We start from the raw sequence: 561461 nt of genomic DNA, 5'->3' as shown, positions 1-561461 counted from the left end.
AACATTGACACTCTGAGCAACCAGCCCAAGACCAAACCAACACAAGGCCCTTTACAATTCCTCCCTGTTTGCTAACACCTTCCATACTCTGCAAAAAAGACACTGCAAGTTGATTCTAATTGCAGAAGAATATTGCTGGGAGGCAGTAATCCACAAATTCTTCATGCTAGTTTCTTGAGGAAAATGTATACCCCAGTCCCACCTTACCAACACTATCATGTTTAAATAATTTAATGTTACTACATTATGCTATGCACAAACTTTGTGGAAGTTTAAATTGTAGTCATCATTATGACCACATTGTTTTTTTCTTTTAACATGTAAAAGACTTCTATAATTCATCTTTTTAATCTTTTAGCTTGCGTTGGACCTGATGGAATGCCCAAACAGGTGACTAACATTTTATTCTTTAGACAAAGCAGATAGACATAAAAAGAAAGCATATATGTTATTGATTATATATTCTGCCTACTTAATATACAAATGTGGATCCCCACAGTATAACTTAAAGGGACAAGTACAAAATAATTACTGTTTAATAGATATACCCTTCATGAAAACAATTAATTTCATTATGCATTTTTTAATTGGGGTTAATAAAAAAACAATGAAATCTACAAACCACAATGACCTCACATCTCTTGTCTAAAGCCTTTGCAAGTCCTCCTCTTCTAACCCAGCCCAGATATTTTGTGACCATCCAATCAAAGACTTCTCTGGGCAATTGCCTGCCTTTTAAGTTTAGCTCTACTGAGCTAAACAACCTGGAAGCAATAGGACTGGTTGTGTGATTGACAGTTAAAGAGGAGTACCAAAGTTAATTTTTAAATGTGCCAATTTCTATTGAAATCTGCACTTTTTGTAAAATGAAGAAAACGTAAGACACACTCTTCCCACATAAAGCACTTCAGCAAGATAAAGTGCCCTAGTGGTCTGGAGTGTCCCTTTACATGCAGCTTGTGAATACCGCAATATGTCGAGATTCTCTGTGACATGTTCATATTCTGTTTACAGCCTACAGAAACCTGGACAAGCAACTGCCAAAACTGTACCTGTGAGGAGACCTCACTTACCGTACAGTGCAAACCGGTACAATGTGAAAAATACGCAAACATCTCTTGTAATAAAGAAGGATTCATTCTTGTACAGACACCAGACCCAAGTCAGCCATGTTGCAGTCAAAATGAATGCAGTACGTGAAAATCAAATGCCAAAACTGTTGACATCCCAATTGTGTTCAATGTTTCATGATAACACAATTTGCACAATGCAATACATTTTAATTGTACACATTCTTCACCCACAGGCTGTGATAGAAGTCTTTGTACAAACCAAGTGATAAACTGCCCTCTTGGATTTACAAGTGTCCCAGTACTTTTGGATGGGAATTGCTGCTTTACATATGAGTGCAGTAAGTGTTATACTCCATTCAACAAGGGGTCCATTTTTCACAAGAAATGGAAGACAATGAAAGGCATGGAACGTGAAACTACAAATTGTTTCATGTCAGTTTTGCCATGCAAAATCTCTGTGTCCCACACTCACAAAGAACAACAAATGGAGTTTCCGCCTTAGCGCTAGAGCCTGCAAAATGGAAACTCATGTGTATTTTGAGAATATCTATATCTGATGTCATGCAAGAAGTTTGTTTTAACTAAAATCAGAACGATTATGGATCCACTATTGTGTATTTCCACAAAGTTTTTAAACATTGTATTTTATGTGCCATTCACTACAGTAAATTGTGGTTGCATTGTAAAGTGTATGCTAGAATAGTAATATATTTTTAAATGTATCAATAGTCAGTGTTCATTGAGGAAAAAAATAATGTTGGGGTTATTCACAACAAAATTAACTAATGTCAGGCCAAAGCAGTGGAACTGAGACAGATCTCTAAGTCAGCCACATTTTCAATTCAGCTACTTTGGCCTTCTGTTTGAAATTCACTTTCAATTCACTCCTATTTCCTGACAATTCCCATGTTATTTAAGAATACTGACTAGTAATTCCAGGCCTAATGTAATCCCAAGTATACCTCCTTAACTATAAGAAATGAAAACAAGATTTCTAACATGAACGTTTTTCTTCATTTTGAGATAGTTACCATTTGTTATCATGAAAAAGTAACAAAAGTAAAATTATATAGGTCACAGTTTTAATAGTTTGTCTTTAATGTTACTTACTCTATTCCTGTATTAATTATTATTTTATAAAAAATTACAAAAGGTTTTAATTGTTTATAAAAAAAAAAACCAAAAGATATAAAGTAAATTAAAAGATCATGCAGTTTAATTATCTTCTGTGTTTTTCTGTTATTTTTCTACAGAGCCTATGAATGTCTGTGTAAGTGAGGGAGCCGTACACCAGGTGAGATATATGTATAAACACTAAAACAAAGGCGCACCAAGTAAAATATATATATTTCATTTTATGGCTTACCAAATGACCAGCCACGTTAGCTTGCTTGGTGTAAATGTTAATAAACAAACAAAAAAAAAATATTAGCTAAATAATTCATGAACATGAGAACATTTTAAAAATAAACATAAAACAAATAAAAGGCTATTGTTTATATATTTAGATCACAGCTGTTCAAACAATTTATTGTCAAAAATGTAAAAATGGAAATAACTATGAGAGAAACTGGAATGATTATGCTATATAATTCACAAACTAATTCTATCCATTATTTGTTTGACTTTTAGCCTGGGAATCCAGTTGCTCAAAAGAGTGGTTCATGTAAAGAATGTATGTGCACAAATGAAAAAGACACCAATACCATGTTAAATTTGATCACATGTAAATCAATCTTTTGCAATAAAGACTGCTCAAAGGTAAGGTTTATTGATTAGATTATTGACGTTACAAATTAGCACATCTTGGGCCATAATTTCCTGTAGCTATAATACTTTTTTTTTTTTAGGGTTCTAAATATGAAGAGGTAGAAGGCCAGTGCTGTGGAAAATGTGTAGAAGTGGCATGTACAATATTCATGGATGCGGTTACCACTATTGTTATTGAGGTACCTTATAACAATACGTATTCAATAAACGTATCCAGAACTTCTATGATCTCTCTCTCTCTCTAGTTATAGTGCATATATATATATAACTATTGTAAGTGCAATATTCATATATTTTTTGTTTGTTTCACAGCCTAATAAAACCTTTTCCATCAACAACTGCTCTTATTATGAATGCAATAAAACCAATGAGCAGTTTGTCTCCACTAGAATAAGCAAGAAATGTTCTGTAAGGAGTCAGGATGATTGTAGACAGGTAATTATTGCAGACCATGAATGCATAAAGCAATGACACACATGTAAATGTGAAAGTGACCTTTTTTCTAAAATAGCATTTCCTCTGGATATTTGTCTCCAACAGGGATATAGATTTAAAGAACTTGACGATCAGTGTTGTGGCACATGTGTACAGGTGGATTGTATAACTAAACTGGAAGACAACTCATTTAAAATCTTGAAGGTAACATATCTATAATATGTAATATGTTAATACATGTTTCCAAAAAATGCTTTATTTTAGACAGTTTTTATAATATTATACTTAATATTAATTGTAGTTAAAAGAAATACTCGTTTGTACATCATCGCCCATCTTTGTTGCTGTAGAAGAGAAGAAAAAAAAATGAACTAAAGTGTTTTCCAATCTTGCCTCAAAAAGGGGAACCTAAAACGCTTTCTCTCTCACTTTCTTTCTCTATGTTTATATATATAATGTAAAAAAAAAATACAAGTTGAAAATATTAATACATTGCTCTTCCCAATATTTATAGCCTGAAGAAATATGGATCCCACCTAATGAGGATTATGTCTCGTATATGTGCTACAAAGTTGAGGATTATTTTGTCACTGTGACAGTGAAGAAAAACTGTTCTATTTTGTAAATTGAAGAGAAAAAAATAGGACACATTATTCCCCCATAAAGCAAAATAATGTGTTTTAGGGGTATTGAGTGTCCCTTTAACATGCAGCTTGTGCAAACCGTGGTATGATAAGATTCTCTGTTACATTTTCATATTCTGTTTACAGCCTGCAGAAACCTGGACAAGCAACTGCCAACAGTGTATCTGTGAGGAGACCTCACTTACCGTACAGTGCAAACCGGTGCATTGTCAAAAACAAGCAAACATCTCTTGTAATAAAGAAGGATTCACTCTCGTACAGACACCAGAACCAAATCAGCCATGTTGCAGTCAAAATGAATGCAGTACGTGAAAATCAAATGCCAAAACTGTTGACATCCTAATTGTGTTCAATGTTTCATAACACAATTTGCACAATGCAATACATTTTAATTGTACACATTCTTCACCCACAGGCTGTAATAGAAGTCTTTGTACAAACCAAGTGAAACACTGTCCTCTTGGATTTACAAGTGTCCCAGTACTTTTGGAAGGAGATTGCTGCTTTACATATGAGTGCAGTAAGTATTATACTCTATTTCAACAAGGGGGTCTTTTGTCTCAATAGATACAAAACAGTGAAAGGCCTCACACCACAAACGGTTCAAGTTAAAAAATTAGTAATGTCAGATTTGCCACTGTCCCACACACAATAAATGGAGTTCCCATGTTAGTACTAGAGTCTGCAACCTGGGAACTCGTGTAGTTGGAGAATATATATATCTTGCACCATCACCAACACTTGGATCTCCAAGGGAATGCCTACCACACATTACTAACCTAACTGGAGAATATCTATGGCATACTGACAGCTTTGACAGTAAACTATTTCATTATATTCACATTTATTTCCTGACAATTCCAATGTTAGTAAATAACCTTGACTTGTAATTCCAGATCTAAACGTAGTCCCAAGTATAGTTCCTCAACTATAAGAAATGAAAACATGATTTCAACCATGAAAATCTTTCAATTTTAGATAGATTCAATTTGTTATCATGGAAAAGTAACAAAATAAATAAAGTAAGAAAATAATATAGGTCATAGTTATTAATACTTCATTGTAAAACTTACTTAAATACCATATTCCTGTATTATTATTTTTGTTTTGCTTTTTGACAAACTGTTTTAATTGTTTATACAAAGATACTAAAGATTAAAAGTAAATTCAAAGCACATGCACTTTAATTATCTTTGGGTTTTTCTGTTATTTTTTCTACAGAGCCTCTGAATGTCTGTGTAAGTGAGGAAGCCATATACCAGGTGAGATATATCTAGAAAAACTAAAACAAAGGTGCATCAAGTAAAATATATTTTTTTTTTTGTATTATGGATTAAATATGGTCTGCCTCTTTAGCTTGCTTGCTATAAATGTTAATAAAGAAAAGAAAAATTAGCTAAATAATTCATGAACATGAGAACATTTTAAAAATAAAAGTCTATTGTTTATATATTTAGATCACAGCTGTTCAAATAATTTATTATCAAAAAGGTATAAATGGAAAGAACTATGAGGGAGACTAGAATGATTATGCTATACCAATTTCACTAATTCTATATGCTATTCCCCCCCCCCCCCCCTTTAGCCTGGGAGTCCAGTTGCTCAAAAGAGTGGTTCATGTAAAGAATGTATGTGCACAACGGAAAAGGACACCGATACCATGTTAAATCTGATCACATGTAAATCCATCTCATGCAATAAAGATTGTTTAAAGGTGAGCTTTATTGATGACATTATTGACATTATAAATTAGCACATCACGGGTCATAATTTCCTATAGCTATAATAATTGTATTTATTTTTTTTTCTATCAGGGTTATAAATATGAAGAGGTAGAAGATCAGTGTTGTGGAAAATGTGTACAAGTGGCATGTACAATAATCATGGATGCAGCTACCACTATTGTTATTGAGGTACCTCATTAATAATGTACATATTATTCAATAAAAGTATCCAGAATTTCTATGATCTCACTTTAGATATAGTGTGTATATATATATATATATATATATATATATATATATATATGTGTGTGTGTGTGTGTTTAACTACTGTAAGTGCAATATTAATATAGTTTTCTGTTTGTTTCACAGCCTAATAAAACCTATTCAATTAACAACTGCTCTTATTATGAATGCAACAAAACCAATGAGCAGTTTGTCTCCACAAGAATAAACAAGGAATGTTCTGTAAGGAGTCAGGATGACTGTAGACAGGTAATCATTGCGGATCATTAATGTATAAAATGTTGACACAGAAGTGGAACTGACCTGTTTTTCTCCAACAGGGATATAGATTTAAAGAACTTGACGATCAGTGTTGTGGCACCTGTATACAGGTGGATTGTATAACTAAACTGAAAGACAACTCATTTAAAGTCTTGAAGGTAACACATCTATAATGCCAAATATGTTAGTACATGATTTCTAAAAATAGTGCATTTTTTACTATAATATATATAAAATGAGAATTAGAATTAATAATTTTCATTGAATCATATAATTAGAATTAATCATAATTATATTAGAATTATTATTATTAATCATAGTTAAAATAAATACTCGGTAGTACATCATCACACATCTTTGTAGCTGTAGAAGAGAAGCAAAATAAGCATATTAAAGTGTTTTCCATCCTTGCCTCAAAAAGGGAAACCTAAATCTCTCTCTCTCTCACTTTCTTTCTTTATATTAAAAAATATAAATATATAGTAAAAAAGTTACCAGTTGAAAATATATTTATAACCTGAAGAAATGTGGATCCCACCTTATGTGGAATTGATAATTATTTTGTCACTGTGCAATTGTGCAAGATATTATGTTCTATTTTATTAAATTAGAAAAAAAAAAATAGGACACACTCTTCACGCATAAAGCTCTTCAGCAATATAAAGTTTTTGGGGGGTCTGGAGTGTCCCTTTAACATATAACTTGTGCAAACCGCAATATGATATGATTCACTGTGACATTTTAATATTCTGTTTACAGCCTGCAGAAACCTGGACAAACAACTGCCAACAGTGTATTTGTGAGGAGACCTCACTTACCGTACAGTGCAAACCGGTACAATGTGAAAACCCCTCAAAAATGTCTTGTGATAAAGAAGGATTCATTCTCGTACAGACACCAGACCCAAATCAGCCATGTTGCAGTCAAAATCAATGCAGTAAGTGAATTCAAAACACAAATAAAAAAAAAACTGTCTACATCCCATTTGTGTTAAATGTTTCATAACACAATTTGCACAATGCAATGCATTTTAATTGTACATCATTCTTCACCCACAGGCTGTAATAAAAGGCTTTGTACAAACCAAGTGAAAAACTGTCCTCTTGGATTTACAAGTGACCCGGTACTTTTGGAAGGAGATTGCTGCTTTACATATGAGTGCAGTAAGTATTATACTCTGTTGTAACAAGGCCTCACACTACAAACTGTTTCAAGTTAAAAATTAGTAATGACAGATTTGCCACTGTCCCACACACTCAAGGAAATGGGGTTTCCTTGTTAGTACTAGAGTCTGCACCATGGGAACTCATGTGTAGTTGGAGAATATCTATATCTTGCACCATCACCAAAACTTGGGTCTCCAAAGGAATGCCTACCACACATTACTTACCTAACTGGAGAATATCTATGGAATACTGACAGCTTTGACAATAAACTATTTATTTTTATTCACATTTATTTCCAGACAATTCCAATGTTATTGAATAACCCTGACTATGAATTCCAGATCTAAATGTAGACCTAAGTATAGCTCTTTAACAACAAGTAATTAAAATCTTTAAATTTGAGATAGATTCCATTTGCTATCACATAAAAGGAACAACAAGTAAAATCATATAGGTCACAGTTATTAATAATTTGTTTTCAAAGTTACATAAAGACTCTATTTATGTATTATTATTATTGTTTATTTATTTATTTTACAAAAAGGTTTTAATTGTTTATACAAAAACACTAAAAATTAAAAGTAAATTCAAAGAGCATGCACTTTAATTATCTTTGGGTTTTTCTGTTATTTTTCTGCAGAGCCTCTGAATGTCTGTGTAAGTGAGGAAGCCATGTACCAGGTGAGATATATGTATAAAAACTAAAACAAAGGTGAATCAAGTAACATATATGTATATATTATTGTATTATGGATTAAATATGGTCTGCTTCGTTAGCTCGCTTGCTATAAATGTTTATAAAGAAAAATAATTTTAGCTAAACAATTAATGGAAATTAAAACATTTAAAAAAAACAACTAAAGGCCCATTGTTTAAATATTTAGATCACAGCTGTTCAAATAATTTACTGTAAAAAATGTATAAATGGAAAGAACTACGAGTGAGACTAGAATGAATATGCTATACCAATTCCACTAATTGGAAAAAAAAGCAGAAAAGACCTAAGGGGCAAGACAAGCCTGGCCCTAGAGTAAAAAATAGGACTGAGTGGAATGCTCTTGAGAAATGCGCCATAAAGTGCCAAAACGCACGTTGTGCTTAGACGCTGAATTTGTTTTAACTTGGTTAGCTTCTCTATGTAGCCGAACATTTCTACTTTAGATTCTCTTTATGCAGTTATCTGGAAGGCAGGAGTAAGATAGACAGTGAGAATTGGGTCTGATATATTTTTTCAGATAGATGATCGAGGGGGGGATTTTAATTTACAGATAGAGTGTAACATAACAATTGTTATACAATAAGGGTGACGTGTGATACTTATACATAGGATTGAAATATCTAACTGGGGAAACGGCATGTTTTGGTCCTAGTGGGGCGTTTATATTTATGCAATACCCATTTAGGCTTCTTTTTGCTGCACAGATCCCAGATATTTGTCTCCCATTCGGAACCACTCTTAATTAGAGACTCATAGATAGTTGTGTGTTTTTTATCTTCAAACTTCTATCCCTCAACTTCTGAGCACTGAGCTCCTAACTTATAATATAGGGAAGCTAAGCACATATTTTTTCAATCTCGAAGTTACTACACGTTAGGAATTTACCTAAAAAGACCACACCGATCTATCCCCATGTAATTCCACCTCCACACCTGATTCAACTGCATTATTGGAGATTTCAAAATGTGTGGATACAACAACCTGTTATTGTGTTGCATATTGGTAACTATTCTCCTATTTAATTTTCTAAAGATACTTTATTAGGTGCATTTGAATGGCTATATGACCTGCTTTGTATTTGAAAATTATATTAGTAGCCATTTCTAAATACACCATATAGGCTACATAGATCCTTTCCTTTTTAAGTCACCAGCACGTTTGTGTTTTTTTCACATTTCACTTTTATGTTCACTTTTTCTGTTTACGTTTGCGGAGTTCACATGTTTTGTGCAGTACAACACAGTATTGAATAAAGATAGAAAATACCTTAATTTCTTAAGCCTTTGAGTTTTCACTCTTGATGTGGGTAAATCACTGTTGGACTAGAAAATTAATATCTGTGTGCTGTCAGCACTCGTTTTTTCCATCCTCTATATAGCCCCCTGAGGTATCTTTTTCTCTAATTTCACTAATTCTATACATTATTTTTTCCCCACCTTTAGCCTGGAAGTCCAGTTGCTCAAAAGAGTGGTTCATGTAAAGAATGTATGTGCACAACGGAAAAGGACACCGATACCATGTTAAATCTGATCACATGTAAATCCATCTCATGCAATAAAGATTGTTTAAAGGTGAGGTTTATTGATGACATTATTGACATTATAAATTAGCACAGCACGGGTCATAATTTCCTATAGCTATAATAATTGTATTTATTTTTTTCTATCAGGGTTATAAATATGAAGAGGTAGAAGATCAATGTTGTGGGAAATGTGTACAAGTGGCATGTACAATAATCATGGATTCAGCTACCACTATTGTTATTGAGGTACCTCATTAATAATGTACATATTATTCAATATACGTAACCAGAATTTTTATGATCTCTCTCTCTAACTATTATAAGTGTAATATGAACATAGTTTTTTGTTTGTTTCACAGCCAAATAAAGCCTATTCAATTAACAACTGCTCTTATTATGAATGCAACAAAACCAATGAGCAGTTTGTCTCCACAAGAATAAACAAGGAATGTTCTGTAAGGAGTCAGGATGACTGTAGACAGGTAATCATTGCGGATCATTAATGTATAAAGTGTTGACACAAAAGTGGAACTGACCTGTTTTCTAAAATAACATTTCCTCTGGATATATGTCTCCAACAGGGATATAGATTTAAAGAAATTGATGATCAGTGTTGTGGCACCTGTATACAGGTGGATTGTATAACTAAACTGGAAGACAACTCATTTAAAGTCTTGAAGGTAACACATCAATAATATCTATATTTTAGAGAGCTATTATATTAAAATTCATTTTATTACTAATTATAGTTTAAATAAATACTTGGTTGTATATCATACCACATCTTTGTTGCTGTAGAAGAGAACAAAAAGGAAATAAATAGATTTCTCTTAGCAATATTTATAGACTGAAGAAACATCGATCCCACCTAATGAGGATTATATCTCTAAGAAATGCCACAATTTGAGGACCTGCTTGTTACTGCAACAGTGAAGAAAAACTGTTCTATTTTGTAAAATGAAAAAAAAAAAGAGGACACACTTCACACATAAAGCACTTCAGCAAGATAAAGTGTTTTAGGGGTCTGGAGTGTCCCTTTAACATACAACTTGTGCGTACCGCAGTATGATAAGATTCACTGTGACATTTTCATATTGTTTACAGCCTGCAGAAACCTGGACAAACAACTGCCAACAGTGTATCTGTGAGGAGACCTCACTTACCGTACAGTGCAAACCGGTACAATGTGAAAACCCCACAAACATCTCTTGTGATAAGGAAGGATACATTCTCATACAGACATCAGACCCAAATCAGCCATGTTGCAGTCAAAATCAATGCAGTAAGTGAATGCAAAACATAAATACCAAAAACTGTCTACATCCCATTTGTGTTTCAAAACACAATTTGCACAATGCAATGCATTTTAATTGTATGTCATTCTTTGCCCACAGTCTGTAATAGAAGTCTTTGTACAAACCAAGTGATAAACTGTCCTCTTGGATTTACAAGTGACCCAGTACTTTTGGAAGGAGATTGCTGCTTTAAATATGACTGCAGTAAGTATTATACTCCATTGCAACAAGGGGTATTTTTCACAATATATACAAAACAAGGCCTCACACTGCAAACTGTTTCAAGTTCAAAATTAGTAATGACAGATTTGCCACTGTTCCACGCACTCAAAGAACAGGAAATGGGGTTTCCCTGTTAATACTAGAGCCTGCAACATGGGAACTCGTGTAGTTGGAGAATATCTATATCTTGCACCATCACCAAAACTTGGGTCTCCAAAGGAATTCCTACCACACATTACTTACCTAACTGGAGAATATCTATGGAATACTGACAGGTTTGACAATAAACTATTTCTGTGTCATGCAAAAAAAGCATATTAACTAAAATCAGAAAGATTATGCTTCCACTATTGTATGTTTTCCACAGAGCTATATGAAATGGTATTTTATGTTTTATTCACTGACGTAAATTGTAGTTGAATTGCAAAATGTATGCCAAAATTGTAATCTCTTTTAAATTTATATATATATATATATATATATATATATATATATATATATATACAGTGTTTAGTGGGGAAAAAATAATGTTGGGGTTAATCACAACACAATGACATTGTGGTAGTTCAAAATTAATTTCTAGTGTTAGTCCAAAGCAGCTGAACTAAAAAGAAACTCTAAGTCAGCCACATTTTCTGTTCAGCTACTTTGGCCTTTGGTTCGAAATCACTTTCAATTCACTTTTATTTTCTGACAATTCCCATGTTAGTAAATAACAGCTAATACAGCTAATCAATTATAAGTAATGAACACAAGATTTCTAACATGAAAATTGTTCTTCATTTTGGGATAGATCCCATTTGTTATCGTGGAAAAGTAACAAAAGTAAAATTGATATATGTCATAGTCATTAATACTTTGTTTTTAAAGTTACGTTAAGACTCTATTCCTGTATTATTATTTTAAATTCATGATTTATTTTTATTTTTGCCAACTGATTTCAATTGTTTTTTTAAAAAAGACACGAACGATATAAAGGAAATTCAAATGCATGCAGTTTAATTATCTTTGGGTTTTTCTGTTATTTTTCCACAGAGCCTATGAATGTCTGTGTAAGTGAGGAATCCATATACCAGGTGAGACATAGGTCAATTCAGATAAGCAATTATATAAACAATAAAACAAAGGCACATCAAGTGAAATATGGATTTTGTTGACTACGGCCAGCCTTTTTACTTTGTTTGGTATAAATGTTAATAAAGAAGAAACAAATATTAGCTAAATATTTCATGGACATTAAAACGTTTTAAAAATAAAACTAATATAAGCTTATTGTTTAATTATGTAAATTACATATGTTCAAATAATTTATTGTCAAAATGTATAAATGGAAATAATTACAAGAGAGACTAAAATGATTATGTTATACCAATTTCACAAACTAATTACATACATTATTTCCCTCCCACCTTTAGCCTGGGAATCCAGTTTTTCAAAAGAGTGGTTCATGTAAAGAATGTATGTGCACAACGGAAAAGGACACCGATACCATGTTAAATCTGATCACATGTAAATCCATCTCTTGCGATAAAGCGTGCTCAAAGGTGAGGTCTATTGATGACTTGATTGAAGCTATAAATTAACACATTTCGGGCCATAATTTCTTGTAGCTATAATATTTTATGTTTATTTTTTTTTATATCAGGGTTATATATATGAAGAGGTAGAAGGACAGTGCTGTGGAAAATGTGTACAGGTGGCATGTACAATAATCATGGATGCAGCTACCACTATTGTTATTGAGGTACCTCTTAAATAATGTACACAGTATTCAATAAGCTTATCCAGAATGTTTACAGAATGATTACTCTGTCTCTAGATTGTGGGTAATATTTATATACTTTTTTGTGCTTCACAGCCTAGTGAAACCTATTCAGTGAACAATTGCTCTTATTATGAATGCAAGAAAACCAATGAGCAATTTGTTGCCACAAGAATAAACAAGGAATGTTCTGTAATGAGTCAGGATGACTGTGGGCAGGTAAATATAGTAGATACTAGATCATAAATTCATAAAGCAATGACACACATGTGGAAGTGACATGTTTTGTAAAATAACATTTCCTATGGATATTTGTCTCCAACAGGGATATAGATTTAAAAAACTTACTAATCAGTGTTGTGGCACATGTGAACAGGTGGATTGTATAATTAAACTGGAAAACAATTCCATTAACGTCATGAAGGTAACATGTCTATAATACCCAATATGTTAATCCATGTTTTCTAAAACTGCTTTATTTTAGACAATTATGATATTTTTTTAAAATTATTATTACTAAGTATAGTTGAAAGAAATAATCAGTTGTACCTCATCACACATCTTGCTGTAGAAGAGAAGAAAAATAGCATTAAAATGTTTTCTAATATTATCTCAAAAGGGAGACCTATATCTCTTTCGATCTCACTTTCTTTCTTTCGATATATAATGTAAAAAATTGTAAGTAGTCAATATTAATACATTTTTCTTCCCAATATGTATAGCCTGATGAAATATGGATCCCACCTAATGAAGATTGTATCTCTTATGAGTGCCACAAAGTTGAGGACCAGTTTGTCACCGTGACAGTAAAGAAAAACTGTTCTATTCTGGAGTGTGATACTGTATGTTTATTTTATTTTTTTTATATATATTGATATATTTTGATATATTTGATATATTAAATTTTTTTTATATATTCCAGTGTGTTGAATAATTGTTAAATGCACCAACTGAATTTGGGAAATTGATCAAATAAATGCTTTGTTATTGTTTTATAGGGGTTTGAATACAAAGTTAAACCTGGAGAATGTTGTGGAGAGTGTACCAAGATTGCTTGCACAATGAAAATGAATGATAACACAACTATAACGTTACAGGTACTGGTCTTGGTTGATTTATTTATTTAGAACATCTAGAACAATTTTAGAACTAGTTTATAGGATAAGGGAGATTTTAACTCATCCGGTAAAACAAATACATGAATATTTATTTATTATTATAATATGATTTTCTACCTCTTTAACTTTAGTATTACTCTTCTAGTCTTCGATTGGTAAATGTATAATAGGTCTTAGCCCAGTTGAGAATCAGGATAGTTTGCAACAGATACATAAAAGATGTCTTGCAGTTCCTGGTGCAAAGTAATATATAAAAAATGTTGCATGGCTTTTGACACTATTCTTTCTACCACTTTTTAGAGTGGAGAGAAATATATTCCACAGGATGATACATGCACAACCCACACCTGCACTGACACTTATGATGTGATAACTTTGAAAGAAATATGCCCAGACTTCGACCCAACACAGTGTTTGGAGGTATGTTTTTTACATTTACATTTGACATAAAAAGAAATAACGTTGAACACGCCTGATGGCTGTCTGTTGCAAGTCTCAGTTCCCAGCTAATTAAGTCTCCTGGATCTAGTTGGGACTATACAACTGCCAAGGAATCAGCTGAATAAGTATGGTGACTTTTTCGCATCAAGCCGCCTTATGTTACAGCTGCACGGGCTAGTTGGTTTTTGATGCTTCCTGTGCAAAATTACATTTCTGCCTGACTCCTGCATATAATAAACTCTCCACCGGGGGCCTCTCTGGTGGGATACATTTCTGGGGTCCTATGATTTATAATTAATCCCTGTGGTTATATTACCTGGTGGTTCTTTCATCGTGTTTTGCGCCATGTGTGGTCAGTTAGCCTAGCTTGCATTTTATGCTATCCTCTTTAGCGCTTTTTTGACATACACTTGTCTGATTTACTTTATTTTAAATACTTTATACAATATATATATATATAGTGTATTCGAAATTATTATGCTAATAACTTTAGTGTAGCAGCAAAAATAGTTACGTTAGAAATAAACCTACCGGTTGTATCATGTATTGTCAATAAAGATATTAAAACCGATATTTTATAAAATGAAAGGTTGTTATTTGACTGTATTTCTGATAAATAACCCATGCTCCCTACCACCAGTTTTAAAACATTTTTGTTTTTAACACAGGGAACAATTAAGGTTTCAGAAAATGGCTGCTGCAAGACGTGCGACAGTAAGAGCATTATTTAATTAATATTAGTCTCTGAGCTAGCATTTGATTGTTAAAACCAATACATTCTATTGGACTAAATTATGTGTCTAATATAATTAATAATATTTGATTGTACTCTTGGAATATAGCTTTTAATGTTTACAGATATTCACTAGTATGTATACCTTTATGTATAAAACAGTACGTATAAATAGCCTTCAAAATAATGTTTTGTTTTGTTTTACTTATATTCAAGCTGTAGGATGCCAAGTCCGTAAGCAGTCCACCCATATCCAAACCAAGAACTGCAGCTCAAATCAGATTGTGGAACTCACTTACTGTGAGGGGAGATGCAACACGACATCAATGTAAGTTAACATACTAATAAGATTGATATCAATTAAATAATGCTATATTTTCTAAACAAATTATATCCTCTAACATTCTTATATTTTAATAGAGATTTTAATATAAGACATTTGCTAGACATGTGATAGTTTGGATTGTCATTTCAAGACACTGAGAGCATAATTAGGTATTTCATTGTCTTGGAAACTCAAACTTATCTTTATTATGCTATTGGGATCAACACTTCATATACTACACATATACTTATCCCTGCAAGTTTGGCTCACTAACCTGCTCGACAGGGCTGGATTTCCACTCGTCTATACTCATTGAAGATTGGAAATCATGAGACCTGCGCTTAAATAAATACACATAACAGTGCAAACCTGGGAACTTAAATAACAAAATTGCTCAAATATAACACTTAACACATAATATACACTTCCTCCAGTAACTTGTAGACTTCTGGAAATCTAAAATGTAGTTGTAAAGATGTTTATAAATCTCTATGTCTAATATGATCTTTTTGCAGTTACTCGGCTGATGCAAATGCAATGGAGCACAAATGTAGCTGTTGCCAGGAGACAAAGACCAGTGAACGACATGTAAGCCTGACATGTTCTGATGGAACCAGCTCACTTTACTCCTACCTGTATGTGGAAAAGTGTGGCTGCACCAGTACTCAATGTGGAGATGGTTCAAATACTTTGAAGACCAGCATTGTAAATTAGATGACCAGGTCACCAGTGCGACTTAATAGAACCAATAACAGCAGAAAAAGTCAGTATAATAGCGATTCAAGACCAGTAAAATAACAATTAATGGGAAATATAAGTAACACATCTAAATAAGAATTAATACAACATTTTTCATGCTTTTATGGTTCAAAAATATATGGTTCTCAGATGTTGACCTAGCCATGTACTAATTTTCAATATGCCCTGTTTTATTTTAATTTGTCGTTTGCAAATTACATTTTATGAATTCACCTGTCAATGTAGTGTTGGTAATTACCCAGTCAAAAAGGAACTTTGGAACTATTGACATCTTCTAGTTACTCCTTCAGTCAATACATGAAGGATTCATAATTTTTCATCTTTATTTTAATCATATTCCAAAAAACAAATGCACATATTGACTTTTTTTCTTCCGCAAGATTACAGTTTAACTATTTGACTGTTGGAAAGTTATGATTACTTTCTTGTGCTTTATATATATGAATAATATGCATTTAAATCTATAGAGTTTGTGTTCTTTATGTCTCCAGAACATCGAATGTGTTATGAATAAAACATATTTTAAACATTTAACTTGTTGTTTTTATTTATTCATTTAGTAAATATATTGATGATGTAACATTTATTGACATGAAAGTTATTTAGAAATGATTTAGTGGGTATTAAAGACTGATGTTCCTTTGGCTGTTACCTATGTATATATATAGTGTTTAATATATATATTTTTTCAAATATTTCTCTTTATACATCAATACATACATTTCTTCTTAAGTTGTGACACATGTAATCAAAACAGTTAGCTTAATTCCATACAGAAAAAATATCTATACATTTACATGTATTACAGAATTAAAATACATACAAAAACAAAATCACTCTATTGCACATTCACTTGCACAGGGGGATAACAATTACTATTTCTCTTGTACATATCTATATCTACAATCTTATTTTCCTTATTTAACCTACATCCGTTTTAACTTATTTCCCTTAGGACCCAATCATACCTCTGGGGCATTATACATTATATTTAACTACCGTATATACTTGAGTATAAGCCGACCCGAATATAAGCCGAGGCCCCTAATTTTACCCCAAAAAACTGGGAAAACTTATTGACTCGAGTATAAGACTAGGGTGGGAAATGCAGCAGCTACTGGTAAATTTCTAAATAAAATTAGATCCTAAAAAAATTATATTAATTGAATATTTATTTACAGTGTGTGTATATAATGAATGCAGTGTGTGTATATAATGAATGCAGTGTGTGTGTGTATGAATGCAGTGTGTGTATGAATGCAGTGTGTGTATGAATGCAGTGTGTGTATAAATGCAGTGTGTGTGTGTGTATGCGTGCAGTGTGTGTGTATGAGTGCAGTGTGTGTATGAATGCAGTGTGTGTGTATGAATGCAGTGTGTGTGTATGAGTGCAGTGTGTGTGTATGAGTGCAGTGTGTGTATGCAGTGTGTGTGTATGAGTGCAGTGTGTGTGTATGAGTGCAGTGTGTGTATATGAGTGCAGTGTGTGTATGTATGAATGCCGTGTGTGTGTGTGTGTGTATGTGTATGAGGTCAGTGTGTGTGTATGAGGGCAGTGTGTGTGTGTGATGGAGAGCATTGGTGGGGGTGGGCATTTTTTTATTATTATTTAATTATTATTTTAATATTATTATTATTTATTTTTTGTTATTACTATTTTTTTTTTATTAATATGGTAAGATTGTTTATTTAACAACCTTCCAGTATATTTGCACCATTGTTTTCAGAAATTCAATACAAACAAATAATGGTATAATAAAATTCTTCCAATCTGACTCTTAGTGTTTCTAAAATCACCCCGCTGTAAACATGGCTAATTACTTGGTTAACTATGCCTAATTATACACCCATACAGATAAAAAAAAAAGTTTTTAATAATAGAAAATTATTTCTAAGTTAAACATTTTCTACTATCCTGCATCGCACATTTTTTTTTTATTATTAATATATTAATTTTTTTCCGTCCCCCCTCCCTGCTTGTTAGCTGGCCAGGGAGGGGGACTCTCACTCCCTGGTGGTCCAGTGGATGGGCTGTAGGAGGGGGGATGGCAGGGAGCTGTTACTTACCTTCACAGCAGCTCCTGTCAGCTCCCTTCTCTCTCCTCCGGTCCGTGCAGCTCCCAGGTCAGCTCCCTCTGCAAGTCTCGCGGCCGCGCAGAGCGTTGCCACGGTAAGCCGAGCTCTCGCGAGATTTGCAGAGGGAGCTGACCTGGGAGCTGCACGGACCGGAGGAGAGAGAAGGGAGCTGACAGGAGCTGCTGTGAAGGTAAGTAACAGCTCCCTGCCAGCCCCCGGTCCTTGTCTGTATTATGGCAATGTAAATTGCCATAATACAGACAATTGACTCGAGTATAAGACGAGTGGGGGTTTTTCAGCACAAAAAATGTGCTGAAAAACTCGTCTTATACTCGAGTATATACAGTATATACATTAATTACTGATTAGGAGCTTTTTGACAATTTCCATCCATTTATTAATTTTCATCAATCCATATGAATTCCTTTGAATTATTCCGATTTCCATTTTACATTGATATATCATTTGATTTTTTTATTTCATTCCACTCTAATACGTTTTTACTTTTCCAGTACCTTGCCAACACCACCTTTGCTGCCATCAAAATGTGTAACATCAACATACTTTTTTCTTTTTCAGTGGGCATAATGGGCCATACCTGATGCAATAAACTCTGTGGTGTGAAGGGTATATTTACATGACAATTTACATATATCTGATCATAAATGCTCTTCCATACCTTTCTTAACGGTTTGCATTGCCACCATATATGGAGATAATCTCCTTTCCCTGTTTCACATCTCCAACATTTATTTTGCTGATCTTTATATATTTTAGACAGTTTTTCTGAGACCATATACCATCTATTTACCAGCTTATAAAAATCCTCTGCAATATTCAAGCAATGTACCGTTTTATTCACATTGACTATAGCCCTTATATCTAAATCTGTAATTTCTATATTAAGATCCTTTTACCACTTAGTCTTAGATTTCCACTCATAGTTCCTCTGAAGCTCTTTTAGAAATTCATAACATCTAGTTATATGTCCTTTCGATCTATGATTATCCAGAATATTTCTTATATTATTAGTACTTTTATCTTCCTTAAAATCCACAAATTTTCTCAAATATGTAAAGATCTCCTTACTATTAAGTCCAAACTCTGTTTGTAACTGGCTAAAAGTCTTAATTTATTTTTTATCTGTACAATCTTGAATTATTATTATTATTTTATTATTTATATAGCGCCATCACATTCCGTAGCAATGTACAATGGGTGTTAGTCTGAATTCGCACCTGTAGCCATTTACTGATATTAATATCTTCAATATTCCCCGGGATCACCTCCATAAGTAAAAAAGGAAACAGTCTATATTCTATTTTAAAACAAAGAAAGGATCCCCAAGGTCAAAAAGCCCTGAGGGTCCTGGTATAGGTCGTCCCTGGAGACCCTTATAATCATATGCTAAAATGTAACCTTTATTAATCTATATAAATTAAAAAAGTGACTTGTAAAGACACATGTGCAACCAAAAGAAAAATTATAAATGAATTGAGAAAAGAAAAAGAGATAGGCTGGAGAGGCACATGCCGCCAGTCCTATGAACAAGGGGTGCCCTTTGGCTTATATAACCATGCCAAATGTTGCAAGGGCATCTCCTGTGCAGGTGTCTGTTGCTCAGAATGTAAGAGTTAAAGTCTAATAAAATACCCAGCGAGGCATAGAATGGCCATCCTTCATAGGTAGAGGTTTGAGACCATCTGTACAATTGTACACATTTATTATACATACTTTCTTTATTTCTTTTTTATTTCATCCAAATTCAACCTGTCACCCAAGAGGCAGATCACAATGCTCCACTCTATTTGAACTTGTGACTGAGGATTCTTTACACAACCAGGTACAAGAAGGCAGAAGCCAGATTTATCGCTGGTTAAGTGAATAATAGGGGGTCTCCTCTGACCAATCTAAGCTGTTTCACAGATATGCAGTGCCCCCTGAATAGCGATCTCTGAGCCACAGGGGACACCACAACCTTGGCAAATTATACAAGGATGCTCCCCTACATTGAGTTGCCTATAGTCAGACACACCTCCTTTAATTACCGGCTCTTTCAGTGTGGAGGGTAATATATGATTCCCCTTCTCCTTGTCCACTTCAAAAGGACGTGAGACATAGGCAGGGGAAGCCCAATGCACATACGCAGAGACACAGTTCTCCGTTTGTAAATTCGAGGCATCAAGTTGCCGTTCAAGAATCCCAGCACTCACAGGGTTAACCACCCTTTAGGTTCTAATTTACATTCTCTGTGTATTGGCCAATGACTAGGGTATACGTATGAAGGGGGCATGACTTAACCCTTCCGTTCGAATTTGGCGCGAGCTGGGTGTACATGCCCCTCGTTTTTTCCATTGGCCGGTGGAACATTTAAATCTGTCCTCTTTGGGGCACATTCAACCATTTCTGCCTCTGACGAAGGCGCTGTAGGAAGCACCGAAACACGCGTCAGGCTAGGCTTAGGACAATATGTAGATAGGCTTTTACCTTTTAATGCTCTGTAGCCAGATATACCTACCAATTTCTGGATAGTGCTTGGGTTGTAGGGTGGGGGGCAGCCAGGGCCGGACTGGGAAAAAAATTAGGCCCAGGAATTTTTTAATCAGAGCAGCCCACTAAGAAGGGGGCGGGGCCAGAGAGGGTGTGTTTTGTCATCACTAATGACAAGCACGCCCCCTCTCAAAGTTAGCATGTTGGTTCAATGCGCAGAGCCCCGCTGAAGAGCTCTGGCATTAGAAAAAGGCCCTGAATTTGTTCTGCAAAGCGCAAGCAAATTTAATAACATGCTTGCGCTGTGTTTGCTTTTAAATTATCTCTGGTGTCTCCACAAGTGGGATACCAGAAGACAAAAGGGCCAGGAAAGTGTATGGTGCATGTGTTTGGAACCTGCTTGTGGGATTGCGTTGGTGTAGAGTGTGGTGTGGTATTGTGTACATAGTTCAATTTCATTTGTGTTTGTATTGTAATATGTGTGGCTAGGGGCTGTAGAGAGTGTGTGTATAGGGGGCATAGTGTTATAGGGGATGTAGCGAGTGTGTGCATACGGGCTGTTGTGTGTGTGTATAGGTGACGTAGTGTGTGTAGGGGTTGTAGAGAGGGTGTGTTTAGAGAATGTTGTATTTGTTTGCTGACAAGGAATGTAGTGTGTGTGTAGGTGGTGCAGTGTGTGTGTGTAGGAGATCTAGTGTGTAAAGGACCCATAGTGTGTATAGGAGATTGTGTGTGTGTGTGTGGAGGATTAAGAGTGCATATAGGGTAAGGGATCTAGCGTGTATCTGGAGCGTAATGTGTGTAGTGGTGCAGTGTGAGGGGTGCTGTAGTGTGTCTGTGTATATATATATATATATATATAAATATATATATATATATATATATATATATATATATATATATATTTGGACGTATTGTATGTGTGAGGGGCGCAGTGTGTGTGTATGTAAGAGGGGCTCTGTGTTTGAGGGTGTTTTTATCTGCCGTCACATTCTAGGTTTCTACTCTGTTTTTAAGCCAATGTTCTACCCAAGAACAAGCATTTTCATCTAGACCGATTTCCTTGAGTTTGAACACTAATCTTTTGTGTGGAACTGTATCAAATGCCTTGGCAAAATCCAAATAGATCACATCCACTGCAAGTATTTAATATTAAGAGAAAATTTGAACAACATCGGGCTTCATTACATTTTAAGGATTACCATAATAGTGACCCTTCACTTTTAAGTTTTAAAGGCATTCAGAAGATACAACACGACTGGAGAGGGGGTGATTTTAATTAAAAAATAGAGAAAGCGGAGATGAAAAAAATCTATTACTTCCAAACACTTATTTCACATGGCTTAAATAAGGATTTTAAGTTATGCAATTTTTTAACCTAAATCGGCAGTTATGCGAATAAAGACTTTTACTATTCAACCAGTAAGAGACTATCAGAGATGGACTTGATTGCCCTTAAATTAACCCATTAGCAACATGGTGGACAAGTACTGAACGTCCTGATGAAGCTGACGGGCAAAACGGGTAGACGTGACATGTATTGAAGTCATCAGTGGGCGGCACTGTGAATCCCGTGACATTCAATCAGCCTTACGATTGCATACTAGAGTGCATACTCAGCGTGTATCCAGTGAAACAGCTCTACCTAAGAGGAATCGGATTTATCCACCTTCAGCATGAGCTTCATGTACTTGATACATACAAACGCTTGTGAGTAGCGGGGCACTTCGCCCGCATACACTCACCTTCAGCTATCCCGTAAGCAGCTGCACATTCTAACTTTTTATTTCTTATTTTGGATATTTATGTGTTTCATGTGTTCAATAAATTTTATGGTATATGTCCATTATACAATTTTTTTTGTTGATATACTGCACAATCATTTGTTCTTTATATGTTTATTGTTTTCCATGAGTGTCCTGGATTTACCCAGAGCTACCTAAGTATTCCTCTCTATATTGACAAATTTTCCACTTATTGGTGTACACAGGGGCTCTTTGATATGATTGGTTTGCGCTCCACTTATATATCTGTTTTCCACTTATATTATATAAATATATATATATATATATATATATATATATATATATATATATATATATATATATATATATATATATATATATATTTGCAGTACACTGAATGGCAGATTTTTGCACCCTTTTGGTTTGTCATTTCCCTGAATATTTTGCATTCTGACTATCCAAGCTACATTTTTTTTTTTCAGGTAAAGTGATTGGACCGAAATTAATGTTTCCGCCTGGCACAAGTCTACCTACTACCATGTTCAGCTTGCAGGAGATTATAACTGATTAAGGGTCTACTTAATAAATTTAGACTGCAAACTTAAATTTCAAAAACAAAATAGTAGTATTTAACAACAAGGCACATATCCTTGTTTATGTTGTTCATCCTGTACAAAAGTAGCACTCATTTCTATACCATAAGAACTGATACAAATGGTATTTGCATTTTTTTCAAGTTTTTATTTTTATTTTTTGAAAAGTGGCAATAGTAAGAAGAATGTTAATATTGAGAGGAACTGAACAAAAAAATGTCAGGGAACTCCTTTAAAAACATCTCTCTACAAGAAGGTCTAAGAAAATGAACCCACATTTCTCCCCAAATTAGTCCATAAAGATCAAGTGGGCTTTATTCCACACAGAGAAGCACTGGACAACACTATGAAAACTTAATCCTGCACACACCATGCCGATTGACGTCGAAGAGCCTTCTTATCCTATCTACTGATGTGGAGAAGGATTTTATTTAGTTGAGATTGACTTTCTTTCTGCCACATTACAGGAGCAATCCCTGTGTAGGGGGTTTAAAAATGGGACATATAACCAAGCAGGCAGATCAGGGGCAGAGCCGGCAGCAGCAGACTGGAATGAATGTAAGAATTAAGGGGCGGGGCAAGAGCATCATGGCTTTTGGAAGCAATTCACAAGGGCTGAAAATCTCCAACTGAGCCAATCAATTGCCTCTTCCTAATATCTATGAGAGACCCCATCTTGTCCCTCTTAAGCAACCGATGTTGTTATACTTATATATCATACTTTTTCCCCCCTCTGTTTTCTGATATGTGTTTGCATTAATGATTTGTGCAGTGTGATGTCAAACCTCAGTGGAATTCTCAATATTCTTCAACATTTTGTAGCCTTTTAACCCAACTTGTCCAGTAGCCTGTTAAATAACATCCATGCCTGGACTGATAGCCTTCATAAGTGCATTCTCAGCCTTCCATATAGACGTGTGCCCTGTCTGTGTTTGTTTATTTCTTAAAAATATGTGCAATTGTCTTTGATGCCATGTCAATGTATACTATACTATGCCTCATACTGCAGCTTGTTGTAGTAACATCACAAGCTTGTTTTGTTCATATATGCACAGCAAAAATAAAGATTATTAAACGTGGGACATACCCATCATAAAGTAGCTGTTTATGTGGATGATTTATTGTTTTCTGTTAAAACCCCAGTGATGTCCCTTTTTAACAACTTGTCTGCTTCAAAGAGTATGGGATCCTTTTTCCAACTTAAAAGTATTCACCAGGGCCTGCTTTAGAGTCTGGAAGGCCAATTTGCCTTGATCTCTGCTGGTGTGGCCGTTGCTTCCTACATCCTAACTGGTGTCCCAGAAACTGTACCTCAGCCATACCAATATGACACTTGTCTGGCGTCAAGGTTAAGCTGGCTTCCCTAATTCTGTCCATGGCCATCCCTACATGCTCCAAGTGAGTCTCTCAGGTAAAGACTACTTTGTCATCTAGGTATGCACAGACATAGTCCTGGAGACCATTGAGGAGTCTATCCACCATGCACTGGAAGGTAGTAGGGGACTTCTTCATCCAGAACAGCATGACTCAAAATTGGTACAGGCTGAATGGGGTGATGAAGGCTAACTTGAGGATAGCATCCTTTACCAGAGAAATTTGCTTTGTATTCCTTGCACAGGTTCATAGTAGTCAGAGAACGTCCCCTGGTAATGTGGTTGATGTAGAATTATTAAAAAATCTTATTGTACTTATATTGAATTGCTGCTCTAACTCTGTATTAACCTGATACTGTGACAAATCCTCCATTTTGTCCTCATAACCTGACTTCTCCATATGAAAACTACATTACATGACAGTATTTCTCAGCACATCTAATACAATAGACAAAGACTGTATTCTCCATAAGGATATGACTAACCCAGGAACTGTTGAGTTTCCCCTAACTCGCAACATAGTATAATTTAAAGGCCATGAGAACACAGTAGTAATGAAATGTTCTATTCATAAGAGACCTTGCACCTAACCATGAGATCTGACATCACCGACCGAGTAAAATGACGCTCAAGACCCCCTTGTCCCCACCCGTGTCTAGAATAATACCACCTCCTGGTGGGTGGACACGGAACTAACCACTTAGTTTTTGATCCAATTAATTATATTGATAGGTGGACACTAATCCAGACACTTAACAATTAATCCAATTAATGATGTTTATTCACTGATATCTTGATAATCAATGATGACGAAAATGTCTCTTAAAAGGGCCTGCGCGCCCTCTGATTCTTCACTTGCCAATAAATTTCCTCGAAGTTATTTTAACCTGAACTCCGTGTGTCAGACTGAATTACTTCAGCGTATATACGCAATTCAATTCTCTTTAATTTGGACAGGAACAGATAGACACTTAAACATTTTGGTTTACTGAAAAAGTACCATAACAACTTTGGCGCCCAAACAGGGACTCCGGGCTATGTCTGGCCGGTGAGCCGTCCTAAGGAAGACAAGGGTGGACGGAGGAATCCAGGGGGAAGGAAAGGAGATTGATCACCTCCAGGTACACGGTAGAGACTTCTGCAGAGCCACCGGTATGTTCCGGCCCCTTTGATTGACCCGTCCACGTGTCTGTGACTGCTTCCCAGGAGGACATCAAAGACAGGTAATATCTTGCCCGGAGTCTTATTACCCATTTGTTACCTGCATTTAGTCTATCTGTTGCCTGGGTGTGTCTAGTTTGGTTGCCCGGGCTGAATGTTTATTTGTTTCCCCTTTTTGGGATAAAAGGGGGGTGGACCTGCGGGGGTTTTGCCTGGGGTTCTCTGTTTTGACTGTTTGTCTGTTTCCCCTTTTGGGATAAAGGGGGGTGGACCCGGGGGATTTGCCTGGAGTCCTGTTGCCTGTTTTACTCCTTTTAGGAGCCACGTGTCTGTGGCTGTAGGGAAAAAGGGGGGTTGACCTGTGGAAGTTTCCTGGGGGTCTTCTTTGCCTGTTTACTTCTTTTAGGAGCCTCGTGGCTGTGGCTGTATGGAAAAAGAAGTTTGTGGAACTGTGGGATCTGTGTAGAATCATAGTTTTCTGTGATCCAATTTTGTGTCACTCTGATAGCCTAGCTAGCTTCACTGTGCGCTTTCGGACCCTCCAGCTCTAGTTGAGTTGGGGGCATCCTGACCCGGACCCTCCAGCTCTAGTTGAGTTGGGGACGTCCTGACCCGGACCCTTCGGCTCTAGTTGAGTTGAAGGTCCACTGATTATTTAATTGTGGTAGGAGACTTAGCCTTGTGGCAGGGGACTCAGTTTCCTGGGGGGGATTCAGGCAGGCATTGCTTGTTTTCCGCATCACGTGGTAGTGAGACTTATAAAGTGGGTTTTATAGGGGCACTACGAGGGTGAGGGTAGCGCGGTCACTTTTATGTGGACTGCTGTAACGAGGGAGGCCAGACAGGATTCAGGTATGGTTGCTGTTTCCTGTGGCCGCTGGTAGTGAGACTTGAGGAAGTCATTCTCCGAGCGGGGACACTACGAGGTTGAGAAAGGTGACTTTGGAGTAAGCACATGTAGAAGGAAAGGGATTACTGTTGATTTCATTTGAACTGTGATGCATGCACTGTATTTCATTTGTATTGTTGTCTTGTTTGCTTAATTAGGAGTCTTCCAAACTCCTGTGTCTGTCTCTATGGATTTTCCCTTACCTTTTACCTTTTCTACACTTCCTGTACTATTATACTATCCACTCCCATTCCTCTTATAAGAGAAGTGATTGGTCACACACTTCTCACCTCGCTCCAATCCGTGTCTACCACCCCGGGTAGGCGGATTCAGTGACTAGCCTACGTTTTGGGAAGACGCACCTGAGAAGGGCCCACGATTTTCGGGTGGCAGTCGAGCATTGTAGACGTTCCTGTTCAATTTTCCTTGTCTTTCCCTATATCTGGGACGCTGGTGTAGGGGAAAAGGGATTATGGGGCAGGATTTAAGTAAGCCCAGTAAGGGCTGGTTAGCATGTGATTTAGTTGATGACAGAGAGGGTGAGGAGATGGTTAAAGGTGTTGAAAAGATTGCAAAAGTTTGTAAAATTGCTGTGCCGACATGTGGTAGATTACAACCAGAAAGTTGGCGTAGATTGTTGATGGAGAAGAAAGGCAAGCTTGCAAATTATGATTTATTAAAAACAGCTGAAGCATGGTACAGAGTAGCGAAGGCTATTCAGCAAGAAGGTTGGGTTGAGGAAGAAATAATTCACAAGGGTGTGAAAATGTTTGTGTACCATAATAATTATGTTACTGGGGCTCTTCCTCAGCCAGCGCCCCAAAATGGCGCCCGGGGGATGTCTATCCCAAAGATCCAGTCAGTAATGGGAGATTGCCAGCTGACTATGTATCCCACTCCCAATCCTCCCAATCCCCATCCCGTCACCTCTCCCGTTTGCCCGGTCCTAAATTCTGATGGATCCTACTTTTCCCCTTCTCCCTCCCTAACATTCCCATCATCCTCATCCATCCCCAAGCCACCTTCTGAGACTAATGCTAACATCTCATCTGCCATTCCTTCCTCACACTTTGTCTCCGTAGATAATCCTACCCTCCCATCTGCATCTGCCCAGTTCACTAACCCCTCCTCTCCTGCCACTGTCAATCTTGCTGATCGCACTCCGGCTCCTCCTTCTTCACCCGCCTCTACTGACTCTTCTCCACCCTCTCCCTCGCCCGCCCCGACCACAGCCCAGGTTCCCACCCCCACCCCCTCCCAACCTTCCTGCCCACTCCAGGTTCCGCCCCAACCCCCACCCAAATGGCCTGGCCATACCCCTTCCCATACCCCTATCCTCACTGGCCATACCCCTTTCCCCAAGTCACTCCCCAGGTTCCGGTCATGCCCAGTCCGGTTCAGTCTGCCCCGGATGTGCCCACATCCAACATGGGCGCCACATCTTCCCTTAACCCCAATGCAACTTCCTTCCCCGCCTCCAATATGGCGGCCCCCAGCCATTCAGCACCCCTGATGCCGGTGCTTCCCGGTGATTACCGGCCCCAAGGTTATGACCCAATGGCAACTCCCGCCTCCGGAGCTCCCTCCTATCCCCCGGCCCTGTCTCCTCAGGTGTTCCCCTCACGCAGAAGGTCCCAGATCATAGAGCTAGATGAGGAAGAGGATGACAGGCTGTCCCAGGGTTCAATGGAGGCTGCGAGAGCCCACCGTTCTATTGAAGATCCCTTCGGCCATCAGGGTCGGGGAGAACAGGCCCCTCCTAAATATGTCGCTTTTAACCCCACACAAGCTAGTGCTTTAATGAAATCTCTCCCTGACCCAGAGAAGCAGCCTATGCCTTTTTACCGAGGGATAGTTCAGATACAAAAGACTTATTCCGCCGCCTGGCGTGACCTACTGAGCATTTGTGCTATTAAAGCAGGGGATGCATATTGGCCCAGCATGGCCCGCCACCTCAGTACAGATCTGCTTACAAGTGATGTTGATTACCCCTCCGGAGTAACCTTTTGCAATCAATTAAGAGATTGGGCTAAGGATAAACTTGCAGATCAAGCTGCTGGCCTTACTGATGTTGTGCAAGACAAAGGAGAATCAGTGGAAAGGTTTCATGCAAGACTATATCAAATGTTTACAGATTTGGGATTTGATCTCACTGACAAAATTCATTCACAAATGCTATCAGGTGCGTTTGTCCAAGGTGTTAAAGATTCTATACGCAAGGGAATCATTGCTGCACGCCCTGAATACAAGGTTGTTCCCCTAGATACGTTACTCCTAGTTGCTAGAGGTTTGGAATCTGCCCAAACCCCCAGAAGACCCAATCCAGCTCCTCTCATGGTGGCCCGTGCCACCCCCATCACCCCTGGCACCAAGGGTGTCAAGTTAGAGGACGTAACATGTTTTAATTGTGGGGCTAAGGGACACTACAGAAGTGACTGTCCAGAACCCAAAAGGGAACCGGGGGAGCCCAAAAAGTTTCCCACAGGGGAGCCCAAAAAGTTTCCCAAGCCTGCCCCGGCCCCTAAGGCCGAGAAAACGATTCCAATTGTTGAGGAACCCGATGATGATTGGGAAATTGGCAAACCTGTGTCATTAACCCCTGTCATGGCAGTGTCTACAGGGGATAAAGGGGGGGGGGGCACTTGCCACAGTGACTTTACCCATTGAAGGCCAACCTACCACATTTCTTATTGACACAGGCGCAGCCCGAAGTGTTATCAGAGAACAAGACCTGCCAGACCCATCTTTCTTGTCAAGTATTGATGTCTCCTGTGTTGGAGTGGATGGCCAACCGAGACACAGTCCTCTAACAACCCCTCTGCGGGTTGGCACAAGCTTACTTGCTCGTTTTGTAGTTTCCTCCACATGCCCAATTAACCTGTTAGGCGCTGATGTCCTCTCACGCCTGCAGGCATCTATAACCTTCACTCCAGATGGACAGGTAGAAATGTTTACACCTCTATCTGTTTCTGACACTTCAGCCCTGTGCTCCTTACCTTTAATGCTGCAATTAGAAAAACCCAATGAGGAAGCAGCAGAACCTAGGTCCAATTTCCCAGATAAGTTAAAAACTCAGGTGCCTGCTAAATTATGGTCCTCAGGCCCAGAGGATATAGGTCATCTAAATGTCCCACCTGTGGTGGTTAAGCTTATTCCAGGAGCTAAGTTACCAAGGAAACCACAATATCCTCTAAAACCAGCACAGGCTGCAGCCATTTCTATTCACATCAAAGCGCTCCTGGAAAAGGGTGCTTTAGTGGAGTGTAAATCAGAATGTAATACTCCATTATTTCCTGTGAAGAAGAAGACTCTAAAAGGTGAGCCAGTAAAGTACAGGATGGTTCAGGATCTCCGTGCGGTCAATGAAGCCACTGTCCTGGACACCCCTCTTGTACCAAACCCCCATACCCTGCTCTCTGGCGTCCCACCTTCTGCAAAGTATTTCACAGTCATTGACCTAGCTAATGCTTTTTTCAGTGTTCCACTAGATCCATCCTGTCAATACCTGTTCGCTTTCACCCATGAAATGCAACAATATACATGGACTGTCATGCCCCAAGGGGCACAAAATTCTCCAAGTCAATTTGCCAAAGCCATGTGTACTATTCTTGACCCATGGCAAGTTGAACACCCAGAAGTTGATTTACTCCAGTATGTGGATGATTTGCTGCTCTGTGGAGATGATATACCCACTACTGAAGAGTGTTCAATTAGTCTGCTTTGCTATTTGGCAGAACAAGGATGTAAAGCTTCACTTCTCAAGCTGCAGTTCTGTCAACCTTCTGTGATTTTCCTTGGACATTGCCTATCTCAAGGTACCAGACATCTCACTCGGGACCGAGTCAGAGCAATTCTGGACATTCAACCCCCAAGGACTTCAAAATCTCTTCATGCCTTCTTAGGCCTCATTTCTTACTGCAGAGCATGGATCCCAGAGGCCTCTCTGCTTATGCAACCTCTCTACGATGCACTCAAGTCAGATCCATTCGGCCTGACCAACGAAGCTCTGGACAATTTCAAATCTCTTAAACGTGCCATTGTCTCTGCTCCTGCCTTGGGCCTACCAGACTATACCAAGCCTTTCAAATTATTTGTCTCTGAAAGACTAGGCCATGCTACAGGAGTTCTTACCCAAACTAATGACTTAAAAGGCCGCCAGAGGCCTATTGGATACTTTTCATGCCAACTGGACATTGTGGCTAGAGGGACCCCTTCCTGCCTTAGGGCTGTTTTTGCTGCAAGAGAACTCATTGAAAGAACCTCAGACCTGGTCCTTGGCCACCCGTTGGTTGTTTTGGCCCCTCATGACATCTCTGCCATTATCAACCAAGTCCAGCTCAAGCACGTGTCTCCCGCTAGACACCTACGTCTGCAATGTCATCTTCTTCTGCCTGACAACATTTCTATACAAAGGTGTCAAGTTCTTAACCCATCCACTCTTCTTCCACTCCCTGAGGGGGGTATCTACTATGGGTTTGTCACAGATGAAACCTACATCTACCTTCTCTGTGGATGTATCAAGAAAATGCATCCACATTTAACTTTTCACGAAGACAAGACACCTCTCTGTGAAGGTCCAGATTATGCCTTCTGTACCATGTGGTACAAGCCAGACATTACTCCTGAACCTTGCTATGAAGATGAGCTCTACCACTGGTTTGAAGTAAAGCTCACTGCCCAAGATTTCTATTGTGACTCGGAAGGCAACAGCATGGTCCTGATCCAACTGCCCCCAGAACTCAATTACCTATACCGTCATTGGGATACTGCTATTCCACATATTCCTGTTACCAAGTTGAAGACAAGATCATGGAATGACCTTGGGCCCATGGCAAAATTATGGGCCACCATGGATGAATCACAACTACAGGAAAATGGCATTGCCAAATACCCAGCAACTGACCTTCTTGAAGCATGGCCACGCCATTTCCTGGAAAAGGAATTTAAAGACCTAGTTATAACAAATGACTATGACCCAGAAACTCCTCATGACTGTTTCGAACAGATGAAAATGGAAACAGTGCACTTACCAACTGTGCATGAGAATCCATTACCGGATCCGGATTTTACTCTGTTTGTGGATGGTTCAAGGTATGCTGATGAAGAAGGAAAATACCACACAGGATATGCCGTAACCACAACAGAGGAAGTTCTCAAGTCATCACCTCTACCGCCAGCAATGTCTGCGCAAGAAGCTGAATTGCAAGCCCTGACTTCAGCATGCAAGATTTCCAAAGGAAAGCGTGCCAACATCTATACAGATTCAAGATATGCTCTGGGTGTGGCACATGACTTCGGCCTCATTTGGAAGACAAGAGGATTTCTTACCACTGCCGGTACACCAGTCAAACACAGCTCTGCAATCAAGGAACTAATGGATGCCGTCCTACTCCCTGAAGAAGTGGCCGTTTTGAAAGTAAAGGCACATGGGAAATTGGATTCAGATGAAGCAAAGGGCAACCATTTAGCTGATCAGGCTGCTAAGCAAGCGGCCAGAGATTTGCAGGAAGTGGATGAAGAAGTGTCCGGTCAAGAAGAAGAAGTTCCTATCTTTACCTTACAAACTCTTCCTACTGACCTAAGAATTCTACGAGAACAACAAGCTATAATTACCCCTGAAGAAATCCAGAAATGGAAGAAGAAAGGAGCTGTCCTAAAGGACGGAATTTACTACAACAATTCTAAATTTTGCCTTCCAAGAAACTTATACCCAGCAGTTGTCCAATGGGCCCATGGGCCTGCACATCTGTCAAAAGACCTAATGGCCGCCTTCATTCAAAAATATTATGAAGCACCTGGAATCACAACCCTGATCAACAGCTTCTGCAAGGCCTGTGTCATTTGTGCAAAATGTAATCCAGGAAGACCAATCAAGGTGCCTGCAAAGCACCTAGCAAAACCCATGTACCCATTCCAGAGAATTCAAATTGATCACATCCAAATGCCCAAGAGTGGGTCTCATGAATATGCACTAGTAATGGTAGATATGTTCTCAGGCTGGCCAGAAGCCTACCCTGTGGCCAATATCACTGCAAAAACAACCGCAAGACGCCTACTTACAGACATTGTATGTAGATTTGGACTTCCAGAAGTCATTGAAAGTGATCAAGGCCCAGCCTTTACAGCAACAGTGACTAAAGAAATTTGGACTGCTCTGGGAGTGACCCTAGCCTTCCACACCCCTTACCACCCACAAAGTAGTGGTAAAGTAGAGCGCATGAATGGCACTCTAAAAGCCAGAATGTTAAAAATGTCACAAGAAACAAAAATGCCCTGGCCAGAAAGCCTGTCAATAGCTTTGTTCAGCGTTAGGCACACACCTAGAGGGAAACACTCGTTATCCCCATATGAAATTCTATTTGGGACAGCACCCAGGCTAGGTTGTTATTATCCACAGCAGTTACAGCTTCAATCAGATGTTTTAGTAGACTATGTAACTGAACTTGCAAGTGCCTTGAACAAAATACATGCCCAAGTTTTCTCTTCAATTCCAGATCCTGATTTGAACACAGGTACCCATAACCTGCTTCCCGGAGATTGGGTTCTGGTTAAGAAGTTCGTGCGGAAAAGCACCCTGGAACCAAGATTTGACGGGCCATTCCAAGTTCTCCTGATCACCGCAACTTCCGTCAAATTGGCAGGCCACATTGGATCCACGCTTCCCACTGCAAGAAGTCTCCTGCCCCAGAGGAAGCAGATACCGCACAACCATGTACCTCTGGTACATTGTCTCCTTAATTAGTTTAATTAAGGCCCAGCAAGTAGCCATCACTAAAGATGCTAGTGGGTACACCTTCTGGTATAATTCATCATGTACCCGTGTGGCTACCTATACCTTTGATTATTGTGACATCGTAGAATGCCCATTCTCTACAACACAAATCCAGAATATCTATAGAGATATCCCTCATGTAAAAGATCCATATGTTTGTGTAGTTGACAAACAATGGGGGCACAATTGTGGCCATTGGGGGGCGGCGGGATGGAATGCCGGGCCTTCCTGGGGTTACAAGCCAAAAAGTGCCTTATCTAAAGTAGATGATCATGGTAGGTCCCTCCTTCAAAGAATGACTCTGAGAAAGCCTGGAGGAGGCACACCAATGAAATTAATTCTTAATGTTGAGCATCCAAGCCCAACAGATGCAGACCAGTATGTATTGGGAATGTACTGGAAAAAGGGTTCCTATACTAAATTAGGGCATTTCTACCTTAAAGATATGTGTAATTCCCCTGAGTGGCAAGGAGCTACTCACATGGTCACAAACCCATTAAAACCACACATCCAGTCCTTTAAGGACATGATGGCCATTGCTAACCCCACCTTTGAAGATACCATGGCCGCTGAAACAGGTTTTAATGATGTTAACCTATGGTTAGAATGGATGAAATATAATGCCAACAAACATAACCGAACCGCATGCTATGTGTGTGGTGGTGCCCGGCCTCATCTGGGCACTGTACCTTTAACCCTGCCAGTAGATGAAGAAAATTGTATTTTAAGTCTTTTTGCCTACCAATATAATTTCAACAGGTCTCTATGTCAAGCATGGACAGCGGAGTATCCTCTTATAGCCAAAAATGTAAGACCTCCTCATGGTGTTACCGTATATAAAGGTAATTACACTTGCTATGTCAAACATGATGGGATTGGTAAATTTGTGGGTAACTTTCCCGCAGGTTATTGTACTACATATAGAACTGTTCCTGTACGTTTGCTGCAGCAGCACATTAGGTCACTGGGAGATATTTACTGGTTGTGTGGGGATTTACAGCTAAGATCCAGAATGGACACAGAGTGGTGGGGGGAGTGTACATTGGCCAAGGCCATTATGCCTATACACATTATTTCTGACACACACACCAACACCCATGAGTCCAGCCACACTAAGGCTAAGCGTGAAGCCCCAGTAAAAGGAAGTTTTGACCCTCACATTTACATTGATGCCTTTGGGGTGCCTAGGGGGGTACCCAATGAATTTAAGGCGAGAGATGAAGTTGCTGCAGGATTTGAATCAATTTTTACCATAGTTACCGCAAACAAGAACTTAAACTGGATAAACTACATTTATTACAATCAACAGCGTTTCGTTAATTACACCAGAGATGCCCTCCAGGGATTAGCCGAACAGTTGCAGGCAACATCCCAAATGGCCTTCCAAAATAGAATAGCCCTGGATATGATCCTAGCCGAAAAAGGAGGGGTATGTAAAATTTTGCCCGACACCATGACATGTTGTACCTACATCCCAGAAAACACAGGTCCTAATGGAAAAGTTACATTAGCCATAGCAAAATTAAATGACCTCTCAGAGGAATTAAAAAGGAATTCTGGGATAAAAGATCCCTGGGACAGATGGTTTGGTTGGATGACGGGTTGGAAAAAGGCTTTAATGCATATTGGTATGGCAATACTAATTTCTCTTTTTATCTTTGCTCTTCTCTTTTGCTGTGTCTTCCCCTGTCTGAGGAAAGCTCTCACGAAGACTGTTGACCAAGCGGCACCCACTTTCACACTTCTTGATGTTGATGACCAAGATTTACAGGATCTCAACTCACCCTGTTTGCCGCTGCAATCTATCCCTTTTGATGATAAAGTGCGAGAGTTCTAGGAAGGGACCACCTTAGGGACAGCATCTGTCAGTGAATGGTAAAGGCCCCGTGTGGAGAAGTGGTGGGTTAGCTGCCGTGGGACACCCATGGGTGTGAAGTGTTCGAGAGCCATACTGACAGATGAGTTAGCCTAGTAGGGTCAGAAAATAGGGACAGACTTGCACTTTGCATTAACACCTAGCTAGCGGCCACGGGGTTTCTGTGCCTTTGGGCTAACACGTCTTCTGGTATTAACAAATAAAGTTTTTATCTCTTAGAATTTAACATTTCATAGGGGGGACTGATGTAGAATTATTAAAAAATCTTATTGTACTTATATTGAATTGCTGCTCTAACTCTGTATTAACCTGATACTGTGACAAATCCTCCATTTTGTCCTCATAACCTGACTTCTCCATATGAAAACTACATTACATGACAGTATTTCTCAGCACATCTAATACAATAGACAAAGACTGTATTCTCCATAAGGATATGACTAACCCAGGAACTGTTGAGTTTCCCCTAACTCGCAACATAGTATAATTTAAAGGCCATGAGAACACAGTAGTAATGAAATGTTCTATTCATAAGAGACCTTGCACCTAACCATGAGATCTGACATCACCGACCGAGTAAAATGGCGCTCAAGACCCCCTTGTCCCCACCCGTGTCTAGAATAATACCACCTCCTGGTGGGTGGACACGGAACTAACCACTTAGTTTTTGATCCAATTAATTATATTGATAGGTGGACACTAATCCAGACACTTAACAATTAATCCAATTAATGATGTTTATTCACTGATATCTTGATAATCAATGATGACGAAAATGTCTCTTAAAAGGGCCTGCGCGCCCTCTGATTCTTCACTTGCCAATAAATTTCCTCGAAGTTATTTTAACCTGAACTCCGTGTGTCAGACTGAATTACTTCAGCGTATATACGCAATTCAATTCTCTTTCATTTGGACAGGAACAGATAGACACTTAAACATTTTGGTTTACTGAAAAAGTACCATAACATGGTCAAGTAGCTTGTCTACCCAGGGCATCAAGTAGGCATCGTTATTATTATTTGGCAGTATTCCAGCAATAATTGCAGTATTATACACAAGCCTAGTTTTAACTCATTATAATAGTTTTTCTTTCAAATATTGCCAAATAATCACCGGACAATGCCAATCTTGCATTAACTACTGCCAACCAATTTGCTTTACTGATTTATCTTCACATTCTTATTTCGCATTAACGTGTATTATTTTTTTTTATCACAAAAGCAGTGTTTCTCTTGACACATTATGCTACACATGTTCTGTACAATTTTACAGCATGTTCATAATTCTTGTTAAACAAAACAAAAAAACTCTAGGCAAATCTATTATTTATTTATTTATTTATTTATTTTTGGTAGTGTAGGGAATAAGAAAGGCAAACAACATGTCAGAAAATGCTGCACTTTTTATAATAGTAAAGTAACTTGATAGGCAGTTATAATAAAAAATGTAAGTGAATGGCGCTTTCACAGTATAATCACAATGTGGTCACAGTCGTGGGGTGTAGAAGGTGTTCCCCAACACCAAGAGATAGAATAATCAATCAGGATTTAAAATGACAACAAAATGCCAAGTGTACACACCACTAACTGTATGTGGATAGTCTTAATATTATATCACAAAAAAAGGATAAAAAAATGAAAATACTTATACACATGCAGAAATATGTGGATGGTAATCGGTATATATATCCTAAAATAACATAATAAGGAAACAATACATAGTGTTTATTGCCATAATAAAATCAGCAAGTACACAATATATGGATACACTCCACAAATACAAATTCCAGAGCAGTGCCAGGCTCATAGGCGTGTGCACGGGGTGTGCCGGGTGTGCCTGGGCACACCCTAATCCCCGTGGCACGCCTATGTATTGAGTCCTGCAGGAACAGCGTTCCTGCACTTTTATTTGAGCAGGAACGCTGTTCCTGCAGGCACTCAGCTCCCCCTTCCTCACCCTATGTTCCCCCTGTCATTGGGGTCGGTCAAGCGCTAGTCTCCACTCAGCCGCGGCGAGGGAGCTGTGTGCTCTCTGCTTCCTCTCGCCGCGCGCTGTTTGCTGATGCTGGGAGCCGGAATATGACGTCAGGAGATGTTCCCCACACAACACACACAACCCATAAGGACTACACAGGCACAGGATCAGGAGAAAAATGTAGCTTTTAAAGTGGACTCAACATTTTATTGGAAACCACTAATACTTGCAATATACTTGTTCTTATTTGTTTTTTATTTTCTAGAAAGTATTTTATATTTATTTTATATAAATTGTAATAAATTCATCTATTTTATACAACCAACTGCATCCAGCACCAGTGATTCCAGGGAAGGGGCAGTGTCACCCCACAAATTGACACTAGGCCTACATACTTAGAGCCAGTTACCAAAAGGCTCTAAACAAGGTGAGCATTTTAAACTCATTACTTAAACACACAAAAATACTGCAAAGGATGCTACACTTAGCTCGATAATTCTGTGTCTTTTATATACCCTGTAGAGAGGAAAATACACAATCCACCTTGGAGAGAGGGGTCGTGTGATCTACCTTTAAAGACACAGACGTGCACAAATTTAGAGCCTAATTCACTTGAAAAGGCTCTAAAAAATGTGAGTGTAGACATATCTGTGACTCACTAAAATTTTCGATTACAGTGTTTAACATACTGCACAATTATTTGTATATATTTTTGTTTTCTTTTGTATATTCATTACATTGGAGAATATAAAGGATACCTGTCTCTGAACTACAGGTAATTTACTGTGATCCTACACAAAACATAGCACTGCACTCTTAAAGGTAGAAGACCCAAGGGGTGGTAACACCCATTGGGCCTGAAGCCTTTTTTGTATCTTGGTGATTATCTTTGTGTGGTGGGTTTTGAGGAGTACCCATAGAGTGTATACAGCAGCTACAACCTATTGTCCACATTTACTATTCAGCGCCATATATTCCACACCTATTGTAAAAATATCCAATTTCCTTTACTGATTTATCTTCACATTCTTATTTCGCATTAACGTGTATTATTTTTTTTATCACAAAAGCAGTGTTTCTCTTGACACATTATGCTACACATGTTCTGTACAATTTTACAGCATGTTCATAATTATTGTTAAACAAAACAAAAAAACTCTAGGCAAATCTATTATTTATTTATTTATTTATTTATTTATTTTTGGTAGTGTAGGGAATAAGAAAGGCAAACAACATGTCAGAAAATGCTGCACTTTTTTATAATAGTAAAGTAACTTGATAGGCAGTTATAATAAAAAATGTAAGTGAATGGCGCTTTCACAGTATAATCACAATGTGGTCACAGTCGTGGGGTGTAGAAGGTGTTCCCCAACACCAAGAGATAGAATAATCAATCAGGATTTAAAATGACAACAAAATGCCAAGTGTACACACCACTAACTGTATGTGGATAGTCTTAATATTATATCACAAAAAAGGATAAAAAAATTAAAATACTTATACACATGCAGAACTATGTGGATGGTATTCGGTATATATATCCTAAAATAACATAATAAGGAAACAATACATAGTGTGTATTGCCATAATAAAATCAGCAAGTACACAATATATGGATACACTCCACAAATACATATTCCAGAGCAGTGCCAGGCTCTGTGTGTAGCGCCCAAGGGTGCCTCAAAAGGCTGTATGAAGAATCCTGGATGGTGAATTCCCCCAAGGATCAGGAAATGCAGCAGCAAAGTGATGATATAAAATAACAAATTTATTATAAAATAATACAATAATAAAAACAACCCGTGTAAATTCCTATATGGTGACATACAAGCTTGAAAAAGAATGCAGACGCATTAGCAAAATGGTAATAACCAGACCAAACTATTTCCCTTTTGGTATGGTTATTACCATTTTGCTACCTGTATATACCTGTTAGTATGTAATATGTATGATGCATTATGCATTGATTAGTTTATATAAAGGTGTGTATAATATTACTATATGTGCCCACAAATAATATGGAACTTTCTGCTTCAATTGGGCAAACTGACTTCAATATGGGAGTCAGGCTGAATGGGCGCCGAAAAAAATGGAAGTGACATCAGACGCCGACAGCCGAACTTCCGCCCACGTTACCAGGAAACCACAGGACTGGCGGATTCAAAAGGAACAGCAACATAACCTTCTTTTATGCACTGATGAAAACTCTACCGAGTTGAAATGCGTCTGCATTCTTTTTCAAGCTTGTGTGTCACCATATAGGAATTTACATGGCTTGTTTTTATTATGATATTATTTTATAATAAATTTGTTATTTTATACCATCACTTTGCTGCTGCATTTCCTGATCCTTGGGGGAATTCACCATCCAGGATTCTTCATACGGCCTTTTGAGGCACACTTGGGCGCTACACACAGAGCCTGGCACTGCTTGTGAGTGTATCCATATATTGTGTACTTGCTGATTTTATTATGGCAGTAAACACTATGTATTGTTTCCTTCTTATGTTATTTTATGGTATATTTCCGGAATACCATCCACATATTTCTGCATGTGTATAAGTTTTTTTCATATTTGTATCCTTTTTTTGTGATATAATATTAAGACTATCCACATACAGTTAGTCGTGTGTACACTTAGCATTTTGTTGTCATTTTAAATCTTGATAGGCAGTTATGTTTGAGTATAGGACTATATATAGGCGTCATAGCAAAAAGCATTGGTCAGACAAGAAGATTACTGAGTATGTTATATGAAAAATAGGTGTTGAATGATAATGGCTCCCTTCCCCTACTGTCAGGTAAACTGTATGGGTCTTGAGCTTGCTTAAAGAAACTTTAAGCACTTACCTGATATGCTGATTAAAACAAGAGAAATTAAAATAAGAGAAATTGGACCAGAACTGAATTAGGCTGCCCTGAAAGCATGGCGGTGGGAATATTTGGCAGTCCACAGTCTCTAACCGCTGCCCACTCTGGAGGCAAGAATAGGGATGAGGAGTTGCAGGATGGGTAGAATTCTAAGGGGTTGCAGTCCAGAGGGCCAACAGGAACACTCTCTCTTCATGTGCCCGGCAGGGCAGCAATCCTGGTTTCTCCACCAGTCACTCCAAATGTGCCTACCTCCAGTGCTTGCTGCTGATTATATCTGATGTCTACAGTACCTTTGATTAACATGGATACATTGTGGGTGATAAGCCCTAGCTGTGCACCATTGGGCATAAAAGGGTCTCTGCCTCCAGTTTCTTCTGTGGAATTGATAAGGATCTTGTTCTTTGCTCTTCCCTACTTCTTGTGAGTCACTTCTGGTTGCTTACTCTGAAGTTGCTTCCAGCACTCAACACATAGCTGATCAAAAGCAGTCAGAATACTGTGATTCTGCTAGGAATGTTTGTGAGGCCCAGCACATGGTGCTTTGCAGTGTGCAGCTGCCAACTTAGGTACAGTCATCGATGACAGACACTTCATGTCCTAGCAGACACCCTTAAGTTGGGAGCTTAGATTAGATCAATGTTGTGGTGGACCGGGATAACCTCCTCCAGTCCAGGGAGGGATGAGATTTAGTCGATACTGTGATCTCCACGAGGAATGGTGATCGCCGCTTTAACTGCCTGGCAGTAACTTCTAAGCCACAGGGCTCAGAACTAATAAAGGGTGATCAAAAGCCTTCCAGCAGTCACCCCAACTTCCAAGAGACTCTCATGATCTTAGGTGGTGTTAGCAGTTGCCACAATCAAGTGTTAATAGCTCTCTATGCAGGTAAAATCACCTGCTTGGCCCAGCCCCCCCATAGCAAATCTTTTTAAACCTATAAGTTGTTGTTAGTTTTTTTTGTCACTTTTCTTATGTCAGTAGTTCAACATGTATCTGACACTGCACTCCAAAAATAAAGAATGTAAAAAAAAAAAAATTTAAGTAAGTAGTGGTTATAGTGCCAGGAGTGCATTGGCATCCTTCTGGAGTAAGCAGTTAAACTGTTTGCAAATGGTTTGATAACTAACGTGGGACACGTTGGGCACCTGCTGCCATCTCATCTGGAGTTGAATGCTCCTGCAAGGGTCTTCTGTTAGCTCCACTGAGCTGAACCCTGCCATGAAGGGCAGGCTCATTGACTGAGAGCAACATCTGCAAATGCTCTAGTAAATTATTGTTAAAGGGACACTATAGTCACCAGAACAACTACAGCTTATTGAATTTGTTCTGGTGAGTAGAATCGTTACCTTCAGGCTTTTTGCTATAAGCACTGTCTTTTCAGAGAAAATGCAGTGTTTACATTACAGCCTAGTGATAACTTCACTGGCCACTCCTCAGATAGCTGTCAGAGATCCTTCCTGGGTCATCGCTGCCTAAAATGCATCCAAACATTAAGTATCTCCACCCTCTGCATGCAAACACTGAACTTTCCTCATAGAGATTAATTTATTCAATTCATCTCTATGAGGAGATGCTGATTGGCCAGGGCTGTGTTTGAATCATGCTGGCTCTGCCCCTGATCTGCCTCCTTGTCAGTCTCAGCCAATACTATGGGGAAGCATTGTGATTGGATCAAGCCACCACTTCTGCTGATGTCAGCAGGCAGTGGCCAGGTCAAAATGAAACAGGGACAAAGCCTGCAGCTTCAGGCTTGAATACAAGTAAGATTTTACTATTTTTAGGGAGGCATGAGGAGGACAGTGGGGCTACATCATGGTTTTAACGCTATAGGGTCAGGAATACATGTTTGTGTTCCTGACCCTATAGTGCTCCTTTAAAGATTATGGCTTAAGTTTGTGACGTAATCTGTTGTGCCAACATTTCATTCTTCACGTTCTGTCAACTCTACCAGTAGTGTTTTCACTGTGCTGATGAAAGCATATCAATATGACACAAGCATCAATAACCCTTGTTGGACTAAATGATCTTACAACTTGTGACATAAGCAAAAGTTTACATATCTAATTGTATCTTAATAATAATCTGAGAAGATTTTATAACAACCATAGGCGAGCGCAGCCTATTGCATTAGGGTGTGCACCCTAAAGCACAAGCACACGCGGCGTGTGTATATATATATATATATATATATATATATATATATATATATATACACACACACACAGGCACAAAGCTGTGTGTTGTGTGAGGGTGCTGTAAATGTACTGTGTGTGAGGGTGATGGTAGTGTACTATGTGGGTGTTTGTGTGTGCGTGCTTGTAAGGGTGCTGTGAATGCACTGTGTGTCAGGGTGCTGTTTGTTTGTGTGTGTGCACTTGTGAGGGTGCTGTAAATGTACTGTGTGTGAGGGTGATGTTTGTGTGTGAGGGTACTGGTAGTGTACTGTGTGCGTTTGTTAGGGTCCTGTTTGTGTTTGTGAGGATACTGTTAGTGTGCTGTGTGAGAGTGCTGTTTGTGTAATGTGTGTGAGAGTGCTGTGTGTTTGTGAGGGTGCTGTATGTGTGTGTGGGTGCTGTATGTGTGTGTGGGTGCTGTATATGTGTTGGTGCTGTGTGGGTGCTGTGTATGTGTGTGGGTGCTGTGTATGTGTGTGGGTGCTGTGTGTGTGTATGTCTGTGGGTGCTGTATGTCTGTGGGTGCTGTATGTCTGTGGGTGCTGTATGTCTGTGGGTGCTGTGTGTGTGGGGGTGCTGTGTGTGTGGGGGTGCTGTATGTGTGTAGGTGCTGTATGTGTGTAGGTGCTGTATGTGTGTAGGTGCTGTATGTGTGTAGGTGCTGTATGTGTGTAGGTGCTGTATGTGTGTAGGTGCTGTATGTGTGTAGGTGCTGTATGTGTGTAGGTGCTGTATGTGTGTAGGTGCGTATGTGCTGTGTATGTCTGTGGGTGCTGTATGTCTGTGGGTGCTGTATGTGTGTAGGTGCTGTATGTGTGTAGGTGCTGTATGTGTGTAGGTGCTGTATGTGTGTGGGTGTTGTGTATGTGTGTAGGTGCTGTATGTGTGTGGGTGCTGTGTATGTGTGGGTGCTGTGTATGTGTGGGTGCTGTGTATGTGTATAGGTGCTGTGTATGTGTGTGGGTGCTGTGTATGTGTGTGGGTGCTGTGTATGTGTGTGGGTGCTGTGTATGTGTGTGGGTGCTGTATGTGTGTGGGTGCTGTATGTGTGTGGGTGCTGTATGTGTGTGGGTGCTGTATGTCTGTGGGTGCTGTGTATGTCTGTGGGTGCTGTGTATTTTTGTGGGTGCTGTGTATATGTGTGTGGGTGATTGTGGGGGGTGGAGGTACATTACTTAATATCCCCCCTCCCTTCTTACTTTATGTAGGAAGGGGGGATCTTTCCTTGCTGCTTTCCCTGGTGGTCCAGTGGAGGTGGGGGCAGATCAGTTATCCCCCCTCCCTTCTTACCTTATGCCTGGGAGGGGGGATCCTGCTGCTGCTGCCGCCATCCATCCCTGGTGGTCCAGTGGAGAGTGACCTCTAGCCCCGCAGGGCTAGAGTTCACTCACGCGAGATCTGAGCGTTGCCGCGTTGAGCTGCTGGCAAAAGCTCCCCGGGTCCTCTCCTGCCTCCCTCCATGCCTGTGAGCCGGTGAGGGGAGGCTGAGAGCAGAGCCGGCGCTCGAATAGCGCCGGCTCTGCATGAGCCGGCAGGGGAGATCCTGAGATCTCCCCAATACATAGCGCTTCCCGCGGGGATTAGGGTGTGCCCAGGCACACCCGGCACACCCCGTGCGCACGCCTATGATAACAACTATTTATCTTGTCTTCCCATACAAAATGTGTATTAACCCTTACAGGACGGAGTCAATAGTGCACGTTCTGATCAAAACAAAAGGTCTGTTCAACCTTAATTCACCGCTGTCACATGAAGTGCACCCACACTTATTATATATCATTTTGTTCAGTAGAAACAGGGCTTTAATGTATCATTAACTATTCATATATGGAACATAATTTATTATGAATAAAATTTTAAAAAATGTGAGAAAATATTTTTTTAAAATTTGTATTTCCGTCTGACATTTTAGCTGTGAATGTCATAATACTGTTATATTGTTATGCAAAAAAATGCACATATTTGTAATCAGCGATGTGTCACGAGTACAACAGTACCCCCCATTAACAGGTTTAATGGTGTTTTGGCCAGTGTTTGTGACTAAGTGGCTACTAAGAAAGACTGGACATACCCGACTTGCAATACCTTGGGTTGTCTACTTTTGCAAATGGTATGCCATCATGGGGGTAATTCTCATTCCTAGGCTGCCATATGCTCTCAAAGGCAAAATAACCAGTCTGGCAAATTTCAATGTCAAAAAAATGAAATGCAAGCCTTATATGTGACTCTCTAACTTTCCAAAACACCATAAAACCTGTACATGGGGGGTACTGTTATTCTCGGGAGACTTCACTAAACACAAATATTAGTGTTTTAAAACAGTAAAACATATTACAACAATAATATAGTCCATAAAAGTGCCGTGCATTCACTTTTACTTAAAATATCATCGTTGTAATACAATTTACCAGTTTGAAACACTAATATTTGAGTTCAGCGAAGTCTCCTGAGTAAAACCGTAACCCCTATGTACAGGTTTTATGGTGTCTTGGAGAGTTACAAGGTCAAATATAGTGCTTGCAAATTGAATTCTCTGCACTTTCTCCCTGTGTTGTCAGGCATGTCAATCAAATTTTAATTAATCAAATCACACAATTATGTTAAAAGATTACTTAAATATACATGTAGAATTTTAATATATATGCATTTATAGGTATTTAAATTCTACGTGTATACTAATGTAATCTTTTATGTAATTATATGTATTTATCTATATACTTATATATTTGCGGTTACTGTATTTGTATTATTTATAGATAGATATATATATAGAATGTCATTCTAAGTTTATTTTGTTACCAATATATATATATATATATATATATATATATATATATATATATATATATATATATATAGTAATAACAAAATACAGTTAGAATTAAATTACATATGAATATATAATTTATATAAAATTTTGTTTCAATATTTTATTTATTTATTTTATTATTTTATTTATTTATTATTGCAATTATACGTATATATATATAATATATGTGTATATATCTATGATATATATAATATATATACATATTATATATCTGTAATGTCATTCTAAGTGTATTTTAATACTAATATATGTTCTTATATTAATATTAAAATACACTTTGTATGATGTTACATATATATAATATGTATCTATATATGAGAAGGCGGAGCCTGGAGTTGTGGGAGGGGTTGCAGCCGGCCTATTTAAATCCACTACTTCCCTTCATACCTTGCTGACAACGCTTGGTCACTTCCGGTTCCGGTCCAGACGGCGAGTCCCACTCACACTAAACGGCGGTAGCAGGTACTCGGCGGGAGTAACTTTTCGGCGGGTAAACAGAGCGGTGTCGGCATCACGACTGCCGGAAAGACGGGTCACACTTCCGGGGTTAACTACACTTCCGGGGTTAACTGGCCGGTAAATCGTGAGTACGGGCACGGGCATAATTACATTACTAAAAAATTCATACAATACGGCGGGTACAATTACTGTCTGACCCAGGCAACAGTACGGTACCAAATCATACGGATTATAAATCAGGCTACCGCACGAATTCATTCAGCAATTTCAATACGGTTCAATACTGCCATCTAGCGGCAGTCAGCGATATAACATTGGAAAAAAAAAAAAAAAAAAACTTTAAATGAAATTTGTATTTTAAACTGGGTTAAGTTTAAGGAAGTTTAAAGTATGTCATATAAATGGATATATATTTTATTAGGTCACCATGCATAATCCTTTTATGTCACACCAGTCACCACGTAAATAATAAAAATGAAATGTCGGTATTTTAAACTAGGTTAAGTTTAAATGAAGTCAAATGGGTCTGGTATGCCTAATGCAACACACAGGGACGAGGGAGTCTGACTTGAAGTGAAGGGCTCAAAAACTGGATATAGACAGAAATTTCACCTAAAACTGTCTGAAATGCGAAGTATTGTAATTAACACTGTAAGTCCCGTGTAATGGATCCAGGAGCTGGTTCACTTAAAAAAGGCTTTGTTAAAATTCAGGATGAAAACATGGAATTTGTATATATGGTGTGTATACCTTTAAATCTGTCTCAAACGAGATAAAATTAGGTGCACGCCAAATACTATACTTTTAGCAAACAGGAAATTAAAATCACCTTCCAGTATAGGAAACTGTTTCCTGTGATATAATAAATCAGTGTAACACTGATACGTAATGACACAATAATATATGGTGTGTGTGTCTTTAAATTTATGATCTTTAAGTGGACAGAATATATACCAAGTGGTGTATTTAGAAGTACGGAGATATATTATTGGTGGAAATATGATGAAGATGACTGTATTTCATAGAAATGGTTAAAAATCAATAAAATCCAATGAATTCCAAATGAAGTTTAAAAATGATTCAAAATTTATTAGAAAAAAGGCGCCTATATCAGGGCTTTCAAAGTGGTAGAATATAAAAATATAAAACTGCATAAAAATGAATAAATATAAGTCAGGGACGTTATGCAAGATTGTTACCAGCACATCTGTGTAGGTTGTTCCGTTTTTGTAGTGAGGACCAGTTAGGATGGATGTGGATAGTTTGTTGCTCTTTCTGCCGGCTGTTTGTGAGGTTGGCGTGCGTCCCAGACCTCACTCTGGATGATGCACGCTGTTAGCCGGCGGGTCCCCAGATCTCGGAACACTCTACGTTTGATGGAAAAATACTGCAGCTGGATCCCTGGTCTGCGTCCGTACCCTGCTTGCTTCTTTGTGGTTTAAATGAAGTTTTAATATGTCATATAAATAGATATATATTTTTATTATGTCACCATGCATAATCCTTTCATGTCACACCAGTCACCACGTAAATAATAAAAAAAAAAAAAAAAAAAAAAAAAGAACTTAAGTATTATCTATTAGACAAGTAAGGCATATTGTTATTATTAAAATATATTAAAATATAATACGGGACATATGGTAATAATTGTTATAAATGCACGGATACATCAACATACGATTACAGCGGGAATTAAAATTTAAACTAGATAATATCATGTCCTTTCAGGCGGGTTGCTAACAGTTACTACACGGGAGCGACTCAGTATTAAGGAAATCTGATAAATACGGTACGTTCATGGAATATAACTCTGGTGACATTAATAGTGGATTACTGTCCTAAAGTTTACACACCAGATATTCAAGATAATTATGCCAAACCTATAAGGGACGCTGCGTTACAAATTACCCTCATATGTTACAGAATCTTCAAGACCAACGCTGGTTATTACGAGTCGGCAGAATCGTAGTACATATTACATCTTGGCCAGAATAGGTGTAATAAATAGGACCAAACGCTTAGGTGCGAGACAGGTAATAAGCGTGTATTTACAGGTTATTTCAATAAGGGGAAAGGGTATGCTTAAATGGGTGTTTTACGTTGAATATTTTCATCGTAGGCCAAGCAAACTAGGCATATACAAGTACAGCCGTAACCTAAACATCAACGCATCAGGTACGTATTAGTCAAGTATTATACCTACTACACGATATAGAATCTAACACGATAGTTGGGTATAGATAATGTACTGATAAATTTATAAACCTCACGACTATTAACGTCTAAATTACACTCAATACGGTGGTAATTTCTTTAGCCATAGCACTTAGATAGATTCCACGGTACTCAACCCAAAGTACAGAGAGGGCCCCACAAGTCACTCACAGATCACGTAATACGACGTACGAGGCCCACCTTCCTGCCACAACGCTTCGGTGGCACATACATACGACAAACGCTAAATAACAGGCCAATCGTCCCATCGGCAAGTAACATTACGTTAACAGCTTCAGTAGCTACTACTAGTTACTGACAAGTCGCTTCAAACACTTGTGTCATTTATATAGGATGTCTCACGCATCTGACATAGCAGAAGACGTCTCCCCTCCCAGCACGCCTGTTAGGCCACCCACCCCTTTGATGGCCCCAGCAGCAGCCGAGAACTCAGATAGTCCATGTTCATTGAGGTCATGGACTATTCCGAAAATTGCGGCAGAATTAAGACGTAGGGGTGTACCATACCCGGCCACGGCAAGGAAAGCTGAACTGTATAGGATCATGATGACAACCCCAGAGGCCCCTCAACCAGGATCCAGCTCACAGGATAATATGAATTAAACCTTAGCTGGACTACAAGTCACCATGACTTCGATCCTAGCGTCAATTAGTAATATCAGCCAGAGAATGGACAGGCTGGAAGCACCCGAACCAATTATCTTGGCACCAGACATCAATCTCACGCCAGAGGTTGAACACATAGCAGCACAGGGTAATGTGGCAGGGGCACAAGTTGCACAAAATCCTACCACTCATGTCATCACTCCAGCACACTTGGTACCTCCTAACATTAGGAAAGACATTTTAGAAGGGAAAGATGTCAACCTTATTTCCCTTCTCATAGCATCACAAGACGTGATAGAGAATAAGACCTTTAATTATGGCGATCTGTCAGTGGTAATGAAAGCAAGAGACCCCAGACTAAGTAAAAAATTAACCATACCGGAGTTTGTCCTAGCTTTCGGGATATATAGAGATGTTGTATGCACCAGTTTTCCACATCGTAGGGAAGAACTGGACTTGTATCTACACAAATTGGTGGATCTGGGACACAAGTACGGTGGCCATACCTTTTTTGAGTACCACAAGTCCTTTTCGGCTAAAGCAGCAGCAGCTTTGGTACAGTTCAACATAAGGACAGACTGGAGGCATTTAGATACGGAACTTTTTTGCCGTCATTTTGCCGGGCTCGTTCCACCGTCTTGTGCAATTTGTGCATCCAGTTCCCATTCCACCAATTTGTGCCCGAACGAACCAAGTCTTCCTACTACCAGCTACGCAGCTCCAGGTACCAATAATACGGACCAAAGGACATTTAAGGATAAATTAGGTAGGCCAATAGTTTTCCTAGGAAAGGCGCAGATATGTAATAACTTTAATGCAGGTGTATGCAGCTTCAGCGCTTGCAGGTTATTACATGTCTGCACCATCTGCCACAGAGCTCACGCCAAAACGATGTGCCCCAACCGTTTGTTCCCTAAGAAATGACTGACGGAGGTCAACGTAGATACACTGGCGTTTTACCTTAGTTCACATCCATCCAGGGACTTGGTACAATTTCTAATCACGGGTTTCACAGAAGGGTTTCACACAGGGTTGGTAGCACTGCCTTCAGGCACTGTCGAATGCCGGAACTTACAATCTGCCACTACTGATCCAACAACAGTAGACGTCAAAATGAAAACAAAAGAGTATACTGACTAATTACAGATAAAAATCTATATAATAGAAGGGGTCCTAGGTGAACCTCACTGATCACCCAAATAGTGAGACAAAAAACAACAAAGTGGAACCCACATCCAATGAGCATACAATATATGTATACAACCTGGGAATTAGACCAGAGTGAAATATTCTATATACAATGATCGTTGAATCTAGAAAAACAAAAATTGTAGATCATAGCATAACACTGTTATGTGTAATAAGTGAATAAGTGATAGTGATATCTAACTCACAAACGAAGGTAGAAATCAGGCCTCTCACCCCCTTGGGGTATATGGAGTATGAACCTTGATAGCCGCTTCAAATGCACAATTCAAGGAGGTATGTATCTTTAAGGAGTGGATAAAAGAAAGCCATACATGGTGAAGTATGTTATAAAAATTACAAAAAGGATTTATTAGATACACTTACAAACAGAAGGAAATTCTGAGCATATCTCCACTCTCTGTGGAACTCCAGAGCAGCATGGAACAAACAGCACGATTCCAAAGAGGAGTAGCACGACCAAGAGAGATCAAAATACAATATAATATAAAATAAAAATTAAAAATTAAGAACAACTTGAGTCCATATATCCAACGCGTTTCGTCCAGATAAAATATAAGGGACTTCTTCAGGGATATGTAGAGGATCATATGAAGGAGGATCTTCTTATACCTGTTGAAATTCTTCATAATGCCGATCACCGGCGGCGTGCGTTTCAGTGTGGAACGCGCAAACATTTCCTGTGACGTACATCCGTTTGCTGAGCGCATGCGCGCTAGGAATCTAAGAGCAAAACGCTCGAGACTCGAGCATATGTAAACACAAAAGGGGAGATCAAAACACCAGAGATCTAAATAGCACATAAATATGTCGTTGGTAACGATAACTGTATAGAACCCCAAAATATATGGTATATAACCGGTAGACGAACTGTTGGAAGCAACAGTAGACAAACTGTTGGAAGCCGAAGTAGGGAATGGTTTCATGTTAGGGCCATTCACGAGGCCACCATTCACTTGTTGGAGAACCAGCCCAATAGGCGTGGCACGGGGCAAATACAACAATAAAGCACGTTTGATTATTGATTTGTCAGCCCCTCATTCAAGCACCACACCAAGCCTAAACTCACTCATACCTTCATCCGAGTTTTCATTACAGTACGCCACAGTCGATAATGCAATACAGGCCATTCTGGAAGCAGGAAGGGCAGCGTGGCTAGGAAAAACGGATATTTCTAATGCATTTAAACTGCTCCCTCTGCACCCCTCTCTATGGCATTTGCATGGAGTTTGGTGGAAGGGATTATACTACTTCGCTAACCGACTGACATTTGGGGCTAAAAGTAGCCCCAAATGATTTGACATTTTTGCAGAGACACTGTGTTGGCTACTGCTGAATATCTGCTGTTGTCCAGTGGTTATACACTATCTGGACGACTTCCTAACAGTAGAGAAACAAGACTCGATACCACACAGTATCAACAAGACGGTGGCATTATTCAAGACATTAGGCGTACCCGTGGCCGAGAACAAGACTGTGGGCCCCACCACCAAGTTAACCTTCCTAGGTATTGATTTAGATTCAGCAGCCATGCAAGCCAGCCTGCCAGCAGACAAGGTTCAGAGAATCCGGGTAGAGATCGGGTCATTTCTCGATAACGGCACAACGTCGAGGAAGGATCTTCAGTCACTCCTGGGTTCTCTGAACTTCGCCATGAGAATAATACCACAGGGACGAGCCTTCATATCACGTCTCCTCAGGTTGTTACCCGATTTACCCAACGATGACAGCAGGGTTACCCACCACTAACATTAGAGTCCCCAGTGTTATGGACAGATGCCGCAGGTCAAACAGGGTTCGCAGCCATCTTCGGGAATAGATGGTTAAGGGATGCTTGGCCTAGCGAAGCAGTAGGCTTACCCGCATTTACTAAAACTTCGGCACTTTTTGAAATCTACCCCATAGTGGCAGCAGCAAAAGTCTGGGGCCACTTATGGGGTGGTAAAGCTGTCAAATGCTACTCCGACAATACAGCGGCTTGCGAGATTCTGAACAAAGGCAGGTCTTCATCACTAATCATCATGAGCCTGGTCAGGAGACTTACATGGTTGGCAGCCACACACAATTTTTTCCTGACTTGCATACACATACCAGGTCACCAAAATACAGCAGCTGACGCACTATCCCGTTCAAAATTGCAGGTCTTCAGACAGCTACACCCAACAGCGGAGGATTGGCCAAGCAAGGCACCGCAGTTCAGAGACCTCATCCTGGACTAAAAACAATCATGGAACATGGGAAAACACTAATACAAGCCTCACTATCCCCAAACACCAGACGCACATACAACCGTGCCTTAATCTTACTGCATAAGTTCATTTCCGAATACGGTATCACGAATCATTACTGTTTAAGTACCTTAGTGGCATTCACCTCTTTTTGCCATCTTAATTTGAAACTGGCACACAACACCATAAAACTTTATTTAACCGGAATACAGCATTATGTAAGTAACACATATCCTGGTATAAAAAACTTCCTGTCCGCACATCCCATAAAAAACATGCTAAAAGGCATACAACGCCTAGACAGCCCTAAACCTACTACACGGTTACCAATTGACGCAGAAAAATTCAGGGCCTTATCAGACATGTTAGACACCAAACCCTTCGACAGTCAAACCAACAACACACTCAAAACAGCCATATACTTGGCCTTTTATGGGTTTATGCGTCCTAACGAACTCACACTTAATAACATCAATAACAAGGAAAAGATGCTGCGTATATCACACTTAAACAAAATAGGTGATCACTACACCTTATCGTTAAAACAGTCAAAAACCAATCAAGTAGGACCACCTCTTGACATTCAGTTCTACCCAACCGGCAATCAGTGGTGCCCCGTACACTTGTTCAATATATACATGGCAGGTAGGGCAGACCAGCCTAAACAAGCACCTCTCCTCACCATACACGGTCAACCATTGACTACCTCAAAGTTCGTCAAATACGTAAGATTACTGTTCACAAGAATCGGGTTCGATCCCGCAGCCTATACAGGCCACTCATTTCGTATCGGAGCAGCCACATCCGCCTCCAGCCAAAACATACCAGTTCACATTATTAAAAGGCTTGGACGGTGGAAATCTTCGGCATACCATCGTTACATACCACAACCAGAGAAAGAATTGAGGCTTGCGTTCACACAGTTGGCTAAATGATGAATCAATTGTTAATGATATATGTGCATACGTAATAAAGTGTGGAATATAAATTATCTTTTTGCCCTCTTTATTTACAGGCCAAGCCGTACGTCGGTTTCGGCACACCTCAACCGACTTAGTATATTCTAATAATGTTTATAGATATAAGTTGCAGTATACGGCCTTCTTCCCTGACCACAAATGAGAAGGCGGAGCCTGGAGTTGTGGGAGGGGTTGCAGCCGGCCTATTTAAATCCACTACTTCCCTTCATACCTTGCTGACAACGCTTGGTCACTTCCGGTTGCCCCACCCACCTCTCCACAAAGGAAAGCTATTATATGGTTAGCCCTCTTTATTTACAGGCCAACCCGTACGTCGGTTTCGGCACACCTCAACCGACTTAGTATATTCTAATAATGTTTATAGATATAAGTTGCAGTATACGGCCTTCTTCCCTGACCACAAATATATTATATATAATAGATATACACATATTATATATATATATATATATATATATATATATAAATACATTCATTTTATTTTTACACATGTCTAATTTTTTTTTTTACACCTCCTACCAGCAGGGGGACTGTCTGACATTTCAGACAGTCCCCCTGCTGGCAGATCCACAGCCAGCTATAGGGGGCCATGTGATCGCTCTTTGAGAGCGATCACATGGCCCCCGGGGGCCTCATTTGCAAGGGAGGGCTGCCTGGGCTGTCAGGCAGCCCTCCAGAAGAGGATCGCGGCGGAGGTAAGTCCACCGGACCTCCAGGGATAGAAAGCCGTTATGGCGTTCTATGCCGCCGCAACGGCTTTAAAGCCCTTTTAATGCGGGACGGCATAGAACGCTGTAACGGTGTTAAGGGGTTAACCAAGTGGCAATGTGTTCCATACTTAACGAATGACCAAACTTAACAATGGTTCACAATGGTTCAATTTGTAACAAATTAAAATATATTATTAATTTTATAACATGACAGGAGGCTTCATATTTGCTTAAGTCTCTCTGTACTAGAACTCCACAGCAGCACATTAACATAGAGAGAAAAAAACAATCACAAAGGAGAAGGAAACTATATAAGGCTCCTCCCAAACAACTATTTCCTCTTTCTTTGCTGCTTCACATCAGTACAGGTCAGAGTATCACTGCCTTCTTTTATTTGGATGGCTGTGGATTATATGGTGTATTTATTCTGCATTTATTTTGTATTGATTTCTGAATTTTATTAGATTGATTTCTTTATTTGTTTTGTGGACTGGTGTTTGATTTTCATTCTGTTTCCCTTCATTGGGATTTCTGTCTGGGGATTCCTGCCACTGGTTTGGGGGGCTGGGGTGTTGTTCTCTGCTCCCCCCCCCCCCACACTCTCTATCTTCTGCCCCCTTTGGCCGGTAATTTTTTCCCTTCTGCTTTTCTTCATGCTTTCTTCATGCTTACCCGTCCGCAGTCGCTAAGAAGCGGTTCTCTGACCGCTTCCCATTGCTTACCGCCGGGACCGCGGAGTAAGACTCCGGCGTTCCCACGTGTTGGTTCCCGCCCGCCGGCTTCTTCCGCCGAGCGGGAATCCACTTCTCCTCCCCCTCGCCTGACCCTCGCTCCAGCTCACGGGCGGGGTTGAGACGGCTTTCCTCACCACATGTGAACGGCTGCTCCCATCCTCCGGACACTTGCCCTCCCGCGGCTGCATTATCACATGGGTGGGGTGCCGACTCAGTGCCTGGCTGGCTACTGTTGTGCCACTAGTTTTTTAAAGGCACAGGTTTATGTTTTATGTAGACTTGCTCTCCAATCTGGGGGACTGGGTTTTAGCCTAGTGGGATTATACTTTAGGTAGCTCTGTCCCCCCCTTGTGGGTTGTGTGTGTCATAGCTATTTCTGGGTACATTATACCCTGTTACAGCTCCAGTCATTACTTTTGCCTTGCAGTTGCTTTGTATCATTTGCATTATAGTCCATGTAGAGCTGAATGGCTCAGGTCTAGGGTCTGCCCTGCTAGACTTGGTATCTTTTATATTATAATCAATGGAGAGCTGAATGGCTCAGGTCTAGGGTCTGTCCTGCTAGACTTGGTATATTTTATATTATAATCCATGGAGAGCTGAATGGCTCAGATCTAGGGTCTGCCCTGCTAGACTTGGTATCTTTTATATTATAATCCATGGAGAGCTGAATGGCTCAGGTCTAGGGCTACATTGGTAGGCCTGGTATCCTATACGTTATAATCCATGGAGTGCTGAATGGCTCTGGTCTAGGAGATGCTTGGTATCCTTTACATTATAATCCATGGAGAGTGGACTGACTCAGGTATAGGGGCTGCCCAGCTGGGTTTGGCATAATTGACATTATTATCCGCTCTATGACTGGCCTATTGCATTTTCTATGACCCTACTACTACTCACTCCTGCATGGTTCTCCTCATACATTCAGCATGGGATCTGCTTGCGCTGTTTGGCCGTTCTTGGCTATTCTACATAATTTGGCCTGCGCTGTCTGTGCCCACCTAACTGGCCTGCTTTGTCTGTGCCCCTTTGATTGGCCTGCTTTGTCTGTGCCCCACTGATTGGCCTGCACTGTCTGTGCCATTTCCAGACCTGCTTGGCCTTGGGCCCTGCATGCACTACCTAACTTGCCTCTGCCACTGTTAGGGGGTGCTGCCCCGTTTACCTGCTGGTGACATCTGTCCTCTATGTCCTTAGGTGTTACGTTACACACAGCTCCTGGATATGGACACGTCTAGCCAGGAGCAGAATTTGCAGGCCATAATAATGTGGCAGTGGCTGCCTCCATGGAAAAGGCCCTGGCTCGAGCCCTCCCTCACAATCAACTGGAGCGGGGCGCCAGAGGGACCCCCCAAATGGCAGACGACTCCGCGGAGTCAGACTCTACCGAGCGAGAGCAGGCAAGTGCACAGATGCGCTATTGGAAGGGTGAAGGCCCTGAACCACACTCCCAGAAGGGTAAGGCCCCGGCAAAGTGTCACTGTTCGAGGCTGTCGGCCTCTCTGGCAAGGCGCCACTGACTATCAGGCGCAGGGGAGGAGGTCTCCTTACTCCCCCCTCCTATGGCTGTGCTGGATGACTGGCAGGTGGACCAGTCCCCCTCGGAGGAGGAAGACGCATGGGGCGACGACCGTGAGGATGACCCTGATTGGCACTGGGAGACTGAGGACGCTTCCGCGCCAGTTTTTTTTATCTCTGCTGGAAGACGACACCATTCTGGATGAACCTCAATCCATTCAGCACCCCAGGTCCTCTGAATGGTCTCTGACAGTCCTCTTGGCACAATTCGTGCATTACTAGATCCGCAGACCTCTTGAATGGGAGGTGAGCAAGAAACTTAGGGCGGAATGCCCCAGGCCCATGCTGCCTGATAAAGTTGCCACGACACCAGAATTTTAATCCCTGGTTGCCACATACATGACCCGTATGGGCCGGGACCCCAAGAAAGGGGTTGAGTGCAGTCTCCACCTGGCACGGGATAAACTGATGGATATGCTTGCCCCCCCGTGCAGGATTCTGAGGCTGGCGGATGAAGCCTACTCGGAGGGAGCGACCCTAGACACAGTCACCATGCGGGACTGGGCTTCGCGCTCTATTTACCTGCTGGGCAATGCTACTGGGGCTCTCTCCATGGAACGCAGGAAGGCGGTCCTTCTACGGATGAACAAAAAACTATCAGAACTGGGGTCAAAGGAATTGGGCTCCTGGCTACTGGCCTTCTGTTTGGGGAATCATTCATCAAGGAACTACATAAGCACGCAAACTTGTTCACCTCCCTGGACAAGGCCCAGACCTCCATAAAGAGGGTATTTCAACCGCACTCTTCACAAGTTTTGGCAGGGTTCAGCTGACTGGTCCCGAGAAGACACCTTTCAACAATTCTATTTTAGACCGTCGAATCATGCTTCATTTGCTTTGCTGTCTGAGAGTTAAAACAGCAAATATGAAGCCTCCTGTCATGTTATAAAATTGTAGATTGTACTAGCTTTAGTGTAACTATAATCTTAATTTTATTAATGGCAGGAGGCGAATATTTCCCTCCAAGTTTTTACCCTCCCCTTGTTCTTTGTTTGTCTTTTGGGTGACCTACTTTTAGTTTTGCCTGTTTTCATGGGCTAGGGTAGATAGGTCTGGTATTGTGTTTTAGGGGAATAGGGTATTTATCGGGGATGTTGTACTGTCAGTATTTCATGAGGGGTATTCATGTTTTCTCAGAACATTTCATTCACTAATCGGAGTTTTCGACTCTGTTTCTCTCGTTTCAGTTTAATGGTTCAACTACGTTTCCTCGATCCAGATTTTCTTCAGGATAAAGGTCAAGATTCCATCCGCTGGTTCCACGTTACTATTGCAAATGGCGGACAACATCTTATTTAGTTTGATTTCTCGTGTAATTATTTAAGCTGTGTATTGTTTATGTACTCTATTTTGTCGCAGCTTGAAAGAGAGCCTTATATAGTTTCCTTATTTTTTTTCTCTCTCTATGTTAATGTGCTGCTGTGGAGTTCTAGTAAAGAGAGATTTAAGCAAATATTCGCCTCCTGTCATTAATAAAATGAAGATTATAGTTAGACTAAAGCTAGTATAATCTACAATTTAAGACTAAAATAAAGTCACAATCGGGGCTCAGGTAGCTCTCCAAGTATTATATTTCAGTCAGTAGTCTCTCATAATTTTTTACAATGCAAGTGCATCAATTTGCACTGCCCACTTCTGGACATTAGAAGAAAAAAAACCATATTAAATTATGAGGGAATCTTCCTTGTAACACTCTTTCTGTTCAGATTTAACAGAATTCAAAATATGTATAGTGTACACTGCATGTTCATTTCTGTTTGTTTTGTATGAATGTAAAAAGCAAACAATGTTTATTCCAGGAGACAGTCATAGGTGAGTTGTTTTAAAAATGAGTGCCAGGTGCCTGATTTCAATTTTGATATACTTTTTGTTTGAGCTGTTTTTTTAATTTACTTTTTTCTTTCAAACCCAAGGTCACAATTGTTAGATTGTCTTCCTCCTTTAGACCCTTTAATTAAACTTCTTCCCTCATCATCATTTCCACAGAAGGTTGACCTGCAAATGTAGATAACACTGGGCATGTAGCTCTAACTTTAGATCCATCGTATCAGCATAAAAGCCATTGTGAGGAATGCTTTTCTTTTCTTGTGTCAACTAGAGATGTTGCGAACTGTCTGAATTTCCGGTCCGCCCCCTATTCGTCATCATTGAGTGAACTTTGGCCCGGAACCTCACAGTCAGCAGACACATCCTGGGAGGGAGGGTCTGCTGCTGATTGGCTGGAATGTGTCTGCTGACTGTGAGGTTCCGGGCCAAAGTTCACTCAGTGATGACGAATAGGGGGCGGACTGGAAATCGCGTATGTATATGTGCCTCCCACTTTTTGTATATGTGCCTCCCACTTTTTGTATATGTGCCTCCCACTTTTTGTTTGTATATGTGCCTCCCACTTTTTAAGGGACCAAAAGTAATGGGACAGATTAACAGTCAGAAATCAAACTTTCAATTTTTAATACATGGTTGCAAATCCTTTGCAGTCAATTACAGCCTGAAGTCTGGAATGCATAGACATCACCAGACACTGGGTTTTATCCCTGGTGATGCTCTGCCAGGCCTCTACTGCAACTGTCTTCAGTTCTTGCTTGTTCTTGGGGCATTTTCCCTTCAATTTTGTCTTCATCAAGTGAAATGCATGCTCAATCGGATTCAGGTCAGGTGATTGGCTTGGCCATTGCATAACATTCCACTTATTTCCCTTAAAAAACTCTTTGGTTGCTTTTGCAATATGCTTCGGGTCATTGTACATCTGCACTGTGAAGCGCCGTCCAATGAGTTCTGAAGCATTTGGCTGAAAATGAGCAGATAATATTGCCCGAAACACTTCAGAATTCATCCTGCTGCTTTTGTCAGCAGTCACATTATCAATAAATACAAGAGAACCAGCTCCATTGGCAGCCATACATGCCCACGCCATGACACTACCTCCACCATGATTCACTGATGAGGTGGTATGCAGTTTCTTTCCATCTTCATACTCTTCTCTTCCCATCACTCTGGTACAAGTTGATCTTGGTCTCATTTGTCCATAGGATGTTGTTCCAGAACTGTGAAGGCTTTTTTAGATGTTGTTTGGTAAACTCTAATCTGGCCTTCCTGTTTTTGAGGCCAATGGTTTACATCTTGTGGTGAACCTTCTGTATTCACTTTGTTGAAGTCTTCGCTTGATTGTTGACTTTGACACACATACACCTACCTCCTGGAGAGTGTTCTTAATCTGGCCAACTGTTGTGAAGGGTGTTTTCTTTACCAGGGAAAGAATTCTTCGGTCATCCACCACAGTTGTTTTCCGGGGTCTTCCGGGTCTTTTGGTGTTGCTGAGCTCACCAGAAAATATACTAAGTATCCATGACTCCTCTCCTGCAACTGTCAAAAATTACCTTCTAAGCCCTCCGTGAATACTTTTCTAACAACCTACTTTGTACCCCTACTTTTACCCTTTGTGTCACTATACCCCACTCCCTCTAGCATACCTCCACCCCTCTGCTCCTGTACGTCCAGTTGTCTGGTTACAATTATGTATCTGTTAGTCCACCCATTGTACAACGCTACGGAATGTGATGCTGGCTCCTTTTTTGAGAGCATTATTATTGTGATTGTTTTTATTGAATATTGGTCTCTGAGAAAGTCCCATTAACCCCTTAAGGACACATGACATGTGTGACATGTCATGATTCCCTTTTATTCCAGAAGTTTGGTCCTTAAGGGGTTAAAGGACGAAAGACCAAAATTATTTTTTAATCACTACTTTTAAATTGTGATCAATAAATCTTTTTTTCTACTGATCCACCTGTTGGAGTCCTGTATGGTTCCTGAAACTGGGTGACACCTGATCCTGAGAGGGAGATACCAACCAGCCAAATATCAGGGGAGGCACCATTAGAGCGCATTTAACCTCAAATCCCGTGAGTGCAATCTTTAGCAGGGGTTATTATATATTTATCAACTGTATTACACTCTGTTCTATTTTATTATATTTTAGGTTCAACAGCTGTATCCCACGTATATTATACTAATCAGCATATATATATATATATTTGTGTACGGCACATTTCGAGGACGTATGGAACTATAATAAAAGAATCAGAAGTAGTAAGAGCAAAGTCAGTTGAGGTGTGCCGAAACTGACGTGAGGTTAGACCTGTAAAAGAGAGCAAAAATATAAGAAGTGATTCTTAAAAATCAGATACATTTATTAAGCAATACATTATTTAGACATTTCATGGAAAGCCAATCTTATTACTTTCTCAGGATTGGGGATGTATCTGTTGTATGTGCATGATTTCCTCTGACCCATAGTTTTTTAATGATGTGAGTTGGTACGTGATTTCCAGAGACAGCTGTGGAATCAGGGATGGAAGTGAGTTGAGATTCCTATAGACTATCCAAAACGTGGATAGGACATGATTTGGTAGAGGTAGGATAATATTTAATCTCTACTGGTGGACCAGTTTGGATCGTTTTGTTATGAGTAATCGATAAAAGAGTATGCCTGTCAAGTAAGGTTTGATAGTATTGTAAACTAATTTCAGAGAAAAGTGGCAAAAGTTGTAAATGCGACCATAGTTTCAAATGGAAAACATTATTACACAATAATCACGAACAAATCTTTAAACAACTCATACACTCTGGAATAGGCTTTCTTAAATTAAGGAATAACCAGCCTGTGAGCGCGACCTACTATGGAGCAACAGAGTATTTTTAACGCATAATTAGGACTGTGAAGCTTGGAGGCTCCCTGGGTTGCAAGTTTGCTAACGGACGAACTCTGAAAATACCTGCAAATTATAGCATGAGAGAGCGTCAGCTGCGTTATTCTGAATACCTGGAATGTGAACACAAGTATGCAGAATTGAAGATTTGTCACTAGCCAGGTAAGACTCCTTACCAAGTTCATAATCGAGAGGGACTGAGAACGGCCTTTGTAAATGAAATTAGATGACGCCAAGATATTAGAAAAGCATCTGGCCGACTGCCCTCTCCACTCATTGCCCCCTATGTGTGTCGCTGCTATGATTGGGTAGATTTCAAATAGTGCTGAGGAGGTATTATTATTATTTTATTATTTTTATAGCGCCAACAAATTCCGTAACGCTGTACAATGGGTGGACTAACAGACACAGAATTGAGATCAGACCACTGGACGTACAGGAACAGAGGGGGTTGAGGGCCCTGCTCGATGAGCTCACATGCTAGAGGGAGTGGGGTATAGTGACACAAAGGGTTAAAGTAGTGGAATTAAGTAGTTTGTTAGAGAAGGGTTTCTTGAGTGCTTGGTAGGTAATTTTTGACAGTTGCAGGAAGGTAGTCATGGGGTGGGGGATGAGAAACCTGGTGACAGTTTAATTGATACGCTTTAATGAAGAAGTGAGTTTTCAAAGATTTCTTGACAAAACAGAACTGCAATAAAAGCTATGGAATGGAGATGCACAGAGGAGGTGAGGGTTGGTCAAGCAAGACATTCGGGTGGGTATCAATAAAATAAGGGGGGGGGAGCAGAAATAACAGAGAAAGTCTTTAGAGATAAGCAGAATGTTGAATAACATTTAAGTTAACAAACCAATGATGAGCAGGGCAGGGAGCAACTAGCTTTAGCATGCAGGACAAGACAAACTGCAGAATATATGTATGTATGAACAAACACTCATACATCACAGATATATATACACATACACACATACATACACACACACACACACACACACACACACATATATATATATTAAAGAACAAGCACACCCAGTTAAGATACAATGACAAAGAAATGGTGGTTAGAGATACATAGTTAAAAAATATGCAAGTGGTTAATATTCAATACAATTATAGTGTCCAGTATTAAGGGTAGATAGTTTCCTTGCAGAAACTCAGACATGCATAAGGCCTTTTCCTTCCAGCTGTAGGTGATCAGAGCACTGTTCAGGTTTGCTAGAAGTGGTCTTTTAAAACTCAGATTTGCAGAAACTCAGACATGTATTGAAATTTAGTAGCGAGGTAGACTCTATTGCCCAAGAGACGTGTACCCATTTGTTACCAAAACCGCTGCATAATCTACGGCACCTCATGCGTCAGTCCGAACCACAGGGGAATCCTCAGAAATGGGGAGAACAAATATCGACCTGCCATTCCAAGAGGTCTGGAACAGATGCCACATGTTTCAGATCAGCTCTAGCTGGTTCGTCTAAGAGAGCTGTGGAGTCGTCGTCAGGAAGACCATGCAAGTGAGAGAGGATTCTGGAAATTAAAGACCTGCCCTGTGGAATTATTCTCATCGCAAAATTGAGTGAACCTGGTAGTGACTGTAGCTGATTCCTGGTGCAAGTGCGTTGGAACGTGCAGATGTTGATGTAAGAAAGAATTCTATCTACTATCTCTTGTGGCAGGCTGGCCTGCATAGAAATAGAACTAAGTGTAGTCCCCAGGAATGTAATCTCTGTGTTGGGACCTCCTGTTTTGTCTGGGCTACGGGGACTCCCAAAACGTTGAACAGAGTGAACATGTGATTAAGGCTGTGTGGCGTCTTGTGGTGTGGTTCGATGGTGAGGAAGTTGTCTAAGTAGAGTATGACTACTGGACATCTGCATATGTTCAGTAGGAGCCAGGTTTAAAGTTTCGGCAAAGATATCTAATAACTTGGGGCTACTTGTGGAGCCGAAGGTTAGTCTGATAGCGAAATAGTAGCTGTGAGTGCTGACTGTAGTAAGGGGCATTTCAAAATACCTGTGTGGAGTGACGCAAAGCCTGTGTGAAACCCATTATTAGAGGTGAGTTCTACCAGATGTAAATAAGGATGAGTAGACAGGTAGCGTTGTAACTTAGGAACGTTTAATGGGGTGGAAGATTTTTTGGGTACAGCCTGTTGGGGCACAGTGGTTTGGCATGCGCACTGAAACAAAGTGAGCACACATGAAGAAGCCTACAAGCACTATAACTACCACCACCGGCATTTGAAATTATTGCAGACTTGTACTGTACCCAGAAAACAATCGGCCTGCCTACTTGTCTCTCAAAACCCTCTGGGTTGTGTTGGACTGATAATTAGCGTTGGCGTTACTGGTAGAGGGAATTGCTAAGTTTCAGGATGAAATTTGATCGTATGGGCTGCTGCTGAGCATATGGCGCAGGAAGGCATTTTGAGGTCCGAAATATGAACATCTCCTTGTATAGAAGCATAAGACATGCTAAGTAAGTGAGGCAGATGGCTTGGTTAGTATGGTACCGTATGGAACTGTAGTGACCCAGCTTACTAGAGTAGTGCCTACAGGCGAAATTGTATTAACTAACTTATGTTGGTGACAGGTGATGCCCTGACTACTTGCCAAGTGGCTCTGAGAGGCTCTACCTATGATTTGGCTCTTGGGGCCTTCATGCCACTGAGGTGGGTGGCGGGGTGTTGGCCTCTTGATGACATGTAAAAGAATGTTATGTCGATTGGCCGTGACGGGTGAGGCCCCAACTATGACTTTATGCAAGGCTATAACTATGTGTTGGGTCGATTGGGCACGAATCTCTGAACAGAAGGGCTGATTGTATGCCTTTTGGGACCACTTTGACTTATAGGCGATGAGGTCTATGGGACCATACCTAATTTAGCGAGAGCGTAAACTTACTTCTGACCCCACCTGGTTTTATCAGTTATCGTACCTGCTGCTTGTCCTGTACCACGTATACAGTAGTGGAAATAATGATCCTTGCTTGAACGGTATATGTAGACTAATGTCAAGAAGATTTGACTTGTCCTGGTGGGGCGATAACTAGAACTCTATTAATGCTGCAGTTGCATTTTCAACCAAGAAGGCCCAATTGAAAGCAGTGTCGGTGAATGTATTATCTTAAATCAGGAGGAAATGAAACATGCTTAATTGTCATCTTAATTATATAGCGTGATGTAGTCAGGAATAAGTAGTGCACCCGACAGAAGATGAGGATGACATTAACCATAGTTTAACATGCTTATATACTCATAAAACACATAACTGCTTTAAGGAGAAATACTTTAGTAAATAATTACCCTAATTGACATTGGACATACTGTTAAATTCGTGTAATTATTTAGACAATAGAAATACAGGAAAATAACATAATAATGAGAGATTTATGGAAATGCTAAAATGGGAATTTGGCAAGCTTAATTGGCCCCCAAATTACTACGGCGTATAGCACAAGCCATCAATAACTGAGCGCATAATGCAGTATGATTAAGAAACTGAGACCCCTTTAAATGAAGTGGCGTATTTTTTTTTTTATAACCAAGAAGGCACCGTTGCTATCAGTGACAGTAACTGTATGAACTTTAACAGGAGGGAAGATAACCAAACTTAATTGACATCTTATTTAAATACAGCCTAGTGTAACTAGGGACATGAGATGCAGGAGACAAAAGAAGTGGAGCATGAATAAAATCTTATTAAACATACTTAAATACACCAATAAAACACTTTAACCATGGTTTTATGCGAACGGATAATGCAGACTAATGTTGTTATATACTAGACGAAATTATCAAAAGCAAACAGCTGCTGCTATATAATGTGTATGTAATAGCCTGGTGAGTATGTGTCCACGCTTTCAAAACAGCATCTCAATTTGTCAGGAGGAAACAATAAAGACAACTGCTATACAATATAGGATACTTTGTGACACTCTCCTGAAATAAGTTTAACAATAACCGTATTTTAAATACAATGAAGATGTTATAATCATGCTGATAACGAGCTTAACTATCACTGTATACAGAGCGAGACGAAAGTGCATATGGAATACCCGGATCTTTACACCAAATAACGAAAGAAGGCATGAACGTGTTAACTCACTAACAGCTGTTATGTATGGGAGTAGTAAACATAGAAATTTAGGTGAACGAACATCTAAACATACATAAATGGTACTGTGCCGACGACAGTTAACTGAAAGCCGTACCACATGAAATGCAGTGGTAAATAAACCAACGAGTAACGTGAGTGTTATAGATTAATTAAAGTTTAGACGAAGATGTGAATTAAGACAATAGTACAAAACCCCATTGACAGACAAATGAATTATTTTGACACTAATATATAATGATATATTAGAAAATATTATCAATAGCAACCGGCTGCTGCTGTATGAGGAGCACGTAAGACTATGGAGATTATGTGTCCATGTTTTTCATCACAGCATCTTATTTGTCAGGAGAATTCTGAAAAACAATTGCTATACAATATATATTGGATGAAAGACTTAGTAAACCTCCTGAATTTAAAGGGACACTCCAGGCACCCAGACCACTTCTGCTCATTGGAGTGGTCTGGGTGCCAACTCCCACTACCCTTAACCCTGCAACTGTAATTATTGCAGTTTTTCATAAACTGCAATAATTACCTTGCAGGGTTAACTCCACCTCTAGTGGCTGTCTATTAGACAGCCACTAGAGGTCACTTCCTAGTTTCTAGCACAGGTTTCCTGTACTAAAGCGTCGCCGGACGTCCTCACGCTGTGTGAGGACCTCCAGCGTCGCTCAAAACCCCATAGGAAAGCATTGAAATGCTTTTTCAATGCTTTCCTACGGGGAGACGTAATGCGCATGCGCGGCATTTCCGCGCATGAGCATTAGGTCTCCTCGGCCGGTGGGCGAGATTAGTCTCGCCCACCGGCCGACGTAATCACAAGGAGGAGCGTCGCGGAGGCGGAGACTGCGGCGAGGGACATCGCCGCTGTCCCAGGTAAGTCACTGAAGGGGTTTTCACCCCTTCAGTAACCGGGGATTGGGGGGTGGGAGGGAGAGGGACCCTCCAGTGCCAGAAAAACGGATCGTTTTTCTGGCACTGGAGTTTCCTTTTAACAAGAACCATTGTTTAAATACAATGAAGATGTTATAATCATGCGGTTTTTTATTTAGTTTTTTTTTATGACAATACATTATGGGAAAGAATTGCTCCAACATCATTAAGCCAGGAAACATGTAGCACATATGGCAAGAAGGGATCTCAAGAAATACACTCACATCAAAGGTTAGGTTTCATTCTCAATTACAATCTTATACTGATATTAAGCAATACATCAACATCTATACCACTGTGGCACAAGTGAAAAATAGTTTAACCGAAAGCCAGACCACACGAATTGCAGTGGTAAATAAACCAATGATTAACGTGAGTGTTATAGACGAAATGAAAAGTATTAGACAGAGCATACGATAGTTCAACAAACATTCAGCAGTTTCTACACATGCACGACAGGTTGTAAGAAAAGTGGGTTTTCATGCGAGGCTGTAATTAGTATATGAACGAGAAACATAATAGGTTATGCGAATGATCGAATGCCCAAGTGTTAAAGGAATTGTGCAAATTCAAGTTTAACCAAAAACAGAACCAGTATGCATAAAATTGTAGCCGTAAGTGAACAAATGATTACTATGAGCAATGTGCGTATGAAAAGTTTTAACGAACGCTGGGTTAAAACAAGTATGGGGTACGTACAAACGCTAGAGTATGACTTACTGTTTAGCTGATCGTATTCTGGCTTCTTATGGTTATACTCACGAACTAAGACAGGAAAACACAGTTTGCAAAATGGACTGCTGGTGGGGCGAAAATGACGTCAGGCCCTGTGAACCGGAAGTAAACCGATTCACTTCCGGGATCGTCGACAACAGGTAAGCAGGGGCTCACTGGGTTTAAATAGGGTTCATAGTGCCTCCTACAATTACAGGCCAAGCCTTCTCTCTCTCTCTCTCTCTCTATATATATATATATATATATATATACCTCTTCATATGAAAGCATGTAAATTACACATTAAGTAAATGGCATTGTGGTTTAGGAAGGGCCCGATTTCACATTAGGTAGAGTATGCGCCTGTATACAGATGCGCGCTTGATGGGGGTCCTGCAGGTGCTTACTCTGCTTGATAAAAGCCTATTCCCTACCGGCTGCTCAGTGTGTTTGCTGACCTGAGAGTGATTGTACCATCCAGGCACACATTTCTGGAGCTGATTCTAAAGTACAGAAAATTACAAGTGCATTTACTCTTATTTATAATCTAAATAACTTAAATACTACACTATATTGTGTTTTTTTGTCCTCTTATTCTCCATACGTCTCCACTTCTATTTGGATTTGAGGATATTATTGGAAGTGCTGCTTCCCTATTTTTCCTTTCCCACAATGTAATGTTTATTATTCTTATTGAGCTTAAATCGAAGGAGTTTTGGAAGTAAAATATCAATTGTTTAACTAAACAATCTTCTTTTTATACAACTTCAGGCAATCCTTTTGACATAAAAAACATTCATTAGTTTTCAAACAAGTTTGGCTGCATTTTTAATGCGTGTTAAAATGTTTATCTAACAGCAATCTTGTGATTCTTAGATATGCGGAAAGTTTCCTGAAACAGTATCACTATGAACACATGCATGAGTAGGTAATGACTGGTTACATTTGGCCTGAGAAATACCTGCAAATAGCCCAAATTTACCAATCTAGCAAAAATTCCCTTTGTTATTTCAACATTAAAACATTTATATTCATATTGTAAGAACTAGAAAACAATAATAAAAACGCAGTCACATAATTTAGTAAAGTATTGTGGTATAAGATAGCAGTATTCAATTCTCCCTGTACTAGTGCCTGCAGGACAATTGCCACCCTTGCTGCTTACCCAGCTGATGAATGTTTATAGCAATAAACATAGGGCTTGTTTTCCATATTTGTCACTAAAAACAGCCATTAATGCCAACAGCCAGTAAGTACATGTAGCCAAAGAAGCATGCATCTATGATCCTCAACTGTTGTTATGATCCTCAAAGTGTTAAACCCACCATTTAGGTGGCTTGCCCCCCCTCTCCCCCACCTTACTCCATATTAAAAGCATGAAATACTCACCTTATTCCAGAGCCATGCGGATCCGCCGGCATTGGCCCAGCACCCTTGGTGACATCATCAGAATTGCAGATTTTTCGCAAATCCAATGTTTTCCCATGGGGAAAGCTTTGGATTGGCTAAAATCAGAAAGGGGGCGAGGCCAAATGCCATTTTGGCCAATCAGCACCTCCTCATAGGGATGCATTGAATGAATGCATATCTATGAGGAAAATTCAGCTTCCCCATGCAGAGCGTGGAGACACTGAATGGCAGTGCTGCCTACTGTGCAGCACTGAGCCAGAAAGCACATCCAGTGGCCATCTGAGGAGTGGCCACTTGGAGGTGTTCCTAGGGGCATTGTAAACACTGCCTTTTTCCTGAAAAGGCAGTGTTTGCATGAAAATGCCTGAAGGCATTAATTAAGCTGTAGTTGTTCTGGCGACTATAGTGTCCCTTTAACATTTGTACACTACTGACATCTACCTCAATTAACCCCTTAACCCCTTAAGGACACATGATATGTGTGACATGTCATGATTCCCTTTTATTCTAGAAGTTTGGTCCTTAAGGGGTTAAGGACACAGCTTCAGAAGCTTGTCTTTCACTTAATGACACAAGCATTTTTTGCATTTTTTGCTGTTTGGGTTCAACTGCAATTTGCATTTTACTAATTTATTGCACCGACGCATATTATATACCGTTTTTTAAAGGACAGAAAGGGCTTTAATTTGATGTAACATATATTTACATAAATGCTTATTTATTATTAAAAAATACAGAAAAATGCAAAAATAAATGAAAAAACGTGATTTTTTTTTACAGTTTTTGCAAAAATAATGTGTGCACAATTATTGCAGGTTAAGGAAAGTAATTAAAAATAAATTAATTTAGTTGTTCTGATTTACAGAATATATAATGTGTCTGGGATTTTAAGTTTTTTTTGGTAGTTACAGGTCACAAAGCACAAGGAGTAAAATAAACTTTTAATGTGGAGCGATTTTAGAGTTTGGTATGTTTGTCTTGTAAGCTTAATAGCCATAAAAGAAAACAAAATTGCCACACAAAAGTATATATTTATATAAAGTAGACACCACAGGCTGTTTACATAAGGTTGTTTTGACACTTTCTACATAGCCATTTTACCGCCAACCTCTGCTAAACATTGGAGTAAAATTGTGTCTTTTGGGGGTTTTCGCACACAAACTTATAACAAAGAACTTCTCATGTGTATTTTGTAGTTGGTGTGTGCTATTCCTGTACAAAGTTTTATTATGTGTTCAGTTACTTCTGCTGAGTACAACGGTACCCCCATTGTATGTCTTTGGCACTATTTTGTGAAGCTACAGTGCCATATAGGAGACCTGTCCTTTTCAGTATTCACAGTTTGAGAGACGGATTTAATGAGCCTATGCTTCCATTTGGGGTATTATAACAGTTTGACTGTTCAAAAAAAAACCCACAAAGGCCTACCATTTGTAAAAGTAGACACTCCAGGGTATCTCATAAGGTGCATATTGTGCCTTAACATGCCCCCATTTTTTTACCATTACATGCCAAAGTATGTGGTAAAAAATAATTTTGTGCATTTTTTACATACGGATTGCATTTTTGCTGGGCATTTTGTATATTTCATATGTGCCACTAAGGTCAAACCCCCCCAAATTATGCTCAGCTAAGTCTTCTGAGTAAAAGGACAGCCCCATTGTATGTCTATGGCACTATTTCGTGAAGCTACAGTGCCATACAGGAGACCTGTCCTTTTCAGTATTCACAGTAGAATTTTGAGAGACGGATTTAATGAGCCTATGCTTCCATTTGGGGTATTATAACAGTTTGACTGTTCAAAAAAAACCCACAAAGGCCTACCATTTGTAAAAGTAGACACTCCAGGGTATATCATAAGGTGCATATTGTGCCTTAGCATGCCCCCATTTTTTCACCAATATATGCCAAAGTATGTGTTAAAAAATAATTTGGGGCATTTTTTTACATACGGATTGCATTTTTGCTGGGCATTTTGTATATTTCATATGTTCCACTAAGTTCAAAACCTCCAAATTATGCTCAGCTAAGTCTTCTGAGTAAAAATACATCCCCAATGAATGTCTTTGGCACTATTTTGTGAAGCTACAGTGCCATATTGGAGACCAAGCCATGTCAGTTTTTACAGAACTTAGAATTTTGACGCTGGGCCTATGTGCAATTTCCAAGCATCTTCGCAGGTTTTAAATTCAAACTATCCCACAAAGGCCTACCATTTCTTAAAGTAGACACCCCAGGGTATTTCAAAAGGCATATTTTGAACCTTAGCGTGGGATAATTTTTCCGCTAGCTTGTACCAGGTGTAGTGGTAATAAGCGTTTTTTCTGCCTTTTTGACACACAAAGTGAGTTTGCACAGTATATTTTGCAAACCTTATGTGTGCTACGACTGTATAATACTTCATATGTTGCTCAGCTATGTCAGCTGAGTACAAAAATACCCCCATATGTACCTTTGCCAGGTATATGTGGACATCAGAGGGGCACATTTGGGACATAGGCATTCCATTTTTTTTCAAACTTTAAATTTTTACGCTGTGCCCATGTCCCATTTTAGAGTATTTTACCAGGCTATATAATTCAAACTACCCCACAAAGGCATATCATTTCTTAAAGAAGACATCCCAGGGTATTTTAAAAGGCATATTTTGAACCTTAGCATGGGATAATTTTTCCGCTAGCTTGTACCAGGTGTAGTGGTAATAAGCGTTTTTTCTGCCTTTTTGACACACAAAGTGAGTTTGCACAGTATATTTTGCAAACCTTATGTGTACCACCACTCTATAATACTTTAAATGTTGCTCAGCTATGTCGGCTGAGTACAAAAATACCCCCGTATGTACCTTTTCCAGGTATATGTGGACATCGGAGGGGCACCTTTGGGACACAGCCATGCCATTTTTTTTCAAACTTTAAATTTTTACGCTGTGCCCATGTCCCATTTTAGAGTATTTTACCAGCCTATATAATCCAAATACCCCATAAAGCCATACCATTTCTTAAAGAAGAAATCTCAGGGTATTTCAAAAGGCATATTTTGAACCTTAGTGTGGGATCATTTTTCCGCTAGCTTGTACCAGGTGTAGTGGTAATAAGCGTTTTTTCTGCCTTTTTGACACACAAAGTGAGTTTGCACAGTATATTTTGCAAACCTTATGTGTACCACCACTCTATAATACTTTATATGTTGCTCAGCTATGTCGGCTGAGTACAAAAATAGCCCCGTATGTACCTTTGCCAGGTATATGTGGACATCGGAGGGGCACATTTGGGACACAGCCATCCCATTTTTTTTCAAACTTTAAATTTTTACGCTGTGCCCATGTCCCATTTTAGAGTATTTTACCAGGCTATATAATCCAAATACCCCATAAAGCCATACCATTTCTTAAAGAAGACATCCCAGGGTATTTCAAAAGGCATATTTTGAACCTTAGCGTGGGATCATTTTTCCGCTAGCTTGTACCAGGTGTAGTGGTAATGAGCGTTATTAAATGTATTTTTTAACTTTTTAAAACTTTTTTTACTTTTTAAAACTATTTTTTAAACTTTTGTTTTGCTTATTAATTTATTCAAAGTTTCCTAAACTTTCGTAAAACTTGTTTTTACAGATTTAACATTTTTCTAAGCTTTTTCTTTTACCGTTAACCCCTAACTAGCAGTAAGCAGCACTAACAGTAAATTCCCCATTTTCCCATAACTCCCACCCACCCCAGCTAGCAAAATATTTAATTATACAATATTTAAATTAGTTAATTAAATAAATTTAACCCTTGAGGGTTAAAAAATAAATAAAAGTTAATCGTCAGGGGTTAAAAAAATTTAAATCACAGTTTAATACTGTGATCTGTATTTTGATCACTCTAGGCAGTGATAGATTGGCAGGGAAGGGGTTAATTTTTATTTGGACTGGGTAAAGGGTTATTTTTTTTATTTTTTACTTAAACGTTATTAAAACTTTTTTTAACTTAATTTTTTAACTTTTTAAAGCTTATTTTAAAACTTTTATTAACGTTAACCCCTAGTTAGCCTAACACTAAATCCCCTAATTCCCAACTAACTTCCACCCTCCCCAGCTAGCTAAATTTATCATTTTAAAATATTTAAATTAATGAATAAAATTAATTTAACCCCTGAGGGTTTAAAAAAAAAAAAAGAATTAACCCTCAGGGGTTAATAATAAAATCAGATCATATTAAAATGTAATCCCTGCCAATTGATCACTGTAGTCAGTGATCAATTGGCAGGGAAGGGGTTAATTTTTTATTAAAATGGGTAAAGGGGGGTGGGATTTTAATTTTATTTATTTTTTTCTCCAGGGGGCAGGATCAGTGAAGATCCGTCTCCCTGCACTTCACACTGAACCCGGAAGTGCAGGGAGGCGGAGGTAAGTATACAGAGCACATGTGCTCGCTCTGACATGCTGTCAGAGTGGTCACATGTACTGGGGCAGCCCGATCCGGTGCTCCCGGTCTGCCTCTAACACAGAGGCAGACCGGGAGCACCATTAACCCCGCGATCTGGGGTTAATTTTACTGCGTGACGGACGAGGTCCGTCACCCGTCGTTAAGGGTATCCCCTGGATGACGGACCTCGTCCGTCACCCGTCCTGAAGGGGTTAAGGACACAACTTCTGGAATATTAGGGAATCATGACGGAAAATTTCCGTCATGTGTCCTTAAAGGGTTAATACTGTCACACACTTAGCTTATACTGTTTTGCAAACTGGATCTACATTAAGAAAAGTGTATCCCAACCCAATTGCATAATACCTGCATCAGGCCACTAAAAACATTTGCTTACAGTGCACACTTCATTATTGAAAACTATCTATAACTGTTCTGATAGATTGGCATAAGTGTTTAAATGTACATAGTACTAAGAATAAAATGTATTTTTTTTCTCACAATTTATTGATATTGCAGTCATTAACCATTCTTCAGAACCAAGGAACTTTAGAAACCAGATGCTACTTAGTATTTAGCAATTCCTAAATGTTACTGGAGGCACTAAAAACGTTGCCAACTATTAATTACTTGTTAAATATTCAGTTGTATAGCCCAGTAATGGCTGATAATCTATAACAATATCGATAGCCATTTGGTAAATAATTGTGACACCTATGGAAACAATGCCAAATTTGGCAGTCTAAAGGGGCAATGAAACAAGAGCAAAATATTTATCCAAGACCTTACAGCAAGGTCTACTCACCAGTAGACTTAATATCCTTTTTCAGATTTTTTTTTTTTTTTTTTAAAACCGTAGAATTAAATGATTTATACAAATAGGAAATAGGACAGTCAAACAGCAACAAATCTCACTGTGACTGTAGTCACCATTCCTGGATAGGGAAGACAGACACTTTATATAGGTACCCAGATTACTCTTATGTTTTAGTCACTCTGTGCACATTAAAGGTGCGGGGTGTGTATGATGTATTTGTTTGTTAGCTATTTTCTTCCCCTGTCTCTTGTATTTTTGTTTTCCCAGCAGGGTGTTGTTCCATTGTTCCAGGAACACTTCCATACCAGTTCAAACTGCCTACCCTGTGTGATGGATTATGTCATCAACCCAGGGTTGCGGGGTAGGGCTTCCTCTTGCTTAAGAGGACATTTTACAAAGAGACTTCATTGTTTCAGCTTGTTAAAATTATATGAACAAAATTATGCTGAGCCTTTGTTTGTTTTGGTGGCAGGTGGGGCTGAGCATTGTTTTCAGCAAGAAAAACACTGAATTATGGGAAGAACACTTGGTGGGGAAATGTATGTGCTGTTAATTACCCATTGTATGTAAATGACCCTCTGTCGGTATAAATACCTCTACACAGCTGCAATAAAGGCAGTTCTTGTCCCAAACACTATGTGTCGTTTAGTATCTGTGGGGAGCTATAATCACTGAAGTGCAAGTTTCTCCTGGAATAATAAAGCTACAATGGAGGTACTCAGCCTGGCTACTAAGCTCCGCTACACTCACTTGAGGAGACTTAGTCATATGCATAGACGCACATCAATATAATGAGCAAAATATGTAGTTAAAATGTAAGAGAAAACTGATTTTATTGCTAGAGGAATAGGGAGGAAATGGGGTTTGAGGTGTTTGTAGTGAGGTGTTTGTAGTGTGAATAAGGTGAGTGAAATAGATCTCTCTCAGGGCCACCTTTGGGGAGGGTGGGGGGGGAGGAAGGTGGTTCAACCAATACATATATAAGAGTCCACCAAAGGGGCCTGTAACCTACTCAATGAATTGTTAATGCATTCATCTTTTTCTTTTACTTTTTTTGTGTAATGCTAATTGATTTGACCAGCACCATGTGAATCAGCTTGTCCCTATGCTATATTTATCCCCATGGTACAAGGGGAAGGGTTGCTGTTGTAGCAGCAGTGATGTCAGCCTACTGCTCACCAGTGTGGTCAGTCTCGGTCATTCTCCCTGTTTGGGGAGGAGGGAAAGGATGAGAAGATACATAATTACCAAAGGTTCCAAAATAGATGCAGTTCTCACTATTTGAACCACATTACCGTTACACCAGAGCATTTTTTTCCTCCCACAGGACAGATGGCAATACCCAGTTGTAGATCATTCAGTTACAGTAGCCACTTAAAATAAACAGGCCATGCCAGTTTACGATTACAGCATCACTACTCACTACAGGATTATCTATTCAATCTCAAAAATGTATCTTTACTTTCTCAGCATATCTTTGTTTCAAGGACCATCATCTTCAAGCAAAGCCTAAACTCACTTAAAGGGTCCTTTTCTCATATAAGAGACTAGTTCTGCTTCTTCTTGCCCTTCTTGTATCTTCAGTCCAGAATAACTTTGCCTGTTTAGTGAAACCTTACCTTTGCTTTGTCCATAGATATATGTAAATACCATTAATGAAGGAAAATTTCCAGAACCTGCAAGACCCATTTGAACGACTGACTCAATGGAATGTATTGAGGTTTTCTGGTAACGTACATAATAAATGATGTGTCAAAATGTGATTGTTCTTTACGGGGGAACCTACTGGAATATTCCAGTTTCTAATACTCACACGTACTGATAAACAAACACAGTAGACTGCTAACAGTAGTCATGGAGGAAGGTATAGTGGGAGTAGTATGAACTTGTTGCTGAATTTAGGAAAAAGTGGGTAATAGTAGTGGTCGAAGGTGTCAGATGGTTGAAAGATTTTAACAAAAGTTAAAAACATTTTAAAACCCCTGTTGGATCCAATTCATTGTATTTGCAAGTGACTATCTGCTAAATTACTATTTAATTTAATCCTAAGGATATGCAGATGAGGTTTTTAAGCAATGTTATCTGTAGAATTTGCAGTTGAGCATTAAAGGAACTCTATAGTGCCAGGAAAACAAAGCACTATAGGCTCCTGCAGTGCCCCCCACCCTTCAGTCATGTACCTGAATTCAGCGTCAATGTCCTTCATCGCTGGGTCAGGTTTCACCCACTCTTTTCCCCTGCAGACGTCAGTTGGTGGGGGAGACTTAATGCGCATGTGGCCGTGCTCGCATTAGGATTTCCCCATAGGAAAGCATTATTTAATGCTTTCCTATAGGGAAAAATCTTACGCTGGAGGTTCTCATGCAGAGCGTGAGGACGTCCAGTGTCAGATAATGGACTGTTTTCATTTTGGACATACCTCTATTGGCTGTCTACCAGACAGCCACTAGAGGAGGAGTTAACCCTCAGAGGTAATTATTGCAGTTTCTCAGAGACTGCAATAATTACCACTGCAGGGTTAAGTGACATGGGACATTGCACCCAGACCACTTTAATTAGCTGAAGTGGTCTGGGTGTCTACAGTGTCCCTTTAAAAAATATTGTGAGCCTTCTGGAATTTCCATAACATAAGACTGTATTTCTACTTCAGATGCAATTACGTAGCATTTAATACATTGGTAGAGGATTTATGTAGTTTGAATTTATAGGGATATAGGCTTATGCTTTACCTCTGATATTGCAATGTGAGATTCAGTATACACACTATATTGCAACGATTTGAACTACAAGGTAGGTTTTCCAGTGACATTTTTTTATTCCATCTTCAATGGGACCTGGCAATGAAATAATGGTCTTTGTCAGGTCTTGTCAGAGAGCCTTATTGGATTTAAATGCTGCCACATCCAAGTAAACTAAAAAGCATCACTGGAAAATGTACTTTTTTTGCTGTAACTCAGTTATTTACTCTGTACTGATATCAGGGTCCTAGAATGGGGACATGTACCCCACACAGTCCACGTGAAGTATATGTTGCCAGCCTCCTTATTATTTTATCAGTACATACAGCGATATACCAGCATTACATTAAAACATAAATGAGGTATTGTAGATCTTTGTCCCCAGTATCAGATTTCTCCCTGAGCATTTATAAGATACTAGAAAACTAATAGAAAATGTTAACGCAATTTGTGTATTGCAACGGTTCAGGAGATTAACATAAAATTATATTTCTGTTGATAATCATCACATTAAAAAGTCTGTGAATATCCAGTCACATATACCTCTTAATTGTACATTTATTTCTTCATAAAAGGCAGTTTTTTTTTTTGCTGAGAATCAACAGAAATATAAACATTGAGTAAGGGGGGTAGGTAGATAGATAGATAGATAGAGAAACAGACAAATAGACAGATAAAGAAGCGTAAATTCCCATTAAAATTTATTAAAGTAATGAGGCATGTGCTAAAGGAATTAGGTAAGAACAGGTAAACAATTTGATAAAACATTTTGTGACAGTGAATAGTTTAATAAGACAATAAAAAGTTCAAGTCCTCCGATGTAATGATGCAATAATCAGCTTCACTTTTAATCTCTCTGACTCATTCCTAAATCATTGCACAAATCAATATTATCACATGGGAATTTATTTTTGCAGTGACTAACAGGGCCAGTGCGTCCATAAGGCGGCACAAGCGGCCGCCTTAGGGCACACCGGCCCGGGGGGTGCCAGGATGGAGGATGGAGTGTGGGTGCACAGCGCTACCTCCTACCTGTCACTCTGTGCAGTGCGCGTTGCGGTACAGGAGCTGTACCCGGCCGGACTGACAGGAAGTGCTCACTGAGAGAGCACTTCCTGTCAGTCCAGTTGGGCACAGGAGACTGAAGCTCCTGTACCACAACGCGCACTGGTCGGCCACGCCACAAGGTAGAAGACCTACCGGGGACAAAGGGGGAGATAGATTGGCCCTAAGGGGGAGAGGAGGAAAAATATGTGAGGGGGGAGGGGAGTAGGAACACCATGATGGGGGGGAGTAGGAACACCATGGGGGGGAGAAGGGACACTATGGGGGGAGAGAAGGAGCACTATGGGGGAAAGAAGGAGCACTATGGGGGGGGGGGGAAGAAGGAACACTATGGTGGGGCGAGAAGGAACACTATGGGAGGGGGAGAAGGAACACTATGTGAAGGGGAGAAGGAAAACTATGGTGGGATGTATAAGGAAAACTATGGATGGGGAGAAGGAAAACTATGGGAGGGGGTGAAGGGAGGGGGAAGAACACTAAAGAGGGAGGGTAGAGGAACAGTAGGGGGAGAGAGGAACATTAAAGTGGGGCACTAAGGAACAGGGGAGGGAAGGGAAAATGAACACTGAGGTAATGGGGGGACCACTAAAAGAGAAGGGAGAGGAACACTAAGATGGGGGGTGGGAGGAACATTATAGGGATTGGGGGGCACTAAGAGACAGGTAAGGGGGAGGGAAGAGGAACACTAAGGGAGAGGGAAGGGAGGAGAGAGAAACACTAGGGGACATGAGGGGAGAGGACCATTAAGGGACAGGGAGGGGATTGGACCACTAATGGACATGGAAGGAAGGAGAGAGGAACACTAAGGGACATGGAGGGGAGAGTGGCACACAGGGGGGCCTGAGTGGGGAGAAAGACACAGAGGGATATGAGGGGGAGAAAGACACACAGATGGGCCTTGGAGTGAGAAAGTCCACAGAGGGGCTGGGAATGAAAGCACCACACAAAAGGGCCTGTGAGTGGAAATACAAAGGGGCTGGGATGAAAGAGACATAGAGGGGTTGAAGAAGAGGAAAAAGAGACACAGAGGGGCTCGGGGGAGATAGACGGGCTGATGGTGAAATAAATACACAAAGGAGCTAGTAAGAGTAAAGGACACAAAGGGACTGAGAGAGAAGGAGACACACAAAGAGGCTGAGGAGAGTAAGAAACACAAAGGGGGTTAGTAATGATGTAGAATTATTAAAAATCTTTATTGAACCTGTATTGAATTATTGCACTAACTCCATTTTAACCCCATACTGACACAAATCCTCCATTTTGTCCTCATAACCTGACTTCTCCATTTTAAAACTACATTACATGACAGAATTTCCCAGCACATCTAACACAATGGACAAAGACTGTATTTTCTATAAAGACATGACTAACTCAGGAACTGCTGAATTTCCCCTAACTCGCAACATAGTATAATTTGAAGGCCATGAGAACACTGTAGTAATGAAATGTTCTATTCATAAGAGACCTTGCACCTGACCACAAGACCTGACATCACTGACCGTGTAAAATGACGCTCAAGCCCCCCTTTCCACCGAGTAAACCTCATGCTAAGGGAAATGGCGCTTGAGCCCCTTGTCCCCACCCGTGTCCAAACAATACCACCTCTCGGTGGGTGGACACTTAGCTAACCACTTAGTTTTTGAGCCAATTAATTATATTGATAGGTGGACACTAACCCAGACACTTAACCATTAATCCAATTAATGATGTTTATTTACTGATATCTTGATAATCAATGATGACGCAAAATGCCTCTTAAAAGGGCCTGCGAGCCCGCTCTTGACTGACTTGCCAATAAATTTCCTCGAAGTTATTTTAACCTGAACTCCGTGTGTCAGACTGAATTACTTCAGCGTATATACGCAATTCAATTTTCTTTAATTTGGACAGGAACAGATAGACATTTAAACATTTTGGTTTACTGCTAAAAAGTACCATAACAGTAAGAGATACACAATGGAGGTATATAGTATACACTAAACAGGGTAAGACAGTTAAAAAAGGGGGTTAAGAAACAAAAGGTGGGTTAAATGGCACACAGGTGAAGATGTTTTGGGTAGTGCTCCAAAATCATCTTCGCCTGTGTACCAAAAAATCCTTGCACCGGCCCTGGTGACTAATATTTACACACTTAGCAAATATGTTCTGTCCCTTTACTACAATCGGGGCCATAAAATCAATTGGCTATCTTGGTGACAGTAGAAAATATCACTAGTTAGAAACTTACAGGTACGTCAGTATTTTTTAAAAAGAACACGACTGCATTTTTATTTATTAATCATTTTAAAATAATTTATCCCCCAAATATTATTTTCTTCATTCCTGTGCGTGTCTGAGCAAGTTGACCATATCTTTTCCAAGCACTAGACTTGCCAAAGGTAGAACGTATTTATTGAAGAACATATGCATCATGCTTCCAGATAGACTTTAGTGCCACCACATGTGGTGGACCTAGTACAATTTTCTGGGGTTGCCCAAACTAATATTGGATTTTACCGAACAGAGTTGTGTCCCCAAATTCGGGAACCGAACGGAGCATGTGTGGTTACCCCTTTATTGACTCAGAACACAACACCGACCACCCCTTGTTGTTAACTGCAATTAAAGGATTTACTTGAGTGCTTTCCCTGGGTGGCCACCATTTTGTCTCTGGAAACACAGGCAGCAGTTCTTGGTTGTTGAACGCCTGGAACTGTTTTCGGCTTCGCATCTCCGCGAACCCAGACAAAGATGGTACTGCTGCCCATCCCACTTCCCTACAACTAGACAAACAGCATTCAGGAGATAGGATCTACCGAACAGGGGAAGCATTCACTCCATAGCATCTAGGAGGAGCATTCAACGGTGTTCATACACAACCCCTGAAAGCCGACTGCCCATCCTGCCCAATCCTCTGGAACTGTAGGCCTACTCGGAATCTGCATATAAAGGTAGGATTTACTTGATACTACTGGTAATCAGTGCTTTGATTTTGTTTCCTAGTGTGTAACTAATCATCTCAAAGAGTTCAACAGGCTTTTGATTTCATAATAACTGGTTTTGCACCTGTCAACAGAGGCTTTAAAAATTGAGATAAAAATATACCAACTGTAATAGAAAAATACAAATGTGATGGTTTAATGGGATCCACAGAATCTGCCAAAGTGGCTTCTACATACATGTTAAAAACACCTTCAGTAATAAGAAAATGTGGTTTGCTGTGTATAGTTCCACAATACAAGATAAAGGGAAATATTGTGTGAACGTTACTGAATATACACTATGTCCAATGGAGGCAAAGATTAGCTAGAAATCTTTTTTATTATTTCTTTTAAAAACAAAACAAGGTTAATCAGATTTATAAGTGATCAACACAAGATATAGACATCAACCTAAATACTACATGATAATGCATTGACATTCTTTTGATGACATAGGTTCTTACGATTTTGGTTTTTGAAGTATGAGTGAGAGGACAGAATATTCACGTTACATAACATGAAAAAGTTCCTTTTTTTGAATAGCAAAGGAATCTGTCAAGCTTAAATCATCAGATAAGCTGTACATCTAATCAGCCATACAGCGATTCAAAAAGGGAACTATCACTTCTTTGAAATGTATACTAGTGAATAAAGTATTGGAAATCACCTAGAACTTGTGCTTACTTTTTTATATGATGTATGTTTCCTTTTAAAATGATATTAATGGCATAGCCAATCACACTGTGATCTGGTTCACAAAGCAAAGTAATAGCAGGCATTCTAATTAAAGACAAGAACTAAAAACATTGTTTAATTTTTACTTTTCTCTTTTACTTTCTTTCTGCATACTGCCTCGTGCAAAGTGCATAGATTATAACAATCATTGACATAGAGTTAAGATGGAGGCACCAAATAGCAGGATAAAGATACCTGGATTTCTACATTTGATTTTATTTTTCATGTCTTATAAACAGATATCTGTATATATTGGGGTTGAAAATCCAGAGAAATAACAGTTCCCCTTTAATGTTCTGAGCACAGATTACATTTACATATTTCCTAATATTTATTTACTGTGCAGCAACCTGGCGTCACTTGTGGACAACTTTCAACCAATCTCGTTTTTGAAGATTCTAATCATTATGATTATCTGTAAAATCTTAAATTAATTCCAATAAGTGCAATACTACCATAAGATTATGTTGGTTTTTGCAATCTTTGTAATAAGACATGTAATCAGAGTGTCCTGTAAAATCTTATGCTTAATTAACATTTTCTTTTTCCTCATAGCAATTGATTTGCACACAGGAACATTCATCCACATGAAGGTATGTTTGTTCTATTATTTCACCATCAGGGCACTGCAATAAAACCTGCCGTTTGATTTTTTGTGTCTCTAGACAGCATGAACATTTTCGAGACATTGTTTGGGATCCAAAAGAATACCTGAAAAAGATGAATTAATTGTGTTAGCACTAGAGTGATGTTCTACCATAATGTCACTTTTAACATTTACCTGTGTACTTAATTTAATTTTGTATTTATTAGTGGTCATAATAATAACGCATATTAAATAATTGCCCAATGCTTAATGCTGATTTAAACTGCATTTTTTTTTTATATTTATTTTATTTATTTAAAATATATAACAATAATCAAAAGCTTTGACAGACATAGTTTGCATAGAAACAGGGTTAACATCATATTATATTTGGTCACATTGAAGCAAGAAAGTTTCCATACAGAGAAAAACATCACCCTATATACATCCGTTTATACATAGGTTCTCTTATTATGGTATAGTCTCTATAATGGCTTCTATATGTAACCCCGTTTCAGGTCCATTTAATATCTAAATATTGTCTGGAAGTTCAAATTATTTTAATAACGACAACATTAAAGGGTAAAAAAAGAGGTCCCTGAGACTGGACATATGGCCAAATCAGGCCAAATGAATCATTACGCTTTGTTATCTTGTAGGATATTTGTTTGTCCAGGATAACCATAATTTTTCCAAAGTCATTCTGGTGCCAGTATAGGATTAGATTCCATCTTATGTTGATATTCTATTTGATCCATAATCTCCTGCCATGGTAAAGGAATTGAGGATTTCCAAGCCCTAGCTATACATATTTTAATAGCAAAGAATATATGGGTCAGGAGATATTTTTGATTTTTGTCTTGAAAAGGGAAGCCAATATTAAAAAGAAACAATTGAGGACTAATTTCTTTTACTTCCGGAAAAAGGGAATTTACAAGTCTAAGCATTTTAACTTTAATATTCCTTAATCCCATCCATTCCCACCAAACATGATATATAGAACCTACCTCCACCCCACATCTCCAGCATTCCCTAGGGTAATCAAGTGAGATTTTGTGAAGTCTTGCCAGGACCATATACCACCTATATATTATCTTTAGATATATTTCAGAAAGAGCTAAACTATGGATACATTCTGGGAGAGAGAAAGATCCCCCAATGTCTTGTTCCCATTTAAGAAATTAGGCTATATGGGATTCCTGGTTCATTGACTCTAACAGTTTAATAGATCTAGAGATCACTCCCTTCTTTTTATGTAGATTTGTAAAGGAATCTATAGTATGATTATTAAGTATTGTTTTCAACATTAAGACATTTTTAATCCTTAAGTACTGGAAGAGATCTCTAGAGGGAAGATTATATTTTACTTGTAACTTTGCAAATGGAACAGGTTTAGTCCCATCGCACAAGTCTGAAATCTTCATTATACCAAAGTGAATCCACGATTGGACATTTATGTCTTCTATTGCATGTTGCAAAAAAGAACACATAGTTTATGTCTGGTGCTATCTACTTGCTCTAGTATATACCATGATTGGTTTTTCATATCCGAATTTAACCACAATAAGAGATATGATAGCATGCAAGCTTCATGGGCTTTATATACATCCGGGAAGGATATTCCCCCCTTTAAATAGCCCTTTCGAAGGATATCATAAGCTATCCTAGGCTGTTTATCTGACCAAAAATACTTAGAGATTAGATTTTGAAACTGACTAAGGGTTCCTTTTCCCAATCTATAGGGGATTGCTCTGAAATTATACAAACGTTTTGGTATTAAAAATGCTTTGATCATATTTAATCTGCCTATCCATGAAGCCTCTAACATCCTCCAGTTTTCCACCTGTTGTTGCAGTTTCTTTAATAGGGTATCATCATTTGTTTGTATCAGCTTTTCAATATCGAAGGATATTTTAATTCCTAAGTAATGAATGTTGTTTCTTTCCCATGAGAAGTGGAATCAAAGAAAAGTTCTTCCTGGGCCCTAGGTAAAATATTCATATTAATCTTGAAAAGCAACTAAAGGAAGATTTAGTTTCTAAAACCAATGGGATTGAAACTAACGGAACCGTCAAGGTGAGAAGCACATAATCTGCAAAAAGGGAGATTTTAAATTTCTCCATTATATGACTTAACCTCCTTTATATTGACATTCTGTCTAATCATACTAGCTAAGGGTTCAATTGCAAGGATATATAGCAAGGGAGCCAAAGGGCAACCCTGTCTAGTACTATTTTTTAACCTCAAAAGGATCAGATTCAAAGTAAGGATTCATTATTTGAGCTGTAGAATTCCTATATAGCAGCATGGTTTTATTCCTAAATTGTCTCTTGAGGCCGAACTGGCTCATGACAGAGTCGAGGAATCTCCAATTGACTCTGTCAAAGGTCTTCTCGGCATCAAGAGCCATAATAACAGATCCCCATTTATGCATGTTTATTCTATGGATTAGATTAAATATCCTACGTGTATTATCTGTAGTACTTCTCCCCCTGACAAGTGCATTTTATTTTTACAATTATTCAGTTGAGGAGAAAAAAAATATTCGTTCTCATATATTTGAAGTATTGTGGTTGTGCTCTAAAACACAATTAAACTATAAGTGGTAGTATTATAGCAGTTTGAGCAGAGAAAAATAGATTTTCATCAGAGCAAAGATTGCGTACTAGATTATGTACTGGTTTTCCAGACACTAAAAAGCCAGTTTGCAGGCAGAGATTCAACTAATAGTAGGACTATATATATATATATCTCATTACTATATACTTAAATATAATTTATAGTGAAAACATAAATATAAGTATACCAGGGCTTAAAATTTATATTCCTATGTTATTAACCTGGTCTAAAAAGTGACTCGCCACTGCAAGCCATAGTGTAGCCTTCAGGGGTGAATTTACCATTTGCTAGTGATGAGTGGACATTTTGAGCTCTAGGTATGCTATAATATAAGTATACTATGATAGGTCCCATTAAGTTAAAAAAAATCAATGGGCAAATAATGATCCACTTCAACCATGAGAAGAGCACACATTCAGTCAATTGCGCCAGTGGCACTGAAGGACGGTCAATCACGCTACAGACTGGATGTGTGTGAAAACTTTGTCAGGGAGGCAGGGGTGAATGGGCACTGTCAATTGCCATGTCAACTCACTTTTATCTGAGACCATCTGAGTGGTCCTTCACTGTGGAAGAAAACAGTGCAACAGTACATCTATCCTTCCAAAAATTGATGAAAGGATTATTATATAAAAAAATAGTGAGACTGGCATGGATTGTATTGCTATAAAATTTTAATTAATGGCTCAATTAATTTAACATATCAATGAATAGTCATAGAAACATAGAATGTGACGGCAGATAAGAACCATTCGGCCCATCTAGTCTACCCAGTTTTCTAAATTCTTTCATTAGTCCCTGGCCTTATCTTATAGTTAGGATAGCCTTATGCCTATCCCACGCATGCTTAAACTCCTTTACTGTGTTAACCTCTACCACTTCAGGTGGAAGGTTATTCCATGCATCCACTACCCTCTCAGTAAAGTAATACTTCCTGATATTATTTTTAAACCTGTGTCCCTCTAATTTAAGACTATTTGTTGTGGTAGTTATTCTTCTTTTAAATAAAAGTAGAAAGCTAAAGGAAAATGTGATTGACTTGGAAAGAGTGTGGGAGTCTAAGAGGCTCCAGTGAGATTTGAACTCACGACCCCTGGTTTACAAGACCAGTGCTCTAACCCCTTTTCATTGTATACTGTCCTTGTCCATATATTTTACTTTTATTATCAATTGGGTTTTGGATTCAGTTGGAAAATGTGGAAGACTCCACTTTGTCAGTAACTTGAGTCTCTTTTTTACAACATATAATTAAATATTGCACAAGATGTCTCTACAAACTATCATATTTGATACAGTGCTAAGTGTGCTTTTTTAGATAAATAACCAATTCGACATATTGTAACATACCAAGAAGAGGTAGCACAATGTCCTTCACAATAATTAACCAATATCTTTTCCTGTGAGGTACAATTTCCAACTGATATATATTCATCTCTACTCATCACGAGGCAGCTATCTGAGGATGGGCACAAATACAAAATTAGATCAAAATCAAGGTTTATTACTGTCTAACTTTATAACTGTCTAAAACACCACTAAATTTAATCATTTTTAAGCCAACCAATTACATTACAATGAACAATCTTGGCCATCTTAGACATATAATGGTTGTAATGAGAGTCTGGAGTGTCACTTTAGCATGAGTTGAAAAATGAAAGAATTTCCCAGGGCAAAAAGAGAGCATAGATAGTTGTCATGTAAACTGCAACATTTCAGAGTTATAGCTGATAAAATGGTGTTGCAATTGTTAATAAAGTATGGTTTACTATTTAAGCAAGATGTAAAAACAACATATTTAAATGGGTTGTTATCTTCTCTGTATAACTTTAAGAGCATATTTTAATGCAGCCCTGTCCTTTTTATTTCATTTTTTTTTTGTAACTTTTAAAGTGTATTTTAATCTTGTAACTTTATAGGTTGGGCTATTTTTCCAAGGGCCATTTGAGAAGAGGTTGACTAAACTTCCTCTCTGGTTGCCATAAAAATTAACCTTAATCTGTTTGACAAATTATTTCTTCTATCCTTGCAATGATCTGTTTTGCCAGTCCTCTGTATCATTTCTATGGAATTGCTACTTTTTGTTGTACAATTATCTCTTGCAATCAAGCATGTTTCATGTTACCAATAGCAAATGAGTGATACGCTGATTAGTTTGTTGGTCTTCAATATGTTTAAGCAACACATCAAATGGTCATGTCTAAGAACAAGCATTTCCTGTCCCTTGATGATCCTGGATGAATATTGTTGTTTACCTTCTTCATTATAGTGTTTCTAATAATCATGATAGTTGTGGACCTTTTTACCAAAATGGCATACATGCCCTTTTGGGAAAGGGACCTTTCATGAACATTTCTATTTGTAATGAGAAATACCCTAACAGGGTTATTCACTAAAGTGAGAATTATAAGTGAATTAGAAGTGAATTTCCAATTTAAGGTCAAAATAATCAAACTAGCAAAATTTGTTAAGACAGCTATGCTTCCAATTCTTCTACTCTGGCCTTAAATTTTAAATTAACTTTGAATTCTCTCTTTAGTAAATAACCCTGTAAATAATTAAAAAGAGTGATTGTCATGACACTATAAAAAAAATCAACAAAAACTTTAATTGTTTTATGTTTAAAACTATTAAGAAAAGAATACAGTACAGATCTGCTAAAAAAATAAAAACAAAATCAATGTTTTTTTCAGTCTTAAACATCTCATATGATCGGCCATTTTAAAGGAAGCGAGATTTTGGGGTTATACTCACCCTTTTGTAATGTTAGCAGACGTGAAGTTCCTTCAGTAAATGGCACTTCTGTAGATTTTGTTGTAGCATTTTTCTTTTTTTCCACTGTAGTCTTTGCCAACACTTGAGTATAAGGTGGAAAGCTATGAGTGGCTGCACTTGACAAGGTGATGTTTGTTTCCTGAATATTTGTAGGTGTAAAATCTAGAGCGGTTGAGGCCTGTGCTGTCTTATTTGTCACTGAAATCTTGGAAGTTACCATTACACCAGTGTAAGGGGGTGACATTTTTGATGTAGGGTTAAATTGCGTTTCCTTCGTTATTAGAGCAGTGGGTTGTGCTGTAGATGGTGGGCGCTTGCTACTTGGCATCCTAGCACTGGACATTTTAGCTGCTGTAGATGTTGGGAATAGATTAGTGTATGATACATTCTTGGAAGTGGGTAAATGTGATATTATGCTGTAGGTGCTTCCTTTAGGACTTGAAAATTCAGATATGGACTTTGTTACATTAGCTGGAATTGTCTTGGGAATACTTTCATTAGATGTAATCCCACCTTTAGTGGAGGTCAGACCTGCAGGGGGTATACAACCATGTATGAAGTGTGAAAGCATTAGTACAATACAATGCATGTACAGGTTAGCTGTTAAATGTAAATGCATTTGCAAATTCACCAACTTAGCGATTATTTTTCAAATCAAGTGTGCATAGGAAAAATGCCACCCAAGAATATGCAACATTTATTAGGAGTAGTAAGAGTTATATAAGGTACTGAAGATGTTGCATGCATATTAAAGGGACTGTGTTACGATACGTTTGTCAGAGTCCAGATGTATAGTGCTGCAACATAATTTGAGCTTGCATCTCCTAGACTCCACACAGTCTTTCTGTATGCAATGTGACACATTTTTGGGCAGAGTAGATGGGACAAACAGTTGTTATCTGCCGTCAGAACCAGGTATTGGTTTTGTTATATTAGCTTGAGCTGTCATGGGAAAGTTTTGCTTTGTTGCAACCACACCTTTAGTAGTCTTTTCAAGTTTTGAATACACATGATAAACATTACACTTTCCAGCTTTGTAGTTCTGCAAATTATTTTAACAATTTGGCAAGCATTGTTATTTAATACTAAATATTTGATAACACAGAACTTTAAGTATGGCTGCTGCTACTTGTTCATGCAGCTGTCTATGGCAATGATGTCCACGGGAGCACTTATCAGTAAAACAAACATTAACAGACTGAATACGCTAAGATTTTACAGCTCTTTTTTATTTGAGACCTTGGATCAATGAAATTAAATATTTTATGAATAGTTTAAGAGTGAATTTAAACTGTGTTCTTAATAACTTTTAGGAACATGCAACAAAGGCAGAGGGCTGTTGGGACTCATACAAAAGTAGGACTATTCACTAAAGTGAGAATTAAAAGTGAGTTTAAAATTTAAAATCAGAGTAGCTGAACTGGAAAAATTGTCTAAGTCAGCTATGCTTTTGGTTCGTCTACTTTGGCCTGAAATTTGATATTCTCTTTGAATTTACTTTGAATTATCATGTTAATAAAAAAAAAACCTCTGATAATGTCTTTACCTGAACTGGCAGACACAGTGGGGATTACTCCACATCCATTTTGTGACACAATGATTTCTCCATTAGCTCCACAGTATCCTATTATGCATGGCTGCCAATCAATTATAGTAGATATTTCTTGCATGAATTGGTAGGTGGTTCTGTTGTAGCAGCATAGGCATTCTATTTAAAGGCAAAATAAGAGAGACATCATGGGTTATTTATTCAAAGTTTCTAGATGTTGAAAAAGATGCAACATTAGCTCTATTATGTTGAATATAAAAAGAGGGATTTAACCTAAATTAAGTTATCTAAACACAACCATAAAACAATGAACAATATGTTTATATGTGTGTATACACACACACACACACACATATATATATATATATATATATATATATATATATATATATATATATGTAAAAAACAGATAACATTCATATCTTGTAATACCTTTTTTATTGGACTAACAGAATTTTTTAATGACAAGCTTTCGGGATAACCTCCCTTTCTAAAGTCTGAAGCATTTTTGAGCAAGACAACACATCAAATTGTGTCTTCTTGCTAAGAAATGCTTCAGACTTGAGACAGGGAGGTTATCCTGAAAGCTTGTCATTAAAAAATTCTGTTAGTCCAATAAAAAAGGTATTACAAGATACAAATTGTATCTGTTTTTTACATCTACATCACTGGACTAATACGGCTACAATCTCTACGTGAACAATATATATATATATATCATAAAGGAGCACTCCGGGATTTGAAAATTATAAATTATAATTTTTAAATCCTAGAGTGCACCTTTATGATTTTTCTATATATACATCATGGGTCTGCACCCGGGCAGTAGCTGACGATTTCAACTATTGGGGAAAGTGCCAAACTTACGTTTTGGAATATATATATATTTATATATACACACAAACACACACTCGTACACATACACTTATATCAATCTTTTGATTGGCTGAGGCAATAATTACATGCAAATTGCACACTTCAAAAGTGATTGATAGCACAGGTAAGATAGTTTCAGATTAAGGAAGCCTTGATTTGTCGAAACCAGTCTCGGATCCAGAGGAATTTATATTGCTTTTTATTGTTTTTCTGTTTCAATTGCTTTTAGCTTGCTTCTAAAGCATTTTTTATTTTATGGTTCAATAAATTGTACTTGACACATCTACCAGCAATATCCTCTTTATCTGTCTGGTCTATTCTTTTTCAAGGTACCATATTCTATAGCCGGTCCGAAATGGCTCTATACCAGGTGAGTGTTTCAATATATACATGCTTAAAAGTTCTTTCTCTCTGTGTAGGGTGAGTGCGTATTACATTTTGTATACACACAATTTCTTAGCACTCAACTTACATACTCATGTACCATTACCATTCTGGTTGCAAAGTGTTAAATGTTGAGAGACATCCTATTGGTTTAAATCAGGGGTAGTCTACCTGGTCCTTACCGCCCACTAGTGGGTGGTTTTGGGATATCAGGTGAGTGGTGGTGGGTTCTGAAGAAAACATCCAGTGGCCATAGACCAAGGCTGCAGCGGAGATCCTTTCATCTCCCCTGCCAGCCCATGCAGAGCCAGCCTTGATGTAAGCCCTCTCGGGCTGGTGAGGAGATCAAATATCTCCTTCACTGACCCGCTGCCACTTAGTTCCATCAGAGGAAGGGCCTGGGAGGCTCTATATTCCTCCCGAGAGCAGGCTTGTCATGGTTACCATGGCAACGCTCCGATACAGTGCTGTGCTTGCAGAAGGACAAGAGAGTCAGCCTGCAGCCGGAGGAGCATTATGTCCCACCTTTCTGGTAAAAGGTAAGAGGGAGGGAGGGATAGACATTAAGATATATTTTCACATCTTTCTTCAGGAAGTATTGAATAAGTTTAAATTTGGTAACTTAATAGTGGACGCAATAATGGCTACTTACTCTACCCTATCTGCTATAATTTCAGGTCAGAGATTTTTAACAAACAGTTTTCATGTAAATAACGGAACAAGGCAAGGATGCCCATTAGCACCAATGCTATATGTTTTAATCCTAGAGCCTTTACTTCAAAGAATAAGGCAGGAAGGCAATATAAAAGGAGTGAAAATAAATAACCAGCATATGCAGACGATATCATTCTAATAATTACATATCCTGAAACTTCTTTGAAAGTTTTACTAGATACACTATATATATATATATATATGGCGGAGTGTCAAATTACAAATTAAATATTGAAAAAACACAGGCCATTACATATAGCATGGCGTCCGATCAGATAGCTATATTAAAACAAACATACGGCTTCCATTGGCCACAAGAAGGGTTAAAATATCTAGACATAACGATTCTTAAACAATTACAAAACTTGGCAGAATCTAATTTTGGGGGTTTAATAAGGGAGCTAACTTTAAAATTGAAATCATGCAAGGATGTCTTTTCTTCATGGATGGGAAAAGTGAACGTAATTAAATCTTGCATATTACCTATTTGGATTTACAATTTTAGGATGATTCCAGTTAAAGCACCATATAATTTTTTTAAACAATTTCAAACACTGGTGGAAAAGTTTCTTTGGCGTAATAAAATACCTCGTATCCCTAGATATCACTTGCACCAAAGAAAAAACCTCAGGGTGGAGTCAACTTCCCAGACATCTTTAGATACCAACTGGCAAATAGTTTGACCCATGCCACTCAAATATAAATAACATCCCAAAAAGACCAAGACTGGTATAAAATAGAACAATCCTTATTGAAAGTTGATCATCTAGAAACCTTATTATGGTGCAAACAATCTGAATTAAATAAGATCCTGATTAAAGCTGATTGTATTGTTTTGACTAATATCTTAGATGATTGGTTTCATTTCAAGAAAAAAATCCATATAGTTAATAAATGCGCAATGACCTCCCCATTAGAAGCGCTGGAATACAACATGATTGACTTTAAACTTCCCTTAACTCTTCAAAAAACTAATTTAAGAATTCAGGACCTATATTTATCAAGGAAATTTAAAACACTCTGCCAACTCCAAAGAGAGTTTGGCATTACAGTTAAAGAACATGTTTCTTTAATTAGAATTAAATATTACTTCGGCTCAAAAATGATCGAACTACAAAATAAAAAACAAAAAGATCATCTTGACAGACTCTTGTGCAATAATTCCAATAAAAAAACTGTGAGAGCATGGTATGATTTACTTGAGTTCCTGAACCCTATGAAAAAGGTTAAAGCTTTAGAAACATGGGGAAAGGAATTATCAAGTCAAATAGATAAAGATTTATGGTGGGAAAGCTGGTCCCAATTGGGTAAGATAACTTACTGCTTGTCCCTTCAAGAACTGCACTTTAAAGTTGTATATAGATGGCACTAATATCCTGAAAAATTATTTAAATTTAATGCAAAAGACAACCCTCTATGCCGGAGGTATAAAAAATTTAACGGTAGTTTGCTTCATATGTGGTGGGCTTGTGACAAAATTATTTTTTTTTTAAACCTTAATCCCTGATCTACATATAAATTAACTAACTAGGTCTCCCTGCCAACCCATCTTTAAATTGTTTCTTACTTTTTTTGTCTTGTTTGTTAAATTATTTTATTCTTAGTTTTATAAGAATTTTTGATTGTACTTTATAGTAAACATGGTTAAGGCTAAATTTACTACTACTATTTCTTGAATCATATGTAACCATGTAAATTTATATATAAAAAAAAATAAATAAATATATATATATATATATATATATATTCACATCTCACCCACCGACATACAGCATAGGCCCTATGCAGCCTTCACACACAAACACACACTACACCCCTCACACACACTTCCCTACACACACACACACACACAGACTGCCCCCTCACACAAAATGCCCCCTCACACACACAGACAGACTGCCCCTTCACATACACACTACACCCCTCACATACACACACACTGCCCCCTCACACACTCCACCCCTCACACACTGCCCGCTTCACACATGTGCTGCCCACTTCACACATGCACAGCAACCCTTATGCACAGCACCACACACACACACACTGCACCCTTCACATACATACAGACTGCTCCCCTCACACACACACACACACAGATTGCCCTCCTCTCTCACACACGCACACACACACACACACACAGACTGCCCACTCACACACACTGCCTCCCTCACACACAGACTGACCCTCACACACACACAAAAACTGCCTACTCACACACACACTGCCCCCCTCACGCACACACAGACTGCCCCCTCACACACTCCACCACTCACACACTACCCACTTCACACATGCACTGCCCACTTCACACATGCACAGCAACCCTCACACACAACATCACACACACACATACACTGCACCCTTCACATACATACACTACCTCTCACACAGTACACCCTTCACACACTGCACCCCTCACCCACACAGAAAAAAAAGTAGAATAGAAAAAAGGGGAAAGAAATAGATAAACTTAAGTACATATTAAAACCCCTTCTTTTTTTAAAAAAAAATAACTTGTGGTATAAAATTTGTGACTGCGGCACTAGTGGGCGGTAAGGTGATTTTTACCATCAACAAAGATACAAAAGTGGGCAGTAGGTATTAAAAGGTTGACTACCCCTGGTTTAAATGGGGATTTGCCCTTATATAGAACTTTTTCCAAGCATAGCACATGTTTTTGTCATGCTAAATAACACCAGTGTTCTTAACCGATTTCCTCCTCTTGCATTTATACTTTACAACAATTAGTAGAAGTTAGACAATTAATGTTAACCTTTCAGTTTTCCAATCCTGTATGTCTGTTTATCAAAATCTCTAGCATTTTCTAAAAATTGTACTTCGGTTACACAGTAATATGTAATTAGATTTAGATTTTAAACCACATGAGTGGAAATTTTGCACTTGTAAAAAAAAAAATATAAACTAAAAATAAATCATGTTTTTTTTTTCTAAAGTAAATGTTTATGCCTTTTGACTTATTAAACAGTTTTCCTCATGGAGAATTTTATTTAATTAGAGAATTGTCTCTAGAAAGCTAATATTAAAGTTGACTTTATTGATCTATTTAGTTTTTTAACCAAATTGTTTGCAAATGTACAAATATATAAAAAAATTTGAAGTTTCCCTTGTTTTGTATCTAGCTGATGTAATTGTCTATTAGCTTAAATGTTCAACTTGACTATTCACTAAATTTTCGTTAGTTGTAATGTCACCTACAACAACTGGCTGAAACTGATCACTTACAACTAAAAAATGCTGAAGATAACATTTAACAAATATAACCTGTTATTTCCTATAGCAACATTTATCCAACTAATCATAATGACCCAGGTTATTTATTCAAGTCAGGAATGTGAAAGAAGATTCTCCTGATAGCCAGATCTGACCAACCGCTGGCTGCTAAGTTTCTTTCCAGAAATTTCCTGCAAAAAACTAAAGTAAGCTAAGCATGAAAAATAATCACAAACAAATATTCTAATACCTTTTGAAAATGTATCAAAGTATGAATAAGCTCCACCTGCTGAAAATTGCCAGGATACCCTACAAATGTGGACAACTACGCAATATAAAATTATATATATATATATATATATATATATATATATATTTCCTCTTTATTCCCTATCACAACAATTTGAGTTTTAACTAATGATTATGTCCTCCGCTTGTTTTTTGTCACATACCTACAAAATGTGGGTTTTTTTTATTGTCATGGTTTAGAGTAAATGGGCTCAGTAAGCAGGGGATTGTGAAAAAGCATGTTACTTCTTTAAGCAAGTCTTTTTTTTATTCCAAGTGTCAAATCAAGTAAGGAAATCCATAGGCAAGGTCAGGCAAAGAAAGGTTCGTGGTCACAGGGAAAGCAAAAGGGGGCAAAATGGGTTTATTAGAAAGATATTACATGCTCATTGAGGTTGGACACACTGAGCTTGTAAATTAAATACTGAGCACGCATTACTTTATTTTACTTTTAATTTCAGTATCCGGAGATAGAGTGGCACATGGTGTTGCTCTTATTGTTCATTTTATGGGGGCACTCACTTAGTGAGATCCTATGCCTGGCCTCATTAGCTGTACCATTCCCACCAGTAACAGGACATTTTAAAGGGACATCAATGAAACCACAGACTATGTCTAGTAAATACCTAAATATTTCTTGGTTTCTGTGGTTTCCTTTGGAGCACAATTGGTGTAAATGCAAAGTTACATCAATTAAAGGAGCACTATTGGGTCGAGAACACAAACATGTATTCCTGACCCTATAGTGTTAAAACCACCATCTAGCCCTCCTGGTCCCCTCATACCTCCCTAAATATAGTAAGATCTTACTTGTATTCAAGTCTACACCTGCTTATTTTGTCCCTGTTTCCTTTAGACCTGCCCACTGCTTGCTGACATCAGCATAAGTGGTAGCCTGATCCAATCACAATGCTTCCCCATAGGATTGGCTGATACTGACAAAGAGGCAGATCAGGGGCAGAACCAGCACAATTCAAACACAGCCCTGGCCAATCAGCATCTCCTCATAGAGATGAATTGGATCAATGAATGAGGAAAGTTCAGTGTCTGCATGCAGAGGGAGGAGACACTGAATCTTTGGATGCATTTTAGGCAGCCATGACCCAGGAAGGATCTCTAACAGCTATCTGAGGAGTGGCCTGTGAAGTTATCACTAGGCTGTAATGTAAACACTGCATTTTCTCTGAAAAGACAGTGCTTACAGCAAAAAGCCTGAAGGTAATGATTCTACTCACCAGAACAAATTCAATAATTTAACCCCTTAACGCCGTTACGGGTTAAGTGGGCTTTAAAGCCGTTATGACGGCATAGCACGCCGTAACGGCTTGTAGCCCCAAGAGGTAAGATGTACTTACCTCCGCCGCGATCCGCTTCGGGAGGACTGCCTCACAGCCCAGGCAGCCCTCCCACGGCAAATCAGGCCCCCGGGGGCCATGTGATCGCTCTCAAAGAGCGATCACATGGCCCCCTATAGCTGGCTGTGGATCTGCCAGCAGGGGGACTGTTTGAAATATCAGACAGTCCCCCTGCTGGTGGGAAGTATAAAAAATAAATAAAAGACAAGTGTAAAAATAAATTAAATATATTTTTATATATATATAATATGTATATATATTATATATATAATATATGTACATATTATATATATGTAACGTCATACAAAGTGTATTTTAATATTAATATAAGTATATATATTAATATTAAAATACACTTAGAATGACGTTACATATATATAATATGTATATATATTATATATATAATAGATGTACATATATATTTTATATATAAATATGTATAATTAAAATAATAAATAAATAAAATAATAAAATAAATAAATAAAATATTGAAACAAAATTTAATATAAATTATATATGCATATGTAATTTCATTCTAACTGTATTTTGTTATTAATATATATATATCGGTAACAAAATACACTTAGAATGACATTCTATATATATCTATATATATATAAAATACAAATATCCGCAAATATATATATATAGATAAATACATATAATTACATAAAAGATTACATTAGTATACACGTAGAATTTAAATACCTATAAAAGCATATATATTAAAATTCTACATGTATATTTAAATAATCTTTTAACGTAATTATGTGATTTGATTAATTAAAATTTGATTGACATGCCTGACAACACAGGGAGAAAGTGCAGAGAATTTAATTCGCTAGCACTATATTTGACCCTTTAACTCTCCAAGACACCATAAAACCTGTATATAGGGGGTACTGTTTTACTCGGGAGACTTCGCTGAACTCAAATATTTGTGTTTCAAACTGGTAAATTGTATTACAACGATGATATTTTAAGTAAAAGTGACGTTTTTTGAATTTTTTACAAGCGAACTGCACTTTTATGGTCTATATTATTGTTGTAATATGTTTTACTGTTTTAAAACACTAATATTTGTGTTTAGTGAAGTCTCCCGAGAATAACAGTACCCCCCATGTACAGGTTTTATGGTGTTTTGGAAAGTTAGAGAGTCACATATAAGGCTTGCATTTCATTCTTTTCACATTGAAATTTGCCAGATTGGTTATGTTGCCTTTGAGAGCGTATGGTAGCCCAGGAATGAGAATTACCCCCATGATGGCATACCATTTGCAAAAGTAGACAACCCGAGGTATTGCAAGTGGGGTATGTCCAGTCTTTCTTAGTAGCCACTTAGTCACAAACACTGGCCAAATATTAGTTTTTTGCTTTTTTCACACAAAAACAAATATGAACGCTAACTTTGGCCAGTGTTTGTGACTAAGTGGCTACTAAAAAAGACTAAACATACCCCACTTTCAATACCTTGGCTTGTCTACTTTTTCAAATGGTATGCCATTATGGGGGTAATTCTCATTCCTGGGCTACCACACCGTCTCAAAGGTAACATTACTAATCTGGAAAATTTCAATTTGAAAATGTAATGTTCTATATTTGACCCTGTAACTTTCCAAAACACAATAAAACCTGTTAATGGGGGGTACTGTTGTACCCGTGAGACATCGCTGATTACAAATATGTGCATTTTTTTTGCAGTAAAACCTAACAGTATTATGACATTCACAGTTAAAATGTCAGACGGAAATGCAAATTTAAAAAAAAAAATCTTATTTTCTCACATTTTTTTTACTTTTATTCATAATAAATGATGTTCCATATATGAATAGTTAATGATAGATTAAAGCCCTGTTTCTCCTGAACAAAATGATATATAATAAGTGTGGGTGCATATAATATGAAAGAGGGGAACTACGGTTGAACAGACATATAGCGCAAATTCCAGTTTTTGTTTACGTTTTGTTTTGATCAGAACGTGCACTATTGACTCCGTCCTGAAGGGGTTAATGAATACTATTTTTGACATAACTTTGCTGCAAAAAAAAACCCAAAACTACTGTATTTACTTCTTCACTATTTTTACATATAGCTTTTCTTCTTTTTAATGTTTTTTAAAGCTTATTACATTAGGATTTTATAAATTGTCAGTACTCCATTAAATTATACATAGCCATATGTGCTATAAGTACATTTGTTTGACTGAGTATGGTATGATATTGTTTGTTAACAGTTTGAACAAATAAGCAAATAAATTAATTACGTTCTGATTTTCCATCGCAAAGTGTTTCTCCAACTTCACTAGAAAGAAAAAAAAACAGCAAATTTATTTAAGCATTGTGATAATGTTAGTATATAATAAGTGTGTCTCATAAATATGTTAGTATATGATACATGTATCTCACTCAAATGTATATTTCATACATTTTGAAGAAATACACCAATATACAGAAGTAGCAACACTAATCATTTTCAGTTTATTATATTAGGCCTCCATTTAATATTTATAGATAAGCTGTTCAAATGTACAGAACCTCAGAGAGACCATGTGTTTTTAATATAGTTCTGACTTCCAGATGTTAAGAAAAATATATGACCTCTCTGGGATTCCATAAAAATTATCACAATCTGTTGGGAAAACTTTTCAAATGATTGTCTACAAAAATTTCCATATACTAAAATGGTTATGATCAATTGAGAAGCTTATCCAAAAATCTTAAAATCAATGGTTCCTTTATCCCCTTAGTGACCAGACCGCTTTTACATTTTCTTACCGTCAAGGACCAGGGTTGTGTTTACATTTCTGCTGTGTTTGTGTTTAGCTGTAAATTTCCTCTTACTCATAGACTGTACCCACACATATTATATACGTTTTTCTCGCCATTAAATGGTCTACTTACAGATACCATTATTTTCATCATATCATATAATTTATTATAAAAAATGATAATAACTATTATGATTTTTTTTTTTTTTAAAAAAACAACACTTTTTCTAAGTTTGACAGCAAAAATCTGTTACGCATCTACAACCGTCAAAAAACACCCATGCTAAATAGTTTTTAAATTTTGTCCTGAGTTTAGAAATACCCAATGTTACCATGTTAACATGTTTAAAATGGGGCATTTCCAGTCTTTTGTAGTAGCCACTTAGTCACAAACGCTGACCAAATGTTTTTTTTTTTTTTTTTTAAACAAAAACTGCACTTTTACTGGTGATATCATTGTTGTGATAAGTTTTACTTTTTAAAACACTCATATTGGTATTTATCAAAGTCTCCCGAGTATAACAATACCCCCCCCCCCCCCATGTAAAGGTTTTATGGTGTTTTGGAAAGTTACAGGGTTAAATATAGGGCTTGCCAATTAAATGATCTGGCGCATCAAGAGATTCATCATATAGCCTGATGTGTATGCCCATAAAACACATTCAGTAGAGCATTCTAAGCTCTATTAAGTGGGTCTAAGCTATATATTCACAAAATATGTCTTTACCAATAATTTACAGTGTTTGTGTGTGTGTGTGTGTGTGTGTGTTTGTGTAATTTCTAGAGACTACAACGTGTGTGTGTATAAATGATTCATATGACTTGTCAAAAGACCTTGGTGTCCCTACTATTTAAATATATAAAAATAACGTCATCATACCATGTTGTGCAGTTCAGTATTGGAACACATCTTTTGGTGTTTTCATCAAAGTATGGTCTTTCCCTACTACATATTGGATAGCAACCTGCAAAGTAAAATATGTCAACATATTAACCAAGATATATTCATGTACAAAATATACACTGAACCAAGAGAATAAAAACGTGTTAACTGTACAAAGGACAAGAGAGCATCCATTTAAACTTGAATGAGGGTATTTTTCTACTTCACCAGATGAAAGGGTTCTATATAGTGAGAAAAATAAAGATGTTAAAAATGCCTGCCTAAAAATATTATCAGACTCTGAACAGATTTTTAAACAGCCTTTAACAAGCTTTTTTTTTTGGTAAAACGGAATATTGAAAGACATGATAATTCAATTGTGGTATAAGAACTTGGTAATCCAATGCAAAATCTGTCATTTTGGAGTCATAAAATATATTTTTTTGCCATTTTATGGCAGGCCTGGAAATTGACTCAGATTGGGGATTTTAGCCTTTTTTTTTTGGACCAACAGCAGAACTAGAGAAGTGACTGAATGTGGAGAACCTGAGCCTTTCTCCAGCCTATATTATGTAACTACGGGATATTGTTGATAAAGCCTTAAACTTTTTTTTGGTATCTTTATATTTAAACAAACATTTTAGTCTCCATTTTGTTTTTGCAACATTTCAACTCCATTTGTAAAGGCTTCTTCCTATTATAATATCTTGAAAAACAGTGAATTTAATTACTGAGGAAGTATTTAGGAGAAATTGACAAGGGAAATTTAACATTTAAACCACAATAACTGAACTGGAAATATTCTCCAGCTCAGATATTTTAGAATATTATTTGCTTTCATGTCCCTTGATGACTTTCCACAATCTCCAGTTTTGCGACAAATGCAAATCCTCTCCACAGTGCTGTCATGCTGCCATCTAGTGGTATATGTGTGATTGCCACAAACACGAAGGACTTTATAAACCATGGCAATACCTTCAAGTTGCTGTATTTGGTCATCACATTTCCCCATAGGATTTGTACAGGTCTTCATACAGGGGACCCCACACGGCTTGTAGTGCCATTCGCAGTGGCCATCTCTGTTATAATAATCACAGAATAAAGCTGAAAAGCAAAGCAGAAAACATGATCTATTGTGAAGTTGTGAAAACCAGTTAAATAATAACAATAATAATAATAATTAACAATAAATATAATATATATATACCATTGTTATCATATAATATGTTAAAAAAACCTGAATAAGGAACATATTAAACTTACGACATATATCAGGTGTTCTCCATGTAATACAGATATTGCTTCTTCTGCAGGCAGATGAATAGGCAGCTAATGAGGTACACAGACACTCACAGTCTCCTCCTTCTGTACAGCTGCATGAATCTGAGACACAGGAGTCATAAAAGGGTATGGGGTCCACCTATGAAGTAGAACATTGTCAAACTGCACACTAGAGGTATATAATAGTCCAAATAACATATATAACATGCTATTTGGACTTGAAATATCAGGCATGTGTTAGCCTTTATGTAATATTTTTGGATAATATTTTCAAATCATTTAATATTTTAGATACATTTTTAAAATGATTTAATATTTAAAAAATATATTTTAATAGTCTAAAATAATTTTTATATATTGATATATTTTAATGTATAATATATATTTTTTTATATTTTAACATTTAGAAAAATATGTAAATCATTTATCCAAAAATATTAAATAATTTGATAAGCTTATCCAAAAATATTAAATCAAGGTCAGTATTTGTTTTGGAGATACAACAATAGATTTATTTCCATGTAAAAATGAGTTGTCATGACTAGCGGATCTCTTCTAGTCACTCTGTATTTGTGTTATTATTATTATTATTATTATTATTATTATTATTGCCATTCATATAGCGCCAACAGATAGCGATTTACAATTTTATGAGAGGGGTGATTTAACTATAAATAGGACAATTACAAGAAAACTTACAGGAACGGTTAGAGAGGACCCTGCTCAAACAAGCTTACAGTCTATAGGAGTTGCTTTCTCATTTTGTACAAAAGCTAAATAAGTATATTTTTCCTATATAATTAGTACTCATGAACAGTTTTCTTAAAAGACCACTCCACACATGGGAAAAGTAAAACAAAAAAAAAACACAGTTTAGTAGTTATAGCCTCAATGAATACATGCATGCATAATTTTATGTATGTATTCATTGGCGATATAGTATAAAACTGTTATTATGACTGCAGCCTTTGTAAGCCCTCCTCTTTTTCACAGGAAGTGACGTTCAGTCACTACACAGAGAATTGTGCAATTAGAGGCCTCTGTTTCTATTCTATTTGAGGTGTCTCTCCACACCCGTGTCCCACCATGTGTCTTAGTCCTGACTCCCTTCCATGTGTCTCAGTCTGCCCTCATGTCTCAGTTCCCCATTCCCCTCCAGTTCCCCACTCCCCTCCATGTGTCTCAGTCCCCTCTCCCCTCCATGTGTCTCAGTCCCCCCCACCCCTTCCCTCAATGTGTCTCAGTCCCCCCTCCATTTGTCTCAGTCCCTCCTCCTCTCCCTACATGTGTCTTCTCCCTGCTCCCCTCCATCTGTGTAATTTTCTTCCTCCCTGCCATGTGTCTTATTACTGCCCCTCTCCCCTACCCTCCATGTGCCTCATCCATGTTCCCTTCCCCTCCCCTCAATGTTTCTTATTCCTGCTCCCCTCCATGTGTCTCAGTCCCTCCTCCCCTCTATTTGTCTCATCCCTGCTCCCCTTCTCTCCATGTGCCATAGTCCCCCCTTCCCTCCCCTCCATGTGTCTCATTCCTGCTCCCTTCCATGTGTCTCAGTTTCCCCTTCCCTCCATGTGTATCATTCTTGTGCCTCTCCAAGTGTCTCAGATCCCCCTCCCCTCCATGTGTCTCATCCCTGCTCATCTCTCCTCCCCTCCATGTGTCTCAGTTCTCCCCTTCCATCCATGCGTCTCTCTTCCCCCCTTCTGTTCCTGCCGACCTTGTAGTGATCTGTGGGTAGAGGATCTTCAGTTCCCTCTACCTAGACTAACAGGAAGTGCTTTCAAGGAGAACACCTTCTGCCAGTCCGGGTAGAGGATCTTTAGTGGATCGGCACAGAACAAGGGTGGCATTCATGGTGGGGAGAGGAGCCATTGACACATGGAGGGGAGGGGGGAAATAAGACACATGGAGAAGTGACAGTGACACATGGAGGGAAGGTTGGACTGATATGAGATACATAGAGGGAAGAGAAGGGAGGCATAGACGCTGCAACAATTCATTGGGGTTTGGGGAGCGATTCTCTTCATGCAAGTCACACGGTGATCGCAACCTAGGCAGTTCTTGCTGACAAAAGTGGAAGGCAGGAGCACTCTATTAGAACACGCTTGCTACTTCCGTTAGCTCAGTGGAGCTAATGGAGGTAGGAAGAGAATATGCCAGTTAAACAGCTGTGGTGGCATTCCTATGTTGACATACAGAATTGCTAATTTCACAATGATTTTTAAAATTGGGAATTTTAAATGGATACTCCACAGCCATATAGCAATTCAGCAAGCTGAAATGCTTTATGAGTGTGGAGTGCTCCTTTAACAAGCATGCCATAACTGACCGGTACTTTCCATATTTGTGTATACTAGAATTAATTTAAGGATACCTTCACACACTTTATCCCTCTGGGCAAGCCCATACTCGTGGTCTCCCTGCATCTCTACCAGGCACACCTTACTTTTCCCAACTCCATTTAATTTTCAGACGACACTTTCTTTCCAAATCTCCATCCCTTTATCAGATCAGATACCAAGCATCAAGTAGCTTTGACTTCAGTGCGGTCTCCCTCACACTATCTGAGCTACTATGGTTAATATCAGGACTTGAGTACCCAGATATATACATTTATGTGATTGGTTTCAGTGTCAGTTACCAGGTAGTCTTGAGAACTTCCATTTGATCTATATTTTTAGTGTCTAGTTATATTGACCTCTCAAACAATGTTTTCTATGTGTGCTTAGCTTATTTATTTGCTTTTATTTCATTGTAGAATGAAAGAGTTGAGTACTATATTGGTGAAGGCCATGTATATGTTTTCATTTTGTTTGTTTCAACTGTAAGTATAGTTGGACTGAAGTTAGGTTGATTTATTCCTTTACATTAACTTTAAGCTAATGTTTTATGGGTTTAATCCAAAGTCTCCATGCGTTTATCTGCTATTGTACACATCAGTTTTGCGCAGATCACTAAATATGGTGTCCTCTATTGGAACAAGCATATTACCTAGGTTAGGGGTGGCTTATTCTGAGAGATATGTGTTCAGTTTACTCACTCTTGTTCCATACTTGCAGAGACACAAAAATGATTCAGTACCTTTGAATGACATGGAGCAAACACAATGCTCTTTATGAGACTACAGTGCTTTTCAGCCCAGGGTAGTTTTTTTGGATTCATTAAACACGATTCAATTTTCTCTTGACTCTTACACCCCTGTTTCACTTTCCAGCTTTCTGCAAAAACATTTTCATTATACTCCAACGAGTTAGAGGAAGAAGTGAAGTCATTGCTGGAACGGCCATCAAAATTGCCACAAAGTCCACAAACAGTGCCCTAGAGGTGGCAGAGAATGTTAAGGTAAAAATTGTGAGAATCATAGAACCATTTTTGGAATTATCAATAATAAATACAAGCACGTGATTTGTTTATGCTAATTAAAAGTACATTTGTACAAATATATGGTAATTTTACCACTCATATACAAAATACTTACATGACTGAGTCTTTTAAATGAATGAATTTTGAGGAGAACACTTTGAAACAGTGAAATCGTGTTTGAACAATACTATATTATTTTATAAATTGCCTCACACAGTGTCCTTGTCCAAGTGTCCCATGAACTCTTTTATATGCAACTTTGACTTTTCCAGCTATGATTCATGTAACCAGAGGATATGGGCGTGATGCCAGACTATTGATACTTGGAAGATTAAATAAATGCTCTTTAATTTACAACTACTGTAACTTTATGAAGAGGGATTGTCACCAAGAGGTTGATTAGATTGCAAGGAGATTAATAGTTACACTGAGGACACATGTTTTCAATAATGTATAGATATGTTCTGTGCTTAATTATTTTACTAGTGAACAGGTAATTAACTTGTTATTTTTCTTCTTTTCGTAGGATTATTTACTAGTCATATCACATCTGTAGACTTTACCTTATTTCAGTGTTTCAACCCTACTAAAAATACACATACACACACCCACATATATGTTTATGATGTCTTACAAGAGATATAATCATACATGCAATGTGGCCAATTACCTCAAATGAGCGTGCAAGTTGGACAATGGCTGTTGTTTTCTGGTCCCACATAAGAACTAGTCCATTATCAGTCTTGAAAACAATGTATAATCCCACCACATCAACTGTATAAGAAAGATCTGTGTCTTTTACAAAATCTCTGTTTGTTTCTTCCACTCTTCCTTCAAATAATTCAATGGTTATGTTCTGAAAATATATTTTAGTCCATATATTATGAATGCCTTGCTATTAGAAATATGTATAAGCTTCAAAGATACATCACAGGACAGACAGAATTCATTGTGCAGACAAAGGTCCGAAAATTCCTGAAAGTTCAAAGTGCTTATGTGCTACTTGTTTTTAAGTTTATATGCATATTATATGCTACACATCAGTTAATATTTTGGATAAGTTGTACAAGCTCACTTGAAAGAAAACTTTGATGCGCAGCGAGCAGATAGAATTGGTGTCTACACATGCAATGTTCTCCATTATAATTCGGAAACTCCCTTTATTCGGATTTTGAGGACAAAAATCCTAAAAGAAAAAAATGGTATTGATATTACATAACAAGTTTCAAAATGTATAAAGTTAGGATAAAAATGTTTTTTTTTTTTTAATCTCCTATGTAAAGAAATGTTTTAATTAATGAGGGTAAAATTAAAAAAAATATGATCTAATTTATGAGAGAAATTAAACATAGGTCCTGGATCCACTTATTCACATGGTACAGCTCACTAGCCTGTTGAAAAGGTATTTTGAATGGGGGATTTCGTACCTGTGTTCAATCATGAAGTTGCCACAAAGATGGAAATGGAAAAGTATTTTCTATCAGTGTATTTTCATACATGCGCTTTGGTTATATATTACTGTGATAAATTGATGTATTTTTAGTTAATTGTGGCCGTGATAAAATGCTATTTAACAAAGGAGCACAGATGGTAAATGGATTCCCAGAACATAATTTGTTTTAGGAAAAAACGTAAATACACAATCACAGTTTTCTAATTCACAAGGCACACTCAAACTAGTGTGGACATGTGTTTAAATTGGTGACCAAGGATACTTTCTCAAAGCTATACTGTTTTTAACTTGGCTAATATGGGCCAAAATGTGCCATTTCCAGATCAGTAAGTAACTTTGGTAGTGCCTCACCTGTGTAAGGACATAATCACAGTCTCCACTGAAGTCAAAAGTTGATCCATCAAAAGTAGTGTAATGTCCATTTCCATACACTGAGCAGATCTGAGGACAAGGAATTTCTGTACATGTCCAGGTTCTGTTAAAGCAGGCACTGTCAATACCAAGAAGAAAGACCAAAGATCACCCATTTATAGTGATACAGGTAAATAAACAGATTCACTTTTTTTTTTTTACTAACATCTCAGTGCTACTCAGCCATGAATTTGGTAGGAGGGAGACCAAGAAAAATGCTCCCTCCGAGCAGTCAAGAGCATTTAGGGGTAAGAAGATGGTGCCAAGTAATATTGCAGACTGCCCATGAGGATTAGGTATTCACCTGCAATAACTGTGAGTTTAGGCACAGGATTTTTTGGGAAAGAGCTATGCTTTGCTTCCCTGTCGGCACAGGCCAGCTCCTTCGCAATGTAAAGTGTCAGGCAACTTACTGAGGGGAAATTACATTTTAAGGCAATCTCCTCCCTCAGTAGAGCATCCTAATGCATCACACCACATTGGACTTACTCTGTTCTGCAGAAAATGCAACGTATAGTAAGGGTCAAGATAAGTGGCCTACATTACATTTCTTGTGCAGGAGACAGTGGTAGAGAGAGATGTGCCTACAAGAGGAAGATGCAGCTTGGAAGTGAACGGGAGATAGAGCTGATGGGAGAGAGGGAGATGGAGCTGTAGAAAACAATCAAAGAGGTGGGGCTGTTGGAGTCACAAACTAGTATGTATCAAGAGTATGTAACAAAGTTTCATAGCATCAAAACTCACAGTAATGTGCAGTGTGTATATGAGTATTACAGAGCTCTTCAGCAATCAAACTCACAGTAATTCGCAGAGTGTATAAAAGCATAACAGAGCTCCCAACAATTAAAACACAGTAATGTACAGTGTGTACTAATATATCATAGAGTTACCCAGAAATAAAGCTCTCAGTAATGTGCATTGTGTATATTACAGTATTCCACAACAATAAAACACACAGTTGCATGCATCTTATATGAATGCATCACATAGCTATAAAACCGTCATGTGCGGGACATTTTTCAACATTAAATGTCATCTGCCATTTGAGTGCCCAGTCCCCCAGTCTATCTAAATCCCTCTGCAGCAAAGTAATATCTTGCTCACATTGTATTATTTTACAGAACATTAGAACATTAACATTCCAACTTTTCAATCAGAACCCTTGCTTTAAAATATTTGTAGTCGGGGACATTAGCCGTAATAGCAATATAAAACCACATACGAAAATAACAGTCGGTTGTGGTGTGCCGGAACCGTAGTATGAGTTATGCTTGTAATAAAAGAGACATACCGGTACTTTATGTATTTAAATGTGATTTGTATATACAGTTCAATGCTAACATATGTATTGCTATGGTGCCTAGATGGCAACTAGGGGATATGACCCTTTTAATTCCAACTTTTCCATGTTGATAATTCGGTACACACTATTTAACTGTGATTTACTGTGTTTCATATTGCTTGACAAAGACCTCATTGTGAGATCGAAATGTTGCATGATCACTTTGCTTCAATATATTCTGCCAGTTTTCGCCAATGTTTGAGCTGCTGTGTGCCTGGATTCTTTGGATGTGTCGTGGTTCATATAGACTTGATAAAGGCCATTGTCTCGGCCAAAACATTGTTTTCTATAGGATTGCTGCATTCAGCAAGGTGTGCTGGACAATTATTCTCAACTTATAGGGACAGAGATAGAGACAGACATATTTCTACAAAATATTCTTATATGGAACCTTTTTATTGTTCCTCCTAAATTAATTCAGACATATTGCAGTCAATATAGGTTAATATATAAGATTCATACCATGAGCTGCAAGGAAGAGTTATATTTTCTCCTGTTTCATAAAATTTCCCACCGTGTATGCAAGGGCACTCGCTGGGAGGGATACAGTTCCCCTTGTCATTAGAAACTAAACCAGGAGGACAGACACATCCTGACTGACATTCCTTAATATACTATAAAGAAAAATCACATATTTATAATTCATATGATGACATGCTAATAGATGATATTCAGATAAATACGCACTTTTTTAGTTTAATCTACATTCAGACTGACCCCTGTAGAAGTTCTGTAAAGTCCACATCATAAGAAATTAACAACAATAAATTTAATAAGCAGAACGTTATTTTTTTTATCATCTAAGAAATATTTATTATCTGTGGGCCTTAAACTTATTGGTAAGTGGCACTCTTAAAATGTCAATATTTGTACTAAAGCCATATTTATCAAGACAAACCTGCAGGAATTCGGGGAAAATCATTTTCATTTATTATCATAAGCATTTTAACAAAAAAACATTTTTTTTCTGTGACCCGTAAGCATCAAAGTTAGCCTATATATCTATACATATATTAGTCACAATTTTAATGGAGTCACACACCCTAACTTTTCAAATGACCAAATAACGGTTTCTAGCAGTAGAGGCTTTACAAAGTCTTTTAAGCAACTTCAAATCTTATAGAATGATAAACTTCATATTTATAAACTTTAATTTTATAATTTGTTTAACAGCTATGTAATAGCTACAGCTGAACTATTGACAGCTAACCTATACTGAAACTATTATTGCTTCGTATTTTGGTTATTTTGTTTCCTGCTGATCAGCTAAATATTGACTAAAGCAAGTATGTTTCATTTTCAAAGAAGCTGTTTCCTAAGCACCACTTGTCATGTTTCTGTATCTGTTCATCCAACTGGTTTTTGTTAATGTTTAATTTAGCAGAACATTCATTAGATATCTACTGGCTTCACTTGAATGTCATACTTCTATTAGATGCAAACATATTTTTTCATTAACCTTTGCTGTTTTCTTATTAACCTAACCTGGGCCCTTGTTTGCTTCCACATCCTTATTCTTACAGTAAATAAACCTTTCCTTTGCCTTAGACGGAATCTTCTTTCCTTTCATGACCTCGTGTCCTATGTATACTCCTGTTTGTGAATAGATTTCCACACAATGGTTTGTATTGGCCCCAGATATATTTGTACAATGTTATCATATCCATTCTGAGGCGACGTTTTTCTAAACTAAGAGGTTTCAATTTGTTAACCATTCTTCATAGATCAAATGCTCCATTCCTTTTTATTAATTTTGTAGACCACCTCTGCACTCTTTCATAAAATATCCTTCTTTAAAATACGTGCCCAAAATTGCACTGCATATTCAAGATGTGGTCTTATGAGTAATTTATAAAGAAGCAAAATTATATTCTCATCCTGAGAATTAATACCCTTTTTATGCATGACAATACCTTGCTAGCCTTAGCCACTGCTGATTGACATTGTACATCGTTGCCTAGTTTGTTGTCTATAACAATTCCCAAATCCTTCTCGTGTGTTGTTATCCCTAATTCACTACTATTTAGGGTATAAGTTGCTTGTGGATTCTGTACCCCAAAGTGCATAACTTTGCATTTTTTCTTATTACATTTCATCTATTATTTGAGTGCCCAGTCCCCCAGTCTATCTAAATCCCTCTGCAGCGAAGTAATATCTTGCTCACATTGCATTAATTTACAGAGTTTTGTGTCATCTGCAAACACTGTAACATGGCTTTCAATGCTTTTTTCAAGATCATGTATAAACATGTTAAATAGAAGGGGTCCCAGAAAAGAACCCTGAGGGACACTACATACCACCTCTGTCCAGACCAGCGTTGCTTTAATACAGCTTTTAAAATAAATACATTCATATTAAAGATTCCTAATTTTATCTCATAACTCAAGCAAACAATATAAGAGAAAACCCAGGACAATATATAACAAATTATGGGACAATTAATAGGTTTAGGACAATCAGCAAACATTATATCCAATGCTATTACTCTAGATTAAAAATTTTACCAAAAAGTTTTTTCAGTTTGTCTTGATACGTGTGGCCAATTTCTTATTACACAAACAATTAGTGCTATATTCTGATGTATGAATGTTCTCAAGAGCCACAAACTGATATCTGTGATGTGTGTCTGTGATTCTAGACCTTCCATCAGACACCCATAGATACAGAAATAAGGTATACAAATTATACCAAACAAGTGGAGCGCTCTAAACAGTAGAGGGGTTTACTCACCCCTTTGGTACAGTGGCAAACTTGAATGTACATATACAAGGAAACAAAAACAAGAAAAACAAAAATATAGTGCAGATGTTCCAAAAATGGATAATTGGTAGTAAGTAATGACTGAAACCACTCACATGGACAGGAGCCTATATGGTATTGGCTCCGTAAAAGGATCCTTTATGCTTTTAGGGCAGCAACACACCCCTTTATCCCAGGTAGTGTCCCTCCAGGAGTATACAACGAGAAGAAAAGCAGAAAAACAACTGTGTAGAATTGCACATACTATAATGGTATTTTGAAATATAAATAGTTGTGCTCACCTTCTGCAGAGCCCTGAAATCCCGGCTCTGAGGTTGATAAACAATGTGCTACTTTAGAGGGGGAATAGCACTCTCCCCAATGGAGTTCCTGATGGCTAGAAAGGACTTTGGACTAAAGTATAAAATAGTAAATAACATTTATTGTATTAAAAACAAAATAAATGGGTACTTAGAAAGTAAAAAGATCCAATAAAAGTCCAATAAAAAGTCCAGAATAATCAGCTAAACGCGTTTCACTCTATGAGCTTCCTCAGAGCTACTGTTTTGTTTTTCTTGTTTTTGTTTCCTTGTATATGTACATTCAAGTTTTTCAAGACTGTCACTGTACCAAAGGGGTGAGTAAACCCCTCTACTGTTTAGAGCGCTCCACTTGTTTGGTATAATTTGTATACCTTATTTCTGTATATTTGTTTTTTATTGTGGGTAAGGGGTATTCCACTTTTAGTGTTGAGCAGCTTTTACATTTTGGGCACTGTAAAGAAACACTTTCTATCTCTTTATTGAGGTAGTTTTCTCTATTGATTAAGACACCCATAGAAGCTGAATTTCTTACACACTGCATGTCTTGAGTGGTACAGCTTTTCTGACATTCCGATCCTTGTGCATCGGGATCGGATTTGCAACTAACATGATACATTGGATGTTTGCAGGCTATAATAAACAAATAACAATATGATTAGTAAATATATATATAAAAACATCTAAGATACATATTAGCCCCATTACATTTTGTTTCACCAGCACTCAGATATTCTTGATATAGCACACTGCTAACCCATTACAATTTGTAAATAATTCCTATTAATTTCTTTGGATGTCAGTCTTTTGATTTTGTCAAAACAAATGTGACTGCTATTGTCCAATTTCCATATCTACATATCTCATGAAACTTAATTTCTACAATAAAGTAAATTAAAAGATGGATTGCATTATTTAATAACTAGAGATGTCCCGAACAGTTCACCGGGAACTATTCGCCAGCGAACCTCGCTTGTTCGCGGTCGCCGCGGCGGGCGAACATATGCAGTGTTCGGTCCGCCCCCTATTCGTCATGGAGGTGGGAGGGTCTGGGAGGGAGGGTCTGCTGCTGATTGGCTGGAATGTGTCTGCTGACTGTGAGGTACAGGGTAAAAGTTTACTCAATGATGATGAATAGGGGGCGGACCGAACATCGCACATGTTCGCCCACCGCGGCGACCGCGAACAAGCTATGTTCGCTGGCGAATAGTTCCCGGCGAACTGTTCGGGACATCTCTATTAATAACCTATCAGGCTCCAGACACAGACAACACTACCAAAAATTGGAGAGACGCCATACTAAATTAGACCCATGTATAGTTTATGAGCATGTGTTACTTGTTTATCATTGCTTTGTCACTACTACTGCAATTCAATATATTTAAAAAAAAATTAAACATAAGTTTAAACCAGAGTGAAGCGATGATTCTTGATGAGACTCAATATTTTGTAGTCAGTATGTTAAATTGTAAACAATGAAAGACATATAGTCCTGTATATAGACAGCTTCTGCAAATGTAATCCTGTCAGGGATCAATGGTCTGCATTGTGTTAATTAATAACAGCAACCTTTACAACAATATAAAGCATATAAGGCAAAATACCACATTTCCCTTCTCTGTCCAGAGATGTCCTCTATGATGGTCACAATATTGCATTTCACCCAGGTTAACTCTTTAAAAGAAAATTAGGTGTGGAATTAAATCCATCCATGACCAGGTACAGGGTGGCTTTTTGGAAATCAAACCTAGATCTCAACTAAAATTATGTTGTTGATATGAAACTGTGCAATCAGTCATTATTGATTCAGGGTCTGGACTAAAGTTGAACATCACTTTGGCAAATTACAAAATTACCAATTTTGAAATCATATTTCCTTTTAAATAACATGTAAATACATGTAGAATTACATATGCATTGCTTTCAAGAGGTATTGAGAACATTTTAACTTGAACTGGGTTACTTTAATAGTATTAGTACTAGGGAGTATGTTAGTGTATTCACATATTGTAATTTATCATGCACACGTATAGATGCTGTGCATAATTTCTGCTTGGCATAATTTCTGACATGAACCACTGCACTTCACTGTCCAGTTACGCTTTCTCTGACTTGTGCCATTCAGGGCCGGATTAACATAGGGGCTGATGGAGCTGCAGCTCCAGGCCCAGGCCCATGGAATAGGCCCATGGAATAGGCCCATTGATTTAAAAAAAAAAAAAAAAAAAAATTTTTTTTTTTTTTTTTTTTTACTTTTTTTTATTTTATTTTTACACACTACTTTATTTATTTGAGGCTGCCTGGCCAGTGCTGATATTGCAATAATACCGGCAATACAAATGCCGGTATTTTTCTCAGTATAAACAGAGATTACTTTACAATACCATTACCGGCCAGTAGGGGTCACTGTGTGTGGGGAGAGGCAGGGATAGGAAGTTACAGCATATACCTGCATTGCTCTACTCACTGATCCGCTGTCGGAGCAGCTACACAGCACAAAGAGTCCAGACAGCAGCTTCCAGCCTGCAGAGACCGCCTACAGCTCAGAGAAGTGAGGGATGGGGTAAAGGCTGCAGGGAGACATGGGGACACTAAGACACTAGGGGACACTATGAGATATGGGGACACATGGAGCCCTCCAGGGAGGCTGAGACACTTGGGGACACTTGGAGACATGGGACACAGACACACATAGGGACACTGAGGCAAGGACACACACACAAACACACACACGGGGACACTGAGACACGAGGGGACATGGGGACACAGACACACATGGGGACACTGAGACATGGGGACACTGAGACACTGGGAGACATGGGGACACAGACACTAGGAACACAATGTCCCCAAGTGTCTCAGTGTCCCCATGTCTCCCAGCCTGTGTCCCTGGTGTCTCAGTGTCCCTAGTTTCTGAGTGTTCCCATGTCTCCCAGTGTCCCTAGTGTCTGTATGTCCATGTCTCCCAGTGTCCCTAGTCTCCCAGTATCCCTAGTGTCTCAGTGTCCCCATGTCTCCCAGTATCCCTAGTGTCGGTGTCCCCATGTCTCCCAGTGTCCCCATGTCTCCCAGTGTCCCCATGTCTCCCAGTGTCCCCATGTCTCTCAGTGTCCCTGGGAGACATGGGGACACAGAGACATGGGGACACAGAGACATGGGGACACAGAGACATGGGGACACAGAGACATTGTGATGTCACCTTGTTACATGGGGACACTGGGCGACATGGGGACACTGGGAGACAGGGAGACACTGGGAGCAATCCATCTATACAGCAGTATCAAACTAAGTAGTTTTTAGGATTTCACAGAATTTTCTCTGTCACTCCTTGTGATTTACATCATGTGATGTCATGCATACATAGTTAGTTATGCAAATTAGTAAGGCCTGTCATTTTTTTTCCAAGAAAGGATGCACATACTCTTGCTTAAGTATGGAAACTTAAGAGGGATGTAGAGGAACAAATCTTGTGTGGACTAACTGAAATGAAATTAGTTAAGGTAGTGCCGACTTTGGTCTCTCTAACACTGTGCCATGTTCCCTTTCTTCTACACTCACTACATCCACCTTTTCTCTGTCTCAGACTGTATACCAGGAGCTTCTTCCTTCTAGTAAGAAGGTTAGGATAGAAGTGAACCAGCAAATACTAGGGGACAGTCCTTAGAAAGCATAGAGATAGCGCATCATTAGATGCATTTATGCCAAGCTCAGGAAGCTGTTGGCCAGCATGCATGATTGGCAGGCAGCCTGACATGCATTCATGCTAGACTAGCCTTCCAATTCTTTGGGCAGTCTCCTTTTTGGGCATGTTCGTCCCTTTCGGAAGTTCTGGTTACATGATCCGCGCCACTGGCCCGCCCTTTTACACCGCCCATTGACTTACTGCTTCTCTGAACACTGCTGGTAGGGAGTATGGATTTACTTGAAAGATGAAAGCTTAAATTACAGAGAGATTAGCATATTTTAAGAGAATATGAGGTTTTTTTTATTGCTGCATCCTATGAGTTTCCCTCTGGCAACATCTCCACCAGATACATAATGCTTGAGAGGTATGTCTGTTTTAGTGTTTTTGGTCAATAAGATTCTGTACTTAGGCCCCTCATAATTGTCAGCACCAGGCCCACTGGGCTCTTAATCCGGCCCTGGTGCCATTCTGTGGTGGCACAGGGATCTGTATAATTCTTATGATGCCAGTCTCAAAGGTGTTGTGCCCTAACTGATGCCAGCAAATGGTGTCACTCCAGGAGTAATTTAAGATCATTTTAGACAAAGTTGCTTAGTGCCCTGTCATGGACTTACATGGTCTTTCATTCTGTTAGTGTTTTATTGCTCTGGTTTTGACTTTACTTAGTTTTATTATTATCTTGACCTCTGTTCTCCTGGGTCTTGGTTTGTTTACCGATTATTTATACCTCTATGACCCACAACTTTGGCCTTACTCTGACTACTCCCTCTGTTTGCTTGCAGATTGTCTGTTCTACATTTTACCTGGCAACCGGCCACTCTAAGAGCCAGTAACATGTTTTTTGTTATACTATTTGCTCTGGGAGTTGAACTCCACTTGAGAGATAGGCTGTTGGTTCTCAGCTGGGAAATACCTATTAAAGGTAAAATTACCAACACAGGGAAGGCACAATGATGGGAGATCTTACCCAAAGGTAGAGATGTCGCGAACATAAAATTTTCTGTTCGCAAACGACGAACGCGAATTTCCGCAAATGTTCGCGAACAGGCGAACTGGGCGAACCGCCATAGACTTCAATAGGCAGGCAAATTTTAAAACCCACAAGGACTCTTTCTGGCCACAATAGTGATGGAAAAGTTGTTTCAAAGGGACTAACACCTGGACTGTGGCATGCCGGAGGGGGATCCATGGCAAAACTCCCATGGAAAATTACATAGTTGATGCAGAGTCTGGTTTTAATCCATAAAGGGCATAAATCACCTAACATTCCTAAATTGTTTGGAATAACGTGCTTTAAAACATCAGGTATGATGTTGTATCGATCAGGTAGTGTAAGGGTGGCGCCCGCTTCACAGTGACAGACCAAACTCCCTGTTTAACGCACCGCAAACAACCGCAAACAGTCCATTTGCACAACTGCAAACTCCCCATTTGCACAAGGTTGGATACCAAGCTAGCCATGTCCTGTTCCTTGTCCTCACTGATGTCATTGAAGGTCTCTTCCTCCACCCAGCCACGTACAACACCAAGGGTCCCCGAAAGGTGACAACAAGCCCCCTGGGATGCCTGCTGTGTTTGGTCTTCCACCTCCTCAAAGCCACCTTCCTCCTCTGACTCCTCTTCTTCAGACTCCTCTCTCTGCGTTGAAATACGTACAAATGGTGGATCACACTTCTTATAACTTCCTAAAAGAAAACGAACATAAAACCATATAGTGTAATACAGTAAATTATGGGTTTGAAAAAGGAAGATATAACGATCTTGTATTCACAAGCCGGGAGCCAAATAAAATCATAAGGCTCCCATGAGTTGGGCAGTGGGACACTTAATAGGACGTCCCTATCCTCTCTTGAGCTGTTCTGGAGATAACAGGAACAGTGGAGAAACAACTTCTTTCTTGTTCATCAATTTATTGATAAAATAGTATAAAAAATACACAGGACTGCTTTAGGTAACATAAAGTTAAGAAGAAGCAATGTCCAATAGCCAAATAGCTGTTAAAGTTCATAAAAAGCACCTAAAAATAAAGTGCAAATAAGGTAGGATTGAAAAAAGTCCTTACTGGTCTTGAGTGTATTGGGCACAAATGTCCTCCAAGCATTTCGCCCCTAATGTGGGGCTTCCTCAGTCAGTAATGTCTTCTATCTTGCTTGCTGGTCTTTTATGCCGCTTATTGCGGCTACTTCCGGGTTCCGGTATAGGCAAATGGAACGCACGTTGTGTTCCATGCGTCCGTGACGTCACTTCCGGTTTTGCATCTCGGCACATTTGTGACGTCACTGGAACGCGCTGGAACGCGCTGTGGAACGCACGTGCGTTACACCCTCGTTTATACATGAAAGAGCCAAAGAGATACAGCATAATTGAAAATTAAACAGTAAAAAGGAATCCTAAGGATATTTATAAAAGGGAAAGGATGATCTTATTGTAATAAGTCATATACATTAATATATAGTTGTATCCACGAACATACATTAATCTTATATATTGAGGTAATTAACAGTACTTTCAGAATAGTGTTAAAGGCATATACACAGTGTGCAAAAAATGGTATATATATTTTATTCTATATTATGACATAGATATAGTCTTTCATTTAAAAACAGAATTGTATACTTTCTGATTTCCTAGACTTCAAGGCAATTTTAAAGTAGTTTGATAAAAGTATCATATTATAGTGCTTCTAAAGTGCTATGATATTATAAAGTGCTGTTGCTTAATTTAAAGGAGCGGTGATTTTAGGGTAATGACAAGAGGATTTCTAAAAGAAATGGCACAGTTCAAAATCTGAATTCAGGCCGTTTGTTATTAGAGTATTAAATTCGAATATAAATTTCATCTCTTCCGACCCTATTTTTTTAATATAATTGCCCCCTCTCCAGTCTTTTTTAACAAACTTCAGTGGGCAGAAAAAGAGAGTTTCAGGATTTTGATCGTGATATTTTTTGAAGTGGTTGGAAACGCTATGGGTTTCCAACCCATTCCTTATATTTCGAATATGTTCTGAAATACGTATATTGATACATCTAATAGTGCGGCCTACATAAAGCAGGTTGCATGGACATTTTAAGATGTATATCACGCCTTTAGAAAAACGAGTGAGTTGGTCTTTGATGGTGAAATCTTTATTGGTATGTTGATATATATTTGTGATATGTCTTTTTTTACTCTTTGTCGACACGCTAGGCAGATGCCACAGCCATAAAAACCTTTTCCTTGTATAAGATGTTGTTTCGTAGTTGTGGGGCCTTTGCTGCTTACTACTAGGGATCTTCTTACGTTTTACAAAAGAAAGTGAAAAAAGCCCTACTAACTCCTCCCTACTGGGGAATAACCCACAATTGATAAATAACAAAAAATGAAAAAATGGAACCCCTAAAGGCCCAGAATTGGGAGAGTAGTGGTGAAAAGGGAGTCCCTACCTTTAATAGTCCTAGGGATATAAGGGGATAAAAATAGACAGGAAGAAAAGACAGGGCACAAGGATTAGATGTGTAAATGCACATACAAATCCTACCAACTACTAAACAGGGAGATTGCCAGACCCAAAGTGGTTGGTATAAATTCCTCCAAGCTGTAAAGTTGTAAAGGTATAGGTAGGTAGAGGAAAGAGTAGAGGGTAAGGGTGGAGGAACACCTCCAAGGGGGGAGGGGGAAAAAACCAAAATTCCCACAAACAAAACCCCCAAGCCCCAATCCCAGTAAAGAACCTACTGCCTAAGAGAGGTCCTAACCCTATTTTACCTCGGCACAGTGAACTCCACAAGTGCCTACCTGTTACCCTTCTGTCTCCCTGGCTAGGTAACTAAAATTACAAATCAACTTAAATTAAACTAATCCATAAGTGCTACCTCAGTGAACAAACTGACCAAAATAAAATAAAAATTAAATGAAAACTCACATTTAATAATTAGTTTTCATTTAATAATTAGTTTTCATTTAATAATTAATTTTGATTTTATTTTGGTCAGTTTGTTCACTGAGGTAGCACTTATGGATTAGTTTAATTTAAGTTGATTTGTAATTTTAGTTACCTAGCCAGGGAGACAGAAGGGTAACAGGTAGGCACTTGTGGAGTTCACTGTGCCGAGGTAAAATAGGATTAGGACCTCTCTTAGGCAGTAGGTTCTTTACTGGGATTGGGGCTTGGGGGTTTTGTTTGTGGGAATTTTGGTTTTCCCCCCTCCCCCCTTGGAGGTGTTCCTCCACCCTTACCCTCTACTCTTTCCTCTACCTACCTATACCTTTACAACTTTACAGCTTGGAGGAATTTATACCAACCACTTTGGGTCTGGCAATCTCCCTGTTTAGTAGTTGGTAGGATTTGTATGTGCATTTACACATCTAATCCTTGTGCCCTGTCTTTTCTTCCTGTCTATTTTTATCCCCTTATATCCCTAGGACTATTAAAGGTAGGGACTCCCTTTTCACCACTACTCTCCCAATTAGGGGCCTTTTGGGGTTCCATTTTTTCATTTTTTGTTATCTTCTTAAGTTTGGTGCTCCTCTATATGTGATTTGCGGTCGTGTTGGTAAAATTTCTTTTAAAATCGGGTCGTCTTGTAAAAGATACCAATATTTATTAATAATTTTTTAAATTTTTCCATTTTGGCCATTAAAATTACATATGAAAGGGATTTTTTTAGTTTGTGTATTATGTGGATTTCTTCTTTTATAGGTTAAAAGTTCTGACCGTGGTTTATTTTGGACTTCTTCTAATTCTAAACTTAATTGTTCCTCCTTATATCCTTTTTCCACGAACTGTTCTTTTATTTTAGTTGCCTGTTTTCTATAGTCTTCCTTATTTGTGCAGTTACGTTTGATTCTTAGAAATTGGCCTTTTGGTGCGTTCTGTAGCAATGGTTGGTGGTGGCAGCTGCTTTTTTTCAATGTATCCATTCGCGTCTACTGTTTTAAAGAAGTTTTTTTTTGTGTTGATTTGTTATGTATAAAAATATGGAGATCCAAAAAATGGATATCTGTCTGGCTGTGTGTGGTGGTTAACACGATGCCCCAGTCATTGTCGTTCAGAAAGAGATTGAACATGTCTAGAAGTGTAGCCGACCCTTTCCAGATAAAGAGTATATCGTTGATATAGCGGCGATAGAGCACCAAATTCGACACCCTCTCTCTGCGTTGCCTCTCTCTGCGTTATTATAAGGTGTGTTAAGTAGTACTATTCCTATCAGTTTAATCCCTGTTACATCCCCTATCAGGGGACGTGTATATGGCATAGATTTTAGGATCCGGGAGATGGAAAAAGATGCTTGGTTGGTCCTCCTACTTCAAATTTGGGGCACTGCGCGTGTAATCTAATGTGCCACCAGATAGGAGTGGTGTGTTAAGTAGTACTATTCTTATCAGTTTAATCCCTGTTAAGTCCCCCTTATCAGGCCTTTTTTAGTCGAATGTATCGCCCACTGTCAGTCCCTTTGGGATCCATCCTTCATTCATCTTAATAAAGGTGAGGTAATCTAGACTTTTTTGACCTAGGCTGACTTCTCTTCTCAGTGACAATACCTCCTGCTGCCCTGAAGGTCCTTTCTGACAGGACACTTGAAGCGGGGCAGGCCAGAAGTTCTATCGCAAATTGGGATAGCTCAGGCCACAGGTCAAGCCTGCACACCCAGTAGTCAAGGGGTTCATCGCTCCTCAGAGTGTCGATATCTGCAGTTAAGGCGAGGTAGTCTGCTACCTGTCGGTCTGAGGGTGGACCCCGAAGGGCTGTGGCGATGCGTAGGAATTAAAAAGCTCTGCATGTCCTCCATCAACAACACGTCTGTAAAGCGTCCTGTCCTTGCCGGCGTGGTCGTGGGAGGAGGAGGATTACTTTCACCTCTTCCCCTGTTAGATTCCCTTTGTGCTGTGACATCACCCTTATATGCTGTGTAAAGCATACTTTTTAATTTATTTTGGAACTGCTGCATCCTTTCTGACTTGCAGTAATTCGGTAACATTTCAGGCACTTTCTGCTTATACCGGGGCTCTAGTAGCGTGGACACCCAGTACAGGTCGTTCCCCTTCAGCCTTTTTATATGAGGGTCCCTCAAGAGGTACGACAGCATGAAAGACCCCATTTGCACAAGGTTGGATGCCGAGCTACTCATGTCCCATTCCTCGTCCTCAGTGATCTCACTGAAGGTATGTTCTTCCCCCCAGCCACGTACAACACCACGGGTACCAGATAGGTGACAACAAGCACCCTGGGATGCCTGTTGTGGTTGGTCTTCCTCCTCCTCCTCAAAGCCACATTCCTCCTCTGACTCCTCTTCCTCACAATCCTCTTCCAGCGTTGCCGCAGGTCCAGCAAGCGATGCTGATAAGGCTGTTTCTGGTGGTCCTCTTCCTCTTCACGCTCATCTACGGCCTGATCCAGCACTCTTCGTAGGGCACACTCCAGGAAGAAAACAAATGGTATGATGTCGCTAATGGTGCCTTCAGTGTGACTGACTAGGTTTGTCACCTCCTCAAAAGAACGCATGAGCCTACAGACATTGCGCATGAGCGTCCAGTAACGTGGCAAAAAAAATCCCAGCTCCACAGAGGCTGTCCTAGCACCCCGGTCATACAAATAGTCGTTAACGGCTTTTTCTTGTTGGAGCAGGCGGTCGAACATTAGGAGTGTTGAATTCCAATGTGTCGGGCTGTCGCAAATCAAGCGCCTCACTGGCATGTTGTTTTGCCTCTAGATATCTGAAAAGTGCGCCATGGCCGTGTAGGAACGCCTGAAATGGCAACACACCTTCCTGGCCTGCTTCAGGATGTCCTGTAAGCCTGGGTACTAATGCACAAAGCTTTGTACAATCGGATTACACACATGTGCCATGCACGGCACATGTGTCAACTTGCCCAAGTTCAATGCCGCCAACAAATTTCTTCCGTTGTCACAAACCACTTGGCCAATCTCCAGTTGGTGCGGAGTCAGCCACTGATCCACCTGTGTGTTCAGGGCTGACAGGAGTGCTGCTCCGGTGTGACTCTCTGCTTTCAGGCAAGTCAACCCCAAGACGGCGTGACACTGCCGTATCCGGGATGTGGAATAGTACCTGGGGAGCTGGGGGGGGGTGCCACTGATGTGGAGCAAGACGCAGCAGCAGAAGAGGACTCAGCCGAGGAGGTTATGGAAGAGGATGGAGTAGGAGGAGTAGAGGAGGTGGCAGCAGGCCTGCCTGCAAGTTGTGGCGGTGTCACCAACTCCTCTGCAGAGCCACGCATTCCATGCTTGGCAGCCGTCAGCAGGTTTACCCAATGCGCAGTGTAGGTGATATACCTGCCCTGACCATGCTTTGCAGACCAGGTATCAGTGGTCAGATGGACCCTTGCCCCAACACTGTGTGCCAGACATGCCATTACTTCCTTTTGTACAGGTTGGGGATTGCCTTTTGTGCAAAGAAAAATGGTAAAAGCTGGTGGGCTAAGAGTTCAGAGAAGCCAGCTGTCAGATGCCGGGCAAGGGGGTGACTTTGTGACATTGGCTTCTTACGCTCAAACATGTTCTTGACAGACACCTGACTGTGGGCATATGAGCAGGAAATGCTCAAGGCGAGAGACGGAGTGGCGGATGGTTGAGAGGGGGCAAGGAGGACAGCAGTGGTTGACGTGGCTGAAGATGCTGGACCAGGAGGAGGATGGCGGCTTTGAGTTTGTGTGCTGCTTGTACTCATGTGTTGATCCCATAGGCGTTTGTGATGTGCGATCATGTGCCTTCACAAAGCAGTTGTACCTAGGTGGGTGTTAGACTTCCCACGACTCAGTTTCTTTTGGCACAGGTTGCAAATGGCATCGCTGTTGTCAGAGGCAGACACACAAAAAAAAGCCACACTGCTGAGCTCTGCAATGACGGCATTCTGGTGGTGGCAACAGCATGCGTTGATTGGCGTGCTGTCTGGCTGACCCCGGGTGCCGATGCATGCTGTCTGACTGTGCCCATAGCTCCTTGCGATGACCTCCCCCTGCTTCCAACTCATCTCCTCCTCCTCCTCTCTGTCTCCCCATCTGAACTTGCCCCCTGTTCTTCTTCTCTTCTAGCGGGCACCCACGTGACATCCACGGACACATCGTCATCATCAACCGCTTCACTTGTATCTGACAACTCAGCAAAGGAAGCAGCAGCGGGTACAATATCATCATCATCACACCGTATGTCCATGTGTGTAATTCTGCCTGACTGAGACATATCCCTGTTATCTACATCCTCTGGCAATAATGGTTGCGCATCACTCATTTCTTCCAACTGATGTGTAAATAACTCCTCTGACAGATCAATGAAGCGGCTGTGGTGCTAGTGTTGGTGGTGGCGGCAGGCGGGCGAGTGGTAACTTGAGAGGTGCCCGAAGCTAAGCTGGAAGAGGATGGTGCGTCAAGATTCCAAGCGGAAGCTGTAGAAGATTGGGTGTCCTGTGTTAGCCAGTCAACTATGTCCTCAGAACTTTTCGAGTTCAGGGTACATAGCCTCTGAACACTGGGCATTATTCCAGGGCCAAAGGGAATCACAGCACCATGACCACGACGGCCCCTGCGGGGTGGCCTGCCTCTGCCTTTCATTTTTTTTTTCGATTAGTGGTACTATGCGTGCAAGCTACTGTGACAACAGATATGAGTGGCACTGTGCACTGGCAGAAGTTGGCAGAGTAGACGCTGTAGGCCTGACACACACGCTTGCAGACAACTAACTGCTATTCAATCTATTACAGTCAAAATTGTATTTATTTTTTTAAATGTACACTACTGTTACACCAGATATGAGTTGCAATGGTGTGACACTGTGCCCTGGCATGTCCTGAAACGCACACATGTGAAGGAAACTGACTGCTATTATTTCACAGTCAAAAAAGTGTTGTTTTTTTAAAAGGTACACTACTGTTACACCAGATATGAGTTGCACTGGTGTGACACTGTGCTCTGGCAGGCCCTGAAAAGCACAAGCATGAAGGAAACTGACTGCTATTATTTCACAGTCAAAAAAGTGTTGTTTTTTTAAATGTACACTACTGTTACACCAGATATGAGTTGCACTGGTGTGACACTGTGCCCTGGCAGGCCCTGAAACGCACATGTGTGACGGTAACTGACTGCTATTATTTCACAGTCAAATTTCTAGGTTTTTTTTAAATGTACATGACTGTTACACCAGATATGAGTTGCAAAGGTGTGACACTGCCCTGGCAGGCCCTGAAATGCACAAGCGTGAAGGAAACTGTCTGCTATTATTTCACAGTCAAAAAAGATATGAGTTGCACTGGTGTGACACTGTGCCCTGGCAGGCCCTGAAACGCACACGTGTGAAGGAAACTGACTGCTATTATTTCACAGTCAAAAAAGTGTTGTTTTTTTTTTAAATGTACACTAGTTACACCAGATATGAGTTGCACTAGTGTGACACTGTGCCCTGGCAGGCCCTGAAATGCACACGTGTGAAGGAAACTGACTGCTATTATTTCACAGTCAAAAAAGTGTTGTTTTTTTTAAAAGGTACACTACTGTTACACCAGATATGAGTTGCACTGGTGTGACACTGTGCCCTGGCAGGCCCTGAAGCGCACACGTGTGAAGGAAACTGACTGCTATTATTTCACAGTCAAAAAAGTGTTTTGTTTTTTTAAATGTACACTACTGTTACACCAGATATGAGTTGCACTGGTGTGACACTGTGCCCTGGCAGGCCCTGAAGCGCACACGTGTGAAGGAAACTGACTGCTATTATTTCACAGTCAAAAAAGTGTTGTTTTTTTAAATGTACACTAGTGTTACACCAGATATGAGTTGCACTGGTGTGACAATGTGCCCTGGCAGGCCCTGAAACGCACATGTGTGACGGTAACTGACTGCTATTATTTCACAGTCAAATTTCTAGTTTTTTTTTAAATGTACATTACTGTTACACCAGATATGAGTTGCACTGGTGTGACACTGCCCTGGCAGGCCCTGAAATGCACACGCGTGAAGGAAACTGTCTGCTATTGTTTCACAGTCAAAAAAGATATGAGTTGCACTGGTGTGACACTGTGCCCTGGCAGGCCTTGAAATGCACACGTGTGAAGGAAACTGACTGCTATTATTTCACAGTCAAAAAAGTGTTGTTGTTTTTTAAATGTACACTAGTTACACCAGATATGAGTTGCACTGGTGTGACACTGTGCCCTGGCAGGCCCTGAAATGCACACGTGTGAAGGAAACTGACTGCTATTATTTCACAGTCAAAAAAGTGTTGTTTTTTTTAAATGTACACTAGTGTTACACCAGATATGAGTTGCACTGGTGTGACACTGTGCCCTGGCAGGCCCTGAAGCGCACACGTGTGACGGAAACTGACTGCTATTATTTCACAGTCAAAAAAGTGGTTTTTTTTTTAAATGTACACTACTGTTACACCAGATATGAGTTGCACTGGTGCGACACTGTGCCCTGGCAGGCCCTGAAACGCACATGTGTGAAGGAAATTGACTGCTATTATTTCACAGTCAAATTTCTTTTTTTTTTCAAATGTACATTACTGTTACACCAGATATGAGTTGCACTGGTGTGACACTGCTCTGGCAGGCCCTGAAACGCACACGTGTGAAGGAAATTGACTGCTATTATTTCACAGTCAAATTTCTAGTTTTTTTTCAAATGTACATTACTGTTACACCAGATGTGAGTTGCACTGGTGTGACACTGTGCCCTGGCAGGCCCTGAAATGCACACGTGTGAAGGAAACTGACTGCTATTATTTCACAGTCAAATTTCTAGCTTTTTTTTAATGTACACTACTGTTACACCAGATATGAGTTGCACTGGTGTGACACTGTGCCCTGGCAGGCCCTGATACGCGCACGTGTGACGGTAACTGACTGCTATTATTTCACAGTCACATTTCTATTTTTTTTTCAAATGTACATTACTGTTACACCAGATATGAGTTGCACTGGTGTGACACTGCCCTGGCAGGCCCTGATATGCACACGCGTGAAGGAAACTGACTGCTATTATTTCACAGTCAAAAAAGTGTTGTTTTTTTAAAAGGTACACTACTGTTACACCAGATATGAGTTGCACTGGTGTGACAATGTGCCCTGGCAGGCCCTGAAATGAACACGTGTGAAGGAAACTGACTGCTATTATTTCACAGTCAAAAAAGTATTTTTTTTTTTAAATGTACACTACTGTTACACCAGATATGAGTTGCACTGGTGTGACAATGTGCCCTGGCAGGCCCTGAAATGCACACATGTGACGGAAACTGACTGCTATTATTTCACAGTCAAAAAAGTGTTGTTTTTTTAAATGTACACTACTGTTACACCAAATATAAGTTGCACTGGTGTGACTCTGTGCCCTGGCAGGCCCTGATACGCACACGCGTGAAGGAAACTGACTGCTATTATTTCACAGTCAAAAAAATGTTGTTTTTTTAAATGTACACTAGTGTTACACCAGATATGAGTTGCACTGGTGTGACAATGTGCCCTGGCAGGCCCTGAAACGCACACGTGTGACGGTAACTGACTGCTATTATTTCACAGTCACATTTCTAGTTTTTTTTCAAATGTACATTACTGTTACACCAGATATGAGTTGCACTGGTGTGACACTGCCCTGGCACGCCCTGATATGCACACGCGTGAAGGAAACTGACTGCTATTATTTCACAGTTAAAAAAGTGTTGTTTTTTTAAATGTACACTACTGTTACACCAGATATGAGTTGCACTGGTGTGACACTGTGCCCTGGCAGGCCCTGAAACGCACACGTGTGAAGGAAATTGACTGCTATTATTTCACAGTCAAAAAAGTGTTGTTTTTTTTAAATGTACACTACTGTTACACCGGATATGAGTTGCACTGGTGTGACACTGTGCCCTGGCAGGCCCTGAAACGCACACATGTGACGGAAACAAACTGCTATTATTTCACAGTCAAAAAAGTGTTGTTTTTTTTAAATCTACACTAGTGTTACACCAGATATGAGTTGCACTGGTGTGACACTGTGCCCTGGCAGGCCCTGAAGCGCACACGTGTGACGGTAACTGACTGCTATTATTTCACAGTCAAATTTCTAGGTTTTTTTTAAATGTACATTACTGTTACACCAGATATGAGTTGCACTGGTGTGACACTGCCCTGGCAGGCCCTGAAATGCACACGGGTGAAGGAAACTGTCTGCTATTATTTCACAGTCAAAAAAGATATGAGTTGCACTGGTGTGACACTGTGCCCTGGCAGGCCCTGAAACGCACACGTGTGAAGGAAACTGACTGCTATTATTTCACAGTCAAAAAAGTGTTGTTGTTTTTTAAATGTACACTAGTTACACCAGATATGAGTTGCACTGGTGTGACACTGTACCCTGGCAGGCCCTGAAACGCACACGCGTGAAGGAAACTGACTGCTATTATTTCACAGTAAAAAAAGTGTTTTTTTTTTTAAATGTACACTAGTGTTACACCAGATATGAGTTGCACTGGTGTGACACTGTGCTAAGGCAGGCCCTGAAACGCACACGTGTGACGGAAACTGACTGCTATTATTTCACAGTCAAAAATGTGTTGTTTTTTTTAAATGTACACTACTGTTACACCAGATATGAGTTGCACTGGTGTGACACTGTGCTCTGGCAGGCCCTGAAACGCACACGTGTGAAGGAAATTGACTGCTATTATTTCACAGTCAAATTTCTAGTTTTTTTTCAAATGTACATTACTGTTACACCAGATATGAGTTGCACTGGTGTGACACTGTGCCCTGGCAGGCCCTGAAATGCACACGTGTGAAGGAAACTGACTGCTATTATTTCACAGTTAAATTTCTAGCTTTTTTTTAATGTACACTACTGTTACACCAGATATGAGTTGCACTGGTGTGACAATGTGCCCTGGCAGGCCCTGAAACGCACACGTGTGACGGTAACTGACTGCTATTATTTCACAGTCACATTTCTAGTTTTTTTTCAAATGTACATTACTGTTACACAAGATATGAGTTGCACTGGTGTGACACTGCCCTGGCAGGCCCTGATATGCACACGCGTGAAGGAAACTGACTGCTATTATTTCACAGTCAAAAAAGTGTTGTTTTTTTAAAAGGTACACTACTGTTACACCAGATATGAGTTGCACTGGTGTGACAATGTTCCCTGGCAGGCCCTGAAATGCACACATGTGACGGAAACTGACTGCTATTATTTCACAGTCAAAAAAGTGTTGTTTTTTTAAAAATGTACACTAGTGTTACACCAGATATGAGTTGCACTGGTGTGACACTGTGCCCTGGCAGGCCCTGAAGCGCACACGTGTGACGGAACTTGACTGCTATTATTTCACAGTCAAAAAAGTGGTTTTTTTTTTAAATGTACACTACTGTTACACCAGATATGAGTTGCACTGGTGTGACACTGTGCCCTGGCAGGCCCTAAAACGCACATGTGTGAAGGAAATTGACTGCTATTATTTCACAGTCAAATTTCTTTTTTTTTTTCAAATGTACATTACTGTTACACCAGATATGAGTTGCACTGGTGTGACACTGTGCCCTGGCAGGCCCTGAAGCGCACACGTGTGACGGAAACTGACTGCTATTATTTCACAGTCAAAAAAGTGTTTTTTTTTTTTAAATGTACACTACTGTTACACCAGATATGAGTTGCACTGGTGCGACACTGTGCCCTGGCAGGCCCTGAAACGCACATGTGTGAAGGAAATTGACTGCTATTATTTCACAGTCAAATTTCTTTTTTTTTTCAAATGTACATTACTGTTACACCAGATATGAGTTGCACTGGTGTGACACTGCCCTGGCAGGCCCTGAAACGCACACGCGTGAAGGAAACTGACTGCTATCATTTCACAGTCAAAAAAGTGTTTTTTTTTTTAAATGTACACTACTGTTACACCAGATATGAGTTGCACTGGTGCGACACTGTGCCCTGGCAGGCCCTGAAACGCACATGTGTGAAGGAAATTGACTGCTATTATTTCACAGTCAAATTTCTTTTTTTTTTCAAATGTACATTACTGTTACACCAGATATGAGTTGCACTGGTGTGACACTGCTCTGGCAGGCCCTGAAACGCACACGTGTGAAGGAAATTGACTGCTATTATTTCACAGTCAAATTTCTAGTTTTTTTTCAAATGTACATTACTGTTACACCAGATGTGAGTTGCACTGGTGTGACACTGTGCCCTGGCAGGCCCTGAAATGCACACGTGTGAAGGAAACTGACTGCTATTATTTCACAGTCAAATTTCTAGCTTTTTTTTAATGTACACTACTGTTACACCAGATATGAGTTGCACTGGTGTGACACTGTGCCCTGGCAGGCCCTGATACGCGCACGCGTGAAGGAAACTGACTGCTATTATTTCACAGTCAAAAAAAAGTTGTTTTTTTAAATGTACACTAGTGTTACACCAGATATGAGTTGCACTGGTGTGACAATGTGCCCTGGCAGGCCCTGAAACGCACACGTGTGACGGTAACTGACTGCTATTATTTCACAGTCACATTTCTATTTTTTTTTCAAATGTACATTACTGTTACACCAGATATGAGTTGCACTGGTGTGACACTGCCCTGGCAGGCCCTGATATGCACACGCGTGAAGGAAACTGACTGCTATTATTTCACAGTCAAAAATGTGTTGTTTTTTTTAAATGTACACTACTGTTACACCAGATATGAGTTGCACTGGTGTGACACTGTGCTCTGGCAGGCCCTGAAACGCACACGTGTGAAGGAAATTGACTGCTATTATTTCACAGTCAAATTTCTAGTTTTTTTTCAAATGTACATTACTGTTACACCAGATATGAGTTGCACTGGTGTGACACTGTGCCCTGGCAGGCCCTGAAATGCACACGTGTGAAGGAAACTGACTGCTATTATTTCACAGTTAAATTTCTAGCTTTTTTTTAATGTACACTACTGTTACACCAGATATGAGTTGCACTGGTGTGACAATGTGCCCTGGCAGGCCCTGAAACGCACACGTGTGACGGTAACTGACTGCTATTATTTCACAGTCACATTTCTAGTTTTTTTTCAAATGTACATTACTGTTACACAAGATATGAGTTGCACTGGTGTGACACTGCCCTGGCAGGCCCTGATATGCACACGCGTGAAGGAAACTGACTGCTATTATTTCACAGTCAAAAAAGTGTTGTTTTTTTAAAAGGTACACTACTGTTACACCAGATATGAGTTGCACTGGTGTGACAATGTTCCCTGGCAGGCCCTGAAATGCACACATGTGACGGAAACTGACTGCTATTATTTCACAGTCAAAAAAGTGTTGTTTTTTTAAAAATGTACACTAGTGTTACACCAGATATGAGTTGCACTGGTGTGACACTGTGCCCTGGCAGGCCCTGAAGCGCACACGTGTGACGGAACTTGACTGCTATTATTTCACAGTCAAAAAAGTGGTTTTTTTTTTAAATGTACACTACTGTTACACCAGATATGAGTTGCACTGGTGTGACACTGTGCCCTGGCAGGCCCTAAAACGCACATGTGTGAAGGAAATTGACTGCTATTATTTCACAGTCAAATTTCTTTTTTTTTTTCAAATGTACATTACTGTTACACCAGATATGAGTTGCACTGGTGTGACACTGTGCCCTGGCAGGCCCTGAAGCGCACACGTGTGACGGAAACTGACTGCTATTATTTCACAGTCAAAAAAGTGTTTTTTTTTTTTAAATGTACACTACTGTTACACCAGATATGAGTTGCACTGGTGCGACACTGTGCCCTGGCAGGCCCTGAAACGCACATGTGTGAAGGAAATTGACTGCTATTATTTCACAGTCAAATTTCTTTTTTTTTTCAAATGTACATTACTGTTACACCAGATATGAGTTGCACTGGTGTGACACTGCCCTGGCAGGCCCTGAAACGCACACGCGTGAAGGAAACTGACTGCTATCATTTCACAGTCAAAAAAGTGTTTTTTTTTTTAAATGTACACTACTGTTACACCAGATATGAGTTGCACTGGTGCGACACTGTGCCCTGGCAGGCCCTGAAACGCACATGTGTGAAGGAAATTGACTGCTATTATTTCACAGTCAAATTTCTTTTTTTTTTCAAATGTACATTACTGTTACACCAGATATGAGTTGCACTGGTGTGACACTGCTCTGGCAGGCCCTGAAACGCACACGTGTGAAGGAAATTGACTGCTATTATTTCACAGTCAAATTTCTAGTTTTTTTTCAAATGTACATTACTGTTACACCAGATGTGAGTTGCACTGGTGTGACACTGTGCCCTGGCAGGCCCTGAAATGCACACGTGTGAAGGAAACTGACTGCTATTATTTCACAGTCAAATTTCTAGCTTTTTTTTAATGTACACTACTGTTACACCAGATATGAGTTGCACTGGTGTGACACTGTGCCCTGGCAGGCCCTGATACGCGCACGCGTGAAGGAAACTGACTGCTATTATTTCACAGTCAAAAAAAAGTTGTTTTTTTAAATGTACACTAGTGTTACACCAGATATGAGTTGCACTGGTGTGACAATGTGCCCTGGCAGGCCCTGAAACGCACACGTGTGACGGTAACTGACTGCTATTATTTCACAGTCACATTTCTATTTTTTTTTCAAATGTACATTACTGTTACACCAGATATGAGTTGCACTGGTGTGACACTGCCCTGGCAGGCCCTGATATGCACACGCGTGAAGGAAACTGACTGCTATTATTTCACAGTCAAAAAAGTGTTGTTTTTTTAAAAGGTACACTACTGTTACACCAGATATGAGTTGCACTGGTGTGACAATGTGCCCTGGCAGGCCCTGAAATGAACACGTGTGAAGGAAACTGACTGCTATTATTTCACAGTCAAAAAAGTGTTTTTTTTTTTTAAATGTACACTACTGTTACACCAGATATGAGTTGCACTGGTGTGACAATGTGCCCTGGCAGGCCCTGAAATGCACACATGTGACGGAAACTGACTGCTATTATTTCACAGTCAAAAAAGTGTTGTTTTTTTAAATGTACACTACTGTTACACCAAATATAAGTTGCACTGGTGTGACTCTGTGCCCTGGCAGGCCCTGATACGCACACGCGTGAAGGAAACTGACTGCTATTATTTCACAGTCAAAAAAATGTTGTTTTTTTAAATGTACACTAGTGTTACACCAGATATGAGTTGCACTGGTGTGACAATGTGCCCTGGCAGGCCCTGAAACGCACACGTGTGACGGTAACTGACTGCTATTATTTCACAGTCACATTTCTAGTTTTTTTTCAAATGTACATTACTGTTACACCAGATATGAGTTGCACTGGTGTGACACTGCCCTGGCACGCCCTGATATGCACACGCGTGAAGGAAACTGACTGCTATTATTTCACAGTCAAAAAAGTGTTGTTTTTTTAAATGTACACTACTGTTACACCAGATATGAGTTGCACTGGTGTGACACTGTGCCCTGGCAGGCCCTGAAACGCACACGTGTGAAGGAAATTGACTGCTATTATTTCACAGTCAAAAAAGTGTTGTTTTTTTAAATGTACACTACTGTTACACCGGATATGAGTTGCACTGGTGTGACACTGTGCCCTGGCAGGCCCTGAAACGCACACATGTGACGGAAACAAACTGCTATTATTTCACAGTCAAAAAAGTGTTGTTTTTTTTAAATCTACACTAGTGTTACACCAGATATGAGTTGCACTGGTGTGACACTGTGCCCTGGCAGGCCCTGAAGCGCACACGTGTGACGGTAACTGACTGCTATTATTTCACAGTCAAATTTCTAGGTTTTTTTTAAATGTACATTACTGTTACACCAGATATGAGTTGCACTGGTGTGACACTGTGCCCTGGCAGGCCCTGAAACGCACACGTGTGAAGGAAACTGACTGCTATTATTTCACAGTCAAAAAAGTGTTGTTGTTTTTTAAATGTACACTAGTTACACCAGATATGAGTTGCACTGGTGTGACACTGTACCCTGGCAGGCCCTGAAACGCACACGCGTGAAGGAAACTGACTGCTATTATTTCACAGTCAAAAAAGTGTTTTTTTTTTTAAATGTACACTAGTGTTACACCAGATATGAGTTGCACTGGTGTGACACTGTGCTAAGGCAGGCCCTGAAACGCACACGTGTGACGGAAACTGACTGCTATTATTTCACAGTCAAAAATGTGTTGTTTTTTTTAAATGTACACTACTGTTACACCAGATATGAGTTGCACTGGTGTGACACTGTGCTCTGGCAGGCCCTGAAACGCACACGTGTGAAGGAAATTGACTGCTATTATTTCACAGTCAAATTTCTAGTTTTTTTTCAAATGTACATTACTGTTACACCAGATATGAGTTGCACTGGTGTGACACTGTGCCCTGGCAGGCCCTGAAATGCACACGTGTGAAGGAAACTGACTGCTATTATTTCACAGTTAAATTTCTAGCTTTTTTTTAATGTACACTACTGTTACACCAGATATGAGTTGCACTGGTGTGACAATGTGCCCTGGCAGGCCCTGAAACGCACACGTGTGACGGTAACTGACTGCTATTATTTCACAGTCACATTTCTAGTTTTTTTTCAAATGTACATTACTGTTACACAAGATATGAGTTGCACTGGTGTGACACTGCCCTGGCAGGCCCTGATATGCACACGCGTGAAGGAAACTGACTGCTATTATTTCACAGTCAAAAAAGTGTTGTTTTTTTAAAAGGTACACTACTGTTACACCAGATATGAGTTGCACTGGTGTGACAATGTTCCCTGGCAGGCCCTGAAATGCACACATGTGACGGAAACTGACTGCTATTATTTCACAGTCAAAAAAGTGTTGTTTTTTTAAAAATGTACACTAGTGTTACACCAGATATGAGTTGCACTGGTGTGACACTGTGCCCTGGCAGGCCCTGAAGCGCACACGTGTGACGGAACTTGACTGCTATTATTTCACAGTCAAAAAAGTGGTTTTTTTTTAAATGTACACTACTGTTACACCAGATATGAGTTGCACTGGTGTGACACTGTGCCCTGGCAGGCCCTAAAACGCACATGTGTGAAGGAAATTGACTGCTATTATTTCACAGTCAAATTTCTTTTTTTTTTTCAAATGTACATTACTGTTACACCAGATATGAGTTGCACTGGTGTGACACTGCCCTGGCAGGCCCTGAAACGCACACGCATGAAGGAAACTGACTGCTATTATTTCACAGTCAAAAAAGTGTTGTTTTTTTTTAAATGTACACTAGTGTTACACCATATATGAGTTGCACTGGTGTGACAATGTGCCCTGGCAGGCCCTGAAACGCACACGTGTGACGGAAACTGACTGCTATTATTTCACAGTCAAAAAAGTGTTGTTTTTTTTTAAATGTACACTACTGTTACACCAGATATGAGTTGCACTGGTGTGACACTGTGCTCTGGCAGGCCCTGAAACGCACACGTGTGAAGGAAATTGACTGCTATTATTTCACAGTCAAATTTCTAGTTTTTTTTCAAATGTACATTACTGTTACACCAGATATGAGTTGCACTGGTGTGACACTGTGCCCTGGCAGGCCCTGAAATGCACACGTGTGAAGGAAACTGACTGCTATTATTTCACAGTCAAATTTCTAGCTTTTTTTTAATGTACACTACTGTTACACCAGATATGAGTTGCACTGGTGTGACACTGTGCCCTGGCAGGCCCTGATACGCACACGCGTGAAGGAAACTGACTGCTATTATTTCACAGTCAAAAAAGTGTTGTTTTTTTTAAATGTACACTACTGTTACACCAGATATGAGTTGCACTGGTGTGACAATGTGCCCTGGCAGGCCCTGAAATGCACACATGTGACGGAAACTGACTGCTATTATTTCACAGTCAAAAAAGTGTTGTTTTTTTAAATGTACACTACTGTTACACCAGATATAAGATGCACTGGTGTGACACTGTGCCCTGGCAGGCCCTGATACGCACACGCGTGAAGGAAACTGACTGCTATTATTTCACAGTCAAAAAAGTGTTGTTTTTTTAAAAGGTACACTACTGTTACACCAGATATAAGTTGCACTGGTGTGACACTGTGCCCTGGCAGGCCCTGAAACGCACACGTGTGAAGGAAACTGACTGCTATTATTTCACAGTCAAAAAAGTGTTGTTTTTTTAAAAGGTACACTACTGTTACACCAGATATAAGTTGCACTGGTGTGACACTGTGCCCTGGCAGGCCCTGAAACGCACACTTGTAAAGGAAACTGACTGCTATTATTTCACAGTCAAATTTCTAGTTTTTTTTTTTTTTAAATGTACACTACTGTTACACCAGATATGAGTTGCACTGGTGTGACACTGTGCCCTGGCAGGCCCTGAAATGCACACGTGTGAATGAAACTGACTGCTATTATATTACAGTCAAAAAAGTTTTTTGTTTTTTTGTAAATGCAAGCTATTGTGACACCAGATATGAGTGGTGGCACTGGGAAAGTGTACACAGTATACGCTGTGAGCCTGACACACACGCTTGCAGGCAGGCAACTGCAATTAGATTACACAGGAAAAAAAAAGCAGACTGATGTTCTAGCCCTAAAAAAAGGCTTTTTGGGGTGCTGTCCTTACAGCAGAGATCAGATGAGTCCTTCAGGACTGTAGTGGACACTGAATACACTAGCCTAGCTATCGATTTCCCTATTAAATCAGCAGCAGCTACACTGTCCCTCCTCTCACTGAGAATGCAGCTTCCGAATGAATCTAAAATGGATGCTGTCCAGGAGGTGGGAGGGTCTGGGAGGGAGGGTCTGCTGCTGATTGGCTGTAATGTGTCTGCTGACTGTGAGATACAGGGTCAAAGTTTACTCAATGATGACGAATGGGGGCGGACCGAACATCGCATATGTTCGCCCACCGTGGCGAACGCAAACAAGCTATGTTCGCCGGGAACTATTCGCCAGCGAACTATTCAGGACATCTCTACCCAAAGGTATACAAATTTATTTACAGAATACTTTGAATCAACATACATATATGAATGATCATGGGACATAACTTGGCAAAGTACCAAAATATGATATTTTACATTTTACTTGTTTGGAAGTTAAATATTAAAGAAGTTGAATACTGTCTCAAAATAGATGAATGGCTTTCACTACAATAATAACATTTCTATCCAAATCTTTTATGTAAAAATTGATGCATTTTCAGGATTAGTTTGTATCAGAATACATTTCAAATCTTATAATTCCAATGTCTATTAAAACACATCCAGTAGGCATTATCCTAAGTAGAGTAAAACCATAACCTTTAACAAGTTTATATGTTAAAAAGATGGGCAAAGCCTTTGACTCAGGTGACCATTTACCTTTTCATTCTTTTTAGTGATTGTATGTTGTATTTATGTTTCCCATTTTTTTCCCTTGTTTTTATTAGGCTGTTTTGCAATATTTTGTTGTATTCTTATAACCCAGAGAGTTCCACTTACTAGGTATTTCTACATAGTTTAAAACAAATTGAAATACACCTAGTTTCTGCAGAAAATATGTGTGTCTTTACTAAAATTTCAATTCTGCCAAACTAAAACATCAGAAAATATCAACAGTCAGATTAAAAACTTGCATACATACCCTTGATGGGTTCATCCTTTTTAGGGCATTCTAAAACCCCACGGATACATTTACTGCAAGAAAAAAAAAACTGGACTAGTAAGTCTCAAATGTTAAATAATACAAAGCATCACATTTTCAGGAAAAAAAATAAAGTCAAGGTGTAACTGAAATTCTGTTGTTATAGCCAAATGCAAATATTACAAGTTTTAGAATGAAATGTTGTATTCATTAAACTGTGTACTTTGTCTTTAAGAGATGTTGCAAACTGACAAGGTGTCAGAAATGGAACATATTGTTTTTCATACATGTTTCTTTAAGCAATAACCTCTAACCTACTTTCAGTGCATAATATGTTTACGCCAATTTGTCTTAGCTTAATACAAAACAAGAATGCAATGACATCTTCAAGGCTATGCTACGTCATCAGACTTTAGGAAGCCATCTTGTCTCAAGTCAGGGAATTTCCAATGATGTGTGCAGCCTTACGTTTTAGTAGAAATAATAGATAAGATGTTCAGACTTTAAGATGCCATATTATCCTAAGTCAGGGAATTTCCCATGACGTGTGCACTTACGTTTTAGTTATGGCCGTGTATCTTTGCCAAGTTTAGGGAGGTCCAAAAATTAACATCTATGATATAAATAAGTGTATCTTTTAAATGTTAAGACACAGAGGAGATATTTGGAGACAGAGACACTGTCGCTCCATATTATAATGACTGAGAGATGTTGACATGTTCAAGAGGATATGTTATTCTATTTTTGATAGTGCAAGCATATAGTTTAATCTTATAAACTCTGCTATAAATTATTGCAATGTATTTTCTATGTCTATATTTATATTTTATATAATAAATATCTAAAAAGACAAAACTTTATTGCTTCCAAGACAATCCTTATTTTATATTGTATTCTCAATTATTTATATATTTTAAATAGAGGATCTCTGACTGACTATATCAAATTATGGCTGAGATATCTGTATGGTTAGCCCTGCTAAGTTCTATGCTTTAAGACGTTATAGTGGTAAATAGAGGAACCAGCTGCGGTTACAGAGTTGATGAATTATACCAATTTCCCTTTTTAAAAATAAATAAACTCCTTCTTAAAAAAGACTTTCAAATATTGACTTATCAAATATGGCAATATTATGTCAATTTAAGTAGCCTAAAGATGTCAAATGACTCTTGATGTTTTTCTGTACTAATCCCATCCCCACCAAACAAACAAGAGATCTATTAGATTAATCAGTAAATCTACTGAGGTTCACTATCCCCAATAACCTGTGTACCAAATATAAATGGTTTATCCTATTCAATTGAGTTAAAACATTGACTTTTCTTAAATATATAAGAATTGAAAAAATGGAGTGCTGAACCACTTTTGTTATATAAGAAAAAAGGAATTTAATAGGCGCTCACTACAATATTAAACAGGATTCCCGGAACTTGTTGGTACAATCAATACAAGAAAGAAACAAAGTAAACCACACTTCAAATTGCAGATGATTATACGTATGTAGATCTCCAAATACGTAGTACAGTGGACCTCAGAAATAAACAGATAAAAAAATAATAGTGCAGTACAGTAAATGTGACATATAAGTTGTGGATAATAGAATGTCGCTACCACTCACATTCTTATGAGCTAGCTCAGAGCTCTGCTGTTTTTTCACATGAATGGAACAATCCCCGTCTAAGGATATATTTTGGTATGGTAGCCCCAGGTTCTTCGGGGTAAAGTCCAATGTGCAAGGCATATGTGGAAGGAAATGAAGAAACAAACCCCAATAGTGAAGTAAGTACAAGTAGAGAAATAAAATAAATATGTACAGTAATGTACTCACATTTGTTAGAGCAGAACTTGCTCTAGTATAACCAGCATGGGTAGTATAATCACCACCTAGGTTGTGTTGGTACCAGAAAGCAGTTGGTTGATGCGAATAAAAGTAATTTAAAATATTTTTTATTTTACGACATTCTATTATCCACCACTTATATGTCACATTTACTGTATTGCACTATTATTTTTTTCTGTGTTTATTTCTGGGGTCCACTGTACTACAAATTTTGACATCTATGTACATATAATCATGTATATCTACAATTTGGGGCGCGGTTTACTTTGTTTCTTCCTTTTTTGTTATATGTTGGTCCAAGATTTTCAGAAGCTTTGGATGAATGATATACAAAAATACAATCTTACCATAACAGCTCATCCACTTTGATTGCATGACCAACTGGGACTTCACGTCCATTAAAACTGCAGGGACACTTCTCAGGAGGCACACACTTTTCATTTGACGTCATATAGGTTCCCTCTGTACAGCTACAACCTTCAGTGGGAGTATTGGGCATGCTGCAGAGAGGGTCAGGTTCAGACAGAGAGCGACAGGTAAAATTGCAGGGTCTTGGATTATAAGAAAACGTCATAGTTTCAGGACAGCTGCCCGTAGGATCTGTTTAAGAACAAATTAAGAGATTAACATTATCATCAAAGGATCATGTGATAATCTCTTGTTTGATCTATATCTGGTGAAGCCAAAGAAAGCTCACCAGTTGTTATAGAAGAATATTGCAGACAGACTAGGCAATTTGAATGGTGCCAAGTAGTATAGATTGTCATATCGACCACGCTTTGTTACCATCATCATGGTGCAACATTGCAAAGCTCCATGTTTTTCTGTGGACATACAACTAATTATTTCATGTTGCAACCTGGTGCTTGATTTTCAGACCATGTTAATTGAAATGTTATGGCTCTACACTGGTGAAATGTGTATCAAGTTGAAGATTGCATTATTGAGTCAGAGATTAAATGATAGATCAATATCTACAATGCTTAGAAAGGTGAGAAAAATCTGATTGTAGGGATGGAGAAAATCAGGGGGAGAATTCAGGGACAGAACAGAAATCAAGGGGAAATTAGTAGATGGTGGGGATATATAGAAGGAAGATCGATGCCGATATGGTGAGTTAGTGGATGAGAGAAAATACATGGAAAGGAATGGACAAGCTAACATGATGAAATGATAAGAATAGGGGTATTGGAAGATGGAGGCAGAAAGCAAGCATAATAAAGTCATGGAAGATCAGACATGAGATGGTGAGGAGAACAGATATTTCCAAGGAAAGGGAGCATAGAGCATGGAGAGGAGAGCAGAAACTGAAAAAGAGGGAAACACGTATTTGGAGGGCAAGAGCAGATATGTGAGAAAGAGAATAATGTCTTTTTTTATATTTCATAATATATCATATTTATACACATGCACAAAATCAAATTGTAGCGGCCTCCTGGTAACCCAACCGGTTACCACCACTAATTCCTTTCCTTCAGCCGGTCAGGAACCACTTAAACTGCAACAAGACCCATTTCCCCTTGTTCTTTCCACTTGTTCTGGAGGTACAACCCAATTTTATTGACCACACGGCATTCCCGTGCAAGGGGTGGATCACATACAAAGACACATCCCACAATCCTCCCTCTCCCCGAGGTCCCAGCACGGGAAAGGGAATCCGTTCTCTTTGTCCCCAAAGCCTGCCACTAAATCTCTGAGGTTCCCCACACATACCGACAGGGGTCTTCTTCCCAAGAGCCTCTGTGCCTGGGAACCTAGGCGCGGGAAAAAGGGATCGTCCCTTTGTCTCACAGGCACAGAAAAGCCCGCCTGCAGGAAGAGAGCTGGTCTCTTTGTCCCTCAGGCTCATGAGAGCCCACAAAAACTCGCCAGTGCCCCAGAAGTGCCCACACTAATTTTAGAGATCCTCGCCTCAGTCCCTCGATCAGCTAGTCTCTGTTCACGAATTCCTGGTGTGAAACCCACACAAGGGAAGTGTCTCCTTTTGGGGTACGAATTCTCCCCCTGGATGTGGTTCGTATATATATATATATATGAAACGGCAGCCACCCAGGGGTGCACTCATTAATTACTTCCCTTGCGGTTTCACACTTAGGTTGCAAGTGAGAACGCTCTGATTAATTGGTGCGAACATTCTAATGGGGCACTGGGGAGGTCCTCATTTGGGAAACGAGCGAGTCTGGAAACAATCCACGAACGCTCCCCCTGGCTGGCATTCATCTGTTCGAATGGCGGCAGCCCAGGGAGCGCTCAAAAATTGTTTCCCTTGCAGATTGCGATTTGATACTTATGTTGCGGGTTGTGAAGGTTCTAAACTAACATTCTAAATGGGGGTATCGGGGTGGTCCCCATTCAGGAGGTGAATTCATTTCCTTCATGGAGGCAGTCCCGAACGGGGAGCTGGCACAATATATGAAAGGATGGGGAGAACACACATAATATAAATAAAGGCAAGTCACAGGATGCGGCCCCACCACACACATTTATTCTAAAAGAAGGCAACTATGTTTGTTTCGTGTAGGTCAAGAGATTTACTTACCACAGACTTTTTCCCTCCATCCCCACAGTGGCACTCCTTTAAGAGCACAATCTCGAGCATAAACAGAGAGCCACATACAAAGAGTATCTTCACTGTGGTCAGAGTTACACACATCATACTTACAGTACTAAAATAAAAAAATAAAAAGAATAGATGTTTGGAGGTGAAACAAAAAAAATGCAAACGTTAAATGAGAACATGAGAAAAATGAAATGGACACAACATAAAAAGCAGTCTGAAAACTTAAAAAATATATTTAGTGTAATGTTTGTAAAAGCAGAAAGGAAAAAAAAGTCACAGAATGTCGATCCGTCATTGATGAGAAACAATAAGATAAATGGATTCTAGCAAATTTAACAGTTATATCATTTGTGTCTAACTATGAAAACAGATTTAAATTGGATATAGTAAATAATCATAGAGAATTTAATCATTCTTATATTTACCTTTAAATAAGAAAATGGATCTATATGAGGATGACATGCAGCAAATACCTCAGTTGTATTTATGAGTAGCGAGCACCAATGCTGGGCATATTCATCTAAAGCAGTAATTCAAAGACACAGACAAAACGATAAGCATGGGAAATGTTGTGCTTTTATAAATATTAAAAATGTATTTAAGCAAATTTTGTTAATCCATCAATGCTAGCATCTAAATCTGACACAACAAGGTTATTTATTAAGGAGAGATTTGTCTGGAATTCAAAGTGAATTTTAAATGTAATGCAAATGTAGTTGAACCCTGTGATGGCACTAGTGAGCAAAAACTTTGAGACCTGAGGGGGATTTACAGAAGGGCAAGTTATTGCGTTTTTCTAATCTTTTGTTCATTCTCATATTCTCTGTTTTTATTGCAATGCATTAAATTGGTTCTCATTTAGTTAAAAGGGTAATCCAGATGTGGAGCCTGTGTTCACTGTGCCTAGAGGGATTTCAGCTACACCTCACTGACGAGACCCGTAGAAGGCTGAAATTATCATCTGGTGTTGATGTACCACTCATGCAGAGAGAACTTGTCAGCATTCTGGTTCTGCACTGTTCTTATGGGTGGGATCAGTCTGATTTGCAAACGGTATAGGTTAACTCTGCAATGGCCCAAGTGAGCAAAAACTATTTTGAGACTTGAACGGAAAGGCAAGTTATTTTGTTTCTATAAGTGTCAGGTCCTACCGTGTCGGCGTTGCCGTTACCCTGGCACTTCCGGGTAGACGGAGCACCTCCACGCCCCCTTCTCTGACGCGGTCTCCCAGCGCTACATAGGGAGACCGGGCCAGATTCAAATTGCTGGATTATTGTGGCTGCCCCGAGAACCTCAACCCGGCTAAAATTATTTCTACTTACAATTACGTGTACCGAACCGGACTGGAAAATGCTTGACCTTCCTTCTCCTCACCTCGACCTCGGCTTGAATAATGGACCTCTACTCTTACTCCTTTCGAAGTACTCTCTTGCCGGATTTAACACAAGCCTGGGAATATCTGCTTCCAACGCTAAGTATTATTCTCAGTCATTTTGGACTCTGCCTGCTTGCTAATCAACCTCTCTCTCTGTTGCTACATAATAACAGAAATTCCTGTCTTTTGCAAAAACTACTTGCTACTCTGTTTCAAATCTATTGCTACTTGCTCTGCTGAAACAACTAACAGTCATCCAATATATATTTTTTTTTTTTATAAATTCTTTATTTATGAAGAGTTCAGATTTTTTTTTGGGGGGGGGTAGGGGTACAGAAGAGAAAAAGGAGGGGGTTGACAATAACGGTTTGTTTCGTACATTTCATCCAATATATTTAAAGCTACAGTACCTGTACTAAGTAAGTACATTCTCTTTTATTTTATTAAATAATCACTTCTACATCCAACTGCAGTTGTGTTCCATATATTAATAGAAGTAATCCTTACTATAAGCTTTGTCCATTCGCATATTCTCTGTTTTTGTTGCAATGTACCAAAAGTGGTAGCATCTTTAACTCCTTACTTTATCCTTAACATTACAGAGTAAGGAGGTGCCCAGAGACTTCAGGTCCCAGAAGGACTTCATTGAGATGAAATTGTTATGGTCTGGAGTATTCTTTAACAAAATTCTTAACAAAATAAGGATGTTCCAATACTATGCGTTAATGCCTTTAGGACAGCATGGTGCATCCTAACAGTTTGATGTGAGCAAGAAAAAGGAATGGGTTGGCCCATAAGATTGTCTAGTGTAGCTGGACAGGGAGGGGGTAACCCTCAAAAGTAGAAAGTACAAAGGGAGAGAAATCTGTCCTTAAATTGAAACACAATATTGGAATATTAGTATCAAAAAGACATTCCTAAATAAATATTAGTGTCAAAACTAACATTACTGAAGTGAACAGTCACTAGCGGAAATGTGTAATGTACTGTAGAAATAAGAAGTAAAATACAATGCTTTAATATGTCGAAAAAACGTACCTAACGTAAACTGTCACCAATTCTTAGGTACAGTATATGCTGGCTGACTATTGGCTAGCAGTCAGAATAGCTGACACAAGAAAATGGAGGTGTATACATAGGGGGCAAGGGGGAAAACAAAGAGGAGGGAACCAAAAAACAACATAGAACGTAAACATAAGTTGTTTACTTATTTATGAACTAATCAGTTATAAATGAATGAGTATATATATCATAAGGTACCCGGGGTGAGAGAATACGTCAAAAAATCCCCAGGGTCCAAATAGTCTAGCTAATATTCTCCAATATTCCAAAGGAGGATTAATAGAAATTGACCTAGTAAATCTTAGAGGAATAGGTTTGTATAGTCGCAAACTATTAAAGTAGATTATTAATTATGTCCGGTGAGCTCAATGGGACAATATAGATATTAGGAATAGCAAATAAATGTGATTGCCAGTCTGAGTGAGCTCAAAAATACTGAGATAAATAGTGGCGTAATTCCTGAAGAGTGGTCAGTATTCAAATGTTAACTGACTGGATCCTAGATCTAATGCTGAACAGAGAGATTGGTGCAACCAGTTGTCTATACAGGTAATAGTACACGTGGTTAACTAATGGTAGCCTGCTGCATTACCATTATTGTCAATGAACAAGTTCAGAGGTAATGAGACAAGTAGCGGAATCAAAAAATAGGTCTGTATACAAAGTATCCACTGTCTTGCTCCAGGATGTTAAACCGTGATGAGACAGATAGCGGAATAAATACTGAAAGTGGTTTGTATACAGAGTATCCACTGTATTACTCCAGGATATTATGCCATGAAGAGACAATAGCGGAATAAATATTAAGAATGGTAGGTGTATAATGTGTCCGCTGGATTGCTCCTAGATATTGTGCCAGGCAGTTCAAGGCTAGTGAGACAAATTGCGGAATAAATACTAAGAGTGGTCTGGATAGAATGTAACCGCTAACTTGCTCCAGGATATTATACCTTAGTGAAACCCATAGCGGAATAGATACTGAGAATGGTAAGTATGCAAAGTAACCGCTGGCTTGCTGCTAGATATTATGCCAGGCAGTACAAATGTTTGCGTTGGAAATGCTATTTGACTGTTGCTACATCGTCTGAAGGGGTAGCCCAAATCTTTTTCGTCAGCTTCTCTTATTAAACAATTCTAGAGATAAAAAGAAGGGAAAGTGCCTTCATGGGCACCAGTAATAGTAAAGAAAGAATATTGGAGATTTGCCAGTGCAGTGGCAAAAGTAGCTAGTATAAAATGGTTAGTTTCAAAACCTCGGTCGGTCTGTTAATCAGCGCTACTCGTCAGTGAACTGCATATCAGGGTACCTTGATCGGTAAGTAAAGCAAGTGTGGTTGCTGAAATTCTGAGGGAGCAGTCATGTGGTAGGTGTTCTGACGAGAGCTCAGAGTGATTTCTGAAAACCCGATGCACGTTTCGCCCTGTTTAGGGGCTCGTCAGGGGGAAATTACTCCCTCCAGTGGTGGAATTATAAATCCCGCCCTTACAGCTGATTGGTCCGTTTTCGGCTGTCTGGGAAATGGTAATCTACGGTGGCTCAATAGGGTCAGAAGTGTGATGATCTCACAAAATCTCGGTTTGCGATATGTGTATGCCCAAGTCCATGTGCATATACAGTACTAGTCACTATCACTATAGATTATTAGAAATGTTTCAGTGTGGTATAATAAGGATGGTCCTAAGTTATACCTGGAGGTGACTGAGTATGTTAGAAAATGTATGTAAGTACCTACTCAGTTTAGAGAACTTCTCTTACTCAGGTCATAAAAATATAAGTTTAGACCTTATATCCATATGAGAAATGAAACAGTTAGATAGATTAAAGGAAAATATATTTTGATAAGAGTGTCATACATAGATCAAATGTGGCTGTCTTCCAACCATTACTGAAATTCATAACAGTAGTTTTTACAAATTGCTCATCACAATTTGATATATAAGAGCATGGAATGTATGAGAGCACCAATTGTAGTGCAAGTAAGTTTTGCAAGGGAGAACCAGTGGAGGAAAAGCTGTTAATAATCGTGCTCTATAGCCTCCGATTACTGGTGTATAAAAGGTGTATAATTAAATTCTTCGTTTAAGCCACGAGGGGCTAGAGTCTTGAAGGTGAAGATCCAGTGAGATTCTTTTTGTAGTAGAATTTTGTTAAAGTCGCCTTTCCTTGGGTTAGGCACTAGTTTATCAATGGCCTGAAATCGTAGATTGTCAGCGATGCCATTGTGGAAATTGAGGACGTGTCTTGCTACTGTGGTCGGAGTGACAGTGTTCTTGATGGAATTTATATGCTGCAGAATCCTGCTTAAATCACTGCTCACATTAGGGGGACCTACATACCAATCAATAATTGGGCTCCCTTCTGTCATTTAGGGCCAAATTTAGTGTTGACAATATTCATGTTATGATATTATTATCATAACATCAAGAAGAAGAAGCAGATGGACATATATATATATATATATATATATATATATATATATATTTTGTCCAGAATTGATTTCTTCCAGACTTTTCCACTAGTGATGTCGCGAACACAAAATTTTCGGTTCGCGAATGGCGAACGGGAACTTCCGCAAACGTTCGCGAACCGGGCGAACCGGGCGAACCGCCATTGACTTCAATGGGCAGGCGACTTTTAAAACCCACAGGGACTCTTTCTGGCCACAAAAGTGATGTAAAAGTTGTTTCAAGGGGAATAACACCTGGACTGTGGCATGCCGGAGGGGGATCCATGGCAAACCTCCCATGGAAAATTACACAGTTGATGCAGAGTCTGGTTTTAATCCATAAAGGGCATAAATCACCTAACATTCCTAAATCACAATGGATATGGATTGACACCTGACATATGACATATTGACACCATGACATATGGATTGACACCTGTCCTCAGAGACACTGATACACACTGACACAGAGCAGAATAGGGACTATTCCCCCTACATAGGGTCACTTGGCAGATATGGATTGACACCTATCCTAAGGATCCCTGATACACACTGACACAGAGCAGAATAGTGACTGTTCCCCCTACATAGGGTCACTTGGCTGGTATGGATTGACACCTATTCTAAGGATCCCTGATACACACTGACACAGAGCAGAATAGGGACTGTTCCTCCTACATAGGGTCACTTGGCAGATATGGATTGACACCTATCCTAAGGATCCCTGATACACCCTGACACAGAGCATAATATAGACTGTTCCCCCTACATAGGGTCATTTGGCAGATATGGATTGACACCTGTCCTCAGAGACCATGATACACACTGACACAGAGCAGAATATAGATTGTTCCCCCTACATAGGGTCACTTGGCAGATATGGATTGACACCTATCCTAAGGATCCCTGATACACACTGACACAGAGCCGAATAGGGACTGTTTCCCCTACATAGGGTAAATTGGCAGATATTTTTATGGCCCCCACCCACCACGCAGGGCTGGGGGCAGGGGGAGGACAGTAGGTCCCCCCCCCAGTGTGTATCATGGATCCTTAGGATAGGTGTCAATCCATATCTGCCAAGTGACCCTATGTAGGGGGAACAGTCCCTATTCTGCTCTGTGTCAGTGTGCATCAGGGATCCTTAGGATAGGTGTCAATCCATATCTGCCAAGTGACCTTATGTAGGGGCAACAGTCCCTATTCTGCTCTGTGTCAGTGTGTATCAGGGATCCTTAGGATAGGTGTCAATCCATATCTGCCAAGTGACCCTATGTAGGAGGAACAGTCCCTATTCTGCTCTGTGTCAGTGTGTATCAGGGATCCTTAGGATAGGTGTCAATCCATATCTGCCAAGTGACCCTATGTAGGGGGAAAAGTCCCTATTCTGCTCTGTGTCAGTGTGTATCAGGGATCCTTAGGATAGGTGTCAATCCATATCTGCCAAGTGACCCTATGTAGGGGGAACAGTCCCTATTCTGCTCTGTGTCAGTGTCTGTGGGGAGTATCTGCAGTAATACAGAGTGTCTGGAGGGAGTATCTGCAGTAACACAGAGTGTCTGGAGGGAGAATCTGCAGTAATACAGAGTGTCTGGAGGGAGTATCTGCAGTAATACAGAGTATCTGGAGGGAGTATCTGCAGTAATACAGAGTGTCTGGAGGGAGTATCTGCAGTAATACAGAGTGTCTGGGGGGAGTATCTGCTTGTAACATTTATATGCACTGAAAAAAAAATGGTTGCAGCTTCCGAATGAATATAAAATGGATGCTGTCCAGTAGGTGGGAGGGTCTGCTAGGGAGGGTGTGCTGCTGATTGGCTGGAATGTGTCTGCTGACTGTGAGGTACAGGGTCAAAGTTTACTCAATGATAAAGAATAGGGGGCGGACCGAACATCGCATGTGTTCGCCCACAGTGGCGAACGCGAACATACTATGTTCGCCAGGAACTATTCGCCAGCTAACTGTTCGGGACATCACTATTTTCCACTTGTCACACATGATATGGGCTGGGTCTCCAGTTGGGAGGTACCACAAAGGGTAGTAGAGAATGGCAGGGCTGATTTCCTGTGAGACTTGACAAGCAAGCACTGGCTAGGCAACCCTACATTGTGGTGAGAGACAAGGAATAGAAGACTTCGATGGTGGGGATAGAGGTGGCAATACCCAGTGACCATAACATAAAGAAGAAAGAATGAGAGCAAGCACTGAAAGAGCAGCTAGAAAGGATGTGAAAAGAGAAAGCAATAATAGTATTATTCACGAATGGAGCATTCAGGGCTCTAACCCCCCATTTGCGAGAATGGCTGCAGGAGATTCTAGGTGGAACATCTGAAATCTCTCTGTATAAAAGAGTGCAGTTCTAGGAACAACTAAGATCCTGAGTAGAACCCTCCGATTCCCAGGCTTCTGAAAGTCTCTGGATATGACAATGAGAAATACAAATAACAATAGAAAGATAGACACTGTATATACAGTATATACTGTATATTGGTATAACGCATATTTTCTTAGTAAAGAATTCAGAACCCTTTTGATTCTTTATAAATTAAGTGCAATCTATAGTTTACCTTTGCTTATACTGTTGGCACATGGGTTTTCAAAATGATCAGGCAGGTCAGAGCAAGATGCTTGGACTTTCCATGAGTTACTGAAAGCTGAGGCTGATTCCTCCACCACTCCACTCATTGTTTTCAAGTCATCAGCCTCCACCCCATTGAAATTTCCACAAAGTCCTCAGAAAAAATATAATTTTATATTAAATACATATAGAGAAAAATCTAATAGATTCTTATTTACTCCCAAATACATATTCATATAGAAGCGGCATGCACATTTTGATTTTAAAGGAACGTTTCAGATACCATAACCACTACAGCTCACTGTAGTTGTTATGGTGCCATGTTATGGCCACTCCCCCATTACAAGCAGTCATAATGAGCTAAGTCCTTTCAGGGGCCTAGTTCAGATGTTTCTGCTTAATAACTCTCAGCTCTGTTGCATTGGACGGGGAGGCAGGGAGCCAATGCTTCCCATGTACATCAAAACAATCAAAAATGGGAGGAGGTGCATTGTGGGGGTTATGGTGCTCAGAATGTTGATGATCATTATCTTGTTTTTATGTACTGTAGTAAGAAAAATCTATCTATAAATTAGCCAATATATTGTACACACATAGCTGTAATTGTTATGTAATGATCAGTTGACATGTAACTTTCAATTAAATTCGCATCAAAACTCTTGTTTTATATATTTGCATGACTTTGCTTGTTATGCTTCTTTTTATTTTTATTTTTATGAATTATAATATTAAAGTTTTACAGTCAATTTTGCGCATTCGTGCAGCCCTTGATGAATTCTTGAAAACGGGAGAAAAGATCTCTTCTTTGCTAATGTATTTTAACCTCAGTAGTAAGTTAGCATATTGACACCAGTAATCACTTGCCGATCTCCAGATACAGTACAATTACCATTGGTTTGGTCCTGAAATGTTGAATTCACTGTGATGAATAGTTGAAACACAGGCTTAATTTGAACTTGGACACTCATACCAAATGGTGTCACCACATTGATGAAATATGAGGAGGGTTTATAGATGATTATACCATCTGTGGGTAAGAAATCAAATATTAGAAAGTATTACACACTATATTTCTATCACAAAATGCATATAAAAAAAATCAAATTTTGTATACTAATGTTACTTTCTCAACAGAAAAAGGAAGATTAAAGAAATGTTCCAAGCACCACAAACACTACAGCACGTTGTAGCCATACTAGTTATAGAGCCAGGAGTGCCCTTGCAGCCCCCATTGTATGGAGTCAAAACATTTTTAAACAGTTTTATTTATTACCTGGTTCTGCAATGTGCCGTTCACATCTTAAACTACCTCAGCCAGAGAACTGGCCCATTCCTCATTATAAGTAATCAAGTACTGCTCCTGTACTACAAAGCTTAGCTCAGACAGAGAGCCTATAGCGAGTTAGTTGAGGCAGGGACAAGCAGACCCAAGGTAAAAAGTCAAACTGTTTGACTATTTACAAAGGGAGGTCACTTCTTGCATTATAACCAGTACAGAGTGGTGCAATTCAATGTGAATTGAAGGTGAATTTCAAATTTGAGGTCAAAACTGATAAACTGGAAAAAAATCTAAGTCAGCTATGCTTTCAGTTCAACTACTCTTTTTTTCTCACATACAGTAGGTGTGACAAAATAAAATAAAAATGGTTTGATACCTTGCTTATTGGTATTTACAAGGACTCTGAAGACATTATTAGCAGAATTAGCAGAATTAGCCTACTACATTTTGCAACAGAATGTAAAATGCATTTGAGCAGATTGCTCACAAAAGGTAAATACAGGTAAATCATATATTTCTAAAAATATATATTTTTAAAACTGCTACAGCAATCTTTATTATCCACTGTAATGCTAATCCATTACTGAAAGTGAAATGGTAGAGTCAATTCACCCTCATAGTCCCTGGCTGTGGAAATGATATCACCCATTGAAACTTCCTGTACTATTTTAAGCAACTTTATTAGGCATTTATTAGGCATTATATCAGTGACTATTGGCTTTTGGCAGATACATGTGTTCCTCTACAGACTCTGTATCATAACTACAGTATAAATGAACACGAGAGAGGCTTGCCCTGAGTTCTGAAACATAGTATGAAAACGTCTAAATCAAGCATACTGAGCAAAAACACTTCTCCAAACCTCTCTCAGACCCATAATTAGTTCCTATCTTGCTGCTTTTTGGTTAGATTCCACATCTAACTGTGATTGGTCAGTCAATCTTGTAATTCTGACCCTGCCCATGACATCATAACTCCACACCCACAGCACCGGAGCTAAACTCCCTCCAAGTTCCTTGGGACTTAAACCCAATCAAACATCTGTAGAGAAAAAATGGTTGACCACCAACAGCCAACATTCAACGTGACAGAGCTTGAGAGGACCTGCAGAGGTGAATCTCAGAAAGTACATGTTGCATCATACCCATGAAGACTAGAGGCTGTAATCTCTGTCAAAGGTGCTTCAACCAAGTATTGAGTTCAGTATCTGTATACTTATGTTAATAGGATATTTCTTTATATATATATTTGCAATTCTGTCAAACATTTGTTTTTTGCGTTGTTATCATTCAGTGGTGAGTGTAGATTGATGGGAAACATACATGTGCAATATAAAAAAAATAAAACTGTTTTTAAAAAGTCTGAAACCTTTTAGAATTTACTGTAAAAGAAAATAATATGCACATGCTTAGTTACTGAAGTGAAAATGCATTTCAAATTTAAGGCCAGAGTAGCTGAACTGAAAGCAAAGCTGAGTTAGAAATGTTCTCTGGTTCAGCTATTTTGACCTTGAATTTGAGATTTACTTTGAATTCACTTTAAATTCTCACTTTAGTGAATAGCCCTGCCAGTGTTACAATGTTAGTATTAATTCCCCTGCAAAACAATAAATCCATAACTCACTGAATTTGCAGAGCATATTAAGATCTTTATAGTGAGTTCTCGGTCCTTGCATACTGTACAATCAACGTTAGTCAGTGAGTCATAGATATATTGCTCTGACATTAAATACCCTACTTATTTAATGAAAGCATCAGCTGATTTCTCTCAGCCAATGAGATCAGCCCTGTATTGTTGAGCTTAATTCAGGAGAGCTGATAGAGTTCTGTCTCTTCAGCATTAGTAGTGGAAGCAAGGAGCAGTGCCAGTTGACCCCAAGTGAGTAGTCAAATCAGTCAAAAATGGTTTGGAGGAATGCACAGGGCCGGATTAACATAGGGGCTGATGGAGCTGCAGCTCCAGGCCCAGGCCCATGGAATAGGCCCATGGAATAGGCCCATTGATTTAAAAAAAAAAAAAAAAAAAATTTTTTTTTTTTTTTTTTTTTACTTTTTTTTATTTTATTTTTACACACTACTTTATTTATTTGAGGCTGCCTGGCCAGTGCTGATATTGCAATAATACCGGCAATACAAATGCCGGTATTTTTCTCAGTATAAACAGAGATTACTTTACAATACCATTACCGGCCAGTAGGGGTCACTGTGTGTGGGGAGAGGCAGGGATAGGAAGTTACAGCATATACCTGCATTGCTCTACTCACTGATCCGCTGTCGGAGCAGCTACACAGCACAAAGAGTCCAGACAGCAGCTTCCAGCCTGCAGAGACCGCCTACAGCTCAGAGAAGTGAGGGATGGGGTAAAGGCTGCAGGGAGACATGGGGACACTAAGACACTAGGGGACACTATGAGATATGGGGACACATGGAGCCCTCCAGGGAGGCTGAGACACTTGGGGACACTTGGAGACATGGGACACAGACACACATAGGGACACTGAGGCAAGGACACACACACAAACACACACACGGGGACACTGAGACACGAGGGGACATGGGGACACAGACACACATGGGGACACTGAGACATGGGGACACTGAGACACTGGGAGACATGGGGACACAGACACTAGGAACACAATGTCCCCAAGTGTCTCAGTGTCCCCATGTCTCCCAGCCTGTGTCCCTGGTGTCTCAGTGTCCCTAGTTTCTGAGTGTTCCCATGTCTCCCAGTGTCCCTAGTGTCTGTATGTCCATGTCTCCCAGTGTCCCTAGTCTCCCAGTATCCCTAGTGTCTCAGTGTCCCCATGTCTCCCAGTATCCCTAGTGTCGGTGTCCCCATGTCTCCCAGTGTCCCCATGTCTCCCAGTGTCCCCATGTCTCCCAGTGTCCCCATGTCTCTCAGTGTCCCTGGGAGACATGGGGACACAGAGACATGGGGACACAGAGACATGGGGACACAGAGACATGGGGACACAGAGACATTGTGATGTCACCTTGTTACATGGGGACACTGGGCGACATGGGGACACTGGGAGACAGGGAGACACTGGGAGCAATCCATCTATACAGCAGTATCAAACTAAGTAGTTTTTAGGATTTCACAGAATTTTCTCTGTCACTCCTTGTGATTTACATCATGTGATGTCATGCATACATAGTTAGTTATGCAAATTAGTAAGGCCTGTCATTTTTTTTCCAAGAAAGGATGCACATACTCTTGCTTAAGTATGGAAACTTAAGAGGGATGTAGAGGAACAAATCTTGTGTGGACTAACTGAAATGAAATTAGTTAAGGTAGTGCCGACTTTGGTCTCTCTAACACTGTGCCATGTTCCCTTTCTTCTACACTCACTACATCCACCTTTTCTCTGTCTCAGACTGTATACCAGGAGCTTCTTCCTTCTAGTAAGAAGGTTAGGATAGAAGTGAACCAGCAAATACTAGGGGACAGTCCTTAGAAAGCATAGAGATAGCGCATCATTAGATGCATTTATGCCAAGCTCAGGAAGCTGTTGGCCAGCATGCATGATTGGCAGGCAGCCTGACATGCATTCATGCTAGACTAGCCTTCCAATTCTTTGGGCAGTCTCCTTTTTGGGCATGTTCGTCCCTTTCGGAAGTTCTGGTTACATGATCCGCGCCACTGGCCCGCCCTTTTACACCGCCCATTGACTTACTGCTTCTCTGAACACTGCTGGTAGGGAGTATGGATTTACTTGAAAGATGAAAGCTTAAATTACAGAGAGATTAGCATATTTTAAGAGAATATGAGGTTTTTTTTTATTGCTGCATCCTATGAGTTTCCCTCTGGCAACATCTCCACCAGATACATAATGCTTGAGAGGTATGTCTGTTTTAGTGTTTTTGGTCAATAAGATTCTGTACTTAGGCCCCTCATAATTGTCAGCACCAGGCCCACTGGGCTCTTAATCCGGCCCTGGGAATGCATGGCCACTAATGGCACCATAACCACTACATTAAATTGTAGAGGTTATAGTGCTTGGAGCATTTTTTAACAGGGCATTCCATATTATCATGGGGTCTGCACAGGTCATATTGCAATTCACGAGTAGTAAGATCATACTAACGTATGTTGAATTATGGCTGTAATTGTATGGCTGGATTATTTAAGAAGAATTATTTCTCATGCCATATTTTTAAATTTATCTAGAATAAAATGGGTAAATAAAAATATCACAAACCTTTAATTTTTGGCAGCAGTGTAATAAAATTGTTAATATACACGTTCCCACAATAACAGATTTTAATTTTCTGTACAAAGATTAAAAAGACAGAGAAAATCTGATTAGACGCCAGTCTCCATTGCAGTGTTTCAAGAAAAACTATGGGATTTAAATAAAAAAAAACGTATTTAACTCTTAAAACTACATACAAAACATTTTGGATATATTACATTTTTCAATAAATACATAAATAGACACATAATGTTCTAAAGAAAATATAAATATATAAGAAAAGCATATAAAATGTTAATGAGCAATGGGCAGGGAATGAGCAGGAAATGGTCATTGCAGTTGCATTAAAAAAACGCTGTTAATTGGTTAAATGTGCATAGGTATTTGGGACAGAGCACAAAGAATATTTTTGTTTTTGTTATTTGATTTGGGCTGATGAATACTATATTGCTACCACACATTAGTAGTGGGTGTTTGAGTGCAAAACCTATGTCTGTTTCAACTTTTTCAACTGGTTTTCTTCTAAGGCTGGTTAACAAATATATTTTGATTAGAATTTTGGGATTTTTAAGATGTCAAAACTGAAGCTATAACATACAAAAGTTAAAAGCCATAACAAAGTGATAAAATTGCACTACACTTGTATGTAATGTACTCCCAATGCAGTTCTAATGGCATTTGTCAAAAAAGAAAAAACTGTCTTAATAAATGGTCAGTGGAGTAGTAGATATTTAAAGGGATGTTTTTGGCACTTACCATTATTCCTATATTGATATAAACAGTATTCAAGCAAGTGATGGTTTCTGACATTCCACATTGGACAATCTTACCAATAACAGCAAATCTTTTGTTTACATCCTAAGAAAAAGAATAAAAAAATCATGCAAAACACTGTAAGTTTGAAGTCAATTTAAATGAAGTAGTTGGTGCATATGTCACAGTAACAAGGACAGATGTACAGTACTTATTAACATGAAGGAGTTTCATAATCGGGAGGTCTGCAAGAACAGGGACATTCTAGCAGACTATTTTTAAATTTTTTTTTTAATTAATTTTTTTTAACTCAATGTAAACTTATAAAAATTCACATTCAAGTGAATAATCTTTTAAATTTGAAAGGCATTCACAATGCTATGCATTCATATACATTCCATAACAATAAAGATAGATTGACCTATCTTAATCTACCAGTTTTATAGAGGTGAGAGCTTATTACATAGACGCTACTATCTACAATTTACCAAAACTAATAGTTGGATGGGAACTGTTCCTTACAGCCACCGCAATCTTTTTCCTGCATAAACTCTTTATCTCCAAGCATTTCATCTGCTAGAAGTCACGTCATTACTTTTTGCACCTCTTGCTGGAGGGCATTAAGGATGGACTGAGGGGTGGGAAGGTCAGCAAGGCCAGGGTACATGCTGACTTTGGATGTCTGGTGGCAGCATGCTGACATTTGCTGTCTGTCACTAGCATGCTGTACATGCTGTTGTCAGACACCAATTTTGCACATAATTGTCATTAGCCAGGCCGGGACTTTGCAGTTACACCTCCATTAGCTAAGGGGTTAATTTCTGTATGCACTGCATTTCATAGCGAAATGTTGCACATACAGACTGCAGGCACCATGCTAACTCAAATCAATGAATTGATCATGGTACTTGAAGTAACCCTTTAAAATTATATATTTACAAAAATACTCTGAAGTGACTGACAGAGCCACTTTACTTGCAGCTTGAAAAACGTGCTACTAATGTTGCAGTTTTCCTTAGCCATCAACTAAAGGGAAACGCAATATTCAGTTAAAATCAATCCTCCATTAAAATGATAAATAAGCTATTCAAATGAAATAATAAAAAATTTATTAAAAAAAATAATACAAATTGTAGCTCTTATACTAGTATAGTTTCACAATTACAAAACCCTGCAATATTTCAATGAATTCAAAAATGTGTGAATAAGAGGCTGAAACATTTTAAACAAAATATAAATTTCCCTAAATCAAATAGAAAAACAATCACAAACACGTGTTAGTTAAACATTAATATAGCAATATTGTTTAAAAATAAAACATGTTTGATTTATGTGAAACTCATAAGATGAACAATATTAAAAATAATTAAGGGTACCTGTCTCAACAATAAATGATAAAGAATAAATGTCATCAAATACAATGTTTCCATTTCCCCTCCTCTCAGTTAGTTCAGTCTGTGCCAATTGGCACAGATGTAGGAATGCTGACTCTGCATGTCTGTTTCCAGGTAAACCCTCCTCTGGGAGTGGCTCCTGCTTGAATTTAGCATGAGAGAACGCATTGCCTACAAGGGTAAGTAGGGGGAGGGGCAAACTCTGTGTAAGAGCAGCACCAGCAGCAAGCATGGATATAGGAAAGAAACAGACAGTATAATTTATTGCAGCAGTTTTCAACAGCAAATCTGAGAATGGAAAGAGAGAACAGATTGTATTTACACAAAGCCAACATATAGTGTTGGGGACTTTAAACCTGTTATAGGAAGCTAGTCTGTGCTGCCCAACAGCGGTATGCAGGAGAGGTATACATTGCAGCAATTGTAACACCCACTGAAAAAATGATTGATAGAGACATGAGTAGTGGACATAAATTAAAATATGCACTTTCAACAGTAATAAGAGAAGAAACCCTTTATTGTATAAAATGAGTCAAGCCATATGGTTATAAAACTGTTCATTTATATCTGTCATGACAAGTTCACTTTAATAAAGTTCTATATTCTAATGCAAATTTGGCAGTTACTGCAGAAATAAACTGGTCGCCATTCCAGAGGAAACAATGGAATGAAAATGTTTAATATAAATATGATGATGTAGTTAGGATGTTTCATACCTTGGAAATGACGTACTGACAGTTCCCATGAAAGGTATACTCTTTTTCATCAAAAGTACTAATGTGGGATCCTCCTTTTAGACTGCAGTTACCAGAGCAGGGGAGCTGAGTACAAGCCCATTGCCCAAGTATACAAAGACTGCAAAACATTTGAGAAAACTTAAATTATGAAAGAATTGTATCATAAAAGAATATCAAGAGTGTCATGCCAAGTGTGCATAATTCATTGTTGCACAATAGAATATTGCCATTTAATGTAATTTGTGTAGTGCATATATGAATTAACCACTTGGTAGAGATCAGATGACAGAAGGGATAATGTAAATGGTATAGGAATGTGAAGGAGGGCACATGGTTTGCAACATGGATTGACCCTTTGATTAATCAAAGGCTCTGCAGGGTGTGAGATTCTACACTTGAGATGCCTGGATGTCTAGTTCCAATATAAACTAGCTAACTTCAGCCATATAGCCTATACCTCTTAATTGATTAATTGATTTCATTGATATGTTAATAATCATTAACTTTCAAGAAAAAAGTAATAAAAAAGAAAAAAACAAGTGTTGTGTTCCAGTATCATATCCAAAATAAACATTAATATTTACCCACAGAATAATAATTAAGCCTCATTTTTATTATAAATAGAATGGGACAAGCACAATATTCTAATCAAGCCTAAACATGATTTGCGTGACTTACCCATTGTAACGAGTATATACCCCTACACGCAGGATCCAGCCAAACAGAAGACAGCACAGAGGAGAGATACGTCTACCGGACCTTAGAGTGGCCGGACTCGACGTAATAGGAGAAGACAGAGTCAGGAACAATCCGAGGTCAAGGGCACAAAGAGACAGCGAAAACTAAAACTAGCCGGGGTCTGGTACACAGGAATCAGCAAGCCGGCAAACAGTACAGACAAGGATAAAGCGAAAACGAAGTCAGAATACAAAGCCAAGGTCAAATACGGAGAAACACAACTGAACACAACAAGCACTAAAGGGAACTGTAGCAGAAACCACGATAGGGCAAGGAACTAAGGGAAAAGGGTAAGTATAAGTAGCCTTAAAACTAATGTGATTGGCTCCTGTCACTTCCACACCCCCAAAAGGTAAGTGTATGGGTTGATTGGCATGACAGGAGCCAATGGGAACCTTTTTGCAACTCGCGGCGCGCTCTTAGCTGCAGGCGGGACATGTGACCGCAACTCGCGGTCACTGCCCGTCTTCCTGTTAAGAGAGTCGGATGAGCCGCGCGCGGCTCGTGCAGCCGCAGGACCGCGCGCGGCTTGAAGAGAGGACCGCGGCCGGCCCCAGGATAAGGTAGGTAACGCTACAGTACCCCCCCCCCCCCCGAGGACACGCCCAGGACCAGGCCAGGGCAGGACCAGGCCTGGCAGGAAAACGCGAATGGAAAGAGCGCACAAGGCGGGGAGCATGAACAGCATCCGCAGAAATCCAACTGCGCTCCTCAGGCCCATAACCCTTCCAATGTACCAAGTACTGAAGCCGACCCCTAAGGAAACAAGAGTCAATAACAGCAGACACTTCGAACTCCTCATGACCCTCCACAGAGACAGGAGGGGGAGGGGGAGCCGGGTAAAGCGGTTGCGTACATAAGGCTTCAACAACGAGGTGTGAAAGACATTAGGTATACGCAGATTCTTAGGCAGACCCAAGGCATAAGAAACGTGATTAACCTTATGTATAATGCGATAAGGAACAATAAAGCGGGGAGCCAATTTCATAGAAGGCACCCGGAGGCGAATATTCCGTGTGGAAAGCAAAACCCTGTCCCCCACAACATAGGAAGGAGCCGCTCTGCGATGCTTGTCAGCCTGAGCCTTCTGGTGAGCAGCAGAGTCCACCAAAGAACGCTGAACCTGTTCCCAAGTATTACGCAAACCAGCCAAATGCTCATCCAGAACTGGCATGCCCTATGAGGAGAATGCAGCCGGAAGAACAACGGGATGCTGGCCATAGACAACGTAAAAAGGGCTTTTGCCGGAAGAATCATGAGTGGCGTTATTCCGAGCAAATTCAGCCCAAGGAAGTAGGTCAGACCAATTGTCCTGATGGTGAGACACAAAACAACGGAGGTACTGCTCCAGAGACTGGTTGGCACGTTCAGCAGCTCCATTAGACTGGGGATGGTAAGCGGAAGAAAATGAGAGAGAAATACCCATTTCCGAACAAAAGGCTTTCCAGAACCTGGAAATAAATTGGCTACCCCTATCGGATACAATAGATACGGGAATACCATGTAACCGAAATACTTCTCTAGCGAAGATAAGAGCCAGTTCCTTGGAAGTGGGCAACTTGCGAAGAGACACAAAGTGAGCCATTTTGGAAAATCGATCTACTATCATTAGGATGACCGTGTTACCATTTGAAGGGGGTAATTCAACAATAAAATCCATTGATAGATTAGACCAAGGTCTCTCGGGAACGGGTAACGGATGCAACAGCCCACAAGGAACTCTACGAGAGGATTTCATACATGCACAAGTAGAACAAGCACTTATATAATCAGTGACATCCTTGCGTAAGGTATCCCACCAAAAATACCGAGAAACAGCTGACACAGTTTTGGATATACCAGGATGTCCAGCAGTCTTAGTATCGTGATACAGTGACAGAATATCCCGTCTCTCGGGAACGTCAACGAACAATTTATCATTAGGCCTCTCGCTAGGTGCCATGCTTTGTTTCGCTTGTATGGCCTGCAAGAGGGACGAGGAAATAGACAATATAGTAGTTGCTATTATCCTGTCTGGGGAATGACAGGAGTGACATCAATCTCTTGTTTGTCAATAGTCTCGAATTGTCTGGACAGAGCGTCCGCTTTAGTGTTCCGATCACCTGGCCTATAGGTGATTATATAATTAAAATGAGACAAGAACAGTGACCACCTAGCCTGCCTTGAAGACAATCTTTTAGCTTCGCTAAGGTAGGATAGGTTCTTATGATCCGTAAATATGAGGATAGGATCCTTAGTGCCCTCTAACAAATGTCTCCATTCTTTGAGTGCTAAAATGATAGCAAGGAGTTCGCGATTACCCACATCATAATTCCTTTCTGCTTTGGACATTTGTTTAGAAAAGAAGCCACAAGGATGCAATGGCTTGTCAGGAGACTCTCTTTGGGATAAGACAGCACCTACCCCTATATCGGAAGCATCAACCTCAAGTATATATGGCAATGAGGGGACAGGATGCTGTAGAATAGGTGCAGAGGCGAACGTAGTCTTAAGAAAGTCAAAAGCCTGAAGTGCCTCGGTAGACCAGGCACGTGTATTGCCATCCTTTTTAGTCATACGAGTAATAGGTGCTACGATAGACGAAAAACCTTTGATAAAACGTCTATAATAATTAGAGAAACCCAGAAAACGCTGGATGGCTTTCAGACCTTGCGGCAGAGGCCATTCTATGACCGCAGCGAGCTTCTGGGGATCCATCCGAAAACCCTTAGCGGAAATCAAATACCCTAAAAACTGGACCTCGGATTGGTCGAATAGACATTTTTCTAGTTTGCAATAAAGACCATTAGCAAGAAGGGTCTTCAGAACTGTCGTAACATGTCTGTGATGAGTGTGTAAGTCTGTAGAATATATTAAAATGTCATCCAAGTACACAATAATAAATGAGTGAATAAAGTCCCTTAAGACATCATTAATAAATTCTTGGAATACTGCTGGGGCATTGCAAAGCCCAAATGGCATGACGGTATACTCATAATGACCTGACCTAGTGTTAAAGGCTGTCTTCCATTCGTGGTCCTTTTTTATACGTATCAAATTGTATGCTCCTCTAAGATCTAATTTGGTGAATACCGTAGCATGTTTGAGCCTGTCAAACAATTCTGTTATTAATGGTATAGGGTAAGCATTTTTGATGGTGATTTTATTAAGACCTCTATAATCAATGCAAGGTCTTAAATCACCTTCTTTCTTTGATACAAAGAAGAACCCCGCTCCAGCCGGAGAAGAGGATCTCCTAATAAATCCCTTGTCTAATGATTCTTTAATGTACTCCTCCATGACACGGTTTTCTTGAACCGATAGAGGGTACACCCTGCCCTTGGGAGGTATTGTGCCAGGCAACAAGTCAATAGCACAATCGTAGGGTCTGTGAGGCGGTAATTTGTCAGCCTCTCTTTTATCAAAGACAGTCTTTAAAGATAAATACTGAGAGGGTATAGCCGTAGACAAAGGAGGAATGGTAGGAACATTAATAGAATTCACAGGCGTGACTTCAATAGTACATGACTCATGGCAGGCTTTACTCCATGATTTTATCTGCCCTGTCTCCCAGTCAAAAATGGGATTGTGGGCACGTAACCATGGATACCCTAACACCAACTGTGAAGAGGGAGAGGTGATGACCTGGAACCGAATGGTTTCATAGTGTAGAACCCCTGTGTACATATGTAGCGGTGCAGTCTCATGAGTAACAACTGGAGATATCAATGGTCTACCATCTATGGCCTCAACGGCCAAGGGTATCTCCTTCTCCCTGATGGGAATATTGTTTTTCTTTACAAGACCAGAGTCTATAAAATTCTCAGCTGCCCCAGAGTCAACCAGGGCGTATATATTTTCAACTATACAACTGTCTCCCATATGTAAAGAAACAGGGAGAAGCAGTCGGTTAGGAGGCAATGTAGGAGACTTAGAAATCACACCCAAGGCCAGTCCCCTATAAGGTCTTAGGTGCGAGAGTTTTCCGGGAGCAAAGGACACTCCTTTACCATATGGTTTCTCCTACCACAATAGAGGCAGAGTCCATCCCTTCTCCTATGTAATTTTTCATTATCAGAGAGTGCATGGGTTCCTCTTCAGATACTTTTACACTCTCCGGTGTATTAACTCTGGGGTGAATAGGTGTAAAAAAACGTCTATTCCTGTTCTTGGTATAGAGCCTGTCACGAATCCTATTATCTATATCGATGAGGTAGTCAATAAGGTCCTCTAAGGCAACAGGAAGCTCCTTAGCTGCTACCTCATCCAATATAGAGTCTGATAAGCCTTCCATGAAGGCAGTAGTTAACCCATTGTTGGTCCAATCGACCTGTGAGGCAAGGGTACGAAACTGTATAGCGTAATCAGCCACAGGCCTAGAACCCTGTTTAACCCTCATTAATGCTCTCGCTGCATTTTTAGACCTTTTCATAGTATCAAAAGTTCTGCGAAAAGCTGTAAGGAAACTGTGAAAGTCATGCACCATAGGTCCATTAGCCTCCCAAATAGGGTTTGCCCATTCAAGTGCTTTGTCGGTAAGCTGGTGCATAAAGAACCCAACTTTAGACCTCTCTGTGGGAAATGAACGTGGATACATCTCAAAATGAAACTCTATTTGGTTAATGAACCCTCTGCATGTCTTAGAATCCCCTCCATACCTAGGAGGAGGCGTTAAATGGGCTAGGTGCGGTTGCTGGAATGGTTCTAGCTAAGAGCGTCTGGAGAGCCTGAGCTATCTGATCCATACGGTGATCCTGCTCTACAAATCTAGCCTCATGGGACGCCATCTGTTGAGCTAAATCTGCGGGGTCCATGGCCCTATCGTAATGTAACGAGTATATACCCCTACACGCAGGATCCAGCCAAACAGAAGACAGCACAGAGGAGAGATACGTCTACCGGTCCTTAGAGTGGCCGGACTCGACGTAATAGGAGAAGACAGTCAGGAACGATCCGAGGTCAAGGGCACAAAGAGACAGCGAAAACGAAAACTAGCCGGGGTCTGGTACACAGGAATCAGCAAGCCGGCAAACAGTACAGACAAGGATAAAGCGAAAACGAAGTCAGAATACAAAGCCAAGGTCAAATACGGAGAAACACAACTGAACACAACAAGCACTAAAGGGAACTGTAGCAGAAACCACGATAGGGCAAGGAACTAAGGGAAAAGGGTAAGTATAAGTAGCCTTAAAACTAATGTGATTGGTTCCTGTCACTTCCACACCCCCAAAAGGTAAGTGTATGGGTTGATTGGTATGACAGGAGCCAATGGGAACCTTTTTGCAATTTAGGCTCCCACTGTCTCTTTAAGAGCGCACCCGAGACTCGCGGCGCGCTCTTAGCTGCAGGCGGGACATGTGACCGCAACTCGCGGTCACTGCCCGTCTTCCTGTTAAGAGAGTTGGATGAGCCGCGCGCGGCTCGTGCAGCCGCAGGACCGCGCGCGGCTTGAAGAGAGGACCGCGGCCGGCCCCCGGATAAGGTAAGTAACGCTACACCCATGTGGGAAGGGATTGTGATGCCCGCTATATTGGGTAACAATTAAGGAGTGTGACATATCTATGAAATGTAAAAATTGTAACAAATTCATAGATGCAATTATTATTTCTGTGGCAAGTACATAAGAGGAGATAGAACCAAATGTTTCCATTTGGATTGATGTTGGTCTGGAACATAAGGTGGTGGTCACTTATTGTTTCTACAGGTATGCCTTAACTCCGCCTCTGGACGAGGCTTGATAATCAACAGGGTATATATTTAATGATACTGAAGTGTGCATTGGACTTGCTTGGGGCCAAATCAAATTTTTAGTGAGTCACCATCTTTTCTGCCAACAACCCCCTGGGCAGAAGTTTTAATTTGAATACCTGAGTAAGTGATTAGGACTTCCGTTATTTTATCCCTTTTGTTTTTATCTGTTGTCGGTGTAAATAATTTGTTTATCATCTATTTTATGTATGCACTGTGATTTTTTTTTGCTCATAATAAATATTCCTTTATTAAGTTCTACCTTTGTCTGGTAAAGAATCACTTTACCTGGAGAGACTAATTAGTATTTTGCAATTGTTTAAATATTGTGCTGAGTTGTATTTGGTGGGTTTTTCTTATTAAGTTACCTGGGGGACCAAGGCACCCCATTTATAAATTGTCTTGGTGGTGCAGCATTAAAATAGTAATATTTATATTATTATGGGTGGTGTTTAGGGGGGTTTGCATCATTATTTCTGGTCTTTTGCAGACAAATAGTGAACTTTAACTCTTTCACCACCACAACTATGTCATGTACACTCTTGGAGTAGGGTTCATGACAGAGAGGCACTAGGAAATACTATGAAAGCATCCTATTAAAGTCATCTACTTTTTTTTGAATTGTTGTGCAATTTACATGGACTTGTGATATATTGGTCAATATTAGTAGATATATAAATCAATTTGAAGGCATGATACTATTTGACTAGCTATATCAATCTCAGAAGATTCTATTTTTCCCAAGAATCTTTTGATGAACAGATCGTCAGAAATAGTGATATCAGAAAAATATTGTTGCACTGTACATATATGAAACTAAAAAACAATTCTCTACTCTTCCTGCTTTACTAAATTAATGTCTTTAAGATGTCAAAAAGAATAGGGCTTCAGCCATATTTAAAAGCCCCATCTACATTTGACCATAAGCCTGCCCAATCTCCATACAAAGTCCTGCCCCAAGTTCCACTATAAAACATCATATAAATTCTAAAATAAAGTGCCCCTGGTACACAATGATGCACAAGCTCTTACTGGCTCACACATAGTTACACATACACAAAATCATACTCACAAATAAACACAGTTGCACATATACACACACAAATGTATACACATACTCACATATATAGACACACACACTGTTACACATATACACACAATATTACACATATACACACTCACAGATACCCATAAACTGTCACATATCTTTTCAGATACACCTACTAGTACACATATTGGCATTCATACACTCTTAGAACTACACACTTATACACACACAATCAGTGACACATATACACTTGGAATTAAAAGTGCAGCACATGTGAAAGGTGGAACCCTAGTGAGATTATGGAGTTTAGTTGGCAGTCTTGGAAAGGGATTAGGGTAATTAGTTAGGTAGCAGTTTGCAGATGAGTTAGACAAGCTAAGTGGCACTCTCATTGATATTCCCACAAGACTCCCAGGCTTTAGGCACATTTTCATGGTAGTCTAATGTATCTGCTCTGCACCTCAGTTGCATTCAGACTGTGTAGGTTTCTCTCATTAACTCTTTAAGGGTGTTATCCTGCGGCAATGCTCTGAACAGCTGGAGTTCATGGTAGCCATACCGCTACCATTTACCATCTACTCCTGGTGGTGGTACTATCACCCTCTCCTACCCAATTTTGTCCCATTATTCAATTTATTATTGTTAGCCCTGACCAGGCACAGCTCAGGGGATTTGTTGGACAACAGTAACATATGGGATTTTTGGGGGTCCACTCAAGCCACTAGCCCAAATCAGCCTCCCTCCACAAACATTCCTCACTCTCTACTACTATTTACAACTCTTATAAGCACTAAAAGTTGTAATGCAGATGCTTGTTAATTCCCAGAGCACTTCACCAGTTTTGGCAGGCAGTAGAGTAGGACTCTCCAGGATTGTATATTTTTCCACTGTGCACACATGGGCACTGTCTTCGTTTCACACACTCCTTGCGGTGATTCACGTCATCCAAAACAGTTTCTGCAAGGTGAGGATAAAACATGCTATATTGGGTGCAAATTGTTAAACTCTTTTTGATTCCATTGTGATTGTTGGTTTTTATCTCATCTCTCCAGAATTGAACCGGTTTATAATATAAATATAAGGAGCGCTATACCTTAAGAAAATTCCACACATGGAATAAATACAACATGCGATAGGACTTAAAATTTACCACACTTGTGGCTGTGCTCATACACAATTATATAATCACTCACAGTATGATAAGTGGGTCAACAATAGTACACATAATGAAAAAAAGAGAAAACAAATACATAGAGAATGCAAAGTAATAAACAATAAACAAAGGAAATTAGAAAATAGCACTCACAAATAGGGAGCACGTAAAGTACTGCTCAGGACATAGGGCCTCCAATAGACACTCTCCAACCGCTCTTGGATAGGGGGACTGTAACTACCCTGGATTTTTACAAGGTTATTCACTGATGTGAGAATTCATGCCTCCATCTTAGCTCCCTATCAATCATTGTTCTAAACTCTGACTTTTGCACCTGGCAGTCAGTATAGAGAAAGCATATACAGAATAGGAGAAATGAAACCATATTTATATTTCTGCTCTTCATTTGTGATGTTTGCCCTGGCTTTGCCTTGTCTGAATTAGCTTCTTGAAGAATCTCTTATAAAAAATAAAAAATAAAGAAATTTAACAGAAGTTATAGGTGATTTTCAATGTTTTATTCAGTGGTGTTTTATCTCGGCATGCTAAATCCCATCTTCCTTTGTCTGATTTTTTTAACATACCATGACATTGCGAGTGACTTTAAATGAGATGAAAAAGATCCATATACTCCAAAGCTCAAAAAGGCACATTTATTTGCAACAAAGTGAATCCAGCAAAGTTTTGACCCTACAATGGGTGTTTGCCAAGCTTTGTAGGGTTAAAACGTTGCTGGATTCACTTTGTTCCAAATAAATGTGCCTTATTGAACGTTGGAGTGCCTGGACCTTTTTCTTCTTAATTGAATTCAACTATTTAGAATTTTACTAGCCCAAGCATGGTTGCACACTGATTGCACTTTGTCATTTAATATCTTTGTCAATTACTCCCAAACGTTCTGTACTACAAGAACTAAAAACAAAATACTGTAGCTCTATCTCTGAGATAGTTTGTGGACCTTACCTGAGGGACAAGAGCAGCCTTCAGAGCAGTGTTCATTACAAAGTGTACTTGCAACAGGATTGGAGCAGGAGTTCTGGCATGGTGATACACACTCATAGAATTTCATAGTTCCTGGACAGGTTATAACTAATGTCACAAAATAAATAGTTAAACCTTACTACTTGGTATTCAGGAAAATACAGGTTTTAAAAATCAATCTACATTGATATGACAAGCACATGGTAGTATTAAACTGTCAAATATTTTTAGTTTACATTTTACTGCAGTTCAGAAGAATCATGCACCAATCTTGAAGCATCCTGCAAAAAGCGTAAAAGAAAAAGGCACATACAACACAAATCTGGACGTCGCCAGTTTCCGGGGTGCCCACCAGCAAGGACACACTCCTTGGAGAATTGGTTCAGGGTGCTACAAATACACATCGTCTTGTTTTTGGAGGCACATTCACACAAGTCTTTTTTGCAAGCGTTGAGATAATCTGCATAGGAACCAAGCTGTTCTTTGCAGTTCCCCATATATGACAGAAGATCTTCACACTCTTTGCTCTACAAAGACAGAAGAAGAACTGTAAGTGTAAAAACAAAAACAATTTTTATGTTCCTCATAACATAGACCAAATAGTTTACATATAGGTTTCAGACCTCAAAACAATATATTAAATACATCATATTTCCTACACAAGTGTAAATTAATTACCTGGGTGAAGCTTGAAGTTCAGTGTTTGTGAAGTCCTTCAGCTGACTGTATACATCTAATATTTTTTTTTGTATAACGTAGACTGAAGGGTTATACATACAAATATATATGCCCATACATATACATACATAAACACTTATTTTTTATTTGCAGTGTGGGAGTGGTATTGTGTTTGGCCTGACCACAATCTTTTTTTAATACCAAGCTATATGCTCTCAGAGAGATTTCAACTTCTAGACCAGAAGTGGCTCCAGAGTGATGAGATCAAAACTGCAGTCCAATGCTGGTTTCTGGTTACTGACCATATTGGATCATAGCCCATGCTTTGGTTTATAACAAAATATGTGTGCAAAACAGTGTTCATTGCTGAAAAACACATCTGGCAAATTTGCATGTCAAGCTGTGAACTCTGGGATCTTTGCGATAACATGATTTCTTGTGTTTCTATGCCGGATAAGGACCCCTAAATTTAAGACATGCAAGTGATACATAACAGTATTTATTTGCATTTAGAAGTGTCCCCTTATACTCTGTACCAACCAAGGGTAATACTATAATTAATGTCCCAATTCTTATCTTTTATTTTATTAATTCATACCACTCTTTGAATACCTTCTCCTGGCATGCATCTTGCACCATTTCATCATTTTGAATATTAGGAACATCAGGACAGTCTTCCATGGGTGCATTTATCTTCTGAAGATTGCCAAACATAATAGTGGAAACACTGAACCCTACGGATTAAGAAATATCAGATTATAGCTTCACTGAAAAACTGAGTAGATTTCCAAATCATGCCCTAAAAATGAATACTAGAAACTTAAAGATGAAATTTGGCTGAATTGCTTTGTTCCTTATATAAAAACTATCCACTTGATGAAAAAAGAACAATTAGATCAAACTAATTTCCACCCATGGTACCAACAACTGAGTTGATTGATGGAAAAAGTAATTGATGACCATGGACAGCCACTACCTGTTATTTTTATTCACAAATCAAGTGAGAAGAGAGGAGTGGAAGTAAAATCTATATTTATAATATTATATGTTTAATAATTACATATCTTTATTTACTGCTTTTTCCCCCTCATTGAACTACTTTTTCTCACTTGACCTGTGAACCAAATGTCGGTATTATATATATATATATATATATATATATATATATATATGTATGTATGTATATATTTTGCAGTGCACTGAATGGCCCATTGTTGTGCTCTTTTTGGTTTGACCCAATGTTTCTCATTTTCATGAACGATGTTCGGCTGAGCCGAACTAACACATGAATGATTGCTGGAAGTTCAAGCAATATTTGAATTTCAGGAAAAATTATTCGCCCGAAACGAACAAGCCTGCCTAACTTTGCTTTTTCTACATGTGTATAAGTAACATGGGACTATATACTAACTTTGAGGAGTCTACTCATACATTGATTAACAGTATTTGTTTTAATTGTATAAGAGCAACGATCGTGTTGTTTCTCACATTAGTGGCATGAAGATTTGAATACATAGGAAGGTAGTACATGTGTGAAGGATTACCCGGCCTATAAATAGACAGGCTGCCCCTTCCTCTGGGCCAGTACTGTCTGGTTTAGTACAGAACCATCTACATCTGGTTCAAAGGTCATCATCACAAACTACCTAAAATCTAAACAAGCTGGTCATGGCCTCGTGCAGAGGCCAGGGCTGTGCTATCACTGACAATCAACATGTATTTGGCCCACATGCAGCCTTTCACTAACGATAATGGCATTTGCAGTTCAGTCTATATTCTTCCCTCTTGACTTACAAGACTTACATTTGACGCTATCAGCCTTCCACTGCAATACCTCTATATGCAGCCCTCAGTAGGCCTGACTCCATATGTTATATACGGCTCTTAGTAGGCAATCCACTATAACTCAGTTTTGGACCCTTGTTTGGGCTAATGCATACAATATTTCCAACTTGACAAGACCTATACGACTGTTTCTCTACACTCCCGAGAACCTAGAACCACTCATTAAACATTTAACCATATTAAGGCCTCCTCGGTCTGTCACGGTTTTACCTAAACCTCGTATAATCCACAACCCCTGTCACAGACACTTGCTAGATTTCACATGATATTTCGCTTTCTGCTAGTATACTAGAGATGGTCCATCTTTCTCATACATTCTTCAGGTACTTCTTGTGAAAGGAGGCACAGGGGAGCTTAAAATTAAATGCAGCACTATTAGGTATCTCTCTTTCCTTTTCATATTGATTTGCCTAGGTTTATGCTCATAATCATAAGTTCCATTAATATCTAGGTTTCCACTATCACTACTTATCATCCTGTTGCTGACATTGTAATCTTTAACCACAACACAGGTACATTATACCCGTATCTCAATTAGCACTTACAACATCCTGGATATATTCCCATTAGAGTTCCCATTGTGTATTTAGTTTCCTCTCTATGATATTCCTTTCTCAAGGACAACCACAAACTAGTTGGGCAAGATAAGTACTTTCAAACATGCTTTCTATAAATTGGTTATGTTTCTATTCCCCTACATTCCTTAAGGATAGATCAACTTGCTGTAAAGAGTATTGGTGCGGACCATATTCTACTATAATTGTAATTCAGTCCTGCAAGGCCAATTCCCATCCTCACATGGAGGTATTCATTCATCGACCCAACTCATAGCTAGAGCCTTGTTCCAAAATCTCCAGATTATTAGATAGGGCCTCATTTTAATCTCTGACTTGTCACCGAGAGGCATGTGCATGTGCATGCAAGGACAATGAAATACAATTGGTCTCTGAACAGAAAATACAGCAGTAATTTACACAAAAATACTATTTTAAAATGTACTTTCAGTGTAAGCTTTCCCTAACACTTAAAGCGGCACTGTCATGCCAAACTTACCTTTCTAAAATTGCTACCTTTTCTCTTCCTCTCTCATAATATGTTCTTCTTTTCTTCCTATAAGATCTAGTTTTCTTTAAAACACAAGACAAAGTTGGACTACTTTGTCTGAGGTATTTTTCCTACACTTGACCTTTGACCAAAGGAGGAGCTTAAGTCTGCTCCATTTCCTGTGGTCAAAGAAATTTCCCATAATACTCATCCCTCCTTCTGTGTTCTTGCGTTGATTTATTCACTGTTTGAATGTCCTGTAATTTTTTTCAGTTCAGAATTTCATTTGAATGAATGAAATTCCAATCCTATTTGTGCCTCGGCTGCATCTTGCAACCGTTTAGTAGATAGCCCCCTAATTCCCATAGTATTTGGGAGCTATCTACTAAAAAGCTGAAAGACAAAAACTGGTCTTCCAGCCAACTTTACCAATACGAAGTAAGAATTATTTACTTTAATAGACCTAGATCTCTGTTACATAAGTGGTGGACCTGGGGCATAAGTATGATTATGGTTATACATTCTATGACTAAATCTTTTTAGGCCAAATTGGCATCGGCCTTGGCTAAATTCAACACCCGTTAAGATCAAAGCATATTAGACAAACAACTAATCTGCACCTATGGTCATTTCGCAGGCATTAAACTTGTGTTTTTGCACCTCCAACTCCCACTCCACCGATTAATGTTCTATCGAACCCAGTTCACCCACAAAGAATCTTGTTACCTCCGGTTTCAAACATAAGTCAAACACAAGGGCTTAAAGACAAATTGGGCAAACATATTGTGATCTTAGGAAAGGTGCAATCTGCAACAATTTCAATACTGGTAGTTGTCTTGTACGTAAGTAACTGGCCACGGTGATACATTATCTAGACAATTTTCTATCAGTAGAGGAACTGAATATTATATCCCAAAGTATGCACAAGACATTGGATCTGTTTTCAACCCAGAGCGTTCTGCTGTCTTAAGATAAAACCGTAGGCCCCTTCTCTAATTTCATTTTCCTGGGTATTCAACTGACTCAATATTGCAGTACAGCCCCCTTCCCTTCCACCCATCCATCAGAGAAACCTGGATTCCATGCTGGGCAAAGATACGGATTCCCGTTTGGATCGCCAGTCTCTCCTTGGTTCTCTGAACCACTAACTTGGTTATCTGTAGTGACGCTGCTGCCCACATTGGATTTGCAGCCTTTTTCATGAATAACTGGTTTTGTGAAATATGACCCACAGAGATGTGGAGCCTACCCTCTTTTAGTTAAAGTTCAGCTCTCTTTGACGTATACCCCACCGTGGTCTATTATTGTGCATTTATGTCACCTTACAAGATTTGAATGTTTATTTTTTTTGTGTTTGTTGATATCTAATTGTGTAATTTTATATTTAATAAAATTAGGATATCTGCTTGCTCTCACAGAGCTAAAAAAACCAAAGTCTTAAAATGTGAACAAAATTCAAAATGTGATATTTTATCCTCTCCATGGCACTACTGTAATTACCTTAAATCTATATTTAATATATTTAAATAAATCAAAAAAATACCTCGCCAGGAGACATCATTGGATGCATCATTATCATAGTTGCCACACAAACCACATGTCTGCTCTTTGTACTGATCATCCAGTTCCAACTGAAAGAAACCATATTTTAAATCAATAACACATTCAATTACTAAACATGTTTTGTGAAATATTTTGATATAATAATAATAATAATAATAATAATAATAATAATAATAATCCATCTAATAAGTCTCCATTGCTTTAAAAAAATTCTTACAATTAATTTTATCCTCCAAGTTTGACTGGCAACATGTTAGTACCACCAGAACAGACTTAAATATTAAGAAAAATGGAGGTAGAAATGTTGATAATTGTGACAGATCCCTCTGTCTTGGAACTATGCCTATACCCCTTTGGTTTCGTCTGTTTTTTGGTTAATTGCCTGTCCGTTCCCCCCGTTCGTTTATTTACCAAACTCCCGAACAAACTGACGAACGGCCCGCCATCCAGCATGGAATTGTGCTGCTGGTTAACCTCTTGGCCTCATTCGAACGTTGTGGTTAACCGCAGACACCTCCTAATTGTCGATGATATGCTGGGTGGTCGTCGTTCATATGCCAACCACGAGGCGACGGCCATCTTCTTGGACGCACGAATTACCAGTTAATCAATGATTTAATGGAACCGAAAATGGACACTATTTCTCCCGAACACTGCTGAAGCCACCAACCTCCCTTCTCTGCCATCCAGCATACGAACGCTGGTCCATTTAGTACTTTCTGGCACAAATAGACTTACCCCCAGATAGGCATCCCATGAAGCCCATTCGTATACCGAAAGACAATGTGAAAGACTTTGGCTCCATGGCGATTGGACTGTGTGTATAGGATCTGAGCGCCATTCGGTAATAATGTGCGCTCAGATCCAGGCTATCTGGGGATACATTAAATGTATTCATTCTATTCGTGTAATTTGAAGTTATGGATTTTTATGTATTTTTATTGCTATGTCTAAAATGAAGTTTAGCTTCTATACATGGAGATAATTGGATTACTTCCCAATTATCTCCAGGATAGAGGGGAGGGTCTTTCTCAGCTAAATTCCGCGGGGGAGCAGCTCTGAACTCTATCAGGCAGCAAGTTCAGCTCCAGCCTGTAATCAGCCAACAGATCAGGCACACACCACAAGACCTAATGGGGAAAAAAGGGAAAAAAACGGTACCACACAAGCCCACCCCGGGGCTGACGATCGGGGAAATGTGGATGCACGCACGCGGAGCCACTGAGGCCAACATGGCGGCCCAACACGGAGGGTGCTCGGACTTCTCCGAGGACTTATCCCATGAGGAGGAAGGGGGATACCTGCAACCCCCGGATCCACTGCGGCAGACAAAACACTGTGGTAAAAGGACAGAATCAGAACCGCTCACCGTGGCGGTTATGAAGGAGATGATGGCGGACCTGAAAAATAGCTTTCGTGAGGAAGTCTCAGCGCTTCGCGCAGACCTACAAGGCCTGACAGGCCGCATCTCTGCGCTAGAAGGCTCATCGCTATCCCAAGCCCAGGAAATCTTTGTGCTACACCACACGGTGCAAAGCCTGGAACACCAGAACCGGCAATACGAACAACGCCTCGCGACTTTGGAGGACGCCAAGCGCGCCTCAAACATAAAAATCAGAGTTCCTGACGAAATCGCCGAAGCTGAACTGCCAAAACTAATCGACCGCTTGCTACTCACAAACCTGCCACAGGGACGGCATGCCACGATCACCCCAGTGGGAGTCTTCAGAATCCCCAAACCTTCAAACTCTCCAAACACTACTACGAGGGATGCTATTTTGAGCCTCCGTAACAGCGGACACAAAGCAACGGTTCTCTCAGCCTTCAGAGGCAAGACTCCCCTCAAATTTGAGAACATGGAACTCTCACTGTACCCGGATCTATCCAGCAGCACCTTGGCGTGGCGCCGATCGCTCAGACCTCTCACCTTACTCCTACGGGCCCACAAAATAGACTATAGGTGGCGACCTCCCAGGACTCTATCGGTCACAAGAGGGACAACCACACACAGCATCCAAGATATACGGGACGCCCTGGCCTTCCTCCGGCTTCTGAACCTATCCCAAGATCTGCTAACACCGTCGGAACCGGCCAACAAGGACAACGCCAGCTCCCCCGACCGCACCCATACTTGGGATCCAGACCGGAGTGCCCCGTTTATACCCCAGAGCTCCACTCCAGAGGCCTATGCAATTGTCACAACGTAGAGACTATGGGACACTCGGAGCCTTGACCCAGCCGCACTCACCTCGTGAACGCTACTCCGGGACCACCGGGCCTTAGAGACTGCACCGTCAGGAGTGGTATAATACAATATATCCCAAATTGTGACAGTACACTGATGGACTGTTAAGGGTTATCCAGCTTTGCTACCCCAAACGAGAACGCCATTGGTAATGAAAGTTGCCGATGCCTCTAACATATGTTTAATGCATGGTCTCCGATGCCACTACCTATGAATAGCATTATGTTAACTGTTAGTGGCGGTGTTTACTACTATAACTTTATTATTGTTGCCAAGCCGGTACCCTTACGTGCCATTTATATAGTAGCCTAGACCTACACATTTAGCCTGGCCATATGCCAGCTCTGCCTGTTTACGTGGCGACACCTTGCTCATGACAACTACTAGAATAGGTTGAGCCCGGCATCGGGCCCAAAGTTCACATAGTGTTGCCACCTGCACAGGCAGAAGCCGCATTACTTCCTTCTCCTACGTTATTGTAAAACTTTATCTTTATGTTTATTACTACTAGTTTGGTTCCTTATGTTTTCATCATACCCCGAGGGGCGAGATCATGCTGTCCAGCGGCACAAACTGTGGTCTCCTCTCATGAGCACTGTTACAGATGAGGTATTATCTTTTAAATGGCTTGTAACTTGCATTTTTGTAATCTCAAGTTTACCCACACTCCACAAGTCCAGCTGGCCCTACCCAGCTTTGTCCTTTACCTAAACAGCTAGCCAGGTTTGACCAGCCTTATAATTCCGACTGTCTATTACACTTTAAGGGCATGCAAATGCCCCGATAGCCGGGGTAAATGAGATAAAGGAGCAGGCAACCCCTCATTGGGCCTCATGCTTCTGACTTCCAGGGTACCACATGCTAATTAATACATGTTTTATCAAGACAAGGCGGAATACACCTATATCAACAGATCACTCAGTGCTTAGCGCCACATAATCACATACCATACGTTTCACACGCATGAACGTCTTGTAAAGGGAAGATATCCCCTAACATGCATAACAGCAAAAGTATAGAGTAGCGACAAGACGCGTCAGCACAGGAGGGACACACTTAGATATGCCCCCCTTTAAAAATGGGTCTTGTTTCACCTGTTATTCACCCTTCATAGTTTATTTGCCTAGCAGACGTATAAATGCTGCCAGACGGACCGGACTCCCTCATACATTTTATGTTCCCTATATTTCGTAATTGCATACCGCTAATTCATGCCAAGACCCAGACAGTCCTCCGTATTAACTGATAGGGCTGTATTGCCTTACGTTGGTAGAATAATGCTCCACGGCATATTGCAGTCAAGAGGGTAACCCATTACTATCAGGTGGGCGGATCAGGCATGTTGCACTCCTACCCCACATCGTACGCATTAATACCATATCAGCTAGTATGGCATGCCTAGTTTGCTACCTTTTTTATGACCATTAGATAACAATAACCAGCGAACAAAACAAAGACTCTTTTATGCTTTTCTAAAACTCAGGACACTACCCCGTCCACTTACCTGCCTCGTAACCAATAGAAAACAGTGATATATTCTTGCCTATCTCCTGAAACAGCATTATTTGGCTTCTACTCTTCGCTTTAAAAGTTTTGACTAAAAAATATAAAATTGTGCATGCATTGCGGTTCACCCCATTGTTTTAAATGTTACACGTTTGCTTGAGGATTGCCGTTGGGGTACCTCACGCCTGTATGTTATTCTTGATCTGCACTGCAAAAATAAAGAATTAAAAAAAAACAAAAAATCTTAGGGGGAGTTCCAAGTTAACCGTTAAGCCTCCCTTTAATAACCCTACTAACATAGTAATTTGAGTCAGCAGCTTACTCGGCTTTCTACGATTTCTTGAGGCCAAAAGAAGGATCTTGCTGTTGGAAACATGCGACCTTCACCATGCGTAAAGAATTCAGGAAACCAACAATCGTTACATTATCTACTCCTCATACCAAAACATATCAGTCGGGCATTTTAAATTGTGCCTGCTGCAAAAATTTGTACTCGTAATCAAAGACCAGGTTAAACAAGTCCCTAACTAACCTTACTATCTTTAACAACTATGATATGTTACTTTAATACTCCACCCAGGCCTTAATCCTTCCTCCTACTCGGGTCACTCATTCCATGTCAATACAACAGCAGCCTCTAACGGGCATGTTACTACACACATAAGTAGAAATGTGGTAAGTTGGTTTACAATAGGAACATTCCTAACCCAGGATAGAAATCAGGCTGTCTTTTTGATAATGTGACTAAATGATTGCTAATTGTGAAATTAATCTTGTCTTATATTTTTGCCCTCTTTTTACAGGCCTGACCTCTCGTCGGTTTCGGCACACCTCAACCGACTTTGGTCCTTATCGAGCTACATACTTTTAATTGTACGTCCTCTAATTACCCCGTACACAAGTGGAAGGCATATGCCTGAATTTGTGGGAGGGGTTATTTTCCCATTTAAATCCTCAGTAAACCCCAGCTTACCTATCAACGCCGTTTGGAAGTTCCCCTCCCACCTCACTCTTTATTATTTACATCAATATACCAGGTGGGCCCTCTTTTTACAGGCCTGACCTCTCGTCGGTTTTGGCACACCTCAATAATTTTACATAATTAGGTAATTTTATTAATTACAATTTGACAACCCAGGCCGAAAGTCCAGGGAATTTAATTTGCTAGCACTATATTTAACAATGTAACTTTCTAAGACACCATAAAACCTGTACATGGGGGGTACTGTCTTACTCGGAAGACTTTGCTGATCACAAATATTAGTGTTTCAAAACAGTAAAATGTATTACAACGATGATATTGTCAGTGGAAGTGACATTTTTTGCATTTTTCACATACAAATGGCACTTACACGGACGATATAATTGTTGTGATACGTTTTACTGTTTTGAAACACTAACATTTGTGTTCAGCGAAGTCTCCAGAGTATAACAGTACCCTTCATGTACAGGTTTTATGGTGATTTCAAAAGTTACAGAGTCAAATATAAGGCTTGCGTTTCAGTTTTTTCACATTGAAATTCGCCAGATTTGTTACGTTGCCTTTGAGACCATATGGTAGCCCAGGAATGAGAATTACCCCCATGATGGCATACCATTTGCAAAAGTAGACAACTCAAGATATTGCAAATGGGGTATGTCCAGTCTTTTTTTAGCAGCCACTTAGTCACAAACACTGGCCAAAATTGGCGTTTAAATTAGTTTTTTGCATTTTTCACACACAAACAAATCTTAACACTAACTTTGGACAGTGTTTGTGACCAAGTGGCTACTAAAAAAGACTGGACATACCCCATTTGCAATACCTTGGGTTGTCTACTTTTGCAAATGGTATGCCATCATGGGGGTAATTCTCATTCCTGGGCTACCATACGGTCTCAAAGGCAACGTAGCAAATCTGTCGAATTTCAATGTGAAAAAAACTGAAAAGTGTAACATTCTGTATTCGATCCTGTAACTTCCCAAAACACCATAAAACCTGTACATAGTGTTCCCATTAAAGTGTCGATATCCCCTTTGGCATGGTTGTTATCTATACATAAAGTTACATTTTTAATTAATTAGTTCAATAGTGGTGTTTTACATTTTCAGTTGGCCTTGGTCCTCTACCACAAATGTTTTAAACTCAACTATAATTTCCCTGAAATAGTTTCCAGTATTTTCTCAAGAAGGCATTACTTTACATTAAATCTGGCAGTTCTATAAATGGTAGCAGCAAAGATGTAAAAATCAATAAATAAATACAATGCAATAAAAGTAAGTTAAATGGACTTATCAAAAGTTGTTACTGTGCTTGGAGGTCCCAGGCTATGTCATATCTCCAGGAGTTAAATAATTAGTAAATGGTTTAACCTCAAACTTTCAAAGACGGTGCCAGTTAACTCTGCCCAGCAATTTCCTTTAGAGGTCCATGTCTTCAATCAGGAATCCTTGTACTGGGCACTGCTCAGAGGTCTAGATTGTCAGCTGATGCTCTCAGCTTATCATTGTTCCCCCTTCATAAAAGTAAGTGAAATGGATACTTACCTTTTTTACTCAGTTTTACAAAGGGTGAATTGGTGATGAGCTGATGCTCTCAGTCCACCATTAGCGTTGAATCTGAAACTTTCAGATCAAAATCGTGGTTCTCTGTAAAAGGTTGCTGAGAATATCAAATAGTAAGTGTGTGCCCAGGACCTCCTAGCACCATGACAATTTATTTGCGAGATGTTCTTTAAGTAGGATTGAGTTAGCAATTTTCCAGTTATAATTTGTTGATTGTGGAACATTTTTTTTTTTCAGACCATTATAATGTTCTAATTATTATACTAGGTAAAACTTTTTACTCACCTTTAGGTCATCTCCCCAGTTCCATGTTAATGTCACTCCAATTCTAGACGTGATTTTGAAGTTTTCACAAGTATCGTCAACAAATATATTACCCTTAGAGTACGGGAGAGAGATTCTATAAAGTAAGGGAAATGTATTGTACCAAACACTTTAATGTACATTTAGGAATTACAGTTATTACACATATATACTCACTTAGTAATCAGTCATTCAGGCTGTAAAATCCAAGCATTGTTCACTCTACTTAACCATGTCCAGATTTTGCAAGCAAGATTGTAAAATACTTTTTTTAAATGTATTTATTAATTCATGTATTACTTTTTTAATGTGGTGGCTCTCTAGCAAGTGTTGACCAGCTCCCCTATAGTTAACCCTTGCATTTCCGAGAATTTTTAAACTATTTGCTTGCTGGCTGCTAAACGGTGCTTTGTGACTCTTCCAAATCCTATACTTTGTGTAGGGTTCAGATGAAAAACAGTTATTTTAATCCCGACACTGAATGCATCCGGGCATTTTCTGAAAATCCGGTGGACCACCTGAATTCTGACTGAATTTGGCTTTAGAAAATATGAGAATTGCCATTCCAGTCGGAAGTCAGCCATTTTCACCAGATTGGTTACTGTTTTGCTGAAAAATGTGGTGACATTTTTTCCATGTGTAAATGGCGCATTGTGGTTGATGTGACCAGAATGGAAATCACATGTATCCAGTGTGGCTAAAATTGGATCCAGTAAATTGAACGCTAACTGAACTCCTCCTTTGAATGAAAATGTTTTAGTCCAATTTACTTTGCCCTTTAATTTTTATTCACTTTTCCAAAAAGTCCCTATGACCCCACTGTTAAACTGTCAAACAATAGGTCTCAGTATTTAACCCCTTAAGGACCTCTTTTTACACTTTTTTTTGTAAATCTGTTTTTATTGAGAAGTTGTTCAAACAGTCAATACATACGTTAAGAAGATTTGCATTTTGGGACACGCAGGTCTCCAACATATCATCAGTTTGAGGATACTATCCGCATCGTGTTAAGGTTCTTGACTAGGTCGAGGATCAAAGCTGTAATTTGATCCCCTGGTTCTTTTGGCTTGTTGGCAGAACCTTTTCCATGTCCCTCATTCCGTACCTCTCTGAGGGGCACAGAGCATCTATCTCCAAAACTAGTGTTCGTTCTCAATTTGCGATCCTGCCTTATCCGTTAGTTATGCTTTGGGTTCGGAGCCTGTGCTGCCAATGTTTAGCGTTTTAATTTATTATGTGCCCATTTGATGTGTGTTCCCTTTTATTCGGTCTAATGGGGAAGCGGTTGTTGCTTTTATTTGGGGAGTTATGTAAGCGATATCTAGAATGGTCAAAGGTGGTGTTCCAAGGCTTTTTAGGCATCTTCCCTGCTGCGTTTTGCGATCTGTGTGTTAAGTGTGTATGATATGTGCCCACTGGTGGTGGGAGGGTTCTGTTGGGTGAGTTGTATATGTGTTGCATCAACTATACGATGTGGCGCGATTTCGGTGGGAGGTAGTTCTTCCTTCTGTACGTCAGGCTTTCCCCAGTCTTTCCTAGTCAAAGTATGAGTGTGAGGGGAGCAAGGGTAGGTATGGGAGGAAGATAGGGGGAGAAGAAGAGGAGATAGAGCTAGGGGGAACAGTGTATGATCCATGCTAAGGGTGAGTCGGAGCCCGCACGCCGCCCCCACCCCCGGGTTCCCCCCCATTCCGCGGGTATCAGGAAATATACATAAACCAGGATTGCCACGCTTCCACGTGTTTGGTTTTCCTGCCCGTCAGGGAGGCATGGAGCGCCTCCGCACCCTGAATGTCCTCCACTCACCTGGTCCACTCCTCCTTCGTCGGGATCTCCATCTTTTTCCAATAGGCCGGTATGGAGGCCTTAGCTGCGTTCAGCAGATGGTGCATGATCAATTTTTTGTAGCTCGATATCGGTTGTTGAGAGATATGTAGGAGTGCGAATTCCGCAGACCATTTTGGGACTTCTCCCAGTACCAGGGATATCTATTTTTTTTCATTTCCCAGTATGGGGCTATGTCGCAACATTCCCACCAGATGTGTAGCAGTGTACCTCTGTCTGTTTGGCATCTCCAGCATGTTGGTGGGGTTGTCAGGAAGATTCGGTGTATCCCTGTTGGCGCTCTATACCAGAAGGAAATCAATTTATAGTTAACCTCCTGGTAGTGGGAGCTTATTGACCTCTTATGATGCCACAGGAGTGCTTTGTCCCATTGTGGTGGTGTGAATGTTCTACCGAACAATTCCTCCTACTGCCTTCAGAATGTGTTATTGTCCGTGCGGCCATTCGTGACTAGATGTTGGTATAGTATGGATACTGCATGATCCAGTCCAGAGCCTTGCTCACAGAGCCTCTCGAACCACGTTAGCTCCCTATTTAATCGTTCTGTATGTGTGAGTGTAGTATAGTATTGTTTTAGTTGCATATATCGGAGCGTAGTGAGTGCGGTTCGTGGTCTACCCTCCAACAACGCATCCAGATCTCGGAGTCCACCATCCCCTAGGGCCCTTCATATGGGAAGATAGTCTCCGTCGCCCAGGAAGCTCCACGCCCTAGCTGGCAAGCCTCCGCCTACTCTGCTATTATGCGTCACCGGTAGAAGGGGGCTGGGTGTTGGCGAGATGTGTGGCTGTTCCCTTAGCAATTTCCAGCCGCGTAACGTTTGTGCCACCGGTCTGTCGCCCACTGCTCGGTCTCTCAGGCCCTGCCCCCCCCAGATCATAGTTTCCAGTGTCTTTTCATTAATTGCTTTGTCTAAGGATACCCATTGCTTCTGTGTGGGTTCCATATGTCAGTCAAGAATGCGTTGCATCACCATGGCTTAATGATATTTTTTTAAAATCCGGCAGTGCCAGTCCCTCGTTGGGTCTGGGGAGGCAGAGTATGTCGTGCCATAATCGGGATCCTTCGCCTCGCCACGTGTAGCGTATGACTGCTGTTTTCAAGGAGGAGAAAAATGTTGCTGGTGGCGTAAGGGGTATGGTTTGCATGAGATATAGGACTCTAGGGAGCACATTCATTTTGAGCACCGCTATGCGCCCGTGCCAGGTTATGTGAGGGAGAGCCCATCTAGTCAGGTCTGCAGTTATTGATTGTAGTAGAGGTTGAAAATTATGCACATACAGTTGTCTGGGATCCGTAGGCACCCAAATGCCCAGATATTTCATTTTACCATGACACCATCGAAACTCAAATTGTGATTCAAGGGCCATATATTCATCAGTGGGCATCATCAGGTTCAGTACTTCACATTTCGCCAGATTTAGCTTGAACCCGGACAGGTTACCGAAGCGTTCGAACTCCGCAAGGAGGTTTGGCAGAGTTAGACGGGGTTGTTTGATGTAAAAAAGCAAATCGTCTGCGTAAGACTCAACTTTATGGGTCATTCCCTGTCCCTCATAACCCTGAATATCTGGATTCAGGCGGATCGCCTGCAGGAGTGGTTCAAGAGACAGTGCGAACAACAGCTGGGAGAGTGGACACCCCTGTCGCGTTCCGTTTCTAATCTCAAAGTCGTCTGTCCGTGCCCCGTTGACCTTCACCGCTGCCCTTGGATTGCTGTATATGGCGGATATCCAAGTTAAGAGCTTGTGTCCCAGTCCCATCCCCCTCAGCGTGGATGTCATATACTGCCAATCGACTCGGTCTAACGCCTTCTCCGCGTCGGTTGATAGCAGCAGAAGGCGCTCTCCCATTCTCCTTGCCTGATGCTGGACGGGAAAGAGTCGCAGAGTGCTATCCCTCGCCTCGCGTCCAGGTATGAAGCCCGTCTGGTCTGCGTGGATCAGGGACGGGAGGAGAGGCTGCAGTCTGGTCGCAAGTACTTTCGTGAATAATTTTGTGTCAACGTTTATGAGGAAGATTGGGCGATAGCTGACGCAATTCATTGGGTCTTTTCATTGGGTTTGAGTAGTACGGTTATGGTCGCGGACAGGGATTCCGGTCCAAAGCTTCCACCGTCTGCCACAGCATTTAGAACTTTTGTGAGCCAAGGTAGGATCTTTCCCGCAAATTCCTTATAGTATCCTGTGGAAAAGCTGTCTGGTCTTTTTACACTTTTGTGGTGTTTGTGTTTAGCTGTAATTTTCCACTCTCTCATTTACTGTTCCCATACAAATTATATATTGTTTTCTTCAGGACAAAACTGGCTTTTTTTACCTACCATTATTTATATAATCTCTTGTAATTAATTTAAATACATGTTTTTTTTTAATTTTACTTGAAAAATATTTTATTCATCTACAAAAGCTAATGAAAAAAACTGCTAAATAGATTAAAAATGTTGTCCTGAGTTTAAAAATACCCAGTGTTTACATGCTTGTTTGCTTTTTTTTTTTTTTTTGCAAGTTATAGGGCTGCAAGTACAAGTAGGATGTTGCGGTTTCAAAACAAACATTTTTAAAATGTATCAATAGTAAAACTATTATCTGACATATTTTTTTTATTCTTTATTTTTGTTTGTGCATATAACAACCGTAAAGCTTGCAGCGCCACGACAGCGTCTGCTAGCATTTTGTCAACATTTCAACAAGTGCCATTTTATACAGCACAATATTTTAGTTTTAAAACATGGAGTTAACAAGACAAACAAGTAACAGTACTTTTCTGTGAGATGCAATGCATATAACAAAGTAGAGTATGGTGTGGTTTATAATGAATGGTGCCTGTGGCTATGCGGCTATCTGGTAATGTTTTTGATGCTTATGCGGTAAGTTGCTACATTTTGTAAAAGAGTTGGTGCGTCTAATTGAGGTGTATGTAGCGAAGGCTTTCCAACCGAGTATAATACATTGAAAACATGTTGTGATGTCTAACTTCGAGGCGTAGTGTCCCTTATGACTATGTCGTCTGAGGGTGTATGTGTCGCTTTTAGGGCCTTTACAAGCGGCCGTAGGCTCAAAAGGGGTGGTTGAGTGTCTCCATTATGTGAGGATTGCAGCGGTGCTGCGGCTGAGAGCCTCTTTGGACACATATTCCAACGAGAACAAGTAAAATGCAGATAATAAATAATAAAAACCTTAGACCGTAGATGATGAGCAGGAACAGTGTTTGTCAGACTATGTTTGTTTTTTGGCCAGGGAGGTTCTTAGTTAAGATTGCGTGCATATAACATCCTGATCCCTATTTGTGAAATGCGCGCTTTAGGTCTGTGCAGTAATGGCTTGTTTAAGCTAGAGTGATATCAGGCCCAGTATTGAGGGCAGATAAGCTAGTGGGGACAGTAATATTTTGAAGGGTATGGCAGGGCCTAAGTGTGTATCTGTCAGCATTTAAGAGTTAATCAGGGGCCAAATTCCAGCCCTATGTTAATAACAGTGTGACCGACATAGCAAGCCTATAGTAAACTTGACATCAGGCTGTCTATAGTTCAAACTTTGTAACAAGCTTATCTAGCGCCAACATTAAAGTGGAACTGATGCAAATTGTATTGTACATTTCCTAACTAATGTTTTTATTTTTTTTTGTAAATCTTTCTTTTATTATGGCATATACGTTATGGGGTACAGAAGAGAAAGAGGGAGGCATTGTGGGGTGACATGAAGTAATAATAACAAGATGGTGTGCAATGCACCTCAAAGAAAGATTGCCATGTTTTTTGTTTTTTTTTTGTGAAACATTCAAATATACAGAGTGGTACAAGCTTGGATAAAAAAAACAGGAGTAATCAAAATCAGAGTGTGCAAATAGCCTTAGTGCGCCACTATAACATCTTCAGGGTATACTGATATATAGTTGCATTAATTGTCATGTCATTAGCTAGCTATGCATGATTTTATATTATGAAGGCTGATAACAAATTCAATTCTCGCTTATATAAGTAACGTGAGGAAAACGATGCGTAGTGAAATAAACATTTAACACTTTACATGCTAAGTTTTTATGTCTATAGATTGAACAGGGTAGATATAGGCATGTGGTGAAAATAGCATGGACATGTTGCTTATGTTCTGCTGTTAGGGTCAGACTATGTGAGCAATTGACAGCCACTGTAGCCAAACGTATATGCAAATTAGCACTGTTAGCTTAGATAATAAAATGTTTGATATCTGTGTTACTTACATCTATGGTTAGTCGATTGGTAACAGATAGTGTTAGCTAGTGGCGTACGTTACAGGTTTATAAAATTATGCTAGTCTGAGTAATGCTTTATATTTAACTAGTATTAACTAGGTCATGCTTAAACATATAATGTTGCGCTTAAAACACAGGAATTGAGTCACGAGGTAAGTAGTCCGAATCCAAACTGTGTATGCCGGAGAATCATGCCTGTTTAGTGTGTGTCCCAGTGGGCTGTTCAGCCGATGCCTCTTGATGGGAGGCTGCAGTAGCTTAATTGCCAAAGTCCCGCTGGCTTCATGTTCAGGATCCTCCGGTCCCAGGTGGCTAGATCCTTGTCTGCTCCTCCGCTCCGGCGGGAGTCTGCAAGTAGGGGACTGGGTAGTGTTGCCTTCGTGGAGGTCCGCTGGTTCCTTTGTGTCTGCGTCTCGTGGGTAGTGCATCGCATCTTTCGCGACTGACCTACTTGACCCGGTCGGTTGCTGGATGTATGCAGGGTTTGCCGTGTCTTGTATCTCCGCCGACGTGCTTGATATCTTTTCGTGAGGTGTCTTGTGGGCGAGTGGCTTTTTCCTCTGCGGCACCATTTTGGGGCCTTGTCAGGTTGAGGAGTATCTCGCTTACGGCGGGGTAGTATGGCCCTCCGTGGTCGATTGTTTCCATTGACCTTTTGCGCTCGGCTCTCTATCCTCGCCCAAAAGGCTTCGAAGATGGCATTGAGTCTGGCCGAGTAGTCCAGCACTTCTGTGTTGTGCTCCGCTGTACACGTGGCGTCTGCCATGGTGCTATTTAGTGTAGCTAGGTGCCGTTCCTGTGGGTGTGCAGTTTGGTCGTGCTCTGACCCGATTGCTTCAGGGTGGTGGACCGGGATGACCCCCGCCGGTCCTGGGGGGGGGGGTAGGGCTGACATTCAGCTTCACTGCTGCCCTGGTGTTGGGTCGGAGAGAGCGGCCGTCCCTCCCCGTCCCTCCCCGACTGATTGCCAGGGTGCCCCCTTCTCGAATATTGTGCCCTGGCATGGTTTCAGGATTCGATTGGGGTTGTGGTGCTGATTTTGTAGCTTGTGTGGCAGCTGACATATTTTTTTAAAGTAGAAAACCCAGGGTATTCAATATGGGGTATGTCTAGTCTTTTTTAGTAGCCACTTAGTCACAAACACTGGCCAAATTTAGCGTTAGCATATTTGTTTGTGTGAAAAAAGTAAAAAACTAAATTGAACGCAAATTTTGGCCAGTGTTTGTGACTAAGTGGCTACTAAAAAAGACTGGACATACCCCATTTGCAATACCTTGGGTTGTCTTCTTTTGCAAATGGTATGCCATCATGGGGGTAATTCTCATTCCTGGGCTACCATACGCGCTCAAAGGCAACGTAACCAACATGGAAATTTTCAATGTAAAAATATTTGACCTACATATTTGACCCTGTAACTTTCACGCTATAAAATCTATACATGGGGGGGGGGGGTGGAGGGGTACTGTTATACTCGGGAGACTTTGCTGACCACAAATATTAGTGTTTAAAAACAGGAAAACGTATCACAACAATTATATCTTCAGTAAAAGTGCTGTTTGTGTGTGAAAAATGCAAAAAAAGTCACTTTCACTGACAATATCATCACTGTGATATGTTTTACTGTTTTGAATCACGAATTCTTGTGTTTAGCGAAGTCTCCCGAGTAAAACAGTACCCCCCATGTACAGATTTTAGGGTGTCATAGAAAGTTACAGGGTAAAATACAGTGGTAGCAAATTAAATTCTCTTGACTTTCAGTCTGGGTTGTCAGGCAGGGCCCTCAAATTGCAATCAATAAAATTACTTAATTATGTAAAAATATTACATAAATACGCACGTAGAATTTAAATATATATATATGCATACTTATATATTTAAAGTCTACGTGTATATTTATGTAATTATTTATGTAATTTTGTATATGGACATATGTATATTTTGTATTATTTTTATTTATTTATATATACATAGATATATATATACAATTTCATTTTAAGTGTATTTTGATATATATATATATATATATATATATATATATAAATATATATATATATATTAATATCAAAATACAGTTAGAATAAAATTTCATATAGATATATATTTTTTTTTAATTTGTCTTATTATTTTTACATGTTTTAATTTAATTTACTTATTATTTGTATTTTATAATATATATATATACAATATATATAGTTATTTTATAGATATTATATATGTGTGTAATTTAATTATAAGTGCATTTTTATATTAATATATGTACATATTAATATAAAAATACACTTAGTATGACATATATATATAAATGTTATATAGACATATATTATATGAGCAGTGTGAAGTGAAATGAAATGGGTCTTTTACCTAAAAACTTTAATTCCCACTGGGCTCAATTCAGACGTTGATCTGTACAATTTTTTATAACCCCTTTTTAATTATTATTTTTTTAATTATTTTCCATCTCATCATTTCCTCTGCCATTGATTTTTTAAATGTTCTTATGCCCATGGGCCATAACTAATTGTTAATATGATTTATGTGTTGTTGTTAATTTTATTTTATTTTAAATTTGTATTCTTTTTTATGTGAATTACACATTTATTAGTTTTGATTATTTAATTTTCTTAAGACTATTTTCTAGATTTGTCATTATATGAAGTACATTTTTAAACTTGCATTGCTGTTTACAAAGATGCTCTTAGATTTAGTTATAACCATGTACTCTATTTTTTGCATTTTTTTGTATTATTATGGTCCTTTTACACTATTATTTTATTTATTTTTTTATCTAATATTGTCTATGCATAGACCATATTACTATTATTTATTGAAGTTGTTTTAGTATTTTATCTTTTATTTTTATTTTATGTCTATAGATTGCTCCTCTTATTTTAGTATGTGTTATTCAAGTTTTTGCTTATCCATGCAGTTGCCATTTTGTTGGAGCCAAAAGAGACAATAAAAAAAAAATGGTCATGTGACTATGATGTCACAAAACCGTTATTTTCAAAATCCTAACCCTATTTAAGCAGCTCAGGTCCCATTTACTCTGTAAAACACTCTTCATAAAGCCTATCTAAGTAGAAACGCGTTAAGTGTATTGTTTTCAACTTTATCACTATTTTATTATATATTGTATTTCTTTTATTATATTTTTTAAAATTAACATACCGTATATACTCGAGTATAAGCCGACCCGAATATAAGCCGAGGCCCCTAATTTTACCCCAAAAAACTGGGAAAACTTATTGACTCGAGTATAAGACTAGGGTGGGAAATGCAGCAGCTACTGGTACATTTCTAAATAAAATTAGATCCTAAAAAAATTATATTAACTGAATATTTATTTACAGTGTGTGTATATAATGAATGCAGTGTGTATATGAATGCAGTGCGTGTGTATGCAGTGTGTGTATAATGAATGGAGTGCAGTGTGTGTGTATGAGTGCAGTGTGTGTATAATGAATGCAGTGCAGTGTGTGTATGAGTGCAGTGTGTGTGTATGAGTGCAGTGTGTGTGTATGAGTGCAGTGTGTGTGTATGAGTGCAGTGTGTGTGTGTGAGTGCAGTGTGTGTGTGTGTGTATGAATGCAGTGTGTATATAATGAGTGCAGTGTGTGTGTGTGAGAGCAGTGTGTGTGAGTGCAGTGTGTGTGTGTGAGTGCAGTGTGTGTATATGAATGCAGTGTGTGTGTATGCAGTGTGTGTATAATGAATGGAGTGCAGTGTGTGCGTATGAGTGCAGTGTGTGTGTGTATGAGTGCAGTGTGTGTATAATGAATGCAGTGCAGTGTGTGTATGAGTGCAGTGTGTGTGTATGAGTGCAGTGTGTGTGTATGAGTGCAGTGTGTGTGTATGAGTGCAGTGTGTGTGTGTGCAGTGTGTGTGTGTATGAATGCAGTGTGTATATAATGAGTGCAGTGTGTGTGTGTGAGTGCAGTGTGTGTGTATGAGTGCAGTGTGTGTATATGAATGCAGTGTGTGTGTATGCAGTGTGTGTATAATGAATGGAGTGCAGTGTGTGCGTATGAGTGCAGTGTGTGTGTATGAGTGCAGTGTGTGTATAATGAATGCAGTGCAGTGTGTGTATGAGTGCAGTGTGTGTGTATGAGTGCAGTGTGTGTGTATGAGTGCAGTGTGTGTGTGTGAGTGCAGTGTGTGTGAGTGCAGTGTGTGTGTGTGTGTATGAATGCAGTGTGTATATAATGAGTGCAGTGTGTGTGTGTGAGTGCAGTGTGTGTGAGTGCAGTGTGTGTGAGTGCAGTGTGTGTATATGAATGCAGTGTGTGTGTATGCAGTGTGTGTATAATGAATGGAGTGCAGTGTGTGCGTATGAGTGCAGTGTGTGTGTATGAGTGCAGTGTGTGTATAATGAATGCAGTGCAGTGTGTGTATGAGTGCAGTGTGTGTGTATGAGTGCAGTGTGTGTGTATGAGTGCAGTGTGTGTGTAACCCGGTAACCCGTGGCAACGCTCTGACCCCGCGGCTCTCGCGAGAGTTGCAGAGGAAGCTGACCTGGGAGCTGCACGCACCGGAGAAGAGAGAAGGGAGCTGACAGGAGCTGCGGTGAAGGTAAGTTACAGCTTCCTGACAGCCCCCGGTCCATGTCTGTATTATGGCAATGAAAATTGCCATAATACAGACAACTGACTCGAGTATAAGACGAGTGAGTGTTTTTCAGCACAAAAAATGTGCTGAAAAACTCGTCTTATACTCGAGTATATACGGTACTTTTTTAATTGGACCTAACTTTGCTGTTGTCTGATTGTTTGGAGCTATATCCCTGGTGGGGATCATACCACCCAAGCGCTTTGGATTGAGCAAACCGGAACTCGCTCATTAGCATGTGAGTAGGCTTAAAATATTTATTTCTGCTTACACTCCCTTTTTTACGGTGTACACCGTTGTGGTTATGTTTGTTTATCTCCACATATACACGGAGGGAAGATTTGCATTTACACCTGTATCCTTGAGTGGGGATCATACCACTTCAAGTGCTATCAGAGGAGCCAGGTTTTACAGCTCCAGTACACGTGAGTGCACATTTTATAGTTTTTATCTACCTTTGTAGATGAGACAATGTATTACCCTCAGCTGTTCCACATACTTTTTCCACCTGCACTGTGAATGTTTACATGGTGTGTTCAATAAAAACATGGCAACATTTCATTCTTTGTGTGTTATTAGTTTAAGCAGACTGTGATTGTCTATTGTTGTGACTTAGATGATGATCAGATCACATTTTATGACCAGTTTGTGCAGAAATCCATATCATTCCAAAGGTTCACATACTTTTTCTTACAACTGTACTTCACCATATACGATTTTTATTTGTTTGTTTTTCATGAGGATACCCCCTACCACACCTATAACTTGAAGAATTGCCACTGCACTTGATCCATAGGCGGGGATTATTCCGCCCAGGCGCATACACTGGAGCTGTATTGAAGCTCCAGGAAAGTGTGAGTGCACATCTTTTATTTTACTTATCACCACTACAGTTTTAAATACTACACTATTATTCCTTCTCTGGTTCTCTTCACATATACCTTGTCAAGGATTATTGAAGCGCTGCACCTACCCCCATGCTTTTATCCAATTTTCTGATCGGAAAAGAGAGACTCCGTATTGATGATCCAGCTGCTTTTGGACTATTATCACTTTGTTTCCGCACTGAATTTATTTTTGTGTGATTCTGTAGGGTGAGATTAGGTTTAGCTTGCTGCTGTGTGTATCTGTATATACATAGGTATATATTGCTGTATATATATATAGGTATTGTCAGGTGCACTAAAAACAACTTTGAGGGGAGAGATTGCCTTTGTTTATTTATTCTAGTGCTAGCCTAGGTTACCAATATATAGTTGTTAAAGAAAAATGTGTTAACTGTTTTAATAAAAAAAATTACAAAAAATTTAGGGTTGGGGTATTAAGTAAAAAACAAAACAAAATAATTTATTTTGCCTAACTAGTACCATCCAGTCACTCATACAAGCATTCAGTGATAGGTAGCCTGCTTACTTCATCCTAAGATGACACAGTTGACTCCTCATCATCCCAGGAAAGGGTTCCCTTGCTCACTCCTGGACATTTTGTTAGATTTCATTCTAGGACCATGGCAAAAAAAATCACCAACCTAAATAAAATCACCTGCATGACTGCTGAGGTGTATGGAGTGTTCCTATTGGTCAGCATGTCTTTCTTTCCTTGTAGACACACTGGTTGCAGCACACAATGTCTGGGTATGGTGGTGCTAGTAGAGGAGGTCCAACCTTGATGTAAACTACTTTTGTACATTCAGAGAAAACAATAACTATCCCTTACTGAGATAGTGAGTGATATACTAAAGTGCCTGAATAAAAGCAGCTCAACACAAAAAGTGGAATACCTTAATCCACAATAAAGTGCAAAATATAAGAATAAAAAGGTATAAACAATATGCCAGCGAGTGGAGCGCTATAATGAATATTAATATAAATAATGAGGGGGTATACTCACCCCTCCAACATAGTGATACTATGTGTCCAAATGTACATACAAAGTAAAACAACAAAAAGAGAGAATATAGTGCAGATGGTTTACAAAAATAAAATTAAATATATATTTTTTATTTTTCATCATTCATTTTTTATTTTTGTAAACCATCTGCACTATATTCTCTCTTTTTGTTGTTTTACTTTGTATGTACATTTGGACACATTGTATCACTATGTTGGAGGGGTGAGTATACCCCCTCATTATTTATATTAATATTCATTATAGCGCTCCACTCGCTGGTATATTGTTTATACCTTTTTATTCTTATATTTTTTACTTTTGTACATTGCAGAAGGATTGCCAGGCTTTTCCACCAATGTGATCACATGATGGAAAGAATTGTGGAACAGCTGAGGGTAATACATTGTCTATTTTCCCATCACTCCTTTGGAAATGACTCCTCACTGGGGCATGAGGACTTGACAATAATAGAGCATCTAGTGTCAGTTCTTATTCTATTTAGGGACATGACAGAAATGTTGAGCCACAGTAATGCAAGCTTGTGACAGGTCATCCCTATAGTCACCCACTCCGTTTACAAAACAAATATTAAAGTTAAATTACACCTGCTACTGTTCCCACTTTTTTAAAACACCTTTATATTGTGGTTCCACTCTGCCTGAGTCTTGTGGTGCCTGCTTCTGTCCTTCAGTCTGGCTTTATCTCTTCTACATTTTCTATCTCAAATGGCTCCCTACAGAGTTGCCCATTACCCCTACTATTGAATGGATGGTAGGAAAAGCTCTGGGTGGTCAATTTCCCACTGACTTTTTCCTTTTATTTTCAAATAAATTCCATATTTTGAACTTTAAATGACTCCTGCTCCTCATTTTCATTTTTAACGTAATATAAATTCAGCCAAGCTAAACGGCAACATGAACTAAATTCTGCCGTCCTAAATTTTTTTTCACTGCCGAAGTGGTTTAAAAGAACCTGCAAATGTCTAGTGTTTAGAATTCTACTAAATCTAGGATTTAGGAACTTGCCTTCAAGATGCTGTAGACAGTAATTCCAATAACTCTATAAGTTATAATTGTATTTGAGCATGCCTAGATTTAGTCTTACAGTTTAAATACTGCACAATTCAGTGGATTAGAAACCGAGTCACAGTAAATGCATCTTTGTTGATTTACTGAAACTTTAGACATACAGCTATAGCATCATATTTATGTTGCCATATTTACCATAGACATTTTTAAAAATAACACTTTAAAGCCAGATACTTACATTTATACCAGTTATTCTAAGTACAAATCTTCTAACATAGCCGCTGTTAACACTGAAATAAAGTGTCCCTCAAAAATGCCTGTTATTACATTTATAATAGTATACTTCTTGCATTACACTTTTTAATGACATTCTAACAGAGCAATTTCATAGGTATCAAGATATCATTTTTGCAGGTGACATGTTGTTAGCAACATATCAATATTTTTTTTTGTAACTTTACCTGCATCAATTTTGACAATACTGATTGCATCATATAATTTATTAAAATGTTTGCATAATAATACATGTTGTATAACATATTATTAATTTATTTTAGCAAGAGATATACTTTAAGAATTTTTAGGGCGCTGGGGTTTGTATAAGCCCCACAGATGGTGCAGTAGCCAACCGAACAATTTTATAAACATGTATATCAACAGCAAATTGTAAAATATTATAAATAAAATAAACACTATGCGTTAGAAATACAAACATGAATGCAATGTGACACTAGAGTGCAATACTATCTGTTTAGACAATTGAGCCCCACGTGTAATAAAATGCTTTTTACTTTCCTTATTTTCTTTGATGCACCAGTCTCACTGTGGCTGCCTAGCCTACGCTTCCTGAGATCATCAGTACTGATGATCTTAGCCAATTCAATGTCTCCTAATAGGAAAACATGGAAGGGGGGGTAGAGTGCATGCCTCACACAGCACCAGTCATCATCTCCTCATAAAGATGTATTGACTCCATATATTTCTATAGGGAGTTTTTAGTGACTCCATGCAGAGCAGAACTTCAACCAGGAGGTGGACATATGAGGCAACTTAAAACACTGCCTTTTCCCAAAAGAGGCTGACTAGCACTGCTCAAACTGCATGGACAGCTTTTTATCCCCATAACCACTACATTATGCTGTAAGGATTCTGATACCTAGAGTGTCCCTCTAAAACCATCATATCATGTCTCTTGTAATAAAATGCATGTTATTACCTTACTTCCATTTACCCAATCACCCCACTAACCTAAAGATTAACTTTGGATTGACATCCCATGCGTAACTATTTTTTTCTCTCTAAACTCCCACAATTCAAATGGATTACTGTTAATTACTCTGGCTTGACTCACAGATTGCTCCTCTGGTTACTTCCTAATTAACTGATGGATCTTTAATAATCTTTTTTATATTATTTAATATATAGCTCCAGTACTGTACAAAAGATTAAAATAAAGATGTCCATTACTTACTGTTCTCCATTGACAGTGATACCTTCCTCAGTGATTTTAGTTATGATGCCTTCAATCATAACTGTAAAATACACTCTGTTAAACTCCTCGGTTATAACCCTCTGTATCTTAATATCAAATTCAGGATAGCTGGAATGACAATGAGAAGCAAAGATATAGTAGCATGTCCCAGGGAAGGTCAATGTATTGCCATCAAAGGTTTTGAAATGTGAATTTCCCCATGTGCTGCAATGTGGCTTAATTTCATCTGGCTTGTGAACTAAAAAGGAAAAATAAAATATAATAAATAAAAAAATAAATACATGTAGGGGTTTACACTTTTTTTTACTGTCTTGTTTTTTTAATGATTTCTTATCTGTGTTGAATAGTAGACTATTTTTGTGCCTTTCCAATGTTTGAACTAAATATGAGACCTTGATTTTTTGGGGAACCCATGTCAATTTTGTTCAATGATATTCTTTATTTACTTTTGTAACAGCAGTTTACACATCTACAGTCATATATTCTTCACTTCAATATACAAAATATAGAAATATTTTAGAGTTTTGCTTTCACCGTTTTTTGATTTCAGTAGTTCAACATCTTTATTCACTTTTTTTTTATCACTAATGTATAACAAAATGCCATTTACTCTGGTCTCTTCGTCTATCAGTTTTTCAGTTTTAAGTCTGACTCATGTATTGACCTTCTGTTGACATCTTTCTATATTTTCTTCCCACTTAAAGTGTATTAATGTTTCGTAAGACAGAAACAAAAATAAAGGAAAGGCTGTCAATTTCTGCACTTACAGCGGTTTAAAAAGTAGACATTCCAGGATGGAATGAAAATTTCACAATATGCCAGTTAAACAAGATGCCATCATTAGTTAATAAATTTAACCAGACAGTAAGAGAAAGAGGCAAGTAACAGAGATAGACACAAGAGACAAGACAAAAGGGGAAAGGGGAACAGTAAGAGAAAGAGACAAGTAACAGAGATAGACACAAGAGACAAGACAAAATGGGAAAGGGGAACAGTAAGAGAAAGAGGCAAGTAACAGAGATAGACACAAGAGATAAGACAAAAGGGGAAAAAAGACAAAAACAGAGACATCATTTCCAGGTAACACAACAAATAAATAGTCATGTAGTGGATTAGTACCAATAAAGAGTCAGATTATGTTTGAGGGGAAACCACAAAACTCCTTCCACATTCTCCATTTGCTGTCATAGTTTGATCAGCTGATTGTGCTATATATATATTATTTTTTGAGGTGAAACATTCTGTAATGTTTTAAATGGTGAGGTACTTTTAAGAAGATACTGCTAGACTTGATTCATGTTTTGTATGGTGTGGTGTTTTTGACATAACGTTTGGGTATCTCATTGCATCAATGTGTTCAGAATGTGTCCTGTATGCTGTACCTTACTTCCATTGACTCAATCACCCCACTAACCTAAAGTTAAAAGGGATACTATAGTCACCTGAACAACTTTAGCTTAATGAAGCAGTTTTGGTGTATAGAACATGCCCCTGCAGCCTCACTGCTCAATCCTCTGCCATTTAGGAGTTAAATCCCTTTGTTTAATGAACCCTAGTCACACCTCCCTGCATGTGACTTGCACAGCCTTCCATAAACACTTCCTGTAAAGAGAGCCTTATTTAGGCTTCTTTATTGCAAGTTCTGTTTAATTAAGATTTTCTTATCCCCTGCTATGTTAATAGCTTGCTAGAGCCTCCTGTATGTGATTAAAGTTCAATTTAGAGATTGAGATACAATTATTTAAGGTAAATTACATCTGTTTGAAAGTGAAACCAGTTTTTTTTTCTATGCAGGCTCTGCCAATCATAGCCAGGGGAGGTGTGGCTAGGGCTGCAGAAACAGAACAAAGTGATTTAACTCCTAAATGACAGTGAATTGAGCAGTGAAATTGCAGGGGAATGATCTATACACTAAAACTGCTTTACAGGGAGTGCAGAATTTTTAGGCAAGTTGTATTTTTGTTTTAAATATTTTTATTGTTTCATAACATAAGCGTAAATTTCGAATTGGGTCATAGTAAGGCAAGTGGTTGCCCTCGCAGGGGCCTATGCAGTAACTTTCAATAAGACGATTTGTTGCCTACGCAGAGGCTTAATTAGCAGCAGAAGAGAAGAAATGCATTGTATCGCCTACGCAGAGGCGAATTCGGTGAAAACATAGAATCGTATTCAAACAAACTTTGCAGGGTTAAACTTACAAGCATTGCGGCGTGAATTGCCTGGTGTATGTTGGCTCTATTACAAATGTCTTATGCCTTTTCTAGTGATTAAGCAATAGTTGTCTGTCATATAACTGCATGTTGGGCTATGTTAGCATTTTAACCTACATCATGTTTTATATCCATCTGGTTATCTAGTCAACAAAAATAAAACGGCCTTAAGCGGGGGCCCTAGGGGGCATTTGAACTGTAAATAGTTAGTGTCGTGTAGCTATACGTGTAGCGTGCGTCTTCCTATTGGGGTATTTTAGCATTTTAACCTACCTCATGTTTTACATCCACCTGGCTATCTAGTCAACAAACATAAACGGCCTTAAGCGGGGGCCCTAGGGGGCTTTTGAAATGTAAATAGCCAGTGACGTGTAGCTACATGTGTAACGTGCGACTTCCTATTGGGATATGTTAGCATTTGAACCTACATCATGGTTGACATCCATCTGGCTATCTAGTCAACAAGAATAAACGGCCTTAAGCGGGTGCCCTAGGGGGCTTTTGAAATATGAATAGCCAGTGGCGTGTAGCTATATGTGTAGCGTGCGTCTTCCTATTGGGATATGTTAGCATTTTAACCTACATCATGTTTTACATCCATCTGGCTATCTAGGCAACGAAAATAATAAACGGCCTCAAGCGGAGGCCCTAGGGGGCTTTTGAGATGTAAATAGCATGGTCATAATTTGAGCTAAGCATGAATAGCATAAGAAAACAATGGCATATGTAGCTTTAGCAAAACTGATTCGAGCTTCAGAATAACAAAAACGATTATCCAGGGCCTTATCAGCTTCCTGTGATTTAGTGAATGAGTTCCAGTGGCCTTATCAGGAGCTTGACCGTTCCATCCCAACTTTGAAAAGTATATGCAAACGTGGAAATTAAGTCTGTGAACTGTAGAACATGGCTTTGTTATTTAATCACGGCCAGACTAAACAGTGTCTTTACATGGTGTGTACTGAGTGAAGCAATATCCGTTACCCCAGGTGAGGGCCGATCCTACACCTGCCGTTGTGGGCCCTTTAGGCCATCTATCCACCGTCAGTCCTCCACAAGTCATATCCAGCTCCCCCGCGTGATGCCCTGAGGTTCCGTGGGCACTCAGAGTCCGGATTGGTCTTACAGACCCCCCACCAAGAGTCTTCATCCCATCCATCTCCTGCACCTCCCCAGCACCCCATATGCATCTGTGAAGCGTCTGGGCCCTCTCGCCCCACTGAGCGCCGGCCACATACTTGGGACCGGGTCCACCCTCTCACGGCGACCGGTATACCGGAAAGGCTGGTGCGTTCCCGTCCCACAGGACTCACGGTGTCGGGGGCATAGTTCCTCTGGGCCACCCCCGAACCCAGAGGCCGGGTCCATATCTTCTCTCGGGAGGGGCTGGTTGCTCAGGGGTCCTTCCGTGTGACAGCAGCTGTCGGGGCCCCCAGGGCGGCGCCCGATCTTTTCCTCATCTGGGTGGACGGAGGCCTCCCTCTTCATCCGTATCGGTGTCTGCTGGCGGGCTGTGTTTCAGGCAGCCTTTGCCAGTTCAGGCGGTCAGCGTGGGACCAACGCGGGAGCTCCCGCCATTGTGTGGGCCGCCGCCATGCGGCCGGGATGACCCCCGCCGGCCAGGGGGGGGAAGCGGGGCCGAGCCCGGGGCCGAAGCAGGTCTCTGAGTGTGCTGGTACCTCTTGCAGGGCGTCCGTCTCTCACCCTGGTGTCTCATCTGGATGTGTCTCCCAGTCGTTTGTATGTCCTCGGCGGCCGCTTGCATGGAGGCTTATGGTGGCAAGAAGGCCGCGGGTAGCTGTTTTAGCACGTCCCGGTTGCTACAGGCGTCTTCCAGGTATCTGGTTAAAGCTGGGGTTGTTCTCTGTTGAGTGGAGACGGACAATCCGTCCTTGACACGGTCGGTAATGTCTCTTTACGAGGTTTTAGTAGGCTCGGTGCTGGAGCCTAGGCAGATGGCTGCCAGTCGGCCCGGCGGCCCGGCCCCGCCCTCCAAGTTGTATTTTTGAGGATTCATTTTATTATTGAACAACAACCATGTTCTCAATGAACCCAAAAAACTCATTAATATCAAAGCTGAATATTTTTGGAAGTAGTTTTTAGTTTGTTTTTAGTTATAGCTATTTTAGGGGGATATCTGTGTGTGCAGGTGACTATTACTGTGCATAATTATTAGGCAACTTAACAAAAAACAAATATATACCCATTTCAATTACCGTATATACTCGAGTATAAGCCGAGTTTTTTAGCACATTTTTTGTGCTAAAAAACCCCAACTCGGCTTATACTCGAGTCATAGTCTGTATTATGGCAATTTGCATTGCCATAATACAGACTGGGGGGAGAGGGGGGCTGGCAGAGCTGTACTTACCTTTCCTGCAGCTCTCTCCTCCTCCGCGCCGTCCGTTCAGCACCTCGGTCAGCTCCCAGTGTAAGTCTCGCGAGAGCCGCGGCTCTCGCGAGACTTACAGTGTGAGCTGACAGAGGGAGCTGCACAGACCGCGCGGAGGAGGAGAGAGCTGACAGGAGCTGCAGGAAAGGTAAGTACAGCTCTGCCAGCCCCCCTCTCCCCCCACTGAACTACCAATGCTGGACCACCAGGGAAGGAGCCCCCCTCCCTGCCATGTAGCAAGCAGGGAGGGGGGACAAAAAAATAATAATTAGTAATAATAAAAAAAAATAATAAATAAATAATAATACAATAATAATAATAATAATTAAATTAAATGAATAAAAATAATAATAAATAATAATAACAAAAATTAAAATACTAAAAAAAATAGCCCACCCCCCAGCAAGGCTCTTCAACACACACACACACACACACTACACTCATACACACAGACTGCACTCATACACACACACTGCATTCATACACTCACACTGCATTCATACACTCACACTGCACTCATACACTCACACTGCACTCATACACTCACACTGCACTCATACACTCACGCTGCACTCATACACTCACGCTGCACTCATACACACACGCTGCATTCATACACACGCTGCATTCATACACACACGCTGCACTCATACACACACGCTGCACTCATACACACACGCTGCACTCATACACACACTGCATTCATACACTCACACTGCATTCATACACTCACACTGCACTCATACACTCACACTGCACTCATACACTCACACTGCACTCATACACTCACACTGCACTCATACACACACTGCATTCATACACACACGCTGCATTCATACACACACGCTGCATTCATACACACACGCTGCATTCATACACACACGCTGCATTCATACACACACACTGCATTCACACACACACACTGCATTCACACACACTGCATTCATTATATACACACACTGTAAATAAATATTCAGTTAATATAATTTTTTTAGGATCTAATTTTATTTAGAAATGTACCAGTAGCTGCTGCATTTCCCACCCTAGTCTTATACTCGAGTCAATAATTTTTCCCAGTTTTTGGGGGTAAAATTAGGGGCCTCGGCTTATATTCGGGTCGGCTTATACTCGAGTATATACGGTATTTATTTTTACCAGTGAAACCAATATAACATCTCAACATTCACAAATATACATTTCTGACATTCAAAAACATAACAAAAACAAATCAGTGACCAATATAGCCACCTTTCTTTGCAAGGACACTCAAAAGCCTGCCATCCATGGATTTTGTCAGTGTTTTGATCTGTTCACCATCAACATTGCGTGCAGCAGCAACCACAGCCTCACAGACACTGTTCAGAGAGGTGTACTGTTTTCCCTCCTTGTAAATCTCACATTTGATGATGGACCACAGGTTCTCAATGGGGTTCAGATCAGGTGAACAAGGAGGCCATGTCATTAGATTTTCTTCTTTTATACCCTTTCTTGCCAGCCACGCTGTGGAGTACTTGGACGCGTGTGATGGAGCATTGTCCTGCATGAAAATCATGTTTTTCTTGAAGGATGCAGACTTCTTCCTGTACCACTGCTTGAAGAAGGTGTCTTCCAGAAACTGGCAGTAGGACTGGGAGTTGAGCTTGACTCCATCCTCAACCCGAAAAGGCCCCACAAGCTCATCTTTGATGATACCAGCCCAAACCAGTACTCCACCTCCACCTTGCTGGCGTCTGAGTCGGACTGGAGCTCTCTGCCCTTTACCAATCCAGCCACGGGCCCATCCATCTGGCCCATCAAGACGCACTCTCATTTCATCAGTCCATAAAACCTTAGAAAAATCAGTCTTGAGATATTTCTTGGCCCAGTCTTGACGTTTCAGCTTGTGTGTCTTGTTCAGTGGTGGTCGTCTTTCAGCCTTTCTTACCTTGGCCATGTCTCTGAGTATTGCACACCTTGTGCTTTTGGGCACTCCAGTGATGTTGCAGCTCTGAAATATGGCCAAACTGGTGGCAAGTGGCATCTTGGCAGCTGCACGCTTGACTTTTCAAAGTTCATGGGCAGTTATTTGCGCCTTGGTTTCTCCACACGCTTCTTGCGACCCTGTTGAATATTTTGAATGAAACGCTTGATTGTTCGATGATCACGCTTCAGAAGCTTTGCAATTTTAAGAGTGCTGCATCCCTCTGCAAGATATCTCACTATTTTTGACTTTTCTGAGCCTGTCAAGTCCTTCTTTTGACCCATTTTGCCAAAGGAAAGGAAGTTGCCTAATAATTATGCACACCTGATATAGGGTGTTGATGTCATTAGACCACACCCCTTCTCATTACAGAGATGCACATCACCTAATATGCTTAATTGGTAGTAGGCTTTCGAGCCTATACAGCTTGGAGTAAGACAACATGCATAAAGAGGATGATGTGGTCAAAATACTCATTTGCCTAATAATTCTGCACTCCCTGTATTTAGCTAAAGCAAATTAGGTGACTATAGTGTTCCTTTAAACTTCGGATTGACATCCCATGCGTAACTAATTTCTCTCTCTAAACTCCCACAATTCGAACGGATTACTGTTAATTACCCTGGCTTGACTCACAGATTGCTCCTCTTGTTACTTCCTAATTAACTGATGGATTTAACTTATGCCAAAACCAAATATGTTTTAAAGGACTTTCCCTCTTGTTTTGCCTTTCCTTTTCTTGGACTGATTACCTGGTTGTAATTGTGTTGGATACCTGGCTCCTTCTTACATGAAACACTGCTCCTCTTCTGTGTTACAGTCAAAGACTCACAATTACAAAAGTAAGTTATATAACTGCTTACTCTTTGCTTTGGTGAAATCATTGTTGTTATTATCAGGAACTTTTAAAATGCAACTTTAGTGTAAAAGGTCTGCCTATCCAGGAGAGCTTGTAATGTTTCCATCTCAGAAGGCCCATTCGAATTTCAGATTACTTATTTTCCTAGTTTTACACCAGAATTGTTTTTTATAATTTTTTTATGAATTTTGACCCCCGCAAAAGAAAAGACACCTGCACCACAGTCCACTGTTTCACCTGCAAAGTTTCTGTGTGATCTGGCCTGAGCTTCTATACTCCAGTGCAAGGTTACTATTTTTCCTCCCACGCTACAGGACATTCTTCATCTTGTTTCAGCTGGTTGTTTCTACAATATACAATCTGAGTTCTCAGAGTTGCCAAGAAGAAGCCTGTTTGTTACTTCCTCTTGGTCTTTCAGATATATTACTATTTATTTGTCAGGATCGGGACAGGGATCCAACACGCAGAGTACGAACAGGAGAGATGTACGTATACCGGACCTTAGAATGGCCGGACTAACGTAAGGAGAAAGCAAAGAATGGTCAGAGACAAGCCAAGGTCGAGGGAACGAGAGAACAGGTAAGCGAGAGACAAGCCGAGGTCAAAGGACACGAGAGGTAAACAGGAACGATAGTACAAGCCGAGTCAAAACCAAATAGAACAATAGACATAAGAGCACTGAGGAACCAGACAAGCTAGAACCACGACAGGGCAATGAACCCTTACACACATCCCTCTTTTATACCCTGGTTCTTTAATTGATGACTCCGCCCTTGCCGAGCCCTGATTCGTTGTTCCGAACTAGATTGACAGGTCGGGATGTGATTGCCATTATGACGTCGGCTCCTGAGCGTCGTGTCATAAAAGGAAGCGGGGCTATCGTGGCTGGCGTGAGAATGACTATGAGAGCTGTGAGGATTGGATGAATCAGCCCCCCTGAGAGAACGGCCGTCGGGAAGTCTAACCTCCTCCGAGGTAGAGACTTTAGGTACCCTGACATTATTGTCCTCTATAGAGTAGTTGCTCATAGAGAATTGCCAAAGGAATGGAAAGATAGAATATCCCATAGTAACCTAATACCAGTGCAGTATATCCTGCATTGTCAGTGGATGTGCTACCAAAGCTAAATCCTAGCATTTAGTAGAGTAGTTAGTGGTGCAGATTAAGTGAAAGAAACCCACGGATGATAGTGTGCCTGAACTGCTACACTTTCAGTGCCAGAGACATGAGGGCCATATTGTCACATGAATGATAGTTGAGGTGTAGTGGCCATACTCTTACTGTTGTTTTTAAAAATAAGGTGCTTCACTGGGTATCCCCACTTCTATACATTTAAGAGTAAAGTTAAAGTTGGTTACTTTTAGTTTAAGGAGGTGAACCTCTTTGCATAAGGCAAGGTGTTCATCAGACTGAGCATTGTGTATAATTTCATGCATTTTGTCTTCTGTGGTGGTATTGGTGCCTAAATCCAGTAACTCATTCTTGAGATTAGTAGCCAGGGAACACATGCAAAATAAACATTTCTAAGGTCGATATTGCCTTTATGAGGCAAGTACACATGTTCAAGAGCCTTAACTGAGTCTGAGGCCTTAGTCATCTTGCTACCAATCTCTAGAAATTTGAACCTGGGCTGAAATTGTAGAAGACTTAAGTGTTTTGAGGATTCCCTCACAGAGACATCTTGAAGACAGACCATAAACATTTCAGGTGAAATGAATGGATTATAAGGGAGCCATATCTCATGATACTTCGGGGCATACCTAAAGAACATCCATATTCATAGACTCTGGCCCCTGATATTTTTATATTTTATTTCAGATGTTGTTGACCCATGCAATTTAACTGTTTCACATGAATTAAATCTGCCACCAGTATGAAGTCCCTGAATTCATCATATATTGGCCAATCAAAAAGTAGCTTTTTCATATGTAAACTAATAATTACATTGTATATGCCTCTTATTGTATACGTAACAGTACTTTCTGCTTTCCAAAACATGCTTGAAAATCTTTCCTGGTAAACATTTGAAAAATAAATTATCAAGAAATAATAATTAAGATCATATCATAATGACTGTTGGCAAAACCAGAACAAATGATATTGTACTAAACAAAGATGATAAAGGACAAAGACTATTGACAACCTAATGAAAACCACAACTGAGGTAAAAGAAAAGTCACTTGTAATTTATTCATCAAGGTACTACAATAGGATATTGCACTACATATATCTCTGTGGTAGACTGCGTTCAATGTTCTTTGACAAAGATTATAAAGATATTCTGAATTGTTTTATATTATTTGATTGTGCCAAATAGTAAATTTACATTCTTTGTTTTCAAGATAAGGTACAACATATTTTTTTCTTATTGAATATGCAATTGTTGTTAAATAGTCATCTCACCTGAAATTATTACTGCACATATCACATGCCTCCTGTAGTTTTCAAATAAAGTTGCCAGATCAACATAATTTTGTGGAATTCATATACATTTTGCATTATGTCCAGGGATTCAAGGCACAGACCCAACAATATGTAGAGTTCATGAGCTCTAAGTATGAAATCAAGTAAAATAATTATGGTGGTTCCTTTGTGATCAATTGATTCCATCCTGTAAACTCTTGAATTCCATATATTTACAGGCTGAGCTGTCAAACCCTTCCCACCAGAATGTAGATACCATAGCAGTCTGGCAACACATCTCTAAAATTATAAAGGTGGCAGTGCGTTATGCATATATTTTAGATGGAAATTATATATTGTAGGGTAAAAGCAAGAATGAATTCAAAACTGCATTAACACAGTTAAAGGGACACTCCAGGCACCCAGACAACTTCTGCCCATTGGAGTAGTCTAGGTGCCAACTCCCACTACCCTTAACCCTGCAACTGTAAGGGTCAAATATAATATGTTAAAGTTTTAATTTTTTTCACATTGAAATTCGCCAATTTGGTAATGTTGCCTTTGAGACCATATGGTAGCCCAGGAATGAAAATCACCCCCATGATGGCATACCATTTGCAATAGTAGACAACCCAAGGTATTACAAATGGGGTATGTCCAGTTTTTAGTAGCCACTTAGTCACAAACACTGGCCAAAACTGGTGTTCAAATTATTTTTTTGCATTTTTCACACACAATATTAACACTAAATTTGGCCAGTGTTTGTGACCAAGTGGCTACTAAAAAGACTGGAAATACACCATTTGCAATACCTTGGGTTGTCTAATTTTGCAAATGGTATGCCATGATGGGGTAATTCTCATTCCTGGGCTACCATATGGTCTCAAAGGCAACACAACCAATCTGGCGAATTTCAATGGGGAAAAAATGAAAAATTCAACATGTTATATTTGACCGTGTAACTTCCCAAAACGTCATAAAACCTGTACATAGTAGGTACTGTTTTACATGTGAGACATTGCTGAATCATAATATGTGTATTTCATTGCAGTAAAAACAAACAGTATTACGACATTCACACTTAGAATGTCACGTAGAACTAAAGATTTTTTTAAAAGAAATTCTTATTCCTCCCGTTGTTTAATATTTTATTCATATTAAATTATGTTTCATACCTAAATATTTGATGTTAAATGAAAGCCCTGTTTCCCCTGAATAAAATGATATATAATAAGTGTGGGTGGCACATAATATGAAAGAGGCGTATTACATCTGAACAGACATATAGCGCAAATTCAAGTTTTTGTTTACGTTTTGTTTTGATCACAACGTGTAAATTTGGCTCAGTCCTTAAGGGGTTAATGAATAAATAAATAAAATGCATTCCTTTATTTACCAAAAAAAAATAAAAAATCTTAAAAATATCCAAAGCAAACAGACATCAGGCATATTAACTTACATGAAGGCAAGGAGACAGGTTTGCAGAGCCTGTGATAAACTTGTTTCATACCATACATACTTTATCAAGATTGTGATTGTGATTAGTGCAACTAGATTTAAAGGGAAACTCCAGTGCCAGGAAAACAATCCATTTTCCTGGCACTGCAGGTACCCTTTCCCTCCCACCTCTCATCCCCGGTTGCTTACCTGGGACCCCGTCGATGTCCCTCGGCGGTGGTTTCGGGTCAGCGTCACTCCTCCCAGTAATCGCGTCAGCCGGTGGGCGAGAGTGATCCCGCCCGCCGGCTGAGGAAACCTAATTGAGCGCCGCTGGAGGTCCTTACACAGCGTGAGGACGTCTAGCGACACTCTAGCAAAGAAAATCTTTGCTATCAACGTGGAAGTGCCCTCTAGTGGCTGTCTAGTAGACAGCCACTAGTGGTGGAGTTAACCCTGCAAGGTAATTATTGCAGTTTATAAAAAACTGCGATAATTACAGTTGCAGGGTTAAGAGTAGTGGGAGTTGGCACCCAGACCACTCCAATGGGCAGAAATGGTCTGGGTGCCTGGAGTGTCCCTTTAAGATCAGTCTTAATTGTTAACAACCAACCCGGCCAACCCGGCTGTTAATTAAAGGGATACTCCAGGCAGCTAATTGAAGTGGTCTGGGTGCTGTGACCCTTTTGCACTTAGTGCTGCAATGTAAAACAACAGTTCCAGGGCTCTAAGCCTGCCCTCTATGGCTGTCTAACAGACAGCCACTAGAGGGCTTCCGGGATCCAAACCGACCTTTGGGGTCAGTTATCTGATGCTGAATGTCCTCACGGACCTCCAGCGTCAGATTTTCCCCATGGGAAAGCATTGAATAATGATTTATTTATGTTAATGTCATGTATTGCTCTTTCATCTGAGGTTGTTTTTACCTAATGTTAAGACCTGCTGTCGAAACAGATGATTACCATTATGCCCTCAGAAAAAAATGGGGAATTGGGGGCACATTCGGAACATGCATTTTTAAGTAGTGGTGCTGCCATAAAGACCAAAACATATACACAATTTACAGATAAAGGAACAGTGCACACACAAAAGCAGAAATACAGTTTTAGATTATACAAGGTCACTTAAAATTACTATTCTTAGCAAACAAATGGGGATTCAGTTACACTATTAGTGCCTCTTTGGATGTGACCACAGGAAAGCATAAATTGAGGAGTCTCTGGAAGCAGTTTAAGCTGCAAGTATTGCACATTAGCATGTTAATCTTCCATTTTAAAATTAGTTTAGGACCCACCAATGTTTGGGTGCTTTGAAATAGTGGTGGGCTTACTACAATATGGCCATATGTTGTAACTGAATTCCTGTATTCAGATGCTATATTTTGAGATAACTGCCACTATTAATATTTCATGGTGCTAGCAGTGCCTGAGAATAAATACTATTCACACATTAGTGAGACAGGAAGCATAAGTATTGCTACTATAACTGCTGTATATCCATTCCAGAATATTTAAATATAATTCTATACCTTACATCGGAAGAAGGATTCAGCAAATACTTATCCTGTACCCGTCATTAGACCAAACACGAGAGAAATGGGGTTTGACTGCAAGGTGGACGAGAGGTAATTGAAGGCCTCAATTGTTAGATGCATGCAAGCTATACTCTTTTTCAAAATTATGATTAAAAAAAAATTGTATATAAATCGACTGAATTTGGACAGCTGTGTGCAAATACATATTTATGTTTTTATACTTGAGTAATATCATATTAGCAAAGAAAATATGAAGAACATACAATAAGCTTAGCAATAAGAATATAAAAAAAGATTTCACCCGTATGGTCCCTGTCCTTGTCATCACACCAGCTCACGTTTTCGGGGGAACAATGCTTCTTGATGATTACTCTGTCTACCCCCACACTTCTTTATTTCGAGCTTCAATACCAATAACAATAAACCAATAATCTGTCCTTTACATCTCTCATTCTATTGTGTCTCTCTCTTAACTGCATTATCAGCTGCTAATCACTTTGCCCTTGTTTTGTATTTTCTAATCATTTGCATGAATAAGAAAGCAGTCAGGATCGCTGAATAAAGAACAAAATGTCACACACTTTGTGCTAGACAAAATGCACCAGGTGAAAGAACAGCCATCTTTGTGCATATTGTCTGTTCGTTTTATCAGAAGTTTTTAAATCATAGGTTACAGTGACCTGGTAAATGTCATATCGTGAGGAATTATCATTTTAAACCCCAGTGCATAGTAAGAATGGCATTGTTTAAATAATTATGCACGGCGTCCTAGCTGCCAGAACCACTAGCATTGAGATTAAACTTTTATGATATTGTTAAAGGGACATTTAAACTTCCTGCAATGGTTATGTTAACTTGAGTCCCCTGACATTTAGAACAGTTTGATATAAATCCTTTTCCTGGCATAGGGGGATTTTCCTGGCATAGGGGGATCTCCCTTTCTTGTCTGCATTGATAATGCATGCTTTATGGGTTATTCACATGGTGAATTCCAGGTGACTTTCAAATTTAAGGCCAGACTAGGTGATCTGAAAGCATAGCTGACGGAGATACTTTTTCCAGTTCAGCTATTTAGATCTTAAATTTGAAATTCACTTTGAATGTGACTTCAGTGAATAACCCTGCTAGTGAATTGGATTCTGACATGATTCTATTACAGGCCTGCACAGCCTGTGGCCCCCCCAGATTTGTTGAACTACAACTACTATTATTCCCTGGCTATCTGTTTCATGCAAAGAAACATGGGCGTTGGCTATCTGTTTTATTCAAAGAGTCATGGGTGTTGTACTTCAAAACATCTGGGGGATTGAAGGTTGTGCAGGCCTGTTCTATTACACCTGCTTTAAAGTACAGAAACATAGGTACTCTAGGTGACCTGAAAAGACTAAGAATAGGGAACTTCTGATGGCACATTAACATCACAGCCAATCTTGGTTTTAGGAGTATATTTAACATCAGTGGGCAATTAGCTCCTAACTCACATATTCCAAAAACCCTTCCATCACACTCTGCCTAAGCTTCTAGGTAGTCTAAGCATGCTACTTCTTGATAGTTGCATTATTAAATTTTTTCCCTCGACCTCTGCAAAGAAATCCCACCATCCCCTTATAGGAAGCCAATCAAACCCAAGACAACTAGATAACTATGTTTTTACTTAGATATTAAGATCTCCTTTACAGGGAGTACTCCACTCATCCCCAGCAGCAGGAGTGGCACCAACCAGCATAATTCATCCTCTTATCACAAGGTTTCCCAAGCTCCAACTGCACAGAGGACACCAATAATCCTCAGAACCAATTTGTTCTCCTCCAGCATCTCCCCACAAAGCAAAGAGGAAATTTAGATAAAGGGAGTTCTGCTTACAAGCATGTGATAGTCCCTTATTTTGCAAAAGTAAAACCAAAGCTGCAGATTAATGTTTACTCACAATGTGTATACTAGTACAAATTTTAGTTTTGCACAGATAAGCCTAAATATCTGTTCTGACCTTCCTATTTGAACCAGCAATGATATTAATACTGCAAATTAATGTTTTCTGCTAGTATGACACTTTATCCATCTGCATATAGTCAACGGAATTGCAAGTGCTTCCTCAATGTCATCTGGATATACCTTATAGAGGAAACTTTAAGGGGGCATTCTAGCAACCATAGAGGGGAGAAAGGAGCAAGAGGGCTCAGCACACTAATTACAAGAGGAATTTTATTGTCCGCTACAAGAGCAATCTGTAATACCATTTACAGTACAGATACAGTAAGTCCATGTGGACACATTATTTCCTAGAAATCCAAGCAGGGTCATTATAAAAGCCTACAAACATGGTAACAGACCATTTTTATTTATATTTAATGTTACATTTCCTGTTTGTGAAGAAAATTGTATTGTTACCACATCTATTTGCTAGCTACCATGTTTTAAATACATGTTGACATGAAATATAAAATGTATTATTATTTTTTTCAACATAAATTACTTGCTAGTAAATTGTTTAATATTAATAAAGCATGATTAGAGCTAATTCAATTGAAACAGTGTGTTTATTATGCAATTTTTAACCCGGTTTGCTTCATTAAGATATCTATACAAAACATTTTGCAGCATTTAGGGTAGTGATGTGGCACGCCGAGCCCTCTTTGTGGGCACGTGGCCATAGATCACCGGGTGGGAGAGAGGGGGCGCTGACGCCGGTCGGCAGCAATGCAAAGTAGGAACCTGCCTGCCCAAAACGGCAGGCGCCTACTCTGCTTTCATATCGTGAGGACCCCGGAGGCAGGGGGAGGGATCTGGGAAGCAATTATCCTGTCCTCCCGCGAGCAGGCTGTGTGGAGCATTGCCGCACGTTACTATGACAATGCTCCACACAGCATTCTGCGGAGGACAGGAGAGCTGCAGCAAGAACCTTCAGAGAACTTACCACCACGGACTACCAGGGCTGGCTGGGGGGATAAATATTTTAATAATGTATTTTTTTACAATTTATTATTTAAAAAAAACAAAAAACACATTTGCTACCTGCAGCACCCCCCTCACACACAGCACCCTTACCCACACACAGCACCCCTCCCCCACACACACAGCATCCCTCCCCCACACACACAGCACTTCTCTCCCCACACACTCAGCACCCCCACACACACAGCATCCCCCATGCACACACAGCACTCCTCACACACAGCATCCCTCACACACACACTCCGCACCCATACACAAAAACACATACACTGCACCCCTCAATACAATATATGTGTGTATGTGTGTGTGTGTGTATTCAGCAGTCTGTATGTATTCAGCAGTCTGTGCGTATTCAGCAAACTGTGTGTGTGTATTCAGCAGTCTGTGTGTGGGTATTCAACAGTCTGTGTGTATGTATTCAGCAGTCTGTGTGTACTCAGCAGTCTGTCTGTATTTACTCAGCAGTCTGTATGTGTGTACTCAGCATTCTGTGTGTTTGTGTGTATTTAGCAGTCTGTCTGCATGTGTATTCAGCGGTCTGTGTGTGTGTATTCAGCGGACTGTGTGTTCGTATTCAGCAGTCTGTGTGTGTGTATTCAGCGGGCTGTGTGTACTTATTCAGCAGTCTGTCTGTGTGTGTATTTAGCAGTCTGTGCATGTATTAAGCAGTTTGTGTGTGTATGTATTCAGCAGTCGGTGTTTGTTTGTGTGTGTGTATATTCAGCGGACTGTGTGCATGTATTCAGTGGATTGTGGGCATGTATTCAGCAGATTGTGTGTATGTATTCAGCGGTCTGCCTGTGTGTACTCAGCAGTCTGCCTGTGTGTGTGTTTGGCAGTCTGTCTGTGTATTCAACAGTCTGTGTGTGTGTATTGTATGTATGTATTGCATTTGTTGGAGATACTAATAAATATAAGATTAATTAAATCTATAATTGATATCATTATTTATCATTTGTATCATCGAACTCTCTGTTGTGTTCTTCTTTTAAAACAAAAGATGTTAATTAGTTCGGACAACTGTATGAGTTGTTTTTTCTAAACCTTAACCTCAGTATTCAGGTTTAATTGCCGTGTTGGCACTTTGAGGAAAAAAAAGTCGGCATGTATTGCAGTTTGGGCACTCAGGCTCAAAAAGGTTTGCCATCACTGATTTATTGTATCATCTACTTGAGGAGTAATGTGAGAACACATCCAGCAGCAGACATAAAAAAACAGAAGGAGGGGATTTAAAAGAAGCAGTATAACGTTAAAATGGTATAATGGATAAATTGTTATAGGAGTTATAAAGATCAGAGTTAATTGTCACCAAGTTAATAGCCATGAGAGACTGGGTGGCAAAAATTGAGTAGAAGTCGTGTAGAACAGGGTTAAAAGAGGAAGTATGGGAATAAGAGGAACTTTGTTACCAGTTCCACTAAAGTTATTTCTTTGCATTTTTGTTACTTGCATTTGCATTTTTGTTACAGTGAGATGCCATGGGAAATGCAAAGTTTTCTTTTTAATGTTTGGCACATTGCTACCCTGGAATGTTGTTGAGGTGGCAACCTAGATTCTGTAATGTTATTGGATAGGACCGCTTCTGTGGTAATAGGATTGCCCTATTTCCGTTTTAAATTATTAAACTCCAATGCATAAAACCTCAACAATAACACCTGTTTTGTTTAGTCTAGTAGAATATTTGAAGACAGTGTTTGAGTTAGTATGCTGAGTATCTTACCTAAGATGGTCAGCATACTAATTCAAACACTGTAGTCCTTATCCCTGCTATTCTCTAGTAAATAGCAAGAGGAAGTAGACCAGCCATTGGATCTTAGAACCTTTAGTTTCAGGATGGGCAATGCCCTTGTAAGTGTTAGAAGCCATGACACTTGAAAAACTTTTTAATACACCCTTGTTTCACGTTCAGTTAGAAGTTGTATGGCAAACTGTTGTCCTTCCAGAATATCTTGAACAATACTTGTGTATTGTGTAAGTGGAGCTGAGAGTTAGGATATTGTCCAACATATAAAAAACACTGCTGTTACTGATGACTTACAATTATGGTTTTTATATTGACTACAGTGTAAAGGGACAATGTGGGCATCCAGACCACTTCATCTCATAGAACTGGTTTTGGTGCAGTATCCCTTTCCTCCTTAGCCATTCAATGGGAAACATGGCAGTTTCATAGAAATTTCAATGTTTTCAGTACATGGCTAAGACTGCCTTTAGTAACTGTCTACCTGACAGAAACTTGAAGTGCTCCCTGCTGTTTGACTCCTTGAAACGATGCTGTACTTCCTCACACTTCGCATTGGGACGATCAGCATCCTTAAAATCAACATAGGAGAGCATTGATTCAATCCATTAGCCTCCACCCCCTTAGTGCTGAAGTTGGAGGAGGCAGAGATGGAGCCAAGTGCCAAGGGGCATCGGCACTGGAATAAGGTCAGTGTAAAAAGGGAACTGTCACACCCTGTTACATTCTGCGGATATTTCTTGTCATGGCTTCTGATTTCCAGTACACTTTTTACAATTCGTGTTTATTTTTTTTTATTCATTTATTTTCTGGTTATCTAGTCTATGTTTGGTTTTCTTTATGCTGGGTTTTATGAGTTCATTCCTTTAGTCTCCTGGATTACTTTAAATGTTAGTTTTTTGTTGCCACACCCGTTCCTTTTTCATTTATCCTTTTTGTCTCAGTCTGTTCCTGCTGGCAGTGGTCTCATTCCTCTGCCCCTTTCCTTGCAGGTAAGTACTGTGTGTGTTTTATTGTTTTAGTCATGCATATCTAGGCAGTTAGGACTCTCCGTAATTGGAGTACATCTTGGCCATTTATCTATGTCTAAATCTCCAATGTTTATTACATATATAGTACTTTGTTAATTCTCCTCTTGTTTTGCCTTGTATCTCTTGTCTTGTTTTATTTTATCTTGTATTCACAGTTAATGCACAGTTCTGTCCATGTTCTGTTCTTGTATCCATCATGTCTTGTGTACATGTTCTTGGTTATGCTTTCTGTCCTGCTCCGGTTCTGGGTTCTTCTAGTCTTGTCTTGTCATTTTGTATGGTGCCTATTCTAGTCTTGCCTTGTTTCTAGTACTAGATACATATCTGCATATTATCAAGCTCCTGGGATCCGCAGAAGCTGCATCAGGGCCCTGGTATGTGGCCGCACAAACATTGGTGCTCAACACCAGGGGGCATGTGGTTACCCTGCATCAGACCCTGATTATTAATTTCCACACTGTTACTCCTACCATCATCAGACATACACGGGTCCCGGTCTCCGGACCGCCACCCGTGACAGGAACTTAGTATTCCTAACACTATAGTGTTCCTTTAATTTGTTTTTAAAAAGTTGATACAGTGTAGAATAAATGTCTTACAAATAAATATAATAAAGACAGTTTAAGTATACTAGACTGGAGATAGCTTAAACAGTTTAAATTTCTAAATTGTAATATCAACAATATTTTGATGTGAATAACTAACAATAAGTATCAATATTTTCAACTCTAGAGCTCTTTTTAAATAATGACAATAAACAACTATATATTAGTTAATCAGGTTAGATAGCCCAACGTCTGATTCAACATTTAAAATGCTATTCACATGGAAAATGGATGTATAGCTATTGTTTTAAATGTCCATAAATTAAGGCAATACAGAATGAGAACTACCGATGACCTGTGGCTCTCTCTTAATAATTGAAAAGGTAAACCATTATTACAGCTCTGACAAGTTTCATATGCAAGAAAAATCCTATTGATCTTTTTAGCAACATACTCAAGATAATGCGTGCTATTTTTATGAGCATATTTTGTATTCATGTATGCTTTTTTTTACTTCCAGGCTAAATAATAAAAAAATTTAAAAAATTAGCAGTAAATTGCATAGCATTTATTACATTGTCTCCATTAAATTCAATATGTATTCATTTCAATTATGTATAATATTGTCATATTTTCCAAACCATTAGATGCTTTGATAGTGGAACTGAGCAAATCAACTTCATCAAGTTATTTGTATTTCTCTCCCTCAATGTTATCTGATCACAAACTCTGATTTACTTTATAATTATGTCCTACCTCGAAGTAGTTTTTGTTGTCCAGCAGTCTGAAGAATAAAACACAAAGTCCATAATAAGAGATTTGTGATTTCTGCCATGCTAGTTGCTGGCTCAAAATGCAAGCAGTGTTAATGAACAACAAGAGCCTGCCTTCTTATAGGTGGAGATTCTGGCAGAAGCAATATGCTATTAAATCAGTATTAGGAATAGGCGTGTTTGGTAAATTAGGTAAAAAAAAATTCTCAGCAATCCAGGAGGGCACATACAACCTGTGTGCTCTCAGTCAGGCTCTATATGCATAAATCCCAAGGGAAATTATTATGATGACTTCATTTTTACGAATAAATCCAAAGTATTTGACCTGTGCATTATCTCAAGTCCTTCAGTTGCTCTTAGTGGTACTAAAAATCTCTATTTGAATTAGTTTTTTTGGGATAGTGCCCAGGTATCTTTTTTGGTTTTTGGTTTTATTAATATATTTAGGCTAAAGAATACTACAACTCTGCCACTCAAGAGTAGTAGCATTTTGAGTGCAAGGCATATGTCTGTGTGTCAAAAACAAATCAGTAGCTTGCCCTTTGGTAAATCCCTGCTCAGGTATATATATATATATATATTTTTTTTTAAATAACCATATGAGGGTACTCTAGGGGTTGATTTATTAGCAGTATTAATAAGTGGGCATCATGGAAGAAAGACTGTGATGCACTGTTATTGGCTGACTTGCAAACATTCTCCATATTTAGACCTTCCAGCAATCCGGTTAGTCATTTTGCTACAATGTTGTTTTGATTAGGTCATGAGTTTCATCCTTTTTGTTATTGTTGAGATATGCTATCATCCATTTACAAATGTCCTTGAGTGCAGTTGTGATGGTGGCTGCATTTTGTCTGTGATCCTTTGGAGGTCCAATTTAAACCAGACAGTTGTCAGGGCATGTGTAGAAGTGTAGACTTCTTAGGAGGTCTGAAAGGAGTTTGCTATAGCTGTTAAACAATGTAAGAAATAGTGATGTTACACAGGTTCACTTCTTGAGAGAGGTTGATCTGGAAGGAGGTTATCAACTTTAGTGCTAGGTCTTTGAGGCCTGCTTGTTCCAAAATTGGATAGAATGAGAGTTCCATAGTTATCTACATCTAGTAGGTTTGATATATCTTCTCTTATTTTTAACAGAAATATTTTGAGATCTACAGTGTTGATCTACAGTGTTGATTTCTTCCAGATGTTGTTGGCACGTATTTGTGATTACTTTTTATGTAACTTAGAAATGTAAAGTTCTTCAGTAGGGGCTTGGTCATGAGGTGTTAGTTTTCAGAGTGACTGATAAAGTGGATTAGCCTGGCAGAGGCACTTAGTGTGCACTGAAGAGGGGAGAGTTGGGAGAGCAGATGATCAGTTAGTTTTTATTGCAGTAGTCATGGCAACATATGAAACAAGGACATGGATGAGTTGCTTAGTGGTATCAGCACTCAGAAATGGACACATTTTGGAAATATTACATAGGTGGTTACAACAGGGTGAAACCAATTGGGTGTGGAGGATGAAGGAAAGATTGGATTTGAGTTTAACTCCAAGGTAGTGGACTTGGGGTGATAGGGAAATTGACTCAGTCAACAAAGATCCCTTTAGTGTGCAAAAACGGCACCTCAGAGGGCATATGATAGCATTATACAAATATATTCAGGGGCAATACAAACCATTGTCCAGAAATCTATTCATAAATAGGACTATACATAGGATGAGAGGTCATGCATTTAGACTGGAATAAAGGACATTTGGACTAGGCAAGATAAAGGGTTTTTTACAGTAAGAACAATAAGGATGGGGAATGCTCTGCCTGAAGAGCTGGTTTTATCAAAGTCTATACAGATGTTTAAACAACAGTTGGATAAATACTTGCAAACACATATATACATGGATATAAATGTTAATATGTTAGGTAATAGCATCTTGATCTGAGGAGATATCTGACTGCCATTCTGGCTTAAAGTAGGATATGTGTGCACTTTTGGAAGCACTTCAGACTAGGTGTTTTGCCTTCTTTTGGGTCAACGAATGAGAGAATAATGCAGCGCACTCAGACTACAAAAAAATACAAAAAACAAAGAAGGCTACTAAAATGCCTAACTCAGTATAAATATGGGGATTTGGTTCCACCATATGGTCATATGTTGTTAAGCCCACCACTACTTTCAAAGTACCCCATTATCGGTGGGTCCTACACTACACTGTGGGAGACAAAATAATAGTAATCGTGTTATAAATAATATAGTGTTAAATACTAGTAAGAGCATAGTGAGTATACAAACAAAAGTGATGAAAGCAATTAAAAGCAGTGTTAAAGCTAAATAATTAATGTGTTAGTGCTGAAAATGAGTATACTCACTAATGCAGATGACTGTGCTCACTGGAAAAAATAATAAAGGTGACTTGACTACTGATAAACTCCTCCTTAATATACACACCTGTGGCCACCTCTAAAGGAGACTCTGAAGCTGGGGGGGCCTGGGCAGGGTGCTTAACCCCTAAGGAATCTGGTCTGGACTCCAAATATAGAATAAACAGAGAAAGGATAGGGGGCACTCCCGAGACCTGAATTTTGCATGAAAGGTGCTGCCGCTGTGACCAAGATTTCATGAATGAGAGAATAATGCAGCGCACTCAGACTACAAAAAAATACAAAAAACAAAGAAGGCTACTAAAATGCCTAACTCAGTATAAATATGGGGATTTGGTTCCACCATATGGCCATATGTTGTTAAGCCCACCACTACTTTCAAAGTACCCCATTATCGGTGGGTCCTACACTACACTGTGGGAGACAAAATAATAGTAATCGTGTTATAAATAATATAGTGTTAAATACTAGTAAGAGCATAGTGAGTATACAAACAAAAGTGATGAAAGCAATTAAAAGCAGTGTTAAAGCTAAATAATTAATGTGTTAGTGCTGAAAATGAGTATACTCACTAATGCAGATGACTGCTCACTGGAAAAAATAATAAAGGTGACTTGACTACTGATAAACTCCTCCTTAATATACACACCTGTGGCCACCTCTAAAGGAGACTCTGAAGCTGGGGGGGCCTGGGCGGGGTGCTTAACCCCTAAGGAATCTGGTCTGGACTCCAAATATAGAATAAACAGAGAAAGGATAGGGGGCACTCCCGAGACCTGAATTTTGCATGAAAGGTGCTGCCGCTGTGACCAAGATTTCATGAATGAGAGAATAATGCAGCGCACTCAGACTACAAAAAAATACAAAAAACAAAGAAGGCTACTAAAATGCCTAACTCAGTATAAATATGGGGATTTGGTTCCACCATATGGCCATATGTTGTTAAGCCCACCACTACTTTCAAAGTACCCCATTATCGGTGGGTCCTACACTACACTGTGGGAGACAAAATAATAGTAATCGTGTTATAAATAATATAGTGTTAAATACTAGTAAGAGCATAGTGAGTATACAAACAAAAGTGATGAAAGCAATTAAAAGCAGTGTTAAAGCTAAATAATTAATGTGTTAGTGCTGAAAATGAGTATACTCACTAATGCAGATGACTGTGCTCACTGGAAAAAATAATAAAGGTGACTTGACTACTGATAAACTCCTCCTTAATATACACACCTGTGGCCACCTCTAAAGGAGACTCTGAAGCTGGGGGGGCCTGGGCGGGGTGCTTAACCCCTAAGGAATCTGGTCTGGACTCCAAATATAGAATAAACAGAGAAAGGATAGGGGGCACTCCCGAGACCTGAATTTTGCATGAAAGGTGCTGCCGCTGTGACCAAGATTTCATGAATGAGAGAATAATGCAGCGCACTCAGACTACAAAAAAATACAAAAAACAAAGAAGGCTACTAAAATGCCTAACTCAGTATAAATATGGGGATTTGGTTCCACCATATGGCCATATGTTGTTAAGCCCACCACTACTTTCAAAGTACCCCATTATCGGTGGGTCCTACACTACACTGTGGGAGACAAAATAATAGTAATCGTGTTATAAATAATATAGTGTTAAATACTAGTAAGAGCATAGTGAGTATACAAACAAAAGTGATGAAAGCAATTAAAAGCAGTGTTAAAGCTAAATAATTAATGTGTTATGCTTGTTATGCTTAGGGGTTAAGCACCCCGCCCAGGCCCCCCCAGCTTCAGAGTCTCCTTTAGAGGTGGCCACAGGTGTGTATATTAAGGAGGAGTTTATCAGTAGTCAAGTCACCTTTATTATTTTTTCCAGTGAGCACAGTCATCTGCATTAGTGAGTATACTAATTTTCAGCACTAACACATTAATTATTTAGCTTTAACACTGCTTTTAATTGCTTTCATCACTTTTGTTTGTATACTCACTATGCTCTTACTAGTATTTAACACTATATTATTTATAACACGATTACTATTATTTTGTCTCCCACAGTGTAGTGTAGGACCCACCGATAATGGGGTACTTTGAAAGTAGTGGTGGGCTTAACAACATATGGCCATATGGTGGAACCAAATCCCCATATTTATACTGAGTTAGGCATTTTAGTAGCCTTCTTTGTTTTTTGTATTTTTTTGTAGTCTGAGTGCGCTGCATTATTCTCTCATTCATGAAATCTTGGTCACAGCGGCAGCACCTTTCATGCAAAATTCAGGTCTCGGGAGTGCCCCCTATCCTTTCTCTGTTTATTCTATATTTGGAGTCCAGACCAGATTCCTTAGGGGTTAAGCACCCCGCCCAGGCCCCCCCAGCTTCAGAGTCTCCTTTAGAGGTGGCCACAGGTGTGTATATTAAGGAGGAGTTTATCAGTAGTCAAGTCACCTTTATTATTTTTTCCAGTGAGCACAGTCATCTGCATTAGTGAGTATACTCATTTTCAGCACTAACACATTAATTATTTAGCTTTAACACTGCTTTTAATTGCTTTCATCACTTTTGTTTGTATACTCACTATGCTCTTACTAGTATTTAACCCGTTAACGCCGTTACGGCGTTCCATGCCGTCCCCATTATAATGGGCTTTAAAGCCGTTGCGGCGGCATGGAACGCCGTAACGGCTTTGAGCCCCAGGAGGTAAGTTATACTTACCTCCGCCGCGATCCTCTTCTGGGGGGCTGCCTGACAGCCCAGGCAGCCCTCCCACGGCAAATGAGGCCCCCGGGGGCCATGTGATCGCTCTCAAAGAGCGATCACATGGCCCCCTATAGCTGGCTATGGATCTGCCTGCAGGGGGACTGTCTAAAATATCAGACAGTCCCCCTGCTGGTAAGAAAGTATAAAAAAAGAAATTAAACATGTTAAAAAATAAATTGAAAATATTTTTATATATATATAATATGTATATATATTATATATATATAATATATATACATATTATATATATGTAACGTCATACAAAGTGTATTTTAATATTATATATTAGCATTAAAATACACTTAGAATGATGTTACATATATATAATATGTATATATATTATATATATAATAGATGTACATATATATATTATATATATATACGTATAATTAAAATAATAAATAAATAAAATAATAAAATAAATAAATAAAATATTGAAACAAAATTTAATATAAATTATATATTCATATGTAATTTCATTCTAACTGTATTTTGTTATTAATGTATATATATTGGTAACAAAATACACTTAGAATGGCATTCTATATATATCTATCTATATATAAAATACAAATAACCGCAAATATATATATATATAGATAAATACATATAATTACATAAAAAATTACATTAGTATACACGTAGCATTTAAATACATATATATGTATATATATTAAAATTCTACATGTATATTTAAATAATCTTTTAACATAATTATGTGATTTGATTAATTAAAATTTGATTGACATGCCTGACAACACAGGGAGAAAGTGCAGAGAATTTAATTTGCAAGCACTATATTTGACCCTGTAATACTCCACGACACCATAAAACCTGTACATAGGGGGTACTGTTTTACTCGGGAGACTTCGCTGAACTCAAATATTAGTGTTTCAAACTGGTAAATTGTATTACAACGATGATATTTTAAGCAAAAGTGACGTTTTTTGCATTTTTTACAAACAAACGGCACTTTTATGGACTATATTATTGTTGTAATATGTTTTACCGTTTTAAAACACTAATATTTGTGTTTAGTGAAGTCTCCCGAGAATAACAGTACCCCCCATGTACAGGTTTTATGGTGTTTTGGAAAGTTAGAGAGTCACATATAAGGCTTGCGTTTCATTTTTTTCACATTGAAATTTGCTAGATTGGTTATGTTGCCTTTGAGAGCGTATGGTAGCCCAGGAATGAGAATTACCCCCATGATGGCATACCATTTGCAAAAGTAGACAACCCGAGGTATTGCAAGTGGGGTATGTCCAGTCTTTCTTAGTAGCCACTTAGTCACAAACACTGGCCAAATATTCGTTTTTTGCTTTTTTCACACAAAAACAAATATGAACGCTAACTTTGGCCAGTGTTTGTGACTAAGTGGCTACTAACAAAGACTAAACATACCCCACTTTCAATACCTTGGCTTGTCTACTTTTTCAAATGGTATGCCATTATGGGGGTAATTCTCATTCCTGGGCTACCACACCGTCTCAAAGGTAACATTACTAATCTGGCAAATTTCAATTTGAAAATGGAACGTTCTATATTTGACCCTGTAACTTTCCAAAACAACATAAAACCTGTTAATGGGGGGTACTGTTGTACTCGTGAGACATCGCTGATTACAAATATGTGCATTTTGTTGCAGTAAAACCTAACAGTATTATGACATTTACAGCTAAAATGTGAGGCGGAACTACACATTTTTAAAAAATAAATATATTTCTCACAGTTTTTTTTATTTTATTCATAATAAATTATATTCCATATATGAATAGTTAATGGTAAATTAAAGCCCTGTTTCTCCTGAACAAAATGATATATAATAAGTGTGGGTGCATATAATATGAAAGAGGGGAACTACGGGTGAACAGACATATAGCGCAAATTCCAGTTTTTGTTTACGTTTTGTTTTGATCAGAACGTGCACTATTGACTCCGTCCTGAAGGGGTTAACACTATATTATTTATAACACGATTACTATTATTTTGTCTCCCACAGTGTAGTGTAGGACCCACCGATAATGGGGTACTTTGAAAGTAGTGGTGGGCTTAACAACATATGGCCATATGGTGGAACCAAATCCCCATATTTATACTGAGTTAGGCATTTTAGTAGCCTTCTTTGTTTTTTGTATTTTTTTGTAGTCTGAGTGCGCTGCATTATTCTCTCATTCATGAAATCTTGGTCACAGCGGCAGCACCTTTCATGCAAAATTCAGGTCTCGGGAGTGCCCCCTATCCTTTCTCTGTTTATTCTTTTGGGTCAACAGCAGAAATCAAATGTAAGAAAGGCTGAACTTGATGGACGCATGTCTCTTTTCAGCTATGTAACTATGTAAGATAGAGTAGTCACAAATTGTAGTAGAGCTTGAGTGCATTAGAGGGAGCTCAGTGTAGCGGAGCCCTAGCCCAAGCAGGGACTCTTCTCCACTGGATCCACCAAAATATAATTAGGAACAATAGTTTGTTTATTGTCACATACACGGCTTTTATGCCCAGTCTCATGCAAGGGGTTTTACATACAATAATGCAGGAGTTTCAATCCCAGGATCCTCTGTGCCTGAGAGATGATTGCCTGAGAAAACACATCTAATTTAATTATCTCCCAGCTACAGAGAATCCAACAAAATATCCTGTTCCCCAAAAGTACCTCAACCATACCACAGAACCCCACGAAAAGTACATTCCCCGATAGCTCTGATCTGAGTGTCCAACATATCCAAGAATGACTCAGATCGGTTTGGCAGAACGGAAATCGTGGTAAAGTTTTGACCAGCCAGACACGAGGCGCTAGCCCAAAACAGTTCCAGGGAAATTGGTGCCCTGGCCGGTCTCCGTTCGTGAGGTTCTTGTACGAACTCCATACAAGGGACTTTCTTTATTTTAGGATATTTATGTTTGGTTGTTCATATCTCCCGAACGTCGTTCATGTAGGTGGATGGGAAATGGAACGGGCAGCGGTCTAAGGTTTACCAGCGTTCGCGCGAGTGCCTAGCCGAAAAGAGTTCCAGGCACTCGACGACCAAGTACCGCTGCCCACGTTCGGGAGACAACCACCCAAGAGAAGCACTTATTAACTGGTTTCCTTTTGGTTTCACAGTTAAGTTGTTGGTGTCAACGTTGTAATGGGGCACAGGGGTGATCCTCGTTCGGGATACAAAAAGATTCCATTCGTATGAAGTCTCCAGAATGGCCAAAGAGGAACCACACGTAGGGGGGAAACACACGAAAGGTGGAAGCTCTGTTACAGGTGGTACGGTTAGCCGAAAATGGGGAGTAAAAAGTGTCTAGCAAGTATCCATTCCGCTACACTCAGTCTTGGACATATTGATCTATAAGTTGTGGTATGACCATCCAAGAGGAAATGACAGATAAGCAGTCACTGATATGAGAAAGGACAGAGTTAAAAAGGTTGGGGGGGTGTTTTCCCTTGCCCTCATCCCTTCTTTCTCAAAGCCCTGCAAACAATGCCTCCCTTCACACTAACCATCAGATTAATTTCCATAAATTCCATGGGCCTCAACCCACCCACTAACGTCACCGACCATGGAGGCGGATATCATCATCGTACAAGAAATGCACTTCACGAACAGACGCACCTTCATCACAAAAATTCTAGCAAACAGTCTTAACCCCTTCCTCCCCAAAATCATACACCTAGACAAAGTCTGATTCATCCCCAGGTGTCAAGCAGCAGATAACACGTGCAAAACATACACAATTTGGTATGCCCTTAAAAGTCATATTACCACGGCGATCATCTCCCTAGACAATGAAAAGGCATTTGATCACCTCTTCTGGCCCTATTTATTTCAAGTACTAGGATTTCCCCCTAACTTCCTCAACATTATCAAATTGCTCTACGACTGCCCACGAGGACACCTCTTAGTCCCAAACTTGGTAGCACGCTCCTTCACGATCAATAACGGCACTCGCCAAGTGTACCCCCTCTCCCCTTCCTCTATGCCATCTCCCTTGTGCCACTGTTACACGCCATCTGCACCCACCCTAATTTGACTGGCGTACAAATCAGACAAGACACATACACAGTCGCAGCATCCGCAGACGACATCCTGCTTACACTGACGAACCTGGTTAACTCTCTCCACATCACGCTCGTACTAATAACTTGCTACGCCACCCTTACAGGGTACAAAACGAATCTTTCAAAATCCAAACTGATTCCACCGATTCTAGACGACACACAACTATGTGTCATCAGCGCCACTTTCCCACTTAGAATCACACAGAACCCTCTCACTTACCTAGGAATTCATATATCATCCAACCTAGAAGAAGAATACTCTTTAACCCCTTAAAGGGAAACTCCAGTGCCAGGAAAACAATCCGTTTTCCTGGCACTGGAGGAACCCTCTCCCTCCCACCCCCCAATCCCCAGTTGCTGAAGGGGTGAAAACCCCTTCAGTCACTTACGAGGGGCAGCGACAGGTCCCATGTCGCTGCTTCCTCCTCCCCCGCCGCTCCACCTTCTGCTAACGTCGGCCGGTGGGCGAGACTGATCTCGCCCGCCGGCCGAGGAGACCTAATGCGCATGCTCGGCAATGCCGCGCATGCGCATTAGCGCACCCCATAGGAAAGCATTGAAAATGAATTTCAATGCTTCCCTATGGGGAATAGAGCGACGCTGGAGGTTCTCACACAGCGTGAGGACGTCCAGCGATGCTGTAGCACAGAAAACCTGTGCTATGAAGCAGGAAGTGTCCTCTAGTGGCTGTCTAATAGACAGCCACTAGGGGAGGACTTAACCCTGCAAGGTAATTATTGCAGTTTAAAAAAAACTGCAATAATTACACTTGCAGGGTTAAGGGTAGTGGGAGTTGGCACCCAGACCACTCCAATGAGCCGAAGTGGTCTGGGTGCCTGGAGTGTCCCTTTAAGGACACGTGTGACATGTCATGATTCCCTTTTATTGCAGAAGTTTGGTCCTTAAGGGGTTAAACTATACACCACTGATCTATATCGACGGAAGGTTAAATAGCGCAAAAGGAGGAAAATATATATGTATAGCGAGCATACACAATATAAATAGAAACAAATAGCTGCAACTCACTGGGAGTCCTGGTGAGATCTCCTAAGTGCTAAATAGGTAATAAGGAATGGTGAGTGCGCTTACAATAAATAAAATACAGTGTTAATCACACTTAAAAAATCTGAAGGGCATATAACACATTTGATTAAAATGCGATTAAAGTGCTATAGTGCTTTAAGAGATTTACAAAATATGTGAAGTGCCAAAGTGCATATATGTGCAGACAAGGGATATCCAATATAAATAAAAAAAGGACTGATATACTTGCAGAGCTTCTGGAACAAAAAATACACGGCTCTGTAATACAAATAATACAACACCTAGTGCAATATGTTTGTACAGTGCAGAATTAACAATAAATAAATAAGTACCTCACTCACAATGGTGGAGTGGTTGAAGTACCACCCCAAACTATCAGGCTCCAGGGAGGATCAGCCCCCAGTGATCGTGGGATCCACTCAGTGTAGAAAGAACGTGGGCCAGTCCGGATATGTGTAAACCAAGAATTTCTTTATTACCAATGCATAAAAATATAAAACACCAGTCTCCTGCAACCTGCTGCCGATAGTCCGAGAAAGAGAGAGAAGGTCTATAATCAGAGTGTCCTCCTCGCAACTCAATCCTCATGGATACACGGATACACGGTGTAGGTGCAAAAACTTCCGGATTGTTCGGCATCTGAACAATCCGGAAGTTTTTGCACCTACACCGTGTATCCGTGTATCCATGAGGATATTGGATATCCCTTGTCTGCACATATATGCACTTTGGCACTTCACATATTTTGTAAATCTCTTAAAGCACTATAGCACTTTAATTGCATTTTAATCAAATGTGTTATATGCCCTTCAGATTTTTTAAGTGTGATTAACACTGTATTTTATTTATTGTAAGCGCACTCACCATTCCTTATTACCTATACACCACTGATCAACGCAACCTACACAGACTTACAAAGATGGCAAGCCCTAAACATATCTTGGCTAGGCCACGTTGCAACGATAAAAATGAATTTGCTCCCACCCTTCTTAAACCTCTTTCAAACCTTGACAATCCCCTGATATGAAAAGATTTAAAACGGCTCCAAGCCGCCATCGACAAATTCATTAGGAACAATAAGAAACCAATAATCAGATGCACCACAATGTATTTACTGACATCACACGGAGACCTAATCCTACCCAATTTCGAACAATATTTCCGTGCAGCACAACTGGCGCAACTTCAGCAATGGCATTCACCACCGGGGGAAAACGATGGGTAGATTTGGAGCACAATATCTTGGGATGAGACCTCAACACACACTACATGTGGGTCCCCCAGACTTACGGAGCACTCCCACCACCCACTTCACCAGCAATAACCCACACCTTAGCCCTATGGGATGCATTGAAAATGAAATATGACCTTTCCTCTTTCCTATCCTGACTTACTCCCGTATATAGCAATCGCCTATAAGTACCCTGAAGTGGTTGCTAGGGGTTCGTCAGTTTTTACCCGAATGGCTAAGAGCAAGTGTGATTATATCTCACCGTTCGGTTCTCAGTTCGCCTAGTATTCCAGAGTAGATGAAGTGCTCAAGCTGAATTTCCCCAAAGCAGTAATCAGGTACCCAAACATCAGCTGAAACATGATGAAAGGTGTAACAGGAATCAAATTTTATTGTGCCACACTGGCTTTTATGCAAGTTTCAGGCATGGGGAACACCGAACGAAATATAAACAAAAATCAAACCAAAGGTTGCACGAACAAAGGTAGAAAAAGGCTGATTTTCTCACACCTCTTTCCCCCAGGGATGACCACCAAGCACTTTACTAACTTCGACAATCGAGCCATATCGAGATTGCTCCACTGCTCCGACATTCTAAGGTCATTGAATACTCAGACCTAACCAACCCTGACCCCCTACGCACTTCAGATCACTTTTGCTACATGCAACTGTGGGATCTGGCTAATTCCACGATAATCCGACAAGTCCAACCAACAACATTCGAAAAACCCACGCAAAAAGGACAAATCTCAATGATTTACATTACACTAACCATGCATATCTCATAACTTATGCTTCCCTACATAGCGGCGTGGCAACGTGACCTGGGCCCCCCCAAGGAACCCAGTGACTGGCATGAAATATGGGAAACAATGCTCTCCCTGACAACATGCATCACACATAAAGAGCAAACTTATAAAATGATTTTCCATTGGTATCTCACACCTGACAGACTGCACAACATATGGAGAACACCACCAACCAATGCTGGAAGCAGTGCGGGGAAAATGGACGTTTCTCCACTGTTGGAGGGACTGCCCAAAATTCAAACCTTTCTGGACACCAATTCCCTCTCTACTCAAGCAGGTCATCACCACACCCGTTCTGACCGAAACATGGACACTGCTACTGTCCAGACCAACAGACTCCTTCAGCAGGAGTGAAAATAAACTGATAGCCCGACTAACACTGGCAATGCGCCGAGCAGTTGGAGAACTATGGCCAGACCAACGTAAACCCAACCTAGAAACAGTAAAATGTAAAATCCGAGAAATGCACCACTTAGACAAATTGACAGCCCAGATACATGACACCCCAAAAACATTTCACAAAATATGGGACCCCTGTACAGCCAGTGGCTTCTAACCAGAGAACAACCCATCACAAGACACCTCTATGGGGTCACACGGAAGGTACACACAGCCACTCCACCTAGCTATGCCACAGCCAATGCACCCCATTGCTGAACCCAGGACCAAGCCATATAGTCAGAATAGTCTCCCTCTTTATTTTTTATCTCTCTCACACTCTCTCTCCCTTCCCCCTTTCCACCTCACATCCAACATCTATCCTGCTCCCAGGGGGAAGGGAGGATCGCAGGGGATGGTGGCTTCCGGCGAACCGGTGACCCTACTTTTCACCACCTAATCTCACTACAGATATGCCTCTCTCTGTATCCTACCTCGAAACGCGGCTTCTCAACGTGACCGTTGTACATAGTTCCTCAATTATACCTTCTCGTTTAACGTCCCTCACTCCTCCCCAACCCGACACCACATCACTAACTACGAGCCTGCGGACCAATAGGAGATCGCACTGTCTAGGGATCCTGCGGTGATCGTGATGGTCGATGGTTTAGAAAGTAAACCATCGACCATCACGATCACCGCAGGATCCCTAGACAGTGCGACACCCCATCCCTCACCCGAACCGCAAGCACACACAGACAATGCGACCTATACCCTATACTACCACCTAGAGTGGACATCAAAGTAAACCAAACTCATGCCTTCCCAACCTCAGCACCACTCAACATTAGACACTCCAAACAACAGAGCACAAGGGAGAGCACACCACGACCTCCCAAAAACCTGCAGGCTATGCATGAAAACCCATTGGGCACCACAAACCTCAATGGCAAAACTCACAACTGAAGATACAATTGGGGACCTAAGGGACATGATAACACTGTAAAATATAGTATGTGAGCTCCAAAAGTGTAGGTGGATGAAAGAAACAAAAAATGTTCCTACAGGTAAAAGATAAATATGCCTTTATTGAAATACAGCAGCTTAAAAAAATAATAAACAATTCCCTTAAATGTAAATAAACCTCATAAGTGGGATGTGTAGCACAATCCAGTAAATAATGTATCTAATTCTTGTAATTGTTCATAACATAGCCTTCAGTGGGGGCATATTGTTAATACTTGAGACAAGAGAACTAGGCTTATTCTAGTCATCTATAGGTGACACTAAGTTATTATGTATTATTATTATTATTATTTAAAAAGCGTCAACAACTTCCACAGCGCTGTACAATGGGTGGACTAACAAAATGTATTCGTGGCCGGTGCAAGGACTTCTGTCTACACAGGCGAAAGCACATTTTGCTGTCCCAAAATTTTTTCTTCAACTGTCTGTCTAATATCCCAGCTTTTGCCCCTCTTACCCATTCTTTTGCCCATTTGCGCATCTTGTCACCTTTTTCTTTCTTGTTTTCCATTTTTGTATATTATATCTCCTGTTTGTCATTCTTTTCATGTTTTTGTGTCTTCATCCTAATTTTTTGCTCTTACACACACTGGCTCTTACACACTGGCTCTTACACACACACTGCTTATACATAAACACACACTGGCTATTTCACACTCACTGCTTATACACAAACACACACAATGACTCTTACACACACACACACACACAAACACCCTGAGTCTTACACCCACACACACAAACACACTGGCACTAACACACACAGTAACTCTTTCACACACACACACACACACACACACACACACACACACACACACATACACACACACACTGGTTCTAACACACACACTGTTTATACACACACACACACACACACACTGACTCTTACATACATCAGCGCATACGCACACAGACTTACTGTTTTTTATAATTGCTAAACAGAGGTGTTGCTGCACTATAGTAGCTTCCCTCCGGTATATCTCAGCGGCCTTTAGCTCATGAAGAGATGGGCTAAAGGCCTTTAGCTCATGAAGAGATGGGACGTGGTTGCTCCTCACTGCTCCACCCTCCTACCTCAGTGGCTGGATGTTTTTTCCCCCCATCGCACAGCCAGCCAACTCGGTAAGTTACTACTATGGCATTGCTGACTGGCGGGAGCGGAGTTCTCCGTGCTCCCGCCGGTCACTCGACATCTTTGCGCCCCTCAGGTCGGTGCGCCCTAAGGCGGCTGCTCCTGCATGTATTTGTAACCAGACAAGTTGGACACACAGAACAGAGGGATTGAGGGTCCTTCTCAATGAGATGGCATGCTAAAGGGAGTGGGGTATAGTGACAAAAAAGGTAAGGGTAGGGTAGAAAAGTAGGTTGCTAGGATAGTGTTCAATGAGGGCTTAGTGTTTTGTTTTGATGACAGTTGCAGGAGAGGAATCAGTTGAGACAAAAAGGTTCAGAGTCCCCTGTCTCAAGCAAATATGGACCATGGACTTTAAATCATCTGTCTCTATTATTAGTGGGTTGGTAATACCCTGGTCCATAAGGTGTATACATCCAGAACACTTGATCATTCACTAAACAGCCATTTCAAATCTCACGTAATGTAATAGTTTTATTTACAAATTCTTCACCAATGCAAAAAATAATTGGGGTTTAGTTACAGTATATGATCATACATTGCATTTGTCTGCCACAATGTCAATGTACCCCAATGTTTTTATGAGATTAATGCACATACTTGGGGAAAAGCTTTCTTCTGGGACTCTGTGCAGGGTAAGGTTAATTAAAGCCCTTAAATGAAGCACCTGTAACAGGAAGGGTGCAAAGCCGAGGAGTTGGCCTGGACTCCCAAATATAAATATATGAAACCAAGAGGCTGCACTCATCTGAACATACATTATAGGGGCCAATTCATATATCCTCGCTCATTCACTAAACAGCCATTTCAAGTCGTACTTGAAATGGCTGTTTAGTGAATGAGCGAGTGTGCTGGATATTGCATGTTGTATAAATTGGCCCCAGCAGCACCATATAACATATGCATGTTCAGGTGAGTGCAGTCTCTTGGTTTCATATATATATATATATACTTTATTACCCTCCACTTCTCATCCACAGAGTGAAAGATGAATGGGTTATTCATTGATTGTACACCCCTTGTTAATAAGTTATATGGAGATCCCCAACCATCTTACTTTGGTGAGAGGATAATTAATGGGGACATAACTAGTTATTAGAGGCTCTTTAGAGGTCAACTTTAGTTTTTCCAACCCCTTATGTCTTATAATGCATATTGGCCATTTAGAACAATCAACTAGATGATCATGAAATTATCAATGTTTAGTTAAAAATACATTATAAATAGTAATGCTCCATTATCTGTTGATGCACCATGACAACTTTGCATTCACTCTGTGTTCACTATCTCTGATAAAAGTAGATTATACCCACAGTTATTTCTAAAATATATGGCAGATGTATATCCTTACATTGGATCCGATAAAGCAAAGGAGGAGTTATACCTGTGTATTATAGATCAAGCTTTGTTTCTGCCTTGAGCTGTAAGCTAGATCAAGACGTCAGTTTATTGAGCATTTCCATATAGACCACTTTTCCCAGAAATACTTGCCTAACAAGGTAAGATCAGACACCAATGACCAGCATGAAAGACTCATCAAAGGTTGAGCCTCTCACTCTGGTTGGGGAAGTGGATCTGCCTGTAGCTATATACAACCTCATTCAGTTTTGTACATACAGAGACTTTAGAGGTGTATTGTATTTTCTTAATTTAATTTTGTATATTCTAACACAATTTATCTAAACCTGGGAATCCCTTTTTGCCCTAGAGTTCCATGTAATATGATGTACTATTACCTTAGTATTCAAGAGTAATATAAGGAATAATCACTTACTCTTGTTTACATCTGTCATTCTGTGGGTTGCCATATTTCTTTCCTATTTATTTTTAAAATGAATGTAACATCATCATTATACTTTTATTCTCCTATGTTGCTTTCCCAAGTACTGGCTGTTTGGATGTTTCCTTTTTTTATGATGCCAAAACCATCCTCAAGACTCTAAAACATTTATTTTTAATGCAATCCTGTGAGAGGTATATTATATTAGTTGATGATTCTGCATTGTGAAAGTTTATCTGGGAAATGCATTATAACTGTTTCCTTCTTTCTTTGTAGTGAATAGGAAGTAGCATGAAAGAAAGAGACGTCACTAGAGAAGGAAGAAGGCTTCTGATGTCAAATCCCACCTTCAGCTTTTAATTAAATTTTTTTGATAACAATGTAATAATATGAATTCATTACAGGGGCTTCCCATGGCAAGTCATTCCAACATTATGTTAATGTATCAAGCCCCTTTTATTCTGTAGTGCAAGGAGACACATAGTCCTCATGGCACTTCATAAAAAATGACCTATCCTGGTCCACATAGACCTGAATATATATGTGAAGACGGGGGAAATTTCCCGGTGGGCCGCGGCCGCCGGGCTGACAGCCCTGATCATCAGTCTAATGACATTTAAATATTTTCACATGTCAGTCCAAGGGGAGTAAAGAGGGAGGAGCTGGGGGCTGGTGTGGCCGCAATTAGGCTTCTAGCAGCCGGAGGGAGACCTGTCAGTCTCCCAGCACAATTAACAGCACTTTTGGCCGCATGCCCCGCCTCCATGCACAAGCCCCACCCCTGAATATAGATCTGCTTCCCGCACACAAGCCCTGACCTCAGGCACTTTGGTGACCTTGCTGGAAGGAAGAGGCCACAAAATGGTAACTTACCTATTAGTGTCAGGTAAGCTTCAGCAATGACAGTAATTGTGTGTCTTTGCCTGCTAGTGAGTGAGCTTGTGTGTGTGTGTGTGCCTGCTAGTGAGAGAGCTTGTGTGTGTGTGTGCCTACTAGTGAGAGAGCTTGTGTGTGCCTTCTAGTGATTGAGCGTGTGTGTGTATGTCTGCTAGCGAGTGAGCTTGTGTGTGTGTGCAAGTGAGTGAGCTTGTGTGTGCCTGCTAGTGAGTGATCTTGTGTGTGTGTGCGCGTGCTGTGAGTGAGCTTGTGTGTGTGTGTGTATGTGCGCCTGCTAGTGAGTGAGCTTGTATGTGTGTGTCAGTGAGCTTGTCTGTAGTGAGCATTTGTATGTTAGTGAGCTTGTGTGTGTCAGTGAGCTTGTCTATAGGAAGTATATATGTATCAGTGAGCTTTTGAGTAGTGAGCATGTGTGTGTGAGCTTGTCTGTAGTGAGCATGTTTGTGTGCGTGTGTGTGTGTGTGTGTGTGAGTGACAGTGAGCTTGTCTGTAGTAAGCTTGTGCATGTCAGAGTTTGCCTGTACTACGTTTGTGTGTATACCAATAAGCTTGTCTGTGTATGTCAGTGAAATTGTCTGTCAGAGAGCCTATCTGTGTGCATCTGTGAGCTTGTGTTTCTATGTCAATGCGCTTATGCATATCAGTGAGATAATTTGTCTATCAGGCTGTGTATCAGTGAGCTTGTGTGTGTCAGTGAGATTGTCTGTGTCTACATATTAGTATGCTTACTGTATAATTAAATGTTTTACTCTGAAATGACCAATATTTTATATTAAAAAAAAAATCTTTTCAGAGTAAAACATTTAATATATATAATATGCAAGAGTAAAACATTTAATATATATTACTTTTAATATATATAAGATATTACATGTGACAAAACATGGCGCAATGACTTACAGAGCTGGCATAGATTTTTTTTTCAGGGCTGCTCTGTATCTCTAGTCTGGCCCTTCCTACAAATCCCATGATATTAGCCTGTTTTAAAAAACAGTCTGCCACATGCCAAATTGGTTTACAAGTTGAACTAACAAGCTATTACTTGTGTCTATAGTGATGCAGTAGTATGGTTGTTTTTGACTAACGACCAGCTGAGCAATACTGGATTAATCCTCTGGCTTATGTCTTATAATATCTTGCAACCCCACTCCCACTAAATTAATTTGGTAAATGGCAGTGCTAAGGGCTTATCAAAGAGGGGTGCCGCAAAATAAAGCTTTTGTTTGTGTTGTAATCATAGTGGAGGTTCATAGGAGGTTCATAAGATGGCATTTGAGTTTTTTGGACCCAGGAAGCACATTGTTTGTTGCTGGCCCTAAATGAGACATATAGTTGTAAATGATTAAAGCTATAAAATATGGCCTGTAAATAGTTGGTGATGGCATTTTGAAAAGGCGCATGCTACATGTTGGATTTCTACGTGTTTAATATTATCAAGTGATTTATTTATGTCTTGCATTTGTTGTTTGAGAGACATAGCTCCTGAAAGAATTCCTTAATCCATAACTGGATTAACATATTGATCCAAGATACCAGACAAAACAAACAAAACAAACTCTCTCACCCAGTGATAAATTGAGTATATCAAAACCCTAGCCAATTACTCTTGTTTACAGAATCTGTGCCTCTCAACTTTCTTTCTCTCGTTTCCCTTTTGTTGACCATTGGCACACTGAGCTCAGCTTTTCCTTGCCAGAACAAGTCTAGTATAGAATATTTCACTTGACACACCACTCTGCAATGTGAAACCAAAACCAGAAAATCTAGCTACAAATGACTTCTCTATTGGTATATAATGCCTCATAGGCTCCCTAATGTGTTATCTTCCATGTCCGTGAAATTCTCTTCTTTAGTTATCTTTTGGTAATGTGATCGAATTACCTCTTTTTTTGATGGACATACACTATTCTATAAGCAATATAATGAACATCCTACCGTTTCTTACTGAGAAATTAAGGTTGAGGATGTATGAATAATCTAGAAAATTGTGCACTCGATAACAGGTAGATATTGTCAATATAATATTATTTAGCATATCTAGATTACACCTTTTCTTACTCAGTTTATCATATCCCCCAGCAGCCACAATATTTACATCCCACCTAACCAATGATTGAGCTTCAATGTACAGAATTCTCAGTACCTACCTCTTCACTGTAACCAACAGCTAACAGTGTATTAAATAGAAAGGGAGGGGAACAGCGCTACAGTACTGATCACAAGGGGGGATAGAGCTGCACACCTGAAAGGAAGGGTAACCCTCAAACCCTTCAAAGAATGGAGAGAACAAAAGACAACAAATACAGGGTGCGCTAAATAAAATAAAGGGAGATGAAAAAGTCTTTAGGTACAATGTGGACCTTGAGTGAGTGTTCTTAGGTTCTTTCTTTGGGATCTCAGTAGTCGAATATGGAATACAAAAGCAGAGAGGGGAGACCAATAGTGCAAAACCATAATGCGGAAAGGATCACGAACAACACAGACATGGAGAAGTGCCAACTTACAATTTAAAGAGCTAAGCCCAGCTCTAGGTAAAACAGCATACAGTGGTATTTAGTACTCCCCACATGTAGGATATTGCTGGACAATTGGAGGTGTCTTCACAAGATTCTTTACACCATCCCAGAGAGACGTCAGCATATAAAATATATAAAAGATGGAAAAACCCAATGGTGCAATAACTTTGGTGATACTGCAACAACAGACAACACTGAGGTCCTAAGAGTGCCAACTTACAATTTAAAGAGCTATGACCAGCTCTGAGTAAAACAGCATACAGTGGTATTTTAACTCCCCACATGTAGGATATTCCTCTAATGATGCTTGCAGTGCCGGACTTATGAAAATAAAATCACAAGAGAGGGCCCATAGTGTTTTCCATATATAAAATGACAGTGGAATAAAAAAGAAACGTACTTACAGTGTTCAGAGCAGCCACACTGCTCTATGAACCAAGCGTTGGTGGAATAATCCCCACCAGGGATTTCTTTTGAAGTACTGGATCTTGTTTAAAAAAAATCAGCCAGGATAAAACAGCAACATATAAAGTAAATGTACTAACCAAAGATAAGTGGTAGTCACAAAATACTTTAATTAAAAACAAAGTAAAAATACACAACGTGTTTCGCCAAACAGTAGGCTTTTTCAAGTGTAGAGTAAATAATCCTGGCTATTCACATTATATAGGCAGCTAATTTGCAATGCATTTCAAAGATTGGCGCCAAAATGGTGGACATATTAAAATAGTGAAAATAAATTGTTTTTATATTTTAATAGTATAGGGTAGTACTAAACCCACATATGACCTGAGGGGTATAAAAAGAAATAGACTTTTATGCGAGGGAGGGAAGAAATTAGGTTGCGAAATGAAAGGTTAAAGGTCGCGAGGGCGTGGCCCTGGGACCATCTTAGTAGAATGGAGTGTAAATAGAAGGCGGCCATATTGTTGAAGGGTAAAAGGGGTGAAATGTAAGTGTGGGCACTATATTTAAAGGGCAAAGGGGTGGAATGTAATTATGGTTGGAGGAGAACATACAGAATATTAAAAAATATTAAAAAACAGTGACAATATAATACAATTTTATGTGCAAATATTGGGTTTTTCCATCTTTTATATATTTTATATGCTGACGTCTGTCTGGGATGGTGTAAAGAATCTTGTGAAGACACCTCCAATTGTCCAGCAATATCCTACATGTGGGGAGTACTAAATACCACTGTATGCTGTTTTACCTAGAGCTGGGCTTAGCTCTTTAAATTGTAAGTTGGCACTTCTCCATGTCTGTGTTGTTCGTGATCCTTTCCGCATTACGGTTTTGCACTATTGGTCTCCCCTCTCTGCTTTTGTATTCCATATTCGTCTACTGAGATCCCAAAGAAAGAACCTAAGAACACTCACTCAAGGTCCACATTGTACCTAAAGACTTTTTCATCTCCCTTTATTTTATTTAGCGCACCCTGTATTTGTTGTCTTTTGAGCTAACAGTGTATAACTAAAATTTTCATTTAGGTAAACATACAAACTTCTGTTACTCAGATCTCGCAAGGCTCTTTTCCTTAGAACACTAGTGTGTTTTTCTGTTAATGCCAACAAGTTATCTATTGCCTCTACCCAAACTACCTACAATGGTCTGATATAAGATTTGACTTTTGCTAATATTGCCACTTGTCAATTTAAAAAATAGAATCTGGTGAACATCCTTTTTTTCCCTTGAACATACCAATAAAAATAACTTTAAGGGTTTTATTAATTTTGATCTTTTTAAGGGCATATAGCTATTACCACTAGACACCAGTGGCATAACCTAGATGAAATTCTAAATAATTATAATTAAGGTAAATGTATTTTTGGTACCCAGATTAACTTAAGCTGCATTTTACAATTATGAGAACTATTGAAATGTTTGTTCACTGTATGTGTAAATGACTGGGAACTCACCATGAGACTGGACCTTTGCCACCTCATTCTTTTGGACACCTCCCATAGACCAGTTCTTGGTGAGAACGCTATTATTCCACCATCACATTGTCACCCTCTACTGATTTACATGAGCCACATAATTTAAGGTACTTTATTAGTCAAAATGAAATAATTATGATGGAAAGGTCATCACTATTATAAAATAAAGTAAATAGCAACTTAGGAAACATAGAAATAAAAAAAAGAACAAAAAATAAATAAATTGAATGTATTTCTTAGACAATAAACTACAGAGAACTGGAAAGATATTTAAAGATAGCCAGCCTGGGAATATAGTTAAATTAGAAAAAATATCCAATTAAACTTCTTTTACCTTAAATTTTGGAAATTGTGTTTCAGTTCTCCTTTTAGTGAATTAGATTTCACTTGTACTGCTTCAAGGTAAGTTATGTTTAATAATAATAAAGGAAAACTTCAAGCACCATAACCATTACGGCCCACCGTAGTATAAGAATGGTTTTCCTTGTTTCAGTATGACCTTGCTACTTCTGTCTCTGTTTTATCTCTGAATTTTCTGCATTTTCTCCACTTCAAACTTTTTTTTCTCTCAAATCTCATTGATTGATATAATGTCAAAGTAAGTAACTATCACGTAGCTTAGTATAAATACCAAAAGTTTAAAGGGACACTATAGTCACCCAGACCACTTCAGCTCAATTAAGTGGTCTGGGTGCCAGGTCCCTCAGGTTTTAACCCTTCAGATGCAAACATAGCAGTTTACATTTGTGGTTAATCCAGCCTCTAGTGGCTGTCTGCGCATCTGCGACGCTGGAGGCATATTATGCCTCCATCGCGCAGAGCGTCGATAGGAAAACATAGAGAAATGCTTTCGTATGGACACTTTGAATGCGAGCGCGGCACTTGCTGCGCATTCACATTCGTCACCAGCGCCGAGGGAGGCGCTGGAAAAAGGTAAGCTGCTGAAGGGGTTCTAACCCCTGCAGCGCCACGGGAGAGGGGCCCTGACTGTGGGGGCACCCTCAAGGCACTATAGTGTCCGGAAAACCGCTTAGTTTTCCTGACACTCTAGTGATTCTTTAAATACCAAAGGTTTAAATAGAAGTGTAACACCTTGTCTAGCAATCTCTGTACATGCAGGATATCGGTAGTTTCATTCAAGAAATAAACTTTTGAGAGGACAATAACTCTTCTTTGTGAGGCACAAAAATCCCTATATGAATATTTCTTAACCACCACAGGGTCTTGAAAAAATAATGCATGTCATATTTTAACCTGGCGATGGGGTGTTCCTTACCCAAGTTCATGTAGTAATTCCCAAGCAGAAAATTGTAATCCTTTTTTCTGGAGTTCTAGTTTTCAATACCAGGAACAGTAATCTTAAACAGCAATTTAAAATACTCATCCTCTAATACAGGATTCCACAATAGCCAAGGAATTCCCGTTTGAATGTAGACTCTACCAAGGAGAAGTGGGATTATCATATCGTGTTGTTGGACTTGTCCCATGACTGACCCTTACTTTCAAGCTCTTCATTCAAAGATAATATTTATTTTGGGCTCCCTACTTTCCTTTCATCCAGAAGTCATTCTGCTGCACAATACTTAATTACCACACTCAAAATATAAACAATCACTTGATGCAGCTAAATTATTATCCGTATTCTGGTTTGCATTCATCTCTCAGGAGCATTCAGATGGTGGTTCCTGCCGCATTTCTTTACATTCCCCCCTTTTAAACTGGTGCTTTAGTTGTAGGAAGAATCCCTATTTTTTTTTTTTTTTTTTTAGACTGTGAACTGTTTACCATTGCAGCTATAGATGTATAATAGTTTTTCCTTTTTGTGGGTGATAAAACCTTTCAGATTCACTCTTGGCACCATAAGTATTATGAAGTGTTGTTCTAGTTATGGTGATTGAAGTGTTACTTTTTCAAGTGATTGAAATTTGCTGATTATATTATCCCTCTTGTGAAAAAATTTATTGGCACTATATATTTTTAAATCATGTCATGATTTTTTTCCTCTGATAAACACACTTATTTTTTTCAAGAAAGGGAGCAAAGATTAAAACTCTCTTCCTATGGAAAGCCACTACACGCAGTTTACAGTTAAAGAGGGTCTAAATAAAGGGCGGGCAGTCTTCTTCCAAGAACAACTTAATCCTTCTTCAAACATTTAATGGACAGTTATAAACATCAAAAATGTTGATTCTTTGATTCCGAAAATGAACATTTGCAGTTATTCAATAAAGTGACAATTATCTGGAATTCAAGGTGAAATCAAAGTAAATTTCAAATTTAAGGCCAAAGTAGGCAAAATAAAAAAGTTCTCCAAGTCTGCTACAGTTCCAGTTCAGTTATGTTTTAAATTCACCTTAATTCTAACTTTACTGAATAACCCTGTTAGGCAAATCAAACGTCACCCTGAGCTATAGAGAGAAAAAGCAATTTTAGAATTTAATGTTTTTTTCTCTTGAGATCACAGCAGCAACAATTATATAAACTTTCCTTACAGTTCCTAATAATTATCATGTCTTCTCCAAAGGACAAGTTGTGTTATAATAATTGAAGTATAATAATAATTTAAGAACTTTCCACATGCTACTGTTTGAACAGTAAAACAGAAGATGGCAGCATCACATTCTATATTTCTATTTTTATTTCGGCTTTGACACAACTCCTATTCCATATATATTCCCACTATAACTATGTTTTGTTTTGTTTTTTAAAAAAAATATTCAAGTCTTTATCTAATATACTGACTATTTCTACGAAAGTATACACATATATTCTAATACAAAAAAAAAACAATCAGCATAGAGATATAAACACGATCATTATGTGTCACTCTTAAGACAGTAGGTCCTCTTAATTTAACTCTCCTTTTTCACTGTATTACTTCACACACAACAATTTGTAATGAGAATAAAACACCGTAATTTAAAGATAAAAATGGTAACCTCAGAAGTGCAAATGATACCGCAATTTCTAGCAATCCATTTTCCTTGAGAAAAAACTCCAATATTTTGTGTTAGTGATTGGCTTCATTTAAAAAGGTATCACAATTAAATGTATTTTGTTTTGTTTTTCTTTTCTAAAAATATAACACGCTATAGCATTATTCCCTTGTCTCCTACATCCAAGAGGAAATCGGAAGTAGCTGGAAACATATAACTTTGCAAAACATAAATCAAAGCTTAATGGTTTTTATACCTATGTGAACGGATTATGTGGAACCTGCAAAAGTATATCCCTGTGTAATAAAGCAGATTTTTATTAAACACGAAAAGTAAATGACCACTACTTCCATAAGTGAATGGAAACATACAACATTATTGCAGAAATTTACTATAAAAAAAAAAAAAAACAATAACGACCAATGGTTCTCAGCTATTTAATTTCAGGTGTATATTACTAGAGAAGGGTCAGGGCTTAGGGAGCAGGGTGATAAATCCACTGTATAATGTCCCTTTAAGAAGACACACTCAGTATGGTCATTGTCAACAGGTCTGTTTGAATTGTCAGCCACCACATTATAATCATTTGTAGTAAAAAACGTATGTGCGACATTTAAAGACTGTCACTTTGACACACGGTCAATACAAAAGAACAAGCAAAATAATATTTCATGATAGAGGGATTTATTTTTAAGTAACATCATAACATTTCTTACACATAAACAATATATTCTTTTTTTTTCATTTGTTAATATAAATGTTCCTTTATTTTAAATGCCCCTTTGGTGAGGGTGTCTCCTTTTCCTTAAGGATCTGCGCTGTCGTGTAGGTATTTCGTCTTCGTGTGAGTTGCTGTCAGATGCATTGTCAGATGACCCACAGTCTGTATTGATACACTCACACTGGTCCACATCGATGTACTGATGATTAGCAATGCTTCCATCGGAACACTGCAACATCACATTTTTCACACTGGTTTTCACCTCTTGGCAGCAAGTACACTTATGTGAAATGGATTTGGCAGCTGCTGAATACCTGTAGACAAATAAAAAGAATATGTGAGAAATAACACAGTGGTAAGAAAGGGTGAACTATTAAAAATGCCGTAGTCCAGATATAAATAGTGTGATGACTTATATGTCAGAAGGGTTACAAAATAATTTTAACTAAATTATCACAAAAAATATTTACCAAGGTACTTTGATAAGAGGGAAATGCCATTTAAGACATAAAATGTATACCGAAAATGAATGACTACAGTACATAAAATAAACTCTAACTAAAATGTCAATTTAAAAATCTTACATTAAACTGTGCTCCTTCTTTTTTGTAAAAGGACATTCGTGTAATAGTTACTGTATATACTCGAGTATAAGCCGAGTTTTTCAGCACATTTTTTGTGCTGAAAAACCCCAACTCGGCTTATACTCGAGTCACTGTCTGTATTATGGCATTTGATATTGCCATAATACAGACTGGGGGCTTTGGGGGCTGCAGAGCTGTTACTTACCTCTCCTGCAGCTCCTGTCAGCTCTCTCCTCCTCCGCGCCGGTCCGTTCAGCACCTCGGTCAGCTCCCAGTGTAAGTCTCACGAGAGCCGCGGGGTCATAGTGCGGCTCTCGCGAGACTTACAGTGGGAGCTGACAGAGAAGCTGCACGGACCGGCGCGGAGGAGAAGGGAGCTGACAGGAGCTGCAGGAGAGGTAAGTGCTCCCTGCCAGCCCCCCTTCCCCCCACTGAACTGCCAATGCCACTGGACCACCAGGGAAGGAGAGCCCCCCTCCCTGCCATGTATCAAGCAGGGAGGGGGGACAAAAATAAATTAAATATAATAAAAATTAATAATAATTAAATGAAAAAAATAATAATAATAAAAAATAATAATAACAAATTATTAAAATAATTAAAAAAATAATAATAAAATTGCCCACCCCCACCAAGACTCAGCTACACACACACACACACACACACACACACTGCACTCATACACACATACTGCACTCATACACACACACTACATTCATACACACATACTGCACTCATACACACACTGCACTTATACACACACTGCACTTATACACACACTGCACTCATACACACACTGCACTCATACACACACTGCACTCATATACACACACACTGCATTCATACACACACACTGCATTCATACACACACTGCACTCATATACACTGCATTCATACACACACTGCACTCATACACACACTGCATTCATATACACACACTGCATTCATACACACACTGCACTCATACACACACTGCACTCATACACACACTGCACTCATACACACACACTGCATTCATACACACACTGCATTCATACACACACTGCTCTCATACACACACTGCTCTCATACACACACTGCACTCATATACATGCACACACTGCATTCATACACACACACTGCATTCATACACACACTGCATTCATACACACACTGCATTCATACACACACACTGCATTCATACACACACTGCATTCATACACACACTGCACGCATACACACACATTGCACTCATACACACACGCTGCACTCATGCACACACGCTGCACTCATACACACGCTGCACTCATACACACACACACTGCATTCATACACACACACTGCATTCATTATATACACACACTGTAAATAAATATTCAATTAATATACATTTTTTAGGATCTAATTTTATTTAGAAATTTACCAGTAGCTACTGCATTTCCCACCCTAGTCTTATACTCTAGTCAATAAGTTTTCCCAGTTTTTTGGGGTAAAATTAGGGGCCTCGGCTTATATTCGGGTCGGCTTATACTCGAGTATATACGGTAAGTATCCTGCAGTTTACATTAAGTAGCTACACACTGTTTTCATGATCAAACCAAAGAGCATGGTTGTTATAAAATCCTATTAATTATTTCTCTACATGACCCGTCATGTAAAGATGTTCAGAGTAATGCTTTTTTTAAATAAGTGCACACAATTTTTTCGAAATAATTAGAAATCCAGAAAATTTTAACTAATATTCACATCCACTACTGAAAGATTATAAGTGTAAATGACTGTCTATTAGGTTTTTGTTTATTTGGTTGGTTTTTCTACATATGATCCTGTATTTGAGCTGTTCACATTATTTTATATAAGTGTTAAAAAAAATGTCATAAAAGTAGCGGAGGTCCTTTCATACTATGGGTTCTGAATTATATTTTATACATTGTCAGTTGTTTTAAATTGAATATTTGTATTACTATGGCATTTACTTACATAGAAAAGGTTGAGCAGGATCCTTCACAGCGAGCCATCTTGACCATTTGTGATGATCGGCAGTTATTGACATTCATGTAGTCATAGAAGTTCTCCAATTTGCATGATGAGCTTTTCTCAATACCTTTAAAATAAGGACAGAAAAAAGGGCTTAAAATATGCAGAACACTGGAACAACTCACATTCTTGTCAAGGAGTTATGACTGTACGTTATAATTATCTATATATAAGAATCAATATTCTTATGCTGTATCTGTAATCTATCTCGATATCTATCTATCTACCTGTGTCTGTCTATCTATAAGTTGCATATAAAAATTGTTTGTTAAGAAAGAGAAAGAAAATTGGACTTTTGACAAGTTGCATTTTACAATATAATAAAATAATGACATATTGACAATGTTATACATATGCCTATATATACATGTATAATGTAAACTAAGTAATTACATGATATTTATAAACATAATAAAATGTAAGAAAATTGAGTGCTTACATATCTTACAGCAACCATTGGGTAAAAATTGGACTGTGCCCTGTGAATAAACCATGCAGATAAGAATATATCAGACCTTATTCAGAAAATATGTTGTGATGACACAGTGGATTAAAATCAATTAATGACCATTCAATGATACATTTTAAATTACTACATCACCCTTTGAAGACTATATGCAATTTCTTTTTCTTCCTTACTTTAGCTCAGAAAACCTATGAGCCCCAAATCTATGAGCAGTAAAAGCTATGTTTGACCCTACTAAACTATTTCACCAGTCTTTGTAAGATAGTGTCGGCACATATTTGACCCAGTGGTCACATTTGCATTTGAAAGCATAGGCACTGATTTTATATCAAAGATGCCAAACTTTATTTCCAAATTATAGGATCATGGAAAGCACTGCTCAGCATAATACTATATTAATAATTACAATCTGAATATTCAAATAGTTAAATTATAGCTGGAGTTTATCACTTAAGGACTGAAATTAGTTTACATGAAACCATACATTCAGTATTCAGAACTATGTACAATGTTAATCTGTAATCTGAATAATACCTGTAATGTCATCTCAGTTAATATTTTAAAATGTTTAAATTTGTTGCCTATAATCTTGTTCAGAATCATGCATTGGAAAAACTAGTATTAATGTGAAAAACATGCCTAGTTTTGAATGGTAAATTATCAATAATAGATTTAAGGTATATCAAAATCTAAGAAAATACTTAAGAATACTTACAGGCTCACATCTGGCTTCATCAAAGAATGGGCAGGATATTTGAGACACAGAAGTGATGTACTGATCTCTAATCACAGTACAGCTATACAAAGTACAGTTATCATTTTCAGCATTCACCGTCTCCCCAGGCTGTAAAATACAAGATAAATTGATTGTTTTCCCCCAAAAACTTTCTTGTACCATATATGTATATTTTAGAATTAAAGTCAAAGGGTTCTCTCAACACAAAAAAGTGCACATGAAGCATATAACGTATTACAAAGGATTAAGGGATCACAGAACAGCAACTTAGATATTTAGGATGGCAGAAGACCATTCATTATATAGAGTTTTGGAACATTATGGCAGGATATTTGTTCCACTTTTATGCTATAACAGAACCAGTCATTAGAGAAAATTAATTCTCAACATACAGAAAGGGTGCTTTGTCTACCATATTGTAGGGATGGCCTACATCGTTTCTAAAGTTCTAAAGTGAAAAAACAATACAACTACCTCCATTGTACATCACAGATCAAACAAAACTAGTTGATATTTTGTTTAATTATATTCAAAATCATTCTCTGTAACAATCAAGTCTATTGCACCTCTACCCCATGGGTCTCTGCATCAAATGTGTGCTATATTAATGTTGGAGTGTATTTTTCCATACTGCACGACTCTAGTGGTGACGTGTAATGTCCTATTATCAAGGAAAATAAATATATATATATATATATTTCAAAGTAAACAGAGTCATAATTTCTTTGTAACTTACATTTCCAGCTATTTAGGCTTTCATTTAACAGACACTTACTTTCAGTAGTATGTATTTGTCGTTGTTTTCCACAGCACAATGGGTCTGCACGCACGCACCACAGCAGTCTCCAGCGTCCATCCTCAGTTCAAAGCCCTGTATTTGGATTATAGTATGGAAGAATGCATCTTATTCTTGTTGTAATCAACATTTAGCAATTGTAAAAATTGCAAATTATGCGTATCTTTTATATCTACATTGTGGCACAGAGGAGATCATGCAAAGCTTCTCATGTTGAATATGTACATACCTCTGGACAAATAACATTGCAGGCAACACGGGTACATTGTATCTGTAGCCCTGTCTCAACGCTAGCATTCGCAGGACACACACAGATCTGGCAGTTGTCAGAATAAACAGGAGATCCAGGCTGAAATATTATGAGTTTTATATTATTGTTAGATGTTTCAGACAGTTATAAATGTTTCACGCGGTTATTGTATTTATTTATTTATTCATTTATTGGATTTCATATGTTCCATCTGTGTATTGCATACATTATTTAAATACACACCTGTCTATTAGAAAAAATAAACTTGTTCCCTTTCCTATGTTGTAGGGTTTCTTTAAAAGTTTAATAAATATTCTCTAAGCAAAGAATTCCTATGGGGGACTAGATTTCGATTTTTGAAACATTTGCCTTATGGCAACAATTTCTGTCCATTCCTGTAATCACTATAATTATGTTAACATATTAATCTCATGGTTATATGAACATGTTAAGGGACATTTGATTTTTTTTAGTATATAAAATAATCTGTGTTATTTACCAGATATTCAGCATGTCCATGAACACAGACGTTCTTTCGAACTATAACATAAAACAGAGGTAATTCATTACTTTAAATATATTTTAATTTAGAATTTAGAAGATTTTGCTAAAAGTGCTGATCTCGTTCAACATTAATCTGCACTGAACAAAATTATTATGCAATTATTGTTGCATTTTGGCCAAAATTGTGCGATTCACTTCACAAATTTTGCTTTGATAAATAAACCATTTTTATTTTACTGTATTTAGCCCAGAATAAACCGGTTGTAATATGTTAGGAGAACCCTTCAACTAAAGAATAGAATTCAACAAGGACTTTTTAACTTCTGTGTGTAAGCAACAAATAGCTTTTAGACTGTGACCAAATAGCATATAATTCTAAGAACTAGAAAAATGTTCATGCTCAAATAAAGTAAATTAATTTGTCAATAAGAAACAGACCATACATTAATCCCATAGGATTATGTTGGTAAGCAATGTGCCTGGTTAATAGTTTCTATTTCCACACATAATACCAATGAATTTCCTGGCAAAGCAATTTTATTATTATTATTACTAGTAAAAGTTGTAGTAGTAAAAGTAGGTAGTCGTAGTGTATATTAAAATATAACTTACCACATCGGTAGATAGGACAGCATTGTCCATCTGGAATTTCCCCAACAATTTCATATCCAAGCTTACAGTTTTGAGGTGTCTTAGTGCACAAACTTGGGTTACATTCTGAAAAGAGAAGCAGTTCACATCAATATTTATTGGAAGCAAGTCAGACCGGATACAAAAATAGAATGACGTTTGGCAAGCCAACGAATGGCACCAAATTTCAAATTCGGGACATATATAAGGGCACATTCAGAAGGATAAGACATACATCTGAGGAAGACCTAATGGTCGAAACGCGTTGTGTGGATTACTTGCTGACTTACTACTACTACTTTGTATCCATTTGTTTATCCATTTTCTATTGCAGTGGATGCATAGAATATTTATTTTAACTGTTGGAATAAAAGCATTTTTCCCTACTTTTATGTCTTATATCTGATCCATATTCAGAAGATACCAGGAGTTGGAGACCAACAGCCAGATATCCTTTTTGATTCACATCAATATTTATACTTTCTGTTTCAGATAGTCTATTTCTTGGAATTGTATCAATCAGCAATTAGTTATCAGTATAGCAACATCAATAATAGGCAGGCTGACAGACAGACAGACGGATATACATAAAGATAGATAGATGGACATATAGATAGTTATGGATATAAGTGGACTTATAGTTATCTTGGGTTCATTTTTATTTCATGCTAAAAGTACTTTGTAGATAGTCTAACATTATTATTATTATTATTATTATTGTGATATTTATATAGCGCCATCAAATTCCGCAGTGCTTTACAATGGGTGGACGAACAGACATGTTGTTGTAACCAGACAAGTTGGACACACAGGAACAGAGGGGTTGAGGGCCCTGCTCAATGAGCTTACATGCTAGAGTGAGTTGGGTAAAATGACAAAAAATTTAAGGATAGTATTATACTAGTGACAGTTGCAGAAGAGGAATCAGTCAGGAGCTATTAACAGTTTCATTGATACGCTTTTATGGAGAAGTGGGTTTTTAAGGATTTTTTGAAGGAGTGGAGACTGGGTGAGCATCTAACAGAGGAGGGAAGTGAGTTCCACAGGAACAGTGCAGCCCTCGATAAATCTTGAAGGCGAGCATCAGAGGTGGGCGTACGGACAGAAGATAGACGTAAGTCTTCAGCAGATCGTAAGGGCCTAGACGGGACATGCTTGTGTATAAGGGAGGATAGATAGGTGGGAGCAGCATTATGTAGAGATTTGAAAGCAAGAGCCAGAATTTTAAATTGAGCTCTATATTTTATAGGAAGCCAATGTAGGGACTGACAGAAGGGTGAGGCATGGGAGGTGCGGGCGAACAGGAAGATGAGCCTCACTGCCGCATTCATTATGGCGCAAGCTGGGAGCACGTAAGACCACTGAGAAGCGGATAACAGTAGTCAAGGTGAGCAAGGACAGTGGAATGGACCAACATCTTAGTCGCATCTGGCGTTAAGTAGGGGCGGATGCGCGCAATGTTTTTGAGATGGAAATGCCAGGATTTGGCGATAGATTGAACATGAGGCTTGAAGGAGAGGTCGGAGTCGAAGAGAACACCTAGGCAGCGAGTCTGCATGATGGAGCTGATGGTAGCACCGTTGACTTGGAGGGAGGGAGACACAGGAGTAACAACACTTGAGGGAGGAAAGACCAGAATTTCAGTTTTGGTCAAATTTAGTTTAAGGAAGTGGGCAGCCATCCAGTTAGAAATAGCAGAGAGGCAGTCAGATACACTAGTCAAGAGGAACGGGGAGAGATCAGGAGAGGACCGGTAGATTTGCATGTCATCTGCATAGAAATGATATTGGAAGCGAAAGGAGCTAATGAGTTTACAAAGGGAGGCAGTATAGATGGAGAACAGTAGGGGACCAAGGACTGAACCTTGGGGGACACCAACAGAGAGGAGTTGGGGAGAAGAAGCAGAGCCAGAGAAAGAAACACTAAAAGAGCGCTGGGAGAGGTAGACAAATTATATTTAATTTGATATTTCTCTTGTTCCTGGAGCCAGCCCATTTCAAATAGTTAGAATGTACCAATAGCTGTAGATCTATCTACAAAAGCTAAGGCAATGCACAATATTTAGGAGTGTGTTGTGCCAGGTAGAAGAATATGTTTCTAAGAGATGAATTATGTCTCTTCAAGATGACATTTTAGAGAGATGTGCTTTATGGGCATCTAATTTAGTGATGGCGAGGATACAGAATCAATATATGTGTTGTAACTGTAATAGATGTCAATTAAATAATAGTTTAACAATTAAGGATGCATGGCCTGTGGACAAAGAAATATGACTTACTGCACACAGTCTCTTGACAGCAAGAATCAGTGGAGCTTGTTACGATCTCCGGGTAGAAGCCATCCAGCTCACAGAGCACATCAGTCTTCTCCTGGCACTGATGTTCAGAACAAGTGATTCCGTTGCCACCTTCTCTGCAGACACAGTCCTTGCAATCAAACTGGAAGATCTCTCCAAACTAAAAATAAAACAAATCAGAAATTACCATTAGCTACTAAAGAACAATTTGTGTTCCTACAGTTTAAACAGCACCCTGGATACATTTAAAAATCTTAAAAATGCTGAAAGTTAATGCATCTGATGTCCATTTTACCACTGAGAGTCAAGTATTAAATTCAGTGTCCACATAATCTTCTAATTAAGGACAATTGTAGGATTGTGTACTAGGCCAATTAGGCAAGTGCCTAAAATCACTGAGGTTTTAGCCATGACAAAAAAACTTTATTTTCTTGGGAATAATGTGGTTATAAATTCCAAAATATCGCACTGTTGCGGTGGGACCTTTTTTATGACTTGCCAATGTGCCAACATATGTATTTTTAAAATTAGCAAGAATGTTATTAATCATCAAGACATACCTCCCGAGGTATGTTGTCTGGACCAACACATCCTGAAAAAAAGAGATAATCATTAAGTTAGTTACATTTTAAAAAGTTTTCCAAATAATAGTTGATGCTTTCACTTTAGATATTTTGCATTGTGCATTTAGAACCATATTAAAAATTGCGTAAGTTGATTAAGAAGGGGAAAAATATATTTTTTTTAAACTGGGCTGTTATATTATTAAATACACTTTTTCACATTAACTTCACACATAACCTAAAGTGTTCAATGTAGATTGCTCCCAGTAAGCATTCTTACAGAGGAATACCTATATCTACCTATCTCTATAATGCCACAGTCATTTCTTGGAAATGTTTGACATAAGTAAGGTAGCTAGCAATGGGTAGAAAAATATGACAATATATCTCATATTTTAAAGTTCGGAATGAATAAATAATACATTTTAAAAATGTTTAACCCCTTAAGGACGCAGGACATTCTATGCCGTCCTTAAGGGGCTGGTTCTAAACGCCAGAGGACGGCATAGAAAGTCCTAGTTGTTCTTGCCGCCCATGTGGCCGGCGCTATTACCCTGCTGCAGATCGCGGTCAGGGGGCATGTCTGGCCCCACAGGCAGCCCCCCTGTGCCCAGTGACCGCAGTATGCAGCCTGTGATCGGTATTTAACCCCTTAAGGACAGTGCTTCAGAAGCTTGTCTTTCACTTAATGACAACGGAATTTTTTTGCAATTTTTTGCTGTTTGCATTCAACTGCAATTTGCATTCAACTGCAATTTGCATTTTACTATTTTATTGCACCGACACATATTATATACAGTTTTTAGAAGGACAGAAATGGCTTTAACCCCTTAAGGACACATGACATGTGTGACATGTCATGATTCCCTTTTATTCCAGAAGTTTGGTCCTTAATGGGTACACATACAAATGCATTCATAAATCTACCCTCCAATGTACAGGTATGTGTGTCCTAATTATTAAATACCAATTAATGACCATTCTCTTTCTTACCTATTACATCTGCACTCTAACTTGGGCACTCAAGGGGACCCAGTTCTCTGGAACTGCCAGCCTCCACTGATCTCAATCTCATCTCACTTCCTCAAATAAGAATGTAATTAATTAAAATTGGTATCTAACACTTTTAAAACTCACTACCTTGCTCAAGATGCCATCCATAGTTGGTGACTTGCTTACTCTCCTGATATTTCAGATTCTCTACATCTACTTCTAACATAGTAGCAATGTTTACTAATTACTGAATGAAAAGGGAAAAAAAAATCTACCAATCAAAACTTTTAGCTTTTCATTTACATGAGCGTTTATGTGTTTTAAGAAAATAATTTATTTTACACATACCACAGTTCTGCACGCAGACATCCACAGCAGAGCTAAAAGGCATGGTGCCGTGAGGGCAGAAGCATCCTTCAACAATTTGTTTATCTTTAATCTGGTCTTCTTCTTCAGGTCTGAAATGTAGTGAGTCCATAATCCAAATATTTTAAAATACATAGTCTTTCAAAAATGTATCACCCAATTATCAAGAAGATCGCATTATAAAATATTCAAAATAATGACATTTTTAAAAACTGTTATTTAAAAAAAGTCGATGAAAAAAAGTTGTAGTTGTACAATGTTTTAGACTTGAATGCAACTTTTTGTATCTAAATATTTGTGTTCCTAATGTTAAAAAAACATCACTTACGTTGTTTGACAAGTTTTAGGTAAGGCTGGGCCACAAGCATTATAAACCTTGTGTGAAGGGCAGGTAAGTTCTGGAAGAAAGGGAAATAAATGTATTCATAAATAAATATATAAGTTAACACATTCCAGATATAAAGACATTTCAAGAAAACTGTTCTAGTTTTTGAATCGGAATATTAAATATTTGGCAATGCAATTATTACTATTATTATTATTATTTATAAAGTGGAACAAAAGGTAACGGTAAGATGAATTTTATGTATGGGAAAAATAGGTTGATACAGTAGCAGGAGAGGGCAAGAGGTGGGTTACCATGATGTGGGGAGGGAAACGTCTTGGTTTAATCAATTTGTTGAAAAAGTGAGTTTCCAATTATTTTTGAAGGAATGGAGACTGGGTCATAGTCTAATGAAGCAGGGATTTGGGGATTGTGAGAAACGTGTCCTTGTTTTTTTGTACATCATCCATCTTTTTTGATTGATGGGCAAACAAACTTACTGCATTCTGTAGTATGACTCCTCCAATCAACACAAATGCCCTGATCGGCGCACATCAGAGCATATTGTTGCAGACTGGTGCATTCAATGTTACTGTTTGGAACATGACAGCTGTCAAAATTACAGGCCTGGTAGAAGTTTTCAGGTGGAAGTGACTTGTGACATTGTTGAAATAACCTTTGAAAAAAAGGAAAAACAATGCTTAATGACAATTGTAATACATATAGCTAAAGCAACATATTTCCAGTAAAGTGGCTATGTAGAAAGAGAAATTCCAGATCTTACGGTGCCTTGATGAGCTCACACAGTGGTGAGGGTTTACAGGAAGTTGAAGGCACAGTGACTTTTGGAGGTCCTGTAGGCTGTAAGGTCCCACTACATTGAGGCTTCCTTGGGTCAGGCACAACCCATGCATCCGCCATGATCTCACAGTTTGATATGATCTTTCCACTAGGCAACATGCAGTCATCCGTCCGGTTGTTAGTGCAAGTACCTACGTAAAGTACAAGTGGTTTGGTAAAACAGACTGTTGAGTGAGATCAGTCCTCTGGGCATGTGTCACTTACTTGGGTTTTAAATAAAATGATAGAAAGGCTGAATCTCTATTGTTTCCCATGCTAAATTACTATAATGATACTATGTTGCATTGCAACAACAGATAACTTAAACAAAAGATTCCATTGTAATGTCAAGATATAAAGTAAATCAGTGCATGGTACAAACATTTATTTATTTATTTAGCAAATTCTTCATTGTGCCCTTATCCAGAATGCACATGGAATTCTTTAATTTCAGAACTCAGAAGCTTACCGCACTGTCCTTGTGTGTTATTTCCAAATCGTTTGTATGGCAATTTCACAGAAAATGCCAAGCCATTATAGGTAATGTTGGCTTTCAATTCCGGTATTTCCACCACATAATTAATGCCAGATCTGTATACTTTCACACCATATTTCTTATAAGGCGTTCCCACTATGTCACCATTTACAACAACCTAAAAAAAAACAAATTCAATTGTGTGAATCATACCGTATGGTGTTTTGTTGCAAACATCATATCAATACAATAAACTTTACTAGACATAGGTTACAACTATGAAACAAAATGTGTGCTCCAAATTTATTACACTTGAAAAAAATACAATTTAAAGAGAATGTATTTTCATTGTTTAACGCATAAATATCCTTTAGCTGAATTTTCCATGAAAAAATCTATTTTCATAACTGACTTTCTTAAAATATTTTTGTTATGAAGTGCACTCATTTTTAACTGAAAGCTACTTAGTTTTGAGTAATAATGCGGCATAGAATTATAGAGAAGGCTTCTTTCGGCATTTGTTTTTTTTATTTTACCATAAAGCTGGTGGTCACATGTTAGTGACAGTATTAAGAGAAGCAAGGATTATGCAGGTTTTCTTTATCTCTTAGGGTAACTGTTTGCGATTGCATTTCAACCTACCTGTAAAGTGAAGGTGTCTAGGTCTATAGCTCTTATCTGGATTGTCTGGGTCTCATGGCGGACGATGATGTTGCGAGGACAGGATACTCGATCTCTGGCTCCACAGTCATAGTTATCGATATAGACACCAAAATTGTCAACAGTCTCAATAATCTCTTCCACAAGGACATACGTGCAATTTCCCTGATAACTATAGTAGGTCCCATCAAATGTCACATAATGGGGATCACCCCAACCTGAGCATACACCTAAAGGACATAATCATATACTGTAATCAAATGAAAAAATCTAACTGCAGTTGAACCTATAAATTATGCCAATAAAAATTTGTAATAAGTATTTTACAAATGAGATCATAACACAGAGCAATAGTAACACCATAGGGAAATGACATCCATACTTCTATCAATTATGGTGATAATTTAAACTGTAATCTCATAATTTTAATATATAATAAATGTTTTGCTGTATGTTTTGTTACAAAAATGAATATCCCAAATTTAAATCGCTCTACATAAATATACATATATATTTAACAAATCAACACACATGTGTCAACATAATTCTACTGTTGCTTCATTGCATATTGAAACACAAAAAACACAAATGGTTAGATCGATCTAACCATTTGCACATTATGAGTTTGAATATGCTCTTGACCAACAGAAGATCTTCACTTTGAGGACCCTCGAGGGCTGCCGCTTTTGTTTTCTTGTGTTTAGACCTGGTTTAGCACATCGGCAAGGAACTATTATTAAGGCTATCAAGTGCAAGGAACCTGCATCGTTTGTATATAAATTTACTCCTCTACTCTGACTCATTAAATCAAATTACTGTAACCCATTTGTTTTTGGCATATTTGTTGGATATGTTTGTTTACTCACATTCACATTCCCAGTGCCAGCAACAAAGATCATCATCAGGCACAGCAATAGGAGGTTTCCCACTGGCACATTTGATCATGGGCGGAGGTTCACATTTTAATTCAATAATTTCTACAGTGTTGTTTTCCAAACATCTAGCCATAGTACAGTTACACAACATCCAGGTTTCATTGTGCTACAGATTAAAAAAAAAAAAAAAATGAGTTAGTGGCAAAAACATAGCAAAGATGGACTTTATGTATGTTCGATTAAAACGAGATTTCCAAAAGCAAGGTTACGAAGATTAATATGCCAAGAAGGTTTTCATAGAGGTTATGTAGGAAAAAGATGTACTTGGAAGAAGTAATTGTAGAAAGAACATTGTTCCTTAAAATCTATGGCAATGGAAGAAAATGGACCATGCAAAAAAGAAACCCCCCAAAAAACCTAAGTGCTTTAGAGGTCCAGCGTGTCCCTTTAACCCCTTAAGGACACATGACATGTGTGGCATCTCATAATTCCCTTTTATTCCAGAAGTTTGGTCCTTAAGGGGTTAAAGCCAGTCCGTAAAAACAAGCTATATATTCTGCATGATGGGCACTAACTGCAATGTACTGACTGGTTCCTGACTGTGTTTTTAACAATGTTTCTAATGTTTGAGGGTTAACCTCAAAACTGCCACTGTCCAAGAAGTTAACAGCAGTTCATTTCCCATACATTTTTTAAGAAAAAAATACATTATCTGTATGACATTGCATTGAAAGCCTAAAGCACATAATAAATCACATTAAGCCATGGCAGACTACAATAACATTAAAGAAAAGGCCAGATGGCAGAAAACCTAAAATAATTCTTTCTATATAAGTATAAAGTGTATGTATCATTTAAATGAACAATTCACATATCAGAAATTAATCTTATAAGTTACATAGATATATATCTGGCATAGCAGGATCTCGCAGTATAATACACTTTATAAACTGAAAATGTCTCTTGGTAAGGCCATACACATAATGACATATCCATTCTCAGAGTGAGCCTTTTTTACCAGTTAGTGTAAAACCTGAACGCATACTTGCCCAATTATAGGTAAGGAAAATGTTTAACTTACCTCACGAAATGGATCAAATGGGCAGCCAGGCAGTTTAGTTGTTGCAAGAGTCTTTGTAGTGCTTGTGGTAGTAGCTGTTGTCGTTGATTGTGTTTTTTTGGTGGCTGTACTTGTTTCAGGTGTGGTGGGTGCGGCACATATCCAGTGTGTTATTTTTATCACACAGTCTTCAGTGCATGTAATTAAGTAGCAGTATGTCCGATTAAAGACACCACTGGTTATTTCACCTACAATGTAAAACGAGTTTTTTAAGAAATTACAGTTGTTAAAAATATTTTTTGTTTTGCCAGTATATCTGGGATAATTGTTTTCCCATTATTGATTTACTTATATCTTTTATTTTTATTTTCATTTTTATTTATTTTTTTCAAAATGTATTTATTTAATTTCGATTTATTTGTTTGTTTTCATTCTTTTTGCTCATCTGGTTTTATTTTTGGGCTGGCAAAGTTTTTAATGCGTGGCAAAGGTTTAAACACAAAAATAGAAAGACAAAGAGTTGTTGATTAAAATATTTGACTGTACATTCTATGTACAAAATTGCTGAAATTACATTTAATGCATCACTATAGGGTCAGGAACACAAACATGTATTCCTGACCCTATAGTGAAAACCCACCATTTAGGTGACTTGCCCCCCCATAGTCCCCTCAGAATGGGTTAAACTCTCCTTATTTTCAGCTCTCTAAGGGTCTGCCGGCGCTGGCCCTGCCCCCTTGGTGACATCATCAACATTGCAGATTTTTATCCAATCCAATGTTTCCCCATAGGGAAAGCATTGGTTTGGCTAAAATCGGCAAGGGGGCGGGGTCAAACACTGTTTTGGCCAATTAGCATCTCCTCATAGAGCATCATTGAATCAATGCATCTCTATGAGGAAAAGTCAGTGTCTCCATGCAGAGCGTGGGGACGCTGAACGGCAGTGCTGCCTACTGTGCAGCCCTGAGCCAAGAAGCCCCTCCAGTGGTCAACAAGTCCCTCTCTGAAAATGCAGTGTTTACATGAAAATGCCTGCATATAATGATTATACTCACCAGAACAACTACATTAAGCTGTAGTTGTTCTGGTGACTATAGCATCCCTTTAACATATAGAACTGTAATTATATGTATTGTTTATTTATAAATTAATTCTTCTTGTGTATTTATATATTAATGTTTCTAGTGGCTGAACAAGAGTGTTTTAGCTTTTTCTCAATAATAATTAATATTAAAAAAAATAAAAATACATGACACTACAGAGTTCAAAAGTTTTTCGCCCAGAAACATTTAATGGTGATTGCATAACAGAATTTGACTCTTTTTATTTATGAATACCCAGAATGAAAAGTTGCACGATAAAAATCACTAAACTAAATTATTCATCATCCAGCAAACGTGCTCTAGGAAAGCAGAACTGTTTCAGCAGAGAAGAGTGAAACGAAAATATCTAGGTTTTCTTGAAAGGGCTGCAGAATGATTTGATAATGATTTTATGCAAATATTTTACTTTCTGCAAGTTGCATACAAGGGAGTGTTCATATGCATCTCCTGTGTCATATTTCATTGTTTTATATGGATTTCCAAACTTTCCAAAACTGCAGGTGGTTGAATATATATATATATATATATATATATATATATTTTTACTTCTCCAAAAATGAATCGAAAAAATTAATTCAATTGAGATATAAAATTATTAACTAGACAAGCAAATAAAAACAATGTGGTAGATTATTAGATATAGATAAATAGATGGATAGATAGATAGATAGATAGATAGATAGAGAGATAGAGAGATAGAGAGATAGATAGATAGAAATTTCCCCGAACATAGACAAATGCACCAGAGCAAGGAATCCCTCTAATTCAAGTTCGGGGAAAATTCCCCACCATACAAAAGCTCTCTACAATGAGAGCTGGTCGTAAGTCTGAGCCGTCATTAAACAGGTCAATCATAAAGTGAGGAATACCTGTATTAGTTTGTATTGTTGCCACCAATTACTAATTTGATATGAGGTAATCTTATAGAAAATGATCAATTATAGTGGACTTCATAATGTTATGTAACATGTCAGAATCAAATCACACACTGCTCAATAACATTGACTGTATAGTGTGTGTTTTTCATAGAGCAGGAAAGGTTAAGCCGTATAAGCCACATTCAATGAAATATATAAATGGTAAAAAAGTGCTAAATTACCTGGAGGGTATGGTTTCCCCTCATGTACACAGCTGCAGATGGTGGAAGAATAGATGGTTGTTTGGGATATTGTTGACTCAGATGATGTGGTAGTCAGTGTCACAGTTGTTGTCTCTGGTGTTGTGGTATATACTGTAAAAGGTAATACAAATGAGAAAAAAAAAGAAAATACTTGAAAAAAGACAGATATACAGATGTAGCATATAAAAGATAAAGCATATATATATATATATATATATATATATATATATATATATATATATATATATATACACTTTATATATATATATATATATATATTTGTACTAATCAGCAAAAATGTAACTGACCATAAGTATAATCTCACTGTTAACCCTTCTAGTTCAAAAGGGGCTCATAAAATATTTAATAAACATTCCAAGCACCATAACCACTACATCCAACTGTAGTGGTTATGGTGCCAGGAGTATTTTGGCACCACCCCAGTGTGAATTGCAAAACCATTTTAAAAGAGGAAAAGCTTATTGGCGCTATTCAGCCAAACATGGCTGACAACACACTTAGCCAAAGATGCTTTTAGCCAATGAGCGGTCATGTATTAGATCACACTGGATTATCCAGTAGGAGAATCCTGGGGCAAAGTAAGAGGCCATGGGAGCCTAGGAGACTCAAGTAAGTTGTCAAACCACTCTAAATTATTTTGATAAAGTACACTGGAATGGCACTAGGGCACACTTGACACCATAATCCCGACATCAAGATACAGTGGTTATGGTACTTTAAGTGTGCCTTTAAATTCAGCAACATCTAAAAAGGGATTATGAAAGGGAGAGTTTTATTGTTAACATTAAAGCATTTGATAATAGTATATCTATTAATCTGTGATTGATAACTTACATGAGATGCAGGTGACAATTTAGGTCAAAATATAGTACATCATGTTGATGAGTTGTGTGTTTACATTTATTAAATTTACCTGCAGGAATGTATGTATATACATTACATGAATCTATGAATATATGTTTTGATTAAAGTGATAAAAAATACCTGGGGGTTCTGATGGTGTATTTACTGTGGTAGTTTCAACAGTTGTAGCTTCAGTTGTTGAGATTGTAGACGCTTCAGTGGGTGAAGATGTTTTTGTGGTCAGAGATGTAGTAGCAGGGGTGGTGGTTGTAGTTTCCGGTGTCGTACTAGGGGTTAAAATGCTTGTTGTAGATTCTGGAGTCGATGTTTCAGTGGTTGTATATATTGTTGTCATCACAGGTGTAGTAGTAACGGTGGTGGTTGTTGGAGTTTCTGTAGTTGTTTTAGATGTAGTTGATGAAATACCTGGAGGTGGTGAAGGTGTATATGTTGTTGTAGTTTCAGATGTGGTAGTAGGAGTTATAGTGCTTGTTGTAGATTCTGGAGTTGGAGTTTCAATAGGTGTGTATATTGTTGTGGTCGCTGATGTAGTAGTAGGGGTGGTGGTGGTTGTTGGAGTTTCTGTAGTTGTTTTAGATGTAGTTGATGAAATACTTGGAGGTGCTGAAGGTGTATGTGTTGTTGTTGTTTCAGATATGGTAGTAGGAGTTATAGTGCTTGTTGTAGATTCTGGAGTTGGAGTTTCAGTCGTTGTATATATTGTTGTGGTCGCAGATGTAGTAGTAGGGGTGGTGGTTGTTGGAGTTTCTGTAGTTGTTTTAGATGTAGTTGATGAAATACCTGGAGGTGCTGAAGGCGTATATGTTGTTGTAGTTTCAGATGTGGTAGTAGGAGTTATAGTGCTTGTTGTAGATTCTGGAGTTGGAGTTTCAATAGTTGTGTATATTGTTGTGGTCGCTGATGTAGTAGTAGGGGTGGTGGTGGTTGTTGGAGTTTCTGTAGTTGTCTTAGATGTAGTTGATGAAATACTTGGAGGTGCTGAAGGTGTATGTGTTGTTGTTGTTTCAGATATGGTAGTAGGAGTTATAGTGCTTGTTGTAGATTCTGGAGTTGGAGTTTCAGTCGTTGTATATATTGTTGTGGTCACAGATGTAGTAGTAGGGGTGGTGGTTGTTGGAGTTTCTGTAGTTGTTTTAGATGTAGTTGATGAAATACCTGGAGGTGCTGAAGGCGTATATGTTGTTGTAGTTTCAGATGTGGTAGTAGGAGTTATAGTGCTTGTTGTAGATTCTGGAGTTGGAGTTTCAATAGTTGTGTATATTGTTGTGGTCGCTGATGTAGTAGTAGGGGTGGTGGTGGTTGTTGGAGTTTCTGTAGTTGTCTTAGATGTAGTTGATGAAATACTTGGAGGTGCTGAAGGTGTATGTGTTGTTGTTTCAGATATGGTAGTAGGAGTTATAGTGCTTGTTGTAGATTCTGGAGTTGGAGTTTCAGTCGTTGTATATATTGTTGTGGTCGCAGATGTAGTAGTAGGGGTGGTGGTTGTTGGAGTTTCTGTAGTTGTTTTAGATGTAGTTGATGAAATACCTGGAGGTGCTGAAGGCGTATATGTTGTTGTAGTTTCAGATGTAGTAGTAGGAGTTATAGTGCTTGTTGTAGATTCTGTAGTTGGAGTTTCAGTCGTTGTATATATTGTTGTGGTAGCAGATGTAGTAGTAGGGGTGGTGGTTGTTGGAGTTTCTGTAGTTGTTTTAGATGTAGTTGATGAAATACCTGGAGGTACTGAAGGCGTATATGTTGTTGTAGTTTCAGATGTGGTAGTAGGAGTTATAGTGCTTGTTGTAGATTCTGGAGTTGGAGTTTCAATAGTTGTGTATATTGTTGTGGTCGCTGATGTAGTAGTAGGGGTGATGGTTGTTGGAGTTTCTGTAGTTGTTTTAGATGTACTTGATGAAACACCTGGAGGTGCTGAAGGTGTATGTGTTGTTGTTGTTTCAGATGTGGTAGTAGGAGTTATAGTGCTTGTTGTAGATTCTGGAGTTGGAGTTTCAGTCGTTGTATATATTGTTGTGGTCGCAGATGTAGTAGTAGGGGTGGTGGTTGTTGGAGTTTCTGTAGTTGTTTTAGATGTTGTTGATGAAATACCTGGAGGTGATGAAGGCGTATATGTTGTTGTAGTTTCAGATGTAGTAGTAGGAGTTATAGTGCTTGTTGTAGATTTTGGAGTCAATGTTTCAGTGGTTGTATATATTGTTGTGGTCGCAGATGTAGTAGTAGGGGTGGTGGTTGCTGGAGTTTCTGTTGTTGTTTTAGAAATAGTTGGTGAAGAAATTCGAGTTGTTGAAGGTGTATATGTTGTTGTAGTTTCAGATGTCGTAGTTGGGGAGCTAGTGCTTGTTGTAGTTTCTGATGTCGATGTTTCAGTGGTTGTATATATTGTTGTGGTCGCAGATGTAGTAGTAGGGGTGGTGGTTGTTGGAGTTTCTGTAGTTGTTTTAGATGTTGTTGATGAAATACCTGGAGGTGCTGAAGGCGTATATGTTGTTGTAGTTTCAGATGTAGTAGTAGGAGTTATAGTGTTTGTTGTAGATTTTGGAGTCGATGTTTCAGTGGTTGTATATATTGTTGTGGTCGCAGATGTAGTAGGGGTGGTGGTTGCCGGAGTTTCTGTTGTTGTTTTAGAAATAGTTGGTGAAGAAATTCGAGTTGTTGAAGGTGTATATGTTGTTGTAGTTTCAGATGTCGTAGTTGGGGAGCTAGTGCTTGTTGTAGTTTCTGATGTCGATGTTTCAGTGGTTGTATATATTGTTGTGGTTGCAGATGTAGTAGTAGGGGTGGTGGTTGCTGGAGTTTTTGTTGTTGTTTTAGATGTAGTTGGTGAAGAAACTTGAGTTGTTGAAGGTGTAGTTTCAGATGTTGTGTTAGGGGTTGTTGTATCTAAGATATGGGAAATAGAAAAATAAATGACTACCTTTTTAACAAAAAGATAATGCATATATATATGACTGTTTAGTGACTGTTTAAATTAACTCTCTTCCTAGCAATAATACTCTCACAATGACTTTTGCTTCAATTGTAGTACTTGTCTCAGTTTGATATAATATTTTTGCTCTGGATAGCCAGAGTTGAATTCATTTGGACTATGGTCATGAAAAACCCTTCTGAGCTGTAAACTACTTCCCTAAGCATTAAAGATATAGGGAATTCCGCACAATAGTTAAAGGGACACTATAGTCACCTGAACAACTTCAGCTTAATGAGGTTGTTCAGGTGAGTGCTACAGCTACCCGGAGCCTTTTTCTTGTAAGCACTGTATTTTCTGAGAAAATGCAGTGTTTACATTGGAAGCTTGGAACACCTCTTGTTGCAGTCAATCAGAGGCCACCAGAGGGACTTCCGAGTTCAGAGGCCCTAAAAAGGCCTCTCGTCCGATGCATTCTGGGTGAATACATCAGACGGGCTATCAGCACACAAAGCACTGTGAACGCGCTTTGTGTGCTGATAGCCTGTCAGCACTGCTGTGGGCGTGGCTTCAGCGGACAGCTGAAGCCCGAGCCCACATGGACGCTTACTGTCCACAATAGTGGTTGAGGGGGGGGGGGGAGACCTACTCTCCTCCCCCCCCGGCCCCCAGCGCTGTGCGGCGGGTGGGGGCCCTAAAATTATCAATAAGGGGGGACCTACTGTCCCCCCCGGCCCCCACCCCTGTGCAGCGGCTGGGGGCCCTAAAACTATCAATAAGGGGGGGGACCCTGAGCGAAGGGTGGGGGCCCTCAATACAAAGGGGGGGGGACCCTAGTTAACCCTCCCTCCCCCCCCAAAAAAATTATCTCCCTACCTACCCCCCTCACCCTAAAAATAATGAGGGGGGAACATTAACTAAAAACCTGTAAAAAAAAAAAAATGAGATTAAAAAAAACTTACCATTCGATGTTTTCTTTCTTCTAAAATCTTCTTTCTTCAGCCCCAAAAAAGGCCAAATAAAAATCCATAATAACCGACGCAATAAATAAAAAAAAAAACGAGCGCAAAAAAAATAATCCATCTTCACCCATGGAGGGCTCCGCGCAGACTGAGCTCCGCAGGGCGGGGAAGGCTTATAAAGCCTTGCCCCGCCCTGCAATTAGGCTAAGAACACTCTGATTGGTGGGTTTAAGCCAATCAGAGTGCTCTTTGTCATTTTACAAGCGTGGGAAAGTTCTTTGGAATTTTCCCACGCTTGTAAAATGACACAGAGCACTGTGATTGGATGGATTTCAAGCCATCCAATCACAGTGCTCTTTGTCATTTTACAAGCGTGGGAAAGTTCTTTGGAATTTTCCCACGCTTGTAAAATGACACAGAGCACTGTGATTGGATGGATTTCAAGCCATCCAATCACAGTCCTCTTTGTCATTTTACAAGCGTGGGAAAGTTCTTTGGAATTTTCCCACGTTTGTAAAATGACACAGAGCACTGTGATTGGATGGGTTTCAAGCCATCCAATCACAGTGCTCTGTGCACTGTGATTGGATGGCTTGAAACCCATCCAATCACAGTGCTCTGTGTCATTTTACAAGCATGGGAAAGTTCATTGGGATTTTCCCACGCTTGTAAAATGACACTGAGCACTGTGATTGGATGGATTTCAAGCCATCCAATCACAGTGCTCTGTGTCATTTTACAAGCGTGGGAAAGTTCATTGGAATTTTCCCACGCTTGTAAAATGACACAGAGCACTGTGATTGGATGGATTTCAAGCCATCCAATCACAGTGCTCTGTGTCATTTTACAAGCGTGGGAAAATTCCAAAGAACTTTCCCATGCTTGTAAAATGACAAAGAGCACTCCGATTGGCTTAAACCCACCAATCAGAGTGTTCTTAGCCTAATTGCAGGGCGGGGCAAGGCTTTATAAGCCTTCCCCTGCCCTGCGGAGCTCAGTCTGCGCGGAGCCCTCCATGGGTGAACATGGATTGGTTTTTTTGCGCTCGTTTTTTTTTTTTTTTAAATTGCGCCGGTTATTATGGATTTTTATTTGGCCTTTTTGGGGGCTGAAGAAAGAAGATTTTAGAAGAAAGAAAACATCGAATGGTAAGTTGTTTTTATCTCATTTTTTCTTTTTTACAGGTTTTTAGTTAATGGTCCCTCCTCATTATTTTTAGGGTGAGGGGGGTAGGTAGGGAGATATTTTTTTTTGGGGGGGGGGGGAGGGTTAACTAGGGTTTGTATTTAGGGCCCCCACCCACCGCTCAGGGGTGGGGGCCGGGGGGGACAATAGGTCCCCCCCTTATTGATCATTTTAGGGCCCCCACCCACCGCACAGGGGTGGGGGCCGGGGGTGGGGACAGTAGGTCCCCCCCCTTATTGATAATTTTAGGGCCCCCACCCGCCGCTCAGTGGTGGGGGCCGGGGGGGGCAGTAGGTCCCCCCCCTTATTGATAATTTTAGGGCCCCCACCCGCCGCTCAGGGGTGGGGGCTGGGGGGGACAGTAGGTCCCCCCTCATTGATAATTTTAGGGCCCCCACCCACCGCACAGGGGTGGGGGCCGGGGGAGGGACAGTAGGTCCCCCCTTATCGATAATTTTAGGGCCCCCACCCGCCGCTCAGGGGTGGGGGCTGGGGGGGGACAGTAGGTCCCCCCCTCATTGATAATTTTAGGGCCCCCACCCGCCGCACAGGGTGGGGGCACGGGGGGGGGACAGTAGGTCCCCCCCTTATTGATAATTTTAGAAAGCGAGCTGAGCTGTCAGTCAGACAGCTCAGCTCGCGAACGCGCATTCCGTGCACATGCGCGGTAAAGCGCTCAGGTTCTTCATAGGGCGGCATTCAATGCCGCTCTATGAAGAACGCGATTGGTGCAGCGCGAGGCCGCGCATGCGCACCACATCGCGATGACGCTTCTCTATGAGAAGCGTCCTATTGGGCCCCGCGATTTCGTCATTTTGCCGAAAAAGGGGGCGCGGCCTAGCGGGGAGCTCGGCGCTGGAACGGAGGTAAGTTTTTAATATAAAAACGCTCCGAAAATTATTTTTAATGAATGAAAGTACATATAAAAGCAAGAAGGAAGGCTGGGGGACCTGTCTTTCTTGCTTTTATATGGTGACTATAAAGTCCCTTTAAAGATTTCTGCCCAAATCTATATAGAGATCATACGAGATAACACCCTCTCTTCTCACCACCTTCCCCCCCCCCAAGCTGGCGAGATCAGATACAGACGTCCCACTCCAACCGGTTTATGTTATGCATTACACCGCATAGCTCCTCACCAAGTTTATTGTTAAAATTGCTGTGTCTTAAGCTTTAGGGACCCTGCAAGAATATTTAATATATTTGCATCTTATGTAGTCTAAGAGTCCAGAAAATTCCCCACAATACTGAACTGAGCTCCATAGATGGAAGGACACAGCAACTAACATGGCTTTTAACTTACTATGGAAGGTTTAATGGACGTTACCAATGATCTTAAACTATTTTGATATAAAAGTTCTCGCACACTATTGTCCACACCTGAAAGCTATGTACAACCTGGCCCAGGTACGTGACATTATTAATGTATCCAGGACCTGTGGAATTGCCCCCATTGGTAATCTCTACCTCCTTTACAACATATCAGCTCAACTCACAATGTGTAACATGGATTTTTACACTGTTTTACTATTATTCTGTACCATACCCTTGTTGCTCAATAGGATGCTTACAATGTACTTGTACTACTGTTAACCAGATGAAAAATTTTCATATTAAGAAAAAGGAAAATGTGCTGTTTTGTTATTAACCATGCAATTTTATTTATTCTGTCTTAAATGTGAAGGCATTCACTAAAATGGTATTGTCATACCTGTAATAAATGCACAACAAAAATAAAACAAACAAACAAAAAAAAAGTCACAACCAATAATATCAATGTAGGACTGATCCTAATTTACATGGATTGCGGAAAAGTTGAGTTTGTGTGAAAAGTGAACTTCATGTGTAGACAGATTATCTGTGCCTTGCAATGTGTGTGATACATGTCACCATGAATCCTTCATCACACTTGAATACAAGCCTCACATTTCTTGTGCAGAAGCTAGGATTACACGGAAAAAGTACAGAAACTGTTTGTGCACTTTTCTCATTAGAAAAAAAAGCATTCAAAAGAAGTGTGAATCCCACATTTACTATCCTATTGATTAAAGTTGTAAATTTAGTGGAATATGTGCTTAACGATGTTTTATCATTAGTGCGCGTGTGATAGGAAGAACTCATCACCTACATCGTGAATTATATTTGAATGAGCTCACACGTGAAAGGAAAACTATAATGTTAGGAATACAAATCAGTATTCTTAAAGCTATAGTGTTTCTGTCCTACTTCTGTCTTTCTGTCCTACTGGTCCTCTAACTATCCCGGTATAAAATGTTTTTTTACATACCTTTTGCCAGCACTGAGGCTTCCTCTGTGTTGTTCAGCTCTCCTCACCTCGTGACGGCATGGAAGAAGTATGGCCTCCTCCATGATGGTCCAAACCAATCCTCCTCATAAAGGAGTATGGTAGGCCTAATGTGCATTAATGGTGACTGCCACACGCATTTAAACTTTCCTGCAGGAAAGCATTGAATCAATGCTTTCTGATTTGGTTTCCACATCATCTGAACCAGTTATACTGATTCAGTGCATGGAAATGCCTCTAGTTGCTGTCATTTTGGCCCAACTATTCTACCTATTCCACCGATTTTGACATAAAATGTAAAATTGTAAGATTTCCAACGTTAGTGTATAGTCAAAACAGGCATTCACATAGGTGGTGGTTGTGTACACATTTAAGCAGACATATTTTTAATGAGCAAAGCATTATCAAAATTATGAAAAAACATATTTATTTTGCAGAACACTTATGGTTTCTGCATACCATTAGGAAGTCTTGAAAAAACTGCCTTCAAATATACAAAATAAATGAGCTTGTGTTAGAATATAATTAATCATTTAAATGTTAGATGTAAATTACAGTGTGATAATATAACTGATTTCACATTTAGAGCTCATGAATTCATCATACTACCTTTAAGCAATTTTATCCCCTTTGAAACAGAATGAAGAAATCATACTTGTCCCACAAAGAAACAGTAATTTGGTTACCAAATTGCCCCCCTTGCCCCCCACCCCATTCAATTAAAATGGATAATAATATAATGGATCAAAAGCAATTAGGAGCATAAAGGTATGGCAAAGGTATATACAAACATTTTAAAATGAGAAGATTTAAGTTGGAATTTCCTTTAATTAATAATTGATCATTTAATGCAACATTTGTTTATTTTCATATACTTACTGAATTCCACTGGAATTCCTGTAATAGTTGTAGGAGTTGTAGTTGTAGGAGGCCGAGTTTTTGGTGCTGGAAAAGAAATAGAAAATGTAAGAATATGTATTAGTTAAATATGAAAGACATTATAATAAGCAATAATGTCAAGTACTTAGTACTAATGTTTATGCAATTCCAATTGCATCTTTTAAATATTTTCCAACAATTCTTCTGTATTCGATAGAAACAGCCTTTTATCTTATTGTATGCAGTAAAGCTTAAAGAACCTATTATCTCTCCCAACCATCACCTTCACCCCCCACTTCATGTCACTTTCTCTCCACATAATACCTCCACCCCCTAACTATACCTCTCTTTGACCATACTCATATCAGTCCAACTCATCCCTTCCTATATTATTTCCACTTGCCACCTCTTTCCTTCCTAACAGAGTTTCTCTCTCCACTGCTATGCATATCACTCCAGCTATTATCCACACACAACCACACTATCACTCATAGCTACCCACAGATCACACACAGCTACATACACCACACACAGACAGTAACAACACTTACAGCCACCTTGCACCTACACAAACACATTCACCTCCATCCCCCACATACACAGACTATAAATACATATTCACCTTATATAACATTAAAAGCATAACACAGGGAAATAATTCTAGGCCTCCAAATATTTGAGGTCCTGTACCACCATCCCAGGTTGTTACCCTGGTGTCTCACATCTGGGATCACCAGGGAACTGCCTCCAGCACAACATGAGCACATCACATAGAAGTGCTTACACTGTGTGGAGGGCCCTAGGATCACTCATAGAGTGTTTTTGCAGTGCTCAATGCATGGTTTGCAGGTGATCGGCCAGAGCCGGCATTATAATAATGTCATTAACTTTGTAGTTTCCACCCATATTGCATCTAGTGGAGTGCCTGTTCTCCAGGAAACTGCTCACTGGTACCAGATAGAGAATAAAGAAGTAAGAGAAACCAAAAGGGTCTAGGGAGAAGTATGAGACACACAAAGATGCTGGTAGAAGTAAGAGACACACAAAGGGGATGGAGAGAAGTAAGAGACACACAAAGGGGTGGGGAGAGTTAGAGACACACAACGATGATGGGGGAAGTAAGAGACACACAAAGAGGCTAAATTAAGTGAGAGACACACAAAGAGGGTTGTAAGACAAAAACCTAGGGGTAAGACACACAAAAGGAGGATAAGATACACTAAAGTGGTTGTAAGACAAAGGGGCAAAATTATATGTAAGAAGGTAAAACATTCAAAGCAGCAGCTAAAAAAAACACAAAAGAGGGTAACACACTTAAAAAGGGATTAAGAGACACACAGCTCAAGATGCATTTTGGGTGCAAAATACATATTCATCTGTGTAGCCAAAAATTCTAGTACCAGCCCTACAAATCTAATAAAAATGTAAATCTTTGGTAGCAACACTATTTGGGAGGGATTCTTTAATATAACAAATTTAAGTACAGTTAATCCTCTTACTTTCAAATGTTGTAGATGTGGTCACCGAGGATGTTGTAGATTCAGTAGGTCTTGTTGGGCTGGTTGAGACTTCTGTTGTGCTTGTTGTGGAGAGATAAGTGGTTGTTGTAATGGTTGTTGATGCAGGGGTAGTTGTTTGGGGTGTGCTTATTGTGGTAATTATAGGGGTAGCTGTTTGTGGTGTGCTTGCTGTGGTAGTTGTTTGGGGAGTGCTTGATGTGGTAGTTGTAGGAGTAGTTGTTTGGGGTGTGCTCGTTGTGGTAGTTGTTTGGGTTGTGCTTGATGTGGTGGTAGATGTGGTTGTAGTTATGCAGCCCTCTTGATTATAATGTTCTTCACAGCAATAAACACTAATCTGATAGTTGTAACACACAGGAAGGAATCCGCTGGTCTGGTCTTTGTTATAACAGACAAGTCCACTGGAAACATCACAGGTCACAATCTGACCCAGCTGGTCCAGTGGGACATCTTTGTATCTCTCTGCTCTGCAGGAAATGTTCTCTGGCTTATCACATATCTCATGTCCTTCTTTGCGAATGTTCTCATAAGTTTCAAAATCTCCCCCATTTTCCTCGTATTTAGGGTAGCTTACATCAAACCATTCTGACCACTTGCATTCTATTACTGGGATACAGGTGGCTGTGGGATAAAGATAGAAAGTATATGTTTTATTAAAATACGAGTGATATACCTTCACTTGTTGTTTAAGCATGAGTTATTTAATAATTATGTCTGCAATACTTAATTATAATTAACTTCGTTAAATATCTACTTTTCGCCTCATAATGGGGCAAAAACACCATAGTCTAAATACCAGATAATAATATTTTGCAAATCTTTATTTATACGGGGTGAAACAGCCACTAGAGGAGGACCTAACCCTGCAAGACAATTATTACAGTTTCTAAAAACTGCATAATTACATGCTCATTGTTAAGGGTGATGGAAGTTGGCACCCAGACCACTTCAAGGGCTGAAGTGGTCTAGGTGCCTACAGTGTCCCTTTAATTATATCATCAAATGAAAAAGGGTAGAGATATTTATCAGGCCTTAGTATATATATGGAAACTTATGCCAAACAAAATAAACATATGCACTAATTTAAAAAAACATTAGAAACAAGTGTACTTCGTGCACTTAGATGAAAGGATAATTACTCCTCAGGCTGTGTCCAACTCCATGCTTTTTACAAAAGGGCCTACTCTTTGAGCAACCCATGAGTAAGTCAAACCTTTCAAGTGTCCCAGTAATCATCAGAAGTACATTTAGCTTTTTATATCAAATCAAAAGTTGCTTTTACATAGCACCTAAAATATTAAGAAAACTGCCCTACTCACACCTTACCAGAGAGTCATGCAATGACATGATCATCAATATGCTGTCTACAGTTGGATTCGCTTTGTGTTTTCAGCTATTAACAGATAGGCTCTTATTAACAGATACAGCAATTACTAAAGGACCACTAATGCCAACCAGGGAACTTAATTTCAATGAACAAGCCTGTGTGCTATGGTCCTGCAGGTTTAACCCTACAATGTATTCATTACATTTTATTAGAAACTATAATCTTTGCATTGCGCCATTAAATATACATCCAGTGGCTGTCATACTGATAACCACTAGAGGTGCTTTCTGGTGCAGTAATAGAGTGAAACTCTTGTGACTTTAACCCCCAAAGGAACGCATTGATTCAATGCGTTCTAGTGGGGGGATTTGAAGTGAGTGGCATTTTAAGTAAGCCTTGGCCCTGTTCTTCACATCTATTTTCTACCTTTTTAGGCCAAATGGTAGGAGAAGGGTGGGGGCACCAAATCCAGGAACACCAAGTGTTAGGAATACAGATTTAATGTAACAGACTCCAAAGTATATTCTGTCATGTAAAATAATAATAAAATTGGAAGTGTAAAAAAATATATGCACCTTTATATGGAAACACATATAACAGGCTTGTTTGCTTGCTTTTTTTTTTTTTAAATATCTATTAGTTTACTTACGTGTAGGTGAGACACTTGGAGTGAACGTTGGAGTAGTGTCAGGTGTTTCTTCAGTGGTACATGTTGTAGTTGCAGGTGTTATCGTAGTAGTGAAAGTCACACTGCTAGTTGTAGGACTTGTGATTGCTGTAATAATAATTTATCAGTTAAAGCTCCTGGAAGCATGTAGCATTTACTTTAGTGAGTAATTTTAATTTGACATTATTTAGTTGCAAAACGACAAACTAAACTAATGATAATGAAATTCAAAATAATTAGTAAATATCTCAATGGAGGATCATCAATACCTGCTGCACTTGTAAGTTAGTATACAAAGAACTGCAGTGTCGAAGATGTAACATCACCATAGGTGAGCCACTCAAATCAAGTGTCCTCATTTCAGTTGGAGTATATTTTCTATAACCACACTTTTCCCATAAATGCCATTACCCTGAATCAATTTAGAATTCTTCATACCAGCTTGTATTGATAATACGGCAAATGTAATAGACTTTAATATTATAATAATTTCTATTTACAAAAAGAAGTTGATTAAGGAGTTTTCCCCAATGAAACAATCTAGCATGCTAGGGGGTACTAAACTATACATTCTAGTGATATAGCAGAGCTATAAAAAAGATAAAAACACCAAAATCTGCTATATCCTCATGGGATACATATATACTTATTGTGGTAGTTGTAGTTACAGGAGTAGCTGCAGTTACTGGGTTGTGCTTGTAGCTATAGTAGCAGTTGTTTGGTGTTTGCTTATTATGGTAGTTGTAGGGGTTGTTTGTGGTATGCTTATTATGATATTTGTTTCAGGTGTAGAAGGAAGGAACTATAGATTGGGTTGTGCTTGATGTGGTGGTAGATGTTTTTGTAGTTAAGCAGTCCTCTTTATCATAGTGTTCTTCACTACAGTAAGCACTAATCTGATAGTTGTAACAATCAGATTGGAATCCCCGGTCTGGTCTTTGTTATAACAGACAAGTCCACTAGAAACATCAACATCAGACCAACTCGTCTAGTTGGATATATTTGTATTTCTCTGCAGGAAATGTTTTCTGGCTTATCACAAATATCATATCCTTCTTTGCAAATGTTCTTATAGTGTAACGTTCCCCACGCCTTCATACAGCATGGCCGCATCAGATCGCTGCGGTCACGCTGTTAAAATGATAATAAACTTACCTAAGGCAAGTCAGCTTGCCATTTAGCACCCTCATGGAGTGATCCCCAACCGGTGCGGCGTTCTAATAAATGCTCTCCGCTGCGGTCCCACGAAACTATGATGCCCCTCCTCCGTCCTCAAATATGGCCAAAAAATACGTTTTGGGGTCAAAGGTTATGTACAACTAGTTATAACCTTAGGATGGTTATTTAAACTCAAAATAGCATTTGGTCAGTGTCCTGTCGTGGTTTCCACTAGCTGGTTAACAGAGAGTGCGTTCCTATTCTAGTTCTTTTTGGTATTTGACTTTGGCTTGTATTTTGACTTTCCCGTATTTCTGGTAACCTTGACTTTTGGCTTGTTTCCTCGTTGTGTCTCTTTCTGTGTCCCTGACCTCGGCTAGTATTTTGACCATTCTTTATTTATTTTAAGTCTGGCCATTCTAAGGCACTGTATACGTTATCCTTGTTCATTGTGTTTTACATAGTTCTGTGTGTTGGGTCATTTAGTAATCGTGACACATAGGCTTCAAAATTTTTCCATTTTCCTCATATTTAGGGTAGCTTATTGTGACGAAGTGAACCTTGTCACAGGTGCTTGGAGGGGCATTAAGAGTCTGATGGCAGTAGGAAGGTTATTTCATAGGAAGGGAGCTGCCCACAAGAAGTCCTGCAAGCGTGAGTTGACCGTGCGGGTGTGAGCAGTGGACAGGAGAAGGTCACGGGCAGAGCAGAGAGAACGAGAAGGGGCATACCTATGGATCTGTGAAGAGATATAAGAGGTGCTATAATTGTTCAGTGCTTTAAAGGTATGGGTTAGCACTTTGAATTGACTCTTATAGGATACAGGAAGCCAATTTGTAAGAACTGACAGAGGGATGAGGTGTGAGAGGACTGACTAGAGAGGAAAATCAGTCTGGCGGCAGCATTCATTACAGACTGTAAAGGGGCAATACAGCTTTTGAGAAGACCAATTAGGAGAGGGTTACAATAACCCATGCAGGACATCACTAGAGCACGGACAAGCTCCTTGGTAGCATCTTCGGTTAGCAAGGGATGGATGCGGGCCATGTTTTTAAGATGGAATCTACAGGATTTGGCAACATACTTGATGTGAGGCTCAAAGGTGAGGCCAGAATCAAGTATGACACCAAGACAGCGCAGTTGCAAGGATGGACTTATGCTGATACCACTAACTTGAAGGGAGAACAAAACAAGGAGGAGGAAAGACAAGGAGCTCAGTTTTAGAGCGATTACGTTTTAGAAAGCGGGACGACATCCAGTCAGAGATTGAAGAAAGGCAAGCAGTGAAACGTTGCAGCAGGGCAGGGGAGAGGTCGGGGGAGGAGAGGTATATCTGGGTGTCATCAGCATACAGGTGGTAGTGGAATCCAATTGAGGTAATAAGTTTGCCAAGAGAGGCAGTATAAAGAGAAAAAAGAAGGGGACCAAGGACAGAGCCTTGGGGGACTCCAACCGAGACAGGACGAGGGAGGAGGTATAATTAGATAAGGAGACACCGTTTGAGTGTTCAGAGATAAGAGGAAAGCCATGAAAGGAACATAGTCACAGAGACCAAGTGATTGAAGAGTTTGAAGAAGGAGAGCATGATCAACGGTGTCAAAGTCAGCAGAGAGGTCAAGAAGAATTAGTACGGAGTAGTGGACTTTCGATTTAGCTGCGATTAGGTCATTAGTAACTTTGATAAGAGCAGTCTCAGTAGAGTGGAGGGGGCAGAAGCCAGATTATAGAGGGTCAAGGAGAGAGTTGGAATTGAGGAATTGAGACATACGGGTAAAGACAAGTCTCTCCAGAAGCTTTGAGGAAAAAGGGAGCAGCATTCAAAAGTTGATTTTACATAACTCTTAAAAAAAAAAAAAATCTCCTTGGAGTTTTATAAAACACATGCAGTTTTCTCTCCCTGTCTGGCTCACAACTTTGGAGTCGCTCATGCAATGACATTGTCAGGACTACTAATGTGATCCAACACGCAAAACTATGTAACATCTATAGAAGAATAGAAAAATAGACAGAACGTAAACCGGTCTTTGGAATCTTCTAAGAGATGCCTCATTCTTTAAGAGCTAGAATACTGGCCAATAATTCCCTTTATCCGATGTCGTAGTTTCACTCAGCAGGAGATAACTTTTTGGAGAAAAACCCACAGGGATGCAGAGGCTTATCAGGGTTTTCCTATACCTGTCGCATCAACCTAAAAAAAATAAACAGTTTGGTGGGATCTGAATGTGCTAAAACGGGTGTTGAGACAAATAAACATTTCAGTTTTTCAAATGCCTCTATTGCTTCCTTTGGCCATGAATTACTGTTAGCTCCTTTTCGGGTAAGGCTGGTGATAGGAGCAATTTCAAATGAGAAGCCATTGATGAACCTGCGATAATAATTTGCAAATCCAATAAAGCATTGTACAGCTTTAAAACCCTTGGGTAATGGCCACTGCGTCCAGTTTGTATGGGTCCATCTTAAATATCCGAGGAACTGTACTTCGTTTTGATCAAACTGGCAACTTTTCTAATTTACAGTATAGGCAATTTTTTTGCAGGATTTTAAGTACGGTTTTCACATGTTCGTAATGGGTACAAAGGTCTGGAGAATTGATGAGAATGTCATCCAGGTACACCAACACAAATGTGTGGAGGTATTCTTTTAGGACATCATTAATCAGGTCTTGAAATACCGCTGGAGCATGGCACAAACCAACCGGCATAACCAGATCCTCATAATGCCCCATTCTGGTATTGAACTCTGTCTTCCACTCATGCCCACCCTTAATTCTGACTAAATTATATGTGCTCCTAAGGTTGAGTTTTGGTGAACACCCTGGCACCTTTGAGCCTGCCAAATAGTTCAGAAATAAATGGAATGGGGTAAGCGGTCTTGATAGTTATTTTATTGAGACCTCTGTAATCAATGCACGGGCGTAGGTCTCCCTCTTTTTTAGAGATGAATAAAAATCCAGCCTCAGCAGGAGAGGAAGATCTCTGTATGTGCCCTTTCCTCAGATAGTCTTTTATGTATTCCTAAATAGATAGTTTCTTGAGCAGATAGTGCATATACTCCTCCTTTAGGAGGCATGGTTTTCTATACTGTCTTTCTGCTTCAGTAAGTTTGGTTACCCCCAACTGCATGGGTTTCTGAAGGTGGAACAGGAACAGATACAACAGGATTAGAAAAATGAGGGGCTAGAAACAGGGTAGCATGTCTAGTCTGTTTGGTTCTCTCTCTTTCTCTCAGTCTGTTATCTATTGCAATCATATAGGTAATACATTTGTTAAGATTGGCAGGAAGGTCTCTAGCTGCGGTTTCATCAAGCACATTCTCGGATAGATCCTCTGAAAAAGCAGTAATCAGCCTGCTGTTGGTCCAGTCCACTTCAAAGGCTAAAGTTCTAAATTCGATGGCATAATCAGCGACAGAGCGATTACCTTGCTTGATTCTCACCAAGGCTTTGGCGGCATTCTTTTCTCTTCCCATAGGTTTAAAGGTCGTTTTGAACTCAGCAAAAAATTAATTGTAATTACGGGCGATGGAGTTGTCGCTTTCTCATAAATGGTTGGCCCAGGTAAATGCCTAATACCCGTTAGCTGGTTCATAAGGTAGCCAATCTTTGACCTATCTGATGGGAAAAAACAAGGAGAAGCCTCAAAATGATATTCAATTTGGTTGAGAAGCCCCCTACATTCTTTAGGATCACCTCCAAAACAAGGAGGAGGAGAAAGGATTATGGAGGGAGCTTCATAAACCATAAGTACCGGTGCCGGAGTAACCGGCTGTACCTGAGGTGACGCAAGAGGAGCCATTCGTTGGAGCAAGGTCTGGAATGCTTGGGCAAATTGGTCTAGTCTGTAATCCATATCCTCAACCATACTCTCACAGGCTATCTTATCTTACATAGTTCTGCAGGATCCATTACCCTGTCGTAATGTCCTGACTACTAATGTGATCCAACACGCAAAACTATGTAACATCTACATAGAATAGAAAAATAGACAGAACGTAAACTGGTTCTTAGAATGGCCAGATTAATACGTTTAAAGACAGAGAATGGTCAAGGGAAAGCCGAGGTCAAGGAAGCGAAAAATACACAAGATCACTAAGAAAACCAGAGATCAGAATAGTCAGCAATAGCCAAAGTCAGAATACCGGGAATATGAATAACAAGGACAAGAAAACGTGCTCTCGAGAACCAGGAATGGAAACCACGACAGGGCAATGAACTTGGGAAATTCAGAGAGGTCAGGACTCTGGTCAGGGTCAGGGACTGGTTAGGGCTTGGCCTCTGAGCCCAGAACGTGTGTGTGCATCAACGTCGTTCGCGTGACCTTTGGAGGCGGAGCTACAACCTCATGGTCGGCGCTATTTCGGATGCCGCATGTGAAGGGGATTGATGCCCCAGCGGGGCATCTCTCTGCTACAAAGCTTAGCTCTAAAACCGGTGCAGCTGCGAGCTGAGGGCCGTGACAGACATAAGTATTGATGAGGCTGTCTACAATTGGAATAACTCTGAGTTTACAACGATCAGCAGATGATAGACATTAATTAGTGGATGCAGCAACTATTAATGTGTTGTATCCGTTAAGTTACCTACATATAAATCATAAAGTGGACTTTATATTTCTGTATCATAACCACTTTAGCTTCCTCCATAAGCAATTTATTATAACTTATATTTTCTATTACTGAGAGGGAATATATTTTAATCTGAGTTTATAAAGTTTCTGTATTTTACCAAATTAAATACACGGTAACATAGCAAAACTATTCGGGATGGATTATTCAATATAACAGTTTTGGGCATAATTAATCCTCTTACTTGAAATTGTTGGAGTTGTGGTCACAGATGAAGTTGTAGATTCAGTAGGTCTTGTTGGGCTGCTTGAGACTTCTGTTGTACTTGTTGTGGAGATAGAAGTGGTTGTTGTAACGGTTGTTGATGCAGAGGTAGTTGTTTGGGGTGTGCTTATTGTGGTAATTGTAGGTGTAGTTGTTTGGGCTGTGCTTGTTGTGGAAGTTGTAGGGGTAGTTGTATGGGGTGTGCTTATTGTGGTAGTTGTCTCAGATGTAGAAGGAATTGTAGTTTGGGTTGTGCTTGATGTGGTGATAGATGTTCTTGAAATTGTTGGAGAGGTTGTCAACGAGGATGTTGTAGATTCAGTAGGTATTGTTGGGCTTGTTGTGAGTTCTGTTGTGCTTGTTGTAGAGGGAGGAGTAGTTGTTGTAACTGTTGTAGATGCAGGTGTAGTTGTTTGGGGTGTGCTTGATGTGGTGGTAGATGCCGTTGTACTTATACAATCCTCTTGATCATAATGTTCTTCACAGCAGTAAACACTAATCTGATAGTTGTAACACACAGGAAGGAATCCGCTGGTCTGGTCTTTGTTATAACAGACAAGTCCACTGGAAACATCACAGGTCACAATCTGACCGAGCTGGTCCAGTGGGACATCTTTGTATCTCTCTGCTCTGCAGGAAATGTTCTCTGGCTTATCACAGATCTCATGTCCTTCTTTGCGAATGTTCTCATAGGTTTCAAAATCACCCCCATTCTCTTCATATTTAGGGTAGCTTACATCAAACCAATCTGACCACTTGCATTCTTTTACAGGGACACAGGTGGCTGTGGGATAAAGGCAGACATTATGTTTTATTAAAATATAAGTGATATATGTTCAGTAGTTGTTTAAACATGAATTCTTTAATCATTAGGTCTACCATGATTAATTAAACTTATAGCCCTGTTATCAATGACTACTTTTCACCTCATAATAGGGAGATGACAGCATAGCCAAATAGCCAGTAAGCAATACAAGTAAATGTAGCTTTTTTCATCAAATCATAAGTTGCTTTTTATAGCCCTTTAGAAAAATTAAGACTCCTAATATCTTATAAAATACATGCAGGTTTCTCTCCCTGCCCAGGCCGTATCTCACCAACCACTCATTCAATGACATGATCAGTGAAATGCTGTCTACAATTGGATTGACTCTGAATTTTCAATGATAAATAGACAGGTCACTATTAGTGTGTGCAGCAACTATTAATGTGTTGTATCCTTTAAGTTACTTAAATTTTTTTTTATAAAATGGACTTCTGATTTCTATATCTTAACCACATTAGCTTCCTCCATAAGCAGATTATAATAGCTTATATTTTCTAGTACTGAAACGGTACATATTTTATTCTGAGTTTATAGTCTTAATGTCTGTATTTAAAAAAACTAAATACATGGTTATATAGCAAAACTATTTTGGAAGGAGTCTTTATTTTAACAATTTTTAGAATAGTTAATCCTCTTACTTGAAATTGTTGGAGAGGTGGTCACCGAGGTTGTTGTAGATTCAGTAGGACTTGTTGGGCTGGTTGTGAGTTCTGTTGTGCTTGTTGTAGAGAAAGGAGTGGTTGTTGTAACTGTTGTAGATGCAGGGGTAGTTGTTTGCGGTGTGCTTATTGTGGTAATTGTAGGGGTATTTGTTTCAGGTGTGCTTGTTGTGGTAGTTTTAGGGGTAGTTGTTTGGGAGGTGCTTATTGTGGTAGTTGTCTCAGATGTAGGAGAAATTGTAGTTTGGGTTGTGCTTGATGTGGAGATAGATGTACTTGAAATTGTTGGAGAGGTTGTCACCGATGATGTTGTAGATTCAGTAGGTCTTGTTGGGCTAGTTGTGAGTTCTGTTGTGCTTGTTGAAGAGGAAGGAGTGGTTGTTGTAGCTGTTGTAGATGCAGGGGTAGTTGTTTGGGGTGTGCTTATTGTGGTAATTGTAGGGGTATTTGTTTCAGGTGTGCTCGTTGTGGTGGTTGTAGGGGTAGTTGTTTGGGAGGTGCTTATTGTGGTAGTTGTCTCAGATGTAGGAGGAATTGCAGTTTGGGTTGTGCTTGATGTGGTGATAGATGTTCTTGAAATTGTTGGAGAGGTGATCACCGAGGATGTTGTAGATTCAGTAGGTATTGTTGGGCTTGTTGTGAGTTCTGTGGTGCTTGTTGTAGAGGGAGGAGTAGTTGTTGTAACTGTTGTAGATGCAGGTGTAGTTGTTTGGGGTGTGCTTGATGTGGTGGTAGATGCGGTTGTACTTATACAATCCTCTTGATCATAATGTTCTTCACAGCAGTAAACACTAATCTGATAGTTGTAACACACAGGAAGGAATCCGCTGGTCTGGTCTTTGTTATAACAGACAAGTCCACTGGAAACATCACAGGTCACAATCTGACCGAGCTGGTCCAGTGGGACATCTTTGTATCTCTCTGCTCTGCAGGAAATGTTATCTGGCTTATCACAGATCTCATGTCCTTCTTTGCGAATGTTCTCATAGGTTTCAAAATCACCCCCATTCTCTTCATATTTAGGGTAGCTTACATCAAACCAATCTGACCACTTGCATTCTTTTACAGGGACACAGGTGGCTGTGGGATAAAGGCAGACATTATGTTTTATTAAAATATAAGTGATATATGTTCAGTAGTTGTTTAAACATGAATTCTTTAATCATTAGGTCTACCATGATTAATTAAACGTATAGCCCTGTTATCAATGACTACTTTTCACCTCATAATAGGGAGATGACAGCATAGCCAAATAGCCAGTAAGCAATACAAGTAAATGTAGCTTTTTTCATCAAATCATAAGTATAGCCCTTTAGAAAAATTAAGACTCCTAATATCTTATAAAAATACATGCAGGTTTCTCTCCCTGCCCAGCTCGTATCTCACCAACCACTCATTCAATGACATGATCAGTGAAATGCTGTCTACAATTGGATTGACTCTGAGTTTTCAATGATAAATAGACAGGTCACTATTAGTGTGTGCAGCAACTATTAATGTGTTGTATCCTTTAAGTTACTTAATTTTTTTTTTATAAAATGGACTTCTGATTTCTATATCTTAACCACATTAGCTTCCTCCATAAGCAGATTATAATAGCTTATATTTTCTAGTATTGAAACGGTACATATTTTATTCTGAGTTTATAGTCTTAATGTCTGTATTTACCAAACTAAATACATGGTTATATAGCAAAACTATTTTGGAAGGAGTCTTTATTTTAACAATTTTTAGAATAGTTAATCCACTTACTTGAAATTGTTGGAGAGGTGGTCACCGAGGTTGTTGTAGATTCAGTAGGACTTGTTGGGCTGGTTGTGAGTTCTGTTGTGCTTGTTGTAGAGGAAGTAGTGGTTGTTGTAACTGTTGTAGATGCAGGGGTAGTTGTTTGGGGTGTGCTTATTGTGGTAATTGTAGGGGTATTTGTTTCAGGTGTGCTGGTTGTGGTAGTTTTAGGGGTAGTTATTTGGGAGGTGCTTATTGTGGTAGTTGTCGCAGATGTAGGAGAAATTGTAGTTTGGGTTGTGCTTGATGTGGAGATAGATGTACTTGAAATTGTTGGAGAGGTTGTCACCGAGGATGTTGTAGATTCAGTAGGTCTTGTTGGGCTAGTTGTGAGTTCTGTTGTGCTTGTTGAAGAGGAAGGAGTGGTTGTTGTAGCTGTTGTAGATGCAGGGGTAGTTGTTTGGGGTGTGCTTATTGTGGTAATTGTAGGGGTATTTGTTTCAGGTGTGCTCGTTGTGGTGGTTGTAGGGGTAGTTGTTTGGGAGGTGCTTATTGTGGTAGTTGTCTCAGATGTAGGAGGAATTGCAGTTTGGGTTGTGCTTGATGTGGTGATAGATGTTCTTGAAATTGTTGGAGAGGTGGTCACCGAGGATGTTGTAGATTCAGTAGGTATTGTTGGGCTTGTTGTGAGTTCTGTTGTGCTTGTTGTAGAGGGAGGAGTAGTTGTTGTAACTGTTGTAGATGCAGGTGTAGTTGTTTGGGGTGAGCTTGATGTGGTGGTAGATGCGGTTGTACTTATACAATCCTCTTGATCATAATGTTCTTCACAGCAGTATACACTAATCTGATAGTTGTAACACACAGGAAGGAATCCGCTGGTCTGGTCTTTGTTATAACAGACAAGTCCACTGGAAACATCACAGGTCACAATCTGACCGAGCTGGTCCAGTGGGACATCTTTGTATCTCTCTGCTCTGCAGGAAATGTTCTCTGGCTTATCACAGATCTCATGTCCTTCTTTGCGAATGTTCTCATAGGTTTCAAAATCACCCCCATTCTCTTCATATTTAGGGTAGCTTACATCAAACCAATCTGACCACTTGCATTCTTTTACAGGGACACAGGTGGCTGTGGGATAAAGGCAGACATTATGTTTTATTAAAATATAAGTGATATATGTTCAGTAGTTGTTTAAACATGAATTCTTTAATCATTAGGTCTACCATGATTAATTAAACGTATAGCCCTGTTATCAATGACTACTTTTCACCTCATAATAGGGAGATGACAGCATAGCCAAATAGCCAGTAAGCAATACAAGTAAATGTAGCTTTTTTCATCAAATCATAAGTTGCTTTTTATAGCCCTTTAGAAAAATTAAGACTCCTAATATCTTATAAAATACATGCAGGTTTCTCTCCCTGCCCAGCTCGTATCTCACCAACCACTCATTCAATGACATGATCAGTGAAACGCTGTCTACAATTGGATTGACTCTGAATTTTCAATGATAAATAGACAGGTCACTATTAGTGTGTGCAGCAACTATTAATGTGTTGTATCCTTTAAGTAACTTTAATTTTTTTTTATAAAATGGACTTCTGATTTCTATATCTTAACCACATTAGCTTCCTCCATAAGCAGTTTATAATAGCTTATATTTTCTTGTACTGAAACGGTACATATTTTATTCTGAGTTTATAGTCTTAATGTCTGTATTTACTAAACTAAATACATGGTTATATAGCAAAACTATTTTGGAAGGAGTCTTTATTTTAACAATTTTTAGAATAGTTAATCCTCTTACTTGAAATTGTTGGAGAGGTGGTCACCGAGGTTGTTGTAGATTCAGTAGGACTTGTTGGCCTGGTTGTGAGTTCTGTTGAGCTTGTTGTAGAGGAAGGAGTGGTTGTTGTAACTGTTGTAGATGCAGGGGTAGTTGTTTGGGGTGTGCTTATTGTGCTAATTGTAGGGGTATTTGTTTCAGGTGTGCTCGTTGTGGTAGTTGTTTGGGAGGTGCTTATTGTGGTGGTTGTCTCAGATGTAGGAGGAATTGTAGTTTGGGTTGTGCTTGATGTGGTGATAGATGTACTTGAAATTGTTGGAGAGGTTGTCACCGAGGATGTTGTAGATTCAGTAGGTCTTGTTGGGCTGGTTGTGAGTTCTGTTGTGCTTGTTGAAGAGGAAGGAGTAGTTGTTGTAACTGTTGTAGACGCAGGTGTAGTTGTTTGGGGTGTGCTTGTTATAGTTGTAGTGGTAGTTGTTTGGGGTGTGCTTGATGTGGTGGTAGATGCGGTTGTACTTATACAATCCTCTTGATCATAATGTTCTTCACAGCAGTAAACACTTATCTGATAGTTGTAACACACAGGAAGGAATCCGCTGGTCTGGTCTTTGTTATAACAGACAAGTCCACTGGAAACATCACAGGTCACAATCTGACCGAGCTGGTCCAGTGGGACATCTTTGTATCTCTCTGCTCTGCAGGAAATGTTCTCTGGCTTATCACAGATCTCATGTCCTTCTTTGCGAATGTTCTCATAGGTTTCAAAATCACCCCCATTCTCCTCATATTTAGGGTAGCTTACATCAAACCAATCTGACCACTTGCATTCTTTTACAGGGACACAGGTGCCTGTGGGATGAAGGCAGACATTATGTTTTATTCAAATATAAGTGATATATGTTCAGTAGTTGTTTAAACATGAATTATTTAATCATTAGGTCTACCATGATTATTTAAACTTATAGCCCTGTTATAAATGACTACTTTTCACCTCTTAATAGGGAGATGACAGCATAGCCAAATAGCCAGTAAGCAATACAAGTAAATGTAGCTTTTTTCATCAAATCATAAGTTGCTTTTTATAGCCCTTTAGAAAAATTAAGACTCCTAATATCTTATAAAATACATGCAGGTTTCTCTCCCTGCCCAGCTCGTATCTCACCAACCACTCATTCAATGACATGATCAGTGAAACGCTGTCTACAATTGGATTGACTCTGAATTTTCAATGATAAATAGACAGGTCACTATTAGTGTGTGCAGCAACTATTAATGTGTTGTATCCTTTAAGTTACTTAATTTTTTTTTTATAAAATGGACTTCTGATTTCTATATCTTAACCACATTAGCTTCCTCCATAAGCAGATTATAATAGCTTATATTTTCTAGTACTGAAACGGTACATATTTTATTCTGAGTTTATAGTCTTAATGTCTGTATTTACCAAACTAAATACATGGTTATATAGCAAAACTATTTTGGAAGGAGTCTTTATTTTAACAATTTTTAGAATAGTTAATCCACTTACTTGAAATTGTTGGAGAGGTGGTCACTGAGGTTGTTGTAGATTCAGTAGGACTTGTTGGGCTGGTTGTGAGTTCTGTTGTGCTTGTTGTAGAGGAAGTAGTGGTTGTTGTAACTGTTGTAGATGCAGGGGTAGTTGTTTGGGGTGTGCTTATTGTGGTAATTGTAGGGGTATTTGTTTCAGGTGTGCTCGTTGTGGTAGTTTTAGGGGTAGTTGTTTGGGAGGTGCTGATTGTGGTAGTTGTCGCAGATGTAGGAGAAATTGTAGTTTGGGTTGTGCTTGATGTGGAGATAGATGTACTTGAAATTGTTGGAGAGGTTGTCACCGAGGATGTTGTAGATTCAGTAGGTCTTGTTGGGCTAGTTGTGAGTTCTGTTGTGCTTGTTGAAGAGGAAGGAGTGGTTGTTGTAGCTGTTGTAGATGCAGGGGTAGTTGTTTGGGGTGTGCTTATTGTGGTAATTGTAGGGGTATTTGTTTCAGGTGTGCTCGTTGTGGTGGTTGTAGGGGTAGTTGTTTGGGAGGTGCTGATTGTGGTAGTTGTCGCAGATGTAGGAGGAATTGCAGTTTGGGTTGTGCTTGATGTGGTGATAGATGTTCTTGAAATTGTTGGAGAGGTGGTCACCGAGGATGTTGTAGATTCAGTAGGTATTGTTGGGCTTGTTGTGAGTTCTGTTGTGCTTGTTGTAGAGGGAGGAGTAGTTGTTGTAACTGTTGTAGATGCAGGTGTAGTTGTTTGGGGTGTGCTTGATGTGGTGGTAGATGCGGTTGTACTTATGCAATCCTCTTGATCATAATGTTCTTCACAGCAGTATACACTAATCTGATAGTTGTAACACACAGGAAGGAATCCGCTGGTCTGGTCTTTGTTATAACAGACAAGTCCACTGGAAACATCACAGGTCACAATCTGACCGAGCTGGTCCAGTGGGACATCTTTGTATCTCTCTGCTCTGCAGGAAATGTTCTCTGGCTTATCACAGATCTCATGTCCTTCTTTGCGAATGTTCTCATAGGTTTCAAAATCACCCCCATTCTCTTCATATTTAGGGTAGCTTACATCAAACCAATCTGACCACTTGCATTCTTTTACAGGGACACAGGTGGCTGTGGGATAAAGGCAGACATTATGTTTTATTAAAATATAAGTGATATATGTTCAGTAGTTGTTTAAACATGAATTCTTTAATCATTAGGTCTACCATGATTAATTAAACGTATAGCCCTGTTATCAATGACTACTTTTCACCTCATAATAGGGAGATGACAGCATAGCCAAATAGCCAGTAAGCAATACAAGTAAATGTAGCTTTTTTCATCAAATCATAAGTTGCTTTTTATAGCCCTTTAGAAAAATTAAGACTCCTAATATCTTATAAAATACATGCAGGTTTCTCTCCCTGCCCAGCTCGTATCTCACCAACCACTCATTCAATGACATGATCAGTGAAACGCTGTCTACAATTGGATTGACTCTGAATTTTCAATGATAAATAGACAGGTCACTATTAGTGTGTGCAGCAACTATTAATGTGTTGTATCCTTTAAGTAACTTTAATTTTTTTTTATAAAATGGACTTCTGATTTCTATATCTTAACCACATTAGCTTCCTCCATAAGCAGTTTATAATAGCTTATATTTTCTTGTACTGAAACGGTACATATTTTATTCTGAGTTTATAGTCTTAATGTCTGTATTTACTAAACTAAATACATGGTTATATAGCAAAACTATTTTGGAAGGAGTCTTTATTTTAACAATTTTTAGAATAGTTAATCCTCTTACTTGAAATTGTTGGAGAGGTGGTCACCGAGGTTGTTGTAGATTCAGTAGGACTTGTTGGCCTGGTTGTGAGTTCTGTTGAGCTTGTTGTAGAGGAAGGAGTGGTTGTTGTAACTGTTGTAGATGCAGGGGTAGTTGTTTGGGGTGTGCTTATTGTGCTAATTGTAGGGGTATTTGTTTCAGGTGTGCTCGTTGTGGTAGTTGTTTGGGAGGTGCTTATTGTGGTGGTTGTCTCAGATGTAGGAGGAATTGTAGTTTGGGTTGTGCTTGATGTGGTGATAGATGTACTTGAAATTGTTGGAGAGGTTGTCACCGAGGATGTTGTAGATTCAGTAGGTCTTGTTGGGCTGGTTGTGAGTTCTGTTGTGCTTGTTGAAGAGGAAGGAGTAGTTGTTGTAACTGTTGTAGACGCAGGTGTAGTTGTTTGGGGTGTGCTTGTTATAGTTGTAGTGGTAGTTGTTTGGGGTGTGCTTGATGTGGTGGTAGATGCGGTTGTACTTATACAATCCTCTTGATCATAATGTTCTTCACAGCAGTAAACACTTATCTGATAGTTGTAACACACAGGAAGGAATCCGCTGGTCTGGTCTTTGTTATAACAGACAAGTCCACTGGAAACATCACAGGTCACAATCTGACCGAGCTGGTCCAGTGGGACATCTTTGTATCTCTCTGCTCTGCAGGAAATGTTCTCTGGCTTATCACAGATCTCATGTCCTTCTTTGCGAATGTTCTCATAGGTTTCAAAATCACCCCCATTCTCCTCATATTTAGGGTAGCTTACATCAAACCAATCTGACCACTTGCATTCTTTTACAGGGACACAGGTGGCTGTGGGATAAAGGCAGACATTATGTTTTATTAAAATATAAGTGATATATGTTCAGTAGTTGTTTAAACATGAATTCTTTAATCATTAGGTCTACCATGATTAATTAAACGTATAGCCCTGTTATCAATGACTACTTTTCACCTCATAATAGGGAGATGACAGCATAGCCAAATAGCCAGTAAGCAATACAAGTAAATGTAGCTTTTTTCATCAAATCATAAGTTGCTTTTTATAGCCCTTTAGAAAAATTAAGACTCCTAATATCTTATAAAATACATGCAGGTTTCTCTCCCTGCCCAGCTCGTATCTCACCAACCACTCATTCAATGACATGATCAGTGAAACGCTGTCTACAATTGGATTGACTCTGAATTTTCAATGATAAATAGACAGGTCACTATTAGTGTGTGCAGCAACTATTAATGTGTTGTATCCTTTAAGTAACTTTAATTTTTTTTTATAAAATGGACTTCTGATTTCTATATCTTAACCACATTAGCTTCCTCCATAAGCAGTTTATAATAGCTTATATTTTCTTGTACTGAAACGGTACATATTTTATTCTGAGTTTATAGTCTTAATGTCTGTATTTACTAAACTAAATACATGGTTATATAGCAAAACTATTTTGGAAGGAGTCTTTATTTTAACAATTTTTAGAATAGTTAATCCTCTTACTTGAAATTGTTGGAGAGGTGGTCACCGAGGTTGTTGTAGATTCAGTAGGACTTGTTGGCCTGGTTGTGAGTTCTGTTGAGCTTGTTGTAGAGGAAGGAGTGGTTGTTGTAACTGTTGTAGATGCAGGGGTAGTTGTTTGGGGTGTGCTTATTGTGCTAATTGTAGGGGTATTTGTTTCAGGTGTGCTCGTTGTGGTAGTTGTTTGGGAGGTGCTTATTGTGGTGGTTGTCTCAGATGTAGGAGGAATTGTAGTTTGGGTTGTGCTTGATGTGGTGATAGATGTACTTGAAATTGTTGGAGAGGTTGTCACCGAGGATGTTGTAGATTCAGTAGGTCTTGTTGGGCTGGTTGTGAGTTCTGTTGTGCTTGTTGAAGAGGAAGGAGTAGTTGTTGTAACTGTTGTAGACGCAGGTGTAGTTGTTTGGGGTGTGCTTGTTATAGTTGTAGTGGTAGTTGTTTGGGGTGTGCTTGATGTGGTGGTAGATGCGGTTGTACTTATACAATCCTCTTGATCATAATGTTCTTCACAGCAGTAAACACTTATCTGATAGTTGTAACACACAGGAAGGAATCCGCTGGTCTGGTCTTTGTTATAACAGACAAGTCCACTGGAAACATCACAGGTCACAATCTGACCGAGCTGGTCCAGTGGGACATCTTTGTATCTCTCTGCTCTGCAGGAAATGTTCTCTGGCTTATCACAGATCTCATGTCCTTCTTTGCGAATGTTCTCATAGGTTTCAAAATCACCCCCATTCTCCTCATATTTAGGGTAGCTTACATCAAACCAATCTGACCACTTGCATTCTTTTACAGGGACACAGGTGCCTGTGGGATGAAGGCAGACATTATGTTTTATTCAAATATAAGTGATATATGTTCAGTAGTTGTTTAAACATGAATTATTTAATCATTAGGTCTACCATGATTATTTAAACTTATAGCCCTGTTATAAATGACTACTTTTCACCTCTTAATAGGGAGATGACAGCATAGCCAAATAGCCAGTAAGCAATACAAGTAAATGTAGCTTTTTTCATCAAATCATAAGTTGCTTTTTATAGCCCTTTAGAAAAATTAAGACTCCTAATATCTTATAAAATACATGCAGGTTTCTCTCCCTGCCCAGCTCGTATCTCACCAACCACTCATTCAATGACATGATCAGTGAAACGCTGTCTACAATTGGATTGACTCTGAATTTTCAATGATAAATAGACAGGTCACTATTAGTGTGTGCAGCAACTATTAATGTGTTGTATCCTTTAAGTTACCTAAAAAAATAATTATAAAATGGACTTCTGATTTCTATATCTTAACCACATTAGCTTCCTCCATAAGCAGTTTATAATAGCTTATATTTTCTAGTACTGAAACGGTACATATTTTATTCTGAGTTTATAGTCTTAATGTCTGTATTTACCAAACTAAATACATGGTTATATAGCAAAATTATTTTGGAAGGAGTCTTTATTTTAACAATTTTTAGAATAGTTAATCCTCTTACTTGAAATTGTTGGAGAGGTGGTCACCGAGGTTGTTGTAGATTCAGTAGGACTTGTTGGGCTGGTTGTGAGTTCTGTTGTGCTTGTTGTAGAGGAAGGAGTGGTTGTTGTAACTGTTGTAGATGCAGGGGTAGTTGTTTGGGGTGTGCTTATTGTGGTAATTGTAAGGGTATTTGTTTCAGGTGTGCTCGTTGTGGTAGTTGTAGGGGTAGTTGTTTGGGAGGTGCTTATTGTGGTGGTTGTCTCAGATGTAGGAGGAATTGTAGTTTGGGTTGTGCTTGATGTGGTGATAGATGTACTTGAAATTGTTGGAGAGGTTGTCACCGAGGATGTTGTAGATTCAGTAGGTCTTGTTGGGCTGGTTGTTAGTTCTGTTGTGCTTGTTGAAGAGGAAGGAGTAGTTGTTGTAACTGTTGTAGACGCAGGTGTAGTTGTTTGGGGTGTGCTTGATGTGGTGGTAGATGCGGTTGTACTTATGCAGTCCTCTTGATCATAATGTTCTTCACAGCAGTAAACACTTATCTGATAGTTGTAACACACAGGAAGGAATCCGCTGGTCTGGTCTTTGTTATAACAGACAAGTCCACTGGATACATCACAGGTCACAATCTGACCCAGTTGGTCCAGTGGGACATCTTTGTATCTCTCTGCTCTGCAGGAAATGTTATCTGGCTTATCACAGATCTCATGTCCTTCTTTGCGAATGTTCTCATAAGTTTCAAAATCACCCCCATTCTCCTCATATTTAGGGTAGCTTACATCAAACCAATCTGACCACTTGCATTCTTTTACAGGGACACAGGTGGCTGTGGGATAAAGATAGAAAGCATATTTTTTATTAAAATATGAGTGAAATATGTTATCTTGATTAAATGTAAATTATTTAATCATTTTATGTCTGCAATGCTTAATTATAATTATAGCTCAGTTAAATATCTACTTTTCACCTCATAATAGGACAAAATCACCATAGTCTAAATATCCAGTAATGAGTTTTTGCAAATCTTTATTTATATAGGGTGAAATTGCATACCACATGAGAAAGAGTATATTTCAGAGAACGATAATTTACTGTAGGAGCATATACTTGAGAGACATACAATCTTTAAACTGAAAACATACATAGTTAAATATAACAGTCAACACCTAAATGGATGGGCAAAACTTAAATATCCAAGCTCAAAAGGATGAAAAAAAACAAATGGCGGTTGGGTGAAGTGCAATTGGGAAGCTTAGCTATATCGGCATATGGAAAAGAGTAAAGATATTCAACAGATCCTAGTATATAAATGTAAACTAATGCCAATACTTGCTTATAAAAAATCACAAAAACAAACATAATACATAATTTAAAACAAAAAAGAAAAGAAATACGAACAGTAAACAATAAAAACAAGTGTACAGCATGCACTCAGGTGAAGGAACACTCATTCTTCAGCCAGAATTCAAACCCATCCTTTAAAAAAAAGGGACTACTCTCTGAATATTCCATGAGTGAGTCAAATCTTCCAAGGGTCCCAGAAATCATTAAAAGTTAATTGAGCTTTTTCATCAATTCAAAAGTTGTGTTGACATCAAAAGATAAAAAAAGAAAACTGCCCAGCTCACATCTTACTTGCCATTCATGTAATGACATGAACAATTCAAGGCTATCTACGGTTGGATTCCCACAAGTTTTCAGCTATAGGTTTCTTATTAGCAGATAGAGCAATTACCAAAAGACTACTAATGTCACCCAGAGAACTTTATTTCAACAAAGTTTCTTGGGTGCTGTTCTCCTGTTGGTTTAACCCTGCAATGTAAAGCATTGTGTTTTTTTTTTAGAAAGTGACCGCTACTAAAGGTGCTTCTTGTTGCTTCTTGGTGCAGTAAAAAAGTAAAACTCTTATGACTGCCTTAATCCAATGCCTTCCAACAGGAAAGTTGGATACGTTGTGCATACTGAGGGTGCCTAGGCACCAGAAAAAGGTAAATAAAACATCTATTTTATATATTTTTATGCTAAATAGCCACTAGTCGCACTTCCTGTTGCAGTGAAAGACTAAAACTCTTTTGACTGCAGTCCACATTGGAGAGTATTGATTCAGTTTTTTCCAATGGGGAAATTTGAAGTGACTGTTGTTCTGAGGAAGCCTTGACACTGGAAAAAGTTAAATAAAAAAATCTATTTGATACCTTTTTATGACAAATGGCAGGGGGGAGGGGGCCACCAAACATTAGGACAGTAACACTAAATGATAGGAATACAGATTTGGTGTAACATATTTCAATGTATTTTCTGTTATGTAAAATAGTAATTAACTTTAAAGTAATTAACTTGGCATGTTTGCTCGTTTTTTTTATATTTATATTCAGGAAGTAAAATGGATGTATTTGAGATTACTTACGTGTAGGTGAGACACTTGGACTGAACGTTGGAGTAGTTTCAGGCGTTTCTTCAGTGGTACATGTTGTAGTTGCGGGTGTTATCGTAGTAGTGAAAGTCACACTGCTAGTTGTAGGACTTGTGACTTCTGTAATAATAATTTAGCAGTTATACCTCCTGGAAACATAGTAGTGGCTTTTGTAATTGATTTTAATTTGACTCTATTTAGGGGCATGGTGAGAAACTAAACTAATGATAATTAATTTCCAAACAATTAGTAAGAGTAAAGGCTCATGAGTATCTGCTGCACTAGTAAGTACAATACAAAGAATGTTTACCAACTGCAGTGTCGAAGATGCAACACATCGACTTAGACTTTAATATTTTAATAATTTCCGTTTACAAATAGAAGTTGATCAAGGATTTTTCCCCAATGAAACAATTCAGCATGGTGGAGGGCACTGAACTATAAAATAGATAAAAGCACCAACATTTGCTATATATTCATGGAGTATATAAACTCTAGTTTCAGTTCTAAATCTATAAATGTAAATAATGTTTATTTTAATCCAGCAACAGTTTACACCATCGCTTGTGTCAATCTAACCAACACTAACCTGAGGTTGATGTTTCCGTTGATATAGTAGGTGTTGTTGTACTCTCTGTTGTGGAAGTACTTGTTGAAGTTGGACTTGTTGTTGAAGGATTTGAGGAGGTTGTTGTTTCTGTTGTTGTGGGAGTACTTGTTGATGTCGGGCTTGTAGTTGAGGGAGTTGAGGAGGTTGTTGTTTCTGTTGTTGTGGGAGTACTTGGTGGGCTTGTAGTTGAGGGAGTTGAGGAGGTTGTTGTATCTGTTGTTGTGGTAGTACTTGGTGAGCTTGTTGTTGATGGTGGGCTTGGAGTTGAGGTGGCTGGAGAGGTTGTTGTTTTTGTTGTTGTGGTAGAACTTGGTGGGATTGTTGTCGGGGTTGCACAGATCCATTCGCAGCAGTTCATACGGACCTCATAGTCATAACAGATTTGCCAAAGGCTGTCTTGTTGCTTCTGCTCATTATTTCTACAAACTAGTCCATATGATACATCGCAATGGACTGTCTGTCCTATGCTATCCAAATTTACATCAGGCGCTCCAACTGCTCTGCATTGAATATCATGAGGAGCATTACAGAATGAGTGGTGTTTCCTAATCTCATCATATGTTTCATATTCACCACCTTCCGGGTCTTTCTGTGGTGTACTGACATCATACCATTCTGTCCACTTACAAACAAATTCAAGAATGCAAGCTATTCACAAAAAAAAAAAAAAACAACTATAGAAAGGTACTTCTAAATAATCAATTAGTTTATTTACCAAATAGGGAGTTAACTGAAAACAGAATTACATAATTTAATCCAAAATAACTAATTCAGGAATATAACTAAAATTATATATTTTTGTTGTATTGTCGATTCAACAAATTTGGTCAGAATTCTGCACTTTGTCTTTCAGTTCACATCAATAATTTTTCTTATAAAAAAAGTATAAAATGTCTTACTTATGTATTTACAAATTTAGACTGTGCATTTGTTTAGACATATTTGTCTTACATTTAGTCAACTAATAGACTCAAGAGAGTCAACATATGAGGTAGTTGATCCTTAAATGCAAAGTTACATGCTGATGATTGGCACTTAGCTATTTTTTGATACAGTTCAACTGAAACATATTTATGTCTATGCTGCAATGTTATATTATTCTCATATTCTCATAGTTATCATTATGAAAATATGATTTGATATCATATGAAGTTTAGAAACTGGTACTTACTTGTTGAACCAAGAGTAGTAGATGGAGGAATCACTGCAAAGATAAGTTAAAAAAGCATAAGTAATTGTACTTTTCTCTACTTTGTTTATATTAAAACATTTACGCTAAGATATAAAGTAATGCAAATAGCAGCTGTTGCCCAATAGAATAACTCACTCTTAAACCAGGCAGATTGGTACTTTTATGTCCTAATCCTTGCCCATATCTAAGTCCTAAATTTAGCTTTAACCCCTTAGTGACCAGGACGTTTTTCAAAATTCTTGCCATTGGGACCAAGGCTCTTTTTAAATTTCTGTGGTGTTTGTGTTTAGCTGTAATTTTCCTCTTACTCATTTACTGTACCCACACATATTATATACTGTTTTTCTCGCCATTTAATGGTCTTTCTAAAGATACCATTATTTTCATCATATCATATAATTTACTGTAAAAAAATTATAAAATATGATGAAGAAAATGGAAAAAAATGCACTTTTTCGAACTTTGACCCCCAAAATCTGTTACACATCTACAACTGCCAAAAGACACCCATGCTAAATAGTTTCTAAATTTTGTTCTGAGTTTAGAAATGCCCAATGTTAGCACGTTCTTAGCTTTTTTTTGGAAAGTTATTGGGCTATAAGCACAAGTAGCATTTTGCTATTTCCAAACCAGTTTTTTTTTAAAAAAATTTAAATTAACACAAGTTACATTGTAACTTGAATAACCCTTCAAAAAGAAGACAACCTAAGGTATTAAACCTGGGGTATTTTGAATCTTTTCATGCAGTCATTTTACTACCAATCTATGCCAAATAAAAAATAATTGGTGATTATTGTGAGACACATTTAAGAATTTATGTACTAAGAACTTTAAGGGTTACTGCCAAAGACCACCCCAATATGTGTCAGCATCATCTCCTGAGTAAAGGGATACCAACCATGTATAGGTGTGTTGTGTTCTCTGGGGGCTAAAAGACCTTATTTGGAGTTTTCCAACTTGGAATTTTCACGATAAGTCATCATGCACCCATGTCCCGTTTGGGCCATTTTTGAAGCTAGACAATATAATTTACCCCCATCAAACCATATATTTTTGAAAAGTAGACACCCTAGGCTGGTATTTATAACACTTTCCATGCACTAATTCTACCACCAGTCTCTGTCAAACATTTGGGTTGTAATTTTTTTGTGCTATTTTTCACACACATTCATCCTTAGGCATGGATTATCAGCTCCTATTAGGTGTTACTGCCAAAGACAAAGAAACCCCCAATATGTGTTCAGCAACATCTCCCGAGCAGGGCCAGACTGGCCCACCAGGATACCGGGAAATTTCCCGGTGGGCCGCCTCACCTGGGGCTGACCTGACAGCCCTAATCAGTGATCAGGCTCATGTAATCCCGGCCGGCTATGTGTGAGCTGTGCGGCCCACACAGGGCCCCATGGGAGCAATGGTGGCACAGCTCACACATGGACGGCCGGAATCATAATTTTTTTTTTTTAAATGTGGCAGGGGCGGAGCCTAGTGTGTGGTGGGGCAGAGCCTAGCGTGCGGTGGGGCGGAGCTTAGTGTGCGGCGGGGGCCCTGGTAACTGCTGCATGGGAAGCAGGAAGGAGTCACTGCTTCCTCAACAACCAGCCTCCAGGAGCTCCAAGGGATGTGGAGGTAAGAAGCAGGTCAGTGTGTGTGTGACTGCCTGTGAGTGTGTGACTGTCTGCCTGTGTGTGTGTGACTGTCTGTGTGTGTGTGACTGTGTGTGTGAATGTCTGCTTGTGTGTGTGACTGTCTGCCTGTGTGTGTGTGACTGTCTGTGTGTGTGTGTGTATGTGTGTGTGTGTGTGACTGTCTGCCTGTGTGTGTGACTGTCTGCCTGGGTGTGTTATTGTGTGTGTGTGTGTGACTGTCTGTGTGTGACTGTCTGTGTGTGACTGTCTGCCTGTGTGTGTGTGTGACTGTCTGCCTGTGTGTTTGACTGTCTGCGTGTGTGTGTGTGTTACTGTCTGCCTTTGTGTGTTACTGTCTGCCTTTGTGTGTGACTGTGTGTGTGTGTGTGAGTGTGTGTGTGACTGTCTGCCTGTGTGTGTGTGGATGTCTTTGTGTGTGTGCATCTGCTAGTGAGAGAGCGAGCAAGCTTCTGTGTGTGTGTGTGTGTGTGTGTGTGTGTGCGCGCATCTGCTAGTGAGGGTACCTCTGTATGTGTGCGCCTGCTAGTGAGTTTGTGTGTGTGCCTGCTACTGAGTGAGCTTGTATGTGTGTCAGTGAGCTTGTCTGCAAGGATCATATGTGTGTGTGTGTGTGTGTGTTAGTGAGCTTGTCTGTAAGGAGCATGGGTGTGTCGGAGTCTGTCTGTGGTGAGCATGTGTGCACAGTGAGCTTGTCTGTAGTAAGCATGTGTGTGATCGTGAGCTTGTCTGTAGTGACCATATGTGTGTCAGTGAGCTTGTCTGTAATGAGCATGTGTGTGTCAATGAGCTTGTCTGTAGTGAATCTGTGTGTTAGTGAGCTCTTCTGTAGGGAGCATGTGTGTGTCAATGGGCTTGTCTGTAGGGAGAGTGTGTGCGCATCAGTGAGCTTGTCTGTAGTAAGCGTGTGTGTGTGACAGTGAGCTTGTCTGTAGTAAGCTTGTGTGTGTATCAGAGTTTGTCTGTACTAAATTTGTATGTGTGCCAGTAACCTTGTCTATGTGTCATTGAGATTGTCTGTCAATGAGCCTATTTGTCTGTGTCTGTGTGTGAGTATGCTTTACTGTATAATTTAATTACCCTGAAAGGACTAATATTTTGAATTAGAAGAAGAAATGTATAAATAATAATATATATATATATATATATATATATATATATATATATATATATATATATATATATATATATATATATATATATAAACACCCTACATAGCACAATGACTTATGGGGCTGGCATAGATTTAGTTCCAGGGCTGCTTCGTATCCCCAGTTCTGCCCTGCTCCCGAGTACAACAGTGCCCCCAATGTACAGGTTTTATGGGCTTTTGCAAACTTAAAGTTGTCAAATGTAGGGCTTTTCCATGTTTTCACATTGAAATTTGCCAGATTGGATTGCTGGGCCTATGTTGCCTTTGAGACCATATAGCAGCCCAGGAATTAAAATGAACCACATCATGGCATACCATTTGTAAAAGTAGACAACCCAGGGTATTCAAAATGGGGTATGTCAAGTCTTTTGTAGTAGCCACTTAGTCACAAACGCTGGCCAAAGTTAGAGATTTAATATATATTGTTTGGGATATTTCACATTATATATTATTATAACATTATATGTAATATCATTATTTCCAATAAAAACTGCAATGTTTTAATTTGTACATTTTTGAGTTGATCAGTATTAATAACATTAATGCATCATTGATTTTTCAGAACAACTCTTAATTATAACTACTTTTCCTTTAAAAATAAACATTGAGTTCAAGTGTTCCGACATTGCCGGCGCGCATGTGAAAAATTAAAAAACATTCAATTACTATTTTTACTTGGACCTCAATGAGATTAATAATTTCCTTGTGACTCTTAAAGGCATCATATTGTACATTTAACGAGCAATTAGGATGACCAATAGAGTTACTACCTGTTGTGGTAGAGACGGTCTGAGTAGAAGTAACAGCACTTGTTGTTGTTACTACTGTTGTGGTCGAACAAGGTTCCATTTCTACCTTCTCTGTTCCATTTACACATCTTACAACAAAGCAGATTCCAGACTCTACTCCAGAGTAGATGATATCATTTTCTTCATATCTTGTACCATTGACAATGCAGAAACAAGCTGTGAAAAGGAAAAATGAAATTGATGGGTTCTAGAGGAAATCCTGAACACCAAGCAGTGGCTTAATATATGCAGTAGATATCTTACCTGACTGATCATATTTGCAGTCAACTTCAGATTTAGCTGTACATACACTAAAATTATACAAAAGTACTTTTTTTTAATAAGAGGTAAGTGTAAATGGGTATTGTCATTGTAATGCATGCAATATTTTTTTACCTAGTTATTAAAGCAAAATCGGAAAATCTATACTGGTAAATGCAGGCTACACTATTTAAACGCTGCACAATATCATCGTATTTTGTTCTGTTCATTCTTTATGTGTCATTTTTTTCTTCTTTTAATCCAAATTTATAGAAACCAATCAATGGAGCATTAAATCAGCAGACGTTCTTTAATAAAAGTAATACAATCTAATTTAATTTCTTTAAAAAAAAAGTTACTAACTTTTGTATTTGGATTTTAAGATTGTTTTTCACACAAAAAACTCAGTGGTATGAAATTTAGGTAGGTTTGCAATTGTGTTGAGTCCTAATCAAACCAGAAAAGATAGAGCAGAGTAAAGGAGTTAAGAAGATGTACTATTAGCCCATAGGATGTCTGGATCAAATAAATGCCCCTCTAATAGGCAAAATGACAGATATGTGGAGAATTGGGAAAGTAATCTATAATAAGCTGAGGACAGGAATCAAGAGATATTGTGTAATCTAGAACTAGCCAAGGCATTGTGATCTAGAATAATGCATTGTAAAACAAACAGACTATTAGAAAAAAAAATTAACTCAAGCACTTCTAGAACCACGAAAAATTATCCTAGCATGATACACATTTACAAAATACTTATGATTCAAGTCACACTAGCAATGTTACAATGCCATAGTTTGTATGTATAAAAATGACACACGAGAACAGGTACTGCAATAATAATACAAGCTGAATCTAGAATAAAAACAGAGTCTGTGAATGTTTAGATATAATGTCGGGACACAGCATTGACAGAAGATAGAAACAATAGACCAGCGCCATGGTGGACCTATGACAGACCAGTGCCATGGTGGACCTATGATACAACCATGCTAACATGGACAAAATATACATATCATATTTTGGGAAGGGTTCAGATGTTTGCAAAGTGCTATACCTGTATGTTACATGTCTCTGATCAGATATTATAAATGTTGTATGCTTACCATGTGTGACACTTGACGTCTGAAGGCACAATGCTACCAGGCTCATATTGTTTACCGTCGATAAAGCAACCACACTCTTCTTCTTTAACACATATCTTCTTGGATTCATCAAAAATAGGTTTGTCAGGTGGACAAGTTGGATAACAGCCTACAAGCCATAGATATAATCAAATGCATCAGTAAGGGAAGTGAATATATATAGCATAGTAAACAATACATTGAGTATAGTCAATACATTTTTGGTCCTATTTAATAAAATAAAATGTAAATTAAACAAGGGCATTAAATAATCCAAATCTGGTAGTTTTTAAGGGTATAGATAATTAAGACACATTTCTATCATAGAACATACAATTATTGGTTAATATGAAAATGTACAGGAACAACATGAATTATCCAGTTTACCCATTTAATAATAAATACATACATATCTTATGCAAGGTCTTTTCAAGGATGGCAATTTAGATACACTTCTAGTTTAAATCATGTCTGTATTGAGAAAGGGGACCTGTGATATAATGTTTGAGCAGATTAATTTCTTACCTTCCAAGTAATTGATGGTAACATTAGTATCGATACCGTTGATGGAGCGGCAGGTCTTTATGTTGTCACTACCACATGGGTGGTAGTGCCACTCACACTCATCCTCAGGGTTGTAGTAGTCACAAAATATGGCTATGGTAAAAAAGATGTCAGAAGATAGAAAAGTAAAATTTCACACCACCTCTACTATTGACATTTAGAGAAAGACTATACATAGATAAACAGACAGATTTTCATATCTTCATTTTTAATTTATTGCACTGATATTTTAGTTTTTGGTTTCTAGTAGATACTAATATACAGGGTTATTCACTAAAGTGAGAATTCAAAGTGAATTTAAAATTTAGTAGCTGAATTGAAAGCAAAGCTGTCCATTTTGGCTATTTTTACCTTAAATTTTAAATTCATTTTGAATTCACTTTGAATTCTCCCTTTCGTAAATAACCCTCGTTATAAACCCCTTTACTCACGACATATGTCTGGTGTTCTCCAATAGACACAGGCTCCTGCCTTTGTGCACTCCTGAGCATAGGCAGCAACTGCGGTACAGAAGCATTCACAGTCCCCACCACTATCACAGGAGCAGGCATCATTAACACAAGCTTCATAAAACAGTGTTGGATCCACCTGTGAAATAACAAACATGCCCCATTACTCATAACTCATATTATATATTAATTCACTAGTGATAAAAATGGCTTAAATGTGTTTTTTTTCTTATCCTGCAGTACCAAATATGGCCACTGGGAGCTTCTTTTATATAACACATACATGTTTTGATGCACCTGCTTTGTTTTACTAACCAGTCCCACTTAGATGTGTTCTAGATATCTGTATTTATTTGTCAGACTAGTCTATGATAGTCTTGCAATACTGCTGAAATGCTGTATCCTGCATTGTAAGGTAAACTTGCCCCCAAGCTAAATATTTTAAGCTTGTCCTAGCTGCCAGTGTTTTAATAATGTAAAAGTATTTTCAGACAATATTACAATGAGTAGAAAAGGAGAACCATATAATTAATTAAGATTTATATATAGAATGTTTTTTTTTAAATTGTGTTCATGTTGTACTATCTTGCGCATGCACATTTAGTATCTCATGAGCGTGATCTACTAAATCGTTGCCTACCCCTTTCTTTATTAGTCTGTTATATAGTGCACGTCTTCCTTTGTTTTATTTTAATTTTAGCAGTTTATCAGAATATTGCTTATTGTTAGTCTAATTCCATCACTAACATCATGTGATAGGTCTAGGTGCACCTATGATATAATTTAATTTACCCGATCCCTATGCCACCTTGAAGTCTACCATTATGAATACATTAAAAGCATCACTATATATAGGTATTTGAATGGTTGCTGATATTTGTCTCATCCTGTATATAGATTTATAGAGCACTATAAGATGTAAAAATGGGTTCAAGCTTGACACCTTTCTTACCTTGCTGTGGCAGACTTTGAAAACATCACTTTTAATAAGACCACACTGTTTTTCTGCCCATGAGTGACGATGTGGGTTTAGACTGCAGGGATGGACCTCTTCTGTTACATCTGGACAAGTAGGTTTGGCCTTCCAACTGTTACCAAACTCTAGCACATTGTTGACTTGTAGCATGTGGCTGGTTGTAAAGTCATTCTTGGAGTTGTCATCAAAATTTCCACATAAACCACAGACTTTACCCTATAGCAATTGGAAAAAAATGTGTGATATGCAGGAAAATATTAATACAATATTCACTGCTAACGTCCTGAAATTAGATGTCTGTGTAATGAATACAATGGTTGTGGACAGAAGGGAACCTATAATCCTAAAATAATGATAGTTATTTTTGGGACTATAGGTTCCCTTTAATAGAAGGAGAATAAGTATAAATCTCCACTAGTCTTTAAATACTCTGTTCTACTCACCTTGAATAGGGGAGACACCTTAATGAATATTGTGGTCTTCCTGTCCCAAATCAGAAGAATGCCATTGTTGGCTTCAATCACCAGGTAAAGTCCAACCTCTCGAGTTCTATAATGTACACGTTTGCTAATGTCGCCTAATGTTTCTTCCAAATGTTTGTCTGCCAGCTTCAGTTCAGTGCTCTGAGAGGAAAGCAAAATGCCAGATACTTATTTTTTATTCATTAAGTCTTGCAACCTTTTTCCTATTATGATACTCTAATACTGTCAGAGGCTGGTATGCCATCTTGCCTACTGAATGAGCTATTTGGTTAACTGTTTGGTCATTGTTAAAATGAGTTTTTCTTTTATTGTTACAATTAAACTAAACAGTTTACATAAAATGGAAATTATTATATATGTTTGAACCGGTTAACACAAAACAGAAATTAATATTTTCCTAAAGGAGTAATTAAAATATGAGCATGGTGTGGCTGCTACCCAATGGAGAACAGGGGTGGGTATCCATTTTTTTTTAAAACAGAGACATACATCAGGTCAGGTGACTATTTTTAACTTCTTGTTTTAATTAATTCAATTTTTGTCCCTCAAAGCAGAAAACGTTTTCCCTGGGTTATCATAGACAATCAAAATGATCACATTCAGTGGGTGCTCTCTATACTATCATAGAAAACCAAAAGATCACCTCAACAAAAAGCTGTGTTGTTTTAACAAAATGTTGACCTAAAATGTTTGATTTTTAGTTTGCTTATGGAGGTATAGACTGATGAGCATCGCTAACATTTTTTATTTTTTTTACAAAGGATTGATTCAAATAATTCATTCAGAAACGTTCTTAGCAACCAAATTCTCAAAGAGGAACCAATTTAATAAAAAAAACTTCAAAGAGCAATGTAGTACATAACTATAGTTACTTGTTTTTAGATCTCTTTTTAAAATATCAGATATTGAATACAATTTTTTTGTAAGGATCATCATCAAAATGACCAAGTGGTCTCATGACTCTCAGGTCTTCTGGGTTGAGGGAATGATTTCCCTTTTACTTTATCTATGTTTTTGTTCTTTCTAACCTATATCCTAATATTTCTTACATTTTCAGATACACTAAAATGTTCTACAGCAAAGCAAAGCAAAACATTCACTTTATATTCTATCTCACTGCTAGATCATGTTTTAGTATTATTTTAAATTATTATTGTCTTCATATTGCCTTTTTGTCTGATCATAATTGTTTGTATGGTGTTGGCCTTGGAAATTTTCACTTCATCATTTAAAAATATATATTTTTTTAGAAAAAAAACAGTAGTAAAAAATATGTAATAATTAGAAATATGTTACTTACCCCAATGAATATTTTAATAGCTTTTGAACATGTAGTACCTGTAGTACCACACGGGATGTTCTCAGTAATGACACTGAAATTGCCATGGGAACCATGAATCCCACAGTAATCCTGTTAAATAAATAAATAAATAAATAAAATATTTGAAATTTAAAAAAAAATTGTAGTCAAGTTTTATTTTCAAAATCAAGAGAAAAAATGTTTCCATAGATAGCCTTAACCAACAGCATAAAAACTCAGCAAATAAAGAGAGCATGTCACATGTAAAAAGATTGGTTCATTTCACAAAATGTTTATAACATATAAGACAAACATGTTTTGTGAAATTACCCAATATCCCTGAAATAAAAATAATTCAAAAACATCAAAATAAATAATAAAAATGACTATTTTATTAAACTAATGATAATAAATAAAGAGACCGAGGCAATAAAAATTTATCCAGGTGGATTGGTACAGTTGCTACCAGAGAAGTAACAAGGTAACAAGAAATGACAGGGCGTTAAACATAAATCCAATGGCCTTTATTGGACATGGCCACATAAGCAGTCTGTCCCCCTTGGTTGTGTCAGGCTCAGTGGTTGCTCCCCATCTTTTCTTAGAGGATCACTAATTTTGCCTAATTTCTCGAATTCATCATGATGGTTTCCGAGTGCTCAGGGAATATATAGTTGGCACCCCATTTCTTAGCTGCTACCAAAACATTTAATAAATTCAATAAACTTTGTAATGAGGGATGGCACTCATACATATTTATTCCACTAGGATAAAATCCTTAATTCAGTTCCAGAATTGAGGCATTTTTCCCAGCTGACTAAATTTGTATGAGCACCAATTTTCATTACAACTTATTGATATTTAATTGTTATTATAACAAGATATCACTATTACATTCCAGATTTTGGAATCTCTTAAACATACTGCTGTGTTACTGTTTTTTAAGTGCTAAAGTCAAAGACACTATAGCAAGACCCTTTGTGATTCCACTACTTTCCTATGCTATAATACAATTTAATTCTTCATAAGCCATCAGCATTACTGTAGTAAAAAAAGTAAATAAAGGACCTTATAATTACTACAAAGAAGTATATACCATTGGCACCAACATTGTATGCATTAAAAGTTACAATCATTTGTGGTATACAAAATAACAAATGAACTGTTTGAAACGTTACTGGGCTATAGATTGAAAACATATTTGTGATAATACATGTTAACTCATTTACCTGGGCAGCCACAAATTCGCAGTTTCCATCAAAGTCATAGAATTTACCATCAAAGGTTACATAATGACCATTGCCATATATTGTACACGTCCCGTAACATGGAGAATCGGTACATGTCCATCGACCTTTCTGACACAAGCTGCAAGGAAAGAAACATATCTCTATTTATCCTGTTTTATTGCTAGTTTACTGCCTTGGGTATTTTTGGACAAGGCTTTGTAGAACAACAAATAAAATGTGTCTCTATTTACTAAACTACGAGCAAAATTTCCAACTTAGCTGGTTAGAAACAATATTCAACAAATAGATATTGGATTCAATTTTGGAAGACAATATCTCACTAGAATCATATGGATACATCAGACAGACACAGACAGACAGATAGATAGACAGACAGACAGACAGACAGATAGATAGATAGATTCTATTTATTTATGTATTTTTTGCAAGTAAACATCTGTCCTCACCATGTATTGCAGTCCACATTAACTTTGGTCCCATGAGGGAAAATGTCTTCATTGTGAACACAAGGACAGCTATCTTCATGGACACAGCCACCTGCGCCATCATCCAACAACCCATTGGGACAAACACAGCCAGAGATGCATTCTGTTTTAAACTATGGAAAAAATGTTATACTGTGTTAAACATCTGGGAGTTAAGGTAATAGAAATTATACAGGTAAAGGGCACCTGTCATGGTAGTTTTGCTAGCAAATGTATAGATTAAGAGAAAAAACTATTTATAGTTTATATATAGTTCATTGACTGACAAGAGAGAACAGAAAAGACCTCCGACAAGAGGTTCCTCTGCTTTCCTCCCATAGCAACTGCAGCACAAGTAGGTGCTATGGAAACCAGTGAAACTAGTACATGATGTCACTCCTTTCCGACACCAGTACATTGGCAATGAAGCCAGTGTGACAATTTAACTGACGAGATTTGATCTGCTTGAGGATGCATAAAAAGTAAGACAAATCAAAGAAGAACAGATGCTGAGCAGAGGATGGCCAGAAGGTGGGTGTTACATGAAGAGTAAGTAAGAGTAAGCGGCACTTTAATGGAGAAAAAGGGAGTAAATCTTTATGTTTTACATTAAATACACCATGTATCTTTGTGATATATGGTGTATTCAATGTATGTGGGTGCAACTTAAGGTAAATCATTCATAACAGGTTCACTTTAATTCTAATTAATCATAGAAAATATGATGGATTATCTCTAAGTACACAAGGTGGACTTGACGTACGTATTCAACGCTTAACGTCTGGCAGCTCCGGTACGCTGGAGTCTTTAAACCTTCTGTAGGGACCTTGTTGCAATCAAAAAATACCTTCCCATCTGGGCAATCTGTGTAGGTACAACACAAGTTAATTTACTGAACATACAAGTTGAAGTCTAATAAGATTTTTAAAATAATTTTCAATAGTTTTACATTTTTGTAATAGTGTTGAACATGACAGACCTGGCATTTATTAATTTATTATTTGCTTGTAATAACTGGAGTATCGCATATATTTTACACACTACATTGCAGGTTGACATAAGATAGCACAGCTTCAAACTGACGTAAACCCTATGAGACGTTAGTGGATTGTACAAATGTAAAACATATTCATAATATAAAGGTAGTAGGAACAGGGTGCAGCGTTCCTTGCAGGCGAAACGCGTTAGTGTTTTTTAAATCTATTTTATGTTACTAATGTTTTTATCTCCAATAAAGATAGCTCATTCATTCTATTGGAGCCTCCAAGCCTATCCTTTCTATTCTATATATTTTTTTTATAATATAATTCATTTTACTCTCTCCAACACCCCCACTGGAAGACTCGAGGAGTGATATCCTTGGTGGGGATCATACCACCTACGCCTAAATATATTGAGCAATATTATATTTGCTCTTCACTTGTGAGTATACCTTCATTTTTTTTTTATCAATTTATTTTGTATTATCCAGAGAGCACTATTTTGTGTTTTTATCCTTTTTATATATCACCAACTATTTGAATACCAGCCTACTGCCTTTGGAAAGGAGATATACCCTACCACCACTGGAGACCCCCTTTTTGAGGACATCCAAGGACCATCTACATATCCATAGGCGGGGATTGTACCGTCCAGGCGCACATATCTGGAGCTGAGTATAGGCTCCAGTAAATTGTAAGTGCAATTCCTTTCCCTTCATTTACCATCAATTAAGATCTCAATATACTACACTATATCCGTGTCTTTTTCCTTCCCTCCTCCATATCGCTCTGAGCGTGGGAATTCCTTCACAGGCGCTGCTCCCTGATCCTACTATCTACATCCTTTGTACCACCAGAAAAGAAGAGACTCTGGTTTGTGGGAAGTTTCAGCAGCCACATACTACAATTGCAAGTAATTATATTACACCTACCACTATATTCAGAATATATGTATAAATATTTTCTCACAAACCTTCAGCCACATGCGTGGTGCAGTGCATTATTCCATTTCGACAAGTGCTGGAGAAAAAAGAATGGACATTTTTCAACTTTTTGTTTTCATTCCAAATTAATAAATATAAGAATACGGTTCAATTATTATTATTGAATGTATTTCAGCTGCTTGCTCCTGATAATTGTTTTACAAGACTCGTGGGTCAATCAATAATAAAGAAATTGTGGTGACCTGAGAATTGGTTTGCAGAATTTTGGACAACTTTGTAGGTTACTAGCCACTGTTTGTTTTGCTATTTTAGCAGTAGATTAGTTCTTTAGAAACATTCTCCACACTGGATGTTCTCGCTAATAGGTACAAGGCACATTTATAGTCCAGTTGTGTTATAGAAAGTATTTCTGGTCCATGGGCTGGGTTCCATTGACCTTTAAGGGAAAGCCACTATTTAGTTACAAGAGAGCATATCTCCGTCTATTAGAATCTTGACATTATAACTTATGATCTTCAGAGTACACAAACCTTACCATAAATCATTCTGTATGTGAATCAATTCTTGTGCCTGATAGTACATTCCATGGTAGAAGCAAGAGCATTTGGATATTGGCACACACTCTCCATCTTCATTTAGATACTCTCCTGCTGGACATCCACAACCATCTACTGGTGTGAACATGCTAGAGCACACTTTCTCTCCTTCTGCCAAAGAACGGCATGTTGGCTGGCAAGTGGTGAGGTTGTATAAGTAGACCTGGGATGTTGGGCATGTAGCAATGTCCTTGTCTGTTTGGGATAATATAATTGAATTGTTTAGATTAACAGTAGATAGTAGAAAATAAACAATTTCTTGTTTCTAGGTGCATTTTTAGGTTTTTCAACAATCATTCGGAGGAAATGTTAGCAATTCTATCAGTGGAAACTTCTCACTTTCTTCAAGCAGAAAATCCCATTGTCATTTTCCTCTGCGTATAGATTTTATTGATTCCCCATCCCCAATATTTTTTCACTCAATTCAAGGATTAATGTTATAGGGAAGCACTGTTATCTGTCCTTGATTAACTTACATGCAGAAATAACCACTGTAGATCCCTTACTGTCACTCTAATTTGAAACTTTTTTTATTACATTTTCCAATGCAAAAGTCTTGTCCTTAAATACAATCAAGCTACACCAGCACATGGAACTTACCGCAGATTCCATTTTTCCAGCCCCACAAGATGATTCCTTTAGCAGCGCAGGCCCTGACATAAGAAGAGACAGCTGCACACATACAGACTTCACTGTTTTTACAGCTACATGCATCATATCGACATCTCTGTTGGAAGGAGAACAGGAGGAAGAGTATAATGTATTATATGAATATAATGTATTGAGCATTATTTGAGACTCACTAAGCAAATATTATTTATTATGCCATATTTGTATCTAATAATACACAATTACCATACTTTGGGAGAAGAACTATATTGAGATGATGTGCCATTTGTGTACCCCTGAGAAGGTGTACATATGTTTGAGTCCTACTAAGTCTGTTCTTTTGGTTACTTGTGTGTATATGCCAGACACTATTATGTCGGCCTCTGCAAGCAATCTACCAAAGAGACTTGGTCCAATGATGTAATAGCTATTAGATTCCAGAGATGTGATGTCATGAGTGGCTATTTGCAATCATTTGACCATGTGCAATTAAAACATGTGCATGCTACAAGGAAAATCAAGAAATCTTTTGGTTTAGCTAGCAAAATGAATTGGAACCCCATTGTAAGAACTGTCATGACTAATTTCTGCCAAATTTTATTTTGAGCTTTGTCTTATGACAAAATGAGAGTGTGGTCTGTTAATGCATAATTGAGAATGTATCCCAAGATGTGCCACAGAGTTTTATATGTTTCATGGTACCAGTTCCATAATAATTAGATACTGCAATCAGGAGTGTTGCTTCTAGACTAGACCATACAGTTAGGTCTCATTATTTTACTAATATAATTGCTAGAAAATGTATGCATGAAGAAATATATGAACCTGTATTTGAAACTTTTTAAGATACCACTCTTTTTGTTTCAGCAGTCTGTTTTAAAGGAGCTACTCATAAGGTAACAACATGTTTTTTAGTACATACCTTAGCATATTTAGATACATCTATTGTAGAATGGCACTTAGCAAAAACCGACTCTTCTTTTTCCAAGAATGAACACCAGTATTCAGCATACATTTCTGAGAAAAAAGAATATAAAAGCCATTAAAATGGCATATAATATATACAGCATATAATATATATGACTGCCTAAATAACAGTCAAAAAGAGTCACGAGACAAGAAACATCTGCATTTTACCCGTTATAGCACAAAAGGCAATTGTTTATTTTAATGGGTCCTTACTGTTCTCAATGCTAATGCTGCATGGGTCTTCTATCAGTTCGGTCTTGTCATGGCAGCTAGGCTGAGCCTTCCAGGTGTTGGCAAATGCAGAGGCGGTAGCTTCAACTAGTCCTCCAGATGTTTTAAAGTCATCTCCTTCCTTGGAATTAAAGTCTCCACAAAGACCTTTGCATTAGGAAAAACACAACATCCGTACATTATGTTTTTGTGTTTTTGTTGGCTTTCCATTAAGTAAAAAAAAAAAGATTTGTACATTTATTACAGTTTGAGATGTCTGGTTTATACAAAGAAGAAGATGAGTTAATATATATATATATATATATATTGTTCAGATTATTTGAATAGTTTCCAAAGGACACTTCAATGTTGACCAATCAACTTTACACTTGAAAATGAACAATACACTTCATCGGGTCACCTGAACACAGAACATAAGTATGCTAAATTATTTCTTATGGTAAAGTATAAAATATATATATATTTTTTTTCTTGATTTGATGTCAATGTGAATGACATTCACGCTATATCATCACTTAAGGCCATTTGACAGAAAGAAAGCCTACCTTGCAATGATCCCCGAGCATTTTTCTCCACATTAATATATAGCTGCATTATTGGCTGTAGCTGGATCTGCAGTTGGAGACTAGATGTCTGTACAATAATGTATGAATCCAAGGGCTTTACAATGGAAAAACTTGCTGTTGAAAAAAACACAAATAATTTGCTCAATGGTTTTTAATATCCGTGCAATTGATATCTCTATTCCTGTTCTTCTGAATGTGCATATGATCCCAATAATTGCAGAGAACCCCTGTTGAAAACATCTAACTATGTCATACAAAGCAGACCATATCTTATAATTAAGTATTACCATGATTCAATTTGGCTAAAATAAACATCTACAGGGGTTACGATTAAAGTTTATGGGAATTTTTGTACATAAATCGGTTAATTATTTTGTTTCTAACTGAATGGAATAATTTCTGATTCAAAAAAATTAAATTAAGGATTAAGGATTAAGGATTTTTATACACCAGTGCCAATCAGCACCCATGTACGGAGTGCATAGCTGGTTTAAAAACTATGAATATTTTGCGTAATGTTACCTGTCACATGAGGCAAGGACACTTCCAATTCATTTAGCAATACAGAGCCATCTGCTTTGAAGGCAACAATCTGAAGGAAGAAGGATCAGTTATACAAAACATTCTTTTGTAGTCAGAACATTGCAATAGCTATTAGTATATTCACTTCATATATTTTTACTAAAAATAAGATTATTTTTTTTACTGCATGTCTTTCTGATTTTTGTCTGCTAAGTTTTTGAGTATTTGAAGAAAGCTCTTAAAATATTGTGCTCCTGGCAGACTTGACAAGAGATCTTAACAGTTGTGCTTTGTTGGAGCTCTCTACCTATATGCTGTTTAACAAAGGCCAACCTGTTCTTTTGCCGATAAGTGGGTATCTACATCCTAGCTCATTGACAGGGGAAAACACACAAAGAAGAACAAGCTTATTACGGGCTCTGGTACTTGGAATATCAATAACTTTATGAGTGGAGGCCTACCAGGACAAGGACCTATGATGGTGGCTCCAATATAAGAGGAGTTCTCCTCAGCTGAGGAACTGTTACTTCAGCTTATTCTCATAATGACTGCCTGTTATTATTTTGATTCCCAGCAAACATGTTATACTTGATTTATTGTTGGGTCCTATAAAACCCGCATTTCACAATGCTTTAATGTATTAAAATGAGGATTTCCATTATCTGTTGCTTTCTGATTGTATGGCTCCACAACATAAATAACAAATGAACAGTTAATATTGTGCTTCTAATCATTTAGACTGTAATGTACTAAATTATGCTGGTGACATTCTGCAATATTTTGCATTATTTTCTTTTTTTCCTTTTTTTCAAGGAATCAACATTTTTTTTTACTAAATTGTATGAAGACGTTTAATGTAATGCTACTGCTTACAGGATTTCTAAAATTATGAAGACCTGGTAAAAAGACTGCATCATATGCATGATTTAAACACCCAATGGACACCATATTAGATACTGCAATATACGTAGTATCTCTATCTACATCCAGAACTTCCACTCTTGTTAACACCTAAAAACCTATTACACCATTCCATATAAACTTTGTAAACTGTAGTGCATGAAAATTCCAGACGTGCAGCTGTTTTTCAAATGTTGGATTCTGGGATAGTCACTTCTGGCACTAGATGACTTACATATCTTACCCATTCAAATCTCTTCACCATTTCTACATGCTTTGTAATATTGAGTTACTAAAACATAGCTTGCTGTTTAGCCACTTGTAGTAATGCGAACGTATACATAATTAGTGACCAATATGTACTTACATTTTTTTTGTTGTCAGTAACGAGCACAACAGATTTGAGGCAAGTATCTCCATTAGCGGAACTGCATGGTGTCAGCTCTCCTACTACAATATCAGATTCATTTCCAATTCCCTGTAAAAAGAAATGGAAAAATAATATATAACTGCAATAGATTACTTGGTCTTAGTTTACCAGATCATTTACCAAAAATGTATAAGTAACCCAACAGTATCTATAATCTAGAAAAATAACATGAAGAAGAAAAAAAAGAGAAGAAATAAAAGCATCTCAGAGGGTATATGATAGTTCTATACAAATGTATCGAGGGTCAGAAAAAAAAACACTATGTGCTAACCTGTTCATTAGCAGGAATATACAACAGACAAGAGGTCACCCATTGAGACTGGAAGAAAGGCAATTTTGCTTATAGCAGAGGAAAGGGTTCTTTACAGTAAGAACAATAAATATGTGGAATTCTCTACCCAAAGAGGTCGACCAATCAGATTTTGTAGATATTTTTTTAAAAAGGACTGGCTTTATTTTGAAAAAACAGAATAGTCAAAGCTATAATTAATATGAACACAAACAGGTTGTTGTTCTAAGGAGAAATCTGATTGCTCTTATAGAGTCTAGAATGTTTTGGGGTTTTTTTCTGACATAATTGACGATCGCTTCACAATGGGGAGGTTGGCCTTTTTTAGAACAGCAGCAGAAATATGTGTTTTAATGCTTGAGATTGATGGACATGAGTCTTTTTTTAACCTAGATTACTATATAAGTAATTATCTAACTATAATGTCTATGCCCACTGTCACATGGTGGTAACTGAACAACAGCTTGTTGCTATGAATATAGCACTTGGTGTATCGCACAATCATTAGCAGCCTGCAGTTGTATAAGTGACATTACTGAATATAAATCTTAATAATAGTAATGGATTTGGAATGTACAATACAAATATATTATGTTAATACAATAGCAGAGTTCCTTGCCTTAGAAAGAATATAATAGCAGTCTCCATGAAAAATGTATGATTTGCCATCAAAAGTAGTGAAATGAGCTCCACCCTCAATGGCACAAAGTCCAGAACAGGCATTGTCTGTGCAGCTCCATCTTCCAGAGACACAGAGGCTAGAACAGAGAGCAAACATTGTAAGTTAACTAGTACAACAAAGATCCATTGGATCTTTGATTGATATAATTTTGATATAATTATTCAGAAATTCCTTAATTCCAAATGATTCATTACTGTAAAAAAAAAACAGTTTCCAAATGATTTATATTCAATAATTCCACTAGACTTAAGTGAGAAGTTCTGTATATAAATAATTTGGAAACATTTTTTAACAGTATTGAGTCATTTGCCAAGTTTATTAAATCAAGGCCTTAGTGTGTACAAACATAAGCTGACGTATTATAACGTGTGAGGAATTTAGTTATTTTTAAACAAAAATGATAATTATTCTTAGATTTCTTCTATATGTTAATTTTGTCGACTAACAATTTTAGACGACTAAGCTTTTTGAGATTTAGTTGACAAAACTAGACTAAAACTAAAACAATTCAGATGACTAAAATACGACAAAAACTAAAATGGCTTTTAAGTCAAAAGACTATGACTAAAATTAAATTGAAATTTGCCGCCAAAATTAACACTGGACAGAGGGGCTGTGGAAGGGGCAAAAGAGACATACTTGGGGGAGAGACACCTACAGGGGCTAGGTGAAAAAAAGAGACACAGAAGGGCTAGGGAGGGGACAAGAGAAACAAATAGAGGCTTTAACTAAACCCAGTAGATTTGAGTTATGTCGACTAAAATCTAGTGAAGATTTTGTCGACTAAAGCTAGACTAAAACTAAATCAATTCAGATGACTAAAATATGACTAAAATGGATTTTTAGTCAAAAGACTATCAACAACACTAAATAGAAATTTGCCACCAAAATGAACACTGCATCCAAGGTAAGCCACATTTTTTAACATCTAAATTTGCAATGCATCACTTTTTGCGTGCGTGTGAACTCTATAAACGTGTATTGTTTGTTTGTTTGTTTGTTTCAATTAATTGTTTAGTAAATAAAGAAAGAGAGGCTGATCATTTATTTATTTAAAGCGGCACTTTAAGCAGCATACCCTCTTTTGCTCTTTGTAGGTGTTATGATGCAAAGAGTCAATGGGTGATGTATATTTTGTTAAATTGTTTGGGAGTGGCTTGGGAAAAACTGGAACGCTTTATGGTACCCTTAGCTTGCCTACTCTGCAGAGAAATTTGTATATTTCTAATATAAATTCCACCCAAAATGGAAAGCAGTAATAGGTTGAGAGCCCACCCACTCTCAGCATACCACAGATGCACAGGTAGTGGTACAGCTAGTGGTAGTGAATAACCTTACATTTTAATTTCAATAATTTTGAAAGCCACTAGAATTTATATAAAATATTTGTTTTGAGATAACAAAAGAATGTTTAATTTTCAAGATAACACAATGTGTGCTTAAGCAAAACAAATATATAATGTTGAATAATTGACAAAGAAAGATAAGAAATAAAAGGGATGTACACAATGTAGGTTCAAAAAAGATGGGCAATTAAAATTATAAGTGTCATCACCCCCTTGTGTTGAGCTGCTCTACCTTTAAATGCCCGCTCCATATTTTTGTCCAAGGTCTGGCCCTGACTGAAATACATATGATTTTAAAGAAAATGGGTAAGAGGAGATCTTAAAGGGATACTGTAGGCACCCAGACAACTTCAGCTCATTGAAGTGGTCTGAGTGCAATGTCCCATGTCCCTTAACCCTACAGTGGTAATTACTGCAACAATTACCTCTGAGGGTTAACTCCTCCTCTAGTGGCTGTCTACCAAACAGCCACTAGAGGGACTTCTGGAATTCAAACGGATCTTTGGTCCACTATCTGATGCTGGACATCCTCATGCTATTCATAAGGACCTGCAGTGTCAGTTTTTTTTGGCTGACGTTGGAGGGGGAGGAGCATGGGCGGAGCCTGACCCAGCACTGAGGGACATCAGCGCTGGATTCAGGTAAGTGAATGAAGGGGTTTTAACCCCTTGAGCCACGAGGGAGGGAGGGCACGAGGGAGGGGGGGCACATAAGATTCTACAGTGCCAGGAAAATGGCTTTGTTTTCCAGGCACTATAGAATCCCTTTAACTATATTTTAAGTGATACTGACAACGCAATCCATCAAAAGTTTCTCTTTCACCTGTTCAGCTACAAACTATTCAGAGTAAAATATGAAAATATGCATAGTTTATTTTGGCTTTAGATTATATTTTCTGTTAAGAGACAATTTATACTGAAGCATAAACAATGTTGAAATTCTGTATACTTGCCATTCATCACAGTCTTGTTGTATTTTTTGACCTGGTGTATATAGAACTCCTTGATGTTTGCAATGACATTCCGTCACTTCTACACAGCCCTTATTAGTAAGATCATCCTGCACAGTTCCTAAATAAAGAAAAAATATTCATAACTAGTCATTAGCCTTCAGTACGTTGCTTGTAAATATGAAACACTTTAGAGTATTTTGCCTTCCTACCATTTTCCCTTGTTGGTCACAGCATTTGTATTTTTGGTGCATTAATAAACTTATTTATAATTTTTAATAAATCACAACAAGTCGTATTTTGGACTCTTCCCTCGTTATAAATGAATCAGATTTAATGCCCATCCCTAGGTATTTACCCTCAGGACAAAAGCAGCCATCCATGTAATGTTCTTCACACAAGCTGTGTACCGCCAGGTGGGAGCACGTGCTCATGCAGGGTGAGGCACTTTCTTGGTAGATCATGTTACCAGGACATTCTTTATCTGGAAAAATAGAATATATAATTTAGAATTTAAATTGCTGTTAATTCGTGTCATTAGAATGAAGGGATGAGTGGAAAATTAAAAGTACAAATGAGGGTATGTTGACATGGGTTTACCCACTCTTGATACATTTTTTAAATAAATATTTTACAATTCATGTAAGGCTAAATGTGATGATAATTCTACATATGTTTTAGATTATATTTAGGGATATGGTGTGGAGTTAGAGACAGATTTTATCTTATTGGCTCTCTGTGACAAAAGTTGTGAAAATCATGACATTTTTTTTTTATTTTTTTTTTATTATGGTAGTTGTTGGTCATATTTAGTTGTGGGCTATGGGTCATTCCCAGGACTTTGCTAATGAAACCAATATGTACTTTCGCCTAAAAAAAAGTGGGTTAATATTGAGGTATGTGATACTTACTGCAGAATGACTGAGTTCTCCATATCCCTGGTCTCCCCCCTGCATGTGAGCATTGTCTGGAGTATTCTGTGATGGTGTTACAGACACAGGAGGTCAACTGAGATTCATCACAAAAGCACAGGTCCACTGTACAGGCTTGAATGTAAGACTCCAGATCCAGGAGACTGCTGCAGTCTGAAAAGGCAGACTGATCCAGGTGCTGTTCGCATACTGAGCGCTAAAATACCAAAAATAATATGATAATAACAATAGCCCAGATAGCACGGTTAAATATGGTTTAGTATGGCTTCGATTTCATTTGTTTGAACCAAAATCAGATACGATTCCATTCTGTTCATAAAAACAAAAACTTTTCAAATGTTTTATCTACAGAAGTAACAATTAAACTCTTGGGGAATTTTTGTAGATAAATAATTCAAAAAGTTTGTTTCCCAACAGATTGTAATACGTTTTGATAATAAATTCAAACTAATCAAATTGAGGTCAATACATATTATCAAAACAAGAGGCTAATTAATAAATATGCAAAATAGGATGGGTCCTAATTGAGTTTGTATTTTAATAATGAATCCGTCACTAAACTAAAGAAATTGATTATTTTCTGTGAAAGCAGTGAATATCTGTATGAGCTGCTAAAAAGATAAAAAAATGCACTACAGATGCTTTCCAAAAAAAAGCTTTGATGTATATATGAGTAGAGAAGGGATTTACAACAGTAACTGAAAATGACTTGATACCACTTGTTTTCGACTCATGGATGTGCCTTTTACCACATATAGGCAAATTACTAGGAGGTCAGAGTTCTATTATTTGCCAGCATACAGATGTATTTACGTGAAAGGTTAAGTTTGTATTTTTTAAGGACTTGATGCCTTTTTCACCTTCATTAGCTACGTGACAACAAATTGATTATACTTTGAAAAGTATCCAGAATGGCCCCTATTATATGCTAATTTATAATGCGATATACTTTGAAAGAAAACAAAGTAAATGTAAATTTCTTACATATTTAGAGCAGTGGGAGGTATCGGCGATTTGGGTCTCATCTGGATCGCTACACTTATCATTTGGATCATGAATGTTCTGCAGGATTCCAAATTGAATAGGTTTGAGAGAAATACCTGAAGGTCAGAGGCATGTAATTAGTAAATATAATGCACAGATACCCATTTTATATTATGCATCAGTGGTAATCCCTGGGAAAAGAGTTGGCGGTTTATTAGACACTGCATCAGCAATATTTACTCATCCTGATGAAAGTCTGTGCATAACAGACTGAAACGTCGATTTATTTGTAAAGTAGATTAAAAGTTAAGTCTTATACTTATTCCAAGTCCTGGGAGTGCTATCTGGATAATCTATCTTTGTATTTTCGCCTGACAAGCACCGGGCAAGTATATTTTGAATTTCATGGAGTGCAGGATTACTTTTTAATTATATATATATATAGTGTAGATTGGATTAGCCATATTAGTCCAGTAGACAAGATGCCAATATACCACATTATTGCAGTATGCACTGATACCTTTTTGATTGGACTAACATAATATTTCAAAGACAAGCTTTCGAGAGTTTACCTCTTCCTCAGGTCTGAAGCAATACTGATCATTCTGAGTTAGTGTTAAACACTAAATATATATATATATATATATACTTTACATATAATGTTAAATGGCATCAATGACTATCCTTGACCATAGTACATGTAAGAAAGGAACACATGGTCCTATGTGCTTGCTTTTTAATAGTATACAGGTATATGAAGAGGGAAAAAAACGAATTACCAAGTACCCAAACTCCCAAATCCAGATCAGACTGGAGTAATTACACTCCTATATATGTCCTACAAATAGGTATGCATTGACCTTCTATCGCCATTATGAATTTAGACATTTAATGCTGGCATGCCAAAGCAGTTTGACACGCAGTTTGTCAAGCAGATATAGTTGTATGTTTATTTTAAAAGTATTTTATATTAATGATGCCCATGCTCGAAGATGTCTTGCATTTTCTTTTGTCTATTTGTTCAGAAGATGATAGATACACAATATCGTAAAATTGTCTTCTACAAATAAAATATATGTGACTTTTATACACCGACCAGTAAAAGTAACTTTTGAAGATGAAAAAAAAATCTCTTACCTTCAGAGACAAATTCATCATAGATAGGAACACCATTATAGTCTCCACACAAGCCGCAGGTTCTGTTGTTAAACTTTGAATCCAATTCCACCTGTGTTATTCGAAAGACACATGTATTAGCTACACAGAACTGACGGACAAAACGTTATTTGACATGTTTTACCTTTTCAGCATGATACTTAGAGATACTTCTTACTGCTGGTGTAACTCTTGATACTAATCCAAATCCAAACTATTGGCGAAGATGGTGTATTTTGAAATTGGATGTATTGTGTCTGTACTTTTATAACAAAGCTGTTGATATCGCCTAACTTTGACTTTCCAGGAATTTAAGTACCACTAATTCAATAATCTTTGGCGGTCATTGGTTGGAAATTAAATTTAGAAAATGGTTGTCTCATAGCAGCTGAAAGGTTGAGGCACGGCACCCTGACCTGGATTTATTTTTTAAAAACACAACCATAGTACTTTTGCCATTGTTACCATGGAAGGTGACATGTGTTCTATTGTAACATGTTTTCTATAAGGATTCTAAGACAAATAGTCAAATACTTTCTTGAAGATGGTGTAGTACCAATACTACCAGGTGTCAGGTGGATGGAGGAAAAATTATAGGAGTTTACATAATATGAGATATGCTCATTGATAGAATTATATATGTTACTCACCATAACAGCATCTTCTTGGTTCCACATAAGGGTCAGACCCATCTTTGTGTATAACTTAATGTAGCCATTACTCTTATGGATGAGAATTCCAAAGCTGTAGTAAGGTGTCATGGCACTAAAAAATAAACAATGCAAACATCAAAAACAATCTCTAGGGGCATTTATATGTCAGTTAGCATCACTAAAATTCCATAAAACCCAGTTACTGTATTTTCCATACTTGTACTGTAACTTTGCCACCTTATTTGTATAGGATGATAGCCTGGCTACCCATTCATCAATTGCTATAAAGCTAAATAGCACAGAAATATGTGACAGATATTTGACAGGTTCCCACCACTCACCTGTGATTGGCTACCTTGCAGTAGACAGGCATTGGAAGGCATTCTCTAAAGACAACACAGCTCTAATTGTAAATATATTCTGACCAACCATAGAAAGTGGTCCATATATGTCAGGGTGATCTTGAGAACTACTGTACGTACCTCAGTATTACTGTGGTTTTCAAAAGAGGTGCTAATAAGATGTAATTTAGTTTTCATAGTTTTACTAAGATGTTTTTACTGAGAGGGGAATCTGAGGGTCAGGCAGAGAGAGCAAGCAAGTTTGTGAGATAGTGAGTGGGACAAATGTATCTTGAGAAGCCCTATAGGGACACATATTGTTGTCTGAAGCCTCTGATGGTGGATAAGGGCAGATGAAAGTCACATAAGTGAACCAACAGATACATGAGGGAATCAGAGATACAATTGGAGTGGACAAAAAGAGGATTTGTCAGAATTATAGGAGATGACTATGAGTAAGAGGAGAAGAAAATCTTTTGGGACTAACTTTGGTAATCCATATCGAGGAAAACATAATACAATTCAGGTGCAGATAGTATGCACTATGCTATGATGTTCTAAAACTGGCTAGCATACTGAGAAATAGTATACAGAGCAGTTTGTTTTTCTTGCCAAAATTGCACATCAATTCAGCCAAAAACCTAGACGTTGCTTTCAAATAATGAGCAAATGCTGGTCTAAAGTCTTATCCAAAGTATATTAACCCAAATGATAAGTTATTTAATTCTCATCTTTGGCTAAAACAAAAATGTATCCACAAATTGACTATGTTACCAAATATTTTGAAGGTTTATACTCATGTAAAAACCCCAGGTTGCCTAAATCTCCTAAAGCAGGATATAACTTACACCAACTGACCAAACCTCTTAATAAAATAATAGACTGTAGGAAATAAGTTTAAAATGTGTTTTGGGGAAAAGGTGATTATTTATGTATGTATGTATTTATTTAAGGATACCTTAATTTTGTTCATATAAATGCAAATGTGGTTATTAGATTTCTACTAGACAATTTGATAAGAAATTATTAGCACATCATCAATAATAGTCATAAACTATGCATATATATTTTTCAGTACCTTAAAAAACAATAAATGTACATTTTTAATTTTATTAAGAGAAAAAAAAATACCTTAGTAATTCTATAATTATAAAATTTGCATTGCTATCTATTTGAAGCAGGGCTCCCTCAAACCTGTTTAAATATGCCTCTATATTTTATAGACGATGGACTCACTATTGCACAAAATATATAACTTAACGTGTTTGAATCCATTATTTTGTTTATCCTTGAAACCCAATACATTTTCAAAACTACTTGAATCTATAGCAGATATCACACAATTACTGATATTAAGAACTATAGAATAGCAATATAGGGTTAATTGTTTCTGTAATTTTTTATTTATTTGATTTACAATTTAAACAAATTGAACACTTTTGTTTGTTATTTTATTTTTTTAATAAAAGCTAATTAATATTTTGTTATACCAACTATGGCTGATATTGTATAATGACTACATCTAGTCCAGTGAGAGCTGAAATTATCTGCCATGGGTTTCATTATCTATTAGATATTGTGTTAGGTTACTGTGGAATAGTTGTGGTTTGTTAAGTTTTTCTATTTGTAATCTGATCACTTCTTCGTAGTGCTAACCATATGTTCTAAGGTGTATGCAAAGGTTGAAAGAACCAAGACATTTTATTGTAATTCAACACACCACACCCTTCATAAGAACGCCTTATACAAACTACCTTTAGTATAATGGAATCCCATCACAAGCCAGCTGTTTTACTGATAACATAATAAAAGTGTCAATAGTGCAAGCATTTTATGATGAATAAAGCGCAATAAATTAAGATAAGCTGTCAGTAAAATGTCTTAATAAATATTATTAAAAGGGTGGCCTTGATTATTTTGCACACTGTACTTACTATCCAAGCAGGACATTTTCATTTTTCTATTTGCATAGAAATTCATAAAATGATTGTCTTTTTCTACTTATTTCAGAAAATATGGATTGGCAAGCTCTAAGCAGGATGGGAAAATGGGCCATTAGACTTGCCTACTACGAACTCTACCTGTTACTATAATTGAATGGGTGGGAGAGTACTAAGTGCCTAAACAATGTATTCTTAACCCGTGCATATGTGGGATACATTTCCCAATATCTGCCTACTCTCATCCTGCTGTTACATGCTGTTCCATCCTGCTGCTACAAAGGAATCCTTGCAAACAGAGTGAAGGAGATCTGCAGTAGATGTATCCATCCTTTTTTCTACTCTCAGGAGAATCACTACAGTATGACTGTACACCAGGAGGCTCCTTATATACTTTTGGGTGAGATCTAACCTAGACTTTATTACACAATGTCTTTTTTATTTTTGATTTTTCATCATTTTTTTTTTCATTTTTTTATTTTGCATTTTTTTGTCCATTTTTTCTATATTGGATCCACCACCATACATTCAGAATTGGGACAGATCATTGACACTTAGAGTATACTTTAGGAACTCTGCTGCACAGATTACTGACATCTGTGTGCCACTGCCTTTTCCAATTATTTGTTTTGTGCATAGGAATTGCAGGCAGACAGTATTGTATATATATTTGTTTGTACTTAAGTGTATTGAGTTATATATTTATGGTGATTTGGCACCAAGCACTTTAAATAATGATTTGCACTTTATATATGGTGGACTAGTTATGGGAATTGAGATATGTTTACTTCTATATAGGAGAGATTAGCCCTCTTGCCCACATCCTATGTTGTGTCAATAAACTACCCTTTTTTCTATTTTGCTTTAAAATTGAGTGCGGTATCATTTTGGTATCTTCTACATTTCCCCATAGTAGCCTGCACTGTCCTATATAGTAAAGAGACCTGGTTCTAGGCAGGTAGCTGCACTATCTGTCTGTGGAACTGTTCTGCATACACACAAAACAAAATCGCATTTATTTACAAATATCATTGAAAAACAATGTGCCCAAAATGAATATTTTTTCCTAATTTTTCTATTTAGGAGGTTAATATTTATGAAACGCTCTCAAAACCAAATGAGAAAGCAATGTTCTGCTATGTCTGATTAAAAAAAATTAACTACTACTCTCTTTTGTGTTTTGTTTTGTTTTGTCTTTTCTTTCCATTATAGTTTTTACAGACACACACTTTTCTTTAAATTTTTTGGTATCATTTTCATTTAAGCAGAATCCAAAGGATGTCGTGAACTTTATATGCGCTAGTTCTAGGCATGACATTTGTGTACAATGTGCACTGCACCAAGCTTACTAATAGCATTCTATTGTAGTTAGAATGAGCATAATACAGGATTTAAGAATCATTTCTGAATATCCCTGGGAACAAAATAATCTGGGATAAAGGGAACGAGTTAGACAGGGGTCAATTACAGTAAGATCTCAAGTTTCCCAAAATTACAATAGTTTTTTTATAATCTAAAAAAAAAAAAAAAAAAGATTATTTTTTTCTGTGCCAGATAAATATTAAGCTCAATGAAATGTACTTAAAAAAAAAGTGGTACTTCATGAAATTTTATAATTGTCAACTTTGATGAACAAACGTAATGAATATGTTGGATAGTGTCAGTTTTAATTGCACATACCGTACATACAAACTACAAACATGTTAACAAATGTATTTCAGAATCCAAGGTAGGATCCTAAAGTAAGGGATGCCTTATCTCCTAGTGTGATGTGCCCACTTTTACATAGGCAAATAGCAAAGGGTTGCTCAATGGCTCAATTACATTGCCAAATGTCAATGATCCAGGAAGAGGTTAAGAGAAACATAGAATGTGAAGGCAGATAAGAACCATTTGGCCAATCTAGTCTGCCAAATTTTCTAAATACTTTCATTAGTCTCTGGCCTTATCTAATATCTAGGATAGCCTTATGACTATCCCATGCATGCTTAAACTCCATCACTGATTTAACTTCTACCACCTCAGCTGGAAGGCTATTCCATGCATCCACTAACCTCTCAGTAAAGTAATACTTCCTGATATTATTTTCAACCTTTGTCCCTCTAATTTAAAACTATGTCCTCTTGTTGTGGTAGTTTTCCTTCTTTTAAATATAGTCTCCTCCTTTACTGTGTTGATTTCCTTTATGTATTTAAATGTTTCTATCATATTCCCCCTATCTCGTCTTTCCTCCAAGCTATGCATGTTAAGATCCTTAAACTTTTCATAGTAAGTTTTATCCTGTAATCCATGAACCACTTTAGAAGCCCTTCTCTGAACTCTCTCTAAAGTATCAATATCCTTCTGGAGATACGGTTTCCAGTACTGCGTACAATACTCCAAGTGAGGTCTGTACAGTGACATGAGCACTTGCCTCTTTTTACAGCTAATACCTCTCCGTATACAACCAAGCATTCGGCTAGCATTTACTGCTGCTCTATTACATTGTCTGCCTACCTTTAAGCCATCTGAAATAATTAACCTAAATCCCTTTCTCTAAACGTTGAGATTAGGACTCTATCAAATATGATATACTCCACCCTCAGGTTTTTACACCCAAGATGCATTATCTTGCACTTATCCACTTTAAATGTCAGTTTCAACAGCTCTGACCATTTTTCTAGTTTACCTAAATCATTTGCCATTTGGCTTATCCCTCCTGGATACATCAACCCTGTTGCAAATATTTGTATCATCTGCAAAAAGACATACCTTACTATCAAGACCTTCTGCAATATCACTAATAAAAGTAGAAGAGAGGGTAAGTAAGTGCATATGGCTAGTGAATTGGTATACACAGGGCAAGATGGTCAGGATACAAATGGCAAATGTATAGACATTTTGGTGTAATTGGTCCCTTTGCTTTTTCCATTCTATTTATGTATATGATGCAAAAATATAGTGATCCACTAAAGTGTTGTGTTGGAGGTGATGGTGTTGTATGCCAAAGACTTGAGAGAGCACATCTTTGAGCATAAGAGAAAAAGGAAAAGGTGTAACAAATCTGGTAAGTAACTAGGAGAAGAAAAAAAACACTAAACATATAACAAATATGGGAATTAATGCTATTAATATCACAGAAACATAATTCCAAAACATGTTCTAGAATTGAAGTTTAAGGAATGTTGACTTACATTTCCCCATTCACCACCACTAAATTGTTCTTTAACTGAACAATGACATCCTTGATGGTCACAATGAGTTTGTTGATGAAGGTGTTACCATCTTGCACATGACGGCTTAAATGGATGGAGAACTCTTGGTAATCGTTCTGGCAGTCTGAGGCCAGGTTGTAGGTGCAAGTACCAGGGAATTGATATACATCTCCATCGAAGGTCTTGTAATGAAAGTTGCCCCATGCACTGCAGACAGAGTGACCATGATTACGGACTCGACCTGTTTAATATAAGCATAAACGTTAATATTAGAAATTCTATTAGATGATCTGTTGAGAGCTGTTCTTCTTGTTATTTTATTTCAGTTCAGGTATGTTAGTTCAAAGGCTTTGTTCTACTCTCTAATTGTATTATTTAGAATAGGCCAGCCGGAAGAGGTGTCAAATTTCTAGAAATACGAGTAAACTTAGCTTTCCTTGTCATTGAAATCTATGGCTTAAGTTTGCTATTAACTTGAAAACATGATGTATAAAGTTTATTTTTACAGATTGCCTGGTACTATATCCATATTGGGGTTATAATGTATGCCTCAAGCATTTCTATATTATTTTACTGCTAATCTTTTTCCTTAAGAGGACCCCCCAAGAACATGTCAGCTTGCAGTTTAACCCCAGTTTATAAACATTACGATTTCTATGAGAAATCAGCATGGAACATCTCCCTGACTGTCAATCAGACAGCTAGTGTGGTTTTCTGCCTCCTTCCGTTAGCTCCCCTGATGCTCTACTTGAGATTGCCTGCCTTGTCCCCCACAGACTTCAGATAAGCTCACCCAACTCCTCCAGACCTCAGACGAGATGTTCGCGACTGTATCTCAGACAAGATGCGCTCGAGTGCATGAGCCGACAAACTCGTTTCCAAAGGGCACCAGTTCAGAGGCTTCTCAATGAAATGCTTCTGATTGGTTATTTCCCTATGAAGAGAATGAAAGCCTCTTCCAGGGGAAATAAAAGAAGGGCTTACTAAGGCTGCAGTTCACAAGATCTGGAGCCTATGCAAGCTCTTTAAGAGATACCCCCAATGAATACATGCATTAAAAATGAATGCGTGTATTCATTTGGGGTATATCTACTAAACAGTGATAAAATATATATATTTTTGTTCATTTCGGCAGTGGAGTATCCCTTTAGGTATTCCATGGAAACCAGTGGAATTAACGGTCACATTCTATTGGTGACCCCTCTCCTTTTATATTTTTACATCACTTTTTGACTTTGATAAATCTCCACTGTCTCCAAACGTATTTTATTTGATTAGAAAAGTTTTTCTAAAAGATTGTGATACATAGATGTATCAGCACTTAGCAGTCATAAATTTAACTACTAGTTCATACTCATGATAAGATTGTCCAGATTGTTCTCCCTCCCTCTTATCTTTTTAATTTACATATCTTTTTAATTTACCATTTACATTTGATCTTTTATGGAGAAGCAATCACACAATTATAGATGCAACAGAAAAAGTGCAGGTTCCATTCTCCCCATCTTATGCCCAACATAAGGTTAACAAAATAATGTAAAAAAATTCAAAGCGCAGCACCTTGGTTCGTGTTTGGTTTCATTGAATCCACCACAACTGGACCCAGCAATCTTTAAATCCACATCCACTTGTAGTGGAATAATGGTTGTCAATAATAGAATCAGAGTATTATTGTCATGTTGAAATTTGAAATTCACTGGTTCATTCCTGATAACTGTTTAGTTATTAAAGCCTAATTAACGGCAGTTAATATATTGCCTTGTGAATGTAGGTTAGTTAACCATAGGTTTGAATCACTGCACAAGAAATTAAGAAATTATGTAAAATTCAAAATTTTAAGCCAAATATAATAGAGTTGGAAAAGTAGCCAGATTGAGATTTTTTTTTTTCCAAATTGATCATTTTGACAAAATTTGGTCAAATCAACAGTTCTTGTCGGTCAAATCTACCCCAAGTTGAAATAAAAATCAGCTCAACTCTGACTATTGTCATCTTACCACAAATCATTTTTTTTTTTTTTTTTTGGGTAAGTCTCTAAATATATACAACTATAACATAATTATTGGCACATAATCATATAGTCTGATAAGAATAATAAATTAATAACATTCAGCCTTTCAATGCCTAAAGTTGACTATAGGTACAAAATAATCTTTACAATTAAAAATGAACAAAAAAAAATAACTGGTTTGTTTACTAAGAAACTATCGACAGTAGGATTTATTCACCAAACAGTTTATTGCGGTGAAAAATCCTAAAATTTAAGATAAATTCAGGATAAATTAGCCAATATGGGAATTTAACTGAGATGGAAAATTGCAAATTGAAAAAAATGTTTTTTTTTTTTAGAAAAATTCACTGTTTAGCGAATAAACGCAGGTGTCTTTATCACAGCGACTATCACCACTGCAATTTCCATTACAATTCAGTAACATTTGTTCTTCTGCAATATCTATAACTTCTTACATTTTCTATTACCCCAGAAAATAATACAGTTTAAATACTTTAAGGTATTAAATGGTACTTAGCAAATTTGGAGTTACCTGTGATAACTTCATAACCAGTTGCAGTGGTAAATGCCAACAACAAGACCAGCAGACTGGCAAGCTGGTACCCCATTGTGTGCCCTTAGGGCAATGAAAAGGCAGTAATGTCATACAACCTTGTGCATTCCTACTTATAAGGTTTAATTGATGTCTTAGTGACATCACACCAGGAGGGGCTGAAAAATATTTAATCTTTACGATCAAGGTAAACATTGCTTTTTCCCAACATTAAGACACTTGGGAGGGATCTAGAAAAAATATATACTCCTTTTCTAAACCCTTTCGTTGCTGGATAACCTTGCAACGTGTTGCTCAATTAAAATTCCATTTGAAACAATGATAATGATTTCTCTTAAATGTACTGCATTTTAAAATACACAAAAAAAAGGTGCTTAGATCAATTAAAATAAAATAACGCTTCATTAAGAAGCTTCATTAAGATGTCATATTTACCAGTTATATTACTAGTTAAATATTATAATATAGTAATATCTTATAATTATAAAATAAAACAATAGTTATAAAATATAGCACTGATAATGCCATATTTATCTTTTACTTTAATGTTTATGACCATATTGCAATCGATTGTGTTTAAGCATTGTGTTTATTTGCAGTCGATAGTGTTAAATGGTTTTACTTTTATATTTATCATATGATACATTTGTGTTTATTCTTACTACTGTTATTGTCCACTGTACATTATTACAGACTCCATTGCTGCATAGCTACAACTATACTAACAAATATCAGACATTTTTTTCTTCCATCTTTCTTATCTGTTACTTGAAAATGTTCTGAAATCCTGACTTTTTATAGATTTTTTTGAAGTACCGTATGTATTTAAAAAGTAGCAGAAAATACGAACACCTAAAACAGGATCGATAAGGTTGTTCAAAAGGGACCTAGTTGTGGGGTTAAACCAAAAATTGTAGAAAAACACCAGTATATAACATATAACCCCATATGGGAGCAATATTAGATTAAAAAAAAGTCCCAATCAGATTAACAAATGAATATCAAAATTTATTAGTAGACATTTGTACACAGGCATTAACAAAAAAAAAACTCATATTAAAAATCAAAGTGTAGGCTGGTAGGACTGGAGCTAAACTTATATAAATTACTTAATATTCAACTTAACCCTTAATTAAGGACTGTTTTACTAAGCAAGTGCTGGTTTAAGAGTATCCTCAAGGAGACAATGGTTGAGCCAACCAATACCGTAAATGAAGGAACAATATCATTCTCAAAACTTGATCCCTAAATAGAGAGGTACATAAAGGGAAACGTAAAACTCATTGAATAGTGTGTTTAGACTATATGTCCCTTGTGGCATGTACCCATCCTGGAGGAGACTGCCATTGCCATTTCATTCCTAGTATCGATGACATAAAATGTATTATTTATTGGCTTTGTTTAGCACACAAAGGAAAAAGAATGGCTGCAACACCAAACTAAAATTGCCTTCCCAATTAGAGATGTTAGCACTGCCTTTTCAATAGCTGATGTTACTCTGTATCACATTAGAATAATCGGAATAAGCTAACCTAGTTGCTCAATGAAACAATGAATCCAGAGTGATAACAATATAGGGGCAAACAACTAAACAATGCTTCAGTCATATATCCCTTTAAGCATAAAAACAAATTAAATGGGTTACAAAACCCAAAGTAAAGCAACTCATTTATAACCAGTGTCAAATATTTACACATATATGTAGTCATAACAACCTGTCCTGATTGTTCAATGAAACACTGCATTCAGAGTGATACAGGTCTTAGTAGGATAAGGGGCACCAGGGTTCACTTTAGTTAAGAAATCCTGTAGCAATTGAATGAATGTAAAAGAAGGTTTAATACCTGGCTATCACAGAATCCGGGCACCTTCCCTAGATCCTTAATTTAAATGCGTGCTGTGTCCCTTAAGGAGCCGAGTTCCGACCTATCAGATTTATTCTTTCATTTCCTGTAGTGTATCTGTGACTATTCTTAAATTTTGTTCTCACTCCAGTTTGCCTTTCTCCAATTCGTAAGTCAATTCTGATTGCAATATTGTGTCTGTGTTGTTGTTTTTTTTGTCTTTCATGTCTATTCAAATTATTTTGATTCAAAATTTTGCGAAACAATTTTAAACAGAAAAACAGTTAAGGCAGAGAGGAGAAGGGGAGAAAAAAAACTCCAAAAAGAATAGAGGAGTAGAGGTTTGCCATTCATAAACATACTGATTTCAAATACAATAATCATATATAATATGCATGTAAAGATAACATAATTTCCGTCTAAATGTCTATATGTAAAATAGTTTTCTATATTTGTATTTTTAATAACTTATTTATTAACTAGTGCACTCAATTTTTAGGGATACCATACAACGAACGTCTTTCATTGGCCAGTTAGCTAAACATTTTTGTTACTATGGAGTTCCTTATAAATGGGGCCAGGCCTGGACTGGAAACAAAAAAAGTAATCACAGAGGCCAAGTGGAAAGGGTGAATGTCCAGAGCAATGTTTTCATTTGGCAATGTTTTAGTTTACCTGTTTCCCACGAATGGTTTATGAGCTTACAATCTAGATGAAGTGGGTTATAAAAACATAATAGGAGAAGATCTTTTTTCCTAAGAACACCTAGAATGCATGTTTAATATGCACAATACTTTTTTTTTTGGCAATGAAATTTTCTGTTAGAGACACTAGACACTTGTTAAAAGGAAATGACAAATCTCGAACATCCAAGATACTTGATTCTCTTTTGCAGAAATGTCATTAAATAATCTAAATTATCTGATTCTACTAAGTTATTGTGTAATATTCTGAAATAAGCTTTAGCCTTTTTTCCCTACACCTAGAAACATAGAAACATAGAACTTGACGGTAGATAAGAACCATTCGGCCCATCTAGCCTGCCGAATTTTCTAAATACTTTCATTAGTCCCTGGCTTTATCGTATAGTTAGGATAGCCTTATGCCTATCCCACGCATGCTTAAACTCCTTCACTGTGTTAACCTCTACCACTTCAGATGGAAGGCTATTCCATGCATCCACTCACCTCTTTGTAAAGTAATACCTCCTGATATTATTTTTAAACATTTGCCCCTCTAATTTAAGACTATGTCCTCTTGTTGTGGTAGTTTTCCTTCTTTTAAATATAGTCTCCTCCTTTACTGTGTTGATTCCCTTTATGTATTTAAATGTTTCTATCATATCCCCCCTGTCTCATCTTTCCTCCAAGCTATACATGTTAAGATCCTTTAACCTTTCCTTGTAAGTTTTACCCTACAATCCATGAACCAGTTTAGTAACCCTTCTCTGAACTCTCTCTAAGGTATCAATATCCTTCTGGAAATACGGTCTCCAGTACTGCGTACAATACTCCAAGTGAGGTCTCACCAGTGTTCTGTACAATGGCATGAGCACTTCCCTCTTTCTACTGCTAATACCTCTACCTTTACAACCAAACATTCTGCTAACATTTTCTGCTGCTCTATTACATTGTCTGCCTAACTTTAAGTCTAAAATAATTACCTTAAATATCTTTCCTCAGGTGTTGAGGTTAGGACTCTATCAAATATTCTGTACTCTGCCATTGGGTTTTTACGTCCAAGATGCATTATTTTGCACTTATCCACATTAAATGTCAGCTGCCACAACTCTGACCATTTTTCTAGTTTACCTAAATCATTTGCCATTTGACTTATCCCTCCTGGAACATCAACTCTGTTACATATCTTAGTATAATCAGCAAAAAGACATACCTTACCATCAAGACCTTCTGCAACATCACTAATAAAAATATTAAAGAGAATGGGTCCAAGTACAGATCCCTGAGGTATCCCACTGGTAACAAGTCCATGCTTTGAATATACTCCATTGACTACAACCCTTTGTTGCTTCCTAGCCACTGCCTTACCCATTCAACAATATTGGAATCAAAACTTAAAGATTGCAGTTTATTGATAAGCCGTCTATGTGCAACAGTGTCACCTACCATTGACTTTCTCTTATATACCTTCTGCAGAATGGGTAGTAAAAATAACAAAATGTCAGGATTACAAATTGATCCAGCACGTAGAATTGCGTCACAACTAGGACTAAAAGGTAACGTATTACCGGGCCTTAGAATGGCCGGACTTAACGCACCAAAGAATAGTCAGGATACTTGCTGAGGTTGGGGGGTACAGAATGAGACAATGATAAGGGTAAGCCAGAAGCCAGGGATACCAGAATACAGGGAAGTCAAACGAAGCCAAAGTCAAATACCAGAAATAAACACTCAGGAACACACTCTCGGACAACCACTAGGGAAACCATGACAGGGCAATGAGGAACAGTAAATTTGAGCTTAAATAAGTGTTTTACATTTCTGATTGGCTGAAAATGTCCTTTGACCCCAAAACGTGCACGCCGACTTCGCCATTAACGTGGGCGGATGTGGGGGTATAATTTGGCATGGATCCGCAGCGGCCGGAGTCCATTAACATGTTGCAAGAGTAATTTATACAGATGCACGGCCGCTGGGCGCAAATACCGCAAGGTGAGGAGGGAAGTGTTACACAAAACACGTTTGTATTATTTTATTATGTTGTATATTTGAGTAATATATTATTCAAAATATTCTTACCTTTTAATTTCTGTGTTCAGTAATAAAATAAGAGTAAGTGATATTATCAGGATTATTTACTAAAGTGGGAATTCAAAGGGAATTTCACATTTAAGGCCAGGCTAGCTGAACTCATAGCACAGTTCTGCTATTTTCACCTTAAATTTGAAATTCACTTTGAATTCCTACTTAAGTGAATTAACCTTGTATGATGTAGATTATGTTTATCCAAGGCTATATAAAGTGCATTTAAAAATAAAAAAAATCAAGACCTGCTTCTATACGTAGATTGTCTAGATTTAATGTCAGTCCTATCTGTATATTTTGGTGGTGCCCAAACCGAAAAATAAACAAAGGTAGGATGTTTCAATATATTGACATATGCTTTTATTATGTCCTGAACAAATAACTATGATGATGATACAACCTTTTATACAGTTCCTCCTTATTTTGTAATTTTAATTCATAATGCAAATGTGTTCTGGGCATATAGTGCTACACCATTTTTTAGCTTCCTAACCGCAGGACAGTTGATTATTACTGATGTACCGAACTGTTCGCAGGCGAATAGTTCCCGGCGAACATAGCGTGTTCGCGTTCGCCACGGGCGAACACATGCGCGGTTCGATCCGCCCCCTATTCGTCATCAGTGCGCAAACTTTGACCCTGTGCCTCACAGTCAGCAGACACATTCCAGCAAATTAGCAGCAGACCCTCCCTTCCAGACCCTCCCACCTCCCTCCCAGCATCCATTTTAGATTCATTCTGAAGCTGCATTCTTAGTGAGAGGAGGGAAAGTGTAGCTGCTACTCATTAGATAGGGAAATTGATATCTAGGCTAGGGTATTCAGTGTCCACTACAATCCTGAAGGACTCATCTGATCTCTGCTGTAAGAAAAGCACCCCAAAACGCTCTTTTTAGGGCTAGAACATCAGTTTGCTTTTTCTTTTGGGTAATGTAATTGCAGTTGCCTGCCTGCCAGCTTCTGTGTCAGGCTCACAGTTGAAACTGTGCCCATTTGCCCAGTGCCACCACTCATATCTGGTGTCACAATAGCTTAAGCTTGACATTTAAAAAGAAAACATTTTTTTCACTGTAATAGATTGAATAGCAGTTAGTTGTCTGCCAGCTTCTGTGTCAGGCTCAGTGGATACTGTGCCCATTTGCCCAGTGCCACCACTCATATCTGGTGTCACAATAGCTTAAGCTTGACATTTAAAAAGAAAACATTTTTTTTCACTGTAATAGATTGAAGAGCAGTTAGTTGCCTGCCAGCTTCTGTGTCAGGCTCACAGTGGATACTGTGCCTATTTGCCCAGTGCCACCACTCATATCTGGTGTGACTATAGCGTGCCTTTAAAAACAAAAAAGTGTTTCACTGTAAGCTAATAGCAGTTAGTTGTCTGCAAGCGTCTGGGTGTCAGGCCTTCAGCGTGTGCTCTGCCAACCTCAGCAAGTGTAATTTGCCACTCATATCTGGTGTCTGTATAGCGTGCTTTTACAAAGAAAAAAGTTTTTCAGTGTAAGCTAATAGCAGTCAGTGTCCTTTAAGCGGGTGTCAGGCCTTCAGCGTGTGCTCTGCCAACCTCAGCAAGTGTAATTTGCCACTCATATCTGGTGTCTGTATAGCGTGCTTTTACAAAGAAAAATAGTTTTTCAGTGTAAGCTAATAGCAGTCATTGTCCTTAAAGCGGGTGTCAGGCCTTCAGCGTGTGCTCTGCCAACCTCAGCAAGTGTAATTTGCCACTCATATCTGGTGTCTGTATAGTGTGCCTTTACAAGGGAAAAACTTTTTTCACTGTTATAGATTGAATAGCAGTTAGTTGTCTTCAAGCGGGTGTGTCAGGCCTACAGCGTGTACTCTGAAGACCTCTGCCATTGCACATTGCCACTCATATCTGGTGTCACAATAGCGTGCATTTAAAACCAAAAAACTTTTTTCACTGTTATAGATTGAATAGCAGTTGGTTGTCTTCAAGCGGGTGTGTCAGGCCTACAGCGTGTACTCTGCAGACCTCTGCCAGTGCACATTCCCACTCATATCTGGTGTCACAATAGCGTGCATTTAAAACCCAAAAACTTTTTTCACGGTTATAGAATGAATAGCAGTTAGTTGTCTTCAAGCGGGTGTGTCAGGCCTACAGCGTGTACTCTGCAGACCTCTGCCATTGCACATTGCCACTCATATCTGGTGTCACAATAGCGTACATTTAAAACCAAAAAAACTTTTTTCACTGTTATAGATTGAATAGCAGTTAGTTGTCTTCAAGCGGGTGTGTCAGGCCTACAGCGTGTACTCTGCAGACTTCTGCCATTGCACATTGCCACTCATATCTGGTGTCACAATAGCGTGCATTTAAAACCAAAAAACTTTTTTCACTGTTATAGATTGAATAGCAGTTAGTTGTCTTCAAGCGGGTGTGTCAGGCCTACAGCGTGTACTCTGCAGACCTCTGCCAGTGCACATTGCCACTCATATCTGGTGTCACAATAGCGTGCCTTTACAAAGAAAAAACTTTTTTCACTGTTATAGATTGAATAGCAGTTAGTTGTCTTCAAGCGGGTGTGTAAGGCCTACAGCGTGTACTCTGCAGACATCTGCCAGTGCACATTGCCACTCATATCTGGTGTCACAATAGTGTGCATTTAAAACCAAAAAACTTTTTTCACTGTTATAGATTGAATAGCAGTTAGTTGTCTTCAAGCGGGTGTGTCAGGCCTACAGCGTGTACTCTGCAGACCTCTGCCAGTGCACATTGACACTCATATCTGGTGTCACAATAGCGTGCCTTTTCAAAGAAAAAACTTTTTTCACTGTTATAGATTGAATAGCAGTTAGTTGTCTTCAAGCGGGTGTGTCAGGCCTAAGCGTGTACTCTGCAGAACTCTGCCATTGCACATTGCCACTCATATCTGGTGTCACAATAGCGTGCATTTAAAACCAAAAAACTTTTTTCACTGTTATAGATTGAATAGCAGTTAGTTGTCTTCAAGTGGGTGTCAGGCCTACAGCGTGTACTCTGCAGACCTCTGCCAGTGCACATTGCCACTCATATCTGGTGTCACAATAGCTTGCATTTAAAACCAAAAAACTTTTTTCACTGTTATAGATTGAATAGCAGTTAGTTGTCTTCAAGCGGGTGTGTCAGGCCTACAGCGTGTACTCTGCAGACTTCTGCCATTGCACATTGCCACTCATATCTGGTGTCACAATAGCGTGCATTTAAAACCAAAAAACTTTTTTCACTGTTATAGATTGAATAGCAGTTAGTTGTCTTCAAGCGGGTGTGTCAGGCCTACAGCGTGTACTCTGCAGACCTCTGCCAGTGCACATTGCCACTCATATCTGGTGTCACAATAGCGTGCCTTTACAAAGAAAAAACTTTTTTCACTGCTATAGATTGAATAGCAGTTAGTTGTCTTCAAGCGGGTGTGTCAGGTCTACAGCGGGTACTCTGCAGACCTCTGCCAGTGCACATTGCCACTCATATCTGGTGTCACAATAGCGTGCCTTTACAAAGAAAAAACTTTTTTCACTGTTATAGATTGAATAGCAGTTAGTTGTCTTCAAGCGGGTGTGTCAGGCCTACAGCGTGTACTCTGCAGACCTCTGCCAGTGCACATTGCCACTCATATCTGGTGTCACAATAGCGTGCCTTTACAAAGAAAAAACTTTTTTTACTGTTATAGATTGAATAGCAGTTAGTTGTCTTCAAGCGGGTGTGTCCGGCCTACAGCGTGTACTCTGCAGACCTCTGCCAGTGCACATTGCCACTCATATCTGGTGTCACAATAGCGTGCATTTTAAACCAAAATACTTTTTTCACTGTTATAGATTGAATATCAGTTAGTTGTCTTCAAGCGGGTGTCAGGCCTACAGCGTGTACTCTGCAGACCTCTGCCAGTGCACATTGCCACTCATATCTGGTGTCACAATAGCGTGCATTTAAAACCAAAACACTTTTTTCACTGTTATAGATTGAATAGCAGTTAGTTGTCTTCAAGCAGGTGTGTCAGGCCTACAGAGTGTACTCTGCAGACCTCTGCCATTGCACATTGCCACTCATATCTGGTGTCACAATAGCGTGCATTTAAAACCCCAAAACTTTTTTCACTGTTATAGATTGAATAGCAGTTAGTTGTCTTCAAGCGGGTGTCAGGCCTACAGCGTGTACTCTGCAGACCTCTGCCAGTGCACATTGCCACTCATATCTGGTGTCACAATAGCGTGCATTTAAAACCCAAAAACTTTTTTCACTGTTATAGATTGAATAGCAGTTAGTTGTCTTCATGCGGGTGTCAGGCCTACAGCATGTACTCTGCAGACCTCTGCCAGTGCACATTGCCACTCATATCTGGTGTCACAATAGCGTGCATTTAAAACCCAAAAACTTTTTTCACTGTTATAGATTGAATAGCAGTTAGTTGTCTTCAAGCGGGTGTCAGGCCTACAGCGTGTACTCTGCAGACCTCTGCCAGTGCACATTGCCACTCATATCTAGTGTCACAATAGCGTGCCTTTACAAAGAAAAAACTTTTTTCACTGTTATAGATTGAATAGCAGTTAGTTGTCTTCAAGCGGGTGTGTCAGGCCTACAGCGTGTACTCTGCAGACCTCTGCCAGTGCACATTGCCACTCATATCTGGTGTCACAATAGCGTGCATTTAAAACCAAAAAACTTTTTTCACTGTTATAGATTGAATAGCAGTTAGTTGTCTTCAAGCGGGTGTGTCAGGCCTACAGCGTGTACTCTGCAGACCTCTGCCAGTGCACATTGCCACTCATATCTGGTGTCACAATAGCGTGCCTTTACAAAGAAAAAACTTTTTTCACTGTTATAGATTGAATAGCAGTTAGTTGTCTTCAAGCGGGTGTGTAAGGCCTACAGCGTGTACTCTGCAGACATCTGCCAGTGCACATTGCCACTCATATCTGGTGTCACAATAGTGTGCATTTAAAACCAAAAAACTTTTTTCACTGTTATAGATTGAATAGCAGTTAGTTGTCTTCAAGCAGGTGTGTCAGGCCTACAGCGTGTACTCTGCAGACCTCTGCCAGTGCACATTGCCACTCATATCTGGTGTCACAATAGCGTGCCTTTACAAAGAAAAAACTTTTTTCACTGCTATAGATTGAATAGCAGTTAGTTGTCTTCAAGCGGGTGTGTCAGGCCTACAGCGTGTACTCTGCAGACCTCTGCCAGTGCACATTGCCACTCATATCTGGTGCCACAATAGCGTGCATTTAAAACCAAAAAACTTTTTTCACTGTTATAGATTGAATAGCAGTTAGTTGTCTTCAAGCGGGTGTGTCAGGCTTACAGCGTGTACTCTGCAGAACTCTGCCATTGCACATTGCCACTCATATCTGGTGTCACAATAGCGTGCATTTAAAACCAAAAAACTTTTTTCACTGTTATAGATTGAATAGCAGTTAGTTGTCTTCAAGCGGGTGTCAGGCCTACAGCGTGTACTCTGCAGACCTCTGCCAGTGCACATTGCCACTCATATCTGGTGTCACAATAGCTTGCATTTAAAACCAAAAAACTTTTTTCACTGTTATAGATTGAATAGCAGTTAGTTGTCTTCAAGCGGGTGTGTCAGGCCTACAGCGTGTACTCTGCAGACCTCTGCCAGTGCACATTGCCACTCATATCTGGTGTCACAATAGCGTGCATTTAAAACTAAAAAACTTTTTTCACTGTTATAGATTGAATAGCAGTTAGTTGTCTTCAAGCGGGTGTGTCAGGCCTACAGCGTGTACTCTGCAGACCTCTGCCATTGCACATTGCCACTCATATCTGGTGTCACAATAGCGTACATTTAAAACCCAAAAACTTTTTTCACTGTTATAGATTGAATAGCAGTTAGTTGTCTTCAAGCGGGTGTGTCAGGCCTACAGCGTGTACTCTGCAGACTTCTGCCATTGCACATTGCCACTCATATCTGGTGTCACAATAGCGTGCATTTAAAACCAAAAAACTTTTTTCACTGTTATAGATTGAATAGCAGTTAGTTGTCTTCAAGCGGGTGTGTCAGGCCTACAGCGAGTACTCTGCAGACCTCTGCCAGTGCACATTGCCACTCATATCTGGTGTCAAAATAGCGTGCCTTTACAAAGAAAAAACTTTTTTCACTGCTATAGATTGAATAGCAGTTAGTTGTCTTCAAGCGGGTGTGTCAGGCCTACAGCGGGTACTCTGCAGACCTCTGCCAGTGCACATTGCCACTCATATCTGGTGTCATAATAGCGTGCCTTTACAAAGAAAAAACTTTTTTCACTGTTATAGATTGAATAGCAGTTAGTTGTCTTCAAGCGGGTGTGTCAGGCCTACAGCGTGTACTCTGCAGACCTCTGCCAGTGCACATTGCCACTCATATCTGGTGTCACAATAGCGTGCCTTTACAAAGAAAAAACTTTTTTTACTGTTATAGATTGAATAGCAGTTAGTTGTCTTCAAGCGGGTGTGTCCGGCCTACAGCGTGTACTCTGCAGACCTCTGCCAGTGCACATTGCCACTCATATCTGGTGTCACAATAGCGTGCATTTTAAACCAAAAAACTTTTTTCACTGTTATAGATTGAATATCAGTTAGTTGTCTTCAAGCGGGTGTCAGGCCTACAGCGTGTACTCTGCAGACCTCTGCCAGTGCACATTGCCACTCATATCTGGTGTCACAATAGCGTGCATTTAAAACCAAAACAGTTTTTTCACTGTTATAGATTGAATAGCAGTTAGTTGTCTTCAAGCAGGTGTGTCAGGCCTACAGAGTGTACTCTGCAGACCTCTGCCATTGCACATTGCCACTCATATCTGGTGTCACAATAGCGTGCATTTAAAACCCCAAAACTTTTTTCACTGTTATAGATTGAATAGCAGTTAGTTGTCTTCAAGCGGGTGTCAGGCCTACAGCGTGTACTCTGCAGACCTCTGCCAGTGCACATTGCCACTCATATCTGGTGTCACAATAGCGTGCATTTAAAACCCAAAAACTTTTTTCACTGTTATAGATTGAATAGCAGTTAGTTGTCTTCAAGCGGGTGTCAGGCCTACAGCATGTACTCTGCAGACCTCTGCCAGTGCACATTGCCACTCATATCTGGTGTCACAATAGCGTGCATTTAAAACCCAAAAACTTTTTTCACTGTTATAGATTGAATAGTAGTTAGTTGTCTTCAAGCGGGTGTCAGGCCTACAGCGTGTACTCTGCAGACCTCTGCCAGTGCACATTGCCACTCATATCTAGTGTCACAATAGCGTGCCTTTACAAAGAAAAAACTTTTTTCACTGTTATAGATTGAATAGCAGTTAGTTGTCTTCAAGCGGGTGTGTCAGGCCTACAGCGTGTACTCTGCAGACCTCTGCCAGTGCACATTGCCACTCATATCTGGTGTCACAATAGCGTGCATTTAAAACCCAAAAACTTTTTTCACTGTTATAGATTGAATAGCAGTTAGTTGTCTTCAAGCGGGTGTCAGGCCTACAGCATGTACTCTGCAGACCTCTGCCAGTGCACATTGCCACTCATATCTGGTGTCACAATAGCGTGCATTTAAAACCAAAAAACTTTTTTCACTGTTAAAGATTGAATAGTAGTTAGTTGTCTTCAAGCGGGTGTCAGGCCTACAGCGTGTACTCTGCAGACCTCTGCCAGTGCGCATTGCCACTCATATCTGGTGTCACAATAGCGTGCCTTTACAAAGAAAAAACTTTTTTCACTGTTATAGATTGAATAGCAGTTAGTTGTCTTCAAGCGGGTGTGTCAGGCCTACAGCGTGTACTCTGCAGACCTCTGCCAGTGCACATTGCCACTCATATCTGGTGTCACAATAGCGTACATTTAAAACCAAATTTTTTTTTTCACTTTTATAGATTGAATAGCAGTTAGTTGTCTTCAAGCGGGTGTGTCAGGCCTGAAGCGTGTACTCTGCAGACCTCTGCCAGTGCACATTGCCACTCATATCTGGTGTCACAATAGTGTGCCTTTACAAAGAAAACCCTTTTTTTACTGTTATAGATTGAATAGCAGTTAGTTGTCTTCAAGCGGGTGTGTCAGGCCTACAGCGTGTACTCTGCAGACATCTGCCAGTGCACATTGCCACTCATATCTGGTGTCACAATAGCGTGCATTTAAAACCAAAACACTTTTTTCACTGTTATAGATTGAATAGCAGTTAGTTGTCTTCAAGTGGGTGTGTCAGGCCTACAGCGTGTACTCTGCAGACCTCTGCCAGTGCACATTGCCACTCATATCTGGTGTCACAATAGCGTGCCTTTACAAAGAAAAAACTTTTTTCACTGTTATAGATTGAATAGCAGTTAGTTGTCTTCAAGCGGGGTGTGTCAGGCCTACAGCGTGTACTCTGCAGACCTCTGCCAGTGCACATTGCCACTCATATCTGGTGTCACAATAGCGTGCCTTTACAAAGAAAAAACTTTTTTCACTGTTATAGATTGAATAGCAGTTAGTTGTCTTCAAGCAAGTGTGTCAGGCCTACAGCGTGTACTCTGCAGACCTCTGCCATTGCACATTGCCACTCATATCTGGTGTCACATTAGCGTGCATTTAAAACCAAAACACTTTTTTCACTGTTATAGATTAAATAGCAGTTAGTTGTCTTCAAGCGGGTGTGTCAGGCCTACAGCGTGTACTCTGCAGACCTCTGCCAGTGCACATTGCCACTCATATCTGGTGTCACAATAGCGTGCATTTAAAACCAAAAAACTTTTTTCACTGTTATAGATTGAATAGCAGTTAGTTGTCTTCAAGCAAGTGTGTCAGGCCTACAGCGTGTACTCTGCAGACCTCTGCCATTGCACATTGCCACTCATATCTGGTGTCACATTAGCGTGCATTTAAAACCAAAACACTTTTTTCACTGTTATAGATTAAATAGCAGTTAGTTGTCTTCAAGCGGGTGTGTCAGGCCTACAGCGTGTACTCTGCAGACCTCTGCCAGTTTACATTGCCACTCATATCTGGTGTCACAATAGCGTGCATTTAAAACCAAAAAACTTTTTTCACTGTTATAGATTGAATAGCAGTTAGTTGTCTTCAAGCGGGTGTCAGGCCTACATCGTGTACTCTGCAGACCTCTGCCAGTGCACATTGCCACTCATATCTGGTGTCACAATAGCGTGCCTTTACAAAGAAAAAACTTTTTTCACTGTTATAGATTGAATAGCAGTTAGTTGTCTTCAAGCGGGGTGTGTCAGGCCTACAGCGTGTACTCTGCAGACCTCTGCCAGTGCACATTGCCACTCATATCTGGTGTCACATTAGCGTGCATTTAAAACCAAAACACTTTTTTCACTGTTATAGATTAAATAGCAGTTAGTTGTCTTCAAGCGGGTGTGTCAGGCCTACAGCGTGTACTCTGCAGACCTCTGCCAGTTTACATTGCCACTCATATCTGGTGTCACAATAGCGTGCATTTAAAACCAAAAAACTTTTTTCACTGTTATAGATTGAATAGCAGTTAGTTGTCTTCAAGCGGGTGTCAGGCCTACATCGTGTACTCTGCAGACCTCTGCCAGTGCACATTGCCACTCATATCTGGTGTCACAATAGCGTGCCTTTACAAAGAAAAAACTTTTTTCACTGTTATAGATTGAATAGCAGTTAGTTGTCTTCAAGCGGGGTGTGTCAGGCCTACAGCGTGTACTCTGCAGACCTCTGCCAGTGCACATTGCCACTCATATCTGGTGTCACAATAGCGTGCATTTGAAACCAAAAACTTTTTTCACTGTTATAGATAGAATAGCAGTTAGTTGTCTTCAAGCAGGTGTGTCAGGCCTACAGCGTGTACTCTGCAGACCTCTGCCATTGCACATTGCCACTCATATCTGGTGTCACAATAGCGTGCATTTAAAACCAAAAAACTTTTTTCACTGTTATAGATTGAATAGCAGTTAGTTGTCTTCAAGCGGGTGTGTCAGGCCTACAGCGTGTACTCTGCAGACCTCTGCCAGTGCACATTGCCACTCATATCTGGTGTCACAATAGCGTGCCTTTATAAAGAAAAAACTTTTTTCACTGCTATAGATTGAATAGCAGTTAGTTGTCTTCAAGCGGGTGTGTCAGGCCTACAGCGTGTACTCTGCAGAACTCTGCCATTGCACATTGCCACTCATATCTGGTGTCACAATAGCGTGCCTTTACAAAGAAAAAACTTTTTTCACTGTTATAGATTGAATAGCAGTTAGTTGTCTTCAAGCAAGTGTGTCAGGCCTACAGCGTATACTCTGCAGACCTCTGCCATTGCACATTGCCACTCATATCTGGTTTCACATTAGCGTGCATTTAAAACCAAAACACTTTTTTCACTGTTATAGATTAAATAGCAGTTAGTTGTCTTCAAGCGGGTGTGTCAGGCCTACAGCGTGTACTCTGCAGACCTCTGCCAGTGCACATTGCCACTCATATCTGGTGTCACAATAGCGTGCCTTTACAAAGAAAAAACTTTTTTCACTGTTATAGATTGAATAGGAGTTAGTTGTCTTCAAGCGGGGTGTGTCAGGCCTACAGCGTGTACTCTGCAGACCTCTGCCAGTGCACATTGCCACTCATATCTGGTGTCACAATAGCGTGCATTTGAAACCAAAAACTTTTTTCACTGTTATAGATTGAATAGCAGTTAGTTGTCTTCAAGCAGGTGTGTCAGGCCTACAGCGTGTACTCTGCAGACCTCTGCCATTGCACATTGCCACTCATATCTGGTGTCACAATAGCGTGCATTTAAAACCAAAAAACTTTTTTCACTGTTATAGATTGAATAGCAGTTAGTTGTCTTCAAGCGGGTGTGTCAGGCCTACAGCGTGTACTCTGCAGACCTCTGCCAGTGCACATTGCCACTCATATCTGGTGTCACAATAGCGTGCCTTTACAAAGAAAAAACTTTTTTCACTGCTATAGATTGAATAGCAGTTAGTTGTCTTCAAGCGGGTGTGTCAGGCCTACAGCGTGTACTCTGCAGAACTCTGCCATTGCACATTGCCACTCATATCTGGTGTCACAATAGCGTGCCTTTACAAAGAAAAAACTTTTTTCACTGTTATAGATTGAATAGCAGTTAGTTATCTTCAAGCAAGTGTGTCAGGCCTACAGCGTGTACTCTGCAGACCTCTGCCATTGCACATTGCCACTCATATCTGGTGTCACATTAGCGTGCATTTAAAACCAAAACACTTTTTTCACTGTTATAGATTAAATAGCAGTTAGTTGTCTTCAAGCGGGTGTGTCAGGCCTACAGCGTGTACTCTGCAGACCTCTGCCAGTGCACATTGCCACTCATATCTGGTGTCACAATAGCGTGCCTTTACAAAGAAAAAACTTTTTTCACTGTTATAGATTGAATAGCAGTTAGTTGTCTTCAAGCGGGGTGTGTCAGGCCTACAGCGTGTACTCTGCAGACCTCTGCCAGTGCACATTGCCACTCATATCTGGTGTCACAATAGCGTGCATTTAAAACCAAAAACTTTTTTCACTGTTATAGATTGAATAGCAGTTAGTTGTCTTCAAGCAGGTGTGTCAGGCCTACAGCGTGTACTCTGCAGACCTCTGCCATTGCACATTGCCACTCATATCTGGTGTCACAATAGCGTGCATTTAAAACCCAAAAACTTTTTTCACTGTTATAGATTGAATAGCAGTTAGTTGTCTTCAAGCGGGTGTCAGGCCTACAGCGTGTACTCTGCAGACCTCTGCCAGTGCACATTGCCACTCATATCTGGTGTCACAATAGCGTGCATTTAAAACCCAAAAACTTTTTTCACTGTTATAGATTGAATAGCAGTTAGTTGTCTTCATGCGGGTGTCAGGCCTACAGCATGTACTCTGCAGACCTCTGCCAGTGCACATTGCCACTCATATCTGGTGTCACAATAGCGTGCATTTAAAACCCAAAAACTTTTTTCACTGTTATAGATTGAATAGCAGTTAGTTGTCTTCAAGCGGGTGTCAGGCCTACAGCGTGTACTCTGCAGACCTCTGCCAGTGCACATTGCCACTCATATCTAGTGTCACAATAGCGTGCCTTTACAAAGAAAAAACTTTTTTCACTGTTATAGATTGAATAGCAGTTAGTTGTCTTCAAGCGGGTGTGTCAGGCCTACAGCGTGTACTCTGCAGACCTCTGCCAGTGCACATTGCCACTCATATCTGGTGTCACAATAGCGTGCATTTAAAACCAAAAAACTTTTTTCACTGTTATAGATTGAATAGCAGTTAGTTGTCTTCAAGCGGGTGTGTCAGGCCTACAGCGTGTACTCTGCAGACCTCTGCCAGTGCACATTGCCACTCATATCTGGTGTCACAATAGCGTGCCTTTACAAAGAAAAAACTTTTTTCACTGTTATAGATTGAATAGCAGTTAGTTGTCTTCAAGCGGGTGTCAGGCCTACAGCGTGTACTCTGCAGACCTCTGCCAGTGCACATTGCCACTCATATCTGGTGTCACAATAGTGTGCATTTAAAACCAAAAAACTTTTTTCACTGTTATAGATTGAATAGCAGTTAGTTGTCTTCAAGCAGGTGTGTCAGGCCTACAGCGTGTACTCTGCAGACCTCTGCCAGTGCACATTGCCACTCATATCTGGTGTCACAATAGCGTGCCTTTACAAAGAAAAAACTTTTTTCACTGCTATAGATTGAATAGCAGTTAGTTGTCTTCAAGCGGGTGTGTCAGGCCTACAGCGTGTACTCTGCAGACCTCTGCCAGTGCACATTGCCACTCATATCTGGTGCCACAATAGCGTGCATTTAAAACCAAAAAACTTTTTTCACTGTTATAGATTGAATAGCAGTTAGTTGTCTTCAAGCGGGTGTGTCAGGCTTACAGCGTGTACTCTGCAGAACTCTGCCATTGCACATTGCCACTCATATCTGGTGTCACAATAGCGTGCATTTAAAACCAAAAAACTTTTTTCACTGTTATAGATTGAATAGCAGTTAGTTGTCTTCAAGCGGGTGTCAGGCCTACAGCGTGTACTCTGCAGACCTCTGCCAGTGCACATTGCCACTCATATCTGGTGTCACAATAGCTTGCATTTAAAACCAAAAAACTTTTTTCACTGTTATAGATTGAATAGCAGTTAGTTGTCTTCAAGCGGGTGTGTCAGGCCTACAGCGTGTACTCTGCAGACCTCTGCCAGTGCACATTGCCACTCATATCTGGTGTCACAATAGCGTGCATTTAAAACTAAAAAACTTTTTTCACTGTTATAGATTGAATAGCAGTTAGTTGTCTTCAAGCGGGTGTGTCAGGCCTACAGCGTGTACTCTGCAGACCTCTGCCATTGCACATTGCCACTCATATCTGGTGTCACAATAGCGTACATTTAAAACCCAAAAACTTTTTTCACTGTTATAGATTGAATAGCAGTTAGTTGTCTTCAAGCGGGTGTGTCAGGCCTACAGCGTGTACTCTGCAGACTTCTGCCATTGCACATTGCCACTCATATCTGGTGTCACAATAGCGTGCATTTAAAACCAAAAAACTTTTTTCACTGTTATAGATTGAATAGCAGTTAGTTGTCTTCAAGCGGGTGTGTCAGGCCTACAGCGAGTACTCTGCAGACCTCTGCCAGTGCACATTGCCACTCATATCTGGTGTCAAAATAGCGTGCCTTTACAAAGAAAAAACTTTTTTCACTGCTATAGATTGAATAGCAGTTAGTTGTCTTCAAGCGGGTGTGTCAGGCCTACAGCGGGTACTCTGCAGACCTCTGCCAGTGCACATTGCCACTCATATCTGGTGTCATAATAGCGTGCCTTTACAAAGAAAAAACTTTTTTCACTGTTATAGATTGAATAGCAGTTAGTTGTCTTCAAGCGGGTGTGTCAGGCCTACAGCGTGTACTCTGCAGACCTCTGCCAGTGCACATTGCCACTCATATCTGGTGTCACAATAGCGTGCCTTTACAAAGAAAAAACTTTTTTTACTGTTATAGATTGAATAGCAGTTAGTTGTCTTCAAGCGGGTGTGTCCGGCCTACAGCGTGTACTCTGCAGACCTCTGCCAGTGCACATTGCCACTCATATCTGGTGTCACAATAGCGTGCATTTTAAACCAAAAAACTTTTTTCACTGTTATAGATTGAATATCAGTTAGTTGTCTTCAAGCGGGTGTCAGGCCTACAGCGTGTACTCTGCAGACCTCTGCCAGTGCACATTGCCACTCATATCTGGTGTCACAATAGCGTGCATTTAAAACCAAAACAGTTTTTTCACTGTTATAGATTGAATAGCAGTTAGTTGTCTTCAAGCAGGTGTGTCAGGCCTACAGAGTGTACTCTGCAGACCTCTGCCATTGCACATTGCCACTCATATCTGGTGTCACAATAGCGTGCATTTAAAACCCCAAAACTTTTTTCACTGTTATAGATTGAATAGCAGTTAGTTGTCTTCAAGCGGGTGTCAGGCCTACAGCGTGTACTCTGCAGACCTCTGCCAGTGCACATTGCCACTCATATCTGGTGTCACAATAGCGTGCATTTAAAACCCAAAAACTTTTTTCACTGTTATAGATTGAATAGCAGTTAGTTGTCTTCAAGCGGGTGTCAGGCCTACAGCATGTACTCTGCAGACCTCTGCCAGTGCACATTGCCACTCATATCTGGTGTCACAATAGCGTGCATTTAAAACCCAAAAACTTTTTTCACTGTTATAGATTGAATAGTAGTTAGTTGTCTTCAAGCGGGTGTCAGGCCTACAGCGTGTACTCTGCAGACCTCTGCCAGTGCACATTGCCACTCATATCTAGTGTCACAATAGCGTGCCTTTACAAAGAAAAAACTTTTTTCACTGTTATAGATTGAATAGCAGTTAGTTGTCTTCAAGCGGGTGTGTCAGGCCTACAGCGTGTACTCTGCAGACCTCTGCCAGTGCACATTGCCACTCATATCTGGTGTCACAATAGCGTGCATTTAAAACCCAAAAACTTTTTTCACTGTTATAGATTGAATAGCAGTTAGTTGTCTTCAAGCGGGTGTCAGGCCTACAGCATGTACTCTGCAGACCTCTGCCAGTGCACATTGCCACTCATATCTGGTGTCACAATAGCGTGCATTTAAAACCAAAAAACTTTTTTCACTGTTAAAGATTGAATAGTAGTTAGTTGTCTTCAAGCGGGTGTCAGGCCTACAGCGTGTACTCTGCAGACCTCTGCCAGTGCGCATTGCCACTCATATCTGGTGTCACAATAGCGTGCCTTTACAAAGAAAAAACTTTTTTCACTGTTATAGATTGAATAGCAGTTAGTTGTCTTCAAGCGGGTGTGTCAGGCCTACAGCGTGTACTCTGCAGACCTCTGCCAGTGCACATTGCCACTCATATCTGGTGTCACAATAGCGTACATTTAAAACCAAATTTTTTTTTTCACTTTTATAGATTGAATAGCAGTTAGTTGTCTTCAAGCGGGTGTGTCAGGCCTGAAGCGTGTACTCTGCAGACCTCTGCCAGTGCACATTGCCACTCATATCTGGTGTCACAATAGTGTGCCTTTACAAAGAAAACCCTTTTTTTACTGTTATAGATTGAATAGCAGTTAGTTGTCTTCAAGCGGGTGTGTCAGGCCTACAGCGTGTACTCTGCAGACATCTGCCAGTGCACATTGCCACTCATATCTGGTGTCACAATAGCGTGCATTTAAAACCAAAACACTTTTTTCACTGTTATAGATTGAATAGCAGTTAGTTGTCTTCAAGTGGGTGTGTCAGGCCTACAGCGTGTACTCTGCAGACCTCTGCCAGTGCACATTGCCACTCATATCTGGTGTCACAATAGCGTGCCTTTACAAAGAAAAAACTTTTTTCACTGTTATAGATTGAATAGCAGTTAGTTGTCTTCAAGCGGGGTGTGTCAGGCCTACAGCGTGTACTCTGCAGACCTCTGCCAGTGCACATTGCCACTCATATCTGGTGTCACAATAGCGTGCCTTTACAAAGAAAAAACTTTTTTCACTGTTATAGATTGAATAGCAGTTAGTTGTCTTCAAGCAAGTGTGTCAGGCCTACAGCGTGTACTCTGCAGACCTCTGCCATTGCACATTGCCACTCATATCTGGTGTCACATTAGCGTGCATTTAAAACCAAAACACTTTTTTCACTGTTATAGATTAAATAGCAGTTAGTTGTCTTCAAGCGGGTGTGTCAGGCCTACAGCGTGTACTCTGCAGACCTCTGCCAGTGCACATTGCCACTCATATCTGGTGTCACAATAGCGTGCATTTAAAACCAAAAAACTTTTTTCACTGTTATAGATTGAATAGCAGTTAGTTGTCTTCAAGCAAGTGTGTCAGGCCTACAGCGTGTACTCTGCAGACCTCTGCCATTGCACATTGCCACTCATATCTGGTGTCACATTAGCGTGCATTTAAAACCAAAACACTTTTTTCACTGTTATAGATTAAATAGCAGTTAGTTGTCTTCAAGCGGGTGTGTCAGGCCTACAGCGTGTACTCTGCAGACCTCTGCCAGTTTACATTGCCACTCATATCTGGTGTCACAATAGCGTGCATTTAAAACCAAAAAACTTTTTTCACTGTTATAGATTGAATAGCAGTTAGTTGTCTTCAAGCGGGTGTCAGGCCTACATCGTGTACTCTGCAGACCTCTGCCAGTGCACATTGCCACTCATATCTGGTGTCACAATAGCGTGCCTTTACAAAGAAAAAACTTTTTTCACTGTTATAGATTGAATAGCAGTTAGTTGTCTTCAAGCGGGGTGTGTCAGGCCTACAGCGTGTACTCTGCAGACCTCTGCCAGTGCACATTGCCACTCATATCTGGTGTCACATTAGCGTGCATTTAAAACCAAAACACTTTTTTCACTGTTATAGATTAAATAGCAGTTAGTTGTCTTCAAGCGGGTGTGTCAGGCCTACAGCGTGTACTCTGCAGACCTCTGCCAGTTTACATTGCCACTCATATCTGGTGTCACAATAGCGTGCATTTAAAACCAAAAAACTTTTTTCACTGTTATAGATTGAATAGCAGTTAGTTGTCTTCAAGCGGGTGTCAGGCCTACATCGTGTACTCTGCAGACCTCTTCCAGTGCACATTGCCACTCATATCTGGTGTCACAATAGCGTGCCTTTACAAAGAAAAAACTTTTTTCACTGTTATAGATTGAATAGCAGTTAGTTGTCTTCAAGCGGGGTGTGTCAGGCCTACAGCGTGTACTCTGCAGACCTCTGCCAGTGCACATTGCCACTCATATCTGGTGTCACAATAGCGTGCATTTGAAACCAAAAACTTTTTTCACTGTTATAGATAGAATAGCAGTTAGTTGTCTTCAAGCAGGTGTGTCAGGCCTACAGCGTGTACTCTGCAGACCTCTGCCATTGCACATTGCCACTCATATCTGGTGTCACAATAGCGTGCATTTAAAACCAAAAAACTTTTTTCACTGTTATAGATTGAATAGCAGTTAGTTGTCTTCAAGCGGGTGTGTCAGGCCTACAGCGTGTACTCTGCAGACCTCTGCCAGTGCACATTGCCACTCATATCTGGTGTCACAATAGCGTGCCTTTATAAAGAAAAAACTTTTTTCACTGCTATAGATTGAATAGCAGTTAGTTGTCTTCAAGCGGGTGTGTCAGGCCTACAGCGTGTACTCTGCAGAACTCTGCCATTGCACATTGCCACTCATATCTGGTGTCACAATAGCGTGCCTTTACAAAGAAAAAACTTTTTTCACTGTTATAGATTGAATAGCAGTTAGTTGTCTTCAAGCAAGTGTGTCAGGCCTACAGCGTATACTCTGCAGACCTCTGCCATTGCACATTGCCACTCATATCTGGTTTCACATTAGCGTGCATTTAAAACCAAAACACTTTTTTCACTGTTATAGATTAAATAGCAGTTAGTTGTCTTCAAGCGGGTGTGTCAGGCCTACAGCGTGTACTCTGCAGACCTCTGCCAGTGCACATTGCCACTCATATCTGGTGTCACAATAGCGTGCCTTTACAAAGAAAAAACTTTTTTCACTGTTATAGATTGAATAGGAGTTAGTTGTCTTCAAGCGGGGTGTGTCAGGCCTACAGCGTGTACTCTGCAGACCTCTGCCAGTGCACATTGCCACTCATATCTGGTGTCACAATAGCGTGCATTTGAAACCAAAAACTTTTTTCACTGTTATAGATTGAATAGCAGTTAGTTGTCTTCAAGCAGGTGTGTCAGGCCTACAGCGTGTACTCTGCAGACCTCTGCCATTGCACATTGCCACTCATATCTGGTGTCACAATAGCGTGCATTTAAAACCAAAAAACTTTTTTCACTGTTATAGATTGAATAGCAGTTAGTTGTCTTCAAGCGGGTGTGTCAGGCCTACAGCGTGTACTCTGCAGACCTCTGCCAGTGCACATTGCCACTCATATCTGGTGTCACAATAGCGTGCCTTTACAAAGAAAAAACTTTTTTCACTGCTATAGATTGAATAGCAGTTAGTTGTCTTCAAGCGGGTGTGTCAGGCCTACAGCGTGTACTCTGCAGAACTCTGCCATTGCACATTGCCACTCATATCTGGTGTCACAATAGCGTGCCTTTACAAAGAAAAAACTTTTTTCACTGTTATAGATTGAATAGCAGTTAGTTATCTTCAAGCAAGTGTGTCAGGCCTACAGCGTGTACTCTGCAGACCTCTGCCATTGCACATTGCCACTCATATCTGGTGTCACATTAGCGTGCATTTAAAACCAAAACACTTTTTTCACTGTTATAGATTAAATAGCAGTTAGTTGTCTTCAAGCGGGTGTGTCAGGCCTACAGCGTGTACTCTGCAGACCTCTGCCAGTGCACATTGCCACTCATATCTGGTGTCACAATAGCGTGCCTTTACAAAGAAAAAACTTTTTTCACTGTTATAGATTGAATAGCAGTTAGTTGTCTTCAAGCGGGGTGTGTCAGGCCTACAGCGTGTACTCTGCAGACCTCTGCCAGTGCACATTGCCACTCATATCTGGTGTCACAATAGCGTGCATTTAAAACCAAAAACTTTTTTCACTGTTATAGATTGAATAGCAGTTAGTTGTCTTCAAGCAGGTGTGTCAGGCCTACAGCGTGTACTCTGCAGACCTCTGCCATTGCACATTGCCACTCATATCTGGTGTCACAATAGCGTGCATTTAAAACCCAAAAACTTTTTTCACTGTTATAGATTGAATAGCAGTTAGTTGTCTTCAAGCGGGTGTGTCAGGCCTACAGCGTGTACTCTGCAGACCTCTGCCATTGCACATTGCCACTCATATCTGGTTTTACAATAGCGTGCATTTAAAACCCCAAAACTTTTTTCACTGTTATAGATTGAATATCAGTTAGTTGTCTTCAAGCGGGTGTCAGGCCTACAGCGTGTACTCTGCAGACCTCTGCCAGTGCACATTGCCACTCATATCTGGTGTCACAATAGCATGCATTTAAAACCCAAAAACTTTTTTCACTGTTATAGATTGAATAGCAGTTAGTTGTCTTCAAGCGGGTGTCAGGCCTACAGCATATATTCTGCAGACCTCTGCCAGTGCACATTGCCACTCATATCTGGTGTCACAATAGATGGCATTTAAAACCCAAAAACATTTTTCACTGTTATAGATTGAATAGCAGTTAGTTGTCTGCAAGAGTCAGAAACTCACCCCTTTGCCCGGCGTCTGACACGTGGCTTGTCTGAACTATTAGCCCGCCAGCTTTTACCATACAAGCTGGTGGAGTCTGAGGCGTTCAAAAAATTTGTAGCTATTGGGACACCACAGTGGAAGGTACCCGGACGAAATTTCTTTTCAAAAAAGGCAATCCCCAACCTGTACTCTATTATGCAAAAGGAAGTAATGGCATGTCTGGCACACAGTGTTGGTGCAAGGGTCCATCTGACCACTGATACCTGGTCTGCAAAGCATAGTCAGGGCAGGTATATCACCTACACTGCGCATTGGGTAAACCTGCTGACGGCTGCCAAGCATGGAATGCGTGGCTCTGCAGAGGAGTTGGTGACACCGCCACGACTTGCAGGCAGGCCTGCTACCACCTCCTCTACTCCTCCTACTCCATCCTCTTCCATAACCTCCTCAGCTGAGTCCTCTTCTGCTGCTGCGTCTTGCTCCACATCAACGGCACCCCCCAGCTCCCCAGGTGCTATTCCACTTCCCTATTCTGCTCTGTGTCAGTGTGTATCATGGTCTCTGAGGACAGGTGTGAATCCATATCTGCCAAGTGACCCTATGTAGGGGGAACAGTCCCAATTCTGCTCTGTGTCAGTGTGTATCATGGTCTGTGAGGACAGGTGTCAATCCATACCTGCCAAGTGACCCTATGTAGGGGTAACAGTCTCTATTCTGCTCTGTGTCAGTGTTTATCATGGGCTCTGAGGACAGGTGTCAATCCATATCTGCCAAGTGACCCTATGTAGGGGGAACAGTCTCTATTCTGCTATGTGTCAGTGTGTTTCAGGGATCCTTAGGATAGGTGTCAATCCATATCTGCTAAGTGACCCTATGTAGGAGGAACAGTCCCTATTCTGCTCTGTGTCAGTGTGTATCATGGTCTCTGAGGACAGGTGTCAATCCATACCTGCAAAGTGACCCTATGTAGGGGGAACATTCTCTATTCTGCTCTGTGTCAGTGTGTATCATGGTCTCTGAGGACAGGTGTCAATCCATACCTGCCAAGTGACCCTATGTAGGGGGAAGAGTCCCTATTCTGCTCTGTGTCAGTGTGTATCAGGGGCTTTGAAGACAGGTGTCAATCCATATCTGCCAAGTGACCCTATGTAGGGGGAACAGTCTCTATTCTGCTCTGTGTCAGTGTGTATCAGGGTCCCTGAGGACAGGTGTCAATCCATATCTGCCAACTGACCCTATGTAGGGGGAACAGTCCCTATTCTGCTCTGTGTGAGGAGGAGGAACGGGAAATGAGTAGCTCGGCATCCAACCTTGTGCAAATGAGGTTTTTCATGCTGTCGTGCCTGTTGAGGGACCCTCGTATAAAAAGGCTGAAGGACAACGACCTGTGCTGGGTGTCCACACTACTAGACCCCCGGTATAAGCAGAGAGTGGCGGAAATGTTACCGAATTACAAGTCGGAAAGGATGCAGCATTTGCAAAATAAATTAAAAAGTATACTTTACACAGCGTATAAGAGTGATGTCACAGCACAACAGGAACCTAACAGGGGAAGAGGTGAAAGTCATCCTCCTCCTCCCACGACCAAGCCATATCTGCCAAGTGACCCTATGTAGGGGTAACAGTCTCTATTCTGCTCTGTGTCAGTGTTTATCATGGTCTCTGAGGACAGGTGTCAATCCATACCTGCCAAGTGACCCTATGTAGGGGGAACAGTCTCTATTCTGCTCTTTGTCTGTGTGTATCAGGGGCTTTGAGGACAGGTGTCAATCCATATCTGCCAAGTGACCCTATGTAGGGAGAACAGTCCCTATTCTGCTCTGTGTCAGTGTGTATCATGGTCTCTGAGGACAGGTGTCAATCCATATCTGCCAAGTGACCCTATGTAGGGGGAACAGTCTCTATTCTGCTCTTTGTCAGTGTGTATCAGGGGATTTGAGGACAGGTGTCAATCCATATCTGCCAAGTGACCCTATGTAGGGGGAACAGTCTCTATTCTGCTCTGTGTCAGTGTGTATCATGGTCTCTGAGGAAAGGTGTCCATCCATACCTGCCAAGTGACCCTATGTATGGGGAACAGTCTCTATTCTGCTCTTTGTCAGTGTGTATCAGGGGCTTTGAGGACAGGTGTCAATCCATATCTGCCAAGTGACCCTATGTAGGGGGAACAGTCTCTATTCTGCGCTGTGTCAGTGTGTATCAGGGTCCCTGAGGACAGGTGTCAATCCATATCTGCCAACTGACCCTATGTAGGGGGAACAGTCCCTATTCTGCTCTGTGTGAGGAGGAGGAATGGGAAATGAGTAGCTCGGCATCCAACCTTGTGCAAATTAGGTTTTTCATGCTGTCGTGCCTGTTGAGGGACCCTCGTATAAAAAGGCTGAAGGACAACGACCTGTGCTGGGTGTCCACACTACTAGACCCCCGGTATAAGCAGAGAGTGGCGGAAATGTTACCGAATTACAAGTCGGAAAGGATGCAGCATTTGCAAAATAAATTAAAAAGTATACTTTACACAGCGTATAAGAGTGATGTCACAGCACAACAGGAACCTAACAGGGGAAGAGGTGAAAGTCATCCTCCTCCTCCCACGACCAAGCCATATCTGCCAAGTGACCCTATGTAGGGGTAACAGTCTCTATTCTGCTCTGTGTCAGTGTTTATCATGGTCTCTGAGGACAGGTGTCAATCCATACCTGCCAAGTGACCCTATGTAGGGGGAACAGTCTCTATTCTGCTCTTTGTCTGTGTGTATCAGGGGCTTTGAGGACAGGTGTCAATCCATATCTGCCAAGTGACCCTATGTAGGGAGAACAGTCCCTATTCTGCTCTGTGTCAGTGTGTATCATGGTCTCTGAGGACAGGTGTCAATCCATATCTGCCAAGTGACCCTATGTAGGGGGAACAGTCTCTATTCTGCTCTTTGTCAGTGTGTATCAGGGGATTTGAGGACAGGTGTCAATCCATATCTGCCAAGTGACCCTATGTAGGGGTAACAGTCTCTATTCTGCTCTGTGTCAGTGTGTATCATGGTCTCTGAGGAAAGGTGTCCATCCATACCTGCCAAGTGACCCTATGTATGGGGAACAGTCTCTATTCTGCTCTTTGTCAGTGTGTATCAGGGGCTTTGAGGACAGGTGTCAATCCATATCTGCCAAGTGACCCTATGTAGGGGGAACAGTCTCTATTCTGCGCTGTGTCAGTGTGTATCAGGGTCCCTGAGGACAGGTGTCAATCCATATCTGCCAACTGACCCTATGTAGGGGGAACAGTCCCTATTCTGCTCTGTGTGAGGAGGAGGAATGGGAAATGAGTAGCTCGGCATCCAACCTTGTGCAAATTAGGTTTTTCATGCTGTCGTGCCTGTTGAGGGACCCTCGTATAAAAAGGCTGAAGGACAACGACCTGTGCTGGGTGTCCACACTACTAGACCCCCGGTATAAGCAGAGAGTGGCGGAAATGTTACCGAATTACAAGTCGGAAAGGATGCAGCATTTGCAAAATAAATTAAAAAGTATACTTTACACAGCGTATAAGGGTGATGTCACAGCACAACAGGAACCTAACAGGGGAAGAGGTGAAAGTCATCCTCCTCCTCCCACGACCACGCCATATCTGCCAAGTGACCCTATGTAGGGGTAACAGTCTCTATTCTGCTCTGTGTCAGTGTTTATCATGGTCTCTGAGGACAGGTGTCAATCCATACCTGCCAAGTGACCCTATGTAGGGGGAACAGTCTCTATTCTGCTCTTTGTCTGTGTGTATCAGGGGCTTTGAGGACAGGTGTCAATCCATATCTGCCAAGTGACCCTATGTAGGGGGAACAGTCTCTATTCTGCTCTGTGTCAGTGTGTATCAGGGGCTTTGAGGACAGGTGTCAATCCATATCTGCCAAGTGACCCTATGTAGGGGGAACAGTCCCTATTCTGCTCTGTGTCAGTGTGTATCATGGTCTCTGAGGACAGGTGTCAATCCATATCTGCCAAGTGACCCTATGTAGGGGGAACAGTCTCTATTCTGCTCTTTGTCAGTGTGTATCAGGGGCTTTGAGGACAGGTGTCAATCCATATCTGCCAAGTGACCCTATGTAGGGGTAACAGTCTCTATTCTGCTCTGTGTCAGTGTGTATCATGGTCTCTGAGGACAGGTGTCAATCCATACCTGCCAAGTGACCCTATGTAGGGGGAACAGTCTCTATTCTGCTCTTTGTCAGTGTGTATCAGGGGCTTTGAGGACAGGTGTCAATCCATATATGCCAAGTGACCCTATGTAGGGGGAACAGTCTCTATTCTGCTCTGTGTCAGTATGTATCAGGGGCTTTGAGGACAGGTGTCAATCCATATCTGCCAAGTGACCCTATGTAGGGGGAACAGTCCCTATTCTGCTCTGTGTCAGTGTGTATCATGGTCTCTGAGGACAGGTGTCAATCCATACCTGCCAAGTGACCCTATGTAGGGGGAACAGTCCCTATTCTGCTCTGTCAGTGTGTATCATGGTCTCTGAGGACAGGTGTCAATCCATACCTGCCAAGTGACCCTATGTAGGGGGAACAGTCCCTATTCTGCTCTGTGTCAGTGTGTATCAGGGGCTTTGACGACAGGTGTCAATCCATATCTGCCAAGTGACACTATGTAGGGGGAACAGTCCCTATTCTGCTCTGTGTGAGGAGGAGGAACGGGAAATGAGTAGCTCGGCATCCAACCTTGTGCAGATGAGGTTTTTCATGCTGTCGTGTCTGTTGAGGGACCCTCGTATAAAAAGGCTGAAGGAGAACGACCTGTGCTGGGTGTCCACGCTACTCTGTGTCAGTGTGTATCAGGGATCCTTAGGATAGGTGTGAATCCATATCTGCCAAGTGACCCAATGTAGGGGGAACAGTCCCTATTCTGCTCTGTGTCAGTGTGTTTTAGGGTCTCTGAGGACAGGTGTCAATCCATATGTCAAGGTGTCAATATGTCATATGTCAGGTGTCAATCCATATCCATTGCGATTTAGGAATGTTAGGTGATTTCTGCCCTTTATGGATTAAAACCAGACTCTGCATCAACTGTGTAATTTTCCATCGGATTTTTGCCATGGATCCCCTTCCGGCATGCCACAGTCCAGGTGTTAGTCCCCTTAAAACAACTTTTCCATCACTTTTGTGGCAAGAAAGAGTCCCTGTGGGGTTTAAAATTTGCCTGCCCATTGAAGTCAATGGCGGTTCGCCCGGTTCGCCGGTTCGCGAACGTTTGCGGAAGTTCCCGCTCGCCGTTCGCAAACCGAAAATTTTGTGTTCGCACAATCACTATTGATTATGTCACAAAATCATATCAGGAGTAATGTTGATGTTATGTGTGATAACAGTAGGTAACATTAACTTTTTAGACCAAAGTACACAATGGTGTGGAATAGGTGGCGCTTATATAATCGTGTATATTTATATCAGAATAGCCGCTAAAACACTCTGTGGGCACTCCTATGAACCCACCACATATACAAGATCACCAAAAACAACAATGAAAACCTAAGTTTTCTATGAGTGTAGCGCTAGGTACAGTTGGAAATATAAAAGTGAAAAAGTGCTTCAAATGCACTTACCCTCTTTTTCTCACTTGTATATATGAAAAGAAAAAGAGAGAAAATATACAAATAATTGTGCAGTATATTACAATAGGTTAAATTAAATAGTAAATGTGCCGGATATAGAGTTGAATCCACTCACATTTTTTAGAGCCTTTTACAGATCTAAGGCTCTAAACTTCCTAGTGTCTGTGTCTTTTTTGGGTAGACCACACGACCCTTCTCTCCCGATAAACGTGTGTGTATTTTCCTCCGTGTTAGATAGAAAGAAAAAGGGCACAGGTAATCCAATCTGAGCGTAGTATTTCAGATACTTCAAATGTCAAGATGTGAGAAAGAATATATAATATTGCTCACCTTCTTTAGAGCCTTTGATAACCGGCTCTAAGTATATTAGCCTAGTGTCAATTTGTGGGGTGACACTTCCCCTTTCTGGAATCACTCCAACAGGATACAGCAAAGTAGGTTTAAGTATAAAATGTATATTTATTATAAACAAAGAATTTCTAAAATTTTGTATACAGTATACTAGAAAATAAAAAATTAAAATATCATGTGGAAAGTACAAATATAAATATAAATTATTGCCAATTGGCAATAATTTATATTTATATTTGTACTTTCCACATGATATTGGAAAAAAAAGACACAGACACTAGGAAGTTTAGAGCCTTAGATCTGTAAAAGGCTCTAAAAAATGTGAGTGGATTCAACTCTATATCCGGCACATTTACTATTTAATTTAACCTATTGTAATATACTGCACAATTATTTGTATATTTTCTCTCTTTTTCTTTTCATATATACAAGTGAGAAAAAGAGGGTAAGTGCATTTGAAGCACTTTTTCACTTTTATATTTCCAACTGTACCTAGCGCTACACTCATAGAAAACTTAGGTTTTCATTGTTGTTTTTGGTGAACATTAACTTTTTAACTATTACTAAAACGGAACTCTAATCATAATGGAAGCTAATATACAGGTATTGGTTAAAGGATTTGCCTGCACTAATGCCAAAACCTGTATGAGAAGATGGGAGGATCGATCAGTGTGGTTTGGTCATGACTGGGGTGAAAACCTGGTGCTCTGGCAGAGATTTATTGACGACATTATTATACTTTGGAGGGGGCCTCATTCTTTATATCATAGTTTTGCTGATTATCTCAATTCTAACCAGTATAAGTTGAAATTTACATCAGCATGGAATATAAGGGAGATTTTTTTGGGATGTCTCTTTGTTTTACAAGGAAGACAGGGTTAAGTCTAAATGTTTCTTCAAATCTACGGATGGAAATAGCTATGTGCTCAAGAGAGGTAGCCACCAAAGACCCTGGTTAAGGGGAATGGCGAAAGGACAACTCACAAGAGTGAAACAAAACTGTTCAGAGATACAAGATTTTAGGTCACAAGCAGGACAATTTAAAAATAAATTTGTTCAAAAGGCTATAATAAAAATAGTATAGAGAAGGAAATTAGATTGATGTCACATAGAAGTAGGAATGAGCTCCTTATGGACAAACAAAAGGAGGAAAACACAAAGAATAACTTCCAAAGTGTTTTTTCTACAAGATACAATACACATCATAAAAAGAAAAAAAAAGTTTAAAAACATTTTGGCCCACCCTATTGAAAGATTAAATATTGGGGGTGGGTTTACCAAAACATCCAATGTTAGTGTTCTGAAAAAAAACCAAATCTGAAGACTATACTAGCACGTAGCTATATTAGAAAAAAGGAGAAAAGACTTAAAACAAAAAAGAGAGGGTTTTTAAAGGATGTGGGAATTGTAAAGCCTGTTCTACTATAAATATGACTAGAACTAGTAAAGTGTGACCACGGGAGAAAACTTCCCAATTAAGGCAAATATTGACTATGTCATGCTTTTGCTGAAGTGTCCATGCGGTAAGCAATGCATAGGTCACACAGACCTTGAAAATTAGAACTCTGGAACATGTACATGTATCTAATATCTGCAACACTCCATTTCCTCTCTCTGATCACCCCCTCTTATGGTTTGCTCTTGAGTACCCCCTCACCCAACAATCTCAGCCTAACTCCCCTCATTTCAGGATTAACCTTAATTCTATTGACCTCCAGCAGCTCTCAGCTGATATTGATTCATAACTGCTATCCATCCCTTCCCTCTACTGTCCCTCACCGGCCATCTCCACATACAACACTACCCTCACCTCGACCTTGAACGCTGCAGCCCCGCTCCAAACCGTGGCATACTTATCAATATGCTACCTGCAAAGTTGCTCTTGTTGTGCTGAACGCTCCTGGAGGAAGTCTCACACCCAGTCAGACTTTCTCCATTATAGATTCATATTGTGTTCATACAGCCCTTGCCCTCACCAAACAGTCATACTTTTCCTCTCTCATTAGTTCATGCTCCCGCAATCCCAGGTGTTTCTCTTCTTTGCCCTGCTGTGGTCAACACTCAAACTAACCTTACAGTCGATAGCTTTGCATGCTACTTTCTCTTTCTCAACCACACGTAGATCATGCCTTTCGTATCCTTTAGACTTTCTCCCCGGCTACTAAAAAAGAGGTGGCTGTGCTTCTCCTTTCCTCTCGCCCCACCACTTCCCCGCTCGATCCTGTCCCATCTCAACTTATCAGAGCTCTCTCCCCTTATCTTGTGCCTTCCTTAACACTCATTTTCAACTGCTCTCTCTTCTAGCGTTGTCCCTGCTGACCTTAAACATGCCATTGTAGTACCTATCCTGAAAAAAACATCTCTTGATCCGTCCTCCCTCTCTAACTATCGTCCCATATCCCTGCTCCCTTTTTCATCAAAGCTTCTGGAAAGAATTGTCTTTGCCCATGTGTCTCACTTCCTCAATTCCAACTCTCTCCTTGACCCTCTTCAATCTGGCTTCCACCCTCTCCACTCTACTGAGACTGCTCTTATCAAAGTTACTAACTACCTAATTGCAGCTAAATCCAAAGGCCACTACTCCATACTAATTCATCTTGACCTCTCTGCTGCCTTTGCCGACATTAATCATGATCCCCTTCTTAATTCTTCAATAACTTGGTCTCTGTTACTCTGTCCTCTCATGGTTTTCCTCTTATTTCTCCCAACGCTCATTTAGAGTCTCCTTTTCTAATCCCTCGTCTTGTCTCGGTTGGAGTCCCCCAAGGCTCTGTCCTTGGTCCCCTTCTATTTTCTCTTTACACTGCCTCTCTTGGCAAACTTATTACCTCTTTTGGATACCACTACCACCTGTATGCTGATGACACCCAGATATATCTCTCCTTCCCGGATCTCTCCCCTGCTGTCCTGCAACATGTCACTGCTTGTCTATCTTCCATCTCTGACTGGATGTCCTCCCGCTTTCTGAAACTCAATCTCTTTAAAACTGAGCTCCTTGTCTTACCTCCTCCTAATACTGATCCTCCTCTTTCGCTCTCCCTTCAAGTTAGTGGTATCCACTTAAGTCCATCCTTACAAGCGCGCTGTCTTGGCATCATACTTGATTCTGGCCCACCTTTGAGCCTCACATCCAGTATGTTGCCAAATTCTGTAGATTGCATCTTAAAAACATAGCCCGCATCTGGCCCTTTCTTATGCAAGATGCTACCAAGGATCTTGTCCATGCTCTAGTAATTTCCTGCATAGATTATTGTAACCCTCTCCTGATTGATCTTCCCAAAAGCTGTATTGACCCTCTATAACTGGTAATGAATGCTGCCGCCAGGCTGATTTTCCTCTCCAGTCAGTTCTCTCACACCTCACTCCTTTGTCAGTCCTTACATTGGCTTCCTGTATCCTATAGGACTCAGCACTCTACTCTCTCCTCCAGCTCTGCCTCACTCCCACCTTATTTGATTGCTATTTTATGTCCTAATGTGTTTTATACCCCACCTCCTATAGACTGTAAGCTCGTTTGAGCAGGGTTCTCTTCAACCTATCGTTCCTGTAAGTTTTCTTGTAATTGTCCTATTTATAGTTAAATCCCCCCTCTAATAATATTGTAAAGCGCTACAGAACTGTTGGTGCTATATAAATGGTGATAATAATAATATTATTAATAATAATAAACTATAAACAATATACAAAAGGGCTACACATCTCATTCAATATCAACACACTGTAACTCGTGTCCAGCTTTTAATTTTAATAATTTCTGTTGTACAGGCATTGAAAAGGTACACCCTCATTGGAGAGGGGGGATAGGGTTAAAAAACTATCCAAACAGGAAACACATTGGATACATAGGTTACGCACATTAGAACCTAAAGGATTAAATGTAGATTAGACATGTGCAATTTGTTTCGTTCCAAATGTACATTTGTACGAATTTCATGCCATTCGGACATTTGGATGCTTACGAATGTCCGAAGCACCGAAGTTCGGTAGTTCGGAAGGGCCAAAGCTCCGAAGCTCCAAAGTGATTCGGATTTCTGAAAAGTGGCAAAACAAGAGAGAAGGAGGGAAAATTACATGAATTATGACAGGAATCTTGACCAATAAGCTAATTCCTTTTGTGCAACGTTACATAGTTACATAGTTACAAAGTTACATAGCTGAAAAGAGACTTGCATCCATCAAGTTCAGCCTACCTCACATTTGTTTTTTGCTGTTGATCCAAAAGAAGGCAAAAAAGTTTGAAGCACTTCCAATTTTGCAACAAGCTAGGGAAAAAAACCTTCTTGACCCCAGAATGGCAGTCAGATTTATCCTTGGCTTGGATCAATCAGTTATTACCCTACATTGAAAAATTATATCCTTAAATATTCTGTTTTTGCAAGTATGCATCTTGTAGCTGTTTGAACATCTGTATGGACTCTGATAAAACCACTTCTTGAGGTAGAGAATTCCACATCCGTATTGTTCTTACAGTAAAAAAAACTTTCCTTTGCCTTAGACAAAATGTTCTTTCTTCCAGTCTAAACGCATGACCTTGTGTCCTATGTAAAGTCCAGTTTGTGAATCGATTTCCACACAATGGTTTGTATTGGCCCCGAATATATTTGTATAATGTTATCATATCCCCTCTCAGGCAACGTTTTTTCTAAACTAAAGAGGTTTAAATGTGTTAACCTTTCTTCATAGCTGACATGTTCCATTCCTTTTATTAATTTTGTTGCCTGGATCTGCACTTTTTCTAGTGCCATAACATCCATCTTTAGAACAGATGCCCACAATTGTACAGCATATTCAAGATGTGGTCTTACCAGTGATTTATAAAGAGGCAGAATGATATTCTCAACCCAAGAATGAATGCCCTTTTTCATGCATGACAATACCTTACTGGCCTTAGCCATTGCTGATTAACATTGCACATTGTTGCATAGTTTGTTGTCTATACCAATTCCCAAGTCCTTTCTGTGTGTTGTTATCCCTAATTCGCTTCCATTAAGGGTATACATTGCTTGTGCATTCTTTACGCCGAAGTGCATAACTTTGCATTTTTCAACATTAAATTTCATCTGCCATTTGAGTGCCCAGTCCCCCAGTCTATCTAAATCCCTCTACAGCAAAGTAATATCTTGCTCACATTGTTTTTTTTTACAGAGCTTTGTGTCATGAATGTAATGCTTGCTTGCTCAATCCGGTTTCACTATTCCCTGTCTAATGAAATAAGCACATTTTTTTGTGATTGATGTAAGAGGACAGCCAATTAATTGTCACTGACACTTGGCCAATGAAGGCACACAGAGTCATTGAGGTGGGATAGTATATAAATCAGGCTGTCACGGTGTTGGCTTGCATTCGTGTGACCAGATTAGTTGTGATAGCACAAGAGAATGAGAGAAATAAATTACATTACATTTATTGTACTTTACTTGTTGCAAACTTGGGGAGCCACAGAGAGAGAGAGAGTTTTGCCTTTTTTCTTCTTCTGCATTTTGTTTCTTTTTTTGAAGGGGGGGTGAGAGAGTGTGTTGTGGCTGTGCAAGCTAGGTAGTCTGATTGCCAGGATGTCTCTCTGTGACACTGTGACTTTACTGCAGTGGTTAATTTTGTGTGCCAGCCGTCACTTGCTCTTACTTTCTCTCTGCTCACACTCTGCTCTCACACTCTGCTCACTCTCTGCTCATAAACTCTCCATAAAGATGGTGTCACAGGGGTGAGATTATATAGTGTGCAGAAGTGTTGCATGCTGGTAGTGTTCCCTGATTGGCTGCACTATCTGTGCAGAGAAAATATCATTTTGTAAATTGTATATATATATTAAATTAACACTAATAACTAATTATTAACTAAACCCAGACCACTTCTTTAACATTAAGTGGTTTGGGTGCTGCTATTGTCCTCTATGCACTGTAAAGCATTGATGTTTACGAAAAAAAACACACAAATGTTTATTTTTCAAAATGAACAAAATTCCAAACTGCCAAATGTCTGAAACGAATGAAATGCTGAACTGCCAAATGCTCAGATAAATGCCCAAATGCAACGTGCCCGAATGCCGGATGTCTGAACCAAATGCCATTTCTCACTTTTGAAGTGCCGAACCAAACCGAATGCCATTGGTCCGAATTGCCAAAACAGACACATTATTTTACTTACCAGAATTTCCGAACCAAACCAAATTTTTTTCCCATGCACATCCCTAATGTAGATATAGATTTGGTCTGTTTTCTTTAGATTATATAATAGGATAAGGCATATACAACAATCAAACTGTTAATTTTAAAATAAATAATTGAACAGTATAAGAATAAGAACACTTACAAAAATTACAGAGAACTTTAGTAAATTTAGAGCACTTTAAATAAATTGGTGAAAAGAGTATATCTTAGGAGATTACCCGTTGTGAAAGTCACTAGGCAGTTTAACAGTTATATATGAAGAGAAGGGGTTAAATGAGAATCAATCAAGTAAAACAGGTTATTTTTAAATTGTATTCCACCTTGTTGGTTTAAATATATGTGATTATAACCCACCTTCTTCTCTTTATAGTCATCTTGTGCCTTAAGGGAGACTGGTGTTTCCTAGCTGTAAAGGGATATGTATTCATTATATTGTGGAACGCATAGAAAGCGGACACCATTCAAATCCTAAATGGGACGCAAATGGCTGCTGCTTGACGCAAAAAATGTATCAGGATACTGAAACCAAAAGTGGCGCACTGGAAATGGAAACGCGAGAGACCCAATGGGGAAAAGACAGAGGAAATCAAAGGAGAAGAAAGAAAACAGCTGAGTAGGAAAAGAAGGCCAAATGAACCACCAATTGGAATAAGGGATTAGCCCTATATAAACCAGAACTTGGGGGGAGGGAGTTAGATTGTTATGGCTTTGATTATTATGTTACTGATAACATTACTGGTCCCTGAGGAAGTCCACACGGATTGGACGAAACGCGTAGGAACATAGTTATCCTTTATTTTTTACTCTGAATTTTATATTACATTTTATTTGTACCCATTTACCAGTAAAGCAATTATCAATCGGATTCATGATTTTGGTGCCTGTGACGTTCTGGTTCCAGTAAAGAGATCCATACAGAAGGAGAAGAGGCATTGGCCCCCCAATACCTTTGGGGGAGGCACCCTTAAGGTGACACAAATTCTACATTATAGTGAGTGCTACCTGTAAAAGTTTCATTACTCAATTATTTTGCCATATTGTACTGTTTATGGCTTTAACGGCTGTATTCCAATTGTTGTATGAGGATATATGGTTCTATAAGAGGTTGCCATGTGGTAGCTACCTGTGGGAAGCTGTAAAATTAAGCTAAGTTATTATATATTTTGCTTTTTTTCACTTCACTTTGGTTTTCTAGGTGAAGGTAGCTATATAATGGTTAAAGGGAACCTGTAAGTCATTGGGATTTGTTATATTATGTTTAGTTAACCCTTTATATTTAACAAATATATTTTTGAGAAATGTGAAATATGCAACTTAACTTAGAAATACACACCTCCTGCAACTGGGCGATTTCATCTTAGCTCCCAGTCATTCGTTGTTCTAGGCTCTTTTACACTTGTATCTGTCAGTCAGCACAGAAAAAAAAGGAAAGAATAAATAAAATATTTAATTTGAAATGTGTGCTTTATATGTGCCTAATCTGATCTAGTCGTGATAACATTTCTTAAGTCATTAAAGGGACACTATAGGCACCTAGACCACTTCAGCACATAGAAATGGTCTGGGTACAATGTCCCTTATGTTTACATTGCATCACTAAGTCTGCCTCCAGTGGCTAACAATGAAACAGGCAAAAGGTTATATAGGTGGCGCTCAAAGAAACAAAGCGGTGCTGCTACCTCACCCGAAGTGCATTGAGAAGAGGCATTGGCCCCCCAATACCTTTGGGGGAGGCACCCTTAAGGTGACACAAATTCTACATTATAGTGAGTGCTACCTGTAAAAGTGTCATTACTCAATTATTTTGCCATATTGTACTGTTTATGGCTTTAACGGCTGTATTCCAATTGTTGTATGAGGATATATGGTTCTATAAGAGGTTGCCATGTGGTAGCTACCTGTGGGAAGCTGTAAAATTAAGCTAAGTTATTATATATTTTGCTTTTTTTCACTTCACTTTGGTTTTCTAGGTGAAGGTAGCTATATAATGGTTAAAGGGAACCTGTAAGTCATTGGGATTTGTTATATTATGTTTAGTTAACCCTTTATATTTAACAAATATATTTTTGAGAAATGTGAAATATGCAACTTAACTTAGAAATACACACCTCCTGCAACTGGGCGATTTCATCTTAGCTCCCAGTCATTCGTTGTTCTAGGCTCTTTTACACTTGTATCTGTCAGTCAGCACAGAAAAAAAAGGAAAGAATAAATAAAACATTTAATTTGAAATGTGTGCTTTATATGTGCCTAATCTGATCTAGTCGTGATAACATTTCTTAAGTCATTAAAGGGACACTATAGGCACCTAGACCACTTCAGCACATAGAAATGGTCTGGGTACAATGTCCCTTATGTTTACATTGCATCACTAAGTCTGCCTCCAGTGGCTAACAATGAAACAGGCAAAAGGTTATATAGGTGGCGCTCAAAGAAACAAAGCGGTGCTGCTACCTCACCCGAAGTGCATTGTCACTAAAATATATTTAAATATACAGTGTGAAATGGAAAGAAAAAAGGGTGATACGCACACACAGGAATCTAAGGAATAAAATATCTAATATACAGATTATTCTTACAAATGTATAACAGAAATATTCCTTATAATGTACTTCTCTTTAGTAATCAAATAAACAGGATTTATTTTATCCTATGTTGGATAAAATAAAGAACAGAAATACATAGCATAACCTATATATTCCTGTGTGCGCTTATTACCATTCTTTCTTTCCATTTGCCCCCAGTGGCTGTCTACCAGACAGTCACTAGAGGGCTTCCAGGTTTGAAACGGACCTTTGGTATCTGTGCATTTGCGCCCGCACGTTGTGGGATGGAGGAGGAAGAGCAGCTTCGACCTAGTGCCGAGGGACATTGGTGCTGAAGTAAGGTACGTAAATAAAGTGCTTTTAACCATTTATTCACAGGGGAGGGGGAAGCGATAGTGCCAGCAATACAGCTTTGTATTCCTGGCACTATAGTATCCCTTTATTACAAGTTTTTACAACAAATAGAGCATCATATAAAAATTATTACATTTATAGGTGATTATTCAATGTTTTATTTAATGGTATAATTTCCAGAGCAGTAATAGAACCCTTTTAAAATGTTGCAGATGAGGTGATAGAACACAACATGACATATTTGTTTATTTTATAGAGGTGAGGATGGTATTTGAGACAAATAAATACAAATGTTTTTGAGAGCTTTATGAGTCCAGTGTGGACAGTACTGTATGCTGCTAGGTACTAAGTCACTGAAGGTACTTTTATTAGTTTATCATAAAGAAAAAAAAACAATTGATTGTACTTTTAATATAATGTAAGATAGTTTTATTATATTCCCTTATATTTAAGAATAAACCTGAATGCACCTTTCTATTTGCATTCTGAACAATTGAACAAACCATTGACGTTGTTAAGCATATGAGAAATTGTGTCCATCGTAGTGAAGAAACACGACCGACACACCTTTCCAAAGACTTATGAAAACAAAGATACAAACAGAGTGTTCGAAGTATATTTATCTTGGTACACTATCTTAGATAAATAAGATGTCTAAAAGTATGATCACAGCTGTTATTGACTCAGTTTGAACCATGACATAAAAATATAGTCTAACTTTCATGACAATCATGACAATGAAGCAAACTTTGTGAGTTTAAACAATGCAGTATTCTTAAGCAGATTGGGGACACTTAATGTTTAAGAACTCTGTGTGAAAGGTTGGACTTAGGCTGAAAAGAGCTCAAAAAGAATCTTAACACGTGGGAATATTTGTGCAAGAAAGAAGGGGAAAAAAATCCCATGGTATAATTGAGAAAAATATATGAAAGGATTATGTGTAAATTGCCTCGTGTTTTCTGTTTTGATTAGAGCTTAGTGCGATAAACGTGAAGAATATACAGAGTTTGACTTTCTCTTACTAAGTAATGCACATTTTCATTGATGATGATTTTAATGTGGTACTTCTGGAGGACTACTAAGACAAGACCTTCAGGTTTACCATTCTAAAGCTGTCTCTATGAATGCAGATAGGCATTTTGCAGGCCTATCAATTAGGACAGTAGAGATTTTAGGGCCCAGCTCCTGTCCCAGGTATCTTCACCAGTTTTCCACTTTCTTGGGTACACAGTGAACTGTTCCCCGAAAGTGTAGTGTGAGTGCATCATTAGATGCTGCTCTTGCTATGTTAAGGGCACTAAGAACATGCAGATAGTACTATAACAGCCCTCAGTTCATCAACTGTCCTTCATCAGCCTGGCAAGGATGAGTGACTGTCAGTCGGGTGTGCATGCACAGTTCATGTAATGGGCCCTCTTTTGTCCTGCTTCACGGAATGTCAATGTTGGGGGTATGATAAGGTAAGTATGATAAGTATAGATATTTGTCTATGAAGGCTGTTTCACAACTAGACCTAGTATATATGGAGAACAAACACTCACGCCCAGTATAGAAGTAAGCGATACGGAATATGTTGGCGCTATGTAAATGTTAATAATAATAATAGGTGGACAAGCATTTGATTTACAGTCCTTTATTTTCTGCCAAAGTCTTAAAAAGAAGGCTGGCAGAGTTTCATGGGAAGTGTAGTTCAACAACATCTGGGTTGGCAGGTAACCTATCACTGATTACTTGAAATGATTGTCTGTTTTGTTCTTTGTTTTTCAGGAGTTAACACTAGGATGTATTCTGCAGGAAAGTTTATGTAAATTCTCATTTAATAAGCTATGTATCTGTGAACAATATGTTTAACACAATGACTCCAGCTAAAAAGACAGAAGGACGCTATAATTGTTGTGTGTGGGTTAGGAGTCTCAAAGCCTCCCCAAAGTTCACCAGGGGGGTACCAATACGCATCCTTCATGGTCAGGACTACAGGAACAACGGGTTCAGATAAATATTTTTTTTTCCTTAACAAATGTATTCAATGAAAAATAGTCCTATGCATTTCAATTAAACCGTTTTAGACTTCCTCGGGGACTACATTAGTAAAATGCATTCAAACAAAGTTAAATTAAAACCTTTCTCCCCTATTCAGCACCATATGTGAGTTTCTTCACCCCAACCCCTTTTTGTTTGTGTCTTTCTCCTCTTCCCCAGCCCTTCTGTATGTCTGTATGCATGCAAAATTAAGCCCTGCGCTCAAACTCCCACTAGTTAATGGGCGGCATCAATGACTATAGTACACATAGTGGCGGATTGTGCACAAGGCTTAATTTTGTATGTTTGCATTTGCTCTTGCATTACACAGCCATGTTACAATGCTGCCATCCACCCCATGTGTTCCCTATTAAAAGTTAATAAGTGTTTAAGAGTTTACAAAAATACCCCTTTCTCTCTCATCAGAAATTTGCCATTTGGTTGGAAATAGCAAGTGAATTGTTGGTGTATGAGAGCTTTGATTTGACGTGGCAGGTGAGCTTACAAAAACATGCCTTTTATAGTGTAGCCACATGGACCGCGGTAGACAATATTCTTCATACTGTATCCTGATCTGACAGGAAGCTGCTCTCTGCTCCTAGCCCTGCTTATAACCGATGTTATTTAAATGTACATAAGGATTTGGAATTGTGCACAAGTAACTTTTTTAGTTTATTTACATATTTGAAATATTGCATAGTATTTCTGTCGCTGAAGGGCAGTGGAAAGTTGAGTGCAGGGCTTACATTTGTGTGTTAAATTGTGCTATTCCCCCTTCAATTCGTTACACTTCCTACCCATAGTAGATAGTGTTATTAATCTTTTTTAATTTTAAATTTTGGCTGACCTAGACAGTGACTTACAACCCAGATTCCAAATCTGTTCCTGACATATGTTTGTCACTTTGAGAAGCCACTTGTTTATTTTGTGGAAGAAAATCGCACTGAGGGTAATTTACCTATGACTCCATGTGTGATTTATCAATGACGCAGGTCTGACTAGGACCAAAAGCATTTTTATTTAGGTGGAATATTTACTTATCAAATTAATCTGTTTGTTCTTACGTCATAGAATGAGCACAGACAATGTATGTGATAAAACTTTGCATGCATTATTGAATTCAGAAGACTCAGGAGTCCCAATGCTTATTATACTAAGGATGTGTTTTCTCTATTTGAGCAGTCACTAGCACACCATCTTTGTCACTTGATGCTTCAAGTCCTAGTTCCTCTTTGCCAAGTCATTTATATCAAGTCTATATTGCCAAGACTAAAAAATAATGTTAGATTAAAGTTTCATTTTGCAAGAATTTCAAAGAGTGAAAAGGGCACTAGAGCTGAGATAGATATATAGATAGATAGATAGATACATGATGCATACATACATGATAGATACATAGATACATAGATAGAATAGATGGGCCTTAGAGCTTCAGTACTCCTATCAACATAAAATTGTAATATCAGTTTTATTGACTGACTTCCTAAGTGAATCGACAGAAGTGGGTACATTTATTTGTATAGAACGGTATAGATTATGTTTCAGCCCATACAACTTATTCAAAGCGACCATGATTTTTTTTTTATTATTGCAGCAGACTGCCTAGCTTAGTAGTTAAATATTCTATTCTTTGTACAATAACCAAACTGTTCTATTGTAACTTATTAATTGAGTTTAAGTGTCAGTGCCAAGCATACTCAGAATGATGCAATGACTTTGCAATGACTGTGACTTTTACATTAGCCTCAATGACCACCCTAATATCAAAACTAAGTGACCACCTTGTTGACGTATGTCAGATGATAATAAAGTAATTAATAATGGACAATATTGATAAATACAGCTGGAAACAGGATAGTCTATAGACAAGACTGGAGACATGACAATCTTTTCTTCTGCATGTTGAAGCAATTAAGTATTTAACTTAACTTGGCTTTTCTACTGTACTAATAAACAAAAATAATAAAAAAATAAAAAAAGATTTGATGCTGCATGACGTTGTAAGCCCTCCCCTGCCCATGACAGTCTTTTACATATGGACAAAGGACTCGATTTAATATTTTTGGATAAACTTTTCAAATTATGTAATATTTTTGGATAGACATTTATAATAAAAAAAGAGCATACAAAAACTCTAAGAATGGGAAAAAACTTAGAGAAACTCAGTAGCTTGCCCTTTAGTTAGTCCCTGCTCAGGTTTGGAATATGTTTTTGTGCAATTACAAAGAGAACCTATACCATTTTCATATCAGACTGATCCCGTCCATAAGGCCAGTCCAGAGCCACAATTCTGGCAAGTTCATTCCACATGAGAGATACAGCAACCCCGCACAGTCATCTTAGCCTTCTTTTGGCCTCGTCAACAAGGTACAGCTGATGTTCTTTTAGAAGCAGTGAGCACAGGGTCCACATCTTGATTATCCTTTTAGCTTGGGGAGACCCACGTTAATGCATTGCAAACAAAAAGCAGAGAATATGAGAATTCTGAGAAGAGACAGAGGTTTAGAGCAACGCTAAGCTTTCCCTTAAGTTATTCCCCACTCAGGTCTAAAAAATGTTTTAGACTTTTATAATGATTTAATATTTTGCAAATATGATCATGTATATTTTGGTGTGTTTCTAAATACATTAATATGTTTTTTACATATCATATATTTTTTGATATTTTCATAATTTTATTCAAACATATTAACCCTTAACGATCGATGACGGTTCAGGACCGGCATCAGAAACTTCTCCTTCAAGGGCTGATGGGTCCTGAACCGTCATCGATCGTTAAGGGTTAATATGTTTGAATAAAATTATGAAAATATCAAAAAATATATGATATGTAAAAAACATATCAATGTTCACCGTTCCCCCGGCGGTGATCAGCATTGTTCTGGGTCTGGGGCGACTGCCTGACAGCCATGAGAGTCCCTCCTCGTCAAATTAGGCCCTCGCGGCCATGTGAGCGCTCTAACAGATTGGTCACATGGCAGCAATAGGTGTCCAAGTATCTGCCTGCAGATGGACTTGCCTGTGCTGTCTGGCAGCCTCCCTGCTGCTGGAAAATAAAAGTATAGATAAAAATATGTTAGTAAATAAATAAAATAATAATAATAAATGTATATATGAGATATATATACATATATTATATCTATATATAATATGTATATATATCTTGTATATATAATGTCATACTAAGTGTATTTTATATTAATATATACATATATTAATATAAAAATGCACTTATAATTAAATTACACACATATACAATAACTATATATTGTATATATAAATTATAAAATATAAATAAGTATATACAAATAAATAAAAAAAAATGAAGGCTTGATTTTCTGTCTTTTTAATTTGCCAGATTGGTTATGTTGCCTTTGAGATTGTATTAGTAGCCCAGGAATGAGAATTACCCCCATGATGGCATACCATTTGCAAAAGAAGAAAACCCAAGGTACTTCGAATGGAGTATGTTCAGTCTTTTTTAGTAGCCACTTAGTCACAAACACTGGCCAAAGTTAGAATTCATAATTGTTTTTTGCATTTTTTACACACAAACAAATAAAAATGCTAACTTTGCCCAGTGTTTGTGACTAAGTGACTACTGAAAAAGGCTGGAAATGCCCTGGGTTGTCTACTTTAACAAATATGTACATGTGAGGTGTAATTCAGAGATTTATGGCGGATAACAGTGTTAAAATGTCACTATTGATACATTTTAAAAATATATGTATTTTGGAACAGCAATGTCCTACTTGCACTTATAGCCCTATAATTTGCAAAAATGCAAGTAAACACTGGGTGTTTTTAAACTCAGGACAAAATTTTGAATCTATTTAGCAGTTTTTTTCATTAGCTTTTGTAGATGAGTAAAAGATTTTTCACCATATTTTTTTTTTAAGTAAGATACATGATACAAATAATGATATGTAAAGAAAGCCCTTCTTGTCCTGAAAAAAACAATATATAATTTGTATGGGAACAGTAAATGAGAGAGAGGAAATGGTCCTTAACGTACAACAAAGCCAAAACAGTCCGGTCCTTAAGGGGTTAAATTGAGAATAAAGTTAGTCCAAAACAAAACACTACATGGACAAATTCACAATCAGCAGAACTGAACATTTCCTCGAACCACAACTCTACTGGTAATCTACTCTTCATTAGCTCTCTGATTTATTCAGGTCCAAACTGGCCATCGAACTACCAGGTGAATGCCATGGGGGCCTTGATGGCCATGGGCCAAAGCCAACTGGAGAGATTAGGGATCTCTCCAGTTAGCCCCTGCTGGGCCGGAGCATCTTGAGCACCAGCCCATTGAAGAGGATCTCTGGTCTTCTACTCCTTTGGAGTGTCGCTTGGGAATGTAGCAGGGCATTGCCGTGGTAGACCAAATATACCCTTTCTATGATTGTACAGTGCTACAAAATATGTTGGGTCAAAAACATGACAGTAATTAGAAATAAAAGCACCACCACTGTTACTAATAATAATACAAGTGTATTACCATAAATGATACTATTTTCTGCCTAAAATTTATAATTTTTATTTTACTTAAGTTTTATACAGTAGAGTGCTATTTATTTCCTTTTAATGGGATTAACAGGAGTATTCTTGTCGAAAAATATTTTTTTCTGTTCTTAAATTTTCAGTGTGTGCAAACATGAAATGTAATTGAAATATAATTGAGGATGCTATATGTGTATAATGTTACAAAGATGCAAATATCAATCCCAGCGTGCACTCGGTGCACTGGAACAGGACCAACAATGCCATAACGATAAGGCAACAAAAAGAAAATCTCCAAGTAGTCAGGGTGTTCAAGCTGCAGGCAGATTTATTGGTAGAAAAAAAAGAACAGCAACATTTTGACCTGCCAAAAGGTCTTTGTCAAGCCTGATTTAAGGGAGCAACCAGTGGTTTCCCTGGTGATCTAGTGAGCTGTCAGTGCAGTCTGCACTTCATGCTGGGTGCAGACCCTTCTTAATGTTCCCTCTCACCAGCCTTGGCAGAAAACTGGGTGGTTGGTGAGATGAGGGTCATGTTGATTCAATAAGCTTTTATTTTATTTGTTTTACCTACTTACTGGGGTAGATGGATAGCCACTGCCCAGCCACCACATGGTTAACCTTAAAATCATTTGTAACTATTTTCCCCCTGGTAAATAGTTTAGATATTTAAAAACTAGACTAGACTAGATTTTAAGCCCCTGGACAGACTGAAATACAGACACAATTCTAGCTCATTTAGAGCCAAAATTGCAACATCTGGACATTTGTAAACATTGCAAATGTTAGCTTGGTGAAGAATTCCCTAACCCCTTAAGGACGCATGACGGACCCAGTCTGTCACGCTGGGGAAGCACTTAACGGCGCACTATGTACTGGGTCCGTCATGCACTAAAATTAACCACAGATTGACGCGATCGCAGTGATCATGGGGTTAGCGCTCCTCTGGTCTGCCTCGGTATTCAAAGCAGACCAGGAGCACCCGATCGCTCTGACAGGCTGTCAGAACGAGCACATGTGCTGCAGGGACTTCTGATCCACCTCTCTGCTCTTTTGCATTCAGTGTGAAGTGCAGAGAGACGGATCAGTGATGATCCTCTTAACCCCTTAAGGACACATGACGTGTAACATGTCATGATTCCCTTTTATTCCAGAAGTTTGGTCCTTAAGGGGTTAAACCTGTAAAAAAAAAAAATGAAAGTTAAATCCTAACCCCCCCCCCTTTCCCATGCTTTAATAAAATTAACCCCTCCCCTGCCAATTGATCACTGACTACAGTGATCAATTGGCAGGGAGTACATTTTACTGTGATCCGAAGGTTAAGTTTTATTTATTTTTTTAACCCTCAATAGTTAAATTTATTTTATTAATTAATTTAAATATTTTGAAATTATATATTTAGCTAGCTGGGGTGGGTACAAGTTAGTGGGGAACTGGGAATTTGGTGTTAGACTAGCTAGGGGTTAACGTTAAAAAAAGAAAAAAAAAAATCCATCCCACCCCCCTTTACCCAGTACTAATAAAAATGAACCGCTTTCCTTCCAGTTGATCACTGCAGTGATCAAAATACAGATCACAGTATTACAGGGGTTCAATTAATTTCATGTAATTGATTTAAATATTTTAAAATTATATATTTTGCTAGCTGGGGTGGGTGGGAGGGAGTTATGGGAAATTGGGGAATTTACTGTTAGTTCTGCTTACTGCTTGTTAGGGGTTAATAGTAAAAACAACTTTATAAAAAATGTTAAAGTGTAAAAAGTTTCAAGAAAGTTTAAAAAAAGTAAAACAAATTTCATAAGTAAACAAAATGTTTAACCCCTTAAGGACCAAACTTCAGGAATAAAAGGGAATCATGACATGTCACACATGTCATGTGTCCTTAAGGGGTTAAAGAAGTAAAAAAAATACATAGAAAAATGCATACCACTATACCTGGAACATACTAGTGAAAAAATGATCCCATGCTAAGGTTTTTGTATTTGTATTTACTTTGTATCACACAGCCTGGTTACAATGCTGCCGCCCATCCCATGTGTTCCCTATTAAGGGTTAATAAGTATATAGGGGTGTATATAAAAAATACCCCTTTCTGTCTCATTAGAGATATCTTTGCCAGAAGCTCAAGGAAGCAGGCTGAAGGGTCAGGACCCGCTTAGGGCCTTTGGCAGGCAGGCATTCCCTCCAATGGCCATTGGAGCAACTAAATTACCTCCATTTGTCTAAATGTACATAGGGATTAAAGAGAGAGCGCAGGTAACTTTTTCTATTCTAAAATATGCCTTTTGAATTACTCCGGGGTATAATCTTTAATAAATAGTATGTGTTTGTGGGGTAGTTTGAATAACCAACCAGCTAAACTACTCTGAAATGAAACATGGATACAGCTTAAAACATCAAAGTTAGAAAAAAAATTAATGGCTGTGTCTCAAATGTGCCCCTTCAACATCGACATATACCTGGCAAAGGTACATACGGGGGTATAGCTGTACTCAGAAAACATAGTTGAGCAACATATGAAGTATTATACAGTCGTAGCACACATAAGGTTTGCAAAATATACTGTGCAAACTCACTTTGTGTGTCAAAAAGGCAGAACAAAATGCTTATTACCACTACACTTGGTACCAGGGCCGCCACCAAAAATTTTGGGGCCCCTAACTCAGCTCAGGGTCTGGGCCCCCTGGGGCCCGCCTCCAAATACCGCTCACTGGGTCCACACACAGACACAAACGCACACACTGATACATACTAACAGACACACATACTGAAACAGACATACACACATACAGGCATACATACTGACACACACATACTGAGACATACACACAGGCATACATAGTGACAGACAGACACACATACATACAGACACCGACATACATACATACACACACACACACACATTCATACATACAGACACTGACATCCATACACACATACATTCATAATGGCATACAGACTGACATACATGCATATATACAGACATACTGACAGACATACATGCATACAGACATCCATACACACATACACACAGACCTACGTTCATAATAATATGCAGACATACATTCATACTGACATACAGACATACATATATACATATATAATGACATACAGACATACATATACACATACATAGACATACATACAGGCATACATGCATACAGACATACACAAACATACATAGACAGACATACATACGTAGACATACATGCATGCAGTCAGACAGACATAGACATACACACAGGCATACACACAGACATACATACATACATACATACATACATACATACATACATAGACATACACACAGACATACATACATACACACATAGACATACGGACAGACATACATGCATGCAGACAGACATACATACACAGACAGACATACATACACATACATGCATCCAGACACACAGACATACATGCATACAGACAGACATACATGCATACAGACAGACATACATGCATACAGACAGACATACACGCATACAGACAGACAGACAGAGACATACATACAGACATGCATGCATCCAGACAGACATACATACATAGACATACATGCATACAGACATGCAGACAGACATACATACACATACATGCATCCAGACACACAGACATACACGCATACAGACATAGACATACAGACAGACATGCATGCATCCAGACAGACATACATACATAGACATACATGCATACAGACATACACAGACAGACAGGCATACAGACAGACATACATTCAGACAGACATACATACACAGACATGCATACAGACACACATGCATACATACAGACATACACATACATGCATACAGACACACAGACATACATACAGACACACAGACATGCATACAGACACACAGACATACACATACATGCATACAGACAGACATGCATACAGACACACAGACAGACATACACATGCATACCCATGTAGCTGGCAATACCCTTGACCTAATCTTCACTTATGCATGTACAGTATCTAATATCTGCAACACTCCATATCCACTCTCTGATCACCACCTCTTATCATTTGCTCTCACATACCCCCTCACCCAAAAACCTCAGCCTAACCCCCCTCAACTCAGGAGGGACCTTAATTCTCTTGATCTCCAACAGTTGTCAGCTGACATTGATTCACAACTGCTGTCCATCCCTTCCCTCTCCTGTCCTTCACAGGCCATCTCCATATATAACTCTACTCTTACATCTGCCTTGAACACTGCAGCGCCACTCCAAACAAGCACCTCGAGGAGGACCCGCCCCCAACCATGGCATACTAAATCAACGCGCTACCTGCAAAGATGCTCCCGTTGTGCTGAACGCTCCTGGAGGAAGTCTCGTACACAATCAGACTTTCTCCATTATAGATTCATATTGTGTTCATACAGTGCAGCCCTTGCCCTTGCCAAACAGTCCTATTTTTCCACTCTCATTAGTTCATGTTCCCGCAACCCCAGGCGTCTCTTTCACACCTTTAATTCTCTTCTTCGCCCTGCTGTGGCCACCCCCAAAACTAACCTTACTGCTGATAACTTCGCATGTTACTTCACTGACAAGATTGAACAGCTAAGGAAAGAATTCTCCCCTCCTTGCCTTTCTGTTTCTCAATCACACATAGATCATGCCTTTCCTACCCTTCAGACATTCTCCCCAGCTACTGACCAAGAGGTGGCTGCTCTTCTTTGCTCCTCTCGCCCCACCACTTGGCCGCTCGATCCTGTCCCATCTCACCTTATTAGATCTCTCTCCACTTGTCTCGTGCCTTCTCTAACACACATCTTCAACTGCTCGCTCTCCTCTGGCATCGTCCCTGCTGACCTTAAACATGCCACTGTAGTACCTATACTAAAAAAACCATCCCTCGACCCATCCACCCCCTCTAACTACCGTCCCATATCCCTGCTCCCTTTTTCCTCAAAGCTTCTAGAAAGACTTGTCTTCACCCGTGTGTCTCATTTCCTCAATTCCAACTCTCTCCTTGACCCTCTTCAATCTGGCTTCCGCCCTCTCCACTCTACAGAGACTGCCCTTATCAAAGTTACTAACGACCTAATCGCAGCTAAATCCAAAGGCCACTACTCCATACTAATTCTTCTTGACCTCTCAGCGGCCTTTGACACCGTTGATCATGCTCTCCTTCTTCAAACTCTTCAATCGCTTGGTCTCTGTGACTCTGTCCTCTCATGGTTTTCCTCTTATCTCTCCCAACGCTCATTCAGTGTCTCCTTTTCTAATGATACCTCCTCCCCTTGCCCTGTCTCAGTTGGAGTTCCCCAAGGCTCCGTCCTTGGTCCCCTTCTATTTTCTCTTTATACTGCCTCTCTTGGCAAACTTATTACCTCTTTTGGATTTCACTACCACCTGTACGCTGATGACACCCAGCTATATCTCTCCTCCCCGGACCTCTCCCCTGCCGTCCTGCAACGTGTCACTGCTTGCCTTTCTTCCATCTCTGACTGGATGTCCTCCCGCTTTCTGAAACTCAATCTCTCAAAAACTGAGCTCCTTGTCTTTCCTCCTCCTAATACTGATCCTCCTCTTTCGCTCTCCCTCCAAGTTTGTGGTACCAACATCAGTCCATCCTTGCAAGCGCGCTGTCTTGGCGTCATACTTGACTCTGGTCTCACCTTTGAGCCTCACATCCAGCATGTTGCCAAATCCTGTAGATTCCATCTTAAAAACATAGCCCGCATCCGCCCCTTTCTTGCACCAGATACTACCAAGGAGCTTGTCCATGCTCTAGTAATTTCCCGCATGGATTATTGTAACCCTCTCCTGATTGGTCTCCCCAATAGCCGTACTGCACCCTTACAGTCCGTAATGAATGCTGCTGCTAGATTGATTTTCCTCTCTAGTCGTTTCTCTCACACCTCACCCCTCTGCCAGTCCTTACATTGGCTTCCTGTATGCTATAGGAGTCAATTCAAGGTACTAACTCACACCTATAAAGCACTGAACAACTCTAGCCCCTCTTATATCTCCTCACAGATCCATAGGTATGTCCCTTCTCGGTCTCTCCGTTCTGCCCGTGACCACCTCCTGTCCGTTGTCCGCACTCGTACGGCCAACTCGCGCTTGCAGGACTTCTCGCGGGCGGCTCCCTTCCTATGGAATAGCCTGCCTACCGCCATCAGACTCTCCCCTAGTCTTGCATCTTTTAAGAAGTGCCTTAAAACCCATCTCTTTAGGAAAGCTTATGGCCTCCAAGACTAACCCTTACCTCACATACCTGTCTCTTGCCCTCTCCGAAAGGGCAGCCCACCTTATTTGATTGTAAATTCCTGTCCTAATGTGTTTTACACCCCACCTCCTATAGAATGTAAGCTCGTTTGAGCAGGGTCCTCTTCAACCTATTGTTCCTGTAAGTTTATTTGTAACTGTCCTATTTATAGTTAAATCCCCCTCTCATAATATTGTAAAGCGCTACGGAATCTGTTGGCGCTATATAAATGGCAATAATAAATAATAAAAATAAATACATACAGACAGACAGACACACATACACATACATGCATACAGACACACAGACATACATACAGACACACAGACATGCATACAGACACACAGACATACACATACATGCATACAGACAGACATGCATACAGACACACAGACAGACATACACATGCATACAGACATACATACAGACAGACAGACACACATACACATACATGCATACAGACACACAGACATACATACAGACACACACACATACATACACATACATGCAGACAGACAGACAGACATACACATACATGCATACAGACATACATACATACATGCACACACACAGCTCATTTTCCAGCCACCCTCCTGTCTCTTACCTTTTCTTTGCAGGAGGGTGGCTGGGGATGATGGGAGTCGGCGCTGCTCCCTCTTCATTGCTGGGCTCTCCCTCTTTACGGCTGGGCGGGCGCGCTCCTCCCGCGCGGAGTGAGCTGGGAGGAAGTGAGCACTTCCTCCCAGCAGCACTTGCGGCTGCTTTTTTTTGTTTTTTTTTTTAAAGGGGCCCGGTCACGCTATACAACGGCCATAGCGCTGACCGGGCCCCTGAAGAAGGGGGCTCATCGGGTGGCCCTAAGTGTGTGGGCCACCCGATGGGCCCCACACGTGGGGCCCGGGCAGCCGGGCCCCCCAGGGCCGCCGGGCCCATGACAACTGTTATGGTTGTCATGCCCTGATGGCGGCCCTGCTTGGTACAAGCTAGCGGAAACGTGATCCCACACTTGGGTTCAAAATATGCCTTTTGAAATACCCTGGGGTGTCTTCTTTAAGAAATGGTATGCCTTTATGGTATAGCTGGAATATGGAGCCTACTCAAGTGCTCCAAAGTGGGACAGGGACACATCAAAACCCTCCATGAAAATTCACACTTAAAAACCTGGACTTGTCACGTCTCATTTACAGCACTGTAACTTCACAAAATTGTGTCTAGGTCATACACTGCATATTGTTTTACTCAGAAGATGTAACTGAACAGAATTTGGGGATTTTATGACAGTCGTACATATCAAGTGTAAGAAATACTCAGCAAAAATGCAACATGTATTTAAAAATGCATTTTTTTTCCCCCCTCACCACAAATATTGACATACATTGGTGAAAAAATGGTGACAGGTTAAGGTACAATATATGCCATTTAAGATACCCCTGGGTGTCTGCTTTATCAAATGGAAGCCCTTTGTGGGGTTATTTGAATACTCACACTGATATAAATACCCCAAAATGAGACATAGGCTCGTCAAATCCTAGTGCCAAAGGCATACACAGTATGGGGTTCTATGCAGGAATAGCACACACCAGCTTTACGAAATATGCATTACAAAAACCTTGTTATATGTGTATAACAAGAGAAAAAACAATTTTACTCCAATATTTAGCAGAGATTGGCGATGAAATGGCTATGTAAAAAGTGTCAAACCTTAGGTAAATTGCCTGTGATGTCTACTTTATATAAATATATACTTTTGTGTGGCACTTTTTTTTTTTTTAAACCTACAAGACAAACATACCAACATCTAAAATTGTTTCACATTAAAATTTTATTTTAGTCCTTGTCTTTTGTGACCTGTAACTTTCAAAATAAGCTGAAATCCTATACATATAATGTAGTCTATAAATCAAGACACATAAATAAATTTATTTTGAATTACTTTTTCTAAGCTGGACATATTATGTACACGCTATTATTGCCAAAACTGTGAAAAACTAAATATTTTAGTTTGGTTGTTTTTTCCCATTTTTTGGCATTGGTTTTTATAGTTAATGAGAATTTATCTATGTATATGTCACATCAAATTAAAGCCACTTTTGCCCTCTAAAAAACTGTATATAATATGTGTTGGTGCAATAAATGACAAAGATGCAAATTGCGTTTTAACACAAACCGAAAAAAATGCAAATATTGCTTATGTTCTTAAGGGTAAGTACAGTTTTTTAAGCCTTGTCCTTAAGGGGTTAAAAGTGCTTGTTTGCCATGGACTTCTATTAATTTATCAACCGCTGGTTTCACCTCTACCTCTGCAGTACTGAGCAGCCCAAAAGAACACACACACACACGTTGATGGTTCAATACAACTACATTTTAATGGTAGGACACAATAGTATATGAAATGAGGATTATACGTGCCCTTATTGAATCATCCAATAGATGGTCACTGCCATACAAATAAAAAGGATACCAATGTATAGGAATATATAGCCAATGCCCTGTCTATAATGAACATAACTTTGCTTGTTAGTCTAGAGGCTTATTCACTAAAATGTTAAAAATCAAGAAACATAAAACAATAATACAATTCTATCTGCAAACAATCTCCATATTTTGCAGTCCATATGACACTGTACACAACCAGACTAGTGAGGAGAACCATTTGTGTTATAATGGGATTCATAGAACATGTTGGGGTATTGGATTGGCCATACTGTTGATATAAGTTGCAGTCTTGGTAAGGAATTAACCCCTTAAGGACTGAGGCAATTGTACAAGTTCTGATCAAAACAAAATGTAAACAAAAACTGGAATTTGCGCTATAGGTTTCTTCAACCATAATTCACCTCTTTTATATTAAGTGCACCCACACTTATTATATTTCATTTTGTTCAGGAGAAACAGGGCTTTCAATTCACATCAACTATATATATATATATATTGTGACGAGACCAATCTCGCCACATTGCATTGGAGAAGCCTGGTTGCCCGCCTGCTGCCTTTGGACTATGGGCCAGACTTTATGTGAATGCGTTAACCCAGATAGTTATGCCATGGAACCCATTTGTGTAGTTAAAGACTTCGGCTCCATGGCAATTGAACTGTGTGAATAGGATCTTAGCGCTATTCGGTAGTTTTGTGCGCTCAGATCCCAGCTATCTGGGGATATGTGAAATGTCTGTGTGTTATGTGTAAAAGGTGACTTTATGTATTTTAAAGTGTTTTACTGTCTTTGTGTCCCCATGTGCATAATGGAGTCTGGTCTCTGCCTTGGGAGGTAATTGGATTACTTCTCCATTATCTCCAGGATAGAAGACTCTGAAACCAGTTTGAGCCAGATAGCCATGTGCCAGCCAGGGCCCAAAAGATACTTTACTAACCTTTGAACCCCTGGTCTGATTCATGCCATGTTTTAATATGTTGTTCCCCTGAATGGATTGATTGTGAATATGTAATTTTTATGTGAATGTGATGTATGGTTTTAGAGTTATGAAAGTTGGGTAAAAAGTATGTTTTAACTGTATGTATAATTGAGTTTCCTCTCAGGATAAGGGGAGGGAATATGTAGGATGTAACTGATGTGTGAGTGGTTGTTTTATACCTCCCTGTGGGCGGACCTGTATTTGTAACAACTGCAATAAAAACCAGGCTGGGTGTGCCAGCACCTCAGACCACTGCTCGACCCCTCAACATGGAGCCTTGTCTCGTTCTTGGGGGGATTCACTGTATGCTGTTGGAGACTGATTGCCAGGAGTGTAAGCTGATGTATGCTTTTCCTGTTCGTCTGCTAGCAGCTATTCGTGAGGTTCCAGTTCGGGAGTTTGGAGTGCTACCTTTTTCCCTTGTATGCAGTTCGGGAGTTTGGTGCATTCACTTATATCCAATTCGTGAGTTTTGGTGATTCTACAGTAGCTGTGCCTGTCTTTGAAAAGGGGATTATCGCCTAAATGATTTTAACCCCTTGTCTGCTGAAACGGTCCGTTACAATTGGTGGCAAGCGGCGGGATCGTTCCTACAGCCAGAAGGACAGCTACAGGAGACACCATTTCTTGGGATTTTACAAATTGAGGGCAACGCATGTCTGAGTACAGCGACCCTGACAGCACCAGGAGGGAACCAGCAGTGGAGTATGATGAGAGTGCCATGGATGACCAAGATGCAGTCCGTAAAGGCATCTGGTACCAGGCACTGGGTATTGCAGAGTACCAGCGGGGCGAGAGACTCCCCAAGGAAGACCAGCGGTTGCAGAAGCGAGTAGCCCTGCGGATGCCCTTCCTAGGAGAGCAGCCCCTGAAAGAATGGGTAAAGGAATAGGAGCTCCGGGTATGGCAGGAGATGTGGCTGGAGGATGCCTACCAGGCGCTCTGGTGGTATGGTGCTGTCAGGGTACCTGAGGCCTCTACCTCTAAGGGAGGTAGAGACTTGGTGGTTTATCCGTCCAGGCGAGCTGTTTCCTCCGTTCCTCGCGGTTCATCCAGACACTTAAACACCGGCCGCGAGGAATCCACATCCTTTTCTAGCAGGACGCTCAATACGTGACGTCATGACGCTATCACGAGCGACCTGTCACTCAAGTGTTCGATATCCAATCGGCACTTGTCAGAGGCGTGCTTACCATCCGGAGCCAGGGTATTTAAGCTTACCTCTCTCTTCAGCTCATTGCCCTGTCGTGGTTCTAGCTTGTCTAGTCACTCAGTGCTCTGGTATTCTAGTTTGCTCTATTTGGTTTTGACTCGGCTTGTTGTACTTCCCTGCTTCTCTGTTCTCCCTTGACCCGGCTTGTCTCTCGCTTATCTGTCTTCCCGTTCCCTCGACCTCGGCTTGTCTCTGACTATTCTCTATTACTCTCGGTACGTTAGTCCGGCCATTCTAAGGCCCGGTATACGTACCTTTCCACTCTTTGTACTCTGCGTGTTGGATCCCTGTCCCGATCCTGACATTACGACAGGGCCAATGGATCCTGCAGGTACAAACAGTCAGCTTGGTTCTTCTGATCCCAGGTTTGACGCCATGGAGCATAGGATGGATCAGATGGCCCTAGCACTACAGGCACTTTTGTCTCGTGCTAGTAACCCACCTGAGGAGACACGTACTCCTTCTATTTCTCCTGCAGTCTCAGGTCTAGAGGTAGCCACTGTAGGTGCTTCTTCCCGTATTACCCCACCAGTACGTTATGGCGGGTCACCGGAGAAGTGCCGTGGTTTTCTGAACCAGATTAGCATCCATTTCGAATTACAACCCCGCTCTTATCCTACAGATAGAGCGAAGGTTGGATTTGTTATTACTTTACTCATTGAGAAAGCTCTGAGATGGGCCAATCCTTTATGGGAGAATGATAATCCACTAGTCTATAATTATAATGCCTTTGTAGCTGCGTTTAGAAGAACTTTTGACCCTCCTGGTAGAAAGGTCAATGCAGCTAGATTACTGTTGCGCCTTAGACAGGACAATCGAACACTTGTGGACTATGCACTAGAGTTCAGGTCCTTGGCGGCAGAAGTTAAGTGGAACGAACAGGCTTATATAGATGTGTTTCTGAATGGGTTATCAGATGTAATTCTTGACGAGGTCGCTACTAGAGAACTCCCTGAGAATTTGGAGGATTTAATTTCTTTTATATCTCGTATTGATGAACGCATAAGAGAGAGGCAGAACACTCGAGATAGGACCCGTAGACCCTCCTTTAAACTAGCGCCTACCTTTCAAAATTCTGAGTTCGAGGACTTACGTATTTCTGAACCTATGCAAATAGGCAGTACTCATCTCACAGAGAGAGAGAGACAGTACAGAAGAAGGGAGGGTTTATGTATGTATTGTGGAGTCAGAGGACATTTACGCCTAAATTGTCCTAATCGTTCGGGAAACGCTCGCACCTAAGTTTCTCTAGAGGACAGGCCTTGGGTGTTTCTACTTTGTCCTCTATTCACAACTACAAAGAGTTCAGGCTTCTGTTACCCGTTTCTTTGAGGTGGGAGAAGGGAGTAGTAAAGACTATGGCACTAATCGATTCTGGAGCTGCTGAGAGCTTTATAGATCAGGGTTTTGTTGCCAAGCATGCTATCCCATCCCAGTTAAAAGAGACACCACTGGCTGTTGAGGCCATCGATGGTAGACCGTTACTTGAGCCTGTTATTTTCCATGAGACCATACCGATTAACTTAACTGTTGGCATCCTACATAAAGAGGATATATCCTTAATGCTCATTTCTTCTCCGTCTATTCCCATAGTCCTGGGGTACTCCTGGTTGAGGAGACACAACCCTATTATTAATTGGGAGTCAGGGGAGATAGTTTCGTGGGGAAAGAATTGTCAAGAAAAATGCTTGCGGAAGGTCTTACCTCTCGGATTAACTAACACATCGACTACCTCTGACAATCCTACAGAGACACAAATTCCGCCTCAGTATCTAGATTTAAAGGCAGTATTTGACAAAAAGAAAGCCGATACCTTACCCCCACACAGGTCCTTTGATTGCAAAATTAACCTACTCCCTGGTACCATGCCCCCCAGAGGTCATGTATACCCATTATCTACGAAAGAGAACTCAGTTCTAGAGGAGTATATTCACGAGAATTTAGACAAGGGATTCATCAGGAGGTCCTCCTCCCCTGCCGGGCTGGATTTTTTTTTGTTAAAAAGAAAGATGGTTCTTTGAGACCTTGTATTGATTATCGAGGCTTGAATAAGATAACCATTAAAAATGCCTACCCGATTCCCTTGATCACCGAACTCTTCGATCGTTTGAAGGGATCTACAATTTTCACCAAGTTAGACCTCAGAGGGGCATACAACTTGGTGAGAATCCAGCAGGGACATGAGTGGATGACGGCATTCAATACTCGCTATGGTCACTATGAATATACGGTTATGCCTTTTGGGTTATGCAATGCACCAGCGGTATTCCAAGATCTGATAAATGAGGTTCTTAGGGAATTTCAGCAAGAGTGCGTCATTGTATACCTAGATGATATACTCATTCATTCTAGTGAGATTGAGACTCATCACAAGCAAGTCAGGAGGGTTTTGCACAAGCTTCTCCAGCATGGCTTGTACTGCAAGTTGGAGAAATGTAGCTTTGATCAAACCCAGGTAACCTTTCTCGGCTATGTGATCTCTGGGGAGGGATTTAAGATGGATCCGGATAAGCTCCAATCCATTCTAGAGTGGCCTTTACCCAAAGGTCTTAAAGCCGTACAGAGATTTATTGGTTTTTCTAATTATTATAGGCGCTTTATTAAGGGCTATTCTTCCATTATCGCACCTATCACTAATATGACCAAACAGGGGGCTGATACTAAGAATTGGACTACTGAAGCTCTCCTTGCGTTCAAAACTCTCAAGGAGCTTTTCGCTTCCGCTCCAATTTTAGTTCACCCCGACACTTCTCTGCCTTTTCTACTTGAGGTAGACGCATCAGAGACCGGTTTAGGTGCTGTCCTATCTCAAAGGTTGGGGGTTGATAAACCATTACATCCATGTGGATTTTTCTCTAAAAAATTGACCGGTACTGAAAGCAGATATGACATTGGTGACAGAGAATTACTAGCGGTTATCAAGGCTTTGAAAGAGTGGAGACATTTATTGGAAGGTACATTACATCCTGTTACCATTCTAACTGACCACAAAAATTTGTCTTATATCGGAGAGGCTAAGCGGTTGTCCTCCAGGCAGGCTCGTTGGTCGTTGTTTCTTACCCATTTCAATTACGTTCTGACTTACAGACCTGGGTCAAAGAATTCTAAAGCCGATGCGCTATCTCGCCAATATGAGCCCTCTGCTTCAGTTGAACCACTTATGTCCTCCATTGTACCCAAATGCAATATTATTGCTAATACCAGTCTCAAAATTCATTCTCCGCTACTTGACCAGATCTTGAAGTCACAACATCTAGCTCCCGGAAACACTCCTGAGGGAAGAAACTTTGTTCCTCCTGAACTTCAACTGGAGCTCTTACAATGTTTTCACGAAAGTAAAATAGCTGGTCATCCTGGTATTCGCAAGACATACTCTTTGATATCCAAGGATTTCTGGTGGCCTTCACTTCGAAAAGATATTGAGGAGTTCGTCGCAGCTTGTGAAACTTGTGCCAAGACTAAACTACCTCATACATCTCCATGTGGCCTGTTACACCCCTTGGACATTCCTGAGAAACCTTGGTCCTGTTTGTCCATAGACTTTATCGTTGATTTGCCTGCTTCCAAGAGACAGACTGTTATTCTCACGGTGGTGGATAGATTTACTAAGATGGCTCATTTCGTGCCATTACCTAAACTTCCGACTTCTCCTGAATTGGCGGAGATTTTTGCAAGAGAGGTTTTTCGCCTACATGGGATTCCTTCAGAGATAGTTTCTGATAGAGGCTCTCAATTTGTCTCACGTTTCTGGAGATCCTTTTGTTCTCAAATGGGCATCAAATTGAACTTCTCCTCGGCCTATCACCCTCAGTCTAACGGAGCTGCTGAACGTACCAATCAAAAGATCGAACGGTATCTGCGTTGCTTTGTTTCCGAACACCAGGACGATTGGGTCGGTCTGATTCCTTGGGCGGAGTTCGCACACAATAACCTTGTTTGCGATTCAACTCGCTCTAGCCCTTTCTTCATGAACTATGGCTTTCATCCTTCGATTTTTCCTTCGGTTTCCTCTTCTCAGGGGATACCGTCGGTTGATGATCATGTCGCCAACCTGAAGAAATTATGGGATCAGACTCGGCAAATTCTGTTACATAGTTCCTCGTTGTTCAAGAAACACGCTGACAAGCATAGAAGAGCGGCTCCTGTTTTTGTTCCTGGGGATAGGGTATGGTTAAGTACTAAGAATATTCGACTAAAAGTTCCATCTATGAAATTTGCTCCTCGCTACATAGGTCCTTACAGGGTTCTCACTCGTATCAATCCGGTTGCGTATCGCCTTGCTCTGCCACCTGCCTTACGCATTCCTAACTCTTTTCATGTCTCCTTGTTGAAACCTCTTATTTGCAACAAATTCTCCTCTAAGGTCTCCTCGCCTCGTCCTGTTCAGGTGGAGGGTCGGGAGGAGTACGAGGTAAGCTCCATCGTTGATTCCAGAATTTCAAGGGGAAAATTGCAATATCTGGTCAACTGGAGGGGATATGGTCCTGAGGAGAGGAGTTGGGTACCTCAGGAGGACGTTCATGCTTCTCGCCTTCGCAGAGCATTTCACCTCCGCTTCCCATCTCGCCCCGGTTCCTTCCGCCCGGTGGGCGTATCTGAGAGGGGGGGTACTGTCAGGGTACCTGAGGCCTCTACCTCTAAGGGAGGTAGAGACTTGGTGGTTTATCCGTCCAGGCGAGCTGTTTCCTCCGTTCCTCGCGGTTCATCCAGACACTTAAACACCGGCCGCGAGGAATCCACATCCTTTTCTAGCAGGACGCTCAATACGTGACGTCATGACGCTATCACGAGCGACCTGTCACTCAAGTGTTCGATATCCAATCGGCACTTGTCAGAGGCGTGCTTACCATCCGGAGCCAGGGTATTTAAGCTTACCTCTCTCTTCAGCTCATTGCCCTGTCGTGGTTCTAGCTTGTCTAGTCACTCAGTGCTCTGGTATTCTAGTTTGCTCTATTTGGTTTTGACTCGGCTTGTTGTACTTCCCTGCTTCTCTGTTCTCCCTTGACCCGGCTTGTCTCTCGCTTATCTGTCTTCCCGTTCCCTCGACCTCGGCTTGTCTCTGACTATTCTCTATTACTCTCGGTACGTTAGTCCGGCCATTCTAAGTCCCGGTATACGTACCTTTCCACTCTTTGTACTCTGCGTGTTGGATCCCTGTCCCGATCCTGACAGGTGCACAGTATCTGCCCTGGACAGCCGAGCATGACAAGCCAGAGGGAGAGGAGTTTGATGGTCCTGGCTTGTTATGGGAGTCTATTTCAGAGCTCGAATTTGGGAGCCCTACACAAGCCCGGTTCAGTGATCTCTTGGAGTGGAGGGAGAGCAGGTATGACTGGGACGACACTCACGAAATTGAGCAAGACCTGGTCCACCTGGTGACCCGGGAGATGGAGCTAGAACAGGGCTACCAGCAGCTGTTCCAATACAGTGAGAAGGCTCAGCAGGAGAGCAGCATGACAGACCCAGAGCCAGACCCATTCAGAGGGGGCGAGATGGTACGGTTTTACTGGGAAGAACCCCAGGTGGCCGGTGGAAAGGGGACCGAGCCAGATAGCCATGTGCCAGCCAGGGCCCAAAAGATACTTTACTAACTTTTGAACCCCTGGTCTGATTCATGCCATTTTTTAATATGTTGTTCGCCTGAATGGATTGATTGTGAATATGTCAGAGAGAGCACTTCCTGTCAGTCCTGGTACCGCTCCCTGTCTGAAAGGTACAGAAGGGGAAGGAGAGTGGGAATGGAGACACATGTTGGGGCTGGGGGGGAATGGAGACCCATGTTGGGGCTGGGGGGGGGAATGGAGACCCATGTCGGGGCTGGGGGAGGGAATGGAGACACATGTTGGGGCTGGGGGGGAATGGAGACCCATGTCGGGGCTGGTGGAGGGAATGGAGACACATGTTGGGGTTGGAGGGGAAGGAATGGAGACACATGTTGGGCTGGGGAGGAGGGAATGGAGACTCATGATGGGGCTGGCTGGGGCATGTTGGGACTAGGGAGAGAGGGAATGGAGACCCATGTTGGGCTGGGGGAAAGAGAATGGAGACCAATGTCAGGGTTGTGGGGGAGGGAAAGGAGACTCATGTTGGGGCTTGTGGAAGATGGAATGGAGACCCATGTTGGAGCTGGGGGAGAGGGAATGAAGACCCATGTTGTGGTGGGGGGGAGGGAATGGAGACACATGGAGGGGTTGGGTGGGGAGAGGGAATGAGTACAACTGAAGTGGGGGGAGGGAACAGCGACACATGGAGAGACTGGGGGGAGTGAATGAGACACAAGGAGAAGCTGGGGGGAGGGAATGGGGCGCATGGAGGGACTGGGACACACATGGAGGGGGCCCAGGGAAATTTTTGCATCGGGCCCCGAGATTTCTAGCTACGCCTCTGTATGTATGTGTATGTCTGACAGTGTGTGTGTATATCTGTATGGCTGTCTGTGTGTACCTGTATTTTTATATGTAATTGTATACCTTTACTTGGAAAGTTAGGTGCTAATAATCCTATTTGAAGCTCGGAGATGTTTAATCTAATTTACATTTTGGCCCCTACTTACTGCAAAGTTGTGCAGGTCTGGAGTGCAGAATAACAAGGTGGGCAAAAATGTGCAAACACACATACACCACACATAAAAAAAGTACTAAACTTTATATACCACATTGAAAATGCATTCAGATGCTCACATTCCACCATTCACATACAATGCCACAAAAAGTGTATTTTAGAGGGTAAAGGACAGGTTGGGTTCAAACTCTTAAAGGGGACAGCTATGTGTTGTAAATGACTAGGCATATTTTAATCTCAGTTCAACCCTGTTCATGTTTTATTTACTCCCCAATAAAACGATCCATCTTGTCTTCTATCAATCTAATAATAAGGGAATATTAATAGAAAAATATTGATAATATGTAGGTAAATTGGAGTGATGGTATGATAAGAACCAGGAACATAAAGAATGATTACAGAAACATGACAGCATATCGCTGAATATGCTTCCCAGGGCTCTGAAGTATTTAAACAAATATAAATATATTTTTAAATATAATCATGTTAAGTGTCATGTTCCTTTTACTAGTGTTTTTAACTACTACTCTTATCAGCCTTGTTACAGATAGCAAATAAGATAAATGCAAAGTTCCACACAGTAGGTTAAGTAAAGTTTACAACTAATTCTTTTAAAGGGATAATTTTCTGTACATCGGGCAGACAAAGATATTTTGATTGCAACAGGAAACAATGGCTTAACCAGTGAGAATACTATATGCAAGTGAGTAATGCATTTTCCACCACATAATAGTAACAGAACTTCAATGACAAAATAGTATTTAAAAGCAAACTTAAAGGACCACTATAGTGCCAGGAAAACAAACTTGTTTTCCTGGCACTATAGGGTCATTAGGTGCCCCCACCCCCAGGGGCCCCCCTCTTTCTGGGATGAAGGGGTTAGAACCCCTGCAGCCGCTTACCTTTCTCCAGCGCCGGGCTCCCGCGGCGCTGGTGACCACTCCTTCCGATGTCAGAACCGATTGCACATGCGCGTTAAGAGCCGCACGCGCATTCAAACTGCCCATAGGAATTACTCAATACTTTCCTATGGACGTCCAACGTCTTCTCACTGTGATTTTCACAGTGAGAATCGCGAAAGCGCCTCTAGCGGCTGTCAGTGAGACAGCCACTAGAGGCTTGATTAACCCAGCAGTGAAAAATAGCAGTTTCTCTGAAACTGCTGTTTTCAGCTGCAGGGTTAAAAACTAGAGGGACCTGGCACCCAGACCAATTCATTGAGCTGAAGTGGTCTGGGTGCCTATAGTGGTCCTTTAATGCACAAGAGCCATCCACTACATCCTTCAGTAGAGCCAGACACCCTGTCTGAGGTAAGCCCTGGGGTGCAGGGCATAGGTCATTGGCTACTCAGCCAATTAACAAAGTGAGTTATAGGAAGCTCGTAAGCAGGGAGGAGACAAGGAGTAGTGACCAGCTGACCCCAAGTAAAAGGTCAAACCATTCTGGTTTGTGGGTTTGATTATTGACAATGGCAAGTCCCACCCATTATTATATGTTAATAGCCCCCAACCACTGCCCATTGTTGGGGCAAGCTCACCGAGGGGGTGACAATGGCATGTCCCTTCATTATTCTTTTATAAGAATTCACTTGATGATCATGGTTAGGGGACAAGTACACATATTTTTTTTTATTTTAAGCACAGGGGGGACCAGGGGACTGCGGTATTTTTGCTGTAGTTTACTTCCCCAAGGGATAGGGCCCCATCCGATCCCCACAGGAAAGGACCTTTCTTAGCAGCAAAAGCTGCCCACTTGCTAGTTTTTAATTAGAGTGAATAATCTAATTTGTTTGCCATGCACAATTTTAATAACAACTACAGCATGATTGGCTAGGAGAGCTCCTTCATAGATTGCAAGCTGATATCAAATTTATATGTTTCTCCAGTCCTTATGTACCAGTATGTCGAATTACATATCCCTGTCTATAGTGAATAATTACATATTGTAAAGTGCCCTGGATAAGAACGCTATATTATTATTATTATTATTATTATTATTACTGGCATTTAAAAAGCGCCAACATATTCCGCAGTACTGTACAATTGGGGGGGGGTGGAAACAACACAATAAGAACAGACCGATACAACAGGTAGAGGACCCTGCCCGTGAGCTTACAATCTAAAGGTTAAAATGAGGAGATGAGGGGGGCGGACCCTGACGACCATCCTGACCAGACGCCATTCTTGCTTGCTCCCCGATAGCAGCACAAAATCTGAAAAATATCGCCCCAAGCAGGGACCATCCGCCCATAAAAAGTACCTACCGTGCACCATGATGACGAGATGCACAGATTGATGCCATTCTTTCAAACTGACACGCAACCCAGGCAGCGGCGCAAATCCGCTGCCTACTGTGCCACGCCACTCCTAAGCCTCGAGGTGGGTCGTGACTACCCAATATACCCCCCGCCTGGCAAACTAACCATGGGCTACTGCACTCCTAAACTTACCACAGGCATCAGCACCCAAGGTAGGGACATTGGGAAAATGCTGCTACGACCAGCACAAGCCGCGCCAACACACACGGAACACCCGACAAACATGGCCCCTGTCACAGAGTCAGATGAAAGGGCAACCCCAGACACACAGAACCCCCAGGCCTAGCCTCTCAAACTCCTGGTCTTGCCAGAGGATTCAGCCCCCACTACCAAAGGGGACCTGAAAGCGCTCCTGGTAGATATTCAGAAGCTAATTGCAGCTGATGTAGCCCTGATAAAAAGAGACATACAACAGGTCACTGCAAAAACACAGAAGAAGACATAGCAAGTGTCCACAACAATGTGACTACCCTGAAGGACTCAGCCCAACAGCTACACGTGGAACAACAAGAACTACCGGCTCAAATAATGTCCCTCGAAGACAAACAACGCCGGACACACATAAAAATCCGCGGCATACCCAACACAAATACTACTGAAGAACTGCCACATTACATTCGGCGCCTCCTGACATCAATCCTGTCACAAACGGTGGCAAAGAAAATCACCCTGGATGGCATATATCGTGTAACAAGCTCTGTCCGCATCTCACCCGATACCTCCAGGGATGTTATCCTACGCTGTGTAACAATACATGACAAGATACAAATAATGACTGCCTTGAAAGGTAAAACACCACTAGAGTTCGAGGACTCAAAGCTCTTATTCTTTTAGGACCTTACCAGAGCCACATTACTCCGGCGTAAATCCTTTGGTCCAGTGACAACTACCCTGCGCAAACCCAACATACCCATGGATGGGGGAACACCGGCTCATTACTTGTCCACCACTCTGGGACTGCTCATGAACTCACATCCCCAATCGGAGCCTCAGCTTTCCTGAATGCACTGGGACTTCATCCAGGGCAACATCCCTCTATAGATGGAAACCAAACTGCCAACTAGGACCCTGCAGCCGGCACATCAACTGGACCGACAACAAGGAGCCTACAACTCACAAACACCTGAAACTGATCAGGGACTGAGACATCCACAAATGTGATCAGCCTACTGAATACCGAGATCACAATAACTAAAAAAGTTTGTTTTGTTTTTTATTTTAATCAAGTATTGTTTTTAAATTCTCGTTTTAAGCTTTTACACACATCATATACCAAATGTATGAAGGGAAACCCAAAACCCCCAAAAGACAAAGGGGCTTAAGTATATTTTACCCTGCAAGAAACTGGCCTTCCTTACACACAGAAGCCACAACCCTCAGGCTATCTAGAGACAGGTGGCATCTTAATTAACCCCCCCCCCCTCCCCACCCCCAAGGTCAGGTGTAACATTAAGCATGCCTGACCAATACATTGAACTCGCGCCGGACAATATCTACACTAGCCTGACCACCACAGCATACACAGTGCCCCTCTGGTACACACACTCTGGCATCCCCAAGCACATAGGAACCATCCTGAGAACACACAAACACATGCTCTAATGCGCCTTACATCCTCTTGTCTAAAGAAGGAGCATGTTCAGAACAAAATGTGCTTACCAAACGCATTTCAATGTATATCTCGTTAATAACCTTAAGCTCTGTATGAAAATTTGATTGGTTCCGCTTCTATACTGATTATACCAGCAATTGATGGAGACGGTTTATGCACTACTACAAAAGCACAACGTAAAATACCGTTGGCACTCACCACGAACATTACAAGTCCTGTACCTTGATACAACCCATGCCATCTCGGACCTACGAAGAGCAATCGCTGTGTTACAGCCACTTGGTTTACCGGCAGACTCTCTATGGACAATCGGTCCCCAAGGGGCCACCGCAGCAGCGCACCGCTGGGACCCTGCAAAGATGATTCCATGCGTCCCGCAGGGAGCAACGTCCGACATGTAAGTGACAGTTACCATCTAACTTAAGTGACTCTCACTTAACTATCGGCTACTCCGATATTCCGACACTTCCGGGTTCACAGACCAATGACACGCCCCTTTCTCTGACGCGGCTTCCTCACGCTACTGAGAGGAACTGTGCCAGATTCAAAGTGCTTGGTTATTTTGAAGCTTCCTGACCTTCTGACCGGCTACAATCTCTCGTTAAACTTCTGAACGTGTACCGAACCTGGACTGTTCATACCATGGATCTCCATCCTCCTTCTATTGACCTTGGATTACCTTTTGGAATACTTACTGCCTTGTGAAACCTTTCAAGTAACGGCAAGTTATAGATTTGGATCAATCCTCCTACTGGCACTTCAATACATACTGCTTAATTATTTTCCGTGCCTCCTTAGTTCAATTAGTGGACACACTATCTGCATATTGTTTTCTTTAAAGCTACATGAACTCTTTTCATCAAACTATCTACATATTGTATTCCTTAAAGCTACATGAACTCTTTTCATCAAACTATCTACATATTGTATCCCTTAACCCCTTAAAGACTAAACTTCTGGAATAAAAGGGAGTCATGACATGTCACACATGTCATGTGTCCTTAAGGGGTTAAAGCTACATGAACTATTTTCATCAAACTATCTACATATTGTATTCCTTAAAGCTACAGGAACACTCTCATCAAACTCTCTACAAATTGTATTCCTTAAAGCTACGGAAACTCTTCTCATCAAACCCTTTACATATTGTATTCCTTAAAGCTATGGGAACTCTTTTCATCAACCACTGTACATATTGTATTCCTTAAAGCTATGGGAACTCTTTTCATCAACCACTGTACATATTGTATTCCTTAAAGCTACAGGAACTCCTCTCATCAAACAATCTACAGATTGTATTCCTGAAAATTACAGGAACTCTTCTCATCAAACACTCTACATTTTGTATTCCTTAAAGCTACAGGAACTCTTCTCATCAAACTATCTGCATGTCGTTTTCCTTAAAGCTACAGGAGATCTTCTCTTCAAACCATCTACCTATTGTATTCCTTAACCCCTTAAGGACCAAACTTCTGGAATAAAAGGGAATCATGACATGTCACACATGTCGTGTGTCCTTAAGGGGTTAAAGCTACAGGAACTCTTTTCATCAATCTACCTTCGTACTGTATTCATTAAGGTTACATGAACTGTTATCTTCAAACTATCTTCATATTGTATTCCTTTAGGAGGAGGATTCTCTGCAATCCTCCTCCTCATAAAACTCCTTAATGAGGAATTGTTCCATCTAAATTCGAATTACTATTCCAAAAACCCTAAGGGTTATCCTAACTATATTTCTGCAATTGAGTTCCACTCCAAATCCATAGGAAACATAACACTCTCAACCTCATTACTTCCTTTCTGTGAAGAGGAACCCTAAGCTACTAGCGTTTCAAAGTTGTTTGAATTTTATTTTTGGAAGCCTTCCTTTTAGTTGATCAGGCAAAACCCACCATATGATATATCATCACAATTATTATGATTGTATATACTCAGATATGTTTCTTTAGTTAGTTTGTTCTAATATACATGTTCTGGCCAGAGATACCCTATGAAACACTCAACAAAATGTATTTATAATAATGAAATGTTGTAGAAAACCAAATCTAAAAGGTAGGAAATAGGAGGGTGACTAAAACATTGTGTGTATGTGTGCCTGCGTGTGTGTGTTTGTGTGTGTTTCTACATGTGGAAGTGGGAGGATAGATGTATAGGGGGAAAGGCAGGGGTAGATATATGGGGGGGGGGCAGGGCAATTTTCGCACCGGGGCCCCATGGTTTCTAGTTACGTCTCTGCTGGGGAGGCATAACTGACTAAAATCTACACTGTATGACAATGGTATAGTTTTGTGTAATATTTTGTAATTATTTCATTCATTGTTACATTTTCCCCCTTTGTACTATTGCAACGTGCTGTGGAATAAGTTGACACTACATAAATGCCAACAATAATCTACCTTATCACATCACTTTGAGTAAATAGAGAGTTGACTACTTTTAGATTCTTATATTTTTCCAGAAGCACTGACATATCCAAATAAAAATCTTTCAGGATATTTGTCACCAAGACGACTCAATTATCAAACAAAGATTTCCTGGAAAATGCATGACAGCTGCTTTCCGAGAGTCTATTCAACAGGGTGACACTTTTATGACAGGATCTATTCGTTTTTATAATGAAATATATATATAGTTTTGCTAAGGCATTTCTTAAAGGAAACACTCCAACCATCATGACCACTGCAGCAAACTGTTGCAGCTTGACTTCCTAACTGTGGGCGTAGGGCTTAACTCATTGGCTGAGAGCAATCAGAAGAACTAACTAAAGCTCCTAGTAGAAGCTTCTGGCTCTCATCTTTAGAATAAGAGACACATTGAATTGTGCCTGGCAGACCCAAAGGAGGAAGTCAAACCGTTGGGGCAACTGAACTTTTGTGGTACTATGATAATCATTACAGCATGTTGTAGGGGTTATATAGTGATGTCGCGAACACAACATTTTCAGTTCGCGAACGGGAACTTCCGCAAACGTTCGCGAACCGGCGAACCAGGCGAACCGCCATTGACTTAAATGGGCAGGCAAATTTTAAAACCCACAGGGACTCTTTCTGGGCTCAAAAGTGATGGAAAAGTTGTTTCAAGGGGACTAACACCTGGACTGTGGCATGCCGGAGGGGGATCCATGGCAAAACTCCCATGGAAAATTACACAGTTGATGCAGAGTCTGGTTTTAATCCATAAAGGGCAGAAATCACCTAACATTCCTAAATCACAATGGATATGGATTGACACCTGACATATGACATATTGACACCTTGACATATGGATTGACACCTGTCCTCAGAGACCCTGATACACACTGACACAGAGCAGAATAGAGACTGTTCCCCCTACATAGGGTCACTTGGCATATATGGATTGACACCTGTCCTCAGAGACCATGATACACACTGACACAGAGCAGAATAGAGACTGTTTCCCCTACATAGGGTCACTTGGCAGATATGGACTGACACCTATCCAAAGGATCCCTGATACACACTGACACAGAGCAGAATAGAGACTGTTCCCCCTACATAGGATCACTTGGCAGATATGGCGTGGTCATGGGAGGAGGAGGATGACTTTCACCTCTTCCCCAGTTAGATTCCCGTTGTGCTGTGACATCACCCTTATACGCTGTGTAAAGCATGCTTTTTAATTTATTTAGCAAATGCTGCATCCTTTCCGACTTGTAATTCGGTAACATTTCCGCCACTATCTGCTTATACCGGGAGTCTAGTAGCGTGGACACCCAGTACAGGTCGTTCTTCTTCAGCCTTTTTATACGAGGGTCCCTCAACAGGCACGACAGCATGAAATACCTCATTTGCACAAGGTTGGATGCCGAGCTACTCATTTCCCGTTCCTCCTCCTCACACAGAGCAGAATAGGGACTGTTCTCCCTACATAGGGTCACTTGGCAGATATGGATTGACACCTATCCTAAGGATCCCTGATACACACTGACACAGGGCAGAATAGAGACTGTTCCCCCTACATAGGGTCACTATGTGCCTTTTTTTTTGTTTTGTTTTTGAAGCCACAGTGCAGCAAAAGAGGGCCGAAAAATTAGGCATGTACACATGCCTTAAAAATAAGGTATTGTTGCAGCCGCTGCTGTAGCAGCGGCCATAAAAATTGATGTTTGTTTCCCAGGCAGAAAGTGCCCTAAAACATTGCGGCTTGAACCCTAGTTGGTGGCGGATAAGTCACGCAAGTCAACCGGCATTCAGAGCTAAAATACAGCAGCGTGCTAACCATTTTTAGCCCAAGGCAGCTCATCTCATCAGGCCATTTTTAGTCGAATGTATTGCCCAGTGTCAGTCCCTTCGGGATCCATCCCTCATTCATCTTAATAAAGGTGAGGTTATCTAGACTTTTATGACCTAGGCGACTTCTCTTCTCATTGACAATACCTCCTGCTGCACTGAAGGTCCTTTCTGACAGGACACTTGAAGCGGGGCAGGCCAGAAGTTCTATCGCAAATTGGGATAGCTCAGGCCACAGGTCAAGCCTGCACACCCAGTAGTCAAGGGGTTCATTGCTCCTCAGAGTGTCCATATCTGCAGTTAAGGCGAGTTAGTCTGCTACCTGTTGGTTGAGTCGTTCTCTAAGTGTGGATCCTGAAGGGCTGCAGCGATGCATAGGACTTAAAAAGCTCCGCATGACCTCCATCAACAACACGTCTTTAAAGCGTCCTGTCCTTGCCAGCGTGGTCGTGGGAGGAGGATGACTTCCACCTCTTCCCCTGTTAGATTCCCGTTGTGCTGTGACATCACCCTTATACGCTATGTAAAGCATACTTTTTAATTTATTTTGCAAATGCTGCATCCTTTCCGACTTGTAATTCGGTAACATTTCCCGCACTTATACCGGGGGTCTAATAGCGTGGAAACCCAGTACAGGTCGTTCTCCTTCAGCCTTTTTATACGAGGGTCCCTCAACAGGCACGACAGCATGAAAGACCCCATTTGCACAAGGTTGGATGCCAAGCTACTCATTTCCCGTTCCTCCTCCTCAGTGATGTCAATGAAGGTATGTTCTTCCCCCCAGCCACGTACAACACCACGGGTACCAGATAGGTGACAACGAGCACCCTGGGATGCCTGTTGTGGTTTGTCCTCCTCCTCAAAGCCACATTCCTCCTCTGACTCCTCTTCCTCACAATCCTCTTCCAGTGTTGCCGCAGGTCCAGCAAGCGATGCTGATAAGGCTGTTTCTGGTGGTGATGGTGACCACAACTCTTCCTCTTCCTCTTCCCGCTCATCTACGGCCTGATCCAGCACTCTTCGCAGGGCACACTCCAGGAAGAAAACAAATGGTATGATGTCGCCTTCGGTGCGACTGACTAGGTTTGTCACCTCCTCAAAAGGACGCATGAGCCTACAGGCATTGCGCATGAGCGTCCAGTAATGTGGCAAAAAAAATCCCAGCTCCCCAGAGGCTGTCCTAGCACCCCGGTCATCCAAATATTCATTAACGGCTTTTTCTTGTTGGAGCAGGCGGTCGAACATTAGGAGTGTTGAATTCCAACGTGTCGGGCTGTCGCAAATCAAGCGCCTCACTGGCATGTTGTTTCGCCGCTGGATATCGGCAAAGTGCGCCATGGCCGTGTAGGAACGCCTGAAATGGCCACACACCTTCCTGGCCGGCTTCAGGACGTCCTGTAAGCCTGTGTACTTATGCACAAAGCGTTGTACCATCAGATTACACACATGTGCCATGCACGGCACATGTGTCAACTTGCCCAACTTCAATGCCGCCAACAAATTTTTTCTGTTGTCACAAACCACTTTGCTGATATCTAGTTGCTGCGGAGACAGCCACTTTTCCACCTGTGCATTCAGGGCGGACTGGAGTGCTCATCCGGTGTGACTCTCTGCTTTAAACCAAGTCAACCCCAAGACGGCGTGACACTGCCGTATCCGGGATGTGGAATAGTAGCTGGGGGGGGTGCCGTTGATGTGGAGCAAGACACAGCAGCAGAAGAGGACTCAGCCGAGGAGGTTATGGAAGAGGATGGAGTAGGAGGAGTAGAGGAGGTGGCAGCATGCCTGCCTGCAAGCCATGGCGGTGTCACCAACTCCTCTGCAGAGCCACGCATTCCATGCTTGGCAGCCGTCAGCAGGTTTACCCAATGCGCAGTGTAGGTGATATACCTGCCCTGACCATGCTTTGCAGACCAGGTATCAGTGGTCAGATGGACCCTTGCCCCAGCACTGTGTGCCAGACATGCCATTACTTCCTTTTGCACAATCGAGTACAGGTTGGGGATTGCCTTTTGTGAAAAGAAATTTTGGCCGGGTACCTTCCACTGCGGTGTCCCAATAGCTACAAATGTTTTGAACACTTCAGTCTCCACCAGCTTGTATGGTAAAAGCTGGCGGGCTAATAGTTCAGACAAGCCAGCTGTCAGACGCTGGGCAAGGGGGTGACTTTCTGACATTGGCTTCTTACGCTCAAACATGTCCTTGACAGACACCTGACTGTGGGCAGATGAGCGGGAACTGCTCAAGGCGGGAGACAGAGTGGCGGATGGTTGAGAGGGGGCAAGGAGGACAGCAGTGGTTGACGTGGCTGAAGATGCTGGACCAGGAGGAGGATGGCAGCTTAGAGTAGGCGTGCTGCTTGTACTCATGTGTTGATCCCATAGGCGTTTGTGGCGTTTGTCATGTGCCTACGCAAAGCAGTTGTACCTAGGTGGGTGTTGGACTTCCCACGACTCAGTTTCTTTTGGCACAGGTTGCAAATGGCATCGCTGTTGTCAGAGGCAGACACACAAAAAAAATTCCACACTGCTGAGCTCTGCAATGACGGCATTCTGGTGGTGGACACAGCATGTGTCGATTGGCGTGCTGTCGGGCTGACCCCGGGTGCCGATGCGTGCTGTCTGACTGTGCCACTAGCTCCTTGCAATGACCTCCCCCTGCTTCCAACTCGTCTCCTCCTCTCTGTCTCCCCATCTGAACTTTCGTCCTGTTTTTCTGCTTGCTGAGCGGGCACTCACGTGACATCCATGGATGCATCGTCATCATCAACCGCTTCACTTGTATCTGACAACTCAGCAAAGGAAGCAGCAGCGGGTACAACATCATCATCATCACACCATACGTTTATGAGTGTAATGCTGCCTGCCTGAGACATATCCCTGTTATCTACATCCTCTGGCAATAAAGGTTGCGCATCATTCATTTCTTCAAACGGATGTGTGAATAACTCCTTTGACATACCAAGTAAAGCGGCTGTGGTGCTAGTTTTGGTGGTGGCGGCAGGCGGGTGAGTGGTATCTTGAGAGGTGCCTGAAGCTAAGCTGGAGGAGGATGGTGCGTCAAGGTTCCGAGCGGAAGCTGTAGAAGATTGGTTGTCCTCTGTTAGCCAGTCAACTATGTCCTCAGAACTTTTCAAGTTCAGGGTACGTGGCCTCTGAAAACTGGGCATTATTTTAGGGCCAAAGGGCACAGCACCACGACCACGATGGCCCCTGCAGGGTGGCCTGCCTCTGCCTGTCATTTTTTTTAGGATTAGTGGTACTATGCGTGCAAGCTACTGTGAGACCAGATATGAGTGGCACTGTGCAGTGGCAGAGGTTGGCAGAGTACACGCTGTAGGCCTGACACACCCGCTTGAAGACAACTAACTGCTATTTAATCTATAAAGGCACGCTATAGAGACACCAGATATGAGTGGCAAAGTACACTTGCAGAGGTTGGCAGAGCACACGCTGACACCCAGACGCTTGCAAACAACTAACTGCTATTAGCTTACAGTGAAAAACTTTTTTTGTTTTTAAAGGCACACTATAGTCACACCAGATATGAGTGGCAAAGTACACTTGCAGAGGTTGGCAGAGCACACGCAGAAGGCCTGACACCCAGACGCTTGCAGACAACTAACTGCTATTAGCTTACAGTGAAAAACATTTTTTGTTTTTAAAGGCACACTATAGTCACACCAGATATGAGTGGCAAATGCACTTGCTGAGGTTGGCAGAGTACACACTGAAGGCCTGACACCCACTTGAAGACCACTAACTGCTATTCAATCTATAACAGTGAAAAAAGTTTTTTGTTTTTAAATGTCAAGCTTAAGCTATTGTGACACCAGATATGAGTGGTGACACTGGGCAAGTGGGCACAGTATCCACTGTGAGCCTGACACAGAAGCTGGCAGGCAGGCAACTGCAATTACATTACACACACAAAAAAAAAAAGCAGACTGATGTTCTAGCCCTAAAAAGGGCTTTTTGGGGTGCTCACCTTACAGCAGAGATCAGATGAGTCCTTCAGGACTGTAGTGGACACTGAATACCCTAGCCTAGCTATCAATTTCCCTATCTAATGAGCAGCAGCTACACTTTCCCTCCTCTCACTAAGAATGCAGCTTCAGAATGAATCTAAAATGGATGCTGGGAGGGAGGTGGGAGGGTCTGGAAGGGAGGGTCTGCTGCTAATTTGCTGGAATGTGTCTGCTGACCGTGAGGCACAGGGTCAAAGTTTGCTCAATGATGACGAATAGGGGACGGATCGAACCGCGCATGTGTTCGTCCGCCGTGGCGAACGTGAACACGCTATGTTCGCCGGGAACTATTCGCCAGCGAACAGTTCGGTACATCACTATTAAAGAGTCATTGAACAACTTAACTGTATCATGCCTGGTGCAAGCTGGAGGAGTTTGATTGCTCTGTAGAGCAAGGTAGGATCATTAAGGACCACACACCTTGACCAAGAGTGCCAGTTGAGCATTCACGGCCAACAAGCATGGACATGCATTGGCAGTACTATATTTTAAAGAGATATCCAGCTTTTCCTGCAGGAAAAGGACAAAAACTGCACAGGCACCCAGGAGATCCAGGTTAGTTGTCAAACTGCACTGAATTAGTTTGACGTCTTGTAAGATGTTGCCCTTTAACATGTGCATGTGGGGTTTATGATGTTGGATCAATAAAAACAATTTAATATACTATAAGTAACCACAATAAACCTTCATATATTGTTTCATATAGTATTTTATTAATCCTTGGTGCTTAGATTTGATCAATTTAAGTCACAGACAGGACTGCAGTCTATAAAGAGGTTAATATTTCAAAGTACACAAAAAGTTGCATGAAAAAGCAGCAGGTGAATGAAGGACTGGTGTTGCACTATTATACAAATATACAAAGCTAGATAAGCATCCCTTTAACATCCTTGTTAAATACCATCCTATGACAAACATGCAGATGAAGGAGTATCCAATGTATTAAAATTTATTATATTGTTAACCTCCAAAATGTGTGCATACATTTAGGGTGGTGAATGCACAATTATTACAGGTATATTTATTGTTCTCTTTCATTTGTAGTTTAACCATTGACACAGAACTGGATTTCAGGAACTCAGAACCAAATGGTAAACGTAGAAACTCAAATAAAAAAATTGCTGTTTTCTGTAACATATGTGCTGGATATATTTTATATTGCTATTAGTCTTGTGTAGAGTGTAACAATTTGACCATTGGAAGGAATGCCCGCATGCCAACGTCAATGCTGACCCCCCCTAGGTGGGTCCTACACTGACCTTTCACCTTGCTTCCACCTCCAATGGCCATTTGTTTAATTATACATAAGGATTAAGGAGAGAGCGCAGGTAACTTTTTTCCTTTTGGTTTTTACTATATACTGGGGCTGTTGTGTACTGTGGTCATTGCTGCCGCACAGGAGTGATGGGAGTGAGCGCAGGACTTATGTTTTTGTATTTGTATTCACTTTTTGTATCATACAACTTTGTTATAATGCTGCCGCCCATCCCATGTATTCCCTATTTAGGGTTAATAAGTATATAGGGGTGTATATAAAAAAAATATCCCATCTCTGTCTCATTAGAGATATCTTTGCTAGAAGCTCAAGGAAGCAAGATGAAAGGTCAGTGTAGGACCCTGCCTTGACGTTGGCAGGTGGGCATTCCTTCCAATGGCCATTGGAGTAACTAAATGACCTCCATCTGTTTAAATATACATAGGGATTTAGGAGAGAGCGCAGGTAACTTTTTCTTTGGTTTACACTCTCACTAACAGACACACTAGCTCTCACTAACAGACACACACTAAAAGACACACACTAACACACTCACTAAGGGACACACACTAACACACTCACATTTTGTTTAAAACAATTTAAAGTTCAATCCACCCAGCCTCCCTACCTTTGGAAGTGCTGGAGTGGATCCTACCTTGGGATCCAGGGGGGCTGCTGCTGGCTGGGCTTGCATGCATGGGCATAGGCGGGAAGTCGGGAAGGTCAGCACCCATAGACTTATTGGAATGTACAGTAAATATAACATAGCAACAGAACAGATCAAGAAAAGTGAACAAAATTATGTAATACATAAAAATAGAGATTTCCCCTGAATTGATAGACTATAATTTAGCTTCACTTTTTATTTGGTTCTAATTTTAAATGATAGATGCCCTCAAAGGCATGACAGGGTGTTCTTAGGCTATTTGATAATTATCATTACTTAAAATATCTATTCAGGGGAATTCTCTTTCTTTATGTATTACACCCTTTTGTATTACTTTTCTCAAAGGGCTAGATGCCAGGATATGTTCTGTTAGTTTTCATAGCAATAGATCTTTATTTTGCAGCTTGCACCAGAATAGCAACTTTTTAGCTGTAGCAAATCCTCCCCAAATTCTGCGCTTGCAAAAGTAAAGGTTCTTGTTCTCTTGTCTTTGGAATGGTCAAGGGACAAGATGAAGGTGATAAGTATGGTGTGAGCATGAAGGGCACTGGAAGAATAATGTAATACAATAGGATGAATAATGATTAACAAAAAAGAATTAATACACATTGCAATATAAACCTATAGTTGTTTGTATGTTAATGTTGTAAGAATGTTTATACTTCGACTATGGTTTTTGACTGCTTTACCTGTCAGTATCAGTAATGATATAGACCAATTCTTCTAATGGAAAATTAGCTCAACGATCCATTATTCAAGCATAAATTGATGTAATTAACATACCGTACCTTTTAGTATACACTTAGAATCTTCAAGTCGTGTCTCTAATAATATCTATTTTTGGTTTGCAGTTGCATTTGGCTGGATGAATATAATGTGCTTAGTCTCATCAATTCTAATAAAATTATACTGAAATCCATTCTAGGCTCCTTAACTTGAGATTAAGAGCCACAGTATTATTATATAGATTTAGCTTTATATTAAATTTGTATAAACTGTTGTAAGAGTGCTCTATAATTTTTCACGCATGTTCAGGGTCATTATAATAGGTCCATTTGATACTAACTCAGTCTTTTCTTAAAGGAACACTATAGTGTCAGGAATACAAACATGTATTCCTGACACTACAGTTCTAAATGTGCCATTCGGGTGACCGGCCCCACTTGCCCCCATTAAAAAAAGTGTTAAACTCAACTTATTTCAGGTGCTAGCCCCGCCCCTGCTCCTTGGATGAGATCATCAAATTTGACAATCTCAGCTAATTGTAGGAGGCTATTGCACATGTGCAGCAGAACACAGAGCTCTGTCAATCAGCATCTCATCACACAGATGCATTGAATAAATGTATCTCTATGAGGAACGTTCAGCGCCTCCATACAGGATGTGGAGACACAAAAAGGCAATGTTTACATTAAAAATACTGATGGGACTGACTATACTCACTAGAACAAATACAATAAGCTGTAGTTGTTTTGGGGACTACAGTGTCATTTTAAGACCAGTTTCAGAGTACCTAATGTTATAAAGCATCCTGATATTGTTATATTGCTACCACGTTTTGCTCTAGGAATTGTTTTCACTGTGATCAGCAGCTTTGTTTTTGTAGAATTTTTTCTCTGTTCCAACATGCCTTATGAGAACATCACATTTGATTTTCTTTTCCAACATTAGTTATTCATCAAAGAAATGTCATCTTTTGTCTAAATGATAGTGTTCTTATAAACTGTTGCTTCAATAGGCAGACATGCAGTTGTCAAGCACGTGATATATTGTGTCATAGTATTTCTAATTTTAATTAATGGATTTAACGATGCTCCAATGGATATTCATAGTTTGGAAAATACTTTGACACACCATTATAGGCCATCGGGCAAATCAGTGCACTGGGGCCCTGTCTACACAACTACTCACAGGAATGAAAATGTAAATATATTAATTACATTTAGCAAAATCAGCTATGAAACATTGAAAAAATTGATCCACACAAATGTTTAGTAGGTAGCTGGGTGGGAGGGGGGGTGGGGTGTAACTGACATGGACTGTTAAAAATATTAGAGTAACTTTATTATAGAACAAAAGAGTAAACTAAACGATGAAGGTGCCATCAGAGCACCGAAACGCGCTTACGGACTTTTTTTTATTTTATCTTCACTTTTCACTTCACGCACAATGCACTAAGTTCGATCCCCACCTTCACCTTTATTATTGTGAGGATGTTCAAGGAGGTTATGCGAGGGTTCACCTAGGATTTTATTAGGAGATAGGAGACTCAGCTTAGCATATAGAGACTTTTACCATTGGCACCCATGAAGGTGCAATAAGGGATATTAGTATCGGGCATTGAGGGCAGCTGTGAAGGTGAAGGAGGTTGAACGAACATTAGGTTTTTAGCACCCTCGAAGGTGCAGGAAGGAAGGAGTGATTTGTGTTAACGTATCCACCAGTCCTGATTAGTGATAAGAGGATGCTTTACATGAGAATGAGCAGCATTTTTAAACCTCTATATAAACCGTTTTATAAACTCGTCTGTCAGAGGAGATATGTTGTTCTGTGGATTATGTCCAGTGTTCTATTAGACACTTGGAAAATATATACACTAGTCCCTTTGTATATGAGAAAGTTATATTTATTGCCTTTGGTGGTTGTCAATTTCTGCCTACAATCACCTGCACACTAGTTGTGTAAAGGTATTTACCTTCCACTAGGAAACAGCTGTCACTATGTCCAAGATAAACCTGGACTTGTGAGCAGTGAGGTCAGTATAGGTGGTACCAGATCCACCCTGGGCTTAACCCTTACAATGCCAAATGTAATACAAGAAGGAATGGATCCCACACCCAGCAAGACAGAGGGATTCCAGACTAGTAAATCAATGAAGAGTAATAGATACCAATGTATCAGTTTAAAACGTGATAGGATAGACGACCACAAAGTCTCACAGGGAACTAATTTATCCAAATATCCAAATATACAGGTAAAATGAATTTTATTGTAATCACTAAAATAAAAAATTGATACAATTGTTCAAAATATTCACACTTGAGGAGTGGTAAGCAATTGTCTCTAAATATGTAGGTGGAATGCCCCTAGTGACTATCCTGATCAGTAACTATTATTGGTTGCAATCAATAGTCAGGAAAAAATGTCACAAGGGAATAATCCACTAAACAGTGCACTGTTGTATTCATTAAGAGGAACAACCGCATAAAAGTGAGGTAGAGGACGGATACACAACTAGGAGTGGGATAAATCTGGAGTAAAATAAAAGCAGGAATGACTAAAAAGGAGAGATACTAGATGGTCACTGCTACTGTGTAGATATAAAGTTCTTATCTGTCACTCTCTCAAAAATAAACAAACAGCTCCTAGATAAATCTTATCTAGATAGTGAAGCTGCTGAACTAAGTTCAGCTGATATCTATCTATGATAGTAGAGATGTCTGCAGCTCCTAGGGAAACACCTTCATTAGTGTTTTATACTAAAGTGGTAATAGAACCTAACAATGCTAACTCCTGAATAACACCTTCGTGGGTGTTCTTAGCTAGAAAGGTACAAACACATAGCTAACCGGTCCACTCCCCAATCCCTACCAAGTTTGGAAACTACACTAAACGTGCATAGTGCTGCAAGTGCTAAAAAGTGAGAAGACTAAGGACCCACCACGCGTTTCGGTGCTAACAACGGCACCTTTGTCAGGGGCTAGGGGCATCTTTAGTTTTCTTACTTTTTAGCACTTGCAGCACTATGCACGTTTAGCACTTTCGGTTACGGTCTTTATTTTTCCAAACTTGGTAAGAGGATCACAGCGGAAGTAAGTCCACCGGAGCTCCTGGGGGCTTAGGCCTTTAAGGCATTCTATGCTGCCGCAACTGCTTTAAAGCCCATTAGAATGGGGACGGCATAGAATGCTGTAACTGCGTTAAGGGGTTAAAGGGATGTTTAGTATACAAATAGGATCTATAGAGACACATTATACTGCCTACTGTCTTGACCTTGAGAATCCCCATATTTAATTTCCAAACAGATACAACTGTCATTCCAATGTCTATTTTTTGGCAATGGTAAATAAAGACTGTTATATCATTGAATAGATGGCTAAGTGGCTAATGCTAAATTGTAGCAATCTTCACACACATTGTTTACTGTTGACCACTTATCAGTTACTTAGTTTTACTTAAATACCAAACCAGGGATTCCTGTTTGAGGTTTCCCTTGATTTATAACTTTATTATTGCTTTACAGCTTCAAAAAATAATGTGTGTTGATTTTGCTATCTTTATGTACAGTTAGTGTGGGTTATTTTTGTCAAGATATGTGTTTGCAACAGCCATATCCCATTTATAACAGCTGATGCTAAGGTGATTACTCCACCAAACAGTTTAAAGGACCACTATAGTGCCAGGAAAACAAACATGTTTTTCTGGCACTATATAGTCCTTAGGTACCCCCTCCCGCTGGGCCCCACCTCTCCTCCCCTCTGACGTCAGCTCCCGAGTGGAGCCGAATGCGTATGCGCAGCCAGAGCTGCACACGCATTCAAACCTCCCATTGGAAAGCATTACTCAATGCTTTCCTATGGACGTTCTGCATGCTCAGTGCGATTTTCGCATTGAGCGTCGTGGAAGCGCCTCTACCGGCTGTCAGGAAGACAGCCACTAGAGGTTGGATTAACCCTACAATGTAAACATAGCAGTTTCTCTGATACTGCTATGTTTACAGCTACAGGGTTAAAACCTGGGGGACCTGGCAGCCAGACCACTTCATTGAGATGAAGTGGTCTGGGTGACTATAGTTATATGCTTTAATATATAGAGTTTTAATAATTATTATTAAATATACTTTAATAAAGAGTTTTTGAAGGTTCTGAATAAATCTACCAGAATAATATACTGGAAAGTTGGCAAACAAATGAGTCCCCTATGCTCGTGGGGCTTCCAGGCAACTGTCCCCATGGCCCTGATTGATGTTTTACCATTATTTTAATGCTGTTTGTTTAGATATAACAATACATTCTTGGACCGTAAAGAAACAGTTAGAATCTGAAGTCTTGTGATTACACACTAGTAGATGCTGCTCAGATATGCATTTTTCTGTATCTGTGATTTAATAGGGGTTTCAAAGAAGATAAGTAGACACCTATGCAATCAAGTATTGTGACGTAGATATTGTGTATTGTGTATTGTGAATTATGTATTTTTTTCTACTTTATAATTGTGTACTATGCTTAGAATTCTTAGACTCTGACCTGGCAAGCATTGACTTTGTGGTCTTCGCCTGTCAGTACTAGAATAATGGTTTACTTATTATTTCCAGATCTCCTTTCCATTTCCATTCTTGCATCTTATGTTGATATTTTGATTTGTGAACATTAGAGGGAGCTGTTTGTGAGAGTTTTGAAGAAACGGAACACCTCAACATGCCTGCATCATAGCTTATTAAAATGAATCCAAAACCCTTCATAGCTTCAATAAACTGAAATTATTATAAAGTTGTGATTGGGAGATTTAAGTATAATGATTTCACAATTTTTCTTTAATTTATTCATACATATCTATAGATCTAGAAAGATTAGTCCACACAAGGGGCTAAGTGGTGTGCTAAGGGAACCTCAACTGGGGGATAACCCACGATAATAGATACAACTCGTTACAACTTTCTACTTGGAATCATATCCCAGTATTGCTCTTATCTCTCTGGGCCAATATCGATTCCATACGGGTAGCAGATCAGAGGTATTCAAACTGTTTATCTTCCTCCCCGAGCCAAAAGCTTTTTAGCCATTTAAGCTTTTTAATGAGGCTTTTTTTTCTACCTTATTTCTACCTTATTTATATATATATATAGATGTTCTTTCTTTTTATGCAATAAAGTTGCTTCCTTAATAGTTTTCTTTTTTTTCAAAGGACCTCTTTTTGTCTTATGGGCTTCACAGCTTACTAGACATTAGTGTGTTTTTTGTCTTGAGTTATATCTATATACCTATTTTATTTAGGAAGTGAAATCGCAGGCACACTGGAAAATGTAAAATGTTATACATTTAAATCGCAGCAATAAAAATTAACAAGGGATAACCAAATAGCTAGTTTTATTATTCGCAGTGATGAACTTTGTTGTGTATTGTCACTGGTACCAGTAATGTATCTAAAGCATATTTCAAGATAGAACATGTTTAAATAATTTTATTTGAAAATTAAAAATATCTAAACAAAATACGGCATCAATGTTTAATGTTATATGAGGTCTTTTTGTCCCTTAATTGCAGCATAGTGAAGGGTTCAGTGCTGTATGTTATTAAATATTTCCAGGTAATCCCCATGGTAGAGCTGTGTATAACATTTCCAAGCCATTGCAATACAGTTGGAATAATAAAATCAGAAGCTCTTAAACAGTTCTTTGTTTAGACCTCAATAGCATAGAGTTTACACTCAATAGCAGATGTCTTAATAAAATGGCAATAATTCACATTCATCTCCAGACTGTATTGAGGAATGCTTATTGCAGTTGTACCATTGGTACCTTCAAATCTAAATGCCTTATATTCAAGAGGCTCTAGGTTATTCCTTCTAAAGTCTTCGTTGTCAACAGTGAGAACAAAGTCTATAGAAGGAATAATCTAGAGCCTACTGGATATGCAGTGGTTTTAACGATCTCCCTAGATGTCTAATATCAGCCATTTACAAGATCGTAGCATGTTCTTTGATTTAACGTTCGGAGAGGTCAAGCTCTTAACATGCATATACATCATACAAACATATGCATACACAGGATTACCAATACTGGACACTTTACTAAGCCAACTATAAGCCGTATCTATGTCTTGCTTCTTGTGTTAAATGTTTGGGACCACCTAGAGAAATTCACAAAGTGCCCAGGGAATAATGCCTAGATCTAGGTGTATGTAACATTCCTTCATCAGCATGTGTCAGCTTGGACTGGACCTCGAGAGTAAGGCTTATCATTGCTAGCCATGCTCCATCAGGATGTAGATGTTTTTATTTAGCACAGGTGACCACCATTAACATCGTCCGTAGCTCAATACTCTAACATAATGCTCTATTTACTCCAAACAATAAGACACTAAAATAAACAATATGCTTATATTGGTAAAAGGGATTCTGTTTTAATCTGGCTTGTAAAATGACACAGAGCACTGTGATTGGATGGCTTGAAATCCATCCAATCACAGTGCTCTGTGTCATTTTACACAGCGTGGGAAAGTTCTTTGGAATTTTCCCACGCTGTGTAAAATGACACCGAGCACTGTGATTGGATGGATTTCAAGCCATCCAATCACAGTGCTCTGTGTCATTTTACAAGCGTGGGAAAATTCCAAAGAACTTTCCCACGCTTGTAAAATGACACAGAGCACTGTGATTGGATGGCTTGAAATCCATCCAATCAGAGTGCTCTTTGTCATTTTACACAGCGTGGGAAAATTCCAAAGAACTTTCCCACGCTGTGTAAAATGACACAGAGCACTGTGATTGGATATATTTCAAGCCATCCAATCACAGTGCTCTGTGTCATTTTACAAGCATGGGAAAATTCCAAAGAACTTTCCCACGCTTGTAAAATAACACAGAGCACTGTGATTGGATGGCTTGAAAGCCACCCAATCACAGTGCTCTGTGTCATTTTACACAGCGTGGGAAAGTTCTTTGGAATTTTCCCACGCTGTGTAAAATGACACAGAGCACTCTGATTGGCTTACACCCACCAATCAGAGTGTTCTTAGCCTAACTGCAGGGCGGGGGCAAGGCTTTATAAGCCTTCCCCCGCCCTGCGGAGCTCAGTCTGCGAGGGGCCCTCCATGGGTGAAGATGGATTATTTTTTTTGCGCTCTGGTTTTTTCTTTTTCGTCGGGTTTTTTTTGCGCTCGGGTTTTTTATTTTATTTTTAGTTCGACGGGTATGATGGATTTTTATTTGGCCTTTTTGGGGGCTGAAGAAAGAAGATTTTAGAAAAAAGAAGATGTCACATGGTAAGTTTCATTTTTTTTTACAGGTTAGTTATTTTATTCCCCCCTCACTATTTTTAGGGTGAGGGGGTAGGTAGGGGATAGTTTGTTTTGGGTGGGGGGGTGACTAGGGGCTTGGGACCCCTAGTCACCTTGATTGGGGGGGTGTTTCATTTAGGGCCCCCACCCACCGCTCAGGGGTGGGGGCCGGGGGGGGAGGACAGTAGGTCCCCCCTTATTGTTTTATTAGGGCCCCCACCCACCGCACAGGGGTGGGGGCCAGGGGGGGGAGGACAGTAGGTCTCCCCCCTTATTGCTTTATTAGGGCCCCCACCCACCGCCCAGGGGTTGGGGGCTGGGGGGGAGGACAGTAGGTCCCCCCTCATTACCATTATGGCCCCCACCCGCCGCCCAGGGGTGGAGGCCGGGGGGGAGGACAGTAGGTCCCCCCCTCATTACCATTATGGCCCCCACCCACCGCCTGGGGGGGAGGACAGTAGCCCCCCCCCCTCATTACTATTATGGTCCCCACCCGCCGACCAGGGGTGTAGGACGGGGGGGAGGACAGTAGGTCGTCCCCCCTTATTACCATTTTTTTTACAGTGAGCAGCCACAGGTTGCTCACTGTTTAGTGGACATGCCCCTACTCGCGGTATAGTGAGTAGGGGCATTCGGGAGATTTTAATCTCCCTTATGCTATTATGGGGGTCATATTGACCCCTATAGAGTGAGGGGGGCCTGGGGGGCTTATGAAGTGGTGGGGAGCACGCCGGTAGCTCCCTCCTTGTAATAAACCGAACAAACAAACGAACACTGATATTCAGTGTTTGTTTGTTTGTTTGATTTTTTCTATTCATTCATTTGTCTGTCTGATGAATGAATGAATAGGTGAAATTCCCGTTCGCATGTCCAGGTGTTTCACTGGGCATGTGCGGGAATCTCACAGTCTGTCTAGTGTGGGCAGATGACGTGTCCCACAGGGACTTCACCTACCCACACAAAGATGGTGGCGCCCTGAATAAAGATCGGGGCAGAAAATAAAGAATAAAAAATAGGTAATATGGGGGGCTTAGGGGCATTTGGGGGTGACTAGGGGGTCAATTGGATGTAGTGGAGGCAGGAGGGGGGTTAAAAAAAAACGGGATTCGGCATGACAGTGCCGCTTTAAACCCCTAGGTTGCATGGTCTTTAGTTTGTGGATCCAGAAGCTCTTTTTCTCAATCAATATTCGTTTGTGAGTTTAACCTAAAATACTACTATATGGTGTATTTATGATATTACACTATGCGTTTTATTCTGTTCCTACTGTAGATCCATTCTATTGAATATAAACTTGAGGGATCCGTATGGGGAAACAGAGAAAATTGATAGTGCAATAAGTTCAATATAAAAGTCTTAAGGCAACAGGGACTAATGTAGTCCTACTCCCTTTTAATAGAGCTATAATCCAGCTCTAGTATGAATGGCAAACAGGGGTACAATCCCCACTTATAGGATACATGATGAGATGTAAATTTGCAGAAATTCGTAGACCATTAAAGGGTAAAAAGAGGAGAGAACTAATAGTGCTCACTGTATAAAAATATATAATAGGAGTATAAATATCAAAGTGTGTACTCACATTAGATCGAGCAGGCGGACTGCTCAATGAATCAGGCGTGAGTGGGATAATTCCCACCTAGGATTTCTTTGGAGTAATACTCAACTGGAATAACAAAATCCAGATATCAAGCAGTGACAGTTAAAAAATAAAAATAGTAGCAAATAGTGATAAAAAAAGTGAAATGCCACAATCAGTGTAGTTAAAAGTAGTGAAAGTACCTTTATTAAACACAATATTAAAATATCCACAACGCTTTTCACCTATAGAGGTTTTCTCCACAATGCATGAAAACATCTATAGGTGAAACGCATTGTGGATATTTTAACCCCTTAAGAACACAGCCAAATGTCCAACCGTAATTCACCTCTTTCATATTAAATGCACCCACACTTATTATATATCATGTTATTCAGGGGAAACAGGGCTTCCGTTTAACATCAAATATTTAGGTATGGAACATAATTTAATATGAAAACAAATATAAAAAAATTGGAGAAATAAGAATTTTTTTAATTTGTTTTAGTTCTACGTGACATTTTAACTGTGAATGTCAAAATACTGTTTGCTTTTACTGCAGTAACATACACATATTTGTATTCAGTGATGTCTCACGTGTAAAACAGTACCCCCTATGTACAGGTTTTATGGTGTTTTGGGAAGTTACAGGGTCAAATATAGCGTGTTACATATTTCAGTTTTTTCACTTTGAAATTCGCCAGATTGGTTACGCTGCCTTTGAGACCATATGGTAGCCCGGGAATGAGAATTACCCCCATGATAGCATGCCATTTGCAAAAGTAGACAACCCAAGGTATTGCAAATGGAGTATGTCCAGTCCTTTTTAGTAGCCACTTGGTCACAAACACTGGCCAAAGCTAGTGTTAATATTTGAAAATGCAAAAAACTAATTTGAACGCAAATTTTGGCCAGTGTTTGTGACTAAGTGGCTACTAAAAAAGACTGAACATACCCCATTTGCAATACCCTGGGTTGTCTACTATTGCAAATGGTATGCCATCATAGGGGTAATTTTCATTCCTGGGCTACCATATGGTCTCAAAGGCAACCTGGTGAGTTTTAATGTGAAAAAACGGAAACGCAAGCCTTATATTTGACTCTGTAACTTTTGAAAACACCATAAAACCTGTACATGAGGGGTACTGTTATACTCAGGAGACTTTGCTGAACACAAATATTAGTGTTTTAAAACAGTAACACGTATCACAATAATTATATCGTCAGTGTAAGTGCCATTTGTGTGTGAAAAATGCAAAAAATGTCACTGTCACTGACGATATCGTCGTTGTAATACATTTTACTGTTTTGAAACACTAATATTTGTGTTCAGCGAAGTCTTCCGAGTAAAACAGTTCTCCCCATGTACAGGTTTTATGGTGTTTTCAAAAGTTACAGGGTTAAATATAGTGCTAGCAAACTAAATTCCCTGAACTTTTGGCCTGGGTTGTCAGGCAGGTCCTGCAAACTGTAATTAATAAAATGACCTAATTATGTAAAATTATTACATAAATATATATGTAGAATTATTAAATATATATGTGTGTATATATATATATATATATATACGTGTATAATATATGTATATATATTTTTTTATTATTTTTATTTATATATAGGTGTATATATATAGTGATATATACGTATATACTTATGTATATAGATATATATATTATTTCGTTCTACATGTATTTTGATATCAATATATATATATATATATATATATTAATTTTAAATATTTTTTATCTATTTATTTTTTATTATTTTTTGAATTTTATTTATTAACGTATTTATCTATTTATTTATTTTTTATTATATATAAATATATATAATGAAAATTATATATATTTAATCACTATCATTGTACATGTATTTTGATATTAATATATATATATATATAATTATGTATATATTAATATTAAAATACACGTAGACAGTGTATGTGTATTTATGTGTATGTGTGTATATGTGTATATATATACTTAGATCATATATATAATAAATATATATATAATCTAAGTATATATTATTTAATTTTACACTGTTTTAACATGTTTTATTTTTTTCCAGACAGCAGGGGAGTACCTGTCATTACAGGCACTCCCCCTGCTGGCATTGACATGAACGGCTGTGCCGTCCATGTGATCGTGAGGTCCTCACAAGGACCTCGCGATCACATGGCCCAGGGGGGCCGAAGAGGACGGAGGGGGACTCCCTGGGCTTCCAGGTAAGTTCCCATACCACAATCGCCGGCGTGGGATCGCTGGCGACCGGGTAAGTACAAAAGATCGCAGGGCGTTCTATGCCGCCCTGTGGCGTTTAGAGCCATTTAAATAAGAATGGCATAGAACACCCTGTGGTCTTAAGGGGTTAATATTGAATATTGTGTATGTATGTGTAGGTATGTGTATGTGTATCTGTGAGTGTTAGTGTGTGTCTGTGTGTGTAGTTGTGAGTGTCAGTGTGTATCTGTGTGTGTAGCTGTGTATGCCTGTGTGAGTATGTGTAGGCATGTGTGTATGTCAGTGTGTAAATGTGTAGATGTGTGTATTTGTGTGCCTGCGTGTCTGTGTGTGTATTGTAAATGTGTGTGTGTGTGTGCCGTTGTGGGTATATATGTAGGTATGTGTGTATCTGTATGTGTGCCTGTGTAGGTTCTTATTTGTATCTGTGTGTGTTCCAGTGTGTGTGTGTGTGTGTGCCAGTGTATGTGTCTGTGAATGTCATTTTATCTAATTAGTGTAACAATATACAGAAATAAGAGAGCGCAAAAAATTAATAAGTCAATAACCAGAATACTGGTAACAAATTGATAAATAAACAAATGAATAAAAACAGCTAAAAACACATTGGAAATTTCCTAATCTCACATGTACATTATTTCAAAATCGTGTTAGCGCTATGTGAGAGAAACCCTCACAATATTCAAGGCTATTCTTAAGAAGAAAAAATATTTATAACCATTACTTGTAACAAAATGTCTGTTAGTTACCAGTAGTGATGTCCCGAACGGTTCGCTGGCGAATAGTTCCTGGCGAACATAGCTTGTTCGCATTCGCCACGGATGGCAAACATATGCGATGTTCGGTCCGCCCCCTATTCGTCATCATTGAGTAAACTTTGACCCTGTACCTCACAGACAGCAGACACATTCCAGCCAATCAGCAGCAGACCCTCCCTCCCAGACCCTCCCACCTCCTAGACAGCATAAAATCTAGATTAATTCTGAAGCTGCATTCTTTTTTTTTCATTCTTTTTTTTTTGTGTTTGTGTTTATTATACATTATCCTCCATAGCCAGTAACCTGTGTTTATTATACATTATCCCCCCCATAGCCAGTAACCTGTGTTTATTATACATTATCCCCCATAGTCATTTATCGTTGGACCTAGGCAGCATGATGTCTTAGACCGGCCAGAGAGTGAGTAAATAATATAATATATATGTTCAGAAACATATTAGTAATATATGTAAATCGGGTTCATGCAAAGAGGGTGAAAAGGTATTAAAGAAAAACACACTCATTGCATCAAATTTACAAAGCCAAACTTTTAAAAGCTTTTGTCTCATTTCTTTCTCGGGATGAGGAATATATCGGTTGTAGACTGAGGATTTCCATCTGCCCAATCTTTTAATAATATGCACTGAAGTGTCAGTGTTGAAGGAGACCGAAGCTGCCCCTATTCTAAATGAAAGACCCGAGACATGGGTACAACCCAATCTTAGGAGTAGTGTTCTGATGTAGAAGATGAATTTAGCCGTAGTCAGAGGGATTCAGTGAGAGTAGTGGTGAAATGTGTGTGGAATGACTGAGTGTGGGTAAGTAAGAGTCAAGTATTTTAACTGGGCACTAGTTCTAGGTGGGATAAAGTGGTATAGCGGATGGATGAATAGTTTGGTTCGTTTTAGAGGTTTGTAGAGAAAGTATATAGTGATCATGATTTTTAGCGATATCCAATATTTTTAAGGTGGTCTCAAACAAACCTAAAATGCTATATAAAATGTGTGGGAATATCAAATAGTCGTGTACAGTAAATCAGAGAGGGCTCAGAATATCGAACCATTGATCGGTAACCTGGATGAAGTAGGGGGTCTATCTGTTTTATTAAATACGCGGTAATCTGCTTTTAATGGGATAGGACGTTAGGAAAGGTGTGTGTGATTGGGATAAGTGGTTGTGGCTGTATTTACCTTATCCTGGGACCGACCTGGCTCCTAAGCTTGAGCCGCGCGTGGCTTGATCTCCTCTTCTGACTTAGCCGCGTGCACTGACCGCAGTGATCGGTCACATGGCCCGTCTGGCACTAGGAGCACGGCTCAAGTCACAAGCTTGCTCTTAAAGGGGCAGTGGGAGCCAAAAGTTGATTCAGGCTCCCATTGGCCCACGTCATTCCAGCACCCCCACACATGAACGTTTTGGGAGCACAATAGCTTGCATTTAAAAAAAACAAAACTTTTTTGACTGTTATATAATAGCAGTCAGTTTCCTTTACACGTGTGCATTTCAGGGCCTGCCAGGGCACAGTGTCACACCAGTGCAACTCATATCTGGTGTAACAGTAGTATACATTTAAAAAAAAATAATACAGGGGGCTTGTTGTCACCTTTCGGGGACCCTTGGTGTTGTACGTGGCTGGGTGGAGGAAGAGACCTTCAATGACATCAGTGAGGACAAGGAACGGGACATGGCTAGCTTGGTATCCAACCTTGTGCAAATGGGGAGTTTGCGGTTGTGCAAATGGACTGTTTGCGGTTGTTTGCAGTGCGTTAAACGGAGAGTTTGGTCTGTCACTGTGAAGTGGGCGTAACCCTTACACTATCTGATCGATACAACATCATACCTGATGTTTCGCCAGGTTCGCCCGTTCGCGAACATTTGCGGAAGTTCGCGTTCGCCATTCGCGAATGGAAAATTTTATGTTCGCGACATCACTAGTTACCAGTAGACCTTAGTAATGTATATACAGATGTCTAGAGTCCTTGGTATTGGAAGGGGTTAACAGACATTTTGTTGCAAATAATGGTTATAAATATTTTTTCTTCTTAAGAATACTAGTGGAGCACCCTTGTATATTGTGAGGGTTTCTCTCACATACCACTAACACGATTTTGATATTATCTAATTAGTGCCCCATCCCTCCACTATAATCCCCTACCCCCAATACATCCCCTTATGCTCCAATACAGCCCCTAAAGCCCTACACTACAGTCCCTGTCCACTACACTACAGACCCCTGTCCTCCCGCTACAGTCCCCATCCCGACGCTGCAGCCCCTATCCCCCCCCACTACAGCCCACCACCTGCGCCCCTCATGAGATTTGGTTCTGGATCTGCCCCTGACGTGTAATGCCCAGCCACAATATATTGTGTGTAAAAAAAATGCAGGGGAATTTGTCTTTTTCACACTGTGGCAGATAGCAAATTGGTAGCAAATTTGTGACAAAGTATCTGCTTGAAAAGTGGTGAAATGTCCTTCACAAAATACTCTAGAAACATGGAAACATAGAATGTGGCAGCAGATAAGAACCGTACGGCCCATGTAGTCTGCCCAATGTTCTAAATACTTTCATTAGTCTCTGGCCTTATCTTGGACAGCCTTATACCTATCCCACGCTTGCTTAAACTCGTTCATTGTGTTAACCTCTACCACTTCAGCTAGAAGGCTGTTGCATGCATCCACTACCCTCTCAGTAAAGTAATACTTCCTGATATTATTTTTCAAACCGTTGCTCTCTAATTTAGGACTATGTCCTCTTGTTGTGGTAGTTTTTCTTCTTTTAAATACATTCTCCTCCTTTGCTGTGTTGATTTCCTTTATGTATTTAAATGTTTCTATCATATCCCCCATGTCTTGTCTTTCCCCTAAGCTATGCATGTTAAAATCTTTTAACCTTTCCTTGTAAGTTTTAATCTGCAATTCATTAACCAGTTTAGTAGCCCTTCTTTGAACACTCTCCAAAGTATCTCCAGTACTGCATACAATACTCCAAGTGAGGTCTCACCAGTGCGCTGTACAATGGCATAAGTACTTTCCACCAGGGCCGAACTGGCCACAGGGATACCAGGAAATTTCCTGGTGGGTCGGTGCACCTCGGGCCAGCTTTGTAGCACATTACTTGTATTTAAATTTTACTCCTCTGAGTTTTTTGGGGGGTCTGGGTCAGAAAGCTATCTGGAAGGCCGCAGTCAGGCTGCCGGAGGCCGGTACACAGAAAAAGGTGGCAACTGATTTGCTGCAGGGAGGAGTGAGAGAGCACTGAATGTCTCTCTCACGAAAGTTCCTTACAGGTTTCCACCTCTGCACAGGAGCCAGCCCCCACACTGGAGCTCCACCCTCCAGCCTCAGCAAGCTGACCTTTCACACAGGAAGAGGAAGAACTTTATGAAGACACCTCACATTGTACACCTTGGACTAAGGTCCTTGGACTAACCAGACCTTAGAATGGCCGGACTTAACGTACCAGAGATTAGTCAAAATACTTGCCGAGATCAGGGACACAGAATGAGGCGCAACGATGAGGAAAGCCAGAAGTCAAGGATACCAGAAATCAGGGAAGTCAAAACAAAGTCAAAGTCAAATACCAGAAAAAAAACACAATAAGGGACACACTCTCAGATAACCAGCTAGCGTAAAACCACGACAGGGCACTGACAAAAAGGTAATTTGGGTTTAAATAACCCTCTTTAGGTTGTAATTGGCTGTCTCTGACCTCTGACCCCAAAACGTGTGTGCATAGCAACACACGTTGATGAGCTTGTGTGTGTCAGTGAGCTTGGCTGTAGTAAGCTTTGTGTATTTGTGTCAGTGAGCTTGCTTGTAGTGAGCTTGTGTATAGATAAGATAGCTTCTGTATGTGTCCGTGAGATTGTGTGTGTCAGTAAGTTTGTAGTGAGCTTGTGTGTGTCAGTGAGAGAGCATTTAATGAAATTGTCTGTAGCGAGGTTGTGTATGGGTCAGAGAGCTTCTGTGTGTTGGTGAGCTTGTGCTGACCATGTGTGTGTCAGTGAGCTTTTCTGTAGTAAGCTTGTGTGTGTCAGTGAGCTTGTCTTTAGTGAGGCTGTGTGGGTCAGAGAGCTTCTGTGTGTGCCTATGAGCTTGTCTGCAATAAGCTTGTGTGGTTCAGAACATCTGTATGTGTCAGTGAGCTTCTGTGTGTGTGGCATTGAACTTCTTTGTGGATCAGAGAGCTTATATGTGTGAGAGTAAGCTTGGGTATATCAGTGAACTTGTCTGTAGTAAGCCTGTGTGTCAGTGAGCTTGTCTGTAGTGATCTTGCCTGCATTGAACTTGTCTGTAGTGATATTATGTGAGTCAGAGAGCTTGTCTATAATGAGCTTATGTGGGTCAGAGAGCTTGTGTGTATTTGTGTTCTTCAGTTTGTCTGTAGTGAGCATGTGTGTCAGGGAGTTTGCCTGTAGTGAAATGGTGTATGGGTCAGAGAGCTTCTGTATGTGTCAGTGTGCTTGTGCATGTCGGTGAGCTTGTAGTGAGCTTGTGTGTGTCAGTGAGATTATCTGTATTGAGCTTATGAATGGGTCAGAGAGCTTGTGTGTGTGTCAGTGAGCTTGTGGTGAGTGTGTCTGTAGGAAGATTGAGTGTATCAGTGAGCTTGTCTCTAGTGAGCCTGTAGTGGGCTTGTGTGGGTAAGAGAGCTTCTGTGTGTGCCAGTGAGTCTGTCTACAATGAGCTTGTGCGTAAGTGAGCTTCTGTGTGTCAGTGAACTTATATGTGGGTCAAATAACTTCTGTGTGTGTCAGTGAGCTTGTGTGTATTAGTGAACTTGTCTGTAGTATGCCTGTGTGTCGGTGAGCCTCTCTACAGTGAGCTTGTCTGTAGTGCACTTGTGTGTGTCAATGAGTGTGTCTGTAGTGAGCTTATGTGGAATAGAGAGCTTGTCTGTAGTGAGCTTATGTGGGTCAGAGAGCGTGTGTGTATTTATGTCAGTAAGCATATCTGTAGTGTGCTTGTGTGTGTCAGTTAGCTTGTCTGTAGTGAGCTTGTATGTGTCAGTGATCTTGACTTTAGTGGGCTTGTTTGTGTCAGCGAGCTTGTCTGCAGTGAGCTTGTGTATGTCAGTAAATTTGTCTGTAGTAAGCTTGTGTATGGGTAAGAGAGCTTGTGTGTGTCAGTGAGCTTATCTGTAGTGAGCGTGTGTGTCAGTGAGCTTGTGTGTCAGTAAGCTTATATGTAATTAGTGTATGTGTGCCAGTGAGCTTGTACTTAGTGAGCTTGTGTGTGTGTGCAATTTACCTTCTGTTTGTGTGTTACTGTGTTAGTGTAGGGAATAGCATGTGTTAGTATAGGGACAATAAAGGCACCCAGATGGATGCAATACCCCTGTCCCCTTAACACTGCAATTGTAATTATTGCAGTTTCTGATAAACTGTAATTACATTGCAGAGTTAAGACTGCCTCTAGTGGTTGTCACTCAGACAGCCACTAGGGGCATTTCCTGGTGGTAAGGCGACTTTTGGTGACATAACTGATGATGGACGTTCTTACGCTCTGTGTGAGGACATCCAGCTTCAGCTATTTCTCCATAGAAAAGCTTTGCAGTCAGAGGAGGTTGAGCACCGACCAAGTGCCAAGGGAGCTCAGCTCTGGAATCAGTTAAGTACACAATTAATTATAGGGCTGGAATATTTTTTTTCCAGGGCTGCTTTCTGTTCCAAGTCTGGCCCTGCTTCCCTCTTTCTACTACTAATACCCATCCCTATACAACCAAGCATTCTCCTTATATTTTCTTTTCTGCCTACCTTTAAGTCATATAAAATAATTACACCTAAATTATTTTCCTCAGATGTTCCTCAGAAGCACCTTCGTCACTGGGATTTGGAGAGGCCTGCTTGCCAGCCTCTTGCCCTGTGATTATGGCCCTGGGATGTATGGCCCTTTAAAAACCCTATTGGGGCATATTGGGAATTGGCACAATGCCCCTTTAAAATTTCAAAGTGGTCATTGTAACTTCGAACCACCGAACAGCCGGACCACACACAAGTGGAGTGTGCAGCCTATTTACCTCCCAGGTTGGGAGTTAACTGCAGTTAAACTTGTTACTGAGTAAATCCATGCAATATCTTATTTATAAAAATCTATACTTCTGCAGAGGTGGTTTCATATGATGTAATGCTGAACATTTCCAGGTTAAGAGCAAAAAAAAAGAAGGATATTGAGTAGTCAAGTTAAAAAGGATTAGCCAAGGTTGCATATAGGAATGATAATTCAGTGAGTTAACTGCACCAATCCTCTGGTAATCACAGTGTTAATAATAATCCAATAATGTCATGACAAACATTCATGAAAAGTATACCAACAGGTGCACTTTTAACCCACAAAAAGCTTAATTTGACCTTAACTGTACTAGAAGTTGGTTCTCAAGCTGAGTACCGAGCAATAAATTACTCCACAGTTGCACATTTTGTGCCAGGCAAAGAGCTCTGGGTCATTGACAATACCCAACAGAGCAGTCATTATCACTCATTCACAGTGCTGTGCACACAGGTAAGACCTGAGAGCTGGCAGTGCGAACTGAACACTTCAAGACATAAAAAGGGCAAACAGCCAAATGGGATAGGCAACAGCAACACAGCTCACATGTAACATTTTATATTTTATTAAGTTCAATATTTACTCAAAAAGGTTTATATATACACACACACACACACACATATATATATATATATATATATATATATATATATATATATATATATATATATATATATATATATATATATATATATGAGAGAGAGAGAATGGCCCTGTAGGGTTGAAACATTGATCACTGATATGTGTCATATACCCTGTTTTGACACGTTAAAATTCACGGTTTGAAAGTCCTATCATTAGTGCTACCATTTCATGAATAGATAGATAGATAGATAGATAGATAGATACAATTATATTATAAGAGATATAAGCATATACTTTTCTTTAAAAACAGTGATCCCAAAATTCCAGTTATTGCAAGGTGTATTGTATCTTATAAAAATAAGCTTTATTTTCAATATTAAGACGTGAGTACCTCAATTGTTATCCTTTTGTATAGCTAATGTGTTATATCAATCGGGCAGTTTGATTTTATCAGCTTAGATGGGTATCAAATGTTATATATGTATAGTTATTTGTTTAGATTCTGTATAAATTCAAAAGCATATTGATTTAGTAAAGTAAACACCAGTTAACCAAACAAAGTATAATGTAATTTTTTCCTCCTTAGACAGTGGCGTACACACAACCCATGGGGCCCCGGTGCGAAAACTGATCCGTGGGCCCCCCCCCCCGCACTTACTCTGCGCGGGTTGGGGCCGCAACACATGGCGGCGGGCACCTGGTCGCAGGGCTGCGACCCGTGCGACCGCGGTATGTACGCCAGTGCATGCATAAACACATACACTTAAAGGACCACTACAGACATCCAGATCAAATCAGCTCAATGAAGTTGTCTGGGTGCCAGGTCTCTCTAGTTTTAACCCTGCAGCTGAAAACATAGCAGTTTCAGAGAAACTGCTATGTTTCACTGAGGGTTAATCCAGCCTCTAGTGGCTGTCTCATTGACAGCCGCTAGAGGATTTTCTGCGATTCTCACTGTGAAAATCACAGTGAGAAGACGCTGAACGTCCATAGGAAAGCATTAATGCAGTAATGCTTTCCTATGGGCGGTTTGAATGCGCGCGTGGCTCTTGCCACGCATGTGCATTCGGAGCTGAGAGGCGGATCGGGACGGAGAGATCCCCAGCGCCAAGGGAGCCCGGCGCTGGAGAAAGGTAAGTGCTTTAGACACACACACACACACTCTCATGTCAGACGCACACATTTACTGACAGACACACACTCAGTGACAGACGCACACAAACATACTCAGTAACAGACACACACACTAACACACACTCTAACACACACTCTAACACACACTCTAATGCACACTCTAACGCACACTCTAACGCACACACTAACGCACACATTAACGCACTCACTAGCGCACTCACTAACGCACTCACTAACGCACTCACTAACACACACACACTAACTAACACACTCACTAACACTAACACTCACTAACACACTCACTAACACACTCACACGGTTTTTTTTTTTGTTTAAATTTAATCCCCCCAGCCTCCTTACCTGTGGGAGAGCTGAGGGGATTCCCTGGGGTCCAGTGGTGTTGCTGGCCCTCCTGCCATCCGGCTGGCGGGCGTGCGAGGGAGCACTGTCCCCTGAGTGCTCCCTCTTCAGCTCCCTCGCGCGCCGCGTACTGATGCCGGAGCCGGAAGATGACGTCATCTTCCGGCTCCGGTATCAGTGCGGTACGCGAGGGAGCTGAAGAGGGAGCACTCAGGGGACAGTGCTCCCTCGCACGCCCGCCAGCCAGGTGACAGCAGGGCCAGCCTCGGGGGGCCCGGAGGTGGCCAGCTCCTGGGCCCCCCAGCAGAAGAGCCTGGCCCTGTGGGTACATACCTGGGTCGCAGGGCGGCCGGGCCCCCTGGTGGGCCGGGCCCGGTCGCAGCCGCGACCCCTGCGACCCTGGTATGTACGACACTGTCCTTAGATTATACCCAGATTTGGTCCATGAGAACGCTTCACTTAATTAAATAAGCGTATCAACTAAGCTGTTAATAGCTCCTGACTGATTCCTCTCTTGCAACTGTCATTAGGCTAATAGTGATGTACCGAACTGTTCGCTGGCGAATAGTTCCTGGCGAACATAGCGTGTTCGCGTTCGCCACCGCGGGCAAACACATGACGGTTCGATCCGCCCCCTATTCATCATCATTGAGAAAACTTTGACCCTGTGCCTCACGGTCAGCAGACACATTCCAGCAAATTAGCAGCAGACCCTCCCTTCCACACCCTCCCACCTCCCTCCCAGCATCCATTTTAGATTAATTATGAAGCTGCATGCTTAGTGAGAGTAGGGAAAGTGTAGCTGCTGCTCATTAGATAGGGAAATTGATAGCTAGGCTAGGGTATTCAGTGTCCACTACAGTCCTGAAGGACTCATCTGATCTCTGCTGTAAGAACAGCACCCCAAAAAGCCCTTTCTAGGGCTCGAACATCAGTCTGCTTTTTTTTTTTTTTTTTTTGTAATGTAATTGCAGTTGCCTGCCTGACAGCTTCTGTGTCAGGCTCACAGTGCATACTGAGCCCATTTGCCCAGTGCCACCACTCACTCACTGGTGTCACAATAGCTTAAGCTTGACATTTAAAAAGAAGAAAAAAAATTTCACTGTAATAAATTGAATAGCAGTTAGTTGTCTGCCAGCTTCTGTGTCAGGCTCAGTGGATACTGTGCCCATTTGCCCAGTGCCACCACTCATATCTGGTTTCACAATAGCTTATGCTTGACATTTAAAAAGAAAAAAATGTTTTCACTGTAATAGATTGAATAGCAGTTAGTTGCCTGCCAGCTTCTGTGTCAGGCTCACAGTGGATACTGTGCCCATTTGCCCAGTCAGTGCCACCACTCATATCTGGTGTCTCTATAGCGTACTTTTACAAAGAAAAAAAGTTTTCCAGTGTAAACTAATAGCAGTCAGTGTCCTTAAAGCGGGTGTGTCAGGCCTTCAGCGTGTGCCCTGCAGACCCCTGCCAGTGTACTTTGACAGTTGCCACTCATATCTGGTGTCTCTATAGCGTGCTTTTACAAAGAAAAAAAGTTTTCCAGTGTAAGCTAATAGCAGTCAGTGTCCTTAAAGCGGGTGTCAGGCCTTCAGCGTGTGCTCTGCCAACCTCAGCAAGTGTAATTTGCCACTCATATCCAGTGGTGTAACCTGGTTTTGTGCTGCCCTAGGCAGGACAAAACTCAGGCGCCCCTCTCTCCCCCCCGCGCCACCCCCACCCTACCCTTCCCCCCCATCCCACCTTCTAAATACACACACACATTCACTGACAGATACGCATACACTAGCTAACAGACACACACACTCATAGGCAAACACACTCACACTAACAGACACACACACAGTCAGGCACATACACACTCACTAGCAGACACACACACACTCACTAACAGACACACACACTAACAGACACACACACAGTCAGACACAGTCAGACACACACACACACACAGTCAGACACACACACACACACACACACACACATACACACACAGTCAGACACACACACACACACACACACACAGTCAGACAAACACACACACACAGTCAGACAAACACACACATTAACATATATATATATATATATATATATATATGTGTGTGTATATATATATATATATATTAATTTAACCTACCCCCCAGCCTCCTTACCTTTGGGAATGCTGGGGGGGTCTCTTTCTCCCTGGTGGTCCAGTGGGTGTGCGCTGGCGGGTAGGCGGCTGGCGAGGGAGCTCTTCCTCTGAGCACTCTGCTCAGCTCCCTCGCCAGCCGCAGAGTGAGGCTGGGAGCCGGAAGATGATGTCATATTCCGGCTCCCAGCCTCACTCTGCGGTGCGCAAGGGAGCTGAGCAGAGTGTGGTCAGAGCAAGAGCTCCCTCGCCAGCCGCCCGCCCAGCCCATCAGCCCATCAGCCCGACCGGCAGCCCAATTAGCCGCAAGGCTAACAAGGCATTTGCCCAGTGTAAGCTAATAGCAGTCAGTGCTCTTAAAGCGGGTGTGTCAGGCCTTCAGCGTGTGCTCTGCAGACCCCTGCCAGTGTACTTTGCCAGTTGCCACTCATATCTGGTGTCACAATAGCTTAATCTTGACATTTAAAAACAAAAAACCTTTTTCACTGTTATAGATTGAATAGCAGTTACTTGTCTTCAAGCGGGTGTGTCAGGCCTATAGTGTGTACTCTGCCAACCTATAGCGCTGTCTCTATAGCATGCCTTTACAAAGAAAAAACTTTTTTCACTGTTATAGATTGAATAGCAGTTAGTTGTCTTCAACCGGGTGTGTCAGGCCTACAGCGTGTACTCTGCAGACCTCTGCCATTGCACATTGCCACTCATATCTGGTGTCACAATAGCGTGCATTTAAAAACGAAAAACTTTTTTCACTGTTATAGATTGAATAGCAGTTAGTTGTCTTTAAGCGGGTGTGTCAGGCCTACAGCGTGTACTCTGCAGACCTCTGCCACTGCACAGTGCCACTCATATCTGGTCTATGTCTCAGGCAGGCAGCATTACACACATGGACGTACGGTGTGATGATGATGATGTTGTACCCGCTGCTGCTTCCTTTGCTAAGTTGTCAGATACAAGTGAAGCGGTTGATGATGACGATGTGTCCATGGATGTCACGTGGGTGCCCGCTAGAAGAGAAGAAGAACAGGAAGAAAGTTCAGATGGGGAGACAGAGAGGAGGAGGAGACGAGTTGGAAGCAGGGGGAGGTCGTCGCAAGGAGCTATTGGCATAGTCAGACAGCATGCATCGGCACCCGGGGTCAGCCCGACAGCACGCCAATCAACGCATGCTGTGACCACCACCAGAATGCCGTCATTGCAGAGCTCAGCAGTGTGGCAATTTTTTTGTGTGTCTGCCTGTGACAACAGCGATGCCATTTGCAACCTGTGCCAAAAGAAACTGAGTCGTTGGAAGTCCAACACCCACCTAGGTACAACTGCTTTGCGTAGGCACATGATCGCACATCACAAACGCCTATGGGATCAACACATGAGTACAAGCAGCACAAAAACTCAAAGCTGCCATCCTCCTCATGGTCCAGCATCTTCAGCCACGTCAACCACTGCTGTCCTTCTTGCCCCCTCTCAACCATCTGCCACTCCGTCTCCCGCCTTGAGAAGTTTCCGCTCATCTGCCCACAGTCATGTGTCTGTCAAGGACATGTTTGAGCGTAAGAAGCCAATGTCACAAAGTCACCCCCTTGCCCAGCGTCTGACAGTTGTCTTGTCCGAACTATTAGCCCGCCAGCATTTTTTGTTGATATGCATTTTTATTTCTTCTTACATAACAAAAAAATTCTGAGACGACATTGGCAGGGCTATTCACTTGTGTGATCTGTCATGAATTGTAATTTGAATGTTAATTTGAACTGTGGGGCACAAGAACTTGAATCGAAAACATCTTTAAGCCAACTATGTTTTCACTAAGCTTAGTAAATAACTAACATTAACGAGTTGGATTAAACGCACTCTGCACTCGAGGTATGATCTGTTTAAATTACCCCACTCGGGCCCTAAATGGTAAAACGTTTCACATGGGCATACGAAAGGTACACATGGCAATTAAAATCAGAAAATATGTAAAACATTTTTAGATATACTGGAAATTAGTACACCAATACGATTAAGCACTGTACTTTCTGTACTTTCAGGATTTATGTTTGCACATTTTTTTTAAGAATTTGACAAAAATCTATTTTTGAAGTTGTTCCCCTCCTCTTGACACGATCAATGACCTGAGAGTCTCCGTAAGCAGGGTTGACCTGTTAGTCCCGTTTTCCATTCAAGTTGTGCATGATGTCCCGGCTAGGTTTCCAGGGACAAATGTTGGAGCCTCGGCGTTGCCCCAATATGGAGGGAGCGTGGAGTTTGTTGGAGGCTTCGATGTGAGTAGCGAGTCTGGGGGGAGACCCAGTTGCCCCAGGATTTCCTCTGCCTCCTGCATGTTGCATACGGTATGCCTGGCGTACGCATGGCGACTTCTCACTTCGGTAGTTAGGACACGCCCCCCTAGCCCGCCATCTTTTACCATACAAACTGGTGGAGTCTGAGGCGTTCAAAAAATTTTTAGCTATTGGGACACCGCAGTGGAAGGTACCCGGCCGAAATTTCTTTTCAAAAAAGGCAATCCCCAACCTGTACTCGCATAGTCAGGGCAGGTATATCACCTACACTGCGCATTGGGTAAACCTGCTGACGGCTGCCAAGCATGGAATGCGTGGCTCTGCGGAGGAGTTGGTGACACCGCCACGACTTGCAGGCAGGCCTGCTGCCACCTCCTCTACTCCTCCTACTCCATCCTCTTCCATAACCTCCTCGGCTGAGTCCTCTTCTACTGCTGCGTCTTGCTCCACATCAATGGCACCCCCCCAGCTCCCCAGGTGCTATTCCACATCCCTATTCTGCTGTGTATCATGGTCACTGAGGACAGGTGTGAATCCATATCTGCCAAGTGACCCTATGTAGTGGTAACAGTCTCTATTCTGCTCTGTCAGTGTGTATCATGGTCTCTGAGGACAGGTGTCAATCCATACCTGCCAAGTGACCCTATGTAGGGGGAACAGTCTCTATTCTGCTCTGTGTCAGTGTGTATCATGGTCTCTGAGGACAGGGAACAGTCTCTATTCTGCTCTGTGTCAGTGTGTATCAGGGGCTTTGAGGACAGGTGTCAATCCATATCTGCCAAGTGACCCTATGTAGGGGTAACAGTCTCTATTCTGCTCTGTCAGTGTGTATCATGGTCTCTGAGGACAGGTGTCAATCCATACCTGCCAAGTGACCCTATGTAGGGGGAACAGTCTCTATTCTGCTCTGTGTCAGTGTGTATCATGGTCTCTGAGGAGAGGGAACAGTCTCTATTCTGCTCTGTGTCAGTGTGTATCAGGGGCTTTGAGGACAGGTGTCAATCCATATCTGCCAAGTGACCCTATGTAGGGGGAACAGTCTCTATTCTGCTCTTTGTCAGTGTGTAGCATGGGCTCTGAGGACAGGTGTGAATCCATATCTGCCAAGTGACCCAATGTAGGGGTAACAGTCTCTATTCTGCTCTGTGTCAGTGTGTATCATGGTCTCTGAGGACAGGTGTCAATCCATATCTGCCAAGGGACCCTATGTAGGGGGAACAGTCTCTATTCTGCTCTGTGTCAGTGTGTATCAGGGGCTTTGAGGACAGGTGTTAATCCATACCTGCCAAGTGACCCTATGTAGGGGGAATAGTCGCTATTCTGCTCTGTGTGAGGAGGAGGAACGGGAAATGAGTAGCTCGGCATCCAACCTTGTGCAAATGGGGTCTTTCATGCTGTCGTGCCTGTTGAGGGACCCTTGTATAAAAAGGCTGAAGGAGAACGACCTGTGCTGGGTGTCCATGCTACTAGACCCCCGGTCTCTATTCTGCTCTGTGTCAGTGTGTATCATGGTCTCTGAGGACGGGGAACAGTCTCTATTCTGCTCTGTGTCAGTGTGCATCAGGGGCTTTGAGGACAGTTGTCAATCCATACCTGCCAAGTGACCCTATGTAGGGGAAACAGTCTCTATTCTGCTCTGTGTCAGTGTGTATCATGGTCTCTGAGGACGGGGAACAGTCACTATTCTGCTCTGTGTCAGTGTGTATCAGGGGCTTTGAGAACAGGTGTCAATCCATATCTTCCAAGTGACCCTATGTAGGGGGAACAGTCCCTATTCTGCTTTGTGTCAGTGTGTATCAGGGGCTTTGAGGACAGGTGTCAATCCATACCTGCCAAGTGACCCTATGTAGGGGGAACAGTCCCTATTCTGTTCTGTGTGTGGAGGAGGAACGGTAAATGAGTAGCTCGGCATCCAACCTTGTGCAAATGTTGTCTTTCATACTGTCGTGCCTGTTGAGGGACCCTCGTATAAAAAGGCTGAAGGAGAACAACCTGTGCTGGGTGTCCACGCTACTAGACCCCCGGTCTCTATTCTGCTCTGTGTCAGTATGAATCATGGTCTCTGAGGACGGGGAACAGTCTCTATTCTGCTCTGTGTCAGTGTGTATCATGGTCTCTGAGGACGGGGAACAGTCTCTATTCTGCTCTGTGTCAGTGTGTATCAGGGATCCTTAGGATAGGTGTCAGTCCATATCTTCCAAGTGACCCTATGTAGCAGGAACAGTCTCTATTCTGCTCTGTGTCAGTGTGTGTCAGGGATCCTTAGGATAGGTGACAATCCATATCTGCCAAGTGACCTATGTAGGGGGAACAGTCTCTATTCTGCTCTGTGTCCGTGTGTATCAGGGTCTTTGAGGACAGGTGTCAATCCATACCTGCCAAGTGACCCTATGTAGGGGGAACAGTCCCTATTCTGCTCTGTGTGAGGAGGAGGAACGGGAAATGAGTAGCTCAGCATCCAACCTTGTGCAAATGTTGTCTTTCATGCTGTTGTGCCTGTTTAGGGACCCTCGTTTAAAAAGGCTGAAGGAGAACGACCTGTGCTGGGTGTCCACGCTACTAGACCCCCGGTCTCTATTCTGCTCTGTGTCAGTGTGTATCATGGTCTCTGAGGACGGGGAACAGTCTCTATTCTGCTCTGTGTCAGTGTGTATCAGGGGCTTTGAGGATAGGTGTCAATCCATATCTGCCAAGTGACCCTATGTAGGGGGAACAGTCTCTATTCTGCTCTTTGTCAGTGTGTATCAGGAGCTTTGAGGACAGGTGTCAATCCATATCTTCCAAGTGACCCTATGTAGGGGGAACAGTCCCTATTCTGCTCTGTGTCAGTGTGTATCAGGGGCTTTGAGGACAGGTGTCAATCCATACCTGCCAAGTGACCCTATGTAGGGGGAACAGTCCCTATTCTGCTCTGTGTGAGGAGGAGGAATGGGAAATGAGTAGCTCGGCATCCAACCTTGTGCAAATGGGGTCTTTCATGCTGTCGTGCCTGTTGAGGGACCCTCGTATAAAAAGCTGAAGGAGAACGACCTGTGCTGGGTGTCCACGCTACTAGACCCCAGGTCTCTATTCTGCTCTGTGTCAGTGTGTATCAGGGTCTCTGAGGACAGGTGTCAATCCATATGTCAAGGTGTCAATCCATATGTCAAGGTGTCAATATGTCATATGTCAGGTGTCAATCCATATCCATTGCGATTTAGGAATGTTAGGTAATTTCTGCCCTTTATGGATTAAAACCAGACTCGGCATCAACTGTGTAATTTTCCATGGGATTTTTGCCATGGATCCCCCTCCGGCATGCCACAGTCAAGGTGTTAGTCCCCTTGAAACAACTTTTCCATCACTTTTGTGGCCAGAAACAATCCCTGTGGGTTTTAAAATTCACCTGCCCATTGAAGTCAATGGCGGTTCGCCCGGTTCGAAAATTTTGTGTTCGCGACATCACTATAGGCTAATACTATCCTTACCTTTTGTGTCACTTTACCCCACTCCCTCTAGCATGTAAACTCATCGAGCAGGGTCCTCAACCCCTCTTTGCCTGTGTGTCCAACTTGTCTGGTTACAACTACATGTTTGTTCATCCAACCACTGTAAAGCCCTGCAGAATTTGTTGGCGCTATATAAATAATAACATAATAATAACATAATAATAATTATTGGAACATCTAAGTTTGACAGCTGGCTATTAATCTTCAAGGTAGCTCATTAATCCCTGCAGTGCCATCTTTATTATTGATTGGACCCTGGGCAAACCTGCCCCAGCCACTCCCTGGCATGCAATCATGCCCACCACCCCAACGCAGTGGTAGAACTAAAGTAGAAAAGTCCCTGGTGCAAGAATTGTTTTAGGGCCCCCTATCACAAGGGTGGTCAAAAGGTAGATCCCTATCCCTGGCCACATCTTGAATATGCAGTGCAATTTTGGGTACCTGTTCTAAAGAAGGATACTGTGGCACTAGAAAAAAGTGCAAAGGCAGGCTAGAAAATGAATAAAAGGAATGGAACATATCAGCTATGAAGAAAGGTTAACAAATTTAAACTTCTTTCGTTTAGAAAAATTATGCCTCAAAGGGCATATGATAACATTATACAAATATATCCAGGGCCAAAACAAACCATTTTCTGGAAATCTATTCACAAGCAGGACTACACACAGGACACAAGGTCATGCGTTTAGACTGGAAGAAAGAAGATTCGGTCTGAGGCAAAGGAAAGGTATTTTTACAGTAAGAACAATAAGGTTGTGGAATTATCTGCCTTAAGAATTGGTTTTATCAGAGTCTGTACAGATGGTTAAACAGCAACTAGATGCATACTTGCATAACATATCAAATGCAATGATGCAATGCAATGATGTAATTTTTCAATTGTAATATTTTCCTAATTTGTTGCAAAATTGCTTCAAACTGGTTGTTTTCACCTTCTTTTGGATCAACAGCAAAAAAACTGATGTGAGGAAGGCTGAACTTGATGGACATATGTCTCTTTTCAGCCTATGTAATCAGGGCCCAAGTAAGTGGGTTAATCTCATAAGAGCAGACATTAGGCTGTTAGAGAAGGAGCTGCCAAAGATGGGGTACATTGACGTTGTGGCAGGCTTATGCAATGTATGATCATATACTGTAACTAAACCTCCATTATTTTTGCCTAGATTAGGCATTGTTTAAAAAAAAAAAGAAAAACCAATACTAGCTGTGAGCTTTGAATTTGCTGTTTAGTGGATGAGTGAGTGCGATGGGTCTTGTGTATAGTATAAATTGGCCAGAGCAGCACCCCATTTATACATATTAAGCTGAGTGCATCCCCCTGGTTTCATATATGTAACCAGGGCCATCTTTAATGCGGGGTAATCAGGGCAGCTGCCCCGGGCCTTGTTACTGATAAAAAAAAGGGCATCTATAGGGTGGCCTATGCACTTAGGGCCACCTGGTGGGCCTGTGTCAGCAGGGGCCAGGTCGGGCACTGTGGCCCTTTAACAGCGCAATTTGGCCCCTTGCTTTTCGGCAGCCGAGTGGGAGGAAGTGACCAGCCAACAGGAAACAGAAACAGGAGCCGCGTGGGAGGAAGGAAGACAGGTGTTCCCAGAGGAGGCAGTAAGGAGGTGGCCAGGCCGGAAGAGAAACAGAGCTTAACTCCCAGCCACACCAGACAGCCCACTGGACCCCAGGGAAGCCACCCTCCAGCAAATGGTAAGAAACTGGAGGGTGGCTATCAATTTGTAAATTTTGTATGTGTGTGTCAGTGTGTCTGTCGGTGTGTCTGTGTGTGTCAGTATGTCTGTGTGTGCCTGTGTGTCAGTATGTCTGTGTGTCAGTATGTCTGTGTGTCAGTATGTCTGTGTGTCAAAATGTCTGTCTGTCTGTCTGTGTATATGTCTGTCAGTGTCTGTGTGTATGTGTTTTTTTATGTCTGTATGTGTGTGCCAGTGTGTCTGTCTGCCAGTATGTCTGTCTGTGTGTATGTGTGCCAGTATGTCTATGTGTCAGTGTCTGTGTGTCAGTATGTCTGTCAGTGTGTCTGTCAATGTGTCTGGCTCTGTGTGTTTAAGTATGTCTGTCAGTGTGTCTGTGTGTGTCAGTATGTCTGTGTGTGTTTGTGTGTCAGTATGTCTGTGTGTCATTATGTATGTGTGTCAGTGTGTCTGTCAGTGTGTCTGTCAATGTGTCTAGCTCTGTGTGTTTAAGTATGTCTGTCAGTGTATCTGAGTGTGTCAGTGTGTGTGTGTGTGTGTGTCAGTATGTCTGTGTGTCAGTATGTCTGTCAGTGTGTCTGGCTCTGTGTGTTTAAGTATGTCTGTCAGTGTATCTGAGTGTGTCAGTGTGTGTGTGTGTGTCAGTATGTCTGTGTGTCAGTATGTCTGTCAGTGTGTCTGGCTCTGTGTGTATAAGTATGGCTGTCAGTGTGTCTGTATGTGTGTCCCAGCATGTCTGTATGTGCATGTGTCTGTGTGTCTGAGTGTCTGTGTGTGTGTCAGTATGTCTGTTGGGACTTAGCATCTGGTTCTCCAGCCCCCTCCTCTTTACCACCTCCTCCCTTGTGGCTCAGTCAGGGCTGCCACCAGGCCCGCCCCCAAGTCTGCCCACATGACCCGCACCCAAATCCACCCACAGGGCCCATCTTAAGTCCACCCACATGGATGAATTGCGTGTGTACTGAATTTGTTTGTGTGTGTATAGTGGCTATAGAATGTGTGTAGTGGATACAAAGTGCGTGAGTAAAGTGGATACGCTGTTTATAGTGGATTCAGATTGTATGTTTTTGTAGTGGATAGAGTGTGTGTGTATAGTGGATGTATCGTGTATAGTGAATGCAGAGTGTGTGTTTGTGTACTGGATGTAGCATATGTATAGTGAATGCAGAGTGTGTGTTTGTGTACTGGATGTAGTATTTGTATAGTGAATGCAGATTGCGTGTTTGTGTAGTGGATGTAGTGTGTGTGTATAGTGAAGGCAGAGTGTGTGTTTGTGTAGTGGGTGTAGTGTGTGTGTGTGTATAGTGAATACAGTGTGTCTGTGTAGTGGATATAGTGTTTGTGTGTATAGTAAATGCTGAATGTGTGTTTGTGTAGTGGATGCTGTGTGTGTGTGTGTGTGTGTAGTGGATGATTTGTGTAGTGGATGCTGTGTGTGTGTGTGTGTGTGTGTGTGTGTTGAATGCTGTGGGGGGGTGTGTGTAATAAATGGTGTTGGTGTGTTTGTGTAGTGAATGATGTGTGTGTGTGTGTGGTGGATGCTGTGTGTGTTTTTGTGTAGTGGATGATGTGTGTCTGTGTAGGGAACACGTTGTGTGTGTTTGTGTAGTGGATGATGTGTGTCTGTGTAGGGAACACTTTGTGTGTGTTTGTGTAGTGGATGATGTGTGTGTTTGTGTAGTGAATGCTGTGTGTGTGTTTGTGTAGTGGATGATGTGTGTGTGTGTGTGTAGTGAATGTAGTGTGTGTGTTTGTGTAGCGGATGATGTGTAAGGTTGTGTAGTGGATGCAATTTGTGTGTTTATGTGGTGGATGATGTGTGGGTTGTGTTGTGGATGCATTTTGTCTGCTTGATGATTTGTGTGTGGTGGATGTGTGACAAATGCTGCTGGAAGGTATCTTTTTGCTGTTGAATTTTAATAATTTTAAAAAAAAAAATATTACCTGTAGCCAGGGAGGGGGGGCACTGGATTCCCTGGTGGTCCGGTGGCTCAGCTTGTTGGGCCAGCAAGGAGGCCATGTTCTCCCTCTTGCCAGCCAGTGCTCTATGTCTGTAGTGAGCCCAGCATGCATTGAGTGCCGCGGAGCATTGTCACGACATCCCGCGGCAGCGCTTTACAGCCGTGAGAATGGTCAGTGTGTCCTGGGCCCCTCCTGCTTGGAAGACAGCAGGGCCCGCAGAGGCATATATACATAGCGGTACTCGCTAAATATATATGCAGATTGAAGGGCTGAGGGCCCAGGCATGCAGAGGATTACCTGTGCAGTCCGGGCCCCCCCGGCTCAGTGTTCTCTGTAGGAGAAATCCTAAGCTGACGTAAATCAAGTGGATCTTGACACATGCCTACCAGTGGCCATAAGTGCATTTGCCTCCCGATGGGCCTCCTTAGGGTGTGGGCCCCTGGCTGCACTGGCAGACCCATTGGGGATAAAAAGTAATTGTTGAGGGAAGTGGGGCTCATGTAGCAGCTGCCTTGGACCCCCAGGAGTAACTGGGACTGGATCAGCTGTTCCATTTGCCTCGCGTTAATGACGGTTCGGAATCCCTGGATTTAGAAAGCAATATTTAGTTACTCTCACCCAGCTTCATGTCTAAATTCATAATATTCATAATGCTTAAATTAAAAGATGCCTTTAAAGGAGTAGTGCCACCCAAATATGGGGCTGGAATAAATCATTTTTATTTAGGAATGCCATCTTCCAGTCCCCATGAATTTAAAATTTAAATATTTAAAAATTCTAGACAAGCTAATAGATCTTATAAAGTACTTATGGGATTGTGTGTCCAGCCAAGTTTCACCCTCATCCACAGTCGATACCTCACAAGTGTCCCTAATTATCTATGAGCTCTAAAGTCCCTCTTTTCTATGAGCTCCATATTGTTGGTGTGTAGAGATGTCCCGAACAGTTTGCTGGGAACTGTTCGCTGGCGAACATAGCTTGTTCGTGGTCGCCGCGGCGCGAGAACATATGTGATGTTCGGTCCGCCCCTATTCGTCATGGAGGTGGGAGGGTCTGCTGCTGATTGGCTGGAATGTGTCTGCTGACTGTGAGGTACAGGGTCAAAGTTTACTCAATGATGACGAATAGGGGGCGGACCGAACATCGCATATGTTCGCCCGCCGCAGCGACCGCGAACAAGCTCTATAGCAATAATACTCACAGTATTATATCCTTACAACAATAAATGGCTTATAAATCAGTCTGTGTATATAAGATTCATTGTACTTGTTCTAAATTACAGTTTAGTTTCATAAATTCTTATTAGTAAATCACCTAAGATTTCACCATCTACCAAATTCGGGGTCAAGCGGATACATTGGATGGTTTGCAAACCTGATTTGAACCTAATTAGAAATGTTAATTGAGGATACTGTGCACACATGCATATGAACTGAATTTAGTAAAAACTTAAATTGGATTTTTTTTTTTTCTTATCCACTTTCCTTATTTTACCATTTGGCAATTCTGTAGATGGTATAATCCAAGTGAGCTGCAGTAATTATGGTACCATGAATGCCATCACGTCTGACAATGTAAATAGACAAACTGTGTTAGAAAGGGTAGACTACTTGCCTGCGGTACATTCCTCGCCTCACCTATTCAGCTCTCAGAAGCTTCTACGAGCTAGCAGAGCAGGGCCAGGTCATTGGGGCACTTTGGCTATTTACATTGGGCAGGGGCGCGACAGGACTCCTGGTTCTATAACTACTACAGCACATAATAGTGGTTATGGTGCTTGGAGTATTATTTAAAACATCAAGGTAATGAGGTACAGCAAAAAACAAGATATAAATTATAATTTTTTGTAGGAAGGGGAAATGTGGAAAGCAAGGATAATTAATAGTATTTAGTATATTAACATTATTGTCTAGTAAACCTATATCACTAGATTTTACAAAAAGTGACAGGATGGCTTTCATGTATAAATTGCACATTCAATTATAAGAGGAATACAAATGTTCAATATAATATGAATTTTAGGAGGGTAATCTTCTTTGAGAAGTATTCCTAATTTAGCTGTGAATACAGGTAATTTATTTAAAAGTGAACTTGACTTCAAGCTATCTAAAATCTTCATGTCACTTGTCAACTGTACACACACACACACACACACACACAATTTGCTGTTTAATGAATTAACAATGTATTTCACTTATGTTGGCAAACAGACAAGAGCAAGCTGGAAAAGACTTAACTGCACAATATTTGCTTATGCTGTGTGAGCTATCAGCATCAGGAACAAGGAAAATAATCTTATCTTTGAGCAACCATTTAAAAGGCGGCTTTATCAGTCATGAGAAAGAAAGTTTATTAAGTAGAGTGTGTGTGGAGGGGTGGGGGTCAGCAAATGTCTCGATTATGCAAAAGAAGTCCTGGAACATTTTTTTTAATCACTCCATAGGGGGTGAAAACAGTTTAAAAACACGGAAAAGAAGTGCGTCACTTTAATGGCAAATATGACATACGCACAATGCATTATGTATGTTTGTATTTTGGGCTTAACACCACCATTTATTGATTGGCAGTGTGTTTGTGTTAAGGTTTTATCATATAGTACAGCTCATGTTTTTTTTATTCTTTATGATAGGAAGACTGGCTTGAATATATATATATTTTTTGACTTGTCCATTTAAATAAATAATTAAATAAAGAATAGAGAAGGCATTATACTTTAAGTATTTCTAATGCAGCAATGCATATGCAATTATTATAGAAAAGAGCCAAAGTTTATGCCATAATTCCTTACCCAGCTTCTTTATCCTGCATCAGTTGTTATGGTATTTCAAAGTTTTTCAGGGTTTAGTGTACCTCACATGTGGCAGTAGTTTCCTAATTTGAGTGCTAGTTGTCTAATATGAATGTTGTTGTTTTTTTATATTGTGCACTACTTAGATAATAATAATAATGTCCCATGAACAAGTGATGCATCATACCAATCTCTCAAATGTCCTCAATTTAGAGGGACAGACCCAATGTTGTGATGCTATGTCCTCCGTTCCAAAATAGTTTTCTGGTTTAAAGTTAATATTGACACAATACATTCTCATAAATTGCTCACTACAAGACATGAACTCATGTTTTGGTTTTTTTTTTTTGTAGATTGCTTCAACAGTGCTCTGTGAGTGGGCAACCCTGAGTAGGTGTGCCCAACATTGATGAACATACATGCCAGGCAGATGTATGTGCTTTTCAACAGGGCTCTTACCCTAAAACAACATCAAGGATGCCCACTGCAACTCTGGCACATGTACTGGTACATTCCTTATGTTTTGATGGCATACCTCCCAATGCCCCTTAAATCTTTAGAAAAGCAAGGGCCAGTGCAAGGATTTATGATAACACAGGTGAAGATGCATTTTGCTGTCCCCAAAAAAATGCATCTTTACCTCCGTGTCTCGTAGCCCCCCTTTTGAATTTCTTACCCCTTATAGTGTTTAATATCCTCTCTCTTGGATGTCTTAACTCTTTTCCCCTTTGTGTCTTACCCCCTGTTAGTGTGTCTCTTATAACACCTCTTGTGTATTTATTATTTCCCCACAAACCCCTTTGTGTGTCTCTTCCCCCTCCCCCCAGCCCCTTTCTATGTCTCTTTCTCTAATCGATTCCACCTTTGTTAAGAAACATAGGATATCCTTAAGGGAGAAAGAGACACCCTTGTGTGTTGAGACCATAGATGGAAGACCATTATTTTTCATGAAATGGTACCCATACTCATGTCTATAGGGTCATTACATACTGAAAAGATTCAGTTTCAGGTCATTTCTTGTACTTCCTTACAGATCATACTGGGTTACCCATGGTTGCTTTTACACAACCCTACTATTAATTGGGACTCAGATCAGATAGAATCATGGAGTACAAAAAGTCATGACTCTTGTATCACCCAAATTTCCCCTTTGAATTCTATTAACATGCCTAGACAGCTCCTCCTTTGTCTACTGTTATACCTCCTCAATATATATCCTTGAGAGCGGTGTTTGACAAAAGAGAAGCAAATAAGTTGCCACCCAAGAGGCCATACAATTTTACAATAGATTTATTACCTGGCACTATATCCTCCAAGAGGAGAGTGTATTCTTTGTGTATTCCTCAAGAAAACCTTGTCATGGAGTAGTACATCAAGGAATCGCTACAGAAAGGGTTTATCAGGAGATCCTCTTCTCCAGACGGGTCATGTTTCTTTTTTGTATCTAAGAAAGAGGGTAATTTACGACCATATATCGACTACAGGGGTCTTAAAGGATCACTATAGTGTCAAGAAAACAAACCCATTTTCTTGACACTATGTCATCCTTGGGAGACCCATACCCTCAGGGTCCCCCTCCCATGGCGCTGAAGGGGTTAAAACCCCTTCAGCAGATTATCTTAATCCAGCGCCTGACTCCCTCGGCGCTGGTGCCTTCTCCTCCCCCACCGACGTCAGCTCCCGAGTGGAGCGGAATGCACATTCTAACAGTTCATAGGAAAGCATTTTTCAATGCTTTCCTATGGACGTTCTGCACGCTGGATGCGAATTTTGCATGCAGCGTCGCAGAAGCGCCTCTTGCGGCTGTCAGGAAGATAGCCACTAGAGGTTGGATTAACATAAACATAGCAGTTTATCTGAAAACAACCTGAGGGACCTGGCACCCAGACCACTTCATTGAGCTAAAGTGGTCTGGGTGACTATGGTGTCCCTTTAACAAGATCACTATCAAAAATGCCTATCCCAGTCTATTGAAAACGGAGTTGTTCAATAGACTAAAACAAGCTACTGATTTTACGAAATTGGATCTCAGGGGTGTCTACAATCTAGTGCGTATTAAAAAAAGGTCATGAGTGGAACACTAGCAGTGTTCACAATGAGTGCACAATGAGGCCTTTTGGCCTAAGTAATGCCCAGCAGTATCTCAGGATTTTGTTGTCAATGATGTTTTGAGGTAATTCATACACATGTTTGTAATAGTGTACCTAGACGACTTATTGATTAATTCACTTGATCTGTGTACTCATCATGTTCATGTCAGACAGGTTTTACAGACACGTCTTGTCAATGCCCTTTACTTGTGGATTCTATTCCAAACAAATGTGTGAGTTTGAAAGGAACTATGATATTGGCAAAAGGGAACTCCTTGCCATCACTGTAGCACTTAAAGAATGGAGACATCTCCTGGAGGGTTTTAGGTGTCCTGTTATTATTTTAATGGATAATAAAAATCTTTCTAATTTAAGCGAGTCAAAGAGGTTATCTTCTAGACAGGCTAGGTGGTCTCTATTCTTATTACATTTTAATTACATCATTACCTACAGACCTGGCAACGGCAACACCAAAGAAGATGCTCAACCTAAACAAGAAATAGACCTCACTCCTGTCATATCGCCTGACAAGATAATTGCCCCCACTCTTCTCTCTATTTATTCTTTCATTTTATAGATTATACAATCCAAACAAAACTGTCCAACAATCCAAACAAAAAAAGATCAGGGTCCCATTCATGCGCTGGGGCACTGTAACAGCACGATCAGGACCCTCTCATACTGCCAGCCTGGGAGTAAGTAAGAGCCTGTCACTTCCTTCCAGATAGCAGAGCCACGCAGGAACAAAAGAACTATAAGGAATATAGTGGTGGTGGGGGGGGGGAGACCGGAAGATCAAGACCCTAATTCCCAACAGCCTCATCCAGCCGAACAACTCTAATGCTGCAGATCATTTTTAATGGTTCTTCTGGGATGCATGGAAATGAGAAATAAGGGGAAAAGAGATTTGGAGAGAGGCACCACCCTTGCAGACTTTTTAAAAAAAGCTAAAGACCCAACTATTTTATCAGGCATTCAGCCAGCTCATCTGACTATTAGAAACACTTACATTTTATGACTGATTCATATATTTGTAAAGTGCTTTGAGTATCACAGGGAGAAAAGCTCTATAAAATTAGTAAATTATCATTATTATATATACATATACATACATCTACATACATATATATGTAATCGTATATTGTGTCAGAATTTAAAGTCTTGTCCTCGTAATACTTCATGAATAACTTCTTGATTCTTAGAATCTTCAAACATTACACGTCTTTGTCCATGGATTGGAAACTAGCCAGTTCAGAAATGGCTTTTATTTAATATTGCGACAGACCAATTAAGAAATCAATTATGCCCATACCTAGTTTCCTCTATGAAAAATATGTTTACTTTACTATTACAAATGACAAATGCGAAATGTACCAAGCTTATCTGATGGTAAAAAAATTTAGTGCATGTCTCGGTAATTCAATGTTATTTCTTTAACTAAACTAAAAATCTAGTTTTATACAAAATTGTGTATATGGCTAGATGGCAATGTCTAAAAATAGTTTCACTCTCTACCTTTATCTATTCTTCTAGAAATTTTTTATTTTTATTTAGATCAGTCACTGAATCCGTACCCACCTGGAAATAGATGTGTTTTTGACATTTGCAAAATCCCGCTGCTCCTAATTGAATACACATGATTACAAAAGTAACTTGATGTGTTTTTGACCTCAGTAACCTGCATTGGAAAATCAATTTACAAATATTACATTTACAATGGCAAATCAGCCTGTAGCCCATCAATGCATTTTTAGAATTCTTGTTAGAACCCGATTATTTGTCTTTTATCTTTTCAGTGTTTCCAGACAAAGTTAAACATTCTATACACCAAATAGAGAATTTTCTATAAAGCTTGTAAAAGGTTTGACTTTGTCAGCTTCATAGATAGATATAGCTATGACTGAGCAACTGAGCATTGGAGAAGGTGATATCTCTCTAATTTGGTCATAATGGGGGAGTTTTATTTCCATGCAAGAGTCTCCATTTTAAGGATATGTCTGCTTGACAGTTGGATTTAGTGATTATGAAAATTGGAAAATTTAGTGAGAGAGTTCTGAGGGAGCTAATCAATGATAATGAAAGTTGGACAGTTAAGGAAAGAATTTTCCCCCTTCATTCCTATCTCTTTCTCTCTCAATCGCACTTGAACTGTACCTTCCCTACCCTAAGGCCTTCTCTCCGGCTACAGAACAGGAGCTGTCTGCACTTCTCTTTTCCTCTTGCCCATCACTTGTTCCCTTGATCTTGTCCCATCTCACCTTATAAGATCAGACCCCTTGTCTTGTTATGTCCTTAAAGGGACACTCCAGGCACCCAGGCCACTTCTGCCCATTGGAGTGGTCTGGGTGCAAACTCCCACCACCCTTAACCCTGCAAGTGTAATTATTGCAATTACCTTGCAGGGTTAAGTCCTCCTCTAGTGGCTGTCTATCAGTCGGCACGGGAGGAGCGTGGGCAGGGCCTGACCCAGCGCTGAGGGACATCGGGGCTGGATTCAGGTAAATCACTGAAGGGGTTTTAACCCCTTCAGCAACATGGGATGGGTGGTGGGACAGAAGGGGGCACTGCAGGGTCCTGCAGTGCCAGGAAAACGGCTATGTTTTCCTGGCACTGGAGAGCCCCTTTAACATGTATTTTCAACTGCTCTATATCTTCTGGCATTGTCCATGCTCCCCCTAAACATGCGACTGTCGTACCATTTCTAAAAAAAATCATCTAAACTAGTAGGGGGGAATGATAAGAGCAATCTAGAAAATGGAGATAAGATAGAAAGGAGATGGGCTTTAGCTCAGTATAGGGGGGATGTGGGAACGGGCAAGCTCAGAATAGAGGAGGTATGCAATATTGATAAACATTTACAAAAAGTACAAATGACTCCTGATAATATCAAATGTATGCTTACTAATGCAAGGAGCCTATATAACACAATGGGGGAACTAGAGGCAAAAGCATACACTAAACAATATGATATAATAGGCAGAACAGAAACATGGTGGGATGAGACACATGACTGGGCAGTTAACTTAAATGGGTACACATTATTTAGGAAGGATAGGAAAAACAAGAAGGGTGGTAGGGTATGTTTGTATGTCAACCATGAGCTGAAGTCAAATCTTGGCATATAGAGTGTGACGAGGAGAATGTGGAAGCTTTATGGGTAGATATCTGCTTGGGGCAAAAGAAGGGAAACCAATTATTGGTTGGGATATGTTATAAACCACCTAATGTAAATATTAATGAGGAAGAACAGCTGTTAGAGCAAATTAGGAAAGCTGCAAATCTGGGTAACACATTAATTATTGGAGATTTTAATTACCCGGACACAAATAGGGATGGAGGGTCTAGAACTTCAGCAAGAGGAAACAGGTTTTTGAACTTGTTAAATGACACCTTCATGTCACAACTGGTACAAGCACCTACTAGAGGATGCTTGTCTGGAACAAACAATGTTGATCTTTTGACCAAGATTCAAGTAGAAGAGCATTTGGGAAATAGTGATCACAATATGGTAATTTTTGGAATAAACTTAAAAAAGCAAAAGCACATGGGGTATACTAAAACTTATTATTTTAAAAAAGCTAATTTCAATAAGATTAGGGCAGTTCAACAACATATTGACTGGCATAAACTCCTTATTAAAAATAACACTGAGGATAAATGGAAACTCTTCAAACAAATATTAGAAAGGTACATTTCTCAGTATGTACCATTGGGTAATAAATATAAAATAAACCAATGTGACCTAGTAGAGAAGTAAAACAAGAGATTAAAAATAAGAAAAGGGCATTTAAAGCATTTAAATTGGATAAATCAGAGGCATCCTATATAAGATATAAGGAAGCCAATAATGCTTGCAAAAAGGCAATTAAAGTGGCTAAACTAGAAAATGAGAAATTGATAGCGAAAGAGTCCAAAACCAACCCCAAACATTTTTTTCAGTACATCAATTCTAAAAAAACAAAAAATGAAAGTGTAGGTACACTGGAAACAGAGATGGATCTGTTAGCTAATGAAGACCATGAAAAGGCTGAAATTTAAAATAACTATTTTTCTTCAGTATCCTATGGCAAGAGATATGCAAATGATTGCTGCAAAGAACTTGCAGATAACTTGTGATTGGATGACTTGAGACAAGGTGCTACAGCAGTTAAAGAAGATTAATGTAAATAAAACTACAGGACCTGACGGTATTCACCCATGAGTATTTAAGGAGCTAAGTGGGGAAATAAATGAACCTCTGTATTTAATCTTTCAAGATACTTTTGTTTCAGGTATTGTACCAGAGTATTGGAGGAAGGCAGATGTCGTTCCTATATTTAAAAAAGGTTCAAAATCCTTGCCTGGAAATTTTGGATCTGTGAGCTTAACTTCTGTGACTGGGAAAATATTTGAAGGGTTATTAAGGGAACACCTTCCGGAATTCATTTTGAAGAACTTTGTTATTAGCAATAATCAGCATGGTTTTATGAAACATAGGTCATGTCAAATTAACATAATTGCATTCTACAAAGAAGTAAGTAGAAGTATAGATCAGGGTGTTGCAGTGGATGTGATCTACTTGGATTTTGCCAAGGCATTTGATACAGTTCCTCACAATAGGTTAGTCTTTAAACTAAACAAAATTGGTCTAGATGAATATTCTTGTTCTTGGGTAGAATATTGGCTTAAGGATAGAGTACAACGAGTTGTCATTAATGTTAAATTTTCAAGCTGGACAAAAGTGGTTCTGTTTTGGGATCACTTCTATTTAACATATTTGTAAATGATCTTGAAATAGGCATTGAAAGACATGTTTTAGTATTTGCAGATGACACAAAACTTTGTAAAGTAATACAATGTGAGCAGGATATTGCTTTGCTGCAGAGGGATTTAGATAGATTGGGGGACTGGACACTAAAATGGCAGATGATATTTAATGTAGAGAAATGCAAAGTTATGCACTTCGGGGTCAAGAATGCACAAGCTACTTACACCCTAAATGGTAGTGAATTAGAGGTAACCACACGCAAGAAGAATTTGGGAATTATTATAGACAACAAATTAGGCAGCAATATGCAATGTTAATCTGCAGGTGCTTAGGCCAGTAAGGTTTTGTCATGCATAAATAGGGGCACAAATTCACAGGAAAAAAATATATAATTTTGCCTCTTTATAAATAGCTGGTAAGACCACACCATGAATATACTGCGCAATTTGGGGCACCTGTTCTAAAGAAGTATATCATGGCACTAGAAAAAGTGCAAAGGCGAGCTACAAAATTATCTCGAGGATAGAGCCTAACCTCCATTTTATACAGTGTAACAGAAATGCATAAAAATATATAACTTCACAACTCCCAAACAGAATACCCACAATTAACGTATCCCCAGATAGCTCGGATCTGAGCGCACAATGTTACCGAATAGTGCTCAGATCCTATGCACACAGTTCAATCGCCATGGAGCCAAAGTCTTTCACATAGTGCTTTTGTTATACGAATGGGCTCCATGGGATGGCTATCTGAGGGTGGCTCTATTTGTATGGAGATGTACCGAACGGCCCGTTGTTCGTATGAGTGTATAAAACAGATGAAGGGAAGCTGGCGGCTTCAGCGGTGTTCGCATAAAAATAGTAGCCGTTTTTAGATCCAAGGAATTGTCAACGAACACCGCTGGACATTCGTATGTCCAAGATGGGCACTGCCTCGTGTTCGTTCATACGAACGATGACCACCCAGCCGACCATTAAACAAGGGGAAGTGTCTGCGGTTAACCACAATGTTCTAATGAGGCCAAGAGGTTAACAAGCAGCACATTTCCCCGCTGGGTGGCCGGCCGTTCGGCAAGTATTTCGGTAAAAAGGGAAAATAACATAGGAATCGTACGGAAAGGGAAATTCACGAAAAAAACAGATGAATGAGCATAAATAAAAGTAATTACAAGACAGAGGGATCTGTCACTACTAATTTGTAGTGAAGAAAAACGCTTACCCTTACTTTCTTTTGGAACAACCTGCCTACCCCCATCAGACTCTCACCAAGTCTTCAATCATTTAAGGTGTCACTCCAAACACATCTCTTATTGCCTTCCATTGCCAATCTTATTGCCTCCTTGAGTAACTTCTAATTTCTAAACCTGTCTCTAGCTCTCACCACACCCCGCTCACACCTCTAGTTCTGCTTTTTCCCACCTTGTTGTTTGGTTGCTGTCTCCTTCGATGTCTTTCCTATTTTGTGTTTACATTCCACCTCCTCTACCAGTAGATGATTGATCAGAGACCTCATCAACCTAGTATTCCTGTAACATTTATTGTTAAATGTCCCCCTTTTATAAACTTGTAAAGTGCTCTGGAATAGGTTGACACTATATAAATGCCAAATAAAATAATAATAATAATAATAATAATAGTAAAAATAATAAAAAGTGAACAAGGAAGGGTGATTACTCTTCACAATAATACAGTTTTCAGAGATGTAGTGGCTTCAGTGTTTTACATTCTGTCGAGGATCTTCAGAGATTCATGATGTATATCTGTCAGATTCCATTATTTCTGTTAAAATATTATATTTATTATATGGGAGGAGAGCTATTATATTGAAGGAGTGGGAGAGCACAGCAAGTCCTCCTGTTTTAGAATTTTAACATACATTCCACCAGAAACACTGTAAAGAACTGTAAATAGTTACCACCTCTCTCAAAGTTCACCAACCTTCTTAGGTCACAAATTGCCCTTCTCTTTTCTCTGGAGAATTTAGGGGAAGCAAAAAATAATTAGGAGAAGCAAAAAATAATTAGGGGAAGCAAAAAAAAATTATCTCTCAATAGAACAGAGCAGTGCCCAGTAAGGGTGCATCCGGGGTCTCCTGGCACCATATCAACTTCATTTAGATGAACCTGTTAAGGTGACTGAAGTGAGAGAGAAGATTAGACTACTATGGGCTGGAAACCACAAAACGCCATTAGTCTTATGAAGGCAGTAGTTTAAAAAGGATTACGTTCCGGCATCATCACCCTGTGTCAATGGCATGGTTTGATGGATGTGCCATATGAAAATAGAGCACTGTCAAAAAATGCACGAATAGGGGAAAAAAAGTAAATAAAAGGTGCATAAGACACAGTTTTTCACCAATTAAGGAGAAACATGGCCAGAAGGAGGTGAGCTGGGTCTTACAGCAGTAAGATTGCGTCAGGCAGTGCATGGATGTGACAAAGTTGTCACAGAAGAAAATGTAGCTGATACAATCTGGCGATAAGGAAATAATAAATCAGTTAATTGCAGGTGTTCCTTGATGATTTCACACCTCATTGGTCTCAAATAAATGTTTATAATGAACACTGATGTGAGCACATGAAAAAACTATTAATAACAATTAATCAAAGAAGACCTTTTACCTTTCCAAACTCTTAACTTAAAGGATGCATATATGTGAGAAATATTACTATTATTCCTCCATGATTAATTCAAACACATTCTGAAAGCTACTTATTTTAAGCAACTTCAGGAGGGAGAGAGAGAAGAAAAAAAAATTACCTTCATACAGGTGAATTAGAAATTATAAAAAATTTGCAAGTAGATAGAACACCAAATATTCATTAACCAGGCCTGAACTGAAAGAATGCACAAAATGATTTTGTAGTCACGATCAAGTACCCATCTACTTTTCACCAACTGTGACCTCTGTTCATGGAAGGTCTGGTGTGACAAATGATCCTAAATCACCGCTGACACATAAATATAGGCACAATTTGAAAGCCACTAATATTGGAAATAAGAGGTGTTGTCACCTCTCAAACATCAATGGTGTTCAGCCCAAACCCCAAACTGATCTGTGTCTGGATTAATGTGTGTCTGGACCCACCACATAGTCACTATCATCATGTTATGGATGTTCATTGTTATGCATGCTAAGTGGAGCAGATGCAGTGAAGATACATATTGAAAAGGTATGTGCAGAGGTGTTTTACAAGATAACAGCAAGATGTAGCATGGCAGATATGTTTGCGTAGGTTTTTATAGAATGTAGCTTGGAGTTTATGAGGAATATTTAGCTAGTAAGATTCATTGAAAACTCTGAGGATCTTTTTAACAAACAAAAAATTAAAGAGATACCTACACTCCTGCAGTTATCTCTTTAATTGTATGATTGTTAATAAGCCAACAGAGGGGGTTGCTTTTTGTACCTTTTTGCCCTAGAATCTGGATACATACTGTATATTTATTGGTTACCCCTACTGACTTCATTTCTCATGATCTTTTTAACAAAACCTAAGTCATACTATTGTATTGCAGTTTTGATAAAAATGTCATGAAGAAAAAACGATGGAAGAAAATAGAGAAAGATTGTTTCTAGTTTTCTAGTAGTCAACCTGGTGAAATAATGACCTTCTCGATATTTTTAGTTTTCCATTTGCAATCTTTGTCAAATCTTTCTCAGTTAAATAAAGTGATAATAAAGAACACGATAAGTGTTGTTGGCAAACCCTATAAATCTCCATGAGAGTTTTAGCACTTATGAAATATGTAATGAATAAAATGTTGATTCGTAGTTGCTTTCGAAACGTAGCCTATCTTTCCAGCTTATTCACAAACAAGAGGTCTAAAGCATACACATTAGCCCTATCGCAGCCTACATCCTGGTTTGGGTAAAGAAATTCAGATAATAGATTAAATGTTTGCCAGCAGAATAAATTCATTAGGTATTTTCATCAAGGATCCAGGTAGATAACGAACATATCCTAGCTGGTAGATCCAAGTTTTTTCTTGATAAAGGGTGGTGCTACGAAAAACCCTATATAACATTTGAGGTTGGCATTAGAACTTTCTAACAGACTGTGGCAGCAGCAGAACTGCCATAAGAACAGCTGTATTTGGACCACGGGATTAAATAACCAAGGATTGAGGGCCAACTCCAAAGACTACCATGCTTCTTTCCTTTCTTCTCTGCTTCAGCATTTTGCTGGGCTTTTCAGGTATGTTGCAAATTATCTCCAGAACATCAACACAGCTTTTCCAGAGTGCCACAACTAGCAAACAAATTCATTACACAGGATATTACAAAATTGCAAATAAGACAAACACAATGGGAACACGTACACCAGATGTACAGGTTTCGACAAAGAATGAATACAAAACAGAAAATATATTCGGTTCCTTCACTAATGACAAATTAAGCACTCAGTGTTGGACGGCTGTGTCACACATTCACTCACAGACTACAGTATTTTAAAATGTTACCTTCTGCAAATAACTAAGATCCCTACTCAGATGATAACAGAGTTAAGCACTAAAGCAATTATAATGTTTTATCCTTGGAGAAAGCAAAAATCAACTCTAGGATATTCATGACCAAATAAAACATAAAGAAATAAGAGCGCATTTGGGAAATATTTTTCATATTTCATACTTATACATACATATAAACACATAAACATAAATATATATATATACAATCACACACTGCAGAGAGCCACAGGAGGAAGCATTTCCCAAGTAAGTAGCTTAACCTTGTAAGAGCAGCCTGCTAGAACAGTATCTGAAAAATGGGTTCCATTTGCATTGTGGCAAGCATATGCATTGTATGATCACCACTATTTTTGGTCTACGTCAGGTGTTTAAAAAAAACCCCACAAACTTTAAATTTTTAAAAGTTTTAAAGTTGATGTTTAGTAAGAAAGGGAGTGCATGGGATCTTGTAATCTTATATGATATAAAAAAAATGAATAAAAAAAAATTAAATGTATATATGCAAATATATATATATATATATTTATATATTTTTTTAATTAATTATTATTATTATAATATTTTTTAATTCTTTATTTTCACGTGAGTGAGATATCGCAATTATATGAACAATACAAAGTTTAACCTGCGCAGAGGTATAGTAATCGACATTAGTAGGGTACAAGTTGCGTTTCTATACACAGGCAACCACGATTAATAATGTTAGCTAACTGCACTTTTTTATATAAGTTAGTAGATTAGTGTCACAAGCTCTAGAGTCAAGAAGGAGGGAAAAAAATAACATAATAAAGAAATATATTATAGAAACAAGAGGTTTAACCACATGTTTTCAGTTCCCTTATTAAACAGAAGAGAAGTTGTTCAGCCGCTTTAAGAGGGAAATAACCCCATCTGAGTTATTAAACGTCTGGTGTGTGAAGATAAGTGAGAGAGAAGTTTAGGCTACTAATGGGATATCTAGCAATCAAGGCAGAGTTAGGTTTCTAGTACAATAGTTGATGCTATATATTAACTGAGACTTCTAGCCGAATCTCACACTACAGGCTTTATGTTATATGTGTTCACCCTATTCACATGCTTTGCCTACTGCCCTCTCGTGTAGCAAGAGTCCAGTACTTTCTTCTCTGCCAGCCCCATGCCATGAGTGAGCACCCTTATGCAGTTTCCACTGGTCCGGTTGCTCTTGGCTCGGTGACCGATGTTCCAGTAACGCTCAGTTGTAGGTTGATGTTTCTCTCTCTGTGGGTGTAGGGTGTTCATCGGGGTATGAGCCCTCAGCTCAGGATTGTGGCAGTGAGTGCTGGTTCGGAGTGGTTTCCCACTGCGTTCCGCCTTCCGTGAGGGAGAAGGAAGCTTCCCACCACGCCGCCATTTGGGGCCTTTGCTGGGACTGCGGATGTTTGTTACTTGTTTGGGGTCTGCTGTGGCGGTGGGTGTTCATTCGGCTGCTTGAGGGCAGATTGATGCATTCGCATCACCAGATTTTGCCAAAAGTCCGCAAATGCTCTGTCCAGCCTGACCAAGATATCTGGCTGGTCCTCAACAGTGTCAGAGTGCCACGTGGCATCTGCCATGCTTAATGGGTTGCTAGGTGTACCTGCAGGTTCAGTAGTCTCACCTCCTGTTGCCAGTGGATCAGGATAGCCCTCCATGGGTGGACCGGGATCACACCTCCTGGTCTGGGGGGGTAACAGGGCACCTGCATAGTGATGTTAGCCCTTGGGCAGCTCCGAGGTGAGAGATCAGTCCCCCCGGTGCACTGTAGGCCGCATGCTTCAAAGCTGGAAGTTTACTTCTGTCGGGATTTTGTCTGCAGGACTGCAGAGACTGGTAAGGCTTTGGTTGAGTGACAAATCAAGGTTAATGAAGCCAGAAATTGTTTGAACTGAGCATAAAGGAGAGGAGCTATTGCAAGACACGCCTCTTCACCATGGCAGTCAAGGCCCACCTGCTAATTATTATTATTGTTTTAAGACCATGTTGATCATGATGTCTTAACTATTTGGAGCATGGTACATGTGGTCACCAGTTTTTGTTCTGCTTTTATCTTCAAAGAATTACAAAAAGTTTGCTTTTTGTATGTTAATAGAAAGTTAGATTTTATATATATATATATTTATAATGTGAACATATTTTGCAGATAAAAAAACACACCAAATAAATTAAATATGACAAACATGCTAAGGTAAACAGAGTAAAAAAGGCTTTGTTCTAAAACACGTACAATCAAACATTTTCCTAATTTGAAGATTGTCATAAACAAGTGATTATTAGTGAGACTGCCTGGGCAGTGTAATGTTCTACAGGTCTGAAAAAATATATATAATGTATATATGATCACGGAAAAGCTTACTGACGTCCGTCTTTTTTAATCCTCCAGTTATAAGAGGCCTGTCACATGCAAGCAGACATAAAGATAATATTAATGGTTTGTTTGTGATCAAACACAATTATAGGTCAATATTTTTCTCAAAGTCTTGAGTGTTTTATGATATTGTTTTAGTTTTATTGTTGCTAAATTTGACTTTGCACATGGTCAATTATTGAGTTTTTTTTCAAGCTTTTATAGCCGCAATGGGGATCGAACGTTAGAACGTTGTTTCAAAAGAGCAACGAAAACAATGGTTCACTGTGTTATTCGGTGACTGTGGGCAGGATTAGGACAATGTGAATGTGAACCTCTGAATTTGCCAAACTGCAGTCAAGGGGCTATGTTTTAAGTGTTGACATGTTTAGTAAAAAAGCTTTAAAATGGTTTGACTCTTATTAAAGAGTGATGGTGCCTTAAGATTCATTGCACACTAACCAATACAATGAGTAAATATGTTGTTCTGGTGGTTGGAGTGCATATTTAAAGTCTACTTTTCAAATGTGCTACCTTATCAAGCATATTATTTCTCTATATAGTGATAGCCAGACTGATATGTTGTTATATTTATATTAAAGGGACACTCCGGACCCATAGACAACTTTAGCTTGTTGAATTGCTTTCTGTGTGAAGAGTTTGTCCTCTTTTTGTAATTTTACAAAAAAAAGTGCAGATTTCGATAGAAATTGGTACTTTTGTAAAGTATACTGGTTACACACCCTGGCTGTCAATCAGGCAACCGATCCAGTTACTTGCTGGTTTGGTTAGCTCAGTGGAGCTAAACTCAAAAGGCAGCAATTGCTCGAAGACCCTGCCTTGCAAAGTCTTTTCATTGAGCTGCATTGGGAAGTCTGTGATTGGACAGCTACGGAAAGCCTGGGTGGTGCTAGAGGTAGAGAGCTTGCAAGAGCTGCAGACTACAGCTTTTAAAAGTTGTTTTTATAAATATCTGCAGTAAAAAAAAATCACAAATAAATGAATGCAAATTTTCACTGGGGGTATATCTGTTAAACAGTATTTTTTGTTTTACAAAAAATTCAGTTTGAGCAGTGGAGTGTCCTTTTATTTATTTAAGTATTAATTTTTGACTATAACAATATAATATATGGAGTGCATGTGCAACTGTGACTGCATCATATGCAGCAAAACTTACTTTAGCAAACTAAGAACTGAGAAATACTATGCTCATCATTTAGTATCAAAGCAACTTCCCTTTCTATTTTTTGAAAGCATGGTGGAGGTACATGACGTAATATTTATATATATCTTATAAAGAGTGAGAGTTTATTGGACCCTAAGACCCGGTTAACCAGTTTTAGAGAAGGTAAACATTTTTGACCAGGTGGAGTAAATTTCAGTTAACCTAGTAAAATCAGAGACTCTTCACTTGGCTTGACTTTGATTTCCTCCCAATGTTTCTGGATGTTAAATCTCTTGGACACCTAATCATATTAAATATATTGAATCCTTTATCTATACGTTATTACATTTTGCCAGTAAGCTAGCAATCAAAAGTGTCCTGACTTTTAAATACAAGGCATTATTTGAATAAAGGCCTGGACTTACGGACATTGTAAAACAAAGGACAGTAATCTACTCTTGATGGGAAAAAAAGATGCATGTCATGTACATGGAAAAGCATACCAATATGTGTCCGTATTTGTTACGTTCTGATACACATCATGGGCAAGTACAGTAGTGTAAAATTCCACTGACAGAAAATGTATAAATGTCTTATTTGTGGTTCAGGCATGATTGTAGGTCAACATTTGTCGCTGCTGCTCATGATAAGTATGGACATGTGTGTGCTCAAGATCTTTTCATTCAAGGACCTGATAGCTAGTGTACTTTTCCATTTAATGTATCTTTATCTTTTGTATTGGTATACCTCACCTTAGCCTGACCATGTGTAAAACGTTTTTCTTTGGTTTTAAAGTACTCCATGTTTTCAAGATAAGATACTTACTTTTAAAAGTTCTATGCTGGTGTATATTGGACTGTTTGCACAATATTCTATTCACTCCACACATGTGCACTTGTACTGAAGTGTTCATATGACATATTTTTTTATATATGACGTATTTTTTTATTTTTCTCTTTACTGCTTTTAATAAAGGACTACTGTTGTCCTCACATCATTAAATGACGCAGAGTATCGGGGCTTTACATCACATTCCTGTATTCTGTCGACTGACAATTACTGCATACTAAAAATTAAAGACAACATTATACCATTAATAAGAAAGTGTCAGTTTTATTCGCTGAAGAACAGTCTGGAATTCATAGGGAATTTCAAATTTAAGGCCAGCATAGCCTATCAGGAAGCATAACTGACTTGGAGAATGTTTTCAATGTGGCTATTGAACTTTAAATGTGTTATTCACTTTGAATTCACAACAATTCTCACTTTGGTGATTAACACTGTGTGAGTGTAACACGATTGATCACAGTTTGCAGTGTTATATTGTTAATTCATTAATATTACTGTGCAAACAAGGTTTCAGCTCTAAACAGACAGTCAGCACATTGATGATGGTAATGATAACATTTTGACTTGAAAATCTTTGCCACGGGGCCAACAGTATAATACAAAGTTTTTAGCATTCGCGTATAATGTATGAAGAGGCGGTAGTAGATTTACCCTTGGAATAATGTCTCTGATCTTTTTGCCACATAGTTATATCTTTGTTTAAACAAAATGCACTAATATTTACTGAATCAAACACAGAAGAAAACTCATAAAAGAAGCAGAGGAAGAAAAAATTTGAGGTGCATGCCGAAAACTTGACTTTGTTTTGATACTGTTGCCCCCTGTGGGAAGGTTTTTCAAAGTAAAAAAAAATATCATTACCAGTTTATTGTTAAGAATAAAGATAAGTTAAAGGACCACTGCACTTAATTTTTGGATTCTTTGAGTTTAAGACTCAGTGTCTGACTGTCTGATTGCAGCTGAAACCTTGTTTACATCAATTTTTGTGCTAGAGTCTGCTCAGAGATATTGATATTTTATTTGTGCCCATGCGTGAGATAACACATTTGTATTTGGACTTCATGGTGGGTCAATACATTAATCCAGACACAGAACAGTTTGGGTATTGGGCTGAACACCATTGAAGTTTGAGAGTGATAATCCCTACTATTTCCATTATTAGTGGTTTTCAAATTGTGTCTATCTTTCTGTGTCAGTGGTGATTTAGGATAATTTGATCACACCAGACTACCATGACTTCAAAATAATTATGTGCAAGCAATATCTATTATTTTAGTTCAGGCCAAATTGATGAATATTTGGTGTTATGACTTTTTGCTAATTTTGTATAATTTATAACTCACCTGTGCTAAGGTATTTTTTTTGTTGTTTTCTCTCTCCCTCTTGAAGTTTCTAAGATTAGCAGCTTTTAGAAAGTGTTAAAATGGATCAGGGAAGAAGAAGAATAATTTCGCCCAAATATATGCATCATTTAAGTTAAGAGTTTAGAAAGGTAAAAAGTCTCCTTTGATGAATTCTTATTAATTGGTTTTGCCTGTGCTTGGAACAATGTTCAGAATAAACATGTATTTGAGACCAACTAGGCATAAAAAAGAACACCTATAATGAACTGATTTATTATTTCCTCATCACCACAATATGTCAGCTAAATTTTTTCCTGTTCCACCTCTGTCACATTCTGCCACTAGACACAGCTTACCTCGTTCTACTGACGGCACATATTTGAAAGAGAGGCTAGTAAGGGGACAGATTTGGAGGAGATGCTGGTTAGGTAACAGGTTTGGCAGATGGACAGATGAAAGGACAGATTTGGGGGAGAGGCTAGTAAGGTAGGAGACATGGGGGGAGGCCATACATTTACCATTAGAATAATGCAGCTGATCTTTTTGTCACCGTGTAATTCCTTTGTTTAAGTAACATACACTAATATTTACTTGATCAAACACCAAAGAAAGTCTGTAGAAGAAAGATAGAAAGAATACGTTTGAGGTGGGAAGGAATGTTGAAACTTTTGTTTTTATACTGTTGCCCACGTAGGAAGGTTTTTCAAGTCAACAAGTTATCATAACCATTGTGAATGTGCTGATTGCCTGATTAGAATTGAAACCTTGTTTGCACACTAATATTAATGAACACCGCACATTGTGATCAATATCATTACAGACACAGCGTGACAAGTGACAACTGACAAACATTCTCAGTCAGTTATGCTTCCTGATGTCCCTTATTTAGTGTTAAAAGGGAAATGTGTAATTTGACAAAAAATTTTTAAAGGCAAGCAAACATTTTTGAACAAAGAAACAAACCAAAATAAAGCAAGAAAATAAAGCAATACACACTTTGGCTTACTATTAACTTGGTCAGGTTGCATTGCTGGGCAAAATTTTCAGCTAAAGGAGTTACTTCAGTCTCCCCAGTTTAAAACAAGTCCACTAATGACAGAATTAGGGTTTCACTGTGGAACAGCAACAGAGAGAAACTCAACACCGTAGCCTGCCCTACATGATCATACTGATTAGACTTCCCGATGAACCTTTCAAGCATTCCAAGGGATAGGACATCCCCTGGAGTGGGTGTGGAAAGCATAAAAAAAGAATAAGCAAGTACATAACAAAAAAATCACATTTACCTATTTGTTGTTTTTCAACCTGCAGAGTGAGGCAACTGTCTCATTCAAAGGTAAAACTTTTGAATGAGATTGCTGTCTCAAAGTAATGCATGTCCTTTTAGCTGCTCGAAAATGGTTTAACACTGAATGGAGGGACAGTGCCAGGTTACTCCGAGCACTATAGCCCATTCAGTGAGATGAAATAGTTATAGTAACTACAGCGCCCTTTACGATTTGAAAGTGGTTATGTCAGAGTTAGTTAGGGTTTTAAGTGTTAAAAATGGCATAAGGGGTGCTTAGAATTATTTAGTGTAGGGTTTAGTGCTCACCGTGGGCACACTGACTGGTCTGCAGCTATGCAGTCCAATACACAGCAAACTGTGATATACTGTGTGTTCTGACACCTTTCTGTCATGGCCAGCATTAGACTTTTAAGCAATTTGAACCCTTCTGTGTGATCGGACCAGATCGGCAAGCCTTTGCTCCCCAAGCGTATCCGTGAGAGTTGGGCACCCATGACCCTGACACCGGTTTAGTGGTTGTCCTTCCTTGCACCATTTTTGGCAGGTGCAATCTACTGCATACTGGGAACACCCCACATGACTTGTCATTTTGGACTTGTCTAGATATCACTATTTGGCTCTTGTCAAAGTCACATTTATTTTGACTTGACAATTTTTCCTGCTTGATTATGTGGCTGATCAGTATAAATTGACAGATGGCAAGTGATTTCTCTCCCACCACTGGAGGAGCTGGGGCAACACTGAGTTTTATACCCTCTATAACTGTTCCTGCAGGTCTGCTATCAATCATATGAGGCTGACTGGAGTACAGAGCACTTTAGCCAAGGCTCCTAATACTTATCTGTCCACACCAGACCATCTAAGCTCCATAAGATACATTATAAGTGATGAAAACAGGTTCCCCATTATGGACAGATGTTTACTCTGCCTAGTAGAAAACCCGGGCCTGGCTGTCAATCTGTAGTAGACTTGGGCACCATCCAAATTTTCCGAGGGAACTGAAATTCTGACCTTTGCTGCGGTCTGTGCCTGCACCTTGCGACCATTTAGTAGATAACTGCCTAAATTTGGTAGCTCTGTGCAATTGCCATTTTTAAGGATACCAAATTAGGGAGCTGCGTATTAGATAGCTCCTTTTTGACATCCTCATGGCAATCCCACATGGATTAGGAAGCTATCTACTAAGAAGCTGAACGATGAAAGACTAAAATTCCTTTTTGTAATTGTGGTCTTTCAGACAACTTTACTAATGCAAAGCAAAAATACTTAGTATAAGGGAGGTTAAGTCTTTCCTCGTGTCCTATGCAGCAAGTAGGGGTATGCCTACTAAACAGTGGGCAGCCAGTGGCAATAGCTGCCAAGCCGCTGTTAGCTTGAAAAAAAACCTTGGTGAAGATCAAAACATTGCCCTGTAGTATTTTTTTTTACTTCAATAAATCTGCCTAAATTGAACCTTGTGAGTGCCTGAAGCCTCTCTACCTTGCTATGTATTAAGGACTTGGTGGTCCTGCTTCGGTCTGCATTTTATGGTTCCTTGGGATGGAGTGGGTTACCTCATTTTGTTTGTGGTAACATGACTGTTCTACAAGACTTAAACAGGGCACTGTCATTAGAGAACCAAATGCTATTTCAAAATTGTATAAAATGTGTTCAACAAAAGTATCCTGTGATACCCCAGTCCGATCAAAGATCTGTTTCTTACGGCAAACAAAAAAGTGAGTAATTAGGAAAGGTGTAGACTTCTTGGTTACTGAAACAATTTTAATTTCATGGCAGTTGCCTTTTGGACAGTCAATCTATAATAAGAACAACTGATCTGCCTGAGCCAAAAACAACTTTCTAATTGTGTTTGGTAAATTATTTGAAAATACAATTCAGATTTTGGTACATGGCTGCCCCAGGTTACCTCTTATTCATAGTTTCCTGGGTAATTTTGAAGCTATAAAAAAAAATGTGTATTCAAATATGGATGTTAATGTACTAAAGTACCAAGATTTTATTAACAGGTGTTCTAAACAATCATTTGAATGGTAATATAATGACTTGAATCGCAATGTTCATGGGTGAATTTACTTTTGTCATCAATTAACATCCAGACAGATTTGAATAAGACACTGAAAGGTAGATTTAACAAAAGGTAGAAAATTACAGGGAAAAAAACCCATATATGTTTCTGTACAAGATAGAAATGGTGACGTGTCATAGAATAACATTAAACACATTAACTATATCCATAGGAACATTTATTTTATGTATGATTTTCTTTCACTACATCAAATTACTACCATTATAATCTTTGAATTTTTTTTTAATTTCTATAAATTACAGACAGGAAAATAATATGAATAGGATGCATAGTATTCTGAACATTATGGGTCAAGATGAAAAGATAGAGCATATTTAACAACTGGTAGCATGATTGGTGTAGGAGAATAGTGGAGCAGCCTTATTTAGAAGCTAAGCTAACATTTAAGATGTCTGACTGACCAATAGTTCACAAGTATCTTTCATTGCATGCAGTCATGTTTATTATAACTGCTTCATCGTGGGGTACTAGTAAATAAAGACACCTAACTAATAAACACACACACACATATACTGATCAGTCACAACATAAAAAACATCCCTTTCTAGTATCGTGTAGGACCCCCATGTGCTGTCAAAACAGCTCTGATGCATTGAGACATGGACTCCACAAGACCTCTTAATGTGTCCTGTGGTATCTGGCACCAAGACATTAAAAGCAGATGTTCTGCAAGTTGCAGAGTTGCAGATTTGTTGAAATCTGGAGAATTTGGAGGCCAAGGTTACACCTTAAACTCTGCCATGTTCCTCAAACCATTCCTGAGCAATTTTGCAATGTGGCAGGATGAAAGAGGTCAAAGAGGACCACCATTCCATGAAGGAGTGTATGTGTTCTGCAACAATCTCTAAGTAGGTAGTATGTGTCAAAGTAACATCCACAAGATTCCTAGCAGAACATTACCCAGAGCATAACACTGCCTCTGTCCGCCTTCTTAATTCCCATAGTGCATCCTGCTGCATTTCGCCAAGTAAATGACACACACACCATGCTATCCACCTGATGTAAAAGAAAATGTGATTCATCAGACCAGGCAACCTTCTTCCATTGCTCCATGGTCCAGGTCTGATGTTCACATCCCCATCGAAGGTACTCTCAGCAGTAGAAAGGGGTCATCATGGGCACTCTGACCAGTCTATGGGCACGCAGCCCCACATGCAGCAAACTGTGATGCCCTGTGTGTTCTGATGCCTTTCTATCATAACCAGCATTAAGGTTTTTAGCAATTTGAGCTACTATAGCTCTTCTCTGTGACCTTACCAGATGGCTAGCCTTCGCTCCCCACATGTATCAATGAGTCTTGAGAGCACATGACCCTGACACCGGTTCACTGGTTGTCCTCCCTTGCACCACATTTGGCAGGTACTAGCCACTGCAAACTAGGAAGACTTGCCATTTTGGAGATGTTCTAACCCAGTCATTTAGCCATTACTGTTTGGCCCTTGTCAAATTCATCTTTTAACTTGCCCATTTTTCTTGCTTCCAACACATGAAACTCAAGAACTGATTGCTTGCTTGCTGTATAATATATTCCATCCCTGGAATCAATGTTATTCAATTCACCTGTCAGTAGTTTTAATGTTATGCCTGATCGGTATAGAGTACCTGGTACCCAGCATTCATTGTTTCCTTGTCTGTCCTGTCCTCGGTGCTAATAAACTCCAGCCATGAATATAAAACCAGGTCTAGAAAAAGTATGGGGATAGTGGGAATCATTATACTTCTAGTCTTTGTACTTTGACTTAAAATTATATTTGTTTTTTTTTTTAATCCAAACTTCTATCTGTGTTTCTTTACACAGATTCAATTCATAGAGATGGTTCCTTTGCAGGAAACAATGTACTTAAACCGAGTAAGTATATATATATATATACGTATGTAAATGTGCCAAAAATATTCAAAGTGGCTTAGGTAACCTTAAAATATACTTTTTAATTATATTTCAATTAAGTAATTTTATTTAATTATTATTCAACATCTATCAAAATTATAGATTTAAATGATGATGTTGCAGTTTTTCAGTATCATAAACAAATCAGATTCTGTTACTTTCTAAATTGAGCTAATTGCTGTATATAGGAACCATGTATGAATGTGCCAACTATGCTAAAAAAAAGTATAGGATGTTCATGTTCGTTAATCATTTGTTCATGATTATTGAATAATGAAAATTATCAAGAATATCACGTTGTCAGTCCGTTTCTTACATAGAGAAAGTACTACGGTAAAATCCCTTCTCTTTAGATTGCCAAAGTAATACATTATATTTATTTTGCAGATTCTGGCTCAAATACTCAACTAGGTAAGTTAAATACATATGTTACACTGAGGCATTTTTTTTTTTTTATAGATGCTTTATTTAATGGAAATATAACATATTTATTAATGGTGCGTTTACAAAACATCTCTTTTTACTGTGCATCCAAAATATGATAATGACATAAATATCCAGATGGTGTACATTTGAGTTATATTTGGTGGAAATGGCAGTCGTTCTGACAACAGTCTTTCTGAACACCTGCTTCTAACTTATTGCTTCTTAAGCTATGTGTAGCACAAAGCTAGACAACCTTAAGCACTCCAGATGTTGTGGACTAAATCCCCCAGAATGCTCTTGCAGCCTTAATGCTGGCAAAGCATCAAGGTAGTAGTCCACAACATCTGGCGTGCTGGAGATTGCCTACCTCTGATGTAGAGAATGGAGTTTTATTGAAACATGAAATAACTTGTATTTCTGTGTCCAGTGTTTCAGCAGTACCAGGTTGCCTTGTCCAATGGTGAGTGACCTTTCCTACTACCTGATTATATCATTCCTCTGTCATAACTCTACCCAAGGATGCCACTCCTTGTGACCATGCTTGCCAACATCTACCATATTCCAATCTTAGAAACAACCTCCAGAATTGGAAATACACTATAGATTTGGTTATAAAAGAGTGGTTTCCTCAAATCACGCTCCCATTGGATTTGGGTAAATCCCCGCAAAGTGCAGAGCATATACTAAGAAAATAAGAGCATTCAATAATGACATTTTCAAATATGGGAACAAACAGTGGGAGAGGTTTCTTGCAAGCATCTATTCATCCTCCTGGTTATGTTATATAACTTTGTTATACTTGTATCTTTAGTATGTTTATTTTGGGTTTATTTTACTCCATAAGCATATATTTGCGTTGTGGGTTGAGCAGGTGAATGTCACTATATAACTGTTAGTTTGAGAAATTTGATATATATGGGTTAGTACTGGGGAAAACATTCACTGGTTATAAGGGTAAATGGCTTATAATTTTTCAGTTATCAATATTTATTAATAATATTTCTGTAAAATTTCAATATATTCTGCAGAACTTTACAATGAGTAAATAAACCATTTGAGTAACCGTGGCATATTCAGTAAGATACACTTCAAAAAGGGGTGGTGAATATCCTGTTCAAACAAACTTAAAGTCTAAAAGGGAGTGTGGTGTGATTATCCAAAAGATAAACGTTGCAATGTATGCAGAAGGGAAGATAGGTTGCTAGGTGTACGTACAATATACAGTATATACATTCTTCTGTGTAATACAAGCGTGGACGGTAATATAGAAATAGAATAGAAAGTGAAGGAATTCACATGAGGTGTGAGAACGACTTCAGTTACAAATAGCTATTCTGGAATCCCGATAAATAATAAAATATTTAATTTTGGGCCTTATTTGCAGTAGTGGTTGTAGCTTTTGCATTGACTTTGCGTACTGCTTTTTCCAAGGTAGATGAAAGTGTGTAGTTTTGACAGGACAAGGTTGAAATAGCTGACAGAAGATAGATTATTGATTGTCAATTGTTAAAGTTCAAGGGAGCTATAGTTTAAGATGTTTTCTGGAAGATCAAGAATCGTGTATTTAACAAGAATTTCACAAGAAAATGCCAATTCAAAGAACACCAGTAAAGCTTTGCTTATTGCCTTTTACATTTGGAATTGTTTGCATTCAAGTCCAATAAAGCAATGAGCATTTTTTTTTTAATACATAAAATACGTATTAGCATTGTTACATTTTTATCCAGTACCAATTGTAATTATAACAGCTATCAAAATTGGTAGATCCTTTAAATCTACGATTATTTGCAGGGTTATTCACTTAAGTGAGAATTTAAAATGAAATTCAAATTTAAGGTTAAAAATGCTAAACTGGAAAAAAAATCTCTAAGTCAGCTATGCAATCAGTTTGGCAAATATTGCCTTAAATTTGATATTCACTTTGAATTCTTACTTTAGTAAATAGGTTTATAAGTTATTCATTTCCATTAATCTATCCACAGATACCGATGACCCAGTAGCATCAGAATATGATTCCTTTGACTGTAAGTAGCATTGCATAAAATATATAAGTATTAGTTATCCATTATAATATTTGATTGAGTAATTACTTGCTGTTACCTATTATCTGTAATTATCATCAAACAAGACTGTTGCATTTTTGTTTATCCTTTATGTCACATGGAAGAGTGTAAGCTGAAAAGTTTTGGTGGCAATATTCATTAGATTTAGGTCCTACCAATAAATTTGCAAGCTTCCCATTCAGTTCTCTCCTAGAATACAATAATGTATAATAAGTTAATGTATAACACATTTCGTTTATTCAAAACTTCATGTAGCTCGAAAGATAGTATGTTACGTTTTAAGTTCATATTGGATTGTCTATTATATCAATGCTTAAGGTACATTGTGTCACATTAGAAGGTATTCTGCCACAAACGTAAGTGCTCTCTCTGTGTGGCTGGAGAAAACGGCGGCCATCTTGTCACATAAAAAGTAGGCAGCGAGACTTGGTCGTCTAGTGTCTGAAACTCTAAGTCGGGCACTCGACCTCACGAACACAGGAAATTTCAAACAAATGCCTGCTTCTTTCCACGACAAGCCAGGAGAGCACTGTTCGGTAGGGTTGTTCGCACTTTACTCCGGTTGGACAACTTGGGTGCTCAGATCCAGGCTATCCAGGGATATAATATTTGTGGGTGTTCCTGTATGTATTATGTGTATTTTTAATATTTTATGTTGTATGATTTATGATTTATAACTCTAGTGCCTGGAAGATAATTAGTTTAAGAAAAGTACACCGAATTATCTCCCAGACACAGAGACTCCTGGGCGTGTTGTGGGAGTGTCATGGGCATGTTGTGGGAGTGTTATGCTATGTCCTTGTTTGAGACCCCCTGCTGTGGGTCTGTGTATGTAAGTGGGCCACCTGACCATAATAAAACATTCCTAATGTACCCTTCATCAAGTCTAGACTGATGTTTGGGTATGCGAACGACGGACAGCTTGATTTGTTCCCACAACCAGCTTGGATTTTGGGAAAGTACGAATCAGCATACTATGCGAACGGGCTATAATCACTAAATAAGTGGGGCATGGAATGTATCAGTGCTTATAATATGGCTGCTAGAACTTCCCTGGAACCAGAGTCTCTTCTTTTCTGGTGGAATGTTAGGTATAGAAGGTAGTGTCAGGAAGCAGCGCCTATAGTAGTCTTCTCAGGGTTGGTGAAATATAGGGGAGAGAGGATAAGACACGGATATAGTGTAGTATGTTAAATTGCTTGATAGTAATAAATAAAGAAAAATATTGCATTTACAATTTTCTAGAGCTTATATTCAGCTCCAGATATATGCGCCTGGATGGTACAATCCCCGTCTAAGGAAATGATGATGGTCCTGGTGTACTCTCAGTGACTTCTTTGGGGTCAAGGTGTTCTGGTGTCAGTGCAAAAACTGGTATCCTCAGTGTATAGGAGGAGAAATAAAAACACAATATAGTACTCTCTGTATAGTCTGGAGTAAAACTAGGAGAAAAAGTGGAGGTATACTCACAAGCGGGGAGCAAAGGGAATATTGCTCAGTATAGGAAGTGTAGGTGGAATAATCCCCACCAAGGATATCACTTGCGAGTCCTCAAGTTCTTAATGATGAAATTGTGATGTTAAAAAGGATAGGCTGGAAGGCTCCAAAATAGCTAAAATTTGCTATCTTTATTGGAGATTAATAAAATAAAACAATGTAGCAAAAAGGTTTTACCTGTTAGCAAGGCTTTTTCAAAGTGTTACAGCATACAAGGCCTATCCTGTTTAAATAGCATTGCAATAACTGATATCATTCTAATTAGTGACATCATAGATCATGTGACCAGACATTCAGGTAAAAATTTGACAGTAAAAAGGAAATAAAAATAACAGATTGCAAATGTGCTTAGGATCTAGCAACTACCATTGTCCGAGGAGAAGAGGGAGGGCTTAGGAGAGACCTCCTACCTCTCAGGATTATGGAAAATGTAGTACAAGGGAGGGGGGGGGGAAGGAAGAAGCATTTGCAAGATAATGAGAAATAGAATAGGATAAAAACTATGTATACAGTTAAGTAATAAGGAAGGGGGGAAGCAAATATGTAAAAAATGTGCGGTAAATAGACATTAAGAACATATGAATGTAAAAACACATTGGTGGATACAATTACAGACTGATTACAATATTTAGGATATTGAAGATGTTTAGGAGCAATATATGATATAAAGGTGCTAAAATACTGAAATTTTAATAAACCAAACATAGGTAAAAAGGATAAAAATTGAAGTGAAATAAAAAAGTCTATTTACAAAAAATTAAAAAGATCAAAGTCTACATTTAACCCTTTGGGAGCCCTTTTTCTTTATTTATCACTATCAAGCAATTCAACATACTACACTATATCTGTGTCTTCTCCTCTCTCCCCTATATTTTACCGAGCCTGAGAAGACTACTATAGGCTCTGCTTCCTGACACTACCTTCTATAGTCCCTAGCATTTTGGGAGTGTGCAAATGAACATACTTCACGAAGTACAAGAGGTTCGTTACATTTAGAAAACACAACTACACAACAGGTTTATCATTTTAATCAGAATAGTTTTGTGTATTATTTCAAAATCAATGAAGTATAGAAGGTGCTTTCATATAGTAATTTCTGAACGAAGAGTACAATTCAAAGATGATGGTAAATTAACTTGCCCAAACAAAAGGAACTGTTGGTAGAATATGAATATCCACAATATGTTAAATTATACAATTGTAACATTTTTTTTTAACACCCACAGATGTAATTCCTGGAGGTTTCGGAGTGTCTCCTGCCAATTTGACATGTTGTAAGTCTTTCTTTTTGAAAGAAGAGTGAAGTAAGATAAAAACAAACGTATATCAACCATATTTTCCTAAAAGGCATGAGTTGGCTATCTATGTATTTTTTTTGTCATCAATACATTTTTTGATGATTATTTTATAGTATAGTCAACAAAGAAAGTCACAACAGAAAAAACAGGAAGTCCTGATTGGAAATCCTTGTCCCACCATTCTAATACTTACCTGCAGTGTAACTTTCAAAGATATACATCTTCAATCACTGTAACTCTTTATCGTTACAGTATTATTTAATCATACAAGTAATAATTGCACTTATTTATTTATTTGTAAATTTTAACTACATGGCAGTATTGTTCCTGCTCTTCACAGCATAAAGAAGAGAAGGAGAGAACCAAATTGTGTTCTTCCTGGCAGAATACATTCTAAATATATAAATAGGCAAATGGAAATTTTTTTTGTTGTTTGATTACTGTCAAGCTTAAAATAACTTGGAAAACAACTCCGTATAAGGTGGTAAATATGAAATCCCATAATCCATCCCTTTTCTGAATTACTAATCTTACACAAACCAATAATAGGCACGGCGTCATATTTCTAATTACGTAACTTGGGTCTGTGCCTGTTTAGGTCATTTGGACTACAATTCATGATTTAATCAAACTCTACTTTGTAATTTAATGTCTGACTAATCATAGATCATAACCAGATCTATCCAAAAGATATGTTTGCATTTGTTGTGAAGGTCAATTTTTGGTTATCGTTGTCCGTCACAATTAATAATGTATATGGTAGTGTTTAGTTTAGCAGCTTGCAAAATAGCTTCTCAAATAATAGAAATTTAGCCTGCGTAGCATTGTACCCACCATGGAGAGGGATAAACATATTTCTAAGTCATTACCGTTTTTATATCTAGACCAGTGGGGGAAAAAAGTGAAAAAGAAAACTAAAGATAACAGTTTTCATAGTTATCCTCTATAAAACTATTCAAACATTTAAAAAAAACATGAATGATATTCACCAACATTTATGGTGTCAAGTAATACCTTATATGATTATATTATTTTTGTAAAAAGTCTCAGATTGCTTCAGTGAAATTCCACCAACCCTCCACAGATGCCTTCACCAAATGCTGGTGTAATCTGAAGATAAAATAAGTATTAGGGGAACATTCATTCTTTTTTTTATTAAAACAATATGAAGTTTAGGTGTGTAATGTAAAGTCATTGTGAGATGTTTCTTTTTACAGATGCTACTAAAGGTGTCTGTTCTACATGGGGCAACAATCACTTCTTTACATTCGATAATGATCTTTATGAGTTCTCTGGAACTTGTAACTACATCCTTGCCACTGTTTGCAACACCAACTCTCCTGAATTCAACATTCAAGTGCAGAGAGAAGGGGGAACAGCAATTACCAGAATTATGATCCAAGTGGGGTCAATCAACGTGGTGGTCCAAGGAAAAACTATTACATTATTGGGAAAGTGAGTATTGAACAGCATAGATGAAGCTTAAAAATCTATCTTAGAAATTAAATATGTTCTTACATGAATACTTCAAGCACCATAACCACCATATGTATCCGTAGTGGTTACAGTGTCATGAGTGAATTTCCCCCACCCCCCATTTAAGGAGTTTGTCTTTGTCCCTCTCCACTCATCTGCTGCATTCTATGGAGAGTTCTTCTAAGCTAATTCTTGCATTGCAGGACTAGGTCATTGGCTTAGAGCATCAGCTGATTACTCTCAGCCAATGAGCAAGCCCTACACAAACTTAGCTTAGATAGAGAGCTTCTGGCTTTCCGGCTGAGGTAGTGGAGTTGGAGTGCAGCATCTGACAGACTCTTCTAAAATACTTTGACTGCAAAACAATGAGGGGACCCATGGCACTGCGCAAACCATAACCACTTCAGCATGCTATAATGGTTATGGTGTTTGGAGTGTTCCTTTAAGTGGAAAACAAGCCAGGTTAAACCTAGCTATTAATAAAAGTATTCCGGGGATAATATTAGGAGTTGATTCACAATGCTTATAGTAAATACTTAGTCATATGTATGCCCCAATAGGATACTATGTATTATTATGTCTATTTATGCTTTATGCATACTAGAGTTACAAATCATAATAACAATATTCCATACATGAATTTATGAATTAAAAATTGAAAAAAAATATATACTGGAGAAAGCTCTATCCAGAGACAGAGCCCCCTAGCTGATAGATAAGAAATTACAGACAACAATACTCTCTAAATGGAGTCTAAAAGTAGTGTGATTAAATAAAGTTATATAGGTCTCTAGCACCATACAACCTTATTTAGCCGTTGTTACTTGGTACATTTGACCGCACTTAATAAAGCCTGTATAGTACATTGTAGTCATTTCTGGGAATCTCCTCTATACCTTTATCTAATCACACTACTTTTAGATACCATTTAGAGAGTATCATTGTCTATAATTTCTTATCTACCAGTTAGGGGGCTCTGTTTTTGGATAGAGATTTCTCTGGTATATATTATATATATATATATATATATATATATATATATATATATCTTTTTTAATTCTGTTTTTGGGTTCATGTCCAAATATGGGTTCATGGGTAGACTGGCACTACCCACACTAACACTGTCCCATTGAGAGCAGTGTTCCTGTTTTATTGAGTGCCCACTCTCAGTGAGACATCACACTTTATTTCTTGAATTAGAAAAGTCCCTAATTTTAATAATTTGAATTGTATTTATTAGTAAAAATAAAAGTCACAACAGTGCGGATAGTAGTAATAGTGTAGTTTTTAAAGTGCAGTGAACACTCTTCTACACGTAGAAATATACATGTATTGTATATTTGTTAATACCTCTGTGGTTGCATCCAGGGCCGGTGCTAGGATTTTTAGTTACACAGGCGAAGATGCATTTTGGCGCCCCCAACCCTCATTAAAAAAAAAAAAATGCATCTTCACCTGTGTGTCTTTCCTCCCAAGCCACAGGCATCATTTTTCAGTCACACAGTCAAAGTCATACAGGTACACTGTCATACAAAGACAGAAATAATCATACAGAGACATACAGACACATACAGTCAGAGACATACAAGCAGAGATATACATGCATACAGAGACATGCAGGCATATAAAGACATACATGCATACAGAGGCATACCGTCATACAGACACATACATACAGACAGGCATACAGAAACATACATACAAAGACATTCAGGCACATACATACAGACATAAAGAAACATACATACAGAGACATACAGGCATGCAGACACATACATACATACAGAGGCATACCGTCATACAGACACATACAGAGGCATACCGTCATACAGACACATACATACATACAGAAACATGCATATAAAGACATACAGGCATACAGAGACACACACATACGTACATACAGAGACATAAAGGCATACAGTTACATACATGCATACAGAGACATTTATACAGACATTCAGAGACAAACATACATCCAGTTACATACATGCATACAGAAACATACGTACAAGACATACAGACACATACATACATACAGAGGCATACCGTCATACAGATACATACATACAGACAGGCTTACAGAAAAATAAATACTCACACACAAACTCACAGACACATACTCGAACACACACACACTGACAGACACACATACTCACATGCACACACACACTGACAGACACACATACTCACATGCACACACACACTGACAGACACACACACACTCACTGACAGACACACACACACTCACTGACAGACACACACACACTCACTGACAGACACACACTCACTCACACACACACTGACAGACACACACAAACTCAGACACATACTCGAACACACACACACACTGACATACACACTCACACACACATACACACACAGTAATTAATTATCTAAATTAAATTTAAATTTCCCACCCAGCCTCCCTACCTGGAGTGCTGGCGTGGGTCTTTCATTGGTGGTCCAGTGGGGCTGCTGGGAGGCGTGCGGCTGGAGTTGATTAGGAGGCGGCGAGGGAGCTCTCTGATCTCTCTGACCAGCTCCCTCGCAGGCTGTTTTCTGATGCCGCGGGAGCCGGAATATGACGTCATATTCCGGCTCCCGCGGCATCAGCAAAAGGCGCGCGAGGGAGCTGGTCAGAGAGATCAGAGAGCTCCCTCGCCGCCTCCTAATGAACTTCAGCGCCGCTCCGGGGATCCAGGAGGTGACCAGGCAGGAGGGAGCACTTCCCTCCTGCCGGTCACTGGAATTTTGCGCCCCCAGAGCCGGTGCGCCCTAAGGCGGCCGCCTGTGCCGCCTTATGGACGCGCCGGCCCTGGTTGCATCATCAATTTCATTCTGCACCATCATCTCTAAATTCTCCCATTTGTGTTTATATTCCTTATTCTAGACATCTTTGTGTATACTAGCAAGTACATTTATTTAGCATTGCAATGTTTAATACTTTTTTTTACTCCCAGGAAAATTAATTTGCCGTTTGCAACAAATGGAATTGAAATTTCCAAAATTGGAGCTGTGACAAGGCTGTCTGCTAAACAAAAGGACTTTGTGCTCACAGTGTCATGGAGTACTGATGGCAATCTTATGGTAAGCATGGCATGACTCTTGGCCAGTTTTGGTGAGAGTAAACCGTGTGTTAAGACATAACTCTATGAGGAGGTGCTGATTGGCCAAAACAGTGTTTGGCCCTGCCCCATCCCACCTCTTTGACGATTTCAGCCAATCCAATGCTTTCTCTTTGGAAAAGCATTGTATTGGCTAAACATCTTAAATTCTGATTATGTCGCGAAGGAGGCAAATTGGGGGCGTGGCCAGCGCAGGCAGACCCATGCGGCGCTAGGTTAAGGTGAGTTTTGTCAGGATCGGGACAGGGATCCAACACGCAGAGTACAAAGAGTGGAAAGGTACGTATACCGGGCCTTAGAATGGCCGGACTAACGTACCGAGAGTAAAGAATAGTCAGAGACAAGCCGAGGTCGAGGGAAGGAGAAGACAGATAAGCGGGAGACAAGCCGGGTCAAGGGATAACAGAGAAGCAGGGTAGTACAACGAGCCGAGTCAAAACCAATAGAGCAAACTAGAATACCAGAGCACTGAGTGACTAGACAAGCTAGAACCACGACAGGGCAATGAGCTGAAGTAAGGAGTAAGCTTAAATACCCTGGCTCTGGATGGAAATCGCGCCTCTGACAAGTACCGATTGGATATCGGACACTTGAGTGACAGATCGCTCGTGATAGCGTCATGACGTCACGTATTGAGCGTCCTGCTAGAAAAGGACGTGGATTCCTCGCGGCCGGTGTTTAAGTGACTGGATGAACCGCGAGGAACGGAGGAAACCGCTCGCCTGGACGGATACACCACCAAGTCTCTACCTCCCTTAGAGGTAGAGGCCTCAGGTACCCTGACAGTACCCCCCCTCTCAGATACGCCCACCGGGCGGAATGAACCGGGGCGAGATGGGAAGCGGAGGTGAAATGCTCTGCGAAGGCGAGAAGCATGGACGTCCTCCTGAGGTACCCAACTCCTCTCCTCAGGACCATATCCCCTCCAGTTGACCAGATATTGCAATTTTCCCCTTGAAATTCTGGAGTCAATGATGGAGCTGACCTCGTACTCCTCCCGACCCTCCACCTGAACAGGACGAGGCGAGGGGACCTTAGAGGAGAATTTGTTGCAAATGAGGGGTTTCAACAAGGAGACATGAAAAGAGTTAGGAATGCGCAAGGCAGGTGGCAGAGCAAGGCGATACGCAACCGGATTGATACGAGTGAGAACCCTGTAAGGGCCTATGTAGCGAGGAGCAAATTTCATGGATGGAACTTTTAGGCGAATATTCTTAGTACTCAACCATACCCTATCCCCAGGAACAAAAACAGGAGCCGCTCTTCTATGTTTGTCAGCGTGTTTCTTGAACAGCGAGGAACTATGTAATAGAATTTGCCGAGTCTGATCCCATAATTTCTTCAGGTTGGCGACATGATCATCAACCGACGGTATCCCCTGAGAAGAGGAAACCGAAGGAAAAATCGAAGGATGAAAGCCATAGTTCATGAAGAAAGGGCTAGAGCGAGTTGAATCGCAAACAAGGTTATTGTGTGCGAACTCCGCCCAAGGAATCAGACCGACCCAATCGTCCTGGTGTTCGGAAACAAAGCAACGCAGATACTGTTCGATCTTTTGATTAGTACGTTCAGCAGCTCCGTTAGACTGAGGGTGATAGGCAGAGGAGAAGTTCAATTTGATGCCCATTTGAGAACAAAAGGATCTCCAGAAACGTGAGACAAATTGAGAACCTCTATCAGAAACAATCTCTGAAGGAATCCCATGTAGGCGAAAAACTTCTCTCGCAAAAATCTCCGCCAATTCAGGAGAAGTCGGAAGTTTAGGTAATGGCACGAAATGGGCCATCTTAGTAAATCTATCCACCACCGTGAGAATAACAGTCTGTCTTTTGGAAGCAGGCAAATCAACGATAAAGTCTATGGACAAACAGGACCAAGGTTTCTCAGGAATGTCCAAGGGGTGTAACAGGCCACATGGGGATGCATGAGGTAGTTTAGTCTTGGCACAAGTCTCACAAGCTGCGACGAACTCCTCAATATCTTTTCGAAGTGAAGGCCACCAGAAATCCTTGGATATCAGAGAGTATGTCTTGCGAATACCAGGATGACCAGCTATTTTACTTTCATGAAAACATTGTAAGAGCTCCAGTTGAAGTTCAGGAGGAACAAAGTTTCTTCCCTCAGGAGTGTTTCCGGGAGCTAGATGTTGTGACTTCAAGATCTGGTCAAGTAGCGGAGAATGAATTTTGAGACTGGTATTAGCAATAATATTGCATTTGGGTACAATGGAAGACAAAAGTGGTTCAACTGAAGCAGAGGGTTCATATTGGCGAGATAGCGCATCGGCTTTAGAATTCTTTGACCCAGGTCTGTAAGTCAGAACGTAATTGAAATGGGTAAGAAACAACGACCAACGAGCCTGCCTGGAGGACAGGCGCTTGGCCTCTCCGATATAGGACAAGTTTTTGTGGTCTGTCAGAATGGTAACAGGATGTAATGTACCTTCCAATAAATGTCTCCATTCTTTCAAAGCCTTGATAACCGCTAGTAATTCTCTGTCACCAATGTCATACCTGCTTTCAGTACCGGTCAATTTTTTAGAGAAAAATCCACATGGATGTAATGGTTTATCAACACCCAACCTTTGAGATAGAACAGCACCTAAACCAGTCTCTGATGCGTCTACCTCGAGCAAAAAAGGCAGAGAAGTGTCAGGGTGAACTAAAATTGGAGCGGAAGCGAAAAGCTCCTTGAGAGTCTTGAACGCAAGGAGAGCTTCAGTAGTCCAATTCTTAGTATCAGCCCCCTGTTTGGTCATGTTAGTGATAGGTGCAATAATGGAAGAATAGCCCTTAATAAAGCGCCTATAATAATTGGAAAAGCCAATAAATCTCTGTATGGCTTTAAGACCTGTGGGTAAAGGCCACTCTAGAATGGATTGGAGCTTATCCGGATCCATCTTAAATCCCTCCCCAGAGATCACATAGCCGAGAAAGGTTACCTGGGTTTGATCAAAGCTACATTTCTCCAACTTGCAGTACAAGCCATGCTGGAGAAGCTTGTGCAAAACCCTCCTGACTTGCTTGTGATGAATCTCAATCTCACTAGAATGAATGAGTATATCATCTAGGTATACAATGACGCACTCTTGCTGAAATTCCCTAAGAACCTCGTTTATCAGATCTTGGAATACCGCTGGCGCATTGCATAACCCAAAAGGCATAACAGTATATTCATAGTGACCATATCGAGTATTGAATGCCGTCATCCACTCATGTCCCTGCTGGATTCTCACCAAGTTATATGCCCCTCTGAGGTCTAACTTGGTGAAAATTGTAGAGCCCTTCAAACGATCGAAGAGTTCGGTGATCAAGGGAATCGGGTAGGCATTTTTAATGGTTATCTTATTCAAGCCTCGATAATCAATACAAGGTCTCAAAGAACCATCTTTCTTTTTAACAAAAAAAAATCCAGCCCCGGCAGGGGAGGAGGACCTCCTGATGAATCCCTTGTCTAAATTCTCGTGAATATATTCCTCTAGGACTGAGTTCTCCTTTATAGATAATGGGTATACATGACCTCTGGGAGGCATGGTACCCGGGAGTAGGTTAATTTTGCAATCAAAGGACCTGTGTGGGGGTAAGGTATCGGCTTTCTTTTTGTCAAATACTGCCTTTAAATCTAGATACTGAGGCGGAATTTGTGTCTCTGTAGGATCGTCAGAGGTATTCGATGTATTAGTTAATCCAAGAGGTAAGACCTTCCGCAAGCATTTTTCTTGACAATTCTCTCCCCACGAAACTATCTCCCCTGATTCCCAATTAATAATAGGGTTGTGTCTCCTCAGCCAGGAGTACCCCAGGACTATGGGAATAGACGGGGAAGAGATGAGCATTAAGGATATATCCTCTTTATGCAGGATGCCAACAGTCAAGTTAATCGGTATGGTCTCATGGAAAATAACAGGCTCAAGTAATGGTCTACCATCGATGGCCTCGACAGCCAGAGGTGTCTCTTTTAACTGGGATGGAATAGTATGCTTGGCAGCAAAACCCTGATCTATAAAGCTCTCAGCAGCTCCAGAATCGATTAGTGCCATAGTCTTAACTACTCCCTTCTCCCACTTTAAAGAAACGGGTAACACAAGCCTGAGCTCCTTGTAGTTGTGAATAGAGGACAAAGTAGAAACACCCAAGGCCTGTCCTCTAGAGGAACTTAGGTGCGAGCGTTTCCCGAACGATTGGGACAATTTAGGCGTAAATGACCCCTGACTCCACAATACATACATAAACCCTCCCTTCTCCTGTACTGTCTCTCCCTTTCAGTGAGATGAGTACTGCCTATCTGCATAGGTTCAGGAATACGTAAGTCTTCGAACTCAGAGATTTGAAAGGTAGGCGCTAGTTTAAAGGAGGGTCTACGGGTCCTATCTCGAGTGTTCTGCCTCTCTCTTAAGCGTTCATCAATACGAGATATAAAAGAAATTAAATCCTCCAAATTTTCAGGGAGTTCTCTAGTAGCGACCTCGTCAAGAATTACATCTGATAACCCATTCAGAAACACATCTATATAAGCCTGTTCGTTCCACTTAACTTCTGCCGCCAAGGATCTGAACTCTAGTGCATAATCCACAAGTGTTCGATTGTCCTGTTTAAGGCGCAACATTAATCTAGCTGCATTGACCTTTCTGCCAGGAGGGTCAAAAGTTCTTCTAAACGCAGCTACAAAGGCATTATAATTATAGACTAGTGGATTATCATTCTCCCATAAAGGATTGGCCCATCTCAAAGCTTTTTCAATGAGCAGAGTAATAATAAATCCAACCTTTGCTCTATCTGTAGGATAAGAGCGGGGTTGTAATTCGAAATGGATGCTAATCTGGTTTAGAAAGCCACGACACTTCTCCGGTGACCCGCCATAACGTACTGGTGGGGTAATACGGGAAGAAGCACCTACAGTGGCTACCTCTAGACCTGAGACTGCAGGAGAGATAGAAGGAGTACGTGTCTCCTCAGGTGGATTACTAGCACGAGACAAAAGTGCCTGTAGTGCCAAAGCCATCTGATCCATCCTATGTTCCATGGCGTCAAACCTGGGATCCGAAGAACCAAGCTGACTGTTTGTACCTGCAGGATCCATTGGCCCTGTCGTAATGTCAGGATCGGGACAGGGATCCAACACGCAGAGTACAAAGAGTGGAAAGGTACGTATACCGGGCCTTAGAATGGCCGGACTAACGTACCGAGAGTAAAGAATAGTCAGAGACAAGCCGAGGTCGAGGGAAGGAGAAGACAGATAAGCGAGAGACAAGCCGGGTCAAGGGATAACAGAGAAGCAGGGTAGTACAACGAGCCGAGTCAAAACCAATAGAGCAAACTAGAATACCAGAGCACTGAGTGACTAGACAAGCTAGAACCACGACAGGGCAATGAGCTGAAGTAAGGAGTAAGCTTAAATACCCTGGCTCTGGATGGAAATCGCGCCTCTGACAAGTACCGATTGGATATCGGACACTTGAGTGACAGATCGCTCGTGATAGCGTCATGACGTCACGTATTGAGCGTCCTGCTAGAAAAGGACGTGGATTCCTCGCGGCCGGTGTTTAAGTGACTGGATGAACCGCGAGGAACGGAGGAAACCGCTCGCCTGGACGGATACACCACCAAGTCTCTACCTCCCTTAGAGGTAGAGGCCTCAGGTACCCTGACAAGTTTTAACCACTTCTAAGGGGACTAAGGCGGGGGCAAGTAATACATGTTTGTGCTCCTAACCCCATAGTATTTCTTTACTCACTTTAAAAATGTCTAAAAATACCTCTCACTATTACAGTCTTTCTCCCTTTTATCGTGTCTGTGAGAAAGGCATTCACCTAACAAACAGAGTAAACTCCTGATTTTTACAATTTTATTTTTATTTCTTGTAGCTTTGACCTTTTTTTTAATGTTTCAATGTTATTGTTAAGTTTATGTAGGCGCTTCCATTTGTGGTTTCCTTTACCGTGCACATTGATTGATAGCTGAGGTCAGCCAACAGTCAGGTTACACATACAAATTTATTCACTAAAGTGAAATTCAAATTCAAGGTCAAAATAGCAAAACCGAAAACATTATCTAAGTCTGCTTGCAGATCAGCTACTTTAGTCTTACATTTGAAATTCACCTTAGTGAATAACGCTGATTATAAATTATGAGAATATATAAGGAGGATTTAGTCACTGGAGGCTATTTAACATAAAAATTGAATATTAGAAATAAAAGGAGCAGGCGTTCAAAATGTTATTTCGCTGGCATTTAACGCCTCGGTGCCTAGCTACGGTGCATCTAGCACCCTCCAATCATTGCTGGAAGGGACTGGGGGGTAGGGTCCACTGCTGGTGGACATGCCCCAAACTAAAACCCTTATGGCAAAGCATCACAGCAAGCTTAGCACTGGCAACAAGAAGGGCAATAGCCAAACTATGGTAAACACTGCACACACCACCATTGCCAAAAAGATACAGGACAGTGCAAACATAGATAGCATAACATTTCAGATTCATGAGACACCCAAACAATTCCACAAGACCTGGGACCTATGGCTAACTGGAGATACTACATTACTCTGGTAGAAGTTACACACTTTATTAACAGCCAAACTTGGACAACTCTGGAACCCCACCACTATGGCATTGACTGGCACACATTTACCCGTGCTGAGCACAACCTTCCCTCCCACCCTGGAGGGGAGGGTAGCGAGACATTGGGAACTGGGTAAAATCCCCTGACCTCTCAGCTTCCCTTCATCCTTTCGTTCCCATACAAGTCCTGCCTCCTTTAGCCTCTCTCTCATCTTCACTCTCTTCCACCCTACACAGTCCACACATGCACTTACCCACGCAACCACTGATTAACCCAAGGCCCAAAGCGAAGTATGAGCATCACAAAGACAACAGGAATGCATACAGAAAACCCACCCTACACTAAAAACTCGCCACAATGATAAACCTCTGAAAGGGCATGCAACAGCACTTAAGACCCAACACAGTCCTAGCACACCAAAGAACAAACACAGCAGACTGACCCTAACATTTACAGGTCAACAGGCATGATTACCCCAACACTAGCAACAAATTCTTCTCACACGAGCCCACTACTATCCCAACAAGCATTCAGCTCTACAAGCACGAATAATAGATAAAAGAAAACAACAGACACTAAGCGAAGAGTCAGAAGGACTTAATATACACTTTGAAAACTTGACTAAATCTACCTATATTGCATAACCTGGGATAATAACTTATGTTGGAATGCAGCTCTAAAAGTGTGTTCCTGTACTCCCCCTTGTACTATTCCTGTTTTCTGCTACCTTTGTACTATTTCTGACATCTGTAATTTTACATTCAACAAACAAAATAAAGAATTACATTCAAAAACAAAAAAGAAATAAAACGATTTTCTATACTAGAAAAAATAGAAGACTCTTATTATGATAAAAACGTAGGTTCTCTTCAAGACTGTATTTATGAAAATAGAATAATCCTATTATACTTATGATATATTCTCTTTATCTTCAAGTGATGGTCATGAGATAATAGAACAAAGCACTCTAGGAGCTGAATAGCTAATATTACATTAAGATCTGATACTTAATGTAATGTGAGCTTAAGATATCTCAACCAAAGCTATTTCGGTATAGTAGATGTAAATAAGATATTTACGCAATTGTATTTTTTTTTTCTTTAAGGTGGAATTAGACAGAAAATTCATGAATAGGACCTGTGGGTTATGTGGAAACTTTAATAGGGTACATAAGGATGAGTTTGTGGTTGATGGTAAGTGTTCTAAATTCCTTAGGGGTTATTACGTTGGAATTGGGAGGAAAAGCTTATTGCATTTCCAGTAGGGAAAAAAATTACCTTTAAAGTAGGACAAATTCACCAGATCAGAACTTTCCAGTATGATTAAAACAGCGCCAAATAGAGCAAGTGCTCCTGGGAGGTACTGCATCACCCTTAAATGACTTTAAACCAGAGGACTAAACAACATTCGTAGTGTTGATTATCACTATTGTATGGTATAGTTATTGAATGCTCATCTCTATGAGAAATATGCATACAATGCAAAACATTGTTACAAAAAGTTTTATAATGATACCCTTTTTAGCGATGGATAACATAATTACATATCTGACTGTTATATGTAACATTTTATAAGTAGGGAAGTCCAAAAGAAAATGTCTATTCTGCAACCATCGTATTTGTATTCCTTGTGGTACCTGTAAAGCATCAAAATAATTGAATTTTTTTATGGCTCTTTTTTGGCGTACTCCAATAGTGAAAGCACGATGTTACATTTGTTGCTTTCATTACTATGCACTGCAACAACAGAGGTATGAAGGAACAGAACAGTGTGGTCCTTCATAATACACCTGAAGGAACTTGCCCAGGGGCTCCTTATGCTTTGTTGTATATAAGTATTAAACTAATTGGAAGTGTGAACAATCAATACCAGATAACATTATTCCTACAAGAAGTCAATAACTCCTAATAAAATATGGACTTTTTTTTATTGAAAGTGGTGTTGTTGTACAGACTCATGTAAGGAAGACTAGGCACCCTTTGTCCCTATACTCACTGGAGGTAATGCTAGACATACGAATACTAGAGGTACTGAAAGCTCCATCCCCTGTTTCTTTAGGGGTCTTTTAAGAAAAATTTACTATTTAAAAAAATAAGCTACACCCATCTATAGGGATGTGCTACTATGGGTCTCTCTGCGTAATCTAATAGCGAGCACCACCTACTATGATGTATGTAGTCACTAGCACTAATGGAAACCTCTTTCGAATGATGGTATCTAACCAACGGATACCTCCTTGTCTATATAGCTATTTATGGATTTGTGTTAAGCAGGGAAACCTAGCTTAAATAACCCTTTTTGTGATTTACAGGCAAATTGATGATGCCCTACCAGTTTGCAAGTATGAATCAGATGGATGACCCCGATGTAATATGCCCAATGCAAGTGCCCAAAAGCTCAACCGCATACAGCAGCAGATACGTAAGTAATTCTGTTGATTTTTACTGTGTACTTTTATTCATTTAGAAGGCCAAGCTTCTTTCTTAGGAAATGGTGTATCTTGTGAGGGGTCCAAGTGAGATTCTGTGTGAATAGAATCATATCACCCATACACAATACAAACAATAATTTAATCATTGATCAAACTTAGCAATATTAGACGTTTCAAACACAAACAGAGAACCTTTTGGTTCCAAATCCTGTGACATTATATTGGTATTCACATTGTAAGTAATTGATCTATTAACAAAGGAGTACTGGAGGATTTGACTACACTTTGTGGTTTGGCACGAAGAAGCAGTTACTAAGTCTACACTGGAATGGTATGTAACTCCCTCTACTGGCCCTAAAGAGTAATACCATGGATTTGTTCAGTCATGACAGAGCCAGTATAAAAATATCTTTATTTATTGGTATTGTAAAACAAGAATATACATTTTATATTTCTAATCAATGTACCAAGGCATTTGTCATCCTGATTACTAGCGGGACATGACAGCCCAGATCCAGATATTGTCAACTGTCTAAACCAGTTTTTGTTTTTTAATAGACAAATCCAAATGAAACATGGAATTATTGTGTATTTATTTTGTGAAAATTTCTTTTTTTTATTTCCAGATAAATCAGTGCTATTCTCTCTTGGATTTGGTGGGTAATTCTTGCCTGGTCCCCAAAACACCATTTATAAAACGATGTCAGCTGGACTTGCAGCACTGTGCCACACCTGGGGACAAAAACTGTGCATGCGCTACACTTTCACAGTACTCAGCTCGGTGCTCTCTTGAATACCAGCCAGTAAACGACTGGAGGAGCAAGAATCTCTGCCGTAAGTTATCTGTGAGGGCATATAGTGTTTTTAATTGATTAACTGTAATAGCTAGCTCAGAGGAAACATGTTACCAATATACAATAAAACTGCTCAACCTAATGAGACGGGGAAATAAATAACAGGATACTGATAAAAGTCCAAGGATGAAGTTACTGATGATTCTCATTAATAGTTTGTAAATAAGCAGACATTAAGGGACAGTCTAAACACCATAACTGCTGTGGTCCATTTTAGTGGTTATGGTAGGCGAAGATTGCCATTCTACGTGAAACCATTTTTTTCAGGGGTTTGACAACAATGTAATCTATATTAAGATCTATATCTACTAAATTGTACACCTAATGCTATAGCTTTCCTTAAAGAGAAAATTGGAGTGAATTGAAAAAAAAAAAAACTGCAAAATTCAGGAAAAAAATAGCTGAGATGAAAAAATTCTACAGGTCAGATATAGTGGCTACTTGATTATTTTAGTCTGTATTTTGCATTTCTGGTTTCAGTTCACTACAATCCAATGTTGATCCCTTCACAACAAAAGATATTGCTGTTTGCGTGCCTTCTGCTATGCACAAAAGAATACAAAACTAATACATTTTGGGATAATGCCAAAACTATAATTTTTTTGTCTATAATTAAATGTTTAGAGAAAAGGCCCTTTGCACACACCTCAAGGAAGTAAAGTCTAGTAGCCACAGAGATGTATTAGAAATGTCTTAGGAATAGCATCATTAAAAAGAATGCTGAGAATAGAGGAGTTCGTGCAATCCAATTAATTCTTCTTGGGGATAATCTTCTAGCGTTTACCATTGTTAATGTGAATAGGAAAATAAGGAAACTAAATGAAAAGGATTTAAAAATAATGTATACAATGAAGTGACTCATGAGCTGAAAACTATTTGATTTTCACTTTATTATGATTACATTACTTTTTTGTATGTCTTTCGAATTTGCTGCTTTGTCTAAGTTCAGTTACAGTGGTAAACTTTTATGTCCTGTATTTCACAATATGTCATCGTTTCCTGAAAGCATGTGTTGACACCTGTGGCCATTGTGTCACAGGTGACAGAAGGTATGTTTAGAAAACCTGTTCTGATCCCTGTGACATGCAGCATTCAGTAGTGACACCCGTTCCTTTCCCTTTTTTAAAGATGAGGTCAAATTATGGTTATTGTAATTATATTGCAGTCGAATATAATAAAGATAAACGCTTTATATTCACAAAACATATCCTGGCCTTGGAATTTAGTTCTGATGTTACAATTGTCTCTAGAGTCACCAACCAATAGGGAAGTGACTTGGTTTGTCATTGAACTCAATGCATGTCACATATGCTTGGATCTGTGCGTGACGCTAAATTGGATTTGTAAACTCCTTAAGGATACATGACATGTGTGACATGTCATGATTCCCTTTTATTCCAGAAGTTTGGTCCTTAAGGGGTTAAACATTAATTTTAAATCTGTTGGGTTGGAAACCTGACCCAGTGACTTCTACTGTTTTCACTAGCTGAAAGTGGAAAGGTAAGTGAAATTAGTATTGCAGATTGTAGATAATTTAGATGGGATTTAAATTATTAGTATTTATTTTATATATATATATATATATAATCTTTCACATTGTCATTAGTGATGTCCCGAACTGTTCGCTGGCGAATAGTTCCTGGCGAACATCGCTTGTTCGCGTTCGCCACGGATGGCGAACACATGCGCAGTTCGGTCCGCCCCTTATTCGTCATCATTGAGTAAACTTTGACCCTGTACCTCACAGTCAGCAGACACATTCCAGCCAATCAGCAGCAGACCCTCCCTCCCAGACCCTCCCACCTCCTGGACAGCATCCATTTTACATTCATTGTGAAGCTGCATTCTTAGTGAGAGTAGGGACAGTGTAGCTGCTGCTGATTTGATAGGGAAATTGATAGGTAGGCTAGTGTATTCAGTGTCCACTACAGTCCTGAAGGACTCATCTGATCTCTCCTGTAAGGACAGCACCCCAAAAAGCCCTTTTTAGGGCTAGAATATCAGTCTGCTTTTTTTTTCTTTTTTCTGTGTTATGTAATTGCAGTTGCCTGCCTGCCAGCCTGTGTGTCAGGCCCACAGCATATACTGTGCCCACTTGCCCTGTGCCACCACTCACTCACTGGTGTCACAATAGCTTGCATTTAAAAAAAACAAAAAATTTTTTGACTGTAATATAAAAGCAGTCAGTTTCCTTCACTAGTGTGCGTTTCAGGGCCTGCCCAGGGCCACCACTCACTCACTGGTGTCACAATAGCTTGCATTTAAAAAAAAACAAAAAACTTTTTGGACTGTAATATGATAGCAGTCAGTTTCCTTCACAAGTGTGCGTTTCAGGGCCTGCCAGGGCACAGTGTCACACCAGTGCAACTCATATCTGGTGTAACAGTAGTGTACATTTAAAAAAATAAATACTTTTTTGACGGTAATAGATTGAATAGCAGTTAGTTGTCTGCCAGCGTGTGTGTCAGGCTCACAGCGTATACTGTGCCCACTTGCCCAGTGCCACCACTCATATCTGGTGTCACAATAGCTTGCATTTAACAAAAAAACAACTTTTGGACTGTAATATAATAGCAGTCAGTTTCCTTCCCGAGTGTGCGTTTCAGGGCCTGCCAGGGCACAGTGTCACACCAGTGCCACTCATATCTGTTGTCACAGTAGCTTGCACGCGTAGTACGACTAATCGAAAAAAAAATGACAGGCAGAGGCAGGCCATCCCGCAGGGGCTGTCGTGGTCGTGGTGCTGTGATTCGCTTTGGCCCTAGAATAATGCCCAGTGTTCAGAGGCCACGTACCCTGAACTTGAAAAGTTCAGTTGAAAAAGAAAAAGTTGAAAAAGACTGGCTAACACAGGCCACCCAATCTTCTACAGCTTCCGCTCGGAACCTCAACGCACCATCCTCCTCCAGCTTAGCTTCGGGCACCTCTCCAGTTACCACTCACCCGCCTGCCGCCACCACCAACACTAGCACCACAGCCGCTTCACTTGGTATGTCAGAGGAGTTATTTACACATCAGTTGGAAGAAATGAGTGATGCGCAACCATTATTGCCAGAAGATGTAGATAACAGGGATGTGTCTCAGTCAGACAGCATTACACATGTACGGTGTGATGATGATGATGGTGTACCCACTGCTGCTTCCTTTGCTGAGATGTCAGATACAAGTGAAGCCGTTGGGTGCCCGCTAGAAGAGAAGAAGAACAGGGGGAAAGTTCAGATGGGGAGACAGAGAGGAGGAGGAGGAGACGAGTTGGAAGCAGGGGGAGGTCGTCACAAGGAGCTAGTGGCACAGTCAGACAGCATGCATCGGCACCCGGGGTCAGCCAGACAGCACGCCAATCAACGCATGCTGTTGCCACCACCAGAATGCCGTCATTGCAGAGCTCAGCAGTGTGGCATTTTTTTTGTGTGTCTGCCTCTGACAACAGCGATGCCATTTGCAACCTGTGCCAAAAGAAACTGAGTCGTGGGAAGTCCAACACCCACCTAGGTACAACTGCTTTGCGAAGGCACATGATCGCACATCACAAACGCCTATGGGATCAACACATGAGTACAAGCAGCACACAAACTCAAAGCCGCCATCCTCCTCCTGGTCCAGCATCTTCAGCCACGTTAACCACTGCTGTCCTCCTTGCCCGCTCTCAACCATCCGCCCCTCCGTCTCTCGCCTTGAGCAGTTCCTGCTCATCTGCCCACAGTCAGGTGTCTGTCAAGGACATGTTTGAGCGTAAGAAGCCAATGTCACAAAGTCACCCCCTTGCCCGGCGTCTGACAGCTGGCGTGACTGAACTCTTAGCCCGCCAGCTTTTACCATACAAGCTGGTGGAGTCTGAGGCGTTCAAAAAAGTTGTAGCTATTGGGACACCGCAGTGGAAGGTACCCGGAAGAAATTTCTTTGCACAAAAGGCAATCCCCAACCTGTACTCGATTGTGCAAAAGGAAGTAATGGCATGTCTGGCACACAGTGTTGGGGCAAGGGTCCATCTGACCACTGATACCTGGTCTGCAAAGCATGGTCAGGGCAGGTATATCACCTACACTGCGCATTCATGGAAGCATGGAAGCATGGAATGCGTGGCTCTGCAGAGGAGTTGTTGACACCGCCACGACTTGCAGGCAGGCCTGCTGCCACCTCCTCTACTCCTCCTACTCCATCCTCTTCCATAACTTCCTCGGCTGAGTCCTCTTCTGCATCTTGCTCCACATCAATGGCACCCCTCCAGCTCCCCAGGTATTGTTCCACATCCCGGATATGGAAGTGTCACGCCGTCTTGGGGTTGATTTGCCTGAAAGCAGAGAGTCCGCCCTGAACGCACAGGTAGATCAGTGGCTGACTCCGCACCAACTGGAGATCGGCAAAGTGGTTTGTGACAACGGAAGAAATTTGTTGGCGGCATTGCATTTGGGCAAGTTGACACATGTGCCGTGCATGGCACATGTGTGTAATCTGATCGTACCGATGTTCGACCGCCTGCTCCAACAAGAAAAAGCCGTTAACGAGTATTTGTATGACCGGGGTGCTAGGACAGCCTCTGCGGAGCTGGGAATTTTTTTGCCACGTTACTGGACGCTCATGCGCAATGCCTGTAGGCTCATGCGTCCTTTTGAGCAAATGACAAACCAAGTCAGTCGCACCGAAGGCACCATCAGCGAAACCATACCATTTGTTTTCTTCCTGGCGCTGCCCTGCGAAGAGTGCTGGATCAGGCCGTAGATGAGCGTGAAGAGGAAGAGTTGTGGTCACCATCACCACCAGAAACAGCCTTATCAGCATCACTTGCTGGACCTGCGGCAACGCTGGAAGAGGATTGTGAGGAAGAGGAGTCAGAGGAGGAATGTGGCTTTGAGGAGGAGGAGGAAGACCAACCACAACAGACATCCCAGGGTGCTCGTTGTCACCTATCTGGTACCTGTGGTGTTGTATGTGGCTGGGGGGAAGAACATACCTTCAGAGAGATCACTGAGGACGAGGAACAGGACATGAGTAGCTCGGCATCCAACCTTGTGCAAATGGGGTCTTTCATGCTGTCGTGCCTGTTGAGAGACCCTCATATAAAAAAGCTGAAGGAGAACGACCTGTACTGGGTGTCCACGCTACTAGACCCCCGGTATAAGCAGAAAGTGCCTGAAATGTTATTGAATTACGGCAAGTCGGAAAGGATGCAGCAGTTCCAAAATCAATTAAAAAGTATGCTTTACACAGCGTATAAGGGTGATGTCACAGCACAACGGGAATCTAACAGGGGAAGAGGTGAAAGTAATCCTCCTCCTCCCACAACCACGCCGGCAAGGACAGGACGCTTTACAGACGTGTTGTTGATGGAGGACATGCGGAGCTTTTTAAGTCCTACGCATCGCCACAGCCCTTCGGGATCCACCCTCAGAGAACGACTCGACCGACAGGTAGCAGACTACCTCACCTTAACTGCAGATATCGACACTCTGAGGAGCGATGAAGCCCTTGACTACTGGGTGTGCAGGCTTGACCTGTGGCCTGAGCTATCCCAATTTGCGATAGAACTTCTGGCCTGCCCCGCTTCAAGTGTCCTGTCAGAAAGGACCTTCAGTGCAGCAGGAGGTATTGTCACTGAGAAGAGAAGTCGCCTAGGTCAAAAAAGTCTAGATTACCTCACCTTTATTAAGATGAATGAGGGATGGATCCCGAAGGGACTGACAGTGGGCGATACATTCGACTAAAAAAGGCATGATGAGGGGGGCTACTTAACACACCACTCCTATCTGGTGGCACATTAGATTGCACGCGCAGTGCCCCAAATTTGAAGTAGGTGGACAAACCAAGCATCTTTTTCCATCTCCCGCTTCCTAAAATCGATGCCTTATATACACGTCCCCTGATAGGGGACGTAACAGGGATTAAACTGATAGGAATAGTACTACTTAACACACCACTCCTATCTGGTGGCACATTAGATTGCACGCGCATTGCCCCAAATTTGAAGTAGTAGGACCGACCAAGCATTGTTTTCCATCTCCCGCTTCCTAAAATCGATGCCTTATATACACGTCCCCTGATAGGGGACGTAACAGGGATTAGACTAATAGGAGTGGTGTGTTAAGTAGTACTATTCCTATCTGGTGGCACATTAGATTGCACGCGCAGTGCCCCAAATTTGAAGTATGAGGACCGACCAAGCATCTTTTTCCATCTCCCGGTTCCTAAAATCGATGCCTTATATACACGTCCCCTGATAGGGGACGTAACAGGGATTAAACTGATAAGAATAGTACACTACTCCTATCTGATGGCACATTAGATTGCACGCGCAGTGCCCCAAATTTGAAGTAGGAGGACCGACCAAGCATCTTTTGCCATCTCCCGGTTTCTAAAATCGATGCCTTATATACACGTCCCCTGATAGGGGACGTAACAGGGATTAAACTGATAGGAATAGTACTACTTAACACACCACTCCTATCTGGTGGCACATTATATTGCACGCACAGTGCCCCAAATTTGAAGTAGGAGGACCGACCAAGCATCTTTTTCCATCTCCCGCTTCCTAAAATCGATACCTTATATACACGTCCCCTGATAGGAATAGTACTACTTAACACACCACTCCTATCTGGTGGCACATTATATTGCACGCGCAGTGCCCCAAATTTGAAGTATGAGGACCGACCAAGCATCTTTTTCCATCTCCCGGTTCCTAAAATCGATGCCTTATATACACGTCCCCTGATAGGGGACGTAACAGGGATTAAACTGATAAGAATAGTACACTACTCCTATCTGATGGCACATTAGATTGCACGCGCAGTGCCCCAAATTTGAAGTAGGAGGACCGACCAAGCATCTTTTGCCATCTCCCGGTTTCTAAAATCGATGCCTTATATACACGTCCCCTGATAGGGGACGTAACAGGGATTAAACTGATAGGAATAGTACTACTTAACACACCACTCCTATCTGGTGGCACATTATATTGCACGCACAGTGCCCCAAATTTGAAGTAGGAGGACCGACCAAGCATCTTTTTCCATCTCCCGCTTCCTAAAATCGATACCTTATATACACGTCCCCTGATAGGAATAGTACTACTTAACACACCACTCCTATCTGGTGGCACATTATATTGCACGCGCAGTGCCCCAAATTTGAAGTAGGAGAACCTACCAAGCATCTTTTTTCATCTCCCGCTTCCTAAAATCGATGCCTTATATACACGTCCCCTGATAGGGGACGTAACAGGGATTAAACTGATAAGAATAGTACACTACTCCTATCTGATGGCACATTAGATTGCACGCGCAGTGCCCCAAATTTGAAGTAGGAGGACCGACCAAGCATCTTTTGCCATCTCCCGGTTTCTAAAATCGATGCCTTATATACACGTCCCCTGATAGGGGACGTAACAGGGATTAAACTGATAGGAATAGTACTACTTAACACACCACTCCTATCTGGTGGCACATTATATTGCACGCACAGTGCCCCAAATTTGAAGTAGGAGGACCGACCAAGCATCTTTTTCCATCTCCCGCTTCCTAAAATTGATACCTTATATACACGTCCCCTGATAGGAATAGTACTACTTAACACACCACTCCTATCTGGTGGCACATTATATTGCATGCGCAGTGCCCCAAATTTGAAGTATGAGGACCGACCAAGCATCTTTTTCCATCTCCCGGTTCCTAAAATCGATGCCTTATATACACGTCCCCTGATAGGGGACGTAACAGGGATTAAACTGATAAGAATAGTACACTACTCCTATCTGATGGCACATTAGATTGCACGCGCAGTGCCCCAAATTTGAAGTAGGAGGACCGACCAAGCATCTTTTGCCATCTCCCGGTTTCTAAAATCGATGCCTTATATACACGTCCCCTGATAGGGGACGTAACAGGGATTAAACTGATAGGAATAGTACTACTTAACACACCACTCCTATCTGGTGGCACATTATATTGCACGCACAGTGCCCCAAATTTGAAGTAGGAGGACCGACCAAGCATCTTTTTCCATCTCCCGCTTCCTAAAATCGATACCTTATATACACGTCCCCTGATAGGAATAGTACTACTTAACACACCACTCCTATCTGGTGGCACATTATATTGCACGCGCAGTGCCCCAAATTTGAAGTAGGAGAACCTACCAAGCATCTTTTTTCATCTCCCGCTTCCTAAAATCGATGCCTTATATACACGTCCCCTGATAGGGGACGTAACAGGGAATAAACTGATAGGAATAGTACTACTTAACACACCACTCCTATCTGGTGGCACATTAGATTGCACGCGCAGTGCCCCAAATTTGAAGTAGGAGGACCGACCAAGCATCTTTTTCCATCTCCCGCTTCCTGGGTGGAGGAAGAGAGACCTTCAATGACATCAGTGAGGGCAAGAAACGGGACATGGCTAGCTTTGTATCCAACCTTGTGCACATGGGGAGTTTGCGGTTGTGCAAATGGACTGTTTGCGGTTGTTTGCGGTTGTTTGCGGTTGTTTGCGGTGCATTAAACGGGGAGTTTGGTCTGTCACTGTGAAGCGGGCGTAACCTTTACACTACCTGATCAATACAACATCATACCTGATGTTTTAAAGCACGTTATTCCAAACAATTTAGGAATGTTAGGTGATTTATGCCCTTTATGGATTAAAACCAGACTCTGCATCAACTATGTAATTTTCCATGGGAGTTTTGCCATGGATCCCCCTCCGGCATGCCACAGTCCAGGTGTTAGTCCCCTTGAAACAACTTTTCCATCACTATTGTGGCCAGAAAGAGTCCCTGTGGGTTTTAAAATTTGCCTGCCCATTGAAGTCTATGGCTGTTCGCCCGGTTCACCCGTTCGCGAACATTTGCGGAAGTTCGCCGTTCGCGAACCGAAAATTTTATGTTCGCGACATCACTAATTGTCATTATTATGTTTAGTCCACGCTACCTAGGTCAGTTAGAGGAAATTTTCAATACACTTCTAGTATGGAACAAACCATCTGCTAATATATCTGTTAGTTGTATCTTTACAATCAGAAGAACTTTATATAAACAAACATTATATATAACGCCATTGCTTTATTTTCCAGCTCTGGAACAATGTGAGGGTAATCAGCTCTACAAAGAATGTGGCGCCCCCTGCAGTGCAACATGTTCCAATCCTTCCTACACTTGCAATTCACACTGTGTATACGGCTGCTTTTGTCCACCAGGTAACCATTGAGCCAGATATGGATGTAAAGATCCACCTGTAAAAATAATTGCAGAGATGAAGATGAAAAAAAAAAAACTCTACTGAAATACTATATATGTATAAAAAAGTCTATGTATAAATAAATGTATAAAAAAGTCTATGAAAAAAAATACTATATATTTATAAAAAAAAGGTCTGCCATCAATGTAGTTTAATAACAAGATTTGTTTTATGATGCTGTACAAGGTATTCAGCATAAATATGTGATGAGTAGGTAGTAGATATGTAGGAGAAACCCTGAGTAAATATATCTATACCTAAATGTTTATGGGACATACAGCAAACGAATAAAGATTAAGAAGAATATTATAATATTCATTTTTAAGAGGAAAGAAGTATAAATAAAATAAATCAGTTAGTACTTGGTCACCATTTATGGTACTTGGTCATTTCTTCTGTTCCCTGAATAGTTGACTCAGCATCCTTCTTAGCATTTCATCCTCTTAAATATTATTTGAGTTGATCAGGAACAAAATCTAGTCAGATCATATCAATTAAACACATTGTTGTTCCTTCAGGCACTGTCCTTGACGACCTGTCTAAAAATAAAACGTGTGTCCAAATTAATGAATGTCCCTGTGTTGTTAATGGGGAAATCTACAACCCAGGAGACCACATCACAACAGACTGCAGTATATGGTGAGTAGAAGAATTGAACAGAGTGAAGTCCAGTTGTGTAATTAACTTATTGGGCATATCTAGCCACCAATGAGAACAGAGTATACAATTCCTAAAGACTATATGGGCTATACACAATGTTACAAGTATCAAGTTGTGGAGAACATTCCAATTCAATTATATATATATATATATATATATATATATATATACACACGTACATACATAAATACATATAAAGATATAAAGAGAGAGAGAGTAGGACATACACTTAAAGAAACCATAAGGTTTATATAAAACTGGAAGGGACACTATAGTCACCAAAACAACTTTAGCTTAATAAGGCAGTCTTTGTATATAGATCATGCCTCTGAAGGTTCACTGCTCATTGATCATTTAGGAGATAATTCAGATATATTTGTATATTGGGATTACTGGCTTATCTACCAAAAGTTTATAGCAACACTCTCTTAGTATTCCTTCTGCTATTTGGCTTTTGTCACTCCGATTATAGCCATAACTCTGTCCCAATCATGACTAATCGATGATTAACAATTTCTATTTCTTACGATAGAGTTGTACACAAAACCAAGAATGGTCAAAAGGATTTCTACCTTTTCTTGCCTTTTCTGAGATTTTCATTATGTTAAAACTTGTGTAATGGCCCTTAACCATACAAAGGATCACAATGATGATTAGATCTGACCCGTTGAGTTTACATGTCCCACGGGAGGTTGACAAATAAACCTCAACCACAAATTACATCCACAATTTGCTTCTTTGTCTGGTTTCAGTTAGTGTGACAGCTTACCTTTTATTTCGCAATATTATATTGTGAGTACGCCTTCCTGGATATGTCACATTGAAGGCTATTGTGACATGTATGGTAAATGTGTGCTAATCTCTTCAATAAATTATGAAACAATGTTCCTGGCAGCCATCAAATGATTTCCCACAATTGCCCCATCACTACTAAATGTTAGATGGTGTTGGCAAGCAATTCCATGATTGGGTTTCAGTACTATTAATACCACATGTACTATGATGTTCTCACCTCTGAGTTCTTTGCTAGACGTATATATTTTAACCCATAAGCACTAAAAAAACTTTTAACTCAGCATAGAACTCGTGGGAAATGTAATTTTATCTGGAGTGTAAAAATATTACCCAAAATACAGTAAGTATGACATTCATTAAAAATGAAAATTTTTCCTTTCTTTATTATATTTAAAATAAGAGTATTTTTATTTTATTTATAAAATATTTTACCAGGAAAGATACATTGAGATTTCTCTTGTTTTCAAGTATGTCCTGGGTCCACAAATCCAGCACATAAAGTACCTATTCAAACGATGTGACATTTAATGCAAGTAATGTTTTCCCATGACCCTTGTCTACATACCCAGCACCTACTTGAAAACGAGAGAAATCCCAATGTATCTTTCTGGTAAAATATTGTATAAATAAATATAGCATCAAGTCACGTATTTTGCTAATTTTGTCATGCCTGCCAGCATTAAGTCTTTTAATTTTCCCAGACATCCCTGAGATTATCTCGGATGTGGACGCTTCTTTACAAAGTATCATTTACCTGTGTTGCACACTTTTTCTGATAGTCTAAGATGTCTCTCTTATCTCCCCGTACAGCAAATATTTATGAGCTATAAATAGGTTTTATTTCATTTTTATTTTAACAATTTCTAATATAGCAAAGATACAATCACAATGCTGATGTAACACGGTTATATTACTATTATTAATCATTATAAAGCGCCAACAAATTCCGCAGCACTGTACAATGGGTGGACTAACAGACAGGTATTTGTAACCAGACAAGTTTGATACACAGGAATACAGGGAGCGAGGATTCTGCCCAGCTTACACTCAAGGAGCTTACACTCTAAGAGTGGGGTAAAGTGGGTCAAAGGGTAAGGGTATGGTACAAATTTAGGTTGTTAGAATAGTTTCCAATTAGATCTTTTTTTGGATAACAATTGCAGGAGAGATAGCAAGGTGCAGATAGGGAAAGCTATTATCAGTTTAGGTAATATGCTTTCCTGAAGAGGTGAGCTTTCAATGATTTCTTGAGGAATGGAGATAGGGTAAGAGTCTTATGGAGCAGGGAAGGGAGTTCCATGAAAACTATGCAGACATTAAAGTAGTCAAATTTATGGAGCAGGGCTGATAATACTAAACATTAGCATACAGGACATACATAATGTGGAAGTGTAATTATGGACATTATCAGTGTAATTGCTGAGGAAGCAAGCTATAAGTACCAGAGAGAGAGCCCCTGTTTCTGTAAAAGTGCTCCAAAATGGTTGAGGACAGTGTCCATAGTCTCTTTGGAACATAACTAATACTCTGTGCTGCGTAACTGTCTATGAATAGTTTTAGAGCATGTAAGAAGATGTCAATGCCATCAAATTGTAAAGTGTGACTCATGGTACATGGAATCTGAGACTGATTCTAAATCACACATTAATTCTTGCCAATGTTAAGAATGCTGATATATTAAGTATCTTGTTCGCCTATTCCTCCTAAACTGCTAAGCCTTAGTGATTATAGTTGCAGATCGAGTGTAGATACGAATAGTTCCAGACGAATGCAGCATCCAAGCAGTTTCTCCCCAGCAAGTAGATAGCTACCCAAACATGAGCCTAGACTTCATGAAAGGTACAACAGGAATGAATCTTTATTGTGCCACACTGGCTTTTATGCAATTCTCCAGGCCAGAGGAACACCCCCTGGAACTGATGGAAAACAGGGACATAACTTATTACAGCCAATGACAATGCAGGGACAAACAGTGACACTCCCAGTACAAACAGTTAATTCCCTCCTCTCTGTCTGGAGATAATTGGGTCAGATAAAGTAATAACTTAATCATCTTCAGGCAGAGGGAACATAATTTTCACAAAACTTGGAAAACACCCCAAAACATACAGGACCCCCATAAATGTCACATCCCCTGATAGCCCTGATCTGGGTGACCAACATATCCAAACATCACCCAGATCAGTTCAGGGGTTTTAGAATTTCATGAAAGTCACATTTGACCGACCACACACGAGGCTCCTGCCCAGAAACAGTTCCATGAGTTTAGGCTGTGCGTTCGGTCTATTTAAAAAATGTCAAATAAACTAAAAAAGCACGAACGGAGCCCCCTGGCTCATAGGAGCGATTGTTCCCTTTGTTTGTGGGAACAAAACTACCGAACAGCGCTCTCCTAGCTGTTCAGGAAAAGGAAGCAGGAGTTTGTATGTTTTTACCGGTGTTCGGGAAGTCGAGTGTCCGATTTTAGTTCCAGACACTCGACGACCAAGTCCCACTGCCTCCTTTCATGCAAACAAGATGCCACCCAGAGAGAGCGCTCAATCGACAGTTCCCTTTGTAGATAATGAGCCAGGGGGTGGTTGGTGTTCGGTAGTTTCAGTTACCGAACTAATAAAACAAAAAAGACACGAATGGCCATAATAGTCTCAAATTAAATGGTTATTTTCTTCACAGCCACCAACCCAAATCAGTCTAAATTATGTGTATACCTGTTTTTATATTCTGCAGCCAATGCCATATGGGTCAGTGGAGCTGTAAGGAAACACCTTGCCCAGGAAGATGTGCCATAGAAGGGGGATCCTTTATTACAACCTTTGATGCCAACATGTATCGGTTCCATGGGGTTTGCGTCTATGTTCTGGTTACAGTAAGTAACGAAAAATAGAGTCAATTTTAAACAAGGTCTATAATACTGATACATTAGAAGAAAGCCTTAAAGAGATTACACATCTGCTAAGAAAGTCTCTGTTGACATAAACTGACTTCTCAAACACACACAAGCTAGTAAGATTAAGAGTACATTTTTAAACAAGGTCTACAAAATTAATGCATTAGAAGAAAACATTAAAGAGATTTCAGATATGGACAAAAAGTCTATGTTGACATATTAACCTGCTAAACCAAATAACCAATCCAGAATGCCTTTAATCTGTCATTTTAATCAGAATAGTCGTCATATAAGACAAATAATTACTAAATTCTGGACAATTTTAAGAAGTGACCCGATTTTATGTAATCCTTTACATATCAAACCTATGATTGTGTACAGAGGAGCACCTAAATTAAATGAAAGTTTAGTACGTAACCACATCTGGAAAAATAATCCCCACACTTAAAGGCACGAAGCCCTTGGGTTTAGAGCATGTATTCACAAAATGCTCTTCCAAATGTGAGTTCTCATCACTCACCATTCACTACTTAAGTTTATATTCACACATTACTGCACTATTAAGTGTTTTCTGTTTCTTTCATCTAAAAAATATACACCTTTAAAACTCCGGTACAATTGAGGGGTAAGTTTAATTCACAGGAGCTTCACTCATTCTTTTGGGGTTTTTTTGGTGGGACTTATCACGTAATACACTGAGTTCAACCATTTGCAATTATTACTAACGTTTTACACTATTGTTGATAATACTTTGCATACATAGACAGAAACTAGACTTGATCATCAATACTAAATCAAGTTATAGGGCTCCTACACTGAATATATATTCGATTTACTGCCCTATTATGTATTTGTTTACAATCAAATAAAACAAAGTATTTTTATTAAAGTGAGCATTTGTGGGATAGTAACTCAGGATAAGCTTGTCATTACCAGTAAATACACATTAGACAATTTTTTATGAAATTCGCAGAAGGACGTATCACTTTATTATACATTCTGAGAGAACTTTGACCGATGTACTTCTTTGGAAGGTTTAAATCTAAGGGGCATTTCTGGTATCACAGATATAATTTGCTACTTTTTCCATGTTACCTTCAGTATTTTGAGTAATATAAAACATAATTTGTTGTTTATTTCCCCATACAGAGTGGAAATTTTCCTAGCAATGTGACTGTCATGGCATCATTTGAAAAATGCGGCCTTAGCAACTCTGAAACGTGCTTAGCAAGCATCATCTTCACATCCGCAGCAGTGAGTTTTGGAAACATTGTAATAAATATGGAACAAAGGACTCAAAATAGTTCTAGACATCAAATAAGACAGCAGTGCAAACATATATATAAAGACATTAAGGAAGTGGGATTAGCAGCATCTATAGCATGGACCAAAGGACATCATTTGGTATATGCACTAGACTGAGAATTGTGGAGAATTGACCGAAGATGTTTTAGGTCAAAACAACGGAACTGAAATTTTTTTACCAGTTTTAATATCTTCCTTAAAATTTGCCTTTTTTTGTCAAGTTTTTAAAAAGTCCTTTTTATGACTAGTAATAAATCTTGCATGAAAATTATATTTCAGTATTATAGTGAACCTGTCTTCCATAAATTGTGTGGATGGTAAGTTCCCTTACAGGTAAAACTACCTGTAGATACAAAAAAATACCTGCCTGGAGTTACTCATACCTTGCACTGGCAGAACTCCCAGTAAGTCCCAGTAGTCCTTTACTTCTCACTCATGGTGTCCTGGAATAGACGGAACAGCTGAATTGACAGCTTTACTGACCCTGTTTTGCATCCTACAGTTTCTTGTATGTGCACACTCGTAGTTATCACTGTGTCCCTTGGATGCAAGGTGGCTATGAGCACTGTCCCATATGACCTCCATGTTTGTAGTCTTTAAAAAGATGTCACAATTTCATCTATACATTTTGTTATCCATTTATCTAACACAATGACTAGATAATATACAGGGTGATTCACCATATTTTGAATTGAAATATAAGATACACCTAAGTAAAAAAGTGGATTTTTCAAGCCCATCAATATCACTTAAGATTTTCAGAAGCTGATACTCTTTCAGATCTCAATATCAAGGGATGCATGTAAGGAAAAATGGACATAGTACAGCACTGCTTAAAATACATATCACATGCTTTAATTAGATACACTTACAAGAAGTAAGAAGTAAAAAGGCCCATCAACAAAGCACACAGAGCACACATCTATCCAAGATGGTATAAAGTAGAGGTGGATGACAGCTCTACGCGTTTCGTCAACTGGAATGTAGACTTCCTCAGGAGAAAACAAATAATATATATTAAGATCAAATAGTACAGAAAATAAAATGCTCTATCATGTCCCAAAGCTGAAGTTCTATATAAATGTCCCTCCAGTTGTGATTAAGATCCGTTCCACCAATCTGTAGATTTCTGTCTTCGTTTGTTCATCTGTCTTCTTCCATACATGAACTTCCGCCGGATCTTCGTGGAACGCATATGCGTTCCACCGATCAGGAAGCTATCCACACTTGAAGACGTAATCCGTCGGACAGTTCCCATTGGATGACCGAAATACAGATGAAGACAGAAAACAGAAGTTACATTCAAATTGAATATATAATTTAAGGTCAAAGCAGCCAAACCGAGAAAATTCTCAAAGTCAGCTATGCGTTTCGTTTGGCTGCTTAAGACTTAAATTTGTAATTCACTTTGAATTCTCACTTTTAGTGAATAATCCTCCTAATATTGTATGTAAGGTGACACCAAGAGCATGTTATCCAATGTACAATTGACCAGTTACAAGTTAACATAGAACACAGTGGGTGGGGGGGGGGTAAAATTGTCACTGGGAGAAAAGTAATGGAATTTGGGACTGACGTTCCAAAGGTGGAGCAATCAGTAGGTCCATTCCATTGGTTTCCATGGTGACTGTTTCTCTTTTAGAATTTTGCCTTGCACTTATGTTTTAAACAGCTCCCTCACTGGGCCTAGTCTGTGGAAATGTTTAAAATGTGGAGAACGTGTTATGACATGTTGATTGCTACATAATCTTACCTATGATAATTTATAGAACTTGCTCACATATTTTGTTGTTTTTTACTACAAATAAATTGCTGTATTTTATTTTATTATATTATTATAGGGAGCTATCATAATAAGCAAACAGGATCAGATCATAGTGGATGGTCAGCTCAAACAGTTGCCTTATGTTTCCAGTGAGTAAATATTTTTTATATTAAAATGTATGTTGTACTGCGCAAATGTAAAAAATTATCGTTTTAAATTCAGTGTAGAAACTGATTTTGACATCTAATAATTGCAAATGTTATCTGTTACCTTCTCAATTTGAGTCTACAATCACATATGTTATTCTCATTTGTGTTCCTTGTCCAAAACAGTAAGGTGTCTAAAGTGTTTTGGACTTTCATGATTTCATGATTTCTGCATGATTTCATGATTTCTACTTTCATGATTTCTGCTATCTCTGCTGGTTGACTAATATATGAATTTTTGGATCTCTTTACTGCAATAAACAAAAATTCTCAAACTCATCTTTTCTCATTTCTGCAATTTTGCTCCCTCCTTCCTTTCCCCTCATCTCCAATCTCCCCCTCCCTAAATTTCAATTTCGCTCTCAATTTGCTGTAATTCTTCTATAGTTAATGAACCCATGAATGCTTAATCATATTCTAGTTCTTAGAATGCATTTTTAAGCCCTACCCCATCAACGCAAAGCTCAAATGTTCCTTAGAGGGACACTATAAGTACCAAAAATACTTTAGCTTACATGAGTTGTTTTGGTATATAGATCATACCCTGCAGTTATCATACCCTGCTCAATTATCTGCCATATAGAAGTTAAATTACTTTTTTTATGCAGCGCTAGTCACACCTTCCCTGTATGTGAACTATTGACCTGTAACACAGCAGAAGATAATAAATTCTAAAGTAAACACACTGTGCTGTGAGACTTGAAATTTTATAGAGGCTGTGTAAGCCTGGACCAGGGATTTGTGGCACGGGCTAAAAGAACAAAAGGGATTTAACTCCTAGATGGCAGATAATTGAGTAGTGAAACTACAGGTAAATGTATTTATTTATAAAATATTTTACCAGGAAATCATTAAGTTAAGTTGTGTTGGTGCTTAAAGGGTCCCTTTAACGTTCAATAATACTGCTGGTAGTTAGTTATTCATGGGCACAGCAGAGGTTTCTCAGAGTTGTAATTTAGTTGTCATATTTCTACTGTAACCAGTTAGACAGTCGAATTAGAATTTTATGGATATCATGGCAATATGTATAGTAATGTTTTTGAAGTCAAATGGGTAAAACACTGCTGTTTGGAAGTATAGCACAGCAGCATAATTAACTATAACCGACACACTAAACTTAACATGTATGGGTGTCTGGAGTGATCTTTCAAGTATATATAATTCAAAAATGTATATATCTGCAATATAAAATAACACCACTAGGGGCATCATAGATAAACTATATTAACCCCTTAACGCCGGATGACGGACCGGGTCCATCATGCTGTTGAAGCACTTAACGCCGGATGATGGACCCCAGATTAACGCTGGGTTAACGCTCCTCCGGTCTGCCTTGGTATTAGAGGCAGATGAGGAGCACCCGATCGCGCTGTCCCTGCAGCTGTGATCACTCTTACAGGCTGTCAGAGTGAGCACGTGTGCTGCAGGGACTTCTGTTCCGCCTCCCTGTGCTTCCGCAGTCAGTGTGAAGTGCAGAGAGAATGGATCAGTGCTGCTGATCTTCTCCCTGTGTAAAAAAAAAAAAAAGTCAAAGTTTAATCCCACCCCCCTTTCCCCTGCTTTAATAAAATTAACTCCTTCCCTGCCAACTGATCACTGACTACAGTGATCAATTGGCAGGGACTACATTTTACTGTGATCTGATTTTTGTTTTTTAACCCCTGAGGGTTGTTTTATATATATTTTATATTTTGCTAGCTGTGGTGGGTGGGAGTTATGGGAAATTGTGGAATTTACTATTAGTTTACTGTGTGCTGCTTACTGCTAGTGGGACACGGACGCATCAAAACCCTCCATGAAAATTCACACTTAAGAATCTGAACTTGTCACGTCTCTTTTACAGCACTGTAACTTCACAAAATAGTGTCTGGGTCATACATTGGGCATATTGTTTTACTCAGAAGATGTAACTGATCATAACTTGTGGGATTTTATGACAATGGCACATATCAAGTGTAATAAATACTCAGCAAAAATGCAACATGTATGTAAAAAAATCCTTTTATTTTCCTCACCACAAACCTTGACATAAATTGGTGAAAAAATGGTACAATATGCGCCATATCAGATACCCCTAGGTGTCTGCGTTATCAAATGGAAGCCTTTTGTGGGGTTATTTGAATATCACACTGATATAAATACCCCAAAATGAGACACAGGCCCGTCAAATCCATCTATGAAAATTCTAACTATAGAAACTGAAATAGCCTTGTCTCTTATATGGCATTGTAGCTATACAGAATAGTGCCAAAGGCATACAATGGGGGTGTCGTTATACTCAGAAGATGTAGCTGAACATAATATGGGTTTCTGTACAGGAATAGCACACACCAGCTTACAAAATACACATTACAAAAACCTTGTTATATTTGTATATGCCAAAATAGGGGGGGGGACTCAATTTTACTCAATATTTAGCAGAGATTGGCGATGAAATGGTTACATAAAAAGCATCAAAATAACCTCCTTGGGTAAATAGCCTGTGATGTCTACTTTATATAAATATATACTTTTTTGTGGCAATTTTGTTTTTTGTGATGGCTACTAAATCTACAAGACAAACATACCAACTTCTAAAATTGCTTCACATTGAAATTGTATTTTAGTCCTTATATTTTGTGACCTGTAACTTTCAAAATAAGCTGAAATCCTATATATATTATGTACTCTATAAATGAAGGCACATAAATTAATTTATTTTGAATTACTTTTTCTAAGCTGGACATACTACGCACACGCTATTATTGCCAAAACTGTGAAAACATTTTTTTTCCATTTTTTGGCATTTGTTTTATAATTAATGAGACTTTATCTATGTATATGTCACATCAAATTAAATCCCCGTTTGCCCTCTAAAAAACAGTATATAATATGTGTTGGTGCAATAAATGACAGATGCAAATTGCGTTTGAACACAAACAGCAAAAATGGCTTGTGTAGTTAAGGGTAAGTACTGTTTTTGAAGCTGCGTCCTTAAGGGGTTAATTTCAATAGCTTTTGTAGATACTATATACAAAATTGCCAGTCTGCCCTGATTACTTCATTCTGAAATTATTTAGAAATGCACTGTCGTGTAACAAAAAGGATCAATCTCTTTTTACATGATAGATCTGAAAATGGAAATGTCCCAAACAGTTTACAATTGAACTTCTGTTAACGGGTGCTAAGCAGATTGGATTTTCATTCTCTGTTACACAATTAGCTTTATATTCTCTACCTTTCCTGATAATGTTCTTGTTAAATTGAAATTATGGAACACATTTACTAAGCTTGTTTTTTTTAATATTCTTACAGGTGATGCTGTGGTCATTAGAGAATCCTCCACACACTATATACTGTATACTTCATTTGGCATGGAGATTGTGGTCCAGAAAAACCCGATTCTAAATGTCTACATTAAGTTGGAGAGAGACCACTTTGAAACAACAAGAGGTTTTAAATTTTTTTTTTTTTTATAGCTTACAAACACATGTTAATGTAAGGGATGTATGACTGAGTACAATTATGTAAAAACATATTTGTGTATTCACATGTAAAAAGCACAATGTTGTAAGGTAGGTAATGCACCAAGAGCACCAACTCAATGAGATGTCTAATCAGCTTTGTCAATTGTCACATATTTAATCTGGTGAAGTTTTCGAAGAGTGGTCTTTTTTCTGAGTACACCAACCCAAATAATTTAATGTTAGATCCCAGTCCTAGAAGCAAGGCTTAGATAAGAAGAAGAAGAAATGTTATGCTAGGCCTGAAGAAGCTATATCTAGCAAGAAATGCCAGGTAGTACATTGAGCAAGGATTAAAAAGAAACAGTAGGTGTTGTCCAAATGAAGACTAGACGGACGTGAAAACTAAGAACAAAACTAACAAAAAAAAAAAAACAGATATGCTTAATAACTCAGTACTTCTGACCAGTTAAACTGAATACTGTATCAGACAAAATGTTTAAGAATGCAAATGTTTAATAATAGATTTTACAGCTAAGACATCCTGGCCCCCATTATCAATACTGTGAGTTAAGGCGAATACTGGGTTTATATTCTACATTTAATCGTAATTATATTGAGTTGATTTCCAATTGCCATCAAAGGTCTCACCTCAAGTGAAAATGTACCTCTACTGCATTTCACATTGAACTTGGAAAGGTCTAAGGCTGTGAGGCGTCCTCGAGAGTTTTCTTACTGAGATGAACCAAGATGTTTTTATTAAAAACAAAAGGTTTGTTTATTTCATCTTGGGAATGTAACTTGGAACAGATAAGCTCATTTTGAATAAAACCCTCATCGTGCATAACAACTATCTCCCACGTGAAATGTGGATGTTTAGTTATATTAAAGAAAGAGAAACTTTGATCAAGGTCAATGTACAAGGTCATTAGCACTGAATGTATTTATTCCATGAAAACTAGGTCTGTGTGGAAATTTTAACAGCAAGACGGAAGATGATTTCCTCTCCAGCTCTGGAATTGTAGAGGGAACAGTGACTGTGTTTGTAGATTCGTGGAAAGCAACTTCAAACTGCAAACCAGCTACAAATATAGATTTCAATCCCTGCTCAATGAGTATTTCCAACCGTGAGTATAACCATCAACCATGAGTATAGCCATCTTCTCTTCCCCACTATTCCACCCTAGTGTTTTAAACAGCATTAGCATATCTACCTATCATTTTATTATCCTGGTCAATACCGAACATTTGCATTACACAAAAAGAGCAAAAATACTCACACGCATATTCACCAAACCCTGATTTGGATAACAAAACAAATTATGAAAATTAACTAATTATCAATCCCAATTAGTCTTCCCAGTTGTTTGTACCATAGTAGGGTACATATCAGTCTACCACTTAATTGTGCATAAAGAGAACTTTTATCCCATTTTATAATGTAGATTTCCCACAATTGTACTATGCTGGGGTGCCTTTGTATAAAGCAACTAAACATGAACCTTTCTTTGCAAATCAGAAGTACATTCACACATAATGACTGCATGACCAAAGCATGATAAACACAAATTATGCATGCATGCAATATACTGGCCTGCATATTTGGTCATGGGAATGTTGGATTTTGCCATTTTGAAACAATATACTTTTATACGTTGTCTCAGGGAAATAATTCTGTATGGTAGCTTAACAGGTTATGTTACAATTGATAGTAATTACATTTACACAATTATTTTGTATGGTCTAGAAATATATGCCGAGACACACTGCTCTCTCCTGGTGAAGAAAGGAAGTTTGTTTGAACAGTGTCGTACATTAGTAGATCCTGAACCATATTACAAGGTAGGAACATATGATGTATTTTGAGTGGTTTTATATCTCTGAGATGAGGTATGCAAATATTATTTATTTGTATTTACAATTTAGTAAGGTTATACTGTATCTGATGGTTCTAGTTTGCTCCCTCGTGGGTCGTGATGTCTATATAATTTTAGCCTATTAGACTTTTTGATTCAAATTCAAGAGGATATTCAAATTGGACATCCTGATTGTCCAATAGTAGAATAAATTTAACTCTATCATAAGACTCAGACATTGTTGCCACTTGAATAATAAGAGGTTATAATGCATGCAGTGTCCATTTAAAGTGAGACAAAACTTATATTTGCATCCATAAAAAATATACAGTATAATCTATTAATCTATTTAATGTTATTCTAGTTGTTATACTATAATTTGAAACGGTTGGGCAGTAATATAATTTATTACAAGTAATCTCTTAGCTAAAGAAGAGATTTAAAATAAATCTTCCATTTTTTTAATTGTTAATTCGCATGTTCTTTGAAAAGTAAGGAGTTTCACATAAGGGAACTCAAAGATATGACCATATTCATAAAAAAAAAAAAAAAAAAGAAAAGAAACAAAATATTCATGCCAATTTATTAAAATGCATTAGACATCAAATAACAACAGGGTTAAAACCAGAATTGCAACCAAAAGTCTAACAAAATGATTAAATAAAGTGTGGTGTTTGGCATTCAGAGAGAATTTCAAGTTTTAGTCCAAAATATGCAAATTGGAATAAAGTCAGCTATATTTTCAGTGCAGCTATTCTGGTTTCAAATTTTAAATTTACTTTAAAAGAACTCTATAGGGTCAGAAACACAAACATGTGTACAATCTTACTTGCAGTCCAGTCTGCTACAGCTGGCTCTGCCCCTGACCTGCCTGGTTGGCTGACATCATTAGAAGTGTTGTTCTGAGCCAATCACAATGCTTTCCCATAGGATTGGCTGAGACTGTCAAGAAGTCCGCACTAGCCAAACACAGCCCTTTCCAATCAGCATCTCCTAATAGAGATACATTTAATCAATGCATCTCTATGAGGAAAGTTCGGTGTCTCCATGTAGAGGGTGGAGAACCTGAATGGCAGTGATGCACACTGTGCAGCACTGACCCGTGAAGCACCTCTAGTAGCCATCTGAGGAGTGCCCAGTGGAGGTATCCCTAGGCTTTAATGTAAACACTGTATTTTCTCTGAAAAGACAGTGTTTGTTGCAAAAAGCCTGAAGGGACTAATTATACTCACCAGAACAAATAAGCTGGAGTTGTTCTGGTGACTATGTTGTCCATTCACTTTGAATTCCTAACAATTCATGCTTTAGTAGATACCCCTGCGTATGTATAACAGAACTGTGATTTCTTTGGGTATTTATATAATTTTGCATTTCAGAGATGTGTTTATGAAGCCTGCAATTACCAAGAGACCATCAACTACATCTGTTCTGCCATGGGCTCTTATGCCCGCGCATGTGCATCCCAGGGACTTGTTCTAAAGAACTGGAGACACAGCACCAACTGCAGTAAGTCCAACTGGTTACATACTAAATACTAAACCTATTTGAAAGCACATATAAAATAATAGAAGAGTTAAATTAAATTCTAAATGAATTGGCACATCACAAAAAAAGAGAATGAAACGTGTTTATTTATTATTAATATTATTTTAACACTTAACAAATTAATATAGAATTTAAGAAAACTGACTACATGAGTGTAGTCGCAGGTTTGCAATGTTCTATTACATGAAATGTCATTGTAATTTACATATCAATATATATGTGAATACTTGATATTGTTTACTACTAAAATAAAAGAAACATTTAGAAATACATTTAGAAGTACAGAAATACTGGTTTTACTGTACCTGTGTACAACAGACACATCAGAATTTATTGAGGTAGATTGTAAAATTTAGTTTTAAAAAAGCAAAGGTAAAAAAATAAGCTCAGTCTCAGTTACTTTATCCTAAAAGTTGCATTATGGTTTTGTCCCCAGTGCTCCTCTATGAGGAACATTGGATTGGACAACAAAAAGAGTTAGTGTGACATTGCTGGAGGGGAATTGAGTGGCTGCAGGGACTATAGTATTCTTTTATATTAACTAATATTCTCTGTTTAATAAAAATTAAAAAAAATAACACCTTTGTGAAATTAGTTTGATTAATCAAGGTTGGTTGAAAAGGACACTCAAGACACAATCAACATTTTATTATACTTAAGTTGTTATTGTGTCTAAGATGTCCCTTTCATGCTTTACGTTTGTACAAGATTAGGCGTTCCTTCACATAATTTAGAACTATTCGCTCTTTTTCCTTTGCCAGATTGTTCTACTGGCTGCCTATCATTGATGTATATGGAATAAGAGCAAGTTGGCTATATTAGTACTGCTAAGGTGTTTTTGAATCCCTGCTGTACCATTGTTCCTACGAAGATACATTGTGGTATTTACCTTATATAACCTTGGAATTGTCCTTGCCTTCTCCTCCAGCTATTGCTTGTAGTGGCAATCAGACCTACAGCTATGACACAAGCTCTTGCAGTCGGACTTGCCTGTCTCTCTCGAATGTGCAGTTGGAGTGTTACCCGAATGACATTCCCATTGAAGGATGCAATTGCCCACTGGGATACTACCTTGATGACAAAGAAAATTGTGTCCCCAAATCACGTTGCCCCTGCTATCTGGATGAGACTACAGTTATTATGCCCAACCAACAGACTTTATTCAATGGCCTCACTTGGTAAGGAAGAACCAGCACTTTCATGTAATGTATAGTTCTTAATGAACATTTAATTGTAAATTGCAATTTATTTTTAAACTTAAACAATGAGGACATATATTTACATTTTTTTTTATTTTACAAAATTTCTGAAAACTATTGGTTAGGTCCCAGTGCATCTATTTGTAGCATATTTATAATGATTAGTTGCAGAGATGTGCAGAGAATTGAGGGAGAATATGTTTGGTGCACACGTCAAAGGTTGATTGTCAATAAAAGAACTGCAATTCAGAATGCAACTGATTGTATTTAGAAAAAAGTGCGTGCCCAAGGACTTAATTTAATATCACTGGATAAGCTCTTCAAATAATTAAACATTTTCAAAAAATTTTTTTTAAATATAAAAAAATATATAATATATTGAAACATCAAAATATAATTTTTTAAAAGCATTACAAAATATTTTTCATAATATTAAATCATTTTAAAGGTTTATCTAAAAATATTAAATTTAGTAATTTGTCCTTGATTTAATAAGCTATCCAAATCATACTAAACTGTTAGAAAAATATTCCAAATAATTTATATACAAAAATCATTTGGAAAGCTTTTTAAATTGAGGCCTTAGTTTGGTGGATGCAAAGCTGACACTCTCAGCCTATCAGCGGTGCCCAGTCCTCTGCTTCTCAGAGGCCTTTCCCTTGAAGTCTCATGCATTGCCTGTATCCAGGGGGCAGAGTGGACCAGCACCATCTTTACAAATTTGGGGATACACAGTTAATAAATGGATTTAACCCCTTGAGGTTGGCACTTCTTCAGCGTTATCAAAGGAGTTTTAGCCCTCAGAAGACAGACATGTCACAAACACACTGTAAAAAGATTTATTCCATACTGTTTTTTGAAAACCCCTTCCACCTGAAGTAAGTGGATAGTTAATACAATGTATAGTGTGGATGAAAACCCCTTCCACCTAAATGTATTTGCTATCCACTTAGGTGGAAAGGGTGAGAGAGAGAGCGAGAGAGAGAGAGAGAGAGAGAGAGAGAGAGAGAGAGAGAGAGAAAACAGAAGGTGGGCTGCACTCACAGTCTTTTATCAAGTAGATAAAAGACAGCTAGTGTAGCCCACCTTCTGTTTTCTCTGGATAAGAAGCCCCAAGGACCAGCACCCGGCAGCTTAAAGGAAATTTTCCGTGCAGCCTGAGTGCAGGGATTCCTGGTAAAATATGTGAAACCTGGAGGGTAAAGTTGGATAATACCGTTCTGAGGGACACAGGGTAGGGAGAGTAGACAGGCTATAAAGGATATGGCAATAAGTCAAGTCGAGTGGAAGAGCAATAAATTAAAAATTGAAAGTTAATAAATATCGAAAATCTCTCACTGGAATCGGTAAAACGTACAAAGCCCCCACCCGAGGCTAAAAAAAATATTAATAAAAAAGCAAAGAACTAAACTAATGCTGTGACTAGGAATGGGAGAAAAATTATATAAATAAATATCATCAACTAGGTATCAGCTATTGGAGAAAAAGAGGTATATCAACTAAATATTTGTATATATAAATTTAGATAGTAATATTAAAAGTGATAATACATAAAAGTTACTGTCTAGCCGCAGTATCAAATAATTTTTTTTTAAATTAGAATAATAAAAAATGTCCAAAGTTCTCTACAGCGTGGATATTATAGAGATAGTCAATATGTTACTGTCCCGATATTGTACAACGTATCAGCTTAATATAAATTTAGTGAAGTCACCCCTGCTATGGTGAGAACCCTGTGGACTTGCTAAATATGCTGAATTGTTATAGTATTAGGCTAGAATGCAAAATGTATCATAGACACTAATACAACTTGACAAATCCTTGTATCTTGAAATAGTTGTATAATCCAGATGGTGATATCTGTGTCAGAATGCCACGGTGGGGTATATCTATAATGAGAATAGCAGAGACATTGTGCTCTCTGGTAAAACTTTATTAGAATAAAAATGAATTAAAACACACTTGCAGAAGATGCAGGTATAGTTTGCACATCGCCTGGGAGAAAATTGGTATCAGTCTGTATGTCCCTTAAGTACTCTTTCCTCTTGGGCCGGCTCTTCGCGTGCATTCCACTGCGAGCTGCTGTGCATACCACTTTCTGCACTTGTTTGTAAAGTGTGAGTTGATGCTGCCTTACGCGTTTCGTGATTGTTGGGATCACTTCATCAGAGCTAAGCATATGATCTATGCGGCTGGTTTTTAAACACATCCAGCCCCTGGATTGTTTTCCCTTGAGTCTCTTATATGCATCTCATGTTATCTCTTTAACATCTGGAATGTATACAATCTCAAATAACATAACTTAAGATATACAGTGTAAAAGAAACAATTCATTAATTAAGAATTATTCTGAATAGTAATATAACAAATAGGTTAAAACTGAACCATTATATTAAAACATAAAAATTATAGAATGAAAAGTGCTCCAAAAATAGAATTAATTGAATTAGTGAAAGGAAATGGTAAAAGGGAAACTATAAAAATGACAAATTATATATGTGGTCAGGGACAATAAGCCAAGTTGTAGTAGTGATGGTGTAAGTCGGTTGTGGTGTGCCGAAACTGATGTTCGGGTAGGTCTGTAAAAGAGTACCCACCAACCAGGCCCGGACTGGCCATCGGGCACACCGGGCAAATGCCCGGTGGGCCGCGGTGGCCAGGGGCCGAGGCCGGCAGGGGAAGGTCCCAGGATCTCCCCTGCCGGTCTATGCAGGGCCGGCACTATCCGAGCGCCGGCCCCGCTGTGTGCCATGGCGGGCCGGTGAGGAGATCGGAGATCTCCCTCACCGGCCCACTTAAATAGACCTGCGGCTGGGGAGGGAGGGAGAGGACCCGGCGGAGCTCTATCTTGCAGCTCCGCCGGGTTCCTCTCGCGAGATCGGGAGCGTTGCTATGGCAACGCCCCCGATCTCGCGAGAGTTCACTCACCACTGGATCACCAGGGATCGTGTGCGACTGCTGGTCCCCCTCTCCCAGGTACAAGTTACAACCATGCCTGTCCCCCCCTCCCAGGCTAAAGGTAAGAAGGGAGGGGGGGATTTAATGCCTTCTTAGTTTTTTTTCAATTTGTTTATTTACCCCCCTAGTTTTTTCATTTGTTTATTTACCCCCCTAGTTTTTTTTATTTGTTTATTTACCCCCCTTAGTTTTTTATTTGTTTATTTACCCCCCAGTTTTTTTTATTTGTTTATTTACCCCCCTTAGTTTTTTATTTGTTTATTTACCCCCAATTTTTTTATTTGTTTATTTACCCCCCTTAGTTTTTTATTTGTTTATTTACCCCCCAGTTTTTTTTATTTGTTTATTTACCCCCCTTAGTTTTTTATTTGTTTATTTACCCCCTTAGTTTTTTTTTGTATTTGTTTATTTACCCCCTTAGTTTTTTTTATTTGTTTATTTACCCCCCTTAGTTGTTTTTATTTGTTTATTTACCCCCCTTAGTTTTTTTTATTTGTTTATTTACCCCCCTTAGTTTTATTATTTGTTTATTTACCCACACAACATTTACACACATCACACACATCACACTCACACACATCACACTCAGCACACTCATCACATCACACTCAGCACACACATCACACTCAGCACACACATCACATCACACTCAGCACACACATCACACTCAGCACACACATCACACTCAGCACACACATCACACACATCTCACAATCAGCACTCTCACACTCAGCACTCTCACACTCAGCACTCTCACACTCAGAACTCTCACACTCAGCACTCTCACACTCAGCACTCTCACACTCAGCACTCACACTCAGCACTCTCACACTCAGCACTCACAACATTATCACACTCAGCACTCACACACAACACACTCAGCACTCACACACAACACACTCAGCACTCACACACATCACACTCAGCACTCACACACATCACACTCAGCACTCACACACACAACACTCTCACACACATCATACACAACACCCACACACATCACACACAACACTCTCACACACATCACACACAGCACTCTAACACACATCATACACAGCACCCACACACACACATCACACACAGCACTCTCACACACATCACACTCAGCACTCACACACATCACACTCAGCACTCACACACATCACACACAACACTCTCACACACATCACACACAACACTCTCACACACATCACACACAGCACTCTCACACACATCATACACAGCACCCCCACACACACATCACACACAGCACTCTCACACACATCACACTCAGCACTCACACACAACACTCTCACACACATCACACACAACACTCTCACACACATCACACACAGCACTCTCACACACATCATACACAGCACCCACACACACACATGACACACAGCACTCTCACACACATCACACTCAGCACTCACACACATCACACACAACACTCTCACACACATCACACACAACACTCTCACACACATCACACACAGCACTCTCACACACATCATACACAGCACCCACACACACACCATACACCGCACCCACACATACACATCACACACAGCACTCTCACACACAGCACCCTCACACAAATCAATCGCACACACTGCACCCTCACACACACACCACCCTCACACACATCACACCTCACACACATCACACCTCACATACATCACACCTCACATACATCACACCTCACACACAGCCTGCACCCCTCACATACACACACAACCCCCCGATACACTGCATCACACACATACACAATACTTCCAAACATATTTATATAATATAGCACCCCTCACACACACAGCACCCCTCACACACATACTGCACCCCTGAACACATTACATTCCAGACACACACTACATCCTTTACCCAACTCTGGATTATCTACACACATACAGACACTAGATCCCTATATACACTCTGAATCCGTTATATACGCACACTCACTAGATCTCCAACACACATTCTGGGTCCTTCAAACACACACTAGACTCCTATACATACATATATATATATATATATATATATATATATATATACATATATATATATATATATATATATATATATATATATATATACACACACACACTCTGGATCCCCTATACACACACCAGATTCCTTGTAAGCAAACACATACTACACCCCTAAACACACACTCTCTACAAACACTACATCACCTATACACACACACACTATAGCCTGTATGCACACACTTGCTACATTCCCCTATACACACATTCTCTAGAGTCCCTAGCCACATATGCATTACATTACACCACAAACACAACACGACTAAAACAGACCTTATTACACAATACCACACCACAATCAGCTCACTCTACACACACGTAATACCACAAGCAGGCTCCAAACACATGCACAATACTCTTTCCTTTTTGTCTCCTGGTATCCATTTATAGAGACACCAGAGCCAAGTTGCAAGGAAACAGTGCAAGCATGTTATTAAATTTGCTTGCGCTGTGCAGAACAAATACAGGGCTTTTTTCTCATGCTAGAGCTCTTTAGCAGAGCTCTGCGCATGGTCTGCCCTGGAAGAGCATTGAACTAACATGCTCACTTTGAGAGGGGGCGTGTTTGTCATTAGTGATGACAAAACACACACCCTCTCTGCACCGCCCCCTTCTTAGTGGGCCGCTGTGATTAAAAAATGCCCGGGCCGAATTTTCTTCCCAGTCCGGCCCTGCCACCAACGATTGATAAAGGGAGCTGTGGGTGGGCTGAACCAAGCAGTATCAGCCCACAGGAAGGGAGGCCTGTGCATTTATAGGTCGGGTAACCCTTCCCACAACTACAGGCTCCACCTACAGGCTCAGCCTTCGTATTTATGGTCAGGGACAATAAGATGAGTTATAGTAGTAATGGTGTAAGGCTATTGTGGTGTGGCAAAAACGTTGTTCAGGTAGTCCTGTAAAAAGAGGGCAAAAAAGTTTAAAAGTTTAACACTTTGATATATGTAGACATTATGTGACCAATACTTTAAATTCCTGCCTCAATTCCCTCTCCAGTTGAGGGAGGCATCTGGTGTATGCAGATGCATCGATGACATGTACTGGAATATTCCACCGGAGAGTGCAGTAGCAGCGCCTATTCTAAAAAAAGCGATCTGAAAATGTTGAAGGTTGTATCCAAGTACCGTAGTTTTATATAGATAATTGAATTTAAAATTGTAATAGTAATACTTGAAAACTAGTTGTTTGCAACAATGTTTAATATTCTTAATGCAATTTATAAATGCCATATCATATTTATTTTTCTTGTAGCTACTGTATTTCTGGAAAACTAAATTGCATTGGCAAACCAGCTGTGTTTGAAGGTAAAACCATACAGTCTTTTATTCAACAGATTATTTCCAAAATAACTACTCTTACATAACCATGAATCTTATTTTCTTCTTGAAGAAATTTGTGAGTCTCCGAAGGTGATGAAAACATGTGGGTCCCTAACCGAGAAATATGGAGCTGCCTGCGCCCCTTCATGTCAGATTTTGGCCACTGGTATCCAATGCGTAAGTTTCACTCAATAATACTGCAGAGTGTTACAGAGACACTCCATTGCCCATATAAATATATATATAAATATATATATGTCACTATTTAGTAGATATACCCCAATGAAAATATACATTCATTTAACTATGTTCTATTGTCTGCAGCCTTTCCATGCCCTCCACTTCTTCCCCAGCCAAGACATTCTGTGGCTGTCCAATCACAGACTTCCCAATAGGTGATCTGGGCAACTGGCTGCCTCTTTAGTTTAGCTCATCTGAGCTAAACAACCAGGAAGTAGCAGGACCTGTTGTCTGCTTGAAAGCCAGGGGGTGGGATTTGGAAAGTGGGTGGGATTTGATACAAATGTATACCAGCATTCTACCCCAACCTTCAAGGCACAGGACAAGTGTTGCAGTTAATGAAACACTACAGGAGTGTAGCTATTCTTCCATATACTACATCATATGGATAAGAATTAATTACAATTAAACAAAAATAAGAAATAAAGATAACCATATCTGTTATCTATTAAAATTCTCTTTGTAGCTTATACAGGAAGTTCTGGCATACCAGGAAGTGCCATAGCCAATCACAGTGATTCAATAAATGTATGTGGTATTGCTGACTTTATTAACTGACATTGCAATGGTTCCAATTCTAAGGGTGGTACAGTTGTTTGCTCTCTGCAAGCAGCCAGAAAGCTAACAACTGTAGAAACAACAGCTGTGGAGCCCCAATTCTTAGAGTTCAGCCTCCACAGTTAACAACTCCTAGAAACAACAGCTGTTGAGCCCTTTGCAACAGTACAAGTACTCGTATGGGAATAGGGCACTATAGCTTCTATTTGACCATGGGCATATCATCATTCATTCCGTCCCCCAAATAAAATAATTTTTAGGTAATTCAGCACCACAAATGAACAGGCCCAGATATGAAAAATGAAAACAACAAAAATACAAAGGAGCAGTAAACTGTTAATATTAAACTCAAATATACACATATGTAAAAATTGCTCCTCATGCACTGTGCTAACAGTTAGGAATGCCCTTGTACCTTTCGATAAAGCTTTATATAGAAGGTTCTCCAATACCGTTATGCTCTGTTTCATGTCTGTAGATACCTACAAAGTGTGAATCTGGATGTGTTTGCCCTGCTGGAACATACGAAGACCTTGATGGTAGCTGCGTGGTGGAAAGTGATTGCTCCTGCGAGTATGGTGGCAACATTTACAAAACTGGGGAAATGATGGAAAGCGAGTGCCAGAGCTGGTAAGAACATACAAATTGTTCACTATTCGTAGTAAAACGAAATAAGAAATGTATGAAAATAATTGTGTATAATTTATTATTATATATATTTTATAAAACATTTATATAATCATTTATTTTCCCATGTTTTCCTCTTCTTCCCCACCAGTGCCTTTTTACACCCTGTATTACTTCTGTTCTTTCACCCCCATTGTCTCTTCAGGTCTTTGCCCTTCCTATTCATTTCTCTGTCTCCATAAAGGTATATCTCCCATGCATTTTACTTCGGTCTATTACCTTGGTTCCTCTAACTTTCTTATGTTTTAGGATACCTATCCTTATTTTCTTGTGAGTGGGGGGGGGGGGGGCTAATCACTGGTAGTCTGGTGGAGGGGAAATAGGAGCTCAGCTGCATCATCATTGATCTCTATCAGGTTTATTTACTGAAGTGAGAATTCCAAGTGAATTTCAAATATAAGGCCAACATTGCTAAACTGGAATCACAGTTGTGTTGTAATTTTTCCAGTTCAGCTACCTAAACCTTGGCATTAGATTTGAAACTAGCTTTGAATTCACTTTGAATTTTCAGCAATTTTCAGCAATTATCACATAGCAGATATATTTCGTCTTAAACAATCTTCCATTTATGTACCCGCTACCTTCAACTATGGCAGATTTTTTTTCCATTTCAGCACCTGCAATGGAGGCCAATGGCAATGTGAGAAGAATCCACTATGCGCGTCAACGTGTGTCTTGTATGGAGAGAGTCACATCAAAACATTTGATGGGCACCAGTTTATGTTTGAAGGGAATTGTGAATACACTTTAGTAACGGTAAATGAATACATTTTATAACGTGATATATGAACCGAGGTCATTAATCTTGTGTATATTATATATGTAATATTGCTGACACAGGTAATCCATTCAAGTGAGAATTTCAGGAATTCAAAGTGAGTTTAATATTTTAGGCCAAAATTAGCCCCAATTCAATTACTGTGGCCTAAAATTTTAAATTTACTTTGAGTTTTCAAAAATTACATTGTTAGTGGATTCCCTGTGTCGGTTATATTACATGTGTAATGTACTCATTGGCCCTACATTCATTTGAAATGTGTAATAATATATATTTTCTTAAAGGGACACTATGGGCACTCAGACCACTTCATCTCATTAAAGTGGTCTGGCTGAACCTGTCCCCTTAACTCTACAGTTGAAAATATTGACATTTTAGAGAAATGTTAAGGGGTAAAACTGCCTCTAGTGGATGTCTACTAGAGGCTCTTCCAAGCTTTCCATGAGAACATTGCCACAGGGCCCTTTGATTGCCACAGGAGGGACTCTAGGTTCCTTTAAAGCAATTCAGCTTGTTGAATTGCTGTAGGGGTAACCTGCATGGTTTATCTGACTTAATTTAGAAATTACAAGAAAAAACAAACTTATAGAAATACCCTTACGGAGGGCTCAAAGGTGTGACAAGAATCACCCAGGTTTGCAGTGGCAATTCACTTGTAAGCCATGGCTAGTATTGTAGAACATAAAATCAAGCCCATTACCCATTACAGACAATGCTGATTTTCTTAATGGTAAAGCATTTGATTCCTTTTTTTCCCAATCGATATCAGAGAACCTTAGTGTTAGACTGGGAGATATTATTAATCTAGCAACTGGTGATTTACTAATGAAACAATTATTAGTAAAAAAAAAATTCGTAGAGGTGATTCTATTTTCTATTTACAGCTACAATCATTTTTAAACTCATTAAAATCTAATCTGATATTCCCATTAAGGATTTTGAAATTTGAAAATGAGTGCGTTCATAGGGAAAATGTAACACATCATCTTTTAAAAATGTAAAAACTTTCAATCATCAGAGTGAAAGCCGTTAACCATCAAGAACAAGTTCATGAATTAGTATCTAGAAGATATACAACACTGATTGGAATAAATTGATTTGCCCCTAAAGTCAGTGACCAGTTTTAAATACGATGAATGCCACAAGGGATCTATCTTACACATTTTCCCAGTTCCCTGGTTATTGTCCATTTTCGGGAAACAAATTTAGAGTTTGATTATTAAGTATCTTCTTCCAGACTTTCATTTGACCCTAGAATGAATCTGTATTTTCCAAACTGACGTTTAATTTTTTGAAGTATTCTATAGTTATTAAGCTCATTAATGATGCTAAAATTTCAATAGCTAGTTTATGGGAAAAAAATTATGTCCATCAAGAGAGATCTGGATTAGTAAAGTGAATGAAGTCAAGAATATTGAACCTATATTGCAAAACGGTGACTAAACGGTGACTAAACGGAAGAGCATGAAGGGGAAGTTTGGTAGATGAGGGATATACTGGTGAAAACTTTCAACAATGTTAACAATGAAAAAAGCAAATAATTTAATTTAATCGGTGGACATCTGAATTTTCTTTATGTTTGTGGGTGGCTGGGGCAGAGGGAGAGTGAAAAAGGGCAATTGATGTGGCTGAGATTTTGTACCCCCTTTCTTTTTCTTTTTTTTCAAAAATGTTGTCATTGTTTAGGTTATTTTGTTTAATTGTGGGGAGAAAATAAAAATAAAAAATATGGAGAAAAGGGAAAAAAATAAATGTTAAACCCTGCCCTTTCGGCCTTGTTGTAATATTGACTTTAATTGTCCATATTCTATACTGCCTTGTTTAACACATTCCTAAACACAATATAACTGTTGTCCTTGCTTTATTTAATTAGGATGGATGCGGAGTGAACAGCTCACTCTCCTCTTTCAAGATAGTGACAGAAAATGTCATCTGTGGCACCACCGGCGTTACCTGTTCGCGTACCATTATCGCCTATATTGGGGTGAGGATTACTGTGCATTACTGTGTACGAGAGTGCCATAGTACCAAGATCATTAACAGGAAGTATAATATATAAATGTATTGTACTGGAATGCCAATGGCAAAATTTAGGTTAAAATGGTTAAGCTGTGCCTATAGCCATATTACCGTTTGGATCTCAAGCTAAATGTTGACGTAGCCAGTTTTGTGTGTGCCTGAGCTAAGACATCACACACTGCAGTACAATAACCAGTGAGTAAGAAATATTTTAGAATGGGGAGATGGAACAGAGTTATTGTTGTGAAGACTGAGATAAAATGAGAAAGCTGCAAAACTTTTTGGGGGACAACAACTATTCAACAATGAGCATGCAATTATACAGCTAACCAAGGCATAAACCAGTAAAAGCAATACATGTTGCTTTGACATTCATTGTGTCCTGTTATTAGGAATCAGTGTTTATCGATATTGCTTCCGAGGTATCACTAGGAGCATATTTTTCCATCATATTACCTATAATGTTAATCTTTCATGGAGCATATACCTGGATCTTCAAGATGTCATCAAACTGCTAAAAAAAAAACAATTAGTATTAAGTACTGCCTGGTCCCACAGTCCTCTTAAATGAAAATATCAACTGCAAAGTTTTTGTGTCTGCGGTCTACGGTACACATTTTTAAAGCACCTAGTTGTATAAATCAATTGTCATTTATTAACAAGTAAACATATATTGGTACTGAGCAACCCAACAGTGCCTTCAAAGGTACTTGATGGGGAACACGCATCATACCTACAGAAAGTATGAGATAAACTTTTAATGGAGTAAAACAAATTGTTAAATGGTTGTTGACTGGAAATCTCTGCCGATTTTTTTTGTATTTATCTGTTGCATAGGAAACAGAGCTGAAGATGTATAACGAAAACTACAAAATCACCCCGGATTCATCAGCCCAGGAAATTAAAGTGCACGAGAATAGTCTGTATATCATGTTTGATATTACAATCCCAAATAAGTTCTTTATATCTCTCCTATGGAATAAGGATATGAATGTCTTCATCAAGATTTTAAAACTTGGAAAGGCAAGTAGATCCCATCTGGCAAGGCTTAGGCTGCTGTCTATACGGAAGTCGTGCTAGAAATATTTACAACCTCTAACCAAATTTGTATTTGAAGCTCCAGCACAAGAACACTTAAAAAATATTTCTATGAAATGCATTGGAGAAGACACACAATTCTTCATAATGATTAAAAAATATGATGATGTTTTTATAAATGTTGAACATAATGGACTTGAGTAATTTTTCAACCTAGTTTACTTATATCAGTTTGAGCTTTATGCTTTCTCCTCTTCTGAAGATAAAGATTTTGTGTTTCCCAATGTTTGAATGTGCATCTAAAGGTTTAGGGTGCATAAAACAGTTACTTTATAGTGGCTATATAGCTAAACTTGAATGCATGGAACTGATATCAGTATTGAAACTTTTGATGGTGAAATTTGACGTCATTATTAAATTATTAGACTTCTCTAGACTACTGTAAATCGAGATGTTAATCCTTCACCATGACTTTACACCTTCATCTAATACTCTAGGAATCTGTTTGTGGCCTGTGCGGAAACTACAATGGAAACATGAAAGATGATTATGAGACCAGGAGTAGATATGTAGCCTCTAACCAGCTTGAGTTCATTAACTCGTGGAAAGATCGCCCAACCTGCACTGATGCCACCTTTGTAACTGATCCATGTGATGTGAACCCACATCGGAAGTCCTGGGCTGAGAAGACTTGTAGTTACATCAACAGCAAAACATTTGACACATGTCATTCCGTGGTAAGGCAAATATGTTGTTGACACCTGGAACAATATAGCTTATTTGGTGCTAAGATTTAGAGATTAAGAAAGAAGACAACTGGTAGAAAATAAAAGGTGCTTAATAAGACAGACTAAAGCAAAGCAAACCCAATCTATTTCCATGATTAGGAGTGATGTCACAAGATTCATAAAGAAACAGAGAATTTGCATCACAGACATTTTAATTCACTTAACTTTCTACTAGGTAATTGTTGGCAGGCAACTTGGGAATTGTAGTGAGGAACAATTCAATGGTCAATGTTACAGATGTAATACGATGGTGAAGGGGAATGCTTCTATAGACATACAGCATGTGTCAAATACACTGTTAGGTCAGAAGTAAAAGCCACTGCAGGACTCTTTATTAAATTAAGATTATATTGGCTGACTTTAAAATAAAAAAACATTGCTAATTGCTCAGATAATACAAACATTTTACATTATCTACAAATTAAATTTTTTTAAGAACTTTCTAATTCCTAAAATATCTTTTTTTTTTATTATTTAAGGTGCCGACGAAAAGTTTCCATGATTCGTGTATGAGTGACGTTTGCTCCTGTGACACAGGAGGAGACTGCGAGTGTGCTTGTAACGCTATTGCTGCTTATGCCAAAGCTTGCCTCTCTGCTGGTGTCTGTGTAGACTGGCGAACACCGCACATTTGCCGTGAGTTTACTTGATTCATAAATGTACAGTAAATATAAACATATTCATGAGTTATGTTCTGAAATGCATTTTTTAATGCATCTATAGAACAAAGGAAAAAATATAGAAATTAAAATAAAGGAAAACCTGTATATGAAATAGTATAAAAAAAATAAGATATTAAATAAATTCACTAAAATGAAAGAACCACATTCAGCACTATACTCACTATAGCATGATCTAATGGTTTCTTCCTAACAGTTTTCCGTCTCAACTGGGTGCACCAGATGCAAGTCTCTGCCTATCCTGAAAAAACACTGCTATGATCTTCTGTAACAGTACATAGCCACATTATTGGCTAAGAGTGCCCAGAGATTGCTCTTAGCCAATGAGCTAAGTCCTACAGTCCTGGGCTTAGCTCAAGAAGAAGCTTCCAGCAGTAGCATAGGAAAATATAAGCTATTGCACTAGTGAAAGCATTTGTGATTTGACTTAAAATGCAAATTGTGATTTCAACTTTCCCTTTCTTTTCATATTATTCCTCGGTCAGTTGTCCTAATAAAAAGGAAACCTAAAGAAAATGGGCCAACCATAGTATCACTCCTCATATATGTGAAAGATAATAATAATTACACAAATAACAAATTGATTTGGAACAGAGCCTCATAGAGCCACTCTAAACACAATAAACTAACAACTACAGCCCACTGTATTGATTATGGTCCTGCATGACCCAAGCTCTGTCCTTCAGTTCCTTGTCAAACCATTTTCCAGTGGTTTGACACAAACCAAAGTTCCCCCAGGTATCCACTGCCCAGACTCTTGCTCGGAATTTTCATATTAGCAATAAATGACTGTAGAGATTTGCAAAGCATTCATTGGCTGAGGACATGCTCTACACACTCAGTCAATGGATGTCATCCAAATTTTCACAAAATTGACTTCTAATGTGTAGGACTGGTGTATATTATAGTAATATAGCCCTACTAGTCTGTTTCTCTGTTTGGAATTTTTATTTGAAAGCAATACTTTTTTCTACGGTGTTCTAATTTAACATGGGGCAAATCTTATTTGGCTCATTAATACATGTATTTATTTTAATTTCCAGCTGTTTACTGTGACTATCTGAATTCACATATTGTGACAGAAGACGACCCTTTGTACAATATTAATGTAAACTGCACTTGGCACTACCAGCCTTGCCAGTGTCCATCAGCACCACATGGATATCCATACCAAAACTCTGAAGGTAAATTTCGATTTATATAATATAATTATTTTGCTAATCCTTGAACCTGATCAAATTACCTGAGTGAATGTATTGTATATTTGTATTAATGTATATGTACCTATTTGTTCTCCTGGCTTTTCATTCATCTATTTCTAGAACAACTCTTTCTCTTACCTATTCCACCATTAGCCGACTTCCTTTTCGAGTTTACAACCAACATGCCTTTTCTTAACTTAACTCACAATATATTATCTTTTATTCTGTCTGTTGCGTTGCTGGGATTTTGTGTCTCCTACAGTTGACTTTTGATGTCACAGTTAATTCAAGTAAACACATTGGATTCAATCGTAAACACATTTAACGTGTCTCTTTCATCAGATATTTTATTTGGACTGATTTATTTAAATCACAGAACAGCAGGCCATGACCATAAGTCAAAATGTCCTGAATCCGTTTGCTATTATGTATACAATAAGTGATCACCTAAGCAACATGTGTACATATGAAACTAAATGCCAATTATGCAATCAAAAATACTATTTCTATTAATTTGCACAGGATGCTACCAGTGTGGTCCAGATAAGTACCACGATCCAGAAAAGAAGACATGTGTGCCTTGCAGTAAGTGTTTAACTGTTACTCTAGAACTAACACTCAAACCAAGATTTTCATATTAACTTATTTTACCCAGCCAACAGAAATCCATCTAAAATCTTTGAATCCTAAATTTTTGGTATATACATTTGCAATCATAAATTACCAGATCTTGGGGGGTGGGGCCCGACAGCCAAGCTAGCCAGACGCACATGCAGAGAGCTCTGACACAAACAAACCCAATATTGGCTATTATTGGGCAAAATCTTGAATATAGCAGTCTTGCTCAACTATAACTGCTTTCTGAATCGTGTAGGGGTGAGTGGACACCTGATTTATAAACTTTTGACGAGAAAAAACACACTCCACAAATGCGGCCTAGCGAAGAAAGTGGCCTAGTGGTAGGGGGAGGCGGCCGATCTCCCGCCCTGGGGACCGCTATAAGCAGCAGCTCTCCTGACGTCCCGCATCCCCCCCTCTGGACCGGTGGGGGTCATCCCGGTCCCCGCTAGGGAATCTTACAAACCTACTCGAAATGGCTGACCCGCCGGAGTGGGGAGCTCAGTTCGGGCCAAAGATGGCCGCCAAGCAGCAACCCCTGCAGCCAAGACCAAGCCCTGAGACCCAGACCTGGAGAGAGCACTTTGAGGCTCGATTTGATCGAGTTTGCCAGGAATTCTTTAAGCGCATGGAAAATAAAGCACCCGCAATAATCTAGTTGCTATGAAGGGGAAAGAGGCTGAACCGGCCACTTACCGATCCAGCGCCCACACAGGGACACACCCCTCACGCAGACGGGACCGCCGGCGGGCCCTCCTGGCACCGAACCGCAAGGCAACACCAACCACTCATCCTACCATCTTGCAGCGGCTTCTCAGCACGACGCTCCAAACCACTCTGTCGCAGTGTCCACACAAGGCAGCGCAGATCAAGAGCACAGAGAAAGCCCAGAGACCTGGATCCAGCTACAGAACTAGATGGACTGTTGATTGGCGCAGAACAGGAGCACACAGGCATCTGGGACCGAAGGGGCTCTCATCTGCAGAACGATGGACTCAGGTCCCCCAAGGCTGACAATCTACCATCAGCAGGCATTGGTTAAGCATTCGCTGGCAGAGGCATATAGCCCCTTTCAGGGCCGTCTTTAATGCGGGGCAAACGGGGCAGCTGCCCCGGGCCCATTTTCTCCTGGGGGGCCCAGAGCAGCTGCCCTGTGGGCCCCGTGATTTGCGCTGCCCCATGGACCGGGCGGTGTGGCTGCACAGAGCCGCACCGGCCCGCACACTAAGGAGGCCTTAGAGCATTGTGAGCAGGGGCCCGGTCTGGCGCTGTGATGCTTAAACAGCACGACCGGGCCCTTCCTGTACCGGCTGGGAGGAAGTGACATCACTTCCTCCGGACAAAGATCAGAGCCGCACAGGAAGAGAATGGCAGGAAGAGGGGAGTTCCAGAGGAGAACTCCCATCTGCCTCAGCCTGCAACTGGACCAGGGAAACCACCATCCAGAAAAAGGTAAGAACATGGAGGGTGGCTAAATGTATGCTTGTGTGTAAGTATGTCTGTTTGTGTATGTATGTGTGTGTGTATGTCAGTAGGCCTGTCTGTGTATGGATTTGTGTGTGTATGTCAGTAGGCCTGTGTGTGTCAGTATGTCTGTCTATGTGTATGTCAGTATGCCTGTGTGTGTGTGTCAGCATGCTTGTGTGTGTCAATACGTCTGTCAGTGTATGTGTCTGTGTGTGTCAGTATATCTGTCAGTGTGTGTGTCTGTGTTTGCATGTATGGCTGTGTGTGTGTCAATAAGTCTGTCAGTGTATGTGTCTATGTGTGTCAGTATATCTGTCAGTGTATGTGTCTGTGTTTGTATGTATGTCTGTGTGTGTGTCAATACGTCTGTCAGTGTATGTGTCTGTGTGTGTCAGTATATCTGTCAGTGTATGTGTCTGTGTTTGTATGTATGTCTGTGTGTGTGTCAATACGTCTGTCAGTGTATGTGTCTGTGTGTGTCAGTATCTGTCAGTGTATGTGTCTGTGTTTGTATGTATGTCTGTGTGTGTGTGTGTGTGTCAATACGTCTGTCAGTGTACGTGTCTGTGTGTGTCAGTATATCTGTCAGTGTATGTGTTTGTTTGTGTGTGTGTCAGTATATCTGTCAGTGTATGTGCCTGTGTGTGTATGTATGTATGTATGTCTGCCAGTTTATATTTGTGTGTCAGTGTATGTGTGTGTCAGTATGTATCTGTGAATGTTTTAATGTCTGTCTGTATGTGCCAGTACGTGTCTATGTGTATGTCAGTATGCCTGTGTGTGTCAGTGTGTCTGTGTGTATGCCAGTATGCCTGTGTGTGTGTGTCAATACGTCTGTCAGTGTATGTGTCTGTGTGTGTCAGTATATCTGTCAGTGTATGTGTCTGTGTGTGTATGTATGTCTGTGTGTGTGTGTGTCAATACGCCTGTCAGTATATCTGTCAGTGTATGTGTTTGTGTGTGTGTCAGTATATTTGTCAGTGTATGTGTGTGTGTCAGTATATGTGTGTGTGTGTGTGTATGTATGTCTGTGTGTGTGTCAGTATGTCTGCCAGTATATATTTGTGTGTCAGTATGTATCTGTGAATGTTTTAATGTCTGTCTGTGTCTGTATGTGCCAGTACGTCTGTCAGTTTGATTGCGCATTGGGCGTAATTGGGGGGAGGGATGGGAGGAGCAGGGCCCAGGGGGCCCAAGAAAATGCATTGCCCAGGGTCCTAATCATATTATAGACGGCACTGGCCCCCTTAATGCAAAGCTTTAATGAAAGGCTATGTTGTTGTTTGTTTTTGTTTTTCTGTGTTTTACCTTCATCCCTTAACAGTCATACCTGTAATACAATCAGCTCAGGATATATGCCTCTGCAGTATCTCTCTAAGGCAATGCAGATGTACAACCAGTGGAAGCTGTGCATACATTTTATTTCCTTTCCATATTAGTTTTACGGTTTCACTGGTTTTATTACTTTGACCCAGCCTTAGTCTTCGCCAATATGTCTCTCTGTCACTTTTTTTGATAATTTAGTATGTTACCTACTGTTCATAACTAGCAAATACCATGCCTAGGAATTATTCATGTATACAAATAAGCTATCACTACATTATATAAACGTAAATACCCAGTGGTTACTACAGAGCTAATCATAGATAAGCACGTCGTATAACTCTCCTTTCTTTAATGCAGTTAATGTCAGCCTACACTACTTTCAAGCACGCTTACTGCCTTTCCATTCTCTGACGCAACTTGTATTATTAACCTGTTAGTTACATAAAAATGTGCAGTTCTCTTATATGTCACAGTATAACGCCATGTGAAATGCCTATAATTGTTACCGTGACAAAATAGGCATGTCTGTCAAATTTTTGCACAACAAAAATAAAGAATAAAAAAAAAAATTTACCAGATCTTGTTTTTTTTTTTTTTATAAAGCATGCATATTTACATGTTCTTGCAGTATATATTTATTGTTGTATATGTTGTCCTGTTTAGAATTAGTCAAGAGTAACAAAAGTGAATGAGTAGTTTTTCTTTTTGTTCAGTATGTTGTTTTTGTTCCAGACCCTCCGTGTAGGCATTATATTCCCTATATGCTGAAGAACAACAAATAAAATATAATGAAATTGTTACATTGTAAATTAACAAAATTACTTACGGTATATATAATAAATAAATAAATTGATTTTCTCACCCCTTCTGGGTGGTATATATTCCTCATTCTCAGGTCCTCTACCAGAGGCTTGGGAGTCTGAGGGTTTTGCGCAGTATCTTAGCTGTTCCTAGAACTGCACTCTTCTGGACAGCAATCTTAGATGCCCACCTGGAATCAGTTGAAGTCACTCCTCCAACTTGAAGGTCACAACCTTGAGTGCTCCTATCACAACAAGGACTTTTATTGCCTTCACATTCCACATCTTTTCTAACTCCTCTTTCAGTCCTTGGTATTTGTCTATCTTCTTGTGTTCCTGATGTTATTATAATATATATATATATATATATATATATATATATATATATATATATATACAATATATATATATATATATATATATATATATACAATATATATATATATACAATATATATATATATATATATATATATATATATAAAATGGTAGCAAAAAAAAATGTATGCAAATATTAGTATTTAGAATGTTATATGGATACCTTATTTTAAAATACGTCATATATGAGTTACCATCATAATGTTCTTCCTCTTTAGAAAAGCATTTAATTTCATCTACTTTTCCCCCCAGCGGTACAATCAACTACACCACAAACTCCTACTGCCACTCCTACTACAGTGACAGAAACAGTACCAAGTGCAGGTTAGTTTTGTATCCAATATGCAGAAAAATAACAAAAACATTTCAACAATTTCTTCTTTTAACTATACAACAAGATTATACATTACTTAGAAGCCTACAGTTACTTTGTCCATACAAGGCGAAAAATCCTAATCTTTCACCTGCAACTGGTATTTTATTTTTTTTAAATCTTTCATTTTGTATTTTTATTTTTAAATATCTATATTGCTTTTAATGTGTGATTGTGCGTTAATCCTCTGTATGTTGTGAAGACTAAGTGGATATTCCTGTATTATGTAGAATACAATCTAGGTCTGTAATGGCTGTGACACTAGATGTTTGTGAATTACATTATTATTATTATTATTATTATTATTTATAAAGCGCCAACAAGTTCCGTAGCGCTTACATCAAGTTACATCACTCTTTAGGTCTCAGGAACTGTGGGGTTATTACCAGGGCTTAACAAATTGAGCCCTTCTTTAGGGAAAGGTGAGAGGGAACGCCTCTGTGCCAAAGGTTTGTTAGTTTCTGAGTTGGGTAAATAATAGACACACATCCTTTTTAACTCCTATTTCAGTCCTTGGTATTTGTCCATCTTCTTGTGTTCCTTCTTCCCGATGTTACTATATATATATAATGACAGCAAACAAAATGTCTGCAAATATTAGTATTTAGAAATAAATATCCCCATGCTATATGAATATCTTATTTTAAAATGCGTCATATATCATATATGAGCTGCCATAATTATGTCCGTCCTCCTTAGGAAAGCATTTCATTTCATCTTTTACTTTTCCCCCCAGCGGTACAATCAACTACACCACAAACGTCTACTGCAACTCCTACTACAGTGACAGAAACAGTACCAAGCACAGGTGAGTTTTGTATCCAATATGCAGAAACCAGAAAAAAAACCAAAAAACATTTCAACAATTAATTTATTCTTTTAATTATACAAGATTATAAATTACTTGGGGAGGCCTATATTTGCTTTGTCTATACAAGGTGAAAAATCCCAATCTTTTACCTATAACTGGTGATTTTTTTTACATCTTTCATTTTGTATTTTTATTTTGCATTCACTTTTAATTCCGGATCATTCACACTTTAGTGTGCAAGCCTCGTAGATCGGTTAACAAATTCTTTATAGATAAGATGGCATATTTAATACTTTTTAGCAAATAAACTCACATATCTAACTTTTTGAGTTTGCCATGCTTAATCACCAGGAAAATGTCACAGATGTTTGCATGATTTACTTTTTTAAATATATGACAATATGATTTACAATAGAATGGTGAATGTCACTCAAAATTTTACAATATGTCTCCTTGAACCTAATTTCTCTAATTTATGCACTATTGAATCTATACACAACTTGGATTTCCATGGTACTTGCAAATTATAGGCCCAAATAATCTCATTTTAATATTTATGTATAAGATATTCAAATGATTTAACGTTTATGGATAAACTTTTAAAATTATTTAATATTGTTACAAATATTACAAAGAAATATATATTTTTTTAATATACTGATATATTTTTTATAGTTTAATATTTTTTAAAAAATAAATATTTTGAAAGTGTATCCAACAACATTAAATCATTTGAAAAACTTATACATATTATAAAATCATTTTAAAAGCTTGTGCAAAAATTACTAAATCGATGCCTCTGTAAGATAATTTTTTTTTATGATTTACCTACAGAAGTCACTTTTAAAAATGATATTTTTTGTAGATAGATCATTTAAATTTTTTCTAACGGAATGTGGTCCGTTGAAAAGCTTATCCAAATTTTTTTTTTAAATCAAGTCCAAATGTGGAAAAAAAAATATTCAACCCATCTCTTTTTTTTTTTTTTTAAAGCTCAAATTTGCAATACCCCTTTTTAAATTCTCCATAATTCATGTTTTTTTCAATAAACTCTCTCTTTTTGTAAAATATTTCTATCATGGTCATACAATTATACTTTATTTCATACATCACATCATGTTAATTGCTCCACATTTACACCCTTTTACTTTGGGGAATGTTCTTATATAACATTTAATGAAACCGTATCAATTTGAGGTTCATGCACTAAGCAGTTAATTATGTTGAACTGAAAACTGGATGGTTTATTTACTAAATGGTGGTAAATAGAAATCCAAATTACTAAATAAAGGCCAAAATGGTGATATGGAAAAACAAGGGGCTGCCTGCACTCACCTGAACATGCCTAAATGGGGTGCTGCTGGGGGCCAATAAGTACAGTAAAAATGAAAATCCAGCACACTCCCTTATCTACTAAACAGCTACTTTGGTGCTGAAAGATTTTGCTAGTTTTATTAAAAACACCTAATCTAGGCAAAAAATAAGGAGGGTTTAGTTACACTATATGATCATACATTGCATAAGCCTGCCACAACGTCAATGTACCCCACCAGGACCTGCCAAAGATAGGGTACATTGATGTTGTGGCAGGCTTATGCAAAATGATGATAGTTGAGAGTGGGAGAACATTTCCAAATCAGGCATTTTTGCCTATATTTTGTAGTTCAGTTTTCAACTTGCCACAATCCAGTGTTTATTGAATAAAACCCTGAATTAAAAGAAAAAGAAATGCCCAAACTAACATAATTCACAGGATTTTTCACTAAAGTGTGAATTGTCAGCAATTCCAAATAAATTTGACACTGATTTCAAATTGTAATTCAAAATAGCCGAACGGGAAACATTCCTAAAAAAAATTTCAGTTGACTAATTTAGCCTAAAATTTCACTTAGAATTCCTGACAATTCATGTGTTAGTGAATAACTCTGTATATGATTAGTAAAATGTCTGTGACCTCTTTATATATATCTATATATGATGAAATTGTAAAGAATTGTAAAAAATGCTTGTCTTTGCCGTTGTGCACCCAATTAGAGTAATGTTCTGCTTTTTATTTCAGCTTCCTCTGTTCCAGTGACAAGTAAGTTCCAATCTTTATCATCTGATTATATGTTCACAATATAGGTCCTGGCCATATTAGAGCTGAATCGCAGATTTACACAAGAGCATCTCACGAAAGAACTCCTACCTCTGTGATAAGGGAAGGAAACATAAATGAGACCTTGATTTTAGACGTTACGTTGTAAAATGCGTTCTAGTTATAGACAACAGAGGAATGAACCAGAGTAGAATTCCCATATTCTCAATATCTTTGTCATAACAAAACTGAACCAATTGTACCTAGAAGCGTGGTATATAAACCCCTTAGGAGCAATGATGAAATAATTCCATCATAGCAAACAAGTCTTTAACCCCTTAAGGACCCAACTTCTGGAATAAAGGGGAATCATGACGTGTCACACACGTCATGTGTCCTTAAGGGGTTAAATATCTTATTAAGTAGCAGGATGACCATACTCCTTTAAAATTAGCAGGGCTGTAGAAAGATACCCGACCTCAAAAAGCAGGGCATAATGTTTGGGAATACAGCATAAATTATCATTTGTCCTTAAGGAGTTAAAGTGGCAGTCCCCATACCACTAGCATCACATACATAGATAGATAGATAGATAGATAGATAGATAGATAGATAGATAGATAGGCAGGCAGACATATACACACTTCTAGGTCAAATATCGTAGTACCAAGATTCAATATTTATGTTCTGTCCAAAACGTATGTTCATCCATATTGAACAAGCAAGTAAAGAAACAGCTGCATGGGCAGCCCCAAGAGGAACATGGCTTTAGGATGCAGTTCTAAATATGACACAGCTATTAAAAAGGTAAGAACTTGGGGGGAGTGATTGCCATGCCAGTATGTCAAAGGTAAGATGGCTCAGATCAAACATGTATTGCATGGAACTATCATATGTTTTATTGGAAAGTGACTCAATCCCTTAAAAGTGTCTTGATGGAAGAGGAAGGTCTTTACTTAAAGGAACACTATAGGGTCAGGGTAACAAACATGTATTCCTGACCTTATAGTGTTAAAACCCTATAGTGTTAAAACCACCATCTAGTCCCCCTACCCCCACACCCCCACACCCTCCTACTTACTTTTATTCTAGTATGTTGCTGCTGACTCTGGTCCTGAACTGCCTGCTTGGCTGACATCGTCAGAAGTGATTCTCTGAGCCAATCACAATGCTTTTGTTATAGGAAACCATTGGATTGGCTGAGACTATCAAGGAATTAGATCAGGGGCAGAGCCAACACAAGTCAAATACAGCCTTGACCAATCAGCATCTCCTCATAAAAATGCATTGAATTAATGTATCTCTTTGAGGAAAGTTCAGTGTCTCCATGCAGAGTGTGGAGAAACGGATTGTGCCCTGGAAGCACCTTGAGCAGCCACATAAGGAGTGGTCTGTGGAGGTATCCCTAGTCTGTAACGTAAATACTGCATTTTCTCTGAAAACAATGTTTACTGTAGAAAGCCTGAAGGGAATGATTATTATTACACCCTTTATATGTGCCCTTAGTCACTAGTAACATATTGCTGGCACACCTACCACCTGACCTCATCCACATCCCATGTTAAATTAATGTCTCAAAATGTTTGCAGGTGTATATTGTCCAGTGTCAAAACCAATCCCAATATTTTACATGAAGACCATTTGCGAAATGCTAATACTACATGCAAGACATATAGTATATTCCTCCATTCAATCCTTTGACTGATTGAAACATGTCATGTTACTTTCCAATAAAAAAAAAATGAATACATGATAAAATCTCATGGTGTATTTAAAATGATCTCAAGCTTCTCTCTCTTATCTACTATTCCTGTCATGTTCTAATGCTGTATTATCTGTTAAATTGGAGAAAAAATTGGAAAATTCTAATTTTATGTTTACCTGATACTGAATTTAAAAGGTGAATCCTCTGCTTTAAATTGAAATGCAACCCCTTAAAGACCAATTGTTCCACTTTTAGTGTCATCACAAAGAGTTTATTCCAATATGGAATGTCAGTTCAACTAGCTGTGGCAGTTTTATATTGTCCTGCTGCATAAAATGAACGGAACATTACATTTTAAAATAAGTTCCTCAAAGGACGCATTATTATGATGGCTTGGACCATTATTCAATATTAAGGGGTTATTGTTATGCAAACTCAGAAAACAAATATTGGAATGGCACTTCAAGTCATGTTTGTTATTAATGGTTGCTTGGCAAAAAGGGATCCCTATTCCCCATTATACCTGAACAATAAACACAGGAAACTGACATGTTAATTAGCTATATTTATTCAGAACAGTGGCGTACCTACCACGGTTGTAGGAGTTGCAGCTGCGACCGGGCCCCTCACTCCAGGGGGCCTGGCAGCAGCCACGACCCCTGCGACCGTGGGCCGTGTGGATAACTTCTGTGCCGGTGCACAGCCGCACCGGCCCAGGTCCGCGGGTGTCTGACCGGCAGGGAGAGCTGTGCTGCTCCCCTCTTGCCTGTGTGTAGTGTGGCCGAGCGGTCTGACAGGAAGTTCTCACTAAGAGAGTACTTCCTGTCAGACCGGGATGCAGTTCCCCGTGTTTTTCCTGTTATATGGGAGCCCAAGAGGTGGCCTGATGGCCACCTAATGGGCCACCCCGGTGGGCGGCTGTATCCTGGCAGAGACGTCGAGGGAGCTGTGTTCTCCCTGCTCTGCTTCCTTACACTCTGTTTACTGATGCCAGGAGCCGGAATATGACGTCATATTCTGGCTCTTGGCATCAGTAGACAGCCGGTGCTGCACGAGGGAGCAGAGCAGGGAGAACACAGCTCCCAGGTAGGGAGGCTGGGTGGACATTTGTAAATTTAAAAAATATGAATAATTTGTGTGTGTCTGTGAGTGTGTGTGTGTGTCTGAATGTGTGCATGTCTGTGAGTGTGTGTGTGTGTCTGAATGTGTGCATGTCTGTGAGTGTGTGTGTGTGTGTGTATGTGTGTGTCTGAGTGTGTGTTTGTCTGTGAGTGTATGTGTGTGTCTGTTAGTGCATGTGTGTATGTCTGTGTGTGTCTCTACATGTCTGTGTGTATGCGTGTGTTTGTATGTATGTGTGTGTCTATGTGTGTGTCTGCATGTGTATCTGTGCGTATGCATGAGTGGGGGCGGGGATGCATGGGGGGGCGGGGATGTATGGGGGGGCCCCAGGGATAAGTACATTTGGGGTAATTATTGGAGAAATAGAGAGTTGTGGTGAGGTGCCAATCAAATCACAAAATGTAGGACACAATAGTCAAGTAGGAAAAATTCCCAGTCTCATACATTTGCCACATTGTTGATAAACCACATGAATTACTGTATGACCTAAAATTATAGATACTCTGCATTTTGAAGGAGGAACTATAATTAAGATTCACGTTTTGATATGTTGTAGCATAGAAACATGTGACCATATAGATAGTCCTAATAAGCATAGCTATTTATTTTAAGATATCTGGGTTTTTGCAACCAAGTTGTTTTCTTTGTATTCTACAGACAGCAGTCCTTCGGCCTAACATTGTCATTCAAAGAAAGAAAGAGTACAAGTACACCTGGAGGATACACTAAATTTGGATAGTACACCTGCAGATTACTGGTCCAATTTTAGCAATCCATGTTGGATAAAATGTAACTTTTAATAATCAATTTAAAAGCAAACAAATAAACACAATCGCTATATGGACAGAAATAAATAGTAGGAGGAGAAAGGAAAAATGGTAGGAATCTTATTAATCAAATAATGGCACCGGTGGTTAGGGAATTTAAGGGGTTAAATTGTGATCTGTGCAGAATAGCCCAGCGTTACCACCCCATTCCTGTAACCCAAAGTCACCATATTAACAAAAAAAATCCCCAACTCCTCAGTACTAAGCAGAAAAGGTCTGGCGTGAGATAGAAATTACTACCTAAACGTCTAAACTTCCATCCAAAATAAAGTCAAAATAAATTAAAAGATAAAATAAATTGAAGAGGGTGGCTGTATAGGTATCAAAAAAATCACAGCTGCAGCATCGTCCCTGTCTGACTCCTCCACCCTCCACTAGACTCCTCTCTTGGTCCATTGGGACTAGTTTAGTGGAGGGTGGAGGAGTCAGACAGGGACGATGGAGTTGGGGATTTTTTTGTTATTATGGTGACATTGGGTTACAGGAATGGGGTGGTAACGCTGGGCTATTCTGCACAGATCACAATTTAACCCCTTAAATTCCCTAACCACCTGTGCCATTATTTGATTAATAAGATTCCTACCATTTTTCCTTTCTCCTCCTACTATTTATTTCTGTCCATATAGCGATTGTGTTTATTTGTTTGCTTTTAAATTGATTATTAAAAGTTACATTTTATCCAACATGGATTGCTTAAATTGGACCAGTAATCTGCAGGTGTACTATCCAAATTGAGTGTATCCTCCAGGTGTACTTGTACTCTTTCTTTCTTTAGTTGTTATTTAGTAGGGGTTACCCCCCATTTTGTTTCAGCAATCTGACACACTCTCTTTATCTTTTTCTTTCTAACCAATAACATTGTCATTCACTAATGTGAGAATTCCAAATGTATTCAAAGTGAATTTCAAATTTATGGTCAAAGTAGCCGAACAGGAAATATTCTCTTAGTCAGCTTAGCATTCAGTTAAGCAACTCCGATCTTGAATTTTAAATTTACTTTGAATTGACCTTACATTTTTACTTTCCCAAATAACCTTATTAAACAAGAGTTAGTGACCACCACTCACTGCTCTTCATTTTATTTTAAGTGATGTCAATAAGAGAGACTTTTCTGCAACCATTTATAGCAAACATGAACTTTACTTTCGATCACTGGTGGCCATAATATGATCCAAATGTAATACAGCAGTCAACATTGCCCCCTCACCCCCACCCCCATCATCATCAGGTTGACATAAAATTATAGTTTTAGTGATACATTTCATTATATAATATTTGGTCAAAACATATGGTGTGCCAATATTCTGCATTTCATATGTCATGTCTAATCTCTTTTTATATATAAGGGAAATAGATAATAAATAAAAAATACATCTAGTTATATTAATGTAAAACTATGACCAATATTATTAAGAATTAATGATGGTTAACAAATGGCTACTTTCATTATTATTTAACATTATTTTTCAATTTTATTTATGTAGTGCCAATGAACTTCACAGTGCTAAATGCAATAAGTATACGGTATAGTTACAAAACTTAATTTGACAGCAAAGTGGTTAGTAGAATTTGAGAGCCATGGCCACAAGCTTACAGTTTATAGTTTAGCATCTCAAGCAAAATGGATTTTGCAGCATTGCAATTTATTATGCGATATACTGCAATGCTATTAACTCCTTGTGGAAGAACAAAAACAGCAACAAGATTGGGCAATTACTTTATATAACTCTATACAAACAGTATTCAAACCACGTACTATATTTTCAACTTTCTATTTAATATTGAACCAAGGTGAAATGGTATTTAAAGGGACACTCTAAGCCCCCCCAAAAAAACATTTTCCTAATGAAGTGGTTTTGGTAAATAGATCATGCCCCTACAGTCTCACTGCTTAGCTCTCTGCCATGTAGGATTTATATCACTTTTGTGGCTGTTTATGCATAGGTTTACCATACCCACCATGTTTTCAGGGACACATATTATATAAACAAATTGATGGCCAGCACATTCAAATGGTTGCCATGTTTTATGCAGTAAACACTATAGTGACACTATAGTGACACTATAGTGCCCTGAGGGTGCCCCCACCCTCAGGGTCCCCCTCCCGTGGCGCTGAAGGGGTTAAAACCCCTTCAGCAGCTTACCTTTATCCAGCGCCGGGCTCCCTCGGTGCTGGTGACCTCTCCTCCCCGTCCGACGTCAGTTCCCCCGTCCGACATCACTGGAGCCGAATGCGCATGCGCGGCAAGTTCCACGTGCGTATTCAAAGAGTCCATAGGAAAGCATTTCTCAATGCTTTCCTATGGACGCTCTGCGCGATGCATGCAAAATTCGCATCCAGCATCGCAGATGCGCCTCTAGTGGCTGTCCGGAAGATGTTTACATCTGAAGGGTTAAAACCTGAAGAACCTGGCCACTTCATTGAGCTGGTCTAGGTGACTTTAGTGTCCCTTTAAGCAACTAGGCAATGAAGAATCCTTCAGAATATACATTATACATACTGCAGGGCAACCCTTTTCATGCGTTTTCATAAATATGGCTAAATTATGTGTCCCTTAAAACATGGTAAAAATGGTACGCCTATGTATGCAGCCCTAGCCACACCTCCCATGTGAGAGACTCAGACAGCCTCCATAGACATTTTCTAAACAAGATGTCTAATGTTTAAACTTCCCTTATTGCGAGGCATGTTTAATTTTGAAGTTCTTATTACCTGCTCTGTTGGTTTTCGGATAGAGCCTGCAGCAGCCAGCTGTGTGTGATGAAAGAAACTAACAAAGCAGGGAATATTAATACCTATATGAAACCTACTGGGGAAGATTTATCAAAGTGTTCTGTTCTAAAATGTTGTTGAAAAAAATCAAAGCAGATTCGTCATCAATGTATCTGCTGTTTTCACTTGTTTCCGTGGAATTTGTCTCACTTTTACAACTTTAGACTAGATTTTAGAACAGACCACTGGGATAAATCTCACCCACTGTGCAGAAAGATCATTTTTAAATGAACCCTTTCTTTCAGGGAGGCTGTGAGTCAAAGGCAGGGGAGTTGTGGCTAGGGCTGCAGAAACAGAAACAAAAGTGAATTAACTCCTAAATAGCAGAGAATTGATAACAAACATGATCTGTACACCAACTCAGCTTTGTTCAGGAGAGCTAATAGAAGCTCCAAGCAGGAGTTTACAACTCTCACTTCCAGCTTAAACTACACCGAATGGACTTCAAGTAAAAAGTCAAACCATTAGCTATGGTTTGACTTCTTACATTGGGGTAAGCCAGGACACTCTTGGCTTCAGTGTGCTGTAGTAGTTATGATGCTTGCAATGATCATAATTCACTTTGAATTCCCTACAGTTCTCACTTTAGGTAATATGACAGTGTTTCTCTATCCAACCTCTGCGTACTGTAAAACAATCTACTTTTCTCAAAAAGTTTTTGGGGGACTAAGCTTAAAATAGGGTAGGAGTGGGCCAGTGCTCCACTCCACATTTTGGAATATTGCTTGTAACCTACAGGTGAGAAGTCCAGTTCCAGAGTTTAAATCCTAATCTAACTCACCTGAAAAGGATTGTCAATTCCCAGTGCTATTAAGTACTCCCCTGCCAAGGAAGGAGGGAGATTGTGTTTGGTTTCTGTGAGTGGAAACAGAGAGCTGAAAACCCTGAAACAGTAAGGTTGTTTATGCTTATGTTGGGAAATGGACAAGCCATCCAACCCAGTTAGCTGATTATTTTGTTTAGTTAGTGCTCAGAAGAGCAAGGCTTTTGTTTTATATATTTTTGTTACCTTTATACCTTACTGTGCATTTATTTTGGAACCTCAATAAAAGAGCAAGTCAATTTACCTCATCCAGCGTGTGAAGTGTCTCTAAAGCCTGAAAAGACTGTGTGTAACATCCCAAACCCAGGACAAGGTACCAAGGGAAAGGAGTACTTTTGTCACAATATATATATATATATATATATATATATATATATATATATATATATGTGTATATATAGAAAAGTCAATGGAACAACTTGCACACAGTCTTCAAATGGTTAAAAATTAAAATTTTATTGAAAAAGATGTTTTAAAGATATCGACATTTCAGTCCCCGTCTGGGACTTTCATCATCCTTGATCCTGATGAAAGTCCCGGACTGGGACTGAAACATTGATATTTTTTTTTTTTTTTTGTCAATCTTTCTTTTATTAGAGGCATATAATATGGGGTACAGAAGAGAAATTGGAGGAAACGTTTGAGTGATTTACAGTATAGGGTTGATACATCAATACGCAAAATTAGATTACATTTCCAGAAGTGCGATGCCTCATTTTTTATATTTTTTGTTGCTAAACTTTAGGTGAAAATACAAGCTATGGACCATAAGATCCGGTTGGTAACTTGCTGAGTTACGGTAGACAGACATCTAGCGACACCTGTGTAAATAGTAAGCTAACAATTCATTGATATTTTTTAAACATCTTTTTCAATAAAATTTATTTTTTTTAACCATTTGAAGGCTGTGAGTGCAAGCTGTTCCATTGACGTTTCTACACAGATTAGCCCAGGCTGTATGCACAAGTCACTTTAATTGTTACAGCTAGAGTGAAAGGAACACTGGAATGAATAAATATATATTTATATATATATTTGTGTTCGGTGCATAAAGCAGTAATGAGAGCAGATTAGATGTAGGTATATAAAGGATCCAATATACAGTAATATAAAAGAGTCGGATGTGTTGTGCCGGAACCGAGGATGTGGTAGGCTTGTAATAAAAGTGGACGAAAATTAGTATACCATACAAGATTTATTTCCTTCTACAAATATTACAATATATTACACATTAAAAAAAAAAATGTTATTTTTGGGCCTTCTTTTGGATCAATAGCAAAATACAAATTTGAGGAAGGCTAAACTTGATGGACGCAAGTCTCTTTTCAGCTATGTAACTATGTAATATTATGAACAATAAAAATAGTGTGCAGCGCAAATGTATGGTGCCACAGACTGAAGTATGATACATGCACTGTGGGGGTATATATACCCAGGAGAAGATAACACACAAATACCCACAGATATAAAAAAACGAAGTCAGATATTAACCAGAGATCAACTGCTGGGAGGTTCAATAATATGCCCCTTTTTTTCCTGACAGTCTGTTTTCCAGGTAATGGTGTATGCAGGTGAGAAATCCAAAAGGTATTCCTCTATATGGAGCTTGTTCCTCAAAGATAAAGGATGTAGAACAGGTACACCAAATTTAAAACGGATATTCACATTTATTCACAAAAAATATATAAAAGTTCTTACATAAAAGTAGTAATGGTGCTGTTTCAAACGTAGATAATAGGCACAACGCGTTTCGACGAATGAGTTCGTCTTCCTCAGGTGCAGTAATATTTTACAAGCTTCCAATACATTTAAATACACATATTTGGCGCGGGAAACGGGTACTTTCAACCCGCCCCCTTCGCCGAACAGCCAATCAGTGATTGGTATTGCTTTTCTTTTTCATACCGGAACCCGGAAGCAACCTGCCGCGACTACGGAGACTCAGCAGAGTCAGAAAAAGAAAAGCAATACCAATCACTGATTGTCTGTTTGGCGAAGGGGGCGGGTTGAAAGTACCCGTTTCCCACGCCAAATATGTGTATTTAAATGTATTGGAAGCTTGTAAAATATTACTGCACCTGAGGAAGACGAACTCATTCGTCGAAACGCGTTGTGCCTATTATCTACGTTTGAAACAGCACCATTACTACTTTTATGTAAGAACTTTTATATATTTTTTGTGAATAAATGTGAATATCCGTTTTAAATTTGGTGTACCTGTTCTACATCCTTTATCTTTGAGGAACAAGCTCCATATAGAGGAACACCTTTTGGATTTCTCACCTGCATACACCATTACCTGGAAAACAGACTGTCAGGAAAAAAAGGGGCATATTATTGAACCTCCCAGCAGTTGATCTCTGGTTAATATCTGACTTCTTTTTTTTATATCTGTGGGTATTTGTGTGTTATCTTCTCCTGGGTATATATACCCCCACAGTGCATGTATCATACTTCAGTCTGTGGCACCATACATTTGCGCTGCACACTATTTTTATTGTTTGTATTCACTTTTCTGTGGGATTTTGTGTGATTATTCCCACCTAGTGTGTTCTAGCTGCTTTATTTAGCGCCACAGTATATATTATCTTTTCTTTCATGTAATATTATGGAAGGCTTGGCGGATTTCCAGAGCAGGTTGAGGTATGTATCTGGCGTAAGCAGAGGACTTCCACCGTCCAAATGTTTTAATAAAATGTACGGGTATATTTTTACTGGAGGCAGCGGTCACTGCACCGATTCGGAATGACTGACCTGAATAATTGGCCGGATACAGACCTAAACTTACAAGTAGTATCCTGACATAAGGTATGAATTTTCTTGTTGTAAGAGTATTGCCGTGTAAAGATAGTAGAGGATGCTCCAAGCAAAAGTGAACAGAGGTAAGATAGTTATCAGGGTTTTGACAGGGTACCATTTATTGTCGGTTGGGTATTAGGGGATCTTTACCATCTGACCCCTTTGGCTAGTTTTGGTATATATCACTGGCTTCCTTTAATACACAACTATCCAATATAATCTATTCTCAAGTATCAAAGCAGAATCTGACTCAAATAATCATTCTCTTAAAATGACAGTGTGGAGAAAATGTATGACATCAACAATTACCATGGTGATATGGAGGTAGGAAAATAGTCTACCAATATTGCTTTGTAAGTCAAGAGAATATGCTACAACATTTTGGATAATCCTGGAAATATAGGGAAGCTGATGTGGTCTGCCTTGAAGGAAAAGCATAAGATTACCGAATAGCAGTGGTTTCCAACCCGGCCCTCAACTACCCACTAACAGTCCAGGATTTAGGGATTATCCAGTTGTGTCTAAGGTGTTTTTAGAAAGAAAAGAAAAAAACACTTAAAACACAACAGGGTAACCCCTGAATCCTGGAATTGTAGAGGGGACTCTGAATTTCAAAAGTACTAAACCTACAGCGGGTGAAACTGGTCATCATGCTTGGATTGTTCCCTTAAAGTAATCAGTTCAATGTAGAGGGAAATATAGAACGAAATCTTTCTTTTTTTTTTTTTTATATCGTTCCAAAGTAAAGAGAAAAAAAACAAACAATTAAATTACGAGTGAAGGGAAGTAAATAGCGTATAGCTAATTTTTTTCACCATCTCCAAATGTTCACAAATTTGAACAATTTTAATTTAACCCCTTAAGGACCAAACTTCTAGAATAAAAGAGAATCGTGACATGTCACACATGTCATGTGTCCTTAAGGGTTTAAATATCAATAATGATTTTATATTTAAACATAATTAAACACAAACGTATAGATGAACCAAAGGCTTACCAATAGAAAAAATATTTTAATACCGTTTTGTGATCATTTTTATATTTTCCTCTAGTGACACAGAAAATATCAACAAGTTTAGAACCATCAAGAGCATCAGAGAAAATAACAACACAAACACCAAGCACAACTCCAACACCTCTGACATCCACGAGCACAACTACCCCCACTCCTGCAAGTACCACAACACGAACACCTCCCTCAACCACTAGCACAACTACCCCAACTCCTCAAAGTTCAACAACAAAAACACCAAGCACAACTCCAACACCTCCCACAACTACGAGCACAACTACCCCCACTCCTCCAAGTACTACAACACTAACAACAAGCACAACTCCAACACCTCCAACATCCACAAGCACAACTACCCCTACACCTCCAAGTACCACAACACATACACCAAGCACAACTCCAACACCTCCTACAACAACTAGCACAACTACCCCTACTCCTCCAAGTACCACAACACAAACACCAAGCACAACTCCAACACCTCCTACAACAACTAGCACAACTACCCCTACTCCTCAAAGTACCACAACACAAACGCCAAGCACAACTCCAACACCTTCAACATCCACAAGCACAACTACCCCTACACCTCCAAGTACCACAACACATACACCAAGCACAACTCCAACACCTCCTACAACAACTAGCACAACTACCCCTACTCCTCCAAGTACCACAACACAAACACCAAGCACAACTCCAACACCTCCTACAACAACTAGCACGACTACCCCTACTCCTCAAAGTACCACAACACAAACGCCAAGCACAACTCCAACACCTTCAACATCCACAAGCACAACTACCCCTACACCTCCAAGTACCACAACACATACACCAAGCACAACTCCAACACCTCCAACATCCACAAGCACAACTACCCCTACACCTCCAAGTACCACAACACATACACCAAGCACAACTCCAACACCTCCTACAACAACTAGCACAACTACCCCTACTCCTCCAAGTACCACAACACAAACACCAAGCACAACTCCAACACCTCCTACAACAACTAGCACAACTACCCCTACTCCTCAAAGTACCACAACACAAACGCCAAGCACAACTCCAACACCTTCAACATCCACAAGCACAACTACCCCTACACCTCCAAGTACCACAACACATACACCAAGCACAACTCCAACACCTCCTACAACAACTAGCACAACTACCCCTACTCCTCCAAGTACCACAACACAAACACCAAGCACAACTCCAACACCTCCTACAACAACTAGCACGACTACCCCTACTCCTCAAAGTACCACAACACAAACGCCAAGCACAACTCCAACACCTTCAACATCCACAAGCACAACTACCCCTACACCTCCAAGTACCACAACACATACACCAAGCACAACTCCAACACCTCCTACAACAACTAGCACAACTACCCCTACTCCTCCAAGTACCACAACACAAACACCAAGCACAACTCCAACACCTCCTACAACAACTAGAACAACTACCCCCACTCCTCCAAGTACCACAACACAAACACCAAGCACAACTCCAACACCTCACACAACCACTAGCACAACTACCCCTACTCCTCCAAGTACCACAACACAAACACCAAGCACAAATCCAACACCTCCAACAACCACTAGCACAACTACCCCTACTCCTCCAAGTACCACAACACAAACACCAAGCTCAACTCCAACACCTCCCACAACCACTAGCACAACTACCCCTACTTCTCCAAGTACCACAACACATACACCAAGCACAACTCCAACACCTCCCACAACTACGAGCACAACTACCCCCACTCCTCCAAGTACTACAACACTAACACCAAGCACAACTCCAACACCTTCAACATCCACAAGCACAACTACCCCTACACCTCCAAGTACCACAACGCATACACCAAGCACAACTCCAACACCTCCTACAACAACTAGCACAACTACCCCTACTCCTCCAAGTACCACAACACAAACACCAAGCACAACTCCAACACCTCCTACAACAACTAGCACAACTACCCCTACTCCTCAAAGTACCACAACACAAACGCCAAGCACAACTCCAACACCTTCAACATCCACAAGCACAACTACCCCTACACCTCCAAGTACCACAACACATACACCAAGCACAACTCCAACACCTCCTACAACAACTAGCACAACTACCCCTACTCCTCCAAGTACCACAACACAAACACCAAGCACAACTCCAACACCTCCTACAACAACTAGCACGACTACCCCTACTCCTCCAAGTACCACAACACAAACGCCAAGCACAACTCCAACACCTTCAACATCCACAAGCACAACTACCCCTACACCTCCAAGTACCACAACACATACACCAAGCACAACTCCAACACCTCCTACAAAAACTAGCACAACTACCCCTACTCCTCCAAGTACCACAACACAAACACCAAGCACAACTCCAACACCTCCTACAACAACTAGAACAACTACCCCTACTCCTCCAAGTACCACAACACAAACACCAAGCACAACTCCAACACCTCCAACAACCACTAGCACAACTACCCCTACTCCTCCAAGTACCACAACACAAACACCAAGCACAACTCCAACACCTCCCACAACCACTAGCACAACTACCCCTACTTCTCCAAGTACCACAACACATACACCAAGCACAACTCCAACACCTCCCACAACTACGAGCACAACTACCCCCACTCCTCCAAGTACTACAACACTAACACCAAGCACAACTCCAACACCTTCAACATCCACAAGCACAACTACCCCTACACCTCCAAGTACCACAACGCATACACCAAGCACAACTCCAACACCTCCTACAACAACTAGCACAACTACCCCTACTCCTCCAAGTACCACAACACAAACACCAAGCACAACTCCAACACCTCCTACAACAACTAGCACAACTACCCCTACTCCTCAAAGTACCACAACACAAACGCCAAGCACAACTCCAACACCTTCAACATCCACAAGCACAACTACCCCTACACCTCCAAGTACCACAACACATACACCAAGCACAACTCCAACACCTCCTACAACAACTAGCACAACTACCCCTACTCCTCCAAGTACCACAACACAAACACCAAGCACAACTCCAACACCTCCTACAACAACTAGCACAACTACCCCTACTCCTCCAAGTACCACAACACAAACGCCAAGCACAACTCCAACACCTTCAACATCCACAAGCACAACTACCCCTACACCTCCAAGTACCACAACACATACACCAAGCACAACTCCAACACCTCCTACAACAACTAGCACAACTACCCCTACTCCTCCAAGTACCACAACACATACACCAAGCACAACTCCAACACCTCACACAACCACTAGCACAACTACCCCTACTCCTCCAAGTACCACAACACAAACACCAAGCACAACTCCAACACCTCCCACAACCACTAGCACAACTACCCCTACTTCTCCAAGTACCACAACACATACACCAAGCACAACTCCAACACCTCCTACAACCACTAGCACAACTACCCCTACTCCTCCAAGTACCACAACACAAACACCAAGCACAACTCCAACACCTCCTACAACAACTAGCACAACTACCCCTACTCCTCCAAGTACCACAACACAAACGCCAAGCACAACTCCAACACCTTCAACATCCACAAGCACAACTACCCCTACACCTCCAAGTACCACAACACATACACCAAGCACAACTCCAACACCTCCTACAACAACTAGCACAACTACCCCTACTCCTCCAAGTACCACAACACAAACACCAAGCATAACTCCAACACCTCCTACAACCACTATAACAACTACCCCCACTCCTCCAAGTACCACAACACAAACACCAAGCACAACTCCAACACCTCACACAACCACTAGCACAACTACCCCTACTCCTCCAAGTACCACAACACAAACACCAAGCACAACTCCAACACCTCCCACAACCACTAGCACAACTACCCCTACTTCTCCAAGTACCACAACACATACACCAAGCACAACTCCAACACCTCCTACAACCACTAGCACAACTACCCCTACTCCTCAAAGTACCACAACACAAACGCCAAGCACAACTCCAACACCTTCTACATCCACAAGCACAACTACCCCTACACCTCCAAGTACCACAAAACATACACCAAGCACAACTCCAACACCTCCTACAACAACTAGCACAACTACCCCTACTCCTCCAAGTACCACAACACAAACACCAAGCACAACTCCAACAACTCCTACAACAACTAGCAGAACTACCCCTACTCCTCCAAGTACCACAACACAAACACCAAGCACAACTCCAACACCTCCTACAACAACTAGCACAACTACCCCCACTCCTCCAAGTACCACAACACAAACACCAAGCACAACTCCAACACCTCCTACAACCACTAGCACAACTACCCCTACTCCTCCAAGTACCACAACACAAACACCAAGCACAACTCCAACACCTCCTACAACAACTAGCACGACTACCCCTACTCCTCCAAGTACCACAACACAAACGCCAAGCACAACTCCAACACCTTCAACATCCACAAGCACAACTACCCCTACACCTCCAAGTACCACAACACATACACCAAGCACAACTCCAACACCTCCTACAACAACTAGCACAACTACCCCTACTCCTCCAAGTACCACAACACAAACACCAAGCACAACTCCAACACCTCCTACAACAACTAGAACAACTACCCCCATTCCTCCAAGTACCACAACACAAACACCAAGCACAACTCCAACACCTCCAACAACCACTAGCACAACTACCCCTACTCCTCCAAGTACCACAACACAAACACCAAGCACAACTCCAACACCTCCCACAACCACTAGCACAACTACCCCTACTTCTCCAAGTACCACAACACATACACCAAGCACAACTCCAACACCTCCCACAACTACGAGCACAACTACCCCCACTCCTCCAAGTACTACAACACTAACACCAAGCACAACTCCAACACCTTCAACATCCACAAGCACAACTACCCCTACACCTCCAAGTACCACAACGCATACACCAAGCACAACTCCAACACCTCCTACAACAACTAGCACAACTACCCCTACTCCTCCAAGTACCACAACACAAACACCAAGCACAACTCCAAAACCTCCTACAACAACTAGCACAACTACCCCTACTCCTCAAAGTACCACAACACAAACGCCAAGCACAACTCCAACACCTTCAACATCCACAAGCACAACTACCCCTACACCTCCAAGTACCACAACACATACACCAAGCACAACTCCAACACCTCCTACAACAACTAGCACAACTACCCCTACTCCTCCAAGTACCACAACACAAACACCAAGCACAACTCCAACACCTCCTACAACAACTAGCACAACTACCCCTACTCCTCCAAGTACCACAACACAAACGCCAAGCACAACTCCAACACCTTCAACATCCACAAGCACAACTACCCCTACACCTCCAAGTACCACAACACATACACCAAGCACAACTCCAACACCTCCTACAACAACTAGCACAACTACCCCTACTCCTCCAAGTACCACAACACATACACCAAGCACAACTCCAACACCTCACACAACCACTAGCACAACTACCCCTACTCCTCCAAGTACCACAACACAAACACCAAGCACAACTCCAACACCTCCCACAACCACTAGCACAACTACCCCTACTTCTCCAAGTACCACAACACATACACCAAGCACAACTCCAACACCTCCTACAACCACTAGCACAACTACCCCTACTCCTCCAAGTACCACAACACAAACACCAAGCACAACTCCAACACCTCCTAAAACAACTAGCACAACTACCCCTACTCCTCCAAGTACCACAACACAAACGCCAAGCACAACTCCAACACCTTCAACATCCACAAGCACAACTACCCCTACACCTCCAAGTACCACAACACATACACCAAGCACAACTCCAACACCTCCTACAACAACTAGCACAACTACCCCTACTCCTCCAAGTACCACAACACAAACACCAAGCACAACTCCAACACCTCCTACAACCACTAGAACAACTACCCCCACTCCTCCAAGTACCACAACACAAACACCAAGCACAACTCCAACACCTCACACAACCACTAGCACAACTACCCCTACTCCTCCAAGTACCACAACACAAACACCAAGCACAACTCCAACACCTCCCACAACCACTAGCACAACTACCCCTACTTCTCCAAGTACCACAACACATACACCAAGCACAACTCCAACACCTCCTACAACCACTAGCACAACTACCCCTACTCCTCAAAGTACCACAACACAAACGCCAAGCACAACTCCAACACCTTCAACATCCACAAGCACAACTACCCCTACACCTCCAAGTACCACAACACATACACCAAGCACAACTCCAACACCTCCTACAACAACTAGCACAACTACCCCTACTCCTCCAAGTACCACAACACAAACACCAAGCACAACTCCAACAACTCCTACAACAACTAGCACAACTACCCCTACTCCTCCAAGTACCACAACACAAACACCAAGCACAACTCCAACACCTCCTACAACAACTAGCACAACTACCCCCACTCCTCCAAGTACCACAACACAAACACCAAGCACAACTCCAACACCTCCTACAACCACTAGCACAACTACCCCTACTCCTCCAAGTACCACAACACAAACACCAAGCACAACTCCAACACCTCCTACAACAACTAGCACAACTACCCCTACTCCTCCAAGTACCACAACACAAACGCCAAGCACAACTCCAACACCTTCAACATCCACAAGCACAACTACCCCTACACCTCCAAGTACCACAACACATACACCAAGCACAACTCCAACACCTCCTACAACAACTAGCACAACTACCCCTACTCCTCCAAGTACCACAACACAAACACCAAGCACAACTCCAACACCTCCTACAAGCACTAGAACAACTACCCCCACTCCTCCAAGTACCACAACACAAACACCAAGCACAACTCCAACACCTCACACAACCACTAGCACAACTACCCCTACTCCTCCAAGTACCACAACACAAACACCAAGCACAACTCCAACACCTCCCACAACCACTAGCACAACTACCCCTACTTCTCCAAGTACCACAACACATACACCAAGCACAACTCCAACACCTCCTACAACCACTAGCACAACTACCCCTACTCCTCCAAGTACCACAACACAAACACCAAGCACAACTCCAACACCTCCCACAACAACTAGCACAACTACCCCTACTCCCCCAAGTACCATAACACAAACGCCAAGCACAACTCCAACAGCTCCTACAACAACTAGCACAACTACCCCTACTCCTCCAAGTACCAGAACACAAACACCAAGCACAACTCCAACACCTCCTACAACCACTAGCACAACTACCCCTACTCCTCAAAGTACCACAACACAAACGCCAAGCACAACTCCAACACCTTCAACATCCACAAGCACAACTACCCCTACACCTCCAAGTACCACAACACATACACCAAGCACAACTCCAACACCTCCTACAACAACTATCACAACTACCCCTACTCCTCCAAGTACCACAACACAAACACCAAGCACAACTCCAACAACTCCTACAACAACTAGCACAACTACCCCTACTCCTCCAAGTACCACAACACAAACACCAAGCACAACTCCAACACCTCCTACAACAACTAGCACAACTACCCCCACTCCTCCAAGTACCACAACACAAACACCAAGCACAACTCCAACACCTCCCACAACAACTAGCACAACTACCCCTACTCCCCCAAGTACCACAACACAAACACCAAGCACAACTCCAACACCTCCTACAACAACTAGCACAACTACCCCCACTCCTCCAAGTACCACAACACAAACACCAAGCACAACTCCAACACCTCCTACAACCACTAGCACAACTACCCCTACTCCTCCAAGTACCACAACACAAACACCAAGCACAACTCCAACACCTCCTACAACCACTAGCACAACTACCCCTACTCCTCCAAGTACCACAACACAAACACCAAGCACAACTCCAACACCTCCCACAACAACTAGCACAACTACCCCTACTCCCCCAAGTACCATAACACAAACGCCAAGCACAACTCCAACAGCTCCTACAACAACTAGCACAACTACCCCTACTCCTCCAAGTACCAGAACACAAACACCAAGCACAACTCCAAAACCTCCTACAACAACTAGCACAACTACCCCCACTCCTCCAAGTACCACAACACAAACACCAAGCACAACTCCAACACCTCCTACAACCACTAGCACAACTACCCCTACTCCTCCAAGTACCACAACACAAACACCAAGCACAACTCCAACACCTCCCACAACCACTAGCACAACTACCCCAACTCCTCCAAGTACCATAACACAAACACCAAGCACAACTCCAACACCTCCTACAACAACTAGCACAACTACCCCTACTCCTCCAAGTACCACAACACAAACGCCAAGCACAACTCCAACACCTCCTACAACAACTAGCACAACTACCCCTACTCCTCCAAGTACAACTCCAACAACTCCCACAACAACTAGCACAACTACCCCTACTCCTCCAAGCACAACTCCAACACCTCCCACAACCACTAGCACAACTACCCCTACTCCTCCAAGTACAACTCCAACAACTCCCACAACAACTAGTACAACTACCCCCACTCCTCCAAGTACTACAACACAAACACCAAGCACAACTCCAACACCTCCCACAACAACTAGCACAACTACCCCTACTCCTCCAAGTACCACAACACAAACGCCAAGCACAACTCCAACACCTTCAACATCCACAAGCACAACTACCCCTACACCTCCAAGTACCACAACACAAACACCAAACACAAGTCCAACACCTTCAACATCCACAAGCACAACTACCCCTACACCTCCAAGTACCACAACACATACACCAAGCACAACTCCAACACTTCCTACAACAACTAGCACAACTACCCCTACTCCTCCAAGTACCACAACACAAACACCAAGCACAACTCCAACACTTCCTACAACAACTAGCACAACTACCCCTACTCCTCCAAGTACCACAACACAAACGCCAAGCACAACTCCAACACCTCCTACAACAACTAGCACAACTACCCCCACTCCTCCAAGTACCACAACACAAACACCAAGCACAACTCCAACACCTCCTACAACCACTAGCACAACTACCCCTACTCCTCCAAGTACCACAACGCAAACACCAAGCACAACTCCAACACCTCCCACAACCACTAGCACAACTACCCCAACTCCACCAAGTACCACAACACAAACACCAAGCACAACTCCAACACCTCCTACAACAACTAGCACAACTACCCCTACTCCTCCAAGTACCACAACACAAACGCCAAGCACAACTCCAACACCTCCTACAACAACTAGCACAACTACCCCTACTCCTCCAAGTACAACTCCAACATTTCCCACAAAAACTAGCACAACTACCCCTACTCCTCCAAGCACAACTCCAACACCTCCCACAACCACTAGCACAACTACCCCTACTCCTCCAAGTACAACTCCAACAACTCCCACAACAACTAGCACAACTACCCCCACTCCTCCAAGTACTACAACACAAACACCAAGCACAACTCCAACACCTCCCACAACAACTAGCACAACTACCCCTACTCCTCCAAGTACCACAACACAAACACCAAGCACAACTCCAACACCTTCAACATCCACAAGCACAACTACCCCTACACCTCCAAGTACCACAACACAAACACCAAGCACAAGTCCAACACCTTCAACATCCACAAGCACAACTACCCCTACACCTCCAAGTACCACAACACATACACCAAGCACAACTCCAACACCTCCTACAACAACTAGCACAACTACCCCTACACCTCCAAGTACCACAACACATACACCAAGCACAACTCCAACACCTCCTACAACAACTAGCACAACTACCCCTACTCCTCCAAGTACCACAACACAAACACCAAGCACAACTCCAACACCTCCTACAACAACTAGCACAACTACCCCTACTCCTCCAAGTACCACAACACTAACACCAAGCACAAGCACAACCACCCCTACACCTCCAAGTACCACAACACATACACCAAGCACAACTCCAACACCTCCTACAACAACTAGCACAACTACCCCTACTCCTCCAAGTACCACAATACAAACACCAAGCACAACTCCAACACCTCCTACAACAACTAGCACAACTACCCCCACTACTCCAAGTACCACAACACAAACCACTAGCACAACTACCCCAACTCCTCCAAGTACAACTCCAACACCTCCAACAACAACTAGCACAACTACCCGTAGTCCTCCAACTACCACAACACGAACATCTCTCACAACGTCTAGCACAACTACCCCCACTCCTCCAAGTACAACAACACAAACACCAAGCACAACTCCAACACCTCCCACAACCACTAGCACAACTACCCCAACTCCTCCAAGTACAACTCCAACACCTCCAACAACAACTAGCACAACTACCCCCACTCCTCAAAGTTCAACAACACAAACACCAAGCACAACTCCAACACCTCCTACAACAACTAGCACAACTACCCCTACTCCTCCAAGTACCACAACACAAACACCAAGCACAACTCCAACACCTCCTACAACAACTAGCACAACTACTCATACTCCTCCAAGTACCACAACACAAACACCAAGCACAACTCCAACACCTCCTACAACAATTAGCACAACTACCCCCACTCCTCCAAGTACCACAACACAAACCACTAGCACAACTACCCCAACTCCTCCAAGTACAACTCCAACACCTCCAACAACAACTAGCACAACTACCCCTACTCCTCCAACTACCACAAAACGAACATCTCTCACAACGTCTAGCACAACTACCCCCACTCCTCCAAGTACAACAACACAAACACCAAGCACAACTCCAACACCTCCCACAACCACTAGCACAACTACCCCAACTCCTCCAAGTACAACTCCAACACCTCCAACAACAACTAGCACAACTACCCCTACTCCTCCAACTACCACAATACGAACATCTCTCACAACGTCTAGCACAACTACCCCCACTCCTCCAAGTACAACAACACAAACACCAAGCACAACTCCAACACCTCCCACAACCACTAGCACAACTACGCCAACTCCTCCAAGTACAACTCCAACACCTCCAACAACAACTAGCACAACTACCCCCACTCCTCAAAGTTCAACAACACAAACACCAAGCACAACTCCAACACCTCCAACAACCACTAGCACAACTACCCCTACTCCTCCAAGTACGACAACACAAACACCAAGCACAACTCCAACACCTCCAACAACCACTAGCACAACTACTCCTTCTCCTCCAAGTACCACAATACAAACACCTCCCACAACCACTAGCACAACTACCCCTACTCCTCCAAGAACCACAACAATAACACCTCCCACAACCACTAGCACAACTACCCCCACTCCTCAAAGTTCAACAACACAAACACCAAGCACAACTCCAACACCTCCTACAACAACTAGCACAACTACCCCTACTCCTCCAAGTACCAAAACACAAACACCAAGCACAACTCCAACACCTCCCACAACCACTAGCACAACTACCCCTACTCCTCCAAGTACCACAACACAAACACCTCCTACAACAACTAGCACAACTACCCCTACTCCTCCAAGTACCACAACACAAACACCAAGCACAACTCCAACACCTCCTACAACTAGCACAACTACCCCTACTCCTCCAAGTACCACAACACAAACACCAAGCACAACTCCAACACCTCCCACAACCACTAGCACAACTACCCCCACTCCTCCAAGTACAACAACACAAACACCAAGCACAACTCCAACACCTCACACAACCACTAGCACAACTACCCCAACTCCTCCAAGTACAACTCCAACACCTCCAACAACAACTAGCACAACTACCCCCACTCCTCAAAGTTCAACAACACAAACACCAAGCACAACTCCAACACCTCCAACAACCACTAGCACAACTACCCCTACTCCTCCAAGTACGACAACACAAACACCAAGCACAACTCCAACACCTCCCACAACCACTAGCACAACTACCCCTACTCCTCCAAGTACCACAACAATAACACCTCCCACCACCACTAGCACAACTACCCCCACTCCTCAAAGTTCAACAACACAAACACCAAGCACAACTCCAACACCTCCTACAACAACTAGCACAACTACCCCTACTCCTCCAAGTACCACAACACAAACACCAAGCACAACTCCAACACCTCCTACAACAACTAGCACAACTACCCCTACTCCTCCAAGTACCACAACACAAACACCAAGCACAACTGCAACACCTTCAACATCCACAAGCACAACCACCCCTACACCTCCAAGTACCACAACACATACACCAAGCACAACTCCAACACCTCCCACAACCACTAGCACAACTACCCCAACTCCTCCAAGTACAACTCCAACACCTCCAACAACAACTAGCACAACTACCCCTACACCTCCAACTACCACAACACGAACATCTCTCACAACCTCTAGCACAACTACCCCCACTCCTCCAAGTACAACAACACAAACACCAAGCACAACTCCAACACCTCACACAACCACTAGCACAACTACCCCAACTCCTCCAAGTACAACTCCAACACCTCCAACAACAACTAGCACAACTACCCCCACTCCTCAAAGTTCAACAACACAAACACCAAGCACAACTCCAACACCTCCAACAACCACTAGCACAACTACCCCTACTCCTCCAAGTACGACAACACAAACACCAAGCACAACTCCAACACCTCCCACAACCACTAGCACAACTACCCCTACTCCTCCAACTACCACAACACGAACATCTCTCACAACCTCTAGCACAACTACCCCCACTCCTCCAAGTACGACAACACAAACACCAAGCACAACTCCAGCACCTCCCACAACCACTAGCACAACTATCCCTACTCCTCCAAGTACCACAACAATAACACCTCCCACAACCACTAGCACAACTACCCCCACTCCTCAAAGTTCAACAACACAAACACCAAGCACAACTCGAACACCTCCTACAACAACTAGCACAGCTACCCCCACTCCTCCAAGTACCACAACACAAACCACTAGCACAACTACCCCAACTCCTCCAAGTACAACTCCAACACCTCCAACAACCACTAGCACAACTACCCCTACTCCTCCAAGTACGACAACACAAACACCAAGCACCACTCCAACACCTCCAACAACCACTAGCACAACTACCCCTTCTCCTCCAAGTACCACAACACAAACACCTCCCACAACCACTAGCACAACTACCCCTACTCCTCCAAGTACCACAACAATAACACCTCCCACAACCACTAGGACAACTACCCCCACTCCAAGTTCAACAACACAAACACCAAGCACAACTCCAACACCTCCAACAACAACTAGCACAACTACCCCCACTACTCCAAGTACTCCAACACAAACACCAAGCACAACTCCAACACCTCCCACAACCACTAGCACAACTACTTCTATTCCTCCAAGTACAACAACACAAACACCGTCAACAACCACTAGCACAACTACCCCTATTCCTCCAAGTACCACAACACATACACCAAGCACAACTCCCACACCTCCCACAACTACTAGCACAACTACCCCAACTCCTCCAAGTACAACTCCAACACTTCCAACAACAACTAGGACAACTACCCCTACTCCTCCAAGTACCACAACACGAACACCTCCTACAACCACTAGCACAACTTCCTCTACTCCTCCAAGTACAACTCCAACACCTTCAACAACAACTAGCACAACTACCCCCACTCCTCCAAGTACTACAACACAAACACCAAGCACAACTCCAGCACCTCCCACAACCACTAGCACAACTACCCCCACTCCTCCAAGTACAACAACACAAACACCAAGCACAACTCCAACATCTCCCAAAACCACTAGCACTCCTATTCCTCCAAGTACCACAACACGAACACCTCCCACAACCACTAGCACAACTACTTCTATTCCTCCAAGTACAACAACACAAACACCAAGCACGACTCCCACACCACACACAACCACTAGCACAACTACCCCTACTCCTCAAAGTTCAACAACTCCAACAACCACTAGCACAACTACCCCTTCTCCTCCAAGTACCACAACACGAACACCTCCCACAACTACTAGCACAACTACCCCCACTCCTCAAAGTTCAACAACACAAACACCAAGCACAACTCCAACACCTCCATCAACAAGTAGCACAACTACCCCCACTCCTCCAAGTACTACAACACAAACACCAAGCACAACTCCAACACCTCCCACAACGACTAGCACAACTACCCCCACTCCTCCAAATACATCAACACAAACACCAAGCACAACTACAACAACTCCCACAACAACTAGCACAACTACCCCTACTGCTACAAGTACAACTCCAACACCTCCAACAACCACTAGCACAACTACCCCTACTCCTCCAAGTACCACAACACGAACACCTCCCACAACCACTAGCACAACTACCCCCACTCCTCAAAGTTCAACAACACAAACACCAAGCACAACTCCAACACCTCCAACAACAACTAGCACAACTACACCCACTCCTCAAAGTACTACAACACAAACACCAAGCACAACTCCAACACCTCCCACAACCACTAACATAACTACCACCACACCTCCAAGTACAACAACACAAACACCAAGCACAATCCCAACAACTCATACAACCACTAGTACAACTAGCTCTACTACTCCAACTACAACACAAGCACCAAGCACTACCCCAACAACTCACACAACCACCAGAACTACTAATTCTACTAGTACAACTACAAGTACCACTACTAGCACAACAAGATCTACTCCTCCAACTCCAAGCACAACCAAAACTTTATCAACCAGTACATTCTCTTCAATGACTCACACAGGTACAAGTACAACAGTCTCTACCCCTACAACAATCAAAACTCACTCACTTAGTACTTCTGCCATACACATAAGTTATCCATCATCTACTTATGAAACACCTAATATTATATCGCCCTCCTCAATAACACCAGTTCCTGAAGACTTTGAATCCTCAACAACTTTTTCAAGTAAGTTTTATAACTATTGGTAAGGAACTTGACTCTACAAAATACTTTTTACTTTGTGTTTTTATTGTTTCTAGATGTGTCACACATGGTAATACTTTGAATGTATTGTAATGTGTGGGAATGAGTTGGTACTTTGCACACCTTACAGTAGGTTTCTTCAATAGAAGTTCTAAAAATATAGGATTTATATAGTGCAGATACTGAGAGTTCTAAGGTCAAATTCAATAAGATACATAACTGATCAATCCAACTATGATCAAGAAAAACATAATAGCAAACAGAGCATTCATAGATTCCAAAATACTGCTTTTTTATTTTAAAGATGAGCAAGTCTTCATGTATGCAACCTCATCATCAATGTTGACGTTAAAATGTCTTGCAAGACTGTGCTATAAAGATATATTCTATGTGTGAAAAATAGTTTTGCTCTTAGAGGAGACTTGGAGGGTGTTTAAGTACCATTTAACACATCTGAGTAACCTCTTCCTTGGGGAAACATGCATGTTATTGGTATCCAAGAATACCCTCTCCAAAATCTTAAATTCCAGATATGTCCATCAAGTGGTTTACCACTATGGTAAAGGATAAAAGCCTTTAATCAATTTGAAGCATGGACACAAAAACATGTTCAATTGAACATTCCTCGTGTAACTGCTCCATTCACTTTCTAATGGTGTCCCCAAGTACACCATATGGCAGTAAAAATTCAATGTCCAGATAATCATGGACACGATATGGCTGTAGAAAAAAAAAAATACAATCAGAAAATATATTGGCCAATGATAGTATTAATAGTGAGATGCAATAGTGGATACAGCTAACACCTATTTATTTTTACTGTATGAGTATACAGATTCCCACTCGTTGACCAATGCAGCTGTAACCAAAATGCACTTGGTACAAAACTTGTCTAAAAGGCACACAATTTGGGGCAATTTGTGGATATATATGATGATCTACCATGTAAAGTGAGAATACACCCTATAAGTATACTGAGCAAATTAATTATTTGGAAGCAGCGGTGCATGCATGGTCATCAACACATGTGACAGTACTCTATATGCAGACCACAAAATAAAGTATCCATAATTTGTAATGAACATCATAAAATGATGCTTCTGGGTATTGTAAGCAGATTCAACAGCTGAATTAAGATCCAAGCAAACTTTGGCAAAGAGAAAGAGAATACATATGTGGTTTGTTCTCTGCTGGCTTGCTGGACTATTACAATGCTGAGTAGAAGTTCACATTAATCTGTTAATCACAGCAATAGTACAGAACAAGATGCAAAAGTAGTACTCTTCTTTGACATCATAGCTCATAGGACATAGAATTTCATTTCTGTAAAGAAAAAAAAATAGCCTTGTGCCTTATTTATGGGCTGCCATTCTGCTAGAATTAAATTTGTCATTTTAATTGACTGATGAATACCCAATAATCTAATTGGCCTGGTCAACATCAAAGTCCTAATAAAAGATCTTTAAATTGAGCACAGACACAGAAAATCCTCTCTCAATAATCTCCTTTGGATTTCGGTACCATCAACATGTTGACAGCACTAAGATTTACCTTTCCTTCTTTAATCTCTCTACTTCACTCCAGAAATGCATCTCTATTCCCTAATTTATTTTCATTTGAAGCTCTGACTGGGTGGATTTTCTAAAACGTATTTTTTTCCAAAAAATCTAAAAATTCACTTGTTATCTTTCCTTGACTGAATACTCAACCTCCTAGGTCAATTCAGGACAACAGAACACTTATTACCCCAAGCACCTTAGCTCTCTAGTTCCTTTATATTCTTGCCAAACGTTTCAAATCACAGCTAGCGCGCCTCCAAATTATGTAGCTACATACCTCTAACACTTTCAACAATATGGTTCCTTCACACACCACTTTATCAAGCTTAATTAGACAGACACTATAGCTGGCCTTCCAACAGTTCCCCTTCAACTGGATTGTCTTGGTTTTGAGGTCCTGTCCTGACCTGTCCCGCTTTAGTTCCTTGGTGTCCATCATCTGGGGACACCAGGGAACTGTCCACAGACAGCGCATTATTAAATGTGCTTGTGCTGTGCACCGAGCACTATTGTCATGCAAGGAACTCTCTCTGTGGCCCTAAAGGCTGGGGTGCAGCATGGCAGGCTGTCAATTGGTGGACGCTGCCAGTTATAGGTGGGCCCCTCCCTTTTCTAGACTGACCCGCCCCTTTTCTAGGCAGGACTGTCCCTTTTCCAGATGTGCCCACCTATTATAGGCATTGCTAGTGAAACGTAACAAGTCACTGGCAATGCCCCTTCAGGGGCACTCTGCAGCCCACCTATGAGTTGCTCTTCCCAGTGTTTTTTCAGGCTCAAATCCTTCTAGATTGTAAGCTCATTTGAGCAGGGCTCTCTTTTATTTGGTATCTACTATGTTGTCTGTCAAGGACTTGCTGTTATATATCCCTACTGTATTATCGTAAAGCACTGGAAAATATGTTGGCACTATATAAATGTTAATATTGTTTCTCAGTGATAGCCACCTGAATTGCAATTTGAAAGAATTCATGAAATGTCACAAATTCTAAGTGCAACTCATTTTTTTCAATATTACTTTTTAAGATATTTAGATAAAGGCTGACAGTCTAAGAGTTAATTTACTGTCCATGTCTACAAACAGCTTAACTAAGAGTTATTGCTAATACTAAATTCTAAAACGTCTATCTATTTATGGAATCATGATTTTAGAAATGGCACATTGTATGTGTCATGAACTGAAATCTGTAGGTAAATATAAGGCTATGAGTAGACTAAATCAATTTGTCAGAATCTGAAGTATATCACTGAACTTTTACAACATATTCATTTTTAATAGCATGTAATTTAGGAAATTTTGGAAATCTGGATTGACAATTCATTATATAAACTATTAACCATGGTATGGTCAGCCTATGTGGTATGTAAGGATGTTATCACTATATGACTATGTTTTTTTGTTTATACAGATACTATTGTACCTGAAACAGCTTCAACATCTGCAACAACATTCACTTCTCCATTGACAAGCTCATCAACCACGCCAGTGAATACAACCTTCCTCACTTCCACACCTACACCTGCCACATCCACCCCTCCAACTACATTTACTACGCATTTTTTCCCATCTACTCCTACTCCAATACCTGCCACATCTAGCCCACCGATCACCACCCTACCTAGCAGTACAACTGTCACACCAACATCAATGATTGTAACAAGTTCTTCAATACCAATCACTACACCTTTAACAACCACCAGCACATCTATAGCAAACTCTACCATAATAAGCTCCACTGGATCTGTGTCTACACCTATAACACTCACACCTACCACAACACAAACTTCCACTGCAACTACACAACCAGAAACCACAAAAACAACATATCACTCCACAACCACATCTGTCACTGCCTTTAGCACTGTCAACATTACCTCCCCTTCTACCATTCCAGCCATAACCCCCAATGGTAAGGAAATTGTATATTGTTTGTGGGTTTAGATTTAAAATGGCTATAGAAGAGAGCTCCTTCTATGTTCTTTTTATGTTGTAACATGGCTAAAACAGAGGTGGTTAAAGCACCCTTCTAACACTTGTTCTTTGTTACCTTGTAGATACCTATAATGCATGTGTTTGCCTACCTCTAACAAGAAAATGACACATTCCAGCATAGTCTGTCCAATTAAAATTTGGCATGTCTTTCACATTTCACAATATGTTTCAAGAGTGTGATACCATCACATACATGCCTTGTAACTAATGTCCATAGTGTACCATTCAGAAATTCAAACAAGAACGACCAAACAGCTGATGTTTATTATGTTTATATAAAATTGTCTGAAATAGGTCCAATTGACCACATTTTGTTTTAGACATGTACTCTTGTTATATTGGAGAAGTACAGCACTGCGGAATTTGTTGGCGCTAAATCCTCCTGAGATCCAGCCCATTAACTTGTGTCATCTGTACTGGACATTTCGTCCACATGCATCTCCTTCTATTCTTTTGATCTACTCTATCAATCCCTCCTGTATTGTAAAGAGGACATCCTGGGCTTTCCAGTGATATGTAATGTAATGCTGGGAACTTCCTCTACCTTTTCATCAAAATTCATCAGAAATTGAAAAAAAAAAAAAAAAATGTTTTTTGCTCGCTTCCCAAGAGGATATAAATAATAATAATAAGAAGAAGAAGAATATGTAAAACAAAAAAAAAGCAAAAAAAACCTACTACAGACACTTTTCTTTTTACATGTTTTAAGAATTTGTATGTTACTAAAATTCTGTTTTTCTTCTCTAAAAGACGAAACTATATCTCCAACCCCACCAGGAAACGGTAATTTGAGTTTCTGATTAACTAAGTAATAAAATGACTCACGTTCAAGAGAATTGCCAGGGTAATTTGTTTGTTTACGGAGTATGGTTATATGTGTAATCGATCAGTTATCCTGTAGATAAAGGGAATTGGCAGGGATTTCTCTAGTTGTCACAGAACCTGAAGTCTCAAATTCTTCACCTTCATAAAGTTAGTCTTTAATGGGGCTGTGTGGATTTTATATCAAATATATATATATCAAATGTCAATGAGAAGAACGTGAACATAATTGTAAGGAGTTCAGACTGACCATGAAAAACACGGCACTGATAATGTATTGTTAAAACATATATAAACGTACCATGATGTCTTTTCTATGAATGAAAGACCTTTGGATGCATAGCTCTACATGATGGAACTGTGGCAGTCAAAGCGCCCATACAACAGGGACCATCATTGATTACAGCTAGATAGTTATATGACTGGCATCATAAAAATAAATAAAATAGTGTGTGTGTTTACATTTACATATAGTGATGTTGCTACTGCAAGGGATTCTGGGTGGGCATATGCAAATTAGTTCAACAAAGAATCACATTTCCTGATCATTATTCATGGCAGCATTTACTCATGGGTTAGCTCCTCCCCTTACAGCAGAAAGGACAGGAAATAGAACTTTGAAACTGGTATAAATAGATCCTCCCCCTTCCCATCAGGCAGTCTTTTTTCCTGTCCTTCACAGCAGTATGGAAGGAGTCTGCTTATGCAGGACTAGATTTTTTTCTTTTTGCCTCATTATTCCATTTTAAACATGGATTCCTTGGTGTTTGCTGTATACAACAGCTTTGAAACACAACGCGAGAGTGTGTGTGTGTGTGTGTGTGTGTGTATATATATATATAGGATTAACCATATTAGTCCAGCAGACAAGATATCAAAATACCAGAGTATTGCAGTATGCAATGATACCTTTTTTTATTGGACTAACATAATATTTTAAAAACAAGCTTTTGAGAGTTTTCCTCTCTTCCTCAGGTCTGAAGCAATACTGATCAATCTGATCGAGTTTAACACCTAAAACAACTTATGTTAGAGAAGGTGATGGAGGAGGGGTGAGTGGGGTGTCAATAAGCTAGTTAAAAAAGAAAAAAAAAGAGAGAGAAAAAAAACAAGAAAAACTGCGGAGCAGGGCATGCAAGTACGTAGCTACATATATGTATGTATATAAATTGATCCAATAAAGGTGAAATAAGAATATTGAAAAAGAACTATATAAGACATTAAGATGTGTGTTTATATAAAGTTTTTGTAGTGTGCGAGAAAGCCAGAGTCTACATTAAGGCCTTCATTTCTGGTGTTGAAATGTGTGATCATTGTCATGAACGACAGACATTTGAGATGAAAATGATCACACATTTAAACACCAGAAATTAATGTAGACTCTGGCTTTCTCGCACACTACCAAAACTTTTTATAAACACACATCTTAATGTCTTATATAGTTCTTTTTCAATATTCTCGTTTCACCTTTATTCGATCAATTCATATACATACATATATGCTGTTTTCTTGGTTTTTTTTCTTTTTAACTAGCTTTTTGACTACTCTGTTTGTTTACTTTTTCTGGCTATTCTCAGCCAACCTGCACCTTTCACTTACAGGCACGTCTTCTGCTATTTATGAAACCCTACTCCCTCCCCTTCTCCAACATCAGTTGTTTTGAGTGTTAAACTATCAGATTGATCAGCATTGCTTAAGACCTGAAGAAGAGAGGAAATCTCTCGAAAGCTTGTCTTTGAAATAGTATGTTAGTCCAATAAAAAAAGGTATCATTGCATACTGCAATACATTTTGTGAAAGACAGACCAGTTACAGACTTTTGTAAATGGCACAACTGGGTATAAAAGCTTCATTGTCATCCGAGTGAGAAAGAAAAAAAAAATGATTTCATTTTTGTTTTGGTCCATTTGTATTTCACCACAATATATATGTATTTTAAATATGTTTACGAGAATTCTCCAATATACTGATGCACAGCATCTATATATTAGAGAGATTTATAAAATGTGTTCAATATCCAACAGTTATGAATAAGTGCTTTCATCATTAAACTAGAAACTGTGGGGCTTGGGTATGAGTGAAGCTGATATATTTTAGCCTTAGTTTGACATTCAATGAATAACATACATTACTCTTCCACCCCACCGAATGCTCTGCATTACTGGGGAAATATTTAGGAATGAGACAGTTCAGGATAGAGATTGATAGAGTTCCCCCCGCCCTCTACTGCTTACCTTCCATGACAGTCCATTGACTGGTGAACTGAATCCATGGTGGTTCGGTGGGGTAGCTCTATCATCTGTATGAATATCAGGTGGAGACCATTTTAAGAGTGCCCTCACAGTTCCGGCACTTCCTTACCTCAAGTATATTTTAGAACATAAAGCTCATTGTATAATATGTTCCTTTCCTCCCAGATGATTGCAGTCCCCACACATATAACCATAACATCACAAGGGAAGGCTGCTCAGCTACAGTCCAGTTAACCAAGTGTAAAGGACATTGCCCATCCGAATCATGGTAAGGACTTGTGACTTCTGTTGTAGTTAATCATCATTTTATCAGAGACCATACAGATGTTTAAACAGCAACTAGATGCATACTTGCAAAAACAGAATATTCAATGATATAATCTTTCGACTGTAGGGTAATAGTTCTTGATCCAAGGATAAATCTGGCATCAAGAAAGAGGGATTTTTTTTCCTAGTTTGTTGCAAAATTGGAAGTGCTTCAAACTGAATTTTTTTTGCCTTCTTTTGAATCAACAGCAAAAAACAAATATGAGGAAGGCTGAACTTGAAGGACATGCCTCTATTCAGCCTACGTAACTATGTGTTCCTTAATTTAGGTAGCTAATCAACGTCCGCATTGATGGCATCTTAAATATCATGGTCTGTTCCCTCAAGCAGTAGTGGTCCTATGTTTGTACAAATAAACATTTGTGAGAGTTCCATGCCTGGAATACTGTTCAGCAGCAGCATTCACCAATAATAGGGTAGTTTTGACTTATTATATTTAGTTAAGCTGCCTGACGGGGCAGCTCATTGGCAGGGCTTAGCTAACAGGTGAGCTAACAGAAGCTCCTTGCAGACTCCAAGGGAGTATGCAACCGGTGCCTGGTGGACCGCAGGTAAGTTGTCAAATCATTTGCAAACTAATGGCTAAAGGGACTTTAAAAATCATATTAAATACTGGAATAACCCTACTACACTAATAGAAATCGGCACATACCCAAACAAAAACAAGTGACATTCGACACAGAACTACATATACACATCATACACTAAATATAACGCAGACGCTAGCACGACTACTCGTATCCCTCACATCCCCCCTACACCCAACAAAAGAAAAAAGATACACTAAGAGCACCCCCAACCTGCATTCCTCCCCCACAACACGAACTTACAAACATCCGAAATAACCAAGCTAGGAACCACACACAACCGCACACCTTGCTCCCGACAGCTCCGTAAACACTCCCATCTCCTGGAGTCGCTAGCAGCACCACATTCACGGCGCTATAGATACGGCAGTATACAGAAAGCCTATCGATGCACTCAGCAACCCTCCTAGTATCCGAAACCGGGAAACAGCAAGAAGGGCATGACTAGAGACCCCACTCTCTCAAACAACCGCAAAAGAAGCTACAAATAAAAGGGGCACTATGGTTTCCCCTGAAGTTAACCGAGTTCGCAAAATTTTCGTAATGTTCTCACCCTCCCCTCCCACGCACCCTGCTGCCCCAAAAGCAGCCACCGTAATCAGAAAACACCTCCACCAAGTACGCAACACATACAGGTCTGAGAGCTGCTATTGGGAACAATACGCAGAGACCTAAATGTACCACATTGTGAAAGTGAATGCAATTCTGTACCCCCTTCCCCTTTTTTCCATTCTGTACCCCAAACTTTATTTTTCTATCACTTCCTATCAAAAAAAACTGAGAAACTGAGAAATAAAGAATTTACAACAAAAAAAAAAATCATATTAAAGACAGAAAATGTGCTCTCTGAAAATGCAGACAAGGGAGGGGGTGTAGCACCCTTTAGAAGGACACAACTTGTTCTTCTGCTACTCAAAGAGCCAACTTTCAAAGGGCATGAAATGAGACCTGCTCAAATGATTGAGAGACTTAAGATGCTAAGAGAGAATTTTGTTTTAAGTAAATCTTAAATAAAGCACTTTTTCACCCTTTTCTTTAAACATGTATCCTCTTGTGCTTTACAGGTACAATGATGACTTTGATTGGGTGGAAGGGAAGTGCAGCTGCTGTCAGCCAGTACAATCCTCTGTGCGCGAGAAAAACATAGAATTAAAATGTCCTGATTCTTCATCTAAAACAATAAACATAACGTACTTCACAGGATGTATCTGCAATTACCAACCCTGTGTAAATCCCAGCGCAGCACCCAGCGGCAAATGAGACGTTCATCCTCCCTTAACATGACAAAATAGAATGGCTGGGGTCAAAAAAGGTGTTAAGCATTTCTGGCATTGGACACTGACTTTAATATGTTTTACAAATTAAAAGATATATATTTCAAACACTATAGAATTTTGAGAACAAAGTACATTTCTACAAAAATGTCTACCTGTATATCCCATGGTTATTATCACATTTTTATTTTATTTTTGCCATACATAGAATTCAAGTTAACATTTAATGTGTCGTATCGCAACACAGTATTCCAAGTAAGAAACCATTATGAATGCATTACAATAGTAAATAAAATATAAAACAAACCCAATGTCCAATATGTATTTATATGTGTCTCTTGACACGCATTATCTGCTAAAACCCAGTTAGCATATGCCAAAAAGCTTCACCAGATTGGTTATTTTAGAATATAGACTCATTTTGTAGAACAATGGATTTATTTTTCTTTCTATGAATAAAGTTTGTCATGCATACTTCTGCTTTCTGTGTTTTCTGAACTCTTTAAAGTGTTTAAAAACAAAAGGTACACAAAGTAAAGTTTTTGCAGTGGCTGAAAGATGCAATCCAAGAGAGGCTGAAGGATGCAATAAAATGCTACTAAAGATTATTAAGTACTTAATGGCATTTACACCGTTTGGCTCTGTAAAACCCATTCAGCTTTTAAATGAAAGTGGCTAGATTTGTTAAAGCAAATTCTGTAATACCACCGACTTACACTGAGTTCAGTAGTTGAATTCAATAGTTTAGCAGGGTTGTAACACTGTTTTGCGATCGCTTTTGTCATTTATAGCTATTTTATGCATCTGCAATTATGAGAGTCACTTAAGAAGAGAGTTTCTCACCAACATTTAGAGTGTTAAATCTGAGGGTCCTGTAAGAACAAGACCATCAGTAAGTGACATCCTTCATCAAATCACTGTATTCCCAATCTCCTTCAGCAGCCTAGAGAGAAGAATGTTGTGATAAGAGATATCTTCCCCCAAATAGATAGTGCAGGTGTTGTTTGCCTTTGCAAGCATTCATCTACCAATGGTATTACATTCAGCCTAAGTGAATGAATTAAAGAGCCTGCAAACGGAACTGGGTAAAAAAAAAAAAAAAAAAGAAATTAATAAAAAATTAAAAACAGAGAAGCTTCAAGGCTTGCATTGGTGGGCTTTTAGGCTTGACTAGTAGCATAGGACTTAGAGTCCTGATCCATAATATTAAATATGCAATCTTCAGTTTTTTTACTAATACCCCTTTATATTTATCCCGAATTCTGAAAATGTTTCTTTTTTTCACCATAATCAAAATGAGTGTACTTTGAATACGCACATAAATGTATATGTCATGTAAAAAGCTGAATGACCTCTTCAGTCTTTTAACAATTAGGCAAGTGTGCTCTCTGCTGGCTAAACTGATGAAATTCTCTAAACATAAAACAATGGTTTTTAAAGCATACAAGGCCATAAGCTACTACAGTAAGAGACCCAGAAAAGGAAGATTCTAAATAATTTGATACACATATCTGTTGGTAAGATTCAAAATTAGTAATGTGTTATTGGCTCGAGTATGAAATGCTTGTTATTTACCAAATTTAAAGACACAAACACTGAAATGGAAACCGAGAATTGTATCAACCCCCGTTTTACAAATTAAAAATAGCAGTTTTGGATAAACATTTGCAAGTACTTTGTCAATTTGAAATTTAGGCTAACATACCTGAAACCAAAGTGTAGATAGTTAGCTTAGCCTCAATGTCAACCTGCTCAAAAAAAGTGCAATTTTTGTGCAAATAGCATCATTTGTTCTGCACTTCTGCATTTGTCTATCTGCAATTTCCTCCATACACTACATGTACTAAGTCATTTTATTTTTGAGTAGGGTTATGAAAGAAAGTCATTGTACAAAATCCCTTTACAAACACAAAAACGCACACGCAGAAGACGACAAATTGCACCTTAGCTAAATAGCTTAATATAATTAGGATTCAACTAAGAAATAAAACATTGGATCCACATTCAATGAAGTAAAATAAAATGGGAGATCCTGTTCTGAGACATTTTATGCAACTTGACTGCAAAACAAAAACAAAAAAGAAAAAACCTACTTTTATAAATAATCAACTGTTCATAAATCCATATTACCAATTCCAAATATAAATCACAAGTGGAAAGCTGCCGTGACCTGTTTATTTATTAAACAACAAATGTGACCTGAAAACTATTTTCAATAAAATATTCCTTTCATCAAGTTTTGCAAGGAAAATATATATATATATATATATATATATTTTAAATGAAGTGCATGAAGAGAAAAAAAAAAAAAAACATCCCTACCTTCAGCCAAAAAGAGGCACATTTGGTTGGACAGCGGTTAAATCCGACTATTAGGGTCTATGGTCTTCCCTACTTTACTGCAGGAAAGGTCATAGAGAGTAGCGTTCTTTTTTCAAACAATGTCTGACGAAAGGAGCATGTGTATGGTTGAAGGATCTGGTCATTTACTAAACCTTCAGGACAATCAGTACTGATAAACAAATAGTGAATGTATTGAGACACTGTAGTAGCCACTAAACTAAGAATTGTTTAGAATTTTCCAATTCAGCAAGGATTTCAACTTAACTCTTTTGGCTTAGCATTTGTGATTCCTTTCTAGGATTCGCGAATATCCATGCAAGTGTTTAAACCTAGTATTTCCTGATTTGACACACTATTTCAAATCTCGGTGAGAATCTGGCATGGGTGGATAGAAGAAAGAAGAATTGCCTAGTGTAATATCCCATTTATACATTTTGTCCCTTTGAGGTTTTAACAACTCTAATGGGTGTAATAAATCTAATGTGTTTTTGTTTTTGTCTTCAAGACTGAACAGAGCACATATTCTTTAAAAACCATAAAAGTAAATGAGTAATGACAATTGATTTTGTAAGAAACCAAAATGTTTTGATCAGAAAAAAACATTAAATGCCAGTGCATCCTACGAGTTAATGCACAACTCAGTCTTGGATTACTTATTAGGTAATATCAACAGGACTATAGACTACTTTTCCAACCCATATAGATTTGATCAGAGACAGATTGCACCAAACATACACATATTGTGTACAAATATGCAATCAGTTTAAAAGTAACTGAATAAGAGACCTATGCCATTGTAAATCATTGCCAGGGAGCACAGACCTTTGCATTAGATTTCTCATAATAATGTTTGTTGGGCAATTGCTTAAAGACTCAAAATGGTGACAGTTTGGTATCAGTCTTCCACTTACCCATTGTAAAGGTACTACAACCTTTGATAGAAATGTATGCGTAATTCTAGGCAATACTGCTGACCTTTGGCATATAGCAAAGATCCTCTAGGGTTATGTAAATTGAGCTGCAGGAATATACAGAAATATTTTCTGGACAGAAATCCATCTGGTCTTTTCTTACACTTCTCGTAGACAGCAGCTTTCTTGCCCAATTGCCATTGTCTCTGCACCTTGGTGGTTTCTCTTCATACCTGCACCACTAGTGCCCCTGGTGTGGGGTGTGACATGTTCCCAAACTCAATTCTTGCTTGTTTGACACTTTCCATTTGTATCTTGTTTTGTTTGTTTCAGGGTTGTTCAGATTTGTGATCTTTGTTTGCAATTTGTATTATGTACCTCATGTCTTCATTTACATTACTTATTTTGGACATTGTTTAAGAACTATAGTCTCCCCCCACCAAGAAAAAGTTGACTTCTGCAAGCAAAATGTGACAAGGGTTTGCCAAGAATGATCAATCTTTATTCTGGTTTAGACAATTAGCACTCCGGTATACCAATAATTTAATTATCGGGTTACTCATAAGATTTATTTTACTTTATGTGTTTTGTTGACTTTAACACCTTGCCCCAATTGACACTACTCTTTCCTGGTTCTTTTCATCCAGTAACAGTATTAAAAAAAAAAAATACACTAGAATATCCCCTCTTTCCCTCCTGAACCTCTACCTTATCCCTTAGTTCAGGTCACCAACTGCCTCTCCAATATCACTTACTGGCTTCCTGATAGTCAAATCGGTCCAAAACTGAAATGTGTCTCTGGCATTCTTTATCTGTTGGTCTTCCATCAGGTCAATAGTCCTAAAGTTAAACATCATCATAACAGCAGCCATATGTATTTTTTTCCCCATTGTGATTTCGCCCCCGACTGCTTTTCCATTCAAAACATTCTCCATGAATCTCCAAAATCCCCGACCTTCCAGCTTCCATGTCTGTTATTTATCTTCCTTACCACCCACTCTTTTCATACTTTCATCAACCCTTAAGTTAACTTAATATTTTCTATCTATTTAAAACAAAATGTAAAGCTCTGCCTAACTGTAGCCTGATGATATAGATATAGAAACACTGCTGGAGTATATATATATATATATATATATATATACACACATACACACACACACACCAAGGTCAGCGTCCTTCAACCTGCCAATAACCAGCAATTGACCTCAGTGTGCACTCTGAAATCAAATCAGTGTACCCTAGGGTTAGAACCACTCTAAAGAACTGCCCTTGTCTATACATTTAGGATTCTTTGACTTCCACTTTTTCTGGAACTTCCGTATCCGCTGACTCCCCTCCCTTTAATATATTTATTATACCCAATACAACCTTCTGATTTAAGACTAATATTTATACAAATAAAATTATAGCAATTATTGGAAAATATATATATTTAACCCCTTAAAGGGACACTCCAGGCACCCAGACCAATTCTGCTCATTGGAGTGGTCTGGGTGCCAACTCCCACTACTCCTAACCCTGCAAGTGTAATTATTGCAGTTTTCTATAAACTGCAATAATTACATTGCAGGGTTAACTCCACCTCTAGTGGCTGTCTATTAGACAGCCACTAGAGGTAACTTCCTGCTCTATAGCACAGGAAACCTGTGCTAGAGCGTCGCTGGACGTCCTCACACTGTGTGAGGACCTCCATCGTCGCTCATTTCCCCATAGGAAAGCATTGAAATTCGTTTTCAATGCTTTCCTATGGGGAGACGTAATGCGCATGCGCGGCATTGCCGCGAATGCGCATTAGGTCTCCTCGGCCGGTGGGCGGGATCAGTCTCGCCCACCGGCCGACGGAAGCACAGGGAGGAGCGGCGCAGAGGAGGAGACAGCGGCGAGGGACTTCGCCGCTGCCTCAGGTAAGTGACTGAAGGGGTTTTCACCCCTTCAGTAACTGGGGATTGGTGGGTGGGTGGGTGGGAGAGGGACCCTCCAGTGCCAGGAAAACGGATTGTTTTCGTGGCACTGGAGTTTCCTTTAAAGACCAATGTATTTGCTTAAATTCAGAACCAAAACAAAACCTAGTATTTGTTCTGTTTCTACAACGATTATCTTCCCCCTTTCTCTTTTTTTAAATGCACTTACACTTAA

At 39.7% G+C, this 561461-nt stretch overlaps 4 protein-coding genes across 4 annotated transcripts in view; 2 read left to right on the top strand and 2 right to left on the bottom strand.

The window, feature by feature from the left end:
* Positions 1-16675, top strand: part of LOC134578519 (mucin-5AC-like) — a 91864-nt gene extending 75189 nt beyond the window's left edge. The window contains exons 41-75 of the mRNA XM_063437503.1: positions 359-390; positions 1015-1192; positions 1307-1411; positions 2327-2367; positions 2706-2834; positions 2924-3022; positions 3156-3278; positions 3384-3482; positions 4049-4226; positions 4338-4442; positions 5144-5184; positions 5508-5636; positions 5737-5835; positions 6016-6138; positions 6210-6308; positions 6910-7087; positions 7209-7313; positions 7957-7997; positions 9477-9605; positions 9704-9802; positions 9916-10038; positions 10138-10236; positions 10661-10838; positions 10951-11055; positions 12109-12149; positions 12489-12617; positions 12719-12817; positions 12932-13054; positions 13161-13259; positions 13558-13677; positions 13834-13932; positions 14254-14373; positions 15063-15108; positions 15344-15455; positions 15968-16675. Of these exons, the coding sequence (XP_063293573.1) occupies positions 359-390; positions 1015-1192; positions 1307-1411; positions 2327-2367; positions 2706-2834; positions 2924-3022; positions 3156-3278; positions 3384-3482; positions 4049-4226; positions 4338-4442; positions 5144-5184; positions 5508-5636; positions 5737-5835; positions 6016-6138; positions 6210-6308; positions 6910-7087; positions 7209-7313; positions 7957-7997; positions 9477-9605; positions 9704-9802; positions 9916-10038; positions 10138-10236; positions 10661-10838; positions 10951-11055; positions 12109-12149; positions 12489-12617; positions 12719-12817; positions 12932-13054; positions 13161-13259; positions 13558-13677; positions 13834-13932; positions 14254-14373; positions 15063-15108; positions 15344-15455; positions 15968-16166 (3824 nt within the window). The 3' untranslated portion in view covers positions 16167-16675. The remainder of the gene's footprint in view (positions 1-358; positions 391-1014; positions 1193-1306; positions 1412-2326; positions 2368-2705; positions 2835-2923; positions 3023-3155; positions 3279-3383; positions 3483-4048; positions 4227-4337; positions 4443-5143; positions 5185-5507; positions 5637-5736; positions 5836-6015; positions 6139-6209; positions 6309-6909; positions 7088-7208; positions 7314-7956; positions 7998-9476; positions 9606-9703; positions 9803-9915; positions 10039-10137; positions 10237-10660; positions 10839-10950; positions 11056-12108; positions 12150-12488; positions 12618-12718; positions 12818-12931; positions 13055-13160; positions 13260-13557; positions 13678-13833; positions 13933-14253; positions 14374-15062; positions 15109-15343; positions 15456-15967) is intronic.
* Positions 16676-81031: 64356 nt separating this feature from the next.
* LOC134578518 (mucin-5B-like) lies at positions 81032-225234 on the bottom strand. The gene is made up of 28 exons (XM_063437502.1): positions 225181-225234; positions 209234-209321; positions 191244-191502; positions 176157-176271; positions 169557-169644; positions 167297-167464; positions 165737-165858; positions 164799-164973; positions 163149-163269; positions 154779-154917; positions 152672-152773; positions 151922-151991; positions 147328-147465; positions 146428-146592; positions 139402-139496; positions 138956-139082; positions 136764-137016; positions 134577-134629; positions 109842-109939; positions 104846-104935; positions 103712-103897; positions 102760-102996; positions 99661-99817; positions 99373-99501; positions 98395-98479; positions 97011-97048; positions 86327-86878; positions 81032-81081 (listed from the first exon to the last, which is right to left on the bottom strand). The coding sequence occupies exons 1-28, from the start codon at positions 225232-225234 to the stop codon at positions 81032-81034; spliced, it is 3954 nt and encodes a 1317-aa protein (XP_063293572.1).
* Positions 225235-236594: 11360 nt separating this feature from the next.
* Positions 236595-319727, bottom strand: LOC134578517 (mucin-2-like). Its single transcript, XM_063437501.1, has 64 exons — positions 319638-319727; positions 317074-317335; positions 311617-311731; positions 310949-311039; positions 309812-309927; positions 308807-309023; positions 308254-308379; positions 307899-308016; positions 305538-305676; positions 304567-304677; positions 303300-303369; positions 302757-302891; positions 302194-302358; positions 301934-302028; positions 301003-301129; positions 300342-300597; positions 299836-299882; positions 298646-298746; positions 297865-298016; positions 297398-297536; positions 296172-296282; positions 294833-295012; positions 294366-294605; positions 293396-293552; positions 292926-293057; positions 292383-292530; positions 291280-291326; positions 290998-291192; positions 287411-287443; positions 286219-286887; positions 285624-285749; positions 283239-284042; positions 281732-282559; positions 280225-281052; positions 278445-279545; positions 276938-277765; positions 275158-276258; positions 273385-274485; positions 271901-272704; positions 265918-266043; positions 263924-264562; positions 262425-262490; positions 260819-260826; positions 257214-257312; positions 254312-257102; positions 253286-253417; positions 251105-251331; positions 250015-250189; positions 249131-249378; positions 248483-248666; positions 247958-248165; positions 247674-247849; positions 247177-247246; positions 246831-246940; positions 245487-245518; positions 244909-245086; positions 242613-242717; positions 241996-242036; positions 241476-241595; positions 241226-241321; positions 240430-240558; positions 239688-239727; positions 239192-239315; positions 236595-236962 (listed from the first exon to the last, which is right to left on the bottom strand). Exons 1-64 carry the CDS (start codon positions 319711-319713, stop codon positions 236698-236700), a joined length of 18480 nt encoding a protein of 6159 aa, XP_063293571.1. The 5' UTR covers positions 319714-319727; the 3' UTR covers positions 236595-236697.
* Positions 319728-453141: 133414 nt separating this feature from the next.
* Positions 453142-532264, top strand: MUC6 (mucin 6, oligomeric mucus/gel-forming). Its single transcript, XM_063437500.1, has 34 exons — positions 453142-453181; positions 454157-454207; positions 454634-454657; positions 455100-455132; positions 456655-456696; positions 460748-460985; positions 463970-464096; positions 471797-471884; positions 473003-473112; positions 473749-473956; positions 483039-483161; positions 483721-483841; positions 487385-487523; positions 488694-488798; positions 490691-490763; positions 495226-495390; positions 496011-496105; positions 497496-497625; positions 498593-498842; positions 505100-505152; positions 505238-505344; positions 506444-506595; positions 507267-507408; positions 509304-509414; positions 510287-510472; positions 510985-511224; positions 511755-511911; positions 512999-513139; positions 513680-513742; positions 517998-518069; positions 518855-518926; positions 520989-521009; positions 531087-531138; positions 532108-532264. The coding sequence occupies exons 1-34, from the start codon at positions 453142-453144 to the stop codon at positions 532262-532264; spliced, it is 3888 nt and encodes a 1295-aa protein (XP_063293570.1).
* The last annotated feature ends 29197 nt before the right edge of the window (positions 532265-561461 follow it).

This window comes from Pelobates fuscus, chromosome 12, assembly GCF_036172605.1.
Source record: "Pelobates fuscus isolate aPelFus1 chromosome 12, aPelFus1.pri, whole genome shotgun sequence".
Classification (NCBI taxonomy): Eukaryota; Metazoa; Chordata; class Amphibia; order Anura; family Pelobatidae; genus Pelobates; species Pelobates fuscus.
This window is presented reverse-complemented; position numbering and strand designations above follow the sequence as displayed.

What these genes read in the sequence shown, in the direction of transcription:
- LOC134578518 (XM_063437502.1), bottom strand. Translation starts at nt 225,234, where the DNA reads ATGGAAAACAAGAAAGAAAAAGGTGACAAGATGCGCAAATGGGCAAAA. An exon ending in GTCAGTACGTCATTTCCAAG is followed by an intron (nt 152,774 to 154,778) that starts GTATGAAACATC and finishes TCTTTTTCTTAG; the next exon opens with GATGTAAACAAAAGATTTGC. An exon ending in GAGAACACCTGATATATGTC is followed by an intron (nt 99,502 to 99,660) that starts GTAAGTTTAATA and finishes TTTGCTTTTCAG; the next exon opens with CTTTATTCTGTGATTATTAT.
- LOC134578517 (XM_063437501.1), bottom strand. Translation starts at nt 319,713, where the DNA reads ATGGGGTACCAGCTTGCCAGTCTGCTGGTCTTGTTGTTGGCATTTACC. An exon ending in TGATGAATTTGTCTCTGAAG is followed by an intron (nt 309,928 to 310,948) that starts GTAAGAGATTTT and finishes TCTGACCTTCAG; the next exon opens with GTATTTCTCTCAAACCTATT. An exon ending in ATGAAGCCAGATGTGAGCCT is followed by an intron (nt 239,728 to 240,429) that starts GTAAGTATTCTT and finishes GTTTATTCACAG; the next exon opens with GGCACAGTCCAATTTTTACC.
- MUC6 (XM_063437500.1), top strand. Translation starts at nt 453,142, where the DNA reads ATGAAAGAGGTCAAAGAGGACCACCATTCCATGAAGGAGT. An exon ending in GCGTCTATGTTCTGGTTACA is followed by an intron (nt 487,524 to 488,693) that starts GTAAGTAACGAA and finishes TTCCCCATACAG; the next exon opens with AGTGGAAATTTTCCTAGCAA. An exon ending in CCAAGCAAAAGTGAACAGAG is followed by an intron (nt 531,139 to 532,107) that starts GTAAGATAGTTA and finishes ATTTTCCTCTAG; the next exon opens with TGACACAGAAAATATCAACA.